At 38.9% G+C, this 576,716-nt stretch overlaps 3 protein-coding genes, 1 long non-coding RNA gene and 2 pseudogenes across 7 annotated transcripts; all 6 read right to left on the reverse strand.

The window, feature by feature from the left end:
* Positions 1-235: 235 nt before the first annotated feature.
* Positions 236-286,225, reverse strand: KCNH8 (potassium voltage-gated channel subfamily H member 8). Its single transcript, XM_008153463.3, has 16 exons — positions 286,150-286,225; positions 181,349-181,582; positions 154,836-154,967; positions 125,643-125,770; positions 120,317-120,557; positions 103,224-103,381; positions 98,701-98,908; positions 65,443-65,640; positions 54,932-55,131; positions 53,697-53,946; positions 46,731-46,945; positions 26,286-26,324; positions 20,966-21,321; positions 20,180-20,286; positions 17,700-17,776; positions 236-940 (listed from the first exon to the last, which is right to left on the reverse strand). Exons 1-16 carry the CDS (start codon positions 286,223-286,225, stop codon positions 236-238), a joined length of 3,324 nt encoding a protein of 1,107 aa, XP_008151685.1.
* LOC114227427 (small nuclear ribonucleoprotein G-like) lies at positions 32,079-32,306 on the reverse strand. Its single transcript, XM_054729822.1, has one exon. The coding sequence runs from the start codon at positions 32,304-32,306 to the stop codon at positions 32,079-32,081; it is 228 nt and encodes a 75-aa protein (XP_054585797.1).
* On the reverse strand, positions 51,650-52,494 carry LOC103296843 (60S ribosomal protein L6-like; annotated as a pseudogene).
* Positions 155,605-156,633, reverse strand: LOC103296851 (60S acidic ribosomal protein P0-like). The gene has a single exon (XM_054729820.1). It carries the CDS (start codon positions 156,566-156,568, stop codon positions 155,615-155,617), a length of 954 nt encoding a protein of 317 aa, XP_054585795.1. The 5' UTR covers positions 156,569-156,633; the 3' UTR covers positions 155,605-155,614.
* A 16,181-nt stretch (positions 286,226-302,406) lies between the features above and the next one.
* Positions 302,407-305,747, reverse strand: LOC103299886 (phosphatidylinositol 3-kinase regulatory subunit beta-like; annotated as a pseudogene).
* A 104,799-nt stretch (positions 305,748-410,546) lies between these two features.
* On the reverse strand, positions 410,547-426,443 carry LOC114235161 (uncharacterized). Of its 4 annotated transcripts, none has more exons than XR_008558873.1 (5): positions 426,233-426,443; positions 425,629-425,835; positions 422,098-422,238; positions 411,336-411,648; positions 410,547-410,760 (listed from the first exon to the last, which is right to left on the reverse strand). It is a non-coding gene; the product is annotated as an uncharacterized LOC114235161 (long non-coding RNA). The 4 variants fall into 4 exon arrangements; XR_008558872.1 differs by having other exon boundaries at positions 422,093-422,238; XR_003621342.2 differs by lacking the exon at positions 411,336-411,648.
* Positions 426,444-576,716: the final 150,273 nt, after the last annotated feature.

A 576,716-nucleotide genomic window follows, 5' to 3' on the forward strand; every position in this document is an offset into this window, starting at 1 on the left:
AGACCGGTAAGTTAATACCTGTACAGGAAAAGTGATCCTCTTGGGTGTCTAGGATCTAGAAAGCGTCTGCGGCGGTATGGTGGTGCCTGTGCCTTGCCCCGGCTCCTCGGCTGGCTCTCTCCGGCAGGACTCCCCGCTCTGCTCGGTCCTCACGCCTGCCAGAGGCACAAAAGGCAGCCAAAGCGGCCATGCACTGGTGGGTTTGAAATTGGCAGCTGCCTCCCGTGCACTAACATCATACGTTGATGGCTTTGTTATCTGTCACGTCGGCTGTGCTTGTGACAACTTGCAACGGAAAGTTCTCCAAGGGTTCAGTAGAGATGGATGCCAGTCCTTCCCGGTCCCAAGATCCTGGCAGGTTTTCCAGACTGAAGGAGCTCACGGCTCCCTGGCCGAAGCTGCCCGCCTCTGACCTGCTTGGGAGAACCAGGTGCAAGGATGTTTCTGAGGAGGAGCAGACAGAGGACGAGAGAGTCGCTGAAATGGACTGCAGAGGCGTCAGCGTCGTATCCGACTGCGGAGAGACGCACCTTAGAAATTGCAAATGACCTTCCTGGACGACCGGGTAGTGGGCGGGTGAAAAATCAAGGTTTGGAGAATGATCGAGTTCACTGCCTGCAGGGTTTGGCTCTGGAGCTCCAGTTCGCTGGGGGCTGGTCTCCACAGAGGAGGGATCCACACTCCAAATGTCCGAGGTGACATTACCGTGACAAAGTTGTGCTTGGGTAGAGGCAGCTCCGCCTGCTTGCAAGTGTAGGCAAGGTTGGTGTGCACTCCAGGTCATCCTGCTCTGGAAGCTGTCCCTGGAGGGATGCGCAGAGGTGGTGTGCAGAGAACAAAACCGTGCCGGCTGCCGGGGTGGCAGAATGTTTTCCAGAAGTTGCATCACACTCCTCATGTCTTTACCTAACTGGGAGACCTCCTGAGCCAGTGTTGTTACCTGTTTGGATAAAGCAACGCAAAGGCAATAGTGAGAAGTGCATGGTAGTGATTTCAGAGCAGGGAGGCAGGGAAGTGAGATCTCTAATAAGAAGGTCTGAAAGGCTGCTCGGCCTCCAGGCCAGTCAAGTCCAAAGGGTGAAGGGGAAACTGGGAACCTGACCTAAAGCCATCCTCATTCTGAGGGTACTTAGAGAGACATAGCCGGGCATACTTAATCCATGTTTCTGGGGTTCTTGAAAAACATTTGAAGTGTGGGCCCATCATCTCCTGTATCTCTTATTTAAAAAAAAATGTTTTTATTGATTTCAGGGAGAGGCAGGGAGAGAGAGATAGAAACATTAGAGAGAATGATCAATCGGCTGCCTCCTGCACGCCCCCTACTGGGAGTTGAGCCTGTAACCTGGGCATGTGCCCGGGCCAGGAATCGAACCGTGACCTCCTGGTTCATGGGTCGACGCTCCACCACTGAGCCCCACCAGCTGCACCTGTATCTCTTAGATACTGATAGTATCTTGTACCTTCTCTGAGTTACTGGGTGCACAGAGGTTCACACAAATTTCCTCAGACACCTCACAACATGTTGAGTGAGGGGGCATTGCATGTAAAGCACTCTGCACACCACCTTCCAGAGCAGACAGACAGTGAGTGAGCGCTCACTTGGGTCCTTTCTGGTCAGGATCTATGCTCACGATAGATCCAGTGACAAACTGCCTTCAGTGATGATGTGGGCAGTGAGCAAGAACCCAACCAGATGTGCGAGGGAGGGAGTCTGTGGAAAAAGGGAAAGCTGCAAAATGAGAGAGAGAAAGAAAAAGACCTTCAAGGTAGGTGAGTACAGATAACCACTGTGGGGAAGCTGTGTGTGCTGGGGTCCATCAGTGAGCCCGGGACCTCGTGAAATTACAACCCAAATTGTGTGGTATGGGCTTAAATTCACTTTTCTAGGTTAGACATCCAGCTTTTATGAAGAGTTTGAAAGGACACATGACCTTTAAACACTTAAGAACCACTGAAGAGTCTTCATTATTCATTTTATACTTAAAAGCAATAATAAAATTCACTTATTTTTCTAACAACCACATGACTTTTTTAAACATGAAGACCACCAGAAGTTCGAATTGGACTTAAATTCAGCTTTTCTGTAGAGTTTATATTCCACAATGTGGAGGACCTGTATTTCAGAAAGCAGGGCATGGATATATATATTTTCTAGTCTGTGGTTAGATTCACAACATTAACACCTTTTATAAAGTATTTTCTCTCTGACTTGATTTTACCATCACGAAACACAAAACTCCAATGTAAGCAACTGAACCCGCTGGATAAGTACCATTGGAAAACAAAATAAGCAAATTGAGCAGTTCAATTTCAATGATGCCAAAACCAAGATTGTTTTGGGCAGACTTTTTAAGTAGACATTCCTAGTTTATCCGGTAACTTAATTCAGTCCACTTCCTCTGAATGAATTCTGAAACTAATTCTCCCTGGCAGGCCCATCAGGAGGTAGTGCCTCTCAAAGCAGGCATTTAAAAAAGGCCAGACGGAGGTTCTTCCATGGTTCAGGCAACCCACTGGCAACACCTGCCTTGAAATTGCCAGGCCAAAACTATTTCTGCCTTGCTGCTGGCATGGAACTCGAGGGACCCAATGGAACACTTGTCCAGGCTTTTCAGCAGATCTAAAACTTCTGGCAACGAAGAGATACCTCTGAGCCTCACAGTTAAGCAGTGAGACAGTGAATGTGAGAACAATTCTATGTGTTTTGAAATGTCCACTGCAGGTGGTCAATTTCATACCTGGCCAATTCTCAGTCCTAAAGTGTATGGACCAGGCTTAAATCAGTGTCTGGATCTCAGCACTGTAGACTTGCTGCCTTGGGTTCTATCCTGAATTGATTAGCTCTTCTATCAACATTTCAGAGGAAAAAGACTGACACTCAATGAGATGTTGGAAGGGACATAATAACCATCTTTTCCTGTAGGCTAAGTTTAATTCCTGTACCACATTCACTGGGGCTGTATAAGCTCAGACCCCAATAAAAATGCTTTTGATTAGCCTTTTATGTAGATTGAATAAAGACACAGTCTTTGAAGAACAGTTTGCATTTTAGATACATCAATGATTATGTTGTTTAATAAATGGTTGAGTAAATTTATAATACAACGTGCTTTCAGGTACATTTTCCCTGTTGGATCTATAAACAGTAGATAGGGGTACATTATTATTATCCCAGTTGTGAGATGGGGACACTAATGTCATTAGAGGTTAAATGTCATTTTTTAAGGTCCTTTATTGCTTGAGTGACAGTCTTTGGTTTAGAATTCATTCCATGTAAGTTTGGTGCTCTTTCTGTTATAGTACACTAGAGGCCTGGTGCACGAAATTCGTGCATGGGAGGGGTGTATGTCCCTCAGCCCAGCCTGCACCCTCTTCAATCCAGGACTGCTGGCTCCCAACCGCTCCCCTGCCTGCCTGCCTGATTGCCCCTAGCCGCTTCTGCCTGCCAGCCTGATCACCCCCTAACTACTTCCCTGCCAGCCTGATCGATGCCTAACTGCTCCCCTGCCAGCCTGATTGCCCCTAACTGCCCTCCCCTGCTGGCCTGGTCGCCCCTAACTGTCCTCCCCTGCAGGCTTGGTCACCCCTAACTGCCCTCCCCTGCTGGCCCGGTCACCCCTAACTGCCCTCCCTTGCCAGCCTGCTCACCCCTAACTGCCCTCCCCTGCAGGCCTGGTCCCTCCCAACTGCCCTCCCCTGCAGGCCTGGTCCCTCCCAACTGCCCTCCTCTGCAGGCCTGGTCACCCCTAACTGTCCTCCCCTGCAGGCCTGATTGCCCACAACTGCCTTCCCCTGCAGGCCTGGTCCCTCCCAACTGCCCTCCCCTGCAGGCCTGATCGCCCCCAACTGCCCTCCTCAGCCAGCCATCTTGTGGTGGCCATCTTGTGTCCACATGAGGGCGGCCATCTTTGACCACATGGGGGCAGCCATCTTGTGTGTTGGAGTGATAGTCAATTTGCATATTACCTCTTTATTATATAGGATTATACGTGGAAAAAGACAATGTGGTCAGAATTTGTGAAGAGCATAGATGATACAAAAAGTAGCCCCATGTGTAAAAGCTGCCTGAAATGGTAATTCAACATCAAGTAAGTAGATAGTGTCATCTCTAAAAACCCTAGACATCTGAACAGTAAAACCTCTTCACAGCAAATTATCTGAATGCAACAACAACAAAAGAGGTTTGTAATAAAGAAAAATCTTAAACCAAACAATAGGTTAACAAACATTTTTCCTTTTTTTAAAAAAATATGCTTTTATTGATCTTGAGAGAGAGAGGAAGGGCAAGGAATAGAGAGAAACATCGATGAGAGAGGAACATTATATATTAGCTGCCTCCTGCACATCTCCTACTGGGGATTAAGCCTGCAACCTGGGCATGTGGCCTGACTAGGGATCGAACTGGTAACTCCTTGGTTCATAGGTTGATGCTCAACCACTGATCCACACTGACTGGGCCAGATATATTTTTGATGAACTATATTTCAAGCATCTAAAATGCCCACATATTTCCCTATGGTTGATATACCTTTGCATGGCCATGTTCTTGACATCTAACTTTTACTGTGCCTTTGCCACAACTTTGAGGCCATGAACTTTGCATGGGAATCCAGAGTCTTAACTGGCTCCTGGAATGTAAATAAGCATTAACATTTTCAGAAAACAAAATTGCTATTTTAGCTGGAACTAAAAGAAGCCAAGAACCCAAGGAAACGGAGCTTTCTTTAGCTCTAGAGGGTAACGATCATTTATGTTAGTGAAGATTCCTGTTGCTGTGTCACTGGGGACCCACCCATGCCCTTGTTAAAGTTACATGAGGAAATGAATCCCTGTTAGCTAAGGGTTCTCTCCCTCCCCAGGACAAAGCCAGCTGTCACAGGAGAGATGGCATCTCCTGGAGGTGGAGACCCTAGTGACACTCAAGGTGACAACATACTGCCACCGAAATTGCTGTGAAGTTTCACTGTACTTTTGTCTACTGCTTCCTGCCAGGCTTGCTAACAAAATTCATTCTGAAACAGAAAAGACCTTGGTCGTAATCAAATATAGAAAACCAAGAAGGCAGCATCTCTACTTTGTATGTGTGCTGGGGAGGCTCACTGCTTTTTTACAGCACAGTCAGAAGATACACGTTTGCTAAAAAAGGTTGTTGAGGCTACTTTGTGAACAAGACTCCATCCACTCAAGGAGAAATGTCTTCACAATACAACTTAAAGCCATCGTACTGCAGAGTTAGTTCAATAAAAACAAACAAACAGTCCAGCTGGTATAGCTCAGTGGTTGAATGTCGACCTATGAACCAGGAAGTCAAGGTTCGATTCCTGGTCAGGGCATGTGCCCGGTTGTGGGCTCGATCCCCAGTGTGGGGTGTGCAGGAGCCAGCCAATCAATGATTCTCTCGTCATTGATGTTTCTCTCTCTCTTGCCTTCTTCCTTTCTCTCTAAACCCCTTAAAAATATATTAAAACACACACACACACACACACACACATCATTCAGATCAAATGAACCAAAGTTTTCCCACTTAACAGTTCCTTAAATCTATAAATGTTTTCTGTCACTCATATTAGAAAATACAATTTTTTTTAGCAGGCATTATAAGGCCCTTCACAAGCCCCACCTCATTTTTTAGGGGCCCCATTTCCTACATTTTGCCATCAGAATGACTACAGTGGGAATCTCAGCTCCCGGTTCTTGTATGTGCTGTTCTCTCTGACTAGGTGCTTGCTTTTGGCCCCTTTCTGTTGGGTAAGTTTTTTCTCTCTCTCCAAACTTTTTTTTTTTAAAATATATATTCATTGATTTCAGAGAAGAAGGGAGAGGGAAAGAGAGATAGAAACATCAATAATGATAGAGAACCATTTATTGGCTGCCTCCTGCATGTCCCCCACTGGGGATCAAGCCCGCAACGCAGGCATATGCCCTTGACCGGAATCAAACATGTGACCCTTCAGTCCACAGGCTGACACTCTATCTATTGAGCCAAACCAGTTAGGGCTCTCTCTCCAAACTTTTAATCTCTTCTCGTCTCTGCAGAGCTTTTTCCTGGCAGCTCATTGATACAGAGCAGTTTGAGCATCATATAGGACTATGTGTCCCTACTGAGGCTTTGAGTTCTTTGAAGATAAATTGTTACTTATCTCAGGATCTCCTGGATGCTGAGCAATGCCTAGTCATGCACCCAGTAACTCTCAAGTGCATAAATTAATGCTATTTCTGCCACTTTGAATACCTGGTCCTCATATGGCCTTTGATTTTGTTCTTAGTTTATCTCATGATTTTACCATAAATATCCTAGGGGAAAGCTGACTACTACAAAATTATATTGGGAGATCTGTCATTGACCTTTCTTCCAAGTAAATATATTAAGAGTATGTATTATGACTATTAAGTTTTTTAATATAAATTTCCTAACCCAAATCCTTGAGTATCCTTTAGATTTTAGGAGCAGGTGGCATTCCCACTGTTAAGAATCCCTTTTATTGTGTTTCTTTCATAATTGTGGAAATAGATCTCCTTTGACCAAGACCTCTGCTAGACTTCATTTATCTTGCTGCTTTGACACTTTGTCCCAGCATAAACTTGATTTTCATGGGTAGTTTAAATTCCCTGGAATTTCCCCCCTATTAAAGTTGACTCATTATCTCATGACTACAATATGAGTATCAAGCAACAAATTCAATTAATGGTCAGAATTGTTTTACCAGTTCCAAATTTGGCAAACTTTTTACATCCTTGTTTGCTGTCCTGAATGGCTATTTACATCTTCTGATTATTTATAAAGATAATAGATAAAGAAACCAGAACATAACACACTGTTCTCATACTTGTGTATTAAGTTGCATTTTTTAAAATCTATTTTTTCCTCTTTCTCTTTCTTCTCTTCCTCCTTCTCATTCTTCTGTGGATAAGAATCCATCAGTCTGGAACTGTTGGCCAAACCAGTTTACCATCACCATCTGCATAGCCAAGTGTTCACATCCAAGATTTCTCTATCCCTTCCAATGTCCCAACTGTTAGAAAGAAGTGACGAAAACACCATCTGTGCTTCCAAGAGGTTCAGTTTTCTATCCAACACTTTGGAGTACCTAAGGATTCTTGTCTGTTCTCCCAGCATCATGCACTTAACCATACAAATCGTTAGGCGTGTAGCAGGTTTTCAGGCAGTGCACTTGCTCTTATTGACCACCACCTCCTGTCATGACTAGAAGCACCCATGTGACCACAGACTTATCAACTGTCCATAATAACTCACACACCGATTGCTCCCTACCTCTAAGAAGGGAATCACTAAACTGCCAGCAGGTTCCTCAGAACTTCCGTTGGCTTAGAAATAGTCATTGTTGCTATGGTTCCAGAGTATCTGGTTTTCTCCTCTTGTGTTTAATTTGCTCCATTGATGTGATTTACTTCTCACCCTCCTCTGAGTCATATTTCCACAAGGGCTTTGTTGAGAATGAAATAATATAATGGATGATAAAGTGTAGTCCCCATATAATTGGTATTATGTCAGAATTCCAGGTGTCTTAATTTGATAAGGTAACACAGGTGCTAAGCTTAGTTGAAAGCTTTGTCCTGGTAGGAGATGCTAACCTAGGAAAAATTTAGATCAAAGAAAATAAAAGGCAGTTATCTGTACAACTCCTCTTTAGCCTCAGCACGGAGAGGTAAACCCATCCCTGTTAACACTTCAACATAAATATATTAGAAGAAACAGTCGCCGAGTTTTAGCATTGCCTTGCATGGATCTTTGAAGTAGTAAATACAGGGTGTCCCCCCAAAATGTATACTCACTTATAACAGCTGATAGCTCAGTTTTGAAAATGAAATGTATATTAATAAACACTTTATAATTATTCAAAATGTGTGCATACTTTTTTGGGGGACACCCTATAGTAATAGCAATAACCAGAGCCTTTGAAAAACGTGATTTAGATCTTGTATTTACAATCCAAGGTTTGAGTAATTGCAGTCAGATGAACTGAGAATTGTAGATAAAGGACGTATGAGCCAAATTACAACAATGTGCAGTTTGGTGTTGATAAGAATTGAATAAGGACCAATGTGGATCTGGGCTGGGGGCAGGTATGACTGGTCTTCATTGTTCTTTATAAATAGCCAAAGGCTCTGCACAAATCCTGCCATCTATATATATCTTTGTTGACACGTGAATAATTTAATGAATAGTAACTTGCTTGGTTAATTTCTTAGTATGAGTTTCTGTTATTTTCATTTGATGTTAACTTTTGCCAGTCTCCCCTAAATAGCACTCTAAGACACACTGCAAGACACAGAAGTAAGGGTCTCTGTAACTCTAGCAGGTAATTTCACATGAGCTCGGTGTCTTATGGGAGTCCCCACCACTTCAAACGGGGAGAGATTGGAAAACATTATGTTAGTACATGGTGTAAAGAATCCATCTGCGGTGCTGGTGACCTATTGTCCCAATAACACTGCACTGCCAGCTTTTAGGAGGGAGATTGTGTGCATTAGGCGCAAACACCAATTTGCTGTTCTGTTTAGATTGTGCCTTTTGGAAATAGGAGTGTGAGTTTCATAAAGAAGACCAGAATGTGTCTTTGACAGTACCTTTCATTTCACATAGAAAATAGCTTCCTTTCATATTATATTATTCATGTTTTACACTTCTCAGTCTTGCCTATTGGTATGGTATGAATCATGAACTCTGAGTATAACTGGAACTTGTGTTGATAGGGAAGAAAATGTGATTTCCATTTTTGTGCATTCAGCGAGCAGATGGGGAATGCATCTGTTAATATAATCTTCTTAGCTTGAAGAGTTCTTGACCCGTCACTCAGTTTTTGCCAAACATGTACACATTTTTCTGCTAGACACAATTTTCCTAAATTCAGGGGTGCTAATTACACCAACTCTCTCCCCCTGCCATGAACACATATACATTTTCACAAGGTAATTAAATGGTGTTTCATTCAATCCTTTGTTATGTTGCATATTTATCATAGGATTCAGACAAGTTCAATCAAACTCCATAAGCAGGCAAAACAAAAAGGATGATCGGCATAATTTCATCCTTGTGTCTTTTGCTTCACAAAGCATTCAAACACAAGTGACAGTCTTCTTATCTGTCAGCTAAAATAATAATTATAGTCGGCGCTTGCATAAATTTTACCCAGATGAGGGATGTCAATCCCATTACTAACGAAAGTTGTAAATCTTGTCTACAGCTGGAGAGACTAGAATGTTGGGAGGTGAAGCGGCTTATCTAAGGTCACACAGGAATAGTATACCCAGGGTTTTACTTTTGCAGGTGCATCTGATGCCTCTTAAATTATAACAAGAGAAGAATTACAAGTCTAGCATTACCAATACAAAATGACCAATTAGAGTCTTGAAAGTGATTACTCCAGTGTTTTCACTGAATTTCTGCAAGCCCAGGCCTTTGGACACACAACTTTATTACTTGAGCTGTACTATGGTAATCCATTATTTATCAACTCTTTGATTGCTTTTCTCATCTATTTTCCTGCTTCCTGTGATAAAGTTTGATTAGTATCCAAATTACTGTCTGGCTCACTGCTATCAGTGAGCACCAAACAAAGTCCATTTCCTTTTGAATACCAACTGTGTAGGACAGTGCTTGTTTAATGTATATAGGGATTTAGTGTATATAGGGATCATCTGGGGATCTTGACACATGTATATATTCAGATTCAGTAGGTGTGGGGTGGAGCCTGAGATTTTGCATTTCTAACGAGTTCCCAGTAGGTGCCAATGCTGCCGGTCCTCACTCGATGGGGTCACGTGATTAATTCTTATTCTTATGGATCTAGTCCCTTTGGTTAAGTCTTCCTGTACTGACCCTTCAGTAAGAGTTTCAAGTTTAGTGTAACCAGCTTTTTTCAAGTCCTTTGGCAAGTCTATAGTTGAATTTTTCCCATCTGTCTTGATTTTCTTTAATTTCTTTCAGCAATATTTGTGTAGTTTCAGTGTACAAGTCTTGCGCCTCCTTGGTTAAATTTATTCCTAAACATTTTATTCTTTTTGATGCTATTGTAAATGGAATTGTTTTCTTAATTTGTCTTTCATTGTTAGCGTTTAGAAATACAACTGATTTTCTATATTGATTTTGTATCCTGCAACTTCACAGAATTAATTCTGAGGTTTTGCTTTTTTTCTTTTCTTGTGTAGAGTCTTGAGGATTTATGGTGTTTGTGATTGTCAAAGCAGCTGTCTTTGTTCTTGGTGGCTGTCAGTATTTGAGGGTGTGCCAGCACCCATCTTTGTCCAAAAAAGGTAGGATCTCAGCAAGTACCTACATGTAAGCTTGCAGCGGGTGGGAAAGTATGCAGTCAAACCCTACCAAGAAGAAACTGGGAGTTAGGCATTTTTGCTTGCTCCTTCTGTGCTGAGCCTGGGTATACAGCCACGGGGGTGCTAACTGCACCCATTTAAAAACCACTTATTTTTTGCTATAGTCCCGTGAACCTGTAAGCCCCTTTGGCTTTTCAAGCTAGGTATTTTGGGGGCCCACCCCTCAGTTAGGAGCCTTAAAAATTGGGGGCACTCTATATGTGGTCCATATCCTTCACTCTTAGGGAGAAGCTGGGCGTTGGGGGTTCCCTCCTGATTGTATGGCAATGTGCCAGGGGTGGGGTTTATGGCAAGAGTTTGTCTCAGCCTTTCCTGTTTCTATGTGGTTATTTTCTCATTTGCCTAATGTGCAGGCATCACTCGGCCAGTTTCTGTATTTCAGAGGGAATTGCTCTGTGTATAGGTGCACACTCAGTGTGTCCATCAGAGGAGGGAAATCCAGGAGCTTCCTCAGTTGCCATCTTGGAGTATTTGTTACTGTTTTATGTATTTTAATCCACTGTATTTATTATCCTTACTGAATCTCAAATTATCCCAAGTTTGGCCAATGGAAGACTCTCCATATTGGCTCCTGAGTTCTTTTGACATCATCCTAGTGTGTTTGATAGCTTTATTGCTATCTGGTATACCAAGGTGTTCACCAGACTCATCATGTATATTTCAGACCTCATAATTGGCTGTCACTTATCAAGAAACTCTGGTATATTTTAGTGGGAAGTTGTATTTCAAGACCATAATATAGGCATAGAGATATTTATGGTTATTGGGCCGGTCATTTTTTTTTCTTTTCTTTTGAGAGATTCTCTTATTTATTTATTTATATATTTATTTATTTATTATCAGTGAAACCCTCATGAGAGCTACAAATCTGCCTATGCATAGAGGCTTGAGAACTGGAAAATCACCAAAAAGCATCCTACAAATCATAAATTAGAGTGATATATTCCAGTTTAGAAACCCGTGTCCACAAAATATAGCACTTAACATCAATAATGTATATGTATTAAAATGAAAAAAGCAGAATGGTTTTCCAGCAATTAAATTGATTTTGTTTTTCTATGTCAAAAAGTGAACGTATAGCCTTTGTTTATATTTTGCTTTTGAGAATTGATGGTCAAGATCTATGTATGACCATGATGAGGAAGAAAAGAGACTATATGTTCAGATCTTGAGGTGGTCTGGCAATTCTATTAGTGTGCTTCAGTTTAACTATTTGTCAAGAAAATGTACAGTGATAACACTAATCAGAGAACCAAGGAATGAACTTTACCATAAGCTTTTCCTTATGCAGATTTCCTTATGTGAAGTGATAGAACCCTGGTATTTCATAGCTATTTAGAAAAGTAGTAAAGCAACTCTTAATTAAAGAAAAACCTGTTATGACTATTTAATTTCTTTGACTCAAGGTGGCTTCATTGATCTGATCTAGTGATACAAATATAAAACTTATTTACTACTTTCTTAAGTATAATCTTGACAACAGATTCTCACTCTCTGTTTTTGAGCAGAAGGCTTTGCATTATCTGTATCTGTTTGCTTGGATATTGTCTGATACATTTAATTGGGGATATTTTGGCATACAACTTTGAGCAAAATGAAAAGAGATTGTTTCCCTGTTAATTTTTGAATGCTGCTGTATCTGTTACTAGTGTTTGCCAATTTCCAGTTTTTCATTTCTTCTGCGGTCACAGAAGATTATACTTTCTTGATTCTTGAAATTAATTGTACCCAGGAAATTAGTTCTGGTTATGTGTATATCTTTTGAGCCAAATCATTGCCAACATAGCCAATCAGTAACAGTTTCAGTGTGGTGCCTCCTTGTGCTGACCAATGCTAGGCATTTTGCTTGAACAAGAAATAAATGCTAAGCAATGAGATTCAGAGTTTGTTACATCAGTATAATTCATCCTATGACAGTGCCTATCTGAAAGGTGGGACTCTTTAATATTTCATAAACATTCACTAGACTTTTTTGAGGAGGTTGAAAATGAGGAAAGAAAAGTTAAAAGATGTTGATGGTACAAAACAAAATTTGAAATTTGGCTTGTAGTCTTAGTGATGATATAAAATGATCATTTAAAGCCCTAGAAAAAGATTGATGAGTGGCATAGCTATTTTTAAAGGGCATGATCAAATTATGAAGTGTAGTGCAAACACAGTCATCTCTGAAAAAAAGACGCTTTTCTATTGGTCTCAATGGCAACAATAGTTTGGCCTTTAAAACACCAGAGGCCAAGTTGATAAGAATAGATTTTTCATATCTCTTAAGTTAACAATGTGCTCGTGTGTCATATGAAACAAAGGGCTTCAGATCACTTGATGAGACTTTCAGCAAAGTAATGGCTGTCAAAATAGAATAGGGCTCTTCCAAATTTTGGTTCTCATCACACAAACATATAACTTACAATATACAAAGGTGTAAAGGGTAAGACTGAAATAACTTTCTGAATTCTGGAGTTTGGAAAAAAATGTTTTGTCCCACAAAAAGAACCATGACATCTTTGCCACAGAGGAATCTATTTCTTAAAAAAATTAAGTCAAATCTGGAAAGGATTATTTCTACCAAAGCAGTTTGAACATTGTTAACAGGCCAGTTAACCTGGAAAGAAAGCCACTGGACTGACAAACTGAAGGCATTTGATGGATGTGATGGTTAATTGTATTTGCCAGTTTGTCCACTTGACTGGGTCATGGGGTGACTGGACATTATTCTGGGTGTGCTGGTGAGGCTGTTTCTGGATGAGGTTAACATTTGAATCAGTACACTGAATAAAGCAGTTCCCTCGGTAATGAGGGCGGGCTCATCCAATCAATGGAAGGCCTGAATAGCACGAAAAGGCTGACGGAATTCCTCCTGCCTGATTGTTAAGCTGGGACATGGTCTCCAGCTTTCTGATTCAGACCAAAGCACCAGCTGTCTTTGGTTTGGAGCCTACTGACTTTTGGACTGGAATTCTACTACTGGCTCTCCTGGTTCTCAGACTTTTGGATTTGAACTGAAACTACACCCCTGTCTCTCCTGAGTCTCCAGCTTGCCAAATGCAGATCTTGCAACTCCTCAGCCTCCATAATTGTTTGAGCCAATTCCTTGTACTTGAAGTAAACTTTAAGCAGTTGTAAAAGCAAAAATCAAGAATTTTGTGAGAATATCAAGAAGGAACCTGAAATAAGAAAGTGAATAAATTCCTGATATATAAACTGGGGAAAAACCAGTGATTCAGAGTAGCATAAACCAAAAAAGGAAGATAAGGATTTAGATAACATCTGAAAAGTGCCCAGTCCTTTCCATATTGTTCCACACTATGCTAATGGTAAAAAAAATGTTAATAGCTGTATAATCATTAAAGTGATCCATAAGAAAATGCATTTAGCTCAGGCCAGTGTGGCTCAGCAATTGAGTGTCGATCTATGAATCAGGAAGCCACGGTTCAATTCTCAGTGAGGGCACATGCCCAGATTGCAAGCTCAGTCCCCAGTAGGGGGCATGCAGGAGGCAGCCGATCAATGATTCTCTCTCATGGTTGATGTTTCTCTCTCTCTCTCTCCTTTTCCCTTCCTCTCTGAAATCAATAAAAACATTAAAAAAAAAGAAAGAAAGAAAAGAAAATGCATTTAGTCAATGCAGGCTAAAAATAAGTTAATTTACAATATATGGAGTTGTAAAGGGTGAGACTGAAATAACTTTCTGAATTTAGTATTAAGCTCTCATAACAATCCTCCATTACAGATTTTATTGTTACCATTTCATAGAGGAGGAATCTTGGGAAAGGTGAACACTTTGCTGAAGTCACAGGGACCTAAGTATCTGTCTGTCCCCAAAGCTTATTCTCTTTTACTGGTGTGTTTTATGCCTTGTGCCTGCTGTAGCAGAGTGTGCAGGTTCCCTTGGCAGGCTTTGCCACAGTGTCTTTCTGGACCAGCCAGGTTTCAGAAGTGAGAACGCACTCTAGCCCTTTCCTACAAACCCTTTCAGAAACGGAGCATTTGACCTACACAGCCCATGGCCCCCACAGTGATGTTTTGTTGTTATTCTTAAACAATTCTCTAAGAATTGCACTATTTTTTTCTCTGCTGTAAAATAATGGTAATGTTTTCAAAAGTGTTCTAATATTAGCAGCTGCCCTACATCTTTTAAACTGTCTTAACTGTTCTGGGAGAGTAGGTTATTACCAATAGTATTTCTTTTCTGATTTTTGTTCAATGTTTAACCAGCCGATTTTGAAATCTGCATGTCAGTGAACAATTGTGTTACATCTTAGCTGTTTAGCAAATATCAAAGTGGGGTTTCTACAGTGATCTCAGCTGTACACAATGCTCAGCATGCCTCACAGATATTGGGGATTGACCTTTTGGCTGCAGTTATTGTCATGCAGTACATCCCACATTTATTATCATTTCTTCTCTTGCTTACTCCTAAAAGAATAGAATAAACAAAGAACAGAGCAATTAAATGATCACACATGTGTGCAGTAGACAATAGGTGGAATGGAAAAATTAGGCTTGGACTTTTTTGCTATGTAAACATTACTTTGTAAGAGATAGGAAGAAAAAACAAGTAGGGAGTTGTAATAAGGAGAATAATTTTACAAAGGGAAGGCAATTTGTATTTTCATTCTGCCTGTCTTAGTGGGTTTTAATGCACTACCCAAAGGGTCAAGACTGTGTATAAATTAAATTATGTGTAAAGGATAAGATTTTTTTTAACTTAAGTTTCAGCCATGATGAAATCAGATATTTTCCTATAAAGAAAAACTAATTCTCAAGGGAAGGAAAATTGGATCATTGGTATTTTATCTTGCTCTTTTTATTTCAATATATGACAAGATAAAAAGATTTATTCCATCTCATTGGAAAAGCAATCATGAATACAGAATCACATTGGGGAAATATTTTGTTTTTCAAGTAGTTTTCTGTTTTAACACACCTACCACTGGCTCACATTATCAAAGGAAAATCATGTAGTACTTAGATTTACAGCTGTAATTGGGAAAATTACTTACATTCCAACAAGTGAAGATATAAACACTCCCTCCCTCCCCTCCAGAATAATCACTAAGTCCAATACTTGAGCTAAGATTTGGGTCAATCAGTTCTTAAAACCATCAAATGATCTTCTCGAATGTGAGGGCAAAGAATTCAAATGGTATTAATGGGTGGTTTTAGTCAAGAACAATATCTGAAAAGAAATTGTTGGATAGAAGGTTAATGACCAATTTTCCAACAGGGTGTTTAGTTTTGGGTTCTTTTGGGGGTGCGTTTTTAGCCAGAGGTTTTTTTTTGGGTGATTCAGTGTTTGACCAAGCCCTTGTGATAGAAGAACTTTCATTCTAGTTATTTTTTTAAAAAATTTCATTATTGATTAAGGTATTACATATGTGTACTTACTCTCCCCCCCATTACCTCTCCCATTACCCCCCCCCCCCCAATCTTCCCCACTAGTTAGTTTTTCTGTGTCTGTTTTGTTAATCTGCCCTTGGGTCATCTAACTTCTTGTTAGTGACAGTCTCACTTGCAGAGAATACAGGTTCAGAAGGGGAGATGGCAGTAAAACATAAACTTTTACTAAGCTGAAGAAATACAGGTTTAAGAAAAACCTTTGAACTTTATGACAAGCTACCCAGCCTTCCATTATTACACATAATTGGAAAATGATTATAATGATGTGAATTTAATTTCTCTCAAATCTCATCAATATCATCAACTGGTTACATTTTCTGCTAAAATTTCATCATGTAATAAAAATCTTGAGTCCTTGAAAGGGATTCTGTTATACTCTCTGTGCCTGCCCACATGTCCTTACCCTAGGTCCACCCTGAAGGTCACCATATATTCCTGTCTGAGGAGTCTTTCCAGTGTTCTCTGCGGTTAGGCCTGGAGAGTTAATCCCCCAGGAACCACCCTCAACTCCACTTTTCCTTGCCTCATGGTGGTACACTTTTGAGTTGTCCTACAATCTTTCAGTGGTTCTCAGCAGGATTGATCCCCAGTTGCCCACAGCGTTAATTATCTCATTAACACACCCATATATTTTTGCTTTCATTTCTTTTCTGCCTTGCTTCTCTACTCCTTCATCTTGCTTCCTGAATTACATCCCAAATAAACTATTTGCATCCAAATCATTATCTCAAAATCTGTTTTTTCCCCTCCTCCAAATTTTATTATATTGGAGAATGGGTAGCATAAATTAAGACAGCAATTCAGAAATTACCTTCTCTATTTATACAGAAGGTCCAAAAAGTAGATAAATGGTTTTCTAGAGCTGGATGTAGGAACAGGATTAATTATAAATGAGTATGAAAGATCTTGTTGAGAAGGTAAAAATATTCTAAAACTAATTTATGGTGTAGGTTGAACCACTCAATAAAGATACTAAAAATCATTGAATTGTACACTTGAAATGGGCGAATTTTATGTTATGTGAAATATACCTCAATAGGGTTGTTTAAAAAAGTTACCTTATTTTACATGGATAGATGATAAGATTCACAGAGGTAAATTGTTCAGAGTCGCACAGCAAATATGTGTCAGAGAAAGGAACAGAGTTTTAGGACATTTGATTGCTCTGACTCATTACTTCTGATTCATCTGGGGACTAATGATCTTGCTTTAACCCATTAAAAATTGAAGTACATGAAAGAAGTGAAAAAGCACCAATTAAACCAAATATCAATATATTTAATATGCTAATTATAATAATTATCACTTATTGTGTGCTTACTTTATGCTAAACTAGAGGCCTGGTGCATGAAATTCGTGCATGGGTAGGGTCCCTAGGCCTGACCAGCAATTAGGGCCGATCTGTGGGGCGACCAGTGGGGCTATTGGGGGCCCCCCCAATAGCAGCCACCTTGGTGGGCCTAGCGCTGCCTGGCGCCACCTGCTCACTGGCCCCGTCCCCGCTGCTGCCGGTTGTCTCCCTCTGCGGGGCGACCGGTGGGGCGATCAGGAGGGCCCCCGCTGGCACCTGCCTTGGCTGGCCTGGGGCCTGTGGGCAGCTCCTGCATTGAGTGTTTGCCCGCTGGTGGTCAGTCACATTATAGCGACCGGTAGTACCTCCATTCAGTCGATTTGCATATTAGGCTTTTAATATATAAGATGATTTACCTAGATCATCTCCATTTCACAGTGCACTACAAGGTAAGCGTAATTATTACCCCCTTCTACTCATGGGGAATCAGAGCTTGAGAGTGGGTAAGTGATTTATCAAAGGTCACATAACTCATATGAGCCTTAGTGGGAGTTCATCCATGGTGGTCTGACAGCAGAGCCCATACTTGTAATGACAATATTATAACGTTTCTCCTCTTACCATTCCAGCATGACTAAAGGAAGAGAAAGCTCCATACCTCACTGTTGAGTTTCTTTATCTGCTGCTTGGTCTCCTCTGCCTTGATGAAGAGAACAGCAGCTCCAATCTCTGGGTCTGAAAAGTGACACACATACACACACACGGAATGAGTCCTTTAGGAATAAATATCATATTTGAGAGTTGGGTCAATAGTACTAGGGAAAGAAGCCTGAGTTACTGCCTTTAGAGATTTCTGATGTCTGTGCACTGTAGTTTCTGTCTCCCTCGGACTGGGCAAGCATCTAGTACTCCTGTGGATGGTACATGATACACTCTTTGGAACCAGGCACACATCAGGGTGGTGACTGTGACTATAGTGACTGAATGTGAACATGGCAATCCTCCCTTTTGTCTGAATATAATCACCACTATGTTGCAAGAGGTCACATTTTCTCTTCTTTAACAGTTCTCTAAGTATATATTACAGCCACTGCCCAAGCCATAGAAAAGGGATGTTCTTTTTTCCCTCTCTATTTCCCCCCCCTGAATATTGATTTCTGTGCCCATGTGAGTATTTTGCTCCCACCTCTATTTCTAATCTCCACTGCAGGTTTTCCGTCTCCTCCCATGTCGTGCTAAAAGATAATTTCTCCAATTTCCTGGTTCTCTCATCTCTATTTTCTCTACCTTAATCTTCCAAATGCATTTATTTCTGTCAGGGACAAAAGTACAGATGAATCATTGCTGGCTGCAGTAGAAAGGATATATGTATATTATGATATGATCATTCTAATATTCTAATTCTGGTCAATTATGGGTAGAAAACTTGTTTGTGGGAGAAAATTTCATTCAAAACAATCAGAAGTGGAAGAGTAGTAAGAACTCATTTTGCAGAGATATTTTGCAAAGCTATGCAAATGAATGAATGATGAGAGATCATATACCACAGGCTAGGCCTCCTTTAGAGATGATAGCAATGAATAAATAAAATATAATTGACCTTCATGAAGCTTAGAATCTAGCAGGGAAAAGAGACATTTGAAAAGTAATTATGCAATAGGTTTGAATTTCATACTAAGGAAACAGGGAGTAATAGGAATCAATTTATATTTAAAAAAATGTTTACTCTATATGGAGAAAAGTATGAGATAAGAGAAGAGACTTTGGTAGCAATGCAGGCAAGAGATGAATGTGGCAAGGAAAAGGGTGGAGGCAGTAAGGATAGAAAGTCCTACAACTGAGAGAGATGTAGGAGATAGAATCAAGAAAATGTGTTGCTTGAATGAATGAGTGTAGGGATCGACTTTGGGAAAAGGAAGGAGAGGAAGCTAAGAAGGTAGTGGGAATAGATGGATGGACATGGTAAGGTTCTGTGCAGCATCTCCAGACCCAGGTGAGCCAACAAAAGAAAACTTCCAAATGAGCCCCACAACCAGCTTTCATGGCAAATGCACCAATTTGACTATAACTATGATTTCTGTGCCTCTTGCCCTAAGCGGAGTAATATCAGCACATGTAAGTCGAAAGAATACATTAATCAGGATTGTTGACTGACATCTGCACTCCTCCTCCCCCTCCCCTCCCAATCAGTGAGTCTTACAAGGATCCTTCCATTTCCCTAAAAGATGATGAGTGTTGGGAAAAAGAACTGTTGATTGAGATGGAATACTGGTATTCTACCAACAAAAACACACCCTCAGAACTGTACATTCAAAAGTCCCTCTTAGGCTTGGCTTTGTTCATGGAGGGATTTACTAATTAGCAGGAGGGGATATCAGAGCTGGGCATGAAGGAGAGGAGAGGGTTGGCAGGGGATTGCTGGCCTTGCATCTGGTAGTTTGCTGGTAATTGTTGTAGATAGTTTATGCCTATTTAATACTTCTTTATTATTCTTTCTTAACTATAGGGGTGTCTTCTTTATAATTTATTTGTCCTTTCTGGCCTCTTTCATGTTGTTAGATTCATTTTTTATGGCCAACGAACTCAAGAATGAAAGGGAGAGAGAGGAGCCTGAGCTAGGTTTGGGGCTACCCCTTACATTAATACACCATCACTAGAGGGTAGTACTTCATATAGTTTTCCATCATTTCTAAGATTTTTACATACTTCTGAAGTTGTTTATCCTCTGACAAAATGCAAGTACATAACCTCTCACCAAGTAAATTGGTTAACTATAACCAATGTTCCTACAGTGCACAACCAACACAGCATTTCCTCTGGGTAGTGTTTTTGTGGATTAGTCTACATTTATAATAGGAAAACATGGTCACCCTCTGCTGGTGTGTTAGGAGACTCAGAAATTTAAGTCTCCTACCACAACAGTTACCTTGGCTGGTAAATGTCAGGACATCTAACCTGGACAGAGGAGCAATTACAAATGGTATCTTAATAACTTGGAGATAACACAGACTCAAGTCAAATTATTCCATGGCATTGGTCAGTCCTATCACATGGAAAATATTCTTTTTAACTTCTAATGCCAAACATTAGAAGTTAAAAAGAAATATTTCCCCTTGAGAGAAGGCTAAATATCGTTACCTCCAAGAGGAGGAGAAATTCTGGGTTCTGGCCTGATTCGTTCAGAGCCAAAGTCAAAAGTCTGGCTTTCTTCACTGCTGTTTCCATCTTCAATTCCATCAACAATCCTGTTTAAAATAAAGGGAATTGATTAATTGTGAATTTATATTCATGGGTTCCAAAGTTTCTAAAAGACTTAAAAATATTGTGTTAAATTTCTAAATTCTAGATATTCTAGAGCTATGCTATTCAATATGGCAGCCATTAGCTTTATAAGAGTATTGAGCACCAGAAGTGTGGCTAGTGAAAATTGAGATATGCTGTATGTATATTGAAGGATTTTGAAGATTTTAGTAAAAAAAGTAAATTATTTTATTGGTAATTTTTTTATATTGCTTACATTTGAAATGACCATATATTTGGGGCATATTGATTTAAATAAAATATATTATTAAAGTTAATTTCACTTGTTTTTTTTTACTTTAAAAATATGGCTACTAGAAAATGTAAAATTATTTGGTTCACACTTTTAGTTCAGATTGTATTGTATTGAATCCTTTTGAGAATATGATTAAAACTATTTATTCTAAAAAAAACCTACCAAAATTCTTATTTTTTCTCATATCTCCACATACCTCCACATAGACCAAAAATTACCCAGAAAACTCAGGAAAGCTGAAGCATCCAGGCTAGGATCTTGTGCACTAGAAAGACCCAAAAGGCTGAATAATTTACTAGCCAGGTTCTGGTCTGAATAAAAGGCAGCCATTTTCACCTGGGAAAGAATTAGATGATGTGAACTCTTACCTTGGACTGAGGTCTGGGGGTGCAGCACTATTCAACGTTGAAAGCTGCAATTTCAAGTTCTTCTCTTTCCTTTTACTGTGATTAGGCGGGTCAGATTCCTGTTTGGTTTTTGGGGAATTTGAACTGGAGACTCTGATAGGTGAGTGAAATGGCACTGTTCCCGAGGCCAGCTGCTTCAAGCTTAAACCTAGATAGCTTTTATTGCTTCCGACCTTCTTGTTCCGTGTTGAGGAGGATCCCCTCGTGTAGATAGGAGAGAGGGAGGCGGTCTCCTCTTCTTCCTCCTCCTCATCTTCCTCATCTTCCACAATGGATGGGAGTTTCCTGTTGATGCTTCCATTTCCCTTGGGCTCTGACTAAATCAGTGGATAATATAGATTAGTATGAATTGCAAAGACCTCTTGAGAGGGATATCATTTATATTGGAGGTTCTGTCAGAACAGAGTCCAATCTCTTAGAGACTTACTTCTTATAAAAACGAAAGACTTTCAAGATTTTGCTCTAAGTTATTCAGGTGTTAAAAGTTTCCCCATTGATAAATGGTGCTAGGAAAAAAAAAAGTCTTTCCATTTATGATCTTTCCCAGCCTACCCTCTCTGCTTTCCTGGTATTAGCCCACCAACCCTTCTTTTGGTCTTTTAAACTCTCTTGTTGGAGAGCTGTGTGAAAGGTGTATTTTACCAAAGTTTGCATCTAGGTTTTAATCAACCTGCCACTTGTAATAGTATATAATGGCATGCTCTTAAGAATAAAGACGTTTTTAATTTTACTGGAAGTTCTTGGGCTTTGTTATTTTAAATTTACAAGGTTTTCAGTAGAACTTTATGTGGAGATCAACTAGCAAAATCAAAATATCCCTGAGAATGAAAATCTTTCCTATTTGGATCACATAGATGAAAGAAGATCAGCAGTGTCCGCAGCTACTGTTTCCTGCTTTCCTTTTGTTCGAGTCGGTTGGTAGGAAATGGAGAAAACCATTCCATCTGCTCCCTTGAAGAGCCTTGGGAAAGGAAGGAGAAAGTCTTGCCAAGCCGCATCCTAGGACCACTGGGCTCTTAACTGGGATCATTAAACCTTACAGGCTAAGAAGAAGTAAGGGAGAGAATGGGAAAGGACAATGGAGGTGATGATGGAGGGTCAGGGTAGAGAGGGCAAAGGCTAAACTAGTAGCCCTGGGCAGAGTCAACTGTAACTATTTCTTGCTCTGCCCCAAGACATGGCTTCCTTGCTCCAAAAGCTCAATTCATTTTTATGTGCCTTGTTTTCTTTTGAAGATACAATCACTTACTAGTATACCTGCCCATCAATAATTTTCAATAAAAATGAGATAAACTGAAAAGACCTACTAGCACTATTTAAATCTCATGAGTTCTCATTGTTATTACTTCATTTTAATAAATAGTTCGTTTATTGATGTATATAGATTTTACTATCTTATAACAATAGATATAATAAAAGAATGAATTTGAACCTTAAAGGCAATAGCCCATTCAGTTTAAGTGCTAAGGGAAATAAATGGTCAGTTTACTCATATATATATATATATATATATATATATATATATATATATATGTATTTTATTCTTAGTGGCTCAAAATTTCTTGAGGATATGGTATTATTAGACTCATCTTTCCAACTACATATGGTTACTTTAATTAGATGGTGAAGCCATAAGTTATTTATTGGAATAGTCATGGTATTGCTTTTATTTGTTTTTTTTTCTTTTTTCTTTTTTTTCACAGCATTAAAAAATGCTGTGCTTTTAACAAAAGCTCCACATGAATTGCAGGTGAACATTTGTATACTAGTATTATAGAATAGAAAAACTAGCTCACCCAGCTAAAGACACAACAGGGCAAACTTATCAAAGAAATGAAAAACAATGAGTGCATTCTCTAATTGGACTTCTGTTTACATTTGCGCTGGCAATTTAATTATTCCTTTGTTTCAAGGAGGCTCTAGTGGCTATACTAGAATTGTCTGACTAATAACCTATAGTGTTTGTTCTTCTACAAGTTTGTTTAAATTTCATTCTTCCATTTTGTCACGGAGGCTTGATGCCTTGAAAAAGTTGCTTAGATACTGACTCTTGTGAACAAGGTGACTGACATTACTTATATCGAGTTAATTCTCCCAACTACCATCATTGCAGACAGAACCCACATTTATTAGATTTTTAGATACCCAGAGCCACATGCAATCTCTCTGCAGGAATACCAGTTACTTTCTTCAGAATCTATCTACCAGGTGTACTGGTCAATAACGCGGATTTTGTAATCAAAGAAAACACGATAATTTCAAGAGAAACATCAAAAGTGCTTTATTCAAAGTAATGTCCATCGCTAGCTACACATTTCCCCAATCTTTCAGGTAATTTGTGGATACTGTCCCAATAGAACTTTTCTTGTTTTGAGGCAAACCATTCAGAGACCCAATTTTCCACTTCTTTGTATGTTTTGAAGTGCTGCTCAGAAAGTGCGTGTGACATCGATCGGAACAAGTGGTAATCTGAAGGAGCAAGGTTTGGTGAATACAGCGGGTGGGTTAATACTTCCCAGGCAAGATCTTTTAACGTGTCTTCAACTGGTTTTGAAGTGTGTGATGGTGTGTCATCATGAATCAAAATTACTTTGCTGCATCTTCTGGCCCATTCTGGTGGTTCAAATTGATTATTTGTTGTAGGTAGTGATCAGTATTAACAGTTTCACCTGGTTTTAGAAGCTCTTAATACCACACCTTCCTGATCCCACCAAACCCAGAGCATTGTCTTTCTGAAGAGATTTGGCCTTGCAGTTGATGTTGATGGTTGACCTGGATCAACCCATGATTTTGTGCGTTTGGGATTCTCAGAATAAATCCACTTTTCATTGCCAGTCACAATTCGATGCAAAAAAGACTTTCTTTCGTGCAGTTGAAGCAACATTTTACTGATGACTTTTCAGTTTTCCATTTATCTTTCTTTCAGTTGATGTGACACCCATTTTCCTTCCTTTAAAATCTTTCCCATTGCTTGTAAATGATAGGAAATTGTTTGCTGAGCAACGTTTAATTTTTCTGCAAGTTGTTTTTGAGTTTGACATGCATCTTTATCCAATAATGCTTGTAATTGTTGGTCTTCAAACTTTTTCGGTTGACCTGGACATTCTTTGTCTTTCATATCGAAATCATCACTTTTAAAGCATTTAAACCAGCGTTCACAAGTATCTTGAGATGGAGCATGTTGACCATAAGCTTCCTGAAGTATACGATAACTTTCAGCAGCACTTTTCTTCAAAATAAAGTAATAAATTAAAACTTCCTGCAAATGCTCTTTTTTTGGCATGAAATTAGACATTTTTAAGCGTAAAAATATCTATGATATTAAGACCTTCAGAAAATTTGACATATGAAATTTTGAAGCTTGCTGTCAATACAACAAAATAACATACATATCAAATCGCATATATGTCAACATTTGTGTAACCCCATCTATTGAAAAAAAAATCCGCATTATTAACTGGTACACCTGGTAGAAACTCCCACTTTCCTTGTGTAGCTGGATTCACCTGTGCATACACTGCCATAAAGTTCAACCATAGAACCCTGGCTGGTGTGGCTTAGTTGGTTGGGGCATTATCCTATACACCAAAAGTTGCAGGCTCAATTCCTGGTAAGGGTAGATCTCTTCCTTCTCTTCTGACCCACCCCTTCATCTTTCCCTGACAAATGCCTTTATGACGGCAGTAAGGTTCTTATCTCCCTAGTGAAAGGAATCTCTAATTTAGTTCATGACATTTTGCTTGGATAGTCATTTCACACTCCCAAATGACTAAATTCCATTGAACCTATCTTGACTAAAGGGAAAGCAGAATAAAGTCCAGTGGTTGAATGCCAGCCCTAGAAGTCCCATGACTTACTACCTATAACCTTGGTCAAATAATAGAATTGTTTAAAGCATGTGAATTGGGAATAGTGTGAGAGAAAAATTAGATATTGGACAATGAAAGTTAAACCCTTAGCAATATACACTGCAAGTGCTTAATAAATGCTTGCCCTTGTGATGATGATAATCATAAAGAAAATAGAAACAGTATTTACATCAGGGCAGGTGCTCCAGAGAGTACTGGTTACCCCTTTTTTACATAATTTTCCCTTGACCAAAGATCACCGTTTCCAGTTGCCCTTGCTGCATGGTTTGGCAATGAGGCTAAGTTCTGGGATGATAGCATGCAAATGAACAGGTTATAAAGGGACTTTTAGGAAGGTGTCTAGAAAGAGGGGAGCTTCTATCCTGCTTTTTCACATTTCTTTAGTTTCTAGACTGAAAAATATTGATGAAATGAATGGCTCACCAGTGGTCATTTTAGAAAATGAGGACCTACATCAAAGAATGAAGCCATACATTGAGGATGATGAAACAGAAAGAAAAAATGTGATGTATTCTGTGATTGGATGTATTTGGGTGCCTCTGTGTGTCTGTGTGTGTATGCAAGTGTGTGAAATTTGGGTTCTGTTTCAAGGAGAGGACAGAACAAGAAAAGAAGCTGTTTATAGGGTTGTTGTCAAAGGATTATTATTCAATTTTTTAAAAAATTACAGTTTACATTCAATGTGATTTTGTATTAGTTTCAGGTGTACAGCATAGTGGCTAGACAATCATATACTCTATGAAGCAATCCCCCTAATATTTCCAGAACCCACCTGGCACCAATCATAGTTATTACAGTATTATTGACTGTATTCCCTATGCTGTACTCTACATCCCCATGACTGTTTTGTAACTGCCAATGTGTACTTCTCAATCTCTTTACCTTTTTCACTCAGTCCTACCACCCTCTCCCCTCGGTTAACCATCATCAGTTTGTTCTTTTTATCTATGAGTCTATTTCTATTAGATAATAGATCTGGCAAATCACTATTTCTTGGGAAAGTTTTCTTTTAAATTAGAGGATTCTTAAAAGTTAGGAATGTCTTAAGAGACCAAGTGAGACTACTTCCAAAATATCTCTGAACCATAATTTTTACATTATGGGTAATCACATTGTGCCCTCAGTGGGATGTTTACAAGAAAACATTTGGCTACTAATTTCAAACACAATGAAAGTATCTCTAAGATCACTACCTCAGGACTTTGCTACTTTTGTCAGGTTTTGGTGACAACCTACTCTTCAACAATAGCAATAAAACCCTTAAATAGAGAGATGGGTTTCAGTGCTTCTCTATTTGCAAACTGAAGAAAGTCACTCACCACATCTCACATTGAGAAGTGTATTAGGGAACAGGTTTATTGGGAATCCTATAGATCTTACATACATATTTTTCTCTTTGAGAAAAGCCATACCTGTGAGACTGTAGATTTGTTTGATAATCTTGATATCACCTGAAACAACAAACAAACAAAATAGAAGTTGTAACAATCACTTAAACCAATGTTTTTCAACATTTTTCATCTCATGGCACATATAAACTAATTACTAAAATTCTTCAGCACACCAAGAAATATATTTTTTTGCTGATCTGACAAAAAATAGGTATAATTTTTACTCATTCACACCATTGGCTATCATTGTGTTGGCTGTTGTCATTTTTTTTTTTATTGGACAATCTAAGGGAAAAGAGGTCAGTGCTGCTGACTAAATAGTCAGGTATTGCATGTTTTAAAAATTATTGTGGCACATTGGGTGAAAATTGCTGATTTAAACCTTAGCAGGTGGTTAGGGACTGGGTGAAATGTAGGAGGAGGGGAAAGAAATGGGGGTTCAGAGAGTGTTGGGGGTGACTGATCCACCTGTGTAGGCCAGAGAACAGAAAATACATCTTGAAAGATGCTGAAAACACCTCCTACAATCACCAGTGTGTGTTACAAAAAAAAAAAAAGGAGATGGGGAGCAGAAAACTGAATGTCTGGTATAGGGCACCGCACCTAGGGAATAATGATCAGAATCGTGGGCTTATTGCCTACATTTTCCATCTTGATACTTCATTCACTCTCCTTTGTTTTCCATCTCTCTTATTCCACTTTGCTACCCTTTTGCTAAATTCTTTCATCTTCCATGATTTTTTCCCTCTGGCTCTGTGAAAACAGAAACCCATGGAAACTTATTCAGTCTCATTTCTTTTTGTTTAACCATCTCTCCTTCTTATGTGAATACAGGTGGGAGTCATGTCTTCTTTCTGTCCCATTTGTTTTACTCATTATGCTGCTCCTTGTAAACTAGGATAAGGTTTACTGGGGATCCAAATCCCTTATTTAATTGAATTTAAGATCCCATTGAACCCACTGCATTCCTATATACTAACAATGAGATTTCAGAAAAGAAAATGAAAGAAAAAAATTTCTTTTGCAATTGTAACAAAAAGTATAAAGTATATAGGAATAAACTTAAAAAGGATGTGAAAGACCTATATACTGAAAACTGCAAAGCACTATTAAAAGAGATTGAAACAGACACAATGAAATGGAAGATCATGGAGCATAGAAATGTACACTCAAAACCTGTATAATCTTATTAACCAATGCCACCCCAATTAATTTACTTAAAAGAAAGAAAAATACCACATGGATTGTAAAAGGTAAAAAAAAAAAAAAATGCTGCCAATCACAGTGACATGCCATCAATTGTAAGACAGATCTTGATTTCAAAGATACTAAAATGTGAAAACAAATGTGTAATGTAGAATCACTTAAGCTTGGATCTCAGGACACATATAAAATCAAACTATGTGATACTGTCTGTGGAGGAGCACATTAAAAAACATGCACCATCCATGATGTATAAAAAAGCTCTGGAAATTATGACATAATCTGAAAACATGCTTAGGTCTCATCCACAATGTTTCGTGCTCAAATAGACTTTTTCATTTTAAAGTGGTATTAGATACTATAATTTTATTCACATGAAGACAAAAACAAAAATCTTTGCACTCGAAAATGATCCACCTAGTAAGTGAGACTTATTTGGTATTTCTGTCACCCTCTCACTGTTGCTTTTATTTTCCTAGATGATTAGGGAAATAGATCTGTTGTTATTTATACAAATGTTGGAATCATTATTGTTGTGAAAATATATGTTTCATCAATGTTGAATGTTACCAAAACAGTCAACCAATCTATATCTGCTTGGGTGCCTAAATAGTCATTGATCAGAAGTATTATAGACATAAGGTTTGTAATAATGCACCAAATGGTGACATTTACAACAGCTGAATAATTAAAGAAGTGAAAATAAAACAAAGTTCTGGTGCTGTTGCTACTGTGGTAGACACGAAAGGCTGTGGGTTACAGCTCAGATGAGAAAAAGAGCATCCCAGTGGATGCAGGATCCTGAACAGCTGCAGGTCAGAGATGCTCCCTGAGGTGTAAGGCACTGGCCTTAGCATCTTCTGATTTGGTGTGACTCCCAGCTCCTTGGTTTGAGTTCTGTTTGGTATGAGTTCTGTCACGTTGTTGAATCCCAAGGTTTTTTTTTTTCCTGTATCAGTGCTTCTCAAACTTATATGTGTAATACAAATCACATGGGCTCTCATTAAAGTGCAGGTTCTGATTGGGGAGGTTTAGGATGGGGCCCGAGACTCTGCATTTCTAATGAGTTCCCAGGTAAGACTGATGCTGCTGGCCCATGGGGCACACTTTGAGTAACAAGTTCTCTAACCAATGTCACTGTAATCATCACCCTATTATCTATCAATTCATTAAGTTTTCTTTGTTTTTTTTTTCACCTTAAATACATAATTTATTAACAAACCTTTGTAAATTGTGAAGTTAGATGTGAGTGGGAATCATGATCATTACTACAATTATTATGTGCATATGATACATAAAGTTTTTATTATGGGATAAGCACCTTGACAAATGCTTCCCGACCATTATGTCCATTTATTTTCATTGCAATTCTGTGAGGTAAGTATGCATTGTTTAGTGAGCACTATTGTGATAGGTTCTCTAAATAAATTATTTCATTTCCATATAGTATTAACCATTTGCATTTAAGAAGAATACTGTAATGTATTCACTCTGTTGACTAATACTTCATGCTGATTCAGAGTCTGCCAAGTGCAGAGAATATGAGTTTAATTTTTAAAGCCAGAAGTGACCATAAGGAATGTCTGCTACAATGCTTTGCACACCTGACAGATAACAGAATGTTTTGAGATGCGTTCTTAAAAAAATCAGATTCCAGAGCACCAACTCCAGCAAGTCTCTTTCAGTTGTTGGTGGGTGGGGTCCGGGTCTCCAGGTCAGATTTATAACCACTGAGTTAGTCCAACTCCCTAATTAGAGATGTGGAAACTGCAGCCCAGGAAGATGAGATAACTTGCCTAATTCATGCATCATGTTAGTGGCAGAACCTGTACCAGAAGCCATGTATCCTGACTCTCAGTGAATCTTAGACAGAATCATAGGTTTTCTCAGGCAACTTCTCCAGCAGTTTATGCTGTTACTTGGGCTGAAAGATTAAATGCTTGATGTACTGTGGATTTTACTCTGGCACAGGGTTTGATGATTGCTACAAAGCAGACCCAACCACTAAGTTACCCAACCACCTCTTTAACCTTCTCTGAGTCCCAGATCTTTTAGGAAATCTGATGAATTCTAGGCATTCTCTCCCCAGGCAGGGGGTGAGTGGGCAGTTCTGGATATAATCTTAGGATGGAATATGTTTATCAATTGTAGTTTCTTGTTCCAGCAACTAGAATAAGACTCAAAGTTTTTGAAAGTTTTTAGGAAGGCAATCTTATCCAAGTTTGAGTCCCACCCACATGAAGGGAGGAAATCTATTTCCATTTTTTGCTTGCCCCACAGGTCAGAATTATAGTCCCTGTGTGAGTCTGCAAATGTCCTCTCAACTGTGGAATCTCATAAGACACTAAAGGGCTCTAGTAGGCATGTTATCTATAGCTGATTGCTCAGTTGGGAAATGAGATGGGAATTACAAGGCTCTTCTTTCTGGCTGATTCATGGTATCCTCTGCTTTGTTAATAATGCCACATTGATGTAGTCACAAAGCAGACTGAAGGAATATATGTCCTCATTGAGAAAAAGGGGATCAGCACATATTTTATCTTGTTCACTGGACAGCAACATAAGCAGTATTGGTGGCTGTTTGGGATAAAGAGAATATGAATGAAGGATACTCACACATAACCCCATAACTCACATAGTTAAAATGCCCACTCTTATAAAAATCATACGTAATTGGCATCTAATACAGGCAAGTAGAAAATGAACAGGTCTCGCCGAAACCGGTTTGGCTCAGTGGATAGAGCGTCGGTCTGCGGACTGAAAGGTCCCAGGTTCGATTCCGGTCAAGGGCATGTACATTGGTTGCGGGCACATCCCCGGTGGGGGGTGTGCAGGAGGCAGCTGGTCGATGTATCTCTCTCATCGATGTTTCTAGCTCTCTATCCCTCTCCCTTTCTCTCTGTGAAAAATCAATAAAATATATTTTAAAAAAAAGAAAATGAACAGGTCTCATTTTCGTTTCTGATCTACTTCTTTATCTTGTAGACTCAAGTGAAGGTGCCAGTAAGTAGTGAACAACACCAACGGCAGGTGGCAGATGGAAGGAGTAACTAGAAACCTCTGGGAAAAGGCTAGGCTTTGAATAGGGGACATTCATTTTCCACTAAACAAGTCTGAGGGTTCATCATCATCTAATCTAAAGAGAAGATTTTTGAAACTGATCAGAAACCCTACGTGGGTAATATAGTTTCTGTTGTTTCCTCTGTTGGTTATATAACTTAGAAACCGAAATGAGACTTTAATGAAAAAAAACTGATGAATTGGACATTTCCCAATTTCACACTGAGCCTTGAGGTCAAGACAAACTATTAAGACTTAGAGGAGAATTTTCTTCCCCCCAGGTAAATACTATCACTCTGATGTAGAAAGCACCAGTCAAGTAGTCGAGTCCTGAATTTAACATTTATTAACTGTTAGAGTGGTAGAATCAGCTACTGAGCTATACTGTAGGAATCACCACAAACACTCTTCATCCATGTGTATTATAATAAAAGGCCTGTGTGCTGGGGGATGGACCCACTTAGGAGGTTGTGTAGCATAGTGGTTAGGAGTTGGGATTTTCCTGGACTTAACACTTATTAGCTATGTAAACTTGGGAGGCCTATTATTCAGGATAGGATAGATAATACCGAGGTAACAAGTAATGTGCTAAATTTCCTTGGCTTAATACAAATTTTATTTCTCATTTATGTATAGTTTAATGTGTGTCAAGCAATTCTTCTCTAAGTAGTGATTCAGGGACACAGGCTTCTTCTATTTTGTGCTCCTGCCATCATGGTCTCTAGTTTGTCCTGGCATCCTCCTGTTGGCAGCATGGGAGGGAGAGTATGGGGAAGGTACATTGGGCATGTGACTACCTTAGCTGTTCTATTAGCTGGAACCAGTGTCCTGGTTACTGTCAATCAAAATTCTGTGAGTTTCCTTTCTTCCTCTTAATAATGATGGTAAGATCTAGAGTTATTTTGAGGATTAAATTAGATATACGTGTGCAAACTGAACAAATCTTGGAGACTCAGTTGGCCACATTTGGCATTGTGTCACATTAACAGTAATGCAATGTAGCAATCAAAAGCATTACAAATATTTATCTTTTTGTCTGTTTCTCAAGAACCTTAAAAGCAATACATTTAATAACCCATAGTAAGACTTTTTAAAAGTTACCCATCCTTTTTCATTTTATTATCAGTAATAAAGGCCCCTGTCTCTCAATTCTCTCATTGAAACTGTCCCCATCCTTTCTGTTCACACATCTTCCTGCTTCCATCTGGCCATAAAGCTGGACATTTCTGCCAGAGGTAACCACTAGGTGGTGCCATGACTTCCGGGACTCTCTTGTTTCTCCTGGGAGAGAAGGCACTTGGAGCCTGCTGGGCAGCGTGTCCCATCACTTCAAGTTAATTATCCATCCAGAATTCTCACATAGAATTTATAGTGAAAAAAGTCCTCACATTACTATTACTATTATTTTTTGAGCAATGCAAAAGTTTATTTAACAAAAGTTCAATGTGAAAATGGACAGGACTCGATTTTTATATTGCAGTAAGCTGTGCTGTGGAGAGGGGACTTGCGGAAGCAGTTGACTTCTCTGGCAACTACAGCCATTCTTTATACTCATTCCAAGGCTTCTAACACGATGACACTATTTCCTCGTATTACCACCATTCCAATATTGTTCTGTTGCCCACCAGTTGCCATCTCCACACATTCATCTATCACAAGATTCCTAAAGGGATCAAATCCCCGCAATATTCCTTGGATATGTCTGCCACCACTTAATTTCAATGATAACTTCTTGTCCATATATATTTTTTTTAACTTGGGAGGGTGAGCTTTGCTCATGGTGTCCAAGCGAGCTCAAAGATACTTCCACATGGAATTCATGGCCTCTCTGGAGCTCCCACGGTAGGCCCGGTGCTTTGCGTCTAGTCCTCACATTATTGCATTTGTTAATTCCAGTGTCAGGCATAAAGGGTAATTCATCTTAATAAGTGATAATTATGTTATTGATATCTTGATTACAGAGAAAAGTTTTCTTTGAATTGACTTAGTGGGGAATAGGGCATTCTTATCTAGGTCATGAATATCTAAACATTCATAAAAATGTGTTTATACAACTTGAAACTAAAAGATGCATAGGACTTTTAACAAAGAGGCCATAAACTTCTGAAACACCAGTTTTCCTCAAACTTCTCTCCTAGCAGAAGGGCCACAGAAACACAATTTTCTTTGCACAATAGTAGGTGGAATACTTTATAAAGTCATCATTTGACATTCTGTTCTTTTCTCTCTCAACCCCTTTATCTACTTCTCTTAAATAAGACATTTTTAAATTGTCCATGGGTATGAATACAGCCAATAAGACATTGACAATATATACAAATGCACTCAAGCACAATTATAACTTCCTATTCTGAATTCAAAGGCATGAATATCAAGGCTTTGGAATGAAAAGAAAACCCCAAAGAGTCAATACTTAAACACTTGAAAAATGCAGGATGACTTAGAGGGAAGAGAGAGTTACTTACTAATATGTGGTTCCTGTCAATCTAGAAAGAAAAACACTATCATGTGAAGCAAACTAACCAGAAGTCTCTTGGCAGTGACATACAGTTTACAGATTTCAGGCTTAAGGAGCGATGTACCAAATCAATGATTTGGGAGGTCAGCAGGTAATCATGCTAAAAGAATTTGCACAGTTTACACTCATTATATTGAGCTGGGATCCCATGCCCCTCAATGACCCGCTTCTGATTAGGGGACAATAGCTCCTGGTTAGCCTGTAGAATCAGCTACTCTGTCATTGTAAGGAAACACAATAGCTGGTTTCATAAGATCTTCAGAATACACGCTGAGTACTTTGGTTCCAAAGCAGGCGGGTGAAGAAAGATGCTTAATTTGGTGTGAGAAGTTTGTGCATCACAACTCCTGATGCCACTTTTAAAGATAATGTGAAATGCCTAATTTGCAGTCTAGGAAGTCCATTGTCGATAATACACTGTAACAAAAAAGCTGGACAGCCCTCTATGTCAAAGGCAGTGTTTGAACCGGCATAATGTAACGAGCGAGCTACTTCTCTTATTTGAACCACAGTGCCTCCGTTATGCTCACCCCGCCACAGAAATGAGAGGCCTAATACGGGACCACAGTAGTGGAGTCACAGACAGCTGCTACGCCACCAAATGAATGTATTTTTTTAAAATTGAAAAACCTTTGAAACTTTAACATGAAGAATATTATTCATCATAATATCCATACTTTTACCAAATATTCAATGATTTCTAGGCAAGGAAGACTGTCTCACAGTGAGTAGATGTGAGACCAAGCTTCTTATGTTAGCTTTGTTGTATTAAAAGGTGAGGTGCACTGTAAAGAAGATCCTATTGCCCTAGCCGGTGTGGCTCAGTGGATAGAGCGTCGGCCTGAGGACTAAAGGGTCCCAGGTTCGATTCCGGTCAAGGGCATGTACCTTGGTTGCGGGCACATCCCCGGTGGGGGGTGTGCAGGAGGCAGCTGATGGATGTTTCTCTCTCACCGATGTTTCTAACTCTCTATCCCTCTCCCTTCCTCTCTGTAAAAAAAAAAAAATAAATAAATAAATAAAATATATAAGAAGATCCTATTGACTAATTATATATTGACTAAAAACAAGTCTTTGTGAGAATTCACAATGGGATTACAAGCCATTGAAATTTAGGAAGAAATGTGTCTGATTTGGCATATTTGCTGCCTCAGTGGTGCTCTAGGAAGTTCCCAGAACAAATATTGTCACAGATAAGATATGTCTGATATATCTCATGTCCTTCAATGGGTCTCTTTCCTAATAATGTTCTCACCTGAAGCCTGCTTCTGTGTGTGTGTGTGTGTGTGTGTGTGTGTGTGTGTGTCTGGGGGGCTCATTCTCTACTTATTTATACAGTGTGTGTATTTTCTATTTGTTTTCTTACTTAAATTTCTATTTTGAGTTGGAGCTTTTATAGAATACACTTTTCCGTATCCTTTAAAAATTTAGGGGAGAGATTTGTGGGGAGAGGAAAGCAATGACCCCTTTCCTGAAATTACACCATGTGGCTAAGCTTTTACAGTTTTCACGTGGCAACCTACTCACAAAGTGGCTGTTCCCAAGTTTGGTGGAAAAATCACAGTGATAGCATGGCTGGCTCAGTGGTTGAGTGTTGACCTATGAACCGGGAGGTCACAGTTTGATTCCCAGTCAGGGCACATGCCAGAGTTGTGAGCTTGATCTCCAGTGGAGGGCATGCAGGAGGCAGCCAACCAATGATTCTCTTTTGTCATTGATGTTTCTATCTCTCTCTCTCTTCCTCTCCTTTCCTCCCTGAAATCAATAAAATATTTTAAGAAAAAAGAAAATCACAGTGATATTCGTTGAGGAACTCTTCTTCATGAACATTAAATAGTGAATAAGGCGCATATCCATTTAGAATGGGGTCATTCTAAATTTACAGAACTGTCTAACTCATTTATAGATTCATATAAAGACATAGTTCTTTTAGTTATATACATGAAATGTATACACATAATTCTATTCAGTACAAACTTTCCTTCCCAATTTATTTCTAAGATCACAAATACGCATGTGACTCTATTAGAAGGATGATGCTTTCATAACTTTTTACACGTATTTGTGCCAACCAATTCTGGCCCTTCATGTTTCCAATGTACTGGATTGAACTTTGCTTGATAAGTTTGTTTCTTTGGGGATTGCAGGAAACTGGTGATGTTGGATGCTTTGAAGGAATAACTGTGTAGGCACACCACATTTTTTGTAACAAATATCCTTCCAAAATAAGGCATGTGGAGTCCCACAGAGGAAGTCATGTTTTTCCCCCCATAAATTGCCATTAGATCTTCAGGAGATCTAGTGGAGGAATTTGAGTTCTAGAGGAATCTTCGGCTTAAAGGATGATGGAGCCACCAAGTAGAGGAAGCCTGGTTCCCTGAATCACCCCATGAGAAGCTATCATCTGTCCACCATCTGTACATGGTGATATGAATGAGACAGAACTCGTCTTTTATTCTACCTATTGTATTAAGTCACTGAGACTTGGGGTTGCCTGACCCAACCGATAAAATTCTTTAGCGATCACCTAGGTTAGAGATGAGAACCTGGAGGCCCATTGAAGGAAAGCAACTTGTTCCAAGCCATTCAACTTGTGTGTGTGGTGAGTCTGATACCTAGCATTCGTTGCTCTTTTTGGCAGAATCCCGTTTTTGTTTTTCCATGTTGGATGCTAACATTTGGTACTTTCAAGATGGAAGGGTGTCTAATAGCCTCAAGGAAATATATAAACTGTATAATCTGGAATATAAATATGCTTCCTTAGCACTCGTCAGACTTGAGACTGTTTATGAATGCTGGCAAGAGGCAGTGACACAGATCGGTCACCATATGCTCTGTTTTTAAAGACCTTAATCTTCAGGGTAGAAAAATGTAAGTGGGATTACCACATCGCTAAAAGCTTAGCATCTTGCAGATGTTCATCTCAGAATCTTCCTCAATCATTTTCCTCAATGACATGGAAACCAAATCCTTTAAATCCCAACTCACTGGCCAGAGATGCGGCTCCCTGGGTCCCTCCACCTGTATAGAGTCATCATTCTCCCCGCACGCTGGCCTGCCAATTTACAGTTTGGAGGTAGTACTTCAGTTATCCCCGAAACTTGGCATCTTCTTGGCTTCAGATTTCTGACTGCTTGGCTATTTCCTCCTGTCAAAGCCGCAGCTCTTTTGGTGTCCTAGAAAGTGGGGTTTAAATGCTGAACCAAAAGATGCTTCGAATCTGATGAGAGTGGAGGCCTCCAGATCTGCCTGCCGAGCACAGTCTGTGCTTGCGGTGTAAGCAGACTGTCACCGCCATATGTCACCCTCGTTGCTGTCTACACCCTTTTGGGGAATTTCACGGGAAAAGCACTATTAAAGATGTTTATCCTGGGATTTTGTAATTTAAAAAAAATTTAATTTAATTTTCACCAACTTTGCTCCTTTACAATAGCTTTTAATTATGCTACCCACTGAGTCTATACTGTAACAGTTGAGTCTGTATTGGGGATTAGAGGGCTAACTGAAGGAATGTCCCACATGCCCAAGGATGACCTGTGAAACATTATCAGACTAGCAGAGCCCAAACAGTGAAATGTTTTCTGCAGTAAAATGTTCAGGATTATTCCAACAAGTCCCAGGAAATCAATTTTTTGAACAAAAAAATAAGAGTATAAAAAGTATATTTAAACTTTTCTGAAACATATTCACAGATGAAGTATTTTCAGATTGACTGAGCAATGTGAACAAAACTCTAAGTTAAAAATATTGATTCTTCCACTTATATTCTTTACCCCTCTACATAACTATATGTCTGTGTATGAGTGTGTTGTGTGTACATACAAGAAGTACTGGGAATTTATTTGTTGGCAAATGTTATATATTAATATTCTAAAGAGATTTTTATTTCAATAAGTAAGAAGATCTTCAGTTTCTTATAAGGATGAAACTGAGTCTGGAAAGAAATACTGTTTTATACACTTGAAATCATGATGGAGTGGAGATTTCACAAATTTACTCTTAAACATGGAGCAAGGGAAGGATGAAGAGCAATGATGTGTATAGCAGACTAAAAAGCACATACTTGAAGGGGAAGAAATTCTCCCTGAGTTAGTCCATGACCACAGGGTTATTTAATAAATGGATGGATTTATGAGCAAATAAAAACACTAATACTGGGCAGAGGATAAGTTGAATGGCCAAACTACAATAGTTCTGTTGTCTGAATTGTCGTCTTGTTTAATGAAATATCTTTCCTGAAATGGCAGTTAGGCACCGTGGGTTTTTTATGAGACATGACAAGTAATAGTGTTAAGGTTAATAAGATTAAAGTCAGTGTGATTCTGAGGATTCAGTCTAGCTTCTGCTGTGAATCCGAATGCCTGGGGAACCCAGCCTGTATTAGGAGAGTCATGTTCTCGTTTGTGGCACAGTGCTTTAGTGGACAAATGTGCTAGGCTGGGATTCAGAATACCAGAGTTGGACTCAATTTATTTATTTTTCCCATCCTTACCTGAGGACAGGCTTCTTCTTCTTTTTTTAAAAATTTATGAGAGAGAGAGAGAGAGAGAGAGAGAGAGAGAGAGAGAGAGAGAGAGAGAGAGAGAGAGAGAGAGAGAAAGAAAGAAAGAAAGAAAGAAAAAAAGAAAGAAAGAAAAAAAAGAAATATCAATGTGAGAGATGCCTCCTGTATATGCCCCAACTGGGGATTGAACCTGCAATCTAGGTATGTGTCCTGACTGGGAATCAAACCCACAACCTTTTGGTGTACAGGACAATGCTCCAACCAACTGAGCCACCTGGCCAGAGCAAGTTTGACTCAATTTTATACTGTTTGATTCTTTCACCAATTCTGTAATCTAAGGCAGTGGACTGCTAAGACACACAGTACACCCCAGTTCTTTCATTTGTAAATAAAAGACATAATCCAATCTCTCAGGATGATGCAAGAATTAAAATTTAAATTAAATGAGGTAATATAAGTAAATTGCCTTGTTCATAATCATACTTAATAAACAGCCAGTAGATATGCTACTATTTAGTTGACAAGAGAAATTAAAACTCGATGAGATACATGTTGATGTTTTTGATTGAATCTTATTTGAAACATATGCTTGGTGTGGTTGATGGAAGATGTTATCCAAAAGTGAAAGTCTGTTTTGACTGTGCACAGGGAATAGTCTGCCTCTTTTAGGCATATAATTCCCTCACGTTATTTAACTAACCAATGGTTGGATTTTTAGTTCTGTGAGTGAATAAATTTTCTTTCTTCTCCCCTTAAGACACTTTGTAATCAAAAGAAAAGTTGAGTTTTATTGGATGGTACATATGGTTCCTTCTAATTGTAAAGTTCTATTATTCTGTGAATATAAAAATATATATGAGTAAATGAATTAAATTCCAATATGGGTTCATCAGGCACATACTGTCTGCCACCAATTTCACTAGCAAAAGCATTACAAACATGAATAAACTATAGTTATTGTTTTCAAGGAACTTATATGTATAATAGAGGTGCGGTGCATGACATTCGTGCACTGGGGGTGGGTGTCCCTCAGCCTGGCTTGCACCCTCTTGCAGTCTGGGACCCCTCGGGGGATGTCCGACTGCCGGCTTAGGCCCGCTCCCCTTGGGGGGTCCTTAGTGCTGCCTAGGAGGCGGGAGAGGCTCCCGCCACTGTTGCTGCACTTGCCAGCCATGAGCCCGGCTTCTGGCTGAGCAGTGCTCCCCCTGTGGGAGCCCACTGACCACCAGGGGCAGCTCCTGCATTGAGCGTCTGCCCCCTGGTGGTCAGTGCATGTCATAGCGACCTGTTGTTCCGCTGTTCGGTAGATTTGCCTATTAGCCTTTTATTATATAGGATAACTGAATTCTCCACTTATAACTTAGTTGAATTTTTATAATTCATTAAAAAAATCTTTGCATTAAAGTATAATACACAGGAATAAAGTGCAGAAATCAAAAGAATACAGCTTGATGAATTATCAAAAAGTTCTGTGGTCATTTTTTAACATATATTTGGCATGTGAAGCTTATTTTCCCATGGAAACATGTTTTTTTGTGTGAATGCTTCCATTAACCTATAATGTATCTGCTGTTCAGTGCTCATGAGATTAAGGGGCAAAGCAAGAATTTATAGCTTTGTTTTGATGGATAAACATTAAGTTTCAGTTGGGTTTTAGAGTGAGGTGGTTTGGGACTGAAATTGCGCTTCACAGCCTTCCTTGCTTTCTTGCTTAGGGACTCCAGACCAATTTTTTTTTTTTTTTTTACCTCTCACATCCTTAACTAGCCTTATCTAGTACATGAACTTAACAACTTATCTCCAAGTTGTTGTGAGAATCAAATAAGTTCATGTTTATAAATTGCTGAGCATACAGTTTGGCTCATATACCATCAGCAGCATGAACATCATCTTCATTTCATAGAGCCTTTGTCAAAAGGGCAGAGCTCTGTCACCCAGTCTATAGGAGAACTTAAACAAGGGCAAGCTCTGCCCTTTTAAGGCTTAAACAACCATCAAGAAGGCAGTGTGGCCTGGCCGAGGTAGCTCAGTGGTTGAGCTTTGACCTATGAACCAGGAGGTCATGGTTTAGTTCCCAGTCAGGGCACATGCTCAGGTTGCAGGCTCAATCCCCAGTGTGGGCATGTGGGAGGCAGCAGATCAATAATATTCTCTCTTCATTGATGTTTCTATTGCTCCCTCTCCCTTCCTCTCTGAAATAATAAAAGTATTATTAAAAAAAAGAGAATGCAGTGTGGAATGGAGGGTTCTGGGTTTCCCCCCAAGTAATAGTGGGGCAGGTTTGAGGATTCCTGGTAGATGTAGCCTAGGTAGTTTTGTATTCTCAAGGAGTGGACATTTAATTGAGTCCTGTCTATTTGTGTGTATGCATCTGCATATGCAAATCCGACTGAACATCTGTTCCCTGCAGGATGGAAGCAACCAGGGAAATAGGGAAAGACTTTTTGTCTTGTTTATTGGGTGGCAGGTAGCCTTTTATCCTTTGACTTTCCCAATTCAGCTAACTCCCCTCTCCCCACAAGGAGTTTAAAAATCTAACTGCTCACTGTTCAACTTGCAAACACAAGCTGAAATGCCCTGATGTCACCAAAATGTGGCTGACCTCTTTGCAATGCATACATTATGTTATTTGATAGACAAAAGGTTACACAGAGGAGAATCCAGAGATGAAACCTGAGCTCATTCATGGTGCTCAATGCTTTTTGTGTTCTCTCTCTCTCTCCCTCCCTCCCTTTGTGTGTGTGTGTGTGTGCATTTGGTTTCTAAGAAAGTGTTGCTGAGATACTTGGAATTCTTACAAGAAATCTTTGCCTCTAATCTCTGAGTTGGATTTCTATTGCCTACAGTTAATGTCCTCATTCCGAATTGCTCCAAAACTTACCAGGATTCTCAGGCTAGCTTTTTTGCCTTCAACCCAATTCAATGGTTGACAGTATTGATTCTCTACTTTCTGGGGTTATTAGTGTTGTAATAGTTCAGCTATTTCTACCAAAAAATGAGTGTTAGCTTAGGTTTGAAAGTAGATTCTTTTTCATCTGCACATCCTACTATATCAAACTGTCATAATTACACTATCTATATTGTAAAGCTTTCCCCCTATTATTCAGCTTAAATTTGTCCTGTGGCTTTTGAAAACCTCTTGTCCTGAACTTAGGGGAAGTAAAAAAAAATGGCTGTTTTTCAATTTAGCTGTTCTTTCAATTTGTTCTTTCAAATTCTACTATTGACACTCTTTTGGCTTTGTTACGTCTAAGAAATATAATTCTAAATTCCCTTAGCTTTTCATTTTAGACTCCATTTACTGGCATTCTAGGCTGCTGCCTTGAAGACTTTATTCATTTTCTCAAAATTTCATATAGGTACCAAGGCCAAGTAAACTTTTTGATATTTATTTATTCAAGCTTCAAATATGTATTAAAGATTAATTCTGCACTAGGAGTTGACTTAGGCATGGAGGATATAAAATGGAACATGACAAAGCCTTTATACAATAGACATTCTGGTAGGAGAAACTGACCACAAACAAGAAAATATACATATAAAATAACTTCAGATTTCGCTAAATGCTATGGAAAAGATAAATAAGGTGATATGACAGGGGATAACTGGGAGAGGTAATGACAGGGGAGTAGCATTGCTGGAAGAAAGAATAGCAATTCAAAGGCCCTAAGGCAGGAGAGGCAGATAGGAGCCTGGCATGCGTAAGGAAGGGAAAGCAGGTGAGTTTTCTGGAGTGTGGTGCTGGGCACTGGATGGCATCAGAGGAGTTTGAAAGGCAGGCAGGGGTGGGATGCATAGGATCTTGAAAGTTATGGTAAGATGTGTGGATTTTAACAATCCATGGGGGATCCATTGGAATATTTTAAGTAACAGATTGACATGATCCAATTTATGTTTTTGGAAAGAGGGCTCCTTAGCCTTGAGGAAAGTGGGTGACAAGGGAATAAGAATAGAGGCAAAGAGAACTGTTATATCACTTCTCACTTGTCATGGTCAGAGAGACCATGACACCTACCACACACACACACACACACACACACACACACACACACACGCAATTCTCATGGGCTGGTGAGGGCAAGTTGACTCTTTCATTTATTTATTCAAGCATCATTCATATTTAAGTTTTACATTCAGTTATGCTTATTTATTTATGTCTTAACTAATGCATAGGACCACTCCAGAGCTTTGGCAATTAATTATGCTTATGCATGCATTTGTTTAACTTGAGGTTCAAGACTGAAGGATGTAATTTTTTTTAACTACACTTTAAGCATGGTGCTTGGTATATATATAGAGAGTATGTTGTTGATGGGAGGGGATTGGAATATTATAATAAATATTGGGGTTTTGAGCTGCTTTGGGGTCGGCACCATAAACCACTTGAGTACCATCCATCACATATGTCAAGCGTGAAGAAAAGTTGCTGAAAGTGGATGGTCCTCAGGGGCTCCCTTGTCTCTGCTTCACACACCTTCTCTGAACTTCAGTGTAATCTCTTGTGCTATATTCGGAGATGGGAGTTCAAAGACCCTGACCTTCAGGAAATTGAAGAAATATTCCTCCATATACTAAAGAGGTGGGGAGACTGAGGAAGGAGACTTTATTTTCTTATGCTGATCAGATTATATAACAATAATGGAAAATTGAGAAAAAACACAAGGAAGTCAACACAGTTAAAATATAAATGGCTTTCATCACCAAGAAACCCTTCAGTAAGGTAAAACTGGAAAACTTATCTTTTTTTTCCAACAACGATTGCCATTCATTGCTCCACAACCACCACCCCACCATTAAGTCAGCATCTATCATGTGCAAAGCACATAAGATGTTTATGTGCAGCCATATCAATATCTGATCACCAGTGTATTAGTGTTATTAATTTTTACAACACATATTTTACATACACTTGAATCATTTTATTTATCACAAATTCAAAATTCTTGTGTTAAGGAAAACAAAATTTTACAACCAACATTTTGCTAAAATCATTTTTAAAGGGTTTACCATGAGAAGCAGTGAAACATATTTCTCATAAATTGCATAGAGAGATGCAAAATTGTTCTGTCATTATTGGCCATTCAGGAGATATAAATCAGGGCAACTATAGAAAATACACTGGGTGCACAATATGCATAATTAGCATGAGGTCAAAGCCGTGTTAGCTGGACTTTTCACAAACTTAGAAAATATTTTATGCATTTTAATGATTTTTCCTATGAGAATTGGATGAGCTGTCATTCTAATGTTATGTCATTTATCACAGTTCTAGTTGTCATATCTCACTGTTTCATGCATATTTTAGTTTTGACTTATTTCTTAAAATGCTTTTTGATATTTATTTCAAAATGGGTGGACTATCAATCTTCTTTTTACCCAAAATATTCTGGTAATTCTCTATGTCACCTGGTAGTTTATACACTACTTGGGGTAAAAGGTGACATCTAGAAGGCAAAATTATAAAGCCAAAAGAGCCCAGCTAGCCTGGCTCAGTGGTTTAATGTCAACATATGAATGAGGCAGTCACTGTTTGATTCCTGGTCAAGGGCACATGTCTGGATTGTGGGCTCGATCCCCAGTGTGGTGTATGCAGGAGGCAGCCAATCAATGATTCTTTCTCATCATTGAAGTTTCTATCCCTCTCTCTCTTCCTCTCTGAAATAAATAAAAATATTTTTAAAAAAGAAACATACAGGACAATCACAGACATAGTTAAGCTAATATGTATCAGTAATGATGGAGAATTTGGGGATGGAGAGAGTGCATAGAAGTGAGGAGAAGAGAGAGGCAAGAACAATAATAAAAGACTAAACAGTGTGACAGAGTGGCCCCATGATTTTTAAGAATAAGGATATATATATATATATATATATATAATATATATATATATATATAAAAGATACATTTTTATTATTTGCATTTCTACTATGCAAATGTTCTTACTTCTAGAACCCATTGACCAACCTTCAACAAAGACTTCCACTCACCCAAACCCTGTGTGACTGGGTATTTTTGTTTGTGTGTGCATGGAAATTAAGGAGAAGAGCTGGGCTCCACATTGGTCTGACACCAGGTCAGAGTTGCAGACAGAGAGGATATAACCTCCCCTAACAGTGATATTATGCTTAGGAAGAGCACAGACTTCCCCCCACGGATTATGGGGAAGGATGGTCCAAATTTACCTAGTCTTTAGAAGGATTAGCATCCCAGGATCTTGAATATATAGGGTGTCCCAAAATAACGTATACACACTTTAACAGCTGATAACTCAATTTCCACTCCTTTTCAGGTTTAACTGATTTGAAATTATGGGTGAAGCCAGACTAAACTTTGAACAAATAAAATTTATCCTAAAGTGCCACTAGACTTTTTTTTTATAGGGATACATAAAAAATGAAGTTTACAGTACAAAACTGGCAGTAGTCAATCAATTGAGGGCGCACAAATAACCAACGAAATGATTCTTGATGTTTGCGATTCCATTGCTTTGCATTATCAGCTGTGCCTGGACCAAAACGTTCATCAGTATGAAAACAGGCATTGACCAAAAAAATTATTCATTTCTGTAGATTCCTTTAAATTTTGAAAATGAACTGTATGTCTATAGACACTGATTTTATAACTATTCAAAGTGTGTATATATCTTTTTGGGACACATCCATGTACATGGAAGTTTCAAGTGATAAAAGATTAGGAAATGCAAAACAATAAAGAGATAAGTTTCAGTTCCATTAAAAATGTAGCTCATAGGAGCCCTCTGAAAAGAAGCTAAACTTTTGGTTCCACCCATATTGAAGTAACTTACATTGAACTAACCCTTCAGGAAAAAATAATTATAAAGCTGGATGAAGTACATAAAATAACTGTTGGAAAGCACTGGAGATCAGTGCTAACCCTACCCTAACCCTAACCCTAACCCTAACCCTAACCCTAACCCTAACCCTAACCCTAAGCATCTAGGTAAGACTGGAAGAACTGTGATCCCTGAGAAAGAGAAGCACTAATATGAGCACCATATCTACCCAGGCATTTTTCTGAGGGAATTTGCTATTTCATTGTGAAGTGGAACAGAGTAGAATAGAAAGGAGCAATCTTAGTGGTAGAGGAGACAGAGGATGAAGTTCAGGTATACCAAAGCATCTGGGATTTGAGGAGTAAAATCCCAAAGAGGAGGCAGCTACATCAATGTGGTCCATGAGGCATTAGCCAGCTCCTGAGTTAAGCATGCACAGGGCAGTGCTCTGAGAAACGGAGAAGGGAACTGGGAGGCAGAGCAGAGATTTCAGCAGTCATGCGGTGCCAAGGAAGGGCCTTGGTAAACATCCCAGGCTCTTAGCTGACATCCTGGAAAAACCATGATTTGGGAGTGAGGGCTACCCCCAGGGAATAGGAGCAAAACTGAAGAGCCTAACAACGCGGAAGAGAAACTATGAACAGTATGAGAGTGATTTGCTGGTACACTATCTGCCTGTCAAAAGAAAACCTACCCTATTTGGCGGAAAATAACATACACATTCTTTCAGAAGCCACATCTACAGTTAAACAAAGTTATGGCATCTGCCAATAAAAAGGGATCAAATGACAAAACAACGACAATCACAAAATCCAAGAAAAGTAACAGATAATGAAAATAGTCCCATAAGCGATTCAGATATTAAAGTTTTAAAATCACTGTGATTAATGTCTCAGCAAATAGGAAAAAAGGATAAAAAATTTGATCAAAGGTAAGGATCCTTCAAAAGTAATCCAATAAAAAGAAAGTAGGTGCTGAGATCCAATGTCACATTTGTCTTAAGCTGAGGAGTATTGGCTATTTCTCTCTTCTCTCATTTCTTCTTCCCCATTTGGTTGCTTCTATCCCCTAGCTCACCTCCACTCTTCAAAAATAGTTTTCACATTAGGCTGTCATGGAGAGCACAAAAGGAACCTGTAACTTTAAAATTTGATCTATTGAATGGGAAGAGATGAAAAGTATCTTCAAGAAGGAGAGACAACATAACTAGTAGAAAGTGTACAGATTTTAAAATGACAGATACTGTGCTAATACACTGTCCCTGCCACCTACAAATTTCTGCGATCACATACCAGTTATTAACCATTCTGCATCAGTTTTCTGTTCCATAAAAATGGATTAACTCTTACCTTAAAAAGTAATTTTGAGCCCTAAATGAGATGCTCTAGGCAGGCAGAGGGCTTAGCATAAATAGGTTCCCAATAAATATGATGCCTCCTTTGCTGTTTGCTATCATCAGTGGAGAGAAGCACAAATTCCAAACGGGCAATCTTGAACTTCAGTGTATTGATTGTCACTGGACATCCTTAACCAAATGAACTAATACACAATTTGGATTTTTTCTCTACTTTTCAAAATGGAAGATATTAATGACTAACAAAATGTCTGCACAATAGAGTTCAGTCAAAACAACAGCTTCTTAAGCCTTTAGGAAAGCAATTGAGTATTGCAAATATCTGGGACAAGCTCAAGACATCAGCTCAAGGCCTTTGTTGTTACAGAATGCTATGCATGCTCCAGCTTGCCTTTCAACAATCATTGCTATTAAGTCATTTCTCTCTCTCACACACATCTAATGAAGTCATGTTCATGATCAGATTAATCACAGGATGTAGTATAGTACACATTTGGACAGGAAAACGGTATAAACTGAAACATGCCTCAAATATATAATTTCAGGAAAAGTTCATTATGTCTTGAGTGTGACAATCTTTGGCTTGAATCCTTTTATGCATATTTAGTCATTTTAAGATAGACTTTTGGTATCGGTTAACAAAATAACGATTTTTAGGCAAAATTCATGTCTAGCAAGTGGAGTGTTGAACAATTACAAAGACAGCAAACTCTGAACCATATATTTCAGATAAATTTCCATATACTCTATCCGAAACTTCAGAAATCACACATTTCTAGCTCAATATTATATTATTGAAATCGATTCTAGTTATAAGCACATGAAAATAAGAAAGTAACTGAGTTAAAGAGAAGTCATTGTGCTTTCTAGAATGCGAGGTTGGACTTGTAGCTCATTATTTAATTGCTCAACCAGTGGCTAACTAGTCATACCTTATACATTCAGAGACTCTATCCTGACATGTGCCTTTACTGTTGTAACTGACCCAGGGCCCATGTTACTAGGTCTCAGCATTAATTAGAAGTGAGACTTACATCACTCTCATGACCTTCTCGAAGGTTGTATGTGAGGTCATGCTGAATGTCTTCCACGAATTTGTGAGCATATTCTGGGTAAAGGTCTAGCACTTCAAAGAGTCCTTTGAGGATGATACACTGGAGATCACAGTAGGTTAAAGCCTTCACATCTGCATTGGTCTTGATCACTTGGTCCTTAATTGATAGATTTGCTCCAATTAAATCCCCTTTCCCTTGAAACAGTGAAAAAAAAGAGACATATCACTTTAAAGAAAACAAGCTTCAGACTCGTAACGTCATTTCTCTGAGATTACACAAAAAGGAGAAGAGGAACCTTTATCTGGTGTGGGATTTCTCAGCCTCAGTAGTGTTGGGATTTGGGGTCTGATAAGTTTTTGTTGGGGGGGGGTATTCTGTACATAGTAGAATGTTTAGCAACACCTCACATTCCCCATCCCCAGTGGTGACAACCCAAGATATCTTCAGACATGGACAAATGTCCCCTGGTGGGCAAAACTGGTTCTAGTTGAGATTACTGTCGCAGAGGATAAAGGCCAGGAGACCAAGAGTTAGGAATTGTAGGTCATGAATGGGCTTCAGACAGGCCCCTCACAGGATTCAGTAAATGACTTTAGACAAACCATTTGACATTTTGGTCACAGTTGCTTTAACCATTCAAAGGAAATAATAATAGCTGAGCTTTTTCTGAGTGTAAAAAGTCTCTGTGATTCTGAGGTAGACTGTCAAGAGGTGTATTAGTAATTTTGATTCCAGCACTTTGGAAAATAATATAAGCATTACCATCAGCTTTCTAACATATTCAGTTTATTTTATTTATCTATAAATGTGTCTACCAGACAGGTGATGTTGGAGGAGGAGCCCTCCATCCCGCTTCTCAGAGTTGGGAGGCAAGATAACCATTGGACATTATAGACGATGAAACTTACTGCATAGAAATGTAAAACACAATGCTTAGTTCTAATGCTCTGTGGCAGTGTATAAACTCAATTTTCGTCATCAGAAAAAGAAGCTCCTCATTTGTGCCACTGCAAAGAGGGAGGATCTAATGCTACTTTTCCCAGGTTATCTGTGCTCTGTCCCCCTCCCCCACAACCTTTGCTATTTTGCCTAAAATACCTCAGCCTATAAGAATTTACCTGCCTAGAACTAGCTTGCTTCCTTGAGTTTGTTGATTAGATACTAGTATACTGAGCAATTTATTTGAACCTTTAAAATCTTTGGCTTGGTTTGATTCAGTTTAATTTAGCAGGAAGGTGAGCATGGCTGTAAGTGCTAACAAAAAACTGATTACCGCTTCAGATTTCTTTTAGATAGCCATTCATTCACTTGGCATCCACATGAGAAATAGGAAAGAAAATCCGTTCAGTTCTCAGACAAACTTAGGTTAAAAGCTGAGGTGATATGACCAAGTTCACAGAGGATAGTGGCATTAAGTTCATGGCTGCAACTTAGGAGTTTCTGCATCTTTGCTTTGTCCTCACATAGCATCATGCCTAGACTTTAACTTTCACTTTTTTGTGGTCACTTTGCTTCTCCATTTCATATGGAAACAATAACCAACAACTGACCAACCAAAAACCACCAAGCAAATAACATCTTCAGAATGTCATGGCACAAACTGTCCCCATCTGTCTCCCATTCAATTAATTTTTTAATTTTAAAATTTTAATTTTTATTGTGTTCAGAAATTCTGGAAGCCATGTCCCTGGAAGGCTTGCTTCAACAAAAGTCTGTTTTACAGAATTTGACAGTAAAAGGAACCAATGCAAAATTAACCATGAATACCTAAGATAATAAAAAAATATTTACAGCAGTGAGAAGTTGAGCATTTTAAAATAATTGAATTACATTTAAGTATTATCTTCAAATTAATGTTAGATTTAAATCTTGAAATTGAGACTACCTGGCAGAAGAAAAAAGACTAAAATCTCTGTTTATAGACAGTAAGGGAATGAACAGCCACATGGTGCTGAAGAATTCCAGTTTGATTCATTGCCATCACCAATACTGCTAAATTTGGAAATTTTGTTTCTTTCACATTTTGTTAGAAATCTAAAAACTCAACGTTGGGTACTGATGCCAGATATAAATAAAGCCAGGATGCCTTGAATACAGCAACAATTTAAGTTCTGAATCTATAAGGAAAATTGATCATGATATACTATCTTGCTACAATGAGCATTGAGATGTTCTTTTAAGCAATTGTTATCTATAGTATCTTTAGGGTCATCATACTTTCATACCTTGAGCTACCACAGTATGACTCTTTCAGCCACAATGGCCAGTTATAAAAACAATACCACCATCTTGCCTAACTTGGCAGTCTAAGAAAGATTCCAGTTTATTTAGTCACTCAATATTTATGAAATAATTGACATATGTGTGGGACCTCAGGTTGAGCCCTGGCACACAGGCACTGATAATTAACAACACGATCCTCACTCTCAATAAGTTTAATGTCTTGTGGATTTCTTAATGTCTAGATTCAGGACCCAGATCTAAGTTTCTTAATTACTCTGGGTTTTGGTATCCTTATTTCTAAAAGAAGAGAAAGATGTCGATGGTCCATTACAGTCTACATTTTTCAGAATTCTATTATTGATGTTTGCTAATCAGTTATTCCTTCATTGGGGAAAAAGAAGTTGATGAGATGCATTTGCAAACCATCCAGGTAAGAGCGGTAACTTATGTTTAATTATAATTAGGCAGACTAATGCCATCTGTGAAGAGCACATTTGTCAGTGCTTTGTTATTTTCTTTTAAACAATAATGAAGAAATTGGTGGGAAAACACAATTAACAGGACATGAAATGAAGGTGTACAAGGCAAACAAATTCTATCCCCGTAACAAATCCCTGCCTCTGTGTCAGCTGCCTCTCAGGCTTCAGATTAAGAAATGCCTTTGTGTATTGTTTGGACAGTGAGTTGTTTGAATAAGTTATGGCTTGACAGCTGTTTGGTGATACTTCTTCCCTACATTATATATTAATTCATTTTGTTGGCAGAGTGAACATGTATTAAATGTTGACAGATCAAATGTGAAGTCCTGTGCTTAAGTTTATCAAAGTCAGTATTCATTTGAATTGGCTCTGTAAGACAATATTACCATAGGTAAAGTAAAAGAGTTAACCTCTAGTGAAATAATGTTAATCACACAGAATATTGATCACTTATTATCTTTGTTTGGGTTTAGTTCCAGTATCACATACTAGTGTTTAGAATGATCATGTGGCAATTTGCATTTGAAACACTTTTGATAGTTACATGGTAGAAGCAAATATGTGAAAATGTTAATCATGAAAAACACAATTTATGGAACAAATTGGGGCCAGAAGGAAGAGACAGTGGATTAAGTCTTTTAGCTGTAAGTAGATTTAAAAAAAAAATAAGAAAATTCAATTGAATTATGTCTTATGAATGATGATGATTATATAGAAGCCATCAAATCTGTGCTATTGTGCCCTAATGTTATGGATGATACATTCATATTCCATTACTAGAATTGTTGCTAGTTACCAAATTAAAAAAATCACTGCAATCATGGAAGAAGTCCACATATATGTTTTAAAATGGTGTATCATTTTTGCTTACATGCATAGCAAACCATAGGTTCTGGAAAAACACAGGGTGGGGCAAAAGTAGATTTACAGTGGTGAGTATGCGAAACAGAGTTTATTCTTATATTGTTATTTATTGTATTATTTTTCATACGAACAACTGTAAACCTACTTTTGTCCCACCCTATATAGACCCTTTTCAAAGCAGGCTGCATCAACAGGCAGGCTATAAAAGTTATAGTGGTACTAAGGAAGTACAGGGAAAAGTATTTTATGATTAAAGTTAAGTGTTTAAAGCAAATTTAAAAATAACTGTCACTTTTTATTTAGACTCACAGAATGATAGAATGACTGGCCTTTAACTTCACAAAGTTGAGAAGTGGGCAGGAAAAGTGTTAAATTTTCTCTTAAAAAAACACACCCATACTGAGCCTCACTCTAACGCTGATAATGAACTGGCCAGGCTGGTAATCAACTCTTTGAGTTGCTATTCCATGTCTTTGTATTAAGGAATAAAACATTGTGAGTCAAGAATTGAGCCAGAACTCTGACAGGCAAGCCCTACCTTTCTTCTGTTCAGAGGTAAACTGAAGTTAACAGGAGGCTGTAAGAAACACATGGGTATTCACCATTCACTAGCCTCCATCTCTTCACCTAACTGGGGAGAATCACACCAACCTAAGAGGGTTGCAAGGTTTAAATTGGGTAATGGACATAAAACACCCAGCTCACATTAGGGATTAAATAAATATTAGTTTTCTTTCTTCCAAATTCTAATCTGCCTTGAAGCTTACTGGCTAGAATCCAGAGTCTGCAGGTTTACAATGATTGTAGAGAAAAACAGGCATTAGTTAGAGGTAGAAAAACCAAGCATAATAACTTTTATGAGGGCTTATTCTTTTTAAAAAAATATATATTTTATTGATTTTTTACAGAGAGGAAGGGAGAGGGATAGAGGGTTAGAAATATCGATCAGCTGCCTCCTGCACACTCCCTACTGGGGATGTGCCTGCAACCAAGGTACATGCCCTTGACCAGAATCCAACCTGGGAACCTTCAGTCCACAGGCCGATGCTCTGTCCACTGAGCCAAACCAGTTAGGGCAGGGCTTATTCTTTAAAAAAATTTTTTTTATTGATTTTTATAGAGAGAGGAAGGGAGAGGGAGATTGAAACATCAACTGGCTGAGCCCTCTACCCGTGATTGAGCCCACCACCCAGGCATGTACCCTGACTGAGAATCAAACTGTGACCTCTTGGTTCATAAGTCAGTGCTCAACCACTGAACTACACCGGCTGGGCAATGAGAGCTTATTCTTTTTTGTTGTTGATGTTATTTAATCGGGTTCTTATAAGAAATTCAGAACACCAGTTTGTGAAGATAAAGCCCATCGGTGAGAACAAACAGAGAGCAGAGGTAGTCCCAGAGCTGAGGAACAGCTTTGATTTTTGGCAGAATTTATGAATCCACAGCTTTCTGGTCAACCTTGCGCTGTTCTGTAATCTCGTATTTCTCTTCCGCTGTGTCGAAGATCTCACCCTCCTGTTGTCTGGGTTTGCGCAGCTTCTTCTTCTTGAAGTAAGCATCAGTGAGATGGTTGGGGATTTTCACACCACTGATATCAATTTTGGTGGAGGTGGCGATGACAAATTTCTGGTGTGTTCTACGCAGAGGAACTCGATTGAGGGACGGAGTTCCAGCCACAAGTAGCAAGCCACTGCTCAGCTGCTTCAGGAAACCACCTTCTTGCCTCTGTGGCGTCCAGTGAGGATGATCAGAATGGTCCCAGGAGGGATGCTGGCCTGCAGTTTCCTCACATGCTGACGGAAGGGTTTCTTGCCATGGCTCAACAGCTTTCGAGGCACATCTTCAGCAGGATAACATCTAGGCATTTTGCGGAGTTTAACCACTCGGGTACCATCATTCTTGTCACCACAAACTGGTTTTGTGACAGTAGCAAGAACTTACTCCTTTTTCTTTTCAATCCTGGATTTAGTTGCCGAATACTTCCTCTTGTACATGGCCTTTCGGGAACACATAGCCGACTGGGAATATCTGCCAATGCCTCTGCCGAGGACGGGATTTTGGCTGCAGCGGGGCTTCCCCTTCTGAGGCGCCTTAACCTTGCCGCCAGCATCAGCCTTCTTGGCTTCAGGCTTCTTCTCCTTAATATCCGGCTCCTCAGTTTTCTTTTCACCCACCATCTTGCAAGATGGGAAAGAGAACTAAGGTCTGAGAGCTTATTCTTAATGCATAATCACTTTTGCGCTACTTCTAGCACAGATAAAACTTAATGTTCATGTTCTTCTCTGAATCGTTTCTCCACAAAGATACTTGAATGACCTCTAAAAACTGACCGGCCATTTTACCAAGGGGCAGTATACATCATGATTAATAACCTGGCTTCAGGAATCAGAAAGAATTATATTCTTTTTCTTATCACAGTATCCCTGTTCCGCCGCCCCTCCCCCCTTATTTGAGGTTTTGCCTTGTGCAGTTGCAGTTACACGCAATCAACTGTGGTCTGAAAAAATTAAATGGAAAATTCCAGAAATAAGCTGTCATTAAGCTTTAAACTGTGCACCGGTCTGAGTAGCATGATGAAGTCTCATTCTCTCCCACCCAGGATGTGAATCATCCCTCTGTCCAGCATAGCCACACTGTATACGCTCCCTGCCTGTTAGTAAATTATGGCTGTCTTCATGATTAGATTGACTGTCACTGTTTCCCAGTGCTTGTGTTCAAGTAACCCTTATTTTACTTAATAATGACCCCAATGTGCAGCAGTAGTGATGCTGGCAATTTGGATACGCCAAAGACAAGCCGTAAAGTGAAACAGCAGAAGTTCTCCACTCAACAAGGCGGGGAAAATCATATGCTAATGTTGCTAAACTCTTTGGTAAGAAGGAATCTTCTGTCCATGGAATTGTAAAGGAGGAAAAAGAAATTTGTGCTCGTTTTGCTGTTACACCTCAAACTGCAAAAGTTATGGCCACAGAGCATGATAAATGCTTAGGTAAGATGAAAAAGGCATTCCATTTGTGGGGAAAGACATGAATAGAAATATATGTATATTTCTATAGGCATCCACTGGGGGTCTTAGAACATAACCCCTTGGATAAGGGGGACTATTTACTATCTGTGATACTAAAGTACTATTTATTCATTTGTAAATGGGAGTAATAGTTATACAGCTGGATTTTTAACAAGAATCAAATAATATGTTGGATATAACACTTAACAGTATAAACTCAATATGTGGTTTAAACCCATATGAAGAAAGATCCTGAGTCTACATATGCAGCCACAATTTTCTTAATCTATGGCAATCCCTCCCCTCGCCCCCATTTCATCTCTAACTTATGATTCAGAGTAGAATTTTATGGAACTTTCAACTCGGACCTACCAAGAATAGCGAGCACCATGCTGTCTTTAAGAACTTCCATGGAGCCCGAGCATACAAAGTAGATGGCCTGCAGAGCATCTCCTTGACGCAGCAGATACTCGCCCGGAGCACAGAAAGAGGTTTTAATGTGTAGAGACAGAGACCTGAGACAGCCCCGGCTGGCACACTCAAAAAGGGACAACTGTAAGATTTCCTTGTTCAAGTGCATAGTGATGTCAGAACGCAGCTCATCTGGAAAGTCTTTCAGAAGCTGTCAAAAAAGATGAAAGAGAAAATCAAGTTGGGTTAAGTCTAACTTATTTACTTTGCAAGACAATAGGGATGTTCTTCCCATTGTTTGACCAACCAGAGTACAGAAGAGGAAATATCGATATGTATAGTCCTGGAGAGATTTTTCAATGACTGTGACCCCAGTTATGTGCTACTAAATAACAAGCTGATAAGACTAGAGAAACAGAATAAACTAATAAATAAAAGATTCTAGAATGAAATCATATAGCTCATTGTGACTTGCTTCTCACAAAGACTCAACTCCAGGCAGAAGTTATGGAATATGGTGTCACGATTATAGGAAGAGAGGAGAAATCAAATAATCACATGAAAAATGTTGATTACTGGTGTGGTGGTGGTGGTGGTGGTGGGTAGTTGGTGGAATGTTTGCTTAATTTATATGATATATATATATATTTTTTACAGTGGTGGTCTGGGGTATTTTTGGAAGTCCACAGCTAACACCTTTGCTGAAAAGCATGTTTTTTTTTTTTAACTTTGTTGGTTTTAAATGCAAACATTCATTTAATTAATCTAATACAGGGTGGAATAGGTTTACAGTTGGGAGTATATAAAATACAAAGTTTATTATGTTTCTATTTATTAATTATTGTATTTTTTTATATAAACAACTTCAAACCTACTTTTGCCCCACCCTGTATTCCAAATTACATAATTCAACTGCCATAATAATTGGTTCCTTTCAAAGCAGGTTAAAAAGAATGAAAATAAGTCCACCTTATGGACTAAACTAGCAAATTAATATAAGTCATTGGTCAATCTAAAATGACATCGTGGAAACATAAGCCAAGGCAGATGGATGAAGATGGATTGCGTTTTTAGAGGATTTAAAAAATAAAGAGATAAAGGAGTTGGTAGGTGTGTCCTTTACTTCTGAGACCTAAACGAGAGAACTTTGCCTTTACCTTCTGCCTGAAAATGTCAACATGAGAAATGAACATTACCTCATTGGAATCTATTCCATTGTTGACTGACCAGGTTGTTTGGAAATATTCGAGCATCCTCTGCTTGAGCTGCTGGGGCAGGTGATGGACACGTATGAAGTCCTTCAGATCCTTAGTTCTAGTGTGATAGAGGGACCATCTGGAGTACATCCTCTGTATGATCGCCGTCACATTTCCAAACACCAAGGCATGCATCAAGGCTGAAGAGAAAAATGCCACAGAGAATGGGAGATAAATAAGATGGAGGAGCTCATCCCTTAACCCTTTGCACTCGCTTGCTTTTTTTTCGATTCCTTTATTCTAATCGGGATTTAATTTTTTAAATACCCCAGATTTTACAAAGCGTGGCAGTAGAATAAAAAACTGGAGTTTCTTTTCATACAAACTTATTTGGATTTTTTTATATTTCAAATTATTGATACATTCAAAGAGTATAAAAAGAGCTGCTACCAATGCTAACCATGTCGAGTCACACTCGACATCCGAGTGCAAAAGGTTAAGTCTGTATTTACAGTCTATATATCCTATATTAGAGCAGAGTTTGCTTATGTGGCCACATTGATACAGCTCTTTTGATACAAACATATTGGTCACGAGGTGCATCCTGATGCAGTCATTTTGATTCCATATGGCTTGATCAGACTAAAAATATTAAAAAGTAGTAATATGAAAAGCCCCTTTGACCCACACTTTATCTGTTATCTGCCATTCTGGCTATGACATATTTTTATTTTGTACTTGATTCACATCTGTATTATTTAAATAGTTATGTATAGTTTAAGAACTATGATGAAAGTTTAATAATTCATAAAATTAGCCTTAAAGTTATAGTTTAATAGTTTTTTATTAAAATAAAAAATACATTTAAAAAAATAAGTCTATTATAATAATCTTTCTAAATTTTCAAAAAATGGAATGCCTTCCAACAGGCCAAAAAATGTCCCAAAATGTTTTATCACTCAACAATTTACTGTGGAATGGTTCTTAGTGAATCCTAACTGGAGTTTTATTCTTCCATATGGTTTTAGAAACACAAGAGTTTTGATGCTTAAGTATTTTATTTGGAAGAAGAGACTCCTATTTATGATAAATACTCAGTAAAGAAAAGAACTGATTCTGTTCCAAGTCGAAGAAATCAAACACCGATTTCAGGCTCTGTTAATACTTATGAGCTCAGGGTTTGGAAGCCCTGCCATCTGTAAAAATATGTAATTGTCTTTTATGGAGATTAAACTGAATACTGAGAACAATTTTATTTCATTTATTTTAACACTGCTTTCCTTAATTATGTGTATGATTTTAACTTTGCTTTGCTTAATTATAATGTGTGTAAAGCACTTAAAGTAAAAGAAGTAATATGTTCAGATCATTTAGCATCTTAATTGTACACTATCAATAAAATGAATTACTGGATTAATTGTAGCATTCATAAGTGTTTTTGGTAAGTACTCGTCTGAGTCACCATAATTTCAAAGTCTCATTTCAACGTAGAAAAATGCTTCTAATTTAAGTAGTTAAAAAAGAAAACCCTAGCTCTCACAGTTTTTCAGTTTCCAAAGTTATTATTGCCTCTTTGTCACTGGTTATAATTTTCACATTGGCAAAGAGTGTGTGAAAGTGTCAGGCCAAATCATTCCATCTGCTATGAAAGTTTGACTCGAACTAACTTCTCTATCCAGGTCAGTTTGGGAAAGATTTTCCTTTTACTCCTGGCAGAGTTGATGCATATGATGCTTTAAGTAGGATGCTAGGCCTGCTGCTGAGTCTGTGGGAGGCTCTTTTTCTTTTTGTAGGAGTTTCACATAAAATGCATTTTGTAAAATCTCATCTTAATAGCAGGTCTTTGAAGGAACCCCATTAATTGGGATCTAGAAGATTCTTCTCTCTCTTTCTCTGTTCCCTTCTCCCTCCTGCTCTCCCTTCCCCCATTTGTTCCTTTCTTCTCCCTCCCTTCTTTCTTTCCACTTCTCTGGATTTGGGGCAATATTGATTTCCTGAGGTATAATGTCATTGCTGATTTCTTTTTATTTTTTCCCCTCTTCACAAATTCTTTACTGAAGCAGAGAAAGGTCACTTTACCGTGGGAAAAGCCTGACAGACAAATGGTCTAAGTCCGTGGTCGGCAAACTGTGGCTCGTGAGCCACATGCGGCTCTTTGGCCCTTGAGTGTGTCTCTTCCACAAAATACCACTGCCTGGGCGAGTCTATTTTGAAGAAGTGGCATTAGAAGAAGTTTAAGTTTAAAAAATTTGGCTCTCAAAAGAAATTTCAATCGTTGTACTGTTGATATTTGGCTCTGTTGACTAATGAGTTTGCCGACCACTGGTCTAAGTCAACATCACCAGTAATCAGACAAACATATTATCTTCATATCACTCATTGAAAAGGACACAACATCAGTTCTTTGGTATCCTGATAGAAATGCATAACCTGGATTTATTTATGAGAAACCATTGACAAACCCAAATTGAAGGACCTTCTACAAAAGAACTAGCTTGTAATCTTCAAAAGTGTCCAGGTCATGGAAGTCAGGGAAAGACTAAGGAATTGATTTTCTAGATTAAAGATACATGATAATTCAATGCAGTGCAGGAAACTAGATTGGATTGGAGGCGAGAGGATAGCTCTAAAGGACATGATTAAAACAACTGGTGAAATTTGAATATGTACCCTATAGAATAGTTCAGGAGTTGGCAAACGATGTATGGCCCTTATTGCTGATTTTTTTAGCTAAATACTTGGCAGTGTCTTCAGATTCTACATAGGGACTTGTTTTCTGCTGTTATAAAAAGAGACCAGAGTTCAGCCTTTGGGTAATCTTAGCTGCCCTCCTTTTCTCTCCCACCTACTCATTGCCCTGGAATTTTCCACTCTTTGCTACAAGTACACTGGGTTATGGGTGGCAGATGGGAGAGAAAACAGAGTGAGAACAATTTCCTAAATGATGAATTTAAATGGCAGTGTAAAGACATCTTAACAACAACCTGAGTTTGTGAACACCATAGCCCATATGGGCCCGATAAAATGATGTCAGGATGAGCATATATAGGATGAGCCGACTTGAGGAAAGCCTTGACTTAAGTGTTTCACTCTACTTTATTCATGGCAACAATGCCTCATCTCAACTGGACAAGTCCTCAGTGATGTGTCATCTTCACTAAGAAGCTTTATCTAACCTCAGAGGTTGAGTAGATGGTCCCATTGATTGGGGCTAACTTATTTTGTGACTATTAGGCAACCATTACTAAGTATAATGAAAGGACTTTTAAAGGAATGGAAAAATGTTCTCCATATATTTTGTTTGGTGGCAAACATGTATAATTGAGATAAATGTTTGAGAAAATAGAGGCATCCTAATATATAAAAACCCTGGGTCCATCACATCCACAACAACCGGAGGCTTGACCAACCGGAAGTCAGTCCTGCAGTCAGTCCTGGGTTGCCGTGGTGACCCAGTACTGACTGCTGAGGGGGCTGCGATCAGGCCCAGACAGAGGCTGGGAGAGAAAAGCAGGGTCTGATCGCAGCCCCCATAGTAGTCAGTGCTGGGTTGGCGTGGCAGAAGTCAGTCCTGCAGTCAATGAACATAGGGTCAATTAACATTAAGTGAACATAGGGTCAATTAATATCTCTTTGAGAGGAGTTGAGAATATAAAGTACAGTGTAGAGAAATTATATTATTTCACATAAAACTCTTTTCAACTAAGATATTTTCCTTTATTTAAAATGTATCTTTATTGTTGAAGGTATTACAGATGTCCCTTTGTTTTAGTTTTTTTTTTCCCCCCATTGATCTCCTCCACCCTGCACCCGCCCCTTCCAGGCCTTTGCCAGACTATTGTCTGTGTCCATGGGCTATTCCTATATAATACATAAAAATCTAGAAAGATTTAGAGAAAATAAAATAAAAGACATGCCAGGTAAATATTGAATAGAAGAGCTGAAGTTGCTGCATGAATATTGGATACAGGCTTGAAGCCAAAACACAACTCATGAGATAAAGTTAGTCATTGTAACATAACAAAAGGTTCCTTTCACTAAAGAGATAAGATGGTTCCCAATACTATTACACATAATAGAACAGTGTGGGGGTTCAGAATGAGCCTCACCAAGATGTGTCTCAGTGGTATGCAGATTTTTGAGCTAAGGGCAATTTTAGCTTCAGGCTCAAGTGAAAATTCTGCCCCTCCCTTTAACTACCTAAAAAAAATTGAATTAGAGGCCTTGCCCATAATAACACATTACCCTATATAATAAAAGGCTAATATGCAAATAGACCGAACAGCAGAATGACCGGTCGCTATGACACACACTGACCACCAGGGGGCAGATGCTCAATGCAGGAGCTGTCCCCTGGTAGTCAGTGTGCTCCCACAGGGGGAGCACAGCTCAGCCAGAAGCCGTGCTCATGGCTGGCTAGTGCAGCAGCAGTGGTGGGAGCCTCTCGGCAGTGCTATGGAGAGTGGGCCTAAGCCATCAGTCAGACATCCCCTGAGGGCTCCCAGACTATGAGAGGGTGCAGTCCAGGCTGAGGGATGCCCCCGCTCTGAGTGCACGAATTTCATGCACTGGGCCTCTAGTATTTGTATAAAAAGACTGAAAAGACTATCTTTTGGTCATGGGGTTATATGCAGTTTTGTTTGTGTGTGTGTGTATTTTCCAGTCTTTTAAACATGTACATTATAAAAGGAAGAGCTAAAATGGAAAAGGCAAGAACATTGTCTGTCTAAACGTCTATTTCCATGACTAAACTGTGAACTCCTAGAAGGAAAGTATCATGTGTTAGTCATCTTTGTTTCCCCAGCACAGTACCTGGCATAATTTAAGTGTGTCATAAATATTTATGAAACTGAAGTGAATTTCTGGTAGTTTGGTAATTTCTTTAAGAAGTTTTATAATTGTAAGCAATAGCTTAGAAAATTGATGATGAGTGGTTTGGCCCCAAGCCCATCCCTTCGCCTTCATCCCACTCTGCAAAAGCAATCTTTTACAATTATTTATTTTAATCTTATTATGATTATCACCAATAATTTAGACAATATGGTTTTGCTTCTATTGCTTGACTTGTTATTTTTAGACAACACCGAAAAACAACCTGATATGAAAGGTGAGAACTCAGCTCACTGCTACGTACCTTCTCATCCCACACTTGATAGTTATATTATTAGCTCACCTGTCATGATTTTACAAGGTAAAATTAATATCAAAGATGCACATGAGAATATTTGGCAACTTCTAAATGTACAGCTCATTGAGATTTCTCAAAGTGAACAGACCTATAGAGTAACCTACCCCCCATGAGTAAACAGGATATTGTCAGCACCTTGGGCCTCCTTTGTGTCCTTTTCACAGCCACTAATCAGTCCCCATCATGAAAGATAGACACAGTTATGGATTATACTAGTATTGCAATCAATAAGCTTTGCTTACTCTTGAACTTTCTCTAAACAAAATCACACAGTATGTACATTTTTGTTTTCGGCTTCTCTGGTCAGCATTGAATTTGTAAGATTTGTCCATGTGGTTGCAGATGTAATAGTTCACTCATTCTCATTTCTGTATAGCACAGATTTTCAACCAGTGTGCTGCAAGAATTTTTAAAACATACAATCCCTGACTATTTAGTCAGGGGACTGACCTCTTTTTCCTTAGATTGTCAAATTAAAAAGTGACAACCAACACAATAGTAGCTGTCTGGTGTGAATGAATCAAAATTATATCTGTTTTTCTTGTGTGTGTCAGATTGGCAAAAAGTATATTTTTTGGTGTGCGGCAGAATTTTAGTAATTAGTTTATGTGTGCCATGAGATGAAAAAAGTTGAAAATCACTGCTCTATAGTACTCTATTGAATAATTATTTAATAATTTACTTATTTATTCCCTTAAGAATGGACATTTTCAGTTTGAGAGTCTTATAATAATGCTTCTATAGGTATCTACATATCTGTCTCTCTCTCTCTCTCTCTCTCTCTCTCTCTCTCTATATATATATATATATATACACATATATATATGCATTTTTGTTGGATATACACTCAGAAGTGGAATTGCTGAGTCACAGAAAACAGGTATGTTCAGCTGTGGTAGATATTGACAAAACTGCCATACCCATCAACAGTATAGAAGTTAAGACGTTCTATATCCTCTCAGTCACTTAGGGTGTCAGTGTCTGTAAGTTACAATTGTGGTGAATGTCAATGTTATCTAATTTTGATCTTAACTTGCATGTCCCTCATGAATGTGTAGAGCACCTTTTTATATGGTTCCTATCTATTTGGATATGGAATTATATATATTTTTTGCCCTCAGAAAACTTTAATTGAAAGTTATACTTTGAATATATAAATGTGAATGGACATAATTATGCTCATCTGTGTGTGAATATTTTTAAGCTAGGAAAGTACATACCAAAATCTTACCAATGTTCTGATCACAGATTATAAGTAATTTTTCCCCTCTTTGCTCAATTAAAAATTATTTTTTCTATAATATAATTTTTCTAATTAAAAAATTTTGATTCATTTTTGAACAGCGTGTTTTTATTTTTCTCCAGGAAATTCATCAACTGCTTCAATTTAAGAATAGGGAAATAGTAAGTGGGTTCACAATTATTTTGTAATTCCATTTCAGTTGTCTTAGCAAACATTCAATTCTTTTCCAGTGTGGATATATTAAAAAATACTCATTAGGATGTTTTTCTCCCCTCTTAAAATTCTCTGTTTTTCAACTTAAAGTATATGAGCTCCTCTTGAATTTTTGCAAATTAGTTTTGTTCACTTTAGTTTGATTAAGATTGACCCTTGGTAAAGTTTCAGAGTAGAACAAACAAAATCCCTAGATGTCATTTTATAGAGCAAAAACAAAAATCTCCTTAATAGATTAATATTTTGCTGCCAACAAAGACCTCCAAAGAGGTGATGAATATTCTCTGCCATCCCAGTTTCTCTTTAGATATTTATGTAATTTCAATTAATAAATTTTATAAATCCTCTTCTAGATAGCTACACAAGTGGAGTTCTATTTTAAAACTGCTTTTAAAATTTTTATGCATTTTTGGGTTGTCTGCTCTTTTCTTGTTGACTTGTAAAAGTTCTCTATGATAGCTAAGATATAAGATTCCTGTCAGATGTTTGCAAATATCTTCCATCCAGTGGTTTGCCTCTTCACACTCTTACTACTGTGTTTTGATAAACAGAAGTTCAATTTAGCAATCTTTCTTTTATGATTAGGGCTTTTTGTATCATGTTTAAGAAACCTTTGTCAAATCCAAAGTCATAAAAATATTCTCTTAAATTACCTTTAAGAAACCTTATTGTTTTCTCTTTAACATTTAGATAAAAACTTATCTGGACTTAATTTTAAAGTACAGTTTTTAGAGTTTCATGTAAATTTGACCCAGTAACATTCATTGAGAGTGTTATCATTTCCTCTTTCCATTGCAGTGTCACCTGTGCTATAAAGAAAGCGTGGGTCTGTTTCTGCACTGTCTTGTATTCCACTGGCCTATTTGTCGATTCCTGAGCCAACCCTATACTTTGTTTATTACTGTAACTTTCTAATAGATCTTGATATCTGTAGCACAGATCTCCAAGTTTGTTCTTTATGATTGCGTTGACTAATTTTAGCTCTGCATTTCTACTGATTTTTAGGAACAGCTTGTCACTGTTCACACACACACACACACACATATATACAAACACACATTTCCTGAGATTTTTATTGGGATTGCAGTGAATCTTTAGATTAATTGCATACAACTAGTATCTTTTTAATATTGAGTCTTAAAACCATCACCATTGCATATCCTTCCATTATTTTAAACCATTTGTAAATTTTCTCACTAATGTTTTGTAGTTTCCTATGCAGGTAGTATTGCACATTTTAAGCATTTATTCCTACTTTGATTTTTTGTAATCCTTTAAAATTTTATTGTATAACTATTAGTTTTGCCCCTTACAAGTGAGCACTGGTTTTGCACCCAGATAATTTGTTCAATAAGCATTTAACAAGTGACAAAGTGAGGTTATCCAATTATTCCCCATATCTTTAGGCCTTGTGGCCAGCATAGTGCCTGTTTTCAGTGAACAGCAGGAATACTTTATCCCTTAACAATTTATGACTCAAAGTCACTCACAATATAGTAGATGGATCAATAGAGAATAACTTTAATTATTTAACAGATTCTTTGAATGTCAAATTAGTAGGTTAAGCCTTAAGCATTTGAGCATTTTCCAAGATTTCCACCAGGAGTAGAAGAAACATGGGCAAATATTAAATAAATATAGACTATGTTTATTTGAAAAATGATTGTCATTTTGCTAGGCTGAAAGATGTGCCATGAAGAATGGCAATTATGTATGTCGTAATACTGGGTATTAAACAGCTGCCAGCGGGTCTGGCACAGGGTAGCTCTTCAGAAAATGAGAATTCCTGTTCTCTGCTCCCTAGGCTATTACTACCACACATCAGCCAAGAGCCTGTTACAATCACTGCGGTCCCAAAAAGCTACTTCAGCAACTCTGCCATAAGCACTGCCTTTCCAAGAAATTCTTCCGATCCGTGGCCCTCGTTTCTCACTGCTTCTGAACTTCCTAAGTGATTTGGCACTTAGCATTCACTGCCTGGTATCCTTAAAATTCTTTCCACAGCCCAGTTGGCGTGGCTCAGTGGTTGAGCTGTCAACCTATGAACCAGGAGGTCATGGTTCAATTCCCGGTCAGGGCACATGCCCGGGTTGAGGGCTTGATCCCTAGTGTGGGGCACGCAGGAGGCAGCCAATTAATGATTCTTTCTCATCATTGATGTTTCTATCTCTTTCTCCCTCTCCCTTCCTCTCTGAATAAATAAAAATATATTTTTAAAAAACAAAAACTCTTTCTACATATTTCAGCCTCTCTCTTCCAAACTGGATCATAAGATTCTTGAGGGAAGGGTCTGCTTTATGCGTTTTTTATTTCACCATAAGCTGGATCACTCTGTTTAAAGCAAGGAAGCTGGTAGGAGCCATCCTTGATTATAAGGTTCAAAACTCAAAGTGATACATGGGATTAAAGCCAGCAAGAGAACATAAATTAACAGGCTTTGGGGAGAATACTGTGGGACAATAAATAGTAATAGAACACTGGTCTAAGAGGATTGCTTGCTTCATCTAGATAGACATCCGCATCTCCTACTGCTCTGTGACAGCAGTCTTATAATTCAGTTATTTTTCATTTATGTATTTAAAGACACAGATAAGTATTCTTCTGGGTTCACACACCTTGCCTTAGTTACTTACTGGTTGAAAAGCATTGGGAAAGTTACTTTATTTCTCGAAGCTTTGGGTTTGTTATCTGAAAAATTGTGGATAATAAGAGTATCACTCCTGTATCAGTTAGGAGGTTCAGAAAAGAGGATGATACTGAATACTTCAACAGAGGGAATTTACTGTAGAGAGGTTGTTTTCCCTGGTGTTGGAAGGCTGAATGAGCAAAGAGAGTGGAGAGGAAACATGGCTATAACTAAAGGAAGGGGCTTCTGCCCTTGGAGCTGGGTAAACAAAGGGAACAAGTGGGGTTATTGGAACATAGAAGCCCAGAGGAAGAGCTGTGAGGAGCCACAAGGAACCAGGGCTCTGACTTTGGATGTGGGGGCACTCCCAACAGATGCAGAGGTCTCTGAGAAGGCCCAATGACACGGGGGTGGGGGAGTATCTGAAAAGGCTGACCGCTGGGAACATTCGCTGCTGACTGAGATGGCCTGCCACCAATCGAAGGTTCATCATACACATCAGAATCTGGAGGCCCCTTCTCCCTTCCTCCTGCTTTTCAGTCTCCCTCTGGCTCCCCCTATTGGCAGAAGTAACTAAAATTGCCTGGCAAAGAAAAATGAAGTTTGCGGAGTCCAAATCCCAGCATACAAAGCAGAGTACAGAAAGTACATTCTGTTGTACCTACTGTCTATTTCATAAATGGGATAATCATAGTGCTCAACCCTTAGATTTGCCTTAATAACTACTTAGCGTATTGTGGCTGAAGCATTTAGCACAGAGAATGGAGCATAAAAACAATAAATGTTAACTATTTATTACTATCATATTGGTGTTTTTCATATTGTTTTAATTTTTAGTTAAGTGATCTATCAAACATCCTTAATTTACTCTATTAGTGTTAATAAAATTTGATAAGATGGATCTTTTTGGGACTATAAAATGGAGTTCCCTGTAATTTAAACTTGTCGTTCACAAACACTAGGGGTAAACAGCATGGAGAGAAAACAAAGTGCCTGCCCTTTGGAAATCAGCCATCAGGTACATGGTTTCTTCTTCATCTGCCCAGAAAATGGAACTCTTTGACATCACAGACTTTCATTGCTAATCTCTATGTGTATTACAATGTTTGTCACCGATATCTTAAATACTGCTTTTAGACTCTTCCGATGTAAACCAATATATTTCTTTGTGTTTTAGGACAGAGCAGCAGTTTGGCAGACCCTCACTGATTCTCTTGGCCTAAAAGAAGAGTTTCCCTTACCACCAATCAGCATGGTGCAGATGGAGAAGATCTTTTCTGCATCGGTATTAGCAGAGACGTTCCCAAACCCAACGCTGGTGAGGCTGCTGAGCGTGAAGTACAGGGCTGCAATGTAGGCACTTCGGATCGACGGGCCCCCCAAGGTATTGTTGCCATAGTACGGAGACTCCAGTCTCTTTCCCAACTCATGGAGCCAACCTGCAATAGAAGAAAGAATGAGAATTGAAACTCAAAAGGTAAAGTCTCAGTATTAACACATGGTCTAATGATAATGAACATTTAGGGGATGCACGAATTTGCTTAGCAGAAGGAAGTTAAAGGTAAGGAATTAGATTTCATTGCTATAACAGCAAAAACATCACTTTATGCAACTGTTATATATAATAAACAAACAGAGAAATACGCATTCAAGAGTGGATCCATGGTCAAAGCTAAACAGGTGACTTTAATGCAAGAGACTATCTGTGGAGACTGCAAATAGCATTGCTACTCTCAGTAACTGTGTTGTATATTTCATTAGTGGTAAAGCTCATTTCTTAATTGGAATTTTAAGAAACAATAAGGTCAAGTACATGTTTTTTCAAAATTTTAAAATTTTATTAAATTTGTTGGTGTGACATTGGTTAATACAACCATATAGGTTTCAGATGTACAACTCGATAACATATTGTCTGCATATTGCATCGTGTGCTCAACACCCAAAGTCAAGTCTCTTTTTGTTCCCATTTATTCCCCCTTTACTCACTTTCACCTATCCCACCCCCTTTCCCTCTGGCTATCACCATACTTTTGTCCCTGTCTATTGTCATATATATATATGTATATATATATATATATATATATATATATATATATATATATATATAATATTATGATTTTTTGCTTAGTCCCTTCACCATTTTTTCACCCAGCCCTCCAACCACCCTCCCTTCTGACAGCCATCAATCTGTTCTGTTTCTATTTTATTTAAATTATTTTGTCGATTAGATTCCACATGCAAATGAGATCATATGATATTTGTCTTTCTTTGACTGGCTTATTTCACTTAGCATAATAATTTCCAGGTCCATCCATGCTGTCGCAAAAGGTAAGATTTTCTTTTTCATGGCTGAGTAGTATTCCATTGTGTAAATGTACCACAGCTTTTTTATCCACTCCTCTACTGATGGGCACTTGGCCTGCTTCCAAATCTTGGCTATTGTAAATAGCGCTTCAATGAACATAGGGGTGCATATATTCTTTTTAATCAGCGTTTGAGCTTCTTCAGATATACTAGTATTCCCAGAAGTGAAATTGTTGGGTCATAAGGCAGTTTCAGTTTTAATTTTTGAGGTAACTCCATACTGCTTTCACAGTGGCTGCGGCCATCGGTATTCCCACCAACAACACACAAGGGTTCTCTTTTATCCAATATTTATTGTTTGTGATTTATTGGTGATAGCCATTCTGACAGGTGTGAGGTGGTATCTCATTGTGGTTTTTAATTTGCATTTCTCTGATGATTAGTGACATTGAGCATCTTTTCTTATGTCTATTGGCCATCTGTTTGTCCTTTTTGGAGAAGTGTCTATTCAGGTCCTTTGCCCATTTTTAAATTGGATTGGTTTTTGTTGTTTTTTTTTTGGTGTTGAGTTGTATAAGTTCTTTATAAATTTTAGATATTAATCCCCTTATCAGATGTAGCATTGGCGAATATGTTCTCCCATTCCGTGGGTGTCTTTTCATTTTGTTGATGGTTTCCTTTGCTGTGAAAAAACTTTTTAGTTTGATATAGTTCCATTTGTTTATTTATTTATTTTTGTTTGGGCTGATATCTAGTTGTCTTACAAGTCTTAGCTCATGTTACCTTCCTAAGGAAGCCTTTTCTGCAATTTCATTCTACTATTTGGGGGTAGAGAGGGAAAACTGCACAAATAAGAGGCACCTATAATAGTATTGGATGCCCCTCCCTACAACTGGGGTGTATGTGTCAAAACTTGTCAAATTGAATGATTTAAATATGTGCAGTTTATTGCATGTAAATTATAGTGTCATAAATCTGTAAAAAGCTATATTAATAAAGGTGGAAAATAGTAAGTGTGATATTAATAATAGAATGGAAGCACAACACAAAAATCACTTTATAATCCTTTATTAGAAATATTTTGCCTTTTAAGATTTTATATTTTAAAGTATTCTCACTCTTCTTTTCTCTCTCTGTGTGTTACAAAACACTATGACAATTCAGCTCAACCTACAGGATTCATAAGACTTTTGTTAAGGGATGCTACTCACTGACCACTACTTTCTTATAAACCCTTCATTTAATGGCTGCCCAAGAAGAGATGAAGTCATTACACTTATTAAGTAGTAATAATGTTGTCATTATCAACTAAAGGTAGAAATTATGGAACTGGTAATTAAAATGCAAATTTGAAACACTAGGAATTCCTTGAGACCAAGGAGAAATGCTTAGTATCAAGTACTGTGCCCTATTCATCCTGCGTCCCGAGAGAAGTGTTTCTCAGCCTTGATCTTGCCTTAGAAACATCTAACGGGCTTGTTGAACATAGCCAGCTAGCCAGGTCCCATCCCTGGAGTTTCTGGTCCAGTACATGGGGAGGCTGGGGAGATGGGCTGAGAATTTCCCATACGATGTTGATTTTGCAGATTTAGGATATCACGTGTCGAAAACCACTGCTCTAGAACAATGGTTCTCAGCATTGGCTGCAGCTAGAACAGCTTTTAAAAAATCCACTGCTCAAGTGCCACCTCTATTAATTGAATCAAAATTCCCAGTGCTTAGCCTAGGTGTTTTGTGTGTTGTTTTTTTTAAGTTCCCCAATACACTCTAACATGAAGACAGAATTTAGAACCACTATTCCAGTACTCAGTAAAGCATCTGATAATAGTAGAATTTAGTAAGTGTTATTTTAAAAAGTGAATGAATTAATGAATGGATAAATGGTTCTTGCCCTCTGTGATAGTGTAACAGGACAATATTGATGCAATGTAGCAACACACGTGGATTTTTAAATTTGTACTAGATTTATTCATAAAGTATAATGACTATATGTTTGGATGATAGAGAAAAATTATAAAATGTTAAGTTATGCATTATAAAAGATAATGCCATTAGTAACCCGTGACCATTTATGTTGCCTGTAAATGTTTTGTGAAAGGATAAAGTCTAGATTCAAACACAGGTTTACATCTGGACACTTCCATTTATAGGATGTAGGACTAACTTCTTTTTTTATTTTTATTTAATAAATCTTTATTGTTCAGATTATTACAGTTGTTCCTCTTTTCCCCCCCATAGCTCCCCTCCACGTGGTTCCCATCCCACCCTCTTCCCTTACCTCCCCCCCACTGTCCTCATCCATAGGTGTACGATTTTTGTCCAGCCTCTTCCCGCACCCCTCACATCCCTTTACCCCTGAGAGTTGTCAGTCGACTCCCTTTCTATGCCCCTGATTCTATTATATTCATCAGTTTATTCTGTACATCATATTTTTAATTCACTTGGTTTTTAGATTCACTTGTTGATAGATATGTATTTGTTGTTCATAATTTTTATCTTTATCTTTTTCTTCTTCTTCCTCTTCTTAGAGAATACCTTTCAGCATTTCATATAATACTGGTTTGGCAGTGATGAACTCCTTTAGCCTTTTCTTATCTGTGAAGCTCTTTAGCTGCCCTTCAATTCTGAATGTCAGCTTGGCTGGGTAGAGTACTCTTGGTTGTAGGTTCTTGCTATTCATCACTTCAACTATTTCTTGCCACTCCCTTCTGGCCTGCATAGTTTCTGTTGAGAAATCAGCTGACAATCGTATGGGTGTTCCCTTGTAGGTAATTAACTGTTTTTCTCTTGCTGCTTTTAATATTCTCTCTTTGTCTTTTGCTCTTGGCATTTTAATTATGATGTGTCTTGGTGTGGTCCTCTTTGGATTCCTCTTGTTTGGGGTTCTGTGCGCTTCCTGGACTTGTAAGTCTATTTCTTTCACCAGGTGGGGGGAGTTTTCAGTCATTATTTCTTCAAATAGGTTTTCAGTATCTTGCTCTCTCTCTTCTTCTGGCACCCCCATAATTCTGATGTTGGTATGCTTGAAGTTGTCCCAGAGGCTTCTTACACTATCTTCAAATTTTTTGATTCTTTTTTCTTTTAGCTTTTCCAGTTGAGTGATTTTTGCTTCTTTGTATTTCAAATCTTTGACTTGATTCTTGAGTTCCTTTAGTTTGCTGTTGGGTGTCTGTATAATATTTTTTATTTGTCAGTGTATGTTTAATTTCTAGTTGGTCCTTTTCCATATCCTCGAGGGTCTCTCACATATCCTCGAGGGTCTCGCTAAATTTATTGGCCTTTTCTAGGAAATTCTTGAAAATCCTTATAACCGTGGTTTTGAACTCTATGTCCAGTCGTTTGTTTTCCTCAATTTCTTTGGTTTGTGATCTGTTTCTTTGTCTCCCCATTTTTGCTGCTTCCCTGAGTTGGTAGGGTAGCTTTGTGTGCTAGGTGTCCTATATGGGCCAGTGGCTCGGCCTCCCAAGTTACCTGAGGTGGACACTCTTGGTGCACCCCTTTTTGGACTGTGTATACAGCCTTGTTGTAGTTAAGTCTTGATTGTTGTTGGTATCAGTGGGAGGAGTTGACCTCCAGGCCAATTGGCTGTGAGGATCAGCTGTGTCTATGCCAGGAGACAGCCTTATTCGACTAGACTTGCAAAATTGTAAAAGCCTCTGTGCTCAGCTTGGATGGGGCGGAGTTTCAGGGTGGAGCTTCAGGGTGGAGCCTACAGCCTTGGCTTCCCATCGGCCCCACCCTATGAGGTTCCTGGGTCTCGGTGTCCCTCGGTACTCGCTGCAAGCACCTCTGAGGGAAAAGGCCCTCAATTTTCGCCCGCTGCCAAACAGTCTAGTCTCTCCCCCAATGAATCTGGATTCCCAGATTCTCGCCCGGAACTGGGGTTCAGTGCAGTTGGAGCTGGGGTTCAGCGCAGTCTGGAGCTTTTATCTCCTTCTCGCTAGAGAACACCAGCCAGGCATTCAGCCGCCCGTCCTCTCCGGCTCCGTCCTCTCCGCACACGCACGCCTGTGTCTCTGTACCTCAGTCTTTTACAGCTCCTCTGATTTTCCTTATGGTTTTCTCTTTCCTTCTAGTTGTAGGGTTTCCAGTCAGCCAGCTTTCCTGTGGTTCTGGATGATGTCCATTTTGTCTTTTAGTTTTAGTTTTGAAATTGTTGTGCGAGGTTGCAGTTTAGGTGTTTACCTATGCCGCCATCTTGGTTTCTCCTCTAACTTCTTTTAGTTTCATTTTTCTCATTTGTACAATCAGAGCTACTACTTAAACCACTGTTACTGGCAGAGGTTTAGTGCATGATATCTCTTTTTCCCCCCATTTCTTCTGTTACTTAAATGAGAACAGAGAAAGCACAAATTTCAGAAAGACAAGAGAAAATATGAGACTAGCAGTGAATTAGAATGGAAAAAGAAGGTGCTGACTAAATGTAATGTATTTGGTAGAACCTAGGGGTGGCATGTGATATAAGTTAGCATTTCTAACTAATAGAAATGAAAGGGAGAAAATCCAGATGACAGCAGTTCTTAAAATTTGGAAAGTTTTACACCCATTGGTGAATCTGAAGAAAACCTGGTCTTTTTCTTAGAACAAAGTACATGCGAGAACACATGCATGATTCTGTGTACATTTCAAGGCCTCCTGCAGTACTTTCATAAATGTCTGGTCCCAAGACCCAGAGTAGAAAGCTCTGCTCTAGAATTTTAAGTGAGGGGATGGAGGGAGTGATAAAGTGTGATTTGGTAACTTAGTTTAATTTTTTTATGGAAAAAGATTTAGAAATAAAGGTAACAGTCAAGATTAAAGAGAGATCACAAAAGCATATCAATGGTGTGCATTAAAAGCATTACTGAGATATAGATTATATATATGCACTGTGGGAAGAAAGTCGAGACACAGGTAAAATCAAGAAGCAGTAATGATATCTGAATATATCATTATACTCAGGACGGAGATTTTTGTAGAGCAGTGCTCTTATATGCATTTACCCTAAGCATTGTCAAGTATGGACAACCGTGGGATGCCAAGTGGCTGTGCGTTGGCTATTTCTCATGTATCTTTTGAGTTGTGCTCTAAAAGGGTGTCACATTTCTGCTAGACAAAGAAGTGATTAGATGAGCTGTCCCTTTGTCCCATATTGGTCATTCCTGCTAATTAGTGGGAAGTCTGAGCAGCTGAAAAATGTTATTTTGCCCAGAGAGTAAATATTGCCTGACCTAATTTTTGTTTTAGTTGATGCATAGAGAGGAACAAAACCCCATGATAAAGCCACTGTTTCCTCTCAGCTGAATCAGCTATACAATTAGACCACAAATTACCAACTGGACCCATCTATTGATGTTGAGCTGAATTAAATTGTTCTTACTTCTGGAACCCAAACTTTTCTCATTTAAATAATAAAATTATTTAACCAGTACATTTGGTTAAACTCCTCAATTGGGACAAAAGTGACACATTTAAGAATTTTTTGAATCAAATCAGTTTTTATATAATTTGATCTCCTTAATAAAATAGGATAAGAGTTTGTGTTAGGACATATAGATAATATTCTCACTCCATCCCCGTTCACTTACATATCTGTGAAACTGTCTTAGAAGTGATTCAGGGAGCAAAATATAGGCAAACAGCAGACCTACTTTTGTTGATATCTGTTTTATTTCTAGTCAACTGTTCTATTTTTAGAAACATCTTGTTTTTTAAGAATGGTTGCTACTAAACTGTGTTATAACTGATAGAGCAGAGCAATAATGCTGCTAAAAAAATCTGGTGACATGGAAAGGAGGTAACACCCACAAATCCGGGGCCTGGCTCTGTGGGCTAAATAAAACTTTTTCACAGAACAGCTCATCTGAAATGAGAACACATGTTCCACTCTCACAAGACAACATGTCACTGTACTGTACAAAAGAAGCAATTTAACCAATTTGGAAGTCGCTCTTTTTTTTATGCTGGAGAAACTCGTCTCTAAATGAAGGGATGTCCTAGAACATCCCTCTGTCTGCTTCTGCTCAAAAAATTTTTCCCTACAGAACATTTTGAAGGAAAAAGCACACACAACATAAAGTAGAATCTAAATATACTGAATACATTGCCATCTGAAAAAAAAGATATAAAATAATCCCATCATTACTAAAATAGATTAAGTGAATAAAATAGAGAAGATTTGTGAAATAAATATCAATTTCAAAGATACAATGACTCTTAATGACCATGCCCAGAAGAGCCTGTAATTTGGCATGATAATTCAATCCATTGCATACTTATCCTGGGCTCAGTATTTTGCTTAATTTCCTACTTTTAACTCTAAATGGGAGTCTCTTATTTTACTCGTTAGGTTTCCTACAATAATATGCTTACTTTTACTGTGCATATGTGTGTATGCAGTTTCTACAGGCATGACCTGCTTTATACAACAGATATGTCCCTGAAAAATTTAGTTTGTATTAGCAGCCGGTAAACTAACAGATATCTTAGGCTTAATGAAAGAAATAGAAGCAGGTTATTTAGGGAAAGCCCATGGTTGAATCTCTTTGGTCATACAAGATACTTCAGCAATATGAGAAACCATCCAGTAAAATAAAAGCTTCTTAAATCAGATGTATATGTGTATAAAAAGTTGTGTTTGTATGAATAGAAAAAAGGAAAGCATCAGCACATGCATAATCACATCTATAATCCAAAATGGTGTTTTACTTAATTTGGTATGAATGAACCAAGTTGTAATAGGGTTTAACTAGAAGCAAGAATGGAGCCCATGTTAGGGTTTTCTCGTTTTTAGGTTGGCATACAGATAACACTTTACTGAGTTCTTCCTGTGTTCCAGACTCTCTGTTAGGATGACACATCTTCCATCTCATTTATGTGTACTAACCCTATGGAATAGGTACAATTATCATGCATATTTTAATTCATTATTTCATTAATCATTATAACAATTTAGAAATTATCATCCCTGAGAGATTGAATGACTTGTTCACAGTAACAGTGTCAGTATTTTAATCCTGATCTGTATGCTGTTGGAGCCCAAGTTCTTGACCACTATATCATAGTGCTTCACATGCTAAGCTAATAGACCCCCAGGTCACTGGTGTTGCGGTATATCTAAATGCCTTTGCAAACGAGGTGCCATTTATTATTATGGTATACATACCTGATGAAGAAAGATGCAGTCTTAGCTAAGGCTACCCAGAAACAGATGTTGAGATAAGGCTTTAAGTATAAGTAATTTACTTAAGTAAATATTTTAGGAGAGAGTGGGTCAAGAACATAGGAAATGGTAGGCAGGCAATGAAGTATGCTTAGTCAAGTTCCCAGTATAGGCAATTGGAACTTTATCCCATTGGGAACCTCTGGGACCAGCAGAGAGCACACACCCTTTTGGAGCAGAGGAATATATGTATCAATGATTGACTACTGCTCCTAGGAAGTATTGATTTCCCACCAGTGCAATTCCTGCTAGCAGAGGAGCCCTCCACAGTGTGGGACAATGCCTCAGGCATAGACACAGATCTTAAGGCTGGGAATGATACCAATTGAGAGGACATGGTGGAGTACCAACAACATTTGCAACAGCAGCCAAAACTTACCAAATGCCAAGTATTTTGCTAGACTTTCATATAACATTATTTTTATCCAACTCTCACAATAACTCCAGTATTTATTTTGTTTTGTTTAGTTTTAACTGATGGACTCTCACAGAGAGGTTGAGCAATTTTCTCTTCTTTTAGAAGCTATTAGAACTCAGAGGAAAATCCATAACTCTCTAACTTAGACATTCATGATCTTTCTATTATACTACACTGCTTATAAAGTGGTAATCATTTAAAATTATCATTTTAATTGTGCTTGTTGAAACCATTATTAAATAAGTTTGCTTTTCCAGTGCTCACTTTTGCTTACAGTGGGGAAATGTGTCCCCAAAGCATAGATTGTATGAGAGAAAACAGAAGAACTACCCAAACATAATCCACAATGTAGACATGGGATAACATTTAGAATGTGAATATTACTTCAACAGTGATGAAGAGATTTCTAATGTAAATTCTAAAAGCATAGAAAATACTATGGTTAATATTTTCTTCCTCTCCCTCCATAATTCTGAAGAACTACTTAATCCTCTTGGACTTCATTAAGGTAAGGCATGGAAAAGCACTGTGATTCTTGTGAGTCATAAGGTTGGCCAGGCAGTGGGAGACAATGATTGCTGTGGGTGGGGCACAACTTGAGAACTTCTTTAGGTCTCTTCAGCCTTCGTACCAAGGGTCTGAAGTGTGGACCGCTCAGTTGCAGAAGTGATTGAAAGATTTCAAGATAAGTGTCAAAAGTGTGAGTGTGTGCACGTGTTCATGTGTGTGTGTGGCAGGGGGTTGTGATGGTGTGGCAATGAAGACCCAAAGCATTTGTGAGGTATTGTATTTACTGTTACTATTACTCAAAAAGAGTTGTAACTCTGAACAAAATATTAAAGATCTTGAGATTTCGTCTCTCTTGTCTCTTAAAATATCTACACTTTATAGCATTTAAGTAATATACTTATCTCCATTTTTTAAGGTTCACCTAGTGCCTGCCACTTGTTTTTTGTTTTGCTTTGCTTTTTGTTTAAATAAACTTTATTTTGAGTTAATTTTAGATTAATGCAAAAATTGCAAAGATACAGAGAATCCCTGTATATCTTTCACTCACTCACCACTAATGTTAATATCTTAACATCTGTCAAAACTATGAAATAAACATTGGTACATTACTACAATCTAAACTGAACTATCTATATTTTAATTTAAGAAATAGAATTAAGGAGAAGTTCAGAGACTTAGATTCCAAAACTTACTCTCAACCTCCCACCCTGTCCCCATTTTATAGGATCAAGGATAAGAGCTGAAGGGCACAAGGCTGTAGTGGTATTTGATATTGATTTGTTGATTTCACAAGAAGGAGGCATCAGTAAATCTGAAGTCAGAGGACAGAAACTTTATTAGTTAAAGTTCCTGCTAATCTTACACTTTTATTCTCTTAAATTAAGAGGTATCTTACATTTCTGAAATTGTATAACCTACTTTTGAGGTAAAAGTCTGAAGCAAAAAAAAAAAAAAAGTCATAAAATAGTAGAGATTGGACTTTGAGTAGGAAATAGGGGTCCTAACATTAAGTAGATGTAGAGCCTTTATGCATCAAGTAGTCTTTTTGGTCTTCCACTTTTCAAACTTGAGCATGACTTGAACAAACATGATTGGACTGAGCAATCTCTCGGTTCTTCTTCAGATCTTATTTTATGAAATAAGATTCTGTAATGTTTCTTCACAAGTGGTTGGTTTTTTAAAGCAAAATGTTTGTGTAATAATCCATGATTCTGTGGATTCATCTTTTATTTGTTTTTAATTATTTGAGTGATGACCCATCAGCAAATATTGATGGGATAAGGATGGAAGGTTTTCACATTTGGATGCATGTATCACTTCTGCTCTATTTCCAATGCTGAACAATTTCTCAGAGCAAGAAATATTATGTGCTATTAGTACTGTCAAGAAAAAAAAAGTGCCACTTGTGCAAAAACCTGTCCAGAGTTTGCCAGTTCTTCAAAGTCTACTTAAATTTGAAGTTTATATAATAGAAACTTCTTGAATATTGATTACTAAAGTATGGCATTTCATTTAAGCAATGATTAATTGAAAGATTATACACTATTGCAAACTGCAAAATTAGGCCATCATCATACATACCAAAAAAAAAAACACAAAACAAACCCCAAAAACAAAAAAACAAACCCAAACAAAAATACACTAGAAAGAATGAGAAATGTGAAATGACCCAAAAACCACAGTTGAGCAGCTACTGTAGATTCTCTGATTGATCCTAAGAAAAGGCAGAACAGGCCATCTGTTTCCAGCCAATGAGGGAACTTCCAAATGCCTCTCAAATCTTAGCTAAAAAAAGAGAAAATTCTAACAAAGATTATGCTCATGGTTATGTTAAAAGAACATAAACTATGAACTATTTGCACGTAACCTTCCTGTATAAAATGCTCATACAATCCACAGTGCTTTCAGATCTGTGTCTCAACATGGGCAATTTTTCATGAATAAGTGCTCTGGTGTCTCTAATGGCATAGTGAGTTTGTGGGACATACATTCATGCATGAGCTCAGAGTACCATTTACAAAGACACCTTTGTCACTGAGTAAGAAAGTTCTAATCCCACAACACTCATCTCTTATATCTACATCAGGAGAAAAACCTGTTTCAGGAAGATAACATGGGATAAAAATAATTGATTACAGCCAAATTATTTTATTGGTATGCTGAAGTTTATTTTCATTAACTGCACCCAATTTCCTTTCTGTCCTCTTTTCTTTTAAAGATTAGAAGTTGGTGCAAACCTAGGTAAGAAAAATGGGTAGACAGGTCCCAGGTTTGCAATCCATTCTTAATAGTTGCCTGGAGGTCATTTAAGTGAGGACAGGCTATTGACAGCTATTCAAAAGGAAATCTCAAGTTTCTCTGGTTTGCAGAACCTCAAATTAAAGTTCCAGTTACATTTCTTCCAAATATGTTAGAGGAGCTACATTTTCTAACATCTCAATTATAAAAGTAACTCTAAAATAAATTAGACCGCAGAATATGCTGGAATGTTGGAGTCAAATACTCTATTAAAGAGTCCTCTGGAATTTACTTGCTATTGATACTGTTGTAAAGGCATTTTCTTCAAATGTCTAGGAAATGTCCAAGTCTCAAAATAAAACACCGGCGTTGAGGCGTCAGCTTTTGTTTTCCTTTAGAAGAGTTGAGTAGGACTCTTAAGTCTAGCAATGCATTTGAAGACATATAACTAACTTTGTTTGATGGTTTGATGGGGTGTGAAATACAATAAGTAGTGGGAGTTTGCATGAACATTCAAAATGAGTTTTTAGCCAATGGGTGGTTGAGTGATTGGACTTGAAGGAAACACAGGGCAATGGGCTTTGCCAGAGAGACCTAACTTTTAAAAATGAGAAGTAGGTAGAGTATAGAGAGATAAAAAATAGAGAAACAAGAAACACAGGAAGAATGCACAAGAGAAAAGTGTTAGAGGGAAGGTGGGGTGGGCAGGAAGAGATTAACCAAAGAATTTATATGCATATATGCATAACCCATGGGCACAGACAATTGTGTGATGATGGCCTTGGAGGGGCAGGTGCAGGATGGAGGGGTCAGTGGGGAAAAAAACCACAAAGGGGATATCTCTGTAATACACAGTCACACCATTCTTGGAATTAAAGGATCTTATATCATTCCTACTTACAAATTCCACTTTCCATTATGAGGTATTGAAGACATGAAATAGGTAGGACATAAGCTCAGAAGAGTTTCTGTCATCAATTTGCTTTGCCGTTACTTGACTCATTATGGTAAAAACTAGAGGCCTGGTGCACAAAATTCATGCACTGGGGGGTGGGGGGGGGGAGAGGAGGGGTCCCTCAGCCCAGCCTGTGCCCTCTCGCAGTCCAGGACCCCTTGGGGGATGTAGCAGTGCGCCAAGCAGCAGGTGACCAGGGAGGAGCCTGAATCGGGGCTGGGCGCCACACCGCTCGCGCTTATCCCGGCCCACTGCGCCTGCTGCCACCGCTTGGTAGTGCTGCCATGGAGTCAGGAGAGGCTCCTGCTGTGGCTCGCCAGCCATGAGCCCGGCTTCTGGCTGAGCGGTGCTCCCCCTGTGGGAGCGCACTGACCACCAGGGGGCAGCTCCTGCGTGGAGCATCTGCCCTCTGGTGGTCAGTGCACATTATAGTGACGGGTCATTCTGCCGTAACAGTGGCTTAGGTTTTTATTATATAGATAGTATGTTGTAATATTCTTATTTGTACATTTGTGGTTAGAGACCATACATTGATCTTCCCGATGTGCTGAATACTTTATATATAATTTAATCCTATATTGTATAATTTAATTTCTTATAACTCTAAAAGCTAAATGTTATAATATGAAAGGTTGATATTAAAATATTAGTGCTTAGATTAAAGCAAAACAGGACCAAGAGTAGACATTTGTTAAGGAGAAGGACCAGCTTTTGAACCTGGGTTTGTGTGAGTTGTTAAGTCTTTCCACTTTTTAGCATGCTGTGCCACCTCCTCATCCTTCTTGTCGGTCAGTGCACTCCTTATAGACTTCATCTCTTTCAGAGAAATGGCTGCCCAGTGGATTTTTTTTGTAATTACTCTTCCCTCCACCTGCAAGTGGAAATTTCCCATATTGTCTTCTGCTCACAGCCACCTTCATCTAGGACACATTGTCTGGAGACTTGGTGTTATTTTTATTTTGAGCATGAAAGCTTTTGTGATGTTCTTCATCACCACCCCACACCCCCTCATAGAAGTTCTAGTTATGATTGCAAAGGTATTTGGGGGAAATTGATGTGTTAATGGTCTGTGCATGCAAAGGGTTGGGTAATATAAGAGCTTTTTGGAACCACAGACTGAACTCTCACAAACATCCCAACACTTCGTTTTCCAAGAATAGAACTCTTTGGTTACCCTCTTGTGGACTTTGCAGAAGACTTTATATAGGTCAGACCTATGGTGTAAAGAAATTAGACCCCATAGCTTTCGTTTTTCTTACAAGAATCCACTCTCCTATGTAATTTCTTAGACCTTAAAAATATTGACAAACTAAAGCACTCTGAACCATGTTTTAACCATTCCATTAACTGACATTTGATTTTTAATTTCACCTATAGACACCAACTCTCGGCTGACAAATCCATTACGTGGCAACCATAATGCCCTTTTCATGGATTTGAACCAATGGAAATAGGGCAAAAATGGTTTAGTCTCCAACCAGGTACACAAAAGCTGGTTTAACTCACAGTGCAATCAACGTACAGTATATAGTTTATTTACACATTTGCCTAAGCCTTGCCATAAAAATTTGGGAAGAAAATTTAGGCTTCTATCAGATGGTATCCTCTTTAGTCCAGTTTCTGGAAAACATGTTTCAAATTCCATGGGGCAGCTTTGGTAGGTGTCATTCAGGGAGAAAGCTGAGCAACTTTGGGTGCATACCAGAGGTGTCAAGAGGCATACAATAATGGGAACAGGGAAATCCATGAACACCAACATCTTGGGCAAAAATGGATGGAAACAGGAGTAGCATGACCAGACAGTGGTAGGGCCTCTCAGGAAAAAACTCAGCACTTAGGGCCCTGATAAGTCCAGGTCTTGGTGGAGGACCCAGTTCCAACTGCTGAGGGTCCAGGAACACATGATTTATCTGTAGTCATGGGTCTGGCTCTCTCTCTCTCTCTAAGTCTGGTGGTGAGCCCAATCTGCCTTTCCTGGTTCTCTACCCTTTTGACCTATTTCTACTCTCTTCCTCCATAAAATGACAGCATTTCCAATATTTATAAATATTGTTAACATAAGTAATAATTTTTAATCATTATAAATCATCAACATTATGATGCACCACATAAATATTTTTAAGGATCTTTCAGGATATTGCAAAATTCTCTCAGCTGCAGTTATTTAGAGAGTATTATTTTTATCCCTAATCACTTTTCAGTATGCATGTGCTCAATTTTTTCATTTTCATTGATCAATCCCTTAGCCCTCTGCTCCTTTATCTCCCACTTTAATCTCATTTGATTATTTGCCTGTAGCTCCCATTAGACGGGCTTCTTCATGAGAGTAGGGATTATGGTCTCTTTATACACTTGATTCTCAAGCCTAGCTCAGGGTATAGCAACTCATTCCAATGAGAATGTCCAAATTACTGAACATACACTCAATACATACACTGAATGGCCAGATTATTATGATCTCTAAACGCATAATAACCTGGCCACTCAGTGTATATCCTATATAATAAAAGGCTAATATGCAAATTGTCCTCTCGACCAGGAGTTTGACCAGCAGGCAGGCCAGCCAACCGCCCATGTCCCCTCCTCCTGGCCAGGCTGGCCAGACCCCACCCATGCACGAATTCATGCACTGGGCCTCTAATACACACACACACACACACACACACACACACACACTGAGTGGCCAGATTATTATGTGTTCAGAGATCATCATAATCTGGCCACTCAGTGTATTTGTTAAGTGATAAAGCATATCTTTCTAAATAGATGCTCTTGCCATGTATATAAAACAGGCTTTGGGTTTGCAGAATGTCTTGAACTGCAGCCACATCACTACTTAACCTTTTGACTTCAGGTAAGCTAGCCCAACTTTTTCAACTAAGCAGTGAAATTAAAAATACCTCTTTTGTTGTTGAGAGGATTGAAAAAGATAATTGTGTAAAACATCTGTCATGGTGACTAGGGTGTGATTACTGCTTAAAATGCTGCCTTCTTTCCACCTTTTCTATAATCTTCTATCACTTCTCATAAATAACTATATTATTCAAAAATAAATTAGCTTTCTAACTTAGAAGATAAGTTGACAATTTTCATCATATATCATTTATATAACTAAAAATGGACATGTCAGTGAGGAAATTTAGTTGTTAGAATAAAGTGATCCATAATTGTAGACAGAGGATGAAATATATTGAATATCTCAAAGGTATCACTATCACTTAGCATAATCATGTCTCCTGAGTGATTCCACCGAGGTGTCTCAAAATTTGAAGGAGGATATTTTGACTCACTATTGTGACTGCAATGCCATTTGGACCCCCCTCCCCCAATCTGGGTACCATCTTTTGTTTTATCTCATACTCTTGGCTTCTTGTTCAAAGAAATAAACACATATTTAAATTATTTTGTCCAATCAATAAAACATGATTTGTAGAAATATGAGATAAATACAGTTGACAATGTTTAAAACAGAGCATGATAAAATTGGTTAGTTCCAAAAACAACCTGATTGAAAATAAACATTCTTTAGAAACACTGAAAACAGGAAACATTGATTGGGGAAAAATTCGACACAGAAATAATCATAATACCTCAAATTGCACAAAGTAAAATTTGTTGCTGACCAAAAAATGATGGAGGCCTAAATCTTGAAAAATTAGACCTTGAAACCTTAAGCTGAGAAAATTGGACTTGGTAGAAATGTTGTTATAAAAGAACACATCTTTTCAGATTCGGGATTAAAAAAAAAAAAGATTGATGAATTAAACCTTAGGTGTAACATTTATGTAGAAAAGAACTTGTCTTGATAAAAATAATTCTAATAGAAATTTGAAAAGACAATGCAAAATAATTGTTTTAACCTGCTGTATATGTATTTGATCCAAAAATTATTCTATATAATAAAAGGGTAACATGCAAATCGACCTAACGGCAGAACGAACCGTTGCTATGACACGCACTGACCATAGCAATGACACGCACTGACCATAGCAATGACACACACTGACCATAGCAATGAACACGCACTGACCATAGAACGAACTGTTGCTATGACATGCACTGACCACCAGGGGGCAGATGCTCAACGCAGAAGCCGGGCTGATGGCTGCGCCAGTGGCAGTGGTGGGAGCCTCTCCCGCCTCCAGGGCAGCGCTAAGGATGTCCCACTGCCGGCTCCTGGGCTGCAAAAGGGCGCAGGCCAGGCTGAGGGCCGCCCTCTACCCCGCAACCCCCCAATTCACGAATGTCGTGCACCGGGCCTCTAGGATTAGTATAATGAAGTTCTAGCAAGCACCCTCTAGCTGAGAACTCAGAAATGTTGCTATCATTCCAATGAGAATGTCCAAATTACTGAACACACAATGGAAATTTCTTTAGGTTCAAAATGGTAGGATCAGAACATCTTCTACTTATCAAAACCAATTCAATATTTGGTCAAATAAAGATTTTCAATAGATTGCTATTTCTGAATATAATTATTGATTCATAGAAAATTTTACTAAAATAATTCCATTCAAAGATGGAATCCTTCCCCTCTAAAGAATAAAAAGTGTTTGATTACTAATTTGAAAGAATACTAAATTCTAAAATTTGGCAGTGGCAATGAATTTCTCTCTCTCTCTCTCTCTCTCTCTCTCTCTCTCTCTCTCTCTCTCTCACACACACACACACATTCAATCTGGCCATAACATTTGTAAGTCATGACTACCATAACATGGCTTGCTTACACCATTCACCAGTTATGTGATTGATAGAGAAATCACAGAGTTACATATGCTCAGTTGTCAACAAAATAATGCTTGGTTATTCATTAAAAAATATCTAACTCTTCAGGATCCTATTACACCATGGTATTATTTTTTGGATTTTTGAAAATATATTTGCATTGTTATGAACAAAATTTTTTTAATGTATTGTTATTGATTTCAGAGAGGAAGGGAGAGAAGAGAGAGACAGAAACATCAATGATGAAAATCATTAATTGGCTACCTCCTGTATGCACCCCACTGGGCATGTGCCCTTGACAAGAATTGAACCCGAGACCCTTCAGTCCACGGGCCAGTGCTCTATCCACTGAGCCAAAGTGGCTAGTGCTAAACAAACATTTTTTTATGAAACATATAAAACACTGTTATGGAGACAGGAATCATTACCCTCACTTATGATATACTCTAATATAAATCACATGCTAATCGACTCTCTTTGAAATCATTTTATAGGTTACTCCTGAGTGGGTCAGAAAGAGTCACTGCTTATTCCCAAATATACCATTTCAGCCACTGAATAGCTTTGCAACCTGTATACCTAAGCCGGTACATTTTTTTAAATGAATGGAATTAGCCCAGCACTAAAACATGATTTTGTGGGCAGATGATAAAATTAGAAATACTGCCCTCCTTTTGTGCGTCACATTCAAAAAAGCCAACCTTGACAGAATTCCATTTTAAGCTAGAAAGATGGCTAAAAATAAGCCTGTAATCCCTGACCATCAGTAACAGGTTTTCAGGAAAGACCGCAGGCAGTTTGGGCACTGGCTTCAGTACTGTAAATACAGACTCTTGGCCATAAAATCAGCTGCTGTCGTAAAGATGTTAACAGCCCACTGCACGCCAATAACAACAATAACGGCAGCTAAAACAACAGGAGCAGTCGCATCAGTAACAGTTGACATGTACGGAGCCTTCATATTTAATTCACATAACGACCCCATGAAGTACCTAATCCTATCTGTCTTTTGCAGACAAGGAGATAGCACCTTAGAGAGGTAATTAATACACATAAACTGACAGATGCCAAGCAGAGGAGGCAGACTTTGAAGACTGAACCTAGGACTCACATTCTTTAGAACTGGCACATAATATCGTATCCTGTGAGGCCAAATACGGGTTCACAGGGAGCTGTCAAGCTAAAGGCTAATTTCCAATACCTTCGTAAGAGAGGATGGGCCATAGAGTTCAAAAGCTACATTAACTTTGATTTCTGTCTTTAATATTTCAATGGAATGGATTTTCTGGTATCCAATGCCAGTCTGTTTAATTTTGGTGTAGGGAGCAGGGGCATGGACACATATACTGGGATACAAATCCAACTGTTTTTAAAAAGAGGGCCTTCATTAATCATTTTTATCTGGAATGGAGTTATGGGCTCTCGGTTTCTGAGGAAATAAAATTAGGTTTTGTCTTCGTCTTTTCTGACTAGTATCAATGGCAAAAAACAAAACCAAAATGACTCTTCTGTCCATTTAAAGGAGATTTATCAACAAAGAGATTTTGTCAATAGCCTCCGTGGGGTCTTAGACTATGAAACACATCCTAATTATTTCTTCTGTTTGTGGCTAGTTGAAGAAATAACAAATACAAACCAAACACCCACATATTCACACATGACAAAAGAGAAGAGATATTGAAATTTTTAGGCCAGATATCTAATTAGTTTAATGAAATGTTTAATTATCTTGTATTTCCTATTATGTATCTCTGAGTTATATTCATGTTTATAAAAATCTCAAATGGGGAAGTATCCTAGTGGAAATTCTTTATAAATTTGGTACCCCTTTATAATTCACATAATCAGGATAATAAACAGGAAAACTTTTCATTAGTGCAAGTCTATAGTGTGTGAGACCAATTTCCTACAAATAGCACGTGTACTCCTTTTCGTGAGGACTAAATCATGTGGCAGATAACATGAAAAATATTTTCTGTGTTTCTCCCCTTTGAGTTTGTAATAAAATTCCCCAAATTCTATATGAATGAGGCCATGCCTTCTCTGGCCTCTGTTGTCTTGGGGATTACGTCAGCACATCTCAACCAGGCTTCCAATACATTATTTTGGTTTTATCCCTCTCTTCAGTCTATCTCTGGGACGGCAAATAGGCAACCTATGTATGTGGGCTTAGTCAGGCCCACAGGTATTTTGTTTGGTTTATACTATGCTTTTCAAGTTCTGAATTATTTGTCAATCTTTAAATGTCAGAAGTATTCACCAAAGAAATCTCAATTGACCAAAAAGTTCTGATTCCCAAATTCTCTAGAAAAAGCAGATGTCACATTTTATCAATGTTGGTGCCAGAGTCAAGTCATGGCTGGTTCCTGCAGATGGGACTTGGGTTCTCCACTTCCTTCAGAACATAACTTCACTAACCTTTACTTTAATACCTGTCCCACTTCACCCCATATGCTCTCCTCTTTCTCCTTTGGACTTTTTAGTTTGTGACCCTGGCTGTTCAAGAATTTTCTACTCTAAACAAATGCATCTCATCCACTCACTGATCCTCAGGTACATTGTGAAATTTTCTACTTCCATGCATTTGTTCACACTGTACCCCTCACCTAAATGCTCTCTGACGAATCTTCCCCCAAAATAGTACTGACATTTTGAAACCCAGTTCAAATACTATCTTCACAGAGATTCAGTTTGAATCACTTCTATTTTCTAGTATTTTAAAAAAATAATTTCTGTGTCCACCTCGTGACTTTTTTTTGGTTTCGTTTTGTTAATCTTCACCTGAGGATATTTTTTTCCATTGACTTTTAGAGAGAGTGGAAGGGAGGGAGGATGCGGAGGGCAAGAGGGAGAACGAGAAACACTGATGTGAGAGAAAGAGAGACATCGATGTGAGAGAGACACATTGGTTACCTCCCACATTTGCTCTGACCAGGGCTGAGATCGAACCTGCAACCCAGGTACAATTCCTCTGACCATGAATCGAACCTGCGATCCTTCGGTGCTTAGGCTGATGCTCTAACCACCTCTAACAACACAGTACACGTCTAAAAGGCAGACTCTAATTTATAATTCTTTCTATTGCTCATAACCTTGTCCTACTTAAAGGCCTCAACAAGTATTTATTTTATAGTAAATATTGGAAACTTTGTAGGGTTTAAATGAAACAACCTCAAAGACAGTTCTTTTTCTCTTCTATTTTTCTCTATATCTATAAACTCTTAGGAAAATAATCTGTAGTTCATTAAATTGTCACCTCTTTAAAAAGAGTTACTATGATTAATATAGTAACTAGAAAGAAATAATTGTATATTAAGCACATTTAGTGATGTCTTCTTAAGACAGCAGCATAATTTATTTTCCTAGTAATTGGACAATTTTGTTTGAAGAGTTAGAGATTGGAAGTCTTAAGTCTAAATGATTTTCCCTCAGAAAGACATTCCAAGTGCAAATAAGGTCTTGAGTAATTAACTCATATTCAACTGGCCTTTTATGGGTTGAATTACAATTATTCTTATATTTCAAACAAAACATATAACAAAATCACACTGGAATTTAGGCTCTGTTTTTTTTTGGGGGGTGGAGAAGGGCACCAGAAATTTTTAATGTGGTTCTGGCAAGATTTTGAACTTAAATAATGTGCAAGCTTCTCTGACATAAACACCGGGAAATATGTAAGACTGAGAAGTGGCAAGTTTGTTAGCTGAGACCGTGGTGGTGGTGGTGGTGGTGGTGGTGGTGGTGGTGGTGCTGTGCGCTGTTGGTTGGGAGACAAGGCTGGGCAGCTCATTAGAGTGATCATGTCTGTGGGCTTGTTTTCCTGCCTGTATATGCACAAGAGAGAACAGTTAAATCCTACAAATACTGGAATTGACACCTGTATACAACAGAGTTAGTGAAAGTGTGGTACCTGCAGGAAGAAGGGTAGAAAATAATTGCCCCAAACCTTACAAGATGACAAGGAAATTTGAGTTTGAATAAAGTAGTCTCGAGAGTTTTTAAATTTCAAACTTGTGCCTTGTATGCATTGGTGTCTGAAGGTACACTATTCATGAGGCATAAGAACCATGAAGCTAAGAAATGAGAAAAATTTGATCCCTCAGGCAAGGGATAAGTCTACTGTACTTGACAACAGGAAAAAACCAAACAACTAAAAAATTCTGGCTATTCTCATACTTCAATCCGCACAGAATTTTCTTAAAAGGTCCATTGAAGAGGAGTTCATGACAAAAATTTAAAAAATATTACAAAATACATGAGAAAATAGCTTACCTTTTGCAAGAGTTAGATGAACAGAAAATTAGTACATGATGAACTTACGTTAATAAATAAAATGGAAATACAATAAGAGTATATTTAAAATATTTAAATTCAATTCAGAAATTTGATCTAATAGACAAAAAAAATAAGGAACTGGAATTATAAAAAGGAAATTAAACACTATGGAAATGAATAGAGATCTAAAAAGCACCAAATAAAATTTCTATATATGTTTGATATAAAATCCTATCTAATAAAGAGGGAATATGCTAATTGACCCTCATGCTGTTGCAAAGATGGCAGTGCCCACAGACAATAAGGAGGGAATATGCTAATTGGCTGCCCCGCCCTCAAAGATGGCAGCACCCATAACCACAAGATGGCGGCGCCCCGTCCCCTCAACCCTACCAGGGCAGCAGGTGTGGCAAGGCTCCGCGCGCCTGCCTCCGGAATCCCCCAGTCCCCTCAGCCCCCCAGCCACCCAGGGCCAGCCCGAGGCACAGGCAAGCCTCAGATGGTGACTGCCCAGCCACCCAGGGCCAGCCCGAGGTGCAGGCAAGCCTCGGATGGAGGCCGCCCATCCACTAAGGGCCACCCTAGGCTCAGGTAACCAGGGCCAGCCGAGGCTTGCACTGCCGGCAGTGGCAGCAGCAGAGGTGTGATGGGGCGTCGCCTTCCCCTGATCGCCAGGTCGCCTCCCGCTCCTGAGGACTCCCAGACTGTGAGAGGGGGCAGGCTGGGCTGAGGGACTCCCCCTCCAGTGCATGAATTTTCATGCACCAGGCCTCTAATAGTTAATAAAGATCTATAATATGTGTATAATTAACTTCAGCAGTTTGATCTAATGGACGTATGTAAAACCTTGAACTAAAGATAATATGCAAGAAATTATTCTGTTCAAACATACAAAGAATGTATTCCAAATCAAGCCTTAACAAGCACAAAAGAATCAGTATTATATAGACTAAATTCTGTGACAAGCAAGAATATAATTAGAAATCAATAATGAAGAGTTAACTTTAAAAGTCCCATATAATCTGAATAACAATTTTTAAAGACTTCAACATTTAAAAATATACAACATTAAATAGATTATTTATGAGTGAAGAGAACTGCAAATTAGTGAGCTAAGTGTCTAATTTACCAAAGAGGAAACTAGAGTGCCCCCAAAACTATGAAAGTATGTTCTATCTTACTTAGGAAAGTGGAAATGAAAATAAAAATTAGACACTATTTCATACCCTCCACTCTCCTCCCCACACCCAATTTTCACAAGTTTTAAGACACTGGTAACGATTGCTGGTGAAAATCTGGGGCAAGAATGCATATAATACTGCCAAATAATAAATTATTACAGCTGCAGATACACATGCCCTTTGAGCAGGCGTACTTCTATGTATCTTACCCAGAGAAACTCTTGCATATGTGCACAACAAAACTTGTATTTGATTGCTGATTGCTAACCAATTGTAATAGTGAGAGGTGCAAAACAGCTCAGTGGGGGAATAGATAAATAAACCTAAAGGATGAGCAAACTGGCTTATTATCAAATAGAATTCTATTAAATCGTTAAAAATAAATATATAGGATTTACATCTATTATTATAGTCTTTTTTTTTTTTTTTTTTAAGCTCTGTGGAATGTAAAAAGTTACAAAGAAAGCAAAAAAATCCCAGCTCTGGTATAAACTATTTGTGTGATCTAGGACAAATTATTTAATCATATGCCTAAGTTTCCTGAGTATTGGGCTAATTGTTTTGGGCTCATAGAATTATAGCAGGATTAAATGAACTAATTCATGTAATGTACCTAGAACAGGGTCTGGTACTAAGAAAAAGCCCTGTGCATGCCTACTATTATCATCAGTATTATTACTACTACTACTCCCATTTGTAGTGATTTATGTGGAGGTTAAAGGGACATAATAATAGCAAGTTGTTTTACTAATACATTTATGTAGTAAAAGCATCTAAGAATAGTAAGGAGGAAGGTGCAAGTGGGAATTATATTTTAGTGGGACTTTGACTTTATCTGTAATATTGCATTGACTTGAAAATAGAAATTAAGCAAATATAGCAAAATGTTTAAAAAGATATAATTTCCCGAGGATGACTATTATATTCAATCTAAACATTTTTATATATTAAAAATATTTATTAATTTATAAAACAAGTCTCCAGGGGATAAACTTTCTAAACTTAGTTCCCTTTTTTGTAAAATGGGGTTGAAAGTATCTGCTTCAATTTTGCAATGAAGATCAGCTGAGCCCTAGCTGGTTTGGCTCAGTGGATAGAGTGTCGGCCTGCGAACTGAAGGGTCCTGGGTTTGATTCTGGTCAAGGGCACATGCCCGGGTTGCGGGCTCGATCCCCAGTGTGTGGCGTGCAGGAGGCAGCCAATCAATGTTTCTATCTTTCCCTCTTCCTTCCCCTCTGAAATAAATAAAAAACATATTAAAAAAAAAAACATCAGCTGAGATAAGGCACACAAATATATTAAGTGTTGCACCATCCATGTAGTTTGTGCTTAATAAATGTTAATCTAAATATTTATTTGGTATAAATTATTTTTAAAGATGTAAAGAAAAAATAACTTTACAAATAGTTCCACTTCTCATTGAATTTATTTCCACTCTGTGTGTGTGTGTATTTTCCCTTTTGTCCTAAATAGGAATCAAGTAATATATGGAAATCTGCATCCTCAGTTCTTCACTTGAAATAGCCTGAACTTTCTCCCATGTCATTAAATAGTCATGATGCTTAATGATCTATTATTTCTTACATTTGTGGTTTTTGGCGAACACTTTTCCTGTCCTTTTCTCTGTGCTTCATAGTTGGTGTGATTTATAAGGTATATGTGCTACTTTAACTACAATTTGATGGTGTCATTTAAATTTTAAAAAGCCCATTTAACTTATAGTTTTCTAGTTATTAGTCAATATTGATAGTTTCCTCTACCATTTTATTCATTAAAATTTTTTTAAACAACCTTGAAAAAATCTTTAACGATATACAGAACTAAAATAAATCCAAGAAGATTTTTAAAAATTACAACTATTTTACCCTTTTGCTTTTTATAACTTTATTTTTATTGTTGATACTATTACAGATATCCCATTTCTCCTCCCCCCTTTGCCCATCTCCAGTCAGCACCTGCCCCCTCTGGCCATCACCACATTGTTGTCTGTGTCCATGGGTTATGCATATATACCTCCTTTCCCTACCTTCATCTCCAAGGTGGGAAATTTTGTACAATTTAAAGACTCTGATATTCTTGGTTGGAATAAAAAAAGCTAATGGGCCTGGGGGGACTACCATTCTGTTTTAAAGCAATGTCTGTGCAGTAGAAAAAAAATTGTTCCATTTTCTCAGATACCTAATCTCTCTGAATCAAAGGACACAGTGTGAGTATGGGATAAAGGGCTTCCATTAGAGTGGTTCTCTTAAAAACTCAAGTTGTCTGTTAATTATATATAAAAATCCAATTCTATTTACCGGTCTTTTAGTGCTTTCATTTCTTGTAATGATAAATAAATGGTTGGTCCTAATTTTCAGTGAAGGTTAAGATGTAACATTATGTCTTTATCCTGCCCTTCATATGAAAGTTATTGGGTAGATGGAAGAGGCTTCATTAAGGGTTGTTATTAAAAACATTTTTATCTGGATCCTATATTCTTAAATTTAGTGAGGGAGGGAAATAGGTAAAGAAAGGTAACTAGGAGAAACCAAGATGGCGCCATAGGTTAAACACCTAACCCGCAGCCGGGCACAACAATTTCAAAAATACAACTAGAGGTCAGAACGGTCATCGTCCAGAACCACAGGAAAGCTGGCGGACTGAAATGCCCACAGCCGGGGAGAAGGAGAAGGCCACGGGGACAGTCGGGGGAGCCGCAAAAGCCTGAGGTATGGAGAAACGGACGGAGACACGAGCACGCGCGCCTGCGGGGAGGATGGAGCCGGAGAGGAAGGGGCGGCTGACGGCCTGGCCGGCGTTCACTGGCAGGAAGGAGATAAAGGCTCCGGATTGCGCTGAGCGCCGGCTCCGACTGCACTGAACCCCGTTCCGGGCGAAACCCTGGGAAGCCAGGCGCAGGCTGGGGGAATGAATCTGGGCTGTGGGGCGCAGGCACAGAGGAGCGGCGGAAGGCAGAGCTCCAGAGGCGCGCGCAGGAAGGGGCGCAAAGGACGGACTGTTGCCTGCGCCACTGAACTGCCCTAGCGGGAAGGAGACAAGGGCTCCGGACCGTGCTGAACCCCAGTTCCGACTGCACTGAACCCCAGTTCCGGGCGAAACCCTGGGAAGCCAGGCACATGCTGGGGGAATGAATTTGGCCTGTGGGGCAGAGGCACAGAGGAGCGGCGGCTCCAGAGGCGCACACGGGAGGGCGCGCAGAGGAGGGACTGTTGCCTGCGCCACTGGGTGGCCCTGCTGGGAAGGAGACAAAGGCGCCAGTCTGCGCTGAGACCCAGTTCCAACTACATTGAAACCCAGTTCCAGGCGAGAATCTGGGAGTCCAGATTCATTAGGGGAGGGACTGGACTGTTTGGCAGTGGGCGAAACTCCAGGGCGCGTTTCTCTCAGAGGTGTTTGCAAGGAATACAGAGGGACACAGACACAGGAGCCTCATGTCTCCTGCACAGCAACTCTTCCTATATAGACAAAGAGGGTCCTCATGGACAATTGGCCTGGAGGACAATTCCTCCTAGTGACACCAACAACAATCAAGACTTAACTGTAGATACTCACTCAGTTTCGCAACTGCGCCGCCCCCGCAGGCCGCCCGGCCCGGGGCACTGGGGACGCCGCGGCGGCAGCGGCACCCGGAGCCCGGCGGCCGCCCAGCGCCCATCCCCGCCGCGAGGCCCCCGCGCGCCTGGTTCCGCGGGCCGCGCGCCCCGCACACCGGACGGAGGCCCGGGCGCCCTCTCCGTGCACCTCCCGGCGCCACTAGACCTCAGTAGAGTTGACTGAATTCAAGGGATTAAGAAGAACAAATTGGGGAATTCGAAAAAGATGACGGCAGAGGTGAAGGCTGATGTGTTGCCTCACATGGCAGTTTCGGAAATACAACTGGAACATGGACTAGTGAGGGTGGCGACTGCTGCTCGCGTCTCCCCAGACCGGGCGGCTGCTCCTCTCAGTCAGCACCGCAGCCGGGGCCATGGGCTCGTGGGCGCCGCAGCAGCTGCTGTGGCGGCGGCCGCGGACTCGGCGCAGCGGCTCTCTGTGAAGGAAGAGACCATCTTTCTGCAGGAGGGGCGCATCCGCGCCACCGACCTGGCCGAACTGCGCAGTGAGATCCTCGAGGCCCCGGAGGCCGCCAACACCGATTGGGAGGATTCTTAGGAGTTCTCATCTTACATTCAAGCCCTTTAAGCCATTTTGACAGAGGAGAATCAAGAAGGCGGCTAAGTTAAACAAAGGAACTGCGAACTCCACCGCGCACAGCAATTTCAGGGGCACGAATGGAGGACAGAGCCTCTGCCATCCAGAACTACAGGAGAGATGGCTGAATGGTAGATTTATAGCTAAGAGGGAAGAGGAAACCAGCGAAATCGGAGGGGATGAGGTGTGGAGGCGCGTGGGTCTGGTTGGTGGCGGGGGAAAGGGGCTTTTGTTCCAAACCTAGGGGAGATTAGATCTCCATCACACTGAAATCCAGCTTCTGGGGACCCGTGGGAGACCCAGATGCCTGCGGGGAGAGGCGGGACTCTTGCGGAGGTGCCAAGCCCCCCTGGGTCTGGGGGAGGCCGCGCTCCCCTGGGTCCGAGTGAGGCCAGGGGTCCATAGATCCAGGTGAGGCCTCGCGCATCTAGGCCCGGGTGAGCCCAAGTGGCCCTGGGTCTGGGAGAGGCCAAACATCCCTGGGTCCAGGTGAGACCATGTGTCCCTGGATCGGGTGAGGCCTTGTGAACCTAGGCCCGGGTGAGCCCAAGTGGCCCTGGGTCTGGGAGAGGCCAAGCCTCCCTGGGTCCGGGTGAGACCATGTGTCCCTGGATCCGGGTGAGGCCTCGTGCACCTAGGCCCGGGTGAGCCCAAGTGGCCCTGGGTCTGGGAGAGGCCAAGCGTCCCTGTGTCCGGGTGAGACCATGTGTCCCTGGATACGGGTGAGGCCTCGTGCACCTAGACCCGGGTGAGCCCAAGTGGCCCTGGGTCTGGGAGAGGCCAATCGTCCCTGGGTCCGGGTGAGACCATGTGTCCCTGGATCCAGATGAGGCCTCGTGCACCTAGGCCCGGGTGAGCCCAAGTGGCCCTGGGTCTGGGAGAGGCCAAGCGTCCCTGGGTCCGGGTGAGACCATGTGTCCCTGGATCCGGGTGAGGCCTCGAGCACCTAGGCCCGGGTGAGGCCACGTGCCCCTGGGTCTGGAAAAGACCAAGCGCCCCTGGGTCCAGGTGAGACCATGTGTCCCTGGATCCGGGTGAGGCCTCGTGCACCTAGGCCCGGGTGAGCCCAAGTGGCCCTGGGTCTGGGAGAGGCCAAGCGTCCCTGGGTCCGGGTGAGACCATGCGTCCCTGGATCCGGATGAGGCCTCGTGCACCTAGGCCCGGGTGAGCCCAAGTGGCCCTGGGTCTGGGAGAGGCCAAGCGTCCCTGGGTCCGGGTGAGACCATGTGTCCCTGGATCCGGGTGAGGCCTCGTGCACGTAGGCCCGGGTGAGCCCAAGTGGCCCTGGGTCTGGGAGAGGCCAAGCGTCCCTGGGTCCGGGTGAGACCATGCGTCCCTGGATCCGGATGAGGCCTCGTGCACCTAGGCCCGGGTGAGCCCAAGTGGCCCTGGGTCTGGGAGAGGCCAAGTGTCCCTGGGTCCGGGTGAGACCATGCGTCCCTGGATCCGGGTGAGGCCTCGTGCACCTAGGCCCGGGTGAGCCCAAGTGGCCCTGGGTCTAGGAGAGGCCAAGCGTCCCTGTGTCCGGGTGAGACCATGTGTCCCTGGATCCGGGTGAGGCCTCGTGCACCTAGGCCCGGGTGAGCCCAAGTGGCCCTGGGTCTGGGAGAGGCCAAGCGTCCCTGGGTCCGGGTGAGACCATGTGTCCCTGGATCCAGATGAGGCCTCGTGCACCTAGGCCCGGGTGAGCCCAAGTGGCCCTGGGTCTGGGAGAGGCCAAGCGTCCCTGGGTCCGGGTGCGACCATGTGTCCCTGGATCCGGATGAGGCCTCGTGCACCTAGGTCCGGGTGAGCCCAAGTGGCCCTGGGTCTGGGAGAGGCCAAGCATCCCTGGGTCCGGGTGCGACCATGTGTCCCTGGATCCAGATGAGGCCTCGTGCACCTAGGTCCGGGTGAGCCCAAGTGGCCCTGGGTCTGGGAGAGGCCAAGCGTCCCTGTGTCCGGGTGAGACCATGTGTCCCTGGATCCGGGTGAGGCCTCGTGCACCTAGGCCCGGGTGAGCCCAAGTGGCCCTGGGTCTGGGAGAGGCCAAGCGTCCCTGGGTCCGGGTGCGACCATGTGTCCCTGGATCCAGATGAGGCCTCGTGCACCTAGGTCCGGGAGAGCCCAAGTGGCCCTGGGTCTGGGAGAGGCCAAGCGTCCCTGGGTCCGGGTGCGACCATGTGTCCCTGGATCCAGATGAGGCCTCGTGCACCTAGGTCCGGGTGAGCCCAAGTGGCCCTGGGTCTGGGAGAGGCCAAGCGTCCCTGGGTCCGGGTGAGACCATGTGTTCCTGGATCCAGATGAGGCCTCGTGCACCTAGGCCCGGGTGAGCCCAAGTGGCCCTGGGTCTGGGAGAGGCCAAGCGTCCCTGGGTCCGGGTGCGACCATGTGTCCCTGGATCCAGATGAGGCCTCGTGCACCTAGGCCCGGGTGAGCCCAAGTGGCCCTGGGTCTGGGAGAGGCCAAGCGTCCCTGTGTCCGGGTGAGACCATGTGTCCCTGGATCCGGGTGAGGCCTCGTGCACCTAGGCCCGGGTGAGCCCAAGTGGCCCTGGGTCTGGGAGAGGCCAAGCGTCCCTGGGTCCGGGTGCGACCATGTGTCCCTGGATCCAGGTGAGGCCTCGTGCACCTAGGTCCGGGTGTGCCCAAGTGGCCCTGGGTCTGGGAGAGGCCAAGCGTCCCTGGGTCCGGGTGCGACCATGTGTCCCTGGATCCAGATGAGGCCTCGTGCACCTAGGCCCGGGTGAGCCCAAGTGGCCCTGGGTCTGGGAGAGGCCAAGTGTCCCTGGGTCCGGGTGAAGCCAGAGCCTGGGTCCGGGTGAGGCCGTGTGCCCCTGGATCCATCCGGGTGAGGCTGGGTCCCAGGCCCGGGTGAGACCACGCGCCCCTTGGGTATGGGTGAGGCCACGTGCCCCTTAGTCCGGGTGACGCCGTGCCCCTGGGTTCGGCCGAGACCAAACCAGAGGGAGTCGGACCTCCGTTACCGCCATTTGTCCACCATCCAGAGCTGGGGGGTCAGTGCTGACATGTACACATAAGGAACTACTGGACATTGAAATTGAGTCTCAAAAGAACTGTTGGTCCAGGGGGAAGCTCGCTACAGACTGATTCATTTGCCTGTCAGCATAACTATTATTGCTCGTCTCACATTCAGTGCTTATTAGTATATATCTAGTGACATATGATCTCGCTCATCTAGGGGAAATGATGAACAACATAGACTGAGGAACAAGAACAGAACCAGAAGCAAGGAGGCATCGATCGGACTATCGGGCCTCAGAGGGAGGATAGGGGAGGGTAGGGGGAGGGTGGGGGGAGGGGGAGAGTTCAACCAAAGGACCTGTATGCATGCATATAAGCCTATCCAACGGTTAAGTTCAACAGGGGATTGGGGCATGCGTGGGGAGAGGGGTGGGATGGGAATGGGGGGATGAGGACAAATATGTGACACCTTAATCAATATTTAAAAAAAAAAAAAAAAAAAAAATAAAGAAAGGTAACTAACTTAAAAATACTGACATTCTGATGGTTTTCCCTGAAACTCACATTTTATTTTCTATTATTTCTTTAAAATGTTTACTCATCAGCATGGGGAATTAAAAACTTTGTGTTTGGATTTATGGAAAGAAATATATAAACGAAAAAGTAATTTTTAAAAAGACATATCAGGTCACCTCTACTCACTCTTTAAAACAGGGGCCAGAAGCCACAAAAACCAGTTTGCATATTTTTGGAAGTAGAACTGTGCATTTTTATGAAGAAATACCTTAGAGTAAAAGAACTCTCTTCAGAAATAGCTATGTTCAGAAATACCTTAGAATAAAATAAAAAGTCTTTGTTTCCCACTTCTTCATATAAAAATAAGAAACTGAATCAGAAATAAAATTTTGAACATTTTAATCACATTTTCTACCTCCCATCTAAAGAGTGGTATTGCTTTTTTTCAATTTAAAAAATCATTACATTTCTTAAAAGTTACATTTGAAGTGAAATTATTTATTGAGCTTGTTTGCATCATAAAATTGGAAGTGTAATGGCTGTGACTAAAATCCTCCAATGGTTAAGAATTTTAGGATGAAGTGGATTAAACAAAAGGGATTTCATGGGATGTATATTATTAAAACATGTTCTACTTTTGAGTTAGGGCAGCTCTGACCCAGTTTTAACTTATTATGAAAGACATGTCAACAGACTCAAATATTATTTCTTCAGCATACCTATGCTTCAGGAGTAAGACAGTTTTCTTAAAGGAATTGTTAGCTAAATCCTCTCCGAGTTGAAAACAATCTTAGAGACATCTTAGCGCTAAGATGTTTTCCTTACAAGGAGTCCAGGAAAGAACATCATGGAATACACAATCCGTAAGTTTATGCAAACTATTTGTATGTGGGTATATGGATTTATCATGAGAGATCTACAGCTCTTATTCATTTTCCAAAAGGGCTGTGACTCAAGAAGGATTGAGACTCACTAAGAATCAGTCAAGTATCTCATTTCAAAGAGATAATTGGGACAGATATGGCTTGATAAAATTTCCTAGGCAATACAGCTAATTAGTATTAGGACTGTGGTTAGAATAGAGGTTCCTAACTTTCTAGCTAAGAATTTCTCTATTACACCATGTTCTTTTATGAAAAATATTTTTGAGGGTTATGATTTAAAGTTTGGTTTGACTCTGTGGAGTACCAAGAATAAAAAATAATGTCTGTTAGTGATTTATAAAATATATTTTCAGTAAAATCTTCTAATGAAGTTAGAGTAAATATTTAATAAAATAATTTTCTCAAACCAGTAGCCAAAAAAAATAGCATAGACTTAGATAAGTCAGGGAGAAATTTATTAGTACTTTAGATTATATGATTATCTTCTTAAAAACTCAAATTAATTAAAATTTATTAGACACATTTGAGATTTCTATAAAATATTATTTTCAAGTCACCAGATTTTCTTATACCAATAACTGGAACACAGTTAATGAAAAATGGATAGAAATCCATAAGCACAAAAATGTATAGTACTTAGAAATAAACTTAATAAGAAATATGTGCAACCCATGTGAAGAAAACGATATAATTAATCTTAATTATATTTTTTACATTTAAATATGGAGATCAAATATTATAACTTTGGATGATAAAAATAGCTTTGTGTTATAAAAGCATTAATTTCCCAAAGTTAATTTCTGAAATGAACTGCAATTAAAAAGCCATTTAGATTTGGGGAAGGGATGTAGTTTTTCTTATATTGATCTGAGTAAATGGCCAGAATGGCCTGCTCTGCTTTCTGTACCAAAATCGAAACAGTACAATAATTAAAATTCTGCAACATTGGCATAAAATTAGACTGTCAGTGAAGAGAAATGAAACCTAGTAACAGTCATCAGTATGCATAATAATTATGATTAAAATGCCATATTTAATTAGTGGTAATAAATGGAACACATGATAAATGATACTGGAAAATGAGGAAGGCATTTAAAACATGAATACCTACCTACCTACCTATCTACATACTTATATACATACATGTGTAAGGTTAGCTCCTCCCTCTGATCACCAAAAGTGAACCTCTTTTCTTTTGGATGCTCACATTACCTTTTGGGCCACCCTAAAATTAGTGCTTTCTGGGTGAGATAAGTCTCCAACTTTGAACTCATTTAACAACAGTAGCACTTGGCACTCCCTGAGCCAGAAACATATTAATGTCCCTAATCTTTTTTTTTTTTTAAATTTCTTTATTGATTTAATGTCCCTAATCTTAACAACCAGACAGCTCAGGCAATGACTGTGAGAAGAATGCAGGTATTTTAGGATACAGGGTTATAGTCTTCACAAATTTTCATTTTTGAAAATTGTTGTAGATGACATAAATTAAAAAATGTGTTTATGTGTCAACATTTCAAATTCATTTATGCAGAATTATATAACACTTGGAAAATTTCCCTTAAACTCCCATGTATGATGGGGACACAAAATTTTACAAATGATATTTGTAAATACCCAGTCCTTATAAATTATATTTGTATTTATCCAGAATAAATATCACAAATTCTCAAGGTATACTAAATGTGGAAAGTGTTTCATTATGATAGCTTTTTCTCTCTTTCTTAAAGGAAAAAAATGGGAAGATTTTTTTCTATTAACTTGCCACCTAAAATACAAATGATCATTTTCTTATGATTTAAATTATTGTAATGATTGGCCACAGGCCAGTTGCCTAGTGACCTGCTATTACCAGCCCTGCATTGGGTATGTCAAGATAAGATCACACATTACTTACCTAAACACTTCTACATACTTGCTGGTCATTTAAATCACCAAACCAATTGAAAGCTTAATCCAAAACTCCAGAAAAAAAAAAAGTTGTTCTAGAAAACTTTCTCAAAAGAAATTAACTTGCAAAAAGATGTGACAAATTGACAGAGGACATATATTATAGACTCATCTTTCACTTCCTCCAAGTTCTAGACAATCTTCCTTTTCACTTAAAAATGGAAAATGCGACAAATGTAAACCCTTACCAACTTCCCACTTCAGAAGGCTGTTGTCTTCCCTCTCCATTTTTCCAATGACATACCAGATACACGCCATCCAGTGTGCAAGGAGCGCAAACATGGACATGAGCAGAGTCAGGACGATTGTGCTATGTTGGGAATAACGGTCCAACTTCTGCAGGAGACGCAAAAGACGCAGTAGCCGAACAGTCTTCAGGAGATGCACAAGAGAAACCTGTGGTGGGAGACAGGGCAACACAGCTTGGCTCAGGGGTTCACCTCATGCTGAGACAAGTTCTTGAACTTACAAGCATTCTGGAAAGTTCTTGAAATTAAGTATAATCATGATTCCATTTGTACGACCATTTCTATATCATCTCTTGACATGTATTAGGAAGTGAAAAGAGGAAGAAGGATGATTTTTTTCTTTGAGTAAATACTTATCTTCCTTAATTAAGATTTATTTCTTTTTCTCTACCTGTTTGATTAAATATAATTTTATTTATTCTGATACACAACTGAAATACATTATGCTATCAGGATTGTACATTAGACATCTCATATCTTTACATACATTTTCTTTCAATTCCACGTTCCCTCCTCTGTGGAAGGGAATTCTTTATAACAATAATTCGTATAGACTGAAGTAAAAGCCTGTAAAGTGGTGATAAAAGTAACTTAGGATTTTGAAAAATAATTAGAACTGTAAAACTTGACTAAGTTCTGCTCACAAATAGAGTAGTACCTCCCACTTTATGTGCTATACCTTCTTCCTTCTAACAACATCAAGAAAGAAAACATTTGTCTGAGCATCTGCAATTCTCAGATATATCCAGTGAACCAAAATCAAAGGGAACAAAACAGTTTAAAAAAATCTTCTAGGTTCTGCCTTTGCATGCAAGAAAGCATTAGACTTGGAGCTAAAGGTTATTTTCCTGACTTTAGGGCCCAACTGAAAAATGTGTACCATTAGCATTCACCAGAATGGTCCCTGTCACTATTAACAACGTTGGTGATGCACTAATATATACTCCCTTCACACCTTCAAAGAGCCTCCTAAAATAAAAAAGGTAAATAAAATATTAACTCATGCAAATGGAGTTTGACAATTTTTTTTTACCTTATCTAACTTTTTGGAGGTGGGGGGCGATAAATAGGGGAGAAGGAATTGGTTTGTATGACTATACCAAATAACAATTTTTCCTTTACAGACAAAATCATAAACAAGGGCAGAATCTTTTAGAAGTTTGCCTTTGTAATTCGCTGGAGTCTGTCAACTTCTAGCTTCTTCCACTAGCCATCTTCCCTTATCTCTAAGAAAAACATACCTAGATCAAGGCCTAACACATAGTATGTACTTAATAAATATTTAAGTGAGTGGATTAGTTATTAGGATACAAATACTCCAAAATTAGTATAATAATGTATATTCACTAAAAGTGTTTTCAGTTGTAATCTTATAAAATACTAGAGGCCCAGTGCATGATTAAATCATGCACGTGTAGGGTCCCCTACACGCTTTCGCTTTCAATCGCAGGGGAGCTGGGTGCCTATCTGCTGGTGCCGGAGCGGACACCCAGCTCCCCTGCTTTTGATGGTCCGTGGCGGGATGTGAGCTCGCTGCCCCAGAGGCCCCTTCTGTGCTGCAGCACAGCCATGGTGCAGACGCTGAGCTCGCGCTGCCGCTGGCGACGTGAGCTCAGCGTCCCGCCGGCCCAATCAGCCCCCCTGGCCACCCCGAGTCCCGCCCCCCCCCGTGCCTCCTGGCCAATCGTGGGCATAGTGAAGGTACGGTCAATTTGCATATTTGTCTATTATTAGGTAGGATAACAAAATCATAAGGTCAATGAGGACCTTGCCAGCTAGCTATGCTCTTTTATTTCTTGTCATATTACTTTTTTCTCCTTCACAGCCAAGTTCTAACCTATTACTTCTCCAGCTGATTATAAATCAGATGATTATATACTAGGACTTTGCACTGCTTACTTTGTAGCTTAGAGAAATTACTAGGGGTGGAGTTTATTTTATAGATAAATTTGATAGGTAGATGACATTTTTGTAACTAAAATGAAACCTGGAACACAAGTCCCTAATGGAGGAAGCCATCTGCTATGCACAGAACTGTGCCCTCCAAATATCCTATGTTCAAGTCCTAACCCTCAATGTGATGGTATTTGGAGATGGAGCCTTTAGAAGGTAATTTGGGTTAAATGAGTTCATGAAGGTGGGGTTCTATTGATGGGGTTAGTGCCCTTATGGGAAGAGACCAGAGAGTGCTCTCTTTCTCTTCCCCTCTCTTGTCATCTTCTCTCCTTCCTTTCCTTCACCACGAGGGCACAGTAAGAAGACAGCTGTCTATAAGCCAGAAAGAGAGCCCTTACCCAGAACCAAATTGGCCGGGACATTGAGCTTAGGCTTTCTAGCCTTCAGAACTGTGAGAAATAAATTTATGTTGTTTAAGCTACTGAGTTTGTAATATTTTGTTATAGCAGCCTGAGCAGGCTAAGACACCATTTGAACACAGTATTGATGCAGGCAATCTTCTGTTTTCTCTGATCAGAACGGGGGTGTTTGAGGAATAACATGGAACTGTCCTTACATGAGAACAATAGTCATTTGCAAAGATAAGGAACATGGTCTAGCCTGGGTGTCCAGGGTAGGCAGCCCCAATGATTTTGCTGGCACTTAAAAAAAATTACACTTATTCCTTTCAGAGTGAACAGCTTTCTGCTATAAATGTGAATTTCGGCTCCAACAAATGACAGAAAAAAGAAGCACATTTGATATAAATGGAAATATATAATCTGAAAAAAGGAAAGGATTCTTTTTACTATTGGGATGCCGTACTGAATTTTTCACTGATGAGAATTATAAGTTACTTGTAGACAGGTGCAAGACTCATTCATTCATCAAAACCCCCTATTAAATGACAACTCCCTCTATTACAAGTAGATATGACTATCTCCTGGCTATCAACTAGGGAGAAGAAAAAGAAAGGAGGAGAGAGGGAGGGAGTAGGGAGGAAGAGGGGCAGAGAGAGAGAGAGAGAGTGACAGAGAGAGAGAGAGAGAGAGAGAGAAGGAAGAGCTAGTTAAAATGCACTGAGGTCTTTCTAACAAGGTATTTTATAGAAATGTTGCCTTTTTAGGCTGCTCAAAAACCCTGAAGGGACTTTTATGCTTATTTTAGACCTATTTTGATAATTTTCCCAAGGAAGTAATTCATATGATAAGTGATAAACTAGGATGTGTACTTTTGCCTTTTTTTACTCTATCATACTTCTATGTCTCATTCATAACTTTATCTCTCATAGTGCCTTTCATAGGGCTTGTATATAGTAAGTTTTAATAAATAAATATGTGAGCTATATATAAAACATTTGCCATTAGCAATTGTAGGCAGAGCCAAAGCGAAAACATATTTTTGATGGTTGTATTGTATTTTTCAGTGTCATCTATAGAGATACATTAACTGGACACATTTTAGATCTGGAAGACAACACCTTTGTCTGTTTCTTCCTTTCTTTTTATATGGCTGTGCAGTATAACAATGGCAGATCATAATTTATGTTTCCTGGGAAGTAAATATAATATGTTGAACAGCTTATTCAAACTAGAATATTTCAACCTGATTAATTTATTTGGGGGAATATTAAATTTATGTACCAATTTGTTAAATAATCATATCCTTACACTTGTGAAAAGCAAAAAAAAAAATTATCACTGATAAGAAAGATTTCTTCATTCCTTCCTCTTTTTCTTTCTGACACAGATGTTAATCTAAAACTTGCATTCTTTCTAAAGCATTCATACCAGATTTAACAAGTCAGAATGAGTAACAGAAGAGTACAGGAGTGCAGGGAAAGTGTACAGGTATTTAAAATTCATTAAGAGATTTAAATTTTTTCATAAATCTTTTATTTCTGTTAATATTAGGCAACAAGGATGTTGATATGTAAATATGTTATATATTTCTATTTTATATTATATATTTAAAATTGTCCTATTTGTCCAGTGTCCAAAGAGAAATGGAATATAAAAATATTATTAGTATAAAGAAGCAAGTTAATCTACAGTACAGTCTATTAAACACCATTTATTTAACAATCTTTCAGGAGAATTTGAAAACATTTTATTAGCATTTTGTGAATCATATACTCCTTTGTATATTCTTCTTTTCAGTATAGCAAAAGCCTGGTTTTACTCATTATTAATGTGGATTAACTCTTAACCAGTTAAAATGCGGATTAACTACTAACTGGTTAAAAATGCAGATTAACTGTTAACCAGTTGATAATTCGAATTTTGTAATCAAAGTTACATGTTAGATGAATTGAAGTACTCATTATAGCTAATTTAAACCATTGAACATAAGAGGAATAGTGTTGTATGAGGTTAGAAATTTGTTGATATCATGAGCATGATGATGACAAGGATAAATCATACAATAGTGTGCACTTTATGCATATAATTTTTACTTTTCATTTTATATTCATATTTGTGAAAGACAGAATTCTGGGTCATGTGCAAGGGAGGTCTTTCCTTACTCACCACTGTGACGTTGAAAGCATACAGGAGATCAAAAGGCAGAGCAGCGATTAAATCAATGATGAACCAAGTTGTGACATAGTGGATGCAAATTGATCTTGCTTCAAAGATAACTTGGCCAGACTTGCTGACATAGGTTGTTCGGAAATTTAAAATAATATCTGCTTGGGAAAAAAATGAGAGAGAAGAAGAGGAAGGAAGAGAGAGAGAATAAGGAAAGACAAAGGGGAACAGTGGAAGGACAAAAGGGAGACAGGCATGGAGGAAGGGAGGAAGAAAGAAAATTGTATAAAATTAAGTAAAGTTAGACAAATGGTTACCTCTTAGCATATTTCAGATTGATAACATCCAAAATAATCTTGGCAGATGCAGTACAACTTAACAAACTTGTATTAAGAAGGGTAAAAATAGTAGTATTTTCTGAGCATTTAATACATTCCAGACATTGTGAAGCAAATGCTGAGTTCTAAGTTACATGTTAGATGAATTGTTGTATGAGGTTAGAAATTTGTTGATATCATGAGCATGATGATGACAAGGATAAATCATACAATAGTGTGCACTTTATGCATATAATTTTTACTTTTCATTTTATATTCATATTTGTGAAAGACAGAATTCCAAGATGACCTTCCAGGATCCTCACCCTCATATTATCTTTTTCCTTGAGTGAGGGTGAAACCTGTGAACATGAGGAGATATGCAGCCATGATCATGTTGCAGTATATGACTGAAGGGTACCATTGCTGATCGGGTACCATTATAAGCAGAGTTTTTTTTCAGCTGATGGTAAGAGATTATAAGCCAGTGAGACATACTCTTGCTTGACTGGAAGAAGGCAACTGTCTGGGTGAAAAGAGCTACCTGGCAGAGAACGGTAGGCAGTTCTCCAGTTGCTAAGAACAGCCCTTAGGTGACATTAAGTGAGAAATGGGAACCTCAGTCCTACAACCATTAGGAAATTAATTCTTCCAACAGTCACATGAGCTTGGAAGAGGATTCTGAGTTCCAGAAAGAACACAGCTGAGCTAACACCTTGAATTCCGCCATGTGTAACTCTGAGCAGAGAATTAAGCTAGGCCATAACTGGACTTCTGACCTATAGAAATTATGAGATAATAATTGGGTGTTGTTTTAAGACATTAGGTTTGTGGTGATTTGCTCTGCAGCAATAACAAACTAATACAACATTTATTATGTTATTTGACTTTTATAGAATTTGAGGTGAGATAATCTAGGGATTATGACAAGACTGATTACTATTATGTATTATAGATAACACATATGTTCTTAGCATGAACCCAGTAGTGTTCTAGGCCCTTTAGAATCATAAATCTCATTGACTTCCTACAGCAATGCTAAGAAGTAGGCAGTTCCATGAACTCTTTTACAGATGAGAAAAGTGAGGCACACAAGAGTTCAAGTGACTTTCTCAGGGTCACACAGATGATGTAACTAAAGCACAGGATTAAACCCCTCAGCTAGTTGGTCAAAGAGCCAGACTCAAACCCAAGCCTCCTAAATTCTGATTCAGCACTTTGGGTATTGGTGCCTTAAGAGAGGCCAATCACATCACTGGTCTGGAAGCTTGTTCCAGGTGACTCAAAACAAAACAAAAATCGCTCTAGTCTATTGTGAATCCTAAACTTTAAGAAATAATATTGTTAAAAGATTATTTTTTTTGTCAAAAGCTAAAATAATCAAAATTCTTCCATTTTTAATATTGAGAATATGAAAGGATGAAGCTAGTGGATAAACTACTCACAAAGGTTTGAAGATAATCCCAAGATGATTTCCACTGCAGAGTAAAAATGCTATGATGGCCAAGTACCAAAGCATCAGTGAAGCATGGCTACTCTAAGGAGCACAGTGGAATGCCATGAGGTTGTTATGGTAGCACATGAACTTTTTTTCCCTTTCCCTTTAACTTTCTAGACTCTGCATTAGCAAAGCAATTTAACAAGTCAGACCACCAGCTGTAGAAATCAAGCAGAGATTTCAACTTAATGTTTTCCAAAAGAAAGCTCAGGTTAGGCATTTAGGTTTTCATCTTAGGAGTGAGCGATCCAAATGTTGTTTACCAAACTTTGGTTTCTAAAACAGAAGCTAAGGTAAGTTTAGAAATTCATTATAAAATTGAAGGGATACATTTCTTGCATATTTATTAACTGATCACCAGTTCTACCACACATTTCACAGAAAACCCACTGCCACCATTAACATATTTGAGGCACTCCCTAAGTGGAGGAATGAATGAATTGACTGCCCTTTGGTTGATGGGTGCTGCAAACATTTATAAAGCTATGTGGTTAATCATGTGATTTACTGTAAAGTAAAAGAGAAGTGCAGACTTCTAAGTAAATAAAATGTATTCTTGAATGAATCATTACAAAGTTTAGAAAACTTAAAAAAATAATTTGTTATTCATTTGAGTTAATTGGTTGAATGAAGATATGCTAGTTTTAGGTTTCAGAAGAAGTCATTAAAAGACTTATACACAAATAGTGATAATCATTAAAGAATAAAAGCTATTTTTAAAATCTATTTAAAAAATCTATGGATATAAATCTATTTTTGAAATATGTAAATACTTTAGGTTTTTTTGGGGGGGAACCTAGACATATATTATATTCTAACATTTTCAGGGTTATGGTACTATTGTTGTGCAAAGACTATAGGTTATCAAATGATTAGTATTATTTTTGAACACTAATTTCTAAAAAACCTAGTTATGTCACATGATAAGCATAGAAAGTTCTAGTGTATTGTGATTTATAAAACTTTTCACATTTCTTAGTGTGGTTCCCATGCCAACTCTCTCATGTATAATACTATTACTGTCATTTTACCAATGACTCAGGAGATTTAAAGAAATCTTCTTAAATTTATGAAGGAGATTTTACATTTTTAAAGTCATGAGCAACAAAGAGAGCATTTTTAGATACTCGGTCCCATTTTCTTATCATTATCTTAAGGATATTTTAGAGGGAATAACAATAGGTTGGTGTAGGAAAATGCAGTCCTGAATGTAGCTCTTAGATCAGATTCAGCATCAGTACCCCCAGGTTAAAAAAAAAAAAATTTAAATCAGAGTCACAGAATTGAATGTGAGGAAATGAACTGTTTTTGATTCTGGAAATAAGAGAACTAACTTTTTGTCTAGGGATCACTGAGAATTCACTCTGCTTTCTCTCTACTGAAACAGATGTGGTGTCTAGAAACAGAACTTCATGTTTGTAAAAATATTCCCTTAAATGGAAGGGCAGAGGTGACTAGTACAAGTTCTTCTTTAAGAGTGAAGGGAGCATAGGATAAAATGATTGTGATGAGAAAGCAAAGAGCTGTCAGATATGATGTCCCTCATGTGAGAATCATGGGGGCAAAGTGGAGCCTCGAGAATATTGGGACAGCTGTTCCTCCCCCATGGTTGTCTCATTTCCCATGAGATTTTGTATTTTTGGCAAATTAAATCAGGAACTCATTAAAATGTTGCAGCAAGAATGTGGTCTCCTGCAGACAGTCCACAATTTACCTGAAAGGCAGCAGTATAGTTTTCATTTTGAGGCATATGGAAGATCTAAGTATGATATTTTTCAACTTTTATGTTGAGAAGTACATAAAAGTGTACTCATATCCAAATTTTTATGTGTGATTTTATTAATTCCACTTATTAATGTGTGCAACTGTCCAGAAGTATATACAGAGTTTGAATCAGAAAGAATATTATCACCCATTCTTTATACGATTTATAGAATTTTCAAAAAATTGATCATAATATACCCCACCCAAATGAGGCAGAATTGAATTATATGATGATTCAGGTGCCACTTAATGGTTTTGAAGGATAATCATTTTGTCTTGTATTTCAGTTTTACAAAAACATAATTAAATTCAAGACAAATAATAGACAAATAGTATGCATGTTCTGTTTTCATATTGTTAAGGACCTCTAAAAATCAGTGCTTCCTCTCTCTCCCACACTAAATGGCTATGTATGTGGACTAAAAATCAGAAAGGTTAAACTCATTTTTTCTAGTTTGATTTCCTTGAGAACTATGTAATTAGGAAGTACAAAAAAAGGTTAAATTCAATATGGCACAAATGAGTAGATTTCTTTTCTTTATTAGCATGCATGCCAGATGGGAAATAATTTTAAAATCATATTGGCTTACTCGTTAAAAAGTAAATTAAAATATAATTGTGTGCATGAGAGCATATGCACCACATACAAATAATTAATATCTTCATTTAGCTATTCTTTTAAAAATTAATCAATGTAGTACAGCGCGGGTGAAGAGATATTTCATTAAACCAGCTGCCGGACTAATGTTCTAAAGATGGCTTGTGAGGTTCTCCTTTCAACACTATATGATGTCTACCAATTTGAGCTACAAGATGTGGGAAGAATGAATAATTGAGAGCTGATTAATGAAGAGGCTTGAGGGACTAATAATTCTAAGAATGACTGTAATCAATTGCCAATATTAGTAAATGAGATTTTCATACCACTCAACCCTTGCTTATCTTGTCAGCATTTTTCCCTTTTGTTTACCTTAAAGTGAAAGATTTAAAGAAAAAGAAAGGGCAGCAGACTCAGTGAGAAATAGCATTTAAGAGCAGCAGACTTAGTGAGAAATGGAACTAAAAGCAATTGCATTTAGAAGAAAAAGTGAAGCTAAAAGAGGTAAAGAGGTGGATTGAGGGGTGGCTGAAGCTGGTATTGGCTTCTGTTTTGTACCAGTGTGGCCAGTGGTACCATGGTGTACTCTTACATCGATTTGACCATCAATATCAGCATCCCATTAACCTACATAGGAGGGAAGAGACCTACAAGTCCTCTATCCTAATGTCTTCAAACGCAGGCACTCCATCCATGTCATCCTTCATAAGAATATGGCCAACCAGTCTTCGAATGCCCCCAGCAGTGGTAAGCTCCCTGCCTTTTGAGAGCCCTTAGTTTGACATGCCCATCACTAAGTTGCTCTGCCTTTCCTCAAGATGCCTTCCTCCCTGTAGCACCCTTTCCTTGGTTCATCCTGAGCAGCAACACAGAATACACTGTCCTCTCCCACCCCAAAGCCCTTTCCATAAATACTCAAGATCAGTCATCAAGTTGACTCAGTACCCCAGGATGAATATCTCCATTTCTTCCTAATGTCTCCAGCTGATAGGGTTTCCTCTTCCCAGTCCTGGAGATTTTCTCTAGTTCCACAAGTCTCATGACTTTGGGCTTTCACCTTCTCATTTCCCCCTTTCTATTTTCAGGCCAAGCTTTTATTCATTTTACATAGTGAGCTTCCCTATCAGTTTTTATTTTAAAAAGGAATTTTCAAGTGCTAGCATAATAAAGAAAAAAAACACCACACTTACGTAGTTGAATACTATCATTTTGGAAGTAAGATATGGAAAGGGTAGCATTATATGCCATCCCCAAATATGCCAGTTTGGCATTAGAATTATTTTGAGCTGAAGGCAATTGAGAAGCAGAAACATGAAAAGCTACCTGCTCTGCCCCTATTTGTTTAAAAGCAGGACATACTTTTTAAAAACACCCTCCTCCTCTCTGTACCAGGAAAGACAAAAGCTAATCCCCAGACATAGCCTGTCCAGGGTGGAAGACATTAGTAAATACAGTATACACACTCCCACCAGCAGAGTTTTCAGTTCTTATTACTCCACAGTCTCATTGACACTTGATATTATTAGACTTTGCCAATTAGGCGGGCATATAATGCTCCTAGTAATACTTTTAGAATTGGTTTTACTTCTAGTAATACAGCCTTAACAACTTGTTGGGTATCTTTAAAAAGAATCTTGCATTACTATTAGCTGAAGTTATGCACATTTGCTTTGCCATGCTCTTTGATTTTCTGTTTGTGCTGGCTGGAATTAAGAACAAAGTGACCTTAGGAGCCACCCATTAAAGTTAGTAGAGCCACTGTCAGTCTCAGTCCTTAAATAATTATGTAAGAGAACCACCTTCTCCTATTTCTCCTTACCAGCCCTCAATATATTCCCCAGAACATTAGGTGAGAAATACATTTCTAAGTCTCATAAGCCACTGAATTATTGTTGCAGCTCGTGTTGCAGTAGCTGATCAAACCTAACTAATACACAAAGCAAAGACCACAGATCTCATCCTTTCATTAACTTAGCAATTTAACAGTTCCTAGTCCCATGAAATAGTGCTTTGGTGACTGGTCTTGACAGTCCAATCAAAATGTGACCTGTTATCATAATGGGCAAGTGATGCATCCAGTTCTCCAGGCTCTACTAAGAATGGCAGCACTCCTAAGCTGCAGGTTTTTTTGTTTTTGTGTTTTTTTTTTTTGCAATATCTAGCAAAAAATTGGTCAGTCTCATTTCAATATAAACCTTTCCTGCGGCAGCTCCTGGGAGTTTAACCTCCTGGTGTTGCTAAAGCCGAGGCATTAATATGATTCATTGAGGTCACCCCAATATATACTTGCAATTTCAGCAAACAGGACAGCTAGTTAAATTTGGATTTCAAATAAAGCATGAATAATTCTTTGGCAGAAATATGTCCTATAAAAAGAAAAAGTCCTTTTATTGCTATAAGTATCCTCAGGCTAATAAGCCTCTCAGGAGAAAACCAGATGACCTGAAAATTGATCAGCCCTCCTCATCTCACCAACATACGTGCACAAATCTACATAATGTCCTTGCCAGGAACTTGTGTGTGTGTATGTATGTGCCACCGGATGGATCCTGATGTGGAAGTGAACTATACAGGAGAAACATGTTTCAACCAGAAACATCACATCTTCATTTGCTTCTCTGCACTACTATCTCTTGCTTCCATTCTTTGAAAAAAGAAAAAAAAACAAAACTTTGTTGTCTGCAACAGCAATTAACCTCCTTGCAATTTCTTCCTGTTTTACCAAACTTATACAACTTACATTCTAGACCTTTACTTCTACCATCAACTCAAGCACAGCAAGGATCATTCCACTCACCTTTTCCCATTTACTCTTATGGTTGTGCATTCTCAAGCCCTGCCTTGTATGTACACAGTATTGCTGTGCACCTATGAAATGACCTTTCCATGTCTTCACACCTGTGTTTTGGAAGAGTCTGATTGTGGGCATCTCCTCTTTGTTCACAACTGGTTTCCCAAAGAGATGAATTGCTTCTTCTTCAGAAACCTATACATTTGTTTCATTCCAGTGTATTTTGAGTTTTTCTACACTTTTTGTTATGCTCTTTGGATTATTCAGTGTAAATTAAACTGTTTGGAATCTCTCCAGAGGAATATCACCAAAATTACTCATTTCCATGGAAACTGTAATAATAATCATATTATGGGCACAACATTAGCAAGTTTGAAATACATATACATTATTTTGGGATTTTTTATTTAACATTATAATGCTAGTCCAGTTAAATGTAGTGATATAATAAAATGTTATGAGCCAAAATATAACTGAGTTCTAATTTTGGCTCTCCCACAAGTAGCAGTGTCCTTTGAAAAGGTTTTTCTTTTTTGTAACCTTTTCTAAGTTCCAATTTCTATTTAAGTAAAATAGAGCTAATAAATGATTGCTTCTCATCTATTTACTCAACCAGTATTTATTGATCACCTAGTATGTACATATGTTTGCTGGGTTTGGGTTGTACAAAGATTGATCCTCTCTTCCTGCATTCAAAAAATTAGTTTAGTAGGGGATATAGGTAGAAAACTGGAAATTAAAAAATCATGTGATGAGTGCTTTGGGTACACCGAAAAGAATAGCTAATACCTGTGGGACCACATGTAAAACCATACAGGCCTGCCTTTGAAAATAAGTCTGTTTAACTCAATGAGCTTAACTTTTTATTTTGTTTATCTGAATTATGGTAGTGGTAAACATTATAGTTTCCTGCCTACTATGGGTCAGAAACTATACTAGTTGAAGGAACTAGAGAAAAATATATTATCCAGTCCATTTCCTCTGGGAGCTTATAGTTCATTTATGGCATGTGTGTGTGAGGAGATAAATAAGCATTTATGAAATAGGGTTGAAGAATGTGAGAGGGGAAGTCTAACCCTGACTCATGGTGACAGAAGACTTTGTAGAAGAGGTCAAAGATGATACTTCAAGGATAAGGAGAATTTGATTGGTAAAGAGATACCTTGCTACTTTTTTTTTTCTGAGAGTAGAACATAAAGAGGATATGAAAATACAAAGGATGCAAGGAATAATACAGTTGAAGAACTGCAAGGGGTCTCATATGGCCGGAGCCACAGAAAGGAGAAGCAAGTGGTGATAAGTAAAAAGATAGAGTCCAGATCATAAAGGGTCCTCTATGCCATGGTGGAGAATTGCCATGTGCAATCACTTGGGTGACAGTATTTTGACCTTCAACAAATATTTAATGAATTGAATAACACATAATGAATAACATCTAGGGACAGGTGGCCATAATATTTTTTTGTTACCTAAATTAAACAACTTTTCAATATATTCAAAATATATTTGGTTTTAAAAATTATCTATTTATTTATCTTTAAATTTTTGGGGTAGTGGGGGAGGAGATTATTCCAATGGCAAATGCTAAATGCATGGATTGAACTGAGAAGGATAAACCACATAAATAATGCAATTTTTACTTACAGAATACAGTATTTTTATATGCTGCAAGAAAATATACTTGAAAATGTGGGAAGAGGAGAGAATGACATAGCAGAGTTCATGTTTGCTAAGAGGAAAATGGAAAAAAAAACCCCACCTCATTACTGTGCAATATGTTTCTAAATCAAGAACTCATAATTTTCCTCTGGGTTTCTAAATTTAGTAATATTCCATTCTTAATTTCCTTGTCTTGTACAAAACAAGCACTATTGTTTCATATTTTATGAGTACGTGCTCCTTCCTGTAGTCTATTTACAGTAATATGTAAGTCTCAGGGCAGCGAAGACAATTTTCCACCAAATTTGTCATCTCACAAATGTTTCATATTTACACATAGTCAGTTCAGGTACATTGTGAAATAACTGTTGTGTTTGTCAGGCAAATACAACTCATTTTCTATGCATATCTAATCTTCTAAGGGGGAAAATAGTAGTTAATCACAGTAGTATAATATTGATAACATTATTTTATCTGATATATTCATTCCGTTAAATGAAATGCTTTGTAGCATTAAAGAAATTCAGAAAGCAACATGCACCTAGAACTTCTCACAATAGCCATTACTATAAAAAAAGAATATTAGCAGGAACAAATTGCTTTTCAACCAGAACTCTGACAAATAAATGCTCTAGGGATAATGTGATTAAAAAAATAACACTCTGAAAATGTTATAAGCTGTATCTCTTAATATTTTTGGCCCAGTAATTCCACTCCTTAAAATAATTCGAAATGTCAAAGTAGAGTCTTTTGCATTTGATGTTCCCTTTCTCTGGAATGTTCTTCATCAAGACATGTAGTTCATGTAGTTGCTTGTCCTCTTGCTTCCCCTCCATTTTTATCTACATGTCATGTTCACCATTAGCTTCCCTTTGCAGCTAATCCTTTTCCCTTCTCTGCTTTACTTCTCCGTGCAACTCACCACTATCTAACATGCTATATATTTTCTTATTTGTTTTGTTTCTTGTTTATCTCCTACTGGGATATAAAACCTTTGAGGGCAAGTGTCTCTATTTGTTTCACTGTTCTATTTCTAACATCTAAAACAGTGCATAGCAAACAATGGGCATTCAATATATATTTGCTCTGTCAGTGAATAAATATATTTTTCACAGAGGTATTCCTTATTATTTTTTAATGTAAGTGGCAAGATAGATCACCTGAAATATGTAACAATTAAGACCTGGTCAACTAAACAGAAAAGCTCCTTTACATGATGAGATGTTATGCAAATATTAAATGTCTATAAATATTTATAAAACACAGAGGCACCTAATTTGCACAGACTGTGATCACAACAAATTAAAGAGAAATAGAGGAAACAATACCAGAAAAATTTCACATGGAGGCAGTAGCTGTGTTGGAATGGATGTTGCTGAAGGCCATTTGTTTCTCTCCACTATTTCTATTTTAAACCTTATGTAATTAGCACGGTATATTCACAGAGGAGAAATTAAACTAATCAAAAGAAAATGCCTGGAGAATGTAATTTGTTGGTTTGGTAGAACATTGCCATTTAGTGATTTTTGTTCATTGCAAAGAATAGTGGAAATATTTCTAAAAATCTACTTGTCTGTCTAATAGGAAATGATGGCCAATGAAGTACTTTTTCTAATCAAACATAAACCCACTAGAGGCCTGGTGCATGAAATTCATGCACTGGGGGGCGGGGGTCCCCTCAGCCCAGCCTACACCCTCTCCAATCCAAGTCCCCTCAGGGGATGTCTGACTGCCGGTTTAGGTCCGATCCCAGATATCGGGCCTAAACTGGCAGTTGGACATCCCTCTCATAATCCAGGACCACTGGCTCCTAACTGCTCACCTGCCTGGTTGCCCCCCACTGCCCCCCACCCCACTGGCCTGGTCGCCCCTCACTGTCCCCCCCCCCCGCTGGCCCCCCCCAACCCCCCCTGCTGGCCTGGTTGTCACCAACTGCCCCCCCCCCCCGCCGCCAGCCTAGTCACCCCCAACTGCCCCCCTCCCCCTGCCAGCCTGGTTGCCCCATGCAGCCTGCTGTTCAGTCGTCTGTCCAGTTGTTTCGGTCATGATGGCCCCTGGCTTTTTATATATTAGGATTATTCTAGTGTAAGGAAACTATTAATTGCAAATTTTGAACCAATGAAATGAAAACTCTGCTCTGCAGTTTCACATGGTTAAGAAAAATACAGTGGTCACATATCCTGGGTATCCATTCAATAGCTCATTTATCATAGCATTTCATCTTCCCAGGAGAAATTCTGAAAAGCCTAAAGAAACAATAATTAAACTGATAGTATATTTGTAAAATAAATGCAATTCCAGTCTTTGCTCAAGGGCTTATGTAGGTACTTTTAAGCCAACTTATATGGGAGCTCTTAATAGCAATAATGAAATAGTACCTTACTTTACAATGCACTGTTTTTCCCCCTCAAGGCACTCTGACATACAAAATCTCTTCACTCTTAAGACACTGGGTATGTGCCACTTCTTTGGAAATCTGAAGTGGCAGGGTAATTTTCTGTTTTTTGTCTGTTTGTTCTTGTCCTCAGGCTTAGACTTCTTTAGCAGACAATAGCTGTAAATAGCCAAGTGGGCAGTGATTCATTTCTAGTGAATGGTTAACGCTCAGTGCAATACATTCCATTTATTTGAGACTCCAGTTGTATTTACTGGGAGTGTGGGCACTGGGAATGTTCTCATACTTGGGTGAAAAATGGCACATGAGACTAAGGTCAAATCTGAAGTATGGCTATGAATTACTTTTAGTGGGTGTGCAGATGTGCAGATATGGGGTGTTACGTGTGGACTTTCATTACTATCCTATGTTTGAACAGCAGAGAAAGAGTAGGAGAGAGACTGTGATTATGAGAGTTAGGAAAAAAAAAAAAAGGATGAGAATGAGAAAGAAAGGGAGGGAGGGAGGGACTCAAACACTAAGAGATAAATGAATTCTAACCAATCAACACTTCTAAATATGTAGTCCAGGAATACTAGAATGCTCAAACCATGCAGCAGTAAAATTTATTTTAAGTCCCTCATCATCATCATGAAATTTCAACCCTATTTCTCGTTAGAAGTCTTTCTTTCCAGTATCCAAGTTTTTATCTTTAATTTTAGTCATTTATCTAAGGGGGAAAAGGACATGTCTTGGTTTGCACATCTCAGGAAAATGACTATAAGTTCAGGTTTTCTCGTATAATAAAATGTCTATACTCTTTCACATTCCAGTGAGATTTATATATTTTACCCTAACAGAAAAAGACACTCAAGAATGTTGAAAGGCCCGGCTGTGGTGGCTCAGTGGATTGAGTGTCGTCCCATGGACCAAAAGGTCCTGGGCTCGATTCCCAGTCAGGGCACATGTCTGGGTTGCAGGCTTGATCCCCAGTGGGGGCGTGCAGGAGGCAGCCAATCGATGAGTCCCTCTCATCATTGATGTTTCTATCTCTCTCCTCCTCTCCCTTCCTCTCTGAAATCAATAAAAATATTAAAAGAAAAAAAGAATGCTGAAAGAATGAAAGAATTTCTTTTGAACCTTGGATTTCTATTGGAGAGTTTTTGAACTGGAGTTGAATAGTATAAGAACATTATTTCTCAGTTCTATGTTAAGTGGGAAAAGGCATATTTATACGGGATATGGGGAAAGATTTACAATACAAACATGTATTTTAAAAAATAACTATTAGAAATTGAACACAGATTCAGGAAAATTATGAAGTTGTTGACTAGAGACAAGTCCCAGTTACTCTGAAGCTGGTGATTAAAACTTTAGGTAATGAATTCCTTCTAGACTGTTACTGGAAGCCCAGCTTGTGCCTTTTAGGCCTCATCAGGGCTGGGAAGAAAAAAGGGGAGGAGTTGAAATGCAGATCAGCTTATTTCCTTGTTCCTAGAAGTGGTGATGGAAGACTGGATGGGAGAAGACACTGGAATAATTGCCTAGAATGTTATTTGGGATCATTTAATGCACACCAGATCACAAAGTGCTGCAAATAAAGGATGCAGGACTAGAGTAGATGTAAGATCTACTTTGGGCTTTTCTAAAAGAATGCTGAGGCAAGTCTGTAGAAGTAGCTGTAAAAGCCTCAGATCCTTTAAGTGGTAAATGAGTCCCCAGACACTTGTGTTCCTGAAAGCTGAGGGAATTGGAATGTTCTTGGTTATCAGATGGACTGTCGTGGTATCTCAGGGCTTGTGTTCAAGTTGGATTTTCAGTATGAATTAAAGAGGGCTGATTTTCTGAAAATAGTGGATATTAAAACCGTAGAGATACGGGCTTGGTAACTTTATTGACAATACTCATTGTCACTGATTAAACAGTGAGTGAGATTATTTTTTTAAATAAAATTACTTTATTAAATCCTCACAAGATTGATACTATTTTGCCCATTTTACAAATAGGTTTAGGGCTGTAGTCCTAGCTTGGTCAGTAGTTAGCTAGGTCGTGGATAAATTAATAGCTTTCTGTTTTCCCCCCTTTCCCTCCTAAGTATGAATAGATATACCTGATTATGTCACAAGGTTATATTAAAAATGAAATGAGAAGAAATAAACTCTGAAATAGCAAAATTTGTTGACATATAAATGGATAAAAAGCATTGGTTAATAAAGTATTACAGACAAAAGGAGAAAGGAATAAAATAATCAGAAATGACAAAAATTTAGACATATGCTCATAAGATATACTGCATTCAGCCCTAGCTGGTTTGGCTCAGTGGGTAGAGCATCCACCTGCAGACTGAAGGTCCCAGGTTCGATTTTGGTCAAGGGCACATGCCCGGATTGTGGGCTTATCCCCAGTAGGGGGCGTGCAGGAGGCAGCCAATCAATGATTCTCTCTCATCATTAATGTTTCTACCTCTTCCTCTCCCTTCCTCTCTGAAATCAATAAAAATGTATTAAGAAAAAAGAAGTACTGCATTTATAAGAATTCTGTTCCTTAGTTGGGGTAAAATCACTTGTAAATTGTGACCTAAAAGCACTAAAGAAACACTAAATGATGGTAGTGCTGATTAACGAATTAAAGTCAAACCCACATGCTTCTGGAATGTTGATTAAGGATGGCTGCAGGAGTTACACACTTTATATCCTCCCATCATATCAAACCCCAGGGGGAAAAGGAGTAGGAACACAAATATTTTTCCCTCACATGATTCTCTTTGATCAGGGGAAAAATTATTTCCAAGAAGCCTTCAGAAATGATCTTTTTATATCTTATTGGACAGAATTGGCCACACCTTTACCCCTACTCCTGAAATTGGCTAAAGGGAAGGGAATTACCACTGGCTTAGAATACTCATAATCCAGTCTCTGTGTCTGTCTGGGCATACTACTTCCTGCACAAAACTGGGTTCTTTGGGTTTTTAACAAGGAAATGGGGGAAGTGATTGTTGGATCTATGGGTATACTACAGTTTTAAGTACCAAGATTTCAGAGATTCAAGCTATTAATTTCTGCATAATGGAAGAAAGAGAAGTTGGCACCTCTTTCTCTCATTTTCTGCCTCATTGCTTTCAATAAAAGAAATTAAGTTGAGTGGAATTTCTCAGAAAATGGAATCATATTGATTATAAACTCTTACGAAACCTTTTCCAACAGCTAGGAAACCTGAATCTGCCATCAGTTAGCTATGGGGCCTTGGGCATATTGCTAGGGCTCAGTTTCCCACCTGTAAAGTAAGAACGATTAGGTTCTATAAATCACTGGTAGTTCACTTCTCATTTTAAGTTTCCCTAAGGTTTTGAATCAACAGCTAAGTTATGTAGAATGGTTTTTAAACTAAAAGTAATTTTATAACTATTTTGTAACTTAAAGCCAACCCTTGTGTCCTATTGATTCTAAAGAACTAAGATGGCCCTAAGCCGGTTTGGCTGAGTGAATAGCATGTCCATCTACAGACTGAAGGGTTCTGGGTTCGATTCCAGTCAAGGGCACATGCCTGGGTTGCGGGCTCGATGTTTCTATCTCCCTCTCCCTTCCTCTCTGAAGTCAATAAAAAATATATTTTAAAAAAAGAATATAGCTTACAAAAAATTCATTTTAAGGGGAAGAGAATAGAGATTCAAGCTCATGATTCATATTTATATTTTGACTAGCATAATTATATTCAGATACCTCTTTATAGTGAATCTATCAGGGAAGAATGTTTTAAACTCAGTTTTCCCAAAAGAGTGTTACCAAGTAGTCTGGGAAGAAGCGAGTTCTGAGGTAAAAAAAAAAGCTATAGAAGGTGCTGTATTAATCACAGTTAAAAAGATTTCTTGACCACTGGATTTCTCAGAGGATTTATAATGCTATAAAGTTCATTGTGACTCTCCAAAAGAAATATATTACCTCCCAACTTGAACACAAGCCCTGAGATACCATGACAGACAGTCCATCTGACAACCAAGATGGCTACTAAGTGACTAATGGGCAGGTGTGTATACATCCTGGAAATGAAGGACAAAGGGATGATTCACGTCCAGAGTGGCGCAGGATGTTGCAAGATTTCATCATGCTACTCAGAATGGCACTATATTTAAAACGTATAAATTGTTTATTTCTGGAATTTTCCATTTAATATTTTTAGACTGTGGTTGACCACAGATAGCTGAAACCATGGGAAGAGAAACTGCAGATAAGGAGAGACTACTGTATTGTCTTCCTAGAGCAACATCTTGCTCCCTGAAACACAGTTGAAATGGCATAAAGAAAGAATACAGAAGATTTAGAGGCAACTATGGGGGGCAAGCCAGACTCTATTGCTTTAACAGAGGAAAGCAACCCAAAACAAATAAAATAAAATATATTTCTCACAAGTGTCAATTCTGAGTATAAACATGTCATCATCTGCCAATGAGCATGTAGTATCAGAAATGGCTTCTAAGCCCTTGGAATTTCAAATATCTAAGAACCAGAAATAGTGGAAAAGCAAGTTCAGGATGTAACCTTGTTCCTATAAGCAAGGTTATATAATAGTAATAATAATTATATAAAATATTTGTTAAGGATATTCTCAAGCTTATACATGTTAAATGACCTCTCAAGTTCTTGAGTACTTTGACCAGGGCATTTAGAGTGCTCATTTGTGTGTATGTCTTGGGTGGAAAAAGACATTAAAAGTTAACAAATAAAAGGGTCTAAAACCACAATGGATTGGTACATGGACACAACCAATATGATTACAATTTCCATTTTAAATTCCTTTACAAACTAGAATGTTGTTATTTGCCATTTAATAGTGATTTAATATCCCTTTACCATTACACCTTTCCAATAATGCATAGGTTAAGTTAAAAAAATTAAAGTTTCCTTGGATCTGTAGCCTTCCCAAGCTACCCAACTAGACAACAGTGCCATCTAGTGGCATAAACATACCACAGCCAATGTTTTTGGGGTGGGGCAGGGGTACTAAGATAGCTCTGAGGGGCATGTCCAGCAGATGCAATGCTAATAGTGACACCAACGCCACACATAGGTCATACAAACTCATCCAGAACAAACACGCTCATTCAGTTGGAAGACCCCCTCTCCCAAAGCTTTACCAGCTCCATGGAGAGTACCACCACTATTGAAACAAGGTTTTGATCTGCCTCATTTCCTTTCCTTTGAACTTTAAAATCCATTTCTCATCTCTTTGTTCACAAACTGTCTGAAAATATTTCCAAACATTCTCTTATATTTACAATAAGGACATTGCCCTCTATCACCATGATGAGGTAGAGAAGTAGTATAAGGTTGCTAATGAAGGCCAAGAACTCCATAGGAATGAATTAAAGGTACAGGGAACTCCACAGGGAGTTAGTCCAAGCCATAGCAGAGATCTAGAATTTGCCTAAGAATGAGCAAGCAAGAGCTAGGCTTTGGTCTAAACAAGACAAAGATTTAAGGCATAGAATGTAGGAAAAGGCTTATAAGAGTGAAGAGATGCAGCTTCACCTGACATTCCCAATATTCTAGACATAAATACTCTTAGCAAACATCCCTGGTGGCCTTTTTTAGTTAAAATCAGATACTCACTGCTCCTCCTGATTTATGTAATCCTCTGCTTCTGCAACCAGGTCTCTTATTGCGACCACCATCAATGTGCCGAGAGAACATGGAAGGGCATGGAGAACCATGCCCAGGACTGGACCATTATCAGAACACCACTGATGAGTTCTTGCCAAGCCCCACCTCTGACACAGTTAATTAAGATCATGATGGATGGGTGAGTACAAACACAACAGCCACAAAGTCTTTTTTTTTTTTTAAGCCCATTTTTGACAAAATAAAGATGAAAGCACAAAGCATGGGTTCATATTGGTTTGCAATAAAGGAATAGAGAGAAAGTTGGAAGGAAGAGGTAATTTTCAGACATTCAAATATGTGCATCTCCAAAATTTGCATCAGAGGCCGAGCCGTGCCCATGCAAATGGTTCTTAGTTCAAATTTGTGTCAGAGAAGTCTGGAACACACTTGCTTCCCCTATGCAAATCTCCTAGGAAAGCAGGCGCTGGTTCTTACCTATAATAAAAAGAATCTCCACTGCAATGTCGCTGACTGTTGTGCTCCGAGTCGTGGACAGGTCGTCGTTGCCAATAAAGCAAACGTTGTAAGGTACGGTCACGGCAACATAAAACGTCGCCAAGAGAATAAGCCAGTCCCAGCCGGCTTTAAAAGTGCTAAAATGCAAAAGTATGAATTTGGACTTTTTTGCATCGGAAACTTTATACTCTGGAAACGCTGGTTTATCTACAAAAACATTCTGTGGATAAAGACAAAAAGAAGAGAAGGGAGACACAACATTAGAAACCAGGATCACACAGCCTTAGACACATGTCTGTGAGGAGGATCATTTACACATACAATGTCAGTCTATCTGACAAGTTGATTTTAAAAGTTGGTGATGCAAAAAGTAGAGATGTATATACTAAAACTGAGCAGATATCTTTGTTATAGGTAATAGAAATATGCAGAGTTTAGTCATGAATGTTAACTGAGCAATCCAGATTTTGTTCATTAAAAATGAAAAGATCATTACCTAAAATGTCACCTATAACTTCCGCAGTTGTAAATATAATCCTACAACATTTTAAACACAAAGATACACTTATATTCCTATTGTCATGGGATCATTGCATATAATTATAATTTGAGGTGATAGTCATTAGCTAAAGAATATATTGGACCTGAAATTCTCCTAATGATAACGAAGATACAATTTCCCCCTCTAGATAGAGATAATATGATCAACATTCTATTTTAAACAGCTGTGTACCTTTCTTTCAAAATATAACCCAGTTCTGCTAACTACTTGCATTTTTGCATTGTGTTTTTTTGGTGAAGTTTCAAGTTGGGAACCCAGATTTCATAACCTTGATTGATATGGATTCATTTTGACACTAGCTAGCTCTGGTTAAGGTGGAAAGGGAGAAATGATCACTTTAGAGTTACTATTCAAATCATGGGAGGAGAAAGGCAATGTTCACCGTGCAGCTGACTAAATGCGGAAGAATAGCTGGAGTTTTCACAGCTGCAAAAGCACTTCACTTTGAAAGCAGTCAGAATTGATGAACAGCTCTCCTTATTGCTATGAGACAAAGGGAGGTGCAACAATAGCATGTGTGGAAGTTTGACAAGCCTATGACCAGATACTTGTCGACCTCGCTTTAACCTCAATTAATGAGAAATACAAGATTGGTAATGGAAACTGAAATGTCAAAGTGAAGTTGAATGAACGGAACAGTTAAAAGTTCTGGAATACATGTTACTTACAGGGTCACAATGTGTTTTCTTATTTCAGTCATTGAGGAAAGAACCAATTAATGTATTTTGTTCAGGGAGCCCTGAAACGCTTGAGAACTCAAGAAAGGTTCAGAGTGATCGGAACACTCAGCTCTTTAGTGGTAACTATCAGCAATGAAATATTTCTACTACCTTAATATTAAGGCACCCTTTATCTTGCATCTTTTCTTGGTAGGCAACCCTAAAACATGTTTTTACATCCTGTTAATATTCTTACTTAACCCACACAGGAAGTTCATATTGTCAGGGTTTCATGGCGAGAAACTGCTTCATCACTTTCAGGTTGTTTTTTGATGCCTATCTGCCACTGCATCTACTAAAACACCATTGGCACTAAAGAATACACTTCAAAATTAATAAGTAATATATGTCTAAAATTGAGAATAATTGGTACTTGACCTTTTTCCTTCATCTCATTCTCTAGTTTCCAGGATCAGGTTCCAAAGATAGATTTTGGCATAGAATTGAGAAGAGGAGAATGAAGTACAACTCTTGGGCTTCTCAAAGCTTAGGTTGGTGCAGAGGAGAGAGTTAGGCTCCATACGTATTACTCTCCTCAAGGTTGAGAAGCACTGCATCTACTTTAGAATAGGACATGAAGCTTTCTACTAGAATTCTTTTAAAAATATTTACTACAATCAGACATTACCATAAACCATAAAGGACTATCTCAATTTCTATGCAAGTAAGTCTTTTCCGATAGTGTTACAGAAATAAAAAAATTTATCTTGTTTGTGGGAGAAGCCGACCCTAGGAATGAGGGTCAGGAAAAGCCAAGAAGTAAAGTATTTTCTTTGGATTATATTGATTATATGAATCACAAGTGATGCTGATGCAAAAGGTCAGCAATGTATTAGTTATATCCACAAATCACAAAATAAATCACAAGATTTTATTTTTATAGGCTACTTAAAATGTATTAGTTAAAATGGTTTTAAAAGATACTGACAATCTAACACATCTCAGGTTAGATTTAAGCTTTGAGTTTAGATTTAAACTCAAATCCTGTATACATCTTGGCACAATCACCTGAGTGAAAAACATAGTGCTTCTGTTAAGTTTTTAATAAATCCACTACTGTATTTGTTAAGTTTTATCAAAAATCTTTTTGGAAGAAAATTTCTTATAATTGGAAAGTATTCTTTTAGCAAGTAGGGAGAAAAAGATCTTATTTGTAAACCTCAAACATAATGGAGTTTGTCTAAAGGATAATACAACCAACTATTCTCAAATATTGTTTATTAATTTTGAAGCCTATTCTTTAGTACCAATGGTGTTTTAGCTAATTAACCTGTACCCCATAAATTATTGAAACACAATGGTTAAGGCTAACATCTAACTAAGCTAACTGTTTCCGAAACTATTTTTTCCAGTATTTCTTTAAAACTAACTTCTGAATGAGCAGACAGAGAAGAAAATGTTTCTGCCGTCACTACACTCCCTCCTTCCAGAGGGAGTCACACTGAAGCAGAGTAATCCTGGCGGAGTGTACCCTTTGATGACGATTAGTAGTACCCTGCTGGTAATACTCGACCATTTAAAGCTCCCTCCTTTCAAACTCCCAAGGCGCTCATGCTGGAGACACTTGCATCATCCCAATGCTGTTTCATGGAGTAACAAATCAAGGAGAGCAGAAATGAAACACCTTTTCCAGGATGTTTCCGGCAGAGTAAGAGCCGTGACTAAAAGGTGTTGCATCTTGATTGGGATGGAACCTTGCTAAGGGCCTGCTGAGATCTTCTATCTGTGGCTGGGTCATATATTATTAGTCCACAGAACTGCATCAGAGAGGCAGCAGGGTAGGGCCAGAGGCACAGGGCCTTTGAGTCAGAGGATTCACAGCTGGGTCCCACGTCCACTGCTCTACTTTGGAGATCTCCCTAGGTTGTTCTTTTCCATCATTCAAACATTACTAATAAACATCATCTCTGGTACTGGCTTAGTGTAAGAATCAAATAATATGATGTATGTAAAAGGAACTTGGAAATGGAGAGCTACACAAATATTAAGAAGTCTTTTTGTGTGAGTGTGTGTGTGAATAGCCGAAGATTTCCCGAAGATTGATTGTTTAGCTAATAAACTGGCCAGATCTTTTTTCCTCTTCTTCCTTTTCACTTCCTACTCTTTTAGCTAGCCTACCCTGCTCTCCTTGAAAGGAGATAATGAACAGGGCCATTCCTGATTCTATACTTTGCTTCCAGAAGTAAGAGTTACCTGAGTTGTTAAATCACCTTGTGGATTAGACGTCCTTAATTACTGTGTATTATTTTTATGTTCTATCTTGATGTCTGTACTTCTTACATGAATGGCAATTTAGCTAATTAGCTAAGTGGTGGGAATTATGATTTTTAAAATGAGTTTTTTAAGTAGTGTTCTGTACTTTGTTGACTCTAAAGGGGAAAACAGCATGTTCAGCAAATGCATTTTAAAGCTCACTACTACTTGCTATGTTCAAATGATTCTCAGGGAAAGGCTAGAAGACAGTGTCAGCTTTCAGCATTGCCGAATCTCAGGCTAATATTTGTTTAGGTGCTTTGCTGGGTGACTTGAATAGAATCAAACCAGATGTGGTTACCTTTGTTTCTCCCCAGAACTTGTTTACTGTCGCTAAGGCTGACTTGGTAACTGAAGGGAGATGTAAATAGGAACCCGAGTAGGATCCACAGATGAAGTTGGGTGCCCTGTTTCAAGTCTATCCCTAGACTCTCAGGAAATCCATGTGACACTGAGGCACCTATACCCCCAGACAATCTTGTAGAGAAGACAAAATATGGTCAACAGTGTTTGACTCTCAACAGTGGTGCATGGCAGGTCAGCGCCAGCATGGCCGATGGCCCTGGAGCACAAATGGACCCCAAGAGCTTGTTCTGGCTTCCAGAGGGCGTCACACTGAAGCAGAACCAGGTTTGCAGCATTTCGCTGTCTGATCTCCCTCCACACCTGGGCAAATGCATCCTTCTGTGTTGGTCACACTCAGAGAAGTGGATATTTTGTATGTCTGATGAGTGACTCGGTTTTATCAAAGCATTTGTATGTCAGATGAGGTCGTCTTGAGCTCCCCCGTACAAAGTAAGATGCCAGAGAATCCTCTTGTGCCCCTAACTCCCAGAACTTCTGGATCTTAGATTGATAGTTCTGGTTGTTTGATGTGACTTTTTCTAATGTCACTGGCAAGTTAGACCCTTAGTATTTATACCTGCCACCCCTAGTCAGACACACCCCAAAAGTGTGTGCTCTAGAGATTCCACAGTGTAAATTAAGAACATTGTCATCGTTTGAAAAATTATCTTTGGGTATCTACAACTAAACAGACACAGTTCTGGCATTCTCAGTGAAGTCTGTTAGTGCTAAGAGCCAATTGTGAAATACTGGCAGGTATGTGTCATGTAAAACTCTGTAGAATTACCTTTTACAGGCACAGTTATTTGCCATGGCGTTTGACAGATAAGCACTAGGTTTCAGAAAGTAGCTCTAACTGTTACTTACTAAGAGTGCAACTTTTTACAAAGTTGAATAATGTATGGCATGTAATTTCAAATTCAATGTTCTACTGTGTGCAATTTCCAACTGTGTTTTGTATAAAACATAATTTTTTAAAGAGGAGTAATGATTTTGATTTTTTCATGGTCCCCCTGGATAAAATCAGTACATGAAATTAGATAAAGTGCAAAGTAGATGCCACTAAAATTTAATTTGAGAAATTTTAACCAACAGACTATGAATGTGTAATATGACTTGCTGCATCATCCTGTCCAGAAAATATAGCCAGTGTCTCCCCATTTACAGCGCCCCAAGTATCCTATTGTACTGACCGCAATATTCTAATCTCTCTGCTGTGATAACACAATGATTAAGCACTTTTATTACAGAAATGCCTCATGACTACTGACCTTTTCCAGTTTGTTCTTTATAGGAAAGCACAAGCCAAAGTGGAAAAAAATCTAGGAAAGCCAATAAAAGAGTAAATGGAGCCTTTCTTTAGGGAACCAAACATTGCCACCAGGGGAAAGTCTAGCATTCAGAGTGTACACACATATCCACCTACATTATTTATTTTCAATTTGTTCTTTTCTCTTCTTTGCAGGTGCCCAGAGATGTGATAAAGGACCGCTCGACTCCGTCTCCGGGCTGAGTCGAAGTGGGTCCCTGCTCTTGATCTTCCTTTGGCTTTGTCTAGGGGAAAATAAAACTCATTAAGCACCAATAAATGCATCATTTCATCTCAAGGATGTCAAGTTTAGACAGCTCCCTTTCAAGAGCACAAGGCTTCTACTGACATTTAAAATTTTAGTCCTTTATAATTTATATATTTTAATGAGCATAATAATTGCATTAGTTTTTAAAATAAAAGTACAACATACATGAGCATAGAGGAACTTTAAAAAAATAGTTTCAGAAAACTATCAAAATATTAAATAAAATATTCTCACCTCTTTTTTTCCTATTATTCCATACTCAGACCCAAAATTCTACTCCCAATATGATTCTCTTTATTTCCCCCCTAAAAATATCTAATATATAATCCGTATCTACATTTACATAATTTTTATATAAATGGAAGTTTATAATAAATCCTTACATATTATTTTTTCACATTATAATAACTAGTAAACTATTCCAAAATGCACTTTGTAGTTCTTCTCACATTTTTAAATAGCTAAGAACATACCATGATAAGTATATAACTTACCTTATTTATTTTACTATTTCCTTATCATGCACTTTTAGATTTACCCAGTATTAAAAAACACACCAAAAAACTATATAGCTAATCCTGCAATAAAAGTTCTTAAACACTTTGCATAGATCTTTGCATTGGTGTGTCAGCAAATAAATGACTAGGAGTGGGTATGTTCATTTTAAATTTTGATATATGTATTTCAAATTTCATTCTAGCAATTTACATTCCAAGCCAGAGTAAATGGATGTGCCTGCTTTACCACACGTACATTAAATTATGAAATATAAAATGAGTGCTGCCTGACATTTTGATAGTTTAAAACATCATATTGTTTGAATTTGCATTTTTGAAATTATGAATGAGGGTGAACCTTCGTTTAAATATTCATTGTCTATTTGAATTTATTTTTATGAAGTCTGTTCATATTTTTTTGCCAATTTTGAAGTTAAGTTGGTATTTTTCTATTGCTTTGTAAGAGCTCTTAGTGTACCAATTGCCACTTTCTTGTCATACTGTATATGCTGCCCAGTGTTCCCATTTTGTTATCTGAGTTTAGATTTAATTTATGCAGTATAAATAAACACTTTAAAATTTTATGTTGTCCCACTTATCAATCTATTTGAGGTGTCTAGACATTATGTCCTGCATAACGAAACTGTCTTCACTCAAAAATTATTTTTAAAAATATATGCATGCATTCTTCCAACATCTTTATGTCTACTTTTATTTTCAGCAATTAAATATTTAATTTGACTGGACTCCATGTCAGTAAAATTAGGTAGGGTCTTTCTATTTTTTTCCAAAGGGTTATTGTCAAATATAAAGAAATCAATCAATTATATGACATTAAGAAACATTAGTCTTTGTTTAGTCAGTCGGTAAACATATAATTAATCACAAGTAAATTATTGCAATAACTGCAAAATATAAACATTAAAAACTATTCTTTAAGCTTCATCATCAAATCTCCATAGTATTATGAAGGCTCTTTGAGTCCTCTCCTTCATAAAAATGATTTGGTTTAGTTGCTACCTTGGGGATAGACTATAACTATTATCAATGGCTACGGTGTGCCAGGTCCTATTCTAGATCCTCAGTATTTATTGTTTCAATTAATCCTCATAAATATTGTCATCCTCCATTTACAGATGAGAGAATTGAAAGGTTTAATATCATATGATCACACAGCTAGTAAGGAGTAGAAACAATACATATTGAATGTCATATAGACTAATTTGTATCACTGTCCCTGCCTATCTGAGCTTGGACTCCAAGTCTTTCAAAGAATTTAATCATTCCCCATTCCCACTTCACCCTGGGATGCTTTTAACGACCGGAAAACAGGATATTTTATTCACTGCCAAAGTCTAATCTGATGCTACATGGTTGTCGGTTTTTAATTATTCACCTTCTAATTTACATTGAAAGAGTGTTTAACATGATATATTCTATAGACTTGAATCACTAAAAACAGATTAGAAAACACAAGGTAGAAAACACACATCAAAAGGGGCAGATTTTTGGAAACTCCTGGCTGAACAAAGCACATTTCATTGTACTGCTGGAAGGTAGGATCATGTCTTTATGTGGTCAACTTTTTAGTTTGTAGGAACTCTTATAAGTTGTGTCTGAAAATGTAATTATTAATCCACCAGGGAGTAACTTTAAATATATGCAAATGTGAAAACAGTCAGAATTTTAAGCCAATGTCTATAGAAATGTGGTAGGAACGGCCAGCAGCTGCTTATGCAGTGTGAGGGAGCATCACAATACCAGGTGGAATTGCAAAATTAACTACAAAATGGACCAGATTAGTTTTCTGACAGCCAATAAGCCAGTTCCTTTCTCAGTGGAGAAATCTAATTAATAGCTGAGATTTTCTAAATCCAACAACAGCAATTTGATAGTCTTAAAAAGAGCCCCTCAAAGGGAAATGTCAAAGTACCTGTATTGGTCTTGGACCTAAATGGAATAAAAATATGTTTCTTTAAAAACTTTTGTCACAATTTACACACTCATGCAAGATTGGGGTTGAAAATCATTCCACTTAGTGATCTAAAAATCTCCCAAGCAGAGGAAAGAAGTGAAAGTGGTCCTGGGTTGATGGATCCTAACTAAAAATATTACAAATAGAAAACAGCTCATTTTAAAAAATATGTAGGTACAAAAAATTTATGACAGCAATATTTGTAATTTGCACACATACACAAACACATAAATGTATACACATAGGCAATATACATGTATATTCATGTGTGAAACTAGCCAATTGTCCATAAACAAAAGAATGCATAAATGCTGGTATAGTCATGATATGGGCTATTACAACTTCTATTAAACTGGACTCATGGGAATAAATGGAAAATGAATGAAATATTAGCATAGAAATACCTCAGAAACATAATATTGATTACAAAAGAAATAGAACACAGACAAAATGGCAACATTTTTATAATGTTCACACACATGCAAAACTAAAACTAAAGAACATATTTTTTAGGGAAATAGATATGCTGTAAAATTATGCATACTCACATGACTACAGCCACCTACAGAGAGACTGGAAAATATAGTCTAGCTGGGCCACCATGTTTCTTACTAAACAGCATTAGTAGAATTCTATTCCTTAAACTGGATTTTGGTGTATGGGGATTTGTAATAATATTTTCATATTATATATATATTATATTTTTTTATTATAAAGTATTTCACAGCAAAAAAGGGACAAGACTAGAGTGGTATTGAACCATTGAACAGTGGAACCTGACTAATCTCTTTGGGTTGGTGATGGTGGTGAGGGTGGACCATCAATTGCTTAAGATGTATGACTAATGGATTTCCTTCCTCTTTTCCTTCTCCCTCCCTCCCTCCCTCCCTCCCTGCCTCCCTGCCTCCCTCCCTCCCTCCCTCCCTCCCTCCCTCCCTCCCTCCTTTGGATCCTCCCTTCTTCCCTCTCCTCTCCTCCCCTCCCCTTCCCTCTCTCTCCTCTCTCTCTCGCTCTCGCTCTCGCTCTCTCGCTCTCGCTCTCTCCCTCTCTCCCTCTCTTCCTCTCTTTCCCATTGACTTTGGAGGTGAAGTCAAATGTCAAATGCTAAGAATGAGGATTTAATTACTAGGAGTTGGTGGTTTGAAGACAATAAGGAATGCATGAAACATCTGTTGTAGGGGATGGGCTGTCAAGCCCTGGAGCGAAAGTGATAGATTTGTTGGGGAATTTGACTGCCCTATTTGAGACTGCAAATAATAAATTTAGAGGGGGTTCCCATCTGTCCTAGTGTAGGTTTTATACGAGCAATCCTTAGCAACTTGTGTGCAAGCCAGAGAAAATAGATAGTTGGTTATGTGTTTACAGCTTTGCTAGATGGATAAAGAAAAAATACAGAGGTGTAAGAGTTTAGGGTATATGCAAACAAGACTAAAATTATGAACCATGAAAGCTAAGGTAAAGAAAAAAGGAAATAGTAGTGAACTAACAGGAAGAAGGTGAAGATTTCAATGTTTTGGAGATTACCATCAGGTAAAAAATTATAGGTAAATTGGTAACATATTAGGGGAGGAGGTACTAGGTATGTTATTAAGCAGGAGTGTTAAATAAGCAATTTAAGTTATTGAGCAATACTGAGGATAATTTCCAGAAAAAAATTAAATGTAATGTTTATACTCCAGTGAGTTAGGACTTTTCAACAAAGCATCATGTATTGGCAATATTCCCTTAGCCCCCAATATGTTCTAGGTATTAGCCTAGGAACTTTGTCTTCATTCTCATTTAATTCTCACTTTGATAGGCATTAGTTTTTCCATTTATGAAAAAGCAAACTAAAGGTCATAGAAATTGTATAATTTGCCAAAATTTAAAGTGGGAAGGCTGATTTGGAATCCTTACTGATTTTATTTGAAAGCTCATGTTTTTCCCACCTCACTATAGTAGACAACTAGAAAGTATATTCTTCTTAGATATTTTTACTTATCTGTGCTACCTGTTGAGTCAAAATGGATCTTATCTCCTAAACAGGAATTGTTTCCTTTGTGGTCTTTTCTTCTCCCATTTTACTCCTTGCTTCAAAAGAGATATACATTGGAAAATGCTCCCTCTCCCGTTATTTTAGGTTACATTTCCTTTCCACTTCCCCTCATGTCCTCTCTTTTACGTTGTAAAATACTTTAATAATATATCTTTTACATATTAGAACATGTGTTCCATTTAAATATTAATCCAGACTTCTGGTTCAATATGGCTTTTAAGAAACCCATATTAAAGAACTATAAGAACATGTAAAAAATGAGTTCATATGCTCTGAATTATATAATTTTGAAAGCAGAAAATCATTAGAAACCCAAATCAAATTGAAAAACAAAAACAAAATCACAGTGAAATAATTTAACCTGTCTTAGAAATTGGTAGATTGTCATGGCAATAAGTAAATAAAATTATAGGGAATTTAAATACTATTTATTATCAATAATTAATGGGCATATATCTATGGTGATGTCCAACATAGAATGTCCATTCGTTTCACATGCTTATGGAATATTCACAACAATTGATTTTATTCTGCAAAGACAACTTCAAAAAGATTCCAAAAAGTAGGTCATATGGGTGAAAAAAATCTTCCCTCTACTTCAAATTCTAAGCATTTGGATTTTCCCCAAAGTTTTTATATAACTTCATTTTAAAAGAAATTAGTGAACAAAATTAATAGACTTTTGGAAATAAGTGAATATTGTGTTTAAAAAGAAATAATGTTACCAAATATTTGATATCCAAACCCAATAGATATGATCAAAGATGGATCAGAGGAAAATGAATACTTAACGTGCATGCATCATAAAAGATATCACATATAAATATCCAACACATGACACAAAAGATATTTAAAATGTAAAATATGTAGAACTTTTCAAGTCACAAAATAAATATCATATTTTATAACTAGAAATCCAAATAAGAGTAAACTAAAAGGATACAGAAATGGAAGTAAAATAAATAAAATAAAAAACAAAGTCTAAAAAAGTATGATCAATAAAACCAAAAAAGGTAAAATAATTAAACTTTTAGCAATTGTATTCAGGGAGAAAAATAGAGATAACACAAACACTTTTTAAAAATTAAAAGCACCACGAATTTAGAAAAACTTAAAAATTATGCATTACTTTGCATAAAATTATATCAGCATAGTCTTCTAGATTAACTGAATACTTTGAGGGAGATACAACCAATTACTAAAATAGGCCCCCAAAGAAGTAATAACCTTGAATAGACCAATAACTGTGGAAAAAAGTCAAGAAAGAGTCCATCTCACACACTGCTTATCACTCCACACTAAAGCCTATTTCAGATGGTTTTAAAGGTCAATGTTATCAAGCCTTAAAGGAACAAATAATTGTTTTAAAGCTTCAGAGAACAAAAAAGCCTGAAAATTTCTGAATGCAATCTACAAGTCTGGAAAACTGATACCAAAACTATAAAACTATATTTACCACTTTAAATATTGATCCAAAGATCTTAAACAAAACATTAGTGTACTGAATATTAAAAGGAACTATACCATGCCTATGTGGGATTATGCCAATGATGGCTTAATTTTAGGGAATCTTAATATAATTTACCAAGAAGCAAAGGCATAACATAATCTCAATAAGTACTGATTTTTAAAATATAATTAAATATCCTTTTGTGTGTGTTTTTTTTTTAAAAAAACTTCATGATAAGCAAGCAATAGGAGGGTCTTCTTTAATTTAATAGAGGATATTTGTCAGTAATCAAGGGAAAACTCTTATTTCATGGGTGACATTAGAAACTTCACAGTTTTTGTAATTTGTAAAAGGGCCAAAACTTTCCAAAGAAAATGCAAATGCATTATGAAAAATTTAAAAATACCAACAAATTAAATAGTATAGAATGCTTGGTTATTTTCAATGTCAAGAGTTTTGTGCATTTCCTTTTAAAATTTTAGTGCGTTTATTTTTCATACTCAATTGCAGTTATATAGTACATAAACATTTATTTGAATATGAAAAAATAATATGTGTACATTTTACAAACTTGAGAAATGTAAAATAGCATAAAGTAGAAAATGAACGTCCTTCATAATACTGACTTCCAGAAATAATTTAACATTTGGTGAATTGATTTTTTATTTTGTTCTAGGCTTTTTGTTTTTTTTTGACATCAATGACTTCATTTTATATTCAGTGAAAAAAGCTAATCTCAAAAGGTTACATGCTACATGATTCTATTTATGTAACGTTCTCTAATTGTTGGAGACAAAGGACAGATTATCTGTAGGGATGGTGCAGGGTAGGGGATAGTATGACTATATAAGGGTAGTAAGAGGGAAACATTTGTAGTGATAAAATAGTTCTACTGGTATATGTTGCTTGTGGTGGTCACACAAATGTACCCATGTAATAAAATGGCACAGAACTATACACACATACCAGTGGCAATTCCCTAGTTTTGATATCTAATCTAATAATAGACAAATATGCAAATTGACCGCACCTTCACTTCACCTAAGCCACGCCCACCAGCCAAGCCACGCCCACCAGCCAATCAGGACGAGTATGCAAATTACCCCAACAAAGATGGTGGCTAATTTGCATATCAAGACAGCGTCGAAAGAAGCCAAGAGCTGCAGAAGGGAGTAAAGCTTCGAAGAAGCAAGCAAGCCGGGAGGGGGGAGGAGAAGGGAGGAGCGAAGTCAGGGCCAGGGCGAAGGGGAAAGCAGGCGGGCTGGTGGAGAAGGCGGGGCGGGTGACAAGGGCGGAGCGGAGGCGGGGCTGGGGGCGAACGGAAAAGCAGGCGGGCTGGAGGAGAAGGCAGGGCGGGTGACAAGAGCGGAGGGGAGGCGGGGTAGAGTGCAGCAGGAAATCCTATTGCAGGATTTTTCCTGCAACGGGAATGCTAGTTACACTATAATTATGTAAGTTGTAACTATTGGGAACAACTGGGGTCTCTCTCTGTCTCTCTCTCCCTCTCATGTCCTTGCAAATGCCTGTGAATCGTAACTATTTTAAAATAGTGTCAAAAAATTGTTTTCATGTTGTGTCGAGGTATTGGTCTGCTTTCACTGATTTTGAGTGCAGCATATTGAGGCTGTTTAAGTGCTCTCAGCACTGGAGAATTGAAGCTGCATGAAAGCTGGAGCTGGTTTTTCCTGGCCCATCCTGAGAGTTTGTGTCAATATGCGAAAGTAGTCCTTCCTCAAAACATATTACGTCTATCTTTTATAAAATTGGTACACTAAACTGATCTTATTAGAATATGATACTTTATTGTTATATTCTATTATAAAAATATACAAATCACACATCTACAAAGCAAATGCATATATTTTTATATCTCACCTTTATATGAGATATAGATGACTTACTGTTATTACTAGTATTTAAAAGAGCCTTTTCCATAATAAATTTTTTAATGAAGAAATGAAAATAAGAAAAATACTTCCTCATTATATATTTTGTACAGCCCTATGTATTTGCATATTTATGGATTATTGGGAATTTGGCTACGTGCTTTGCCTATCAGATAATTATTATCACCATCATTATTTTAATCATCTTTTTTAGTTTATTTTTCAGAAAAAATACTCAAAATCCTGTGCATACTCTTGATTTTATAGTCATCTATGTTTTATACCAATTCTGATATCATTATTTTCAGTTTATTTATTTACATCATGAAGTCAGCATTTTACTGAGTGTAACATATATATAGAAAAAAACCCAGACAAATCAAAAGTGTGCAGCTTGATTTCTGGTTGGTACTGATCTTGAATATCTAAATCAGGAAAAGATTTTATATAGGTAGATATAGATATAAGTATTATATGTATCTCCCACTAGTTCTGTTTTTCTGCAGAACTCTGACTCTGGTACACCCACTGCCCAGCTTCAACAAGTCTGAATGCTGTATAGTCCTGTTTAGTTCCACCCACTTCACTCCTTCAGTTTCTTTTGATGAAAATTTGAGGCAGCATAGCTACTTATCTACTTATCTATCTACCTATCTATCATTGATCTATTATCTAAAAAGCAGAATGAATATATGCCACTATATCATAAATGTATAACCATATTTTTAAATATTATCAAATATTCAGTCATTGAGGAACCATGACTTTTAATTGGGATTCTTAGATTCCCAGGGAAGTGTCAGAGGGATGGAAATGTGTGAGTGTGGGACAGGAAAAAGCCAGCAGATAATGCACTTGGTCAAGAAGCCCCATTTCTGTGTATCTAGCTTATAAAATGAGCTTCAAAATGAGCTTCAATTCAATGAAAGAACTGTCATTTAAAGAAAATGGATATTACTAAATAGGTATTCTCGAGTCAAAATAAGAGAGTAGTATTAGTTCTACTTTGTTCAACTAGAAAAAAAAGTACATTTAGTAGAAAAGTGTATTGAATAATGCAGCAGATGTTTTAGCTTTACTCAATTTCTTGTCTAGAAGACATAGCATTACATGGCTTAAAAAGCTTGCTACTCAGAATTTAGTACAGAGATAGAGGCAAGTGAGTTATTAATGGCTATTAGTGTTAATTAATACGGTTCTTTATTAATGTCCTTATATATTCATTTCAGTTGTTTTGTGTGAGGAATTTAAGTCACTGGTTAGGGAAAGTTTGGGAGGAGCATTTATGCAAGATTGGCTAAAAAGACAAAGAGAGAATTATTTTAGAATTTAATGGCAGGCCTTCAATTTCCTTTGAATAGACCTCTTATTGAGTTGGAAGAAATCAGAATAATGCCACAGGATTATTACAAGAGCAAGTAGCTCTCCCCTAAGAGTAAGAAGCAGAAATATCAATTAATTTTTTAAAAGTCTGAGAAGTTCAAGCAGCAAAACAGTAGAAAAGAAAGTGAGGGATTAAGATAAACTGATATTATAAACTCAGGAATTTTAGAAGTATTAATACAGACAACAGTGTGGTGATTGATAACTAGAGGGAACAGAGGTAGGGATTGGGAGGAGGTGGGCAAAAGTTGGGGGGGGGGAATGGAGACATCTGTAATAGTGTCAACAATAAAAATAAAGTTAAATAAAAGTATTAATTATAATTCTAGGAGTGAAGATAAAGGTTAGTTTGAATAGCTTAAGGAGCAATAAAATTCCTTTGTTCAACTTAATATATCAACTTACAAAATGACTCTTAAGAATTATTTGCCCTAGCTGGTTTGGCTCGATGGATGGAGTGTCAGCCTGCGGACTGAAGGGTCCCGGGTTCGATTCCGGTCAGGGGCATGTACCTTGGTTGTGGGCCCATCCCCAGTCAGGGGTATGCGGGAGGCAGCTGATCTATGTTTCTCTCTCATCGATGTTTCTGGCTCTCTATCCCTCTCCCTTCTCTCTGTAAAAAATCAATAAAATATATTTTTTTAAAAAAAGAATTATTTACTTTGATATTTATAAGAGCAAATTTATATTTATTCACTTTTAAATGTTGATGAATTTTCAGCTACATAATGGATGCATGGGGTTTTATTATAACCTCTTTTAAAAATTAATACATACTGAAAGATATCAAAGTTTGTGGTTATAAATCTATGTAAAGCACTAGCCATTTGAATCTTAGAAATGGCCACTCCCTACATTTAAAAATTAAAATATGTCGGTATTAAAATCAGAAAAAAATCCATGAAACAGTTAACAGAGGAGGAAAGGTAAATGGAAGCATAAACATTTCCTTTTTTTTTTTTTAAATCTATGCTACTTAACAATATTGGTGGAAATACATTTTCAGAAAATATCATAGAAATGAAAATACTTTGATGAATTATTCTTTGAATCCTTTGAAATCATGAAAGTGTCTTTCGGTGATAAATTCAAATAACTGGACCAACGCTGGGGTAATTATCTTTTAATGAGCACCAACAATTTCACTGAGAGAGTTGCATGTACACAAATCAGAAATAACACACCGATCTGCCGTGGGACCATGCATTTCTGCTCTTGACTAAATTTCTTTCAGTTGAGTATTGCCAGTTAAGCAGCAAACACTCTGGGAGAAAACTTTCGGTTAAGTTTACTGGGGATTGAGCTAAATAATTTAATTTTAACTCTGAAAAATATTAGAGTAGTCTAGAAAGGGCAGATGACTTTTGCTTTTGGATTTAGAGTGAAGTATCTACTGAAAGAGAATTTTAGAGGCAGAAAGACCAAAGAAATGGTGTTTAGTCATAAAAAATGCTAATGAATTGGTAAGAACTGTGATCTAGCTATTTACTCTTAGGACATAGTCCTGACAATATTTATCAAGGACATAAATTTTAAAATTATTATCCAGCAACACATACAAAAGAATAAAGTCCCTGCATATTCCATATATAACAAGTATATAATATGATAAAAACAGATTCTCATTCACAATTTATTATGTTTTTAATGCTTAGTCACTTATTAGGAATTTTTAATGGAAATTCAAATTACACAAAATAATGCATGAATCAAGCAAGCTAATGTGTTTACTTCAATTTTGTTCTCTCAAAAATTACCTAATCATTGTTATTAGTTTCTATTTATATATTTATTTTCCCACAGGACTTACCAAGACATTGAGTAATGCAATTTCCAGACCCTTTCATGGATGTGTGGCCCTAAAAACAAGGTTGTAACACTTCTTGTGTGTTCTGTGGAAGAATTCAAGTCAACATGCTGTTACTGAAAAGTTGCCAGTTGTTTAGTTCTAGTTACAGTGTGTGAAATTTAGAGTGGGTAGTTGATGGGAAGGTTTAAAAGATCCCTAAAATCACTCTGAAGCATAAAACTGATAGAAAAGGAGTTTAGGGTCATAATATAAATGAAAACACAAAGTTGTAAATATTAGGTACCAGAAACATTAGATGATGCCTTTAAAAGAAAAAAGAGTTCACGTGGATCTAGGAGCAGGCAAAGAAGATGGATTACTAGGCAAGAGGAAAATGTGAACCAAGACTTCAAGGTAGAAATTACATGGCAAATTCCAGAAAGGATAAGGCAATCAGTGTAAGAGAAGAGTAGTTATCATTAAATGCTCTCTAAATCTTGGAAACTATTACAAGGCTTAGGACAAATGTGTTTGATTATTGTAAGAAGTGTTTAGAAGTTGTGTGTGTGTGTGTGTGTGTGTGTGTGTGTGTGTGTGTGTGTGTGTGTGTGTTTTAATTCCTCTTCCAGAAAAAGGTAAAAGAAAAACTGGGAGAAAGAGATAGAAACAAGAAGTAGATGAATTAGCATTTATTGAGCATCTATTAAGTTTCAATTAATCACTGTGTGTAAATTATAGTAACATAAACCTCATATTAACCCTATAAGTTAAGTTGTATCTACTCTACTTGGTAGATGAGAAGCCTGTGGTAAAAAAGCTGATGTGCCATGCATAGTGTCATACAACTAGGAATTAGTAGACCTGGCATCTATTTGTAGGTCTCTTTGTCTCTACACCCATGTACTTTCTAGTAATTATACTGCACTAAAGAGAATAATGATAACCACTCACCCCTTGTAAACTGAGAAACCATAGATTTCACTAATCCTGACAGGAGAACTATAGAAAGGGATGCAGGAGGAAGAGAAGGTAAAACATGGGGTGGAATGGAATGATTTCCAAAGAGTGGCAGACTGTCTGCAAATGTGGCCACCAACTAATTTTCACATTCTTATTCATACACATCTCTCTTCAAGAGTATGTTTCCTCTCCCCTTGAATTTTGGCTGGTCCTGAGGCTTTCTTTGACTAAAAGAATATGGCAGGAAAGAGTGTGTGACTTCTGGACTTACACAGTTTCCATATTTGCCCTCTTTGGATCCATCCTCTATGCAAAGTAACAAGGGCTCAACTAATGAATAATGACAGAGATAACTAGAGCCAGGGATAGAAATTATAGAGATGGAGGTAGAGATAGAGATAGAGACAAAGATAGAGAGATAGAGATAAAGATGGAGAGAGAGGGAGAGAAAGCTATACAACTCCCAGTCATTCCATCCTCCCCAGTTAAGGCACTGGATATATATTCTTTAGGATGCTCCAGCCCAGCTGAGTTCCAAACTGATGGTACTACATAAGTGATTCCAGTCAACACCATTTGGAATAGAAGAACCCACATAGCCTACTCAAAGAATCATGAGAAAAAATAAACTATTATTGTTTACAAGTTTGGGGAAAATTGGTTATGTAGCAAAAGCTAACTGATACACTTGGTTTTGGGGTCCTGGAGTGGAGAAAACAAATCATCAGGAAAAGACAGAACAATAAGGGTAGTGTCACTTAGTCTCCATCTTCATTCAGATCTTTGAGCCTATACCTGATGTTAAAGAACACCTCTATTAAGATATAAATACTATGGAAGGGATCTTAGCTGCTTAGCAAGGATTAGTTGATAGCCAACAGATTACCAACATATGGCACAGGAAGGAGGGGAAGATATTACTTAAGCCTGACCCAGAAAAGGGTGTAAGAAAGCTACCAGAGAGATGACATGTCCATTTCTAATGATTACCACTACCATCACCTCCACAATCACCACCAATCGTAATCATTTTTGTGCTAATGACTGACTTACAACCACCTATTTTATGCAAATATCATCCTAAATAATTATTTTTCTCTAATTCTTATAATGACATCTGTAGACATTGTCCCACTTTAAAGATAATGATACTCCTGTAAACCTCAATAGTTTTAAATAACTTGCCTACATCCTTGTAGAATACAAGAGGCAGCAAGATAATTAATATCCAATTCGAAAGCCTTTGCTCTTTGCTTTATCATTTACTTTCTCAAAATTTACAGGTACTTTTTTCTTAAGGACTGCCAACTTCAAAAAGGGTCTTGGTAAACGATTTTCAAAAATAATTAAGTTCTATAGGAAATTGGTCTATATTTAAGAGTTACAGAGTACATTGAAAATTACTTAAGATGAGAAGTTTATAGGAATCCTAATGTAGAAATCAATTAAAAAATAAAAAGGATTTTATTTCTAATGTAGAAATCAATTAAAAAAATAAAAAGGATTGCCTTAATAATTTGTAGCAGAAACAATTTTATCACATTGATGGTGGGTGCTGAAATGATTCAATATTTTTCTCACTGGTATTTCCCAATGTCCTACATTAAAATTCCTTACTGGTATTTTTTGTTGTTGTTCTGGGTTCTTCTCAGGTTTATAGAAGTCAAAGCAACAAAGTCTTGGCCATCCTTTGAGCCAGTGAAGGAATAGGATTTCTGTGAAGAATTGAGGCCAGTAAGAAATTGGTAGGAATGAAAGTGTAAGGATAAAGGAGAAAAAGGAAGAACAAATGTTGAAAACATAATGGGAACTCTTTGTCTACAAGATCAACAAATAGATTCAACCTATTCATCCAATTTTAAAGCATCTATTTCTCTTGTGCCAGCCACTGAGCTGGGGAGACAAAGATAAATAATTCAGATTTCTTGACCTTAAGGAAAAGTAAGGAGTCTGATTTATCCAGACAAATGTGTGCTGGGAGGTTTGAAGGTGATCCAGCTAGTTCACGGACATCCCAATATAAAGTCCAATTCACTTTCTATTCTTAGATATAACTCCATCAAGGCTACTCTGCACACAATATCCCACTGAAGGATGGAGTCTTCTAATACAATCCTCTTATTACAACCACAGCATGATATTGATAACATGACATATATGCAAGAGTGGAGGGACAGAGAGAGAGCCCTTTGTGGAAGGCTATTTTATGTCTAAATAATGGGCTTCCTTAAAAAGTTTTGCATAATAATACACCACTCACAAATACCGAATAACACAAATTTATTCACCTCAACACCAAAATTCAACTACTACTGAAACATTATTAATATAATCCCTCTTCTATTCATTAATGCTATATGTTATAGGGTAATGGCTCAGTTGCTTTATATCAATGCCACTCAACCAGGGGAGATTTCACCAATGTCTAGAAACATTTTGGTTTGTCAAAACTGGGATGTGGGTGTTTCTGGCATCTAGTGGGTCGAGACCAGGGCTGCTGCTAAAATCCTCCAATACACAGAACATCTCTCCCTGAATTATCAGACCCCAAAATGTCAATAATGCCAAGTTTGATAAAACCGCTTATATGCTAATTTTATAAGAACTCTGACTTTTTCATAGTTCAATCATAAAATGATGCAACCAATCATAAACAAAAGATGAACTACTAAAATTATTTTTAGTTTTCTTTTTCAAAATAAGGAAATAGACTTACACGGAAGTCTCAAATGACTGTAAAATTCAATAAATGATATTATTTCTTTTAAATCTTTGTGTCAGGCATTAATAATCAGGGTGACATTAAATATTTAATTCAGGAACAATCAACTCTCAACTAGAACTTCTTTCTCCAGTCATGCTCATCAACTCACCAAATAATGATCTGGGATTCTGACAACTTTAGAAATTTTGTTTTGTAGAAATTCGCATATACTAGTACATAATGGTAAACCATAAGGTATTATTTTTTTCTTAATTGAAAAATGATAGCATCTCACTCACTTGAGTCCAAGTAATGACTGTAATAATCTCAGTAAAATCTAACATAAAAGGTCCTGGGTCTCTAGCGGTGATGCTATGATTTCCTAATTAAATTAAGATTGTAAATATAGTTCATGTAGGTCAGGGGACATATTTTAAGTGTACAAGAAAATGATTTTGGGGGCATACTAAAGCATTCCAGATGGGTTAACGTAGTGGCAAACTACCAAGAGATTAACACATATTCGTTTTTACTCTCCAAAATAGATTTCCAAATGATCTCTGTACATCAACATTTTATGGTTCTGCCTTTATTTACCATGTGTTTGTTAGGTGCCAGCAATTGCCTAAGTGCATATATGTTTTATGAGACAAGAGTGGGAAAAATCCCTCAGTTCATTAAAGGAAAGTCTTGGATAAGAAAGAAGCTGACAAGGATTTGTACAACCATCGCAGAGAGTGCAAGATTTCCATTTCTCATTATTGTGGTTGAAACCACCAGTTTGCTGGGTTCCTAATACTCTGCCCATTTGACTCTAGGATGTCATTGAACCTCCTTGCATATTTCTGACTCTCCCCATCTTAACCTCTTAAATCAGAAATTAAGCCAACATTTTCTTTATTATTTCTGGTATTGACACCTCACTCCCCTGTTTTAACAGTGCATAATTCTGCACTATGTATGTTATGATTCTAGAACATGAGCACTTCTAGACCATGCTATAAAGAAACTCTTTTCTTTCCTCCCTCTCCTCTAGACCAGAAGCATGGTCCTATGGATCTGAGTCCTAAGCTAACCTACATTTTTTAAGGTTATGAAATTTTCTATGATCTGATAATTAAAGGACTACCAAAGACACAAAACACAACAACAATCTGATTAGCTCTTTGTTAACACATGTTAAGTACTAAACATAATGACCCATGTCAATGAGACTTTCCAGGGAATCATGTCTAGTAATTAGAAGAGCCATAAATAAGAGTCAGGTATACAGATCCCCCATTCTAATGTTATTTTCAGTATAAAATCATCTAGTATTGAAATGGGTTGAGGAAGGAATCACTTGTTAATTAATTAGGTAGATTAGGAATCTGCAAACTTTGGCCCACCAACTAGTCATCTATCTGTTTTTATAAATAAAGTTTTATTGGAACACAGCTACATCCATTTGTTTACATATGAGCTATGACTACTTTTCTGTTATGGAGGAAGAATTAAGTTTGATAGAGACTATATGGCCCACAAAGCCTAAAATATTTACTATCAGTTCTTTTCAGAAAAAGCTTGCTGCTCCCTTCTAGATTAAATGAGAAAGAGCAACTGAGAATGAAAATCTGAAATAACCATTCTCCCAAATATATTCTTATTTGAGAGTTAACTTGCTAGAAAAGGAGAAAGTATAATGACCCAGCTTTATCAAAACTTTTAAAACTTAAACTTTACATAATTGATCCTAGGTTTTTGAATATAGGTGGTTTAAAAAAAAAGGTGCATCAGCAAGTACATTTGAAGTTCAAATACTTCCCAATTCTATTCATTTCACCATTATGTAACATCAAAATCCATAAAATGTAGGGTTTATAAGAATCAAACCATTTAAGGACTGGCATTGAAATGCAAATTTTCACTAACTTCAGCATGGATACTAATGTCTACTTTTGTCTTTTTCCTCCTCAAATAGGACCCTAAGTTACCCACGGACCTTTGGGAATTTCACATGACCATCTACAATGCTATACATGACACTCCCTAAGCTCTTTTTTACTTAACCACAGAAAACGTATTTACTAGGTTTTCCCAATTGAATCTGTGGGAGCATCAGAAAAAGAGTGTGCACTTCCATTTCAAAACCTTAGGCCAGAACAGGACTTTTTTTTCTGGCTGGTAATCATGCATGTGGCACACACACTGAGTATTCTCTTCCTCTGGTGAGCTCAGATGGAAGATTCGGAAAATAGGGCCTTCAATTCTCAATTTTACCTAGATTGTGACCCAGCATACTATAAACCTTCTTGTCATATAGTATGACTATGGAATTAAACATCCTTGCAATAAAAGAAGCCTTAGAAATTATCTAGTCTAATTATTTTATATTGCAGCTGGAGAAGTTGCAATTAGGAGAGGCAAAATGCCTGCCCTAAGGTCATACTGCTAGCTAGTGGCAGAGATGGAACTTGAACCTGTAAGTTCTAGGATCTTTTTTATTAAATCACAAATATAGCAAGCTGACCTGCCCTGGATAAAATTATGAATTAGAGAAAAGCTGTCCTCAGACAACTATAAACAATCCTCAAACCCCTTCTGATGGCATGTCTTAACAGGAGAACTCACCCACCACTTAGCATGACCTATAGTGAAAGGCCTTAACTACCTACATATTCTCCATCGAAGGCAACCACTCATATTTCCGGACTTCTAGAACAGCTCACAGACCAGCATGTCCTCATGAAGCCCAAGTAGCCAAGGGCAGTTTTGGAGAAAAAGTACCTTCAGGAAAACCTAGACACTAAACTCATCCAATTCCAAAAACATAGGCATCCAGAACAAGAGAAAAGAGGTCCCATCTTGACTATACAAGGTATTACACAAGGATTATTCCAGACAATGGCCTTGTGTATTTTCATAGGAGTGGGGAGGGCTGAAAGGGACCTTGTATAACATCTTATCCAGTTATTCCATAGTTTCAATTTTATGGCCCATAAAAGCAGTGAAGGAGCAAACTCCTTGAGATACTTTTAATATTGCATAAAACCTAGGAGAAATAATTTTGATTATCCTAATACCCATAAGTGCCATATTTATATTATATATCACATCTAGACTTTATCTAGAATATAATAATATGCTAGTTAGACCAGACGTCCTTCCGGACGTCCTTCCAGAAGACCTCCAGATGAAGCCGTGGCGGCGGGGGCTGAGGCAGAGGTGGCAGCTACAGTAGTGGGGGCTGAGCCCCTTGCACGAATTTCATGCATTGGGCCTCTAGTATTTACTAATATCACATGACTAGTAGCTCTGATTAGCTATTGATGACATCAGGAAGATTTTTTTGATGTGACTAATTGTGCAAAAACATGTCATAGTCAGTTTCCATTCTTTTAATAAGGTCAATGCCAAGGAGAAGTGACATAATCTAATAAATTCAGAGTATGTATGAAAAAATTTAAGCCAAGCCTGAGAGTGTATTAAAGGCCTACCCAAGTTTATACAACTTGCCAAGGTTCCCATTTCTAAGTCAATTATAGTATACTATTTCATAGTATGAAATCTTCGATAGCAAACCAGTCACATAGCCCTGTTTCCTTATGTTCTGAAAAGAGAAAAGAAATAAGAAAGAAAAGTAGAGGGTATAGAGATAAAGTAATTAGACTCTTTTTTATGCTGTAGATGTATCTATGCCATAGATTTGCCTCTCATATCTAATAGAGGCAAAGATGGTAAGTATTACAAAACATCAAAGGCAGGAGAGAACTCTTATAAAGGGATTAATGGTGGGGTAAATTGTGGATCTGCACTAACAGTGAGAAGTGGGTAATTGTGGTGTAGAGTGGGGAAGAGATGGCATTCTGAGAGGAAACGGCCCATGCCCAAGTGTGATGATGCGAAAGAGCAAAAGTCATAGTAGACCAACCAATTTGACTGGAGTGAAGAGGAAAATTATAACAAGGTCTCAAGTGCTAGAATTTTTTCTAAAAATTCTGGGTATGAGTAAGTCTGTGTTTCTCCTAAAATGTAATTTAAAAAAAGTCTATTTTTCTCAGTTTGGGATTATAGGTCTTCTACTGTGAAACAATGATACATTTCCTGTTTTATTTAAGCCATTTATTAAAAATAATTTTCTATGAAGGCATACCCATGTGGTTTTTATGATATCTTCATAAAATTACTCTATTAAGAAACAGATTCTAACAACTGACCCCTTTGAACTCAAGAACAGCAGTCTATTTTACCAATATGGATGCGTTGATCTAAGGATTATTGCTCTCATTTCAAAAGCTTCTTACCCTACACCTGATAACCCCTTTTTCATAGTCTCTCCTTAGAGACTTCATAAAAGCAATGCTGTTATGATTCCTAAGTTATGAAAACCTATAAATAACACAAATAGAAAATCGCATTCTTTATATTGATATTTCATGATATTTTATGTCCATCCGTGGATAGGATGTGGCAACATTTTCAAGAAGGTAAGAAATCTGCACCAGGATGGATAATTATTCTGGTAAATTGCTTTATGTTAAAGAAAGCTTTATTCTTTAACAAGCAGTCAAAATCTTCTAACAAATCAGTGATACAATTAAGTAGTTTTAGAATAGTCATTTATATAGAGAAACACTGGAATTTTACTTAGGTAAAAAATAAATACAAAGAAAATTCTCTCATCCTGTTATGCTTTGATAATCATTACGCTCATTGTTCATAAATATCCATGCATTCCAAAATGTGTTGTTTTTTTTTAAAGACATGCTTACCATATGGCAAACACTGTGCTAGAAGCTAGAAAACAAAGACATAGACCTGTCTTACACATATTTTACACATATCTTGGGTACGGAGTTCTCATTCTTCCTCCCAGGAGTTTCTTAAATATAGAAGATCAAGAAAGCTACTTAAAACAATAAAGGCCCACCACCCAAAAAAACACAGAAATAGTCGGTGACGGGAGACACTTAACCCACCAACAAACTGAGCCCCATGTCAAAGCAAATTACCATATTCCATCTCTATATAGAGTGACTTTGATGCCAGATTTCCATAGTGTCTGAATCAACTATTATGCTCAGTGGTCCCAATAGCTTGTTATAAGAATCTGATTTTTGGTTTATGTTATACCATCCTATCCAAATATTTTCCTTCTGAAACTGTCATATCCTTTGAGGAGCCTTCCCCTCACTTCTCCCACTCTCTTCCATTCCTACTCAGAAATAATCATATCACTTGCTCAAAACACTTTTCTACAGCTCTGCTTTACTATACAGAATAATGCATTTTAGTTATTTGTGTCACTCCCCATTAGTGGCTTATCAAAGGCAAGACTTTTTCTTTTTCATCAGTATCCCTAGATGTTTGGTGACTCTTTTCTGAGCAGATGAGTGCAATAAAGGAACAGTACACCTATGAATTTGTGCTTTCTGATTTTATGGAACACAAACCTCAAAAAAATTTTCCACTGAAGATTTTTTTAATTTTAAATATATTTTTATTGATTTCAGGGAGGAAGGGAGAGGAGGAGGAAAAAGAGGGGGAAGAGGAGGAAAAGGAAGAAGAGGAGGAGGAGGAGGAGGAGGGGGGGAAGGGAGGAGAGAGATAAGTGGCTGAGAGAATCATCAATTGGCTGCCTTCTGCATATTCTCTACTGGGGATGGAGCCTGCAACTCGCAACTCAGGCATGTGCCCTGACTGGGAATCGAACCATGACCGCCTGATTCATGGGTCGACCCTCAACCACTGAGCCATATCAGCTGGGCTTTACTGTCGTTTTAGTGATATTTTAGAAATATATGCATTTAATCTTTCAGTGTCTTGATGTAGACTTCACCCTGCATTGAGAACTTCTGACATTTTTATTTGCAGGCCATACTGTATAGCAAATAGAAATATTCATCATGAAAGCTTTCTGATTGCATTAATCCAGGAAAGAAGAATGAGTAAGAAAGGGATTATATATCTTGAAATTTGATTCTTAAGGGAGTAAGTGATGGGAAACTATCAGTATGAAAGTTCTTACAGGTTTGCAATGACAAGATTGATATAAGTGACTAAGTATGGATAATGTCTATTATCTCAAGGATCATGATAGGCTTATACCTTGAATGAGTGTCTTAATTATTTTTAACAGCCATTTTGATGGGGGTAAAGTACATAAAATGCAGTTATTTAAAAGCTATCCTTTCATTATAATCAGTAGTGATGAGATATAATACACATTAGTATGTACCAGTCTAGACTCAAAGGAGTAGATGGACTTCGAGAGGGCTTAAAGGAAAATGGTAACTATGATTAAAGGGCTGAGGATAAGGAGAACCTAAGAAATAAGCAGAAGAACATAAAGTTTATTCAGAAGAGAAAAACTAGATGGTTTTCTAATGTCCCTAAAGCATATACAGTACAGCAATACTTACTCATTTTCAACTTTTAAAGTGCCTTTTCTAAGAAAAGGGATAACTGGTGGGTCAAAGTATTTTATTGATAGTAGGCCATTCAATGTTAGTTTTCTTCTTTCTTAAGGGATCCAAGCATAATAAAATGGTCTTTAATTTCAACAAAAAGAAATGAAGTTTTATATAAGAATTCCTAGAAGTGAGGTTTATTATAGGATAAATCCATTGCTTAAAAAACTGAAATTGACATAGAAAAAGAATGGATGGAAATAGATGAATGGATGTGTGAAAGATATTTTTTCCCAAAAGGATCCTAGAAATGCTGCATTTCCTTATTCATTTTTCTATACTTTCCTATTTTTTCCGTATTTTTAATCAATGACCAGGTAACATTTTTATAATGGATACAAATTTGCACAATTTATATTTTCATCACAACATGATATTGTGGATATATTCATTTATACTGTGATTAAAGGAGATCAAACTGAAGCTAAACAAGGCTTGGCTTCAAGTCCTGACTGCCACTTACGAGTTTTGTAACCCTGGGCATGTTACTTAACTTTTGAAAACATTGATGATAGTATTGCCTACATCACAGGGTTGTTGAGAGGATTAAATTAATAAATACTTTTTTTTGTTTAGAATTTTTGCATCTACAGGCATACCTTGGAGATATTGCAGCTTTAGTTAGTGACCAATGAAATAAAGCAAATATAGCAATAAAGAGATTCACTTGAATTTTTCGGTTTCCCATTGCATACGAAAGTTATAGTTACTATAGTCTAAGTGCGCAATAGCACTGTCTAAAAAATTAAAAAAAATATTTTACTGCTAGAAATGCTAAGCATTATCTGAGCCTTTAGCGTTCCCTAACCTTTTGCTGGTGAAGAGTCTTGCTGGTGAAGGGTGTTGATAGCTGCTGACTGATCAGGGTGGTGATTGCTCAAGTGGCAATTTCTTAAAACAAGTCAACAATGGAGTTTGCCGCATCAACTGATTCGTCCTTTTACAATTTTTCTGTAGCACGTGGTGCTTTCTGATAGCACTTTCTGATAGCACCTTACCCACAGTAGAACTTCTTTCAAAATTGGAGTCAATCCTCCCCCACCCTGCCGCTGCTTTATCAAACAAGTTTATGTCATACTCTAAACCCCTTGTTACCCTTTCAGCAATCTTCACAGCATCTTTGACAGAAATAGATTCTACCTCAAGAAACTATTTAGTAACTAGCAGTTCTCAAAATCGCTGGGACTTGTGCTTCTAGCACCCAATAGTCTATTTTCCTCCCACTGGCAAATCCATTCCACATTAACCCATATCTATAATAATAAAAGGGTAATATGCTAATTAGACCGGACGTCATTCCAGACGTCCTTCCTCACAAAGCCGGGGCCGGAGGGAAGCCAGCCCAGGTCCAGGGTGCCTGCGGGCGGCCCAAGGGAAGCCAGGCTGGGTCCCGGGTACCTGCCAGCGGCTGGAGGAGGGAAGCCCGGGTCCCGGGTGCCAGAGGGAAGCCAGTGCCGGCAGCCAGGGGAAGGAAGGCCTACTCTTGCATGAATCTTCGTGCATTGGGCCTCTAGTATAAAATAAAAGCAAAAGGGGAAACACCACCCCTCTACCATTCACTGAAGCACAAACCCATGATGTCCTGCCAGTCCCAAGCATTGCCTCTCTACAAGATGCTGAAGCCCGAGACTCAGGTACTTGCAGACCTTTCTGTCCATGGTTTCCAGCCTGTCCCGGTGATGCTACCATCATCCATGACAATAGCATGACAGTGATAATCCCTAAATTGAGAACATTCCCTCATACCGACGCCTAGATGAATTCTGATGGATAAGGAGAATTTCACTAAGAATGTATGTCCAACCAGGGAGTCAAGTTATATGGCTTTTAAAACTCTCAGCCTGAAGTTATTCATCTTCTGAATACATATTTATCTGGTGCTTTAAGTAACTGGTCATTCAATTATAAAAAAGTTTTTAAATGTTAAATTCACCAAAAAGCATTAAAATTATGTCTCCGTTCTCAAAGTAATAAAACTAGAAACTTTTAAATAAAAAGTAGACTAATAATTACTTTAACCAAGTTTTGTCCAGTAATCATAAGCTTCTGATGAATAGAAGAAATTTAGTCCATAGGTATATTTTGATTGACTACAGAATACTGAAACTTCTTCTTTAAAATGGACTGACTTGGTGAAGTAGTCCATGTGTATTAGGTCTCAAGATCTCACCATGGAATATCACTGCATTTCACTCATCACATTGCCCCCCCACCCCAGTCTCTAAAGGCAACTGAGCTTATGAACCCCAGCTTATACTATTTGCCTTAAGAAGATTCTAGGAGACAATGATATTGGTGACAACCTTTGGGTTTTTAAATATAGGTAATACAGTAAAATACAGATGTGATTAAATTTCTTCAGTCGCTTTAAGCATCTATCTCAGCTCTTCATTTTAAATTTTATCACATACTGGAGGCCCAATGCACGAGATTCATGCACTCGGGGGTGGTGGTGGTGGGGGGTGTCCCTCAGCCCGGCTTGCACCCTCTCGCAGACCGGGAGCCCGAAGGGAGCGGGCCTAAGCTGTCAGTCGGACATCCTTAGTGCTGCCACAGAGGCTGGAGAGGCTCCCGCCACCACCACTGCACTCACCAGCTGTGAGCCATGAGCCCGGCTTCTGGCTGAGCAGCATTCCCCCTGTGAGAGGGCACTGACCATGGAGGGTCAGCTCCTGCGTTGAGCGTCTGCCCCCTGGTGGTCAGTGCACATCATAGCGACCAGTTGTTCAGTCATTCAGTCGATTTGGATATTACCCTTTTATTATATAGGATTTGATAAGAGTTGGTATAGATCTCCTTGAAACCGAAACCTATATCCTCAAAAAAAAAAGTATTAATTTTTATAATAGTTCTTTCTTCAGGCTGCTACTATTAGAATTTTTGCATGTGTCCTTTCATTATGCAAACAAAAAAAATCAGGCAGAATATTTCAGCAAGTGAAAGGGACATTATTACTATGTTCCACATTGAAAATTAAAATATTCAAAGTACATATAATCATGTAAGACTTAATTAGTATCTGATGAGTGGCTTAACGCCTATCCTTTTGGAGAATATGTAGTTTTTTAAACGAACAACTTCAGTTGTCTCAAATAATGGGACCAAATTGAGATTCTCAGAAACTGAAAGACAAACCCAGAGTCAACAAGAACAAAAAATTAACCAACAGCAGAGATTCTACTTGAAGTGAAAGGGCTATTCAACACCAACAGCATGAACACATTTTGAGAGGGAACTGACTTTGGTAAATACATGTCAAATTGTCTTTGATTTAAATCAAGCAGAACACAACCAAACAATCTATTCATCAGAATGTGCACTTGAGACACGCAGCTTTGATAATTAAGAAAAAGCAAGAATGTTACTGTGTTCCATCTCCAAATAGTCAAATTTCCTAAATTGGACATCATTTATGCATTCATTTATTTATCCATCCAACAATCAAATACTTATTTTTTACTGTTAGACACTCTTTACATGTTGGATTTATGATCCTAAACAAGAGAGGAAAAGCCTATATCTTGATGAAGCTTCCATTTTTATAGAGTGGAGAACAATTTCAAAATAAACTTTCGGCAACAGATTGTCTCTGATAACCATAAATGCTATGAAGACAATGAAGGAGGAGATGTGATAGAGTGACTGGAAGTGGGTAACTTCTGACCATATGGTCAGAGAAGGCCTTTCTAAAGGATGCATATGGCACAAGGCTTCTCAAACTTTGATGTACCTGTGAATCAGCTGGGGATCTTGTGAAAATGCAGATTCTAATTCAGAGATCTCATGTAGGGCCTGAGATTCTGCATTTCTAATGAGCTCCCAGGTGATGCCAATACACTAGGTCCTCTCTTGGACTCCACTTTGTTTTTTAAAAATATATATTTTATTGATTTTTTTACCGAGAGGAAGGGAAAGAGATAGAGAGTTAGAAACATCGATGAGAGAGAAACATCGACCAGCTGCCTCCTGCCCACCCCCTACTGAGGATGTGCCCGCAACCAAGGTACATGCCCTTGACTGGAATCGAACCTGGGACCCTTGAGTCTGCAGGCCAACGCTCTATCCACTGAGCCAAACCAGTCAGGGCTGGACTCCACTTTGAATACTCAGAACTTTAAATAAGAAATGAGAATGGTAAAACAAATTGGGGCAGGAGTATTCATTTTCAACAGCAATCATCGGTAGGCATTTGGGGAAGGAACTGAGACAAGCCCAGCCTTCTTTCCACCTCATTTCCAATTTCCTCTCATTTGTTGTCATAGGAGGCTCCTTGGCACGGTGAAAAGATATGAGCTCTTAGACCAGACAGTCCGGGGTTTCAATCCTGTCTCTCCCTCTTCACGGCACTGAGGCTTTGGGCATTTCACCTACTCTCATAAATCTCACTCTTCTAGATTGTAGGACGTTGGGTTATCCATCTGGCCTATAGAAAATAATCAATAAATACTAGACACTCTGATCTAACCTCACTTTTAAGCCCTTTCTCTTTGGCTATTCCTACTTTAAGGGTTTAAAAGTAGACCAAACCCCTTGATTTCATAGCCTTTATTGCAGCTAGAGATGGCCAGGACCATGTGACACAGTCAAGGTCAACGACACATTGATGGAAATCCCTGGCAGGAGGGGGATGCAGAAGGAAGGACGTTCCTTCCTCCGTTCAAAGGCAAAGCCTCATAGGGAAGAGCCCTTGCCCTTTGTCCTTCACTCTTCCTGTCTACACAACAGCAATAAGTCCTAAAGGTGCAGCAGGCATCTTCCAACCACAAGGTGACAAGTATGAGGATGGCAAATAGCATGTTAAGAACAGCAGAGCAGAAAGGCCAAGAGTCTGAGTGCCCGTGAGTATTGCTGTTGCTCTTCTAGCCATGGGCTGCTTAGCTCCAGACTCTTCAAAATATGAGAAAAATAAGCCCTGATTATTTACGCTTATGCTAGGTGCTCAGGGTCTTATAGGTAAATGCAATTCATATGTCATTATTTAGTACAGCTGTTACTATTTCTTCTGGGGCTATTTAGTAGTAGGAAATGGCAGACTTAATAAAAAAATCTTTGTCAGTGTACTTAATAGTAATCTGCGGCTGCCTGCCAAAAGTCAGATTGCAAAAAAGACACCCATTGCATTTGAATCCTGATTTGTATGACCACTGAAGATAACGTGAAAAGCTGCATACAGCAACCCCTAAGTTGTCAAGACAAATATACTAGTAAAGTGCCCACTTTTTAGAAATCGGAATGCATAACTGATGATGTTGCCACATAATGAATAACCCAGTGTCAACCCTCATTTCAAACCAAATCTGGGACACCCTGCAAGAAATAAACAAAATAATTGCACTGGGTCCTGTGTCTGGAAAAACATGGCACATTATTATACTAAAATGGCTTAAATAAAAAATGAAATTAACATGATGAATGAACTGCTGTGACAAAATATTGGAAAATTGAGATGTGAAACTGAGTACATACCTTGTTAGCCTTTTCTATAAAATATGTTTTTTTCTCATTTCAAACAAAAACTCAACAATGTAAATATTAATGATGTGAAGTATTTTTAAAAATGGAAGAATACAACTTATATCTCTTAAAAGAAGGCCATCATATGAGCCTTAGCAGGGAATTGATTTAATTAACACAAGCCTTATTTTCACACCTTAGCTGAACCCAGTGATAACACTGATATGAGGAACAATCTTGGGTCAACTCAGTTCAGAGTTTCCTAGTTCTATGATACAACACTGCTCCAGTTATATGGTGACATTTTAATGATTTTTCAAACACTATCTTAAAGTTCTAAAAATATCATGCATGAGGCTGCCTTTCCTGCTAGACATGCCATCAATTTGTGAATTTTAAGGTATTTTCCTCTATTAAGGAAAGAGAAGAGAAATATATACCTCACTATTTTTTTTATGATAATTTCATAATCATGCTGGCTTGCAGTAGTTGCTTTACCTCTATAAAAATACTACATACTTTTGTGGGATATTTATAATAAGGTAGCAACAGAAAAAACGTGTTCTGGCAAACCCTGAAAGAGCATGACAGCCCTTCAACACTCTGACCCATATCTGGCCCTATGCACCTCTTCCATTTGGCTGTCCCTGAGTTGTATCATCCTATATAATAAAAGGCTAATATGCAAAGAGACTGAACGGTGGAATGACCAGTCGCTATGATGTACACTGACCACCAGGGGGCAGACAGTCAATGCAGAAGCTGCCCTGGGGAGCACTGCTCAGCCAGAAGCCCTGAGCCAGTCTCACAGCTGGTGAGCGCAGAGGCTGGTGGCAGGAGCCTCTCCTGCCTCTGTGGCAGCGCTAAGAATGTCTGACTGATGGCTTAGGCCCACAGGGAGTGGGCCTAAGCCATCAGTCGGACATCCTGAGAGCTCCTGGACTGCAAGAGGGTGCAGGCCTGGCTGAGGGACCCCCCGAGTGCACGAATTTTGTGCACCAGTCCTCTAGTTTGTAATAATATAAGTGTTCCCTTGAGTTCTGTGATATGTTCCAGAAAATTATTCAAGTGAGAATCCCCAACTTTGAGTCAAGTTGGACAAAAGTTTGTGTGTTCCCTGGGCACCCAATACTGTGATTGGCATCTGAAGTGTGGGAAGGAGCCCTTAAACCTGAGGAATCTGACACTAACTCTGGGTACTTAGTGTCAGAACTGAATTAAATTATAGGACATTCAGTAGGTGTCCAGAGAGTTGCAGAATGGGTATGGAAAACCCCCACACATTTGGTGTCAGAAGTGTGAATAAAAACAGTACATACTGACCTTTTGTATTCTCAAATACCAAAGAAAACAGTAAAAAACAAAACTATACATAGGGATGTCCACACTTTTCTCTCATTGGATGGCCATTACACTTGCTCTTATATCCAAGTAACTTTAATTATAAGACAGCTCTTCCCTGAGTATGTAAAACATGCCACAGTGTTTAGTCATGCAAATACACAGGAAAAAGTCATATATTTGCAAACATTTCAAATAATAAAAAGGGGGGAGGGGCAAACCACGATTGTTCTCCATTTGTGTTGTCATTTCAAGAGACAATATATTTAAAACACTCACACACATTTTTCAAAAAAGCTGGAGTAAAAGAGCCCAGTCTTAACAAGACATAGCTATTGAACTGTCAAATTGCTATTTCTAATAAATAACTTACAACATAGGAAAGCCCTACAGTGGCAACTGTTTTTCTCTGGTCACCAAATTATTGCACTCTACTCCTGGTTAAACAAAACAATAGCAGCATTTTTTCAGTATTACTCTTTGTCAGTTGACATAAAATGCAGGTTGCTTCTTAGTAAGCTATAGACAGGAAATATAAGGTAAGCAACATAAAGTCTTAGAATCCTTCAAGGATCATTGAGAAGCTTGTTTGCAAGTAAAACAAATTATTATATGGTCATATACTACAAAATAAAGATACACATTTCTTTGCAACATTCCACCCTAACAACCACTAAATTTGAGTTCTTAATTTTTTACATAAAATGAAATTTGCACATCTAACTATTGAGCTGCTGCAATTTAGATGAATTGGAGAGATGTAGTTTTAATCACATCATTTTAACTTTACTTGTCACTATCAATTCATTTTCCCCCTAATAAAACAAATTGGTAAAAATCTTTTTATTTTGATAAATTATTTTCCTATCTTCATCCTATTTGTGTAGGGATATGCACTTTTGGTTCTTGTCAATTGATTTTTTAATACAAAGAAGAGAATGTAAATTCCTGTGAGTCTCTATGATTTTGGAATAGGTACCAAGTACTGATCACTTAGGTTATGAATATTCATGAGTTGCTGTTATTTAAAAAGACTTTTTTTTTTTCTTTCAGAGTTTTTGAATAAACAATTTCAAAATGTTACCCCATCTGTCAATGTTTTCTGAAAACAGTACAAACCTTCTTTTTTATCTTCTGGAGTAATCTTCACTTTTGTATCTGTTATATCTTTGAAGGATGCCAGAAAAAGTACCACATCTCCTTTCTCATTCTTTATGGGAACAATATCCAATAGGCACCAAAATGGAGACCCTGCAACAGTAATAAAAATACAGATCAACCACTGCTTTGTATGGTTTTTCTACGAAAATCTCAAAAAGTAGTGCTACAGTTAATAAAGTTCTTACTGTTTCCTTCTGTCCCACAACTCCCCCCCCCCCAACATCTTAAAAATGTCAGTTTTCAGATTCCATAAATGTCTAGCCCATATGCATATCTCTTCATTCCTAAATGAAATGCATTCTCTGAAAATAAGGCCGTATTTTAAACAAAATCACTTGTCTGTGCTGAGACATTTCTGCTTATGTCATTCAAATTGTATTTCTTCTTGGAACGCGTTGATGGTGAAGAATTCCTCTTCATGAAGCATTGCCCCTTCCCACCCCCATCACACACTAGTCCATAAATAAAGACCTTTGTTTGGTATGAGTTTGCTAGAGGTTTATTTAGTCGATTTAAAAAAAATCAATGATTGCTCAACAGAAACACTAAAATAAAAAAAGATGGAAAATACCAAGTTTGGGGTCAAATGTGTAGTCACTTAAACTGTCCTAGTTTGCTGGCTGGTAGAAAATTAGTACATACTTTATTTTCATTCATTCATTCATTCATTCATTCATTGAGAAGCCTTTATTTCCTTGTTTCTCAAATAGTTGGCTGAGCTGGTTGCTTTTTGGTAATTAATCAAAGAGACCAAATCCCATATCCTCGTCCGACTCCTCCGACTCTTCCTTTGCTTCAACCTTGGCTGGGGCTGCAGCAGCAGCAGGAGCAGCAGTAGTGGCGGCGGCCACAGGGGCAGCAGCCACAAAAGCAGATGGATCAGCCAAGAAGGCCTTGACCTTTTCAGCACGTGGGAAGGTGTAATCAGTCTCCACAGACAAAGCCAGAACTCGCTTGTACCCATTGATGATAGAATGGGGTACTGACACAACAGTTGGGTAACCAATCTGAAGGCACACACTGGCAACATTGCGGACACCCTCCAGGAAGCGGGAATGCAGAGTTTCCTCTGTGATGTCAAGCACTTCCGGGTTGTAGACGCTGCCATTGTCAAACACCTGCTGGATGATCAGCCCAAAGGAGAAGGGGGAGATGTTCAGCATGTTCAGCAGTGTGGCTTCGCTGGCTCCCACTTTGCCTCCAGTCTTAATCAGCTGTACATCACTCAGGATTTCAATGGTGCCCCTGGAGATTTTAGTGGGGATGCCTAAAGCCTGGGAGAAGGAGGTCTTCTCTGGCCCCAGACCAGTGTTCTGGGCTGGCACAGTGACTTCACACGGGGCAATGCCACCAGCACGGGCAGCAGCTGGCACCTTATTGGCCAGCAGCATGTCCCTGACCTCAGTGAGGTCCTCCTCGGTGAACACAAAGCCCACATTCCCCCGGATATGAGGCAGCAGTTTCTCCAGAGCTGGGTTGTTTTCCAGATGTCCTCGGATGGCCTTGCGCATCATGGTGTTCTTGCCCATCAGCACCACAGCCTTCCCACGGAGGGCCATGCGGATCTGCTGCATCTGCTTGGAGCCCACATTGTCTGCTCCCACAATGAAGCATTTTGGATAATCATCCAGAAGTTGGATGATCTTAAGGGAGTAATTGGACTTCCAGGACACCCTGTCTTCCCTGGGCATCACGGCGGTGCGTCAGGGATTGCCACGCAGCGTTTAAAGACGATGTCACTTCCACGAGGACGCCTGGCGAGAGCTTAGTACATACTTTAAAACTCTTTGGCAGTATTAAGATATAGTCTCACAACACAACATTATACAGCAAAATGTGAATGAACAATGTGTAAAAACTGACAATGGAGAAATATCAAGAAGAAAATGTTGAACAAAAGTAGCCAGACACAAATGAGTGGAATGCAATATGAATACATTCACATATACTAGTAATATAAAGAAAGGCAAAACTAACTGATGGTGTTAGAAGTCAGGTGAGTGGTTAGCATTGGCATAGCATGATTAGAAGGGGATACATCTCAGGGAATTCTGGGATGCTGGTCAACTTTTTTTTTATGATCTTCATGTTGTTTACATACGAGTGTTCAGTTTTTGAAAACTCATCCACTCTATACTTTTGCTATGAGTATTTTACATTATGTGTGTTTTATTTCAAGAACACATTTTAAAAAGCAATAATGTTCAATTCTATTTTTTGAGCAAAAGAACCATGAGAAACGTCTTTAATAGACTCAAGTTCAAGCCAAAGGCTTATGTTTTGAAATGTTTTTATATACAGGGGTTGGTCAAAGTAGGTTTATAGTTGTTTGTATGGAAAAACACATACAGCTAATGATTATTACAATACCTTTATTAAATCCAAAGAATAAACTCTGTGTTTTGCCTACTCACAGATGTACACATACTTTTGCCCACACATGTATTTTAAAATACATATTTTGAAAGTATATAAAAATTTGCACTAGATTTCATGCTGAAAAGGATTCCTGGGCAGAAATATTTGAAAAATTAGGAAAAAGTTGTTGCTTAAAAAGTAAACTATTAATCTATTCACAGAAATTTTTCTTCAATTTTCAATATTACGTGGGCATTGACCTCCAGTATAAGACAGAATAACAGTCAGAAGTAGCTTCAATATTTTAAAGTATCAGATCTCACAAGTTCTAACCAACACAGCTGATGTGTCCATCCTGCTTTGGAATCTATCATTTTTCTCTAGTTGAACACGAGATGAAGCAGTTGGTTGTATTTAGGAGTCATCTGACATAAACACCCTATTTCACTATAGCTGTTGCTGTTGTAGTTTTTTAAAAGTGTGGTTGAATTCACATGCAATAAATGCGTATATGATGTGTGTCTACTATATAAAGCATGAATGGAATATATGCTTGCCCCCCACATCATTCTAAAAGTTTTAAAGCCATGATTTTCTCTTGACTCATTTGTTCATTTGACTCATCTCTGGCTTCCTTTCATTCATCTCTCTTAATATCTATGTTACAGCAACTCCATTTCAACACTTCATCACCAGACTCCATGAGACCTGGGATCCAACCATAGCTCCCACATTAACTAGCCATGAGACCACCATACAGAAGTCAATTAACTTCTCTGGAACCTGGTTCCCTTGATCTTACATCCTCTGATCTAGGGTGAATATAGGGCCCCCAAAATGTGAGACAATAAATTTATTCTATTGTTTATGACTAATGAAGAAACCTCATAAATGAGCCATATTTTTGGCAGAACACTGCTATCTCCATCAACCCAGAAGGGGTCTTACTTCAATTTTTTTATGGCTACTACTTCAAGTTGAAAGCCCTCTTCACGAATTCTGCAGCAATGGTAGGAACAAAAAGAATAGGGCCAAGCTATCAATCAGAATCTAGAGTCAGTAACAGTGGGGACATGGATAATGGTATGAATTTGATATTTTGGTTCACATTTTAAAGCATCTCTCTGTCAATTACCTTGTAAGAGCATCATCCAAATCAGAATAGAGGTTATTAATTTTCCTGAAAAGGCATTTTATCTATACACTCCAACAAGCATCATTATTGTCTCCACAGAGCTTTTGCACAGGTGCACCAATGTATTTTAGAGAGAGGCAAAAAGCACAAAATGAGATGAAAGCCAGGAAATAGCTGCCAACACTACAATATTTTCTCACAACCAGGATGTACATCTGTCATTTCACATCATGTTCTGGGAGAGCTGAAAGATCACTTTGAGGTCTGTCTTTTAAGATACAAGGAGATGTGATCTCTGACATTGTATAAATTCAATAAAATTTCATTAATATGGGTGCCTCTAAATTCAAGTTTTATAATGATTTGGCATAAACTAGGCTGATGTCTACCTTCCCATTGCATAAATGACCCCAAAAAAAGTGTATTAAGGGAACTAGTGTATGGGACATATAGACTTATTTCTCCCTCCCTACCTTCTTCCCTTCTCTCAACTGCTCCTTCACATTTATCCGCACAAACTGCCTTACAAATATGGCTTTGGGTACCTTTAAAGTTAGAAAGCAAGGCATATGACACTTGCTTCCTTCTCCTGAACGAGGATGAATGCCAAAAGCTTCTAACCAGGTTCAAAGCAAGACCTTTCACACAATTTGTTTACTTATCCTTCCCTGCTCTCCCACATCTCTCCACCAGGCCTTCTGCCCTGGCTCTCTGACAAAGTCTTCAACCTTACACGACTGTTATAATTCACAACGATTCCCCAGGGTCTGCCTCTTCCTTCTGTACCTAAGAGCACAATGATGGTTATGCGACACCATTCAGTTAGCAGCGATTCAGGCCTGGTACTGCAAGTCTTAGGGTTAAGGTGGTAGGCAGCCAATACCTCGCCCTCAAATCCAGAGATGTGAAGGATCCTTAAAAGCAAGGTTAGAGGGCAGAAATCTTGTGTCAGTTGTAATTCCTTTTGTCTACAGCAGCCAGTAATTACCGTGTGGGTTGGTTAGTGCTAAAACAGATGAGGCTCTGACTGGATGCAAGTTAATAACACCGTTAATTTCTATGGTTAAATACAATTCATGAGAAGAAACAGGGTTTATACCCTATGTGGTAAAATGTATTTTCAGAATTGCATAAATAATTACACAGAGCTTAAATCTGGTGGAATGTTCCATTTTGGTACTTTCTTTTTCCTCATTGGGAATAAAAGGCACAGGAGAATTTGACTTGCTAATATTTACAAGTGGAAAATACAAGGAGGTACAGGTATACAGAAAACTGAGTTGTGAATTGTTCCCTTTAATGATTATGCTGTCATATGAGTTGTTACTAGTTGCACTTCTCAATGCAACACAAAATGGGATATGGATACTTTGCATGTCCTCATGTTTCTTGTATCAAGCAGGATTTTGATTGGATTTTTAATGATAAATATATGTGACCTTTAGTTTTTGCAACTATGACAACACTAACGTGATAGCCTAAATGTTATCAGCATCAGTATCATGTGACCTAAATATTTTCAGGTGTTCATCACATTTCACATTAAATCTGATAAGTCTTATTCTCAACAACCATTGTCTCAGTGCTACTTACTTATTGATGTGGGGACATTTTTAACAGTTTTTAAACATGAGTCCAGGGGATGTGAATTGGAGTGGGGTAGGACAATGACCACAGGTAGGTGAACAAGGCCACTGTTAATGGTAGCTGAATGCTGGGACACTTGTATCTGTAGCAGAAAGAGTAGAGAGAGCATCATGGGAATGCTACTGAGTAAAAAGAGATAGAAAGAAAAAGAAAGGAAGGAAGGAAGGAAGGAAGGGAGGGAGGAAATAGGGAAGAGCAGATCAAGTGATGCTTAACTGATTTGAAGGTATCAAGCTTTGGAGTCTTTTTTTTTCCTCTTTCCATTTTGCTCCAAATTCCCTTTGTCCTTAAATAAAACACTCTCTTCTTCTCCTTGGAGTATGTATAGCCACATCTCATAAATCTCTAATAATTATGCAGAAGAGAAGTTTGAGAACTTGAGATCTACAGAATATCCCCAAATGGACTCAGTCAATAGTTCTAACATCCTTGCTCAGCAAATCATTTACTGGATCATTGACCAGTAGAGCTATTACTTGCTTTAAGACAACCAAACTGCTTCTGATGATAAACACAGGTAATTCTTACCTACAACTGAAAGGATTTTCAATATGGTTTAAACACAAATTCAACTAGGATAGGTTTTGAGGAGAAGCCAGGACATTTGGGTATAGTCTAATGAGAAATACAGATAAAGGAGTCCTGACAATATAATGCACACAGCAAGGACTTTATCCATCTTTTATTGTGTACTAGACACTATCCCACATACTTTATATAGATTATATCTAAATTTCTCACTCATCAATCTGACCAATATTTTACCAAACTGAACCATACTTTATAAAACTGAAAACTGTATTATCTTCAGAGTATCATACCTAATAAGTGCCAAAGACCAGAATTGAATACAAATCTTAGTTTGATATTCTAATTTTGCTTTGCTGCATACTTTAGGAGTGATCCTATTCTATGAACAATGTTTTAGGAATTGAGTTTTACTTCCATTTAATTTTCATTTTTACCTATGCTAGAGGACATAATGAATGATACATATACTTTTTAAAATGTCACATTATAAAAGAAGAAAATAAAGTAAAACTGATCAACAAATTTCACTCTCAACCCTATTATAAGAGTATAACTTCTATTTGAAATAAGACTCAACTGCTTTGGTTTCAGATTGGAATACATCCTTAATTAAGGTACACATGGACTCATTCTTAATTTGCTTGAGTAGCCAATGAGACAATGAGATCAGAAAATCCACCATTGGTGCTGTTTTCAATTGAGACAAAGAGAATGTACTTATACAAGTTTCATGATTGAAGTTTCTAAGTACAGTTACCTAGTTGCTCATGGGTATGTATGTTACTGGCTGTTGAGTCGGCTCCAATTCCTGGTGACAACATGAGTGAGTGATGCCTACAATGTCTTGCCCTCAACAGTCCTACTTGGCTCACAGAGACTCATGACTATGGATTCTTTTATAGAGTCAATCTATCTCATAGCTGGTTTTTCTCTTTTCCTGCTGCCTTCTAGTTTTACCTCAGAATTATTGTTTTTCCAAAGAACCCTGACTTCTCATGATGTTCCCAAAGTAGGACAGCTTCAGTTTTGTCATTTTTGCCTCCAGCAATGTTTCAGACTTATTTTCCTCCAAGACCCATTATTAATTTGTGCTGCACCATATTCTGACCTCATCCAGAAAGCCTTTGGGTTCTCATCTCTGTATGTTCCTGCTTCTCAATTTCCTAGAAACCTTCAGAAAAGGTGATCTCCAGCTTTAGGTAGGACACATGACAACATCCTCTGGACTCATTTTTTCTAAGACTGGAAATAACAAAGAGAACTGAGTCCCAATCAACTTTTAATAATCCTCTTGGGGAAAGAAGGCCAGATATGAGGGACAGTTGTTAGCAGAAAAATGTCTGATCCAACAGGCTTGGCTTTGTGATTGCTACTTGCAAGCCACTTCTTTCTGAGAATAAGCCACTGAAACAGACTTACTCCCTTGATACTTGACTTTAAGATTTCTTCAAATGCCGGAAGCGAATTCCAGCATGTCATAAATGCAAGAGTTTCATCAAAAGGTTGATGGAACTTGGGAACTCAGCAAGGGCTGAATCACATATGTTATTGCCTGTTAAAAATGGCTAAGGGCATTTTCCCAAACCTGAAAGGATGCATAAATGATTGCTTGCGGCCAGACAGCTGAGGGCATCTTAATCTACATGTTATTGCCTCCTACTGGCCAAACACCTGAACAGCCAAAGGCAGTTCCTCCAATCTGACAATGGATTCTGTATACCAAACTTACCCTTTCATATGTATATCTACCTTTGCCTTAGGACAATTTGTTTTAATAAAAAGCAAGGGGTCCTGAGACAAGGAGAACTTGGTTCCTTTAGCTAAGTCTTCTCTGGCTCCCAAAATGCCTTCCAAAATTATGTTTTGTCTCTAGACTCTTTATTAATTTACACATAGTACCTTCTCCAAATTCCTGAACCCTTCAAGATGCTGGATCAAGACCCTCAGCATTCAAATTCGTAGTTGTTTGGTGGAAAAGAACTTGTTTAAATGAGAATTTGAGAATCAAATTACCTGTTTATAATTGCACAAAGTTTTTGTTGGAGGAATCTATGGTTTTTGTAGGGCAATGGAAATAATTTTTGGGGCCAATAAACATAATGCACACATGACCTCATGATGGTTAGGGGGTTTGGGGACTCTGGAAATAGTTTAGGATCCAAAAGAAAATATTTGGAGATTGCATTGCAAGTAGTTGAACATACAATTGTTCATTCATGTAACAAATATTGACTGAGTGCCTCTTATGGCCAGAAACTGTTTTAAGTATTTGAATACATCAGAAAGAAAACAACAAACAGAATAGATCTCTGCCTATGCCCTGAGAGAACTTATATTCTACTCTGGAGAGAAAAAACAATAAAATTATAAATAATTATACAATTTATTAGAAGGTTTTAAATGCTACAGCAAAAAGAAAATGTAGAACAGGGTAAGGGCATATAGAATGTGGAAAAAGGTGGTGTAGAACTGTAGCTTGACATTTTTAAGGAATGATTCACACAAGTGCTACTTAACCTTTATGTGTTATTGCTGGTCCTCTTAGAAGCAAACCATGAGAAGGTCATAATACAGGTCTGAGGTCAAACAAAGGAAAGAAGAAAGGAAGGAAAATTGGATGATGGTATCTTAGACTGCAGTGCAGTTCTAAGGAAAGTTCACTAAGGCCCTCAGGGAGTCATCTAGTCAAGTCAGCCATCAAAGCAGCTCTGCATCTCCCTGCTTCACTCAGTCATTGGCTGGGAGCAGCCCATGGAAAGTTTGGCCTCTGTGCCAACACAGTGATGTGTTTCAGAGCACAGCAGCTGGGGTTGTCAGCCAACCGATCTCCTGTAATAAGATACAAGAAGCACATTCTCATGGTTGACATATTAGTATAGTATACATCTCTTATTTTGAACAGAATAGCATCGTGCCCCTTCTTCTTGTCCCTGCACTTCCATATTCCATTGGGAACTAAAACTCTTCTCTGTATGGAGCCTTGATGGAGCTATCAAGCCAGGTGCTCTGACTAGTCCTCACTGGAGGGATGAGCAAATGGTCCATCCTGGACCAAATTACTAGTACATTCTCTTGGTCTGATAATTTTAATCTTGAACAGAGGGACCCAAGATAAAAAATGGAGCGAGCAGATTCATTCAACAATAAGGGCCAGAAAAATCTTCCCAGTTATTCCTACTACTTAGACTTTACAGAACATACTGCTTCCTATCTTTTTCATGAGCTGGCTGCTCATTACTTTCTCTGATTGCAAAGTAACGACATGTTTTCAGTAAATTATTATTTTTGCTTAAGATAACCAGAATCAATTTATGTTGACTATGAAGAGCCCTAATTACAAAATGATACAGTATTTAGAAAAGGATAGTCAAAATGTAATGGAAAGAACACAGGGCTTAGATGACATTGCATGTGGTTGAGTCCTGGGTTCTTCATTTCCTTGCTGAGTATCCACAGATATAAGTTTTGCATCTGCCTGTATCACATCTGCATACTGGATATATGGCCACTTCTCATGGTTAAGAGCTTTGAAGAGATCAATATGTGTAAAAGTATTTCATACCTTTTGACTAGTTATATAAAATAAGGGTTTTGCCTGTATGTTTGATTTTTTTCACCATCAAAAGCAATCAGGCACAACTATGGCTTAGTATTAATATTTGTTAAGCCAGATGATAGTATGGGGAGTTTTTATTATAAAAATCTGTTTTCTGTGTATGTATGAAACATTTCATGCTTTTTTTTCTAAATAAGAAAACATCACTTTGGAAAATGATGAATTATTTAGTATTTCCTTGAACATCTAATCTAATTTTAAGTTGTAATACACAAAGTGATCTTAAATTGCTGGAATTAGAAAAGGTATTAGAGATTATGAGGTGGAACTCTTTATTGTAAAGATGAAAATCCTAAATTCAGAGTGGTGAAGTAAACTGTCCAAGGTCAAAGTGTTAATTATTGGAAGAGTTGAAACTAGATCTCAAGTCTTATGACTTTCAGTTTTATGAGGTTTGTGCTAAAACACAGTGCATTTCTTCAAACATTAAAAAAAAAAAACCACCAAAGGAAAAATACCATATAAGTGAATAATCTAGTTTGTTATCTTTATAGGAAAAAGTATAGTGTTTGTATATATTATTGATTAAATAAGCCAGAACATGTAACACATTCAGCATTGATCAAATCCTTTTTAAGCAATTAGGTTCAGAATTAGAATCTGTGTTTAAAAGGTTGGGCAAAGACGATAAAAAAGATGGAAAATATTTTCTGTGAGCGATCAAAAATTTCGAGATGAGAGTTTGGAAATAAAGAAACAGGAATGGAAAAGATATGGTTACGGAGCTCCTGACAATTCTCCAGGCTATAAGTAGAAGATGGCAGTTTGAGGTGTCACGTTAGCACTTTCCAAGAATATGCAGACAACAAACATACTGAACATTTCTCCTATTGTGCAAACTCCACTCAGTGAAGACTCAGAAGCGCTGTGCCAGATTGCCCTGAGTCACAACTTGGCAGGCATGTGAGACAAAACGCTTAGATGCTTCCTCAACCTACTGCTTCCGCCCTCAAATGGAGCTGATACCCCACCAGAAACTCCAGGACAAACCCCGGTGCCTGGGGAAGCATTGCTGTACCCACCGTGTTCAGGTGAGGCATTAGCACTGACAAGCCTGCCCCAAGACAGACTAATGGTTAGTGAAAAATAAATTTATGCATAGTATTTTTTTCTCTAGCCTCTATATGATTATAGGCATTTTCCTCCAAAACAAAAAAGGACATTTGGAATCTACACATGTAATTAAAATATGACAATTCAGAATTCTTCTAACCATGTGGGCTCTAATTTGTTATTAATCTTCAGAGGTCAGCAAACTTTTTCTGAAAGGGCTAGGTACTAAATAGTTTTAGCTTTGCATTATATATAGTCTCTGTCTCAACTACTTAATTCTATTGTGATAGTGCTAAAATAGTATGATAATACATAAACAAATGAGCATGGCTATTTAAAAAAACATACACATCCTTTACAGAAACAGGCATCCAGTCAGATATGGTCCATTGTCCATACTTTGTCCTTATGTAGAAGCCTACAGATTACTGTACACTAAGAGTTCATTCTTTTTAAAAAAATATTTTTATTAATTTCAGAGAGGAAGGGAGAGGGAGAGAGAGATAGAAACATCAATGATGAGAGAGAATCATTGATTGGCAGCCTCCTGCACGCCCCCCCACTGGAGATTGAGCCTGCAACTCGGGCATGTGCCCTCGACTAGAATTGAACCTGGGACCCCTCAGTCTGCAGGCCAATGCTCTATCCACTGAGCCAAACTGGCTAGGGATAGGAGTTCATTCTTGATTCCTTGAGAGTTTTGACCCGACTCTGTACTACCACAATATTTAATAAGAAGTACTATTTGTAGGTGCAAGAACCAGGTAAAGTCTTTCTTTAGGTAGAACCTAGACCAGTGATGGGCAACCTTTTGAGCCTGGTGTATCAAACTTCGCCAAAAAACTGAGCATAACTCAGGTAGTGTGTCACTTTGAGGAAAAAACATTATTTCACGATATTTATAGTTTAAATAACATAAGTGTATAATTGTTATATATAATTGTATTTAATAAACCAAAAACTAAATATTTAGTGCTGACACGCGTGTCATAGGTTCGCCATCACTGACCTAGACTATGAATGTCTTAGTGGTGTGCAACCCTATTTTTTAAAGTAAAATGTAGTCACTTCTTTTCTCTTTTGATCACAAGAATGGACTTAATTATTTTTCAACAGAAAAATAGGCTTAACTATCAATGACCTAAAAGGGTCATTAACAAGGCCTTTCTTCCCATTCCAAAACAGAAGCTACTTTGGAGATGATGGCATAGAATAGGAACTTTCCTAGTTGCATTAAAAAGCAAACGACAAGCAAACCAGGAGCCTAGAGGAGTGAAATGGAGATTGTGGTCAGAGTCTATAAGCCTCAGGCCAAAGCAACTAGAAGCTAAAATATGTTCCACACTTCTCCTCTGGCAATCTCTTTTATGCATGGAGCAGAACAGGTAGTTTCCTAAATCATTGTAGATATTATACACAATGAAACAACCTTAGGCAAAAGGGGATTTTTTTAAACCTTAAAATACATTCTGAGTTTAATGTTTTCCCTTCTAATAGTATCTGTTCTTTGGAGCATTGTTAAGATTTCTCTTGCTGTTTGACTACTCTAGCATTTCTGAAAGAGTGCCTTTTTTATATTTTTTAAAAAGTGGAATATGATGTTTCCAAAGAACATATATGCATATATGCATAACCCATGGACACAGACAATAGTGTGGGGAAGGCCTGGGGTGGGATGGGGGCTGGGTAGGGGTGGGTAAGAGGGTGAAAAGTGGGGGACATCCATAATACTGTCAACAACAACAACAACAATAATAATAATAAAAAGAGTGGAACATGATGTTTCAAAAGATAATTTAGTGGACTCAAATTTGAGGAATTCTGGCAAAGTAAAGGCTTCAAGAAAAAGAGCTCTTCTAATCAGATGAAATCAGCTCTCCATTTATAATTTGGTTATACTGCCAATTGGTAGAGATGTACCAAGCCATATTTTGTCACTTGAAGTAATTTTTAACAATGATGCATCTTGGATCCTATCATCAGTGCTTGTGGATTAGTAAATATTGAAAAAAAAACACACACAAAAAAACCCACCCATGCCCCAGACTTCCCTCCCCTCTTATATCAAAACATATTCAGCCAACAAAGTGTAAAAAGAATGATGCACATTTTAGTCATTCTTGACACTTTCTTCCTTCTCATCCCCCAAACCAAAGAGATCAAATCCTGTCCATTCCAGTAGCTAATCCTCTGAAATCTGTTTTCAACCCAGTCTCTCTGCTGTCTTTATTGGCCACATCCTAGACCAGTGGTCGGCAAACCGCGGCTCGCGAGCCACATGCAGCTCTTTGGCCCCTTGAGTGTGGCTCTTCCACAAAATACCACGTGTGGGCGCGCACGTACAGTGCGATTGAAACTTCGTGGCCCATGCGCAGAAGTCAGTTTTCAGCCTGGGCGAGTCTATTTTGAAGAAGTGGCGTTAGAACATTCAAGGAGCCAAAGAGCCGCATGTGGCTCGAGAGCCACGGTTTGCCGACCACTGTCCTAGACTAAGCCAGAGATTATCAAACTATCGCCTACGTCAGAGTCCCCTGAAGGCTTGTGAAAGCAGGGAGGGAGGCCCCACCTCCAGATCTGATTCAGTAGGTCTGCACTGAGGTATCTGTTAATTTGCATTTCTTACACGTTCCAGGTGATACCAATATTATTGGCCTTCAGATCACACTCTGAGTAGCACTTGTCTGAGTAACCAGCATCAGTTATGTGGACGACCAGCAAAAGTGACCTTTGTAAAATGAAATATTCACCATGTGACTTCCCTGCTTAGAACGAGTGCCTTTAGTTATCTGGCGATAGCCTGGGCATGGTCTATAAAGCCCACGTGACCTAACTGCTGTCTACCTTCCCACTCCCACGTGATACCTTGCTGCCTGATACTTGGCCTTCTCTCCTTTTCTCAAATGAGGCAGTCTCTTGTGGGACCTTTGCACATGTGGCTCTCTTTGCCTAGGATGCTTTTATTCTTTCCTCCCCATAGCCAATTTCTATGTACGCTTCAAGATTTAACTCAAACATCACTTCCTTGATGAAGCCTTCCTTGTACCTGAGATTGGGTTGGATCCGCCCCCACCTCCCTTTATCGCCTCCATAACCGCCTTTAATTTGCCTGCAAACTACTAACAGGTTCGTGTGATTATTTGATATATCTTTCTCAGTACACTATAAAGGTCAAGAGAACAAGGATTATGTCTTATTTTCTCTTACACTCTCCTATATTCAAAGCAGAGTGAGTACCTGGCCCAAACATCACATATTAAGATGAATTCCAACTTTATAATAATATTGCTATTGGTTGCAAGAATGACAGCTAACATTTACTGAGTTTCTACCATGCAAAGCACTTTGCAGGCAACATTTCCTCTAAGCCTATGAAGAAGATGTTATTACTATTATGACCATCTTACAGATGAGGAAATTGAGGCTCAGGAAGTTGAAGTACATTGCCTCAAATCACATAGTTCATAAGTGATGGGAGCTTTTTTGCCTGGTAGGAATAAATCTAGACTCAGAATCATTACAGCAAACATTTATGTAGTTTTTATATTTTCTATCACTTTCTTTATCTGATCCCCTTAACAGCTTTAAGAGAAAAATGTTATCTCTGCCTCTTACAGGCAGGATTAGATATTGAAGGGGAAAATGACTTAGCAAAGGTAATGTACAGCGCGTCAATGATTTAGCTAGGACTTCACACACACAAAGCTTTTAACTTTTTTTCATTGAAGGTGATAAAAAGTACTGTCTATGATAAGATGATTTGTATTACATTTCTGTTCTCAATTATGCATCTGAAAATTTGAGCATCGTGCCAAGTTGTTAAAGGCCAACGATTAGACTACTTCTTGAGGAGCTCTATCAGCTTTGAGAGATATTCACATGCCAGAGCTTCTAGGTAGAGCAACAAAACTTATTTTCTTGAATTCAGAATGTTCCCATTGTCTCCAACACCAACCACAAGGATTCCCGAGTTGTCTGGCTTTGTCTGCATTCCCTGGTGCTCTCGCTCCAGCTGCTTCCCCTTACTTGTCTTGCCAGCGTGCTCTGGGGAGGCACCCACCTGTCCTGGCTGCCTTATTTGTTTACCTCCTTTGTGCCCAACCTCCCAGAGGCAGCTGTGCTAGAAAGGACTAAGAGCAAAGGATGTCAATGAATAAATCCTCCAGATCTCAATCCTGCATTCTGGAATTAATATACCTCAGGATAACCTGGGGAACTTTCCATGCTAGCAAATGTTGATATATTAAGCTACCAGAAAACTCCAGAATGCCACTCTACCTGTGCAAAATAGAAAATTAAAACAAATTCTCCAAGTAGAAAAGAAAAAGTATATATATTCTAATAATTAAACCAATGTCTAAAAACAGAAAGAAATGAAGTGAATGGGGTCAGAGGTCTGGAGAAACTTGGAAGGAGAGCTAATCGTGAAGTTGAAACAGAAGAGCAAAATGAGTTTGTAGGAGAATGTAGAAATAGACTCATACGGAGCCTCAAGCCTATTCCAATATGGCCGAGCTTCATTTGAAACAGCAAGACAGACATTTTTACTCATTCAACCAGTCAGCAAGTACTATGTACCAAGGGATTGTTTTAGGCACTGCAGATACCTAGATTAATATGGCACCTGAACGTTCACCCTCAACCAGGCATAATCTCATGGAGGAGATAGATGTATAAAGAGAAGGTTGAAAGAGTGTCTTAGTTGGTTTGGGCTTCTAGAACAACAGCTGATAACTCACTTAATTTTCACCCCTTTTCAGGTTTTACTGATTTGAAATAATGGGTGAAGCCAGACTAAGCTTTGAACAAAGAAAATGTATCCTAAAGTGCCACTAGACTTTTTTTTTTTTAATGGGACTACATAAAAGATAAAGTTTACGGTACAAAACCAGCAACAATTGATGAATTGGTGCACAAATACCGAACAAATGATTCTTGACGTTTGCGATTCCATTGCTACCATAGATTGATGGACTTATAAACAACAGGAAATTTATTCCTTACAGCTCTGAAGTATGGAGGTCCAAGATCAGGGTGCCAGCCTGGTCTAGTGAGGATCCTCTTCTGAGATGTTGACTGCTGACTCCGCATTATATCCTCACATCACTGAAAGAGAGCATGCTGGCTCCCTGGCCTCTTCTTATAAAGGCACTAATCCTATGCACCAGGGCTCCATCCACGTGACCTAATTACCTCCCAAATACCCCACCTCCTACACAAACTGGGATTGGGGTTTCAACATAGGAATTTTAGGGGAACAAGAACATTCAGTTCATTGCACGATGGTACCTATGACAAAGAATAGAAACCTGATGTGATACAGGTTACAGAGGACATAGGCTTGAAATGAATCTTGATGATTGTATTAGCTTAATGAGGATTGGGGGAGGAAGATGGGCCATACCATTCCTAGCAGGGGGAACATCAACTAGAAAGGCACAAGACAAGTTAGAACACGGAATAGTAAAAATACAAAAACAATAAAATGGGCTGCAGCAGGGGGTGTGCTAGAGCGTGAATGAGGAATGAACAGGGGAAAAAAGAGTGGAAAGGGAAAGGATGATTTTAAAGGAATAGATTATAGATGAGCTAGCTCATGAGTGGCTTTAAATGCCAGACTCAACAGTTTGCATTTATCCTGAAAGGCAACGAGGAACCCCTGAAGAGGCTTTGGAGACAGTAAGGAGGGGGGGATTTAAGAGGGCACAACTGGAAACGGGGTGACCGGGTATGTGGAATTGTTGCAACTCAGACCTTGAATCATGAGAGTCTGAAACTAGGGCAGTGGCAGGAAGAATGGCTTTCTATATCAGAGCAAACAGGTTCAGGTGGGTGCCCTAGAGATCTGAATTTCTGGCACCTGTTATTGTATAAATTTGGTGGATGTCATGGAGTAAAAGCTCATCAGGGAGAAATAAAGTACAGCTCTATTTTTATATAATTGCAACCAGTCAATTATATAATTATTCATGTTGAGAGTATACTCTAAGCATGACTAGAATGGTGTGATTTTTGTGTGTTAATCTTGTAATTCTCATACAAAGACATAGAGCTCTCAGCGAAGACATCACAGAACCTTTATAGACTCTTCGTGAAGATGGTTAGATGTGCATGGCTTCCTAGTAAGGTGAGAGGGAACTAGCAACCAGCCCACAGGCCAGGGCTCGGAGTCACCCAGGACCGGGCACTGGATTCAGGCACCTAACTGAGAGGTTCTGAGGGTCTGGCACTGGGAAATGGGAATGGACAGGTTTTTCTTGTTGGTGGAACATGTCAGGGGAGGAAGGAGTATTTATTAAATTGCTATAATGTTCAGGAACAAGGTGGTGCGCATACAACCTGTGTAGTCACACACAGCACACACTCAGAAGGGCTCCAGGCTTTGGCTTAATACTCTGCTGTTGCTGTCTTGAAATTTGTAGATTTTTTTTTTTTAACAAAGGGGTCTACATTTTCACTTTGCCATGGGCCCTGCAAATTATGTGGCTTTTCCTGACAATGTCTATGTACAATGGGTATCTCATTTGGTCCTTCATCAGACATCTATGAGGTGGTATTTCTATGAAGAAGATCAAGCTGAGGCTCAGACAAGCAGAGTCACTTAATGAAGGTACACACTTAGGGAGTGAAAGAGAACTAAGATTGTACCCCAAGCCTTTCTAACTATTGCTCTATTTATAGCAGCTATTCAGAGCTAGTCCTTGGCCTGGGCACAGCCTTCTCCAGAGCTTGATCCTCCAAATTCAATATCATTTCTTCTCACCAAAGAGAGAGAACATTTAAAAGAATAAGCTTCTCTTATTCCAAAGGGAACTTGTTTAGCTCCAAAGATTCTCAAACATTGTGGTTATATTTCATTTCTGGCTAATAAAGATGGAATAATGAACAGCCACAGGTACAAAAATGACTGCCTCTATGGGTTCTTTCTTTGCTAGTTTGCCAGTTATTCCCCAAGGGGGTACATATAGCCCTGGGAAGTGCATCCATCTTCTGTCATAGACAAGGGGCAGGTAAGGCAGAGCCACAGGTTTCCCCGGGAGGAAGCTTAGGTTGGCCATGCCCATGAGCATGGCTTGGTGTTTGAGAGGACAGGGATCAGGCCAGCACTTGGATCCCAGCCTTCTCTTAACTTCTCTGTGAATCAGTTTCTTTAACTCTGAAATGGGGGGTTAACAGATCTGCCTCAAAGGGTTGATGAGAGGATTAAATGAAGTAACAACACAGGCAAAGGGCAGAGCACAGAACTTGGCCTGCAGTGAACACTCAGTAATTGCTAGCTGTGGCTATTTTATGAAGTTGTCTGGGTTAAGTCAGGAAGGCTGACACTGAAGAAGTGAAGGTATGCAGCAATCTAGTTAGGTAGGGGCAGTGACTGCTCAATCTCGACAGGACAGGCAAAGCTAAGCAGCTCCTGATGAATGCCTGGATGCCTCTTCTATACATCGGGCTCACTCTGTTCCAGTCATCCTGGCTGCAGAGCCTGGGAGAGCACTTCAATAAATGGACTGATGTGAAACTTCATCTCATTGATTAAACAATGCAACCGTAACCATGTGCACAGAAAAAGAACAAGCTGTTAGAGCAGCTTGCTCAGATACATGGGGACAAGACCAGGAAAGCTGCCTCGGTTTACAAGCGCAAAGCTTGACTACATATAGAAGCGATAAGATAAACTGCAAGGCAGGCTCCTCACCCAGGCTGCACATGCCATCTTCAGAGCATGTTCTCTCTGAGCCCTTTGCCTTCCTACTAGGATCACTTTGAAGCTGTTTACTGTATTTGCATTTCTGAGCCTCATCTCTTGAATGCAAAAGACACAGGATGGAAATATAAAATACTAATCTTCTATCAAGACTGAAAGGACATATGGGGAATCATCATCAAATCATAAGAGCATCATAAAATGCTTTCTATTTCGGGGCATGCAAAGTCTCAAGTAAGACCTCGGAGGAATCAGACTGAGAATAGCAACAAAAATCTGACCCGGTGTTAGCTAATACACTTAGTTGTGGGAAGCATGGTCCCTATTTGGTAGCCCTTCAGACATTATGAAACCTCCAAATTTTACAAGCATCAAAATGAAATGTTCTCTTGCGTCTTGCTACACCTATAGACACACATACTCAACAAATGTGTTTCTGAAAATCTAGATGTGGAGCTTGTAAAATATGGTACTTATTCTATCAAGAGTTGGAGTCTAGGTCCCCTGCTCATGAATCTGGGCAGACTTGTGGCTTCTCCAACCACAATATCAAATGAAGGTATGCCAGGTAACTTTCTAAACTAAGTCACAAAAGGTCTTGCAGCCTCTGAAAGACGAGACTTCCTGGAGGTCTCCATGCTGAAGCGGTTATGTGTAGGCACTTGAGTGGACTGCCCCAACTGATTCAGACGTTCAAGATGCCAGACATGTGAGAGAAGCCATCCAAGATCCTCCAAAGCAGTGTGTCTCTCATCTGAACCCACCTAACACCAACCTCCGCTGGCTCCACAAGGAAGGAGAATCATTTGGCTAAGACCCACACTATTGTTAAGATATAATGGTTGCTCTTGTAAGCCACTAAGTTTTGAGGTAGTTGTCACACAGCAATAGGTAAGTGGAACACTAGTAAACTGTGTGTGCTTTCTTCATTCTACATGCCTGTAAGAATATGGTGTGTCCATTCCACAGAAAAAAGTTTCCAAGATCCCACCTTCACTAGCTTTTCAGGAAACTAAGTCCCCATTGGGCTCTTCAAAAATACATCTGATACCAAGAGGAAATGTCTCCACAATCTAGTCCTCTGGGCTCCCAAGAATGGAGGACTCAAAGTTCTTCACTGTCCTCCAGGCTTACGTGGATGCTGCCCAAGGGACCATACCAGGCAAGGCTAATGCTCATGATGCTGTGGCTTGGACAGCCTCAATAGCCCAAGGAGATCTTTATGAAAAATATTGCAGTTGCTTTTGTCTTTCTGTTGGACTCTGGTCTGAGTCTTTGGGAGGGCTGGTTGGGGAAATAAATCTTACTTTGCTCAGAATTCTCTTTCTTTTCTCCCAGGATCTCACTCAGCCCTCAGAGAAGTTTTCTTTTCTTTTCTGTAATCCTAAACTTGGTTTCTCTAGCTCTTGTTGAAATAGGTCCCTGGCTGGCTTGCTTCATTGTTCTCCGGATGTGGTGAAAATCTAAGGTGATTACAAATGATACCCATGCTGTGAACCCCAACATCCACAAAATATACCCATTTAGACACTACACTTTGCAATAAAAGGCATTTTCTTATTGTTCACTTATTACATGAATGGGCACAACATCCATTGCTCCAAAATTTGGATCTTACATAAAGCCATTCTATATTCAATGCTCCAATAGCATTTCCTAACAGTCAAATAAGGAGGCAACTTTGCTGTACATTTTAAATGTTAATTTTGAGAATAAGTTGACATTCTATAGCCCTAAGGCTTTGTCTTTTTTCTATATTGAGCTCCAGTTCTAAAATACCTAGAGGGCATAATCAAATATTCTGAAAATCATCTGCAGAGTCATATTGAATAACTGAATGTAATAGAACTCACTAAGAATATCTTAAATATAAACTTAGTATTAGTTGGAAAATAATGTTTCTTACTAGACCTATCTGCCATGAGCAGCTCAATGTAAAAACAAAGGGAGGTCATGAGAAATCAGCTTTCTTTTGTCTTTTATCATAGGCTGACTTTGTAACACTGAGTATGAATATGCCTAATTCAAAAAGTTTATTTGTACACTGGAATGAAGACAGAGTGTTGCTCAATTAGTAGTATGCATACTCATGGTTGTGCTAAAATTATTTTAGGTATTGTATATACATATCCTACACTTTAATATCTGTGTATTAGTTTTAATGTGTATTGGAACAAAAATATGCAGCTAGCACATCAAATGAGCTGGACATTTTGAGGGACATGGGTAAGATACCAGCAGATGTCTCCCCATTTCTCTCTCACTCTCTCCCCTTCTCTCATCTCTTCAGATATTTATTTCCCAATCTCTCCTCTTCTTCCACTCATCCCAGCCCAAGGGAAGCCCCCTCGGCTTTCTGGCTCCAGCCTTCTCCCCACTCCCCAACATAACTGTTTATTTATGGAACAATTCAATTTTTCAGTTTTGATTCGCATATAAATATACATCTAGCAGCTGAGTAAACAAAGGATCTTTAGGAGGCATTCTCCCTAAACAAACAAACAAACAAACAAACAGTAAATTATAAATTGTTTTTGTTGTCATATATTATAGAAAGTTGAAAATCTAACTACATTTAAAAAGAAAGAAAACCAACAGATTCAGCATTGATTTTTCTAGGCATTTTTCTATGTCATAAGAAAATTGAATAAAGAAATGGGAAAATAAAGAAATGTGAAGTGCATTAGTGGGTCAAGAAATGAACAAGGGGGAAATTGGTGGGTCAATGAGAAGCTGAGGACTGTCTATCACATAACACATAGACTTGTGTTCAAATCACTTTTCTGCATCACAGTTTCCTCATCTGCAAATGTGAGATAATTCATATTTACTTTAAGGTGTTATTGGGAAAATAAAATAATATATGTGCTACTCAGCACAGTATAGTCAGATTTATTATTACTTAGATTTTATAGATTACTTTTTATTTTTTTTAATTTATAAAAGTTAATCAACAATGTTTTTATTGCATATTTATTTATGGTTGCCTTCTCTTTGAGGCTAGTGATCCTGATTGTCCATTTAGAGTAGTGATTATTTTCTTTTGCTTCCAATTTGAGTTTTAAAAGTGAGTCAACTTAAAGAAAAGCATTAAGTAAGCAACAGTTCAGGAGGTACACAAAAATAAATGACAAATCTTGGAGGTGACATGGGAATGAGTCTATGAGTTAAGAAACCCACAACCCTATCAGACTCAAGATTACCTTTTGTAACAAATACTTGTATTTTTCTCCTTTCTGTTTAGAACTGAAAAATTATAATAAGAAAACTTGGCTACTTACACACATTTTCAAAAAGACAATACTATATATTATTAACAATAATATAACAAAAAATAAAATTGAAGTAGTTTCTGATTTAATAATATGCATCTCAACACAAAATGCTCGGAGAGGGTGGACTACAATAGGAGCTAAAATAGGGAAGTTGGAACATTGGATCAATATCCAGAGCCACTGTGAATACAACAGCTCCAAGTACAGAATCTGTGCAGATGTGCTGTCTCCCTGACAAGTCCTATGAGTCAGTAACAATATTTTCTGAAATGGTGAAATCCTGAACAAGAAAAAGTTCAATCTTCCCTCACTACACTATTGTTTTATTCTAGGCAATTCAGTGGGATATTAAAGCTTTCCAGAAAACACTCTGTGTTAGGTTCCACATCTAGGTAATTAGAAACCAGTGTTTTACTTCATGGAAAGCCCAGTAGGGCATTAAAAGGGCATGTAGTGAACAATACCATAACTGTGTTGTACAGCAGATTTCTCCAACATATTCATCTGGCATAACTACAATTTTATACAACTGAGCAATCTCCTTTTTCCCTTCCCCTCAACTTTTGGTAACCACCATTCTATTCTCTGCTTCTATGAGTTAACTGAACTCAGGAGAGAATTTAAATAGAGGATAAAAAACTGGAGATTTAAAGAGAAGTAATAAAAAGTGTGAATGGATACCACAAAATTAAAGAAAAGAAAACAGATTGCACAAGGTGAAAATTGGAAAAAGAAATAAAATGAGAAAGTGATAGATAATCGAGGACAGGCAAAGAGGATCCAACATACATATAATAGGTGATCATAAAGAGGAAAACCAAAGGGATTAAACAGAACAATGATGATAATTAAAATTCAGAAAATTTTTCCAAAATAAAAGGGCCTTAAACATAAATACTATAGGGCCTACCATGTATCAGGGGAAATATCTGACCCAAAATATTCTATATTAGGTATCAGTAAATTGAGGTCTGTAGGCCAAACTGGCCCACCTTCTGTTTTTGTCAGTAAAGGTTTATTGAAATATAGCCACATCCACTCATTTACATATTTTCTATGGTTGCTTTCATAGTACAATAACAGAAATGAGTACTGGTGACATAGACTGTATGGCCTGCAGTACATGTAATATTTACTACCCAGACCCTTACAGATAAGATGTAGTACAGTAAAACTATTAGATTAAAATAAAATAAAATAAATTCAATGAACACCCAGGACAAATATGAAGTTACTTAATTAACAGCATTTGTAGGGTAAAACAATACTGTATGCCACTACATAAGGGACTAACATAATTCATCTATTTAAATTGATCAATTTTCAGTTAAATACATCAACAAGTATAAGGGCCACATTCATACTGTTATTAACATGAAAGAGCTCAGAAAGAAATTCCCAGGGGCTCTTCCCAAGAACAAGCTTTGGACAACCAAGAAATGATTGGAGAAGCTTTAGGATGGAATATATGGTGATCTTTAAGCATATTTAACTGTAGCAATATGATTAAGTGATGGAGGAATACATTCAATATATGCAATTGTTATTTCCTCTGACAATGTAAATATAACTGTGAAAGAGGTGAGAGACAAACAAAGGGGGACTATAAGGAAAGCAGAACAAGTGTGCTGATAGATACTAGCAGGTACTAAAAGAACATTAAATTAGTTGAGGGAGAGGGAAGAAGGCAGGGTGGCTCCTGGCTGATTATAACATTACTTAGAGTAGAAAATGACAATATCTTTAAAAAGTGGGACACTTTTTATTGTATAAAGGTAAACATCTCATGTAAAAGATAAATTTTTAGAAAAATACACAAAACCTTTAAATAACAAAAGGGGTATTTAAAACAGAGAGAGGCAAAAACAACAAAGAGAACAGACTACATTCTAGAGGGAACACAAATGTCCATTAATAGAGGATTGGTTGAATCAACCATCATAAATCCACACGATGTAATACTATGCAGCTTTAAAAAAATGAGAAATCTCCTGCATATATTGTTCTGTAAGGTGTATACAACCCTATAGGATACACAATGCAGAATAGTATGAAAAGTATGCTATGTGTAAGAAAAGGAGGGAACCACAAAGATATGTATTACTTATATTCAAAAAATAAGAAGATAAATATAAAATTAATAAAATGGTTACCCTTAGAGTTACCATATTTTTGTTTGACTAGAACAGCCCTGTATACCAATAGAAGTGGAGGGCACTACCTTTTGAAAAGGCATCTTAATGGTACTCACTTCTGATGTATATTAGACACTGAACTATCTAGAGGGAGAGCAATAAATGAAAAATGTTAGCTGCTGAACATAACAATGTGAAATATTACTATCTCCATTTTAGACAAAGAAATGTTTGCATATTATGTTTACCTGTGAAACTATTTGTCTTCCTAGTCATTACCTAATTTTTAAAAAGAACCTATTTTTTCTTGGTGCCTTTAATGATTTCCACCCAAAGGGGTCCAATGCAGCAGGCATCTTATAAAAAACGGGGCTCAGGAAATTCTTTAGGTATTGACTGTCGATATATTCGACTTACGTGGCTTCTAAAACTCTGTCCTTTGGGCTTCTCACCTAGATTCTCCTCTTGGCCTGAACCTCTCTCAAGTGCCATGTCTGGATATTTTGAGGAGGTTTAAAAACAAAGACACTTGCTTGGATTTGGAGTGGCCTATCCAAGGTTACTTGTACAGGTCTGCAGTCAGCAGATATGTCAGACAAAGGACATCCCTTTTCCTTTGTTCTACCAGAGGGCGGCTTTATCACTCCCTACCAGTCTGCATTCTCATGACAGCCTCCATTTTCTTTTATCTCAGTCCCTCTTTTCAATTATCATACTATAATTAGATAGAGCTGGAATCCTTTTATTTTCTCTTATTTGCTATGTAGGCCTCACCTATTGATTCTGGGAAAAACATCCTGGTCTGAACTCTGTTCCTAGTGTCAAAGACTTAGGTTATCCCATTCCTTCCCGAAGGGCACTCTCCAATACTTCATGATTACTGTGTATCCAAAACTCACATCCTCAAGGAAAGTCCTTCAAGGACAAATAGCTTATAAATGGGGATGAAGTTGCCATGTTCAGGCTCCTACTTCTCTTCCTGACCAAGATCCCAACTGGGTATTTAGAGCAAGATATAGTGGCCGGGTATACTGTTAATCATTTACTAGTTTCTTGAATCAATTAAAAAACAACAACAAAAACCTGTGAACACATTTTAAAATGTTTACTTCACTATAGGACTTCACAGAAATACTGGTATTGATTCTGGTGTCCCAACTGAAGTTTTCCATTGAAGCAAGGAAAGCTGTTTTCTTTCCCTTAATTAGGCTATTTCTGCTGGCTGTTGACCAGTTTTCCCCAAAATCAATTAATTAAACAACCACCAACATTTTACCATTTACCAAATGTATCAACTCTTGTAAGGAATGTGTTAATGAATATAGTGGCCAGGGATGCTGTTAATCATCTACCATGCACAGGACAGCCTCCCACAACTTAGAACTACCTGCCCCACATGTCAATAGTGCCAAAGTTGAGAAACTCTGAGTTAGAGTATAATTTGAATGTTGTAACAAAAAAAATCTAAATTATAGTGATTCAAACAAGATAGAAATGGATTTGTCTTTGTCTGGGGTAGAGAAGGTGGGTCTCTAAGAATACTCAGGTTCATTCCATATTGCTGTTCTGTGTTTCTCTATGATGTCCTTGTCAATGGTTGAAGCTGGCTTTCCAACCTTACTCTAACATTCTGACTCAACAATGACACATTGCTATGGCTGCCATAACCAAGTACCACAGACTGGCTGGCTTAAACAACAGACATTTATTTTCTCACAGTTCTGGAGGCTGGAAGTCTGAGATCAAGGTACCAGTGGGGTTGGTTTCTCCTGAGGCCTCTCCTTGGTTTGCAGACAGCTGCCTTCTCACTGTCTTCATATGACCTAAGTATGGGTATCCCTGATATCTCTTACTTTTCTTATAAGGAATCAAGGCCCTCCCTTATAATCTTACTTAATTTTTACTACCTTTTTTAAAGGCCCCATCTCCACATATAGTCACATTGAAGAGGGAGGTGGTTAGGGCTTCAATATATTAATTTGGAGAAGATACAATTCAGTCAATAGCACCATGAGAAAGGAGCAGAGAAATTACAGGGCAAACAATTTCATTATTTATGGAGTTTATCTAGAAGTTTCATAGATCATTCCTTCTCACATATCATGGGCCCCAAACTTAGTCGTATGCCAAATCTAAATGCAAAGAAGGCTGAGAAATATATTCTCTAGCTTGGTAGCCATGTGCCCAGCTAAAACTCAAGGGTGTATGTTTGCCTTAAGGAAACCTATTAAAGAAAGAGATAAAACTGGAAAACAATGATTTGTTCTAATTTTTATTTAGCATTTCCCCAACATAATGCCTTTTGGATTCACTCCCAACTACCAGGGCCCAGAGGATAATATCTATTCTCACTTAAGACTCAAGCACTGATGATACCATACGCATCCCTAGATCCTCTTACATTTAGAAGAGGAGAATCATAAAACTTTAGCCTCAAGAAAATACTTAGTATTTTCCCACTGGCAGTTTATAGTTCAGGCAAAATTGCTTTCACCCTGAGACAATGTGCGTCTCTTATTTTGTCTGTAGAATTGAAGAGAGTAGTGAGAAAAGCTCTGTGGCTGGGGAACTGAAAGAGAAAATGCCTATCCTGATGTTCTTTAAATTCACTTGCTTTTTTCCCACCAAACGCTTGGGTCTCTGTCCTTAATGACTGAGGTTGAGTTGTGGTTCATAAAGGCATAAAACTTGGAAAACTATCTCTAGATAAAAGATCAATATGTTAACAACTATTATATCTACTATATATTTTAAGAATGATATATAATAGTCATATACTTCATTTTGACACATATTAATTCAGTTCATATATTGATATTGAAGTTATAATTATCATGCTAAATTTTCAGGCTGCTAATGGCTAAAACAAAACCATTGTTCAGGTCATTTGTGGGACTTCTATAACAGACAGTATTTATGTGAAATACCATTAAGCCTTAATGGAAGCTATGGAGCAATTACTGAGTTGAAAGAAGGTGACCTTTCACCACTGTCCAATGAGCCCCAAAGAAAGCCAACTCACCATTCTTCTTGTAGAACATAATTTCTCCTTTGAATTCTGTTTTCTCCTCCAGTGACTTGTCTATTTGAAGCATCAGTTGCTCATTGGTTTCAACCCCAAATAAGAACTTGCAGCTGCAACTCTTCTGCATGACTTCAGTTCGGGCAAATCCAGCAAGCTCACAAAAGCCATCCGAACAGTAGACTATGGGGAAACCCTTAGCCACCTGGGCATTCGCGAGGATGAAGTTGCTGTCTGTAGAACAACAATGAGAAGACCCTCAGCCACCAAACAAACACAAATTTTTTTCTTTAAATCAGTTTCAGTAACAACTTATAAGCACATGTGTTTAGCTAACAATGCTTAAAATGCATGTACTGATGTGCTGAGGTAGAAAAGAGACTCCAAACATAGAATGTTATTGACTGGCAGAATATGTATTAAGTTCTAACTTTGGCTTGCATTTTGAAATACTGTGTGTGTGTGTGTGTGCGGGGCACAGTACATGGCCTGCTTTGAGGCATTTAGTGTCTAGTTGGCAGGAAGGTATGGTGCTTTTTTTCTTCTTTATTGATTAAGGTATTACATATGTGTCCTTATCCCTCCATTCCCCCCCCCCCTCCCCACTCATGCCCTCACCCCCTGGTGTCTGCGACCATTGGTTAGGCTTATATGCATGCATGCAAATCCTTTGGTTGATACCTCCTCCTTACTCCCACCCTCCCCTACCTTCCCTCTGAGGTTTGTCAGTCTGATTGATGCTTCTCTGTCTCTGGATTGTTTTTGTTCATCAGTTTATGATGTTCATTATATTCCATAAATGAGTGAAATCATGTGACATTTATCTTTCTCTGACTGGCTTATTTCGCTTAGCATCATGCTCTCCAGTCCCATCCATGCTGTTGCAAATAAAAACTGAAACCGGAACTCCCATTTGACCCAGTGATCCTACTTCTAGGAATATATCTCAAGAAATTAGAAACACCAATCAGAAAAGATATATGCACCCCTATGTTCATAGCAGCACAATTTACCATAGCTAAGATTTGGAAGCAGCCTAAGGGCCCATCAGCAGATGAGTGGATAAAAACAAAACAAAACTGTGGTACATCTACACAAAGGAATACTACACTGCGGTAAAAAAAGGTATGGTGCTTTTGAGCAGTACTTCTTGCTCATATCCTGAATCTGCCACTTGATGTAAATATGAACTTGAAAAGTTACTCTGAACCTCAACTTCCTTAGATTTAATTTCTCCAGAAGCAGACTCTGAGACAAGGATTTGAGTAGAAGTAGTTTATTTGGCAGGTGATTCCAGAAAGTGAACAAGTGGAAAATTGAGAAAAAGAAGGGGGGAAAGGTAATTAAGAGTGAGATAAAAAAGGGTTTTATTATTATGGGCAACTGAGAGACTCAATCACACAGGTACCCCAGAAGTGACTGTTTAGAACGCAACTTAAAATTTTTTCACCGAGGGGAGTGAAAGCTGGAGTATTTATCCATCAACATCTATACTTTATTGGTTAAGGGTCACTTCTGGGGTGTCAGTATGTTGGCACTTCTGACCTACCCACTTGGGCTAAGCACCTTTTGTAGAGATGACTTGGGCAGCAAGATGCTGGAAACCACTGGTGCATAAGGAAACAGTCAAGGGTGAGTCAAGGTGCTATTGGAAGGTGTGCTACAGGATGATATGATGTTACTAGCTTTATATAGGTGTGTTGTAGTGATTAAGGAGATAATGCATATAATGTGCTTAGCAAAGTGTCTGATACATATAAGCACTCAATAAAAATAATTATTAAGAATATTATTCACATCTTCATGGCCATTGTACTAACAAATGAGAATAAGAGGACAATAAAATGTGGTAGACTGTTGCTAAGTGCTTAGAGAGAACTGGAGAGACACTGAGAGCCAATATTCAGGGAAGGTTCCTCCTGCAGAACCAATTTTTGCAAGATGAACTTTGAAGGATGCATATGATTTTTATAGGCCAAACAGCTGCATATTGGAGATGCGATAAAGGATAAAACATTTATAAAATGTTGGGTGACGTTTAAGTTCAGAATGAATTAGAGGCTATTATTAAATCATTCATTCATTCATTCACTCACTCATGAACAAAAATGTTGAACACTGTCAATATCCCAGACAATAACAGAGACTGGGATTTTGAAGATAATAAATAAAAAAATCAAGATTCAATATTTGTCTAAAATATATAAATACATATTAACCTTTATATGTGTACCCAAATATGAAATGCTTATGTAGCTAAAATTAAGTGAAGCAGCCAGTAGATGTCTCTAGAGAAAGCAACTTTGGACAAAGGTAGTAGGAACACTAATTTTTTTACCTTGTACCCTTTGAATTTTAAACCATATGCTTTATGTATTGCCTATTCAAAAAAACAGTATGTTTACCGTAAAAGAGGTTTGCAGCAGACACCCTATCTTGTATGTCATGAGAAAGGAGGAATTCCAGCTACTTCTTGATGGCCAGCTGGACAAGCACTGAAAATCAATTCCATGGGCTTCCCCCAACGCCCTCCTTTGAAACATTTGTCATGTGTTTCTTTAGTCTACCATCAGCGGGCCGAATCAAATTCACTCAATTCAGCTTTGCTCCAATCAGCCCCTAAACCCAGAGTACAAATTCTGGTGTTGACATTTGCATCCCACATGGGAGGGACTGGGTCTTTTACACCTTTCACCCCCGCCTCTCCCACCACTCCCTCCTTAAAGTGCCAGTCACCCTCTCCCTGTTGTGGGGGAGAAGCCAGACCTAAAGACCCACAGTGGAAGGCCTGGAATGATAGGTTGTTTAGAAGCCATGGGAGCAAATTAAATAATCCCAGACTAACGTTTGATTCTCGCACACTTTGCAGAAGTACTTACTGACTTGTACTATATGTTGGACTTTGTTCCAGGTGCAGAGGCAAGAAGTTTATTACATGCAGTCCCCACTCTTGAAGATCAGTCATGAACATATGGGAGTTCCCAACTAGATCCAGAGTGGGGCGCTCTCCTGTTGACTCTCAGCCTCACCAACTCCTCACAGTTTTGGATTAGTCACTCTCTAACCGTAGTCTCTCTTGCTCTTTCCATTTTAAAACTTTGGCTGAGAAATTGCTTAGAAAATGCAAATGCACAGCATTGGCAAAGTACTCAAACATCTTGAAAGAGCTTTTTATGCGCTTTCAGAAGCCATTTTTCAGTCGACTGCTGACATGTTTATTGACTTTCTACTATGTGTCAGGTGACATGGTTCTACCATATGGCAGGTCTTAGGGTGAGGTGACAGGAGGTGTTAAAAAATGAATAAGGTATAGCCTCTAACTCTCGGGCATTATATTTTAATTAAAGAAATGCATGAATATCAATAACACTAAAATATAGCAGATGATTACCAGATTAATGGTACATAGATAATATGTCCTACCAGAGTTGAAAGACTAAAGATCTTAGGTTTTGGAAATGGTTAGCTAATAATAGGACAAAAATAGTTGGAGATGATTTATCAAAAGTCCTGGGAGATTGGAGCAGATACCTGGATGGAGTAGGCTCAGAGGATAAATGGAGAAAGAGGAATTGGAGACAAAGAGAATAAACAACATTACATTTTGCCCTAAAGTCCAATTTTCCCATTGTTCAAATAGCTACAATAATTATCTTTTGTTAGTATTTATCTGATATACCTTTTCTCAACCATCTACTTATACTTCAACCCTTCTAGGGACTTACGCTTTAGTTGTGCCTTGCACATGTCATATATTTAAATCTTTATAAAGTATAATATGAAGATACATCCATCAACTTGAGATAAATATATTTACTTTTTAAACTATATTACATTGGTTTTTAAACAACTTAATTTGTACTTTCTCTTCACCTTGATTTATTATTTTGCTTTTATCATTTAAAATATTAGGAAATATAACATCTAAAAATATTTTATAACAGTATATAAAAACAACAATAAGCATCCATGGAACATTCCTCCAGCAAAAACCCCTGTGTGTACCATAAAAATTGTATTTGCCTCCTTCCCCAATGAAGAACCCATAACTTGAATTTTGTAATAATCCTTCCCCTTTATATAGTTTTTACCACTTACATACACATCCTCATGCTATATATTGCATATTTTTTTCTGCTTTATGGCATATACTATGGTATTTCATTCTGCATATTTTAGTGACTTGATTCTTTTATTAATTTTCTTAGCATCTTTATAACTGTTTATGAATGAAAGACCATTCCTTTAAAAGTACACTAAGCTTCTAAAGAAAGCTTTTAAAGGATTCACCAAATTGCCTGATCTGCGTGTTTTAAGGAAGGATTATAGTGTGTTTGGGTGGTTAATTCTTCCTGCAAATATGCTGCAAAAACAAAGCTAAAAAAAAGTCATGTATTTGGTAGTTTCTGTTTATATTTAGCACTTGTCCTCGATATGTAATCGCATTTCAATTCCAAAGAGAAATTAGCTGGCGCCTTTTAAAGCTTGGTGTACTAGCTGCATGAATAGTCCTCCTGCCTGGTAAAGAGTAGCTCCTTGTACCCAGCTATCTACTTGCAAACACAGGCTTTGTTGAATACCAGTTCTGGAATCTCCAAAGACGAAACATGACATTTACTTTAGAATTATGCAAAACAAAGCCACTGCCATAATGATTATGAGCTCATCATGGGTGTATCACTATCCATACATACGCTAAGGGTATTTAACCTTTTAAGGAATCAATTATGCATATGTGATATGCATCTAAATGCCACAACAGCCTTTCTCTATATGTTTCTAGGTATATTCAGTTTTGAAGTGCCAATAAACAGCAAGATCTAAATGTGTTTACATTTTAGGCAGCTTATTTCTCTCAATGCTTTCTTGGCAGAAAGCTTTCAGAGATTAGCAGAGGGAGTCTCAGGGTTGGTGGAGTCCCAGGTCAGTGGGTCTGACTTCCTCATATAGAGCATTTCCTCATTCAAATGGAGATGTCCTGGTCACTGTTGACTTCCCAGGCAACAAAGGGAATAAGGGCTGGAATGCAAAGGTGTAGAAGGAAAAAGTAATGAGAAGAAGAGGAGAAGCAAATATCCATCCATTTCTAACCCCTTACATCCTTGTACTTGCCCCCACTTTTCAGATGAGGACACTGAGACCTTGACAACTTCAGTGTCCTGCCCAAGGTCTGAAGCTGGGAGTTAAAACCAGGTCTATGTGACAGAGTATGCTTATTACAACATGCATTTTTTATTTTTCTGTAAAGAAGTGACTTGTTCTCTACTTGCAGCAGCAATGGGTTAGAGCTAGAGAAATATTTTTATCTCTTCTAGCCTACAAGGAGCCCAGCCACAGATTTTTCTCTATGTAGATTATTTATTAAAAGCTCATTGATGACAGCTCCTAAACCAGTCTGGGTCTCTCAGCAATTTCTATGTCACTTTCTCATTTCCCACAGAAAGTCAATTATTTCAAAAATATGACAGCATCTTTTTTGGTCCCAAAATATTTTGCCCACTGGAGGCATGCAGGAAGCAAGGAAATGTAGCTGCTGTTCAAAATATCTGTTTCCTATCTCCTCATGTATTTTTAATGCATATCACAGTAAATATGTTCCCACTGGAACCTCCTTCTACTGGCTAAAGCCCATACATGTGTTTTCCATGGGGCCTACAGGCATAAATGTAAGCTCCCATATCGTTTTGAAATCCTACATTTAACTTAAAAATCCCATGGGAATTTTGAATGTTGTGGTGTTGTATCTTCATGTTGGTTTGAGTGGTTTTTTTAATTTTGTTTAATATGGGCCTGACAGATTTTTAATTCAATTGAAACTTCAAGTTGTGCCCTTTTTTTCTATGCCACCGTGCACCACTTAGTACATGTCTATGTAACCTAGGGTTGTGAATCATGCTCAGGAGGACTAGGTAGATTCAAGTCACTCTCTCCCTGCAGCCAGAGCCTGCAGCCTCAAGTACTTCCAAACAAAACCATCTCAAAGCCCAGTCTCAGAACTCTCCACATGGCAGACCTCTGCAGCCATTCAAACCAAAGGAGTCACGGATAGGCACTATCTCGGCATCAAAGAGTAACCTGTACCCCCATGGCTCTCTGCCACTGACACAGGTTTGGAGACCATGAGTGGTCCAAATCTTTATTTCTGAAAAGTGCCTCTGATACTGGTGGTCTTTTAAAACCAAATCTTGTGCTGTTAGCAAGTACTCGTAGAAACAGACTCGGCAGTCGAAGTAGATGGGCAAATTCGAGTCCTCTAGGCCTCATTTTCTTGCAGAGGGCAGGATATAAAAGCCTGAACTTTTCACCTTCTTATATGAGTTGCCCCATGGCTTCTGAATTCCTATGCATATAGGACCAACAAAGACAACATCGGAACCCCGGGTGATATTGATCATAGTCATCTCTTCAGGCTATTTTATCCAGGCAGATAGAATATGTCTATGACTAAAATATTTAAATGATCTTTGCACTTTATACGGATTTCAGGGATCTTAATTGTATCATTTCCAAGTATGATGGCATCTTTCTCAGATTAATGGCACTGGCTGCAAGCTAAAGTTCTCAGTGTGCCCTCTGCCAAAATTAAGGAGGTTGCTTGGATTTGAGGAATTTCTAACCTTATTAAGAAAAAACACACAGATAAAAAAATGTGCAAACAGATTCTCATAGTTCTTACAATTTAAGCATCACCTACGGGCATGCTCCAAATGGTCATATTGCTAGCTTTCATTGTTCATTAGACAAAGATCAGAAGAAAACTTTGTAACAAAGCAAAGCTCAGAGCTGGAAAACTCTGGTGCTGAAATCGTAGTAAAAAAGTGGTAAGTTGTATATGTGTATAAGGATATCTCGCTTTCTTCATTCCAATAAATAAACACAGAAACAAATATAAACAAATGTGCTTCATCACTTTGCCACTGGGAGTGTGGTTCTGGGCCAGCAACATCAGCCTCAACTGGGAACTTAATAGAAATGTGAAATCTTAAGCCTCACCCCACATCCCTGAATCAGATCTGCAATTTGACAATATTCATATGCATGTCAAAGTTTGAGAAGTTTAGAATATCACTGAAAAGATCTACAAGAATCTAGTGACAGTAAATGACTTAGGGAGGGCCTCTGGGTGGCTGATGATAAAATAAAAGAAAAAGGAGATTATTTTCATTATATATCCTTTTTAACTTTTGAATTTTGTACTATATGTATTAAGACCTATTCAAAATTATCTTCTTAAAGTTTATTTAACCATTCATTGGAAAAATAAAAATAATGATAAAAAACAAATAACAATCATGAGGAAGTAAAACAACTAGATAAATTTTAAAATTTCTAATAATAAAAAATTCATTACTACAAATAAATTGTGAGCAAATTTAGTATACAATTTATCTTAATTTGGTATTAGCAAAATCATCAGTAAGTTTTGCAAATTCCACTTTTTAAACTACGTGAGCTTAAGGTTGAGCTGTACTAATTCTTTTTGCATGTATAGTCTCTTAGAGTTCAGTACACAAGTTTAACTTTGATAAAGGATGATTTTTAACTATGGCAGTGCTCATCAAAAGTAAAATGAATGGACAAGATTCAGAAAATCTCAAAGGTAATAATTAAAATGTTTGGTTTTTCACTCACAATTAATTCTCTATGAACACATTTGAAATAATATTAAAATGTGCCCCAATTTTCTCTGGTTCTTGTCTTAAAAGAATTAATCATTTAGACAAAAAGGTCTTTCACATCATTTGTTTACTTTACAAAAAAAATAGTATTATTGTTACCTATCCTCTGCCATTGGGATGTACATGCCAAGTGACAGGGCTTTGTTTTGTTTTATTCATTGATGTAGTCACAACCTCTAGAACAGGGCCTGGCACATAGTCGGTACTCAACAAATATTTGTTAAGCAAATGAATGGAATAAACTTGCAACCTATTAGTTTTTATTAAAGTATACCAAATAAAGTCAATGTGGTTTGTTGTTATTGGTGGTTTTTCTTTTTTAGCTGAATCTATTATTTAGCAGGAATCACTTATAATTAGCACCTTCACTTTAAAAATAAAATTCAGAACCTCCCTAAATAGCCCATCTAATACTTGCAGTTTTTATCCTGACATGTTCCTTTTAGTAAAGACCTTGGTAAGCCAAAAGAGAAAATGTTATTTTCTATTAGAAAACTGATCAAGCAAAATCAGAGAGCTAAATAATGCTAAACAAAGACCTTTCTCCAAAATAGAAAATGAAAAAACAAAACAAAAAAACTATGAGGCACTTCTACTCAGGAAAGAAAACTACTGTGTGCACATGAATTCAGCATTTTGGATTCAATAGTCTTTGGGGTCCTTAAGGGGCTACTTTGTAATATTCTAATCCGGGGTGCTGCATTTTAAGCACTGTCCTAGTGAGGGTAGGCTATCCTGTTCCTAATAGTGCTTAGAAAAAAGAACTAGGTCTGGTGTAAATATCTCTGCATTTGTGCATCTATTATTCCTGCATCTTCATTAATTATAATTCCTGTCCCTTGCTACCCCTCTCCCCCCGATTCCAATATGAACCATAGTTTCAGCTTCCTGGGAAGGTCAAGCTTTCCCCCTGCTTTTGCAGAGAGCAAGGGAGGAGAAAGCTCAGTGTCTGCTGTACTTTCCCCCTTTTCAATATACAGGATTGGATGATATAAAAATCCCAACTCCAGCTAGCCTGGAGGAAGGGCAAGGTGGACAGAGTCAGGTGGCAAGTGACAGGAAAGGTTTAGTGCCTGGCAATCGTGGGGCCTGGGTTTTCTGGCACAATCCTCGTTTAGCTCAACTTCATTCTCTCAGATAAACGTAAATTACCAAATATGTGGCTAATAGTGGTTTAAATGTTATACCTTTGTGAGACTTTTCACAGGTGTTTATTAAAAGACAATAGATGCTCACATGACAGTATTTTTGTTCTGAAAAACAGTTAGTTGTTTTGGCATTTTCTTTGGCCCTAAATGGAACGTAGCAAATGAAACTAGCCACACTCTATGAATACCCAGATTCCCCAAAGATGTGATTTAACTTGTCCCCTGGTTCTCTTCCAGCACAACCTAGAATTTCCTTGCAATTATGTTTAATTCAATGAATATTTCCTTTTAATTTTCAAACAGACTGGAATAGGCTCTTGACCTTAAACATACATAACAATTCAAAAAAAGTGATTAATTCAGCCAAATTTTAGCCATTTTACATGTATATTTTTACAAGTAGATCCCTTTTAAATCGGAATTTTTGAAGAAAACATATACAAATTAGTGTGCCCAGTGCCCCGGAATGGACTGACCTTTCTCTCTCCGTTCAAGCTTTGTTTATATTCTGCGGAAGCTAATGCAATTCAAATGTTTTCCATAATATGGTATCATTTTCCAGAACCTCATCTGTCTACTGCCTAGTCTCCTCTGCTTCACAGTATTCATGTTAGATTAAACAGGAAAGATGAGTGCTTTTACAAGAGATAATTGGAAGTTAAGTCGCAGGAAACACAAGAGTAAACTAATTTGATAGCTATAGATATTCCATGACTGTGACGTTACTGTTTTTATTCCAATGTCTTCATAATAATGGAGAGAGAGAGAGCGCGCGCAAAACTTTAATTAAGGTGATAGCTGCAAAAGGCAGGTCTCTGGGAATGCATGGGAGAAGCAGAGGCAAGAGGAAGACAACAGTAATTGAGAAACAAACCAACACAGGCGAATGCTGACTCTGCATTGGGAAACTGAGATGAGTAGGAAGGAGGCAGCCAAATTAGACAGGTGGAAATAAAGCAGATCATAGCCACTGTTTACTAAGCAGCTGTGAGATGCCAGGCGCTCCGGTCAGCATTTTTGCATTTTGGGTGTTTGGTCATCACAACATCTCATGGTGTCATTATGGATGAAGGGACCTTGGCTCAGAAAGGTTGAATAATCTAACAAGGCTACACAGTAAGTAAAAATATATTCAGAACTACAATACCCCGGATGCTACTGGAGGACAGCTAGAGATGAAGGAGAGTTGGGATCTGAATAGGGGTTCAGTCACTAAGCCCAATGTTTCCCAATGTGCAGCTCTGGTCCACACGTTCACCGGACTCTGCTAGTGCTTATGAATGCTGCCGTTTCTCAGTTGTCAGCTCAGGTATCTCCTTTGTAGATGAGTATATAGTCAATTTCTAAGGTTTGGGAGAATTCCATTCTAAGTAATAACCCCTTTGATTTTATGGTTTTCTCTAATTATTAAAGAGACCTTCAATAATTTGCTTAGTTCATAAAACTATAGAAGCTCAAAGTTTAGGAAGGATGGTAAAGGTCAATGTAGAACCTAATGCCCAACCTATACTCCTTTATTTTTATTTTTATTTTTTTAAAGATATACTTTATTGACTTTTTACAGAGAGGAAGGGAGAGGGATAGAGTGTTAGAAACATTGATGAGAGAGAAACATCAATCAGCTGCCTCCTGCACACCCCCTACTGGGGATGTGCCCGCAATCAAGATACATGCCCTTGACCAGAATCGAACCTGGGACCCTTCAGTCAGCAGGCTGACGCTCTATCCACTGAGCCAAACTGGTCAGGGCCCAACCTATACTCCTTTAATCCCCCTCTATGACACTATCTTGTGGTTGTAGGAATACCCTAGTAATGGAGACCTCACTCTTTCATGAATCAGTGATATCAATACTGTGACCGTGAAGGGTGCTGACCTACCCCCACATATGGATTTAACCCTTGCTCTTGGTCTCATTACCTAGAATAATTTTGCAAAAGTAAATCAAGTCTATCAGTCTCCTATTTTAAATTCTTTAAAGGCTTTCCACTGCAACTGGAATAAAACTCAAATGCCCTCTACCATGGCCTGTAATACCCTGTCTGGGATTTCACTCACTCCTTACCTAGTATCTGGCATTTAAGAATGTTCTCAGCTCAAATTGCCCATGTGGTTCCTTCTCCCTGTGTATCACCTTCAAGGTCTCAGATTAAATGTCCCTTTTTCCAAAAGTTCTTTCCTGATCATCTTATGTAAATAGGTGATCCCCCCCCCTCACCGCCCCGTTCCACTATTCTGTCATTACAGCCTGTTTTGTTCCTCTTAAGAATGAGTATTATAATTTTTAATGATATTCAACATGTTAGTTTATTTATGATTTGTCAGCCAAGCCCACTTTACACAAAACTATGAACACACATTAGACTGTAAACTCCATAAGGAAATGGTCCATTGTTACATAACCCATCGTCAAGCACATTATGTGGTTGTGTATTTTCTTCTAATTAAATACTATCACACACACACACACACACACACACACACATTTCTTCTTAAGTATTGGTATATTTGAGTTATGCTGACTTGACACCACCATGGCAGCCACCTAATCTGCAACAAAGAAAACTGTCTTTTTATGAAAAAACTCATTTCTGGCGATGATAAGATTTTAGGTTGAGCACCCTTGTGACTTCAATCATGAGAGAAATAAATGTGAAGTATAACATAGCTAGTAGACATTTTATACTTTGGATGAACACTGGTCTACCTACCAGGTTATCTTAGATTTGGATTCTGGCTCTCTCAATGACAAGCTGGGTGGTAGTACCCGTCGCCTCTGCTCTCTGGGCCTTACTGGCCCTATGCATAAAGTGAGGGAGTTGAATATATGAACTCCAACATCCTTTCGAGCTCAGACACAGGGTAATTCAGATTTAAAGAATGGAAAAAGCCCTGATATTTTGTGACATCTTGAAATAGCAGAGCCAATGCCAGCAAAAGCTTACATCCAGTTTTAGATTACTGAGAAAAATAAAGTCCTATTTGTTTAAACCACTGATATTTGGGTTTTCCTATATCTGAATGCTTATTCCTAACTGAAGCATACAATCTCATGAATATCTTCCTCATTTATTGCTATTTTTATAATCATAATTTGAATGGTGACATAATGATCAATATACCAAAAATTGCTTAGCTAATCCTCTATTGTAGAAGTCATGTATGTTTTCTGGAAAATTTCTAGGTCTGCTCCTTAAAATATTTTGGTGTTAGGAAAAATTAAAGTTAGAATTTTGGATACATCTTCTAGAATAAAAAAAAAGAAGACTATAAGATACCCGTTTTCTATATACTGCTAGACATTTATTGATACCAAATTACCTTAAAGACATGTATCAAATTCTATAATTTCCAACAAAAGTAGGTTGAGAGAAAAGCCTACAATGTGTATCTCATATCTTACAATATTAACGTACACTAAGTAGCATCTTCCTAAACCTTTTTTTTTTTCTTTATTTTCTGTTAGTCTACAATTTTGGAGAGAGGGAGGTTAGGTAATTGGTTCTTTTGCCCTTGTAAAGCTCTTCTGGCATTGTTATGCACCTGCAAATGGAAAGCAAAATATATTTGCTTACCATGTGATAATGAAATCACAAAAAGAGTGCTATTATTCTACACAAAATAAGAAATTCTCAGAGAAGGGTGCAAATATCTGCAAAAACAAAGACTTGGAATAATCTCTACTTCCTGATTCCCAACCCCCCTCCTTTGAAGTTTGTTTTATGAATGGGAACATTATACCGTTTCATATAGTATTTGCAGCATTGCCACATAGAGGAGAGAGTTGTGTCGCTCTGGGTTTGTCCAAGAAGCAGAAGCAAGACCTGCGGATGGCATCACAAGGAAAAAGATTTCTCCTCACCAGGAATATAATTATATCAGCGAAGGCTGCCTAAAAGGTCACAAGCTACCTCAAATATGTGAACTTCCTGTTATCGAGAGTACTCATACTGAAATGGATGACTGGCACAGATGCAATAGGAAGGGAACAACAAAGAACAGCAGAAATTTGACCTAGATGACTTCTAAATCCATTAAAAAGTAATCTAAGAAATAATCTTGCCATGATTTGTTGAAGAGTTTCTTCTAATTAAGCCCTGAATGTGGGAGACCTTTATTTCTAAGTATGGGAATAAAATACTCCAAATCCAACTGCCAAATTTATCACCATAAAACATAGGATATAAGATCTACATATATAAATTATAAATTATTATAAATATATATGTATATATTCACCCCTTGGCCAATAGACTCAAAATGGAAAAATCACAGTATTCCTAAGCAACAGAGATATTGGATTTAAATTGTTTTGGAACAAAAGGTTCCTAGAACACACAAATACACACACACACACACCCTGAATCTACATTATCCCTTGATCTTGTTCTGGGTCCCACAGTGGTTCATGCACTTTGATCAATCAGAGCTGATACACTAATGGAACAGATTTCTCAGTCTTGCTATTTGCATTTGTTCCAAGCGCAGTCAGTAAAGTACAGGAAATTCATCACCTGCATTTATATGACCCTAATTATTTGCTGGTATTTGCTTCTGTACAGATTTATGTAAATCACTGAACTCAAGGAATGCACTGCTGTCTAGTGAGTGTGCCTACTATGGTTGCCCTTTAATACGCAGGGGTGTGGTCCTTGTGCTGAAGTCCAGGGCAGGGTTTTATAAGCTATCAGTACAGGCCTGATGCACAAAAATTCATGCAAGAGTAGGCGTTCCTTCCCCCAGCTGCTGGCACTGGCTTCCCTCCGGAACCTGGGACTCGGGCTGCCGTCACCAGCTTTCCTCCAGCACCTGGGACCTGGGCTTCCCTCCTCTGGCCGCCAGTAAGCACTGAGGACCTGGGCTTCCCTCCCTCCAGCCGCCTGCAGGCACCTGGGACTGGGGGCAGCTTCCCCCAGGCCAGCTGTAGGCACCCAGGACTATGGGCGGCTTCCCCCAGGCTGGGCCCCAGCTTTGTCAGGATGGATGTCCAGAATGATGTCTGGAAGACGTCGGGTCTATCTGGTCTAATTAGCACATTACCCTTTTATTAGTATAGCTTGCTTTTGGAGAGAACACCCAGGTCATGTCCGATCAAGTACATACAATTGAGCAGGTCATGTCCGATCACATACAATTGAGCAGGTTATGTCCGATCAAGTGTGCCCAGCTGAGGGCCGTGTGGGGACTGAAATCCAGTCTGTACCCAGCTCATCAAGCCATAGCCCTGGTACTGGGCCATGTCTACTGGAAGATGGGGTCCTTTGTCTAATTCCCACAAAGTCTATGAGCAGTTCTGAGAACAATGCCCGACTGAGTAATATCTGGAGACTCTTCCATTAGTTAACAACAACAACTATCTGCAGATGCTTCTTGTGACCTCCCATCAAATGCTATTCCCAGGTGATTTATAAATAACTAGAGGCCTGATGCACGAAATTTGTGCAAGGGTAGGCCTTCGCAGCCCTGGCTGCCTTGCAGCCCTGTGGCCCCACTCCCCACCCATACCCACCTTGGCTTGGTGCTGCCTGCATCTGCTGCCACACATCCCTGGTTCCCTGGTTCTGCGGAGCCCCCCAATTGATCACCCCGCAGAGGGTGGCCTGGGCCTCCCTCTTTGGGGTGATCGTGGGGCGATGGTGGGGCCCCCGACCAATTGCATCGACCCTGACCAATCACATCACACCCAACATGGCTGGCCTGGCACCAGTGTGTGTCATAGCATGCTCATCCAGATGGTAGTTCTGCTCTTTAGCCGTTTGGTCGATTTGCATATTATGCTTTTATTATTATAGATAATTTTAGAAACAAAGCAAATAACAAAAGTCTAGACTTTTTCATTTACATGTATTGTTTAACTTGACTATGAAAGATACATTTACAACCTACCAACTCATACCATTCTATAGTACAGATAAAAATATTGAAATATAAAGTGGCTTCCAAAGAAATTGCAATTAGTCAAAGTAGAATAAAGTGAAGTTCAACTGGATTTTAAAACTGATTTTTAAAACGATTAAAATATTTTTAGCAAATATATGTATGGCACTTAATACAATATTGAGACCTATTGTATTACAGAAAGGTATGATTAATTTCTATTTAAAATTTACTTCTTTACCTTTTTCTTTGTCTTGTCTTAGATAGCTCCATTTAGTTATGTTCTATATGAACACCTATTAATGGAAACTGTGCCATTCTAAGGCAGCAATTTGGGCAGTTAAAAGATAAAACTGAAGTATATTAAAAATTGTAAGTTCATTTGAGCAAAATCAATTTCAATTGAGCAGGGCCAAACTGAAGGTGGTCTGAGGGGCCCAGCCAAAAAGAGCTAAGGGAAAGACATAGAGAAGGTGCCAAAGCAAAAATAGGAGTTTATTTGATTGGCTATAGCTTAAAGCCTACTTAGCTGTTTATAACTGGTTATCCTTAGGTTTCAATTTCTTAACCTTGAGGCATTTATAGGCGTAGGTTTTGGTTTGCTTACATAGGATCCCAAGGTATTAGAACCACCTCAGTTGAATCGCTCCTTGTTTAATTAATTTACAAAGTGAATAATTTTATGCATTGCCTAATCACACATTTATATCATGTCTTCCTTTGCCAGATTCTGAGGAATGGGTATAATAACATGGTTAGAGTGTAATAGTTTTACCTCCTAATTCTACCTGTGATATTGTGATTTACCATCCTATATAATAAAAGGCTAATATGCAAATCGACTGAAGAGCAGAATGACTGGTCGCTATGACATGCACTGACCACCAGGGGACAGATGCTCAATGCAGGAGCTGTCCCCTGGTGGTCAGTGTGCTCCCATAGGGGGAGTGCCGCTCAGCCAGAAGCCGGATTCATGGCTGGCTAGTCCAGCAGCAGTGGTGGGAGCCTCTCCTGCCTCCTCGGCAGTGCTAATGATGCCCCTAGGGAGCAGGCCTAAGCCATCAGTCAGACATCCCCTGAGGGCTCCCAGACTGTGAGAGGGTGCAGTCCGGGCTGAGGGAACCCCCCACCCGAGTGCATGAATTTTGTGCACCAGGTCTCTAGTAAATTTATATTATGTCTTCATTTCTTCCATCTGCCTGCTCCTGAGGTATAGGCCTTTATTAATAAACCAAAAATATAACAGTAAAATATTTTCTTAAGTTCTGTGAGCTGCTCTAGCAAATTAATCAAACCCAAGGAGGGGTTTTGAGAAAATCTCAAATTTATAGGCAGTTGGTCAGAGGTACAGGTGACAAGCTGGATTTCCGACTGGCATCTGCAGAGGGGGCGGGGGCAGTCTTATGGACTGACCTTAAGCTGTGGGATCTGATGTTAAATTGTAGGACACTTAGCTGGTGTCTCAGAATTGCTTGATGTGTGAAAAAACCCCACATATCTAGTGTTGGAGATGAAGTATAGTGCCTAGTAGTGAAGAGTCAGAAATTAACAGTTTTCTCCCGTCTTAATTTTCTTGTCTCTCTTACATACCTGACTCTAACCAGTGCCCCTTCATCCCACCTTTAACCCACACAAACAGTGCGCACATCAGTGTTTCCCATTGCCCTTCCTCCCCAGCTAAAGGCACTAGAGTAATTGGGCTTAAATATATTAACAGTTGAAGAGGGGAGCGAGTACAGGAGAGAAAGTAAGAACAGAGTGTATGTGATTTATCCAGATATGACTATCCACACCTTTATTGTTGTTGTTGCTGTTCACCAAAACGTTTCCCAACTCAACCCCACACAAAGGAAGACTTTCTGAATGAGGCAAAGAGAGATGAACAACTTTTATGAAGCCCTACAGCCCCAGTATTCCCCGTAGGTTATTGGTGCTATAGAGCTATGGGAGGGCAAATAGCAAAGGATCCCAGCCAAAAGGGGCAATAGGGGCAGATGACCATCCTTGCACCTCAAGGTGCTACTTAGTCTATCCGAAGAGGCTTGGGAATCTGTGAAGCCACTTATGTACCATTAAACGAGTCTTCAGTTATTTATACCAGAAGATAAATATACAAGAAAGACTGTGCCACCAAGCTTTCCCTGCCTTCCTCCACCACAGTACCCCATCTGGATATAGAAAAATACCATTTGGGAAGGAACCAAGATGGCGGCAAAGTTAAACAACTAAACTGCTGCCGTGCACAACAATTTCAAAAATACAACTAAAAGACAAAGCGTCTACCACCCAGAACCACAGGAAAGCTGGCTGAATGGTAGATTTACAACTAAGAAGGAAAAAGAAAGAACAAACGCGGAAGGGCTGAGGTACGGAGGCGCGTGAATCGGGCTGGTGGCGGGCGACGGGATGTGTGGCTTTTTTTCCAACCCGAAGGGAGATAAGCTCCCAATCACTCTGAAATCCAGTTTCTGGGGACGCGCGGGGGACCCAGACACCTACGGGGAGACGCTGGACTCTCAGCCATCATGTCGGAAAGTGAGAGTGACTTTCTTGTAGAGGTGCGCCCCGCAATCAGTGTTTACTGCGCTGGAGCACAGGACGCAGGGACTTGGAAACGGGAAAGGCAGAAAAGGCAGACTAGCAGCCATTGCTGTTTGCCACATCCTAGCCTAGTGACGCCCTGAGACCCCGCCCTGCCCTGAGACCCGCCCCACACATTCTACAAACCAGCCCAGGCTCCAAACAGCAGCTTTTGCATATAAGTGGCCTGCCGTGTGGCAGTTTAACCAAATAAACTGCAGCTCCAGTCAGACTGCTCCAAAACCACTCAAGCAAAAAGGAGAAAACTGCAGTTTTTGCTGTAACTCCTGCTGAGTAGCCTCAGACAGTAGCTAACCTGCACCCCATTGGAGATCCAGAAACGAGGGCATCTAGTGGTTGGTGTGAGACGACACCGGATTTCAACCACTCGCATAAGGGACACATTCAAGAGGCAGACTCAGTGAGCGCCAAAGCCCTACTGCAACAAGTCCCGGCCCATAAACGTGTCTCCAGCACAGCAATTCTTCCATTATAGACACAGCGGGTCCTCACAGCCAATTGGCCTGGAGGTCAATTCCTCCCAGTGACACCAACAACAATCAAGACTTAACTACAACAAGGCTGTACACACAGTCTAAAAAGGGGTGCACCAAGAGCGTCCACCTCAGGTAACTGGGAGGCTGACCCGTTGAACCAATAGGACACAGTAGGACACAAAGCTACCCTACCAACTCAGGGAAGCAGCAAAAATGAAAATGAGGAGGCAAGGAAACAGATCCCAAACAAAAGAAATGGAGGAGAACAAACGACTGGACATAGAGTTCAAAACCACGGTTATAAGGTTTTTCAAGAATTTCATGGAAAAAGCCGATAAATTTAATGAGACCCTCGAGGATATGAAAAAGGTCCAACTAGAAATGAAACATACACTGACTGAAATAAAAAATATTATACAGAGACCCAGCAGCAGACTAGAGGAACGCAAGAATCAAGTAAATGATTTGGAATACAAAGAGGCAAAGGACACACCTCCATAAAAGAAAGAAGAGAAGAGAATTCAGAAAGTAGAAGATAGTGTAAGAAGCCTCTGGGACAACTTCAAGCGTACCAGCATCTGAATTTTTGGGGTGCCAGAAGAAGAGAGAGAGCAAGACGCTGAAAACCTATTTGAAGAAATAATGACCGAAAACTTCCCCCACCTGGTAAAAGAAATAGACTTACAAGTCCAGGAAGTGCACAGAACCCCAAACAAAAGGAATCCAAAGAGAACCACACCAAGACACATCATAATTAAAATGCCAAGGGCAAAGGAGAAAGAGAGAATCTTACAAGCAGCAAGAGAAAAACAGTTAGTTACTTACAAGGGAACACCCATACGATTATCAGCTGATTTCTCAACAGAAACTATGCAGGCCAGATGGGAATGGCAAGAAATATTCAAAGTGATGAATAGCAAGAACCTACAACCAAGACTACTCTACCCAGCAAAGTTATCATTCAGAATTGAAGGGCAGATAAAGAGCTTCACAGATAAGAAAAAGCTAAAGGAATTCATCACCACCAAATCAGTATTACATGAAATGCTGAAAGGTATTATTTAAAAGGAGGAAAAAGAAGAAAAAAGTAAAGATAAAAATTATGAACAACAAATACATACCTATAACAAGTGAATCTAAAAGTCAAGTGAATTAAAAATCTGAAGAACAGAATAGACTGATGAACATAACAGAATCAGGGGCATAGAATGGGATTGGATTGATAATTCTCAGGGGTAGGGGGTGTCTGTGTGGGGGGTACGGGAAGAGACTGGACAATATCATACACCTATGGATAAGGATAGCGAGGGGGGGAGATAAGGGCAGAGGGAAGGGTGGGAACGGGGAGGAGGGGACATATGGGGGGGGAAGGAGAAACAATTGTAATAATCTGAACAATAAAGATTTATTAAAAAAAGAAAAATACCATTTGTTTAATGACCAATTGAAAAAAATTATCTCTACTTACAAGGCCCTATATTAGAATCTAACTACTTGATCAAACAAATGTATAATGTCTATTTCCCAAGTAAGCATAATAAATATTGGTGCCAGAAGTCAGTTTTCTAAGTTTTAATTTTGGCTATTTTTCCTAAAATAATTGTTCAAAAAATCAAGTCACTCCAACCAGCAAACCTTGTACTCAAGACCTTAGATTACTGTGACTCTGATTTCAAAGTACCTGAGACAATTTGGGGGCATTAAAAAGATTAATAGCATCTAAACTTTCAAGAAAAATCCATTTATTTAGTAATATTGATCCTTCCTAGTTATAATGGACTTACATAAATGATCATTGTTATGTAATTTTTATTATTAAATATCCAAACATAAAAATTACAGGGTAATGTGACCAATACCTCAGTACCTATCATCCATAATTAATGAGTACTAACATTTCCATACTAATTTCTATTTTTATAATATTACAGATGTAGTCGACATGTGTTTCTCAATGCTCCTCACTCTCATCCTTCCCAGAAGCACACATGATCCTGGAGTGAGCACACATCCAATTCACCTTTGTTTTTACATTTTCATCATATTTTTGTATATATAAGCAGCATATAGAAACATTTTATGTGTTTGAAAAATTTAAAAAAATTGAATCATTTTTATGGATCATTCTGAAGTCTATTCCCATACTTTCTTTGTTTTTGAGATCTATCCACATTGATAACTATACATTGAACTGTTTCTTTTTAATTACTCTGCTGTAGGCATATAGCACAATTATCTATTCATACCTCTACAGATGGATATTAAACAAATTTCCTTCTTTCTCCCTTCCTCCCTCCTTCCCTCCCTCCTTCCCTCCCTCCTTCCCTTTCTCCCTTCCTCCCTCTCTCCCCCCGCTCCAGTCTTCTTTTCCTTCAATCCTCCCTCCCTCCCTTTCTTTCTTCCTTTCTTTTCTTATAATAAAACAAGCAGTAAAGCACATAAACCTGAGTGTCAGAGTTTCTCAAAGTTCATTTAAATATCTTCTTATATTTTTAATAAAAAATTGAATAACCTTTCTTATTGGGAGGCAAGAACTAATTTATTCCATACAAACAGCTAAACCATATCCGAGCATTATAACCTACAAAATCACTATATGCATTTTGCAAACTATTTATCCCACATATAATCCAGTCACATTTTTCCTAGGTATTTTTAACAAATGATGCTGGTGACTCTTTTGCTACAGTCTTTCCACATATAAAAAATCCTTGATTCGCTATGGTATGCTGATATTGGCACTCACTCAAGTATGCTGATAGTAACAACATCAAATCAAAGCTGTTTTCAACATTATCAAGAGTTAACAGGGCCAAGTATAGAGATGGCAAAACTTTAAGATACCACCTTGGCTTACATATGGAGAAAGAATATCAATCTATGAGGTGTGAGGAAAACAGACAAAAGCATTTGAAATCAGAACATAAAAGAAAGGGCCAAGAAGTGTGATCGGGGAAGTACTTAGGTTGAGCCATAGAAAATTGTCATTTTGTAGGTCAACTAGTGGCAATACATTACAATAGTTTGTTACTCATACATCTGGATTTGGCATTAGTTATTCTCTGAAATAGTCAAGAACTATTTTTAAGAGACCTGTGGGTACTGAAACACATGTGACCCATGCCAATCCAGGTCTGGATGCATTCCTTTCATACCATACCTTGCAGATACTTCTTGCAATTCTTACACTGATGGGGGGAGACTCACCCTTTACCCAGCACAGCCATCCAGAGCTGTGCTTTTGATTCACAAAGGATCCCAGCCAAGGGGGCACACGGGGCTGATGCCCATCCTTGCACCTCAGGGTGTTAGTCTGTCCGAAGAGGTCTCTTTTACTAATTGATCTGCCTGACAAGTATGCCACTTCTAATTTTCACAAAAGCACCCTATAGGCTACTGTAGGTCATTTCTAATTTTATGGGAGCCTGAAGAATTGAAGCATAAGATGAAACGGGAATGGTGAACTGGGCCTTCGGAACACATACAAATGGCAATTCTCCTCTGTTAGATGGGTCCCTTGATTTTCTCATAGATCAAATCTTTCTACATAAAACATCCATCCACTGAAACTGTTGAAAGATTCTCAGCTTCAGATTCTGAGTAAAGGATATGGTTGGGAAAATAAAACCAGGAATCAGATTATCTTCTTGGCAACCAAACTAAGATGACGTATTCTAGTTACATGAGGACATTCACAGTCTATTGACTGTAGAAACCTGTAAGGTGTGTTTTGTTTGCCTATCATGCAGAAGGCTTCTGTTTGACAATGTATTTTTCTTTTTTAAAAAAAGGTAAAGAAATTCTGCAGCACTAATTCCTTTCCACTATTCTCTTGCTAAAAATAAATTCCAACTAAGACACAGCCACAAACATCTCAAATGGGTAATTCACAGATTTTTAAAAACAAGTCAGCATAGTGACCTCTGACTTGAGCGAGGTGTCGTATATTCTCTTTTGGTGTCAGTTCTCAACTCATCGTAATTAATTTGAAGTATTGACTTATTTCTCAGGCTGAGATGTGTTTACCCGGCCAGGCCACTGTAGAAGATGTTTCTAAGGGAAAGGGAATGTTGGTGAAGGGAGATGAGATCCTCTGATGAAATGAAAGCTGAAAGTGAGTAGCATTCACAGAATCAGACCCCAAACACTCATTACTTCAAGGCTCAATCCCCCAAATTAGAGCTAATAATGATGCAGGTTTGCATTGTTGGATACTTTCATTCTGTAAAACAATACCTTGGGGGTAGAGAGGAAGCCAAGCAACAGCTCTGCTTTTGTAGGTGGGTCCATTAAGACAGGGTTATTTAAACTTAGAGCCACATTACAAAGAGCCATTTCAACAATAGATGTCTAAGCTACCGGCAATCCTGGAGAAAAGATACCATCTTTCTTTTTTGATATATAAATTTACTATTGCTTAAAAAATTGTTTATTCTGGTCACATGTGTAATCAAGTACTAAATAAAATGTAAAATGTACCAAAATCACAATTCTGCTACATTAAGACTTTTTTCACCTTTCTTATTCATTCAAAAGAAACATAAGATTGTCCATAGTTTACCAAGCATTATGCATAATAAAAGGAATGCACTGAGTAAGACAGTCAATGGCCTCAAATTATGTCATCTACTGGGGAACATGTATAAATTAAAAAAGAAAATACAACACATTTTGATCAGGGTTATCATAGAGGTACATATGCATATTTTGTACTGAGATATAATCACGTTTTAAAAAATTTAGATCTCTTATTTTCAATTAATATAAGTTTGACCCATGATAATATATATGTATTTTTAGCATCATGCTACTGATTGCAAAGTAGTTCATGTTTTGGCTATACTATAGTTTGTTAACCTTTTTCTTATGCCTGTATGCTTAGATTACTTAAAATGTTTCATTCTTTACCTACTGTAATGATGGACATCTTTCACACGTGTCCTAAGGCAAATTCCTAGAAATTAAGTTTTGTTTCAAAGGGTAAGAACAGTTCTAAAACTCTTGGCACAAATTGCAAAGTTGCTTTTCAAAGAACAAAACTGTTGTGCCAAATTACATGCCCACCAGGAATTCAGCCTTTTAAAAGGTACATACACAAGTACATACTCATCTCATAAATATTCACACTGTCCTTGATTTCTCCAGTTTCAAGGTTTTCTAAGCATAAGGGCAAACAATCTCTTTGTTCTTGGGCACAAGCAAATACATATTTGCATTATGTAAAGACTCAGAGATGATATTTGGTTTTGTGTGATTGTAAAAGATACCTATTTTAAGACTAAAACATTTTGAAAAGAAAAAGCAGGCACATTCTTTGATGTTATGGAACCAATGACATGTTATACATATTTGCCGTAACCTTTTGTTACCATTATCTAAAACCATGATGTTTTAAGTTGGCCTGGTAGCTGACCTCCCTTCTCTCATCATCAAGCCTGACATCTGTGCTATCTGTTCTAAGTGTATAATGGTCCACTGCTTGTATAATCTTTATTAAACTTCTGTGTTTATCGTATGCTACTTGCAAAATTGAGATAACCACCATCACAAGAAAAATTTACCCACATACCAAGAAGGTTATATTTCTGAATTCTATAAAAACTGGGAATTAAAATTTATTGACACTATCAAATTATTAAAACACATTTATTTTTGGTCAACGTCTTCAACTATTTCTGTGTGTGTGTGTGTGTGTGTGTGTGTGTGCACGCACGCACGCGTGTATGTCTCAATGGCCACTCAACTACTTTTCTACCTTTGAGCAACTAATAAATAACGAATTGAAGTAAGAGTCAACTGATGGGCAACATTTAGAAAGAGAATCAATTGGACCCCAGCCTGGATGAATAATTCTACGCTAGTTTACAAGCTGAAATGATAACTGTCTTGATATTTGTTTATAAAAATATACTAAATTTGGAGTTGGAACCTCTGGTTTGGCTTTGTCACTCACTAGCAGCATGACTTGCAGCTGTTACTTTACCTCTGAGCCCTGGTGCCCTTAGCCATGAAATGGTGTTGTAGGAGTAATATCAGCTACACCCAATAAAGTGCATGGCACATAGTAGGTGTCTTGCTTATCAATTTTTTTCATAGCTAGGTTAATTCCTTAACTTCTTTCATAGGCCTTAAGAGGCAAACCATTAAGTGTGTGGTTTTATTCATAATTTCTAGCTAATGTTCTGCTTTTTTATCTATTTTGGAAAATAACCTGATGAATACAAATGAATAGAAATTAGCTAAATATATTGGTAATGTAGCACATGAATAAACCTTCATTTTATTTGTCAATTGGGATGAATTTTTCTAATGAGTCACAGAGCTAGTAATGGTGTGTGTAGAACATTTATCATATTTTCCATCAATATAATATCAAATCAAATTTGCGGTTTCATTGAGCTGCTCCTAAATTTTCACATCTGTGCCACTATCACCCAAAGGGTCCCAGATAATTATTTTCATTTTCAAACTCTCACATAATGCAAAACCAACTAGAAATTTGAATATAAGCCTAACATAAAACAGTGGAAAAAGGATAGCCTAAAGGGTAAGGTTTTAGAGTAGAGATCAGCAAATTATTTCTGTAAAAAGCCAGAGACAAAATATTCTAGGCTTTGAAGGCCATCTAGCCTCCATAATGGATACTCAACTCTCTCTGTCATTGCATGAAAAAAGCCATAGAAAACACATAAACTAGTACTGCCATGAAATATTGTTTGTATCACATGTTGTTCAAAAACAGGAGGTGAACCTAATAGGGCCTGCAGGCAGCAGTTTCCAGACCCGGCTGCAGCGTCAGACTGTCTGGACCCAAATTCTGGCTTATCCCTTTGTGGTTATGTCATCCTGAGCAAATTAGTCTCCTCTCTCCACACAGAGGTCCAAGTTGGAACAATAACCTATACTTCACTCATGTGATTTTTATGTAATTTGACCTGAATAAGGAATACATGAAAACACATAGCATTATGAATGAGGGCTGCCTCAAATGGTAGCACCCTTCCCATCTAGGCATTGTTATCTTCATAGGCATCATGTATGGTGGAAACACAAGATCCTTCAATCCACACAGATTTGCACCCAAATCTGGCCACCAGGTTTGTACTGTGTTACAGTTCACTGAGGTGTAACGCTGAGCCTGCAAGGTTAACTACACTTCAAGATTTCTGTGAGAGTATAGTCCATACCGAATGTTTCACTGAGTCTCTGGCATAACAGGGTGTTTTAAAGTTTTCATTGTTGTTGTTTTGTGCTAAACTCTTTTTCCTAATCTTCATGAGAGATAGGTAGTTTATATGTCTTATATCTCTGAACCATTTACAACTTGTGCATGTCTCTCTCTCTCTCTCTCTCTCTCTCTCTCTCTCTCTGTGTATATCCTGTGAAACTCTGTACTTAGAACAAAGCACTTATATTCAAATATAACCAATGGTGATTGCTGTGAAGTCTTGAGGTCTCATGTATATGTTGGTTGCCAATCTAGACAACGAGTCACCTCTAGAAGCAACATTTTCAATACGGGAAAAATGTCATGTATTATCATCTTACTTCCCATTCCCCCACTTCTCCATGGTATCAGAAGAAAACAAAATATTGGCTCATTTAGGGGCACAGATCACTATTACTAGTACTATGGAGAATAGCAACGTTGCCTGGGTTGGGAAGAAATGAGTGAAAGGAGAGGTCAAGGACAAGAGAGACTAAAGGAGACAGCGCAGTGGGAGGGAGATGTTTTCAAGATTAGTGGGAAAACCAGACTGAGGCACCCCAAGAGTGATGTTGGCTCTAGAGGGAACAATGATACTGAATGTAAGTAACAAGTTCCAGGCAGTGGTTTGAAGGAGTTGCTGGATCTATTCAGACAAAAGGAACCCAGTGAAGAGTCCAGGTGAAGACTTAAGAGTACGGCTTCAAAAACAGACCCTAAGTCTTGTGGTCGGGGATGAGAGAACATGATATTATGGATCTCCAGAAGTGTGCACGCATGAGACCTCATGTCTGCCAGTGTTGCTTCCTGTAACTGAAAACTTTGGGAAGATTTTAAGATGAGTTCAGATCCTGCAGAGCCCTCCAGAGCTCCAGGAGCGCTATCTGGACCACAGCCTAGTAGTCTCATGTGAATGCACCTGCATAGCCTGAGCATGAGCCAGTTGACAGCTGCCTTTCTTGAAGAGTGAATTTTCCTCTGTGTGTGTGTGTGTGTGTGTGTGTGTGTGTGTGTGTGTGTGTGAGAGAGATAGATAGAGAGATAGAGAGAGAGAGAGAGAGAGAGAGAGAGAGATATGCAACAACAGCAACCTTAATGCTAAATAAAGCATGATGCCTCCAAAGTGCAACTCAGTCTCTTGGTGCTGAGGCCTTACCAAGACAAGGACTGTATAACATATACTTTTGTTTGAGGGCCGTGTTTTCTAGAAAATACCAAGCATGCTCTTATAACATTTGAGGCAAAAAAGTTTCTAGGTATTCCAACTACCCAGGATGAAAAATGTTACACACTTAGACACACACATACAAATTATATATATAATTATACCAAATATATGCAGACATTTTATAAAATAAAAATAGGATGTCCCCAAAATATAGACACACACTTTGAATAATTAGAAAGGCAGTGTCCAAATCAGCCATCTATGAATGTGGGAGCACAAGAAACAAAAGGACTCCCAGAATAGATGGGAAAGCCTGTTCTCAAGGATAAGGACTACAGGAACGGTCAACTCCACATCCATAAAACACACCACCTGCCACAAGCCAGGCAGTTAGCCAATGAGTTTGTAAGAATTATGAGTTTTACACATGAAAGGAACGTTATTATGGTGAACATACCACCACATTCAGGAATCGGGAAGAAAGCTATCATTCTTAGAAGCCCTTAGGAGAAAAACAGATACTAAAAAGCAATGATAACGAGGCCAATTTACTACATATTCAAGGAGCAGCAACTGCTGAAGGCTTTGACCTTGAATAGCCTAGCATGATGTGATGGAAAATGTTTGTAGGCTGAGTTGGGTGTTTGGTCCCATTATGCTACTGATATTCTATGTGACCTCTGGTAAGTTACTTATCCTTTCCGTGCCTCAGTTTCCGTACTGTAGAACAATGGACTAGAATTTATGGACCATTCTTGTTCTAACATTCTGTACCTCTATTATGTCTCCAAATCTTCCTTCATAGAAGCTCTTGATTTCTAAGGCTAACAATGAAGTCCAAACCCTTCAGGTTAGCATCAATTCTCCAAATTCTGACTACAACCTTATCTCCCCCTTTATCTTGGTCTATTCCTGAAGCCACATCAATGTATCATTCAGATCCTCTTTTTTCTCATGCTCTTCCATCACAGTTACCTCTGGTTTTCTTCCCTCGTCATCAGCTGAACTATCTTTTACTATTTTCTATCATTTTCCAAAACCATCTCTGTGTTAGAGATCTGTATATCTGCCATCACTTTAAGCTATAAGCCCCTTGATGTCAGAGGCTGGGACTTAAATATGGTTGCATCTGTTAGTATATTACCCAGCAACACATCACCCAAAATACAGGGTGGGGAAAAATAGGCTTACAATTGTTTGTATGAAAAGTAATCCAATAATTAATAAATAATAATATAAGAAGAAACACTGTGCTTCATGTACTCACAACTATAAACCTACTTTTGCCCCACCCTGTATATCTGTGAGAATGACTAGTGATTCTAATTTTGGTAAAATAGCAAAAGGTCTGGTTGTACTCTAATCAATGATACATTTTGTTTAAAAATCAGAACAAAGTGAGCCCTAACAAAAATCAATTCCTCTCACCCTTGTGGGAATAAATGCCATTGAAAAAGAGGAAGAATTAAACAAGATTTCAGATCATTATAGTTTTTTTAATCTTTGCAAATAGACTAGAATTCATAATTTTCAAAGCAAGCATGATTCAGGTAAACAAAATAAACATAGCCAGACTAATTGCTCACAGGCTCCACAGCAGATTTTAATGAATTATGTTGTCAAGTGCTTCAAATAACGAATGGCTAGAATAAGGTTAAATATTTTCTAAGTTGAAACATATAATGTACTCACCATGGAAATATGTCAGAATTTACCTTCATTCTGTGTCCAAGAAAAATTGGTCTCCTGTTTGAATTAGGCTATCCTATTTCCCATGTAAAAAAAAAAAATCTTTACTTTGAAATCACTAAGTGAATAACCACTCCATGCCAATTAGTCTTTAACAGAAGACCTGGCTCTGTCTTTTAAGATATGCACACATATTCCTATGGGGAAGCACACAAGTCAATAAAACATGTAAAAATATATCTAAATCTGCCTTTATTATTATCTCTGTGCTTTACCAAATGTGACTTACACGATTTCAAATAATTCCCTATACATCTCTCCCTCCCTGACTTTGTATATCTTTTTATCTCAGAAAAGATGTTAAAGATTAAAATGTTTGAGATGAAATTAGAAAATGAAGTAGCAGTACAATCTTTAAAAAGGCAGAAATTATTTTAAAAAATTTTCCCCCAAATTGAAGAAAATGACAAGTAAATGGTAAAGCCCTTGTAGAACAGGCCAAAAGTTTGAAGGTTCACAGTCCTAAATGGTTCAGTGAGACGTGGAGGCAGTGGAGTCCAAATAAGCACAGTTAACTTATACAAACCTAATGTATGAGATCAGCATTAACGTATAAATACGTAAATAAGCAAATAATTAAAAGGAGAGGAAAAAGAAGTAAACATTTAAATAGTATAGGTAACTTGAGCATTCAATTGGAATAGTTTCAAGATAAGTTTTGTTGTTTGTTTAAATATAATGTGGCTCCAAAACATAAGGCAATTATTTCTTCAGAGGCTCAACTCAAGAGTCAGTTACTGTTTAATGCTGGGAAAAATATGACTGTTTAACAGACTGCAATAATTGTCAGTCTGCAATAAACTTACTTCACTGGAGACAGTGGTGGGTAATTTTGTCCACATGCAAGTTTAATCTTAAGTAGAGATCTTAGGATAGAATTGTTGAATAATGAGTGAATGTTCTAATGCCCTATGTTTCGAATTGTTGATCTCAAACTAGAATTATCCTCTCTAGAAACTCTTGCCCATGTATCAAGCAATAATTCAGTGGAATCTTAAGGGCTCCAGTGGTATCTTCATCTCCCACAGCATCTGTTACACCTAGAGTAATTGCTAATTACTCTAATTACTTTTCTTCTCCTTTATGGATCTGACCCATTTAATACATTGAGATATAGACCACAGAATATTTGTACCAGATCTGGAATGTAGAGTTGGGATGTGGCTCCAACCCTTCGTTTTATAAAATGAGGACACAGACCCAAAGAAGTTCAGGGATTTGGTCAAGGTCACACTTGCATGGGAATCACTTGGGAAATCTCTGGGGAGAGGAAATGCAGGTCCTTCTTCATTAGAAAGGCCTATTGTGGGAGACTTTCTTTTATTTTCTGTGTGGGTTTCCTTCTATAAAGTATCCTGGAACAAATGGGATGTTAGTGATCTTGGTGCAGATTTATCTGTTGTCAAAGCAGCAGTTTCAAAGGCTCTACAACTGGCTTACACTTGAGTTGGAAAGTTCTGAATCACTTACTTTTATCAAAGCTTACTATCACTATTTTTCTTAGAGTGCAATTTATTCAGAGGGTGAGCTGGTATTATTTGTCACCCACAGGCAGTATGACAAGGCATTACTGATGTTTTCTGAAATCTTTACTGCACTTATGTGGATGATTGGAAATGCCAAACAAAATTATCCCCTGTACACAAATGCACATGCTTTAACGTATTTTAATTAGTCAATTCTAGTTCAAGTAGAAATGATTAAACATTTCACCATCACCTTTCCTCCCAGAAAATTTAAGAATATTTTGGCTATATAAAACTTTTATTTTAACCAAAGTATTTATTGTATACATAGAATAAAGGCATCCAACAAAGTGTCATTTAGAAATTCTATCATAGTATGTGCAAATAATTAGAAAAAAATTTTCTAATGTAGAAGTGTAATTTTCTATGTAGATGACATAGCTCCATTTGGAAGGCAGATAGATAAGAATCCTGGGAATTCACTGAAGCTTTGAGGTTATGAAAATCTACTCAAATTTCCTGACTCCACCTGTCCTATAAAAATGGAATGCTAGGGTTATTTTTTTTCCACACTTAAAGACTTGATAAGAATTAATTATTTAATATCTACATATTTTTCAGAAATTGCAGAGGGCAGTCAAATTATTAATGTTAACTGAAAAATAAAATTAAACTTAATTTTATTGGAAACGTTATGCATTAGAGCCCAAAGGGCTTGTCAAAATATAACAAATGAAAGAGAATGGATAAGGTAGAGGCAGGAAAGATCTAGGTTTTAGAAATCCTAAAGTGTTGGTGTTGTGTTTGTTTTTTTTTTAAATAGGGGGAAATTTGTAAGAAAAATACACTAGAAGTAAAAATGAAGATTCATGTAGGATGAGAATAATCACAAAATGACAAATCGTAAAAAGCTGACAAACACATCATAAAATCCAGAAAAATAACATAATGGCTTTGTTTATCGACTGCCTGACATACCCTTTGTGATACTTTCCACGGACCAATGGTTGGCTCTGTCTGTTTCCATCCTCCTTTCTCCTCCCCCGTTCATATAACTCTGGTGCAGGGCATCATAGAGACAAGGCTCAGGCCCTGCGCTGCTGTGCCCTGACACCCGCTGAGTCATAGAGTGGGAGAGTGGGTGACCTGAGTATTCCTGCAAGTCGTTCATTCCTTCCCCAAGACAGCTAGCAATACCTACACTTGGAAATTACTGCAAATCCAGTAAATACATAAATATATTCTGTTCAACCTAAGCTAAATAAATGCATTTGCAATTCAACTTCCCACTTGAGCTGGGTTCCTAAATTGCCTGCATCCCAATTAAGGAAAAGGTGTGGCGGTGGGGGCGCGCGGATTTGAACAGAAAAAGCCAGGGCAATAAACATATTATGGTTAAAATATATTACTTTTGAAAACTTTTAAACAGAAACGATGAATGGGGCATTCTGTGGCCCCTACCAAAGGCAAGTGACAGGCCCTGAAACTTGAGCTTCACAAGTTCCTCATGACTTCGCTGCAGAAAGGATCCATCCCCATCAAAAAGAGCTACATCTGCAGTCAAACACACCCAGCATTTTCTTCTAGACGGATGCACGTGGACAACACCCACAGGACTAGGGAGAAACAAGAGTTTGTTCAGGAAGCATATGACAGGTGGCTGAACAAGGAATAAGATGGGTTTATTACGTGTGGATTGAGGGATCAAATGTGTTGCCTCAATCAGCTCCTACCTCCCAATACCCCTGCTGTTTTATGGTCAGTCATGGATAATGTTGTCACCCATGAATGAGTGTGGAGGGAAAGAAAATCAATGGCACGTTCCCCGCATCTCTGTGGCCAGGCCTTCCCCTATGAAGTCTCATCCGTTTTTGATGCCTTGTTGAGACGGTTCACCGCCTGGGCCTCATGATGTCAGAAACACTTTTCCATGCTTTTCTAAAACCACCAATCTTCCTTCTGACAGAAAAACGGCTCAAAGTGGTGCTACAGCATTTATTTTTGAAAGCCATTCATGAGTTAAAAAAAATAGAACACACACACACATACACAAAAAACTAAATCAAAATGGCCAAGGTAAGGCTGAGTGGTAATGCAACCTGCACAAGACTGTATGTCCCCTGAGGCTGTACTTCGGGTGGGGTTTAAGAAGCATTTCCAAGTATTTACCTGTGCCAGCATCCATGCGGACACCAGGATGAAAACCAACAATGCTTGCCGTCATTAAACTCCACCTTCTATTAAAAATAGACAATATTTATGAGGACAAAGGATCATAACAAATAGATAACTTGGATATAAAATGATGGATTTTAAGACCAAGCAGTGCACGGTGGGTTGGTTAGCTCAGTGATTCTGCTGGGAATGACTCCTGACATTGGCCAGGGGCCCATGAGAGGCCTTGATATAATTATTAAGGAAATTGGAAGTGACATCTGTGGGCCGCTTAAACCTCATCCACTCTAGTGAAGCCAGAGAACTGTCTCCCAGAGCACTCTGCGGTCACGTTAGGAGCCTTTTGCTTTCTGATGCTAGGAGGAAAATCACAGCAAGTCATGGTGCCTCCGTTCTCAACCTGATTATCAGTTTCTTCCAGGAGCCTCGATGTAACAAGTCAAATCAGGCCTCTAATCGTATCATCAGAAGGTTGTGGTTTCATTCTGTATGTGCTAAACACCCTGAATTCCCAGAAGGGAGGGATGGCAAGCCCCACTGGGATTTGCAGTCATCTTGAACGTGACATTTGGCTAAAGGTCCCAGGTGGAGGGTCCAATGGGAAAGTGATGCCACAGTGCTCATGAAAACAGTCTAAGGCATGTTCCGCCCTCCTCCCACCTGCCTTACTCCAATCTATGAAAGGTAAGCATCTCTACAACTAAACCCACAAAGAAAACTAGAAAAGCTACACACATTTTTGACCTGCCCTTCTTTTCAAGTATTGTTGTTCTAGGTGAGTGGAATACACCAGAGAATAAAACAGAGAACCTCTTATTGGGCTTACATTCTGATGTTGGGGTTGGGGAAGACAAACAATAGACAGTAAAACCAGTAAATAAGATGATACAAATGATCAAGTACTGTATGTTAGCAGGTGATAAATATTACAAAAAAAAATAAAAAAAGAAAGAAAAACAATGGACAAGGGGAACTGAGGGGCATGGGGAAGAGCGGAGGTTTGAATTTATGCAGGAGGATCAGGGGAAGGAGGCGATACTGAGGAGCACACACACATTTGAAGACAGACTTGAGAGAGAGAGAGAGACGTTGGCGAGCCATGTGAACAGCTGGGGTGTGGGGATGTTCCAAGCAAGAGGGAACAGCCAATGCAAAGGCCTCAAGGCGGGAGCCCATCCAAGTAAGTATTCAAGGAATAGCAAAGAGAGGAGTGTGGTGTCCCCGCATTGAACAAAGAGAAGATTAGTAGTGTTATGGGTTGAACTGCGTTCCTCCCCAAATTCATGTGTGCTGAGGTTCTCACAACATGACCTTATTTGGAAATAGAGCCATTGCTGATGCCATTAATGAGGTCATACTGGAAAACAGTGGACCCCTAGTCCAGTAGCTCTAGTGTCCTTATAAAAAAGGAGAAATTTACTAGTAGACATAGAGTTGTGCACACAGGGAGAACATCACGTGATGACTGGAGTGATGCTGCCACAAGCCATGAAGCTACCAGAAGCCAGGATCAGGCCTGGACAGATCCTTCCCTCATGCCTTTAGAGGAAGCATGGCTCTGCCGACACCTTGATCTCAGACTTCTAGCCTCCAAAACTGTGAGACAATACATTTTTGTTGTCTAAGCCACTCAGTAGTACTGTGTTAAGAACTCTAGGAAACTAGTACAATAAGCAATTAGGCAAGAGTTAAAGGACAGATGATAAAGGGTCTTAACCCAAGGACTTTGGATGAATAGTCATCATAGCATTCTGAGCAGAGCGGCGCTATGCCCTGCCCAAAGGCTGAGTTCTGGAGCACTTGACTTTATGAAGTCTCAAAAAAGAGGAGAACACTGCAAAGCAGCTGAGAAGGAATGGCCAGGGATATAGGAGGGAAACCAGGAGAATGTGCATGAGGAAAGCTCATGGCGTTTTTTCAAACTAAAAACATGGTGAGATGGTATTGTCAAAGCAACACCAACCCTGGGGGTGAGTCAGGGATAATCACTGAAGAGGGAAGACAAGCAAGTCGCCAACTTCTTCCAAAGCATACATGAGCCAGTTGAAGCTTAAAAAAAAATCTCTAAAGTCCATGTGGTTTGTTATGGTTAGTACTTTACATATTCTTACACTTACGAATTTATTTATGAGAAGAAATAAAAGATAAATGATAAATCTTGGTCTCAATGTAGAGGTCTATTTGTATGGAATAGAATTACTTTGAGTCACTATAAAGGGGATTTTTAAAAAAATATATATTTTATTGATTTTTTACAGAGAGGAAGAAAGAAGGATAGAGAGTTAGAAACATCGATGAGAGAGAAACATCAATCAGCTGCCTCCTGCACGCCCCCCACTGGGAACATGCCCTTGACAGGAATCAAACCTGGGACCCTTCAGTCCACAGGCCAACGCTCTATCCACTGAGCCAAACCAGTTTCGGCGGAGATTCTTAAAGTGATTCAGTATGCCAAAGGTCTCAGAATCTTGTTTAGATTCATTAAAAAACCCCACACAACACACAACACAGGCTAATTTACTCAACTCCAGTGGCTCTTAATACACATGACACAGGTTCTTAAGAGCGAGTCCTTCATACCACTTTGCTGCCTCCCTCATGCAAAGGGGAAATCCCTGGTTAATGCACAGTCTTACACTGACTAAAGAAGGTGACTGTGTATCAATCCAGAAATCCCATCCCGACAGCCACACAAAACAATTTAAATAATCCCAACTCCTGTTATTGAAAAGACCCCACAATACAAATGAGCTAGATTGGCCTAGCCTGATACCTACAAGCACAGACTCTGAAACCAGCCTGCCTGGATTAACATCCTGGCTGGGCATTTTTCTACCTACAGGATCTTAAACAACTTGCTTAATTTCTTTGTGCCTCATTGTACATATCTGTAAAATGGGGATAATAATAGACCTGACTTCATAGTGTTGTAATATGGATTAACTGAGTTAATATTTGTAACAGACCTAGAACATGCTTAGCACTCAGTAAAAATTATGTTAAGTATTTGTTAAATACATAAACAAACAAGTGTGTATTTTTCCTACAAACAAATTTTGATGAACAAAATTAAAAAATAAAAATGTCATAAAAGACTTCATATAGTAAGACAAATTTTTAAGCTCTTAAAATGTTTGCCTGCAGAAAGCAACATGTGTATTAATTACAATTACTCATACCTACACATATGTGCTCACCTGCTCAGAAACTGGCCACCTATTTTAAAAGTTTAGATTTTAAAAATGAAAATCAACAGATTTTTAGAAATTATGGAAAAGTATGGTGAAATGTCTTAATTCCTATAGCTAAATAAACTAGAAAGAACACTTTTGAAGAAAAGCAGATGATAGCCCCTCAATCTTAATTAGCAATGATGATTACTGTACCCAGCAAAAATATTAGCCTTCTACCAGGGTTTATGCTGAGACTTTACATGAATCCCTCAAATAACCCTCACAGTAACTTCGTAACAGTCTCCAGGTAAAGATGAAGAAATGGTCTCCGGGAGGTTAAATATCTTCTGTACCATCACACGGCTGCAATGTAGTGGAAAACCTAGCGTTTGAGCTCTTCACCAACCTGCTTTACTTGCATCAAAGCCATGCCTTCTGGCTGCTCAACCTGCCCTCGGATCCCTGAATTGTTCCTCAGCCTCCTGGGAGGCCTCAGTGCCCTGCACCTGGCCAGCTGCCAGGCTGCTGCAATCCCAGGGGCCGAATGGAAAAATCAATCCTGTTGATAACCGTTTCCTTGAGAACAGCACTCCAACTGCCGGGGAAACTGCAGAGAATGCAAAAGGGGTTCCTGATGCTTTTGTCAGTGGGCAATGCTTTGTGTTTCCTTGAGGGACATACATTTCTGTTCCACTGGGGAGAGAAAAGTTAAGAGCACATAAATAAAGGTGATAAGCAAACGCCAATATGCTTCACTGGTGTGGGGAATGAGAGGATTGTTAAAAGCTTGAAGATGCCAGTGACATCGGCTCATTTTTCTGCAGTTTAAACCCCCCTGTGGGCAGAGGAGTGGGGATTATGGCACTTGCAGATCTACTGAGTAGAGGGGTCAAGAACCATGGGTAGATCTTGATCATAATTGGGAATTTCTATTGGGAACAGCTGCCCTTTCAAATAAATGTTGTACCACTTGAAATTCATCCAAAGTTTCCTTCATGAAATAAACATGCTTTATCTTTGATGTAGATGTAGGCCAGCCTGCCTCAGCTGGTGCTAAAAGCTTCTTCTCTTTTTCTCCCTCCATTCCCTGCCTACAGTGGAGAAAATCTGCTTCCAGAGCCAGTCAGCAGGCTGAGGGAAAGGGCAACATTTGACGGGATAGTGATAATTCAAGTTGTTTGTGAATGACAGGTAGATCCAGAAGGTTCATGAGACACAGACAAACTTTATTAGCAAAGCTGCTCATTCAAATTACCAAAGGAACTAGGTTTCTGAACTCATGAACGGTTCATTGCAAGCTTGCCCATTATTCTAAATTTCTATTAATTTCTCAATTCCCAGTTGGATTCAGCTGCCTTCAAAGGCGCATTTCTATTTGCAGTTTGCTGACACTCTGTGGGGATGGCTAATAATTTCATTTAACTGTGGGACAACTGGAATTGTGGCTGGATTAGCTACAGCTGTCCTTCATCCAGCCACAAAGGAAATGTGGCAATGCTGAAGAGAGCGGCACCACTTCTGAAGTGGAATAGGTTGCCTCTCTGAAAAAAGGAGCGCCCATAATAAGATCACCAGGCTTTTATTTATTAGCACGTGTGCATGTTTGATGAAGGGAGAGAAGCTGTGTAGCTGTCAAGTAATTACTACCAAATGGGAAAACAGGAGTCAGAGTCGACCAGGGAGCACTGACTAGGCTGAGAATTCCCCAAAGGGATCTGCATGTGGTGGTCAAAGAACAACCCACAAAACCAAAATACATGTTGGGATCATGGAAAAGAGACAATTTCAGCCCAGACCTGTTGACTTGTCTGCTGAATCTTTCACTCTGTGTTAGAGCATCTGAAAATGGAATGGACTGGAACAAGCTGCTCTCACTCAGTGTTGGCCCAATTATCTTTCAAGATTGACACATACAATCTCTGCCAAGTCTCCATCCTCCTAGTTCCTCTGGGTCCCTAAGCAGCCTTTGGACTGTCTGTCCCCACCACCCCATTAAGTGCTAGTGTGTGGTGGCAGGAATTATAAATAAACCCACTGCTATGGCCCCCAATAAAAACTATTATTTACCTAACAGGCATGCAAGTGTCAAGCTGTCATCTTAGTTTCTGAACCTTAGTTCATTTCCCAGGGCACGGAGAACTAGTCTAGCCCAAATAAATGTGGCTGAACAGGAGGAGCATAGTTTAGCTAAACAAGCCGACTCACCTCAGGGAACTGGGAGGGTCAGGATGTTGGGCTACACTCTTGGGCGATAAAAGGAGAGTAAGAGAGAAGAGGTAGTAACAGCAGGGGCTATGTAAACCTCCATGAAACAATTAGGGGCATATGGCCCCCTGGGAACAGTGGACACAGACCTTGGATACTGCTGAGCCAGTATCACAAACTTCACTCTGAACCAGTCACAGACCATCCTCAAGGCCGAGATGGCATAGCACAGAAGGCACATTGGGTTAGGGGGAACACATTGGAGGTGAGAGATTCCTCATCCAAGAGAAGTTGCTGGGTAAGAGCACAGGATTTGATGCAAATAGACCTGGTACAATCACCAGCTTCATTATCTTCTAGCTCTGTGGCCTTGGTACATGTCAGAGGTCAGGTTCCTCCAATGCAGAGCCTGACACAGGATTAGGATACACCCACTTTCTCAAGGAAGTACTCTCAGGAAAAGACCACGAGGGAAAGAGGAGGGCAGGACTGAGAAGGGGAGAGAGAGCTGAGAACAGACAGGACAGGGTTTCTCGCAAATTTTCGCTCTGACCTGATCCATAGGGGAGCTCTAGAAGGTAAATTGCACCACAGACTTGTCTGCCTGAAGGAGCTGGCTTTTGTGGGCCAGTCATTGGCTCTGGCCCGAAGGTGAGCAGGAGAATTAGGGAGGGTGCTCATCTCTTGGGCAAAGCAGCTCTCATTGGCTGAGAGCAATTGTCTGAGGAACCTGGCAGCTGTGTTAGCAGCCAATGCTTGTAGCAGCTACGAGATGGGTCTATAGTGGCCTGGGTCCAATCTGGATATAAAAATTATACAATAAGTAAAGCAGGAAAATTTTAATATAAATAATTGCTAGTGATAATAAAAGAATAACTGCATAGTACCCTAGGGCTGGGGAACAGAATCCACAGAAGGAATAACTTGAAGAAAGTAATGTTCAGCCCACCAGACAGTAGAGAAGTACACTGGCTTGGCCAGGTTGCAGAGGATATGGGTTGCTGGGCAAACAATAGGCCATCACCCTCTGGAGTGCTGAGTACAAGTGGGGAGCAGGCGATCAGCAACTGATGCTGTGGGTGTATGAGGTCTGGGTGCTGGCGGGGGTAGGGAAAGAGGGTGCGAGCTGTGCTGGGGTTCTGGAAAGATTATGGCCAGGCTAAGACCACGGGTTTATAGAGGGGCTGTGTTTGGGGGCTTGATGCTTCACTGGAAGTCCTCACACTCCCAAAGCCAGCCTCCAATGCCACTATGAAACAGGCAGAAGAGCCTCTTCCTCCCGCAGTGTCCCTCTAGTGCCCTTTACTGGAATTCTGTTAATACAGAGCATATATTGAAGGGTCCTTTCGGAGCTGAGAGGCAACAAATTGACAATTGACAGTACCCCACCCAGCAAAGGGGATCGGGATAAGGCACCCACTGCACCTACCAATACCCACTCTGCACAGTTTCCTCTTCTAGAAAATAGGGGTCACATCTACTATATAAAGGTGTGCAGATTAGATGAGATTTTGGACAGTGCCAAGCACAGTGCCTGGCACATGGTAAGTACTCGGCAAATAGTAGCAATTGTTATTGCTATGTTCTTTATTACCTTGTGATGCCAAGCTATGCAAGGCATTCACAGAAATGGCAGGTTGCCCATCTCCACTGCTTTTTAGAAGTGCAAAGCCTCCAGGAAACCTCCAGCAAAGCCGAAAACAGGGCTAGTTAGAGACCAGCCTGCCCAAAGCGGTCGACTTCAGAGTTTCTTCTTAGATTTCCTAGCAGGTCATTATAATCACAGTAGATGAAGAAAGTAAGTCTCTGGATGGGAACAGTAAAGCCCAATGGGATATAGCCTTTTAGCAGATGAGCAAAGCAGACTGGTAAATCTAAGCCATCTTTCTAGAAGGTGCCATACCAACCAGTACCTTGTTATAGACGAATAAAGCTCAGGTCGTTTGTAGAGAGAATCTCTCGCTATGTGAACATTTGTCCTTATCTCTACATCCTTCAACACGTGTAGGCAGTGGTTTATATTAAGATGGCATTATCAAATTTTTAGATTATACCAATTAAAGTTGTCTGTGCAAGAGTGAATAGTAGCCTGGACTACAATGGGAACAGTGGAGTTGGTAAGAATTTGTTAAGATTCTGGAAGTAGTTTTAAAGTAGAGCCAATATGGTAGCTGAGGGGTTAGGTGTACAATGAAAGAGAATATAAGACACATTTAGGTTTCTGGCCTGAGCAACTGGAAAATAAAGTTTCATGAGATGAAAAAGACTGGGGGATAGGAGAGAGCTTTTGGTGGCAAGGTATAATCAAGACTTTGTTTTCTGGTATTAAATCAGAGAGGCTCGACAGCGCCCTCGGCAGTCCTGGATCTGTCTCTTGCTTCAACAGTATTTGGATGGAACAGACTCAGGGATGCCCCTTTTTCCAGCCTTCGACCACTCTCTAGTGTTTTATCCAGTCACCACTTTCAGAACCAACTCAGAGACTAGCCAACACCATTTTGTTTTTTTTTTCCCTACTTAACTCCTTATTACTGAACAACCATGAGCTCCCAGATTCGTCAGAATTACTCCACCGAGGTGGAGGCTGCGGTCAACTGCCTGGCCAGCCTGCATCTGCGGGCCTCCCCCACCTACCTCTCTCTGGGCTTCCATTTCGACAGGGACGATGTGGCTCTCCAGGGTGGGGGCCACTTCTTCCATGAGTTGGCGGAGAAGCTGAGGGCTCTGAGCGTCTCTTAAAGATGCAAAACCAGCGCGGTGGCCGCATTCTCTTCCAGGACGCGCGGAAGCCTCCCAGGAGGAGTGGGCAACACTCAGGACGCCATGGAAGCCGCCCTGGCCTGGAGAGGAACCTGAGCCAGGCCCTTGTGGAGCTGCAGGCCCTGGGTTCTGCCCGCGCAGACCCTCAGCTCTGTGACCTCCGGGAGAACCACTTCCGGGGTGAGCAGGTGAAACTCATCAAGAAGATGGGCCACACCTGGCTCACCTCCGCAGGCTGGCCGGCCCCCAGGCTGGGCTGGGCGAGTATCTCTTCCAAAGGCTCACCCTCAAGCACGACTAGGAGCCTTTGGAGCCCAGAGGCCTTTGAGAGGCCCCTCTGCATTCCCCTGGTCTCTGGCTTTTGCTTGAGCCTCTCTCCAAAACCACTAGCCATTCTTTTAACCACCCTGCAGCCCTCTCCCATGCATTGGACCAAATGAAACAATAATGCTTTTTGCAGCAGAAATCATCATCATCATCATCATCATCATCATCATCATCATCATCATCTGAGAGGCTTATTAGACATTCAAAGAGAGATATCCAGCAGGCAGTATATGAGTCTAGAGTTCAGAGAAGAAGGTTGGTCTGGAGATACAAATTTGAAAGCCCTCAATTTACAGATGTAGATAAAGCCTTGGGACCAGAGGATCACTGAAGGAAGCCTCTAGTGTTAAGAGCAGTAAGTATGAATATAAGGTTCAATAGAGAAAAAGGCACTCTTTAATTTACAATGGAATAGATTGTTTAAAAATTGTGAGTTCCTGTTCCAGGCTCAAAAGCAGCACCTGCTGACATCACTGCTACTGTAGTCAGGAATTCCTACAATGGGCGGGAAGAAGAGCACATGACCTCCAAGCTCAAAGCCATCAATATGGAAGATAATTTACTACCAGAAATCAAGAGACCTTTCACTGAGGCCTGCCCTACTGGCCTTAAGCAACTCATGAAACTTCCTTAGTCTGCAGTTTCCTCATTGATAGAATAAAAGAGTTGGGAAAGATACTTTATATTTTTTTGGGGAGGGGGGGTTATGTGATGATAAAAATTAAAATTTTTGTTATGCTACATTTACTTTTTAAAATCTTTTTATATTTATTCAGTTGATTGGGGTGACATTGGTCAACATGAGCATATAGGTTTCACGTGTGGGTTTCTATGTAACAAGATCTGTATATTGCACTGTGTGCCCACCACCCAGAGTCAAATATTCTCCTGTCACCTTATATTAAGACCCCTTCCCCCCCCAACCCTTTTCCCTCTGGCAATCACCACACTGCTGTTTGTGTTTACGAGTTTCAGTTCTATATCCCACCTATGAGTGAAATCATATAGTTCTTAGATTTTTCTGACTGACTTATTTCACTTAGCATAATGTTCTCAAGGCCCATCCATGTTATTACAAATGGTGCTATTTCATCCTTTCTTATGATTGAGTAGTATTTCATTATGTATATGTACCACATCTTCTCTATCCAGTCCTCTATTGCAGGACACTTTGATTGCTTTCATGTCTTGGCCACCATGAATAATGCTGCAGTGACCACAGGGGTGCATATATCTTTGTGAATACATGATTTTGAGTTTTTTGGGTATATACCCAGGAGAGGGATTGCTGGATTATATGGTAGCTCTATTCTTAATTTTCTGAAAAGTTGCTAGACTGCTTTCCCTAGTGGTTGTACCAATCTACATCCCCACCAGCAGTGAATGAGAGTTCCCTTTTCTCCACAACCTCTCCAACACGTGTTATTTCTTGTCTTGTTGATAATGGTCACTCTAACAGGTGTAGAGTGGTATCTCATTGTAGTTTTGATTTTAATTTCCCTAATTGCCAGTGAGGTTGAACATCTTTTCATATATATATATTGGCTGTTCGTATGCCTTCTTTGGCGAGATACTTTTTATTTTTTATTTTATTTTTTATTTTTTGACATTTTTTTTTATTGAGATATTATATGTGTACATATCTTACCATTGCCCCCCCACCCCACACCCATACTTGCCCTCACCCCCCAGAGTTTTGCGTCCATTGTTTATGCTTATATGCATGCATACAAGTCCTTCGTTTGATTTCTTATCTCCCCCACCTCTCCCTAACTTTCCCCCTGTAATTTGAAAGTCTGTTTGATGCTTTACTGTCTCTGTATCTATCTTTTTGTTCATCAGTTTATAATGTTCTTTACTATCCATAAATGAGTGAGATCATGTGGTATTTTTCTTTCATTGACTGGCTTATTTCACTTAGCATAATGTTCTCCAATTCCATCCAGGTTGCTGCAAATGATGAGAATTCCTTCTTTTTTATGGCAGCATAGTATTCCATTGTGTAGATGTACCACAGTTTTCTGATCCAGTCATCTGCTGATGGGCACCTAGGCTGTTTCCAAATCTTAGCTATTGTAAATTGTGCTGCTATGAACATAGTGGTACATATATCCTTTCTGATTGGTGTTTCTAGTTTCTTTGGATATATTCCCAGGAGTGGGATTACTGGGTCAAATGGGAGTTCCATTTTCAGTTTTTTGAGGAAACTCCATACTGTTCTCCACAGTGGCTGTACCAGTCTGCATTCCCACCAGCAGTGCACGAGGGTTCCTTTTTCTCCGCATCCTGGCGAGATACTTTTTAAAATTATCTTCTGGGATCTAGAAGTCTATAATTACCAGGTATCCATTTTTGTGCTACTTAACCCGGGCATTATAAAACCCAAGAATAAAAAGAGTCTAAAGTTAAAAACAAATCCAAAGCATGGCTGATTTGCTCAAAATTAATTAATTAGATTCTTGGAATTTGACAAAGGCAAAAGCCTTTCCAGGTAGTTCATGAGCTATCTTCTCCAGAGCTCCTGTTCTGACTTCCACTCTGAGGAGGTGCAGCTGCACTTCGGTGATAGGCCATGGCATAGGGAGATAATTCAGCTCAATTCAAACAATATGAGCCTTGACCATGAGAAAAGTACAGTGCTGATGCATTGGGACATGTGAATAGGCCTTCTAGGTACGCACAACCTAGTCATCAGATGGCCAGATAAACAATTCTAGTGAAGGGAAAAGGAAATCACTACCCAGAAACCCATAATGCTAGTGCAGAATGGCCAAAAAGGAAATTGGCCATCTGTTGGAAAGTTTGGCTTAGACAGAAAAAGCTAGTATTGATGTTGGGGCTTGGAGATGAATAGGGTTTCCAGGCATGATGAAGAATATAAGTTTTAGAATGAAACAGGCCTGGGTTCCAAACTCATTTGTATGACCAATTAGCTATGTGCCCGTTAGTAAGATCCTTCACTCCTAACCTCAGGCTAATTCCTTCCCCTTAGGGTGGTTGTGAAAAGAGAAAACTTTTTCACCGTGTGGTTCAATATTATTTACTATAATATCTGTACTAGTATATTATGCACACCATGGTACAGCTGGCCCTTGAGAAACATTGCCTTAGTTCACACCATCCTGTCTTCTCTGCTTATCTCAGTCTTTCATATCTTTCAATGCTCCCTCAAGCGATACCTCCTCCATGGAGCCTCACCTGATTATTTCACTCAGTGTTAAGCTCCCTGACTTTAAATCAAAGTACTTGGTTTTAAAAAACAAAACAAGGGGGGAGAGATCAACCAAGGGACTTGTGTGCATGCATATGAGCCTATCCAACGGTTAAGTTCAACGGGGGGTTGGGGCATCCGTGGGGAGGGGTGTGGGATGGGAATCGGGGGATGAGAACAAATATGTGACACCTTAATCAATAAAGAAATTAAAAAAAAATAATAATAAAAAACAAAACAAAACCCTTCCTCATGACATCTGTTCCATGACTGTTATGCTTGCATTTTGTTCTTTTGTTTTTCTCATTGTGTATGTTTTTTGTACCCCCTTCCACAATATAAGTCATTGTGGATGGTAACTCTGACTTTTCTGCACATATTATATTGCTCATGCATACCTTGAAAACGATAGGCATGTAGCAGGTATATGCAGAATAAGTGACTAAAATGTGTGGTCAATGAGAATATTGGGTATTATGGCCATATTAGAGAACTGAGACCATCTAGATGAGGGCTGAAAAGAGACATTAGCTAGGCATTATTAAAATATAAATATTTGAATATTGAGTAGTAGAGAAAAGTTTTCCTGAGATTTTGACTCTGTATTGCTGTGAAAAAGGCACCTATGAGCACTGTTAGCAGAAACTCACCCTGTCCCCAGGGTGCAGTAGTAACAGGACTCTGTCTAGGTAGTGCTATCAAAGGAATCTACTGTCATATTCTTTCCAAGGTCCTTTATTTTGATCTCTTATTTGACTCACTAGGAAACATGAATAACTACTATTTGGACATAGGTCAATGCTCATTTTTTATTCCTTTTTTTTAAACTCATAAGTATATGAAACTTAATCTGTGCCAACACTAAAGCAGCCATTTCACAATGTCAGAACCCAACACAGTGGGATTTCAGATCTTCAAGAAAGCATTGTTGAAAAAGATAGTATTATATAAAAGAAGGTAAAATATTAAAATGAATTCTCTCACATCTTACACTTCAAAAGAGACTGGAATGTCAAATAAAAGGTGTTATTCTACCTGGTGGTAGGGCTCTTGCATTGGTTTCCACTAAGCCCTGTATAAAAACCAGGGCATTAATCATCATCACTAGGCATTCAGTCTGAACAGACATAATTTCATTTTATGCATTTGGGTAATGTCACTTTAGAGAAAATCAGATAATGGGAAAAGAGAGCAAGTAGAAGGAGAAAAGGAATCACGGTCGAGAGCCGACATTGTTGTCCATTCTTTGCTTTTCTCTCTCCATTTTCAAATGTGATGGCAAATTTGTTCACTCATAGAATGTTCAAGGCTTTCTTGGGAATAAATAGGAAAGGGCCTTTTATTAAAACTGGCAGAAACCTTAGAGATTGCCTTGTTCAAACTCCATATTGCACAAAGAAAGAAAGAAAGGGAAGACCAGGAGAGCGTGTACATTGTTTAGGATCACTCAGTTACTTTTGGCAAAGGAAGGTTTGGGGAACGCAGGTCTCTTGAGACAAATCTCTAGCCTCAGCCTATCCAGTACCTCCCCAAAGAATTTACTTCTTGGAGCTCAGAGCCTGAGGCTCTTCCTCCACTTTGCTCCAGGCTGTACGAATACTGAGAAAACAGAAGTATGTGTTACACAGATGACGGATACCTCATCAGATACCTGCAATTCTTCCACGCATGGTTCTGCTGGCTTTTTAGCAAGCACATGGCTCATGTCTGTGACTTCCCTTCTTGGCAACTCAAGATGAGTGAACAGACAGTATTTCTCTCAGGTTTCATGCTACCGTTCATAACACATCTTCCTATAAGCAAAGCTGCTTTGGTCTGGAATCCAGTAGATGAAGCTGTGCTTTGTACTGAGAGCAGATGTGAAGACACAATCATTTGCTTACTTCTGCAAGGGAATTTAAATCTCTTGGATAATTTGAGGTAGTCCACATGACTGTTTTGAATGCTTTTCAATGTAATAGCTAATCTCTGGGTCAGTGTTAAATAACCCTCCAAACTCCACAAGATTAAATTAGCTTTGCTTGCAAGAACCTACTCTATTTTAAAATGGTTCAATCTTTTCTTAAATTTATCAGTATTACTTTCTAGATGAATATACTTTCTTGGCCTCAGGAAGTACAATGACATTGTACTCAAGGAATATAAATTATTCTCCTAAAGCACGTTTTAGTGATTTATTTTAATCAGTGAATGAACTTCTAAGTACAAAACAGATTATTGGTTTGCTTGTGGTAGCAATTACATTGAATATTTTTAAGTAAAAAGGCATATTATTTAAAAACCAAAAAATAAAGCTATTGCCAAAAAAGCTAAGTGACGGAGTTGATAATATATATACTTTAAGTTCTTTTTTTAAGGGCCCTCTTCCCTACTACTGCGAGTCTCAAAGGACTAAGTAAAATTAGCTATGCCCAAAGCAGACCTGTGGTTCTCGTTCCTCAATAAGGAAAGTACAGTAAAACACCCTTCAGATCAAAAAGTGCTCAAGATCTCTTGTCTCTTGATGCCTTGCTTTAATCCTGTGCTCCTCCTCCAAATGGCAAATTCAATTCCCCTTTTTCCATCTCCGTCTCATAAAAAAGATTAGAGTAGAAATTGGGAAAAACAAGTTTCTCTTTGGGACCATTATCAACATCAACATAAAAATAGATGAAGAACACCTCTGGCCTTCTTGGTTGTCTTCTATGCTAAATACCTTCTACCCATGCACAGAGTTCTAGAGTGCTCAGCATGTCATTGTTTTCTTATTGATTTATATATGGTCCCTTCTCTCCCGCAGGCTTGCAAGCTCCTGAGAATAAGAATTATAATTTATGCTTATTATTTATGCCTTGTCATTATTCAGTAGTGTATCAGTACAGACAAGTATGCAAGTCATACTAACTTGATTGAGAATCACGCATTACTCTTTTCAATCATTCAAGTCCTTGAAAACGTATGTCTAAATAGAGTTAAGGTATTAATTTAACTATAAAAGGAGAGTGAATTTATTCTTTGGTGGCACCCAGACAACTTCTGAAGAGATTATTTGCAATATTTTCTTATCCACAGTATTTTATTATATACTGAAGATGCACAATGGGAATAAAAATAATGACATTTGAACCATTAAATGTGTACTCTGAGAGTAAATACACAGAAAAAGTGTCTCTTGTGAGTAAAATCATGATGTAAAAAATTTCAAACTGGCAAAGTTTAGCACAGCTCTTTTCTTGTAGCTTGACAAGAAGAGTCAATGACTAATTCCCTTTTACTGCAATTGCAACTTAGAAAATGAATTTCTATAGCATTTAATATTTGACTTTCTCAACTTGTAGAGTAAGCAAAAAGGCTACATATGCTAGTGTTTAATGAAATTAGGCTGAAACTAGTTTATTATTTAAAAAATATCTTAGAATTGGAAATTGATATTAAGTATACTGAATACCATGAACCACATGTAGAAAACTAATTCTTAAATCCATACCAAGTGCATTAAACTTTCATGCAAGAAAACCTTCTCTCTACTTTTGTTATCTAGAACACATCATGCTGGTGATAAGTATTATATCAACTTTTTACATCTCTGGTGGTAAAATCCATTAGCTACATGACACAGCTGTTGACAGCCTTCTAGACACAACTTGGCATATTTCAGGATGTACAAATGATCATTTATAAATTAAATGAGTCCAATTCCACAGTGAAGTTATTTTGTGACTGGCATAATTCAACTGTCTATATGTGCATATTGGTATGGAGAGGGATATATTAAAAATATATCTCTGAAATGCCTATTTCTGAGAGTCTCAAAATACTTCATACACAATCATAGAACATTTTGCATTACCAAAAGGTACTTAGATATGATATTTGATATACTATTATAGTCAAAGACTATTATAGGCACAGAGACCTGCTTCTCTATTCTCAAAAGAGGTGCTTTTTCAGTATAATTCAATACAATTTACTTATTTATTCTTTCATTCATCTCACATTTTGAGTACTCACTATGTGTCAGCCACCAAGTTTATAGAGCAGAATAACAGTCTCCACTTAGTCTTGTATTTCTCTCTCAAACTGACTGCTATGCCCAAAGAACATTTTACATTTATTGCCTGAATGTGCTTTTCTGTAGCATTGTTCCTAAGACAGCTTCTTTCTTGAAAGGCTTCTATGTCAGACGTGATCTCACATTTTCCTAGCTCTTCTCCTACCCTGGACCATTCCTTGTCTTTAATAGTTAGTTCTCTCTCATGCTGTCCACCCCTCTCTTTCTTTATGTCCCCAGGTTGTATTGTTGGTCCACTTGTTTGCTCCTCTATACATGTCCATCCTCACTTCAGCTTACAACACTCAAAACGTTCCTTCAAGGGGAAACTTCTTCATGAAGTTACAGGTTTGTATATTCAACTGTCTGTCAGACCCATCTGCTTGAATATAACCCAGGTACCTTGAATCTCCATTTCAAAAAAACCCACAAATCCATGATTTCTCCCAGCACCCCTACTCCCCCCATTTCTCTTTTTATTCCAATGTTTTCCATCCCAGTGTCTTCCAAATTATCTGTCTGACTTTACCACTTGTCTTTCCCTCTGAAATTCATCCTCTGGGTGATTCATCTAAAGTTGAGGGTGGTTTTGCTCCTCAGGGGACATTGGCGATGTTTGATGACATTTTTGGTTGTGACAACCGCCTGATGTTACTAGTATCTAGAGGGTATAGGGCAGAGATGCTGCTCAAAATTCTATAACACACAAAACAGTGTCCTCCCACCTCACATGCAAATAATTATCTGACCCAAATGTTAGTAGTGCTGAGGTTGAGAAACCTCATCTAGATTAAAAATGGACCACCACCACAACATCATTTCAATGGTGTCTCATGACCCAAGCTTCTTGAAAACCCAAGAACCAATAAAAAAAAGTTCTATTCAATAACTATTTTCCAGATAAAATTCTTTCTAAAAATAAAAATAGCACATATCTTGGGTAGTAAACCACATTAAAATACTTCTTCACTTATCTGGACATAAGCAATGTTCACTTCCAGAGTCTGATAGTTGTACTGCTTTTATCAAAGACTGTCCTCAATTTTAGAAAATATATACTGAAAGAGAAATTTTTTAAAGGATTGTAAAGCCCTATAAAAATTCACCAAGAAAAATAAGATTAGAAACAACATAAGTGGAAAAAGTATATATACACATAGTTAGATGCTTTAAACAGGTTCTTATCTACATCTCTCTCCAGTACTATGTCACTGGTATTATTGGAAAATGCATATTTTTCAATAGAGTCCTATTATTTTACAAATATTTTTAGTAAAAATTACCAGCAAACTGCTTCAAAGATGGACAATACATAGGAAATTGTGCACATTTCAATTGACCCTTTTTTTTTTGAGGCCATAAAAATTTTAACTGAAAAATATCATCTGTATAAGTGCTAAGGTACCAGGTAAGCCAAAGCATATTATGATTCATGGAGTATAACCTCAATTTTAATATTTTTATATTGAAACATAAATATTCTTATATATTACTTACTTTTATTTATAAATTTATTTGCCAAATGTTTCTATGAGATTCAATACATCAATAGGTCATCTCTATTATGATTCCTCTGAATGGTTAGCTAAATTTAAGTACTTCAAAATATATAAATATATTCCATTAAAGAGAGAAGTACCAACAAAAAATTCTTCCCATAACTCAAGATATTAAAAAGTGTAATTGTGAAGTTTAAAAATTGTCATTCATGCTTGTTGAGCTCTCATTTAATTTTTTTAATTTTTCCATTTGTAAGGACCAATTCAATATGTTTCTGTTTGTAGACACCATTTGCAATAATTACAGTTTGTCGCATATTCAAAATATGAATATTTTTGCTACTCCTTTCTTTGATTCTAAATTTCTAACTAATTTTGAGCAAAATGCAAACAGAATGTGATGTGAACACTGGTGCTTTGTTAAAGATTTGCACCTTCTGATGGTCATGTAGTTACTGACATATCTATGGTCCCTGTAATGGGTGGTAAATATTAACAAGCTTTTTGTGCAAGTTACATGCTTCCCATCAATTCTTTTAAGAACTGTAAGTTCATTACCTAACACATTAAATATTCATTTCCCTTTTCTCTGTTATTCCTGCTGAAAGGTTTTCCAATCAATGCAGGATAGTACCATACAATAAGTGACAAACACATTATAGACTACTCTCTGCAGAGCAGGACTGCTCATTATCTACTTCTCATACACATTTCCCACACGACAAGCAGAATTTCCCACATGTCCTACTGATGTCAAGCACTGGTGTCCTGGCCCCTTTGTGCATCTGGTATGGAAGCAGTTAGCTGTTCCTAGTCCCTGATGTCTTGCAAGCTTTGTTTTATCAGCAAGGACAATGCATGCAGTCTTTGCAGGGAAGTTGTAGCTAGAGAGGGTGGGACTAGAGAGACAGGCTGATCATTGTCTTTCAGATTTAACCACAAGTTAAAGTGAGGAATCTCTTCATTGCACATGGGTCTCACAAACTACTAGACCAGATTATGGCAGAAGCTTCAAACAAAGCAGAAATCTATCAAACCCATCCCACCTCATCTTAATAAAAAATGAGCAATAACATGTCTTTAAAAACTGAAAAACTATGCCTGGCTGGTGTGGCTCAGTGGTTGAGCACTGACTAATGAACTAGGAAGTCACAGTTTGATTCCTGGTCAGGGCACATGACCAGGTTGTGGGCTCGATCCCGGGTAGGGGACATGCAGGAGGCAGGTGATTAATGATTCTCTCTCATCATTGTGTTTCTCTCTCTCTTCCTTTCCCTTCCTCTCTGAAATCAATAAAAAATATATTTAAAAAAATTAAAAAACTGTAAATTTGGGTAGATGCTAAATCAGAGTGAATGACAGGAGGACAGGCACAAGCCAGGACGAGCCTAGGCAAACCAGGACATATGGTCATCCTCCTCATGAGGCCTGTTTGCACTCCTACCCCTAATGCAATAAAGATTTTTTTTTACTTAATTCTTCTAACTCCCTAACTTGTTGCAGGAGATATGTTAGTAAAGTTGATATTGTCAGTTTTTATCTTTAAAACTAGTGATGAATCTGTAAAACCTAATGAATTAACTGCTCATTTTGTTTTATTTTTAGTGTTATTGTGCAAAAAATGAAAAGAATTTAATGAATTGTTTTTAGAATGAAAAGGAACTTAAGGATTAATATAAATTAGCATCCAATGGTTTGGGTCTAAAATGTGAAAGCAATCAACTTGTTATTCCCTGGATAGCAATACAGGGTGGAACAAAAGTAGATTTACAGTTGTTCATATAAAAAAGAATACAATAATTAATAAATAATAATATGAGAATAAACTCTGTATTTCTCATACTCATAACTGTAAGCCTACTACTGCCCCACCCTGTATAAGTGAAGCATATAAAGTATTAACTGTAATTTCCTTGGTTGATAAAGTGTATATAATGGGGGAGGGGAGCTTAATGAAGAGGTAACTCATGTTTTGATGTGGGAGAGGTGACATATAATGTACTTATTCTGTCTTGGACTGATGACTCAATGTATAATATTAATGTGGATAACTCAAGGCACCAGGTCCCTGAATTAAGGTGAGTGGCACAGGGTTAATGACATAAAATTCAGATTTGAATAGGGCATCTACTAATGAGATAACTAAGGGGACTTTAATATGTAGCAATTGGTGGGGTGTTGTGTTAAAAAATGTTTGGAAGTTTATATTCAGCTACCTCCTCTCTATCACTTAGTATGATCCTTTAACATTATTAAGCCACCATTTTCTTATCTGTAAAACAGACATGCTAATATCCTTGAGGGAGAGAATATTCTGAGATTAAATAACACAACTGCACATAATTGGCCCTTTAAAAATATTTGATAAATTTTGAATGTGGAAAACTAATTAGGTGGAAAGAATTAAAGAGGAACAAAATAGACACAGGTGATAAAACGTTGTTAGTAGCATTTATGACTATCAAATATAATTTTTAGGATAATAATTATTAATTATATGTCCACTTACATACTTGAAAATATCTCACTCATTTATTATTCCTAACCTGTGGGTAAAAAGTTAATTTAATAGCACAACTTTAAAGGTAGAATATCACCAATGTAGTATCACTGTACAAGTAATGGTTTGGAGAACTTCATGTCTTAAAAGTTGTTGTTTTTTTAAAACAACTTTGAGACATGTAGGGTGAAACCAAATGTATAACAAAAATTAGTCAATAAAGATGAAGCTGAACTAACATTAGTTTAAAATTGTACAGGACACCGGGAAAATTGAAAGCCATAATTAACTCAACATCATACTGATTATACCCTGATAATAAAGCATTTATTCAGGGAAAAAAAAATGGGAATCCCAACATTTCATGTAGTAAAATCATTGCAACTTTCCTTGGGTACCATATAGTTTAGGTTTTCAGTATTCTAAAGAATTATTTTTTAGATTATTAATTTTTTTAGAATATAAAATTTTAGTAAACTTTATTCATTTAATAGATTATTATTAATTTTTCTTTATTATCTTTAAAAATAAATGTCTAAAAATAAAAATATGTAAGTTTTTTATGTGCTTACTATTAGATCTGAATAAATTTTTAAAAAAAATATTTTATTAATTTTTTACAGAGAGGAAGAGAGAGGGATAGAGAGTTAGAAACATCGATGAGAGAGAAACATCGATCAGCTGCCTCTTGCACACCCCCTACTGGGGATGTGCCCGCAACCAAGGCACATGCCCTTGACGGGAATCGAACCTGGGACCCTTGAGTCCTCAGGCCGAGGCTCTATCCACTGAGCCAAACCGGTTTTGGCTAGATCTGAATAAATTTTTAAACCACATTTAGCAACTTGTCAAGATCATCTTTTATATCAAGATGCTCCTTAGGGCTTTATCTTTTTTCTACTTCTATTTTTCTCTTCACTCTATTTCTTTGCCTATTTTCTTGTTTTTATTTTTATATGAAAAACATTTTATTTGCAATCAGTTATTTGTATCTCTGAAAACTACCTCATATAAGATTCTGGAATAGTATAGGGAATAAGTTGATTAATTAGTTTTATTTTAGGCCTATGAATTCATTGAACAGGGTATATATTCTTCGGTTTCATAATAAAAATTTGTACCAAAGTATTCATAGTACATGAGAGTTTATAGACAGTTTAAAACAGTTTAAAGTGAGTTCCTAATCTGAACTCCTTCATTATTAACCGTGGCACTAGATGATGAAATCAGCTGAATAAAAGTTCATCAGGACAGATAGCACCACACACTTTTTAAATTGAAAAAATATTATTGTATTACACACTACTTTGTTTTATTACCACATCTGTTATATGCCAAGGACTCTTGGTGATTTACATATTTTACTGAATATAGTTCTTGCTTATGAGAATGAGAGGCAGTTCCCTATCATTAAAAACTGTAGGTATCCACTGCTAAGGAATTTTTAAAATACATATCTTGATGTACTTTATTATTTTATGTAAATATGTAAATACATAATATATATACATGAATTGTTCTCAGCAACTAATGATGAGTACATTTCTGCTGCATGAAATACGTAAATAATAATTTTTATCCAGCAGCTATAAGAACTTTTAATATTACAACCTGAGAATACATATTTATAAATTTGAGGGAGTGTTCTTTTGTTAGATGATTGAAAAGTTTGCCTCTTAGACTAAGATGTCCTTTGTTTCTCATCATGATTTATGTAACATTAGTAAATTGCTTCTATAATGAAGGTTTGTTTGTGCTCTGACGTTTGTGGAACTTATTGTTCTCAAAGCACCCTGTCAGATAGAAATAGAGGGTAGAATTAAACTCAGTTTTATACACAATGTGATTTATTTCAACGTGATTAGCAACGTTAACCATCAGACTTCATATATTAGTAGAATGACACAATACAATGAATGCAAGAACATGTAGTGCAGTAGAAGTTAAATATTTGAGGGGAGAGTCAAAACAGCTTTCGAAATGTCAAGCTATCCCTTCTTACTGCATATTTCCTACTTTGTAATTTTCTTCCATAAACATGAAGTTGATAATAGGCAGATGTTGGTCAGCCAGCCAGTCTTCACCACCTGTCCACCTGCCAGCAGCCACTGCTTTGAAGTTCTGGTTTTTCAAGGTTCAAAGAACTTTGCGGTTCTTCCAGGTAATGGCCTTGCTTGGGACCTCTCTCTTCCTATCTCTTTATCCCTCTTTTTTTTTTTTTTCTGATCTGTATCTCATTTCTGCAAATCCCTATTCTCACTGAGACAGCTAATTCATCACAAAAGCTATGGCATACTTAATGGAATTCTACATTCTAAGAGCTATCCTAAAAAACAAATAGAGTGTATTTTCTTGTGTTAAGAAAACAGGGAGGATGGAATTTGTTATTATTGTTGTTTGGGAAAGTCTACATTCTCAGTGTTTGGGAGGGGTGGTCACTATCACATTAATTGTTTCCATGAAAAAATATATTCTTATTTCTGTAATGTTAAAATGAAGCATCACTTAGGATCACAATAGTCTGTAAATCTTATTGATCATTTATTATAGGAATTCAGATCTCCACACTTTCTCTATTGGCCATAGGAAAAGGTCTAAATCTTTTGTACGGCAGGGTGGAGCCCCGTTACTTCTCCAGCTTTGTTTTGTGCCATAGCCAAGCCTTATTCTGCTGCAGCTCTCGTACACGCCATATTGGTTATGGCATCCACAAATTTGCTCTACTTGCTTAGAGTACTCCCGTAGTACCATTATCTCCCAATGCCTCCTGTACAGGGTTAGCTTAAGAATCACCTCTTCGGAGAAACCATTTCTGTCAATGCCTTTGTTTCCCACTGTATCCTGTGCCTACATATACTTCTACTAGAGGCCCGGTGCACGGATTCCTGCACCAGTGGGGTCCCTCGGCCTGGCCTGGGCCCTCTCATAATCCGGGACCCCTCAGGGGATGTCAGATAGCCAGTTTCAGCCCAATCCCTGCAGGCCCAATCCAGACAGGAGGAAGCCCAATCCTGTGCATTGAGCGTCTGTCTCCTGGTGGTCAGTGCACATCATACTGACCGGTCAACGGATCGTTCGGTCATTCGGTAGTTTAGGCTTTTACTAGTATATATGTAGATTAGAAAGCTCAGCAATGGGTTGCCTCTATTCACTTATCTATTCATTTTCCTGTACTGGATGTTAAGTGCTCTAAAGATTGTAATGGTTACTTACTTGTTCTCTCTGAATCCCCATGGTTTATCTCTATGTCTGGCATATGATGAATACTCAATAAATGTTTGTTGATTGGAGAAGAATAAAAAATTATTGCATGATTGGAATTTCTGTAGTAGTCCTTGAGCCAGCCTTTCCAACCCCTTGATAAATGGTGCTTCACACTGCCTTTGACACATAAAACCCTATTCAAAACTTTCAGTAGCTCCCCTTACCAAAATGATTGAGCATCAAAGCTGTGACACACACTGTACAAATTATTAAAAAATTACTTCTTTCCACACATAACTTAAAATTCAATTAGGAAAATAAGCCAAGAATGATTAAAATAGAAACAATAACAATAATGGTCAAGTTTACACAACATATACCGCATACTTATAAGTACCTGACATATATTAACTCATCTAATCCTCACAACAATCCATTCAAATAGAAACTCTCTTCATGTCAGAGGTAAAGAAACCATACCTTTAAGAAGTTATATAATTTTCCCAAGGTTCTAGAGGGAGGACTGAGATTTGAAGCCAGACAGCCTGTTTCAAAACCTATGCACCATATTGCCTCTAGGAACATAGTTCATAAATGCCTACATGTCCCAAAAAAATTGCTAGATTGACTGCCAAATGACTGGAGAGATACATGCTATACCTTTAGAGAAGGGAACAGTGGCTTTGTGACAGGAAAACTTTATGGGAGAGAGGAAAATTGATTAGAATTGACTTTTTAGGTTTTTTTTGGATTTGGCAAATCAGAGTGGAAAAAGGCCTCACAATAAAAAAAAAATCAGAGAGAAAAAAGTAAGTATAAGGTATACTATTTGTGAAATAATACTGGAGGGTATATAGGGCAAGATGTGAGTGGGAAAATTCTGCAGGTAGTAGTGAAGTACAAATTAGTAATTCAAAATATTTTTAATTGACCATGGAATTCATTGGGAGAAATATCCAAAGAGAAATGGATAAGGCATTGTTTCAGAATAGTAATTGGTCAGTAGTTTGTAAAGAAATGAATAAAGCATTGTTTCAGAATAGTAATTGGTCAAATATTTGTAAAATTGGGGGTTGGGGGAGGTGCTGGATGGCAGGAAGCTCATTAAAACTATTTTATAGGTTTGGACAGAAGTGATAGGACCCATATTTTACTTACCACTTCTTTCCTATAAAAATATTGTTGAATTTGAAAAATCTGGGTTTAAATTTTTTTAAATGTAATTGATTTTTAGAGAGAGAGGAAGGGAGAGGGAGCAAGAGAAACATCAATGTGAAAGCAAAACATTGATTGGCTGCCTCCTGCATGCCCCCTACCAGGGATTGAGCCTGAAACCAGGGCATGCGCCCTGACTAGGAATGGAACCAGCAACCTTTCGGTGCACAGGATGATACTGAACCAAGTGAGCCACATCAGCCAGGGCTGGGTTTAAATTTTATGTCAATCATTCATTAGCTATGTTCAAATCACTAGAGGCTACAAGTGTAATATTTTCTAAACTGACATTGTTAAAGGATCTTTTTTTAAAACATAAAATCTTTCCTACAAATTTACAGTGTGCAGGTGTCAAAAGATTATATTTAACTTATCAACTAATGAGATAACCAGTCAGATGTTACAACTAGCTTAGAAGAGAATCTAAAGAACCATCTACCTTGGTTCTGGTAAGAAATGCTGAAATGAACTTACAAATAAACTAAAAGCTGGCTTCTTCCATAGTGAGGAAAGGAAATCAATTTAACCTCATCAGACAAAATGGATTTGTACATCTAAGGATGTGGACAATTTGCATTGCTATTAGTTATCTACTATTTACAGAGTCGTAGAGGGCCCAAAGACAATGAAGGGTACAGCGACCTCCCTATTATCAGATCACTGGGAAGAGAGCGCTGCTAAAGAATGCCTAGTTTTCCAATGAAAACATTCAGTCATTTTTTTTTCTCCACTTCAAAGTCTTTTATTCGGTAAAAGTGTTTATTTCATGAAAACGGTGTAAACATTAAGTGAGAATATTATTAATACTGGACCGGAACACAGATTCAAAATTCCTAACCCATGCAGTTAGGTGGTATTTTCCCCTCTCTTCACCCCTTGAATAGTACCTAATGATTTTCTCAATATATCTGTGAAGTAGAAGATTCAGAAAAGGCATAGAACTGTCTTTCATGAGGATTATACCCGGCCACTTCAGGGGTGGTAGAGGAAGATAAGAGCTAAACAAAAGGCAGACGGGGCACACCTCTTAGGGAGAAAACAGTACAAGAAAAAGTCAGCATGGTGCAATAAGCCAGACTTGGCAAAGGAGTCTTTTGTTTTGAGGCAGAATACTTTCTCACAAGAAAATAAACTTGAGATATTTTAACTTAAAAAAAATAAACCATAAATGTGATTAGAAAGATCACACACACACACACACACATACACACACACACAGGACCCAGGGAAGGTTTGACCTGGATGACTAAGAAGCAGGCAAGTCCAATGAAAAGACTGATGCTTCTGCAAGATGTGACCACTGCTAGAGCCACTGCCATCAATGCTAAACCTTGCTGTAGTCACAGAGCTCCTAACTGACCCTGCTTTCCCGAGTCACTTCCTCCAGAATCAAGGTCTCAGGCTGCGACATCTGATAGGCTCAGCTTGGGTCGCAGGCTGTGCCCTGGCTCCTGCAGAATTATCAGGTAAATGGTATACCTTCCCCTTTCACTTTTGTAGGGAGAGGCCAGCACACTGCAGCACACCAATCCGATTCACAGTGGTAAATTCTGCTATCAAACCAAACAGCAAATGCCTGTGACTGTCTGGGTGCTGGGGACGGGAAGAGAGGGGATGTGAAACCATCTCTGGTTCATCTACTCTGTCAGCATGAATGTACCTTGAGGAGGAAGAAGGCTATAGGAATCAAGGAGCGGGGAATCCCTAAATGCCAGGGCCAAGCAGTTCTGCTCTGGGATGCCATCTAAAAAGGTGGGGAAAAGAAGTGTTTCACCACCAGCAAGAGGCATGGGCACACACTGCAGTCCCGAAACTGCAGGAGGCCAGCCAAGGTACACGGGCAAATGAAGACATGGCCGTGCTCCTGGGAGCCTCAATGTGGCAAGAGATGATTTAAGAGTTCTTACGTTCGTAGCTGGTGAAGCTCAGGGAAACATTTGTTTAGAGGGGTTATTGGTATTTCCCCTTAAAGCATATCACGTCATATTAATCACTTTTGCTGTCACTTTCACTATGACTGTCTTTTTCATAATGTCTTTAACCTACCCTGAAATGGTCCTCTACCCCCTTCCTTCTAACTTTTAAAAATAATTGGGCACGCCCACCTGTTAACAAAGCATTTCCTGACCTAAACCAACCGTATTGTTTTCTCCACTATCTAAATTGCTCTTAGCACACACTTCTGTACTTAAAAATCAAACATTGTCTATGATCTTCTCTAATGGTTTCTGACCCATAGTTATTTGCCTCCCGACCCAATTTGGTGGCTCTATGAAGAAATTGTACGATCAGACCTTGAAATTCTCTAACTCTATAATAGGTGCTTCATAGACATTTCTTTCCTCAGGGAAGCAATGGAAAGAAAGCAGAAGTGAGGTGGTCTTGGTTAAGCCTGTCACACATTGGTTATTTAACCGTTGATCCTTACTTCCTCATCAATAAAAACGGAACAATAAAGATGATGAAAATAAAAATAGCATCACAAAGACCTAGTCGAAATTGTTATTATGAGCTAATAAAAAATATAGCAAAAAATATATCAAACATTAACCTACTGCATTATAAAAGCACGACTTTTCTATGTATACTACTATTAGCATCACAAAAAAGCAATTTTTCTAGCATAATTTCAAAAGCCACAAGAGGTTGTAGACAGAGGATATTTTTGGAAATGGAATCTCAAAATATAACATACTAGAGGCCCGATGCCTCGGCCTCGCAGCCCTGGCTTCATCTGGAAGGATGTCCGGTCTAATTAGCATATTACCCTTTTATTATTATAGATAGGCTGTTAGAATTTTGCTTAAAACTTAGTCTACTGTCTTTTCCTGTCTCAATGTGCCCCATGTGAGCTCAGATCTGCGTAGTCTCTTAACACCATGTACCTTCACAATCACAGCCCCTTTACACAGGGTGTCCCCCAAAATGTACACACATTTTAACAGCTGATAGCTCAATTTTGAAAATAAAATGTATTTTCATAAACACTGCCTTTATAATTATTCAAAGTGTGTGCATACCTTTTTGGGGACACCCTATATTTATACAGCATTACAGATTTCAGAACACTTTCACACCTACTGTCTTACTCGATCTTTGCTCCACACAAACAAAAAGTACAGGAGAAAAGTGTTCATACTTAATAAGCTACTCCAAGTGTTTGCAGCTTTAAAGTTAAAGCAAACTTTCCTCAGTGACACAGCTCTTTCTTTGAGTCTCCTCCTTTTGCAATAGCATAATTACCTTCAACTTAATACTTAGCATTTGAAACAACAATTTGAAAGCTTTTAGGCCTAATTTTATAACTAAAAAAAATCTCTTCCCAAAATTTAAATTAAGTTCTGTTCTTATCCATACCTTCTATGGCAACTTATATTTTACAGCATGTTACAGAACATTTCCATCCCTACCATTTTCATTTGAATTCGCACTTACAGAAAGGTCAAAATATGAGGTCAGAATTATGGCTTATTTATTTATCTTTGTATATTTATATTTGTATATTTCTTATTTAGTTAACTTTGATGCTAACACAGTATCTGGTTCTATGAGACATTGAATAAGTGTGAAATTAATTGTGAAAGAAGAGGATGAAGAAAAATATAGAGGAAAGAGAGAGAATGATATGACTCAAAGGCACGGAGAGATTAGTGTCCATGGAGATACAGAAGATTATTCTTATTTTCCTCTGTGCAGGGATTTTGCTAAATTGCATTAATATTCAATTCTCACACCTATGCTTTGTGTTGAGCACTAAATTACAGGTTTTGCAAAGAGAGGACTTATTAAATATTGGAACTAGAAGATTTTTTTTTTTTTTACTATTTTTAAAAATGGCATAAGTTAAGGAATCTAAAACTTTCAGTCAAATAGGTAATGAAAATAATCCTTGCATGGAATGAGCCTCACCTTTCAAAGTAAATTCTTTCCCTCATTCCTGATGCTTTAAAGTGAGAAAGATTTAGTTTAGAGTTTTTCTAAAATGTGATGACAAATCTGTGGTAATTCTGCACTAAAACAGTAAAAAAACTTGAAGGATAATGCTTCTAATAATATTTGATTGGCTTAAATGTCCAGCAAGTTCAAAGACCATTTCTAAATATACCTGCTACAATTATTTCAAACTGAAAACAAGATAAGTAATCATCTCTTTTACTGGAATCAGACTGAGTAAAAAGAAATATAATGGATCAAATTCAACCACAAACCCAAGCAATTCCATTAAAAGCTGAAAAGGAATAATTTGGAAAAATATAATCAATTACCCCAAACGAGTCCATCATTTATTTAACTAGAGACATTTTATGTCACTAATAAAAGAAATGCGGTCTTAAATCAAGATGGAAGAGAACTGACAGAACAAATCTCTTCATTCCCCAAATCCCCTCAAAAAGGACAAATGAAAAAATAAAAGTCAATAGAAAAGAGCACTGGAAGTTTTGGATAATTAATTTACTGGAAGATATAAAGCAGATGGGAATAAACTGAGGTCAAAATCCAACTGAGTTATGATGATCTCAACCATTGAAGACCTTAAGCAACCCTAGGGTAAAGGCATTCTTTACAGAAGAATTGGGACATAGGCAGTCAAGAGAAAAGTTACAGCCTGTAAGGTACCAATGAGAGTAGTTGACTCTTAAGGTTGGTGACTACTTTTGTTTTGAAAACAACACAAAACAAAATGAACATGAGTATATCCTATCAAAGCAGGCATTCTCACACAAGAGATTCCAACAGTGGGCACAGGTACTAGAACTACGAGACAAAGTCCTAGGTAAACATTTTTTAGGACACTCAAGGAAGGCTGAAACTGTTTGAAGGTCACTGCCCTATCCCTTTTCTCCTCTAAAAAATAACCAGAGGCAAAACTCTTATCTTTAAAACTTTTTACTGCCAAACAAAAAACAATTATCATTCAGTCTGGAAATACAGACAATACAATTTCAGATTTATGGAGGAAAGCCAATAACTTGAAAACAGGTAATAGCTTTACTATCCCAAGGGGAAATTTGAATAAACCTAGTTTTATTACAGCATTTTTTAAATAGTTAAAATGGAAACAACCTGAATGCCAATAAAAAAGCAAAATGTGATAAAAGATATATCTATTCTATGGAATATATTATGATAAAGCAATACTGTGGAATCAACTATGGTATTTCCATTACATAAATTATCCATGCTATGGAATATTATGCAAGCGTGAACAATGAAATATATATTACTAGTACAGAAAGATCTCTAAAATATATGAGGTGAGAAAAGTTTTACAAAACATCAAACTATGAACCAGTTTATATTATATACATGAATGAAAATGCATAAGAAAGTGTTTAAAGATGCATATAAAAACCCTATACAGAGGGGAATACAATTACCAGGCATCAATTCTTCAACTGAATGTGTTTGTGTGTGTGTGTGTATATAAATCATGGAGTTAGAGGGGGATTTCACTTTTTAGTCTATAAATATTATGTATGTGCTATTTGAATTGCATACTCGTGTGTTAATTTTGTAATTTAAAAATATTTTCCAATGGACAGTTTATTAATATTCTTTTACAAAGACAAAAGTTTCTTTGAAAGTTTTAAGATATGGCAATTCCTCAATTCCTCAAAATAATCTAGTTCACAGGTGGATGATAATTAGGACAATTATAGTATTGACAACCACTTTCTAATAAATATCAACAGCATTATATATATATGTGTATATATACATATATATATGTACATATATATATATAATGTATATTTCATTCCTTCAAAATAAAAACACACACTATACTTGAAAGAAGCTATCATACAAACTTGCAGAAGACACCCCTACCTTCACGAGGCTTGAATTGGAGAACATTTAGGTGAGGCTTAAAAGACGACATTAACCATGCGTGTTCTCTGTCCTAAGCTGTTCCATCCATTACATATTATGAAAGACAAACTACTGCCACGTTGTCATTTCCACATGTTGTTTTAAGAAATTAGCTAACTCCCACCAGCATCCTATTTTCTTCCACATTAAAGCCATTAGGCTTCTTGCCCATGCAATTAATATTTGTTTGGCTATAAATAAATCAGGCACATTATATCCTCCACAAAGCTATTCCCAAAACAAAAAATATGTCTTCAGAGCAGCCAGGTTTATAGATTTTATTCCTTTTATCTCATCAAAGGTCAACTTAATTTCACTTGGGTTGTTTATTCTTTTAAAAATATGTTTGGGGTAAAAAAAAATCCTTGATCTACTGGATACATGTAGTCTTGTCTAGTCAAGAGTGGGACTAGACATAGTGAAGCATCCATTCAATTTTTGCTCTTGGAAAGATGAGGGGAAGATGAGAGAGAGATCATAATTGTTATAAAGGAACCATGGAGCTTCTAACTAGATTACAGTGCCGGAACCTAAAAGAAGTTAGAATGGGAGAGATTTAATGGGGGAACTTATATGCATATATGCATAGCCCATGGACACAGACAATACTGTGGTGAAGGTCTAGGAGGTGCAGGGTGAAGGGGGGTCAATGGGGGAAAAAAAGGGAACATCTGTAAAACTTTCAACAATAAAGACAAATTTAAATAAAGAAGTTAGAATGGAATGATGAGAACATACAAATAGCACCTGAAGACCACTGATGAGAAGGGCTATTCCATGACAGTAAATGACAAGGGGCTTAGGTTTCCTGTGAGAATTAGAGGGAAGTAGATTTGTTACAAACATGAACAGCTGCTGATATGAAAAAGAGGATACTGAATAAAAATTTTCTTAGAACGTTTGTAGGTGAAAATGGAGGAAAGCATTTACTAGTTTCTTGAATCAAGAAAAACAACAATGGTGAATACCAGTTTTAAAACGTTTACTTCACTATAGAACTTCACGGACTGCTGATTCTGGTGTCCCAGCTTGAAGTTTTCAATTGAAGGCAAGCAAAGCTGTTTTCTTTCCCTGAACTAGGGCTATCTCTGCTGGCTGTAGATCAATTCTGCCCAAAATCAACATTTTACCTTTTTTTTATTTTTTTATTTTTAAATATATTTTATTGATTTTTTTACAGAGAGGAAGGGAGAGGGATAGAGAGTTAGAAACATGGATGAGAGAGAAACGTCGATCAGCTGCCTCCTGCACACCTCCCACTGGGGATGTGCCCACAACCAAGGCACATGCCCTTGACCAGAATCGATCCTGGGACCCTTCAGTCCGCAGGCCGATGCTCTAGCCACTGAGACAAACCAGTCAGGGCAATATTTTACCTTTTACCAAATGTATAAACTCTTGGAGGAATCCTATCTAATAAAAGAGTAATATGCAAATTGACCATCACTCCAACACACAAGATGGCTGCCCCCATGTGGTCAAAGATCCCACCCCCATGTGGACATAAGGTGGCTGCCACAAGATGGCTAGCAGGGGAGGGCAGTTAGGGGTGATCAAGCCTGCAGGGGAGGGCAGTTAGGGGTGAGCAGGTCGGCAGAGGAGGGAAGTTGGGGGCGACAGGGCCTGCAGGGAAGGGCAGTTGCAGGGGACCCAGGCCTGCAGGGGAGAGCAGTTGGGAGGGACCAGGCCTGCAGGGGAGGGCAGTTGGGGGTGGCCAGGCCTACAGGGGAGGGCAGTTAGGGGCAATCAGTCTGGCAGGGGAGCAGTTAGGCATCAATCAGACTGGCAGGGGAGTGGTTAGGGGATGATCAGGCTGTCAGGCAGAAGCAGTTAGGGGAAATCAGGAAGGCAGGCAGGCAAGCAGTTGGGAGCCAACAGTTCTGGATTGTGAGAGGGATGTCCGACTGCCCGTTTAGCCCAATCCTACTGGGATCAAGCCTAAATGGGCAGTCAGACATCCTTCGAGGGGTCCCAGATTGGAGAGAGTCCAGGCTGGGCTGAGGGACACATACCCCCGTGCACGAATTTCATGCACCGGGCCTCTAGTGTGTAAATAAATTTTAAACTTATGACCAATAACTATACATTCCTTTTATAAATCTGTTATGAATACATCAGCCTTAATTTTGTTATTTTTATCAATTAAAATATAAAACTTGACTACTTCATATGTGATGGAATTATTTTTGGCTATTTAGTTCTTTCAAATTCTTTGCAATTTCATTTTTATTCTTTCAGCCTTTAAGTTTAACTTTTTTAAAAAAAAATGGCATATCAGCCATGATTTTGTAATAACTACTAGCAAAATAGTTAACATTTTAAATCAATGAATTTGTTTTTGAACATTTATAGGTAAAGCTATGTTTATGGTAACTGTAAATCAGATTTTTGATGGTGATCTTACTCTAAACTTTGTTTGATGAATATGAATTACAAATTTCTAAATATGAAATATATCCATAAGAAGCTTAAATCATCTTTTGATCTTTTAAATAATCACCTTTCAACCAAGCAATTATTTAAAATATTGCTCTGAAGACAAAAGAGCCAATAGGCTAAAATTTACAGAAATATTAAAAAACTATTAATGTAGTTCTATAGTATGAATTGCTATAAAATTTACAAATAATTAAATAACAAGTTAAATCAATATTAATTGAGAATTAAAAAGATATTTTAAAAGACAAAATTGTGACTTTCAAAGCAATTTAAGAGATTATATTACCTAAATTATTCATATAGAAAACATTTGTTAAATTCACCAAAATTAACAAATAAGTATATTTAAAGATGCATTTATAAAAATTAATCAACTTAGTAATTGAATGTTCATTTAATATATTTAAAAAGAAATGTCAATTTTGACAAATTCTGCAAATCATTCACCTAACAGATTTGGGGGGAACTGAGAGCTTTTAAACTTTCTTTCTGGTCTGTTAGAGGATGAACTACTATTGCATTTTAACATTGAAATTTCTTCATCCAAACACCTTTGATTTGGCTGATAGTCTAAAAATCCTGCACTTCCAAGATGAGCATGAAAAGGTAAGGCCTATATAGTACTTAGGAATATGGTTAGCAATTTATGTAGTTACTCAAATATATAAAGGGGTATGGCTGAGTAAAAAAAAAGCAGTTACTCATATTCTGTATAAAAAAACTTGTTGAATGCAGGCAAATTTTCTTCAAGTAAGATCTTTTTATTAAAAACAAATAAATCTGAAAAGCCTAGTAATCTTTATTTTAACATAAAGTGTTAATAATGACCTAATTTTAAATTATACTTCTATAAAAGAAGAATGAGGTTGTCAAGCAGATAATAGCTTTCTCAACTTCTTATTCCTAATGTATTATATGTATAATTTTGTTAAATAGTGTATAATTATAGAATGATTTTTTCTTAGACTTTTGAGAATTCATCAGATGCTCTAGAATAGGAGTTAGCACACTTAAGTCCTTGGGATAAATTCAACCCACCACTGTTTTTGAAAATAAAGTTTTATTGGAACACAGTCATACTCATTCATTCACATACTGTTGATAGCTGCTCTCATGCTACAACTGCTGAGTTGCATAGTTATGATGAAGACCATATGGCCCATAAAACCTAAAATATTTTATATTTATCCCTTCCAGAAAGATTGCTGATTCCACTCCAGAATATGTTTGTATAACCTGCAACAAGGAGCCGAAGCTCATAGTTGGACCAATGTTATAGTAAACATTAGACTTTAAAACATAGGCTAATGCCCACTAAAAAATAAACACATATATAAAAATAAAAGTTGTATAGCAGTCTTGGTGATAAAGGTGGAATATAATTTTATTAAATCATTCATAAAAATAAAAATACACATTTAAAAACCTATTAAGAGCTCATGGATCCCAAGAATATATCTGATGCCCCTAGTATGTACATAGCAGTAATAAACACAATAATAGGTAATGTAAACATCTATTATAATAAAAGCGTAATATGCTAATTAGACCGGAAGTCCTTCCAGATGACCTTCCAGACAAAGCCGGGGCTGTGAGGGAAGCCTGGGTCCCGGGTGCCAGGGGGAAGCCAGTGCTGGCAGCCAGAGGAAGGAAGGCCTACTTTTGCATGAATTTTGTGCATCGGGCCTCTAGTAAATATATAAAAGATATAATTTTATAGCTGTTTCTGATTTATGGAATTATTATTCAGTCAATGGGTATATGAGAGCTGATAAAAATTTATTCTCAGGGACTGTTTTGATTGTTTTACATGTACAATTTAAAAAATATTTTTACTAGAAAGAAAATATTCCTATCTATAGTTTAGTTTATACAGTTCAGCTTATTTCTTAAATACTTGTTAACAAATGGATTCTAAGTTTTGTGATATTCCCCATGTAGCATGAAAAGCTGTATATTTTAAATATGTTTGGAACTCCATATGATTTGGTAAAGGCACGTCTGAAAGAGAATCACTTCAGGGTAAAGAATTTTATTTTCAAAGGCAATATTGACTTGATAATATGTTGTTGAATCTTAGGAGCAAAGTGGGTGATAAACTGAGGTAATATAACTAGAGTCAACAACAAGGTATCATAATCTTTATTTGGCCAATCATGGGTTTTCCAGCTGTTTTTGCATAAGGCTTTATTTTTCTTATATTGTTACTATTTATTTATATTCATAGATAGGTAAATACATATATATTTATACTTTTATATAGGATAATTGATTATAATTAATCCATGCTTTGAAAAATATGTGCTAATTTTAGTTATGAAGTTTTCAGGTTATTCCTGTAGACTAGAGGTTAGCCCAATATGGCCTGTAAACCCAATTTTATTGAGAAAAAATAAAAAGCAAAAAAATATTTCATGATACATGAAAATAATATAATATTCAAATTTTGTGCCCATAATTAAAATGTTATTCAAACATAACATGCATGTTTGTTCACATATTGTCTATGGCTGCTTCATGTTACAATAGCAGAATTGAGTTCCCACCATAAGGTCTATAAAACCTAAAATAATTGCTACCTGGCATATTACAGAAAACATTCAACAAGCCCTGCTTAAGACAATGCAGATATTTGGAATAAGTAGAAAAAGATTACTGGATGTCTCCAATGAAATAGCATGCATTGTCTCCTACTCCTTTTCATCCCCCATGAAAAAAGCCCATTTCCTCTCTTGTAAATTCATTTCAACATGTCTTTGCTCCATATAAATGTGAGATTCATTGACTTTTCCTTTGAACTTTGTAACATCTGCATAGCTTCCTTTTTAATAATAGGTTAAATAAAACCTTCAACACATATTTATTTTATATCCATGTGGGAGTTGATTTTTCCTTTCCTTTTTTTTTTTTTTTTACATTTATCCTTCAACAGAACAGAAAGAATATATCAAAGTATATGCATTATTCTCCTTGCCCTACCTCTTCCATCATGTGAGGGTAGAGCACACAAAAGTGATCTGTTTATACTCTGCCCTTTCAATATATGAATAAAAGACAAGGCCCAGGAAAAGTGCCCTTAAGCAACACAATAATTTGTGAAATGCCAGGTGTTTATACAAGGTTTTCTTTTAGAGAGACTTTTGAAAATGAAACAAAAGGCATATTCAAGTGTAAAGGACATTCATTTCAAGCCAGTAACTTTTTTTCCCCCTTTTCTTAAGAGAAGAACTCTGCCTAAAATAAAACTGGGGGATAATGCACCCCAGTGGATTGTGTCAATACAGCAATGTCTCCTAGAGGATCTGAGAAGGTGATTCAGGAGAAGAGTTACCTACCCCAGCAAGTTTTAATGCTGATTAATCTTGTTCCTGTACAAGCATTTAACTTCTAGAATTCTTACTTACTGTTGTTTCTTAAAGCATATTTAAAAATAGTTTTTATTATTTTCTCACTAAATCCCTATTTTCCATGAGATACTAATCTTGCCAAATGGAGTTTGGGGTGACATCTGCAATTAGTGAAATATTAACTTATATTTTGAAGCAGAGAGAATGAATGTGAGTGTGTGTGTATGTACATTGTGTGCAGGAGTTTAACACTGGCTAGGAATGCAAATCATGAGAAAACTTCAAAGAATGTTTTGAACAGGGTTATATTTTTGGAATAAATGCAGAGAGTAAATATAAGATAATTACTTTGACAGAAGCTCTGGTCATTGGGATGCATGAGTTCTAATAAGTTAGAATCAATGTTTTTCATAAGATTCAAATCTCCTTTAGAGAGAAAAAGAGTAAATAAATTATAGCAGCACAAATATGCTAACCACCCAAAGTATGAGGCACAGTGATAATGACCCTCTTTTAAATAGTCTTCCCAGCAGTACTGTCTGCCCAAATTAAGATCATGTGAGAAATGTGAGGCAGGTGAAAATAAAGCCCCACTTTAAATATTAGCAAATCTTGTATCTGGTAAAGGACTTTTATCCAGACTATAACTCTTATAAGTCAATAAACAATAATAATAATCTAATTTAAAATATGGCAAAACACTTGAATAGACATTTCACTAAAGGAGACATCAAATAACTAGTAAGTACATGAAAAGACATTCAATATTATTAGTCACTGGGAAAATGCAAGTTAAAACCACACTGAAATACCACTGCATACCCACTTGGGAGGAATGAATAAAAACAAAACTATAACAAGTCTTGGCAAAGATGGTTGGAACCCTCATATAATACTGGTAGAAATGTAAATTAGTGCAATCGCTCTAGAAATAATTTGGCAGTATTTTCAGAAGGCAAACATAAACTTTCAATGACCCAACAATTCCAACCCTGTAAATCTACCCGAGTGTTGAGTTGTATGAGTTCTTTATATATTTTGGCTATTAACCTCTTATCAGAGCTGTTGTTTGCAAATATCTGTTGTCGGTTTCTTTTGCTGTGCAGAAACTTTTTAGTTTGATATAGTCCCATTCACTTATTTTTACCTTTATTTCTCTTGCTTTTGGAGTCAAATTCATAAAGTGTTCTGCATGACCAAGGTCCAGAAGTTTAGTACCTATGTTTTCTTCTACGTAATTTAGTTTCAGATCTTATATTTAGGTCTCCGATCCATTTTGAATTAGGTTTTGTACACAGGAACAAATTGTAATCTAGTTTCATTTTTTTGCATGCTGCTAATCCAAAATATATAAAGAACTTATACAACTCAAAACCAACCAAACAATCCAATTAAAAAATGGGCACAGAACCTGAACAGACATCTCTCCCAAGAAGACATACAAACAGCCAACAGATATATGAAAAGGTGTTCAACCTCACTAGCTATTAGGGAAGTGCAAATCAAAACTACTATGAGATACCATCTCACACCTGTTAGAATGGCAATTACCAACAAGACAGATAATAACAAGTGTTGGAGAAGTTGTAGAGAAAAAGGAACCCTCATTCACTGCTAGTGGGAATGTAAATTGGTACAGCCAGTATGGAAAACAATATGGAGGTTTCTCAAAAAATTGAGAATATTGTTACCATATGATCCAATAAACTTTCTTCTGGGTATCTATAAAAAAAACCTCAAAATATTTATCTTCAAAGAAAAATGCATCCCTGTGTTTACTGCAGCATTATTTACAGTGGCCAAGACATGGAGACAACTAAAGTGTCCTTCAATAGAGGATTGGATAAAGATATGGTACATATATATTATGGAATACTACTCAGTCATAAGAAACGATGAAGCACAGCCATTTGAGACAATATGGTTGTACCTGGAGAATATTATGCTCAGCAAAATAAGTCAGTCAGAAAAAAGCTAAGAACCATATAATTTTACTCATTATATGGGATATAAAATTGAAACTCACTGACAAAGACAATAGTATGGTGGTTACCAGAGGGGAGGAGGTGGGGGCAGTGAAGGGTAAAGGAGGACAAATATGCGGTGATAGAAGATGATTTGACTTTGGGTGTGGGCACACAATGCAATATACAAATCCTGTATCATAGAAATGTACACTTGCAACCTACATGATCCTATTAACCAATGTCACCCCGATAAATTTAACAAGAAAAGATATACCCAAGTGAAATGAAAGCATTTGTCTACAGAAGACTCGTATATGAATATTCATAGCGGTAGTACTCATAAGCCCAAAACTAGAAATAATTCAGATGACCATTAGCTGGTGAATGGATAACCAAACTCAGTATATCCATGCAACGGACTACTATTCAACAATTCAAAGGAACATAATACTAACACATGCTACAACAAGGAATGAACCTGGAAACATGTGAAGCAAAAGAAGCTAGATGCAAAAGACTGCATGCTTTTATGATTCCATTTGTATGAAATATGCAGAAAAGGCAAATTTATAGAGACAGAAAGCAAATCAGTTATTTCCTGGGAGTGGTAACAGCGATTGACTACAGGCTGGTGGGAATTTGGTGGATGATGGATATATTATAAAACTGGACAGTGGTGATGGTGGCACAACTCTCTATACATTCACTAAAAATCACTGAATTGTACAGTTACTAAAAAATCACAGGGTATAAATTAGACCTTAGTAAAACTGTAAACAATCTGTTTAAAACATTTAAATTTCAAGCCTATTTTATGGCACAAGTTTTAATAACTTTTAGATTAAATTGCTCAAAACTAAACCATAATTAACAAAGCCTCACCCATTTGGTTAAATATTTTAATCAGAAGGCAGATGCTCATTCAGGCCCCAGGGACTTGCATTACAAAAACAATTCCGCAGCATTGTTCTACAATAATCTAGTGTCAGTGTTCCATATATATCTTCAAAATCCATTCCCTTGTCAAATGAGTTTGAATAGCACTGCATACTACATTTACCTCCTAGTGAGTCACAGTGTTTCCTAGCATAATAAAAGTTCTGAAAAGTCCTGCATCAGCAACAACATAACTTGAGTTAACACTACTTTAAAAAATGAAATATCTTTACCATCTAGAAAGACTTGTATTCTCCAACCAGTTTTATTAACTAATAAAATTTTCATTTCTATTTTAGATTTTATTGAATGCAAACTATTACATATGCAGTCAAAGTGCTTATGTATCCAAATTCCATCACTTCTACAGCTGTATCCATTATATGAAGTAGAGTATTATTATATTACTAGAGGCCTGGTGCACGAATTTGTGCACAGGTGGGGTCCCTCTGGGTGGCCTGAAGTGCTTACCAGCCATGAGCCCTGCAGTCTGGTGCCCTCCCAAGGGGAGTGGCCTGTGGAATCTGGCTGAAACTGGCTTTCCGACATCCCCCGAGGGGTCCCGTATTGCGAGAGGGTGCAGACCAGGCTGAGGGACCCCACTGGTGTACAATCAGGCTGGGGAGGGATCGCAGGAGGGCTCCAGGGCATGTCTGGCCCATCTCGCTCAGTCCCAACAGGCTGGACCCCAGCAGCAAGCTAACCTACTGGTCTGAGCATCTGCCCCCTGGTGGTCAGTGCATGTCATAGTGAGCAGTTGAGCAGCCTTAGCATATCATTAGCATATTACGCTTTGGTTGGTTGTTTGGTTGTTCTGCTGTTCTGTCTATTTGCATATTACCCTTTTATTATATAGGATTACTACACAGATATGTCTATAAATAACATATGGTATTTTCTACATATTTCTGAACTTTCTATAAACAATGACATACTTGCTTTCCCCCCCCTCAAAATTGTGCTTTTGAGATTTGTCCATGTTATGGATGGTTCATTTTCATAGGTGTTTAATATTTCATTATATGACTACATCCAAAATGTGCTTATCCAGTTTACAGTAAATTTAGCTACTACAGATAATGAGGTGACAAGCATTCTGGATATGTCTGTTTCTATACTGGTAGTGAATTCTTTTCTAGAACATATTTCTAAAGGTAGAATTGCTTTATCAAAGCATATGCTTATATTCAAGTTTACTATAATGGCAAATTGCTCTGCCAGGGTGGCTGTTCCAATCCATACTAACATAAGCATGTTTAAAATCTGTTCCTCTAAATTCTTGCTAATACATGTTATGATCATATTTCAAAATATCTACATATGTGCTATATAGACATTAAATGCTTTAATTTGCATTTCCTTGGTTCAGGAAAGGAGATTGAGCATCTTCCCCTTTTCCTTATTTCCACTGATTAATGGAAGCGTTTCCTCTTCTATGATTTTCCTTTGCCCCTTTCTTTTTAAGACCAGTAGGAGGTTTTTAAAATTCTACATGTAATTTTTTGTCAGCCATATGTGTGGCACTTCTGGTTTTGAAGCTTGCATTTTAACTACGTTTATGGAAGTTTCTGTTGCGGTGGTTGAACAATATTTTAAAAATGTCTAATTTAATTGCATCTGTCGATCTTTTTTATAGTTTGTGCTTTTTTGTGTGTGTACCTTCAAATGCTTCTCTTCCTATGATCAGAAAGATATCTTTCTATATTTCATTTTAAAGTTATTTATTTATTGATTTAATTCTTTAGTACACTTAGGATTTAATTATTCACCTTTTCCCAACTCATTTGTAATGTCAACTCTGCCCTCTTTTAGGTTTTTATAAATATCTAGGTCTGTTTCCAGGTTCTTTTCTGTTCCATTAGTCATTTTTCTATGTCTGCACATGAACTTGCTATCTACTTACTGTAATTTAATAAGTAATAAATCTTGCCATCCAGAAGAGCAGGTCTCTGTACCTCGTTACTCTAACATAACCTTCAGTGTATTTTTTTCTAACTGTATTTACATTCTCCAGGGCTTCCTCCACAGTCTTATCAGCTGCACTTAGGAGAGTTCTAATTTGTATACTTTTTTCTCTTTTTATTTTATTACATTGGCTGAAACTTCTGGCATAATAGGACGTAGAAGCGGTAACCGTAGGGTTCTTGACTGGCTCCAGATTTTAAAGAGGATGCTTTTAAACCTTCGCCACTAAATACATTAACTGGAAGTTTTAGACACATAACTTTAATCAGATTAAGAAAGTTCTGCTATTTTGCTATGGTGTTTCCTAAAGAAGCATTAACAACTATACATTTTTTCCTGCATATGATCATGCTTTAATGGATAATTTAAATTTTGCTGACTAACAAGATACCCCCAGACTTAGTGGCTTAAAGTAACGATGATTTATTATTTTCTCATGATTCTGCACGTTGGCTGAGCCATTCTGCCGCTTTCTTTTAGGCTCACTCACAGAGCTACATTCAGCAGGCCCTCAAGGGCTCAGCTGGGACTATTGTGATCTCTTTGTCCATTTGTCCTTTCATTCTGCAGGAGGCTAGCCCACACTTTTTCACATGATCATATCAGGATGCAGAACCACAAGAAAGAGGAAGTCCCAAATGCACCCAAACTTTTTAAGCCTCTTCTTGCATCAGATTTGCTACTGTCCCATTGGCCAAAGCTACTGTTGTACATGACCAAGTCCAGATTCAAGGGTGAAGAACCAGATTCCACTTCATGATGGGAGGAGCAGCCATTCTTTACAGTCTGGAGTCTTCTTTATTACTGTAGTGTGCTATAGTAAAAGTTTTTTCTGATGTAAAACTATATTTTTCCTGTAATACAGATACCCAGGTATTTGGTCATTTTCTATACAAATGTCACACACAAGACACTGAATTTACTGTGTAGTACACACACACACACACACACACACACACACACACACACAACACACACTAGAGGCCCAGTGCACAAAATTCATGCACAGGAGGTGGAGGGTCCCTCAGACCGGCCTGCACCCTATTGCAATCTGGGACCCCTCGGGGGATGTCTGACTGCCGGTTTAGGTCCAATCTCAGGAATCGGGCCTAAACCAACAGTCGGACATCCCTCTTGCAATCTGGGACTGCTGGCCCCTAACTACTCACCTGCCTGCCTGATTGCCTCTAACCACTCTGCCTGCCTGCCTCAGCACCCCTAACCACTCGCCTGCCTGTCTGATAGCCCCTAACCCCTCTGCCTGCCTGCCTGATCACCCCTAACTGCTTGCCTGCCTGTCTGATCTCCCCTAACCACCTCTGCCTCGGCTCCTGACACCACGGCTTCATCTGGAAGGATGTCTGGAATGATGTCCGGAAGGTGATTTGGCTGTCTGGTCTAATTAGCATATTACACTTTTATTATTATATACACATATATATAAACACATATATTTATATATATATGTCTATATATTCAGAAGGAATCAGTTCCTAATTTTCCTTTCTATTTCTATCCTTGTCCAGTTTTGTGCCCAGATTTCTAAGTTAAGAAACATTTACTAGTGCTCTTTTTGCTGAAACAGTTTGTCCAGATTAGCAAGTATGTGTTCCGTAAATATGAGTGCTCTAAAATGTATATTGCTGTGCAAGACAGGGGGCAATGAGAGAAGAGTATAAACATGTTTGTGTCAATCCATTTGTTACTGGCTATGTGGTGATGCATTTTTAAAAATCTATTAATTTTGGAAATTTATAATTCTATAGATATTCATCTATTTCATATGTGTCTTTACATTGGCTTAGAGATGCTCATGGAAATGACAGAGATTTAAAAAATATCTATGTACTCCTCTTTATTCCAAATTCATTTCTTTTTGTCTTTTTTCTTTTTTTCTACATCAATTTGACAGATATTTATATATCATTAATTTCTTTAAAAAAAACACAAATTTTTGGTTTTGGTGATCGTCTCTTTAAGATCTACCTTTGTTCCTCCTCCTTTCTTCCTCTTCCTCTCTTTAATTTTATTCTATATTTCCCCTAACTTCTGGAGTTGAATAAAACACAGAACAAAGCAAGAGAATGGTAAGAAATAGACATGAGTGTGAATAAAGAAAAGACCAGCAGACAACCCTTCTGAGTTCATTTTTCCTTTTAAGGAAGTCTATCTTTAAAAAATTATTCTGTGAATGTTTATTGGGAATAAACTCTCTCAGTCTTAGTATGACTGAAAAGGACTTTTACAAAGATAGATTTCAAAAAACAAAGTTATACCATGTAATTGAAAAAAATACAACATAATAAAGATGTTAATACTCCTTAAATTAGTTTATATCTTGTGGCCATCCCCAAAATTACCTATCTTTCATGTGACCATGTTATATAGCCATGTCCCTATTGAACTAAAAGAATTTAATTTCTATTTTATTCCATTTCTTCTAACCACTATCCTTTTTTATGATCACTTTGTGAAATTACATATGGCAATTACTTATTAGTGTAACTATTAAATGGAATATATTTTAAATTTGTTGCAACAATCTAAAATAAGTTCTCAGAATATTTTACAAAGAGTACATCTTTGTAGCCTATTAAATAGTCAGTTGTGGGGGGAGGGGTATTTAAAAAACAAACAAAACAAAATGGAAATATAAACCAACATCTTGGTACTGACTTCCTTGAAAAATACAGTGAACAAGATTTCAAAGCTGCAACAGTAATTTTGAATATTTGATGTCCAATTGTGAAGACATATGAGCCTTCCCCAAATGAAAGTACCTTTACAAGGTTCAAAGTTAATGAAACTGGTAATTGCTTATTCTTGTAATAACACTGGATATTTTTAATTCCAACATGTGCAATTCTCCTAAGGCCAAAGTTAATCTTCCATTTTGAGTGATGAATATTAGGGCGTTCAATAGTGGCTTTCATAATTGTCTCAGGAAGAACCATGATTCTGTGAGTGCTTTGGAATATATACTTCAAAATATTTTTAGGTCTAATTGGAAAGCCCTGTGGGCAAATATGGGTCATACCAGACTGGGCCGCGCCAGCACGGCCAAGGGTGAACCTGAGTGGGGGTGGTGAAGGATTGAGAAAAGACAGGCAAGAGAATGAAAGCTGCGTCTCTGTGGGACGCTGTCCTCTCTGATGGAGAGCTAGCGACAGCACCGCGGACTACAAGCCGTGTCTATTTTATAGCCAGATGCCACAAGGCAAAGAAGGGCGTGGTCAAGATGTTTACAACATTCTGGTGAGTTTCGATCCTACTCAATTACATGCACCTGAACTCCATCAAGCCCACATCACTCAGACATGTGGGGCCACGTGTTTGGACCATAGGTTCAAGCTTACAACTACAGCTGTTGGCTAGAATTGTGCTGGGAGGGCTCTGTCCTCCAAGCTGGGACTTGCACGTGGCCATGAGAGGACTGTGCCCTCTCATTAGTCCGAGGCTTGAACCTGTCCAAATACTGTAGGCGCTCTCCACACCAGACCACCTTTATGAAGCCCTAAAGGTAGGTGGAGAGTAAAAATATTTAATTTTATTGTGTTATATTCTAGTTTGTCCTAACTTATGTTCTCCAATTTTTCAGGAGAAAAGATTTGTTAGAATTCATAGTGATGATTTTGACTTCTGAATGTTTTGAGGATTCAGTATTAAGTAGTTGGTACAAATTTATGAAAAGGGCTCAGTGCAAAGCCTCTCTGTTTTGCCAAGGCACTCTCTTTCTGGCATGTGTAAAAGCATCAATTTCATGTTAAACCCATCTCTCCAGTACTTTGTTAAACACTTTTAATAGGATGTCTATCTCAAGAAGCCTTTCTTCTACCTACTCCTCAACTTTACTACAGAACTATCAGGAATGCCATCTATATCACATCCATCAGTCTGGTCTCTACAAAGATTAGAGTTAAGAATATATAGAGTCCATGTGTATGGATGCAGGTGTCTCCTCTGTCTATACCTGTAGTCTCTTTCAAAAAGCATTAATTGCGCCCAAGCTGGTAGCTCAGATGGTTAGAGCCACGTCCTGATATACCAAGGTTATGGGTTTGATCCCTGGTCAGTGTACATACAAGAAGCAACCAATGAATGCATAAGTAAGTGGAACAACAAATCAGTATTTCTCTCTCTCTCTCTCTCTCTCTCTCTCTCTCTCTCAAATCAATTACAAAAATAAAAGCATTAATTCCCCCGTTTCCCCCCATGGCTTGCTTAAATTACAATATCCTATTATTGTGTTTCTGTAGGATTAATAAAAAGAATGGTTTTGTTGTTGCAACTATTATTTAGCTGTCTTAAATGCATTGTAAATGCTTAACTTATTCAAAGGTATTTATTTTGAAGTCTTCCTAATGAAATTTGCTCATGAAACAGCCATTAAATCTTCCAAAGTCTCTGAGAAAGAGTTGAATGTTTCTATTTTTAAGTAAAATGTATGTGAGAAAGCAAATACTTCAATTATCTCCATTAACTTTCATCTTGGAGAGTAATAACTAACATCAAAAATAAACAACAAAGCTGAGTTCAAAAGTTGCTTCTGGATAACTTAAGCAGATTTCTATAAATCACGATTAAATGAGTATATTACTGTAAGTTCTTCCTCTGAATTCTATTAATCAGCAATGCTATAGAACACAAGTAACTGATATTCTTAATTTTGACACTAAGACCCATGCATAAAATTAAAGTATCTTCTGATTGTCTAATAAAGATTAAATTATTAATCAGCACAGTTTTAAGGCTAACTGAAATATTTGGTCCCATTACTCAATAATTAATAATTCCTATACAGTATCTAACAAAACAGATAAGTACATTTGCCAAAACTGCAGAGAAACAATTAAACTTTCCCATTCCAAGTAAAATCAGAACAATGTAATTTCTACTGTGGGGCAAAAAGTCTTTCAGACAAGTGAAAAGTATTTCTTACCTTAAAAACATACTCTATCTCAACAACATCGCTTACATTCATCTTTCTAGTTCAAATGGCCTTCTCTTGTGTTAAGAGTGCCTTCAGGTCCCTTGATACCCTTAACACAATTCCTAACTGGTTTCTTTGCCTCTGGTATCTCATCTCATCTAATTCATCTAAAAATCCGTTACTAGAGGGAGGATCTCAAAGTAAGGCTCTGACTTTACCAGCTCAATATTTTGCAAACCTCCCCATTGTCTATTTATTGAAGTCCAACCATATTACTCTGCTTCCAAGATATGAATATGTCCAAATTACCATTCCAGCCTTCCTAGAATTTACTGCCTTACTATTTACTTTTAAGAATGCCCCGCTCCAGCAAAATCTGCTGAAGAATCACACGCTCCCTCTCTACCTATCAGATTCTACTCAGAATACAAATCCCAGTCAGAATGCTCCCTTCTCTATTCTCAAGAAGCAGCCTCTTCTCATATATCAATTCATAATCCCTGTTGCTGGTTCTTATATAATGTTCCTATTCTATTCTGTGTTCTAGTCATGCCAATCTTACCTATCTGTAGTGTAAGTGTATTGAGACAGGAAAGATTTATCCTTCTATTTCAGCCACCTCTTCAACAACATGTAACAGTGACTTGCATAAGTAGTGATTGAACTGATGTTTGAGACATTCAGTTGGAGCCTACCAGGTAAAGATTAGGAAATTGACAGAGCACCCGCCCTCTATTCCCTATTCCCAATTATTTTTTAAGTGAACCAAACAGATAAAATGACCAAGTATTTCTGTTCCCCAAAATATATGGCCATGAAAAAAATCTCTAAGTACAAAATATAATACAAACTGGTGAATTTATTTATTTCTAAGGGGCCTCAATTCTAGGTCCTACTAATAATCCAGTGCAGAATTTCCTGGGAAAGGCCACCCAATTACTGTATTTACTTTTCTGAGCTATTCAGTGTTACTAGAAGGCATAAATTAATTTTAATAAATAAACAAAAATTGAGTTGGTAATATACTAAGCAAATGTTTCACTGACCTTCATATTAACAACAAGAAGAAGAAGAAGAAAAGCAAAGCAAATGAGCACCTTTTATATATAATAACATGTTCTAATTCAGGTGCTATAAGTGAGGCAAAAACTGAATTAACTATGTCAGAAGATGGATGACTTTCCATTAACTGGATTCTATAACAATGTTAAGAATATATTAATTATGAAGGCTTTTCAATTCAATTGTCTATAAACAGAAGAGGTTAAGTCAATTTTATGTACTTCAAAGAATTTTTGAGCAGGCTGCTACAGTAACACATGAATAATTAGGAAATTGATTACTTTTAAAAATTACTTTCTCCAAGGCATCATGTCCTTTCTCTCATTCTCTCTTTCACTCTTGTTCTCTCACTTGCTCTCTGTCTCAGTATGTACATATAAATAATACACATGTGTTTAAATATACATGCACTTAAATACTCAAGTTTAATACATGTCTATAAAATATAATAATAATTACACTTAGAGATATTTTCCTATAACTAACAATAAGTGGAAGCACGGAATGGGCTGGGCTAGCCATCAAGTATTATGAAATAATAGAACATAACAGAAGATAACTTCTACCTTATACTAACCAAAATATCATAGATGCATCCTTATACAGTCCATTTTCATTATTTGTGAATTTCTCATTTGTGAATTTGTGAAATTTATTTGTAACCACTAAATCAATACTTGCGGTGCTTTTAACAATCGTTCACAGACACGCACAGAGCATTGAAAAATAAGTCACCTGACGTGTCCCCACCTAAGATTGAACAAGGCAACTCTGCCTTCTTGTTTCAGCTTTCATACTTTGTGTCCTTTGCAAAGCTTGTTTAATGCCATGTTTTTCACATTTTTGTCCTTTCAATCAGTGATTTTACTGTCTAAATGGTCATCAAGAGTAGTGCTGCCTAGTGATTTTGCTGTCTAGAGTTCCTAAGCACAAGAATGCTGTGCCTTATGGAGAAAATATGTGTTAGATAAGCTTCATTCAGGCTTGGATTATAGTGCTGTTGGTCACGAGTCCAATGTTAATGAATCAACAATACATATTAAATAAGGTGTCTTTAAATAAAAACACATGTAAAACAAAAATGTGTATTGATCAGTTAACAAAAATATTGTGACCAGAGGCTCCTGGAACATAACCCTGTATTTCCCTTAGAAGCACTGGTTCAATTGTAGCTAATTCAGTATTCATAGCACTTTTATAGAATATAACTACCAAAAATAGAGAGGATCAACAGTATGTCACACACAATACACACACACACACACACACACACACACACACACACACACACACACACGTGATCTAAAGAGACCCGCCAAGTAGATTCCTTTCCATTCAGATCTACAGAGAAAAATACATGAAGAGATGGCTTTCATTCATGTCTATCTATAATTATGTCTCTCAGTACAGCCAAAGTGATAATATTAATCCATTTCTTAAAACCTTACCTAGCTTCCTATTTCAATTTTAACATAACCCAAACTCCTTTCCACTATGGCCTATATGGCCCTACTTGATCAGGCCTTTTCTTGTTACTCAGAACTTGTTTCATATCACACTCCCCCTCCTGTCCCACCTCATCTACAACTTGGTCATTTCTACTTTGGATGTTCCCTCTCCACCCCCAATGTTTCCAATGCTGGTTTGTTTTAATTATTGACTTAAAAACCACTTTTACAGAGTCTTTTGGTGATCATCCTATCTAAAGAACCTCTTTTCCCCCAGTTACTTTTCTTCTTCCTTTCTCTTATATTTTCTTAATATTAAATCTTTCTCTCTAAACTCAATTTATTTGTGTGTTTGGGATGCCCTCCCATGCTCACCATCAGAATATAAGCTTCAGGAAGGAAGAAGCTTTCTCTGAATTATTCACAGCTATATCTCTAGTACCTAGAACAGTGCCTGACATATAGTAAATGCTCAATAATCATTTATTGAATGAATCATTGCTCTGACTTGGCAATAAGTGAACAAATATCTGAATTTACCACGATAAGCTTTTTTAGAGCTTTTAGTGTCTCATTATGACAAGATTAAACATATTACAAAGTAGTACAGAATGATGTAGAATGCAGTGCTATGTTGGTTGGGGAAAAGGAAATTCTTGTGTGCTAAACTGGTCAGGGAAGGTATGTTTCAAGAATAGAATGGTGTTCTGTCTATATTCATATTTCTGCCTCCACAGGAAGACACCAGAATGCTGCTAGATGAGCTTCTATAAGCTAAAGGAGGGAAAGTCATTCTATGACCAGGATGTGACTATCCATAAAGAAAACAAAATTCATACCATATGGAACACAGATATTTAACTTAACAGCAATTTTTATTAGTTTTAGATATTGGAACCTTAATCCAAATCCCAAAACATTGATTCAGTGAGGTACTTTTAATTTGCCAAGATTAAAATAAAAAAGTGATTCTTCTCTCCCTGCCTTGAGTTGGGGGGTGAGGAGGTACACTAAAAGTCACTTTTGCTACAGAAAGCAAAAAGAAGATTCTAACCTAAGAGAACAGAGATGCCCAATGGAATACGCCTGACATTCAGGATAAGGCTTTACACTCAACCAATAACCAAAGATGTTAATATATACTTTAAAAAGAATTCATAGAGTGTTTTTGTAGGACAATTTCTATAAAGATACTGCCTATTATAAAAAATCTGGCAGAGTCAGAATCAGATTTTAAACCTTAGGTCTTTTTTATTGAGTCCTTATTATATTTTCTTCTTTTGCCTAACCTCAACTTTACAATGCCTATAAAATGATCATTTCAAAGAACATACTAAAATGTCAGTATTATAGTCACTATTGTTAATACGTTTGTTATCTGAAAGGTCAATCCCCCTGGACCAAAAGTCTACACAGAGAAGAGATTTTAAAGTATCAAAGTCAAATATTCTTTCCAATTTCATTTATTCACCTATAGAATGGACATGACATTGGATAAACATGGGTTCTAACCAGCTGTATGTCCCTGGACAAGTCCACTTGCCTTTCTAAGCCTCATTTTCCTTACCTTCAAAGAAGCTGAAACAAGATAATTCTTCAGATTTCTTCCAGGGCTTTCAAAAAAGGCCTCTGAATTTACTTGAGAGTGACATATCCACAGACAAGGGATTAACACATATTTCACACCAAATTCAGCAGCACGCATTTTCTGAGAAAATTCTAATAATAGGAAACAAGTCCAGAGAAAGTACATCGTAATTTGAACTTGTATCATTTTAGGTAGCATTATTTCTAAACAGGCTAATGTAGCTAAATTGAACCTAAAACTCCCACACAGCTGCTAAAATTTTATTAGTGGAAGAAAATGTCTAATGTGAAGTCTGAGTTCTATATGGGAACTTGTGCTTAAATTCAAGTGTAAATATAAGTAATGCATAGATTTTTCCCACCTCTGAAATGTCACAGAGTATTAAGAGAGCCAATTTATCGTCAGTCTTTAGATTTAACTGGATCAATATATGATTAACAGAAAAAAATCAAGATAACAAACTATTTTAGAATTGATTAAAAGGTAATATTACAGTATTCCCAGAAGAAATATACTAGAAAGTATGTAAGAATTAGTCTTTATGTTCTCATGGAGTTTGTAGAAAGTATTACTATAAAATGCACCTCAACTATTTAGAATCACATAAAGTGTAACAAATTCATTGCCATTTTATGGACGAATATGAAAAAAGTGTGACTGATAAAATAACATAACCATAATTATGCAAATTTTAAATCAACCACTTCTTAGAGAGCACATTTATTTTCAGCTAAATGTGAACAGAGGATTTCTAGATTACTATATTTAGACAAAGCTAATCCATTATCAGAAGTTTTGACTCAGAAAGTATTTATCTCAGTGTGATAATGTCTTTTAAAATTCATGAAACTTCATCTAGGGTAATGAGATAAGATTCATGGTTTAAAAAAGAATACACCATATTATGACTAATTGGTCAAGTATTCTATAAAATAAAATATAAAATGACTAATATCTAATTGAAAGGGATACACTGGCACATTTCTTTCTATCCTTTGCAATACTTTTCACTAATTAAAGAAACACAATATGAATTGACTTAAAAAATTCTTTGTCTTAAAAGAAACCGGTACAAACTTTGACTATACAAAAATCAAGGTAATTCCAATTGTATACATTTCTCCATTGTAAAGTTTTCCAGATTTTACTGTTAGAGATAATGCTCATATCCTTTTCCTATGCCCTCCTGGAGGATGGTGAATATCTTTTTGTGAATTACATTCTAAAGCATGCAATAGATGCCAGGTGAATTGAATAATAAACATACTTTAAGACACAATGGGAAAATAAATTCACAAAAACATGAGAATTCAGTTTTAATTTAGTTCTTAAGATTGAGAACATTTAAAAATCAGTATTTCTTAAAAAGTTGAAGGAGGTCCAAGTTAGAGCTTTGAAAGTAAATTTTTCATTCTTAACTAGTTGCTTGACCTCATCCAAGATATTTTTCCATTTCCCTAAAGATAAAGAGAATACAGAGATTTGTGAACTTGCCAAAAGAACTGTGTAAACTTAATCCTCATTCTTAATTCTAAATAATTCTTAATAATTATACTTAATTCTAAAGCTTATTGTGGTAAATTCAGATATTTGTTAACTTGTTGTCAAGCCAGAATGTTTATAGGTCCTTTGGAGGCATCTTAAATACTATTTTTAAAGAAACCACTATATCTGTGTTTTAGAGAGCTATTCTGTTCAAATATATTTTAAAATATACAGAAACACACACACACACACACACACAAATCCTTAAAAATAGAATTTCTTTGTAAGGCTTAGAGCTAAGGTCAGACATAATGATGTCGAAACCCTACTGAAGAAACCCACTTCAGGTAGATATGGAGCCTAGAGAGGAGCTGAAGAAGAGTAAGGAGGAAACACCTGCCACAGGGTATCTGCCCCTAAGCATTTTTTCTTTTCTGGATTATCTAAAAATTTTTTAGCCACAGAAGACAAGCGTGAGATGATGTGGAGGGGGGTGCAGTGGATGATGGGGGCAGGAATGTTGAGGGGGAGGAGTCACTGTGGTGTAGCTGTAGTGATGGGAGGGAAAAAAGTAATGTGAGCACAACACATAGATACTAGACACCACAACAGATCAAATATCAATGAGACCATCTGTGGGAACTTTTGGATGCCAAATCTTATAAACACAGTTGCCAAGAATGTGTGCTCATGTAAGAAGTCCTGCAGAAGCAAAGGTAACTATTTTCTTTGAGGGTGAATGTGAATGTATAGAACATACAGTGAGAATCGTAGTCATAGATATAATTTCTTTGTTCTTTGGTGAATGTATTTAAATACTAGAGTCCCGGTGCACGGATTCTTGCACCGGTGGGGGTCCCTTGGCCTGGCCTGCAGGGATCGAGCTGAAACTGGCTTTCTGTCATCCCCCGAGGGGTCCCGGATTGGAAGAGGGCAGTTCTTAGGTGATGCACTCCGGAATCAGGCTCCCTCTTCTCTGATTCTGGGAGCATCACCCAAGAACTGCAGCTGCCAAGTCTCCGCAGCTTGGCAGCTCCTGCATTGAGCATCTGTCCCCTGGTGGTCAGTTCACCATAGCTACTGGTCAGACGGTTGCTTAGGCTTATAGATAGATAGATAGATAGATAGATAGATAGATAGATAGATAGATAGACAGACAGATAGATTGGTCGAAATGTTCTATCATTTTATTATCTCATAAATCATACATTATGAATAGCTTACATTAATGACTTAGTGTGTTCTTCTGCCATAATATATGTCCACATATAGTTTGTGCCTTTTTCCACTCTTCCCTCTTCTTTAAATTCCTTATCTCTATGCAATATTTGTAAATTGAGCTAAGAACTAAAAAATGAGAAGCTAAGTTATGCTGTAGACACTATATCTATCTCACAATTTTCACTAAAAGGAAAACTAAAACAGTTTAGGTGGTTGAACTATTTCCTGCTTTCTACACTTGGGAAGTGCAAGCTCTCACACATTGTCTGGCACCTAGTAGACACTCAATAAATATTTATAGAATAAAAGAATTGGGAAAAACCTGGCAGCTGTGCAGGCATCTGTCACTCAAGGCAATACCACTCACATGGATGGTCCATTGTTCAGGGGAAATAGCTTCAATTCTCCATCTTACAGATTTAAGCAGTGATTGTCCACCCCAATTGCACATAAGAAACACATTGGCATTTGTATCTTTTTAATCAGATGCCTGGGTCCCTCCTAAGAGATTCTGATTCAATAATTCTGGGACAGAGCCTGGTGATCTCCAGTTTTTAACTGTTCATGAGCCAATTTGATTTTACAGACAGGGTTGAGAATCACCTACAAGGAAATGAATCTCCTATGTTTGATAATATATAAATATGTGACTGTTATCTTTATTCCTTCAGTTAACCCCAGACAACCTTTCTTTTCTTTTCAATATATAACAATACATCCACGGAGGAAAGTAACTAAGCAAATAGCAAAGGATAGAATAAAGGAATTATGAAACAAACAAATAAAAAACTTATACAATCAAGAAGATTTGGGGTGGGATGCAGTAAAAGGCACCTTCCATCACAACCACATGGTGGCTCAGACCTGAAATAAGACAGACCTAAGTTTGAATCTTGACTCTTCTATTTTTTCAGCTGTGACACTTGGGTAAATTGCTTACCTTCTCCCTACTTCAGTGTCTTCATTTGTAAAATGGAAGTGTGAAATACCACATAGGTTGTGTGAATTAAATGAGCTTAAGTGTAAAACATGCTCAGCAGAGAGGCCAATAAATGGGAGGTGTAATGATAACAATGACAATGATGATGATGATGTGTTTAATGATTCCTGAGTTTAAGTGATCAAGGGATTTTGAAAACCCTTAAGTAGTTGAATAGAAAACCACTTTCTATATTCTTGTTTCACACTTACCAGGTTAAAAACCTTTAGCAAATATTTTTGTTGGTATGTTTGCCATGTTTTGGGCAATTTGCAAGGCACTGAAGAGATGATCATAAAAAAGAGAAGACTGTCTCTAAGAAGTATGTATTCTTGTATGGGAGACAAGTCTACACATAAAAAAAAATAAAGTGACAAAAAACAATAAGTGCCCTAGCCATTTGGCTCAGTGGATAGAGTGTCAGCCTGTGGACTGAAGGGTCCCAGGTTCGATTCCGGTCAAGGGCACATGCCCAGGTTGTGGGCTTGATCCCCAGTGGGGGACATGCAGGAGGCAGCCAATCAATAATTCTCTCTCATCATTGATGTTTCTATCTCTCTCTCTCTCTCTTCCTTCCTCTCTGAAATCAATATAAAAATATATTAAAAAATAATAAAGTAATACCATAATGAGTTCCAAATACAATTTTTTGTTAAAATAATCTAGGTGCTAAGAGGCAGCGTGATTTACAAAATATTGCTCTTTCATAACTTGCCCAACCCAGGAAGGTAATGCATTACCATTGCGCTGCAGTAACAAATATCAGAAAAAAAGAGCAAGGTTTACATAGAAATCCCACTAACAGACAGCAACTTTCTACAAAAATCAAAAGCCTTTCCCAGTCCATCCTCCTACATGACTGAGAAAGGGAACTGCTGCACTCAGAAGAGATTTGCCCATCGTCACACTTTGAGTGCGAACACTGTCAAGTGCCCGTACATTCAGAATGAAGATCCTTCACCACTGAGTGAGCAGAGGAAACTCAGTCACTAACCAGCTCCAACACAGCAAAATTGCCCCAGTTATTATTCTAGATTTCAAACCTATCTCAGCTTCTCATTTTATACAGGCAACCCAGAGCCATGTCTCACTCCCAGGTAATGGGATATTTCTCATTCCCAGGTAATGGGATACACTCAGCCATGGAAGCAATTAGCATGTTTTCTCAACTTCAAAAAATGTCACAGACACTTAATGCGAGCATATACATGAACTCATTGGAGTGAATTAAGTAATCAGAGGACCACATCTGTCATTCATGGAATCTTACCCTTGTTAGACTCATTTATTTATAGACCCAAGAAGTGAAGTATGGCCATGTAGCTCCACCATTTGCATCAACCTTTAATAAATGACAACTTCAAAAATATATTGCAAGCAGGGATCATTCATTTCTCCTGAATCTTAGTTTCTGAAAAAAATCAGCAGATATATTGGATAAACAGGAGCAAAAAATATGAGCTGTATCTTCCAAGGGACTTAATTTAACCTAGAAAACACCAAGCCAGTGAGAAAGTTTCTCAAAAAGTTAAAAAAAATAAAGTTTTCTTAAAACTTATGTTTACATATATGATGAATTGTTCCAAAGAAGAAATTATTCATATGGCTCACAAAATACATATAACTTATAAAAATAAATAAGGAAATTTGAACAAGAATGAGACTATGGGACTAAAAATGCTATCTTATTTATATATGCCACAAGAACTCTTACACTTGCTAAAGAAGGCTGAACATTCAACTTTGAAGATCCAACTTAAGCCTGTGGAAGGAGGAAACACAATCTATTTCACAGCATTACTAAATCTCTTCCCCGTCTAACTCCCTGTCATTGAAAAAAACTCTAAATTATTTAAGCATGAGACATAACTACATTATACAAGATATTATACTTTGGTATATATATTACTATACTAGAGGCCCCATGCACAAAATTCTTGCATGTGGGGGGGAGGTGTGTCCCTCAGCCCAGCCTGCACCCTTTCCAATCTGGGACCCCTCGAGGGATGTCTGACTAACTGCTTCTGCCTGATTACCCCTAACTGCTTCTGCCTGCTAGCCTGATCACCCCCTAACCACTCCCCTGCCAGCCTGATCGTCACCTAACTACTCCCCTCCTGGCCCAATTGCCCCTAACTGCCCTCCCCTGCCAGTCTGGTTGCCCCCAACTGCCCTCCCCTGAAGGCCTGGTCACTCTTAACTGTCCTCCCCTGCAGGCCTGGTCACCCCTAACTGCCCTCCCCTGCTGGTCTGGTCACCCCTAACTGTCCTCCCCTGCCGACCTGGTTGCGCCTAACTGCCCTCCCCTGCAGGCCTGGTCACCCCCAACTGCCCTCCCTTGCAGGCCTTGCCCCTCCCACTTGCCCTCCCCTGCCGGCCTGGTTGCCCCTAACTGCTCTCCCTTGCAGGCCTGGTCCCCCCCAACTGCCCTCCTCTGCAGGCCTGGTCCTCCCCAACTGCCCTCCCTTGCAGGCCTGGTCTCCCAACTGCCCTCCCCTGCTGGCCTGATTGCTCACAACTGCCCTCCCCTGCCAGCCATCTTGTGGAGACCATCTTGTGTCCACATGGGGGCAGCCATCTTTGACCACATGGGGGCGGCCATCTTGTGTGTTGGAGTGATGGTCAATTTGCATATTACCTCTTTATTATATAGGATTATTATATAGGATGTGTGAGTGTGTGTGTTGGGGCTAGGGCTGGGGGAACTGTTGAAGAATAAAAAAAATAGGAAGTTAAGAATAAAACAGATGAATCCCTTTAATAGATAAGCCTTTGAACTCATGATTTTAATGTGTTGTTTTTTTTTTTTATTTGAGAGATGAGAATTCAGCATCTCCACAAGTTTTCTGAGGAAACAAGTTAATAAGTCACCTCCTTTAAATACATAGTGAAAGCTGTTACTCTTCATCCTTTATATGTGAAAATAATTATTATGTGACTGAGATTATGCTCAAATACCTGAGGTAGCACAGACCATCTTTTTAAGGTTTAAGGTTTATAGCTAATTTGGAGGAGTTTCAGCATTTTTTAAAGCCCTTTTTCAAACAAATCATCTTAGCCCTTTGGTGTTGCAAATCCTAATAGTCCATTCCGTATAATTTACAGATGAGAAAATTAAAACTAACCCTCCCCCCAAATGGATGGAATATTAGTCAGCAATGAAAAGTATGAACTATTTATACATAGATGTATCTACTAAGATAGATGTCAAGGAATTCATGCTGACTAAAAAACAAAAATCAATCCCCAAAAGTACTTTACTGTATTATTCTATATACATAATGTTTTTGAAAGGACAAATCATAGAGATGGAGAACATATTAGTGGTTGTCACAGGGTAGGGAGAGAGGTGGCTGTGACTGTAAAAAGGTTGCATGAAGGATCTTTGTGATGAAATAGTTCTATATCTTTTTAAAAAAATGTATATATTTGCCCTAACCTGTTTGGCTCAGTGGATAGAGCCCAGGTTTGATCCAGTCAAGGGCATGTACGTTGGTTGCAGGCACATTCCCAGTAGGGGGTGTGCAGGAGGCAGGTGATCAATGTTTCTCTCTCATCTAATGTTTCTCTCTATTCTTCCCCCTACCTCTCTGTAAAAAATCAATAAAATATATATTTTTTAAATATATTTTTTTATTGATTTCAGAGAGGAATGGAGAGGAAAAGAGAGATAGAAACATCAATGATTAGAGAATCATTGATAGGCTGCCTCCTGCACAGTCCCCAGTGAGGACCGAGCCTGCAACCAGGGCATGTGCCCTGACCTGGAATCGAATTGTAACCTCCTGATTCATAAGTTGATGTTCAACCACTGAGCCACACTGGCCAGGCTTGTTCTGTATCTTGACTGTGGTGGTTTTTCCACAAATTTGCATGTGTGATAAAATTGCATAGAACTAAACACACACACAAACATAAGTGAGTACATGTAAAACTGATGAAATCTGAATAAGGTATATGAATTATATCAAAGTAAACTTCCTGATGATATACTATAGTAAAACAAGATGCTACCATGGGCAAAACTGGATGCAGGGTATATGGAAATTTTCTGTATTACTTCTTATAACTACATGAAAATCTATAATTATCTCTTAAAAATATGGAAAAAAGTAGAATAGAATTGCTTTCCAATCAGTAAGAATAGAAAAGTTCTAGAATCTTGGTACAATAAGTAAATTACCATTCACTTTTCACTTCTCATGCCTTAAATGTTTTTAATTAAATAAATGAATAACTTGTAAAAAGTCCTGCAAAACAGTAATTCAGAAATATCTCATTTCAAGAGAGTGAGGAGAATCACATCCTAGGACTGAGACAAAAAAGAATATCAATGTGCAATCTTTCCTATTGAAGAAGAAATAACGGAAAATTGTCCAGATTTGGGGATTTACAAAAATAAACATTTTGAATAAGCTATTATACATCTACATTAGCAGAAGCAACATCGCTTTCATGCTTATGAAGTTTCTATTATGCAAATCTTTTTAATTCCCCCATACAACCCTTTCTGGAAGCAATATAATATAATTTAAAAACACAGGCCTAACAATTAGGATGATCACCCAGTTCTGTCTGTGTCAGTCATGTGCTCAGTAATAACAAACCAGTCAATATTCAATTTCCTCATCTGTAGAATGGGGATAAAGCTTCTGCCTCATTGTGTTGTGAGTAACAAATAAAAGAGACACTTGTAACAGAGAAAATTAGGAAATAGTGTACATATATATCACAATATCTAGTAAATGGAAGAGGCTCGATGTAATCTCTCCAAGTCTTTTACAACAGGCATTCCAGCCCCACGCTGAGCTGCAGTAAGCAAAGCTTTAACCCTGGTATACTAACCATTAGTGGTCTTGTCCTCTGGTATCAAATAGCACACATTGGTGACTCTGTTACAGAAGCCACTGAGGGCCTAAACCAGTGGTCGGCAAACTGCGGCTCGCGAGCCACATGCGGCTCTTTGGCCCCTTGAGTGTGGCTCTTCCACAAAATACCACGGCCTGGGCGAGTCTATTTTGAAGAAGTGGCGTTAGAAGAAGTTTACGTTTAAAAAATTTGGCTCTCAAAAGAAATTTCAATCGTTGTACTGTTGATATTTGGCTCTGTTGACTAATGAGTTTGCTGACCACTGGCCTAAACCTATAAAACCTTCTTTAAGGATTCTAGATATACCTGTTGCTTTTTGGTTGAGTATAGATTTAAAATTATTTGCCATCACCATCTTTGACTTAACTTTAAAAGAAATCTATTCGTTTTCTTGTTGTTATCCCCAAGCCTCTGGTGTGTCCATTGTTTGACAGCATGCCGATAAGATAATGGAACAAAATTCAATTCCAAAAGAGTCCTGTTTTTTTTTTTTAATGTTTAATTTCCCATTATACAGAAATATTAAGAACAGCTCTTTTTGTAACAGTTTTATAGATTTCACAAGTAGCACCACAGATTTTCTATCCTAAAGTATTCATTCTAAATTTTAACAGTATGTGAGGAAACAAAGAAGCTATTTCAAGATACGAGATTGTCATTTTACAAAGAAAATAAACATGGCTAATCTCTTTTTAAAAACTTTAAATTTCTGAAACATGTTTCCCCTTCTCAAAGATAATATAAATAAGACAAGTGGCATACATTTTGTTATTGACTCCAATTCTCCTGTGACATATAATTTTCTGTGCCTACAAATTGAGGAGCATCCTATGTTTCTTCGTTTCACTTAGTTTAACCAATGAGATGTTAGCAAATGTGACACAAGAAAAAGTATGAGAATTGTTTGTGTTATTGGGCTGGCTTTGTTGCACCTCTGCTATCGCCACAGATCATGCTCAGGCCAGCATATGACAAGAGACATATGGAGCAGAAATTCCCCCAGTTAAACTTCCCTCGCCAAACCGAGAGGAGAGCAGAAACTGTAGAAAATTTGCATATGCATGAGCGAGCCCAGCCAAGACCCCAGGCAAGCCAGGGAAGCCAGATCTGGGTCAGGTGATGTCCTACTCAACTCACAACCATGTGAGCTATAATGATCAGTAGATAACTAATACTGCAAACAAGTCTGTACTATTGAAAAAAATCAACATTACCTTTAATATGATTTTACTGTTAAAATAGTAATTTCATATTATTAATTTCAATATTTTTGTTGTTAATTTTGTTTGTTTCTCAAGTCTCATACACTCAACAATCTGGATCAGTACAACTAATCATGGACCAGTAAAGACTGCTCATCAAGTGGTTGAGAGACAGATAAGATTGAATACAGAGTGTCCTGTCATCTCTACTGCTGTAGCTATAACTCTATCCTTCTTCCTATTACCCAGAAAAAACATTATTAACAGCTTTAAAAATTTTTTTAAATATATTTTTACTGATTTCAGAGAGGAAGAGAGAGAGAAAGAGAGATTGATAGGAACATCAATGATGACAGACAATCATTGATCAACTGCCTCCTGCACACTCCCTACTAGGGATCAAGCCCAAAACCTGGGCATGTGCCCTGACCGGGAATTGAACCATGACCTTCTGGTTCATAGGTTGATGCTCAACCACTGAGCAACACTGTCTGGGCTGCACATATTTAGATTGTACAATTGGATACATTCAACAGATATACTAGTATACACCTAAAACACCAATACCACAATCAAGGCAGTGACCATATCCAGAACCCCCCACAATTTCCTCATGCTCCTTTGTAATTCCACCCTTCTCCACCCCAGTGCCACTCCTAAGCAACCATGATTGGCCAGAAGAATTTTAAAATTTAAGTTAGTGTGAGATTGTTATATTGATAACTCTGAATCTTTTCCAATCTTATCAAACATCTGAAATTGTGGAATAGCTCTCAGGTGATCTCCAATGCCACTGGGCATATGTTCTCAGGTAGGAAGAACTGCTTAGGGTACTTATTCTAACAAGGGAGATAAATTCCTGGATAATCCACTATATGCTGTTCATAAAACATTGCCACTTTGCAGCTTTCTAAATTGAGTTTCCCCAAAAATGTATTCTTAAAAAGCATGAAAATGATTTGTAAGGGTCTCCAAGGGAAGTCAGCCATAACCATTAAGATCTTAGTCATATAAATTTAATGCTTTACAATTTAGCTCCGATTTTTTTTGTCTTTTTATTAAACACAGACTGCTAAAGCCAAAACCATGTGTATAAATTCCAGCTTCACTATTTATAAAGTGTGTGACTTTTGACAATTTATTCAACATTTCTGGGCTTTAATAAGTTTCTCTATCCCTAAAGTAGGGGTAAAAACATCTGCCTTTTGTTATTAAGAGATTAAATAAACTGATATAGATGAAAATATCAAACATAGCATTGGGTTCATGGTAGCTCATTAAATGTCAATTCTCTTCCCTTTCCTTCTTTCAAAGTAAAATCAGAGTAAAGTTGAAGGAAGAACTTGGGTTTTGCAATCTATATATATAAAAGCCAGCGACCGGAACACAGTAATGACCAGAACGACTGGTTGCTATGACGCCCACTGTGGCCAGCGAACCGCAGATCTGGTGGTGGGGCCAACCGGCCCACCTTCCTTGGCCCCTCCCCCCAGCCGGCCATGCCCCTGATTGGCCACTCCCACCCCAATTGAGGGCAGGGCGGCAGGCCAACCCCCTGCAGCCCTTCCAATAGGGGGCGGGGTCCGCCCCACCCCCAGATTGGTGGTTTGCTGGCCACAGTGGGTGTCATAGCGACTGGTCATCTGGTTGTTAGGCATTCTGGTCGCTGGCTTTTTATATATATAGCTGGCCAACACCCCCACCTCAGCAGCCCCATCCCTGCCCAGCCCCACCCCAAATGGGTCCCCACCACCCCAATCAAGGGCAGGATCAGCTGGCCCACTGCCCACAGCCCCTTTCCATGGCTGGCCCCACCCCCGATCAGCTCTCACTACCCCAATCGGCCTGCGGCCCCTCCCCCCAGCTAGCCCCAATTGGGGGGGCGGGGCTGGCTGGCCAACCTCCTGCTGACCCCCAATCGGCCCCCCCCCCCAACCCCAGCTGGCCCACTGCCCACAGCCCCTCCCCACCGCCAGCCCCACCCCCAATCAGCCCACCCCACCCCAATCGGGGGCAGGGCCAGCTGGCCAACCTCCCACCATCTCCTCCTCCCAACAGGCCCGACCCCAATCTGTCCCAATTGGGGCCCAGCCGGCCAGACCCCACCCTTGCATGAATTCATGCACTGGGCCTCTAGTCATATGATAAGAGTAAGAGCCCAGCCTTCTCAGGTACTAGCTTTGGGACAAAATATTTTAAGCCTCAAGGTTCCTTTTGCCTCCTTTCAACTAAAGTGAAGACAATAAAAATATTTAGGAACAATCAGAGGCCAATATAGACCCAAGTGACTTCCATTTCAAAGTTTCTAGCATAGCAAAGGTAAAGATATATCAAACAGGGATATATATATATATATATATATATATATATATATACAATATATTAAAATAAATGATTGAATATTTATTTTAATATTTTATATTTACATTAATAATTAAAGTTATGGGATAAATTTCCCCCCCCCATTCCTTAGACTTCTTAAGTAACTTACTTTTTTTGTGTGTGTGTGTGTGTGTGTGTGTGTACTTTTAATATTATCTTCTGATGATGGCAGTAAAAAAAAGAAACCATGTACTGTCATGCCAAATATTTTTCTGTATCTAACGTCACATATCATGTAGTGTAACTAATGTAACTAATTTCTCATATATAAATATTTGGTCATTTTGACCACTACAGCCTCCATAGTGATTGCTAAAACATTACAATTTTTAACACAAAAATTAATTATGTGTACACCACAACCAAGTCCAAACACATTTCTGCTTCACACGTTTTTTAACAAACATTCTCTTTACCATGATATTGGATTCTACCAAAATTTATATTTGTTGTGTCACCAAAAATTAACTTTATTTTTAATGATCATTTTACTGAGTTTACAATAATACATGAATTACCTTCTATAGAATACAATTTGAAAAGCTTTACTTATATTTATGGATAAAATAAAAAACTCAAACATTATTTTAAAAAGGTATGTATTATTGCCAGGCATCTTTCAGATTTAAGCACACATCGAAGTAAGTCAAAAAGAAAATGCCAACAATCCAATTAATAAAGGGCAATGAATATAAACAAATAATGCTCAGAAAAGGAAATTCAAATAGATCTTAAATATATTAAACAATGTTCAACATATGTACATTAAAATTATAATAGGAAGCCACTTCTCATCTATTAGTTAAAAAGCAATTCAAGTGATGGAATAAAAAATGAATATACTTAAATGCTATTCAAATATTTATAATTATTACTATCTTTAATTTTGTAACATTTGGTTTGTTTAAACAAAAAAATACACTATAAGATATGGAGCACTGTACAGGGTGACAGTAACTCTTGGTAATTATTGCCTCTACATTCTAAATCTTGGATCCACACATTTGTTAAGAGAGAGTTGTGGGGTCATTTTCAGATGTAACATAAGTAAAGGCATACCAAATTAATGCTACAATACAAAAATTCCAGTCCAGTGGAACTATAAATTAATTCTTTTCCATCATTCATGGAATCATAGTAGAAACATTTATTTAGGTGTTAAGGTAAAAAATATGCCCAATTTTACCTTCCACATTATTCTCTCCATTGAAGGAATAGTCAGAACACCACACTTAAGAACAAGTCTACTTCTTGTCCAACTAGGTATTTGATTTGTCAATAGCATCTGAACTTCTTATGTGCAGCCTTCTTTTTAGAAAATCAAATAAAGCATGACAAGATTAAGTGCTCTGGACTCAGTTCCCTCTAGCTCAATAACTAGAATAAGAAACTCAGTTGGACTGACAAGTACAATAAGGAAGTCTGTCCAAAGGATGTAATAGAACAAAAGAAAACATGAAGAAAAAAAAGCTTTAGTAGATTTGAGAGTTGGAGAGATAGATACTCTTATTTCTTCTTGTATGTTCATTATAGAGAAAAGGTAAATGATTTCTGTTAAAAGATTTCAACAGTACCTGCCACTGGAGACTATATGTCTTCCAATAAAAGCATAATAAAAATAGAAGAATTTCCTCTGTAGGGGCAGATACATGTGATGGAAAAATAAAATTAATAAAATTAATAAAAATTAAATTAAGTAAAAAATCACAATGTGTCAATATAATAGCTATGAGATTTTGAATATCTTCTAAGGAGGGATTAGCCTGACAATTTTTAAAAAATCACAAGGAGATTCTAAAGTCAGCAAATTAAAGCACCAAAAATCTCAAAGAAAATGGATATCTTTATTTCTAAAAAAACAAAGAAACAAACAAAACGAACAGTAGATTTTCTTTGATGAGTAAAACTGCTTTGCACAATGAATGCATTTAATAGTTCCAGATGTGTCTGAAATGCCTATTTAAGAACAATACATCAATAACAAGTACTTAAAGCATAATATATCAACAGAAAAAAAAACACCTATAACCTGAAATGGCTAAAAACTTTAAAGCAGAAATCTCTTTTTGCAAGAGATAGAAACTAGAAATGATACCACAGATTGTCCCAGTCTGTTTATATGTACTATAAAAAATGCCACATTTAGAGGCAGTGTGATATAGTAAAAAAGTCACAGGCTATAGTAAGCTAGTGTAATTGTGTGGAAAAATTCTGAGCTTGAGTTCTGTCATCTGAAACAAAAAGGGGGGCTCCATCCTCCTTGCAGGGTTGTTGGATTGTGGCAGGAACAGATAAAACGCCAGCACGGTACAGAACCTATAAATAGACATGCCCCAAATCCTAGTCACTGTTATCATTCAAGTTTTATTAAAGAAATTAGTACTTAAAACATGTGAAAATGAAGGGCTAGAAGCCAGTCTTCTTAGAATTATATTTCAAAGCTAAATTTAATCACACATTACTGAATAAAAGGAACACCAGCTACCACTGAAGGGAAATACAGACAACTAATTAATATACAACCCTGGCTTCAAAGGAATTTAAGTCTTTCACTCAAACATTTATGGAACAAAGACTTTGTTCCAAGCACAAGTCTAAGCTAAGGGGATACAAAATGGGTGAAGACGGGGCTTCAAGGAGGTGGTAGTTGAGTGTTAAAATATGAAAGCATGTAATTAGAGCCCAGGTAAGAGCTGACTAGAGGGATGGGCAAGGTGATGTGGGAGCATGGAGGAAATGTCACCTAACTCTACCTGGAGCTTCACAGAAAGAGTTCACATAGATCAGGCGTCCTCAAACTATGGCCACATGCGGGTGTTTTTGCCGTTTTGTTTTTTTACTTCAAAATAAGATATGTGCAGTGTGCATAGGAATTTGTTCATAGTTTTTTTTTTAAAAACTATAGTCTGGCCCTCCAACAGTGTGAGGGACAGTGAACTGGCCCCCTGTTTAAAAAGTTTGAGGACCCCTGATATAGATAGTAACCTTCAGGATGGGGTTTGAAGACAATAAAGGATCTTGCTGCTCAAGTGACATGCAGAGGCCCAGAAGCAGGGCTGAGCAGATGTTTGGGGGTGAGTGTGTCTGCAGCCTAGGAGGCAGCGGTTGAAAAAGATTTTGCAGAATCATCTTGGAGTCGATGACACTAAGGACTTTGGACATTCTCCAAGAGATTGCAGGGAGCCAATAGATAGCTTTAAGTAGGAGGGCTACGTGATTTAAATAGTCATACTGGTTTTTTGTTTTTTAAAACAGAAATCACTCTGGGAACAATGTAGCCTGCAGGGGTTTCGAGTGAGTGGGATCAGGGCCTATGACCACAGGAGTCTAATGAGAATGAGGTTGTATTTATGTAGATAAGAAACAGCGGATCCAAACTGAGCCAGAGGCAGTGAAGAGGGAGATGAGGAGCCAAATTAGGGCATTTCTAAAGTAAAATCTCAAAGACTTGATAACCACTGAGATATGTGGGCAGTCCAGGCCCACTCCTTTTTTGAGCTTGGAGAAATGGGTGGGTGGTGATGCCAGTAATGGGGCCAGAAAACATGAGAAGACAGATGGATTTCATAGGCTAGAAGAGATTATCAGTTCATCTGGGGACGTGAATTTTGGAGGGCTTAAGGAATATAGATAGTTGCATTAACAGCTATAAAGGAAAGCAAAATATATCTTCCAGAGAATTTATAAGCCAACAAATATATCTGACTGTTTAAATTGCTGAGGAAGCTCTTTAATTGCTCCTGTTGCTAAACATGCCATAAGGAAAAGTTGAAGTCTCTTCTTTTTTGTTTGTAGACTCCGCTAAACCCAAATGGATTAAAAAACCTACAGTCAGACTCTATCAGCAAAATACATTGCCAGGTGAACCCCACTACCTCTGCAGCAGTTGCAATTCTGTACCTTTTACTGTTGGCATTTCTCCAATCGACTTCCCTGGGACTGGCTTCTAGCATACTCTCAATCCTTTTTCCTCTCCGCAGGCATAATTCTATAGTACAACACAGGGGTGGAGAAGGGGCCTCAGCTCTGTGGTCAGAATCAATCTTTTCCTTTCCTAACACAAAGTCAGCTTCCTGGGCAAAGCAGGCATTCATAAGAAAATGAATACATCCATTCCACTGCATTCTATGGGACCCCCGTCCAAGAGTAAAGGCATTGCTAGAAGCATCTTAAGTTTCAAGGTTGACATTTCTCCAATATTATCCATCAACCTGTGGAATATGGAAAGGCCAAGAGTTTTTACAACAGGCATAGATGGTTCCACAGTTCTTTTGCCAAGACGTGGATCTATCAGCTCCAATGGCTTATTATGACAAAGCACTCTGGCTTTGAAGACATTCCATGCCTGGCTTAATAGACTTTCTATATCCTCCTGCCTCCTCCACCTTGCCACTTTCACATTCTCAAAGATACTTGCTCTTCTCTCTGAAGACCCCTCCCCCCTCCCATTTTAGCCTCAGTGAGAAGTGCTACACAAATTGGCAAAGTAAATAGAATATAGTTTTTGCCCTTACTATCTTTAAAAATATTTTAATTGATTTTTAGAGAAAGAGAGGAAGGGAGAGGGAGAAAGATGAGCCAATTATTCTCATACAGAAGTCACTTATTATATAAAGCCATCTCAGGCCATTCCCTCACAGAAATTACCCCTCCCACCCAATCCAAACGTGCACAGCCCTTTGCCTACAGCTCCTGAATACTCGTATCCCTTTCCCGCCTATATTATGGCAATTTGTGCATACATTCATTGTCCTCTTTGAGAGCAGGACAAGCCCGATTCATCCCAAAGTTCCTAGCATAATAACTTGGTATATAGTCAGTGTTAATTAAATATTGTTGAAGAAATGAGTAATTGATTGACTGGCTGATTGAATGAATACAGTAAAGATTTCTTCAGAAAGACTGTGCCCTCTCAGAAGTACATTAGGTCTAGGACAGTGGTCGGCAAACTGCGGCTCGCGAGCCACATGCGGCTCTTTGGCCTCTTGAGTGTGGCTCTTCCACAAAATACCACGGCCTGGGCGAGTCTATTTTGAAGAAGTGGCATTAGAAGAAGTTTAAGTTTAAAAAATTTGGTTCTCAAAAGAAATTTCAATCGTTGTACTGTTGATATTTGGCTCTGTTGACTAATGAGTTTGCCGACCACTGGTCTAGGATATCCCAGAAACTGGCAGCTCAGGACTTTTCATATGTTTCTCATGCCAGAAGAGGGCTCATGCCATGGCCTTTGGTCTACAGGTGATGCCAAATGCCAGAGCCTAAAAAGAAAATATTGTGAGCATAACTTCCATTCTTGACATATTAGCTATCTATTTTCTTCTATATAATGATGTCAAAACAAAATTATCTAATATTTTAGAGACTACGTAATAGAATGCTTCTTATTATTTGTAGTCTTACTCATCAAAAGAAATACATTTTGGTAAACACGTAAATCCAATTCTTGTATATCAAAATCAAATACTTGCTTGTGGGGAAATTATGAGAGCCCCTGTGATAAGTCCTTTGTAGGGTGAAGAATTCATCTACAAAGGCCAAAGAATGAGAATAAATAATTCCCTCACTTCTCTTCTGACTCCTCCCTCTCCCTCTCTCTTCCTTTATATTTTTTAATAAACCTGGAACTAAGTTTAAATTAAAAAAATTTATTTGGTTTAACACAGCCAACCAACCTCAATGCATCAGTGCATTGTGGGGAGTTTCTTAAATCTGAAACATGGTTATAGGCATGAGAAAGAGATGGAAACATACTGTTTCAAAACAGTCCACATAGTTGGCCCAGAAATGACCTGGTTAATAAAGTTAATAAGATGGAAACAGCTCAGTCACCTTAGTGTGCATGGACCTGACTTGGTATCATTCTTTGCAGATGCCACATTCTTGTACTGCTACCCCATCCAGGGCAGACTAAGATACTTATACATAGGCTAATAGACCCCATGTAACTTTCCTTATCTGGAAAGAGGGAGCACCCTGTCAGGAGACAGGGAGTAATGTTCTGAAAATATACCTATGTCTCCCACATTACTTTCAGACCAGAGAATGAAGAATCTGACAGCACAACTGACTGAACGTGTCCTAGGTAAGGTTTACTCATGTCATCCCCCATTGTGAAGGAAAACCCACCCTCTCATGAGTTGGGCCTCATATTCACAAAGATTTCAGCCATAAACTCAGCAGAGTTGTGCATGTAGGATTACAAAGTGTGCTCAATAAACCTGCCTCATGAAGAACAATGCAAGAATGTTACACTTTGTATGATAGTACAGCAGTGCAATAGCAACTGTAGTAGACAGAATTCTAAGACAGCACCCAGGATTCCCAACTCCTGTATACACACTTGTCTAATCCCTCTCCCATGCAAGTGGACAGGGCATATGATTTTAGAAGGGATTTTACAGAGGAAATTAAGATCCATAATCAGTTCGCTTTGAGTTCATCAAAAGAGAGAGTATCCTCGCTGGGCCTGACTTAGTCAGGTGAGCTCTTAAAAGAAAGGCACTCATGCTGGTCTTGAAGACAGACAGACGTAAGCTGTTCTGTTGTGAGAGGGCCTATCGAAGAGGCCATGTGGCCAGAACCTGAGGGTGGCCTCTAGTTGCTGAAAAGTCCCTGGCTGACAGCCAGCAAGAAAAAAGAGAACTCAATCATAAAATCACAAGCAACTAAATTCTGCCAACAACCACATGAGCTTGGAAGGGGGAGGGCCTCTAATTTCCGCTGAGACCACGGTCACAGTTGACAACTTGTTTGCCGTCTTGTGAGACCCTGAGCAGAGGACCCAGCTAATCCTTGCCTGGATGTCTGGCCTAGAGAAAGTGTGAGATAAGAAGCCACTAAGTTTGTGAAAATTTGCTAAACAGATATAGAAAACTAACACAGGAACTACCTCCCTAAACATAAAGAAGAGCAATAAAAGAAACTATAATACCATGTAAAAATTTAAAAAGTCTTTAGAATCTTCCATTTGTGGGGAGATATCTATGAAGTGCTAGATATTTCCTTTCCTGTTTTCATATAATAGCCTTTTATACACACAGACCCGTAATAATGGAGCACATCTTTTTTTATTGGCTAACTGCCTTTAATTTAAGATATTTTCCAGACTACAACTAAGCAAAGACTTCAGATCTCCACAGTCTCACCTTATCCTTTCCCCTTCTGAGGACATTGGGTACATTACCCTTTTCTCTATGCTTTTAATGTTAATAGATCTATGTAACTTGATGAAAGCATAAAGAGAGAAAAAAAAATCACTGAGAATTGCCTCTGAAAAGGAAGTATTTTGATTTGAACAAATTTTCTTGGACCGTTTGAACAGCCTATAACCGGAGTACATAAAACATATGCAAACATGAATGAGTTTCTGAAGCACAGTTCTTGAATACTTTGACTGAAATCTCCTTGATAGAGTCCACTGGGCCCCAGACTTCCTTTAAAGCTTAAATCTTGCCTCATTAACCCCAAAGGGGAAGTAGTCTGGCCAAATTTCGATATAACTAGAAAATGTAGGCTAATGTACCATTATGTTTGAGAATGGCTGCTTCCCTCTGAAAGTATTATATTCTCAAAAATGTGTTTTTCTCCAATGGTACTCTGTGGCAAATATTTGCACTAAAAACTATTTTATAAAATATGTACTTGTGATCTCTTATTATACGTTCCCTTTGCCCAAATGAATACTCATGTACTTAAAGCAAAAGTCTACTAAGAAAATATATATTTTTAAATACATTCAATGTGTTTTTAAAATAGGAACTATGGAGGAGTAAACTATATGCAGGTCATAATGTTAAGATTGTGTGTGTGTGTGTGTGTGTGTGTGTGTGTGTTAGAGTATTTCAAATGAGAAATATGGCTACATGCAATGAGTTAAATGAAGTAATTGGGGTTGTTTTTCTCCCTAAATGGGGTAGACATATCCAATATTTCCAGGGTCTTAGTTTTTCTAAGTCTCATTTGCACTTGAATTAAACACAAATGAGAAGATATTTTAAGAGTAAATATATTTTAAGGTAGTTTTATATACAAAGATTTATATTTTCTAATAGTTTTTAAAAATTTATATTGTATATGAGAAAAACAATTTTAATTAATGGTCCACAATTGTCTTTCAATCCTGACAAAGAACTCACTTTTTAAATATTAAAAGTAAAATATATCCTATTACATAAAACAATAAAATGTCACTAGGTGATCAAGTATATTAACTTGTTTTATGTTGCCCTGTGATTATACATCAACTGACACATTAGTAAGATGATGTTGTAGGCTTTTCTTGTCATATACTTGTTTTTTTCCTGGGGGAAATGTTAGATGCTGTTTTGTCTTATGATTTTCTATTATAACTAGAAGTCTGGTGCACGAAATTCATGCATGGGTAGAGTCCCTAGGCCTGGCTGGCAATCAGGGCCTATTGGGGCCCTCCGGCTGCCCGCCAGGGCCTTCCTTTGTTCTGTGCCGCCCCCTGGTGGTCAGCACTTGTCATAGCGAGTGATCAAACTCATGAACTCCTGGTCAAACTCCCAAGGGGACACTTTGCATATTAGCCATATATATATATATATATATATATATATATATATATATATATATATATATAGCCAATAGGGCTAACAATGATACTACAGACATCATGGTTAAGTTAGCAAAGTGGTTTTTCAGGGTTATTGTTTGTTGTCTGGCTTTTTATCAGAATTGTCCAAAATAAAATAAGAAACTAACATGACAATAAAATGTACCTAAGAAATAATGCAGAAAAATTTCAGCAAGTAAGCACATTGCATTTTTAGTATAATAACGTTGTCCATTCTCTAGGATAGTTTTTATTTGAAGGGGTAACAATTTAGCAACATTAAAACTTGCTAACAGTTTTATCTTGCACAAGAAAATAAATGACCACTATAAAAAAAATCAAGAGAAAGAAGGATAACCATAGGAGAAGAGTTTCCAGGATAGTAATTTTACTTAAATAAAATTGTGTCAATACAGGAAAGATAGCATAACAAGATAAACTGAATATTTAGCCGGGGAAATGGTATGCTCATGATTCTAGACACAGTGAAATTTATGGATGAAGATTTGCTTCAAGTATTTTTTAAGTTTCAGATTATTCAAGTCATCCTGCAATTCAAACAAAAAACAAATGTGAAAGTATAATCCTCTTTCATTGAGTGAGGTTTGTTGGGACAAGGAATATCCAGCAAATGTTGTAAACAAAACATTTGTGTTACTCATCACTTTGAAATGTGCTTCACTGATTTTCAGATTGATATCATACAAAGTGGTTCCCTCCAGGAATTCCCCAGACGCTGTGGCTCACAGACAAAGCATGCACTCCAACAGTTTTAATTTTTTTAAAAATTATTCTAAATGCTGATATATGATGAAGGTCTTCCCAGATAAGGATTTAAAATGTCTAACCTTCTATTTTATTAACATTAATGTGTAGTTAAAATAGAAAAAGACCTACTCACTAGTACACCCATCTCTCTCTAAATGCCCTCTGCTTGTCAAATATTAAAGTGACAGAGGCATCCTCACACTGAGGATCCAAAGCCCCTCATTAACAATTGATATCTAAGTAGAACCCTGAGGTAATTCCCAGGGCTATTTGGGGATGATTCACTGCTCAAGGCACTCCATGCAACTTTAAATGACAATGATATAAGCAACTACTTTTTACCAATTACTTCATTTTTTCAATAGATGCATTGTGACCAATGTCAGAAGGCTTTGGGGGAGGAGGATTAAATTTGCAACTTCAAGACCAAACACCCACATAAAACTGATTACTTCTTAAGGTAATAAACATAGCACGCCCCAATCATGCATGATTAAGGACAGCAGTGGTAAATTTGTGTGGTGGCTAGGTGGTGGAGGTAAATGGTAGTAGCAGGGACTTGACATTTTATTACAAATTTTTATCATATTATTATTTAAGGGAGACAGATATATCATGGCATTGCACTTTTCTTATGCTGCCTGACACATCTAGATTATACAAAGGGAGAGAGTGGCTTCAGCTAAAGATAACACTGGAAAAATATCCACCCCAACTACCATGAGTAGGCTGGATGTCAAAAACAAAAATTGAACAAAATCAAGTAAATGCTTCATCTCTCCCTTATGCAAAGTTTTCCAAGTATTCCCGAAGTTCAAAAGTCCAGGCGTTACTTCCCAGCATCATTAGAGTGAGTATCTAGAACACTGGAGTGGAAATAAAATTAAATGAGCTCTCCATACAAGCTCCAAGAAACATAGCATCATAGTAAAAAAAAAAAAAAAAAAAAAGCACCACCACATACAATGATACCTAAACCACTGAAAAAAGCCTTTTAAATAAATGAGTTTCTAGGAGTCTGGTGTAATAGTAAGAAAAAAGAGAGAAAGCACAGACGCAACATACGCTAGGAGGAAAGTGTGAATGGATATTCAGAGTGAAACCAACTGAGAACATTTGCTGGAGAAGTGACTACAGACTTTAATTACCGGAGAAAGCTTACTGGGAAGACCAAAGGGCTCCAGAAGGGAGCTAGAGAAAGACTAGGAAGGAATCAGGACCTGACCGTGGTCCTGAAATAGGACACTTGTTCCAAGCATCCACACACTCTCTCTCTCTTTAAAACAACAACCACAACACACACACACACACACACACACACACACACACACACACACACACCTGTCGTGTCAACAAGCTAAACGTCCAATAACAGTTGCCCTAAAAAAAATGTCGAAACTTTCTTTTATGGTAAGATCAGCCTTTCTAATGCCCAGCTCCTCCTTCCCCAACAATTTCTCCTCGGGTGTTAGGATAATTTCAGGACTGAAAGGTACACTCTTCTAGTTTAAAGCAGGAATCAAGATTCTGACAGACTCACAATGTTTAGAATTCTACAGAAAGCTTACACTTCTGGCAATTCCTGACTCTAGTCTGCGTTTCTTAAACTCCCATGGGAAATCATGCCATCCGAAAGACCTCACAGGAGGAAGCTCCATGGGGACGAAGAGCATTCCAAACTCTCCCTATAATCGAGGAAGACTTGAAATTGTGGGACACGATGGTGGCATATTCACCACTATGGACAATCCCCACTCTCACCTCAGCAACTTAGTAAAAACCAGTTCCTGAAAGAGGCACCCAAAAAGACAGGTCCCAAAGGGAACGAGGGGCCAGTCTTTCAGGCTCCTTTGAGCCCCAAGACATCAAGGGGCCCAACTACACCCAAGTGTGCACGCTGCACCAAACCGCGGGAGGAAATGAAAATTTCTCCGCACAAAAGACACCTTGGCAGGAGCGGAAGGAAATTCACTCCGCTGCTGCACAAAAAAGAAGGTGGGAGCGAAAGTAATTTACACACACACACACACACACACACACACACACAAAATCATTATCAAAAAAATACCGGGCCACTCGCCGAAGTGCAGGACTTACGTGTGCCGTCAAAACGGGTGGCGATGGTGTCCAGGAAGGTGTTCTGGGGCGCCAGCAATCCTTTCATAACCGGCATTTTTCCAGCGTGGTGTGAAATTCTCCATCAAAGTTTGTCCAGGAGGGCTGTCGGAGAGGAAAGTGCCAAGAAGGGAGAAGGGGAGCGAGAGGACGGCGGGGAGGGGGGCCTGGCGTGGCGGCGGGGCCGAGCCCAGGGAAGGGGGAGGGTGGGAGGAGGGAGGGAGGAAGCGAGTCCCAGCCGCTTGCTGCTCAGACAGGAGCAGCCCCGAGAGCGCTCTCCGGAGCCCGCTCCGCACCTCCAGGCTCAGTCCCGCGCAGGCTCCTCTCCCGCCCCCTCCACCTCTGCCAGCTGCCGATCCCCCTCCCTCCTCCCCGCCCCTCCGCGGGCGGCGGTGCCCGCCCGGCGCCGCGGCGCGTGCCTCGTCCCCCACCCCGCCCGCCCGCCCGCCCGCCCGCCCGGAAAGAGCCCTCGGCGGCCGGGGCGCCGTGCCCTGACCTAAGTCACTGGGGTCTTGGAGGACAGCGCGCTGGACGCTCGCTCGGGGGGCGCTGAGCCTCCCCGTCTCTAAGGGGCGCCGGGAAATGCAAGCGAGCGCATCGCCCACCCCCCCAGGAGCCAGTGAACAAAGACCCCTTTGTTCGCTCTTGCTCCCTCTCTCTCGAGGAGACCGGAGTCCCGTGGGTGTGGTGTTGGAGGAAGGGGAGGAGATAGGTCCGGACAGGTACCTAGAACTTGAGAGGGGGAGGCCACCCAGGGGTACCCAGCCTGGCCCGGGCGGCCGGGCGCCCCAGGGGGAGGTGGCCCCCTTCGGGCGCACCTGTCAGTGCCCGCGCCCGCGCCAGGCGGCCTGGAGTTAATTGCGCGGCCCCCTCTCCCATCACCCAGGTCTTTCCACCCGGGAACTGGTCCAAAGCGCTGGGGGGGGGGGAGAGGGGAGGGGGTTCCACCTCTCCTTCCTGGGCTCAAAAAAAGGGGGTGTTTCAGCCCCTCGCCCCAAATGGCCATTGGTCTCCCCAAGCCATTCTAAACTAAAAAAAGAAAATGATCATAGTAGCTTTTCATACAATGCGTGGCTTCCCTCTCTCCGGTGACATGTGAACAAAACATTCCTTGAAAAGTTTGCTGTTTTTATTGATTTGCAAATGACAGTGCAAGTAAAAAAAAAAAAAAAACACAAAACGGTCAGGCTGCCTTATAAAAACAGCTTTCACACACACTAGCCTAGCCTGGCCCCTCTCCCTTCGCCCCACGGCGAGGCTCCCTCCCAGGCCGGCGCCTCCAGGGAGGAAGCCCGGCGGAGTCCCTGGAACAAATGTCTCGGAAAGCGAAAGCGGTCTGTCCCTGTGCCTGTCCCTCTTCTCGCGCGGGGACTCCCTCTCTACCGACGTCCTGCCCGGGAAAACCAAGCCCAAATCCGGCCCGGGGATTCCACAGCGACCCGTGGAAGGGAAGGAGATGTAGAAAGTTGAGAGCTTAGAGGTAGAAAAACAAACGTGGGCCCAGGTGCCGGGCACCCGGAAGAAAAGGAGGGGGAAGCGAACAGGTGTGTGAGCCCCGGCGAGAGGCAGCTCGGGCCCCCGCCGCCCGGGCGCTCGGGCGTGGCTGGAGGCGAGAGCGCCCGTCCCCCACTTATGTTTTTATTTTATATTATTTTTTTTGGGTTCCTTGTTTGAATTCTCCGGGCTCCTGCGGCAAAGGGGAACCCTGAGGGCTTCGTCAGCGCTGCCCAGGGCTCTGGGAGGGCAGGGGTGCAGGGAGGGAGGGAAGCATCCCCTCTCCCCGCCCCCGTCCCCCCTTCCCAGTGATGCACTTCCTGCGGCCGAGGATTCCCTTTGTGTTGAAATTCTGGCGGATCCGGCTGCCGTGCGCCTCTAGCGGGGCGGGGGCGCGCCCGGCTGGAGAGGGGATTCCTCAGTAGGCCTGGCGCTTGGCACCGGGTCCCCCGCCCAGCCAAACTCTGCGCTTGGCTCTCGGGAGGCCCCTGTCCTCCCCTGAACCCCGCCGTCCCCGAGCCAGCTGAGCTTTGCGGAAACTGAGCTCGCGCGGGTGGTGTCCCCCACTTGGCGCGCCGAGCCAAAGGCGGGTGGTTCTGTTGGCTCCCTCTAGGGCAGAAGCGGGGAGAGAAAGACCTGGGAGTCCCTGCTTCTGCTTGGGCGGTGCATCGGGTCCCAGGAAATCCAGACTTGCTGCTGTCAGTTATTGGAATGATTGTATTTCTGTGAGATTAATAAAAAGCATGGTTTAATTGTTGCTGCTACCATTATTCAGCCCTGTTCAATTAACTGCAAATGCTGAACTTATTCGAAGGTGCATATTTATTTTTGAATCTCTCTTATGAAATTTGCTCATGAAAACACCCATTAAGCCAGAAAAAAATGCCTCCCTTGAAGTGACTTGGAGTTCAGCATAAACTATATTAAGTGACAACCACGGTTCAGGTTTATAAATTTGCGCTTTAGGGCTGTGAGTGTGTGTGAAAACGGTTTCCTGGTGGACTTGATCAATGTTGCCAAATGCATGAAGTCATTTGCAAGAAACAAGCAGCAAGAGAGGCTTAAGAATGACAATTCCAAAGAAAGCTTACATTTCATTGCAAAGGGACCCCAGCATTTATCACTCACTGTCTCAGTCTCTTTTCCAGCACCTAAAGTGTGTCAGGGACTGGACTAGGCATGACAAGATTCCTACCCTAAATTCATGTCCAATCTGGTGAGTCTACTGGATCCTGTTGGTCTGTCGGAGGTAGAGCTCACCAATTTTTTATGTTTTCATCACCCAGAAGTCTTTCTTAATGAAGACTGTCATTACCTGTGTGGCCTCAGGGTCCAGGCCCTCTCTAAGTACTAATTGCTCCTCCTAAGTGTTTGCGGCATGGGAGAGGCCAAACTTGGGAATTAAAACATGATCTTGATAATAGTGTAAGCATTTTAAGTCCTCTGGCACCTTGAAATCAAAGAAGCACAAAAAAGAGATGCAATGAGAATTGGGAAATTATCTGTCACAAAAATCACATTCTTTTTCCTTAAAGGAAATGTCCCCAATGATTGACAAAAAGAACTGCAACTCCTTTTACTGAAGACCCATTCTATCCTATGGAGATGTGAACTTTCTCTAAGACCTCAATAAGACAACACCATGAGAATGCAGGATTAATACGCAATAGAGTAAACCAAGGCCCTTTTGAAGAGATTCATCTTCAAGGAGCAGGACATCATTTTTTTGACTCTATAGGGTAAAAGACCCTAACTTCAGACCAAGGTACACTCTGTGATTGTACTATAGAATGCTACAGGGCAAAACAAACCTAGGCAAATTTCACTGGTTTACTGTGTAACAAACCACCCTAAAACCCACTAGTTTCAAACAATAGTTGTTGTTTTGTTTTTTGCTTTGTGTTTTTTTTTTCTCATAGATCTGCCAGTTGGACAGGGCTCAAGGGTGCTCACTTCTGAGTCACTTCCAAGGTGTCTCACCGACAGGGGGGCCGTTGGTGCTGGCTATCAGCTAGGAGCTTAGCCAGTGCCGTGGCTTTGGGGCTTCAGTTCATCCTCATGTGGCTCTCTCCATAGATACCTAGATTTCCTTACAGCATGGTGGGGTTTCAAGACTGAGTGTCCCAAGAGAGAGGAATTAGAGCTACCGGCTTCTTAAGGTTTGGTTCAAAAACTACGAGAACTGAAGCAGGCACAGAGCCCAGATGTAGTGGAAGGAAACATAAATCCATGGGTTAAAATCTCTGCATCCATTTGTTAGTATTTCAAGTTTCAAAGGAAGTTGCCTTACAAAAGTATTCCAAAATATGATTGAAAAAAATCCCTTTTTACCTATTCTACATATTTCCATAAGAACTTGGGGTTTATCTGGCCTCAAGTCGATAACTCTTTATAGGGAAAATGTAAGACAAATAAAGAAATATACATTAAACTCACATGAGAACAAAAGCCAGGTATTAATGGCAATTGTTATTGTTTCAAGTTGATTCTCTCCTGTTGGGGGGAGGTCACCAAGAGGACATGACCGCCTGTTGACTCCAGAGCTGCCCCCTGGGCTTGGCATGGAATATACACCCTGCCCACTGTTCCCAAGCTGGCGCCATTTTCAGGAACGCTGCCCCGAGGGGACAATGTGTTGTTGAGACTCTCTGGGCCTGGCTGGTATACAGGACTGAACCCCGCTAAGGCCTCTATAGGAACTTTTAAGATTCTGACGGCAAGTTTGGAGATCTACTCGTCATGGGACCCCTCAAGACGAGTTTCTGTAAGTTCCCCCTATTTTAAATTTTTATTGATTTCAGAGAGGAAGAGAGAAGAGAGAGATAGAAACATCAATGATGAGAGAGAACCGTTGATCTGCTGCCTCCTGCATGCCTCCCACTGGGGATCGAGATCGCAACCCAGGCATGTGCCCTTGACCGGAATCGAACTTGGGACCCCTCAGTCCACAGGCCTGTGCTCCATCCACTGAGCCAAACCAGCTAGGGCAAGTTCCCCCTGTTTTAAAAATGACCACTCACTAATCTGGGGTGATAGGCCTTTCTTGGGTCTCTCCTTGTTGTCCAAGTATAGGAGCCAGTATAAGATTTCACCTGAAGCTCCGAGGTTTCAAACTAACTTCTTCCCAACACTTCATGCTGTCTTTTCAGCCTAGGTGAGATTAAAAAGAGCTTTAGGAACTCCCAGGTGTGTTTGATGGTTTTAGGCCCTCTTCTCGTCCATTTTTCTAATTATAGCATTCACCAGGGCACAGACAAATGCTGCACTGATGTTCATGTATTTGACTGTAGGATCTAAAAATATTCTTTTTTTTAAATTTATTTTAATTCTGACCCGAGGATATTTTTCCATTGCTTTTCAGAGAGAGTGGAAGAGAGAGGGAAAGACAGAGAGAAATATCAATGTGAGAGAAACACATCAATTGGTTGCCTCCCCATCAGGACCCGGGTTAGAGAGGGGCTTGCAACTGAGGTATGTGCCTTTGACCGGAATCAAACCCTGGACCCTTTGGATCACAGGCCAACACTCTATCCACTGAGCCAAACCAACTACGGCTGAAAATATTCTTAAACATTTTCTGAAAACAAGACTTTTATTCCTCAAGAGAACTCTTAATTTATAGGCTGATTGGTATAAAAGAGCATCTATTCAGAGGTGTTGTGTTCTAGTTTTGTCTCTACCATTTATTCCCTTTGTGACTTTGAGGTGACCTTGGGCAAGTCATTTAATTTTTGTGAGTTTCTATTTCTTCACCTGTGAAACAGAGATAATACTTTGCCTATCTACTTCACTGACTAGAACAAAATATTTGTGTATAATCTTTAAAACTTGTAATGTGTGGCATAGAAGAGATTATTATAACACTAGAGGCCCGGTGCATGAAATTCGTGCATGGGGGGGGGGTCCTCCTCATCCCAGCCTGCACCCTCTCCAATCCGGGACCCCTTGGAGGATGTCTGACTGCTGGTTTTGGCCCGATCCCCAGGATCAGGCCTAAACCAGCAGTCGGACATCCCTCTCACAATCCTGGACCACTGGCTCCTAACTGCAGATCGGGCCTGCCTGCCTGATCACCCCTAACTACTCCCCTGCTGGCTTGATCACCCCCAACTACTCCCCTGCTGGCCTGGTCACCCCTAACTACCCTCCCTGCCGGCCTGGTCACCCCTCACTGCCCCTCCGCCAGCCTGGTTGCCCCCAACTGCCCCCCCCCCTGCTGGCCTGGTTTCCCCTTACTTCCCCCCATGCTGGCCTGGTTGCCCCCAACTACCCCTCCTGCGGGCCTGGTCACTCCACGCAGCCTGCTGCTTGGTTGTTTGGTCGCCCCCCACTGACCCCCCTGCCGGCCTGGTTGCCCCATGCAGCCTGCTGCTCGGTCATTTGGTCACCCCTCACTGACCCCCCTGCTGGCCTGGTCACCCCACACAGCCTGTTCGGTTGTCCGTTCAGTTGCGATGGTCACTTAGGCTTTTATATACTATATAGATATGCCTCATTTTTATTTTGTATTCTAAAACATCTAATTCAAAGTTCTTTATACACAGTAAATATTGTTGCCTGTTATATTGTGTGGTCTTATTAACTCAGAATACATTCGTGTATTAATAACCTGTCACAACCTATGGCTTCTGAGCTTTTCGTTTTTAATATAAATGGATTTTGGAAGCTCATAAGGAAAATTAAGTTCATTCATTTTTCTTACTAATGTTTTAGAATTGTCCAGTTCGGATGTCCAAACAAACTTGATTCTAGTGGTATGATTACTGCCTTTTGTTCCCAATATACTCTCAAAGTTTGTAGAAACTGGGATACTCTGGAAAACCACCAGAATTATAGTCACAGCCAGGATAATCTAGATTATTCTTTAATAAAAACATAATGTTTCAGTGGTTTATTAAAACAATGTTATTTCTTTTTTTTTTTAATCCTCGCCCAAGGATATATTTTTACTGATTTGAGAGAGAGAAACACCCATGTGAGAAACATCACCTTCCATAAATGCCCTGATGGGGATCAAACCCCACAACCTAGGCATGTGCCCTTACCAGGAATCAAACCCAGAACCTGTTGGTGTACAGGACAATTCTCTAGCCAACTGAGCTACCCAGCCAGGACAACAATGCTATTTCTTACTCTTACATTTTTATGGGTTTAGATTGATGGAAACTCCTAGGTGGCAAAAAGATAATCTGACAGAACATGTGTGTGTTTATTATTTTTTTATATTGAATTTATTGGGGTGACATTGGTTAATAAAATTATATGGTTTCAGGTATACAGTTCTATAATACATCATCTGTATATTGTATTGTGTGTTTACCTCCCCAAGTCACATCTCTTTCCATAACCATTTAGCACCCCCCCCCCCCCCTTTACCCTCTTCTACCTGCTCCTAGCCCCTTTTCCCTCTGGTAATCACCATACTGTTCTCTGTGTCTATGAGGTGGTTTTTTTTTCTTTGCTTAATCCTTTTTAAACCATCCCCCCAACCCCCTCCCCTCTAATGGCTATCAGTCTCTACAAGTCTGCTTCTATTATGTTTGTTAGTTTATTTTGCTCATTAGGTTCCACAAATAAGGTAAATCATATAGTACTTGTCTTTCTCTACTGGCTTATTTCACTTAGCATAATACTTGCCAGGTCCATTCATGCTATTACAAATATAAGATTTTCTGAGTAGTATTCCATTGTGTCAATGTACCATAGATTTTTTATCCACTTGGGGTACTTTTAAATCTTGGGTATTGTAAGTAACCCTGTAATGAACATAGGGTGCATATATTATTTTGAATTAGCATTTCAGGGTTGATGTTGTTGTTGTTGTTTTTTAGATATATTCTCAGAAGTGGAATTGATGAGTCATAAGGCAATTCCATTTTTAATTTTTTGAAGTAACTCCATACTGCTTTCCACAGTGGTTGCACCAACCTGCATTCCCACCAACAGTGCATGAGGGTCCCCTTCTCTCCACATCCTCGCCAACACTTGTTGCTTGTTGATTTATTGATGATAGCCATTCTGACGGATGTGAGGTGATATCTCATTGTGGTTTTATATTAGCATTTCTCTGATTATTAGTGATGTTCAGCATCTTTTCATATGTCTATTGGCCATCTACTAGTATATATTCTTTTTGGAGCAGTGTCTATTCCTTTGCCCATTTTTTTTTTCATTTTTTAAAATTTGATTATTTGCTTTTTTTGGTGTTGAGTTGTGTAAGTTCTTTATAAATTTTTTATATTAACCCCTTATCAGATGTATCATTTGTGAATATGTTCTTCTATTCAGTGGGTTGTCTTTACATTTTGTTGATGGTTTCCTTTGTTCTGCAAATCATATACTATCTCTGGGGTTCATATAGAGAAAGAAGGAAGAGCAGTTTCAGATCGCCAATGTCCCTTCCAGCTTTTATATAATTCAATTCATATTCAAGTTGAAAATTTCAAAATAAGGGTGGGAGCCATCTTGTTACACTTGAAAATTGAACCCCAGCTACAATCCTTGCTGCCCCTAAGAACTTGAAAGGAAAACTTTGCTTGCATACAGATGAAGACAATTCACAGAATAGTCTAGTGCATTAAAGATGAAAAGAATGACTTTTACACCCTCCTCTCTTTCCTAGAGTCTATCCTGGTTTCTGTTTTTAGACTTTCACACAAGAAAAAAATATATGTATAAAGTTAGCCTTTTTCAAATCCCCTGCTGCTCCTTTGTATGTATTTAAACCCAGTGTTTTAGCAGAAGATTAGAATAGATGCTCAGTGCTGATGTAAATGGCAATGCCATCATCACTCAGCTAATGGAAAACAGAAATAAAAGGGTGAAAAGGGGGAAGGGAGGATGAGCAGTTCTAAATGTTGATGAAGTAGATATTTAAACATTATAAGTTGCTGGTGGTCAGACATACTGTTCCTTTCTTTTTTTTACTTCATGGTGCTAGCTCCGTGAACTCTTTCTTTTCTGAATTGTAGTGGCACTATCTAATTTCTTTATTTGGTAATGTTTCATGAAATACCAAGACATGTTTGTTTGTTTTTTAACATCTTGACTTCTGTAAAATTTAGTTTTATTACCTTTCAATGTTTGAATGCTTTGGTTCTTCTACTTAGATTAGAGAGTTCTTAGGGGCAGGGATTGTAGTTTAGATGCTCTGTATTTTTCATGGTATCTAACTTGAACTGTTGCTCTTTGTAGGTTTCCAATAAAGATGTATGTCTCCTGCACATAGTAGGTCATTTACACAATGTGCATTGATTTAAAGATCTTAACTATGGTCTTCATGTTGCCATCTTCTTATTCTACTACTTCATTCAAAAGTCTTGAACTGTAGAGAAACTTCAACTGCATTTCTTGTTCCTTCCCCAACTCAACATCTACTTTCCCTTCCTTCTTTCTATTATGTAGTTATCATCTTCTCACAGATTCAGCTCAAAATTCCTCTTCTCTAAAATAATTCTAATATTCATTCTTTCCCATCTTGGCCATCACTTCAACTCTCAAGGTTCATTTTTTTTCTTTTACTGCTGCCCAGTTTTGAAATGTGATTATTTTTTCTTATATAATTCAATTCTATCAACTTTGGCCCTAAACGGTGTTAAGTGATTTTTTATATAAATTACTGTAGAATATACAATGACTGGCACATTATAGTAGCTCAATAATGCTAGTTTTTTTCTTTCATAGAAGCCTAAAAATTGCAGGCAATCAAACTTTATTCTTCAATTACATTGCTAAAGTTATTTCTGGTGGTGAGCTTGGCACGTAGGAACTATTGCCATTCTTATGTGTTCATTAATTCAAAGTGGAGTGCAGTACAGTGACAAGAAATTCAGTACATTTTAAACCATAGGCTGGCAAAGCTAGAGAAGACCAGAGAGACCATGCAATTATTCTTGTAGAGGGAGAGTGGTACCTACGAAAGGCTATGACTTTTCCAAGGTCAAACAGTCAACTCAAGAGAGGACATTTAAATGTAAATAGTCTCCCCAGAGTACCCTTGTGACTTTTTCTTTGTATCTCTGCTCTTTCCTGGATCCATATTTTTCAAACTACCAAGGTGGTGAACTTTTGTTGCTCGATGCATGATGTGGCCATGGAAAATTAACTTCCCTTTTATCTTTTGAGTTCGCACTCTTCTGATAAAATATTTATGGCCATTTATCTTTTGTAGATCACCTGTAAAGCTTCCCAAGCTACAGTATGTGTGCCTCTGATGATGCATGGTATGTGGTAAAGTTATTTCTAAAGCCACGGGGTAAACAAGACACATCTTCCAGAATCTTAATTTTCATATTCAAGTTCCGCTACATGTTTCCTTTTAATAAAGGGATTTGATTTTTTTTTTTAATTTCAAAGTTGTGGCTGCTACTTCAGGCTGTTCTCCCTGAAATATGCATTCAGGCAGTCCTGAGGTGAGCAGAAATCAAAAAGTAAAATTGAAGTAGAGAATGTAATAATATCTAGTGAGTTGCAAGACACCTGCCGTGTCAGTTAAAACTGTCTGTAATTATTGCATGACTTGTGGTTCAGGCTTGACTTTCTGTCAATCTTATTTTTGGGGTTCCCTAGCATTTAGTATTGACCATAGTACATATTTATTACCTAGAAAATGTAGGGCATATATTAAGAATAATAAATAGTTATTGAGACTGTGTGTAAAGGCAGAGGACACAGCAGGCTCTGACTCAGGAAGTATGAAGATCCAGATATGCTATAGTAGGTATCACAGGAATTGAGAAAGTACAGTACTTTGAGAATATTTTAAATTCTAAGAAATATCTGAAAAGAATAATTTCAGGTTACATTAAAAATAACTTCATTTTGAATTGGTAATATGATAGAAAATATATGGAAAGTTCAATAAAACTTATTATGCAAGTTGTTTATAATAAGAACAAGAATTAAAAGCTCAGTAACTTTTACATGCCCATTAATTAATCATTTTATTACAGAATTACTTAAGTCCTATATGCTTCCTGACTTTACTTTTTTTCTGAGAGACACACAAAAAAATTCCTCTTTAATATTAAAACAGTACAATATTTAATTTTTAATTAAAAGAAAAGAACAAAAATATGCAGTTCCTGAAGTAATGAAATCATCAGAATTTTAAATCTTCTCACTTGTGGTTTTTATTGTTTTACAAAAAAAAAAAAAGTCAACACTTTCACATTGTAAGGCAAAGATTACAAAGAGGTTGTTTTCCAAGAGGAAAATTATCAATGTCTTAAAGAATATAATTTGTAGTAATTTTTCATTTCTTGCTTTTTCTTGATAATTTCATGAAGTAGTCATAATCTGTTATGGGGGCTAGAAGGTTAGATCTGAAGAAACAAAGCATAGAAAGCATTGCTAACATACATTAGAATGAGGGTAAGCCTCAATGGCTTTAAATTTTTTTTTGGTTAAAAAATCAATATTATATAGCTGTGCTTAGTGGAAAAAAATGATTCAAAATAAAAACCATCCACCAAACTGATTCAAGCACCATAGAGACTGTGGTTGCCCCAGTGAGGAATGAGTGAGTGAATGAATGCGTGAGTCCAGTACTTGACAAGTGGCAGGTGCCTGGGCTCCATATGCGCTTTCTGTACAGCATGGTACAGAAGCGGGGACTTAGATGACTTTTGGAAATGAAGAGTATTTTCATCAAACAACAAGCCCACACTGCAGCACCTTTATATTAAGTTCAATTTCAACAAACACTTCCCTAGATAGCGTTTTGTATGCTTACTCATTCTTCACTGCCAAAGGCAACAAAACGGGAACATCTAACAATTTTAATTGCTGTTAAAAGCTTATTTAAATACACGTGGAAGAATTTTGGGGAAAGTAGCTAAAATCATCTCTATTTTCTATCTTTCTCCTAAGAATGAGATCTCTTGAATGGGTTACTTTATTTTAAAAATAATGTATAGCATATTTTATATTCAAAAGATAAACAGTACTTAATCATATTGATTGCATTCAGGAAAAAGTAAAAATTATATTATAATCTAGGTAGTCAAAAGTTAATTGAATTGAAAAGTTATTTTGCTCATTTACAAAATAGTAAGTTTTATTTGTTGTTTCCTGAGACATAATTTAAACAAATCAAAATTTGGGAGAGGGGCTTTCTTTGAATAATAATCTCACAAAACTCAAAGGCACAGCATGACCTACCAATTGGGCTCTTTCCATATGATTATATTAATGTGGATAATGTTTACATTCTCATAAAAACTGTGTTAATAACAATTTGAACACATGTTTCAGAGTCAGAAGAAAAAAAGGCACCCTAAATTTGGTGGTATAAGGAAAAATCAATGGTCTTAGAAACACAAGACCCAGGTCCTAAGTTTGAATACTTAAGATACATAAGTGTCTTATAAATACTCAGTCATTGCCACCAAAACTTAAACTTACCAATTAGATTCAATATAACTAACTTTTCTGAGAAAATGTCTCTAAAGAACCTAAGCAGTTTCATAGGCCTCTACTATGTCTAAGACTATGATACTAAGAGTTACTTGTGGGATGATTTTAGGCTATACTAAAATGACACTTTATTTTAATAATGATCTATTATGAAATACATATTAGGAAAAAGTTTTCCCATTTCAGTAGTCATTAAAGTATTGTTAAATGTTTATGTTCTTTAAATTACTTATGTTTTAAAATAAATTATATAAAATATTAAATATATAATCCTACAGGCGGTAAAGTATGTCATATATATAGTAGGAGAAGGCTGATCATTGGGAAACAAATTCTGCCTAGTTTATGCAAATCCAACTTCGAGAAATGTTGGGGTGACATATATTTGAGATTATTTCAAGGTTTTAATACATACTTTAAATAAAAGTGAAACAGTAGCTTTTCACTAGATGGCAAAAAAGAAACCATACAGCAAGTATCCTAAATATAAATTCTGGGAACCCTAAGTGAGTTTTGTTTACCTTCAACATGTATTTCCTTATGTCGTGGGGAGTTATTAAAGAGCTTTCAAATCTTAGTTATTCAAGGGCTTTTAAATAAGAGCTATTATGTGGATATAGACCACCACCGTGGACCCCTCTAAAGAGATTACTGAATTAGTTCTATATGGTATTAATGCAATGGCAGACATATAAACAACAAAAAAATTAGAGACTATAGAATAAATCCATTTATTTAAGGTTCATTGAATTTCAATAAAGCACTAAAGTATTTCAATGGGAAAAATAAAGTGTTGTTAACTAATAATGCTGAAACAACTGGGTATCCATTGTGGGGGTTGAGGGGAAGGGAGGGAATAAAATGAGCCTCGACTCATCTCACACCATATATACCAATTAATGCAAAGTAAACCGTCAACCTAAACATAAAAGCTAAATTTACAAAATATCTAGAATACAACAAAGAGAAAACCTTTAAATTGGGGTAAGAAGAGTTTTCTTAAGTTACAAATAGCACCAATGATACAAGAAAAAATCATAATTTGGACATATTCAAAATGAAAAAGAAACTTCTCTTTGAAAGGCATTAATATGAAAACAAAAAGGAAAGTCACTGACTAGGAAAATAAATCAATACATATATCTGATAGATAGAAGTATCCAGCAAACAAAAAACCCTTATGACTTAATAATAAGAACACAAATATTCTAATTTTAAAAATATGGGCAACATATTTATCAGGAACATACAAAATAAAAAATTATAAAATACCACTTCACACCCACCAGAATAAACTTTTTAAAAATTGTCAATATCACATTGTTGCAAAGAAGTGGGTCAAATGAAAGTCTCACACATGCAAGCCCATAGGTATAAGCACATTGGAAATCAGTTTTTCATTAAACTTCAAGGTAAGCATATATTGACCATATGATACATCAGTTCCATCCCCAGGTATTTATCCAATAGAAATAAAAAGTGTCCACATAAAATCTTGTACTGGAGTGCTCATAGTGGTTGTAATCATAATAGGCCCCAAAAGGAAAGCAACCCAAAGTTCACTAGCAGGTAATGGCTAGAAGAACTATAGTCATACAATATAATACCACTTAGTAGTAAAAAGAATGAACTACTACATGTGATAACATGGATGAATCTCAGATATGTTGTACAGAGTTAAAGAAGACAGGAACAAAAGAGTACATGGTATCTTATTCTGTTTTTAACAAATTCTAAAATAGGCTAAATGAATTGAGAGTGACAGAAAACAAATCAGTAGTTGTACAAAGGCAAGGTTAGGGGGGATTGACTGCACAAGAAAGAAATTTCTGAGGTAATAGAAATGTTCCATATCTTCATTGTGATTTAGTTATACATGTGTTAAAACTCATTGTAAATTATACTTAAAATAGCTGCATTTTTATATCAACTTTTATAAAGTTGATTTTTTATAAATTTGATTTTAAAAAGCTAAAAAATCAGAATAATATCTGCTTAAGGGGGAAGACTTGCTTGAAATGGGCACAAGAGAACTTCTGGATGATCCAAATATTCTGTATCTTGATTGGGGGGTTGTTTATTCTGTTGTAAACATTTTTTTTTAAAACTTATCAAACTGTAACCTTAAAATCTAGTCATTTTGTTTTATGCAAATGAAAAGCATATTGAAATTTTTGTTTTACTTTTAAGAAATCAAGGGTTTGACCTGAAAATATTTGTGATTATTCAAATCATCATACTCCTTAGGCCCCCAAACTTCCATAGACAGGAAACAGACTGAAAAAAGGAGAGCCAGGAGAAATAGTGGTCAAGTAATTTTCTTCCTGAGAGTTGAATCAGGGTCTAATAAAGGAACATACAGGTGAGAGAGTCCAGCAGGATTTCAAAATTGCTTTGGACCAGTGTAGGCTATGTGTCTCCCATTCTTTCTCTTCCTGGTGGGAGATTTTACTGAAGTGATCCTACCACTGTTCTGGCACTGTATATTGGATGACAGAGGAGCAGATAACTTGCCTTTTTGTGTGTAACTGTGTGGGTCAAGAAGAGTCATAACCAAATCTGAGGAATAAACTGGAATAAAACTTGGATTTAGAGCTGGATGAAGTAATTGTAACACTGAATTGTCCCCTTTGGGAAGGGTTGTGTGTGTTCTATAATTCTTATAATGTACAGTGTTTTATATTAGACTAGATGCCTGGTGCACAAAATTCGTGCACGGAGGGGTGGGGTGTCCCTCAGCCCAGCCTGCACCCTCTCCAATCTGGGACCCCTCGAGGGATGTCTGACTGCCCGTTTAGGCCTGCTGCCAGCCTGATTGATGCCTAACTGCTCCCCAGCCAGCCTGTTTGCCTCCAACTTCCCTCCTCTGCCAGCCTGGTCACCCCTAACAGCCCTCCCCTGCAGGGTTGATCGCCTCCAACTGCCCTCCTTTGCAGGCCTGGTGCCTCCCAACTGCCCTCCCCTGCTGGCCATCTTGTGGTGGCCATCTTGTGTCCACATGGGGGCAGGATCTTTGACCACATGGGGGCAGCTATATTGTGTGTTGCAGTGATGGTCAATCTGCATATTACTCTTTTATTAGATAGGATAGAGGCCTGGTGCATGGGTGGGGGCTGACTGGTTTGCCCTGAAGGTTGGGGGTTCCCTTGGGGCGTGGGGCGGCCTGAGCAAGGGGCCTATGGTGCTTTGCAGGCTGGCCACGCCCCCTGGTGACCCAAGAGAAGGCCCTGGTATCTGGAATTTATTTTCCTCCTACAATTGAAACTTTGTAGCCTGGAGCAAAGCCAAGCCTGCTGCTTGCTCCTCGGTCAGCAGCGATTTCTGTTGGAGTTAATTCACCTTCTATAATTGAAACTTTGTAGCCTTGAGTGGAGGCTTAGGCCAGCAAAAGGATGGCTTCTTTTGTTACCGCGGAAACCCAAGTCTCCCTCCCGCTCTTAGTGGCTGTAGCCATCTTGGTTGGGTTTATTTGCATATTTGCTCCTGATTGGCTGGTGGGCGTGGCTTGGCTGGTGGGCATGGCTTAGGCATAGTGAAGGTGCAGTCAATTTGCATATTACTCTATTATTAGGTAGGATGACATATTTTATGTCATCAGAATCCTTTTATAAAATAGTAAAAGATTCAAACTTGCCTATACACTAAAGGTAATTATTTTAATTCCCTGTAAAGTCCAGTTTTTTTTCTGCTTGATTCAGGTAAGCCTTGAGCCAGGGGCTTATAATATAACAAAGGAATTTTTTCTGTGTCCTTCCACTGCCTTCCACATTGTGGGTCCCATCACTTTATATTGCCAACATAACTTCCAGCTACAGGGCCAAATAGACTTATTTTTCCACACCCATCAGGAAGAAGTGGGAAGTTTACCACAGGAATCCAGAAAAAAAGTTAGCAGATAACTCTGATTAGACCAGCTTAAGTCACATGGAACATTCCTGGCAACCCAAAGGTAATGGAGAACTCACGGGCAGGAATAAGGAAGGAATGGATGTAGGGAAGACAACCACATATGACAAGAAAATATACTTATTTACCAAGTGTAGCACATCCATTAATTCCCCATCTATATCATCACACACATTAGTGTTTCCAGGCCTGATTTCTGATGACCAGCACCCACATCTGTTTGCCTTAGGATTTCTGTGGTCTCAACTCTCTTTGTCTACTTATTCAGAAGTCCAGAGTGAATAGGAAGTTAAAGCCTCCATTGTTGGTAGGTAAATACTCCAGTTACTAGCTTTTTTATTCTTTGGGTGGGATAATTCTAAGGTCTATATACTACCTTGGTTCTCAGAGCATCATTAAATTCCACTAGCGCACAGTGGTAAATTAATTGACAACACAGTGATTGCTTTCTCTTCCCTGAATCACTTCTCTACTTCCCTTGTGGTACTTTCTTCTTCTCTCAAATAAACTGTTGGTGCTTGTATCTTTGGCACAGAATTTGAAACTGGGAAAACCCAAACTCAGACAGTGATATTAAAGCTTCACTTTCCTTTACTAATTTCAAATAAAATATTTATTTTGCAAGCTATACCTGAACCTCAGTTTCCTCCTGAACAAAATGGAGATCATAATACTTGCATCACTTTCTTAACATGATTCTTATGAAGATCAAATAAAATACTGCATATAAAATGTTCTGTAAGATACTCTACAAATGAACAGAGGTATAATTATAATTATTATATACTTCAGAAAAGTCAGTCTTCTCAATTATTGACAAGTAAACAGCAAATAGTATACAGCAGTGGTAGGATCCTAGGCAGTGAGTTCTGCCCTCTCTTGAAATAAAAAGGACAAAAATTAATAAAAAATTAGATGATTCATCACAAAGGGATTACCCAAGGCATTCATTCCTTTGTGTATGCTACAGCAGCCCATTTATTTGGTGTTAATACCAGAGACCTCTCAGCAGGAAGGAAGCTCTAGGAAAGGGCAAAGGGAAGATGCCTGCTGGGCACAGCTCTCATAAGACTAATGTGACCTGAACTGACTCACCCTTCAGGCTCCACAGCATGCTAGCTGAGAACATAACCCATAGCACAGTCATTTACTCAATGCAGAATGTTGGTCTCCAGGAAAAATTCAGATCCATTTGACAATAAATAGTTGCCAATTTCATGGTCATTAATTTCATGGAAGTATGGAACTTAACCTTTTGCACTCGGATGTCAAGTGTGACTTGACATGGTTAGCATTAGAATAAAGGAATCAAGAAAAAAGCAAGTGAGTGCAAAGGGTTAATATGCTTTACCTTGCTATTTTTTTATTTATTTTAAAACTAGAGGCCTGGTGCATGAAATTCGTGAATGGGGGGAGGGAGAGAAGGGGTGTCTCTCAGCCTGGCCTGAACCCTTTCACAATCCGGGACATTTCGAGGGATGTCTGACTGCTGGTTTAAACTGGCAGTCAGGCATCCCTCGCAATCTGGGACCACTGGCTCCTAACTGCTCGCCTGCCTGCCTGATCACCCCTATCTGCTCTGCCTGCCTGCCTGATTGCCCCTAAAACTCAAGCTTCTTCTTTTTTTTATTTTTAATATTTATATTTCTTCTTTATTTTAAAAGTCAAGCTTCTTGAGAACATGAGGCAGTTAACATTATTCCATATTCCTTACACAGAGCTAAGCATGGTAAACACAGCAAATACTTATACTTATGGGCTTCTATACAAACACTTTCCAACCAGGAACGTTTTAATAGGCAGTCTCCAAAAACTTGAACTGGATATCCTAAAAGAGTTCAGGCATCAGGTGCTATGAGCAGGATTTCTATCCCAATTAAACTATAATTCTTAGCTCTCAACAGTCTGGACAAACTGCCCTTCACTGTCTCCAAAGTTTCTTATTCGTCACTGTCCCATTTTTATTTTTTATTTTTTAGTACAATGTTTTATATCCACATCAGTATCAAGGTACCATACAAAACCCACCTGCCAGCCTAGCTGGGAAGGCAGGAGGGGGGGTCCATGGCAGCATAGAAAACCAGGGTTCTTGTCCCAAAAGAGGAGAAAATGGGTTTACAGTCAAGGAAACAAAATCAGAATCCAACATGATCAAGGAGAAGCCTTGAAACTGCATCGAGCGAAGGTGCTGTGGGCAGCGGTGCATCTCGGCTGGCCCAGCAGTACCTGCAGCAGCCTCGGCTCCTGCGAAGCCTGAGGTCAGATAGGACCCGGCTCTTGAGGTTATTTTTAATAATTTTGCTTTTGGGGGAGGAGGGCTTCTGGGCAGCAGCTCCATGTGGGGGTAACTAGTGTGGGTTTCACTTCACGGTTTGGAGGGGAAATTGGGTCTGTGGGGCGGGACCCGCTCTGCCCCAAATGTCACAGCTGAGGTTCTTGTAAGTGGCCCAGGTCTATGGCTTAAAAATCAGGGCACCAGGCTGGGGCTAGGCACCCCAGGGGCCTTTGTAAACATAGCAGATACAGGCAGGGGGAGCTTGGGGGAACTGTAGGAACTGGTGGGGGCAGCCAGAGCCAGGGGAGGGCAGTGCCCATGGGGTGGAGGAGGTATGCTCCTCTAACAGAGACTTAGAGGTACAGAGACTAAGAGAGACAGAGGGGACAGAAATGGGGATAGAAAGAGTGACAGGAAGAGAAAGACTCAGAGAAAGCAAGAGAGAGATTGAGACAGAGAAAGATTCACAAAGAAGAGAGACAGACAGACAGAAAGATGGAGTCCTGCTCTGTATGAGTCAGTGGGCTGTGGGGGGTAGGGGGTCTAGGGCCCGGGGCTCCCACGGGATGTGGCAGTGTGACGGTAAGTGCATCCTTGTGTTGCACGAGGGAGGTGTGCTGGTCATGCAGCACCAGCTCCTTCAGAGGCCCGCACAGGTTGTAGGGCTCCACAAAACCCAAGCCAGTGGCCATGCGGTAGATGACACAGTGCTTGGTATTGCTGTCCACCACCACAGAGCAGGCATAGCAGCCCCGCTGGCTGCTCTCATGGATGAGGAAGGTACCATCCCGCTTGCCGTTCAGCATTTCCTTAGCCTACATGCGTTTGATCTTGCCCACATACCAGGTTCATTCCTCATGGTGGGGGAGGTCATCCTCATCCTCCATCAGTGCACACTGGTCTTCAGTCTCATTTTTGATTCCCAACCACTCATTGATTTTCTTCTGTCGGGCGCCTTTCTGGATGAGCCATACCAGGCACTGGTCTCGGATCTTGCGCAGCCGCATGAGGTCTGGCTTCAGGCTGTTCATGCACTTATTGATCTCCCGGTTGTCCGAGGCCTGTGTCCGCAGCTCCTGTTCCAGCTTCATGCAGCTCTCATGGATCTTGGGTGATGCGAGACATGAGCCGTTCTGAACTCAGCAGGATCCTCTGCATCTCTTTTTCTTTGCCCTCACGCCGGAAGTGCTCCAGAGACTCCTTGCTGCACTTCTCTTGAGTCTGGCCCTGCTCTTCGAAGATCTTGATGGTTTCATTGGAGGCTTCGATTGCAGTGCGCTTCATCTGCAGTTCCCGGGAGGTGCGAGTGTACTCCTCGTAGAGCTGGTCGTACTCGTGGCCTCCGCTTCAAACCAAGGTAACAAACAAAACCTTTAATTCTGCTCTTCCTTGCTGTAGGGGAACAACAAACCTCAACAGAAATAATTTCTTGCCAGAAGTCACGTCCAAATACTGCGAGACTGAGGACTACAGGGCTGACTATGTACATGCGCAGTAACAGGCTCACGTTCTAGCCGTAGGCATTCAGGCGTCCTCCACAATCCCACAATCCTCTGGTCGCCCACTTCCGGTTTTTCTAGCTCCTCCTTAAATGGTGTTTCCTTCAGTCCTGTTTCAATGTCCAGGGCCTCTAGTTGGAGAGGGTTTTTCTGTTCTTTGACGTTGATAGCTGTTTACTATTTGGAATCAGTGAAGTTTCGGGAGGACTGCCGCTGCCATGAACATGTCGGTCCTAAGCACACTCATGTGCCGTCCTGGTGCCGTCCTGGTTCACAATTAGAAAGGTACTGTCCTGAGCTGTTTTCCAATCAGATCTTCCTCTTCCTTCCCCAGCACACTCCAAATCTACTCTAGGCAGACCACCCAACCCCGCAGACCCTTAAGACCTTCCCCTCTATTTCTTCGACTTTCCCCCATCAAACTCGCACCCTATCACGTTGCCTATGGGCATCCCTAACCGCTCCCTTGGGGCGGGGCCAGCCTAGGCAAGGGGCTGTGGTGTTCTGGTCTCTGGTCATTCTGGTCATTAAGGTAGCTGGCTTTTTATATATATAGTTAAATACATGCTATTGAATTCTAACATATTGAATTCTGCAGACAGGATCACAAGCCATAGTGTACAGTTTAAAGAATTCTCACAATGTGAGCAAATGTGTAATTATCACATGAATCAAGAAATTATCAGCACCTCTCATGCCTTCTCTCAGTCACTACCATATTCTCTTTCATATAGGTTACCTTTATCTGGATTTACAACCAAAGATTAATTTTGCCTGATGCTGAACTTTATATGAATGGAATTATATATTAGATATTCTCAATGAAAGAACATTCAAATCTATAGGTTAGTTTTTAAGAGTTTATTTGAGCCAAATTTTTTATGACATGCCTGGAAGCCAGATTTCAATGGATTGGGAAAATGCTCCAGAGAATGGCAGTTCTGTAGCTTTTTTATATGTGAGAATTAAAGGAGAAGACGTAAAAAGAGTAACATGAAACCCACTGGAGGTAGATTAAGGGGGCTGGAGAAAGCATAGCAGGGAAATTTTAGGACTGGATAAAAAGCAAAATGGAGAAATCCATACTGCTTTTACATTGGTGGGTACAAGATAGTTAATAATTAACATTTATAGTACATAGAGTGGTATTGGGTAATAAGATAACAATGAGGGGCTCTGTGGTCTCATGCTCTGGTGGTCTTGTGCTCTGGCATCTGTGGTTATGGCTTCCAAGGGTGTGGAAAAGAAAATTACTCTGACATTTCAAAGGTATATTATCCTAGAAGATGCATAAGAATAGTGCACAGCCTCACTCAAGAATTCTAGGCTGCCCTCTCCTCTCCCCCCAGCCCCCCCACACACATACCCAGCATTTTAATGATTCCATACTATCATCTTCTGGTTTGCATTGATTTTTATAGAAGTCAGTGGTAATCTTATCATTGTTCATCCACATAATATGCTTTTTCCTCTCTGGCTCATCTCAAGATGTTCCAGTAACATTTAGAATAGGATTGTCTGAAGCTTTCCAGATGTAATTGAGTTTTCAAGAGGCATAGCTTCAATGTCATCGGTGGAAGGAAGAGCTTCTACAGTGACGCCAAGGCAGGAAGAGGCTGGGCCATTATAAGAAAAAGAAGGAAAGTTGGGTAAGGTGACCAATTTATCTTTGTTTGCGCAGGACGTTCCCAGTTTTAGCACTAGAAGTCCTGTATTTTGGGAATCCCTTCAATCTCATGAAAACTAGGCAGTTTGCAGTTGGCTGAGGAATATTCTGGTTTTAAAACTAAAATTCTTCCATTTGGGGAAATTTCTCAGTCCTGCACAAGCCAGGATAATTGATCACCCTACATCAGCTTATCTCTCTTTTAAAATTTATCTTTATTGTTGAAAGTATTACAGATGTCCCCTTTTCCCCCAGTGACCCCAACTTTCCCTCTTCCCTCTCCCCCCGCCTTCACCACACTATCCATCCTTTCCTCTCCATCCTATTTATTACTAACTTAGTTCATCTCCTTGCCATTTTTAATCTGAATTGTTATAATGGCCTGCTAACTGGTTTTGTTACTTTTATCATTGACTCCATACATTTTTTTAGTTTAGCACCCATTTTCAAGTTTATGATCCCAGAGCACACATAGCTTCTAAACTGTATATCTTGAAGTTAGTTCTCTAATTTGTCTTGAAATGGAACTTTCTCTCTGCTAGAACTCTGTTGTCTATCTGTTTGTTCTAATAGTTGAAGAGGGCATCCCTGGGCTATGGAAAATGATCTATTTTGGTTCTATGAAATGCTCTGTTTTCTAGATCCACTGTGTATCAACTAACTGCCAGTGTCAAAGCCGATGTAGAGCAACTTAACATTTTCTCTAGTGACTTGACGGGACCGGATGATTTCAGCACTCACTATGTGGAATGAGTACCCACAGTGCTCTTTTCTCATCCAGGGGGAGTTAGAGGGATTCTGGCTTCTCAGGTTGCTACTTCAGAAACCAAAGTGAATTGTTCTGAGAACAGAGTGCTCATTAAAAGCACATATTGAAAGTAGCATTTGGATGCAAACAAAGTAAAACTAATCAAGAAAGTGGAATGGATTTTGAATTAAATTTGAGCTGTGGTTACTGAAAAGTTAAGACCGTTTCTATTCTCGAGTAGTTCTCAGTTAGAAATATGCCAGTTATTCTTTTCATCCGCTGATTTCTTGAATGGAAAGTCTATGCATTTGTCACCTAGAGCAGTTTTCTGGAAAGTTAAAAATATTTCTAGAGAAACTGTGAGCATCTTAACTACCTTCAAGAGATCTTGAAAAAATAAAGATACCAGAACAAAATATTAATACCAGCTCCTCAGTAGCATATGGAGAGAATTTTTCATCCTTTCTTATATTGTCTATCTCCAATCAATATCACCATTGCCAAAACACTCATACAATTATCAACTCCCTTAATTACTCCAGTAATATATTTAATATAGATTTTGGAAAATGAATTACTTGATGAGTGGAAAACCATAAACTTTGTAGTTAAACTATTTTGCTTAGAGGACATTGATTGAGATAGTTTTAAAACTGTATTATTACTTTATTGCTGTAGATGGCTTTCTTCAAATAAAATTTTGTACAGAAATTTAATGTATAAAAGAAAAAGAACATTCCTCTGGATGAAGCATGGGAGGGTGACTGCTCACCGTTTTGCCTCTCCCTCCCCCTGCCCCCAGTGTATACAGTATTATGAAAAAAAAAACAAAAAACCCCAGAGCTATTAGAATTTACAATAATATTGTGCCAAGTTTGCACAAAATTGTAATGTAACATGTTCATCAACTGTATGGAAAATTGCTCCCCAAATTATATCCCTGTGAAGAACTCAGCAGAAATGTAAGTTGCTCTATCAGCTTGAAATTAGATATTTCACATGCTATAACATTTCAAAGGAGCTCAAAAAGAACCTTCCCACAAAAACTACTATTTTTACATCACCATATAAAATATCACCCTTGACATATGTGTAAAATACCTATGAAGTGGTAAACTGTTATCTCTCTAAAATTTATTTTTATAAACAAAATAAGAACAAACAGTTTTGGACTATGTTAGAGATTTTAACTCACAGAAACAAACTCATTTTTGCTTCAGATACTTGTTTTGGATACTTTGCACTCTAAATCTGTGGAATCCCTTCTTCAAATCAAATTCAGTGGAAAGCTCGATGGGTAAAATAATTTGCTGTTGAGCTCTTCTGCTTGAAGCAAGGATGGGATCCCAGAACCCTTACGCTTGCCTCCCCAGTGACATGCCTGCTTTCCAGCCTTCTAAGAATTTGTCTCAGAAGGTCCAGACCTCCCGTCAGCCAGAGTGGAAGCCACTTTCCGGAGGCTGTGAAAGCAGAGTGCTTAAGGATGTTGACTCTGGAATCAGTGAAACTTAGATTGACCGCCATCTCTGCCATCTATTAATGTGTCAACCTAATCTCTCTGAGTTCCAATTTCCTCATCTGAAATAGGATAAAAATGACAGTAGACAGTCTCCAAAGTGGAGACTGTCTTTTCTCTCCATCACTTCCTTTTCTCTCCATATGCCCATGCTGCTTCGTCCCTCAAAGGGTAGATTCAATTTCCCATGCCCTTAAATGTAAGCCAGCCTTGTGATCTCCTTTTACCAGTAGATTGCAGAGGAAATGAGTCTGTACCAGTTCCAGTAATAAACCTTAAGAAACCTGGTAGCTCCCATTCAGGAAAGCCAGATGCCATGCTATAAAGACACTCAGACAAGGATATTACATGAAGGAAGAATCATGTAGATACAGAGAGGCCTCAAGGAGGATCAGTGAGGCCCCAGATATCTGAGTGGGATCTTCTTCTGGAGAACCTTCTAGCTGAGACGTGTCCGAATTCTTGACCCACAGAACAGTGACAAATGATGAAGTGCTGTGCATGAACTCACATAGTTTTGGAGTGGCTTGTTATGTAGCAATGGAAACAACAATGGAATCTATCTAATGTGGTGGCTGTTAGGATTAAATGAGATGGCAATAATAAAACAATTAGAGCACCCTCTGGGAGAGCACTGCAAGGAAATGTAACTGTTGGTTAGTGATTGGACTGTACTATTGAGTCAAAATTGCAGAGGCCTTTGTGGCACTTACATGCTAGAAGGTGCATACAGAAATAATAAATAATATAGTTTGTTAGAATGTTATGTCACATGGGGGGAAATGGGAAAGAATAGAGCAAAGTAGGTTGGTAATGTGGAGTTGGAGGACAGGGGAGACAGTGTATAATTTTAGCGAGGATGGTCAGGGTAGGCTTTATTGAAAAGATTAAATGTAAGGAAAAGAATGCAAGGGGTTGGAGGAACTATCCACACGCATATTGGAAAAGTTTAGAGAAAGGACAAAGCCAGTACAAACATACAAACTCTGTAAGGAGAGACCATGTCTGGATTGGTCAAGGGTCAGTACAGAGGTCACAGTGGCTGGAACACAGAGTACAAAGTGAAGCGTGTAGGGTACAATGTGAGAGGGGATGGCTGTAAACTATTATGAGGTCCTTGGTTGTCCTAGAACATCGAGAAAGAGATGTTCTATGTAATGAAAGCACTGTACTTTTCTTTCAAAATCTATGAAATGGAAATTCAGTGAGAGTTGAAATAGCTGGTATTATTTCCTTCCTAATACTTATGCCTACAGTGATCTTGATTTTGCTTATTTGTGTATTGTCCTACTGTAATGTAAAATTTACCAAAAAAAATGGACCTCCCCTTTTTCATCATTGTATATGAAAAATCTAGAAGAATTCCTGTTACGGAGTAGATGCTCAAGAAATATTTTTGGGTAAAGGAATTCACAGATGAAAAAAATTATTAATAACAAACATCTCAATATTTCATAGTTTACAAAATGCTTTTCTATTAAGTTATCTCATTTTAAAAAAATGTGTTTGTATTGATTTCAGAGAGAGGAAGGGAGAGAGAGAGATAGAAACATCAATGATGAGAGAGAATCATTGATTGGCCGCCTCCTGCACACCCCCTACTGGGGATCGAGCCCGTAAAACAGGCATGTGCCCTGACCAGGAATTGAATCATGACTTCCTGGTTCATAGGTCAATGCTCAACCACTAACCCACACTGGCTGGGCAAGTTATCTCATTTTATCCTTACAACATTATAAAATAAATCATATTACTCCATTACTCCATATTATTAGTATTATAGTATTATTCCAATTGGACCCTAAGTTGCAGAAAGTTTAAAGGTCTTGGCAATGGGGTCTCCCTGAGACCAGTTGCAGGTGAGTTGAGCTAATTTTAGGGGTTCTTTAATGTTTTTGTTTACTATCTAATTTTTAAAAATTGTGTCCTATTGCACATTTTCACTTGATTAATTAAAGAAATTTCATCATACCTTTAAGTACAAAGGAAGCAATTTCTAGTATAATGAAATTTTGATGCCTCTCTTTTAAATCTAACAAATCCTATGTAATAAAAGGCTAATATGCAAATTGACCAAACGGTGGAACGACTGGTCGTTATGATGCACATTGACCACCGGGGGCAGACGCTCAATGCAGGAGCTGACCCTGTTGGTCAGTGTGCTCCTACAGGGGGGGGGCGCCACACAGCCGGGCTCACAGCTGGTGAGTGCAGCAGCAGTGGTGGGAGCCTCTCCTGCCTCCGTGTCAGTCAGACATCTCCCTAGGGCTCCCAGACTGTGAGAGGGAGCAGGCTGGCCTGAGGGGTTCCCCCCGCCCCCCATGAGTGCATGAATTTCATTCACCGGGCCTCTAGTCTAATAAAAATATCACTGTTCTTCTTAAAACATATAAATTTCTTTAAGAGTCAAAATCTTTACATATTCTCTTTTTATATGAAATTCACATTTCCTTGAATTCATATTTCTATTATACTTTCTTCATAGGATATTATCTTAAAATATATTTTTATATGTGAAAGGCTAGAATTAATTACTCTATATAAAAATTTTCTGTAACAAAATGGTGCATATAAATTTAAATTTAAATATTTTACTTCTTATTATAATAAGGCTCCAGATTGAGTTATTTTATAGCTATTATGAATACATAGCTAAAAATGTACACAAGTAAACTATAAACATAAATTAATAAATAATAAACATAAAAAGTAAAATTTTATTGAATTTCTTAAGGACATGGATGGGGATTTTCTTCATGTATACAAGGTGAATTTTACTTTTTTTTAAACACGAGTTTAGCACCAGTTTTACTCTAATTTTTTTTCCGATGTAAGTACTGAGAAAATGTGTTTGCATAAATAAATAGATAGAAATGAAAAGAGTTATGTTACTAGGAATAGCCCTTCAATTCTGCCAGTTGTTCCAGGTAGCAGAACAAAAATCACATACTGATCTGCTGTCATGTCAAAATTATTTTTCATAATTTATAAGCTGATAACCCACTTAGATGAGCCATGGAAATCAGAGAATTAGAAAGCACCTGGCCTGAAAGAGGGTCTGCTACCTTAGTATTCCCTTCTTGGCACCTGCATCTACATTTAGAAATGATTGTTTGTCGTGTGCACCAGGGGATTTTCCAGCAGCGGAGTGACACCAGGCATGAGTAGAATGTGTGCTGAGGTTGTTCGTAAAAAGGGAGGTGAGAAAGGAGAACTTGTGAAATAGTGTCAAGCAGGTTCATTTTAGATGAGAATATATATGGAAGCTGAGGATTTAGAAATGGACTCTCTTAAAATATCTACATGCCCATGTACCCCTTGGGAACTCGGTGATTCGCAGACCCCAGTGTGAAGACTGCTTGCTAAGAGGACAGACCGCACAGCTGCCCAGTGTAGAAGGAGGCAGATGGATGTGCTAACCAGAAAATATCCCTGAGAAGCAGGACCTCAAAGAAATCAGGAGGCCTGAGACCCAGGACCTTCTTTACAACAAGGGCCCAAAGTGGCAGAAGCAGGCATTCAGGACCACTGTTCTAGAACCCTGGGCGACTTACTGGGGATGGGAGTGAGGGTTGGAAGGTCAGGAAAAGAGTCAGAGGGGGAGGGTCTTTTGTTTTTTGTTTTGTTAATCCTCACCGGAGAATATTTTTGCATTGATTTTTAGAGAGAGTGGAATGGAGGGAGAGACAGAGAGAGAAACATCAATGTGAGAGAGACACATGGATTAGTTGCCTCCTGCCCTTGACTGGAATCGAAGCCAGGACCCTTCAGTCCACAGGTCCACTGGCTAGAGCTGGGGTGGGTCTTTAAGGAGCTATCATCTCCAGATCATAGGGGATACATATGTGAAACTTCTCTTAGAATCCTGGGGGGAAATATGATAGGAGAAAAGAAGAAAATTGTTAAAACAGAGCCATATATAAGAAATCACATATCTTTATGTACTAGTTTGACTATTTTGTTAGTTTGATATCTAGTGTAGTCAAGTAAAAAATGTCATATTACCCAATATAGCAGCTTCTCACCACAGGTGGCTATTGGGTACTTGATATATGGCATGTCAGAAGTAGGATGTGCTGTGTGTGAGTTACACACCAGATTTTGATTTTTCTTAATATGGTTACTAGAACTTTTTAAGTTATATATGTGGCTTATATTTTCTTTTGCACAGTGCTGGGCTAGAGCTTCTCTATAGGATTGCTTTTCAATCATTTTTGGATAATTTTAAAGTCATTTTAAATCATGTTATGGAACAAATTACAAGACATGAGACAGAAATAAGGCCACTTGTTAAAATTTTGAAAATGGAAAATATAAATAAATGCTCAAGACATATTGACTAAACAAAGCACTATAAAAACAGCATAGTGCATTATAATTTAAAATTGTAAAAAAAAAAGCTCATACATGGATAAATGACATGAAAATTCTTCACAAAAATATTAATAATAGGCTTTCTTTAATGGTGGGATTATGTGTGACTGTGGCTTCTTATTACAGGTTTTTATTTCCTAATTATCTAATATAAACATGCATAATTTTTATTATTAATTTTAATTTTAAAACAGCATAATAGGAAAATGTTCTTTTATTATCTATTTACAAAATATTTAATAACAATTATATGTAGAAAAATGAACAAAAGCAATGAGAAGTGTTTATTTCTATTGTTTGGCACAGTATACATAGCATAACTAAATTATGTGATAGATAATACATATTTTAGAAATACCTTATAGTTTTTTTCCATTAGTGTCATTATCAATTAGGACTTCTTACTATCTTTTATTATCAATAGAATTCAAAGTAGTGGATGTCAGTGATTAGAAGGCATTAAAATTTCTTGAAAATACCAGAAGAAGAACCATGAAAAAAAATTTGCTCAATTTTTGAAAAACAATGTCTGCAAGGAAAATCTGTCTACTTGGCCACCACACAAAAGCCCAAGTGTATGAAAATCATGTCATGGAGCTGATCTCAATGCAAAAACAAAAACAGGAATTAATTGATTTGCAGAGCTCTCTGATATGGTTCCAAATATCCAGCTATGGTTTATAAATGTAGAATGGAAAGTGAGCTGGATTCTCCCAGAATTTGCATCCGTAGGACTTACTTTGTAAATTTATTTCATTTGCTACTGCAGTAATATTCTGATTGTACTTAGCATGCTAACAGAGAAATCTGCAGTCCCCCAAATTATCTAATTTTAATTAAGGAATCTGTCCACTGAGATCATATGATTCTGTTTGCAAGTGTATCTCAAACACCCATATCTGGTTCATAAGCTTATAACCACATGGTTCCTTGAAAGGGTGAAGCTATGCAACCCAGTCTATGAGAAGCACTGCTGTCTGAAGCCTTCTGAACCAGCAATGGCAAAAGACTTGTTAATTAAGACACAGCAAAGTAGTCTAAGCTCAGCAAGAGGGCAATGGTTCAGCGTTCATACTGCTCACTGATCTGCTTTTTAATCTTCTCCAGCTCATCAACTTCTTTCTTTTCTTAATAACTACTTTATTGGTTTGTGTTTCTCCTGAGGCTTGAGACTAGAGGAAGAGATGTCTCTAAAAATTTCAGGACTGTGTCATTCATGCTGCCTTTCTCCAGTGACTCACTTTAACATGCATGACTTACTGGGCCAACACTGTCAGAAAAAAAAAAAAAAAAGACTCCTCTCGTTCACCTTTGATTGCAGCTGATACAAGTTAAGTTAAAATAGATGTGGGTGGAAAGCTGTCGTTTTAGAAAATGTGATATGTGCTCTAATGGAGAGTTGTACGATGTCCAAAGTGCTCTAAAATCACAGAGGACAGAGCAATTCAGGGCAATTTTATTGTGCTTTGTGAATAGGTTTATGGGTCTGGGGGAGGCTTCATGAAAAGGTATGATTTTGGGGCCTATTCTTGCCAGGCAGAGAATTAAAAGGCAGTGAGTGGAGAGGCAATGGAGTGTTAAGATAAAAAAAAATACTATTGGAAATTTTATTAGAATTGTATTGAACTATAGATCAATTTGAGAAAAAGGGTCATCTTCACAGTATTGTACCTTCCTATCTGTGAACATGATATAATTCTCCATTATTAAGAATCTCTACAATGTCTTTCAATAAGATTTTCTATCTTTTTTTCTAGAAAGTTTTATACATCTTTTGTTAGATTTATTCCTAGTTTCCTTATATTCTTACGTTAGTTTTTATTAAATTTCTACCCTTGCCTTAGTATTCAGAATGTAATTGACTTTTCTTTATTGAGCTTGAATCCAGCAATGTTGCTAAATTTTTAAAATTATAACAATTTATTTATAGTTTGTTTTTCATATAGAAAGTAATATCATCTGCAAATAGCAAGTTTTTTACTTCTTTTGAAAGCCATATATTTTTATATTTCTCTATTTTCCTAATAAATGGCTAAAATTTCTAGTACAATACTAATCAAAAGTCCTAAGTTCTATTTGACTCTGATTTTAAAATAAATACTTTTAACATTTAACTGTTAAGTATGATGCTCATTTCAGAGTTTTCTTTAAGGCAAATTCTATATTGTAATTGTATCCACAATCATTTAATTGCCTTTTTTTTTTTTACTACTTATCCACAGCAATCCACCTATTATACCTAGTATTTCAAACTAGTTTTATTTTTTTAATCCTCACCTGAGGATATGTTTTTATTGATATTAGAGAGGAAGGAAGGGAGAGTGGCCTTGTGTAGTAGGTGTCCTATAGGGCCCAATAGCTCAGCCTCCCCAGTCACCTGAGCTGGGAGTTGTAGGTGCACCCCTTTGTGGGCTGTGAGCACAGTCTTGTAGTTGAGACTTGATTGCTATTGGTGTCACTGGGAAGGAATCGACCTTCAGGCAGGCCAATTGGCTGTGAGGACCAGCTGCGACTACAGTGGGAGAGCTGCTGTGCAGGAGACACCCCTATGGAGCAGGACTTGCTTCAGTGGGGCTCTGGTGCTCTGAGTCTTCCCCTTGTGTGTGTCGCTTATGAATGTGTAGAGTTGTGATCTTCTGGTATGATCTGGCACTGACCACTGGGTACACTGGCTCTTGGGGCTCCAGAGAGATGCAAAGTCAGCCACTGCCTGGGGCCACCCAGCAGGAGCTACAGAGAGATCTGCAGATTCCTCCTCTTGGTATCAGGTTTGGAAGGGCCCAGAGGAAGCCCAGCTATGAAGCAAGGCAGGCTGGTGCTGGTGTCTGGCCTTTTATTGATAGGTGGGGTGACTCCCTGAACCAGCTGCAGCTTGTTTGAGATTTTAGCCTGAGCCACGACAGGCCATTCATATGCAAAAGCTGCTGCATGCAGCTTGGGTGGGGTTATAAATTGGCTGAGGCGGGGTCCTAGGGAATCACCAGGGTAGAGCAAACAGAAATGGCTGCCAGTCAGCCCTGCGACCTGGGAGGTCCCAGCATAGGAGCAAAGATCCCTGCGAGCACCTTTGTCTGGAAGAAAGCTGCCCCCGAGTTCCTGCCCCGATGCCAGACAATCCAGTTCCTCCTGGTATGTGTCTGTGTCCCCCAAATCCTCACCCTGGTGCTGGAGTTCAGAGGAAGCGGGACCTTGTAAGTTCAGTTCAGTGCCGGCTTTTTAAGAGGAATAGCTGGGTCCCAGCAGCTTCTGTGTCACTGAGCCCCAATCTGTACTGGTTTTTACAGCCCGTAGTTCTTATTACACATAGGGACTTCTTTTCCTAGCTCTGGGGCTCTGAGCTGGGGTGGGGGTGGGGGGTCTGGTGTGGGGCTGGGACCCCTTGCTCCTCACAGGAGGCCTCAGCAGAGAGGATCTCCCTCCTGATTAGAAAAGCGGCCCACATGGGTGCTGGACCAGCCCGTTCTGCGCCTATGCACCTCCTAACAGCTTTCTTCTTTACTTCTCTGTTTATAGGACTTCCATCCAGCCAGCTTTCCAGAGGTTCTGGATGATGGTTGTTCTGTATTTTAGTTATAATTTTGATGTGGTTGTGGTAGGCGGCGAGGACAGGCGTTTACCTATGCTGCCATCTTCAAATCTCTCTGAAAATCAAGTTCTTAATGCACCAAAATCATTGTTCTACACAGTGTCTCTCTACTGTTGTATTTATTTCTCTTTGTCCCCATTATCTACCCCATCTCCTTCACAGGGGCAGTTGTCTTAGTTTGGGTTGAAACTGAGTCTGAGATGTTGATTTGCTTGAAGAAGGTTTTTGCTCAGAGATCTCAGGAAATACTCAAGCTAGGAGGTAGGCAAAGGCAAGGTTGGGCAGAAACACAATAACTTTCCACTGAGGCTTCAGCTTATTCTATGAGGGTCCTCTGGCGCTGAGACAGCCCTTCAGAGTTATCCCCAGTGGCAACCGAAGACTTGGCCTTTGTGTTCCCATGTCAGTCAATCGTTGGCTGTAGGCAGTCCGAGGAGGGGTCATTACCTTGGGTGAGGCTGTTCTCTGTTGTCAGGGTGGCACCAAGGGGGAGCGCAGGTGTGAGCTGTCAGCAGCCTAAATTCCCAGCAGCTGGAGAATGGAAGCTTTTGCTCAACAGAGAATTATATCTGTATATGCTGACCTCCAGGGTTATTTATGATGGATTGTTCAAAGGGAAAAAAAAAATTTGGAGACATGCTTGCAATATCAGAAAACAAACATTCCAGGTAGATTTATAAACTCTTGTATGTTTGAGTTTGGAAAAGAATGGGGAAAGGTAAATATTTGGCTCTTAACCACAGATTGCCTCAAGAGGATGCAAGTGTGAAAGAAAGAGATTGAATGAGAGTAACTATATATCTCTGTGCTGTTTTAAAGATTATCTGAACATGTCAACTGTATATTGTTATTAAATTTAATTAGAAAACAGATTCAACCCTAGCCCATTTGACTCAGTGGATAGAGCATTGGCCTGCGGACTGAAGGGTCCCAGGTTTGATTCCGGTCAAGGGCATGTACCTAGGCCCGGAGCCTGGTCAGGGCTTGTGCAGGAGGCAACCAATCAATGTGTTTCTCTCACATCGATATTTCTGTCTTCCCTCTCTCTCTCTCTAAAAATCAATGGAAAAATATCCTCAGTTCAGAATTATAAAAAAAATAAATAAAACAGATATAATAGAATGTGGCTTATTCATACTACAAAGGAATAGCTGCTGTTGCTGTCATCCCGTAGGGTTCATTTACACTGTAAGTTTCTTCAGTGTATTTAAAGCAAATCAATTAGAAACAAAAAATAATTTGCAGGTTTTCAGAAGAGCACATGTAACAAGAAAATCTTAACTTTCATAAAGTCTACTTCAGCAATCCTTTCTGGTTAGGGTTTTTGGTATAGAAATCTTAGCCTACTCTGTTATGAAGATTTTTCAGCTAGGTTTTTCTTCAGAAGCTTTGTTGATTTATCTTTCACACTTAAGTCTCTGATCTCTGTCAAATTAATTTTTGTTTACGGTGTGAGGTTAGGTGTAACATGGTGTCATTTTTAGGGTTCCATATGGGTGTCTGTGTGCAAATATGTGTGTGTGTATTATTTAGAACAGTGCTCAGTAGAGTCACTGCTATGTAAATGTTAACTATTATTATCATTACTATTTGCTATTACTAACTTATTAATTCCCTAATGATGTTTTAATCTTTATTTTTAGGTTGATAATAACTTTTAAATTTTACATTTGTTCATGCTTTAATATCAAAATGCTTGTTTTACCTAATTTTTGTTCCTTTTAAGTTCTGCTATAATGTAAAGCATTTCAAGAATGATTTTTCAGTGTTTTAATTTACTTCCTGAACTTCCAGACTGAATTCTTTATCTGCCTTTTAGAGGCTTTTCTCCTTCCTTCCTTTTTTTTTTGTTCTTTTTTTTTCTTTCTTCCCTTCTTCTCTCTCTTCCTCTCCTTCTCTCTCTCTCTCTCTATCTCTCTCTCTTTCTTTCTGATATTTGCCACACCACATCCTCTCACATTTCTCATAACACTCTGGTAATATTTGTTTAGACATTCTATTTCATTTACTCTAAGTAGTTTGTATTTTCCCAAGGAAGTAGGCAACATTGCTCTTTCTTTTGTATTGCGTTAAATATCTTATGTTTGGATTCACTCTGAACAGACAGCAATGCTGTTTCTGTGGGGAGATACAGTTGGGTTTTGGACCATTTCTCCATTCAACATAGAGACCAGTGATATAGTGATTTCTGACTATTTTTGTTGGCTGTGCTGAGATTCTATAGCAGAAGTCAGGAACTTATTATACACTTGAGAGACTTGTCATTACCCTTCCTTAACCTGCACTTACTCATACGCTGAATTGATTTCTATCCTAATTGGTAGAAAGAATTCTTGGGATTTTTAAAAAATAATTCTTTATTGTTGACAGTATTACATATGTCTCCTTTTACCCCATTGATCCCCTCAGTTCCCCCTGCTCCCCCCCACCCCCCAGGCCCTCACCACTCCATTGTCTGTGTCCATGGGCCATGCATATATGCATACAAAGTCCTTGGTTGATTACCTCCCAGCCACCCACCCTCCCCCCGCCTTCCCTCTGAGAATCTCCACTCTGTTCCATGCTTCCATGTCTCTGGATCCACTTTGTTCATCAGTTTATTTTGTTACTTAGAAGGAATTCTTGGGATTTATTTCACTCATATTCTTTCTACGTTATTGGTGGGAAGCCATGTAAGGCTTAGGAGCTACACCAAGCCAAACCAGAAACTTACATTTAATTCATAGATCACAACTTTTTGTAATTGATAAATTTTGTTATTTATTTGCCACTGTTGTTATATTTCAGTTTTTATTCTTATATTTTTGTTCATACTATTATATATTTGGAGAGGTATCACTTCTCCATCTTTTTCAAGAAATTAGCCATATCTGCATCTGTGCCTTAAACACTGAGTCTTTGGCTTTTCCTAGATATTCATTTGATAAAGTGCATCAGCCATTTACAAGGGTTTTCTTCATTTTTTAACCTATCATTTTACATTCATTTTTAAAATGGAAAATTAGCCCCTGTCAACAAATTAATATTTCAGAACATTTGAGAACTACTTTATAAATAATTTTGAAGGGCTCTTCATAATTTAAAAATTCTTCATTGATATTTTTCTCCCAATTTCAAAACAGAACTTTGATTTGTATTGTTGCATTCCTCAAATATCGCTCCTAGCTTGCTTGGAGAAAAACGCATTGTTATTTGTTCCTTTAAAAAAATATATGTGGGGATATCTCCAATTGCAATGAAAAGAATACAATAAGGCTGTTTTATGCATTCAAGTATTACATTCGAGTAAAAAAATAAAAGGAACTAAAATTGTATAGTTTGTGTTAGGGTCGCGGAAGGAGGAACGCATGAGGCCAAAATGGGTCAAGAATTATAAATTTATTGTTACATCTGCTAGCAGAAGGGCTGAGGCCAAAACGGCATCATCAGGGCAGAGTAGGGAAGCGGGATGTTTATGTCTCTAGTAAAGGTCGGTCAGAGTAACCAGTGGGAGCAGGTGCAGGTGGGAGCCAGGTGTAGGCCGTCGCTAGAAACTGGGTGAGGTGGTTTACTGGAAGCAGAAGGCTGTTGTTAATCATGAAACCTACAATGAGAATATCGGAAAATCGCCCTGGGGGGCAAGAGCCCCCAGTAGGGCATAATGGAGCCCAAGAATGTACCTAAGAGTACAGGGAGGGGCGAGAGCCCCAAGCAGAGCATAATGTAGTGTAATAATGTGCCTAACAGTTGGTATGCTGGGGTTCAAGTCTGAACTTTGTCACTTACTAAATAGAAGCTTTTCAATATGAGTTTATCCGGGCGTGAGGTTCTGCATTTGGAAAATGAGGATGATTAAAAACCACCGTAATTAGCTCATGAATTATTATAAAAATAAACTGGATAACATATAGCCATTATTGTAAACTGAAATTGGTATGTTCAAGTTGTTTGTTTTCCCAAGGCTAAACTAAGAAGTCCAAAACTTTTTAAAAAGTTTGAAAGTTGGGACTTTGAAAACAGTTTGACCAGCAAAGAGGCCACAATTTGGGCTAATGTGACTTCGTCTCAGTCTCGGGTTTTGGCCACCCAGTAACCATGTGAAGGTGGAGATGGTAACACTCTATAGTGGCATCCTCGGCTCTTCCCTCTCCTTTTCCCAACTTTAATTTTCTAAACAATTAAAAAAGAAAATAAAAATAAGTGAAGGAGAGAATGGAATCACTTGGATAGATTAACCAAAAAGCTATGGGGGTGTATTTCATTCTACTGGATGTTAGTTATTGTCACAAAGGGACTCATTATGAAACAAAAGACTAGTCATCTTAATTATTTTTTCTTTCAAAGGAGAAATGAGTGACGTCAGACAGACATATTAAACTAAGACCTATCAGACAAAATAGAGCTGTTTGCTTCCTCAATTATCTCTGTGTCTGAGTTATGCTATTCACTGGTGTTATTGTCCCATAACTACTCACTAATTTGTTATTGTTGTCAAGGCAGTTTACCTAGACAAGCAAAGACTATCCAGGGTCATCCAAGGTTTGAGATTACCTGTCTTGAACTCAGACTGTTGGTTCTCAACCGCAAGTCAATGCCTTCATGATGGAAAGTTATTGCCTTTTGCCAGTCCAGTCCTGGCATCGCATCAAACCTGGCACAGTTTCCTTATTCCTATTTCTCCTTTTGCTATGAATTCATGCCAGAAAGTTGGGTCCTACAGTGAAGAGATAGTGATTCAGAGCCCAAACACAGAATCCAGACTGTGAATGCACTCAAATGCCACCTTTTAATCATCTATACCATCTATGTGTTCTTAGGGAGGTCCCTTAATCTCTTCTGGCCTCGGTTTCTTCATCTCTAAAATAGAGATATTTATACTACTTGCTTCTTAAAAAATGCTGAAAATGTAACTGAAATTGATTTATGTCTGGCACATAGTAAATGCTTATTATTATTAAGCTATCTTAGCATTTAAATCCAAGTGACACCCTAAACTCATAGTATTTTTGCTTTGAAAATGTTTGAAATTGTAGCTGGCTAACTTCTTCCCTGACTTCTAATAAGACAGTACTTCCCCATAACAAACACAACTATTTATTTTTCCTTTGGCCCCAGTGCCTTTTAAAAATGAATCTATGTTCAAATCTGAAGCAAAACCAAATACATTCAGCAATGGTGGATATTTTCTAAAAATAAAGACTTACCTCACTCTTAGAATCAATCTGGAGTTTCCTGTGGAGGCCAGATGCTGAAAGCCCGCTGAGAGAACAGCATGTGATGAAATCGACAGAAAAGACCACAATGATCCTATCCTGGCAATGCATTTTGTCAACACAAAGCCCATCCACTCTCCTCTCCCCACGACCTCTGGCTGTGACCACTTAAATCTCAGGGCATTGTGGTGCAACAGTAGTGATGGTAAACTCTGGACTCCGGAGTGAGGGGTCAGGGCCAGGGAGGTAGCAGGCCTAACGAGATTTTGATTCTCTTCCCCTCTCCTTTTCGTGACATATTTGTTTTCATTTTATGGACTGTGTCTAGGTCTGGAGTGAGGGGCATGCAGATAACACAGACATGTGAATGTGGCAAGTTCTAGTGCAGTGGTTGTCCACATGTGGTCCCTGTCCAGGACACATCAGCATCATCTAGGACAGTGGTCGGCAAACTCATTAGTCAACAGAGCCAAATATCAACAGTACAACGATTGAAATTTCTTTTGAGAGCCGAAGACTGACTTCTGCGCATGGGCCACAAAGTTTCAATCGCACTGTATGTGCGCGTCCGCACGTGGTATTTTGTGGAAGAGCCACACTCAAGGGGCCAAAGTGTCGCATGTGGCTCACGAGCCGCAGTTTGCCGACCACTGAGCTAGGAAACTTTGAAATGCAGTTTGCCCTGTTGACTCAGGAACTCTGGTCCTGGAGCTCAGAGATCGGTTCTAACAAATCCCAGGGGATTCTAATGCATACTCAAGTCCAGAACCAGAAAGGAGAGTGTGGGGACCTAGTCTCCTGTGCTCACTCTGCCATTTGTTCCCTGTGTGATCTTGAAATAGACCTTATAACCTCTTCCTCTCTCCCCCTAGCACTATGCAAAGATAAATGGAGATAATGTGTCCCTGGCTGGTAAATAATATATAAGAGTGCTTGGTAAAGTATAGTGTGATATGGACATGAACCCTTTGTTTAAGCCCATTGTCACTGGCACAGGACCAGTATATCAGAGGTTTTGTAAAAGCTAAATGAGTTTTTTTCTAATCTATATATATAAAAGCCTATGTGACTGTTCAACCAGTAGCTATGACACACACTGGCCACCAGGCGGAAGACGCTTAACACACAGGCATGGAAACATGGAACAGACCTATGAATCTCAGAGGGAAGGAGGGAGGAGGAGGGCAGGAAGAGATTAACCAAAGATCTTCCATGCATACTAGAGGACTGGAGCACAGATTTGTGCACCTGTGGGGTCCCTCAGCCTGGCCTGCAGGGACCAGGCTGAAACTGGCAGTCTGACATCCCCCGAGGGGTCCTGGATTGCGAGAGGGCACAGGCCAGGCCAAGGGATCCCACCAGTGCATTAGTGCAATGGGCCTCTAGTTAAAAATAAAGATAAAATAGTAATAAAGCTGTTCTTAAAGCATGGGGCTGCCTTTCACATGCAGACTAAACTAGATGGGTCATAACAACCCATAAGGGCAGTGCCCAGGTAGGGAGGTGATAATCCTAGAGTTATGCTCCCAGATGGAGGTTCCACTTGGGAGGAAGAGAGCAGAGGTGATTGCTCCTTGTTGCATTTAATTGTGGGAGGGTGAGGATGAGAGATGGCTTGATTTACCTCTAAGAGTGTGGAGTCACAGTCAAGAAAAGTTAGCTCGAGGAAAATACCTTCATAAAATTACAGCTGTTAAAAGGGTAGCCTGACTATTTAGGCCCCAGGAAAGTATATTCTCTGAGTTGAAGAGAATGCATTAGCAGCTTCCTGAATCCAGATTGAAAAAAACCTCAAGCTCATTCTCTAGTCATTTAAAAGGGATGCAATTTTCCAGCGACAATAAGGGCTATTCAATGTACCAGTTGAAAAGAGAACAATGTGTGGCTCATGAAGCCACATTCCAAATTAGGATTCTTTTTTTACTATCAATCAAATGGGTGATGCTGTCTGTCCTTATACATTTCTTTAAAGTTACTTAAGTGTGTCATTGGATTTTATTCAAATACTAGAGGCCCGGTGCACGAAATTCGTGTGCGGGTACAGTCCCTAGGCCTGGCCTGCAATCAGAGCCATCTTCCCCAGCTGCCCGCAGCTGGCCCCACCCCCCCTGCCGCCACCCACCCCCTGGTTCCCCATTCGCCATTGGGTGATCAGAGCCTGCGGCCACGGGGAGGAACTGAGAGGTTGGCTGTTCTGCCCGCTCACTGGCCCCGCCCCCACCGCAGGTTGCCGTCTATGTGTGGGGTGACCAGTGGGGCAGGGGCCTTGGCATGGCACCACCTGTGTCCCCTGCCACACATCCCTGGTTCCCCGTTTGCCATCGGGCAATCGGAGTCTAAAGGGACCGAGAGGTAGTCAGTGCACCTCACAGTGACTGGTTGAGCGGTCGTTCTGGTCCTTTCGTTGTTAGGGTCAATTTGCATACTACCCTTTTATTATATAGGATAGAGGCCTGGTGCACAGGTGGGGGCAGGCTGGCCTGCCCTGATGGGGGCCCCAGATCGGGGTGGGGGTCCCCACTGGGAAGTGGGGCCAGCCAAGGTGAGGGGTCAGGGGTGGTTTGCTGGCCAGCCCCACCCCTGATTGGGGTGGGAGTCCCCGCTGGGGGGTCAGGCTGGCTGGGGCCAGGGGCTGCAGGTGGTTTGCAGGCTGGCCACACCCCTGATTGGGGTGAGGGTCCCTGCTGGGGGCCAGGGCCAACAGGGGTGAGGGGCCAAAGTCATTCTGGTCTCTGGTCATTCTGGTCGTTTGCCATTTTGGTCACTGGGCTTTTATTATATAGGATTTAAAATATAATATCTGCATATAAGATGCCTTTGCTCTAAAATGACATTTACAAAGTCAGAAGTGACAATGAACCCATGAATCTGAAGTCATTTTTTCATACATTTCATAAGAAGGCTGTTTGTAAAAATTGCTAGTGATGTTCTTTTCCTTTCAAAGGTCTTTCTTCTAGTAAAGTAGCACCTACATACAGAAAACACTTTTTTTTTTTTCCTCAATGGAAGATTGAATTTCAAATGCCTAATAATAAGCTACACTTTATGTGTTGCCCCTCATGGGTTCAAAGGAGGGCATAATATGACTGTGAAAGTATTGTTCTTTAATTTCTTTCATCAGAGTTTTACAGTTTTCCTTATAAGAGAAAAATATTGTACACATTTCATTAGATATATATCTAAGTATTTCATTTGGGAGGATGCTAATGTAAATGGTATTGTTTTTCACTTCAAATTCCAGACTTGTGTACATTCATCTTGTATCCTGCAACCTTGCTATAATTGCTTATGTTAATTCTAGGAGATTTTTTGTTCCTTCTTTTAAATTTTATACATAGATGATCATGTGATCTGCAAACAGAGACAGTTTTATTTTTTCCTTCCCAATCTGTGTGCCTTTTATTCCTTTTCCTGTATTATTGCATGAGCTAGGAATTTCACTACTATGTTGAAAAGGAGTAGTGAAAGGTGACGTCCATTCCTTAATGTTCAAAGGAAAGCATAACTTTTTTTTTTTTTTATCACTTAGTGTGATGTTAGCTGTGTTTTGTAGATGCTCTTTATCAGGTTGAAGGAGTTCCCTCTATTCTTATTTTGCTGATTTAAAAAAAAAATCATGAATAGGTATTGAATTTTGTCAAATGCTTTTCTGAATCTATTGACCTGATCATGCAGTTTTTCTTCTTGAGTTTGTTGATGTGATGGATTACATTAATTTATTTTTATTAAATCAATTGATTTTAGTTGACCCAGCCTTTGCTACCTGAGATAAATCTCACTTGGTCATGATATATACTTATTTTTATACATTGCAGTATTTGACTTACTAATACTTTATCGAGGATTTTTGCATCTAAGCTCATGATAGATAGTGGTTGGTCTGTAGTTTTCTTTTCTTGTAATGTCTTTGTCTAATTTTAGTATTAAGATAATGCTGGCCATGTAGGATATATTAAAAAGTATTTTCTCTGCTGGTAGAATTCACCAGTGAACCCATATGGACCTGGTGCTTTCTGTTTTGAAGGTTATTAATTATTGATTCAATTTATTTTATAGATGTAGGCTTATTCAGATTGTCTACTCTTTTTTATTTTATGGTAACATTTAATAATTACTTATTTACAGAGTTCCAAAAAATATATATGAAAGCATTTATATTTCTGATTTTGTAACCAAACTGTCTATCAAATTTGATTACGTCCCTTGCTTTCCAAGCTTATTTTCATTCTATACCACAGCCCTAAATTTCTTTATCTCTCGAAAGTTTTTTTTTGAGGCTTTTCTCATCTTTCAGCCCTTAACATGAGCTGTTCTCCTTAAGAAGAGAAATGCCATTCACTGATGTCAAATATAACAATGTAGAGTGTTAAGTTGGCCCATATTTTGATGTTTTGAGTCATCACTTTACCAGTACTTAATCCAATCCCAAGAGAGAATTCTTTTTCTTCACAATGAAACTATGCATGGAGCAAGTAATGAGTCACTCTGAGACACATGGAATACATCCAGCTTATGACTCAAATTACCTATATTTGAATTAGATTTTAACTCTGTATCATTATGGATTCCATTCTAGACTTTATGGAGAAATATAAAATGTTATGCCTTTTCTGCAACCATTTAGAAATAAGTACCCAATGTAACATAAAATGTCTCAAGTATATATCCCTACATTATAAAACTGATTGACTGTACTTAATATTTTAAATGTCTGAATAGACATGTAACACTATTCTAGAGTTACTCAATACATCAAAATTATGGAAGAAGAGTCATAATTTATAAATACATTATACCAATTTATTAGTATACAACTATATAATATTATAAACATAAAAATAACATATAATATTATAAGGAATCACATCTATCTTCAAAAAATGGATTAGCTCTTTCTGCCAATGTATTGCTTATTTGTATAGGGTACAACCAAATAAGTAATGTCCAAAAATACAATCAATCAAACTATGTTAAATGTACATTAATTCAATGTTTACTTTGGAAAGCATGTAAAGCATATAAATGATGATATTAAAAATAACAGAGGAAATTCTATCAACCTGGTATGGCAGATTTTATTTTCTAGTGATGACACATTCTCTCCCATCTAAATATTTTAATGGAAAAGTGGATTTCTATTTTCTTCCCTTGAATCTGGGCAAACTTGTGACTGTAGTATGAATAATGCTGTGTGAAATCTCAGACTAAGGAATGTGCACAGCTTCCACTTGATTCTCTTTTACTAGTATCATCTTCTCTTGGAATTCAGCCACTGTGCTGTGCAGCAGCCCAGGTCGTGGAGATGCTACACGTTCAGGTATTCTAGCTGACAGCCCCAGCTAAGTTCTCAGACAACAGCCCAAATCAGCTGCCACTCATGTGGATAAGTGAGCAGATCACTCTAACGCTCAGACACCAAGCCACTCATCAGAGCCTCCCCAACTGATATTCCAGACATCCTGGAGTAGCGTTAAGCTGTGTCCTCCTGACCTTGGTTGAATTTCCAACCCCATCTCCCATGGGATGCCAAGAATAGTCTGTATTTCTGGACTCGGAGTTGTCCTGATACTGAAGTAAGTTTGGGGTGGTGTGTTATGCAGCAGCGGTAACTAAGACAACTGGTTAATGCTGTGGGGCAGATATCTTCCATTTACTTCTCATCCCCAGATCTACTTTCTACCTGTCTCCACCACACTCTCTTCCCTGTGGATGCTGACCTGCATGGATGACATCAACAGGCTCCTTTGCATGCTAGTGTCCAGTTGTGTCAGCCAGTTGGGGACCCCAGAGGGAGTTCAGAGGGATGGGTTACAGAGAGGTCAGAGGAATCATTCCTCTGGCTTCTTTCTTGGCAAAGTTGCCTGAGGCTGTGGTCTTTAACTGCAGGCACTGCTGCTCTAAGGTGGCCCGCTTCACACAACTCTCTCTTCTGGGTTCCGGTTAATATTTTATTAAATAAATGCTTTCTTCTCTCATTCCTTGCAGTCTAGTAGGAGTGGGGTCTTACTCTTTCATTATTTTTGCTGCCTCAGCATCTATTTTGTGTGTGTTTAACTGACTCAGTTAAACAAAATAAAACTTCCCATTTCTCTGCTCTACTTAGATAAGGTCCATGTTCTGACTTCACCTGTCTTCCTGGACTTCTGCTCTGGCTCACCAAACATATGGGACAGCTGGTACTAAGTCCCTCAAGTTCCCACCAGATAATCTCCTGGGACCACCAGCTGCCTTTAACCTAACCAATCCCCCATGAGCAAGGGAATCCCACTTGCCTCATGTTCTGAACCTCATTAACGACTCTGGGCCACAGCTCCCTCCTTCTCCTTCCCCACCTACTGGTTGAGCCCTTGCATCATCCAACTTCCTGTCGGCCCTGTGAGGCCTATTGCAGTTTCCTCTCTGGGACTTGTATGTAAGAATTCTATTTTCCTTGGGCATTTTGGTCTCTGGAATGTCATTCACTGTGTTGCGCTAGACACCGCCATACCTTAATAAACCTTGCCCTGGGATAATGTACAAGTCCTAACTGCTGCGACCACCCGGGTCCTGCATCTCCTGGTGGTTCCCCTACTCCCTGTGCATGACTTTGTAGTTAGTCTTTTTATAAAAACTTATGCCTAAAATTGTTTTACCATGAGTGGGCTATGCATTTTCTGTTGAGAAGGACTGATAATAGCTAATAGTTGGTTTAGCTGAATCTTGAATTTTAACCCCTATATAGAGACAGATACTCCTCACCTGAACTTTAATGACCCTTAAAATTCTTCAATTATTTAAATTCCTTCTTTTCTCATTGATTTATTTTTATCCCCTTCCTTGTAAATGTAGAAACTGAGTAAATATCTGCTGAATAGGTAGATATTTACCAAGCATAAGATGGTCACAGAAATAATTAAACACATTTTTCTGGGGACATTCTCTCATGTATCATGACAGGCATGGGCTTAAGTGGAAGATGTGTTCAAAATGGCATCATCAAGAGAGTATGTCTCACAGACTGAGAAACCTGTAGGAATAGTCCATACTGAGAATGACCAAACGATTCCCAATACTATTTGCAAAGAGTATGGCATACATCAAAGTTGGTCAGGTGGTCCCTCTTACTAGACAACCTGTAGAAAAGACATATATTGACCATGGATTCCAACTACTGTCTCACTCTCAAACCAGGTTGGCGATAGGTAGAGAGTCAGATATCCTGATAGGCCGAGGACTATTTTGGCTTACCCCTGTTTCCCATATTATTATTATTATTACTTGAGATTATCTTCAATCTCAAGTATGTACCAATTTGGATGATAACTATAGGGTTGCTTTAGCTATAAAGCTTCATCTGTGGTCTGGAGAGTGTTAAAACTGCCATAGACCTGGAATCCATTTTTGTTAAGTTAGGTCAGTGGTCGGCAAGCTCATTAGTCAACAGAGCCAAATATCAACAGTACAGCGATTGAAATCTCTTTTGAGAGCCGAAAACCGACTTCTGTGCATGGGCCACGAAGTTTCAATTGCACTGTGCGTGCACACCCGCACGTGGTATTTTGTGGAAGAGCCACACTCAAGGGGCCAATGAGCCGCATGTGGCTCGCGAGCCGCAGTTTGCCGACCACTGAGTTAGGTTACTAGTGGTTTTGATTTAGATCCTGAAGAGTAGGCCTTTCTTCCAAATACCTTCACATAACCAGGCTGAGACACCCAATACTGTCTTTTCCTGTCCAAAGAACTGGAGTTGACCTTGGCTATCGCTTGATCAATTTTATAATCAGGTTTGGGGGCTCAAGGAATTGGAAAATGAATGGGAGTAGGTAGAACTTAATATGGCCACATTCAGTTAATATTTTTGGTCTGATGAATTTTTATATAATCAAGAGCAAATATAAATAATTATATGTACTTATTCCTTTATATGTAATCACATAGGCAAAAACCTATTTTGGTTGCGAATTCTTTTTTTCAAATTTTAGGGAGACTTCATCTAAACCAAACCCATAACTGCGGAGGTCACTGTTATGGGCAACCAGCTATCCTCAACAGAACAGGATTGATCACAATTTGCCAAGTCATCTGGCTTAGGCACTCAGAGAGTGGTTAGGTTTAGTTTTAAAACTAGGCAAGTATCCAGACATTTATTCATGACTCTAATCAATGAGTACAATGGACATCAATGCAAGAGAACTGAATTCAAATTCAGGCTCTAGAATTCACCACATGCTCTTGAACAATATCCTCAACTTCTTTGCATCTGTTCCAACTCAAAAGTTGTTCTGAGAGTTGAATGCTATACTGTTCATGACAGCATACAGCAGAGCTGTAAACGTCCTTACAAATCTTTAAATGGTACTTCAGTGTGCATACTGTATAATGCTTTTCTGTGATTTCAAGTTATCAACCAGAGAACAGGTAAAGAGTTATAACACAGAAAACGTATCCTTACTATGGCCCTTAAACAGTAACTGACACAGAGATACTCATTTTATTTTGCTAAAGGAAGGAAGAAAGGCCAATCTATATGACCATAAAATTATTTTAAAAAATCTATAATTATTCATAAACTTGCTTAAAGGGCAGCAAGATAAGTTGCAAGTATATAGATATGTTACATACTTTTAAAGTAGAGTTTGATGTTAAGTTTTCAGGATCAATTGTTTTTATTCCACACTAGAGGTGTGGTGCATGGATTCGTGCACTGATGGGGTCCCTTGGCCTGGTCTGTGCCCTCTCACAATCTGGGACCCCTTGGGGGATATTGGAGGGCCAGTTTTGGCCCAATGCCTGTAGGCCAGGCTGAGGGACCTCTCTGGGTCCGGGGTGCAGGTGAAGCAGATTCTGGCCAACAGTGCTCCAGCAGCAACCTAACCCACTGCTGATTCCACGAGGAATTGGGTTCCCTCCTCTACTGGTCGGAGTGTCCGCCCCCTGGTGGTCATTGCATGTCATAACTACCAGGCGAACGGGAGAACAAATGGTCGGACAGTCGCTTAGGCCTTTATATATATATATAGATTTTACAAAACATTCACCTAGATTGTGTCTTTCACCCCCAAATGCAGAGTTTTGTTTTTATCTTCACGATAATAATCATAAAGAACTATTATCCTACTGAGAATGTCATGTCATAATTATTGCTTTGTTAATGTATACTTGTAACAAGGTAAGTGGGAACACCAGCAGCCATCTGACTTGGGAGAGCTGATTAAAACTGTAGGAGGTCACCACAAAATAAAAGAGATGAACATTTTTTTTCTCTTTTTTTAAATCCTCACACAAGGATATGTTTTTACTGATTTTTTTTTTTTTTAGAGAGAAAGGAAGGGAGGGAGGAGGGAGAGAGAGAGGAGAGAAGACAGAGAGATTACCTCACATATGTGTCCTGACCAGGGATTGAACCTGCAACCTAGGTATGTGCTCTGACTGGGAATTGAACCTACAACCTTTTGGTGCACAAACGATGCTCCGACTAACTGAGCTGCCCAGACATGGCAAAAGAGATTAATTCTTAAAGTTCCATTCTAGGAACTAGTTGTAGTTCAATCATTTGAACAGTTTGCACTGCTCAAGGAACTTATATCTCACAAGCTCATTGATGGTGCTTGGTTCCAAAGCCAACCCACAAAAGCCTATTTAATGGCTAGTATGCCTGAAGCAGTCCTTTCATCTACAGGCAATGTGGTCAATGCTTTCCCATAAGGTGGTAGGAATATGTCTGTCACTTTAGACTGTAAGATAGAGTTCCCATCTCCCTTCTAATCTCTTTAACTTCCATCCAGTAGAGAGGAGAATATGCTAACTGGAGGATTTGCATGGAATGTTTGCCTTGGACTGAGTGAAATGGGGATATAGATTAGGGGAAGCGTTTCTGGGATGAGGAAAAAAAAATAGATGTTAAGTGACTCTAAAGGACCATAGATAATGTTGAGGCTATTAACTTTTTATTCATACCTTAAATCTCTTATGTTTTAGAAAAATGGAGGTTTTAAGTAAAAATTACATATACACATACACATATCCAATGTCTAGCATTATATATAGTTATCAATTAAACATGTAATTTAAGAGCTACAAGAAATCAGGTATTTTTGGCATATAATTACAAATTAACTGTTTGAGTTTTTGATGGGCCCCCAAATAAGCTTTTTACAATTATTCCAACCGTGCAAGGAGCAGAAAGTGAACTTTCCTAGCCTCATAGGGAAAAAAGTCTCCCTAGGACAAGTCTTATGGAACTATTGAGCAGGGGACAATTCTCTAACTTCATGTGAGTCCTTTATTCCACAGGTCTTGACCTCAAATTGTGAAACCAGAGAGGTAGACTCATTATTAGTTCTGCATTCACAGTTTAAACATTCTACTTAGAAATGAGAACTAGTCTCAGACCCTGCTCTTACATAGGGGGCTCATGTGGCAAGGCTGCCATCTAGTGTGTTACAGACTTCATTACATTCTTAAACCAGAAAAATTAGAATTGCAGTATGTATGCATGCTGATATGCTACTATGAGCTATATTAGGGAGGTTTTCTGGTGATTTTAAGATGCAAACAGGTCAAAGCTAACTTACAGAATTCTATTCTTACACATATTTTACTATGACTAAAAATATCCAAAATGCAGCCCTCACATTTGGGGTACTTTGCAGTACCATAAGACAATACAGGGGCACAATCTTGAGCTCTGATTTGTGGGAGAAATCAGAATTGCTAAAATGAAATCATGTGTATAAAGATTAGAATTAGCAGATGTTTTCTTGCTTTGCTGCTAATTTTCAAACAAATTTAAACAGTTTATATAAATAATGTTGGTGTCCTTAACTTCCTTATTGTGTCAAGGTATCAGTGAATTCATGCCAAAGACTTTAAAGAGAGAACTTTAGCTAAGATGTAGCATAGGATTGTGGTAAAGAGCATGGATTTTTAAAACCCGGCTGCCTGGGTTTGAATTCTGGCTCCCCTACTTACTACCTATGTACACTGCGGGAGTGTTACCTTATGTCAGTTTGCCTCAGTTTCCCCATCTGTAGATTAGACTAGCAATAGCAATTATAGGGATGCTGTGATAGTTATACAAAACAAAGAAATCTAGCTCATTTTTAAAAATGATGTATTCTGTTCTTTATTGAATAGCCAGCTTTTTAGTTTTAGACTCTGTACCATCTTATTTAGAATCATACATTTCACAGTTAATAAGGAAGGAAGCCTAAAACCTACCCTCATATTTATTTTTCTTCTCTAGATGTCAGCCAGAGAAGGCGGACTTGTTTTCTGTGCTAAAATTGCATTTGAAGGTTCAATGCAGTGAAATAGCCAAAAAAGGTATGGGGATAGAAATTTGGAAGCATGAATGTTATCAGGGTTTTCCAAACAGTAGGAGAAAAGCCAACTGGTTTGCAAGGAAAAGGCGTCTGCTGTTAGAGTTTAGCTTCCTCTCCACCCTTTATTGAATTATATTCAGTGAATCAAAATGAAGTGAAATGTCATATCTCAACTGCCTGAATGATTGAAAAGAAAAGAAACAGAAGCCCATTTCATGATATATAATGAAATCATAGAATTTGAAGGTAAGACATACAGAAACCCAAAGAAGCAACAAAGTTGGCGGCAAAGGCTAACTTCACAGGCCCTTCTAAATACCCAGGGCAGATTTTTAAGAAACGAAATGAAAGGTCACTAAAATGACATTTTTATTGGTGACTGGCTCCTTTAGTAAGCACTGGTTAATCATTTAAAACACATGTAGTTTGGAGAAACCAGCCAAGTATGTAAATACTGTTTACTTATATAATCTCCTGACATCCTCTTCTTTTCGTAGGTGTAGGAGCTGATATTTACTGGGGATAAGACGAGAGGTCCAGTGTGGATAAATTACTCTTGCCTCTTAGAGTATTGAGCCAGAACTAAAAGCAGGAATGCCCTAGAGAAATTATTCCTATTGGCTCAAATATTTTCTGATGTGAACACAGCAGGAAGCTCCCTTGAGCATCCGAGAGCAGAAACATCTAAGAACAGAGTTGACAATCCAGTTGATTATTTACTCTTGCTTTTTTGAGAGCTAATATTTCAAACAATCATTTAGATACCTAATTAGACAACCACCGGCTGTAGCAGCCACCTTTGGCACTGTACACAGTATTCCCTCAGCTCATGTCTGATTTCAGCAGCAGCTGTGCTGGACAGTTCCTGTGGATGCAGACCTTGGTGAACCTGGATTTGCCACTGTTCTCATTCTTTTTTTTTTAAATTTCTTTATTGATTAAGGTGTCACATATTTGTCCTCATCCTCCCATTCCCATCCCACCCCTCTCCCCACGCATGCCCCAATCCCCTGTTGAACTTAACCGTTGGATAGGCTTATATGCATGCATACAGGTCCTTTGGTTGAACTCTCCCCCTCCCCCCCACCCTCCCCCTACCTTCCCCTATCCTCCCTCTGAGGCCCGATAGTCCGATCGATGCCTCCTTGCTTCTGGTTCTGTTCTTGTTCCTCAGTCTATGTTGTTCATCATTTCCCCTAGATGAGCGAGATCATATGTCACTAGATATATACTAATAAGAACTGAATGTGAGACGAGCAATAATAGTTATGCTGACAGGCAAATGAATCAATCTGTAGCGAGCTTCCCCCTGGACCAACAGTTCTTTTGAGACCCAATTTCGATGTCCAGTAGTTCCTTATGTGTACATGTCAGCACTGACCCCTCAGCTCTGGATGGTGGACAAATGGTGGTAATGGAGGTCCGACTCCCTCTGGTTTGGTCTCGGCCGAACCCAGGGGCACGGCGTCACCCGGACTAAGGGGCACGTGGCCTCACCCATACCCAAGGGGCGCGTGGTCTCACCCGGGCCTGGGACCCAGCCTCACCCGGATGGATCCAGGGGCGCACGGCCTCACCCGGACCCAGGATCTGGCTTCACCCGTACCCAGGGACGCTTGGCCTCTCCCAGACCCAGGGGCACGTGGCCTCACCCGGGCTTAGTTGCACAAGGCCTCACCTGGATCCAGGGACACATGGTCTCTCCCGGACCCAGGGACGCTTGGCCTCTCCCAGACCCAGGGGCACGTGACCTCACCCAGGCCTAGGTGCACGAGGCCTCATCCGGATTCAGGGACACATGGTCGCACCCGGGCCCAGGGACGCTTGGCCTCTCCCAGACCCAGGGCCACTTGGGCTCACCCGGGCCTAGGTGCACGAGGCCTCACCCGGATCCAGGGACACATGGTCTCACCCGGACCCAGGGACGCTTAGCCTCTCCCAGACCCAGGGGCACGTGGCCTCACCCAGGCCTAGGTGCACGAGGCCTCATCCGGATTCAGGGACACATGGTTGCACCCGGGCCCAGGGACGCTTGGCCTCTCCCAGACCCAGGGCCACTTGGGCTCACCCGGGCCTAGGTGCACGAGGCCTCACCCGGATCCTGGGACACATGGTCTCACCCAGACCCAGGGACGCTTGGCCTCTCCCAGACCCAGGGCCACTTGGGCTCACCCGGGCCTAGGTGCACGAGGCCTCATCCGGATCCAGGGACGCATGGTCTCACCCGGAACCAGGGACGCTTGGCCTCTCCCAGACCCAGGGCCACTTGGGCTCACCCGGGCCTAGGTGCACGAGGCCTCATCCGGATCCAGGGACGCATGGTCTCACCCGGACCCAGGGACGCTTGGCCTCTCCCAGACCCAGGGGCACGTGGCCTCACCCGGGCCTAGGTGCACGAGGCCTCACCCGGATCCAGGGACACATGGTCTCACCCGGACCCAGGGATGCTTGGCCTCTCCCAGACCCAGGGCCACTTGGGCTCACCCGGGCCTAGGTGCACGAGGCCTCACCCGGATCCAGGGACACATGGTCTCACCCGGACCCAGGGACGCTTGGCCTCTCCCAGACCCAGGGCCACTTGGGCTCACCCGGGCCTAGGTGCACGAGGCCTCACCCGGATCCTGGGACACATGGTCTCACCCGGACCCAGGGACGCTTGGCCTCTCCCAGACCCAGGGCCACTTGGGCTCACCCGGGCCTAGGTGCACGAGGCCTCACCCGGATCCAGGGACACATGGTCTCGCCTGGACCCAGGGGTGTGTGGGCTCTCCCAGACCCAGGGGCGCTTGGCCTCGCCCGGGCACGGGATCTAGCGTCATCCGGGTCCAGGGGCACATGGCCTCACCCGGACCCGGAGTCCGGCCTCACCTGGACCCAGGGGCATGTGGCCTCACCTAGACCCAGGGACTTGAGGCCTCACTTATACCCAGAGGCATGTGACCACACCCGAGCCCAGAGGCGCGCAACCCCGCCCGCACCCGGGTCTCAGCGGGGCCCCGTCTTCCCGATCCCAATTCCTGCCGGTCACTCCCCCCTCAGCAATTCCCCTGGCCATCCTTCCAGAGCTCCAGTATGGCTGCTGCAGAACTCGTCGGGCGGCGGCTCGGCGAAGCTCCGGTGCACCCGGTGCATGGCGGTGGGCCGGTCTGGCGTCGCTGCGTCGGCCCTTGGGTCTGCATCGGTGGCCGGTCGCCGAGTATGCGCACCTGGCCGCTTCCGGGGCGTTGAGATTCTTGACGGACTCGGAGGTCAGCAAGCGCGGAGTCTCCCACCCCATGTCTCATAGGGGCTCGTCTGTCCGTGCTTGGCTGCCAGTGGAGCCGTCCCCTCAGCCGGAGACCGCCGGGGGAACTGCGCCGAGCACGTTCCAGGCCGCTGTTGTATCGCCTGAGCCATAGTTCTTTTGTGTCGCCTGAGCCGTAGTTCTTAAAGTGTGGTCTTTGGGTCACCGGCATCAGCATCATCCCACATACCCCTCTTTTATTCTAGTTGTAGAGCATCTACTCAGCCAGCCCTATGGTGGTCTTGGATGGTGTCTGCTCTGCTCTCTTGTCGTAGTCTCAAAGTTGTTGTGGTAGGCAACAATCAGGCTTCCGCCCTATGCCTCCATCTTGGTCCTCCTTTGTATAGTTAAGTCTTGATTGTTGTTGGTGTCACTGGGGGGGCTCTCTTTGTCTATAAAGGAAGAGTTGCTGTGCAGGAGACACGTTTATGGGCCGGGTCTTGGTGCAGCAAAGCTTTGGCGCTCACTGAATATTCCTGTTGAATGTGTCCCTTATGCACGTGGTTGAAATCTGGTGTCATCTCCCACAGACCACTAGATGCCCTCGTTTCTGGGTCTCCAATGGGGTGTAGATCAGCTACTGCCTTAGGCACTCAGCACGGATTACAGGAAAAACTGTAGTATCTTCCTCCTGTCTGAGTGGCCCTGGAGCAGTCCGACTAGAACAGCAGTTCATCTGGTCCGCTGCCAGAGGGCAGGCCACCCACATGCATAAGCCGTTGCTTGGGGCGCAGGTGTGCCTGCAAGACTTGCGGGGCAGGTCTTCAAAACGTGCGGGGCGGGTCCCAGGGCGGGGCGGGGTCTCAGGGCGCCAACAGGCCATGGTGCGGCGAGCCGCGATGGCTGTGAGTCTGGTCCTTCTGCCTTCCACGTATCTAAGTCCCCTCGTTCCGCACTCCAGCGCAGCAAACACTGATTGCTGGGCGCACCTCTGCAAGAGTCCCGCCTCTCCCCGCAGGCATCTGGGTCTCCCGGGGTTTGCCAGAAGATGGATTTCAGGGTGATGGAGAGCTAATCTCCCCTAGGTTTGGAACAAAAGCCCCTTTCCCCCGCCACCAGCCAGACCCACGCGCCTCCACACCTCATCCCCTCCGATTTCGCTGGGTGCGAGGCAACAGAACAGCCTTTAACCTCCGCCGCCATCTTTTTCAAACTTCCCAATTTGTACTTCTTAATCCCTTCATTTCAGTCAACTCTACTGAAGTCTAGCGCCGCCGGGAGGTGCACGGAAAGGGCGCCCGGGCCTCCGTCCGGTGCGCGGTGCGCGCGTCCCGCGGAACCAGGCGCGCGAGGGCCGCGCGGCTGGGACGGGCGCTGGGCGGCCGCCGAGCTCCAGGCACCACCATCGCCGCGTTCCGGACGTCGCCGCCGCGGCGTCCCCCCAATTTGTACTTCTTAATCCCTTGAATTCAGTCAACTCTACTGAAGTCTAGCGCCGCCGGGAGGTGCACGGAGAGGGCGCCCGGGCCTCCGTCCGGTGTGCGGGGCGCGCGGCCCGCGGCACCAGGCGCGCGGGGGCTGCGCGGCGGGGACGGGTGCTGGGAGGCCGCCGGGCTCCGGGCGCCGCCGCTGTGGCGGCGTCCCCAGCGTCCCGGGCCGGGCGGCCTGCGGGGGCGGCGGAGTTGCGAAAGTGAGTGAGTTTCCCAGGGTTTCGCCCGGAATGGGGTTCAGTGCAATCTGAGCCGGTGCTCAGCGCACTCTGGAGCCTTTATCTCCTTCCTGCCAGTGAACTCCGGCCAGGTCATCAGCCGCCCCTTCCTCTCCGGTTCCATCCTCCCCGCAGGCGCGTGCTCGTGTCTCCGCCCGTTTCTCCATACCTCAGGCTTTTACGGCTTCCCCGACTGTCCCCGTGGCCTTCTCCTTCCCCCCAGCTGTGGGCATTTCAGTCCACCAACTTTCCTGTGGTTCTGGACGATGTCCGTTCTGACCTCTAGTTGTATATTTGAAATTGTTGTGCCCGGCTGCAGGTTAGGTGTTTAACCTATGGCGCCATCTTGGTTCCTCCCGCCACTGTTCTCATTCAATGCTTTCTCTAAACCAGGGGAGCTTGCTAAGGAAGTAGGGGAGACTTAATTACCCCAGGGGAGATGGTTGCACAATGGGAAATTGGAGTCACTAGAATAATGCCCCAGGCATCCATTATTGTTGGGCAGTTCTGAGGTGGGTTAGGCAAGCTTTCTCAAAAGGTCTCCAGTAGGATTGAGTCTCAGTTGCTCACAACAATAACCACTTCAGAGGACAGACTCTCCTTTTAAAGCTCTTCTGTCTCTTATTCTCCTTAGTTTTCTTTCTTGATTCTTGGGAGAATCTCCTCTTCCCTCTAAAAAAAAAAAAAAAAAAAAAAAAGGCTTACTCTGTAGTTCTTGTTTTAGACTCTGCTTATAAATAAACCCAAACAGACCCCATTTTCTGGTTTGGATATGTCTGGCTCCTCTTTTACAGGTCATTATCCATTGGCCAGGAGAAGCCTTCAAGAATCACTCTTAACTCACCCTGGCTTCCCTGCAGTGAATCTTAAGCTATCTATCTGGCACCTCTTGGGGAAAAAAAAAGTTCATGTTTACCAGTATTCTCTTAAAAAACTATGAATTACTCTTTGAGGATGGAAACAGGGGGCTGCAGGGAGTTTACTGAAGACCCAACTCTCATTCCTGCAGAGCATTTCCTGGAGATCAGGAAAGGCTTCATGGCTGCCTGCCTACACAGAGCCTTGGTGTACATTTCCCTGTGCCTACAAACCAGAGGGGGTTCTCTGAATTACTGCACTATATCTAGAAAGGGAGGGGGGACGTCAGGCTATAGCATGCCTCTTCACACATCTAGTTCACAACTGTTGCAGTCAAACCAAACATTTACTTGAGCAACCAACTAGGAGCATATGTTTTGCTCTTTCAGATACTCTGAAGCTTCATTAGAGAGGCTAAAACTCTGGTAACAGTTGTAAATAGCATTCCTCGTGCATTCAGCAGGCATAATAATGTAAGGGGTAAAGCATGTGCTCGAAGCCACAAAGGTATGCATTTGAAAGCTGGCTTAACTGTCAACATATAGTTGATATTGTGGTGACCTGCCCAAATTCCCTTTAGGAATGAGAAGGTGACTTCTCCCAATGACTGGGAGACTGCCAGCTGACAGTTTTCAGCTGTCAGCCATCTCCAGAAATTATTCCTGGTAATCCTTTGCCCAGGGTCACACCCATTCTTGAGGCAACTGACCCACATCCAATGGCTAGCTGACAAGCATATGCAGAAATTGTTTCTTCCTCTATATTGGGCACATGATCTTATTTTTTTTGCATGCCCTTGTATTTTTTTGTTAAAAAAATGAATATTTTAGATAATATGTTTTATGTTCTAGATTCTGATTTCTACCTCTCAGGGGTTGTGGATGTTTAGATATTTGTTTAATAATTTTCTGAAACAGTGATTGGCTAAAGGAGTGATGGGAAATTTCAATCTGAACATGATTTATTCAACCCATTTTCTGATTTTAAGGAAACCCAAATTTCTAAATGCTTAGAGATATTCATGTATCCCACAAATATTTGTAAGGGCCCTACTATGTGTCTAACTCTGCTAAACTGTGGAAATATAACAGTGAATAGGAAAATAACCATTTTAACCTTCATGAAGTCTGCACTCTTTGAGGCATGGCCAAAGACACTAGAGAAAAAATCATAATAGACCATATTCAGGGAGTGGGTGAGTGGATATAAAGAAGGAATAATGTAAGTTTTTTTAAAAAACACTTGGCTGTATTGGTCATTTCAAAATTATTTTTTCTCAAATACAGCTCAAAACACATTCCAGGCAATGACTGGAGATGCAAAAGGAAGTCATGGCATTTTATGATATATTTTGTTTTTATTAATTTGCATATTTCTGTCAGTAACTAAACATGGTAAATTATTACTGTACCTTTATTTTCTTTTTTTTGGCTTGTTCTACCTTTTAGTATCTTTCAGCTTATGAGCCTTTCAACATACACTTATTTAACATCTGTTGAATGTGGAGCATATTGCTAGGTACAGAAGACTCCAGAGATGAATACTTTCCACTCTGTGCTTGTGGGGGCACATACATACATAGTCGCAGCCTTCAGGTGATCCCCATAATGGAAATGCCCAAAGTTACACCCTCATTTCTTATCCTGTGATGGTGGAAAAAAAAAGCAAAGGAGAGAAAGGAATCATTCGTGTTCCTTTTGCATCCACAAAAAAAACCTGACCTTCCTTAATATTGCCCACTTCAGTACTTATACAGAGTGTGGCAAAAGTAGGTTTATACAATCGTTTGTATGGAAATAATACAATACCTAATAAATAATATTACAAGAAAAAAACTCTGTTTCATGTACTTACAACTGTATGCCTACTTTTGCCACACGCTGTATATCCAGGCAAGGATTCTGATAAAAAAAAAAAAGTTGGTTTCATTTATTTGTAATCAGTATGTTACTGCAATAGTCAGAAACTAAATAGTTCTTTCATGAGTATTAATATTCAGTTATACCTAGTAAATAACTAGAAACTTATGAATTTTGAATTCATGAGGATTAAAAACCACTGATAAATGCAAAGCAGTAGCTCTGACCTGTGGGTGGTGAAAATTTCAAAATAATAATGAATAGGCTTGATTGAGGCATCAGATGTGGTTTTTATAATGCAATTTATTTCTGTGTGGTTGCTTTCAGGACACACAGTACAAATCACTGTACAAATCATTGCAGCCTATCCAGCAAATACAATTCACAGCTATAAACTGGGTATTGCACATATCAAGAAACTACAGTGTCAAGGAGCCAAAAATGACTTTGAACAGGAATGTCACAAAGAATGGCATATTGAGTTGATTTGATTGTCTTATTATTGAGGCCATGAGGTATTATAGCTCAGAAAGAAAAATTTAGATTTTGAAGTGATGAATTACATATTCACCAAAAAAATACAGATAGTTACATCACTTCCTATTTTACAAACAAAATGAGAAAAAGATACTCATAGAAATGAACCAAAAGGGAGTTCTCTCTTGCTTTCAAAGATTTATTTCTCCACTTACATGTGATTTGTCCATCCCCCCCTCCCTAGAACATGCAAGAAGAGCTTAGCTTCAGGAGAGGCAGTCTTGCTCAAGAAATGATCCTCCACCTTCATTGTGGAGGGTCCCTTCAGCTGGTAGAAAATCGCATTTATGCTCCCAAGTAAAATGGTTTGGCTGTGAAGCATAATGAACGGTAATTTTCAAAAGGAATATGATTTTCAAAACAAACTTCACAATATCATATTCAGGAGTTTTCTTTGTACTGCAATTAATGGAAGCAACTTCCCCAGCTGAGTCTGTGAGCCCTCAAGGACAGTGCTGTTTCATCTCAGAAAAAGTCGAGATAAATAGTCTACAGGTATCAGCCCAGTGCAGGAGGGGGAGGAGCCCAAGCCTAAAATTAAGTCCAGCCCCTCCTACAGCAGAAGAGATCCTGGCAGTGTGGAGATGCAGGAGTGCATCTGAGTGTATTTGTTAGGGGAGGGGAGTGCTAAGAGAATTTCTGGCTGACCCTGGAATTGCATGTGCAATTTTCCGAACTGCAATCTTCAGTCTTGCTCCTAGGAGAAACAATAACCGGGGAACCTATATTAGTTTCTATTACCGTGTGACAAAATATCACAGATTTAGCAACCTCAAACAATGTGCGTTCAGTATCTCATAGTGTTTCTGGGTCAGGAGTCCAGGCACAGCTTAAATGGATGCTTTGTTCAGGGTCTCCTGATGCTTTTTCCCCCTATTGATTTCTAGAGAGAGAGGAAGAGAAAGAAAGAGAAAAAATGATGTGAGAGCAAAACATTGATCAGCTTCTTTCTGAATGCTCCCCCCCCCCCGCGCCCCCCTGCCCCAGGGACTGAGCACACAACCCAGGCATGTACCCTGACCAGGAATCGAACTGGCAACTCTTTGGTGCACAGGATGACACCCAACCAACTGAGCCACACCAGCCAGGGCTGTAGTAAAGATGCTGACTGGGCTGGATGCCTTTTGAGAACTTGGGTTCCTCTTCAAAGGTCATGTCATTATTGGCAGAATTTAGATCATTGCATTTGAGGGACTGAGGCCCCCATTTCCTAGAGGCCCCCCAGCATTCCCTGCCACTTGGCCCTCTCTTTAACATGGCAGTTTGCTTCTTCAAGGCCAGCCAGCAGGGAGCATCTCTGCTGCTTCTTTTTGCTTGCTCCTAGAATCTCTTTGAAAGGATCTAGATTTGGTCAGGCTCACCCTGGATAATCTCACTATGGTTTTATCACAATTCAATGACTTGGACTTGAATGCAAAATCCCTGACCTTTTGATATACAGTCATGTGCCACTAAATGATGAGGGATACCTTCCGAGAAACGCATTGTTAGGCAATTTCATCATCGTGACAACATCATAGAGTGCACTCAGATGGTAGCCTACTGCACACCTAGGCTATATGGCGTATAGCCTGTTGCTCCTAGGCTACAAGCTTGCACAGCATGTTACTGTACAAAAGAAGTAGAGATTAAATCAAGCACAAGAGAAAATGGTGCAATCAAGAGATATAGCAAACACGAGATGTACGAGGCTGCCGCCTGTGTAATACAGCACACTGTTTTATAGCAAATCTGTTGTATAAGTAGAAAGAGTACACTCTGAAATAATGATAAAAAGTATAGTGTAGTAAACACGTAAACTGGTAACATAGTCATTTATTATCATTATCAAGTCTTATGTCCCATATGTAGTTGTATGTATTATACTTTTATATGACTGGCAGCTCAGTAGGTTTGTTTACACCAGCATCACCACAACCATGTAAGTAATGCATTGAGCTATGCTGTTAGGATGGCTATGAAGTCACTAGGCAATAGGAATTTTTCAGCTCCATTATAATTTTAATGGAACCACTATCATATATGGGGTCTGTTGTTGACCGAAAAATCATTATGTGGCGAATGACTATATAATGCAAACTGATCATGGAGTGACATCCATCATACTCACTAGCCCCACCCACACTCAAGGGAGGGGATCATACAGGGCAGATACATTTGGGGGCTCTCTTATAATTCTGCCTAATTGCAGGACTCAAAATGAGGTAGCAGGGTAAATCACCAAAGCCCAGGAGGAATAAAGAGAGTCAATACTAAAATCTAGCAGGAAGAGACTCATTACTAGACAGCAGGGCTTGATTTGGATAGGAGGCTGAACCAGTAACTCAGGAAGACCAAGAATATGAACAGGAATATGTTGCTTAGAAATACAGAATAAAACAAATCCATTAGGGTCATTAGGAATTGCTATAATTTATAGAGACATAGGTCTGTTTTTCTATCCTGTCTTGGAATGCAAGTGATGTGGGGTTAACACTAGAGTATCATGGACACATGAGACTTAAAAAAAGGGGGTGAAGTGGGGGAAGAGGATCCAATTTTAAGACTTGCTAGAGGTTAAGGGTGAGATTTTAATTTTATTAAATAAAATATGCTTGAATCAGAGTAAGGAATTTAGAAATGTCTGCATCCTGCCTGCTAAACAGTCTATATCCCTTTGACATCCTAAGGAAATTGTGTGTAAAAGAAACAATAGTGAAACTTAGAAATCAAAGTAGACTTTCACTGATATTTGAGAGAATATTCAATATCATAGTGAAAACTTTCTTATAAAAGATGAATTGGAGAATGGGGCTAAAGCTTGAGGCCTCAACTTCTAAGGATGAGGTCAGAAGGTCAAGATGAAGGGTGGAAGCTAGGCTCATACAATTGTTACAGGAACCTTGTCCATACTATATATGACCTGATGCAATAGATATCCTGGGTTGTGTTATGACCAATCATAACCTCTCCTGGTGGTAGGGGAAGGTAGGAAGTTGGATGATAGTTTTGTTCCCTCTGGGTTAGTGGAGAGGGCCTAAAGATGCTGAACTAAGAAACAGCAACTTTAATTTTAGCTTTCAATTCTCCTTCTAAACCTCCACTGTTAACAAATCCTTCCTCTCCATCAAATCTCAGGCAAGCCCTTGACCTTTCTGGACCCTCTCCAGTAAAACTAACAATTCTACAGTCAATTGCAATCACAAACACAGCCTTGGTTTAGTAACTTACTTGTATGTAATTAAAACTATCCCCTCCTCCTGTTGCTCAGGCCTCCTGCAGACAGGAAGGCTGGAGTCAGGAATGAGAGTGGAGTTGGCATCTTTTCCATATTTGATTCATTCTTCATCATTTCACAAACCTTCCTTGTGACCCTTCCAGAGCTGGCACGAGCGAGGAAGATGCACTGAAGGGAATCATTCTAACAGGCGGATTCCTGTTTACCTAGCTTCATTGCTCTTGAGACTTGTCAGGCATTTAAAAGTAAACTCAACTGGGTTGTTGGAGATATTCATGCCCCTTGTTCTGGGATAAGTTTTCCACCTGTCATCACTTTGTTGAAGGAAAATGTATCTCTATCATGGCGGATATCTTATTCCTTCCTAGCCCCTACATACAGCAATCCCTCCAGCCCTTTCTACCTACTGCCCTGCAGGTTGCCCTCGTGGACATAATTTAAGAAGACCCATGCAGAGTCCCTTGCACACAACCCATATAGGTGGGGGACACATCCATATGTTTCCCTGAAAAATGCTAGCAGTACAGGCTAATTCCAACACAGTGCCCACTTCCCATCTGTCCTGCCATCAGATCAGCTAGACAACCAGTCTCTCTGGCTGTTTAGATGTCTCAGTGAGAGAGAAATACTAGTCCACTCCATATCTAGAAACTGTAAGAAACATGTCTAAGTGGTCAGATTGAAGTTTTTTCTCTACTGATGATGGAAGGTGCCTGCACTCTCCAGCCACCACTTACCATCCATGAGAAGATGGGATTCACAGCCTTGCACTTCATTTTAAGATGCCTATGCATTGAGTTAGGGCCGTGGTCCCAGACCAGCATTATCAGTATCCCTTGGGAACTCATTAAAAGCACCAGTTCTCAGAACGCATCCCAGAGCTACTAGATCAGAGAGATTCTAGGGGTTCATCTCAGAAGTCTGTTTTAGCAAGCCCTCAGGTGATTCTGATGTATGTTCATGTTTGAGAACCACTGTTTTAAGGCATCTGCCAAAATTTCACTATAATATCCTCTCACATGTGCTCTTGGCTAAACTTGTCAACCCACTTAATCTGTTTCTCATAATAACTCATATGTTTACAGATTCAAGAAATAGCTATAAAGATGATAAATCATAATTGCACTTTACTACAATCAGAGCCTGCTGATTATCTGACACTCATCAGACCTAAATCACCAGGACCTGAAGGTTTGGCCAGGAAGGGCAGCTGGAATAATGTGTCATTATCCTCCCTCTCCCATCTCCCTAGCTCCAGCTTATTCACTAAACTGTAAAATAAATGATTGTTTTGTAAAATATTGTATTAATTTTTTTAAGCTTTGATCATACTACTTTGTGTTCTATTTATTATTAAGGTACATCATCTCTATTTTAGTTGCTACCCTATATAGGAAGCTTTTAGGTCCTTTTGTTGATATTAATCAAGATTCCTCTACTTCATGGTACTATTGATGTTTTGGGCCAGATGATTGTTTGTTGTAGGAAGCTGTCCTAGATGCAAATAGCATTCTCTAACTTACCATAACCCAAATTTCTCCAGACATTGACAAATGTTCCTTGGGAATTGAAACCAACTCTAGTTGAGAAGCACTGGTTTGGGGATACTCATTAAGTCCCCAAGTCATTAAACATGTCCTTGATAGATTCTACACATTTTGAAGACCAAGAAGAAACATTTCTTTTGGTCAGAGCTTCTAATTACCATAGAGACAATTTTGAAATATTCTAAATACTATTATCTTGCAACTTGCTATAAAAATGCATCTTTGGATTGCTGAGCAAATATTCTTGAGTACATCTGATTCATATCATCAATTAAGCCCTTAGAATCATTTTGAGAACTCACTGTCTGAGAATCCTCATTTATAAACACATCAAGCTCCAAGAAACACAATTACTATACATTTTCTCAAGGAAGGGAGTGGTGACAGTATGGTAGACTGTTGATTTAAATTGTCTTCTTTTTTTTCTTCTTTCATTAAGTGGTAATTCAACTCTTCATCTTTCGTGATTTTCTTTACTCACTTCAAGCAATTATTGCTGGCGATTATGATGTTAATGAGTTCTGCAGAGCAGACTGAAAAAAAAAAAGAAATATATTTTTAGGAAGTTAAGTTAATGGAAGCAACAACTTGAATGCATGCAAAAAGCAGGCATCTTTCTTATTGTGCCCTGATTGATTTTATAAGTCAGGTGTTCATATGAATAGATAACTTTTACTTAGTGCAGGGAGTATTTTGACAAGAAATATACTCTGATGAGCCATGAAGGAAGTCTTTTGTGAGATTGTCTGCTCTGCATTGTGTCTGATATGTATTTTTTTATATTGCTTGAGTTAATTTTAATGCCTCCAAATCTAAGCGGAAGATGCTGCTAGACATGAACACTGGAACTCTCAGTTCCTTTGTAGTTAAATTTTAATGGTCTTGACATATTGTTTCACCAAGGTGACATAAAATACAATCTCTCTCTCTCTCTCTCTCTCTCTCTCTCTCTCTCTCTCTCACACACACACACAGACACACACACACACACACACACGACTATGGAAAAGCAAACTCAGAAGACAATATATATCAATAGAATACCTTTTTATCCCTTTTTTCTTATTCTTGAGTGACACAGCAACTAAAATTACCCTCCTTCTTGAATGCCTTTGATTCTGTCAGCTGATGTTTCCCCTTCAGTTTGAAATATTAGCACTTCTCTGTCAAAACCACCTTTGTTTTTAAATTAGTTACCTTCTAATAGAAAAGATCTTAATATGCCAAGACTCTCTTCTCTCTCTGCCTTCAGTCTTACAAACTACTTTTCTTCTGTATAAAATTTTAAACTGAAGTGCTGTTGAAAATATACATCAATGGTTCTGGACTTCTTGATGAGATTGGAGACAGGAGCAGGCAACTAATATAGATTAACCACCCTTTTCTGCCCCAAGGTAAGAACAATAGAAAAACAACAACCATCTATTATTATTTAAAAAAAAAAAAACAACCAGAAAGGACAAACATTTCCAAGTCAGGAATTGTTCTTAAGTAGGAAAATTTTATACTTATAAATTTATTAATATGAAAATAAATTATGATGTATAGATTATAGATATCAATGTTGTCCAATAGAATTTTCTGAGATGATGGGTATGCACTACATACACACTGTTTAACATGAAGCCACTTGCCCGATGTGGATATTGAAGACTTGAAGTATTGTAACTTCAAATAAAGAACTGAATTTTGAATTATGCTTAATTTTAGCTAATGAAAATGTAAATTTAGATAGGCACATGTGGCTAGTGACTACTGTATTGGACAAAGAAAATGTATGATTTATGTATTTGCATGTATTCCTACTTTTCACATTTTACAGAGACCCTGACATTTGGCTATTACTCTATGTTAAACTGTTTTATTGGTACAGTACTATACCATTTACTCATTTAAAGTGTGTGATTCAATGACTTTTAGCACATTCACAGTTATGCATTATCACCACAATCAACTTAAAAGAAACCCTCTACCCCTTAGGTACCATATATCATCCCTAATGCTCCCTACCCCGTCCCTCCAGCCCTAGGTAACTAATCTACTTTCTGTCTCTATAGGTTTGCCTGTCCTGGAATCTCGTATAAATAGAATCACACAACATTTGTTCCTTCATGACTGGCTTGTTTCAGTTCACACAGAGTTTTCAACATTCACCCATTTGTAGCATGTACCAACATTTCATTTCTTTTTATTGCCAAATAATATTTTGTTGTATGGAAATACCAATTTGTTGATCCATCCATCCTATAATGGACTTTTGAGTTGTTTCTACCTTTTGACAGTTGTAAATAGGGCTGCTATAAAAATGCATGTACAAGTTTTTATGTGAAACTTTTATGTTTTTATTTCTCTTGGGTATATATGTAGCTGGAGGATTGACAGATTATATGGTAATTCTATGTTTGACCATTTCAGGTACTGCCAGACTCATTCCAAAGTGGCTGCACAGCTTTACACCCGTGACATTGTCATGTAAGTTCTGATTTTTCCACATCCTTACCAACATGTGTTATTATCTGTCTTTTTTGTTTTAACCATTGTAGTGGGTGGGAAGTGGTATCTCATTGTTATTATCAGATGTAAGTCCCACCCAAATGCATATTATCACTTTTCTTCTGCTTTGTGTGGAATTAGTTTACTCTTTTCCCAGTGCCTGGAGGAGGGAATTTAAGTTGTTAATTTGAGGTGTTTTTCCTTTTTCTTTTAATGTAGGTGTATATAGCTATAAATTTTCCTGTAAGCACTACATTAGCTGCATTTCATAAATTGTGCTGTGCTATGTCTTCTTTTTATTCAGTTGAAGTGTTTTCTTTATTTTTTTAAATTTTTTTTATTGATTAAGGTTTTACATATGTTTTCTATTTGACCTTGTGATTTCTTCTTTGACCCATTGAATATTTAGTAGTGTCTTGTTTAATATCTACATTTTTGCAAAATTCCCAAATTATTTGTTATTAATTTCTAATTTCACTACATTGGAATACAAAGACATATTTTGTATTACTTAAATCTTTTAAAATGTACTGAGGGTGTTTCATGGCCTACCATATGTCTGTCCTGGAGACTATTTCATGTGTACTTAAGAAGAATGTATATTCTGCTGTTGTTGGGTAGAGTATCCTATATAATAAAGAGCTAATACGCTAATTAGACCGTATGGTGTAATGACCTTCTGGAAAGACCAGTGGGCAGGGCCGTGGGGCCGTGGGGCTGCAAGGGCCAAGACAGCCAGGACTACGAGGGCCGAGCCCCTTGCACGAATTTTGTGCATTGGGTCTCTAGTTCCATAAATAACGTGAAGTCTAGTTTATATGTAGTATTTTTCAAAACTTCCATTGTTGATACCTTATAGGCAATGTGAGGTATGTGTGATGGTTAATATTATGTGTCAACTTAAGTGGATCCCAGGGTGCCCCGGTATTTGGAAAAAGATTTCTGGGTGTGTCTATGAGGGTGTTTCTGGGCAAGAGCAGCATTTGAATTGATAGACTAAGTGAAGCAGATAGCCTTCCCAAATGTAGGTGGGCAACAGCCAGTCTATAGAGGGACTGATTACAAAAAAAAGCAGAGGGGAGGAGAATTTACCTTTTCTGTTTGTGTGACCTGGAACACTGATCTTCTCCTGCCTTTGGACGAGGACTTACACCATCGGCTGTCCTGGTTCTCAGCCTCTGGACTCAGACTAGGACTACACTATCAGCTCTCTTGTATCTCCAGAGTGCAGATGGCAGATTGTGGGACTTCTTACTTTAATAATCATGTGAACCAATTCCTTTCAATATATCTTTGTTGCTCCTGTTACTATGGATAACCCTGACTAGTACTCTATGTCAGCTGAGGAACAGGTCAGCTGAAAATAACAGAAAATATGACTATAGTCACTTAAGCATATAAGGTTTACTTTGATCAAATAATAAAAAGTACAAAGGTAGTGAATCCAAGCCTCTTGCCACCTCCTTGTTGCAATATACTGGCCACACCTTCATCTCACTTCCATTACAGGAAGAAAGAAGGTCAAACAGGAAGGTATACTACCTACATTGTGAAATCTTGGCCATTTTTCTTGGCTAGAATTATGTCCCATGGTCATCTCTTAGCTGCAATAGACTATTTTTAGCTGGGTACATTGCCATCCTGAACAAAGAAGAAGGCATTGAGGAGTTAATATTAGGTCACCAATTGCCATCATCTTCCACATGAGGTGAGCCCAAGCAAAACTCCAATTATCTCACAGCAGGGTCGGTACATCCCTCTGAGATTATTTTGTAAAATCAATTTCTGAAGAATGGACCCTAGAGATAGGTGCATGACTATTCTAATGGCCTCATGCAATTAGTGGCCCACCTACATTGTGTGCATATAGTGTGGGTTGGGGAGAGATAGTATCTAACATCTAAAAATAAGATTGATTAAAAATCTAGGATAACATAATAAAGAAGAGGAGGAGCTAAAAATGGAGAGACAATCAGAAGTTGTAGAGCTCATTCAACAATCCAAGTGATGGTACAGTAAGTACTTTTTACCCAACTGCATAGCTGGCTAATTTAATCACAGTTGGCCAAAGAGCTCACAGGTGGGCTTCCTGAACATAATTTCCCACCTGTGGTCCAAGTGCGAGGCTGAATGACTTCATAGACTGAAAAATGAAGTTTCCAATTTAAGAACTTATATCTCGACTTCAGGAAGATGGTCTTAGTCATCACATTCTACCTATGCATATATTTTTTGTGTGTATTTGTGCACATTATGTGTGCACACATTATGTGTGTGCATGTGTGTGTGTTATGCGAAGGTGAACATGCACCCTCACATAAATGGCATTTTCCAGGTCAGTCAATCCAGAGTCAACCTTCAGACTAATTTTCAATTTCTAAGGGATTTCTTGGAGGAGTGTTGAGAAAACATTTTTTTGCACTCACCTGCACAATTCACTTGTTGTAAATAATGAAATCCCCAGGAAGCTATAGCATCAATATGCTTCTGTTCTTTTCTTACTTTCTGAATATTTGCAGTGACACGTTTGATCTCTCCAGAGACACCAAAAATGGCTGTGGGTAGAAAGATGATTCTTCCAAAATTCATAATTTGTATTTTCTCTTTATGTGTCTGTATCTTTTACTACGTGTACAGCACACACATCATAATGTGAAAAAATATAAATAAGTCTTTTTAAAATTTAGAATTAAAAGTCTTCTGGAAATTCATTGGAATGGCAGTAAGCAATGCACGCTGATGCATTATTAATCTCTGCTATAAAAATGGAATTTACAGTAACATGATGTTTATTGCTTGTGCTCCTGAGATGCAGAGACATGCGCCTTTTTTGCCAGGCACTTTAGAGCAGAGCTGTTCCACTTCATGCTGATGGCACTGCAGCATCAGACAGCAAATGATATTGCTCAGGGTCTTCCAAACAAATATCTAGATTTCATTATCAAAAAAATTGTCTGCCCATTTATACTGCTCGTCTTAGTCCAAACTGACAGCATGAACTGGAATGACTCCAAATCTGTTTTTGTAGGGATATATCACAGATTATGGTGGGAGTTGTAGAAGTATATTACAGAGTTCCATTGTATTACCTCACTGTCTTTGCAAAAAACAAACAAGAATAATCCCAGGAAGAGGATTTATTATTACTGTCTTGTTTTGCAAGAGGTCTAACAGATTTGTATTTACAATTTCCTGCTGAAAAGGTTAAGCATGGTTGCACCAAGTTTTCTTGTACCTGTGATCTCATAGACTGACTCAACAAAAGAATGCGTAGAGTTTGCAAACCAACCTCCCCATCATGTATTCAAGGTTGCTATAGGTTTGGTATAGGTTAGTTGGTTTGACTAGATATTTTAGCCTATACTTTTGCAGACCTAACCTAAGCAAACATGCTTTTTCCTAGAAGCCCCATAAAGTAGGACTTTATATTAGATTGATCATAGGTAATTATCATTTTCTAAGTCAAAAGTGATTGAATGTGGAAATTTTATTTGGCTCAACCTAATATTTGGGCCAAACTAGAAAAATCTCTCAGAATGAAATATGAATGCCTCCTTTCCTTAAGAGTTTGATACTCAGAGTCCTGTCCTCTGAATGGTGCCAGAAAAAGCACTCTAAGTCATTTCCTAGTTCTAGTTGCAGGAGACAAAACGCTGTACAAGGAATTGGGTGTAATCATGGCTCAAACCCTGGCTGTTACATTTCCATAGCTTTCAGTTACTTATTAATAGTAGCTCCCATGTCATTCACAATAGTCATTATGAATTTCCATGAGGTTTTTAAATACTCTGGGAAAAGATGAGTGTATGTTTATGTTACAGATAGGGAAACTGAGGCCAAATGTGAGTACAATGACTTTCTTCCAATTATCATTCAGGCAGTCATGATGTCAAAGGTCTCCTCCTGTCAATCTCAAGTCCTTTTTTCATACCTACTGCCTCCTCACAGCAATAGGACTATTGGTTCTGTAACTGCTCACCATCCACCACAGGCTTCATACCCATATTTTGAGTTCTTTAACTTCACTTCTAATCTCTAAAATGGGAATAATAACAGTATCTACTTCATAGGATTGTTGTGAGGATTAAAATAGTCAATAGACATGAGTTATTTAGAATAATAGTGCTTGTACTGGAAAAGTATATGCTGTGTGTGTTAGCTGTTATCATTAGACTTTTTATTCAAAAGCCTCCTGCCCTGGGAAGTTGAAACTTGATGGAACACCTACACTTAAATTTTATTGCAATGAGTTTTTATATGCATGAAGTCAACAACATAAAAAACACACGACCAGAGATAGATTATGAGTAGGTAGATTGCATTCTGTTCTAATAGGGGTCTTATGTTTCACTATTCGGGGAGCTCATCCATATTCCTCTTTGTTTATGGTCTTATGTTGGGCTGAGGAATAATTTCAGAGCGTCATAAAAGAGCCAAGGTGTTTGTCATAGCACCTGGAAGCAAGCATACTGTGGGCAGGTGCTGAGAAACCATTCTCCATCCCTGCTGCCAAAACACCTCAGCCCTTTCCCCGCCATGGCCCTGGTCTTGGACATCACCGAGGCAGCCCCTGCCAACCCAGCAGGCTGTTTGATGGCTCGGAGTTCTAGAAAGCGAGATTGTGGGATGAATGCTCTGGCTGCCTCTCACACTGGCACGTTCTACAAGGCCTGTGGGATCGGAGCTGTTGATCTCTGGGCTCATTGCACAATGGCCAGGTATGAAAATGCTCAAAAAAAGCTCGATGGGAGGAAATTGGCAGCTTCTGGATTATTACCAATAGACTACTTCTTCCTAAGACCCCCAACAGTGCATGAGTCTTATTAATCTGCTAGTAGATGTCATTGTCTTGAATACCAAGTCATCTCTACCATCCATGTAACAATCACTGCTGATGCCCTATCTATGTATTACCAACAACTCGTAATTTCCTGGTTATCAACAACTTGCTTCTGGGTTATTAAAAAATATCTGGAGCTAACTTTTGAAATTTGGATAGATCAGGTGAGAATATTTCTGTCGGGAGAACCTAGGAGGCAGGAGAGTCAAGCAGATGCGGGAATGTAGAACCCAGGTGGGGAAATGGCCTGGTTTATCAGCATTCTGTACAGCTGTTTATGGAATGCTGTTTATAGACAAGTGCTCATGGGAATGGGGATCCTAGGTGTGGAAGAGATAAAGTTTGAGGACAAAACAAACAGATGAGTGCATTATATTTTTATCAGGATGAAGTGATGGCCTAGGTGGAGAGAGCAGTGAGGGCAGAAGCAGATGGAGGATGAGCTGAGGAGAGAGGCTTGAAGTGTGTGAGTGCAGGAAATTCAGGATCTGTATCCACAGATTCTGGGAAAGTAGAATGATTTATTCATAAGGTAGCGGATCTGTGCATTTTCTTGGTCCCTTAATGGTTTTAAACTTAATAGTTGTACAAGAAAAGTCCCTCAGAAAGAAAATGAATTGGTACATTTTTAATAAATGACACTTCCTCCAAATTTCTTTTCATGAATTGAAACTGGATGTTAAAAAAATCAGCAAAAAAGAGGTAACAATGTTGAAATAAACACAAGTGGAAATGTGTCCTCCACTGAACAAATGGTCAATAAATTACCTTCTCTTTTTTTTTTTTGGGTGAAAGAAGCAAGATTTTCCCAAGACTGGAATTTCTGTCACTGTCAAATGAAAGGTTACTAGATTCTTAAGCTTGGAAAACTCAGTGTTAAACAAAACAAAAAAATCAGATTTCTTGGTTGCAGGGTTTCTTAGAGTCTTTAAAAAAAATGAATGAGTTTGACAATTTCTAATAGGTGCCTTTAGAACACATTCCCCCCACTTACTTGATAGTAGAATCCCTTTATAAGACTAATAAGGACTAATGTTTTCCCAACACATTTTGAGAAATGTCACTCAAGAGGTCTTAGCAATTCTTTTTTATGAGCCTTGGGGTATCTTAATAAACCTCATTAAATGGTAGGTATTATTATGTGTGAAGCACTTTACACATATTATTTTTAATTCTTACAACTGTCATGTATGCGAGACATTATTATTGCATATTACAAATAAGGCAAGAGACTCAGAGAGGTTAATGGACCTACCCAAGTCACAAAGCTAGTAAGTGCCAGAGATGGGTTTTAAACACAGGTCTGCCTTAATCTACAGCCATTTCTTTTTCTGTATGTTTTTCTGTATAAAAATGGTTGAATGTCAGAGTTCCTCATTTCTGTTTGCTAAAGAAGGTGGTATTCTCCTATCCCTTAGAATTAATTATAATAAGAAATACCTTTTTGATAACCTTAATGCTTTATGTAAATGGATATTGTAGAAGATGGGCTGATCAGGAAAACAGTGGAATGAAATCATTCCATATGAAACACAATGTAACCAAATTTTGTTGCTGAGTAAGACTTGAAAATTATTTTCAAGGCTGCATTAATGCATCATCTACTGGCTTTCCCCTGGCCCATGCTGTTACTTTGCCAGATTCCGATTTGATTTAATAAGCAACAACTTAAGAAAAACCATTTATGAAATATCCTTGCAAGGCTCAGAAACATGTTCAACTTGAAAGCATCTTGGAGACTTTATTGAACCAGAAGGACCATATCCTATACAGCTCTTATTTTGCCTGGAAACAAAAGCCTCTAGTTTTCTTGCCCTTCACTCTTATTTTGTAAAGCTTAGCCTATAAGTTTAAATCTGTTTTCCTGTAGGGATAATCCTTGCACTCTACCTTTGCTTGACTACATTAAATGCTTGACAAAGCACAATTGCCAAGTTCAATGGCCTTTGCCTCCCCAGCCACACCTCTCGTTATAACAAGAGTCTTCATATTCCAAATGGATGATTTCCAAAGGGAACTATTGAAGGAATAAGCCTACTTTCCTAAATCTATTATCAAGTTGAAAAAAAAAAAAAAAACACAAAAAACAGCACACATCCCAAACCTTTTTTCATTTCAACTGCACTATAAAATCATTTTCAAGTTTATTTCATGAATTCAGAGTGCCTGATTATTCTGAACTATTCAATTTTTAAAAATGTGGTGCATACTCTCTTCCAACCTAAAATTAACTTCTATCTTGACTCTTTATTTCTACCCTAAATGTGGAATCCTGAAGCTGTTAGATTTGAGCCTCTGGGAGCACAGGCTGAGAAATTCATTAGAGGTTTGGGGGTATTCAAACAACAGCGGCTTCCTTTGAAGACTCTTTCACATTTGTGACCATGGCTTTTTAAGTGGAGCAGTCTTCTGTGAGAGAAGGTGGGAGAAGTTGGGGGAGAAAGATCTTAACCTGGGGCTTTGAATAGGGTTGCTAAGTAAAAGACAGAACACTTAGCTAACTTTGAAATTCAGAAAATCAATGAAGACATTTTGAGTATAGATATGTCCCAAATATTACATGGGGCATACTTATACTAAATAATTCTCTATTCTTATTAGAAATTCAAAGTTAATTGACTGTTCTGTGTTTTTATTCTCTTAATCTACCACCCTGGGTATGAGAGAAGCCTAGACACAAAGAATCAGAGGTGGTCATGAGTGAGGACACATGTGGCGTGGTGTATCTTCAAGGGTTTGAAACAGAACTAGAGAGGTGAGGATGACAATGTGGGTGGGCATAAAAATGGAGGAAAGAAAATATGCTTCCTCATTTCAAGAGTTATGCTTCATAGGGATATTTAAGAAATAAAAAGAAAATAACCTAAGTATTTTTATAAACAAATACAATCAGATAAAACATCAACTACTAATGTTTTATCACATTGTCACCTAGAACATCAAATATGGACCTTTGTACATTTTGAATTCAAACTAGTTAATTTCATTTTGCTAAATAATTTATCTTTTGACATGAAATAATGACAACTAAACTGTGTTTTATAAAGTTTAATTTATTAAAAATAAAATTCCATTTCTTTGGAAAACAGTTGATGTTCCAGGATATATTTGTATTCCAAGGTAATAATGTTTGCCCTGTCCATTCCTCTCACCTGTATTCTAAGCACATAACTGATTCTTTTTCAAATAGACCTCTGAGCCTGAGAGAAACCTTCAGTTCTCTGAAACTAATCTCCCTGAAATGATAATGCTGAGATGACTTCTGAGGGCAATGAGGGCCTTTAGAGCAAGAGGTGTGAGGGGGGAACTATTTCCTAGAAAAGAAAAAAAGAGGTGCAGACAGAGAATCGGAGGGTGGCAATGCCGTTTTCTTGTGGGGTGCTCAATCTGTAGACCGAAGAAGAGATGCATTTTACTGTATGGCTGGGGAAGTGCTTCGCTGGAGTGGACACAGTCATTCCCAGCCTTCCAAAATATGCCACATTGCTTGAGCATAGAGTACAGTCAGACCCGAAGGGACCCTGAGAACTAGGCCCATAATTCTCTGCAGTAACCAGGATAGACTGATGACTGATGACCTAGCAGCTTCCCCATCTCTAGAAGTTACCTAAGACTCCAGAACTTTTGTATAGCACTGGGCTCAGGTGAGCGGGGAGGGACATGTCATGTAATAACTGTGATTAAGTTTCCCAAAAGACCAGTGGGATAAGTCAGAACTGAGTTGATTCATGGAGAATAAAGTAAAATTTCCTGCACACCTGTGGCCTAAGATTCATACCCACTCCACTGGTATGAATGAAATGCTTCCTCTGCATCTCACATTTATCAATTACTAGGAGGAAACCTTTTATTTTTTTTCATAATTATGTCTAAAGTATCATGATGGGGAATACCCATTTCATGAATTTGTTATTAAGATACTGTGGGTTCCAGAGAAATTCCCTAATTGCTTGATTTTAATTCAACTAGGGCGGACTCTAATTGTGTCGCCTCTAAGATTTTGAAATAATTGAATGTCTGTTTCTTTTGATCCAAGTTCTAGCGAGTCATTTTCAATATAATAATATTTTATATGCATTACTTTAGCAGTCAAACAAGAATGTAATCCAAAAAGCCCCCTGTATTCACAGAGACAATGCTCTTATGATGAAACCACAGAAAGAAGTTGTAATTAATGCAAGAAATAATGCGAACAATCTATTAACATAATCTGAATGAAATCCTTGCACTGTTAAATGCAGACACTAAGTGCTCATATAATACTTTATTAATTAACAAAGTATTTATCCACAGGGAAATGAGGATAAGAGACCATACACTGTGTCAGGCTACAGGAAAGTGTATTAGTGCTTCATAAGAAATGCATACAATTCAAACAATACCATGATTATCTTTTTAAAGCAATTACATTTAATCTCAGAAGGAAGAATAAATACATTAATTCTTCCATGTTTCCTGATAAGCCACCGAGATACAGAAGCATTCATTTTCTTTTCGTACAGCTCTGGAGGCTGGTGGAAATCCACTGTGTGCTGCTCAGACAAACTTATACAGTAAAATACCACTCGGCACATGAAAACACGTTATGAGAATAACTGACTTTTGGCTGAAAAGAATTCTCTGGGAAACCATGGTTTGTACTTGACTTCGCACATTCCTTTCAGCTTCTGAGACTTGGGTGATAAGAAGGTGTATCATTCATACCTAATGATCATGTTTGGAACTGAATTCCAGGGCTTTTTTCGTAGCTCAGGAGGCTGGGCTGCATCAAGTATAACCATCGAGAATGATTTTGACCTTTAAAATTCCAAACAGAATGAAGTCAAAGTAGTTTGCTCCATGATTTCTTTCTCTTGGCTCTATCCAGTCTCTTTTTGGCCTTCCAGCACTGGGAGCTGATAAGCAGAAAGCACTCCAATCTGAATGAAATCCTTGCACATACACACATTGACATTAGCTGATATGACAACTATGTAGGTGATGATCTACCCACAGGCCATGTCGCCACTGAATAATGACAAAGAACTTTGGCCAAATGGCTCTTGTTCATCACCTCCTAGGCAACCACCAGACTTTCTTCTTCTTCTTTTTTTTTTTTTTAAATTGAATTTATTGGAGTAACATTGGTTAATCAAATTATAAGGTTTAGGGGTACACTTCTATAATACATCATCTGTATATTGTATTGTGTGTTTGCACCTCTAACCAAGTTTCCTTCTGTTACCATTTATCTCCCTTTACCCTCTCCTACCTTCCCCCACTCCCCTTTCCCGCTGGTAATCATCATATTGTTGCCTGTCTATAAGCTTCTCTTTTTCTCTTTGCATAATCCCTTTACCTTTTCCCCCCAGCTCCCTAACCCCTTCCCCTCTGACAGCTGTCAGTCTGTCCTCTGTATCTATGAGTCTGTTTCTATTGCGTTTGTTAGTTCATTTTGTTCATTAGATTTCACATATAAGTGAAATCATATGGCATAATATAATATTTATAATCTAGGTTGGATTTATTCAGTTCAGAACATATGAGGATTTTTACTGAAGAACAAGCATCTGCCTTTTAGAGTCTTCATTGCAGCCTGTGTTTTCAATGGCCTTATTCTTAAAATGAGTTTCAAGAATACCTGTGGGTGCTCTCTTTAGGTAGAGAAGCTCTCTTAGTGGTCTTTTGACCTAGTGAGCAGCAATGATATCATTTGTAAGCAGGAACAGCAAGTACATGATCACAGCCCATTAGCAGAAATATGACGCCGGTAACACTGAACTTTATTGACAAGCTGGAGAAAGTTTCATTCTTTATCTTGGAAAAAGCTGCACGCTCTATTTTCCTGCATGGACAAGCTCCCCAGGTAGCAGGGTTCAGTGGGGCTTCGAGGAAGGTGCCACACGTGGTTAAAGATAACTTTTTTTCTCATTTATTCTGGAAACTGGCTTTATTCAGGAGAGACCTTGAGATTTGTGTAGTCAAAACTATGCATGCCAACACTCTACATGAAATGCTAAAATGATCCAGTGTTATCACCGCTCCTTTGTGTTGGGTGACTTTATCTGGGAAGATAAATTCTCTAATTAGATGATACTAGTGCATTATGCAGAATTGGTTTATGGGAAAATTTCATCCTTAGGGTAGAAATGAAGCAAAGAGATTTCAAGTCTGGCACATTTTGAGGATAGAGTAGTTGCCTAGGAAGAGAAAAAGCCTGTAAAAAATTGCTCTAAGTAGCTAAAATCAGAATTATAATAATTCTAACACTGGTTTCCAAGTCCTTTTTGGAGTCACTAAAAGTTACTATAAATCGTACTCATTAGAAGGCACTACTTTATGTCAGTGATGTTAGAGCATTAATCTGCCTGGAAGATCTCAAATTTAATATGAGTGTGGACTCATGTCCTCAGGGAGACCTTTCTAGATACATCTACATACATGTGCTCAGCGAGCCCTGTGTTTCTTAGCAGCACTTACCAAAATTATAAAAATGGTTTAAAACTGTAAACTCTGGGATCTGTTCCCCAGTCTTCTGGAGTTATACTTTTCTCTACCATTCAAATAGTCTGTTTGTCTTCCCTGACCCTGGGAACATCTAATGACCTGTCCTGCATCTCTTAGGATACTCAGGAAAGTACCTTTATTCTCTCAGCATCCGTCACTTCCTGGTTGGAAAACTGCTCCGAGCTCCATTTCATCACCTCTCACCATCTAATTACCACTCTTCCTCACAGATCCAACCCTCTTGCCATCATTCTTTACGCAGTGTAACTAATGTTCCTTGTTTGCCTGGGATATGGACTTTCTGGGCTAAAAATTGGAGAAATCCTGAGCAAACCTAAATTAGTTGTTCACCTTATTGTCTAGGACACTGGTATACCACTCTCTTATGTATACACTAGCGTTCCCGTTGCAGGAAAAATCCTGCAATAGGATTTCCTGCTGCACTCTACCCCGCCTCCCCTCCGCCCTTGTCGCCCGCCCCACCTTCTCCTCCAGCCCGCCTGCTTTTCCATTCGCCCCCGGCCCCGCCTCCACTCCGCCCTTGTCACCCACCCCGCCTTCTCCTCCAGCCCGCCTGCTTTTCCGTTCGCCCCCAGCCCCGCCTCCACTCCGCCCTTGTCGCCCGCCCTGCCTTCTCCGCCAGCCTGCCTGCTTTTCCCTTCGCCCCGGCCCTGACTTCGCTCCTCCCTTCTCCTCCCCCTCCCGGCTTGCTTGCTTCTTCGAAGCTTTACTCCCTTCTGCAGCTCTTGGCTTCTTTCGACACTGTCTTGATATGCAAATTAGCCGCCATCTTTGTTGTGGTAATTTGCATACTCGTCCTGATTGGCTGGTGGGTGTGGCTTGGCTGGTGGGCATGGCTTAGGTGTAGCGAAGGTGCGGTCAGTTTGCATATTTTTCTATTATTAGATTAGATAACAAGTGTTCTGAGGAACTAGGAATAAAAAAGATGAAATGAAAGCATAAAAGAGAAAACAACATAAGCTTAGGATCAGACATCAATGTAGGTAAAGGGCTACATGGGTCCTCTCCCCTTATCCTTCGTGTGCAACAACACAACAAGCTCTCAACGTTCTAACACTACAATCTATCTTCCAGGGATGGAAAATATGATGAACTAAATATTTGCACAGCCCCCATATTTATATGTTGAAATCTTAACCCCCAATGTGATGATAATAGAAGGTGGGGCTTTGGGAAGCGATTAGGTCATGAGGGTGGAGCCCTCGTGAATGGTATTAGTGACCTTATAGAAGGGACCACAAGGAGTTCACTCTTCCTCTCTCCACCGTGGGAGATACAATGAGAAGAAAAAGCTGCCTGTAGTGCAGAAAAGGGCCTTCACCAGAACCTGGTCATGGCACCTGATCTCAGACTTCCAGCAACCAGAATTGTGAGAAATAAATTTCTGTGTTTTTTTTTAAATTGTTTTTTAAAAATATATTTTTATTGATTTCAGAGAAGAAGGGAGAGGAAGAGAGAGAGAGAAACATCAATGATGAGAGAATCATTGGTTGGCTGCCTCTTGCATGTTGGACCGAGCCTGCAACTCTGAGTTTTTTTTATAAGGCATTCAGTTTATGGCATTCTGTGATAGGAGCCTGAACTGACTGACAGAAAGATTGCCGGTAAAATATGCAGACAGGTTTCAACATGGGAGAGCACTGGCTTGCCTTTTGGAAAGAGGGCTTTGCAGCATTCTACATAAAAATGTAGCAGATCTGGAGGTGCATGGAAATTGTCTCTTCGTGGTCAACACTATACCTTGTGCCAATCAGGCGCTTAATAAATGCTGGTTGAGTCTAACCATAAATACCCTAAAATATATAAAGAGCACACTGAAAAAGATTTTATTATGAAAAACTTTATCCCCTGTTAGTAATGATGGAGTTAAGTTGTAAAGTGGTATTTTAGTTTGGATTATTCCATAAACAAATCCTGAGACAAGGATCTGAGTGCAAGTAGTTTATTTGGGAGGTGATTCCAGAAGATTCCAGTAAGACATTTAGGAAATGAGTCAGGGGAGGGAAGAAAACAGAAAAATGATGTGTTATTATGTCAGCTACCACTGAGGACAATTGGAGATTCATCTGGAAGCCAGGGTAGAACGATGTCCCTCAGAGTTATCCCACATAAACATTGATGGACCTGGAATATTTATACTCAGACTCCTATCAGTCATGGGTTTGGGCAGCTCCCCAAAGGGCTTTCATGCTCTGTGCTTTCAGCCTATAATACATTTGCACATGTATCTGGCCACTAGGGAGAGCCTTTAGACAAGGATTTTCAGGGGCTAGCAGTTGGCCCTACATGCATGGAGCACCTGTGGGCACTGACAGCACCTACTACAAGGTGTTGGGTAACTAGCATTTTGCAGAATCAGGATTTGCATGTAAACCCATGCTGGGTGCTGGAGGAAGAACTTAAAATGTCAGTAGGACCTCAACTAGGCTTATCTCTGTGTCACATGGAAGGTGACTATGCTTTATTTAATAAGGGTCAATATAGTCCCAGTATTTAAGGATCATAATGACTATTCCAACTTCTTTTAACAACCCTCAAATGTGACCAAGAAGCATCGTGAATTCTATTTCAACATAATTGCAGATGCAGTGATCATGTACAAAGAATTCAACAAAGAGATTGTCATGAAGTCCTCGGCTGCAGTGGTCTAAGTGGGTCAGAGGTTTGCCACTAGGGATGGTGCCACAAAAGACGCCAGGAGTTCCTGGCTAGCACCGAAGATTAAATTTGTTTTTTCCTTCTCTGCTACACTGATGGCACAGTTCCAAGAGCCAAGAACTGGGGAATGGTTCCATGTGAGGCAGTATTCAGTTAGGTGAGAAAAAGGGCGGCTTGGGATATTGTGTTAAAAGAGAAAGCTGCATCCTCCTCAATGTAGGGCCGCTGTCCCTGTCCGAGAGATCCCGTGGGCACGTATAAATACAGAGCAACTTGGTTCTCAGGGAATGGCCTGCATGTGTCTGCAGTCTCTCCGCTCCCTACAAGACACTTAGGAAAAAGAGATGGGAAGTGGAAGTGATTGGACAAAGCCCTTTGGGTTATGCTGATCCTTTCCCTGCGCTGCAGGAAACTCCCCTCTCCTGAAAGGTAGCGGTCAGGCTTCCAAAGGAAATTCCAGGGGCGTGAGACACAGAAGGCTTTGCACAAGTTAAGTGAAACACAACCATTCCTAGACTTGAGAGATCGCAGTGTTTTCCTCTCTAATCTCCAGTTAGACTGTTTATTTGAAATGGTATCTAACATGCCTGTCCCTAGGCTAGGAGTAAAATAGCAATTTTGAGGCTTGAACAGAAGGAGGAGAGCACAAAAAGATTTCAAGCCATCAAAATAAAATGCGACGTGTTTTGGAAAAAAAAGAAGCCAAAGCATGTCAAAGATAGTTCCATTCTTTGCTGAGACATAAAGAGCCAAAACTTAAATAAATAAATGTTAAGGCCACGTCCAAGAGAAACACTGTAGTTGGGCACAGAAAACAGAAATGATAGCCGAGAAAGACATCATCAAAACCAACGGTTTTCAGCCACGTTTTAAGCAGCAGAATGCTTTTATTCAAATGTAATCATAATGGACTTCAATTGATAAAGCAGATAAAAATGCAGCTGCTCCAGTGGAGTGAGGGGAGGCCAAGGGCACTGTACCTCTGCCTCTCTCTTTCCTCCTGCAGCTGCTCCCCTAGTCCTGCCAGGGAATCCTCGCCCTCTGCAAAACTGACTTTGCAAAGCAAACATTGGACTGTTGCAGCTTCTAGCCACCTCATAGCTTCGCAGATATTACATGTTATTAGTGCCTTTTAAACCAATAAACTTATACTAATGAAGTTGCAAATCTTTCTCTTTTCCTATGCTCATGATTTTGCAGCCTGAAAACAGAGTTGAAACATAGAGCAGCCAGCAAAATTACAGGATTTGATTCAGCCCATCTCGCACTTCCTGGTGTCCCTGCTGGTGTTGGACGATGCGCAGTATTCACACCAGTAATAAAATTCTTGCCCGACCTCGTGATCTGATTTATATGAACTTCTTATCTCTGCTTAGATCCTTGACCCAGGGACTGTTGGTAATTTGCATGGCTTCTACTGAGTGAGTCTGACACGTTTAATATTTATCTTGAGGAGGTCAGAGACCTTAGGTGAACTCTGTATCTAGTTAAGCTGAAATGATTAATTCATACATCCAAAAGCTAAAGGGTGCTTTCTGTGAATTGTCTGCATCGTTCTTTGAAATGCAGCAGGATGGTTTAATGGCTTAAATGCACTAGTGATGAAGAGATGAGGCAGGCTCAGTGCTTCTTGGTCCCATGAGGAACTGTAGGCACAGAACCAAAAAGGGCTATTTAGCCTTTGCTTAAGCCGTAACCAGAATGGAGAGAGGTCCATGGCCCTGTAATTTCAATCATCATCAGTCTCCAGTGAAGAGTACAAGGTGGGTCTGTGTCGCTTCTGAGTGAATGATCTGAGGGATGAGAAAGCAGCCTTTAATATGCTCGGTGCTTAAAGAGAAATAGCAGTGGGAGCAGGGGTTGGGAGAAATACAGAGACTCAAACTCCAAACCTTTTCCTGCCTGCAGCCTACTTTCTTGTCTGCAAAATGAGAACAAGAACCTACAGTGATAGGTTATATTATCCTTCAAAATTACACTTTTTTCACCACCTTATGGGCATAATAAACTTTTCTACCCCACTGATGGTGGGTTTGGCTTTGCAACTTGACTGACTTCATGCTGGGCAGAGGCTACTTCACCTTTTGGCTTTGACCTTGACTACATAATTTGCATAGGCCAAGGGATATCAGTAGACATGATGCAGTAACAGTTGACAGTATGTTTGCCATGAGAAAAACATGCTTTAATCATCTTACCATCTACGAGGAGGTGAGGTTCATGGAGCAAACCTGGGATTGACCTGCAGCTTGGAGCCAAGCCCAGCCTATACAACCAACCCCCAGGTGACCCACAGCTATGTGAGTGAGAATAAATGTTATTTGAAGTGACAGAGTTTTAGGGTGCTTTGTTACACAGCAGTGGCTAACACACACTCAGGTTATTAGGAGGATTAAATGAGGTAACATATATGAAGCACCCACTACAAGGCCCTTCAACCAGTAAGCGATAAAACTTTTCTGCTATTATAATTTTCTGCTAGTCACATTAGTAGTTGGGATAATATGTATTTCCATTAGACGTTTCTGATCAATAGATGGAGTCTTACAGAGTCTGCTGGCTGGAGCCTTCAATGGTGGGAAATTCGTGACAACACCGGTTCTGTTCACATTTCACGGCAAGTTCCCCTCTGCCTCGCCCTACCCTTCTGGTTCCTGCACATCCGCTGGGGAACACCGAGAAAGTGACAAAATCAGACCTCACTTTGGGACTTTGAAAAGAGGTCTTTGCGTTGCAACCGATACAAATGGTAGGCTTCCCACAAGTCTTTTTGGGTGTGTAATGCTCAGCGTGGGAAAGCTTGTGGTCTGATGCTGGCTCTGCCTGAGGAACTTAACCTCCCAGTGTTGCACTTCCCTGATTTACATAATGGGGCTGATTATAATTGCCAACCTCACAGGATTGTTGTACGAATTAACTAATGTTTGTAAAGTGCTTAGAGGTCCATAGATGAAAGGTGCTATATAAGCCTATTATTATGTCATCAAAAATGAAATGCCAATAAGATTACACTTTCATTTAAATTTCCATTAATTTTGTCATCATTCTAGATGAATTCTCACTGGTTTTCTAGAGCAAAGATAATAAATAAATAAATGGGAGAAAGGGGTGATATATTAAAATATGAAGCATTCATATGGAAAGGAAATTAGCTAGAGAAAGCTAACACTTAAAAGTGATTTTTAAATTATTATCCTTTAATGAGCCCTGATCATGTAATCAATATTATGTAAAACCTAGATATGGTCTCTGAGTTTACAAACTAAATTACGAGACTGACTAATTAAGTAGCTAACATTTTCTACTTCAAGTGTGTAAAAAAATGAATGCTATATACAGAACTATAACTCAACTCATTTTTTAATTGGCCCTCTTGTTATAGGAAATAGCCTCCAAAAATTAAAAAAAGATAAATGTATAAATAGTATATTTATGAAATTATCATGTTGTCTGCTTAACTCCATATCAGGTCTGTGTGAAACGGGTTGATATTCAGACTTACTAAACTGACCTGTAGGGAATTAGTACCATAAAGTTTGAGTATAAACCCTCTAATCAAACCAGGAAATGCTAGACCTCAAACATCTGGTTTAGTGTCCTCAATTTACAGATAAGAAAATAAAGACTCTGAATCCTATATAATAAAAGCCTAATATGCTAAATGTCCGATTGTCTGGTTGTCCATTCAACCAATCAAAGCGTAATATGCTAATGATATGCTAAGGCTGCTCAACCGCTTGCTATGACGTGCACTGACCACCAGGAGGCAGACAGTTGACCAGTCAACCAGTTGCTATGACATGTACTGACCCCAGGGGGCAGATGCTCCAACCAGTAGGTTAGCTTGCTGCTGGGGTCCGGCTGATCGGGACTGAGCGAGACAGGCCAGACATACCCTGGAGCCCTCCTATGGTCCCTCCCTGGCTGGCCAACCTCCTGCCTCCCTCCCTGGCCCAGATCGTGCACCAGTGGGGTCCCTTAGCCTGGTCTGCACCCTCTCACAATCCGGGACGCTTTGCCGGATGTCAGAGAGCCGGTTTTGGCCCGATCCCGCAGGCCAGACCGAGGGACCCCACTGGTGCACAAATTCGTGCACCGGGCCTCTAGTGTTTAAATAATTTTACTCAGTCTCATAGCTAGCAGTTGGCAAATCTAGTCCTCCAAAGTCTCCATCCAAAGCCCATTCCAATGCATAGAGGAGAAGTTACTTATCCACCTTAAAATATGGATTATTTCATCCAAGCTTTTGGCATCAAGCATACATTAGGTGGACATTTTCAAGCCTCATTGTTCACTGAAGTAAGCATCTTGTATCAATACCAGTAAATATCTGCATTGATCGGGCCACAATGGTGATTTAAGAAAACAAGACATTATTCTCGGTGTCTTGAATGCATAGGAATGAAACCTTTTTCCATAATTGTTAAGAGATGGCAGATAGGGCATTGGACTGTTTTCCTTTTGGGAAATTTAGGGGGTAGATGAAATGTCATCCAGTTCGCTTACTCTAAACATCTTATGCACCCGAGATGCCAGGTTCATTAAGAGTAGAGCATGGTACTAGCTCCTATGTTTGTAACAAGGAGAGTTCATTGGATTCCATTGAATTTTAATGGCAGTAGAAAGAGATGGATGCTGTTGCTTCGTTTTCCATTAGATAGATGCTATATACAGATAATAAAGGAAAAGTCTATTTAGAGTCCTAATGCACACGTATTTCTTAGGTTGTATCATGCTGCTGATGTCTGAAGATGCAAATTTTCTTTTTTTAAATTGGGAGCAGGAGTAGTGGTACCGAGTCCAACTAAACTTCACCGGGTTATGGATGGGGGAAATTATGTTTCATTTGATGACTGCAGTGATGCCAAAAGAAACCTGAAAGACAAATGCCTGCCTTAAATATTGAGACAGAGATAGATGAACTAAAAGAAGCATTATAGGAAAACGGCAGCAAAGCCTGTACTTACTTGCTGGGAATCTTATTCCTTTTCTAGATTTGATTCATCTTTCCACTCCAGTGCCAATTTTACCCATGGATTCATTTTCTGTCTCTAAGAAATTGAAAATATTGGTTGCTTAACATTAAGGTGTATAATCATGGGAACTTCTTCACTCATTCATGCATTCATTCATTCATTTCTTTCCAAGTATCTCCTACTTAGTGGGAGTCATTGTGAGAGGTGTTATAGTGACAAATAGTATTGCTAATTTTTATATCGTATTTCCTATGTCACATACTGTTCTGTATGATTTACATATTTATTCACATAATTCTCACTACAGCCCTATGATGTTGTAATTATTATTATTATCTCCATCTTTCAGGTGAGGAACATGAGACAAAGAGGTTGAGCAACTTGTCAAAGTCATTGTATTAATCATGTTTTTGTTTTTTTATTTTCTATAATGTTTTAACATCTTAAAACCCTTGCTGTCTGGGAAAAGACTGCCTCTACTAGGGCTAGCCAATTCTCAGAGATGGCAAAGGGCTCAGACAGGAGCATGACTTGTAAATGCAAACCAACCCTGAGTCTTTCCTCCCAACTACCCCTTTTATCTACCTCTCACACGCCAAGCCAATATTTCCCTTGCCTAAGTAATCGTAGGGCCAGGTACCAGGCAACTAGAGACCATCCTGATAGCTCCAAACCTGCTGAAATTATTCAAATTAGTCAATTCTCAGCTTTATTCTGCCCTGCCTTGCAGCCTTTCTCAAGGTGGATCTAGGCTTTCCTCTCACTCCTCATCTGCCTCCTGCCTGTACCTGGCACTTCCTCCTGCGGCCCCAAGTGGTGTGCCACACCTCTTGTTTTTTTCAATGCCATCAACCTCTCCCTGTCATCACTCAGTCACCTTTATAAATTACGACTCAGGTACAATTCAATCACAAAGCTAGTAAGGAGGAGGGGGAGCTTGGGACCCATTAGGCTGTCTGGCTCCAGTCTGTGTTCTTAATGTATGTGCTATACTGATATAAATAAGATACTCCCTTAAATGGGGCTCACAGTCTGGTGGGGAAGCAGAGTCAAACGCAAACAGTTATAAGAGTAATATGTAGATAAAACTATGAAAATGTCATTGCTATGGCTAGCTCACTGGATAATATTGTCAAGGTGAAAATGCTGCATATCTTGGTTTAATTAGTATTTGGCTAGAGTTTGTGTGAATTTGCTGCTTGATTCAATTCAAGACATTTCAGCATCTACTGTGTGTAGGCACTTTCTTCGTGACTGAAGATGCAGAAAGGATAAGGGTTAGAACCCACCTGTGAGTAGCAGAGGGGAGGACATGGACACCTAAACAAATAACTGTAATACTGTGCAATCAGTGCAAAAACAGAAGAATGACTGTGGGAGCTAAAGGGAGGGGTAATTAACTCTGTTTCCCAGTGGAAGTTTGGGCAGATGAGCAGTAAAATTACTATGAAAAGTGAGAAATCTGGAAAGTTGTGGGAGATGGCACAACGCAGTGGGTAGGGATAGAGAGTGTGCTGTCTCGTTCAGTTGAACAGAATCAGCAAGCAATATGCAGGTCTGATGAGTTGGTTTGTGTCTTTGAAACTGGTTGCATCAAACGTAAAAACTGAGACTGTATTAAATTCAGAATAAAAGAGTCACAGATCCAATTGTGTGGTAGGGAGAAGCAAGTCCGAGTAATAAAAAGAGGGCCAATTCTCAAATCTCAGCAGATCAGAAATGAAATCCTAGCATTTTACTCATGAGCTATGTGATTTGGGGCAAGTTACTTAACCTCTCTGAAATTCAGTGGAAGTCATTTTACCAAACCAGGATGTGCACAATGCCTAATACACAGTTAAGAAACAAAAGGGAGTTTTCTTCTATGTTCTGGACCCCTTTAGTCCAAAGGGCTTCTATACAGCTACATGTCTAGTCAGTAGATGTGTAGAACTCTCAGAAAGATTACATGACTTCCAGGAGTACTGCAAAGGCTATTGTAGCAGGATCCCACATGGGTTTTTTTTTACTAACACCCACTGTACTATGAGAGATAAATAAGCTGAACCAACTTTCTGTCTTCCTTATTTCCTTGACCACCCTTTTAGCATCCATCATTCCTTTCTTAGATGAGCCTTAAGCATGAGGAGGCTTGTGAATTCTTGAACTACAGGAGGCTGGGGTATATTGGTGGAGCATTCCTCATGCAAAGCAAGGATGATAAATAAAAAGCAGAATTATGCATTAAACTGTCAATAACTTGCTTTCATTTCCAAGTTAGTGTTTTTCATTTCTTTGCCAGCCAACGATCAGGCCCCAACATGTCTTCCTTCTTGATTGCTGCATCAGATTACCGTGGGGTGCAAATTCACCACTTTATACATGTTTACTATGTGGCATGCTATATATATATATATCAATGGCCTTGGTTCTAGGCTTTCCAACCACTGACTAATATACTGGAACTCAGCTCCTCTGGGATTCCATCTTGTCAATAGTAAGACTGGAGTGATCTTTGGGTCATCTTCCCTCCAATGTCACACATTTCTATAACATTCATTGATCATTTGATCGCCTCTTATATGCCTATAGAAGTTGACGCATTGTGGATAACTAGAGTGAATCCAATAGCATGTTTCTGGATGCCATTTTAACAAGAGTTCCATGGGGGAAAATCTGGAGTCAGACTGTCTAAATTATATCCCAATGCCTTCACATGCTACTCTGGTGACTTCAAGATAAGTAACTTAATTTTTATGGACTTCAGTCTCCTCTACCATAAAAGTACCAACCTCATAAATTTGTTGTGGCAATTAAATGAGATAATGTTTAGCCCAGTGCCTGGTATGTGGTAAATACTCAAGAGGTATTAGTTATTATTTTTATTGACAAGGGACAACTCAATGAAATTAAGTTGTTCTTGGATGTCCAATTCAGCATGTGGTTATTTAAATTTATTAAAATTTAATTTTAAAAAATCAGTTTCTTTGTCGCACTGGCCACATTTTAAGTGCTCAATAGCCACATGTGGCTAGTGGTGTTGAACTGTGCGGACAATTTCCACCATCACAGTAAGTTCTATTGGACAGTGCTGACAATTGCCATTAAACTTTAGAAACATCATAAAATAAAAGCATGAAAGACTCCACATACTTAAAAAACACCCATTTGTGCATTCTATGGGGGCTTTAAACTCAAAGACATATCCCAAAATACCCACCTAGAGCACGTGTGAAGCTTTGGAAACAATTAGAGCAGACACTGTTCCTCTTCACATTGTTTCCTGGCTGTTTCTCTCTGCTCCCTCCTCCACGTTCAATATCCCTCTGATGGCGTTACGTTCCATATGTAATATTGTTACAGGTGAAAAAATTGCTTCTTTCAATCCTGAAAGCGTCGCACATGTGCAGCAATCGCTCCGAAGGCCAGCACGCTATTATTGCGGATCCAGGCCTCCCTCACAGTCTGTGGGTCAACAGCGTTCTTCTTCGCTTGCTAATGCTTTATTGTCTCTTAGTATACATTGGAATAATAATGGTAATTTATGCAGATAGTTTGTATGCATAGCAAATAATGAGAAACACCTGCAGAAATTTCCCTCCTTCTCTGAGTTCAGCAACTAATTATATTTTTAAATAATGGCTACCATTGAACACAATTATCCAAATCACTTTAAGTAATGGAATCTTTTTAAGGTGTTTTTGAAAATTTTAGCACAGTTTTTAAACACTCATTTTTATCTGGAAGATGAGAGGGGGGAAAAAAAGGCTAGTGGGTGGATTTCTCACCCCCCAAAATGGTTTCTGCCAAGAGTGGATCAGTCCTGGATTGTCCTTGGGCCCCTGCTCTGGCTCCCAAGGCTATGACCAGCTGAATAAAGGCAAGTTTTCCATCGAGTTCGCCCTGCTGATTTTGGCAGCTTGCTCTTCCTTCCCTCTCTCTTTCTTAATGCAATATAAAATAATTAGATTACCTCTAAAAATTCTCTTTTAAAAAGTGGAAATTGCCACATGATTTTCCCTTCTGTCCCTCGAGTAGTTGGGGTGGAAAAGCACCGGCTGGGCAGTCAGAAGGGCAGTTTGTTTTGTCCTCCTGAGCCTCAGTTTCCTCTTCCATGCCGTCGGCAGGCTGAGACAGATAATTTCCAGAAGGCTTTCTAACTCTAAAGACCCACAAGCCCATGATAGCCACAGGCTCTGAGCTCTAGGTATCAGGAATCATGTTCATCGAAGAGAATCTGAAAATAGAAGGGGTTGGCCAAGAGTAATACTAGTAAGAAATACATATGGTCTCCCGTAGCTAAACCCTAGGTTGTGGTCTTAATTAGAATAGGGTCCCAGGAATATATATCTCAACATATATGTATATATGAATATCTCAACATATATGTATATGTATATCTATCTATCTATCTATCTATATATCTATATGTATATAGACATATACTATATGGTGATATGATGGTTTGGTGGTTGAACATAGAAGGAACATTTGGGAAATTTACATCTTCTTGGGTACGTGCTCTCATTGCTAGCATCTGTGAATGTGATCAATTCCACCTCCTACCATGCCTAAAATCCTTTTTCTATGTGCCTTTAAGGAATTATTCGGCTTTAACCTGCTAACCTGAGAGAGTGACAGTGATAGACACAGCACAAGCAAGGACAGGGAGAGATGAAGAGTTCGAGGGCACACATCCTATAGAAACCAGCTGATGATTAAAAACATACCTACAAGATGCTAATAACTGTGCATTTGTAGGAGGAGCTTGGCACCAGTCATTTGCTTTTGTATTGCTGTCATGTACCAAAAGGCAGGAAGAGAAGTCTAGGGAAAGCAATCACAGGTACCTGTTTCGCACTAAGTCCCTGGGAAGTGACAGGGACACCTTCCCACCCCAGTGAGCATGGAAAAGGTAGCCAAAAACCACCAGGAATTTTTATTTTTTTAAGTTCACTATTTGAAGAAAGTCATTCTTTTCCATTTTGGAATTCCGGCTAATGTGAAGTTGCTGCTAGTCCTCTTTCCTGAACATATAACCTCCCTCTGTTACGTGAGCTTCTTAGATGACTCATCTTGCAGGTGGGAAGTTAAAGATGAACTTCCTGTGCTCTTCTGCATAAAACCGAGGCTGGTCAGTAAAGTGTGCAGAGGTGGCCAGCGGTGGCCTTGCCGCCTTGGCAGTGCAGTGAAGAGGCTTGGAACGTGGTGACTGAGCCTGAAGTGGCTGGACGTAGGGGAGGGAGGAAGGGATTGGAAACAGGAGAGTCAGTAACCCGGTGAAAGTGATGATATGATCTCTGTGCTCTCGCTTCTTGGCAAATAGCTCTCTTTCCACCACCCTCCCCAGGACACCCATAAAGTGTTCATTTCCACCCCAAACCTCAGTCCCCATGTTAAACTTCTAAATAAATAAACTCTATGGTGAATGAGAAGGATTGTAGCTTGAAAATGGCCTGACAAATACAAATGCTTTTATTCTTTAAAAAAGGATCCTTGGCGTCGAATGGAAAGATGGCATTTTTATTACCTGGGATTTTGAAGTATACTAAGAGACATCGCATCCATCTTGATCCCCCCTAGATACTTCTGGTCAAATGACCTCAAGAGCAGCTTCTTGTCTCTGTTGCTAACACCACTTTACTTTTACATTAAACATGATCTGAAGAAAAATCTACTTCAGGGACATCTCTTGGCTGTTGCCATTCTGCACAGAGCTTAACACCGAAAGAAAGCCTTTGCGAGCTGTTTACAGTTGCTGTGTTAGAAGATTGCTCTCCATCACAGTAATTTGGAGAGTGTAAGATGGTGGCCCCTGGGGAAATGTTACTGAAAATAAATCTTTGAGAGCATTATATCAAAGGTACTTGGAAAGACCATCTTTGAGCAACTGGTTAAGTTCTCTCCGACGAACTTTGAGGATAAAATGCCCCAAAGAACAAGAATAGTCTAGACTTAATTCTGTGCTTGTAATGTTTCCTCAGGAGAGGATACTGTGAACAGTGAAGTTCTAACTCCATTTCTGAAGCCTTCCACGAAAGCCTAAAAGGCATTGGCCCCAACATCCTCATTAACATTTTCAAAATAGTCCTAAAATGTGGACACTCTATCTCAAAGGAGAAGTCCTTGTACCTGATTGAAAAATAGGTAAGAAAGGCCCGGGAGACCTGGGAAGCCCTCCAAATAAAATCTGCAAGTAGCTTAATACTGTACGGCTCGTAGTTAGTCCGTTTTAACGTTGCAAGAAATGTTCCTTCCCCACTTTCTCAAATAGCAGTACTCCAGCATTGCCACAAGGGGGAACCATTGTTTAAATGTTGGAAGAATTGGGTCCTTTGAGGAATTCCTCCAGCTCAAATTTCTCTTTCACATAAGAACCTGGTCAAAAGGGTTGAACAAAAAAAGTAAAGGGACAGATGCAATCGTCGAGGCAGTTCTATTTTTTGATAGCTGAAGTATTTCAGCTTTTCAGCATTCACATAATTAAAGGTGCTGCTAGGGCTGCAGTTTAGTTCACAGAAACTGAAAACCAGAGTCAAGTATCTAATAGAAACGCATGTAATAAAGAAAGCACTGCCGGTCTTTACGTTTCCATTGCTCATAGTTTGCCTAAGAACAAGGCAAACTTTATTTTATTTTTTTGGATGTACACAGGATATATTGAAATATATGGACACAAAGACAAATCCAGACCCTTAGCTCAAAGTGTTGTCTGTTAAATAGCAAATGATACCAGTGATCGGTAACCGGAGAAGGGGAACATGTGTTGTAAGGAATTCTTGCTTACAGCCCTTCAAAGCAGTGCAGTTGTGGAATCCAGGTTAATGTGATAAAAGACATATAGAATGGCCTCTCAGAGGCCGCATGGCACCGGGCTGGCACGGGTCCAGTCTCTGCACCAGCAGAGCTGCAAAACAAACTGGGAAATAGTGGATGCCAGTAGGGCTTTTATAGGAAACCAGATGACGGCTGAGATTATGAATCTTGACAGTTTCCTGATTTATTGGGACGTTGTCATCCTCTTCTTTTGTATAATTTGGCAAATGATCACAGTATTAGACTCAGTGGAGGCAAAGCTAAGGGTCCCCCTCCTCTCACAGGGGCTGCAGGTATAAAGCCACAGGCGTGGGTTTAGGCGCGAGTTGGATGACATGGATTTTCAGTTACGTGCTGTCATTTGAGGACCCCCAAGTTGGGGTTTTCTGATGACTGTCAACCCACATCCAGCGATGTAACTAAAATGCATGAATTATCTCATAGAAATAAATCCGTTTATTTGATAAATCCAAAGCAAAGGTGACTACATTTCAAACCGAAGTCTCTAGCTCTCAGAAACTGTTACTGTGAACCACGCAGGCAAGGAAAAACAAAGAAAACAATTAGAAAATACTAATAGTCTCTAAAAGCCATGCCTATAAATTGTTATTCTCTGCAAAACAAAAGTGTATGGAATTTCTCCCTCTGAATTGTTCATGCAAAATTACCAAAACAATCTTGGGTGACTTCCTAGACTTGAAATTAGGAAGCATTTGACATATTTTATTAGTGATCTCCCTCACCATGATAGTTTTACATTCTATTTTTTTGTAATCCTTTGCATTTAAATAACTGCAGCAGAAATTAAGCCTCAATAAAAATGTATCACAATTAAAGATACTTCCAACTAAACAATGTTATCCCCAAGACAGTTTTATCAAAATATAAAGTCCCAAATTTAAAATGCTTTAATTGACCACTTTTTTTTTTATTAAGAAAAGCCATGTGTGCACCTATGTTTCAAGACTGACATATTGTGCAATAAACAGCAATCAGCCTAAAGATGCTATATTAAACAAACCAAGTTTTGTTTTGCTAAACTAAGCAAAATTAGTTGAATGCCCTAAGTAATAGTTGCTGGTATTTTTTTTTTCTAAATTATTTCTCCACTTGTTTTTGTGTCTATGCATAAATTAAAAATCTGCTGAAATTTATTATTCATCTGAGATGTAATTAATATGCAAAATTATGCAAATTAAGATGCAATTAGGCTTCAATTCTCTAGTGGAATTTTCCATTATAATTTAATACAAAGTAATAGAGTAATTGGTGTCACGTGTAATTACGGTTACTCACGTGTACTTGCAGACGTGCAAATGATGTGGTATATGTTAGTTATCCTATGCAAATGGCTCATGCAATCTCTTAATACTTGGGAATGAAGTAAACAAAGATGGTCTTCAAAAAAAAAAAGGGTGAAAGGGACCCCTCTTTCTTCTCATGTGTTGCCATTTTGAAGAACTCTGTGAGCAATTGTAACTAATTTCCCTGCATTTATTTCTAAGAATTTTAAACTTGGTGTTATATAGTGCATTGTTTATTATTTGAGAGTAGTTATATAGTAAAAAAATGAATCTTTAAACAGAGATCTAATGTGAATGCATACAGGATGAGAGCAAGCTATGTAAGGAGGCTGGGGCTGTTTTTGCATTAGGCTCAAAAAGGTCCTATCCCTAAGAGAAGGAACATAGCCAACCCGGCCCAAGAAATCACTGTCACACTATTGTGTTAGTTCCTGATCCCAAAGTTGTCCAGTTTGCCTCACAATCGCTTGGGAAGCCAGACAGTTTAATTTTCCACACCAAAATGTCTTGCCTCCTTACTTTTCAGAATTCTCGAATTCCATGTTCTTTCTTGCTAAACATGTAAAGCAGTTAACGAATTACAGCCTTCTCCCTGTCACTAACTCTGCCATTTGGTTCAAGGGGCTCAGCCGCTAACCTGTGTCTCCCTGGGGAAATGAAGAGAAAGTCTCCCCAGCGATTGTCCTGAGCCTGGAGCTGCGGCTTCTCATTTCTCCGTGAGAAATGATTACCGCTTGTTTTAAAACACCCATGCTGTGTTGAATCCTGCACAGAAAACATTATGATCGCGACACTTTCCTTCTCATAACTGAAGCACACACTTTAAGACGAGTATTTTATATTCTCAGCTCCAATTAACCTGAAGTGTTTCTCTTCCCTGTGTCTCCCCCGCACCCCCACCTACTTCACCTGAGTGTATCCTTCTACCCTTTCCTAACAGTCTTTCAGGGAGGGGATGTGTGATGTGCTTTATTGCAGTTAACAAGAGTGGGCACTAACACAGAGGAAAAGCATGATATAGAATAGAGGGTAAACAGCTTCACTCTTTCCCCACTACACTCCCTCTCCGTATTCCTTTCCGCCGCCTCCGCAGGCTGGGGATTTTGAAAGAACAGGCACAGATAAGAGAAAAATAAAGCTATCATTAGTCTCCCATGCTGCACCCTTTCACAGCCCCACCCATTCATCCATATGTGGCTTTTCCATTCATTTCAATAATAATACCAATTACTATGCAGGCAGGGCCATTCTTATTCACATTTGCAGCTCACTGTGGACATTTATGCTACACTCTGAGCAATATTCATATCTTCAACAACATCGATGACACAGCTGTTGTACAATCATTGCAAGTGAAATATACAGTGCCCTGTTCAGCTTGTGGGATCCTCTGTAACCATGGAAGTTGGGGTAGGAGAGGGGTGACCCTTATCCTGACTGATTTCTCTCTGGTGCTGGCCTCATTCTCTAAGTCCTGTTACATCCAGGGACTGAGGGGTCAAACTGATACAATTCAGAACCAACAAGCTGAGGCAAATTGTTTTTCTCTCAGAAGGAGGGACTTTTGGATTCAGGTTAAATGGAGAAGTGGGATCCCCCAAACCCCAACACCACAAACAATGACTCTTCCTGTACCCACTGTGGCCCAACAGCCCAGGACAGACAGAACAACTTTGACTTAAATGGTCTGAGACTATCCAGCCAGAATGTCCACCTTTGGCCTATGATCTCAACACTATTTTCTCTTTTTCCTGATCAAAATTTCCCATCTTCTCTCACCTCCAACAGGTTATATTTGTGGCCAAAACAAATATTAGGGGTCTCTTAGTTTTACTTTTCTGAGGAACTATACTAGTTCAATCTGCCCTTCCCAAAGAGACCCAACCCATGATTCCTTTTGTACTCCAACGTTGATTTTTCCAACCCCCATTAGCATGATATTCTACAGGTAACCACCATTCACCTATGTACTGTCACATACAATCAATACAGCACAGATGATTCCTATTTTATAGGTAAAAAGATTCATGTCTTAAGGAAGGCCATGCAAGTAATTCATAATGAAACTGAGATGAGTAAAATTGCTAGTTTTTCCCCTCTCTCTCTATTTTATTTATCAAATACTTTGATATTCCTTTATCTTCTCGGAGCTTTGCAAAGACTCTGTGGGATAAAATTTAACATATTATTTTTTTACACTCTAAATGTAGAAAAAATATCTTACAATCAACGACATTTTGACAGTCCTCCTCAGCCAAACAACAGTTATGACATAGCTGCCAATGTTTGTATATGCACACAACTTTTGTTGTTAATCCTGGTAAATGACTGAGCAAGTGAAATCCTTTGAGTATTTAGCCAACAATCTTCAACTTAAGGACCATTTAAGAAAAGAATACAAGTCTCTGTGTTGTCTGACATTTGACATTTTCTGGTAAGATCAAGAAAGTGTCAGCATGAAGACTCACGATGAGTGTCAGCAACTTGGAAGAATTCCTGGAGACAGTGGTGGAGCCATCTATTAAATAAAAGCTTTATCTTCAACAACACTCTTAATAGAACCAAGGATGATGCTGGGTAGAAAAACAGAGTAAAAAACTAATTCATAGTTGTCAAACTCATCAATAATACCAAACCAAATTTTTTCACTTGTATTTCTTTTATATATAACCCAAGAGTGATAAATAATTATATCAACCTAATACTGAAAGATCTCTTTCAATAATTATAAAACAACTATTTTACGAGGTAAGAAAGCATGGTATCAGAGCTTGGTATCAGCCATCTTTCTTACGTGGTAAGAAAGCATGGTATCAGCCATCTTTTCTTTTTTAGGGACACATAAAAAATAGTTCATTGATATTCAGAAGTCTCTTAGAAATCAGGAAATATATTAGTATCTTATTTGAACCTCATAGACATTCTGTAAGATTGGTATTGTTAGTCTCATTTTATAGATTAAGGGTTGAGATACAGAAGTAACCTCAGTCCTTAATCTATAAAAATAACCTCAAACTGGGGACTGAGCCTGCAATCTGGGCATGTGTCCTGACTGGGAATCAAGACAGCGATCTCTTGATTTCTGGGTCAGTGTTCAACCACTGAGCCACACTGGCTGGGTTATTACCTTCTTTTTGCAGATGAGGAAATTAAAATTTTGAGAGATTAGGTAAGTTGCCAAATATCATACACACAGGAGTTGATGTTGAAGTCCATGAATTCAAAGATGGGAAATAAAGACTATGTTCTTTCCATAATATCATAATGCTGCCTTGAGTTGAAACAAATATAAAGTGAATTAAAGTGAATTGATTTGAACCATATTGAACTGGCCTGGAAAAATCTGCCACAATGCAGAGATATGGGACTCATGACTCCGTAGTTCTCTTATTAATTATGGTATATCATTACAACCAACACCAATCACCATATGCCTATTTCCTAAGGGTGATTCTTTAAAATATTGAACTGTTAATATGTTTTAATCTACTTTTATTAATAAAAGTTTTAGCTAATAAAAAAAGTTCTGTGCCAAACTCTTGGGTGATTAATATTGCTGTAATAACACCTAACTCGTTCTTTGTGAGAATGGCATCTTTGGTGTCAGAGCGCAGGAGAGAGTCCTGATTAGCATTGGTTCGTAATACTCTGGTCTCATTTGACCTGTCCACATGGGACAAAGCTGTCTGGAATGGTAATCACAACTACCCAGAGCAGCTTTCTGAGGCAGCTTCCATAACTGGGTTTCTAGTCATCTCATGCTTTGAGCGAACAGACTTAAGGAAAAAGCAGCATCTTGTATTCATATCATTGGGAAGTGCTGCTTACAGACTTTTTGAAATAGATCAGGTTCAACTGCCTCATTTCTCTGAAGAGGAAGCAATGCTAATATCTGAAACTGATCTTACAGTTTATCATTTTATACAGAGTATTCACACACCCATTATTGCATCTATTATGTGAGGCTTCAGCCCTGTGAGGTTAAGTAAATTATCTAAGGTCACATGGTTAATTAGTGACAAAATGAAAAGAAAGTGTTAGGAACCCCAGGTTTATTAATTGTGTGTTTTTCATTGAGCTGTTTGCTTAACAAATATATATTGCACAATACCCAATAGACGTTGTACTTAGAACTTAGAGTTGGCATGACAAAAAGAGAGTGTGAAATATTCAATTAATGTTGAATTGCCCTCAACTTGTAGACTAATAGCAAAGAAAAGGTGTTGCCAATCCAGAGTAGGAAGTGACAAGTGCTTATGAGTGGTTTTAATACTTTTCCAGGAGAGTTCATGTAGGGTAATTATACTGACCTCAGTGAAGAGGAACATTCTTCAGAATTTGTAGGACAAGGGACATTTGAATAGATTTTTAGATAGTTAGAATTTGAATATGTATCATGTAGAGCAGAGGAAATTGTTCTAGACAGGAACAGAAAGCAGAAAATATATGGAAAACAATGAGAACTCTCCTTAATTCCCAGTCACATTAAAAAAAAACATATTTTAATATCTAGAATACCATGAGTTGTCTTAGAATCAATTTCAAAAGAAACTTACCATCCGATAGGCTATGGAGTAGGATGTGTATTAAATGAACGATGAACTCTTCAATCAGTGGTGTCTCAGGGTCAAGGGCTTATCATAACTCATTTCTACAAAATTGAAGGTGAATGAAAATGAGTAGCAGAAGCTTAGATTCAAAATATAAGTTGCAGAGAAATCATGAGAGACCTTGAATGACAGATTAAAATTGTTGAGACTTTATTATATGGACAATCAGGAGCCATTAAAGGTTTTTGATGAGTAAGAGGTAATAGGATGAGAACAGTGTTTAGGAAATTAAATTGACAGCATTATGTAAGTAGGATGAAAGTAGAAAGGCAGAAGGGAGGTAGAATACTGAGAGGTCAAATATCCTCGCATTAGTGCTATCTCTTAAAAACATCTTTTTTTTTTCTTTTAAATTTATATATAAATTTTCATACAGTGGAATATTATTAAGCAATAAAAATAAATAAAAAAAACAGTTGACTCATACTACAACATGGGTGAATCTTTCAGACAATATATTGGGCAAATGAAGCCAGGCAAACTAAAAAAAAAAAAAGCACACTTTATGGCTTTTTAATGTTTGCATTTTCAGAACAGGAAACACTAAATATTGGACAGAGTATTTACCAGGAAGAGGCAAAAGAGAACTTTCTACAGTGATGGAACCTTTTATATCTTAATAGCAGTGTAAGTTACATGGATACAGGCATTTATCAAAATTCATGAAATTGTACACTTCAGATTTATATATTGTATTGTACTCTTTACTCTCTAAAAATAAATATTATAGTCTACTTAGGAAGAATGATTTTCATAATGGTATAGACAACTAATTTCAAAATAACTATGTGTTCTATGATTGCACAAAGATGTTAATGGGTACCAGATTTTTCTCTGTTGGACTTATAAATATGGAAAGGGAACAACTAGAATAAACACAGGAGGTTGGACTGGACTTGGAATAATCAGATAAATTACATATATATATATATATATATATATATATATATATATACAGAAATATGTGTGTATTTTTGTTGGTGTTTTCCTAGCTCTGAACACTGAAAGAGGTTGAAAGCAATGACATACTGGTAGCAATGAGCACAGCTAGTATTCATACATTGGCTCCTAAATACCATTCGCCACTAAAAAAATACCAGGGCCCCTTGGAGGAAAGATCAATATCAAAGCTAAAGCTGAAAAAGTACAAAGTGAGTTGTTCAAGAAACTAAGAAAGTATTCAATAAATGTTGGAGGTGTGTCTAAAAGACACAGAAGATATATTGAAAGGGCTATCGATGTCTGAAATCTAGAACAATTTGACTATTGATATAAATAATGCTAGGAATGGATTATAATCCATCCCATAACATAGAAACATGTGAGTCTAACTTGATATAGAAATAAATACATGAATAAATGCATCAGGTAGTCGGGTGGTGGTAGGAATTGACAGAGAGGTGAAGGCAGGTGTCAGATTGTGTGGGGCACATCTGCTTTTCCACAGCCCTCTGCTCCTGTTCATATATCCCCCGCTGCTTGGAATAGTTTCCATTTTTCTCACCAGCTTGGTGTCCTCCTTCCCTCACTCCTTCTCAAGGCTCCACTTGTATGTCATCTCTTTTGGGAAGGTTTCTTGAATTCTTAGAAGCATCTTGGTGAAGTAATTATTGACCATTTGTTGTCTCTCTTGTTTTTCAAAATGCCTTTCCCTCTCAGTATAGGCAGCAGAAATCCGTCTTCTTTATGTTAGAACTCCTTTTTCTCTTAGGTTTTTGTTATCTTCTCTATTTTTTATCTCCATCCTCAACCCACACTGGTGAGAGACTTAGGTTTTAACTTTTTAAAAAAATGCTTTGCTATGGAGGATGCGGCAACATTAATTGCATTGTATTAAATTGTATTCCATCAATTAGTTATGAGCTATGAAAATGATAGTAATAGGGGTCAATTTAGAAAAAAATTAGTTTATCTTGATGCCAGCTGTGAAAAATGCATAAGACTGGCCGGGAGCCAATCACAGAGGCCCTGTAAGGTACATCCTTCCACCTGCTTTCAGGAAAAACCTTATTTAAAGGAAAAAAAATGCAGATAATTGCAGCTCTCCTTCTGTCCTGTGATTCAGAGCTGGGTTCTATTTTGCTCCCTGATTGGATGGTTCTGGTCAGGGTTTTCTGACAATAGGTGGCTCTGTCAACCAGTTATACGGAATGATCTCAGTGATCTGCCACAATAATGGAAGTCAGATAGCCATGGAGGTGCCAGGATGCCCTCTCACTTAGGATCAGAAGGAAATCTCATGCTGGATTCCAGGCCTCCGTTCCCCTCCTTGGCTCTGCTGAAAATAAACGTATAGAAGCTACACAAACACTCTCCACCCCCCTTCCATTCTTTTTGAAGATAGACACAAACATAAGAGCCATATCAAGAAGTAGATCCCCCCCTGAGGCAAGTAGGTCCCCAAGGTGGATTAGGCCTTTGAGGACAGGCTAGTTAAAACAGCAGATACAGCACATTATAGGTACCAATCACTCTGCTGTCATTTGATGGTTTCATCTTGCTGGATACAGACTTCGTAGCTCTATCTACTTCAGCCAGTTGAGTTTGATCATATTATATAATGATAACAGTTGCAAACTGAGGCTAGATGAGCACCTGTTTGAGACAAAACTCAAGGAATATTTAATTCTTAAATGTATGCACAGCCCTAACATCTGAGTGGCTTTGGGCAAGTTAGCATTCCCAGTGATTTTCCCCCCTATTTTTAGAGGCTTCTTCAGACCTGTGTGCTAATATTCCTATAATTATGAGAATTATTGTATATTATAAACAGTTAATTATAACATGGCCATTTCCAATTTACACCATGGGATCAGATCTTCAGCCTTACCATGTTCTCAGGATAGGGTCATATGCATGTCACCTACACAGATGATTTAATAGCCCCCATTTTATGGGTTAAACAAAGAGAGACTTGTGGAGATGGAAGTATTTTCTACTTATAAAAGGAAGAGGAGTATGTAATTTCTGGGATGAAAAATAAGGAGTTATTCACCAGGAAACTGAGCAGCAAACTGTATCTTGAGAACATAGAACAGTGATGGAGAGAAGAGATAATAATTGGTTATTATCTGGCCAGAGGTCCTCAGGGGTAAGTTAATTCCAGCCTCTATTATCTATTGGACCTGAGCTTGATATGTTCATGAATGTTGCTGAGCTCTGTCCAGGGAATGGAGACACCCTTCCCCAACTCACCCAAATTATCTTGCAGATTTGTGGGACCTGGCGGAAGGGCAGATTGAAAATGTAGATGACTCAGGGTACTTCTATCATATGAATGAAAACAGTTCCCAACTCATATCCACTGTAGGATACGACTCTGTTCTTTCCTTTTGTGATTCTTGTCTTCTACCTCCTTACTCTGTGTTCAGGCCTTGGTGACTTCTCACTCAGGACTACTTACTTCACAGGATGATGTAGTAAAGCTGGGGGGGGGGCAGTTTTAATGTTCAAAAGTCTTGCTTTATGCTCAAGATAAAAAGATTTAGAATAAAAGATCTTTCAGAATCAATTTTTTCTACCATTGAGGAGAGGAAAAGATTTCATGAAATAGGGGAATGGTGAAGAAAAGGTGGAGAGTACCAAACAAAATTGGGTAATTATGGATTTCAGCAGTGAGGCTCTGAGTTACCCATTAGGCTTTCTCCATGCTTAATTCCCCATTTATGTTTAATCCCAGGAGACATGATAGAATACCCATGGAGTTTGAGGATTTCAATGTAAGTGAAAAAATGCAAAAATTTCATAAGTAGCATGGGAGGACAAAGGCAAGACTTGTTTCCTTGTGCCCAAATGGTGAAGGAGCAGAAAAAATATCTGTGATCAGACAATAAAACAGAGAATATTTTACTCTGAGGCTAGCCTATTGTCTTTCAGGCCATTAAAGAGGAATTGTATACTGGTGTAGGTACAAGCTAAGTCCAAGTTCAGATACCTAGGGGCAGAAGAAAATTAACCAAAGTTTAGTTAACAGGCATTTTGTTCTGATTGATCAGAGGACAAAACAGTTCAGCTAATCATTGATGAGGCACAGAATAGGATTATGGAAGGTCTGTGCTGCCCTTGTCATGAGTAAGCAGGAAGAATCCATGAGTCTTCTCTAAGTCATGTATGGAGATGTGTTTCTTTGCAATAAGCAGTTTCTTAAAACAAAAAAGAGTAAGGGGATTTTTTAAAATCTTTGTTGTTTTCTGGGATCATGATTTAATATTTTAAATAGACACACAGTAATGAGAAAAATGAATCTGGTATGGTTAACTCTAAGTATATTTGGATTTCAACATAAAGGAGAAGGTAGAGGAGCCACCACTGCAGCAGCATCCAGGAACAAAATAAACATTCTTAGAAGAGGAACAAAATATTAGCTTCAGATTTCTTATCAACATTCAATACAAGAAAGCTGTAGAGCAACTGGATACCCAAGTAAAGAATGTGAGCCAAAGATTGTTTAACCACCAACGCTTTATATAAATATGCAGTCTATTCTATGACCAGTTTTGGTCTTGCAGGACCTCAGAAAATGTTGTGTCATTGAGCCCTTATTGAAAGAGTTATTAGACAATGAATTTTAGCTAACAGAGTAGTAACTAGGTAAATAGTGGCAAAAGAACAGGAAATAAATATTGAATGTTTTCACCTGTAGAATCTAGACAAGACCAAATATGGGGATTGAGAAGTTAGAATGCAATGTAAATGTCATGTGCCTTGACTATGTAGAAATGATATAACTAACAAAAATTGAATAGGCAAGAAAGGAGGTTAGAAATTAACAAACTCATTGTCTCATTTAATTTTTAAAAATAAACACTGTCCGGTGGTGTAGTTCAGTGGTTGAGCTTAGACCTATGAACCAGGAGGTCACAGTTTGATTCCCAGTCAGGGCACATGCCCAAGTTGCGGGCTTGATCCTTAGCAGGGCATGCAGGAGGCAGTTGGTCAATGATTCTCTCTCACCATTGATGTTTCTATCTCTCTCTCCCTCTCCCTTCCTCTCTGAAATTAATAAAAATATATTTTAAAAAATAAACACTAATAGCAACTACAGTCAGGTAAGAGAGAAGAGAAAGGCGAGGAAATGGAAGAGGAACTAGTCTAATTTTTAAACATCATTCATAGTGGGAAACTTAGAGATGTAGTTAAAAGAAGTACATTACTAAGGGTCTAATATAAAATTATTATGATAAAGGTAACAACAAAAAAAGTATACATTACCCGAATAGCAGAAAAACAACACACAAAAAGTGAAAAAAAATAAATTTATAATAAACAACCATTTTTAAAACCACAAAGAAAATTCAATACAAAAGATTTAATGGAACAAAGAACATAATTTTTATATCAATAACCCACCTATTAAAAGACTTAACTTAGCTTTTAAAAGCAGAGAATCTTTAACATGGATTATATGACTCAATTCTATGCTCTATGGCACAGACTCATCTAAAATAAAGTACTTAAGTAAGGGTGGAAATTTAAAAAAAAAATTAAGAAGGGTAGATTAGAAAATACAAATATAAATAATGACTCCAGCCAAAAAGTATTAAAAAGGAAAACCTAATAGTGTAGCAGTATGTAGCTTATAATGGACATATTCCAGTTATGAATATCTGTGCATCAAACATTCATAAAGCACAAATTACAGGTGATAGAAGCAGAAATAGACATAACAACATTAGTGGGAGACATTGATTAAACTTTCTTGGTCCATGTCAGATCAAGTGGATGAAAATAAGTATATAGAATATTGAAATAACATAAATAATAATGTACAGCTAATTGATAATATAATTCTGTACCTTATTAATTTAGAATAAGTCTTGGAATATTGAAGAAAATCAGTATTGGACTAGTTAAATAAATTATAATATATATTTTGGAATATATATTATATTAATACTAGAAGCCCGGTGCACGAAATTCGTGCACGGCGGGGGGTTGTCCCTCAGCCCAGCCTATACCCTCTCCAATCTGGGACTCCTGGAGGGATGTCCGACTGCCCGTTTAGGCCCGATCCCACCAGGATCGGGCCTAAATGGGCAGTCGGACATCCCTCTCACAATCCAGGACTGCTGGCTCCCAACTACTTGCCTGCCTGCCTTCCTGATTGCCCCTAACTGCTTCTGCCTGCCAGCCTGATCACCCCCTAACCACTCCGCTGCCAGTCTGGTTGATGCTTAACTGCTCCCCTGCCAGCCTGTTTGCCCCCAACTTCCCTCCTCTGCCAGCCTGGTCACCCCTAACTGCAGGGTTGATCACCTGGTCAACCTTCCCTCCTCTGCCAGCCTGGTCACCTCTCCTGCAGGGTTGATCACCTCCAACTGCCCTCCCTTGCAAGCCTGGTCCCTCTCAACTGCCCTCCCTTGCAGGCTGGGTCCCTCCCAACTGCCCTCTCCTGCTGGCCATCTTATAGTGGCCATCTTGTGTCCACATGGGGGCAGGATCTTTGACCACATGGGGGCAGCTATATTGTGTGTTGCAGTGATGATCAATCTGTATATTACTCTTTTATTAGATAGGATAGAGGCCTGGTGCAGGGGTGGGGGCCAGCTGGTTTGCCCTGAAGGGTGTCCTGGATCAGGGTGGGGTTCCCTTGGGGTGTGGGGCGGCCTGGGAGAAGGGCCTGTGGTGGTTTGCAGGCCACCCACGCCCCCTGGCGACCCAAGCAGAGGCCCTGGTATCTGGAATTTATTTTCCTTCTACAATTGAAACTTTGTAGCCTTAAGTGGGTGGGCCCGGCCAGGGTGTGCGGAAAGCTTTGCTTCCCCTGTTGCTGCCGGCAACCCTGGCCTGCTCAAGTTTCATTCTGCTGCCATTTGTTTGAATTTGTTTACCTTCTATAATTGAAACTTTGTAGCTTGAGTGGAGGCTTAGGCCTGCAATGGCTATGGAAAGCTTGGCTTGCTCTGTTACCTGGGAAACCTTGCTCTCTGCGGCTGTAGCCATCTTGGATGGGGTTAATTTGCATACCTGCCCTGATTGGCTGGTGGGCGTGGATTGGCTGGTGGGCATGGCTTATGTAGCGGAGTGATGGTTAATTTGCATATTACCATTTTATTAGAGAGGGTATGGAATATATATTATATATTTCAAATATATATGTAATATATCATATAATATATTAAAAGGAATATAATGCAGCTTTATAAAGGAATAAAGAAAAAACATAATGCATATACATATGTCACTAGAGTATACATGTGCTAAAATGTGTTTGTATTTATATACAGATATTTATGTTTAAGTAAAAAGTAGTTTTCAAATAAGTAGCTTTAAAATATATGTATATAATATAATATTTTGTCTGTAATGGGAGCATAAGAGTATCTGTATGTGCTTGTGTATATTTTTTCTGCTTGCATACAATTATAATAAAATTGCCGGAAACACTAAAACCAGTAATAGAAGTTATCTTTAAGATACAGGAATCAAAATGGGAACTGGACACATAAAGGCAGGGAGAGGTGAGAGCAAGGTACTTCATATCACTTTATATTTCTTTTCACTTTGAACCACATGAATAAAAAAATGTCTTATCTATTTAGGAAAACAAAACCTCAGTGAAAGAGCAAACAACTAGAAAAACTTTGGGGGGGCGGGTATCACAAATAAATACCTCAAAGTACAACAAGCAGACTAATAGGTGCATGTGAAACAGGAAAGGACAGTATCAGTCCCATAAGCTTTGACCTAGTGGGTGGTCTGGGATGACAATCCGGTGCCCCATTGGCTGAATTTAGCACACAGATGTGTTTTCTCTGGACAGCACACTGCTGTTTCACAGTGTGAATCCTGGGTCTCTGTGAGCCTGCACTTTCCAGTTTGTGGCGGTCACCAAACATCTATTACTTCATACCAGATGCTTAAAAGCATTTGAGTAATAATCTCTGATGCAGAGTCACTTGTGACCAGATATTTTCATCGCTGGCTGTAGGGACCATTAACAGCCTTTTCACTGTGGGAGAGATGTAACTGCTAAAATTCAAGAGTTTTAGATGATCATCTAACCAAGGCGAGAGGTGATCCTTTCGAACCCAGTTCCTCAGGAGTTAGGGGACCTAGACAGGTGAAGAAAAATCTGTGTTTTTTTACCTGTTTGTGACAATCTTTTCATGAAAGAACCAAATGTTCCCCTTAACATTTACTTAAAAAATTAGAAAATGCGTTAGTAACAGCATTATCTCCCAGATTTGCACAAGAAAGGACAACATGACCTTTTAAATATTCTTTTTTAGTTAATTCTTAGGATCAAGATTGAGAAAAGCAATTGAGAATAAATATTGGAAAAAATACGACTGTTAAACAGCCAAACCTGGAACAGTGAGCCCCACAAAAGGGAAAGTAATTGATAGATGAATAATACAATGTGTAAAGATGTATTAGTGTTTTCATTATTTTGTACTATTTCTATTCAGTTGGAGCTGATTTCCATAGTAATATAGTTAGCTAAAAGTCTGCCTTTGTATATAAGTCTCCACAGAAAAAGCAAATATGAAAATGGCATTTTTAAAAACAATATTGTTTTTTTTGTTTAATAAAACTAATGTTTTCAAATCTGCTTTTATTAAAACACAATAAATACCATCAATTTTTGACATGAAATCTCATTATATACTGTAAATATTTATCACTTTCCACGGGGAAGATTATGCAGTAGATGACTTCTCATTGATTCAGTCATAAAGCTGAGTTAAAAGTGAAGCTTCTTTTTATTTTCATAAAAATAAAAGAGACTTAGAATTTGACATCCATTCCATTTGGACCAGCTAATCAGACAAAGCACAGATGGTGCACTTTTCAAGAGCATTTTTTTTAGCATAAGAAAAATTTAAAAAGTAATGTTAATGTAAAAATCTTCAAGGTAAAATAGACTGAAAACAGACAATGCTATTGCAGAGATCATTTTGTCTCCTGTCCTGGGATTTATTTCCTCCCTAAATCAAAAGTTTTGGTATCAAATATTCAATTTAAAGATGCATAGAACAGTATAATTTATACTGTTTAATATTTATACATGTGAAAATAATCAAATAATGGTTTCAAGTGGAACACAAGGCACATCTGAGAACAAGCCCAGGGCGTCTTGGGGATTGACATAACTCAGTCATTGGTCAGATTTCTACAAACATAGATTCTTGGTCATTGATTATTGATGTCTACAAACCTATAGATTTGTGAGATCTTACATAGATAGTTCAAACCATCATAATTCTTGATGCTGTAATATGAAGTAAAACTTTGGAGATGAGGAAGATAGAAGACATGACTTTCTGGAATTGGTGCTGGTGGGAGTTAAATACAGGACAGTAGCCAAGGACATTTGAGTTTTCCTTTGCCTGATGGACTGTTAATTACGAATAGAGGAGCACCAAAGTCTCCAACTATAATAGTAGATTTATCTATTTCTCCTTCAAGTCTATCAGTTTTTGCCTCATATATTTTGAGGCTTTGTTGTTCAGCTCATATTCATTAAGGATTATTATGTGTTCTTGGAAAATTGATCCTTTTATCATTACATAATAACTCTTTATCTCTGAAAAGTATCCTTGCTTCTGAAATCTTCTTTATCTGCTATTAATATAGCCACTTCAGTTTTCTTTGATTAATATTATCATGGTATGTTGTTCTTCATATTTTCATTTTTCAAGTTTTTTCACAGCACAGTGAAGTTTAATGTCCCCCCTTTGGGGAAGGGGAGTTCACACCACTCACTTTTGGAGACACCTTAAAGGTTATCTGTACCAAAAGAGAGAATTTGGTTCATTTTCTTGCTGGCTTAGGTTACTGAAAGGCACATAACATTGGTGGCTCAAACCCCTCTAGGCTGAGGTAAGGGAGAAGGTGAATGGGGAGGTCATCTGGGACATGGGTGTGATTGTCAACAGAGGTAGTTGGTCCTGGTTGTTTGCTGGAGCAGTGGAGGGCAGCCTGAGAGCTCAGGCTGGGTAGATATCAGGTAGGTTCTAGCTAAGTGGTTTCCCTTGAAGGGATGTCTTTGTGAAGGAGAACAGAATGCCCTGGGAATATTCCATAATGGTTACTTTTCTCCTCCCTTTGCCAGAAGCACCTGGAGATTTGTCTCTGATCTTCACAGTGAGAAGCTGGTGAAGCTCTCGAGGGTAAAATTCTCAGAAGTGTGGGGAGTCTCCTAATGCTGGGCCTACCATAGTTCTTTTAAGCTAGTCCATGTTCAGTCTCCAGCAATTGGTCAGTAGCCATTTATGTGTTCCTACCAGTTCCCAGTTCCAGTGGCTTCTGTTCCCAATCACCTATGATACTCTCCATGTCCATCTTTCTGTCTCTCCAGTTTTGGGGTCAGTGGTTTGCCCTGTGACCTTAATTCTCTATTGAATCTAAGAGTCATTGATTTTCAGTTGGGTCAGTTTTGTTTTTTTTGTTTGTTTGTTTTGTTTTGTAGTTAGGACAGCAGTGATGACTTCCAAACTCTTCACATGTTATACCTAAATGATTTTACCAATGAATTATACTAAATTTAAAAGAACAGATTCCTGCAGTATAAAAATTATTGAGATCACAAAAAAGTGATGATTTCAGCATAATATGTAAATCTATTATAACCCTATATAAATACCAGTTAGCACAAAACCTGAACATTGTAGGTCCATCTCTCTTATGAACAAACGTTGAGGTAAATGTCCTAAATAAAATATTTAAATGTGATCAGGCAGATTTTTTATAACTACTTTTTTTTCTCTTTTTAGAAATATTTTTATTGATTTCAGAGAGGAAGGGAAAGGGAGGGAGGGAGAGAGAGAGATAGAAACATCAATGATGAGAGAGAATCATTGATTGGCTGCCTCCTGCAAGCCCCACACTGGGGATCCAGCCTGCAACCTGGGCATGTGCCCTGACCAGGAATTGAACAGTGACCTCCTGGTTCATAGGTTGATGCTCAGTCACTGAGCCATGCCGTTCGGGCTGTAACTACTTTTTCTTTAAAAATTATTTTTGGAGAAACAGCTTAGCTTTCCTAATAGTTTTGTTACCACAAATGAGAAGCTTTTAATTTTCAATTCTCTGAATTATTTATTGAGCAGAGTGCTGGGCACAAAACAGATATGCTGTATGTGTATTCAATGAATGGATGACTGTAAGGAGGATCGTGAGAGGCACACAAAGGGCAAGATAACTGCCCTTCAGGAGTTCACAGTCTATTGGGGAGTCAGCCACCAACATAATACTAACCCAAATCAGGTTCTGGTAACTGCTACTATGAATAAAAAAAAAAAAATATCACACTTCTACAAGCGCATGTGGGAAAGAGATTAATTCTCAAAGGCAGTGTTTATTTAGATCATGGTTTAAGAAATAGAGGGAAATGAAGCTTTCTGACTAAACTTAATTTCTCAATTACCAAAAATCATAGAATTAGATTTGCACAGTGGTCTATCAGAAGCTTAGTTGTTGCCAATTAGATCATAGAATTGTTTTAGAATGCTCATTCTAGATTCCAAAAAATTGATTTTGGAACCTGAATTTTCCCAGACTTTATCACTCTAAAAGTAATATTGTGTCACTTTTATGGCAAATAAATAATATTCTTGGTGTATCTTGTCTCAATGTGCAGACCTTAAAAACTTCACCCTCTCAAAGTCTCATCTAAATGTTTTGGGAGATCCTCAGGAAGATGTCACATGAACACGTGAATAGTCTTTTCTGGATTTTCTGCCCTGCTCCTCTGTCTTAATGCAGCCCACGGTTCTAGAACCTCACCTTGTCACTGCTGCTCGTGCCTCCTTGACCTTGAGCGGTGTTGCCTCCTACTTCTTTCTTGCAGCAAAATTGTTTTATTCAGATGAGAGGGAAAAGGTCTCAGTTTTCCACAGTGTGTGGCCATTTGTGAAGTGGGCACTGGTGTGGCTGTGTTTTCATGGCCCACAATTAATCAGTCTCTCTCCCACACTTCCTTTTTTTTTCTTTTTCTTCCTTTACAGAAGCCTATGTGGTTGGAAAAGACCATCTTCAAAGGCACACTCTGTTTTCTTTCCCTATGTCTCCGGGACTTTCATTACCCTCTCTTTCAGGCAAGAACAATCTCACTCCTCTCCCAAACCAGCAAAAATTCTCCATATCCTGGAAGCTCAACTCATCAGCTCCTGAAATATCTCTGATCACGTCTAACTCCCAGTGTGATATATGAATCATTCTTCACAGACTTAGGGAGACAAGAAAAATCACATCTCTTTATTTTTTATAAATCAGCTTATTTTGATTTTCAGGTCCTTCTTGCCTGATCATTCTCTGGGGTTTCATGTCATGTTTGGGACATGGGTGTCTATCTCAAGGCCCCCCAGAATCCCACTGTCCAGGCATCCCATTCTTCTCTGGAGACTTACTCCTTCCTTAGGCTGCTGCCAAGGAGATGCACACAGCCCCTTTGCATGACCTTCAGAGTCTTCTTTCTTTCCACCCCAACTTGAGTCCAGAGGAATTTTCTAGTTGGGGAGGGGTGTCTCTCTCCTGTTTTTAAAAATTTTCTCAAGATACTCTGCTTTTCCTGCATGCTACTTTGCTTTTTTCCTTTCACCTTTTCAAAATGCATGTAATTTTCTAAAGGGTTAGGTTTGGTTCCAGGCCTGCAACATTCATCCCCTGAGGCAATGCTAGACAGCAAGTCTGTTCTTTGAAAGAGAAGAAGGGAAAGAGGCACAATATGGGGATAATCTAATCAGAAAATTATCTCAAATATTATCCAGCGGCATCAGCTTCAACTTCAGCATAGATTCTTCACTACATTTTGGAATTGTAAAGACTTTTAGAGATGGCCTCCTTCTATAGCTGATGAGCAGAAAGAGGCCCAAAAAGAAAGAAAAAAAAGATGATTTAAAGATAATTCAGGTTCTTTATTACTATTAACAACCCATCCCACAATTTAGTGTCTTAAAACAAAGACAAGTTTTTTATTATTATCATTATTATTTCTCATGGTCCTGGAGTTGACTGAGCTCAGCCAGGCAGTTCTCACTTGGAGTCTCTACAAGGTTGGATAAGACAGTGGTGACTGGACACTGAAGGCTTGTTTCATTCACATGTCTGAAGGTTGAAGCTTCCTGGTGGCTCAGTCAAGTGGGGGCTGAACAGTTGGGGTTTGTCCACCTTATTTCTCTATCTTTATGTTCTTTTGACATGGTCTCTCCAGCATAATGTTTTCTGTTGTGGCTCAGGGTCCCAAAGGTACATGTTGATAGAGAGAAAGCGAGAGGGAAAGAGAGAGAGAGAGAGAAAGAGAAAGAGAGAGAGAGATGAAGTTGTACCCCTTTTCATGAACTAGCTTCTGATGATAAGTCACTAAGACTAATACCAGCCCTTATTAAATGATGAAAAACTAGACCCTACCTTTCTATGGAAATGTCATATAATTTTCAGACTTTTTAAAAATTTATTTTTTAACTTTATATTATGGTAAAATACACATAACATAAAATTTAACATTTAACCATTTCTTCAAGTACACAGTCCAGTAGTATTAAGTACATTCACCACCACCTTACATTTCCAGAACTCTTTTCCTCTTGCAAAACAGAAACTCTATATCCAATAAACAATGACTCTTCTTTCTGCTTCTCTCCTCAGCTCCTAGCAACCACCATTTTACTTTCTGCCTTTATGAGCTTGACTACTGTAGGTACCTCATATAAGCAGAATCACATACTATTTGGCTCATTTCCCTGAGCACAATGTGCAGGCCTGTTTTAAAACTTCACAGTTCTATATTTTCTCCTAGGATGGTGATCAAAACCATTTAACCTCTCATATTATATCTAGCCTTTCCTCCCCAGTCTATAGTTTATTCCTTTAATATGTGTGAAGGTGAGTTATATATGTCAACTTGACTAGGTTCTGAGGTGCTCAGTGTTTGGTTGACCATTATTTCTGGGTATGTCTGTATGTCTTCAGAAGACATTAGCATTTGAATCAGACTGAGTAAAGAAGATATCCTCTCCAATGTAGATGGCATCATGCAATGTATTGAGGGCCTGGATAGAACAAAGTCAAAGGGAGAAAGAATTTGCTTTCTCTGCCTGAATGCTTGAGCTGGGATTATGGGTCTTTTCCTGCCTTTCGACTGGGACTTACATCATCAGTTCTCCTGCTTCTCAGGCCTTCAGGTTCAGACTGGAATGACACCACTAGCCTTTCTGGGTCTCCAGCTGGCAGGCAGATTGTGGTACTTCTCAGCCTCCATAGTTGCATAAGCCATTTCCTTGTATTTCTCTCTCTCTCTCTCTCTCTCTCTCTCTCTCTCTCTCTCTCTCTCTCTCTCTCTCTCCCCCTCTCTCTCTCCCCCTCTCCTCTCTCTCCCTCTCTCCCTCTCTTTATACATAGTCTTCTTTCATACCCTCTAATAAATCAGTAACTCCAACTTTTCTTTTTATACTAATGATCATTTTAAGGGAATACAGTAGAGCCATCCCAACTTCTTCCTTCCCCAAGCCACTGCACATCAATTATATATATATATTCTTCACTCTTGCAGTCAAATTCCTCATTGGCTTCTTTGTCACTTAATCTGTGAAGTTCAGCCAACTCCCCTTTTATTTTCTCCTTTTTCTATTCTTCTGCCATTTTCCTCCAGCTCTAGCCAGGCCTAAACTTCAGAGTTAAAATGATTTTCCAGATCCTTAGACAATTTCTTTCATTCATTCATTTTTTAGACTAATTTTAAAGATATATTATCACATTTCACATTACTAAAGAAGCTGACCTTTGTTGTTTGAATAAGGTACAGAAGTTATGCAAGAGTACTGAGGGTCTGACTGAGAAGAGTCAGGCTTGTAATAAGAGTCTAAGCTCCATATTACTTGAGTGAAAAGTGTTGATTCACGAACATTTCATAGCCAAGGGAATATCATGAAGAAGATAGCTAAAAGTCAACTGGAGAGTCTCTGGAAAGTGAAAAGTGATGAATTCAGGACAGGCTGACAAACACTCAGAGACTGCGCCACAGTATTCCCTTTTCTTTACCTATGTTAGAAATGGCTATTAATTGTAGCACTGCAGTTGGAAGTGGCCTGAGCACAGTGCCCTAAGAGCTGCTACAAATAAAACTATCCTGGTCGACATACAAGAAAAAAATCTTGCTTGGCTGGTATGGCTCAGTGATTGAGCATGGATCCATGAACCAAGAGGTCATGGTTCAATTCCTGGTCATGGCACATGCCCAGGTTGTGGGCTCGATCCCTAATGGGGTGTGTGTGGGAGGTAGCCAATTGATGTGTCTCTCTCATCGGTGTTTCCATCTCTTTATCCCTCTCCCTTCCTCTCTCTCTCAAAAATCAATAAAAATATACTTTAAAAAATATTTGGCCCTCTTGGATCCACGAGCTAGAAAGAGGCAAAAATCAAGCTAATGTTAGCAAGACTGTGGGGGTGGATTTTCCTTCCAAAACTTACTGATGACAGAAGGCATATATATAGCAATATGAATATGGTAGTTTTCTGACTAGCATGAGACAGTCCTCCTAAAGGGTTCATCCAAGCTGATATAGTCAATAATAGTTTGGGTTGATTGTGATATGTGGCACCTTCAAATTGTTGTGTCCTCAGCCTCTAAGAGATTAATCACCTTGAGTACATAGGGGGCATAGTTTTCTATTGTTTATAGGTTTACTCAAGCTTACACAACTTACCATACTAAATAATACAGAAATCTTCCAGCAGCAAATAAATTGATGCAATTGTGGTAAATATGATTCTGTCCTCAAGACACTTCCTATTCAGACTCGCTTCACTTCTCAGATTTCTTTTACTTCTCCCACATCCATACTTCTGTGTGGAATTTAGCACACTGAAGAGGTACAAAAAATCAATGATGATGATGCGACAATAATTTTTAATTTCATATCCTTCAACATGCTGCAGAAAAATCAAAAGAGAAATTCAGAAATGTTTTACAAAGCATATTGCATATGTCATTCTGGATACATATTTAGTGTCCTGATGCTGTAGACAACTGCTTAGTTGTTCATTTTATTTTTTTAAAAAACTGAGCTTCTTAAGAGCTAAACTGAACCATATTTGATTTTAATGTTTAGAAAATCGAAAAGAACATTTTGGCAAGCTTGTGATTATCTCTGATTACCTTAGAGAACTCGTGTTTTGGGGAGGGTTTGATAAGAAATAAAGCATAGAGAATCGGTTTTATATGCTATTAATTGAAGGCCAATGCTACACTGAAAAATAACCATTCTGTTTCATACCAGCTCCTCCTAAAGAGGGCCCAGTGGAAGGGAAGAAATGCTTGGGCAACCTTTTGGGTCAATCCCTATGGAAGGCCTCAGAAACACATGCTATCTGGGCATGCACATTTATCAAATGATTTACACAACTTCTTTTCCTAGCCTATATTACAGACATGACACAATTACCAGATTTATTAATTCCTTGTTGCGGGGACTAAAGATTTCCCAATGTGATGAACTAATGCATATTGCATTAGCTTTAACATCTGGGGCTCTACACCCACCAACATCAAGAGATTAACTGAAACACAGCAATACAACTTTCCCTTTGTCTCAATGCTGGTCTCCTCCCTCTCTCCCTTTCCACATCTTGTGCTTTCTGTTGCTCTCTTAAGCACTCAACAGGCTTTTCTGAGCAAGGAAAGCAAGAAAGTGTTTGATTTACAACCTCATTTTGTCTTTGCTTGTATTTCACCTTTCATCATCACATTTCTTATTGAAACCAAGATGAATGGGGGGAGACGTATGGACTATCTATTTTCCTCTCAATCTTTCAAGTCTTTGGAGAAGCACCAATCACCATTCAAGTTGTCAAGAATTCTATCAAGATCTAGGAGCAGGGCTCAAAGGAGCACAATAGCATATGGTTCTTACATTAGACCTGGGGTCTGGGGGCCACTCCATCTTTTGGTGGGGCTAAAAGAATAGGCAGAGAATATGATGGTCATATGCCTACTGGGATCATTGTCCTCTCATCACACTTGCTCAAATACATGCCTTTTACCATCATGATACTTATTGTCTGAGATCTCTCTCTTGGCAGTACTACTCTGTTGTTATCTCCTCCTTCCTTTTGTTCTTATTGTTCAGTCCTTGTGCCCTAGGATCTTACCTGTTAAACAGATGTCTGAGGGATGTGTTTCAATGTCTTAGGTAAGACTCTCAATTGCAGTTATGTGTAAGATTCCCTTTGGAAGCAGGCCAAGTTTTTGAAAAGCAAGAAAGCTAGTACTCTGATTTAGATGGCAGTAGACACATAGCTTCAATGTCAGAGAGACACTGTCATAGTCATTATTAACTGGTTACTCTTTTCCTTACTAAATAGTCTTAACCAATTTGTTACCATACAAGAATATGTGCCCTAATTTGCCATATTTTTTCAAAAGATGCCAGAAATATAGATTTCCATGTAAACTCTATTTATGAACATTGGCAACTAATTCACATTTTTTAAAAAAAATGTAGTGCAAGCCAAACAAAACCCATCTGTAGGTGTGATTAGATCTGTAGGCTGACAGGATGACACTTCTGGTTTAGGACTGTATTTCCCAATTGATATGTCAGGAAATGCCTGGAAAGTTTGTCCAAAAGTTTAGACTTTTAAAATAATGTTTCCTGTTCAGTGGACTACTCCTCAATCTACTCTTGCTTAAATTCCCTTTACCCTTTCATACTGTCATCTCATCTATTCAATGTCAATTCACCAAATGTTTAATTAAGTATCTCTAAGTGAGATACCAGAAGAGACACTATGAGAAATAAAGGTATTAGAATGGATTAGACTGCTGCAAACTCGACCTAAATTAGTGGTGGACTAAACAAGATGGGTATTTATTTCTCAGATAAAGCTCAGAAGTAAATTGTTTAGAAGTGGTATGTCATCTCCACAATGTCAGGGACCCAGAGTCCTTCTATACTGTGGCTCTGTTACCACTGAGGTGTTGACCTTGACTTCATGGATCAACGTGGTTTATTATCTACTCCAGTCAAATAACACTAGGCTGTACCACAGAGACAAGTAAGCTCCAAATCTGAGTTGCCTTATATGGGCTCAGTGGTCCTTCTCATTGCTATATATCTGGAACTAGTGGCCTGCATGGTCACTGTGACAAAGGAAGAGAACTAGAGAAGACACATTGGGAGATAATTGGCTCCTTCTGCAAGTGACATAACTCATGCTTTGATCACATTCTGCTGGTAAGAAATAATCACATGATCCCAGCTTATTGGTACCAGAGGATGGTAAATGTAGAGGACCACATGTAGGATTGGTGATTACTAATATTCTATGCCACACCACCATATTTATAGGATATTTAGCAGAAATATAAATTGGCAAAAGGGAGGAAATGCCCAGAAAATATATGCATAACTAACCCTCATATTCCACTGTATAAAACTTTTATCATGTGGTTACTCCTAGCTACGAAGATGACTGGCTGAGAAATATAGTTTTAATTCTGCGTGATCGTGTGCTTAGCTAAAACTTAATATTCTATTATAGTTAAAGAAGAAAACAGATATGGGGAAACAACTAGAATGTTTGCTATAATGAACTGGATATGGCCTTTGCCCCCAAGGAACTTATTGTTTAGGGGAAAAGACGGGTGTGTACAGAAATGATTATATTGAGGTTAATTGTGCTTTGCTTTAGAAGAAAAACTGTGTTATGGGAAGCACAAACAAAGTCAGGGGAGAGCTAATCTATTGATGAAAACTTAGTGTCAAAAAAGTACAATGAGTTAAGAAAAATTTATTCTTCAGAATACCCTGGAGTCCTGGGGAAAGTCCACCAGTACAATAAGGAAAGCCCTCAAAGCTGAGAAGACAGAATGACATTTCCTATAGGTCTGCTCCAATGAGAAAGGGTCACCTATTGGTAGGAAAACCTATATTTTGTTTTTTCTCACACAGTCCAGGTTGAAACTTATCATTCCAGTAAAATATTAATATCATCCTCTTTCAATTCTATTTGCAGCTCTTGCTTCTCCTGGTCATGCCTAGAGTAAGTTATATCCAAAAATAATCACCCAGGTGGTCTTGGGGCAGCTTCATCCAAGTTTTTTACATTTCTCCCTTCTCAAGGTCATCTCTATTGTTTATGGGTTAACATTTAGAGTGTGCTTCAGAATTTTCAACTTTATTTTTTGAATTACATCTTCTATGAAAATAGGATTTGTCTATTGTTGATTTTGTCTCTTATAAAATTTTTTGAAGAGGTTGACTCTATTCTGAGCTTACTTTTTGACCAATATTTTTCCTTTTGGTATGTCCTTCCAGTTATTTTTTTCTTGCAATATTTTTTTCTCCTTACCTTCAATGGGCTCCTGTTTGGTTTTGTTACCCAAAACGCAGTTGACATTTTTATGTCTCATTGTTTTATTTAAAGTTATTTTGGTTTACTTTGGAGGGGGGGGTGTCAGGTGGTTGGTGAATTCCATAGATTACTTTCCCCTTCTAAACAGAGTGTCAAAGTTATTTTTGGAATAGACCAAGTGATGAATTCTTGAAAATTTATCTGGTCTTAATTTATAATACATTTATTGTAACTAAATATTATGTTTTTGTTTACAAACTTTACTAATAGCTAAACTAATTATTAACTAAGGGCACATCAAATAGTTTTAATCACCTTATTTATCTAGGGGGTTCTTCACCATCTTAGATATGCAGACAAAGATTTTCTAGAAAGAAATTGCATGTAATCTTTTGGGTTTGAAAATATCCCATGTGACTATTCAGAATATCATGCGCTCAAGCTGGTCCAAGAGACAACTTTGGAGAAAGGAAGATCTGTTTTACAAAAACATGGGCTTGTGTTACTGCAAGCAAGTTACTCAACCTTTGATTTTCATTTCCTCAACTGTATATGGGAATAATCTATTATATTAAACTAGAGGCCCAGTGCAAGAAATTTGTGCATGGAGCGGGGAGGGTCTCTCAGCCTGGCCTACACCCTCTCCAATCGGGATCCCTCTTGCAATTAGGAACCACTAGCTCCTAACCGCTCACCTGCCTGCCTGCCTGATGCCCCTAACTGCCCTCCCTGCTGGCCTGATCCCCCTAACTGCCTAACTGCTCTCCCCTCCTGACCTGATCCCCCTAACTGCCTAACTGCTCTCCCCTGCCTGCCTGATCCCCTAACTGCCCTCCCCTGCTGGCCTGATCCCCCTAACTGCCTAACTGCTCTCCCCTCCTGACCTGATTCCCCTAACTGCCTAACTGCTATCTGCTGCCAGCCTGATCACCCTAACTGCCTATCTGCGCTCCCCTCCTGGCCTGATCACCCTAACTGCCTATCTGCACTTCCCTCCTGGCCTGATCGCCCTAACTGCCTATCTGCTCTCCCCTCCTGGCCTGATCCCCCTAAATGCCTATCTGCTCTCCCTTCCTCTCAGTGCCCTGCGGACCCCTGGTGCAGGCATGCTGAGAGCTCTCTGCCTCAGCCCCACCCCCACCCCATCCTGATTGGCTGTTGCGTGATGGCATCCTGACCAATTTGCATATTCCTCTATTATTAGTATAGATGAACTATTTAGTTTGAACAATATACAAATGCTACTATTCAACCACTTTTGATGTACAAAAAAATGTCAATTTCACATTTTCAACCCTGCAAATAATAAAATGAGCCAGCATGTCATTAATAAAAGTCAATTCTCTTAGCCTAGCCTTTTCATACCATTTCCCCAGTACCCCAGTAATGCGCTGTTCTTCTTCTTCTCTCCCTAGGTTCATATATTCTCTCTATTCTCTTCTCTCAAAGCTCAGGAATAAGAGACTGAAAAAAAAAATCCAAAAGTCACCATTCATCTACCACATTTTTGTAAACCTTTTCTGGTAAAAATAATGCATTTTCTGTAAAACATTCGGACAACACAAAAGATGAAAAATGCTAACAACAAACCATCATCCATAAGCCCCCTAAAATTCATTACTAACATTTGCAGATATGTAGAAAAACATAGAAATGTAACATGAAAATATATAGAGGAGGGGAAAGTTTTCATTTTAGATTTTCCTGGGAGCATGTCCGTGCAGCATCCACTTACTCTGCCGCCATTTTTAATCCTCTAAATCTAGATTTTCAAAATAAGTTTATTTTATAGCTACTGTATTATGTCATTTCTAAATTCAATATATTATTAACATTTTCAATGCCATAAATTATCTTAAAATATTTTTACTGGTTGTATAATATTCCATCTTGAGGGGGATACTAAAATTTATTCAAACAACCCCCTGGATATTTGCAGGTATTTTTGGTCTTATATAATGTACTTGTATTTATTTTGGTAAATAAATGTCTTCACCAATTCATGATTCTTTGTTAAGAGTAAACTACTAGCCCTAACTGGTTTGGCTCAGTGGATAGAGTGGGCCTGCGGACTGAAGGGTCCCAGGTTTGATTCTGGTCAAGGGCATGTACCTTGGTTGTGGGCACATTCCTAGTAGGGAGTGTGCAGGAGGCAGCTTATTGATGTTTCTCTCTCATCGATGTTTCTAACTCTCTATCCCTCTCCCTTACTCTTTGTAAAAAAATCAATAAAATATATTTTTTAAAAAAGAATAAACTACTAAAAGTGAAAATTGTTGGTTAAAGTTACCTACATTTTTAATAGTTTTGATTATTTAAATGGCTCCACAGAAAGGTTGTATGGATTTGCACATCCAAAGGCAGTTTGGACAAATGTTTGGACAATTATTTATTTCCTTAGACCAGCAATTCTCAAGCTGTTTGTTCTCAGATCCTTTTAATCTCTGCAAAATTATTAAGATTCTCAAAGAGCTTTGATTTATGTGGGTGTTATCTTCATATATACATACCATTTAGCAAATTACAGCCGAGGATATTATAACTACATATTAATTGATTTTAAAAAATAAAAAAATACTTGTTACGTATTAATAAAAGTGTCATGAAAAATAATTGTATTTTCCTAACTATAATATCTCTTCCATATCTGGTTTAAGAGAAAGCTGTTGGATTCTCATATTTGCTTTACATTCAATCTGCCTTTGTTTGAAATATACATGAAAATAGTCCTGACACACAGAAATGTAGCTGAAAAACAAAAAAGTATTTTATTGGCCTTTTGTTATCATTGTAGACTTTTTTCTTTGCTGCTACCTGAAATTTAACAAGTGGTAGTTTTTTTAAAGGTTAGTTGCACTATGGAAATGAGACATCATTGCTTTATACTCTGTTGAGTTAAACAGCCAATGGTCTATCTTGCACTTAAATGGATCTTTTACTCAATCACGATTATGTAAAATCATGTGGTCATGCGGTGAAGAATATTATTTTTCAGAGTTCTGCAGATCTCCCAATTTTTGACACATTTCATTATATAATATTTAAATAAATCACACTTGCTGACATCACTTTTGGTCTTATCAGAACAGTCCTTGGGGAGCTGTTAAGGCACTGTTTCTTGAAAGCTTTAATTTTGTTATTGGCTGTAAATATTGTCAGTCTTTTTTCTTGAAGCCACTGGCTTTTTTCATTTATTGCCAAGACAACATCTGCTTAGCTTTAAATAAGCAGTTTGTCCACCATTCTTTCAGGTAAAAATGGCCGTCCTTGAATAAAAGGGGCCAATTGAGCTCGCATCTCAAACAGGCATACAAATGCTTTTCCTTGAGACAACCCTCATACTTCAGCATGCAGCGGAAGTGATTTAAAAAAAAAATTATGTTTTTTATTGATTTTTAGAGAGAAAGGGAGAGGGAGTGAGAGAAACATAAATGAGAGAGAATCATTGATCGGCTGCCTCCTGCATACCTCCTACTGGGGATCCAGCCTGCAACCTGAGCGTGTGCTTTGACAGGGAATCAAACAAGAGACCAACTGAGCCACACTGGTCAGGGCACAACAAAGTATTTAAATGTTCTTCCCTTTTCATCACACAGAGTATTAAAAGGGCTTGTACTCAAGGCTGAGATTTAATGAAATTAATATTTTTATTACTTAACCAAGGACTTTCTTAAATGAAACTGGCTCCCCCCCCCCGCCTTCCCCATGCCAGTGAACATTGGCATGGTCAGTTGATAGGGAATCAAGCCAAGAATACAGTTACTATCAGTCCAGCTTGTTTTCACAGCCTTTATTTGTGCTAAGGCAGTGATCGGCAAACCACGGCTCGCGAGCCACATGCAGCTCTTTGGCCCCTTGAGTGTGGCTCAGCGTTAGAACCACTTCTTCAAAATAGACTCACCCAGGTTGAAAACTGACTTCTGCACATGGGCCACAAAGTTTCAATCGCACTGTACGTGTGCGCCCGCATGTGGTATTTTGTGGAAGAGCCACACTCAAGGAGCCAAAGAGCCACATATGGCTAGCGAGCCGCGGTTTGCCGACCACTGTGCTAAGGCACCAATGATTTTGCACAACCAATGCAAGTGTCAGCACAGTGATAAGGCAAATAGTTTCTTAGTAATATTATGAATATACTTTTGGCCTTCTGGCCCCTGAAAAGATGGCTCTTGCTATTTTATTATTATAATTATTATTACTATTTTTTCCTTTCCCCTTCAATGAATGGGGACAGGAATGGATTGAAATAGTTATTTTATGATCCCCAACCTCCCCAGCAATTGTTACTATTTAATTCCACTTACTGATACTTAAAAACAAAAATAATGGATCGCACAAAGACACAGGTTCCCGGATCCAAAGAGTAGCAGAAGGAGAAAGTACACATACATTTACTTTTTAAAAAATAATATTATTTATGTGTTTAAAGTACAAATTAGTTTGGTAGAGAACATCTTATGTCTGTTTTATTTCCATATCCTTCAGACTGACAATGGGCCGCCTATCAATTAATTCATTTAGAGAGCCATACACCACAAGAAATAAATTATTTGTCCTCTGGAGCTTGTCACAAGGGGATTTTTAAAAAACCATTAAACAGAAAGATAACTGTTCATCTTAGGAAGATGAAAGGCCAGTTCCTCCTCCTCAGCTGACAGTTTTTTAGTAAAAGCGATCTCTCCTATGTATGGTGTTTTATATATTATAAAGCATGTTCATAGATAAGTTACTTAGCTTCTTTGAACCTCACTTTTCTTAGATTTAAAACTGGGTTAACAGCAACACTTTGTGAGTATTTAAGAAGACAATGCATAGGTTGTGTTCAGCACTTTGCCTGGCTCCTAGCAAGTTCTCAGCACATGGTCACAGTGGTGATAATAGTAGCAGTAGGATTAGTAGTAAAAGGGCAATTGGAGTTGTCATTTTAGGAATTAGTAACTGAGGCCTAGCAAAGTGAAGGGACTTTAATGGTGGCCCCAAAAGGCAGAGATGGAGCAAGTCCTCATAGGCAGGCTATTTCACCCCATACCCAAATTCTTCCCTCTGGGCCACAGCTGTACTTCCAGGCTCCCAGAAAGTATATTCTCAGTTTTCCTCTTGGCTTGATTCCCTACCAACTGACCATGGGCTTCTCTCAAGTAACCTGTATTCCAGGTATTTCCATACTCGGCCACTCCATCCTCCCCCTACATGAGTTCAGTATTTCGATAGTCCCTATATAAATGGTGCATTTTCACATAAACACAGGGTAGTGAAGTCATAACAGCATGAACGTTAGAGTGAGCAAACCTGAGTCAGAAATGAGCTTTCCACTTCCTATATACAGGATATTGGGCAAATGACATAACTCTTCTTTATCTGTAAAAATAAATAAATAAAAATGAGGTTCTAGTATTTGCTTCATGGAATTGTGGTGGATTATTAAATGAGCCCTGGTCAGGTAGCTCGGTTAATTAGAGTATTGTCCCTATACGCCAAGGTTGCAGGTTCGATCCCTGGTCAGAGCACATAAAATAATCAACCAATGGTCCTCCTAGTGTGGCTCAATGATTGAATGTAAACCCCTGCACCAGGAGCTCACCAGTTAGAGTCCCAGTCAGGGCACATGCCTCGGTTGTGGGCTTAGTCCCCAGTAGGGGGAGCACAAGAGGCAGTTGATCAATGACTCTCTCATCATTGATGTTTCTCTCTCTCTTGCCCTCTCCCTTCATCTCTGAAATCAATAAAAATATATTTGAAATAAAAGAATCAATCAATGAATGCATAAATCAGTGGGACAACAATTTAATGTCCCCCCCCCCTCTCTCTCTTTCTTCTCCCTTTCTTTCTAAAATCAATTAATCAAAAAAAATATTAAATGAGGTAGCATGTGGCAACAGTTTAGCATAGCCACACAGAGCCAGGCACACAGTGAACAGTAAATAAATGACCATTTGATGATTAACTTTTACAGAAACATTTGTTCTTCTGGGTCCCCAGTACTAGTCTCCTAGACTAAATAGCTTCCCTGTTTTCCTCCCTGTTCAGTTCCCAGACACATCACAGAATTAAAAGAATATTAAAAACTCAGGGCTATGCCTACACAGAATTTTCCATAACCCTCTTTCTGCTTTGAGCTCCTAAAGCTATTTCATAGAAAAGTGACCTTATTTTTAAGTAGAGGGGGCAATTGAAAATCCGTGAACGGACTTACCCCCTAATGATTTTTTTCTCAGACATAATTATAATAATTAGCATTATGAAGTGCTAATTATCTTTGGACACAGAGGACCTACACACCAGAGACAGAGGTCCACATTAAGTAAAGTGGATTTCACTTTCTTCAGTTACGAGATTTCTCTATTTTCCTCTTTGTGATGGTGCAAGAGATATTTAGTCCACCAAACCTCATTTAAAAAACTTTTTCCCAGTTAAGGAACGTAGCTGCTAGCTGCTACAGTCAGACTCCATATTGAGCTTATGGGTGTACAAAGACATTGTTCCAAACTCATCACTTTTTTTTTTTGTTAGGTTGTATAGTTATAGGCCAGGACTTAGAACCTGGGAAGAATCCAAGACTGTAAAGACCACAAGTTTTTTGTTTAGATGGCAAATCATTTTTATTATCAAAGGGAGAAACATCCATCCTACTCTGAGTCTTGGAAACTCTGGTGGGATGATTGCTGAATGTGTTAGGTGTATAGAAGAGAAACTCAGTATGTGGTACATAGAGTTTCAAGTGGAAGGGGACTTGTGGAATCATCTATTGCGACGATTTAGTTTTACAGAGAAGAAACTGAGCTACAGAACTACTTGAACTAAACCTGGAGATGCTGATTGGCTGATGCTTTCAATAGAATTTTCATCATACTGCACTGGACTTTAGGTCAGAGGGCTCCTTAAGTCATGTACTAAAGTGTGGAAAATATTTAGACTAAGGAATGAGCCATTGGTGTGAGATAGCGATTTTCAGCCTTTTTCATCCCATGGCACATATAAACAAATTACTAAAATTCTGTGGCACACCAAAAATATATTTTTTGCCAATCTGACAAAAAATAGGTATGATTTTGATTCATTCACACTGACACTATTTCAAAAGAATATATGCATCCCTATATTCATTGCAGCATTATTTACAATAGCCAAGATTTGAAAGCAGCCCAAAGGCCTATATTAGATGAGTGGATGAAAAAGCTGGGTACATTTACACAGTGGAATACTACTTGGCTATACAAAAGAAGGAAATCTTACCTTTTGTGACAGCATGGATTAACCTGGACAGAATTACGCTAAGTGAAATGAGCCAGTCAGAGAAGACAAGTACCATATGATTTCACTTACATGTGGAATCCAATGAACAAAATAATCTAACAAAAAAATAGAAACAGACTGAACAGACTGATAGCTGTCAGAGGGGAGGGAGGTATGGGGTTGGATAAAAAAGATAAAGGGATTTAAAAAAACAACTCAGAAATAGGCAAAAGAATAGTGGTTATAAGAGAGAAAGAGGGGTGAGGAGAGTATAAGAGGATAAAGGCAGGTTGGGGGGGAATAAATGGTGATGGAGGGAGACTTGACTTGGGATGGTAAGCATACAATACAAAATACAGATGATATATTATAGAATCATACACCTGAAACCTATTTAATTTTACTAACCAATGTCTCCCCAGTAAATTAAAAAAATAAATATGTAAATAAAATTAAAAGAAACCTTTTTCCATTTAATAACTTTTCCCTTAGGGATAGAGTTTTCAGAAATATAGGAAAGTCATTAAGCACAGTATTTGCGTATATTCAAAATGCACAGTGAAAAGAAGTGACAATTTCGTACTAGTTAGAGAGATAGAACTTAGGACCTCAGTTGCCTGATTCCTGGGATGAAGCAATTTTTCATCCATTGATAATTTTTGTTGGACTTCCTCCTCCCATTTGGGTCTCCAGGTCCAATATTTACACCTGAATGATTCTCAACTCTTTGAGAGATAAGTGCGCTGGATCAGCTGCTGTCCCAGACAGTCTTTAAATGTATTTTCAGCACGTCTTCAGACAGTTTTTTTTTCTGTGTTCAATTTTGTTCATCTTCTTACTTAACTTTTCAAGTGCTACTATTTCCTTTTTAAATGTGGTATTGAGAAGCGCAAACACTATTGAAAGCGCGAATCGTACGAGCATAATTGTGCATTATCTTCCTTTTATATTGCAGATGGAAAACATTAAATCTAGGGGGAATAGAAATCTGCTCAATCAGATATTGATAGTACAATTTCCTTTAAAAATACTTACCTGTGGAGAATAAAAATAGTGATTTTTTTTAAAGGTGGCAACTTTCCATCATTTTTAGAAAGAGCTAAATGGCATGAAGAGTTAGAATTCTGTCTGCCATGAGCCAGACTGCCTTGCTGATGCTATCCTTTCCCTTTGCAATTGGATATTTCAGTGAGGGATTCAGGTGGGGTGGGAAGAGGGAGTACTCCTGCAGCAGTGTCTCATAATTTGGGGAATTAGAGGAATATTTGGAAAGAACACAGTGCTCTGTCCCATGGCTTAGATTACGTTTTAGTCACCATAATTACTTACCATACATTTAATAGATTTATTAAAGAGTACAATGCACATGTGTAAAGTATATCATTTGATAACTTTGATGTATTTATAAACCCATGAAACCATTGACAAAATCAAGATAGTGAACACAGCCATGATCCCCAATAATTTCTTCACTCCCAACCCTGGTATCAGACAACCACTTATCTACTTTCTGTCCCTACAGATTAGTTTATACTTTCTAGTGTTATATATAGGTGGCATTATATAGTACACTAGCATTCCTGTTGCAGGAAAAATCCTGCAATAGGGTTTCCTGCTGCACTCTACCCCGCCCCGCCTGCGCTCCTCCCTTGTCCCCCGCCCCGCCTTCTCCGCCAGCCCCCCTGCTTTTCTCCCTTCTCCGTCAGCCCGCCCGCCCTGGCCCCGCCTGCTCTCCTCCCTTCTCCCCCACCCCCGCCTTCTCTGCCAGCCCGCCCGCTCTCCTTCCTTCACCTCCGGCCCCGCCTCCGCTCCTCCCTTTGCCCCCGGCCCTGCCTCCGCTCCTCCCTTCGCCCCCGGCCCTGCCTCCGCTCCTCCCTTTGCCCTCAGCCCCGCCTCCGCTCCTCCCTTCTCCTGCCCCCGGCTTGCTTGCTTCTCCACAACTTTGCTCCCTTCTTCAGCTCTTGGCTTCTTTCTATGCTGTCTTGATATGCAAATTAGCCACCATCTTTGTTGGGGTAATTTGCATACCCGTCCTGATTGGTTGGTGGGTGTGGCTTGGCTGGTGGGCGTGGTGTGGGCATAGTGAAGGTGTGGTCAATTTGCATATTTGTCTATTATTAGGTAGGATACTCTTCATTCTCTGGCTCTTTCCATTCTGCACAGTTATTGATTCATCTAGGTTGTTACATGTATCAATAGTCCATTCTATTTTTAAAATTGCTAATTAGTCTTTGTGTGGATATATGCTTTCATTCATTTGGGGTAAATAAATAGGAGAGGAACTGCTGAAGTATATGGTAGGAGTCTATTTTTAAAGAAATTGCCATACTCTCTAAAGTGTAGGTAAGGCCAAAACCGGTTTGGCTCAGTGGATAGAGCGTCAGCCTGCGGACTCAAGGGTCCCAGGTTCGATTCCGGTCAAGGGCATGTACCTTGGTTGCGGGCACATCCCCGGTAGGGGGTGTGCAGGAGGCAGCTGGTCGATGTTTCTCTCTCAATGATGTTTCTAGCTCTCTATCCCTCTCCCTTCCTCTCTGTAAAAAAATCAATAAAATATATTTTTAAAAAAATAAATAAAGTGTAGGTAAGAATATAAATTAAAGTCCTGCCAAATACTTTAAATTATGTTTCTTTCAGACAATAGACAAGGTAAGCAGGCAATTGGGCCCCTGTTACTCCATTTTGGCCAGAACCAGAATAATAATTACTTTCAATTAAAAAAAAAAAACATTCAAGGAGCACATGAGATTTCAATATATATTTTTTAACGATGGGTATGTGACTTTAATTGAAGAATAACATGCAGAAGTGGTAGCCAAACTAGAGTTTTATTCCACTGTCTTATCCTCCATGGTTTATGTAGTGATCTGAAATTTCACATAAAGGAACATTTTGAAGTTTGATAAATGTTCATTTTTATTCAGATTAATGATTATCTTCAGAAATATAAACTTGGCCTGTTATAAAAGAGAAAATTATTTTGTGTAATAATTTCCAATGTTACAATATTTTAATAGACTAATACTTAAATTTCCCTGGTCTGTCTACCAAAGTGGAATCCTTGTAGAAGTTTTTGAACAATACTGACATTCAGCATTCTCCCTTCTCTCTAAAAATATGGTTCTTTCAGAATAGAAATGTTTCTTACACATAAAAATATGATAATTTTGAGATTTTAGAAGTTTCAAAAGGCAATGAAATCTAGATAGCTGGGCACATCAGGGCTTTAAGGAGAAGTGGCCAGCTTAAAAGACTTCTGACAGGAGAATGGCTTTTACTTAGCTCATCTTCTCTCACCCTGGAAGTTCATACACATGTAAAGGGATCTTCATAAAGACGCATGTTGTACTGTATTACTGCTAATTAGGTATTCATAATATTGACTCCTCATTGTCCTCCCTAACCCTTCCCACTCTCCCCAAAAATTCCACAACCTAATCTTTATTTAATTTCAGGGTATCCATATCATTTCAGATAAGATTTCTCCTTTCTGTCTACTCCTAGAATTATTTACTAGCCCAATCCTGTATACCCTTCATCTTTAATCTTGTTCCTATAAAGGTGGATATCGCCAATTCAGAATGCAACCTCCAAAGATGAAATCAGCTCCATTGACCCAAATAGCTGTCTCAAAAATCTCCAAAATCATTGTTGTTCAAGGCTTGATATATTGTCAGTATTAGCCCAGATGTGTGTCCATCATAAATCCTATCAAAGAGCTGACTGTTTTCTTCACACTGTTTTGAGAGTCTAATTTATGATAAATGTTAACTAGCCCAGCAGTGATAGAATGCGGATTGTTAACAGCAACCTCCAGACTCAGAGACAGTTCAAATGACCATTATCTGCAAAAAACAAGACAAAGCAAAAAACCATTTCTTATTATGATGCTTAATTTATAAATGAAAAGTCCTCAAATCCTCATTTCAGAGTTGGCCCTATTTGGGGCAGTAGTGAGGGAGAATAAAAATGGTCCTAAATCATAAAATTGCTTTAAAATGTTGGGTGACAAAATAATTATACTTAAACTGACAAGTTCTTTTCAATTTCTTCAAACGTTCATGGCTATGATGAGATCAAAATGTCAGTGATATTATTAACCTGTTAAAAACATGTGAAATAATATGTACTTCATTAGCTTTTGTTTCTTTTCATTATCGCTGCCTAGAATTTATGTCAAGTCCATCTCTCTAGATTGTGAGAAAACATTTGCTTTTGAGCCTGTAAAGAAGTAGATGTCTTTGAGATTAACTCTTTTATATATAAATATAAGCATATAAATATGTATTTTTAAAATTACATGTGTAATTATACATGAAGTATTATCTATCTATATCCTACCTAATAATAGGGTAATATGCAAATAACCATCACTCTGCTACACCCAAGATTGGGCAGCGGGAGGCTTGGGGGCGGGACTCGGGGTGGCCTATCCGGTCATTGAGAGGCGCAGGGCGCAGGACTCGCGAGTCCCACCCCCCGCGCTACCACTGATCCGGCTGTTGAGAGGCACAGGGCGCGGGACTCTGTGGCCAATCCGGTCATTGAGAGGCGCCTCTCAACAGCCAGATCAGCGGTGGCGCAGGGGGCATGACTTGCAAGTCCCGTGCCCTGCGCCTCTCAATGATTGGATCGGCCGCCGATCGGGCTGTTGAGAGTCATGGGGCAAGCACTCAGGCGGCCGATCCGGTCATTGAGAGGCACGGGGGGCGGCAATGATACTATTCAGACGTTGTTCCACAGGAATTAAAGGGCCCAAATCATGCCAGGAAAACATGCCCCAAACCATAACACTGCCCCCACCAGCTTGAAGGGTTGTACTCATGCATGTGGGGTGCAAGTTTTCATGCTGTTTCTGCAAAATTCTCACTCTGACATCTGCATGATGCAACTGGAAATGTGATTCATTGGACCACATAACTTTTTTCCAATGCTTGACTGTCCAATCCTGTGTTCCTGTGCGAATTGGAGATATTTTATCTTGGTAACTGCAGACAGCAAAGGTGTTCGAACAGGCCTTCGGCTTCCATATCCCATACGATGCAGTGTATGGCTAATTTGCCTACAAACGTCAGGTGGTCATAATAATCTGGCCACTCAGTGAATAGCTCCCTTAAACCAGACTTAATCTTTAAATAAAAACAATAACAAAGTCCTACTTCTGCCTACCATGATGTGAGTATCCTGTGTGCATGTGAAAACATGATAATCCTTTCTTCAGAAGAGGATGCAGAGTCCTCAGATAATGTTTCCTCCTCTGCTTGATATCCCATAACTTAAACACAATGATATAATGTTAACGACACTCAATGGCTATGATATAAGGTCAATACATCTTATATTCTATCACAAGACGTTAAGAGTAAAAAAGAAAACAAAGATATTATATATTTTTATATTATATAGATAAATTGTTATGAGGATTAAATTAAATAAAATATTTATGGCACCTAGAATTTTCTGTCACATCACATGTTGTTTGTTACTAAATGCTTTTTCTTCACACTATTCTAATTTAGGATCAATCTCTGGCTACATAGTGTCATACATTAACCATGATGAGAATTAGCCTCTGTACAAGTGTGAGCATAAGAATTAGTCTGTAGTGTGTGCCCACGCATTATGGTAAGTAATAGATTACATGTGCAGTAATGAGGTGCCTGTTTCTTTTTATATACAATATCATTTTACTGAATTTCTTGCATTTTAGATCATGTAATCACAATTGGGGAATTCTTGGCAGAGGAAATCACGGATTCTAAATTTCTAAGAATCTCAAACTAATTTCTTAAGATTCTACATGCAGATAATGAAATTTTCCCAAAAGACTGCATGAGAATTAGATAGTTATATGCCTATCTGACTTATTTGCCCTAAAATGGTGATAATATGATTGTGTGTGTGTCTACATACATACATACATACATATATATATATGTATATATATATCCTATCTAATAATAGACAAATATGCAAATTGACCATACCTCCGACACACCCACAAGCCACGCCCACCATCCAATCAGAGCGAGTATGCAAATTAACCCAAACCAAGGTGGCTACAGCCACAGAGAGCAAGGTTTCCTAGGTAACAGAGGAAGCCAAGCTTTCCGCCTGCCCTTGCCAGGCCTAAGCCTCCACTCGAGCTACAAAGTTTCAATTATAGAAGGTAAACAAATTCAAACAAATGGCAGCAGAATGGAGCTTGAGAGAGCAGGCCAGGGTTGCCACCAGCAACAGGGGAAGCAAAGCTTTCCGCACACCCTGGCCGGGCCCACCTGCTTAAGGCAACAAAGTTTCAATTATAACCCCAACACAAATGGCTGCTGGCCTCGGAGGGAACCCCAGGCTTGGCTCCGCTCCAGGCTATAAAGTTTCAATTATAGAAGGAAAATAAATTCCAGATATCTGGGTCTCCGCTTGGGTTGCCAGGGGGCGTGGCTGGCCTGCAAACCACCATAGGCCCCTCGCTCAGGCCGCCCCACGCCCCAAGGGAGCCCCCACCTGATCCGGGACACCCTTCAGGCCAAACCAGCTGGCCCCCACCCCTGTACCAGGCCTTTATCCTATCTAATAAAAGAGTAATATGCAGATTGATCATCACTGCAACACACAATATAGCTGCCCCCATGTGGTCAAAGATCCTGCCCCCATGTGGACACAAGATGGACCACCACAAGATGGCCAGCAGGAGAGGGCAGTTGGGAGGCACCCGGCCTGCAAGGGAGGGCAGTTGAGAAGGACCAGGCCTGCAAGAGAGGGCAGTTGGAGGTGATCAACCCTGCAGGAGAGCGCAGTTAGGGGTGACCAGGCAGGCAGAGGAGGGAAGTTGGGGGCAAACAGGCTGGCAGCAGAGTGGTTAGGGGGTGATCAGGCTGGCAGGCAGAAGCAGTTAGGGGCAATTAGGAAGGCAGGCAGGCAAGCAGTTGGGAGCCAGCAGTCCTGGATTGTGAGTCTTTGCATCTGCTGTTCCTCCAAGCAGGGTCACTGATCTCAAAATTATAAGGGGTCCCATATTGGAGAGGGTACAGGTTGGGCTGAGGGACAACCCACCTCCGTGCATGAATTTCGTGCCTCTATTATATATATATATATATATATATATATACACATGCACACATATATGTGCATAAATAGCTGACTTTTAATCTCCTGCAATGGATACCTGAAACTGTATGTAATTCTTTCAGATGTTCAACCTAACTATCTAGCTATAATTTAATTTAAAACCCTCCCAACATTATGTATGTTACCCCTGTTTTATCCTAGCTAATCTGAAAACTAAAGAAAAAATATTGGACTTGGAGCATTTAATCCAGATACAAGATAAAGAGCTCTACCTCCACATACTTTGCATTTATATTTTCTTTTCCACATATAAAATGTCTTTTCCCCAATAAGGCAAGAAATAGATGTCTATGCTAAAATTCTATTTCTTCTTTTATAACACTGTCCTAATTCTATTGTATGGGTGTAATATGTAGTAAATATTTTCTCTTCTAATTAAAGTCCTTCACTTTTTGGAATGAACTTTTTATAGCTCTTCAAACATCTCATGCTCATTAAAAAAAATATATCCTCACATAGAAATACTTAATTCATTACTTGATACCACAAAAATTAAAAAGTAGTTATTCCAACGAATTTATTTTCTCTTTCCTTCTCCAGTACCCACTATCCCTCCTCCTTATAAGCTCAAACAAGTACTATGAGGGGAGAAAAATGTTACCCACACACCTGAACAAAAATCTATGGAAACTCATAGCAAGAAGGCTAGTCCACATTATATCTTTCCTCCCATCCAAAATTGTAATAATCAGAATGGTTAATGATTCACACTAAATTCTGCTTTCTTATTTCCAATCATTATGCTAAGATCACAGAGATAAATAAACCTTTAGTTGTGTGTAAGGAAAGAAAATCTTTTCAAATTCATCCAATCAAGTTATTCTGAATTCAATCTTTCCATGCCTTGCAAAATCAGTTATATCTGGTTGTTTTCACAATTTCCTGATTAAATCTGTCAATGGATTTTCAACTGCTCATTCTGTTATTTATCCAGAGTATTAATGAACTTCTTTACCTCCTGTGGATCCATAAATATTTCTGTTTTATTATCAGAAACAGCCCTTAATTGGACTAAAGATAGGATTGTAGATTTATCTGCTCCACTTAAGTAGTGAATGAACTTTCATGGCTACAAAGCCACCATTTATTTATTCACCATTTACTGATAATTATTGCACCCCTACCACGTGCCAGGCACCATTCCTGGGCTCAGGGTTAAGTGGTGAAAAGACAAGCAGGGTCACTGATCTCAAGGATCTTAGATTCAGTCAGAGAGATGGTTAATAAGCACATCATCAAATAAAGCAGAAACTTCTTATGATGAAAAATTATACAAGAACACAGTACAGGGATTCTGGAGCTTCTTGACTAAAGGGAGGTGAATAGAAATGTCTGCCAAGGAAGAGTAACCTAGGATGTCCTTTTAAAAGAGCTAGCACCTGAGCTGATGCCAGAATAATGAGAAGGCACCAACCGGGCAAAGGTCCAAGGGAGGGATTTTTCAGGCAGTGGGAACAGCAGATGCAAAGACTCAGAGTAAAATACTTGGGTGTATTTTAGGACAATAAAAAAAAGACGTGTTTGGAACTAAGTAAACAAGTAACTGCAAGTGAATTGAGATTGGTCTTTATTTAACTACCTGTGTTTAATAATAGTGGCTAAAATATATTGGGCCCTTAGTATGAGCCAAGCACCAGTCGTTATCTCAGTTAATTAAAAAATAACAGCATAAGGAAGCTAACACTTATTATTTCCATTGTATAATGGACAAAATTGAAGTTCAGAGAAGTGAGTTGCTGAAGGATATTTAACTAGTAAGTAGACCAACCAAACCTAAGCCTTTACTCAGTCAGTAAGTTACACTGCCAACCTAACATCTTTCCTACCACTAGTTTGAACTATTTCAACCTTGCTTTATGTATTACTTTTGCAACTAGAGTTTGACCACTTTTGTTTCAGGACTACTCTATCTCGTACCTTCAGTATCTTTATAGTACCTTACTTACTAGGTAGGAGACAGCAATATGCTGGTAACTGCTTAGCATTTAACCCCCATCTTCTCCCAAGAAAGTCCTGGCTAATGGCATTTGTTGATTCCATGGTGTAAACACTCCCACACTGCCCAATTTCAAGTTAATAATGAGTCATCTGCTAAATGTGCAGATTGAGAAGAGATGTGCCCAATCGGCTCTTCTGAGCCAGTATGAACAGGCGCCAATATACCACTGATAGGAGATGCTCCATACATACTCACTTGAAAGAAAACCTACTCATAGGAAAAGAGTTTGGAATCCCTTTGATGAAAGTCAGAATCACAAAGGCTAAAACAAAACGCATCTTATTACCCTCCATTCTCTAAACTGACAAGTTGGGAGAAAGGTAGGATGCAGTGCATGAAAAAAAAAAAAAAAAAATGGATGTCTTCTCCCTTGATTTGTGCCAGTGCGATTTGTAGCACTGCCACTTGGAATATTTTGCCATTGAGTTTGCTCATTGTGGAGCGAATCGTCTCCTAGAATGCAGCGCGTACAAATGGTTATCTCAAAATGAAGAGGCACAGCACCTTAGGTACCTATATAAGTTCAGGATGGTTTTGCTAATTGAGAATTTAGGAGACCGAGCTCCTGGATGCAGCACCTAAGGAATTGTTTTACAACACGGAAGCCAATAGACAATATGGACCTTTTATGAATGAGCTGGAATCTTTGCACTGGGGGTGGAGAAACTGCCTTCCAAGTGCAAATTCCAACGTGGAATCGCCCAATAATAATTCATGACAGAGATACAACATATGCTCTCACGATAGAGTGGGAGTTACAGGACACAGAGAGCAAGTAAGCAGCAGAACCTCCGTGAGTTACGGCACCTCATTGCCATTATAAAACATCTTTATTGGGAGGGAAAACGCAATATTTTGGTAGAAGGAGATGAAGTAGGTAGTCTGGATGGCTCACTTATGGTAGAATGTGCAATTTTACAGCTGGGATATGCCTGTCTGCTTTGTGTCTTCCCTGACTCACAGCCTATCCTGAGCAGGCATTGAGTATACACAGTTTAATCCATAAAGCAATCAAGGTGCTTAGCTAGAACTTGGGAAATGGAGAATTTTATGAAAGGGAAGCCTATATTTTCTACACAGAGTTCTCAAGTGCCATTCTCTCCCTCCCTTTTGAAAAGTGAATTTAATTCAGGCAGCTTTGGGGAAGCTGTGTTAGTGGTCATTGCCTGTGTTTTCTTGGGGCAGTGAGATTAATTCACCTGTATAAAATACTTCCTTTCTTTTTTTTTTTTAACGGTTGCTACCATTTTCTTAGAAAAGTCTTAATTTAAAAACACATCATTGGAGTCAAGTACAGAAGCTTAGTACCCTCGGTTCATTGAGGCTTACAGCGAACATCTGATTTATTTTCCAACTATATAGTGGCAGGGAGAATGGTGTGTAAACTCATCAGAGTGATAACATTCAACCAGAGTTTTTAGCGCTAAAAAAGTTGACCATGCAAATCCTTCAGTAAGGTTAATGTGTGAGAAGAGATTTTTTTTTTTTTTCTAGGAGCAAGAGAAGAAAACTCATATCCTGTCCACAAAGAGATGTCAATCTCATGTTTCTGAATGGACAAGTTGGAAGATTTGAACCCTTTAACTCAGGGGTCCTCAAACTTTTTAAACAGGGGGCCAGTTCACTGTCCCTCAGACCGTTGGAGGGCTGGACTATAGTTTAAAAAAAAAACTATGAACAAATTCCTATGCACACTGCACATATCTTATTTTGAAGTAAAAAAAGCAAAACGGCAAAAAACACCCGCATGTGGCCCGCGGGCCGTAGTTTGAGGACGCTTGCTTTAACTGCTTGACAAATCAGAATATCAAAATAACCAGAAGTTTCACAGCCAAAGGTAGGAGTCTCAGAGAGTGGAGATGAGAGCAGAGCCCTTCGCTGAAAATACACAATATTTAAAAATCTCCACTCTATCCCTTATCGTTTTCATCAAAGTGATTATAATTCATCTATGTCCGTGGTCGGCAAACTGCGGCTCTCGAGCCACATGCGGCTCTTTGGCCCCTTGAGTGTGGCTCTTCCACAAAATACCATGGCCTGGGCGAGTCTATTTTGAAGAAGTGGCGTTAGAAGAAGTTTAAGTTTAAAAAATTTGGCTCTCTAAAGAAATTTCAATCGTTGTACTGTTGATATTTGGCTCTGTTGACTAATGAGTTTGCCGACCACTGATCTATGTGAACATTTTAGAGTTCATTTATATATTCAGTCTTTCTTAAATGACCTGCTAGTTTTGTTGAAATGCTCCTTTAAAACACTTTGAATCTCAATCATATGTTGACGGTTTGTTTTTTTGGGGTTTTTTTTGAAAGATAAAAGAAGGTCATCAATTTCATGATTTCAGTGATATGACTCAGGAATGTCATTATTTTTCTTTTATAAATTTGATCAGTAAGAAAAATGCCATAAAATGGTTGTGGTAATTCCCTGGAAGTTTGGTCTCCTAGCATCTATGTTTAGAAAAAAAATGTTTCCAGGGGTACTTTGAATTGATATACATCATTGGTAAGTCTTCTTTATTTGTTATTGTCTTTTAAAAAGCATGAAATGTCTTTTCTATTTGGAGTTGTTTTCAGGAAATATGGACTCTTCTCTCTCTCTCTTACTACCTCCTGGCTACACTCACTTTCTATGCTATTTGTGTATCTACATTATTCATGCTTACCAGCCCAGCTGTAAAATAAAAATAGAGGGAATGAATGAGTTCTAAGGATCAACATAAAAATATGGCCTGAACTCCAGCCAGACCTTGAATCTAACTTATGTTATATGGTGCACCACTTTTTTATTTTATGCTGAATTCTATTAGCCAAACTACTTCTTTTCTGCAAACCTGGTGATCTGAAATCATGCTTTATGCTTTGGACTCTTCTTAATTAAACTAATAAAATCATAATAGTCCATGTCTTCTGAAGATCATTAGAATTCCTATAAGACCTGGGAAGTTTTCATATTAGTCAAAAAAAGAAGAAAAGTACTTGGTTTTGTTTCTCTGTTTCTGAAATTTAGACCTCTTTATTTCTATTTACTCAGTGGTCTGAAAACATTGTGTGGTTTTCTTGACGCTATTTAAAAAATTAAAACAGAATGGCCCTAACTTCACAGTGCTAATATTTTGGGAGGCACAGTCCTCAGAGACCATCTTAATCTGGAGGCTGCTGTTTCTGCTGCTGGTAAAACTGAAAAGCAAAACACCACTGACACAGTGAAAAAGCCCAGCTAACTTTACATCAGATCTCATTGTTCCTACTAGGACGCACTGCTTTCCACACATAATAGTGACCGATCTGGGTGATCTTTTTCATATAGGGGGGAAAACCTTTTTAAACTCATTTTATCAGCTCCAGAGTTTCACGTGTATATAACAGGAATTAAGAGATCTCCAAGTCTGGAATGAAAAACAGATATAGTTGCTGGCAATTTGAGCCTTTTGTAAATTCTCCTCTCAAGCTGATTCCCATGGCTGAGTAGAAAAATGTGTATTCCTCATTGAACTCCAACCGGCAGCTTCCTAGCTTTCTGCCGTCAATTGTAGTAAAATCATTGTCAATTAATCAACTGGAAGAGCGAACACCTGCCCAATTTATTATTATTTTTTACAAGTAATTAGGGGGTCCAATAAAGCAGCAGGAATAGATACATTTTTAGGTAAAAGCATATGTCAAAACCTGCATGTTTCTAAGCAATTCCATATCAGTCGAGGAGAGAGAGAGAGAGAGAGAGAGAGAGAGAGAGAGAGAGAGAGAGAGAGAGAGAGAGAGAGAAGGAGAGAGAAAATATCTCTTTTGACAACAAACAACCACAAAAAATTCTGAAGCATGGAACAAAGAGGCTTGTCAAGCAAGAGTCTTTATTGCCTAGGATCTCAGCACCTGCAAGCATATTTAAAAGCATCATGTGTGAGAGATATATGTAGGTCACTGTTGTTGTGTAGGTGGCATAGGTACCGTTAGCCTGGGTACAATAAGCCTATATCTACCAGTTTTATGTGTATTTGGTCAGCCAGACAACAGAAACAGACTCTAAACTCAGAGAGAGAGAGAGAGAGAGAGAGAGAGAGAGAGAGAGAGAGAGAGAGAGAGAGAGAGAGAAGCAGCCGGATGGCAGAAACCCATGTATACTTGCACAAAACAGGTGGTGTTCTAGTTAGGATGCCATATTTGCTATTTAGGGTTCCTGTGATCTCTGGAAGGATGGGTAAGCTATAGGGTGCGTGGGATGAATCGACACAAAGAATCCACAGCGCTCCCAGCCTACAGGCTCCGTGCGACCTGGCACTCAGTGGACCGAGATGGGTTATCTCAGCAAGCCTGCCACGAAGGCTCTCTGAAATTTGGGTTACCACATTTAGCTGTGGGATTACAGCGCATCAGACCACAGATAGGAGATAATGCCTCAGGCGTGCGGCTGTGGCAATGTATGCCTTGCAAGACTGATGATGGCAGATTCGAGGGCTGGGGGAGATGGAGGTGAGGCAGGACATGGAATAGGTAATACAGCGTGGCTTGTGGCTTTTGCTAGTGGCTGTCATGGCACACCAGCTCCCACGACCCGGTGCCCCACCTACACTGACAAACCAAACAAAGCTCTAAAATATTCTGTGCCTCCATCCTTCTTTCTCAGGCAGACAGCAATAAACCAGAATTTATTTTCCTCAATAGGAGTCCAACAGCACATAAAAGGGGAAGAATTTATTTTTATTCCCCACTCCTTACATTGAACTGTCCTTTTGTTGACTAAAGCAATAGGTTCACACAAAGCACTGTGAATTTTTTTCTTCATGATTCAGTGCTCATTGCTTTCAGTGGCCAGAAGCTCTTAAGGTATTTATGAAACAAATTGTCACCTCACCAAAACTTTGTCCCTTCATATGTTTGTTAGTGAGCTTTATTTCTCACTTTATGTCTGTTGTGTAATCTCCCCAACACTCGCACAAGTCCCAGACAAATCTGGTAGAATTCTGAATACAATTGAACTGTGATGATCATTCTTGCTAGTCCAGCTGTCTCAGATTTTGAACCTATTCTCATTTCTCAAATCCCAGTGTTTCCTTCTGATTTATAAAGACCATTTAAATGCCATGTCAGCTCATAGGGGTCATTGCATATGTCTCAGTTTCCTTATAAGAAAAAGAAATTGCTTAGCATAATCTATTCCTTACTCACATTACCGATTGTGATGTAGTTCAAATGCAAAAAGGTGTTGCTCACATAACTGAGGTATTTCCAAAATACTGTGGCAATCTCTCCTCCCTTTCTCCCAGGTGTAACTCTCCTGGATTTGGAAAAATGCACCGTGAGATCTGGAATATCTAAAAAACATAAATTGTCCAGAAAGTCTTAAAATATATTCTGAAAAATAAAAAGTATGATAGTCATCCATGTATTCCCAAATTATTTTAGGATCTTTGTCTTGTGGGCACATGCTAGGATTACATTACCTGAATCGTTGTGTTTGGGTAGAACTATCTGACTAATTTTGCACAATTAATTATGATCAGAAATGCTGAGTCACCTCTGATCCAGGGCATTTAATGGTCATTGTGTGTATGAGACTTTATACAGCTTTCTCTTTTCCCTCTAGCAAAGCAACTGGCCCACTTTATATGCTAGCTCTTTCTTCCTGTTTGGTCCGCCCGTGACTCCTGTGAATATAATATTCCAGCTATTCCCTACGGACATACTGGACATAGAACATGAGCAGAAAATATACCTATATTGAAATAGACCATTGATATTTGGGAAGCTTTTTGTTACTGCAGCTTAAACTAGCCTATCCTGACTATTAAGCTAGTTCACTGGGACAACGATGTGCAAAAGGGGATACAAGACCAAACAAGTTTGGGAAAAACTCGTTTGAACAAAAACTGAATAAACTACTTTGGTTGTTTCAGATTCATTATTGGCTTATGAGTCTTCACAAGCCTATTGTACAGAAATGAAAACATCCCTAATAGAGTCCTGCCTATGTGAGGACTGTCCCAAAGGACTTGTGTACCAATGGATGCATGCCAACTCTCCACCACCTCACCAGCCTTTGTCCTCATGGGACGACATCAGGACAGTCCTCTTTCCTTGACAACACTAGCTCATGGTGTGGTACTGGCTTCAATGCTGCTCCAGGGTCTCTGTAATCTACTTCTTTGAGGAAGTCTATAAACTCATTCTCTTCTTGAATGTTAGCTGGTTTCAAAGGCAAGTGTATAATATTTTGCACATGGAAAAGAAAGTGGTGTTATTCTTTAGAAGGTGATATATATATATGTCAAAGAAAAATGTCAAAGTCTACCTTTAAAACATATATATATATATATATATATATATATATATATATATCACCTTCTAAAGAATAACACCACTATATATATATATATATATATATATATATATATATGTTTTAAAGGTAGACTTTGACATTTTTCTGGCTCACTAATTTCCTTTCTTTTTCCCTTCTGATTAAAAACATACACTTCACTTATAAGAAAAAATATATTACCATACGTGCTACAAATAGAAGCCAACACACCAAGAAAGTAACTGCTGCTAAAAGCTGGCTAATTGAAATGTAATTCATTAGTTTCCAACAGAACTCGATCTACACACACACACACACACACACACACACACACAATCACACATACACACAGAATTTTGGCCTCTCAACCCCTTCCCAAGGTTGCATTTATGCTTCTTTATCTGGCAGGGTGGGTTTGTTTTTTTTTCTTCTGTGCTTGAGAAACTGGAAACATTCATTGCATTGAAATCTAAAGGTGGCTACTCACACCCATAATCAGTAACTCTGTGTCCCCCCCGCCCTAACTTTTTTTGAGGTGGGATGATTGTGTAGACGCCACCCTAACAAAGCATTCTGTCTGTCCATGATGTGCTGTATTTGGAGAGGATTATCAGAACTTAATTGTCAAAACGTTACTCTGATGCAAATCGAGGCCATTCTATTTCAAGAGATTCTCGTTTCTTTTTTTCAAACTCACCCTTCTTTTTTACAGCTATTTTGGTCTGCAAGGAACCAGTTAGGTGAAGCACCAGTGTTTCTAAGCCTTAGGCTGTAAGTGTCTAAAATAAAAGCAAATCCCAAATTTTTAGAAAAGTAAAGGAAGTGGAGGAGGAGAGAAAGAAAGAAAAAATAAAATGTAAAAGGAAGAAGAGAAAGAAGGAAGGAAAAAAATTCTGCTCATGCACTCACTTACTTTCTGAATTGATACACGAGCAGCCCAGATCTTATCAGATAATACACACATTTAGAAATCCGTCTGCACGTGTCTGTGTTCCTACCGCCCATTCTGCCTAGCTAAAACAACATCTTTTTTTCCCCAAAAAATCTGTTTCCTTCTTACATAGTCCAAATGTTAGAATGTGGTTTGAATTCTTTTTTGAACATTAATTTAAACAGCATGGGAATAGATCAGCCCCTATAAGTCTAAATAAAACTTCCTTTGACATATATAATATGGTGCTTATTTGGAGGCTAATGGAGTTGGAAAGAAAAAGTGGGAAAGAGTTAAATACAGAAAGAGTAAGCTTCATGGGAGTTTTTTTTTTAATATAAAAATTTAATTGCTGCTTCCCCCATCCCCAATCTAACCTATTTAGCAGAAATTTACAGCAAAGCTTTAAACTGATTTTCATACCAGCATTCCAAATGTTCAGATACTTGACCTGATCAGAAAACATGCAAATGACACAGTGCCACTTAGTGGAAAGGGGGGAAAATCATTGTGGGTGAGAAAGGAAGTCAACAGGCATCCACATCTTCTGGAATTACAGACACAAGTCATGTATGACATTTAGAAGCTTTGCCTTTTGATGGCTTTCAATCACATTAAACTTCTGCCACAATAATAAGTAAATTGTGTCATACACTATCACAACAAACATTTGCAAAGAGAGCATGGGGGAATCCATTCCACATTGATGGTATAGAAACATTATAAACTCTATTTGCTCAAGGAGAGAAATTGGAGTGACTTCTTAAGGTGAGACCGTCTCCTAAACAGATAGAACCATATAATGTCTGGTAGCTAGATGAATTATAACTAGACACTGCTCATACTTGGCTCTCCAGAGCAACTTTCTTCTCTGCCTTAAGAGAAAGCTGGTGAATCATTCACTTCCATAGATTGTTAAGGACCTTGAGAAAGCCATTGCTGAGGCAGAACCACATTGCTCCAGTTTCTGGTAAGCCAGGGGCCAGGGCTACCAATTTAGTTTGCGAACTGACTGTTTTGTTTCCATTAAAAATTAAGGTCACTCTCTAAGTGAAGCCTTTTGCAACTATTGTTGCATTATCCTTGGGGGTAAATTTTGAAATACCTTTAGATATCTCTCTGGGCACCTATTGAATGTTGTCGTCTATCAAGCTATCAAGTAGCATTTCTTTATTCTAATATTTTGCAAAATTCACAGCATGCTTTGACAAAAGCACTGACTCTATTTATGTATATAGAACTTGACACACCCCATGAAGAGCATCACGGCGCTCTCTCCCTCTCCCACTCCCTCCTGTTCCCTGTTGGAGTTAGAGCTTATTTAACCAGCTCTGAAGTGCTCTGAAAGTCTGCTTCCTCCCACCACCTCCCAGATTCCCAATACTCTGGTAAAGATGCTACCTTTGGATACTAGGTTTAATTTTGACAACCAACTCCCCCCGCCGTCCCTCCCTCTCCACATGCTTTACCCCTCACCTAAGTAACCTGGAGCAGGATATATTCAAAAGTCTATGTCTTCCATTGGGTCAAGTTGCCATCTTTTTCAGGCTAGGTGGTGCTGAATGCAAATGGCAGCAATGACGGTTACACAAAAAAGTGTTTCAGGCATCCCAGGCAGCACTTGGGAAGTCAGCAAGGAAATAAAGATGAGCAGCACTCACGGCTCTTAATCAGAAGCTCTTTCTACAAGAAAAAAAAAAAAGAGAAATTAAAAAAAAATGTTCCTACATTACCTACAGTGTTGTTAATGTAACTTTCTATTTACATAATATGCAAAAAGGGCTGTCTGCAAACTGCAGTAATCTATATGGAATGAGGACAAAAGATACTGATTTCTCTAAAACGTTCTTGTTAAGGAATAATCAAGAAGTTAGAACCTCTAATCTTGCAGTCAAAGCAGAAGTTTGAGGGTTTTTTTTCTCTTTTTTTTTTTTTCATTTTGCTCATGTATATACATTCACATGCACAGACGAGTACAGACAGATTTACAGATATCAAATATATCGTCTTTAACATTCAGAAACTAAATTAAACTTCAAAGAAAAAGTTAAAGTTCTCAGTAAAGACAACATTTACTCACTTTTGATATAGCCTTAAGCACTTTCAGCAAGTTTGCTCTGAGATGTCTAAGGAAAAGATAAGTGTGTGTGTGTGTGTGTGTGTGTGTGTGTGTGTTCCTGCAGGTGTAAGAGGGAGAGAAGCAGAAAGGGTAGATGCAAAGGGGAGGGAAGGGTTGGGGGGAGAGAAGGAGAGGAAGAGAGGAAGGGAGAAAGGGAGAGAGAGAAGATAGACTAGAGTTAACTAGAATGGAATGAAACAAAACAGAATGAAGTGGAGTGGGATGGAATGGAATGGAATGGAATGGAATGGAATGGAATGGAATGGAATGGAATGGAATGGAATGGAATGGAATGGAATGGAATGGAATGGAGGGATAGAGCAGGATGTAATGAAAAGGAAAGAGGAGGAGAGAGGGAAAGAGAGAAGGAAGGAGGGGGGAGGGAAACATTCCCAGATGCTCTTTCTACTCTGGATCCATGAACCTTCCAGTCTTTTAATCAGTGTGAAATATATTTTGCTATGATATACAACATAGTCAGCATAAGGAAGATTCTGGAGAAGAAAATTCCATGAGCAAGACTATCTCAGATTATGTCCAACTGCTTGTTAATTCTCTCATCCATCTCCAGATGATGACAAGGAAATTTCTGGTTGACATCAGCTGCTAGGGGACAACATATAGAGAAAACAGTCTCTAAGGCAACACAACACCAAACTAGCAGGGGATGACTAGATGGAAACTCAACACATGAAATTGCATTTGCAAACAGCCAGCTGGTACACAATCCCATTGGGACCACTTAGTAAACAGCTGCATTCTATACCAGCATGAGCTTCCCATAACAGGGAGGGCAGGATTCAGTGAGCTAACAGTCCTGAAAGGCCACTAAATATCTTACTGACCTCCTTGTCCTTAGAGTCCCAAAGTATGCTAAATTCAGGTGTAAAAAGTTTCAGACTGACAAATGAATGTTTTAGGACTAGATTTGTTTGCTATTAGATCTTCACTTGGAGTTTTTCTACCTGTTGATCACTCTGAAAAAACAATGGTGACTTTAAATATTCATATTAGCCTAATACTATGATTCAAGTTTTTCATTATGATTAAGGTTCAAGCTTTCCATAATGAAATGACAGAGCTCCGGGTGGTTGTTTGGATTTTCTCTTTCCTACTTATTTTACTTTAAAAATATATTTTATTGATTTCAGAGAGGAAGGGAGAGTGAGAGAGAGATAGAAACACCAATGATGAGAGAGAATCATTGATTGGCTGCCTCCTGCAAGCCCCACACTGGGGACCAAGCCACAACCCAGGCATGTCCCCTGACTGGGAATCGAACCATGACCTCCTGGTTCATAGGTCAATGCTCAACCACTGAGCCACGCTGGCCGGGCTCTTTTCTACTTCTTACTTCCAGGACTTACTTTGGCTCTAACTTCTTAGTGGTGAATCCTGTTTTAGTTCTAAAACCACCCAAAGCTATCTCCAATTGTTAGAGAAGTTCCCAGGCAAGAATTCTGCCAATAAGGAAGGCAAATACAACTCTGAACAATAACAATCTCCCTTCACCCAACCAAAGTAGCAACTAAAGTATTTTCAATTGTTGGCTATTGCCTTAAGACCTTTATTGATTTTAATCAATGACAAAAGTTAACAATTGCTTTACTCAGAGATGTTAATGCTTTAAGTTGGAGGTGATAAGTGTAGTGTAACTCTCAGAATGTCATCAGAGTGAGCATATTTTTCCTTACATTGGGAGACACAGTTTTGGGCTATATTACCAAGTAACTCTACATTCCAAGGGAAGGCCTTTTATAAAGATAGTATATCTATAAAATAGAGTAAAGCCTAATATCCTATACATAAATCAAGGAGGGAAGTTTTTTTACATTTACTATTTTTTACATTTCTGTTCTCAGCTATAAGAATATATTTATTTGACCAAGTTACCCTTCTTTCATTAAGTCCACAAGTAACTATCAATTTTCAATAAGATGCTTGGATGTGCAAGGTAAAATAAAATCTTTATAATGATAGCTAATGAATTGGGATACTATTTCACATAGCAATCAATATCCTCTCTCAGCTTAACTCCCAGCATTGACCCACACTGTCTTCGGGCCTAGTTGCTTCCGAAAAAATAAAAACAGAAATTGATACTATTAAGCTCATGAGCTTCTGAAAAGATGCTGTAATTCCAAGGCAAACAAGTAATAGTTTTGAGAAAATCAGCAATTTGAAGTATCAAGAGCCTGTGCCTCTGGAGCATCAGATTCCAAGACCCGGACACAAAGTAGAGACACAAAAGGACTTATGAGAGTCAGAATAAGTTATTGCCAGCAGCCCAGACTAGGTAACAATCACACAGGATGGCAGGAAGGAAGAAGAAAAGTCAGAAATGAAGCAGTGGGTTTAATGCTTGGAGGCTCTCTATGAAGGAGGCACTATACTAGTATTCATTCTCAGTCTCAGTCTCTGATGACAATATGGATGGCTGGCCCGCCCTGAGGATTAGGTGCAGTTGTATTTATCAGCAGATCCCAGCCAGGACAGAATGTGAACATTTGAGTGGGACTCCTCCCCCGAGGCCATGACACCTCATGTCCTCTTAGACCTTAGCTATCAACCAAGGAGGATGAGAATGGGAGGAGAAAAAAAGTTATAATTGAGCGGCTTTAAACTTGAATCAACTGATTCATTGTTTTATTATGTGGGGAGATTTCTTTGACAAATTTTTATTTCCAGCTTATCTAATACAATTAGAAGATCTGGCAACACCAGTGGCTACTCCAGTTTCTTCACTGAAATTGGTTATTTTCTGCCCCCCTAAACTTAGGTCTCCAGTTTGCCTCAATTCCTACCACTCCTTAGTGTCTTACTCTTGGAGCACTTCATTCATTTAAATGACTAGTCTAGGGCATGTGGTATTTAAGTGCCTATCTTAAGTTTAGAGGACAAAACAAGGAAAGGAACTACTTGAAAGAAATATGTTTAGCTGCAGAATAAGAATTATATTTATTGAATTAAACTTGGTCAATGACATTACCACTTCATGCCCATTGAATTCAGAGCCTGTTTTACCTAAGAAGTCAATGCCTGCTTTTCTCATAAAGAGAATGCCACTTAGACCCCATGTGACAGGAAGAATAGAAGCCTAAGTACCCTCTTGGGTATAAGTGGATATAATAATAAATATAAATATATACGCACAGGTGTATATACATATATGTATGTCTATATGTGTATGTGTGTGTGTGTATCTATGTGTGTGCACATGAATTCGCCCCCCTAGCATGCAGCAAGTTTGCCAGTATCTTCCTGTAGCAAAGCTTAGTTTGAGAAGAGCCGGCTCTCAAGTTACAATTATGAAAACAAAACTGGTTTCTGCTTAATTTTGTAGATACCAGGTTTGCATACAGCATTAGCCATTTTCCTGTACATTTCCATTAGTAATGTCTTTGCTGATTAGTTTTTTCTAAATTAGCATGTTTATCCATTAGCATATCAATATTGCTGCCAACCATCCTCTTAATTTTTAGTTTTCTTGTTGCAATAAAAAAAATTTTGCCAATAAAAGCAGGCATTTCTTAAAGCTTTAATTAACTCCAGCACAATTCCTTTTTGCTTCCTTAATAATAGTATGTAATATTTACTAAGATTATAGATTTTGCTTTATTCAAAACTACCACTCACTCGAATAAGCAAAATCTTCACATTTTTCGGGTTTGGCATTAACACAGTCTCCTCTTGTCGAGGGAGTTTTATTTTTTGTTTTGTTTGTTTGTTTTTAATTTCTGGAATGCTTTGGAAATACTGTAAAACTTCAAAATAAGCATCAATAATACATTAAGGGGACAAGGATTCCATCAATGTGAGAATTTTTCTAAGTGATTGTTGAAATTAGGTGGATTTTCAGTAACCATGTAAAAGGAAAAAGATGACCGTCCAAACTCGAATTCTCTTGGCAAAGTCTCCTTTTCCATCTTATCTCACCACAAATAAGCAGAATTCTGTCTGACTCATAGCTTTGATGTGTACAATTATATAAATTTAAAGTCACCTACAGAGAATAACTAACACTATGTTTAACAAAGTACACAGGAAGCAAGTTAAAATATACAGTCTGTTAAAGACTCTTGTCGACAGTGTTATTCAAGGTGGGTTCTTTTGACTACAATAATTAAATATCTGCAATAGTTTTTTTTTCTGCTGAGTCTGAGGAGGCATTAAAGTTATGCTTACCCAATTCCAAGTACTGTCTTATTAAGGTAAGTGCTGGTAATTATAAATCTTTACATTTAAGTGTAGGGTTTTTTCACACCTTTCTGGTGATTCAGAAGAAAAATGATGAAGTTGATGATGCTGATGACTATATCTCACAGACTGTTTGTGGGGGTGTAACTTGTCACTATCTTTCTGGAGGGCAAGTTGGCAGTATTTCTCAAATGAGAATCCCCTTTGACCTAAAAGTTCCACTTGTGAGAATTATTCCTAAGGCCATAATTGGAGAAGAAGGCAAAGACGAATGTGAAAAATATTTGTAATGGGGGAAATGAAAAACAGCCTTAATACCCATTGATAGAAATTGGTTAAATAAATTATGAAAATCTAATTAATGGACTACTAGGAAGTCATAAAGATCGATTAAATAAATCTCTCTCTCTCTCTCTCACACACACACACACACACACACATACACACACACACACACTAGAGGCCCGGTGCATGAAATTCGTGCACAGGGAGGGGGGTGTCTCTCAGCCCAGCCTGCACCCTCTCCAATCTAGGACCCCTTGAAGGATGTCTGACTGCCCATTTAGGCCTGATCCTACCAGTAGGATCAGGCCTAAATGGGCAGTCGGACATCCCTCTCACAATCCAGGACTGCTGGCTCCCAACTGCTCGCCTGCCTGCCTTCCTGATTTCCCTTAACTGCTTCTGCCTGCCAGCCTGATCACCCCCTAACTACTCCCCTGCCAGCCTGATTGATGCCTAACTGCTCCCCTGCCAACCTGTTTGCCCCTAACTGCCCTCCCCTGCAGGCCCTGGTCTCCCCTGCAGGCCTGGGTCCCCTCTAATTGCCCTTCCCTGCAGGCTTGATCGTCCCCAACTGCCCTCCCTTGCAGGACTGGTCCCTCACAACTTCCCTCCCCTGCTGGACTGATCGCCCACAACTGCCCTCCCTTGCAGGCCTGGTCTCTCCCAACTGCCCTCCTGTGCTGGCCATCTTGTGGCAGCCATCTTGGGTCCACATGGGGGCAGCCATCTTTTGTGTTGGAGTGATGTCCAATTTGCATATTACTCTTTTATTAGATAGGATATATATGACAGGTTATTATTTATTAATAAAAGTTTAAATACAGTTACAGAATAATATACCATACATGATATGATATAGTAAATATATTTATATATGTAAATACAGAACACTGGAAAGATGGAAACTAAAAATTGTAAAACTGTCAATCTCCCATAGTCCAATTATGAAGGCATTTTCAGTTTTTTATTTATTTACTTCTTCTTTGTTAAAATCTTCATAACTATCAAGTTGTAGTACAGAATTGTTCATGTTATTTATTTATGTTGGTGCTGTGTTCCAGCATTCAAACACTCACTTTATTCTCCCTTTTGAGGGAAGCCCCTGTCCTGTGCCCTTGGCTGAAACAGTGCCCGCCCCCCACAAGGGTGTTGAAGAGACCAGATCTTTGTTCTTTTCACCGGGAGCTTTAAGGCACACACATGATGCTCTTTCTCCTAAGACTTTGATACTGAACAGAGTGACTCAGATATATGGGATAATTTAGCTATAAGATTCACTGTAGGGGCAGAGGTGGCATGAAACCCAGCCATTCCTCTAGGTGACCCTTGCTCTGGGTCCTGCTGCCCAGCTCTTGGAACATTCCTGGTTCTTATTCATTGGTCAAACCTCATCCTCCAGCCAATTCTGTGACTTTGAAGTTACCTCCTTTTGTCGTTGATGGCCATAGTCTGCTTCTGACTACTATGTATGTTTTGCTTTATGAATAAGGAAAAAACCTTTTTTATTTATGTAATAAAAGAAATAGCATTTTGAGGAAACTCCATACTGTTCTCCACAGTGGCTGCACCAGTCTGCATTCCCACCAGCAGTGCACGAGGGTTCCTTTTTCTCCACATACTCGCCAGCACTTGTCATTTGTTGATTTGTTGATGATTGCCATTCTGACAGGTGTGAGATGGTACCACATTGTCGTTTTGATTTGCATCTCTCGGATAATTAGTGACTTTGAGCATGTTTTCAAGTGTCTCTTGGCCTTCCTTCTGTCTTCTTTCGGAAAGATTCTATTTAGGTCCATTGCCCATTTTTTTATTGGATCATTTATCTTCCTTTTATTAAGTTGTATAACTTGCCTGTAGATGTTGGAGATTAAACCCTTATCAGTGATAACATTGGCAAATATGTTCTCCCATACAGTGGGCTTTCTTGTTTTTTGTTGATGGTTTCTTTTGCTGTGAAAAAGCTTTTTATTTTGATGTAGTCCCATTTGTTTATTTTCTCTTTAGCTTCCATTGCCCTAGGAGCAGTATCGGTGAAGAAATTGCTTCGGCCTATGTCTGAGATTTCTCTGCCTGTGGATTCCTCTCATATTTTTATGGTTTCCCGTCTTATGTTTAAGTCCTGTATCCATTTTGAGTTTATTTTTGTGTATGGTGTAAGTTGGTGGTCTAGTTTCATTTTTTTTGCATGTATCGGTCCAATTTTCCCAACACCATTTATTGAAGAGACTAACATTGGAGCTCCCATTTGACCCAATAATCCCATTTGTAGGAATATATCCCAAGAAACTAGAAACACCAATCAGAAAGGATATATGCACCCCTATGTTCATAGCAGCACAATTCACCATAGCTAAGATTTGGAAACAGCCTAAATGCCCATCAGCAGATGAGTGGATTAGAAAACTATGGTACATCTACACAATGGAATACTATGCTGCTATAAAAAAGAAGGAATTCTTACCATTTGCAGCAGCATGGATGGACCTGGAGAGCATTATGTTAAGTGAAATAAGCCAGGCAATGAAAGAAAAATACCACATGATCTCACTCATTTATGGAAAATAAAGAACATTATAACCTGATGAATAAAAAGATAGATACAGAGGTAGTAAAGCACCGAACAGACTGTCAAATCACAGCGGGAAGGCTGGGGAGTGTTGGGGAGGGAGGGAAATAGATCAACCAAAGGACTTGTATGCATGCATATAAGCACACCAATGGACACAAGACACTGGGGGTGGGGGTGGGATGAGGGCATGCGGCAGGGGTTAGGGGAGGCTGGGGGAAGGTCAATGGGGAAAAAAAAAGGAGATATATGTACTAATATATGTAATACTTAAAACAATAAAAAAATAAATTAAAAAAAGAAAGAAATAGCATACACTATTTAGAAATAAAACTCCAGACCCTTGTAATTCCAAATGGGTAAAATATGGGGCAACCTGATAAATTATGTGGACAAAAACCAAGGCTGAGAATAAAGGTCAAAGTGTGTGTCTAACCATGAGCATCTGATTAGTATATTTAGTATATGTCAGGAAGAAGTTCACCTCTATGTTTCACTTTTCATAAAATAAAACAAGGGCTTTAATATTAAGGGTTTAATTCTTATTGTTCACTGTGGATTTATTGAACTATGAGTCCCTTGAGGAGGCCAGGTTAATTTATTTCATATGAAACAGGTATCTTCTGTATTGAAAAGTATTATATTTTATTCATCTTTGAATTGCCTGAATTATCCAGCCTTGTATCTTTTCCTTCCTAAGATTAGATAGATTTATGGAGTCACAAAAAATAATAGATTTATAAACAAATAATATTGAAATAGTTTATATTATGACTTCTTCAAAGCTGAAGACATAAATGTCCCCCTTTTGAATATGTGAATAATTCAAGTAAAGGTATTTCTTTAAACTTTTCCAGTATTCATATCTAAGAACATAAAATATTTTCACAATACAAGTACATTTACCAAGAGCAAATGTTTAAACAAAAGAACCAGGGTTCTTAATGAAACACCCTCAGGAAAATGTTTAAACTTTGCCCTTAAGTTTACTTTGTTCACTAATAGGCTTCTATTTCGAGAAAAGAGTAGGAAGGATAAGTTCAAGAGTAGGAAGGGTAAGTTCAATGTGTTAATAAGAAAAAAGTAATAATATTTAATTAATTCTGGCTGAACACACATGCTTTAATATACTTGGCAATATCATTCCATCACACGATATGATAATTTAATGGAACTTTTTTATTTAAATTGCTGGCAAGTTTATGAAATTATAAAGCAAATAGGCCATGCACTTGGGTGTAATTGACTGTATAAATGTGTTTTATACTATACTGTCGGCAAATTAGCCAATCCCTGTCACAGAATCAATTATTATCTAGCTGAATTCCACAAACACAATAGCAGAAATATTGCATTTATACAAAAATCACCATGATTGTTAATCTTACATTGTGCATCTTAAAGCAAGGCAATAAACATTTATACACTGGATAATCGTCTAAAGATAATGCCACTGCCAAATGATGCACATTTAAAGATTCCTTGTTGTTGGAGACAGTCATTTGGGTTTTATTTGTGCATGCCTCTCCGGATCAATGAAGAGGATAATGGAAGCTTCAGTGGTTCAAGTCAAGTAGGGGTTCAGGCATTTGACCTCCATTTAAGAGATGCACACTGCCCAAAGCTAGCATAACACAGCATATGCATACCTTGCTCCAGAGGCTTGAGAAATAATGACAGTGTCATGCATTTAAACAGAGCTATCGCTTTCCAAGTTCTCTCATGCACACTCTATCTTGTTACCTTTCTGAGTGAGAAACTGTATTATGGATGACCCAAAGAAGAACTCTGTTCATTCAGTGTCTAGTCTAGCTCAGCACCGTCAGCACACTTTATTGGAAACAGGAGTGAAGAGCAGGCTCCCACATGTTTTCTTTCCTCTTCAGTCGTCCCTACGGTATCCCCAGCCCAGGCTGCTGTACACTTCTTGTTGGAAAAACTCTTGAAGCCAGCGTCTCAGATTCTGAAGTTGTCACGGATGCGGCGGGCTCTTGAGATAACGTTTTCAAAACTGAACTCCATGAGACAAAAGTGGACTGTCTCCTGGCCGTTTGCATTTAAGCCTCATCAGAGGTCTGTGATGCTTGCTTCATTTGTCTGATGAGGAATCTGAGGCTTAAAGTGTCAGAGAGATTTAGCCAAGATTACACATATAGAAAGTGAAAGTTTGGGTGTCCATCCACATAGGCTGGTTCCAATTTTTCTTTCTTTCTACTAAGACAACAACCCAAACAGCAAGACCCGCTTCACGCAGATGCTGATCAGAAACCAAGTAGGGCCTGGCTGGTGTGGCTCAGGGGTTGAGTGTCCACCTATGAACCATGAGGTCACTGTTCAATTCCTGGTCAGGGCATATGCCCAGGTTGCGGTCTTGGTCCCCAGTAGGGGCGTGCAGGAGGCAGCTGATCAATGACTCTCTGTCATCATTGATGTTTCTATCTCTCCCTCCCTCTCCCTTCCTCTCTGAAATCAATAAAAATATATTTTTAAAAAAAGAAACGAGTGTAAAGCAATAATGCTAAAATATATTCAATGCGGAACCCAGTAAGCATATGCTTTACAAGAATATTTTTCACCTTAAAGAGAGGACATTGTTTTTCCTTTCATCATTTCAGCAGGGAGTGTAATTCTTTAAATATCCAAATGAAGCATGTGATCTCCTCTTTGTCTTTTGCATAATCACTTAAATATATTTTATAATATGCCATTGGTTTTAATAGAGGTTTTTCTGTGTTGTTTTAAGCATTTGGACATCCCTTCCTACTGGAAAATTTTCTTTCTCCTAAGATTTTCTTTTTGTTGTTTTTTTAAAAGGCCTTGAATTGAATCAGTTTCTCCCCCACTCCATTTTCCTCCTCCCCTTTATCCTTTGAATTTCTTCTGAGCCTTACTTACTCTCACTACTGTTATGGTAGTCAAGCCACACTGCTTGGAGAACTGTATCTACCAGCAATTTGCTTTACTGACACTGAGATAGAGAAATGGCAAAGTGAGAAGAGATTCTGGCATTGAGATAGTCGGTTTTCATTTCTATTTGGTTCTGTGTTTGTATGATGTTCAATTAATATTTGACAATAGTGAAAAGCATCATATGAATAAGCCTTGCCTCAAGCTACAACTATATTTAGTATAAGCAAATGCATTTTTAAAAACTTAATAGCTTCTACCATGAGATTGACCCATCTTTAGGATATTTAAAGAGCCAGTAAGCTCTTAAAAATCTACAGAGATCTTTCTGTACAAGATCTTTTGTGAAATAAATATTTGTTGGTCTATGATCACTTCCTGCTCCTTGCTTCAGGGAGAAATGGAGGCAATAGAATATGGCTGTGACTTTTATAATAAAACAAAGGTAGCTCTCGAGAAACTTCAAAACAATCACAGATGATGAAACAGATTTTCTAACATAGGCATTAGCGTAAAGGTTTATTTCCAACTTAGATCAACTGTAACTTTAATTTCTACATCTTTCTGAATATCCTTTTACAGCCGCTGAAGGATAGTGAATTTTTTCCCATCTACCTTGCCCTCAATCTGCAAAACATTAAAATATGATGAAAAGAAAAGCAGCAATTTTTACCACTTCATCAATAAACATTTCAGGTTTAGAAAAGAGGGCAACGATAATTTGTCCTTGAAATGTCAAGAAGAGCTCGGGTGATGTGGATTAAAACCTACTTCAACCATAGAACTTTCATCTTTTTGTTGGTGACATCATTCAGTGAATACTTGTTAATTTATTTAGAATTTGCAGTATGCAAAGCATTCAGATCCTGCAACAATGCTCTTAACTTAATGATTGAACCGATTGAACTCCAACTGCCTGCTAGAAGTCTTCAACTGGATATCCATCCCAAAGTCATTACAGTTACAATTCCAAAGGCACAGAAAAATCCACAGTCTCCCTAAAATGGGCTTCTCTTGTAGTATCTTGATTTGGGGAAACAAGCTACCCAAATCTAGAAATCTGCCTAGTTGAGAGACCCAGTCTAAAAATGTACAAGTCATCTTGAACCCCTTTATGTAAACCAAACAACAGCCAATCAATTAGTCCTCAAGACCTACCCATAGTGTCTCAGAAATAAATTCCTTTTACTATCTGTAGTTCTGAAATTTATCATTTTCTCATACCTAGCTGTATAAGCAGTTCCCTAACACAATGCAGTAAGTTTGATAACTTTCTCAATTTATTCTCCATGGGGCCATTAACTTTTTTACTTAAAAACTAAGTTTATATGTCATTCTCCTGCTTCAAAACTCTTCTGATATCCCCATCTCTGACAGGATACACTTCCAGCCATTTAGCATGATGACAAGGTACCTCTGATCTTGCCCACTGTAGCTCTCCATTCTTGTCTTCCTACACACTGAAGTTGCTTCCACCATGCTTGATGTGATGTTATGATTGGTATCAAGACTCACAAATATTTCCAAGACTATGAGTGTAATTTTTTACAAATCAATCCCTATGGGCCTGAAAAACTCATGTATTAAATGTAGTTAAAATATTAAATACTTTATGTAGATGGTGTGAGGATTAAAATAGACTAATAAAAGTAAAGCCCTTGACAGGCTTTGGCACATGGCAAATTTGCAACAAATATTAGCCCTTATTGTGGTTATTATCATCCAAGTATTGCTTTTAGTCTAGGAAGCTTTTATTCCTCTTATCCTCAGGGAGAAATCTGATTCTTAAAGACTATCCTCTTTGGGAAGCCATCTGTGACTTAGCAGAGAGAGTAACCCCGTCTCTATACAGAGTGGGGTAAAAGTAGGTTTACAGTTGTGAGTATGCAAAGCAGAGTTTATTCTACTATTATTATTTATTGTATAATTTTCCATACAAACAACAGTTAACCCACCCTGCACATCTACAGTACTTTCTTCATTTATCTAACTATACACTTGCCTGATTTAAAATCAAATATTGGTTTGAGCATTTGCTTCCTATATTAAACTTTTATATTATTAAGAATAAATAGAAGATATTATTCCTTTTTGGATCCCGCAGAAAGCTAGCCAAGTGCCAGCCATTCAGTAGGGGCACAATAACTAATTACTGATTAAACAAACAACATATGTTACATGACACTGGAAAATAAGACTGCTGTGTGATTTATCTAAAAACTTAAGTAGAATTTAGACATTTTCAAAAATCCTAATAATTCATTCCCACCCTCAGTATATCTTGTTTTGGGCTATAGACAACCCTGTTCTTGAACACTCTCTCAAGTGAGATGGGAGATTGGTCCGTTCTATTTTTTTTCTATACCGTGCTTTTGAGTGGAATACAATGGGTGGAACAAAAATATTCTATCTTATGCTATCTTACATATATTTTTTGAGTTTAAGGTATAGTATATCTGTACTAGTAAAATTCAGAAAACATTTCATTTATTTACATGTGATTCATGCCAGAGATCTGCCAGAAGAGTGTAGATATGAATCAAAAAATGTTGTGATTCATTATTCCCCATATAGAAGTAATTATCCATGCCTATGAGATTCTCCCAAAGGGACAGCATGATATTTAAAACAGGAGAATTTATAGCTCTTCCACATATTTGCAGCGTTTAAAAAGTTGATAATACTTTTTAAAGAATTGTATGGAATATATGGGTGCCCTAAGGCCTACAGAGTTCCAATGAATCTTGCCAAATATTACAACTTGATTGGCAATCCTAAGCTTGATCAATGGGTGTGGAATATTAACTTCTCGAGGTGTTAGCCCTTACAAGTACAAATAACGGCTCTTACAGCCTAGGCTTTCTCCAGGACATTTTATCAAGTGTGTTTTGGTGCTTTTCAAGTGTCAGAGGGAATGAGAATTAATTTAGAATGATTGATGATTTGGCAACCATCAAATGAGAATGAGTCACTCCTTCCTCCTTGGCAGTCAAAATTCAATTCGGGTTTTCTGCTTTCTGTAACCCATGAAAGTAAAATTTTCTAAGTTTTAGTAGAAAAAATTTTTTAAACTTTTAAAGTTTTGTTTAATAGTTTCCTTCAGACACCTCAGCTGATTTGCCAAAACAGGAACCAGAAGAGGCATATGATAGGTTACAAAGGCTAATAATTTACACAAACTTTTTCACAGTTGAATACTAAGATGGAAATGGGCTATTTAGACAGGTCCATATACAGCAGCCTTCACTATTTTACCCAGGTCAGAAAATGATTCAATTCCAGCTTTTTGGGTGATATTTTAATTAGTTCAAATTTTAACTGCCAGTCCCTGTCCCCTACTCCCTCTGTAGCCAAATGACCCAAGTTTGAAGGGCTTATCAAGTTATTATCAGTTAATTTCATCAAGAGCCTGTATTTTAGTGCTTCTCAAACTTTAATATGCAAAGATCCTGTGGATCTTCTCAAAGGGCAGATTTTGATTCAATAGTTCTCAGTTGGGGCTACATTTCTAACAAGCCCCCAGGTAATACTGCTTGTCTGCCAAACACTTTTAGTACAAGTGTCAAAGAACAACCTCAGACCTGGGTGGGTCCCTTTACTCCGGGTCCCTTAACTATGCAATATTGCAAGTACAAAGTAGATATTTTACAATAGTAGGGTAAGGTCGACATTTTGAAAAGAGAAAAATCCTTCAAAAGTCATTTAGATGCCGAAACCGGTTTGGCTCGGTGGATAGAGCATCAGTCTGCGGACTGAAAGGTCCCAGGTTCGATTCCGGTCAAGGGCATGTACATTGGTTGCGGGCACATCCCCGGTAGTGGGTGTGCAGGAGGCAGCTGGTCGATGTTTCTTTCTCATCGATGTTTCTTTCTCATCGATGTTTCTAGCTCTCTATCCCTCTCCCTTCCTCTCTGTAAAAAATCAATAAAAATATATTTTAAAAAAAGAAGAAAAAAAAAGTCATTTAGAATTGGAGAGACTTAGAACTGAGAGATAATGTATCTCCTAATCTCTTTATTTTATAGATAAACAAAAGCCTAGAATTACCCATATTTTTAGCCTTTTTCAGCATAATTATTTTTATTTTTTAAATTTCTTTATTGATTAAGGTGTTACATATGTGTCCTTATTTTCCCACTACCCCCCTATGCCCCCCACTCATGCCCTCAACCCCCCTGTTGTCTGTGTCCATTGGTTAGTTCAGCATCATTTTAGCATTTCAAGTATAAGGAAAGAGTATATTTGAAGCTTAATTTCACATTTCTCAAACTAAAACCATTCTGGTGATATAAGGGGCAAGCTTTAAACTCTGTAGGACAATCCAAGTGATGTGCCAGCCATCTGTTATATGTGGTGCTGCGGAGGTTGCTGTTTGCACCTCGTCCAGATCTCTTGGTGTTCCCCTTTCCCTGTTGTTGTGAGTGCAGGATTGGAGGGGGGGTGTCTCTGGGTCAAATGGGAACCTCCTGGCCCAGAGGCTACTAATCCCTACTCCTCACTCCCACCACCCCAAGACCTTGCTGGATGACTAGGTCATCTTGGGATACCAAACACCAGCTCCCTCACCTCAAGGAGGGCCCAACTCTGTAGTGCATTTCATGCTCTAGAACTCCGCGTTTGATCAGGTTGGAGTTAACTCCAACTGAGTTAACCTCCTTGGTTGGTCCTTTCCCTGCCACACCTGGCTTCCTTCACTCCCCTTATCTGAGCACTCCCTCAACCCATCATTTAGTACAATGGTCCTCATCCCAGCTCTTCACCTAGGGAACTAATCTGAGAGAGGTTATGCCACTTTATCAAAGTCAAGAAATGCCATTTAATTCCAATAAATGCTATTAGATTCTAAAATAAAACCTAAAGAAAGGAATCATCTAAATGACAGAAAATGACCCTGTGCTATGGTGATAGTACTTATTTCTTGAGTTATTCTCACTCTATTTGTGGTTTAGAATAGAATAATTTGCTCACACTTAGAAGGAATTATCAGTGTTGATTTTTTGCTTAAGTAGGATGTGATGGGATAGCTCTCTCTGCCAGGAGTATTTACCAGGACAGCTAATGTTATCAGTTTTTCAGCCTGAGCCACAGTCACTTGTGCTCACTTCCTGACCCGCAAAAGTGATCAGGCAAAAAGCGAACGCTCTCGCGTGGGAGGGCATACCCCAGATAGTTCAGGTTCATATTGATTGGCTGTGTTCATAGTGCAAAGATGAGGCAATCATCTAAAGATGATGTCTGCTTACTTTATCTTGTCTTTGAATAAGTGGGGGAGTTATAAATAAAGTGTTATTCAAGGAGGTGTATAAATAAATTGGCATAATGAGGTGTCATAATTAGGTGCCCATTGCTGTTCCAAACACATTTACATAATTGTCGGTGCTGCGATGAAAATAATTGTTTGCCAGGGTTGCTTCTGTTTCTTACTTAGTATAGTTTGTCTAAGTGGTTGTTTAGAAAATATTCTAAACTCTGATTGTGGAATCATTGTACACAGACTTAAATTTGGTTTATTCTTCAAAAGAAAAGGGCAAATAGTTCATATTTGGAAACTTTAGCCATAAGTGAAATTGAGAAAACTTAAAAGTACCCCTCCACATATATATGTGTACATATAAATGCCCATGAAGAATTATGTACATGCATTAGACTAATACACTTTGCTCTAAATTTCAGCATTTAAAATCCAGAAAGTTCTTTTGAGCATTAAATGTTACTCCTTATTAATGAGTAACTGTCCATGGTCAATTGAAATACAACCATTGAACATAAAATAGCATCCTTCTGTCTGAGAAAGGAAGGTAGGACACCGATGTTCTTGTTGCTTTGCATCTTGGGTCTTGTTGCAAAGACCTTTTATTAATCCCCTATCTTAAGGTGTAGACTTTTGGAAATACTCTCTGTAGTGCTCTTTCTCCACATGTCCCTCACATCCTCAAGTCTTTACATAGATGTCACCTTCTCAGAGGGCCCTAGTTTGGCCACCCATTATTTAAATCGTGCTTCTCCCTGCCCCCCACACATACATATCTTGCCCTGCTCTGCTTCTGTCATTTCTCCATTGCACTTGTCCCTTTCCACCAGTCTATACAATTTACTGTTTAATTATGCGCATTGCTTGCTAGTCTCTCCACTCTACAAAGTAATTTCTATGGGACAGAGACCTTGCTTTTTAAAAATATTGTAAAAAACAAAAGCTAAAATTAATTTATTGGTTCACATAAAAGTCCAGGAATAGTCAACTGCAGGCATGGCTGTATCCAGGGTGGCATTTGTTTCTTCACATTTTCTGCTTTATTTTCCCCCTTCATCCTAAGGAAAATTTTGCTATGCAGTAGGACCTCCAGCAACTCCAGTTTACTTTCTACCAACTGAGTAGTATCAAAGCAAAGAGGATGTCACCCTTCCAATAGTCCCAACATAAGACTAAAGCCTGGCTTTCAAGTCCATTTCGGAATCTATCATTGTGACCAGGAGTGTAACAGCCCTTATTGGCCAGGCCTAAGTCCCATGCCCATGCCTGGGGCTGCAGGTGGGATCAACTCCTCCTGAACCACGTGGTGTGAGGTTGAGAGTAGTATGGTTTCCCACATGAAAATCAAAGTGATACAAAACTCTTGTATTTGTTAATTATGCATCTCTGCTGAAAATACCAGCAATTTGTAATTTAAATATTTAAGATATTTTTATTTTGAATTTTGATGCTTGATCCTTAGAGATGATTTATGGATCTGTGAATGTCCTGATACAAGTTTCCTTCCTGGCCCAACGCATTAGTGTAGCAATGAAAAATTCACGTGATCGTCTATATCCAAAGAGCCAAGTTCCAACCCATTTTTCAGATCACAGACTGATGTCATTGTGCTTCACATTATTCTGAAGGATTTGCTACAAACTCACTCTGATTCCATAGCTGCTAATTCTGGCACTTAACTCATCAGATGGATATTCTTTGTTACAAAAAGTATTCCTAATATTAAGCAAAATGGGTGTAGTTTTTTTTTCTTCTTCTTCTAACTGCCCTGTTCTACTACCAGTAACAAGGAATACCTCTTCTGCTTGTAACTTTATTTAGCTTTTAGGTAGACAGTTATATTTCCCCTCAGCCTCCTTCGAGCAGAATGCATATCCCTATGCTCTTACCCTTCTCTCACAGGTCCTGTTTTCCAAACCTTTTATCATTTTTGTGGGTCTCTTCTGAACTACCTACAGCCTGTCTTTAAACATACAATGTCTGATATCCTCCCCTGAGGCACAGCCATTTCCTCACAAAGCAGAATCGATTCTTTTGTTTAAGGAATTTGTGTGTGTGTGTGTGTGTGTGTGTGTGTGTGTGTGTGTGTGTGTGTGGGGGGGGGCACTATTGTATAAAGCCTCTTTTTCTCACCCACAAGTCGGTTATATTATTGCTTAACTGGTATTCCCCAGTTTTACAGCTATTTGGAAATTTACCAATGTCATCATCAGAACCCTGCACAGATGTACAAAATATAATGAAGCAATTATTTAAAAGAACATAAAAGTAATTGTTGTTTTTTTAAAAAAAAAAACGCACACAAAAAACCCAACAACTTCCAAGTTGATCCAGCTGTTAACTCTGACCTGCTTTCAGCAGGAAGTTTACATGAAAAGAAGAGAGTATAATCTCTCTTGCAGGTGTGGACACTCCTCCACACAGAATTTAAGTGAAAATGAATTGAACTCAAGATATTTGTTGTGCTATTTGGCTTTGTTCACTTATCAAATTCTTCCTCATTTTTCATAAGCGGGACTTTGAAATTACAATAGACACGGAAGTATCAAAAAATTACATAAGGGGGGAAAAAGTTCCAACTGACACCAAATCATGATTCAGAGGAATCTGCCTGTCATTTTACAATCAATATGCTGATCATATTTTCATCATTATAGATATGCCACCATGTTATGTAGTTCCCTGTGAAAAGATGTCATTTAAGGCATAACACAATCCAGAATGCATGTATCCTATCACTATAACCGCTGATAGTCTAATGCAATGTATTGTGTCTGAATACATACCCACATTGTGTAACACATTGTTCCGCCATCCAACCATGCTTCTTCAATGAAACTTCAGACCTTTGTGCAATATCACTCTGCCAAAGGAAGTAGTCCCCTTGCAGGTGGTATAAGCAAACTCAGCTGCTTCCCTTCCCAACCTCCAGTTTCCTCTTCCACAATCAATCTAGTTGTATGATTATCTATGTGACAGATGTTAAATGGAGAGACGTTTCATTTTCCCAAGGTGTTATTATATACTTATTTTATGTTCATTTGTTTTCACTCATCTAAGTGCTGCATTGAAATGAAATGTCCTCGATGACTGCCTTGGGTTGTGAGAACTCCACTTTTCATTCCTAAATAAGCCTTCCCTGACCTAAAAAAAGCATTTTGTGGTCCTATAAAAATAAATCCTTTTTGCTTCTAATTCTAGCTAATAATTAGATCCACATTTCCCAAGGAGGTATACCAATACAAGGTCCATGAGATAGTCTATGACCAAAGCTTCCTCCAGTTAAATTCGGTTGGGAAGCCAAGTATTCTGTTCCCCTCTTGGAGAATGCAGTTATGTACATATGAAGAGTAAAGGCTTTGAAAGTTCCAGGGTAAAGAAACTTGTTTAAGGCAGTGGTCCCCAACATTTTCAGATTTGGCATGTTTTCACTCCCACATCACTCCTATTAACAGCCCTAGGAAACCATTTGAACACTGTGAAATACTGGTTAGTAACAATATTCCATCCACTCATCTCTATCCATTTTCAGACATAGTCTTCTACATCCAAGAAAGTTGATCAATAGTGTTTGCTTAATCTATAGACTTCTATAAAATGTGAAGACAGATAAGATGGAAGGATACTCAAATGAGCTTGGGACATGGGAAGAGGCAGTGTTCAAACTAATTTCTGGAAAGGAATAAAGAATTACTAAGCACTGCCCTCGCCAGTTTGGCTTAGTGGATAAAATGTCAGCCTGTGGACTGAAGGGTCCCAGGTTTGATTCTGGTGAAGGGTACATGCCTGGGTTGCAGGCTCGATCCCCAGTAGAGGGCGTGCAGGAGGCAGCTGATCAATGATTCTCATCATTTTATGCTTCTATCTCTCTATCTCTCTCTCCCTCCCTCTCTGAAATAAAAAATATGTATACTAAAAATAATCACTAAGCACTTATTATCTTCTAGACACACTTACTCTTACATACTTTATGTATACACATTCACTGATTCATTCAACAAATGTTTATGAAGTACCTATGATTCTAAGAGCTGGGAATCAGTCCAGAACAAGGCAAATTCCTCATTCTGAGGGTGCTCAGATGATCACATTGAATCTTCAAGAGGTAAGGACTTTTATCTTAATTTTACAGATGAGAAAATGGAAGCTCAGAGATGTTCCAGAAGTTTCCCAAGGTCACAGAGATGGTAAGTCAGCATGGAAAGGTGTCTAGAAACTCATAGCAGACCACCTCCTGAGGCTCCCAGCCCAGCCCAGCCCAGCCCCCTGTGTGCCGGGAGTTCCTGTGGCTGTCCGCACAGACCCACAGGAGATGAGATCAGGGAATGATAACTAGGAGACAGCTCATCAAAGGTATTGTCCTCCAGATACTTTATTACCTGTTACACACCTTCTTTCCCAACTGCCTATAATAATAAGAGGAGTCAAACCTGGAGGCATATTTATCTAGGTAAATAACACTCTTCTCCTTTCCAAGACAGCTTTGCATCAGCATTCTCAGCAAGCGCTTTCATCCTTGGTTTCCAACCTGACTTTATGGGGAAGCTTAATCTATATATTTACAAATCACTCTCGGACAGTGAGTCTGAAACCCATCTTTAAGTTCACAAAACCTCTTATTCCGCCTCTCACAGAATGTGCGTACTCAGAACTTCTCCCTGAGTCCTAGGCCCGTGGCTTCCGTGGGGATACAGACCGGGCTGTGAATACTAGGTTTGCGTTCTTGATTTTCGACGTGGAAACAGTCAACCCCATTGTTTCCTCTCTTCCCCGCTTTCACAGCACTTTCTCCTGCTTCCTTGTATTGATGATGCCCTTTCAAACTCACTCTCAGTGAAGTATTTGAAAGGTTTTCAGGCAATGTAGACCTCTTTTTGTCCTCTGGCCTCTCCTGGGGTGAATTTCCCCAAGGTTGAGCCCACTGTCTCTGGGCGCCTGTGGCGTGCTCTTCCTGGGGAATCTCCTCCGCACCCTTGGCTTTAACTCTTGCCGGAATGCTATCGACTCCCCAATCTTGACGCTAGTGTTTTCTCCTGAACTGCAGACCCTTACTTCCAGCAGCATACATGGCATTTCCGTCTAGATATCTTGCAGGCACCTCAAATTCACCCTGTCCAAACATGTCCCCCGCCCCCTCAGCATTCCCTCTCTGAGGCCCGCTCTATGACTTATCGCTCAATAGCCTTGAATTGTCCAGGAGGGGAAACTTCACATGTATGTACCTGTGGCTCTGCCTGTTGCAACCATGAAATTCCAATCATGGCACCCTAAGTCATTAGTAAGTTTATGGTTTTGTCATCTGTCTCCCCTTCTAAACTGTGAGCATCTTGGGGACAGCTACCATGTCTTATCTGCCTTCACATTCCCAGTGCTTAGCAAGTGCCAGACACATGGAGTGTCAGGTGAGTGATGAGTGCCTGAATGAATGTGTAAATAAGTAAAGCAGGATTAAAGGCAAAAATGATTGATAATTACTACGAGTGCCATCTAGTTGCTAAAAATACTTACATTTTAGAAGACATATAAAGCCAAATTAAAATAGTAACATAAGCAATATTTTCTTTATTTAATAATTCATACGTAGCACACTATAAGGAGCAATGCGAGAGTATGCATACCAAAAAATGGTTTTACCTATGAGGACTGTTTCTAAATGTTTGGATAGCTATAATTTTTGATATCTTGTATTAAGAGGCAAAAATACAGAGTTTAGGATTGTGTATATATGTGTGATTTGTTACGTAGTCACAGTATTCCTTTGATATGACAATAGAGATAAAGTAAGGCTAAGATGGTGATCAGAATATTTCTCCAAGAGCAGCAACTGTCTGGCACGCTTCTCCATATTTGGAATTGCTTGACCCATCCATTCCCAAGTGTATTTCAGCTCAGTGGCTTCCTGTGTCTTTAAAGAATACAGAGTTTATAGCTGTTCATTAAATTTGCACAAATTCATTCTGGGATGTTAGGAAAGGGTGTTAGAATCTGAGCCTCACTGTGTTATCCAAGGCAGAAGATTATCTACATATTAAACACACCCATGTCCAAAAAGAATCCCTTTTTTCCTTATACTAGAATAACAATAATGAGACTGTAGCCAAATTTCTCGAGTTTTTCTACATATAAGTGAAAAAAAATCATAAGCCCCTGGTCTTTAAGATTTTATCTGTGTTCTTGTAATTCGTTCAATACACAAACAGGGAGATTCCACCACTTTTCCCACCATGCTGTTGACACTTGCTTTTCTGACAATGAAAAAAGAACAAGTACCCTATTTTGCTTTTAAACGTAACAGCAATCATGTTTAAATAACAGCCTATCCACTGCACACAATAGAGAACCTCACACAAGTTATTTAAAAATGGGGACAAGAAAGAAAGTGTACACCATCTCTGCAGAAACTATAAAGTAGTAAGTGGGCTTTGGACTCATAAATAATAATAGCAAACACATACTGGCATCTCCTATAAGCCAGCGTCTCTCATAAATTAACTCATTGCATCCTCACAACCACCTTCTGAAGTAGGTATTATTTTGACCCCTTTTAGAGTTGAGGAAATTGATGAGTAGAAATGTACCCAGGACCAAGAGCACACAGTGGCATGGCCAGAATTCGGACCCTGACAGTCACGTTCCTGAGTCTGTGCTCTTAACCACCAGGCTGGGCTGACCTGACTCTTAAGCTAGATCTTCTCACAACTTGGGCCAGGAAACCTCTCTAAGCCTGAGCTTACTCATCTGTAAAAACAATAGTACTTACCATCCAGGGTTATAGTTAAGAATGCAATGCATGTTGGAATGCATAGAGGACAGTCTCCCTCATTGTAGCTATTATCAATTGAAACATGAGGTCATATTTCATATCTGACCCGTTACTACGTTCCATCAGTCAGGCCCCTACGAATAATGGAGGTTAGTTTAAGGAAGAGACCAAAAAGGAAAACCAACAGGGGAAAGAGAGCACCTAAGGCTAGATGATAATTTGGGGGAGACTTGAACACCCCTGGACCTGAAGGGCACAGTGCAGGGAGCAGTTGCTAGGACCTGTTCCAGAGGCTGCCTGAGGTGCATCGTGGTCCTCAGTGGAGAAAGCATCACTGCTGACCCAGGCCTGGCAGGGAAGGAACCAGAGGACACAAAATCTAGACCGCTGACTCCTCCCATTTTCCAGTCTCCTGCCTGAGTCTCCTAGTGCCATCCCCCAAGGAAGTCAGACCTCCAGGGAATCAGCTTGGTATTCTCCACAACTCTCTAGTATATGGTTTATGGATTCTGCCATTTCATTTATTGCACAAATGTGTGTGTTCATGTGTGGCCTGCTTGCTTCTGTGGAAAATGTTTTGTAGACAGAATTTTAAATCAGGCATTGTAGACTATTTCTAGGCTAAAAGTGAATTGTTCCTACCATCCTTAGGTAATTCGTTCATTTTAGTATGTCATGGGTAAAAGCTGAATTTATTTACTTGTTTTTATTTATTTAACAAATTCTTACATAAGGCTTGCCTTATACTTGACACTTGCTTTTCTGACACTTGCTTTTCTGACATTTTCTAGATGCTCAAATATTAGCTCATTTAATTTAATCTTAGTAGGATTCTATGAGATACTTTTTAATTCCTATTTTACATTGAAGAAATTTAAGCCAGAGGTTGAACCCAAGATCACACAGTAGTAATTATCAGAGTCTGGATTTAAACTCAGGAAAACTTACTCCAGAGTAAAAGCAACCAGCAAGATCATTAAGCACAGCCCATTTTATGCATTTATTATGGAGGGCATTGCTGTTTCTTTAAAATAACTTGGTTGCAAAATCATTTTTGAGTAGAGCTTTAAAATGGACTTAAAATGTATTAACCTTTGGATGCTGATTTGGGCAAGCAAACTGAAAAAAAAAGTCATTTCTTAAGCAATCAGAGAAAGTGTAACACAGGCTGTGTATTAGAAGAAAATAAGGAATTGCTGAATATTTTTCAGTGTGATAATAATTTAAATTCCTATCTTTTGGAGAAATATTGAAGGAATGCATTCTCTTGAATTTGAAGAGTGAGGAGAGCGGTTGAACAAGAATGGTGAGATGTTGATAATTGTTGAGGCTGGATAATATGTACCTAGGGTTCATGGTGTTAATCTTTCTGTTTTCGTGTGTGCTTCCATTTTTTCATCAGTAAAACACATTTTTTAAATACCGTCCATTCCTAAAGAGATATTTTAAGAAGACCATAATAAAGGAGAACTTCTTAAGTTTAATATAGTAATAATAATAATACCAATTACATTAAGCCTCTAAAACATACAGGTTTGAAACCATGTCTTGCTTTTTAGACCAGTGATCTGAAGTTGGTATTTCCTTACATTCATGTCTATTATTTATTCATCCATATTCATGTTGTTCCCACATGCCAAAGTGATCACTTTTTATTATGATTGTGGTAAGAGCCTTGTAGTAATAGTAACAGTAGGTCTGCCTTCTCCGAGACATAAGTCTACTGGAACTGTGAGCTGACATCCTCCCTCAGAGAGAGTGAGCACCCTAACTGAGCACATCCTTCCTCAGTTCGGTTTGTCTTACCCTCAATCCTGCCTGGAAAATTGTAGCCATTAAAGGTACCACCTCTGAAGCAATATTTCTTCTCAGATCCTCATGTGCAAGACATTCTTTCTCAGTTTCATGTCTTTATATACATTGAAGATTCTGCCTGAAATTCACCCAATCCCACCCCAACCTCATTCCATCACCTACTTCTACACAATGCTTCCTTACCTGGCTAGATTCACCGCAACCTTTAATCTTCACCCCCTTCCATTAGGCTTTCCAGATGGGTCATTTGGGGCTTGCTTATCTGTCTTACTACCATGTATGGTCCTTTGGGGCAGGTATTGTTGTTGCTTTTTGATTTTTGTATTCTTATAGTTGTCAAATGAGTAAATTAAGTTGTTTATTAAGCCCTGCTAAAATACCCGTTACAATAGCCAGACTTAAATTCTTTCAACTAAATTTACTAATATGCTCTGCCACCAGTCATGTAGGCTGTCTTCTCATTTCTCTATGACACATAAGGTAATTTGAAGGAGGAGGTTGAATATTTTCCTAATTTACAATCATAGAGCTCCTCAAAGAACACAGTGCATGCTAGGAGGATGAACTAATTAATCATATGGTTTTTAATTTTTGTTAGACTTAAAGGAATCATAGAATTTAGAGCTGGAGGAGTCTTAGAATAATCTAATCCTACTCTTTTAGTAGCAAGGATATGGAAATACAGGGAGGTTAATTGACTTGCCCAAATTCACATCAAGGTTTAACTTCAGCCTTTTTAAGAGAATGTCAATTCTGATTCTATATTTTGCACATAAAAAAAGTTCAGCACCTTGGCCTTCCTTTTTAAGACCTAAGGCTTATACAATTTTGGTAATGCCTTTTAAGAAAAAGGAAATAGAATTATAAACATAAAATTTAGTACAAACATGAATATGTTGAGAAATATTTGAATGGGAAAATAGTTAAATGACATGATATACTTTTAAATGCTGAAAATACCACCAATATCACAAAATTCTGAAAAGTAATGATATTTGTATATAGTAATTACCAAACAAGCCTCTTCATTAATTCATCTATTTGAGATTATTGAATTAGTGATCTTAGAGAATCTTCTCTAATAGTATGACATGCTAAGAATTTTTTAATTAAAAATAAAGTTTGAGAATGGTATATAAGCCTATAAATAAAGAGTATTTATTTTCTCCAAGTTATAAAGATTTTACCTTTGTTAGTTTCTGCCAGGTGTACGTATCTAAGTCATAACAGAGACTCCTGATAGGTCTACCTCAGACATGACTAGCTATCAGAAGTGACCATTCATTCATTCATTCATTCATCAGGCATTCATGGAGTCCCTATCAGTCACTGTGGTGGGCAGTAGGGATGTGAAGATGAATTACACATCTTTTCTTTCCCCTGGAAGCCCCAGTCTACTAGAAGAGATAAGCAAATAAAAACTTAGGATTCATTGATATAATGACTATGAGAGGGGTGTGGACTAATAGGAACAGAAGAGAGATTACTGATTCTTTTTAGAGGCAATATGGTAGAGAAGTATTTTCAGAGAAGGTGACTTCGAGATAAATCTTGAATGACAAGTAAAATGGAGAAATTTCAATATGTACAAAGATGAAGAACTAGAAAAGGGGATGTTATGGCTTAGTAAGGGTTAGAACAGAATAGGTAAGGAAGGCAGTTTCATGGGTCAGGGTTTGAAAGACAGGAAGGGAGATAAAGAAGTGGAATTTATGATGTACTAAAAAACATAAACCATAACAGATTATGAAAAGTCCTTTGTTTTAATAAGGCATTTATAACAGAAAATCATAGACTGTGTGACTTAAACAACATGTATTTCTCATAGTTTTGGTTACTGGAAAATTCAAGATCAAGGTGCTAAGCAGATCCGGTGAGGGCCCTCTTCCTGGTTTGAAGACAGCTGTCTTCTTGCCATATCCTCACATGGCAAAGAGCAGAGCGAGGTGATGCAAGTTCTCACACATTTCTCCTTATGAGGGCACCAATCCCATTTATGAGTGATCCACCTCTTGGCCTAATTACCTCCAAATGCCCCACTTCCTAATACCATCACATGGGAGGTCAGGATTTCAACACATGAATTTGAAGTGGAGGGAGACACAAACATTCAGTCCATAGCACTCATAAGAATTTTAGGCAGGTGAGAAACATGACTTTGGTACTTATGGGGAGGGTTGACTAGAAAGAGGAAGGGGAGGGGAAACTGCAAGCCAGAAGATAACCAGGATGTACATCAAATAGTCTGGAAAGGAAAGGACATAAAGAAAGGTAATGATCAATGAGATAAAGAGAAGAGAAGCACCATGAATTATTTGTATCACATAAGGACAGGAGTTGGTGTTTGATTACATTTTGAAGATGAGCAGACTGGAAGAAATTGGAGAAAATCTTGGGTGTCTAGAAATGGAATTATCATTTACTGAAATGAGAACTATTAAATTCATAAAGGTATTTCATTTGATAGTATCTTAGTACTTTCTTAATGTTTAAAAACACATATATTCATGTTTTATGTATAAAAAGCCTCATTGAGGGGAAAAAGTAAATAATAACATCAATAATGATTCCTAAGTACTTTAAAATACTTCATTACTAAATATTCTCTATGTTCTCTAAATACATTTTTAATATTTTACCTGTTTTATGTTTCATAAAATTAAGTCCCATATTTACCCATTTGTACAGCTGTTAACTTCCATGTGTGGATATCTTTACTCTTATAGTAAACTCTCTTGCTATTCAAATTTCAAAACCTATATGACTCTTCTCTCCTTTTTTAAGTATTTTGATTTGTTCTAAATTCCTTTAAAAGAGGGCACCGGTCTGCTATCATCACTTTTGCTCCTTCCAGCCAGTATTACTCCTACGGGTAAATAGTTCTTCAGCATTTTCTTAAAGAAATTTTCTGCATTGTCCAACATGATAACCACTAGCCATGCATGGCTATGTACCTTAAAATTAAAATTAAGTATATTAAAAATTCAGTTGTTCAGTTCCATTTGCGTTTTAAGTTGAGCATTTCAAGTGCTCAATCATCACATGTGGCTAGTGGCTACTATATTGTAAAGCAAAGAAGATGCATCATTCCAGAAAGTTCTACATCATTCTAGAAAGTCCATTAGAAGTTTTGGGCTAGACTATTATTCTTTTTGATTCTTCTGAATCTTTGTTACTATTCATTCAAGATGTTAATGAGATTTTCCCCTCTAATTTTCTTCATTGAAAACTCACTCCACATGTATTTTTATATAAATTTCCCATAGTGTTTTGCGTATAATTTTGATGTTATCATGAAAATAGTAAAGTTTGAAATATTTAGGAAGCAAGTTTGGATCCAGTTAGCAGAGTTGCCAAGACTGAAAAGATCAAGATATAACAGGTCTTTCTGATAAGATGTCAAAGTGTCACTACTAGTTATACAAGGAAAAAGATAGTTCACAATAATACACAGTCCATCTTGGTTGATTTGTCTCCAGTGAGTAATATATTCTCCATTTGCTAACTCAGCCAATTGATGTGCTTGATTGACTTTAGAGAATTTATAACCTCTTTCTAAAAATTTATTACTCAATGGATCACCATAGTCATAATTTCAGGATTCCAAACAAACTTTTATCCAGTCATGTCACAAATGGATAAAATGGAATCATTTATTTAAGTGGTAACTAGAGTTTCATGTGTATTTCCCTTCTAAATCCATCTCTGTCGTGGCTGGCAATAAGTCAAAAAGTAGTTAACTTAAAAAAAGACTAAAACTGTATTATTGCATCACCAGCTCTGGGTACATTTTAAAAGTGAATCAATCTCCTTTATGAAAAGACTAAACACTGGTAATTCATCTACTAGAATATCCAAAAGAGAAATAGGTCATCATTGCAGCAAAAACAATAAGCATAGCACTATTTGGAAGAATCAATAGTGTCATGATAAATGAAGTCTCCTCTTGTATTGCTGCAACAAACCTCCTGTGACTGGGAAGTCCCAACTGACTCCCCACCAACCCCTCCTCCCATACATACAACCCTTGGGGCTCTCTCAGAGACTCTTCTAAAACGAGAGTCTAGGTCACATGAACCTGAAAAGCTGCATAGACACAGCTACTGTCAGAAGCAAACTAGCCCTTTCTGAAAGGACACCCCAATGTGGTGACTGATCGCTGGACCTTCGTCACATTTTCAGCTGTGTTGGCTATAGAGTGCAGCCACCCTTCTCAGCAAGTGTGACGGACACTGGGTGCTGGGAGAACTTGATGTCATTCCTGCTGACAAGGACACTAACAGACTATGTTTTTCTTACGCCATTCGGAGGTGCATTGAACAAAGAAGCAAGTGGTCAGAATGTTCAAAGTTAACTGCAAACAGGGAAAAGAAAGTTAATGTGACACACTGCAGTATTCTCTCTTAGCATGCAGTTGCAAGCTTTGAAAGTCCCGTTAAGTATCTCTTTTTTTAAGATAAATACCTATTAAGTAATGTATATGCACAAGCTGAAGTGTTAAATGGTTTGTTGAAACCTATTAGAGTACACAAGATGATAAACATAAATTATAGCTAATATACTGCACCAGTGATTTTTAAACATAAAAATTACTGACACTGTAAAAACACACTTGAGTCATCGTAGCAGCATAATAGCACTAATCCATGTTTATCCAACCATGCACTTTTCAAAAACAACACAAACCTCTAATAAATGCTTTGGCTTCACCTTGACAACTTATATGGGTTATTGCCTCGTTCATGCCTGGATAACCATGTGTTATGACTTAAATGTTCTTTAATATCAATTTATGCCTTGAAGAAAAAAGATTGAATAACATAGTGTACATATGGTTCAATTTATTACAGCAAAACAATCATTTTAGTTTGAAGATATTTTCTCATGGTGCATATCATAGAAATCTTCTTCAATAGAGCTCTCAATAAACCAGATTTTTTATGTCACAATAAATGAAACTAAGGCAGCTAATTGTTGCTAAGATTCTAAATAGATGGGTCTATTTGGCTTCCTTGTCAATCAAGAAATATATTCCTTAACACTTGTATTTCTGGATTCTAATGTTTCTAATTGGATTTTACACTATCTGATTAATGAGGTGGTTTATAGGCTATATTAAAAAAAAACTGATACTCAAAAAGTGGAGGAGGGAATTGCAGATCGTCAGCACTATTGAAGAGTCAAGAAGACACCAAGAATCACAGTGGTCACAAAAGCCAAAAGGGAGGAAAGTGAGGACAAGAAATTGAATTCTGGAAAGAGAATAAATCAAAATTGACTGTGATAATCTCTGGAAGGATTCTAAAACTGTGGGCAAGATACTGTTCCAGTTAGACAGTATTTCCACACCCTGCCTAACCCCTGTCTCACACACACAAAAAATTCCAAGTCTTGTAAATAGATACTTTTGTTTGACCCTGGTGGGTAAAACACTGGAGCTAGGTCACACACTCAGAGCACTGACTCTAAGCTCAATGTGGTAGGTGGGTTTGGTGGGTTGGCAAAGGGCATGGACTCTGTAGATACCAATTTCCTTAAGAAGAATTACCCAGTCAAATCAATAGTTCCTCGTAGAAAGGAAAATAGAACCAGCATGTGTACATGTGGCTCATAATAAAATTAAAAACACAGTTTTAAAATATATTGCTTTAATCATTAGTTAATTTTTTATTTCTCACTTTCCCTTTGCCAATCAACAATGTTATTTGAGAACGTACTGAGAGATAATTGGGGATGAGTAAGTGCCACTTCCAGGGTGGGGCAGGGGTGGGACAGACAGGCTAAAAGTAAAGATTATATTAGAGTCTGATAAGCAATATGATAAACACTTTCAGGGAAGTGTTGAGGAAAGAAAACTTCATGGAGGTGGTAGCATTGGTTGCTGAATCTTAAAGATAAACCTAAGTTAGTCTGAAAATGATCCATGGTCCCATAGAAAGCCAACAAAAAACCAGACACGTCTTTCCTGAAATGCAATAAAATCCAGAGGTCCAAAGAACTTTATCCCAGAAATTTTAGGCAATGGAGCATTCCACACACTCAATAAACTTACTTCCAAATAGGATTTCTTTGAGATACAAGAGCCATTACCTTTACCCTAGTAAACACTGACTCTTCTTTTTTCATAACGAACTCAGTTGCTCTGTATGGTCTTCTCTATCACCACTTATTCTTTCTTACCAAAGCATTAATCTTTTTTTAAAAATATATTTTTATTGATTTCAGAGAGGAAGGGAGAGGGAGAGAGAGAGAGCAACATCAATGATGAGAGAGAATCATTGATCGGCTGCCTCCTGCACACTGCACAATGGGGATTGAGCCCACAACCCAGGCATATGCCCCAACCGGGAATCAAACCGTGATCCTGGGTTCACAGGTTGGCGCTTAACCATTGAGCCATGCTAGCCAAGCCAAAGCATTAATCTTGTATGTCAAGTAGATGAAATATTCTTGCAATCAGATACATTTTGCTAGGCATCCTAAACAAATCCATTTATGAACAGAGTAATTTAAAAATCCAGTCAAACTGTATTTCTGTTTCCAAAACTTGGCTTTTTTTCCATCTAGCTCTCCAAGCTTTTGATTTTATGGTTTTCTCCACCTAGAATTCCTTTCTTTCCCATCATCCATACTCAAATCCCACTTATTGTTTAAAGCAAGGGTGAGGAATTGTTTCTCTGCCAAGGGTCATTTAGATTTTATAATATCATTAGAGGCCCGGTGCACGAATTTGTGCATGGGTGGGGTCTCTTGGCCTGGCCAGCAATCTGGACCATCGGGGCCGGCCAGCCAGGGGGAGGGACAGCAGGAGGTTGGCCAGCTCGGGGAGGGACCGTGAGAGGTTGTCAGTCTGGCCCTGAATGGGGCCGATCAAGACTGGCCAGCCGGGAGGAGGGATTACAGGAGGTTGGCCAGCTGCGGGAGGTTGGCTGTGGGAGTGCACTGACCACCAGGGGGCAGCTCCTGCGTTGAGCATCTGCCCCCTTGTGGTCAGTGTGCATCATAGTGGCTGGTCGACCAGTCGTTCGGTCACTTAGGCTTTTAGATATATAGATTTGTGGGCCATACAAAATTATCAACTTAAAAATTAGCCTGCTATATTCGGTCAAACATTTAATTAAATCACCCATAATGCCTTGGAAGGGCCAGAACAAGTGATTTCTGAGACCTTATATGACAAAATCCCCCAGATGTTCCCCACCCTTGGTTTAAAGCAAGAATCGCATCTCACTTCTACAAAAAGCCTTCCCTGATTGCCAGTGCTTCAAGAAACACCTCTGTGTCCACTCTTCTCCTATAGCTCTTCCCGCAGTTTCTTCTATAGAACTTACTGATTTTTATTCTACACTCTTATTATTTACATTTGTGTTTACTAGTTTCCCTGATGGACTCTAAAATCCTTGAGGGCAGGTAGAACCATTACCACTCCCACTCTGTATCCTAGAGTTGGTCTTTCTTCCTTGAGCAGCATGTTTCAACCAGGTTTCTTTAATAAACATGATCGATTTGCCCATGTTTTGAGGCTTCCTTCTGTTACTGCCATTGGAACTCGCCATCAGGAAGATTATACTCTTGCAAACTATTAATGGAGAACTATAAACAGAGATATTTCTTTTGTATCCCATTACAATGTTAAAAAAAAGACAGCTGATTTATAATTATAATTTCTTTCATTTTAGTTTTATTCTTAATCCATCCACAGGGACTGGGTTGTACACTTCTTTGATTCATAAATACATCGGGGAATTTAAAACTCCAAAAACTATGTCTGTCTTGTCCATCCTTGAAAGTATTATACTGACAAATTGCAAGTACCAGGACATTGTCTTTTTATAGACTAAGCCTGTGTGTGTGTGCCCACTGGAATGCATACTTGATCTGTCTAATCCTTCTCCATTATCCGTTAGCCCAGCACACATATTCTGGGATGAAACTCAAAGTCAATGACTGTTTATCATCGTTAGTTCCTCCAAGCAATGATTCACATGCAAGTCCAGATACTGTTCACCACAGCTCCTCCAGCCGATCAGCATCCAGGTTTCCCCTAGAACATCCTTAAGTGATTCCAGCTTGAGAAAACCCATCCCAGATGCCAAATGTGGAGGTCCTTGAGCAACAACTGAGTAGACCAAACATTCTATATTTAATGAGGTCCCTCCGTAAAGAAAACAACACATGCAAATATACACAGTCATGTAAACACTACCTACTCCTATAAGAGCAATAAGTATGCAATTTGAATTCAATTCACATTGGAGATGGGGTGGAAGTGGATGACCTTGCATAAAAAGTCTTGGTAGTAATGTAGAAAATAGCTGCCAGAATGTCCCTGGCTCACTTGATGAAAAAAGTATCTTTCCTCTGGAGCTACATGGATAGTTTTATGAGATAACTAAAAGAGACCATCTCATGGATTAGAACAGGGACCTGGAAGAAAAATCACTCATCTCTAACTTTGGCAATGCTGACAATTTGCTGGGCTGATCTTTGAAAAGTACTTTTTTTTAATGTTTTAAGGCATCATTTTCTTCCCTAAAGTACAGGAATATCACAGTAGATAATGTTTTCTGATTTTTTAAAAAACACTTTTCAATTACAAAATAAATGAGTTCTCATGAGATTTTAACCCTTTGCACTCGCTTGCTTTTTTCTTGATTCCTTTATTCTAATGCTAACCGTGTCGAGTCACACTTGACATCCGAGTGCAAAAGGTTAAGGCCACCCTATATAATAAAAGGCTAATATGCAAGTTGACTGAACAGTGGAATGACCAGTCGCTATGACATGCACTGACCACCAGGGGGAAGACGCTTAACACAGGAGCTTCCCCCTGGTGGTCAGTGCACTCCCACAGGAGGAGCGCCGCTCAGCCAGAAGCTCTGAGCTGAGCTCACGGCTGGCGAGTGCAGCAGTGGTGGCGGGAGCCTCTTCCACCTCCTTAGCGACTGCCGGCTTAGGCCCACTCCTCACAGGGAGCGGACCTAAGCCATCAGTCAGACATCCCCTGAGGAATCCCAGGCTGCGAGAGGGCACAGGCCTGGATGAGGGACCCGAGTGCACAAATTTCATGCACTGGGCCTCTAGTCTTAAATAAAAGATTCTGTCATTTTTTTAGAATTGTGATTCCATGTGCCCCAGAAATCAGCTTTCAATAACTGGCGAAGAATCCACCTACTCTGTTGAAAAAGCGAAAAAAAGCACACACACAAAAAATTAAAAAAACAACAACCACAAGTAAACAAAACTATTAACTTTCACCAGGGGCCCTATATTTTAAAAGTCTATGAATCTGTACTTTTAAGCTATAGTTAAGAATTATATAAGCAATGGTGTTCATTTTATTTTACATAATTTTTCTTCTTCTGGTTTAAAAATCTTCATATGCAGAAATTCAATGTGCATTTTGCATATATTTACTTATACATACTCAAGGGTGAAGTTTTACAAACTCATCAGAGTAAAAAAGTCCAGACTCCTGTGAAATTCTTAATGATACTTGTCTTCCCAATTGTCACTTCCACCATGCCATCTTGTCTTTTCTAGTTCTAATGAGAGGCCTGTATCATAACCTGATTTCAAGCTACAATGTCATTCATTTATATCCTAACATAAATTTAAGATAATGTATTCAGTTTCCTATTATCTGATATATCAAGCCTGAACTCAAATTTGCCTCCCGTTAAGGGATTTAGAACACCAGTTGGAACATGAGAAATTCCTGGGGATGAGGATGAGAGTGGGGAAGAGGAGGCAAGACATCTTGTCCAGTATCCTAAAAATTATATTGATTACATTCAGTCACAGTGCCTACCTACACAAAGGAGAAGCCTCAAAATGCTCACTTACATTTGCATTTGTTTCATATTATTTGTTTTATATTATTAGGTGGAGTACATTGTAGAGGGCCCCCTGGGAAGACACATGGACATTCTTTAGATTGCTGTTGACTAAGCCCAAGATATTTGACAGAGTCATGTCAGTTGCACCCCGCCCCAGGAGTGGGGAGGTGTTGTCAGTTCCTGGCTTACCTTTGTCTAGGTTCCGGAAGAGGGCTTTGAGATGTGGAACCAGTCTAGCACCGGAAAAGAGGAAATGAAATAGACCTGGGCCCTCCCAAGCTCCTTTAATCTTAAGTTTTCCGGTGAAATCCCCTTGTATATGGGAGTATAAATAAATGTGCTGCGTGGCTCAGGGAGTCGTCTGTCTCTCCAGCAGAAGAGGTCAGCGACCCACCCGGGACCCAGCTTGCATCTACTTCTGTGTCAACTCTCTTTATTTCTTTATTTCTCAATCCCCGGACGCCTCTATCAAGAACCAGTTTCATCTCTCTCCGTGCTGGCCACGGAAAAGGGAGATCCCCGCCGCATCAGGCCCCCGCAGTACATGTTGGAAATATTTATTGAATTTGATAAAGAAAAAAACACTTCCACCAAATTATCAATTTCCAGTGGCGTCTTAGAACTTCCTTTCCCTCTTCCTCAGTATTTTTAGGTAACGAGAAGGGACTACTTGTAATAAAATGGCAAGAGCAAGGGTGGTCTCAAAGGCACATGCTCTAGTATTTCCCTTCTCTGAATGCTGTAATATTTTACCTCAATTTCCCCTGAGTGAACAGTCTGTGCAGAGACAGGGCTTATCTTCTTTACATTCAGATGGTTGCATTTCCTGCTTAAAATGTCAGCTGGATTGTCTCTGCGCCCTGCCTCCCCCCATCTCTTGGTCTCCCAGAAGCTGTCTGCTGCTTCAGGCAAACTTAATGATGGCAGGGCTGCAGAGCCAAAAAAGGAAAAACACCTGTGGCCAGTCTAAAGTTTAGTCCTGAAATAGACAGGCAATGGCCATCACCTGCCTGCTGTGTGAGAGCCCAATCAAGTCTATTCATCACAACTGTGCAGATAAGAGCTTCCCCCCCACCTCCTTTTTTTCTTCTTCTTTTGCTGTTGTTTTTGTTGAACTAAGTGAGATAGATAGGAAGGAAACAGAATATAGCAAAGGAATGGTGCCCTATGCCTGGCCCAGCTGAGGGGCTGCTGCTTAAACACATTGCAGGGAAGTGGTCATTCTGGGGGTTAGAGGGGAAGGACTCACAGAATATTCATTCTGGAAAATAAACTTTCTTTTCAAAATTCGACTATAATATTTTTTAATGTTTCCTGAGGAAATTATAAAGGAGAAGAGAATGAGAGCTAATGGCCACTAAATTCAATGAGGACCTTTCGTGTGTCTGAGGGCATGTTAGCAGGATTTGGATGCCGTGTGCCGTGGCAGGAAAAAGAGAAGATAAAACATTGCACACTTATGGACACCCGACAAAAACATATCATCCCATCCTTATCTTTCTGTAAACCTTGATTTTTTAAAATTTCACGTGCTTTTTTGAAATACTTCCCTTGGCTTCTGTGATTCCAGTCGCTGGTGTTTTCTTAGTGTCCTTGGATGACTCTTTTCTCTTTCCTTTGTAGACTCCTTTCACTTTGCTCATCTTTCTTAACTGGTGTGGGCCGTAGGCCTAAATCATTTGTTTTCTGCACACCATCTTTGGGAGATTTCTTTCATCCACCACAAAGCTTCAAGTATCCATAACTGACAACTGCCCAAGCAGTCTCTCTACCTGAGATCTCTCCTAAGCTCCACCCCAATTCCTAGGGTGGCCACTCGCCATGGTGCTGGCCAAGGAGATACTTGCAGACAACTACTGCAAATTTTTGTGTGTGTCTAATCTTTCTGACCAAAGTACTCGAGTGCTATCCTTTCCACTTCTTCTGTAGGGAATGATATGAGGCTGGAAGTGGGGAAAATGTCAGTTATCACCCAAAGCAATGTATAGATTCAATGCAATCCTTATAAAAATACCAGTGACATTTTTCACAGAAGTAGAGCAAATAACCCTAAAATTTATATGGAATTAACACAAGATCTCAAATAGCCACAGTAATCTTGAACAAAGAACAAAGTTGGAGGCTATCACTCTACCTGATATCAAACTATACTAAAAGGCTATCATCATCAAAACATATGGTACTGTCATAAAAACAGACACATCGGTCAATGGAACAGAATAGAGATCCCCAAAATAAATCAATGTTTATGGTCACTTATGACAAAGGAGGAAAGGATATGAAATGGGGTCAAGACAGTATTTTCAATAAGTGATATTGGAAAAACTGGACAGATACATGCAAAACAAAAATGAAACTAGACCACATTCCTATACCATTTGCAATAATAAACTCCAAATGGATTAAACTTAAATGTAAGACCCCCAAACCGTAAAACTCCTAGAAAATAGCATAGACAGTAAACTCTCTGACATTGCTCTTAGAAATATTTTTTCTGATATATCTCCTCGAGCAAGGGAAACAAAAGAAAAAATAATAAATGGGACTACATCTAACTAAAAAGTTTTTGCACAGCAAAGGAAACCATCAATAAAACAAAAAGACAGCGTACTGAATGGGGAAAGATCTTTGCCAATGATACATTGGATAAGGAGTTAATATCCAAAATTTATAAAGAACTCATACATCTTAACATAAAAAACCCCCAAACAATCCAATTAAAAAATGGGCAGGGACCCTGGCTGGTGTGGCTCAGTTGGTTGAGCATCAGAAAATGAAAGGTCACCAGTGTGATTCCCAGTTAGGGCACATGCCCAGGTTGTGGGCTAGGATCCATTTCAGGGTGTGACTGGAGGCAGCCTATCAATGTTTCTCTCTCACTCTCCTTTCCTCTCTCTCTAAAATCTATAAAAAATATATTTTTTAAAAAAGGGCAAAGGACCTGTATAGATATTACTCCAAAAGAGAGATAAAGACAGTCAATAGAATATGAAAAGATGCTCAACATCACTAATCATCAGGGAACTGCAAATTAAAATCACAATGATACATTACCCTCACACCTGTCAGAACGGATATCAACAAATGGCTATCAATAAGTCAACAAACAACAAAGTGTTGGCAAGAAAAGGGAATCTATGTGCACTGTTAGTGGGATTGCAAATTAGTGCGACCACTATGGAAAAGACCATGGAAGTTCCTAAAAAAATTAAAAATGGAACTACTTATGACCCAATAATTCCATTTCTGGGAATATATATGAAGAAATCCAAAACACTATTTTGAAAAGATATACACACCCCTATGTTCATTTCAGCATTATCCTATATATTAAAAGGCTGATATGCAAATTGTCCCCTCAATGGGGAGTTCGACTGAGAGTTCAACCAGGACTTTGACAAGGGGGTGGGGCCAGCCGGCCAACCGCCCATGTCCCCTCCCCCCAGCCAGCCCCGCCTCCAGTTGGCCCCACACCCCAATCAGGGGCAGGGCCGGCCGGCCCCCACCCATGCACGAATTTGTGCACCAGGCCTCTAGTTTAGAATAACCAAGATATGGAAGCAATCCAAGTGCCTATCAATAGATGAGTGGATAAAAAGTGGTGATATAAAAAGTGGTGATATATATATATTTACATGGCCATAAAAAAGAAATCTAACCATTTGTGACAATATGGATGGACTTAAGAAGATATTATGCTAAGTTAAATAAGTAAGTCAGAGAAAGACAAATACCATATGATTTCACTTAAATGTGAAATCTAAAGAACAATATAAATACAAACAAAACAGAAACATCCATAGATACAGAAAAACAATCTGATCGTTGCCAGATGGGAGGGGATGTGGGGGACTATGTGGAAAAAGTAAGGGGATCAAGAAGTACAAATTGGTAGTCACAAAATAGTCACAGGGATATAAAGCACAGCATAGGGAATATAGTCAATAATATTGTAATAGCTGTGTATGGTGCCAGATGGGTAGTAGACTTATCAAAGGGATCACTTCATAAATCATATGTGTCTGACCACTGTGCTGTACACCTGAAACTAACATAAAATAATATTAAATGTCAAGTGTAATTGAAAAAAAAATTAATGTTAATTATCCTCAATATAATCATAAATTTAACCTTATCTCAATTAAAAATTCCATTATGATATTTTCTGTGACTTGAGATTCTAATTTCATATAAAAGATAATGCATACAAGTATAACTGAGCTCTCTTGGGTGATACAAATTAAAATAATCATGCATATTTAATTTTATGTAATATTTATATTTGTAAAAAGTTGAACTAATTTTTTTCCTAAATTGAATCATATTTTCAATGCACTAACAAAGTATAGTTATTTTGAAAAATATTCTAAGGTGATTATTTTGTAGGTGAATAAGTACTCCATAAAATGCTTGCCTTACATATGTGGATTTCATACATCAACTTTACTCAATAGAAGATAGCCCTGCAGATAACTTTGCTCTACCTGTTCCCTATCTTTCAGATAAAATCTATCTACTTTCTACTAATTATTTTTATTATATTTTTGGGCCAGCTTATTCTTGTAAAAAGCACTGTCAGAATGTAGCCCCATTATTTAAATTCCAAATATCCTCCATAGTTTTCCAAGGAGAATCATCACAATCTCCTTGGGAAACTGTGTGTTTGGGGGCAATTGCCATATGAGTTTTTATATTTTAATTTTCTTGCCAAATATTTAAATATATTTGATAATTACCAATGCAAACTGAAGGATTTTAAGAATGTGTTCAAGAGGATTATATGAGAGGCCTCAGATCTGGAGGGGTTTCTCAGAATAAGAATTCTTAGCAGGTTTATGAGAAAACCTTTTGGAAATATTTTGTAAGTTTATTTGTTAATCAGCAAATCTGATTTCTACAAAATTGCTCACAGTGAATAATTAGCTATTTTTCATGGCTGTAATGCTTAGTTAAGAATGATAAATTTTAATTATGGATTTTTATTGTTTTTCTTTTCAGGAGAAGCAATCCAAAAATGTAAGATTAGTCTTAAAGTGAAAGGTCACTAAATTTCATTCTTTTTTAGAATACAGGCCTTTGCCTATTAATAGCCAAATATCATGAGACTTTAATGGTTCAGGTCACAGGTTTTGCCACCTTGTGGTAGTTAGAGGTAAGTCAAATATTATAAATTAGCATGAAAGGCCATGTCCTTGGACAGGTGGAAGGTAATGCTCAGCATATTTTCCATTTAAGCATCATTTTTTGTCTCTCTTTTAAATCTTTTGATAACCACATTCTCAGATACAAACTTTCATCAGGGGTTAGGAAAAATAGCCAAAGCCAATAGGACAAAAATCTATACCCACAAGACCATTTTCATACTACATTTGAAATATTTTTATTATTATTTGAAAAAGAAAGTACAAAGAGAATTATACAAATGAAGAAAAAACTATAGGAAAATTAAATTAGACTAGTCACATGACCAGGAAATGTTTATGAGTACTCACTGCAAGTTGATAAAAATGATTTTGTATTTCATTTAATAATGAAAGACAATCACCACTTATCTCTTACACTTGTCTATCAAAGTACAAAAGTAAACCTATCTATCCAATAATTTTCCTTCACAGTTAAGGTGAAACCAATTAAAATACCTCAATAATCATACAGCAAAAAACAAACAAACAAACAAACAAAAAAACGCACACATAGTTAAAATACAATAAATTGAAAATCGAAAATGGAAGTGTCCCATACTTCCATAATCAAAAGACAGCAAACACAGGCAGTTTGATGTGTATGGAGTCAGATATTTTTCAAAGATAGAGAAATGTATATTTTTCTTCCAATTTATCTTTAATCTTTAAGAGTCATTGTAGAGAGAATATAAATAGAGAAGACAATGTTTTTAAAAAGCTAAAGAGAGGCAGATGAGGTCAGGAGATGGAGAATTCCAGGCAAATTGGAACAATATTGCAAAAAGATTTCTTGGAATTAGCTGCTTGGCCAATTCAAAAATGGGGGTGGGGGCAATGACATTGTAACACTTTCATTTGGAATGCATTGAACATTGCCAATTACTTCCACTAAAAACATACCAATCAAATCTCACAACTATGGACTCTTTCTACTAATAGGGCATTTGAGATATTTTTTAATTAATTGTGCTCAAAATTTCAATACTTTCGTAAAGAAGGGAACCACATAGTAGGAGATGCCAGAGCTTGGGTGCTCAATGAATGTTGATTAACATATCAAGACGCACTGAAGTCATAAATGGGGTTGAGGAATGACGAGACTTCAAGCAGGACAGTTTTGTTTTTAACCATTTTAGCTTGTGCTGAAATTAAAAAAAAAAAAATTCTACCTCTTAGTCTCCTTGTTTTGCTTTCTTTTCATCCATAAATAGGAACAATGACCTTTATGATATGACTTGCGAAGATTTAGTGATGTCCAAATCATCTTAAAATAAACTAATCTATGCTTAAATTTTTTTAAGTGAACGATGGCAGTATGAATGAGTGTCCCTTATTCTTTGGATGAAAATGTATTGGTGAGAGTTAGTTTGGGGATAATCTCATTATTCCTTACACCAGTGGTTCTCAACCTTTCTAATGCCGCGACCCTTTAATACAGTTCCTCATGTTGTGGTGACCCCCAACCATAAAATTATTTCCGTTGCTACTTCATAACTGTAATTTTGCTACTGTTAATGAATCATAATGTAAATATCTGTGTTTTCCGATTGTCTTAGGCTCTACAGCAGTGGTTCTCAACCTGTGGGTCAAGACCCACAGGTTGAGAACCGCTAGCAGGGTTGCCTAAGACCATCGGAAAACACAGTTAAGTAGCAACGGAAATAATTTTATGGTTGGGGGTCACCACAACATGAGGAACTGTATTAAAGGGTCGTGGCATTAGAAAGGTTGAGAACCACTGCCTTACACTGAACCAGTAGTGACCCTTTCTCCTGAGAATGGGCTCAGGTAGGAAATGCCATTTAATGCTGGAAGATATCCATAATACCAGGGTTTCTATTTCATAAGTAGTTTTCAACAGTAGGAATGGACTCTGCACATGTAAGACAAGACTGTTAGTGTGAATGTGTATATTTCTTTTTTTATATTTCCTTTATCACCAAGAAAAATTAAGTCATTTGGAAACTACAAGAAAATTAAGTATGTATAAGAAATGCATGGTCTAAACATGGCTGCATAAAGTCTCAAGAGCAGAAGTGTAGTGGATGCTGTGGTGCATTGCCCAGAGCCCTCTGGCTATTTGGGTTTCAGTTTCCTTTCCTAGTAATTTGAAGGAGTTAGAGGTAATTGTGAGGTCTTTTGATTCCTGCCTGCTGTAAATCTGTGTATGCTATGAATTTTTAAACTTAAAAATTACTTATCTTTAGGTACATGAATGGTGCCTTGTTGTTTTTGTTGGATGTTGTCCTCACCATCAGGACGGGGGATGGGGATCCAGAAAATAAGTCCCCAGTAGAAACTATAGCATTGACCTACCCAGGTGTTTAAAGTGGGACACTTTATGGGTGCCCCCACAGGCCTGTGGTGAGGCTAAAGATCAGAGGACCTAAGAAATTTGTGGAAGATAAGGGGGTCACAGGTGTATCTACAGTTGAAGAATTCTGTGCTATAGATCGCTTGGAGGTCTGGAAGGTAAGAAAGGACGCTGCCAGATCAGTATACCCTTTTTAGAGACTGAGTTTACACAGGAACAGTTGCCAGTATGGGACTGGCCTAATGATTTTATCTCATTCTCTGTATGACTTTCCTCCAGTGAATCTTGTAAGGGAACCAGCTACCTGATCCTTTAATCCAGCTAACATTTTATAAAAGAAGATTCAAATTAGTTTTGCTTATTCCAGATGCTTTATATGCAAATGAGCTTCAGAATTGGTGGCAAGTAAAATGTGAAGCAGACTCCATGATCTGTTGGAGGAAATACTCCCACCTGAGTACCCTCCCAAAATGATGGGAGGATTTTCTTTTCCTTGCCGCTCATGGCTCCCTTTCCTCCAGGGAAGAATTCCAGAGTCTTCAGATATCCACCGGGACTCTTTGATGCCAGGGAGGAACTCTTCAGATTCCTTTTATGTATCTTTAGTTGGCTTCAAGTTTCCCCAAACAACATGTGGATCACTATCTCTGCCTTCCATAAAAAGCATTACCTATGCAGTATTAATCAGAGTTTGCAAGTCAAATATTAAGATCATTCCTTGGGGCAATCCAGTGGCACAACTCTGCCATTTTATATTCCCCTTTGCAACTCTAACTAGATAAGGGAGACTGAAACATTGAGCGAGGAATTATTTATTTAAAGCCACAATCCAACACACACAGACTCTGGATAAAGATTGCTCTCTCTCCCTTATAATAAAAGTGGCATCTTAATGCAGAGCAGTGCGGAGCCTCAACCTTGCCTGTGGGCCAGCTTTTACATCCTCCCGTGTAGCCTGGCATTTGCCCTCTAGCATTCCCATGCTGCTTGGCTCCAAGTGGAAGTGCTGCTAATTTCAAATGATTTATTGGGGACAAGTGGGAGGCCCATCTGATCTAAGTCTGTTTGTATTGGGCTCCCTGTGTCTAAGGGGTGATTTTAAGACAATATCTTGTCAAGGAAGGATAGGATGGCTGCTGTTGGAACAGAGCTCACTGGTGTTTCATGCAACTGCATGGTGCCATTTTCTGCAGGAAGGAAAAGGCAGAGAATCAACTCCGAGGACAGCCGCTGAAAAATGGACTGGCAGGGGGATCTGTGCATTTCCCATGGAGCTATTTGTTTGAGGGCAGCCCTGCTGGATGCCTCTAAGTGCACATATTCCATTAAACTGGTGTTGGGAATAGGGTTTTATTTTAAAAAGCCATGAGCTATGCTTTAGGCCTCATTGTTCCCCAATCCTGGGTAGCATGGGCATGCATACTCTCTGCTCCCGGATTTTCAGGACTTAGAAATAAACTGATTGGAACTGAGCTACTGGACGTAGCAGCTTGGAAAATCCACATGGCTTTCAGACTCTGATCAACCCATTGGGAACCATGACTGATACTCCAGTCTCAAGCTCTAACGTCCCTTTAATGTGAAGAAAGAATAGGGTTGGATACCCTCTTCTTGCACGTGCCTTTGGGCACATTGTTAGAGATCAAAAAACTTTCTCTGAGCTACCTCTTTTCTTCACCAAAACAAAACAATTTCCCATAGAGAAACACCTGCACATTTTTAAGAACCTTTATCAACCCGAAAGGGTTGGTCCATTAATCAACTGAAGTTGACAAATGTTAGCATTCTTCACATGTACGCTGAAAAGCATTGTGGTCATAGATTCTTATCTCATATCTTCCTTTCATTGCTTGAGGCACCTAAGGAAACAAGTCCCTTCCATTGATATCTCTGCATCATATTCTTTCTCTTCAGCAATAACAACAAATAGTTATGTTTCTTGGGGAACAAAATTAAGAGCAAAAAAATTTGGACAAGTTTGGGTTTGTTGCAATAAATATTTCAGAGAGACACATTGAGTTCTTAAGTGCTTTTATTATGACAGACGTATTCCTATATTTGGGGGAAAGTTGTGATCATCAAATACATTCACAAACTTGCAATATCTTCCTGGTTAGGAGCTGGATGCCTAACAAGACAAAATTATAGAGTTAGGATCTTGAAGAATTGGTATTCTAGAAGAAAAAGTTTGAGTGGCTTCTTAGAAATATTGGACAGTTAGAATATATAACCTGTACAAGATTGAAGTACATATTGAAGCAGAGGTAAATAAAAGTAATGAACAATTTTTTTTCTTTACATTTTTAGCACTAGCATAAGGCCTGTTATATAGCAGTTCTTGATACCTTGTGAATGGGTAAAATGTTGAAAGATAAAAGAAATAGGAGACTCATGGATGAATTTAGATTTTTAAGATCCTAAGCTTTTAAAAGATGGTAGGCCTCCCTGTGTAATTCAAAATAATATAAAAACAATTCTGAACTGTAAACAAGAGTAAAGAAATCCAATAACACTGAGATTTCTCCCATGGTACTTTTTAATAAGATCATAAAATAAAATCTTTCAAAATATTTTTCTAATTTCTTGGTGCCTCTGCTTTGCGGATATCCTAAGCATGTGCTTGGTTTCCTACTGGATGATCCAGCCTTGAGGGGCCTTTAGCCTTTCACCTACAGACTTATTTCCATGTTCATTCCACAGGCTTTTATTGAAGGTCAGTTACTTGAGAGACTGAGAATTCATAGGCAGAAAAATATCAAGCCTCAGAAGGGCTCAAAATCTAAGGGAGATAAATGAACGCATAACGGCCCTGTGGTGAGAATTATAAAGTTCTCGGCAAGGCTCAAAAGGAGCAATGAAGGAAAAAAGCAAACTCTGGAGCCATCAGAGCGGCCTTCCCAGAGATGACACCAGAGACCAGTTTGGAAAATGATTCACATGGACAATGGAAATGGGCTTTGTGGGTACATGACCTGGTGATGGTTCTTTAAAAGAAAGGGACACCCAAATGGAACTATGGTTGCAGTTGGTCCCAAGTTCAGGGGCAAAATATTGCAGGCCCACTTTGACATGCTTTCACCTTATTGTTTTGTTCTCAGGTTTGGTGCATTATAATCTCTCATACATGTTGCAATTTTTTGTAAGATCCATAGAGGTTCTAAAGCTTCCTTACCTGTTTATTTTTATTATTTTTTAATCCTCACCTGAGGATATTTTTCCATTGATTTTTAGGAAGAGTGGAAGGGAGGGAGGGAGGGAGATAGAGTGGGAGGGAGGAAGGGAGAGAGGGATGGAGGGAGGGAGTGAGAGAGAGAGAGAAACATCAATTGAAAGAGACGCATCAATCGGTTGCCTCCTGAACACAACCCCACAACCAGGGCAGGGGACCCAAACCTGCAACCCTTCTGTGCACCTGCTGATGCTCTAACCATTGAGAAACACCAGCCAGGGCTGTCTCACCTGTCTAGATTACATCCTGAATTTTTGGGTTCCCCTTTATAATGGATCACAATTCTTATAACCTTACAGTTGGTATTTAAATATCTGGTAATAGTTCACATATCCTTTTGCTTTGGTTTGTTTGATAGATTTATAATTAGAATCTAGTTAGATAAGAGAGATTTTTCCCTCTGTCCACATTTATTATGTCAGATTTGTACTGTAATGCTCCTCTTAATTTGATGTGTGCATCCCGGACATGGGAGGAGGACATGCATAGATTTAAGTGATATACTTGGTGCCTCAATGTCTGAGCACCTGGGTGCATCTGGGGACGGTTACAGAGCTAATTGGCAGGTGTTGTACATCACAAGTACAAAGATCTCCCAAGCTTCAAGAAATAACCACTTTGTGGGATCCCTAAAGAGAAACATTCAAGGATGTCTCCATTTTATTTGTTAATTATGAAAAGTAGATTGCCATGGTGATGGGGCTGGGCTAGACTAGGAGGGGCATGGAGACAGTAGCGTGTGGAAAGATGCCTTCCATTTATAAGCATCAAGAAAACTTTATTCCTTTGAGCGTCGCATGGGATAGTCTATCCTCTAACCCTATAGGGGAAGGTGAGCATCATATTTCTCCATGTTCGGGAAGATTTGGTCCTTTTCTTCTTTGGTATTAAGAAAACCCCAGGCATCTCACGGCTACTGGGTGATGGAGATACTAGTAGTGAGTGCATGAAAATTTGGGTGGATTGAGGGTGAAGAAGTTCTGGTTCCAGTAAGAGATTGTAGACCAGTGGGCAAAAGATTGTGGAGAACAGCAGATGGCTTGGTATGGCCCTGCACAATGGCAGAGGGATAGTGAATGGAGCCAAATATAATGTTATACATTAAAAACCAAAGTAAGAATGTATACTTTAGTTAATAATTAGACAGTGGAGATTCCCTCCCTCCCCCCCCCCCCCCATGGGTTTTAAATTGGGAAGCCATGTGATCAGATCAGTGTCTCAGAATGAGTAGCTTACCTGCAGTTTGAAAGTCAGGTTGAAGACAACACTACCAGCTGCCCGGTAATCTGTTCACACAGCCTATACCAACAATAAAAGTGATAAGACCATAAGATAGAAGTAAAAGGTGATTAGCTCCTGAATTAAGGCAACAGAAGCACTGGGAATGAAAATGACAGGAAAGAATTCAACAGCATCCAGAAAACAAAACCAAAAAAGTACTCAGTGAAAAAAAGGATTAGAAAAAAAAAATCTTAAGATAGCTTTCTTCTGGCTTTAGTAAGTGGATGGATGGGGGTTGGGATCAGTCACTCAAATAAGGAAGAAACAGAAAGTTTGTATATAAAGCACAGAGAAACCAAGTGGTTCTGAAACAGCTAAACCTATATTCATTGGTTTATTCACTTTGGAAGTTTGATCCTTTACTTTTATATCATCATTAGGGTATGCTAACCCTGACTTTCTCTTTAACCAGTGCTGTGGGTTTAAAACTTTGAATTAGTTGCTAAGATTTAAAAAATAAGAATCATTTTACATTTAAAAAATGCATTTCTGACTGCTACTGAAAAATGGAAACATCGATGTGACCAGGCTAAGGGATGCTCAGATAGCTGGTGAACATTTCTGGGTGTGTCTGTGAGGGTGTCTCCAGAGGAGATCAGCATTTAGCTCAGTAGGGGTAAAAATCACCCTCACTAATGTGGTGGGCATTATCCAGTCTTTCCAGGGTCTGAACAGAGCACAGAGTAGTGGCGAACTTGCTCTCATTGCTTGAATGGAAACATCCATCTTCTCCTGTCCCAGCACTCATGGTTCTCGGACCTTCAGGCTTGAACTGAATTATGTAACCAGCTTTCCTGGTTCTCAGGCCACTAGCCAATAGTGGGACTTCTTGATCTCCATGATTGCATGAGCCAATTCCTATAATCTCTCTCTCATCCTCCCTCTCCCCCTCTCTCTCCTATTGGGTCTGTGGGTCTGTTTTACTGGAGAACTCTGACTAATACAATCTGCCAGTGCACCCTAAATCAATAATTCCTTTAGACTGGACAAGTGCCATCCAATTTGGCACAATCCCCACTACTCCCTGTTATTTCCTTGACTGGCCTGTTTCACTCATTCACATTTCCTGTGTGGGAGCTGTAAGTAGCAGATGCTGTCAAACCCTACCCTTAATCCCTCGGCCTGCCTGCGAGGTTGCCTTCAGACAGTTCAGATGGCTTCCTGTATCTGTCTGCCTGAGGCTGTTCTCTTCCCAGCGGAGTGCACTTGGCACATCTGTGGACCAGGCCAGAGGTACCAGAGAGTTACTCCCTCCCCAATAACCATCAACCAAAGAGGAGTGGGAGTTATTGGATAAAGACCCAGCTTCCTTGCCACCCCAGTGAGACAATTTTGAAGTGTTTCCAGGTAGTCTCTCAGAGAGTTCCCAGCAGGACTGGGTCCCAGTTGCCTACCATGGTAACCCACTCAACAACACGCTTCATTAACCATAGTCACTTTCCTGACTCACTTCGCATGCTTCATGGCATCACCTCCAAAATAAATAATTTGCACCCAAATCCTATCTCAGGGTCTGTTGGAGGGGAACTCAAACAAAGACCGGACCTGCAATCAATACATTTGTCATCTCTGATTTAGACCCCCTTCTGGGTCCTAACTGCTCTTCAGGAATAAGGTTCAGTCTCAGATTGTCAGAGTAATGACTTTGGAGGAGGCAGAGGCTTAGGACCACAAATGAATTATCTGAGGTCTCACAGCATGACTGATTCAAATACAGGATGAGCCTGTCTCTTCTGACCTCCAAGCCACTGCCCCCATCCACTAGCTCAGGGGTAGGCAGTAGACAGTGCCCCCATCGGCCAAATCCAGCAACTGCCTCCTTTTGAGAATGAAGTTTAATTGGAACACAGCCATGCCCATTAGTTTACCTATCGTCTTCGGCGTTCTTACTTCCTCAGCAGAGTTGAGTAGTAGCAACAGAAAACATTCATCCCACAGAGCCTGAAATATTTACTATCTGGGCACAAACGTTTGCCGGCCCTTACACTGCATCATAGTTATTTGGGGCGGGGCATGGGGGGGGGGGAGGGAATCACACTCTCCTGGACTCACTTACGGGGAAAGCAGTAACACAAACTCCTTTTCCCATATGCTCCTTGGAGCAAATTGAGAAACTACCCCCGTTTTGTTCAGCTGGCAGGGGATGTGTGTGGCAGAGCCCAAGGATCAAGGCTGCCACGCTGACTTCTCCCGATAAATTAATTTATTATTTAAGCACATCTGCCTGTTTATTTGAAGAGGTGCGGTAGCCTCCACTTGTGTGGAGGAAAACATCACACTGAGATCTCAAGTGTCACAGCAATTAGTCAAATGGGGAAAGATGTCGCTCCAGAATGTTCAGGGACACTGTACTTGATAGTCTTTAATTTGCTCAATATCACAATTAAGGTAACTTCAAATGTGTTATAACCTTAATAATGTCAACATGTTTCCATTATCTCCGGTGTACATATTATTTTTAACCTACTTCTCACACAAGAACATATTAATGCATTTTTTGGCTGCCAGCAAAGGGGACCTCTCACATGCTTGTGAAGAACTTAATGACCTTGTAGAAATGTTTTACCGATGAGTATTTTGGAATTATTGGAAAATTACTCAGTGAGAATTGAAAAAAAAAATCTGCGACATTATCATTGGCTGGTAGATAGGTCTTCCTGAGGAGAGACATAGTGAACAGGAAGACAGATGAAAATGTGTTGGTGACAAAGGAGGCCCAGTCCAGTGAGGAGGGACATACCGTTGAATTCAGTCAGAGACCTGGGGTTCTAGCTCTGGCTTCACAACCCATGAGCTGTGTGAGCCTGGAAAAGTTGCTGAACTTGGCTGAGAGTTAGTTTCTACATCTCTAGCAAAAAAAAAAAAAAAAAAAAAAAAAAAAAAAAAAAAAAAAAAAGCCCTGCCTGCTTCCCAGCAGTATTCATATGAAAATGTAATTAATTGATGCTATGAAAGAGTTGTGTAAACTTCACAGAGCTATGCAGATATGCATCCTCATTGCACAAAGCCCGGGACAAAATATATTGGGGCGATGAGTGATGCTGTTCTCTGTAGTCACTCATGGCATGTGTTTCCAGTGGTGTTTTAAGACAAATGTAAGCAAGAGGAAAAAGAGACAGAAGGGACAATTCATTTCCTCCATCGTAGAGCTGCTTTGCCAGAAATGAGAGACATGCAGAGCTCTACACTCAGGCCCCTGCCCAGTGGGAGGGGGGTTCTGACTGGGAGAGAAGCAGTGCTGGGCAGCAACTAGAACATGGAATTTGTGGGAGTCAGTCATACCGTTTCATTCTGTGCTGAGTGGCCAGTGACCAGTGGCAAGCTTTTATTTTCTTATTCTGGGAGCAACATCTCTAACCCCGGGCAATCGCTCATGTCCCTCCTCCTTCACAAACTCTTCAGGGGAATGCATAACCCAGTGCCTGGATTATTGAGGTAAACATTTATGTAACTCCGACGCTTCCACTGGTGTGAAATTACTGATACATTGGGATCCTCCATTTTCCCTAATTAGACCAGTGAGTGAGGGATTTGCAGAAACAATTCCAGAGACTCTCACTTTAATATTAACTAATGTGCACTTGGCCTACTTTTTGATTTTCCCACTGAACATATAGGGTCAGTTTCTCATCTTGCTGGCACCCCTGTGGAGTATGCTCCAAGCTCAGAACTGCAATGTTTTCAAGGGCAGTGTCTTCCCTCCCTTTACCTCTCTCTTGTCCTTCGCCTCCCACTAGGACTTGAGGCACTGTCCATCCACGTACACAGCTATAGCTGGGACTCGACAACTATTTTGATAGGTTTGTCCAGTGATTTCAATTAAGGAAATGGAAACCTTTTCGTTCTGTGTTGAGTGATTTTTTAAGTATAAACCTGTATGATCAACGTGTGTGTGTGTGTGTGTGTGTGTGTGTGTGTGTGTGTGTGTGTGTGTGTGTTTAACAGGCATTGCATTTTGGAGCTATAGAGTATTCTTTGTGCAGGTAGACTTTGGGGAAGGAAAACCAGGAATGTAAAAGGAAACACTCCATGAGAATACAAGTGAGATACAGTTGGGAGAATGACAATTTGGGGGGTCAGACAGATTGCATTTAAATTCTAGCTCCTTCACTGACTTCTTTGCAATATTCAGCTAGTCAGTTTATCTGAACTCCAGATTCCCCATCAATAAAAGGGGGATAAAACTTAGCTCTTACTTTGGCTGTGAGGTTATAAGAATGTAGATGCTTTTGCTCCCTGGATCCTGGCTTTCAGATAGGATCTGTTAGGTAAAAAAAAAACAACCTTCCTCATCCAGAATGACTTGACAAACCACTGGACAAGATGATCTTAAGTCCCCTTCCAGCTGTCATATTCTGCCAAGATGTTACCACCTTTTCCAAACTTTAATTCGGCAGACTGTCAGGCTGCCTGAGGCACCAGGAAAACAGGGCAGAGTCAGCGTTTTGAAAACTATGAAGTAGGCACATAATTCTCAGTCTCCATTTTCTAAGTAGAGATGGCCCTGCTTGTCTCCAGATTCCTCACTCCACCCCAGATCTCCATAGCCTCACAGCTCACAGCTGTTTCGATACGAACACCTCATCCTCACCTCTGTGCTGGTGTCCAACTCCATTTGGAAGTAGCTAAATAGAAGAAAGTACTTCACACCCACCTCCTCTGGGAATGGCTTTATCACCCAGAATTCTAAACCTCAGAGGGAAATACTTTTCTGCAGGGGCATCTTCTCTAAGCTATGAAATGCCATTGCTGTGCCAGCTATCTTGTTTGTCTACCTTGTAAAGCCAGCTTTGAGGTCAGAAGTGAAAGTCTCTGCTATAATCATTAAAAGAGAAGTTTTGGGGTTGAACAGAACCATGCTTTAGTCTTGGTTGCACAACTCCTTTGCTTCTCTACCTTGCACAACTCACTTAATTTCTCCAGTTTCCCATATTTATATGTAGTAGCTATCTTCGGGTTGTTGTCAGAATGTGATATTTTCCTGAGATAAATAACCCCTGAAACCAGTCACCCCTCTTATCATCATCATATGGTCACTTGACTCAGTCCAAACCTCAAGTCTCTAACACACACACACACACACACACACACACACACACACACACACACATACACACCTAAAGTTCTATCCAAAGGCCCTACTATCATCCCAGCAATAAAGCAGTGGAAAGCCTTCTATCATTGCTGGTTAATGGCTACCCATTGTCCTGACTCCTCTAAGGACCTTTCAGTCCAGCCAGGGGCTCTGTTGCTTCTTAGTCATACTAAGGTCATATGATGCTTCTGTGAGAAGAAGAATTCTCATGCCTAAAGTCCACTCTTATGCCCCTCACCTTCACACACTCAGAGGCCAGAGTGTCCACTCAGAATAACGAGAGGTCTTAAGACAAGCCAATCTCGAATCTTTTCCATTCTAAGAAAAATCTCTTTCTATCACTTTTTTCACTTCTTTTTCTTTTTCTTTTTTTCCCTCAGGTTTATGTTTTTATTACCATCCCATGTTAGGATGTCTAGGGCTTTATTAAATACTAGAAGGGCTAGGCACACATCTCCTGAAAAAAGGAGAATAACACCTAGAACCAAGTGAGACAAAGTGTATGTATTTAAACATGTTATAATAAGCCTATTCCATAACCATGGTCACTACCAGCATCACTATCATCATCACCATCATCATCATTCATGCCACCAATGCCAGGAACTCCTTTTTAAGAATCATGACACTTCATAATTCCTAAAAGAAGACAAAGATGCAATAGCTTGGGAGATATTGTTATTCTTGTGAACACATAGGACAGACAATGTGAAACTCTAAGCTGGAAAGGCATTACTTTCTAACTAAGCCATGTATAGGTACCAAGAAAACCTTCTGTTGCACAATATCTCACAGTCTTCTCACCAAGTCTAATCTTCTTCTAACATAAAACTTTAACCACCATGATATATGGGGGGAGGGCAGATATTATCGGAATGACTAAATAAATCAGCTTGCCAGTATAGTTTCAATTTAAACTTTAAAACGTAAGTGGCTTCTCCTTGTGAGCTGGTAGCAGTGAATAATTCACTGGTGATGGTACCTCCCCTATTTTCAGATAAATGCCAGTTTCGTGTAATTCTCATCTAGCTAATGAAAAGTAGAACACTTTAAAAGACAAAGGCTAGTGCAAGTTATAACCGTGTCCCCGTTTAATAGATAGGGAACTCCACATAGAGGGCTTAATAGTGTTAGCCTTGGAACAGAATAATTCCAGACCTTTGGTGCTTACAGGCGGAGCCCCAAATACTCTTCCAATTCTGAATAAATAATAACAGCTACTATACGTGAAGAGATAGCTCTGTGCTACCTGCTTAGCACCAAGATAAGATCTTTACAAACAATAGTTCAGTTAATCCTTACATCAACTTTGGAAAAAAAACAATGTGCTACTGCATCTCAGAATGGCTACACAACTTCTCAACAGCACATGGCCAGGAAGTGGTAAATCATGATGCAACCGTGTTTGATTGACTCCAACACCCATGCTGTTACCTACTAAGCTGCACTGCCTCCCACTTCCTAACTGCTTCACCTTGATGAAAGCAGTAAGATGTCGGTAATGCCTAATTTGGTTAGTGACAACTACTGTTCTCCCTCACCAAAGTTTTCAACAATTTTTTACTACCATTATTTCCCATTTTTTAAATTCAGCTCAATAAATGGGAGCGAGCATCCCGTTGCCTTTCATAAACTAGGTTATCTTTCAATTCTCCAGTTTACATTTCCCACAACCAGTCTGTTGACAAACACTTTCTTTCTATCGTCCAAAAGTTCCTTTGGTTTACTCTCTCCCTATTAGTTTAAAGTCTAATTCTTATTATTTGTCATGTGGATGTTAAGCTGGTTCCTATGATTTCTCTGCCAACCTTCCCTCCTTTCATCTGTAAGAAAAGTTGTGAAAGACTTTGAACAAACTGCTGAGCACCCTCCCAGGCTATTTCAGCCTTTTATTGTCTTTGACCTATTTACAATTCTTTAATTGTAGATAAATGATAGCAATACAAATGAATCCAGTCCATACACATGCAAATGATTCCGCTTGATGAATAAACAATTGACCTCTTCTTGCTCAAAAAACAAAAAGGGAACAAAAGAAAAAACAAAACAGTTTTGCATCTGTAAATTTATGTCAGTAATCCCTATTGAGCTATTTTTGTGTAGTACTTGGAATTCTCCTTTGAACCAGTTGTAACATCTTACTAGTTCCCTCATTAATTAATATGTTAAATAAAATCGTTGACATGTATTTATCTCATATTTGTAGGAGAGTCATGGTTTATCTTCTTTAAAAACACATACACACAAAACAACACAACACAAAACTAAACTTTAACACACAACACATCGTACTTGACCTTGCTATTTATATCGACTCAGATTTACCAGACACCAGAGCTTGAGACACAAATTTGGGCACAAGTATTTATCTGGAGGTGACCCCAGAAAGATATAATGATGATGGGGGGAGAGCAAGTCAGACAACAAGGGAAAATCGATCAAGTGTGTGTGTTGCTGAGTGGTTACTACTAGTGGCACCAGGACCCAATCCTGCTAGGGGACCCTCTGAGGAACCATATAGAATATGTACCTGGTAATCATTCTTCCAATGGGTACAAACAGGGAAGTCTCTCTTCCAACCACTGTCTCCTATAGCTTGAGGACTGCCTTAAGGGTATCCACTCTCTTGTACTTCTTAGCTATGTTTTCCATGGCTTTAGAAAAAGTTGTGAGGCAGAAAAGCGAGGAAACACTGTTGTGTGCTCTGGAGATGTTAAGCTGGAAGAAATGCAGAGCTGGTTATCCTGGCTGCAATAAAATTAAGTGGGTTAAGGGGAGCAACTGCTACACAACTCACGTTATCTACCCAAACTGAAAATTGTTTTACTCTTCTTCATTTTAGCGCCTTTAAATGATTTCTCATTGCTTTTAGGATAAAATTCAAAGGCACATATGGCCCTTCAGAATTATTTGGTGATCATTACAAATGACTATCACAGAGTTTTGTTCACCAACATTGCTATAGATTGAGTTGTGTCTCCCCCTAAATCCACATGTTGAAATTCTAACCCCTGGTATCTTAGAATATGACCTCTTTTGGAAATAGGCTCATTGAAGATGTAATTAATTAAGATGAGGTCATACTGGAGTAGGATAGGCCCCTAACCCAATATGACTGGTGTCCTCATAAAAGGGGAAATTTGAACACAGGCATGCATACAGGAGCATACCGTATGAACATGAAGGTGGCCATCTACAAGCCCAGGTGAGAGGCCTGGAACAGATCTTCCCCTCACAGCCCCCAGAAGGAGCCAAACCTACCGACAACTTGATTTTGGTGTGTCGAGGAGGAAAAAATGCCCTTCTACCCTTCTAAGTTCTTCTGGCTGGTCCAACAATCAAATTGGCATGAGACTGATTAGCAGGAGAGAAACAAATTGAAGTTTAATAACACTTATACCTCCTGTACACATGGGAGAGACCCAGGAAAACTGAAAAAAACTCTGAAATAGCAGAGGCCACCACCTTAAATAACATCTTCAGCTAAAGACAAAAGAATATGTTGACGGTGGGGTGTCAGTTATAGGAAGTTACCAGGAAAAGCACAGTAAAAAAGGGTAAGAGGGTAAGGTTGATATGCAGATTTAAGGTCTGGTCTTCCCCATTGATAAGTTTTTTTCCTGGTAAAGTAAGGGAGACACCTTGCAAATGGAGATTTTCCTTATACATGTAAATGTCTCTTACAGAAGGGTAACTTCTACTTGGTTTTCAGAGCTTCTATTCTTAAAAATAACATCCCAATATAATCTTTAGGCTAAACATATATTTTAGGATGGCAAATTCTGTTCCCCCATAGTCTGGCTTTTGAAATTTCTCCAAGAGGTTTTACGGTCCAGAAGCTAAGTTGGTAAATTGTTCCATCTCAATGAACCAGTCTCCCAGTCCTGGGAATAAGTTTGGTTATAAAGTTGTGTCTCATTTCATTACACGGGTCATGCAGGTGGGCTCCCAAAGGTAGGTCTATACTGTGCAAGAAATCAGTTATTTCATAAAGCATTTCTGTGGAAACAAAAGAAAAACAAAGGTTAATGATTGGAGCAGACTATCAATTAGTTTCTGAGCCTAGGGAGCATGCAATCAAGAAGATCTCTGGATGTCAGGGTCAAAGCATCTTAGGCAATCTGAAATGTCTCAGATGGCGTCATCAGGTGTTCAGGTAAACTTTCTGAACAACAGTGGGCATGAAGAAGATTGTCTAAACATGAGCTGTTGTGATAATTTCTCTGAAATTGTTTATATTAAGTCTTAAACATTCCATTTATGGGGTTTCAGGGACTTTGTTTCAAATAAAAGAATGTGAGAAAATTGAAAACTTTAGTTTGGAGATTGGTTGCCATATGAGGAACCTAGAAAAATTCAGAGTCCAGGGCAATTTACAGGTAAATAACAAAAACCTCAAAAGAAGTTAATAGAACTACAATCTAATACCCATGAGTGTGAATTATGGTTTCTATTGGAATACAAGTTTTTTCTCTAAAATCGCCCTGATTTTCTTGAATCAAAGATAGACAAATTAAGACCAATTTGTTTGCAAACTAAATCTAGTTTCAATCAACGTGGCTTGTTTTTGCATAAATGTAGCAAGAATAGCAATAGATCACCTGGGTTCTTTTATAAGAACCTGGAACTTAATAAGGAATCTCCAGATTAAACTTTAACAATCTCTGGTGGCTAAGAAGCCAAGCCAAATATTTTTTCAGATTTCACCCATAATAACTTATATTTGGGTTAATCCCTCTCTTGTCAAGTTCTTCTAAATATTCTCAGCTTCCTATGCTTGTCAGGAAGTGACCTTTTGATTCTCCTTGTAAGGCTGCCAGGAACCCTGTAAGTAAGCAAGGTACCAGACTGATTTTCTAATGGGTTTTATTAGCGCCATAAAATCAATCTTTGTTTCTTAAAGCTTTCTGGCCATATCTGATTCTATGTATGTCTATCTCAAAAATGACATTGCAGTCCAAGCCTTGATAACATAACCAATGTTTCCAACTGTGTCCTGTGGTAACATAACCAATGTTCCCAAGTATGTCCTGTTATAAGGACACTCTCATTGAACTTATATAAGTAGTTATATTGCCATAAAAATAAGAATACTCACTAAGAGTGTCCAAATTCTGAAAGGATAACATAGGGAGAAAAAGATAAATGTTTTACTTTTGCTTACAAGGATATATTTCACCAAATTGCTGTAGGTCATAGGTAGCTTGGGGGTGGGGGGTTGTCTTATATCTGGAAAATAAAAATTAAAGAACCAGTGATGTTTCAAATAAACAGGCATAAAATTATATTCTTCTTCGTTATTTTATTTAGTCCATGTAATTAATTCTTGTTGATATAGATCTTTTCTGAGCAGTTGTATGAAGTCATCAGTTTCTCTGATCTGCTCATTCTTATGCAGTTCAATGGTATGAGCTGGAAGTTATCAGAACCTGTACTCAGAACTCTTTCTATAATTTTTTAAAAAATATATATTTTATTGATTTTTTACAGAGAGGGAGGGAGAGGGATAGAGAGCTAGAAACATTGATGAGAGAGAAACATCGACCAGCTGCCTCCTACACACCCCCCACCGGGGATGTGCCCGCAACCAATGTACATGCCCTTGACCGGAATCGAACCTGAGACCCTTCAGTCCACAGGCCGACGCTCTATCCACTGAGCCAAACCGGTTTTGGCTCTTTCTATAATTTTTATTGAAGATGAAGCACTTTTGCAAACACATCAGAGTAAAATAATAAATGTAAATGACAGAAGACAAAATTGGCAAAGTTTAAATATCAAAGTTCATTATGATGCAATGGATGGATAAATTTAGTTATTTCTGTAGACACGTTTTATTATTGAGATATGATTGACATATAACATAATATAAGTTTAAGATGTACAATGTGTTGATTTGATACACATATATTACTGGAGGCCTGTTGCACGAAGATTCTTGGAATAGGCCTTCCTTCCCCTGGCTGCCAGCACCGGTTTTCCTCTGGCACCCGGGACCCAGGCCTTCGCTCTGGCCACAGCGGAGAAGCCAAGCCTCGCTGTGACCGGAGTGGAGAAGCCTAGCCTCTTCAGTCTTCAGTCTTCAGTTATCTTCAGTCTTCAGTCTTTGCTTGGGCTGGAGCCTTCAGGCTTCGCTCCATGCCTGCGTATGCAAATTAACCCACCATCTTTGTTGGGTTAATTTGCATACTCACTCCTGATTGGCTTGTGGTCATTGAGGAGGTACGGTCAATTTGCATCTTTCTCTTTTTTAGTGTAGATTATACAATTACCACTATAGTATTAGTTACTACCTCGATATTGTCATATACTTTTTTTTTGTAGTGAGAACAAATAAGATCTATTCTCTTAGCAACTTGGAAGTTTTTAAGTATTGTTGACTATAATCACTATGCTGCACTTTAGATCTCCAGAACTTATTTATCTACTAGTTGCAAGTTTATACCCTTTAAACAACATCTCTCTAAGTCCCACCAAACCTGCCCCAGCCTCTGGTAACCATTGTTCTACTCTCTGTTTTTTGGCATTTTTAGATTTCACATGTAAGTGATATCACACAATATTTGTATTTCTATATCTGACTTATCTCACTTAGCAGAAAGCCCTCAAAGTATGTTGTTTCCATATCTTGGCTATTATAAATAATGCTGTGATAAACATGGGTGGACAGATATCTCTTCTATACCTGGCCTGGTCCTCTTGATCTGTGAATTTTTCTTCTGTTATTATGATTCTTTCCTTTCCCAGTATTAGTTTTTCACATCACTTTCTTCTTTTATGTCTCCAATCCCAAATTCTTATTTTCTTTCCTGCTAAGTAAAATATACCATTGTAATCCAAACTTTTTTTTTTTTACATAAATGTTCTTAGGGTGAAATGTAAGGAGAAATTCATGGTACATATTATATTTAAGTAGACATGTGTCAATTATCAAAGTCAAGCAGGATCCTTTATGCATTTAAAGGATATATGTTTGATTGCCTCCACTGATTGAATTTAACCCAATTATTGCCACAGATTCACTTTAGCTGAGCTAGTAGATATAGACTATGCATTTGACAAGAGGACTTCCCTTGAGTTCTCTTTCCCCAGTGACAATTTCCTGGTGGGAGATAGGAGTTGGAGGTAGCAATGGTGGTGATGATGGTGGTGTTAGTAATAGGAGTGATGATAGTGGTTCATAACATGTCAGTAGGTAGTGGAATGTTTTCATAGCCCTGTGGCATCTAGATTCACTTTCTTGATGAATGGTATTTTCTATATACATTTGGAATACAGAAATTCCCCAGTCTAGGGGTGCTTACCTCTAAACTCTAGCATTTTATATAACTTAGTATTTTAGAACCTCAAAACAAGTCTGTCTGTTTAATTATCTGTCTATCATCTATTCTTCTCTATGTTTAATTTTAAACTTTATTAGGTAGAAAATAGTTAAGAGAAGGCATCCAATGAGAAAACAGAAGGCTCATAAAGCAGAAGAAAAAACTATTTTGGTAAGGAAAATATTACCATATTAGATGTTCAAGAGGTTGACATAAATAATAGTGAGTTAAAAAATATTTTAAAAATTAGGCACAGTGTCAGTTGCCACTGTTGTGTTAATTAATGCAAATGTAGAACACTGCATGAGTTTCTTTTTAAATTCTATTAATGTACATCTGTACAGTAAATATGTTAGTGAATAACCCTAAGACACTCTCAAAAGATTTTGTTTCTCAACTTATAAATCCTAGAAAATCATTGCCAGCATTCTAGGCATATTTTTATATGTTCAGAAAAATCTAAAGGAACTAATAGAAGCCTACAGGAGTGGTAGGTGCTCTCCTATTCTTGGTATGTACAAACTTTATTACCCAATAGGAGGCAGAGAATAGAATTATAATCCACATTAATTGAAAATCTATTGAAGAAGTAGTTTTTATGCTAGATATATAATTTAATTTTATGAGATAGGTATTATTAAAATGTCTGCTAAGATGTCTTAGATTTCTCAAAATGAATGAGAATAAAATAAGTGAGAATAAGAGTTAAAATAAGGTTAATATGCTTTTTTGTTGTTGTTGTTTTGACATTATATGTTAGGGTTTCAGTTCACCATTCCATGGTTGACATTTTTATCACCAGATGGCTTCAGCATTGGCAATCTTTTTATAGTGGACAGGAAACAAAAATTAATGTTTGAGTTTTCAAAACTTTTCCCCCCACACTATTAAGGAGAATTCAGTGCCTGCCAGCTTAGACCTTGTGTCTTTATTGTATAGAATTAGGAAAATAATTCAGGGAGAGAATAGCAAGTCACTGACAATGGCTTGAGTAACTGACATTGGTAAAAGCATAGAGTTAGTGGTAGAAGAGAAATTAACATATTCAAGTAGGGGAGGGAGGAGTAGAAAAAAAACAAAGCCAATGTAGATGGGTTGTGTTGGGAGGTAAAGGGGGAGGAAAATTCTTTTCAGAGAGAATGGAGGAAGACTTAGTACCTAACTTACAGGAAAGTTGTCAAGGTATTAAAAACTTAAAAATATGATGATATCAAATGATATGTTCTATCAACATTTACAAGAGACCTAAAAATAGACTTAAATTGCATTTCAAATTAAATGTTGGACTAATTTTTTTAAAGTCACCTCAGGTATAGACTGAACCACAGAGTTATTCAGGTGTGTGTGTGTGTGTGTGTGTGTGTGTGTGTGCGCGCGCGCGCGCACGCGCGTGCACGTGCACACACTTTACATGAGCAATATAAATTGCATCCTCATTTCTGTGAGGATAATGGTATTATTCTTCTATATGTCATTGGATACACTTTAAATGTATGAATTGTATGATATGTAAATTATATTATATCAATAAAACTTTAAAAAATCATTATCGAAATTCTAACAGTAACAATTTTATCTTACAATGAGGATATTAAAGCTCAGAAATGTAAAGTTGTTGCCCAAAGCCATATAAGTGAAAAGTAGCAGAGATTAAGTTTAAAATCCAACTCCATCTTGGTCAGAAGCTAGTGCTCTTCCCACATCAACAAATGGTAGACCAAAACTTTGAAAGGAAAACTTAGACAAACAAAAAGATGAAGGGAATGAAGTAGTTTCATACTATTTACTGAAACGAACCAGGTAAAGTTTCTCAAGTATTACATTCAATAGGCATTTTCTAAACATACCTTTATGCTGGGCCTCATTCTGAGTGTGGTGATGTAGTTACAAACAAAACATGTCCTCTGATTTCAACATGGATAGACTAATATGGAAAACAGTGAAAATACGTGTTGTGATAAACCTTTACTCTGGTAAAATACAGAGATGAGGGATTGGAATCATGTAAGAATTTTTGGAGGTAATATTTGGGCTGATCTTGGAGGACATACAGGTTTTTAGGTAGATCAATAAGATACTTTCCAGTTGAGGAATCTTAGCCTGTCAATATATAGCACTGTTTTCTTCCTCTCCAGAGCTTGGACTTAATTAATAAGCAGACCCAAGAGTAGAAAGATGAAGATTAGAATATCATCTTAATTACTGATAAAGCTATTTGTAGGACATGATTTAAGAGTGTATCCAAATGGGCTTGCTAAATCTTCAACCCTAAAATGATATAAAATTATAAAAAAAAGATGAGTTATTTATTGCTGTGTAACAAACCCTCAATCTTGTGTTAAAACAATGTTTTGTTACTTCTGATGATTCTGTGTGTTGACTGGACAATTCCTCTGTTCCATGTAATATCATTTGGGGTCACTCAATATGGCTGTGTTCAGATAACAGGTAGGTTGGACTGAATGGTCTCAGGGAGCTCTCTCACACGTCTGGAGCCTTTGGTGCTGGGAGTTGGCTGTGGTACTTTAGTTCTCTTCCAAATTGCTTCTTGTTTCTCATGATGCTTCCTACTCACTACCTCTCTCTCCAGCAGGATAGCCTGGACTTCCACATAGCATGGCCAGATTCCAAGAGGGGTGCAAATGAAAGCTGCCAGACCTTTCAAGGACTAGAACTCATAAAGTATCCCATCACTGCAGTCTATTGGTATAAATAAATCAAAAGGCCAGCCTGGATTAAGGGGTGAGGTAGTATATTCCACTTGTTGATAAGAGAATGGGCAAGCAAGTACAGGAAGAGGAGGAATTGTTGGCAGCCTGTTTTTAGGGATAATCCAAAACAGACTTACATATCTAGTCATAAGTATAACTGGATAACATCAGGACTGTTATCCCTGAACCAGGGATACTAACCACATGGTAGACAGCACACAGAGCAGGCCCCTTCTATAGACAAGTGGATTCCAAGAGAGGAAGAAGGAAGACACTGCTCACAGAACTCCCAATCCCTTCTCCCAAACTCACCAATCAGATGAGTTTTCCTTCCCTGGGGTAGGAAGGAGTAAGAGAGTGTTGAAGAGCCTAAAGTGTTTTTTTCTTTGTGTGTGTGTGTGTGTGTGTGTGTGTGTGTGTTTTTAAGCGGAGTTCCCTCCATAGAGAAGCATGAGGGAATAAATGGTCCATCTAAACACTGAGTAGAAGCCCTGCACAATGTTTGCAAAATAAAATATCAGGTGATTTGTATGAAGTCTACAACTTCCCATTAGTCAGCATGGCTGGGATGTTGCTGTCCAGGGCAAAGGAAAAAACAAATGTTTTGTTGTTGGTGGTGGTGTTTTCTCTGAGATGATCTCAGTGGTACCCTGGCTACCTTGCCTAATTCCCCATAGAGTTTTCAGAGATATGTCTGCTTTTTTCCTTCTAAAATAGGATTTAAATTTAAGTACATACTTGACACCTGAAGATGGTTATTTCAATGACAGATGGGAGTAGGGCCCATGTTGTAGAGGGGATGTGTAAATTACAGATACAGAAAGCTCCCAGAGCCACTGCCAGGTCAGGTCATAACACCCAGGGTCCTCCCATCCCGCTCAGGAGTACCGGGCAGGTGGATTATTCTACCACCTAATTAATGAGGCAAATTCTGGAGTCTGTGGTTGCTTGCTCCTAATGAGTACACACAGTAAGGCAGGATGCTTCCATTTACATATGCTAATGAGTGTCATTTTAATTTTATTCCTTCTTCTCTCCAAAGCAATTGAGGTTTCACAACCTGGAAAAAATGGTAGGAGACTAGGAATATTAGAAATGGTCTTTCTCCCTGAGGTAATTCACTGGACACCGGAACCCTCATGCAAATTAAATACATAAATAAATAAAAAACAAAGATCACCATTTGGTGCAGATTAGAGGAGGCTTCTTGTCCTCGTTTTGGAATCCCACAGGGCCCAGCACACTCTATGCTCAAGGACTCTCAAAGTTGTTTGTTCTTTTTGTTTGGTGTATCTTCCTTGAGCTTATTTTTACTGGTGGTGGTTTATAAGAACAGTGCATTTGAGAGCATGTTCGGAGTTAAGATGTAAAGCTATCAAGCTGTGCTGAGCAACTGGCTGAGGTTGGAGGTTATAACAACAAAGGTTGGGATAAAGAGTGAATCCAGGTTTTGTGAGCCCAAAGCTTACATCGTCTAGATTAACCTCTTTAAGGAAAAAAAACCCCACCTTAAATTAAGAATATAAGGTTAGGGACAGGGACTTAGAGGGGGTCAATGTAACTGGTGGACCTTAATGCTTGTTTCACTGGTTTTATGGTAACTGGACCTTTTTGGGGAGCAAATGTTATTAAAAACCATACAGAACTGATAATTTATGTTTTGTGTGAACAGGAGCAGGACATTTCTTATCTGGGATCCCTCTTTGGGGCTTTCTTTGCTCCCATAGGCCTAGATATACCTGATAAACCATGTCTTTTCCTGAAGTCCTTCTCCACTCTTAGGCTATTTGGAAGTTCTATTTCAGTCTTCCTCTCTCTTCTCTTTTGAATCTCCAACCCTCAGCCAAAGTGAAATCTCTTCCCACTTCTGGGTTGTTTTTAAAAAAATATATTTTATTAATTTTTTACAGAGAGGAAGGGAGAGGGATAGAGAGTTAGAAACATCGATGAGAGAGAAACATTGATCAGCTGCCTCCTGCACACTCCCTACTGGGTATGTGCCCACAACCAAGGTACAATGGCCCTGACCAGAATTGAACCTGGGACCCTTGAGTCTGCAGGCCAACACTCTATCCACTGAGCCAAACCGGTCAGGGCTGGGTTTTTTGTTTGTTTGTTTGTTTTTTTTTGTTTGTTTGTTTTTTACAAAGACTTCTTGTCTATAGCTCAGTCCTCTCTCTTTGGCTTTAAAATATATGATAAGGTCCCCTAAAGTCTTAGCACAGTAGAACAGAAAGCCACAGAGTTAGGTTTTCAGCTTTGATCATGGGGAAGAGGAGCAAGGAGGAAACAAAGGGTGAAAAAAACCTCTACACAGATTAGCACTTCAAAATGTTACCCTACCATAATGTCACGCATTGAGTTGGAGAGATAATCATGTGGCTACGAAGAGTAAATGGAGCAGGACTCTGGAACGAGGGAGGTTAGAACTGGATTAAAAAACAGCTGCAGGTAGATGGATAAGGCAACCAAGAGAATCCTTAGCTTTCATCAGAACCAAGTCGTCACTCGGGCTTTTTAATGGGTGGTTTTTCAGGGGCTGGCTTTGAGAGACATGAGCACACATAAGCTTAGAGAGGGCAATGTGATTTTGCCACCATTTCATGAATATTTATATCAAATTGCATAATTAACATGGTGGGAACCCAGGATGTAATTCCTTCGTTTAACCAGAACTTGCCCAATAACAAGAAATCGCCAGCCCACTCGCCAGGAGCATCAGTGGAAAAGGATCTGTCACAGAACTTTGGTGAAATCCCCCGCAGTGCCTGTCGGTGACTCTGTTTCTATTTGCACCTGCATGCATTTGCCTCTAGGGGTGCTTCATGCCATTTCCACTTTTGCTTCCTTGTATTATTTCTTTTACTCACCAAACATGCAGGCTCACCAAAGTGGACCTACTCCAGCTTCTGCTTTTATTCACTGGCCCAGCAATGTGGCATTACCAAATCAGGGCTTCTCAAACTTGAGCATGCATCAGACTCACCTGGAGGACTCATTCAAACAAAGATTGTCACACCGTTCCCCCAGAATTTCAGTGGATCTCGGGTGAAACTTGATAATTTTTATTCTAACAAGTTCTCAGGTGATACTGGTCTAGTAATACAGGAACAAAAATGCTGTATAGAAACGGGACCATTAGCCCCGCTCTCCTAAAAGCAGTGTTTCGGTGACAAAGAGATTATTCTATTTTTCTCTGGTCAAAAATTTTTTTTTCCAGCCTGTGTGCTTTGCTACAGTCTGGTCAATTGAGAGTATGTAAGAATTTTTTTCTCTAAAGTCCCTTTCAGGTCAGGGCTATACCACTAAATACCATGGGAATTATTTATTTACTAAATATTCTTTCAGTGATAGATATTGTGAGCTATAGGAATATGAGATATACTGTGTCTCCTATGAAGGAAGTAATACTATATAGTCAAAAGCATGCAACTTTTGGCCCTGGCCAGTGTGGCTCAATTGGTTGAGCATTGTGCCACGAACTGGAAGTTCACCGGTTTGATTCCCAGTCAGGGTACATGCCAGGGTTTTGTATTCGATTCCCGGTCCAGGTGCATGCAGGAGGCAACCAATCTATGTTTCTCTCTCATGTGATGTTTCTCTCTCTCTCTCTCTCTCTTCCTTCATATCTCTCTAAAAAATCAATAAACCATATATTTTGGAAAAAAAAAAAAAAAGCATGCAACTTTTGGAGTCTCAAAGTCTAGGTCAAAGCCTATCTCTGCCATAAAGGATGCTATGTATGGCTATGGGAGGTTTGCATTACACAACCCAGGGCCACTGTGTCATCTTAGTTAAGCTGGAGCTACTACGATGGAATTCTTTCTTTTCCTTGTGTGATTCTAGCTGGGAATGGTCACAAGAGAAATTTGTGTAAAGTTTGGAATCAGCAGCCATTACACCCTAAGTTCTCAGTAGAACAACATGCATTGTTATAGCTTGTGCACATTGTCACCGATCTTGTGGCTCACCTGGTAGGTATGATCTCATGGCTCACGTTGTAGGTACAGGCAGCAGCCAGGCCACAACTCCTCCAGTTCCCACAGAAGCTCCTCCTCCAGCTTCTCGGAGACCCGGGCCAGGTGCATCTACTAGTACAGCCACAGGTGAAAGGCACCAGCTCCTCTGGCACATCGCCCACAGCCCTGAGGTTGAAGGCAGTGAGACACACACACGTGGACCAGTTTTTCCTCTGGAATCCAGTTTGTCCTTGTGGGATCCATTTTTTCCTTGGACAGTCAGTTTGTTCTTGCTTCCCCCCACTTTATATAATATTTACTTAGCACTAAGTCACCCACAGTGACTTCCATCCCACACCAGACAGAGAGGCAACAACTTTCCATAGACTGTTAGCTCTCACAATTACGTAAGGCCTGGTCTCTAATCTAATACTCTTATTTCACATCACTCTTAGTGGATCCACTTCTCTATCAAATTCTAACTGATACAGATATTACTTACATAGCATAGGACATGCTTGCTACTGTTTGGGGTTTTTCAGTGCACACCTATACAATCATATGCATTAGTTCTGTTCTAATACTTATGATCTAAATGACCTTGGCCAACCCATGGAACTTCTTCATTTAACTTCATTTGGCCCATATATAAACTGGTAATGACAGTAAGTAGTTCAGAGTGTTATTCAAAGGGTTAAATGAGCTAGGCATATGCAAAATGCCTTGACCACTCTAACTTAATGCAATCATCTTACCCTTAGTTGTTATTCTCTATACCGTTATCCTATTTTATGATCCATATCTTTCATAGGATATAAACTCTGTGAGGAATGTGCTTTTTCTACTTGTTTACTATTGTAGACCCAATGCTTGACTCCAGAACATGCTTTGATACGCAATAATATGATGAATTGCTGGATCGAAGAAGGGGCTATACACATGAATGAATGACTGAGTAAATAAATTAATAAAATGCCTATAAGCATGGCTAGCTCATGTTGAAAACTAAGCATACAATAGGATTCTTTTAAGAATTTGTAAACTGGTAATGGAAATTATCATCATTAGCCACAATATTCAACAGATAGAGATATATGCCATAAAAATGGGATTATAGAATTTGAGAACATGGGAAGTCATATTTATTTAAGTAATACACCAAGCCTAAATAGGTAAGAAGACATTTCTTGAGGGTCTTAAATAATGGGTAAATTTTTAACTGGAGCAGGTTAGATGGGAGAGTAGATAAAAAGAGGAACAAACACAAGTGGTCAGCAAAGTGTCGGCTATGTTAGAATAACAAATGGCCTTTTTGCTTAAAATATCAAGCTAATAAAGGGAAATTTACAGATGAAAAATAGAATAAAATGGGAAGGGAAATGGGACTACATCACAAAATCTTTTTAATAATCTCTAAATACTTAAAACTCTCTATTGTGTAACTGTATTTCACTAAATGCATGCTCCACAGAGCACTAGTACCAGCTGTTAAAGATGCTCTAGGGTCACCTGACATATTCTGTGTCTTCCTTTTGGAATACTACAAGGACATTCGCATACTTGAGGCTCAGGCAAGTCCTGCAGTGAAGAAACCTATTTAAGGTTTGTTAGGCGAGTGATTCCTATATTTACTGGTAGAAATTGTCCATGCAAAATGCACATTGATGTTCAGCAAAATTAGCATCTGATAAATAAATGTTGAGAAGTACTCCACCAAGGTCCTGTGTTAGTTGTCAGGGATCTACAAGAATGAACATTATACATTCCCTACCATGAGGAATGTATTTCTGTGCAGCAAATAAAGCACACGATTTATAACATGATTTCGATTTGGTGAACAGTATGATCAGAATAGGGCCAAAGACATATTCATCTTGAAAGTGCAGATAATAAACTTGAGTGCTGGGGGAATAAACCAGAGTGACCAGTTATGAAACTTCTGTAATTGTGCAAAAAAGGAGGGAATGAAGTTTGGGGCTAGGGGTTAGCAGTTGAATGTGTTCCTTCATCTCTTTTTCCCACCCAAAATGATGTGGTCCAGGCTTAGCTGAGAAATCCCAAGAGACCCCAAGGCAGGGCCGGGCTCCAAAAATTAGAGGGGACACTGCCATCTGATGAGTTGTATAGTATTGAGGAGAAGATAGATACTTTGGGTCCAAAATTAGTTCAGAACATTTTTACAGTTCACATTTTTTTCCTGCATAAACACAATGAACTTGTTCTTTCTGCAGCCAAATCTTAGAAGAAAAAACAATTCTTATTTGCCATTAACATTTGCCTAATGCACAGTGTCAGTTTACATTTAGAAAAGTTGGCCAGGTAGAGTTTAAGGTAGACTGAATTCTTAGGGAGTGAAGGAGGAAAACTGGGTTATTCCCGTACTGAGGTAATTTAAAAATCCATAATAAATAAAGTAATGAGATTTTCAGAGAATCACTTAAGCAGGAAAAAAATGGCATAACGTTACTAAATATACAGCAGAAATGAGGGTTCTTTAAAAGTTTTAGTTCTTTATTGAACAGTAATTTCATGTTTATTTTCTGATAAAAATCCATCTTTTCTGGTTTTGTGTAAAATCTAAGTATTGTCTTACTATTTGTATAAATTTACTGCTGAAATTTTAGTGTTTAGAATCTGCATAGGGTTGCACATTACATGGATATTGATCTAACATTAGGAATAAAAAGACCCATTAAATCAATCAATAAGGTTTAAATTCCTGATGAACTCAGCAGACTAAGGTGGGGTTATTTGTTTGTTATTCCCCTTTCCAAGCAAACTATTTCAACGTTGTAGGAAATAATCCAACATTTTAAAGATGATACTAGGGGAAAACAGCACTGGTGAAAGCTGCAGTTTGTAATTGCAAAGTTAATTATCTTTCCTAAACCATCAGTTGTCACTTAGAGAGACCAGATTCTTGCAGACTCCCCAGGGACTGCCTTTATTTCATTCCTAATGGCTTGGGACCCACCATTTTGCTGTCTCTGAACATTTGGTCACTGAATGCACCATTTATGGAGTATTGTTTAATTAAGGACAAATTAAGAGAACTGTGCACAGAATTTAATTTCATAGACTCTGTAAATTCTTTTAAAGAGGATACTAACTATAGGCATGATAAGTTTTCATTATCCATTGCTTCTATAAGGTATTGACAATTTATTGTTTGCAACAGTTCCAAGTTTTGTTTACTCTTCGGGGGATTTTCTTGGCACTGTACTTTTTGTGCTTCACAGAAATCCTGTGGAGGCATCCGACTCCACATTAACCCCTTCGGTTCTGAATCCCCCCAATGCAGAAGCCCGCACATGTTTGAAAGGTTGCGTTTGGTTTTTGTAAGGAATAGGGATTTATGGTAAGGCCCAAATGAGAACAGACATCCTTAGGACATGTGCTTAATGTTCTAGATCTTGGGATATAAAATATTTCAAGTGGAGAGTCATTCATTCATTCTTCCATTTGACAAATATTTATTGAGTGCCTGCTATGCACCAGGAAATATTCTAATAAAGAATGCACCATTTACTAAACTATCTAATTAGATTTCTAATATTTTTCTCCAGTCCAGTTGGGAAACATAGTTGCCAATAGCTCCTAGATTTACAGGCTATCTTCTAGCAACTCCAAGAAATACATTCTCCTGTTCAATTAAAAATTCCCAGGAAGGCACTCATTGGAGAAACTTCATACCAAGCATCCTCCTGAACCAGCTGAGTATGACCTAAAGGGAAAGTTCTCTTAAGGGCACTTTGATGAACTCTTTCTATGACACAGGTTCAACTACAGATTAAACAGCTAATATGGGAGTTGGTGGGAGTGGGAGTGGTTTGGGAAATGGGTCCCGTGTATTACTTTTGAGCCTGGATACTCTTACTAAAATCATCTGAATTCTTATTCTAAGAACCGAACACAACTCAAATTTCCTTCAACAATTAAATGCAAAATAAAGTTTGGTATTTTTTATGTAATGGAAGAATATACAGCAATTGAAAATTAATGATTTGCAGCTACATACAATAATATGTATAAAATTCACAAAGTAATTTTGAGTGAAAAAAAGCCACAAGCAAAAAAAGTATATATTGTATGATCCCATTTATCCAAAATTTAAAAACAGACAAAGCTAGTATTTAGTCATTCACATTTAAGTAGTAAAACTATAAATAAGAGCAAGAAAAAGATAACTGAGCCCTAACCGGTTTGACTCAGTTGGATAGAGCATCGGCCTGTGGACTAAAAGGTCCCAGGTTTGATTCCAGTCAAGGGCATGTACCTTGGTTGCGGGCACATCCCCACTAGGAGGTGTTCAGGAGGCAGCTGATCAATGTTTCTCTCTCATCGATGTTTCTAACTCTCTATCCCTCTCCCTTCCTCTCTGTAAAAAATCAATAAAATGTATTTTAAAAAAAGAAAAAGATAATTGATAAATCAGGATTGTCTTCAGGGAAGAATGATGGAGTGATTATTGTAAGAGTGCTTGAGGAGGGTTTGGGGGAAGGGGCATTTTCTAATTTCTTGACTGGGAAGGAGTGACATGGGTATTCACTTTGTGAGAATTCACTGAACTATATATGTATGTCTTGTGTACTTTTCATATGGGAATTATGACTCACAATACAAAAGAAGGCAATTATTTCTGGCAAAGGGTCTTGGCCCATGCACCCTCCCTCATTTCAGAGTTGTCTCTAAAGAGAAGAAGGGACAGTAGAACCCCGACATAATTCTATGGCTCTAAGAGTAGAGAAGCCTTGCATCCTACTACTACTATAGTTGACCAGGTGATAACAAGTCTCATCAGTGAGACTTCCTACCTTAGATCAGGAGCATAGAGACAGGTTTTCACACTGTTCGCCTAGATGGCCTGGTCTGAGCAGCCCTACAGAGACCTCTTGTGTCACCTCTGGTCATGGGCAAGCACCAGATGGCCATCCTGTTGAACACCGATGTCACTCTGAGACAGCTCACCCAAAGAGTACATGTGGTAAGGAAATGGGAAAGAATAGCAGTGAGAGATCAGATGAGAGATTCTCACTCAGAGGAGTGAGGATGATGGAGACTTCAATTTCTTAACAGATGCCCTGTCTCTGCTGCTTCTGGACTCTATAGTTAGAATGCAGACTCTTTAATGAGGTTTGGAGTTCCTGGGCCTCAGATCCAAGCTCCAGATATTCCACAGACCCACATCTCACAATGCTTAGTCCTCAAGGTTTACTAGACCCACAGACCCCTCTCAACTCCCCCAAACCAGGGAAATTTTTCAGACTGAAAGGTGCCCCTTTCCAACTCAAAACTCCACATTGGCTAAATAAGCTTTTGAAGGAAACACCCAGGTAGTATATTGCAAACATCTCTAGGCACCAAAGCACAGAGTCTGGGACCTATTTGAATTGGGGGTTAAAAAACAGAAAAAATTACAGGCAAAACAATAAAAACAGAAAACTTAACATCAAAATTATAAATTTAATATCCATAGATTTTTTTATATATACTTATAATTTAAACTAGTTAGAATTGGCTGATAGCAACAAAAAGCTTGGCATGATAGTTGAAACAAATGGATAGGTGTGTTGTTGTTTTTTGTTTTTGTTTTTTAGTTTATAATAAATCATGGAAGATGACAGTTGCTAGCATGGGTTCAGCAGTGATACATTGTCAGGGCCAAGGGTGCTTAAATATGTTAACTTTCCATGTGGTCCCAGTAAGGCTGCTACCTAGTTACCATCACAACCTCATAAGGCAGCAATAGAAGGGAAAAGTGATGGGAAAGTGGCACCACCCCTTCTGTAAAAAGAGGAAAATCTCCCCAGGTCACAACCAGTGGATCTCTGCTTACAAAATTCATTGTTCAAAGCCAAGTTCACTCTTAACTGGAGTAAGGCTTGAGACATGAGGATTTAAGAGGGCAGTGCATCCCTGTTGCCAAGAAAGAAAAGTGAATTAGATGTTGAGTCAATAACCAAGAATGTCCACAGCACTAGTGTAGCATCTTATTATTTATAAAACAACTTCACGTCAATGGATATTCCCAACTGCAGGGATAGAAATCATTTAGGAACTATTATTAAAAAGTTGTTTAAAGACCAATCTAAACTATAACGAAAGCAACTGTCTACCTAATTTTAGAAAAAGTTTAGAAAGTCCTTTGAATTTAAATAGGGACTCATATCTATTTATGACTAAATTGGTTAATATGTGTTCATTTTTTAATTCACTTGGAAGCATGTTTATATAACTTCTATGTTTTCAAGGTAAAACTGGGATAGGGGAGGAGGGATACATTTAAAAGAACCTCAAATTCCTTCTGGTCCCATTTTCTATTTTAATCTAGCACATAGTTTCCAGTATATGGAATCCTGAAGTTTTAGCATAATTACAATGCATGAGTATTTCTTTGCTATTGTAGCAACCAATTCTTAACTCTTTTTTCTCCAAACTGCAGAAATCTTTTTTTTATTTTTTTATTTAAGGATAGTGCTACTCTTTAAAAAGTCAACATCTGGCTGACAGTCCTTCATTCATAAGAAAAAGAGATACATAGATCTATGAAAGGGGGGAGGCTCTCTATGTATGTTTGTGTGTGTGTATGTGTATAGATGTGTGTGTGTGTGTGTGTGTGTATGTCCATATGCATTTCTGAAATGGGGCCAACACAAATTTTATAAAAGTTTGAATCACTGAACACAACAAACAGGACTAAATCCTTGCAATTTACGTTTCTGCCATCATAGAAGTAACAACACTATAAACATTAGGGTATGAGGAAGAAAAACATAATAAATCAATACATAGATAGACAGATAGGTTGGTACGTAGATAAAACTCTGATATGTACCCTCAGATTTGCAGATGTGCACACTCAGACTTGCAGCCAGACAAAAGGGATTTTGATTATCATATTTCAAAAAGAATCCCCATAGCCATGAACTAACTGCTAAAATATTTAGATAAGATTGAGTGTATAGAGAGAGGGGGGAAGGAACGAACGCGGGGTGTGTGACAGGGAAGAGAGAGAGAACTTGGAGGGGAAAGACTAAAGGACTTGGACATAAAATGTCAGCTGAATCACAGCTAACATATTGCTCATCCAACACTAAAATGCTATAGAAAAATTATACCAAATCCAAAACCTGTCAAATGAGATTTAGCAGCACAGTTCACAAAGTTATCCCCCGTTGGGTAACTGTCTATAATCTTGCAACAAACCCCATAAGTGTTCACGGTAGTTATTCCATATGCTAAGGGTAGCATATCATTTCAGCGCTGTCAGTTTTAATTTCGGTTTTATTAATTTTACCATAAGCCCACGGACGTATATTTCAGAAGGCATATATCACAACGATCGTAAACTCCCACAAAGAAGCTGGTGATAGTTATAGGTTATGTCACAGGTTTGATGAGAATTAGATTCATCAGGAGAATAGTAAGGGAGGGTTTAATGTATATGTCAAAACATGCGTGAAGAAACTGGCCTTTCCACAAATTGGCAGTCAGGACATGTCCCAGTGATTAAAAATACTTCAGTGAGGTTGTTTTTTTAAATTAACAACACATTGTGTTACAAAAATGTGGGCTTTAAAGCCAACTTATGAGCTGGTGTTGAAGCATTTATCTTAAAAAAAACTATTTTTATTTCTAAAAGTGCTGCTTCTTACATCAACATTTCCCAGTAACTTGATTATTTTTTGAGAACTGAAAACAAATCTTTCATAGTATATTAGCGGACATCTTTCTAGCTCTGATTGGCTGGTGTCCATGGGCTTTAAAACATGTATAAAATAAAACAGATATTGTGGTGAATTACAGAGGGCTGCAAAGTTGTTGCCGCTTATTCCACTGAAAGAACAGAAAGACAGAACCTATTTCCCTCCCCTTGAAGCAGAGGTGACTTGGGGCCTTGTCTTATCCGGTGGAATCTGGTAGAAATGACTCTTTTGTGGCTCAGACTTAAGATATTAGTCCTAAGGTAACCTTAAAATGGACCCATCAATGGAAAAGCAATCATGAAAAATTATTAAATCTCAAATATGGCCCACTGGTGGTTGTTGGACCCTTTGATTACTATGACATGAGGATTTAGAACTTGAGAAATTGTACCTTTACCTCTTAGCACATTCGCTACGAAGCCAGATACCATGTAAAAAAGTGTAACTACCCTTAGATTACCAGGTTGCAAGAAAGCCCAAGTCACCTGGAAAGAGAGAAGCTACCTGGAATAGTGCTACAATCCAGATAGGTAAGCAGAGATTTCTTAGACCTTTCAGCTCAGTCCTGTCAGTAGCTGAATGAAGCTAAATAACTGGTTGTAGCTGACACCATAGAGCAGTAGAAAGGCCCAGAAGAGCACTACTCAAATTCCTAGCACACAAAATAGTGAGAAATAACAAATTATTTTATGTTACTGTGTCTTGAGGTGGTTTGTAGTATGGCAATACATACATAACTGACACAAATTTTGTGTATGGTGTATGCATACGGACAAGTATATATAATATATACTCTTGCATATTTGTAATATAAAGAGATGGGATGCAAAATAAACCTTTTAATAAGAGATTACATTTGTATACCCGTAAGAAAATTAATAAACATGGGTATATTGGGAGATGGGCACAAGGTAGATAGAAAATGCAAATGAGAGACTTGGCACTAGGTACCTTTTAAAGCTAATTTAAACAATAGGATTGTATATTAACCATTTAAGATTTTAGAACTAAGATTTAAAAAGAATTATTCAGGGAGAAAGAGAGAGAGAGAGAGAGAGAGAGAGAGAGAGAGAGAGAGAGAGAGAGGATGATGATTTGAATGCTACATATTTTTAATAAATTGACTTGCCAAGAACTGCTCAACCAAAAATGGCTTGGCGTTGGACATACTCCTTCCAGGGATTATATTTTGAGCAGCCTGGATGCCTATCCTAAAGTAGGTTCAACGATGGAAATGCTACCACGAAAAAGTATTGATTATTGTGACATAAGAATTTAGTCCCCTGGGGCCAAGAAAGGTAAACCTATTCATTTAGATGCAATGTTTAAACAGCATTTGCAAAGAAACCTTAATTTTATCTTATAAGTAAACTTCTTCAGTTTTTAGTAAAGATCCATATAAATCATCTAAAATCTGTACACTGTTCAATTAATATTTAAAGGCCCAAACAAGAGGCCCTTCTACAAAGTAGACATTTATAATGTGTGTGTGTGTGTGTGTGTGTGTGTGTGTGTGTGTGTGATGATTACAGTTCTCTTCATTAGTAAATATTTGTAATGTTAACTTGAGCAGTTCTTCAAAGAAAAAAGATAGCTTTTAACTGGATTTTATCACAAATCAACTTGACTTCCTTCTCTGTCATGAAAATTGACCATGTTGCTACCATAGTAGAGAACACAGTATCATAATGAGAAAGCATGCAATTCAACTCAAGTGTTTTTTAATGAAATGGCCAAAACTGCTTAGCAGTAGAACAAACTCTGGTTTATTTTCATGATTGCTATGCAGTCATGAAAACAAACACACTGGTAGGAGTAGTCAACTAGTCCTGGTCTGCAAATCTGAGTGTGAAATGACTCATGAGAGACACAGTCCTCCCCTCATAAAACTTTCATTCTCAGGACACACTCACTGACTCACACCCAGAGAGAATTTTCCTATATTTCCTGTATCCATATATTGTCTTAATAATTGTTTTAAAATATCGTTTCTATGTTTTAACTTTTCAAGACTCTGAAAATTAAGAATAAAACATGTGAAGAAAATTTACCTTCCACAATAAGCAATCAAAAGAGTCCATGCACATTTGTTTGCACCCATACATACACACAAAAGTTTTAACAGTGCGGTTCTCAACCATGTAAGCCTGTGGTCAGCAAACTGCGGCTCGCGAGCCACATGTGGCTCTATGGCCCCTTGAGTGTGACTCTTCCACAAAATACCACCGCCTGGGCGAGTCTATTTTGAAGAAGTGGCATTAGAAGAAGCTTAAGTTTAAAAAATTTGGCTCTCAAAAGAAATTTCAATCGTTGTACTGTTGATATTTGGCTCTGTTGACTAATGAGTTTGCCGACCACTGATGTAAATAAGTTGTGAATGTGGTCAGTGTAAACTTGAAAGCACACAAAAAAGGTTCACCTGAAAACATATGATGAAATGTGTGATAAAAATGAACATTTTATCTGAGTAGAGAATTACTAGGATAGAATTAGCTGCAAAATAAGCATTTTGCCCAACATCCTTTGAGGCCAAATCTACCCAGGTACCTATTTCATTGTGTTTGCCATAGTACACATCTTTCATATTAATGGGAAAAAAAATTCAGCATGGTAGCTGCTACCCCTTCTGCCAGGGCCCCAGACTGAATATGTGCAGAACAGATCTCACATCAGCTGAGAGCAAAATACCAAACCCAGCTGGACATGTAGCTAAACCCACCCAGTAGAGCCCAGCCTAGACATTCCAACCCCAAGTGACTCACAGACAGGTAAGAAATAGGATAATGTGGTGTTCGAATGTCTATTACATGGCATTATCTGACTGGTATAATTTCTTAGAAGATTTTGGGAGGAAGGGATAAGTAGATTTTTGAAGAGCATTTGCTAAATACTGCTTATTTACACTTTTGATTTTTGGCTGTGCTTCATCACTAGAGAGAGAAATCTGTACATAGGGGAATTGATATAAACATCTGACAGGGAAAAAAATCTGACTGGGACCAGTGTCAGGAGAGGAACAAATAAGTTTAGAAAAATGAGCAAAAGGAAAATCACCATGGAAAAATAGATATAGTTCCATTACACCTCATTGGTAGCTGGGATTGTGATGTTGATTATACAAATAGAGTCATCACCCTTTACCAAAAAAATATTTTTGATGTATATAGTACTTTTTGTCAATTGACCCTCACAATATGCAAATGAAAAAAATAGAGAAGGTATTTATCTTCATTTTAGAAATTAGATGATCAAAAGATTCAATGCCTCATCTACTGTTACCCAGTACAAAGATTTGACCCTAAGACTTTTGTCTCCTAGGCCTGGCCCTTTTCACAAGGATGCTTTTCATCTCACTTTTATCAGGAAAAGAAAAGAGAAAATAAAGATCTTATCCCAACCTGGAATTCAATATAGCATCTTGCTTAAGAACCATAAAATCCTGCAAAACATTAGCAGTGCTTATCTAAAGACCTTGTCTGTATGCTGCTTTGGGTTCATTTGGTTTTGTCTGTGGTACAGGTGTGTCATCCAGGTCAATCACTCACCCTCCTTAGTGGTTGGCCTCCTACCTAATGTTACTGGCTGAAGCTGAGTCCCAGCAATGGATGAAGTCAGAAATTGGAAAAAAAAGGCATGGGGTTGGCTCCTATGTAATGGATTAAGCAGGAGCAAAACGCCAACAGTAATTAAAAATATATCTTGGTCCTAAGTTGATATTTAGCATCTTGTCCATTAGCTTACTGGCTCGAGAGTTCACAGCCTTTGCGGTTACACCATTTGAGGGTTTTGATTTGGGCATTGTGGTAAACTCCAAACATTTGTCGGCACTCACTGGGGCTATTAATAGAAAAATCTAGAAAGTTATATTGTATTAGATTTTTTTGGTTGGGTATATTTTTTTCCATGGGAGTAACAGAATCACTGCCTTTCTCATTAAAAAACAAAAATTCAATGTTGATATTCCATTAGCCAAACATATAATAATACTTTGCTTGACTAGATTTAGCATTAGGGTATTCTCTAAATAAAAGTCAAGTATTTTATCCTAAAGCATTGTGCCAGGCATTGTGATACAAGACTAAATAATAAAAAATTCCAAAAACATTTCTTTGACCTGCTATTTGCAAAATTTTATGATAAAATAATTAAATCTCCTTAGTCTGCTTAAATAAATTCGTCTGTTTAAAGATTAATTCATTCAAGAGACACTTGTAGATCACCTACCATGAGAAATATGTTCTAGAAGCACATTCAGGGATATTATCCAATTAAAACTTATTAGCTAAAAATGGGAAATAAGATATGCACATATATAAACAAAGCTCTGCTCTGAGCACCCCACCCCCAATGGCTTCATTCTTCTGAGGGAGGTCTTTGGATCATGCGGCTACAAGTGTGACCTTCACTAGACCTTTCTCCTCTGGACAATCCCTTCCAATTCTGCTGCAAAACTGAATCCACTTACAGATCCATGAAAAACAATGGGGATAGAGGCTCTCTATCCCACTTGTGGCATTTTTTCACCTGGCTCTTAAGACAGCATTTCAAATGCCCTGAGTTTCCCAAGGATCTCCATCAAAATAATCTCAATTTTAGCCTACTCACACAAAATCACTAAAGTCTAGGGCATAGACTGTTTCACTGAGCTTTAACTTGGTGTTCTGAACCAAGTTTGATATTCTGACTGGACCATGAGGCAAATACTTTGAGACACATCTACTCCAAGGTAAGACAAATGGTTATTTTGGTTTGTCCAAGTCACTGAGGTCATTTCATAGAATCCTGGGAATTTAAAACTGGACTCATACTTGGAGGTCATCTAGCCCATCAGCTTTCAAACTGTACATCCTGGTCCTCTCCCGGTAGGAGACCCAGGCTGAATCCAACTGCATTTCCCAGCCTCAATTTTACACCACATGGATCCCTGTTACATACATAGCTCCTATGTAAAATTTGTTCGGATGAATTTTTAGTTTTAGTTTTCAAACCATTGATTTGAAAACTAAATCAATGGTTTGAAAACTATTAACTATAAACCCTCATTCTACAAAAGTGAAAGTGACTTGACCTTTGTTACTGGGTGGATTAACAGTACCCTAACCCCTACAGCTTGCTGCTTTTCTAGGGGTCACCATTGTGAGAAAGGATATTGTTCATGATCATTGTCAGACATCATCAACGGCTCTGCAATCAGCCAAGGGCATTGTGCTGAGAAGCCATCAATTACCCCAGTAGTCAATGAGAGCTTGCTGTTGTAAAGGGACTCGATTGAAGATAATCCATAAAAAATCAATTACATTATTATTTCTTAATTAGGGCACTTGACAATATAGCTTTCCTCAGCAAAGCCATCAGTGAATAAGCACATAAATATACATAAATAAATGCCGCCTCCATCCCACTGAGCTCCTCGATAAGTTCATAGTGACCTTTATCACCAACCATTCTTCCAGACAATAATATGTGCATGTTTAAGAAAACTCCCAAGATGTTTTAATCTTTTGGATGGAAAAATGAGTCCATCACAAATGCTAATAATAATGAGGATGATAATAATAAATACTACCTGTGTAGTTTATTAAAATATCATTTAGTATTTGTGGAATGCTTTCCAATTTACAAAGTGCTGTCACAGTCCATTTGCTCTCTGTGAGGCAGAGGTGAGCTCGACTCTATATCTTAAAATATGCCAAAATATTCTTGCACCGGTCACCACTGAGGAGATACCTTACCATATGAGAGTATTTTCAGTGATCTTCCCTCAACCTTGTCCCATTTCAATTGAATTTCTCCCCAGCTTCTGAATCATGGCTTCATCTCTCATCTATAGACTTGAAAAAGTCCTTTAAATTTAGTGTTGGATTGGTTTTGTTTCATTCGATAACTGTTTGTTGAATGTCCAATAGGCAACAGACATGATAGAAACAAAGATTCCTCTTGATTTACAGAGCTTATTCCCAAGTGGGTAAGTGACTATAATACAGTGTAAACACCAGATATCTACAGGCTTCCGTGAACAGAAGAGTGCCTTACCCACACTTGGGAGTTAGGGGAAGGCTTTCTAAATGAAGCTCCAGCTAAACTGAGATTGGAATAATGAATAGAAGTCAATAAGACCAAGGTGGAGTGAAATGTCACATTCAAAGGCCCAGGAATAAGGGAGACAATGGCATAATCTTGGATCTAAAAGTAAATCAAAATGACTGGAGCTCAAAATGGGCCTGGACAGTTCAAGTAGAGCCCATGTAGGAGTAGGTAGAGAAGGAGCGCTGTGGGGAAAAGGTGTTTCAGGCAAAATGTTCAGTATCTGTAGTCTCAGAGGAAGAGGAAAGCAAGAACTGAAAAGAGCTGACTAGGACTAGTACAGTCTGAAGGACAATAGTGAGCAATGAGGATGGAATCAGAACAAGATCACAGAGGACCTTGCAGACATAGTAAAGGATTTGAACTATATTCCAAAAGTGTTGTTAGTCAGAGTTCTCCAGAGAAACAGAGCCAATAGAGTGGATGGATGGATATATATATTATATGATATATATATGCACCTAAGCGACCATTACAAATGAATGACCGGAACGATCAGAACGACTGGTTGACCAGTCGCTATGACGTGCACTGACCATCAGGGGGCAGACACTCAATGCAGGAGCTTCCCCTGATGGTCAGTGTGTTCCCATAACCAACCTCCTGTGGCCCCTCCCCCTCTCGAGCCAGCCAGCCCCGCCCCCCCATTGGCCCCGATGGGGGATACTGGCTGGCCAACCTCCCAGGGTCCCTCCCCCTGGCCAGCCAGCCCCCCAATAGTCCTCAATCCTCAGCCAGGACGAAGGACCCGCACCCATGCATGAATTCGTGCACCAGGCCTCTAGTGTCTGTGTGTGTGTGTGTGTGTGTGTGTGTGTATACACACACACACACACACACATATGTATATATACATATATATGTACATATAGATAGATATCCAATCTATATATATATATCGTATATGTATCCAAGATATATACAATCTATATATATATCATATATCTACATATATATCATTTCTATATATATATAAATTTTATATATATATATATTTAATTTATATATATAGAAATTGGTTCACGCAGTTATGAAGGTCAAGAAATTTCTACAATCAGTCATCTACAAGCTGGAGAATCAGGTAACCCTGGGGTATAATTCAGACTGATCCAGAGGCCTGAGATGGGGTGAGCAGTGGAGGCCTAGTGTAAGTTCCAGTCCAAAGTCTCAAGAACCAGGAGCTCTGATGTTCAAGGATAGGAGAAGATAGACATTCCAGTTCAAGGGGGGTGGGAGGCGGGGAGAGAAAGAGATGCTCTTTTCCTGGATTTTTGTCTGTTGGGCCCTCAACAGATTGGATGAAGCCCGCACCGCTCTGCCACATTAGAGAAGATGGATTTTCTTTTCTCAGTCTTCTGATTCAAATGCTACTCTCTTCAGGATGCATCTTCACAGATACACCCCAAATAATGTTTTACCGGCTATCTGGGCAACCCTTAGCCCAGTCAAGGTGACATAGAAAATTAACTCTCATAAGAAGCAAATTTTATTTTTGGTCTGCTCCACTCTCCACACAGCAGTGAGTGTTCCTTTTAAAACAACCATCATATTCCATGTTTCTATCGATCTTAAAACCCTCCAATGGCTTTGGGATGAAATCCAAATTCCTGATCATGGCCTGGATCATTATCTCATCCCTGCTGACTTCTCAGACCTCATCTCAAAACTGTCTTCCCACTGCTCATGTTGCTCCAGTCACGTGAGTCTTCTGTATGTTCCACTAGCATGTTAAACCACTTCCTGCTTCAGGGACTTTGCACTTGCTATTCCGACTGCCTGAAATGTTCTCCAGATCATAACATGACTGAACTTAGCACACATTAGCATCACTAACGTCATCTCAGAGAAGTCTTCCTCTATCACTCTGCCAGATTGCCCTCTGCTCAACCCTCTGTTGTTCTCTAGCAGTTCATTCTGTTATGTTTTCAGCAGAGTTACACCCAACTCCCCAACATTAGAATGGCTCAAAGATAATATTGCATGTATTTCTCACATGCAATAGCACCTTGAGTATGCCTGACAAAAGGGTGAATCTTCTATCTGCAATGATGCAAAGACCCAGGATGCTTCCATATGGTGGCTCTGCCCTTCTCCAAACTTCTATTCAGCTGCTGGGACAGAAAGAGACTTGGCCTCGAAGTGAGACACATTGTTTTCTCTTACATTCCACTGGGGGAGAGCGAGTCCCGTGACCACACAACCAGCTACAAGGACTGTCCAGCCGCTCCCCAGCTACGAGTGCAGTATAAAAAAAGAAAGGCACGGTTTAGTGGACAACCATCTCTGCTACAGTAACATAATGACTGTTTAAAATTATCCTGGTTACTTATCAATTCACTAATTAGTTGTAGGATTATTATTTTATTCCCCCACCAGAAATTAAGCTGAGCTCCATGATACCAGAAACTTTTTCTATTGTGGGTACCACTATAGCTTCATTTCTTAGAATAGGGCCAGAGAGTAAATGATCAATAATTACTTGGTGTGTGTTTTTTAATGTTTGAGCCGAAGCATTGCTAGAATCAACCTTGGTCTTCATCTTCAAATCCCACGCTTTTTTCACTATGGTGATTTTTCAGCTTTCTTACAAAGACAAGCCAGAGACCTAGCTGACTTGTGAAGGAAGTGCAGGTAACAGAATCAGTGGCTTCTGAAGTTCCACCCAGCTCTGAGATTCTGTGTGCCCTGGCTTCCTCTGTAACGTGAAGTGGAAGAAGCTTGTTTCTGAGAAGATAGAGAAATCCTGCATTAAATAGAACAATGGCTTCTATGACTGGTGGTTTGGCTTAGAGCTAGGGCACATTTTCAAAGCTGAAATTGGCCTTAATACAGACCCCAGTACCTTTAAACATGCAATTAATTCTGCACGGCTAGTTATACTGCATCTCCTGGGAAAGGCAAGCAAACAGGAAAGAAATGTGCTTTGAACCAATGAAGGCCTTTCTTTTATTCAAGTGCAACAAGGTGCCATATCCTTAATTGATAAAGTAATCGTACTGATTTTTTTTTTTTTCATGTCGCAACAATTCCAGGCTAGTGTCTGGTATCTAGGAAGGGCTCAATAAATATGTATTGAATATATGCATATCAGATTTAAAATGTTGATGACGATTAGAATATTTAAATACGTAAAGGTGAAAGAGCCAGCCCAGGCAGTTGCTCAATATGCTTATGACTCACCAATTCTTCATCTTTTAAAGATGTATGTGTTGCACAGGATTTTGCCACTTTGACAAAATCTGCATGATGTACAGATCAGCAAGATCTTACCCAGACCCTTTGTGAGGACTAACTTCCTCTGGGGTGTTTGGGGAAAGAGGTATTTTGGCATGGCTGGTGCAGAGGCCTTGTGTTTCCTTCTGGGCTATTCTTGACTTCTAAGTACCCATAAATTATCTTGATCCTCATATCTACAGCTACTAGTCTCTCCCTGTCTTGCCGCTCCTCTTTTATTTCTCCAAACACACCACAGCTGCTGTGTGTATTAGACTTTTATCGCAAAGATAAGACAAGGTAGCACTCAACAAGATCCAGTATAAAGGTGATCCCTAACTTCTTGAAAATTCTACTAACCAAGCACAGCTTACCTGCCTTTGCCTTTTGGGACCCAGGATCCTTTCTATCTACTTGAAGAAGACCTTGTTAGTACTCTACCACTCTTGGGTCTTACCAATGCCACCTATTGTGGGCTTCCTCTGGATTTCAGTGCTGGTTCTGTCCTCACTGGGCACCATCCCAAAGAGAGAAGCAAGCCCCTCAGGAAGAGCCACCAACCAATATGAAAACTACTCCCGTTTCCTCCCTTCGGCAGGGATACCCCAGTGTGAGTGCTGGAGTCCACTCACACCAGCGTGCGAGAGCTCACAGTACATTTTTCAGGAATTTTGTGAGCCAGTGGTTAAACAGTAACAGTTATTACTGAAAATTTAAATATATTTCAATTAAGCAAATTATATTAAAACAATGTAATAAATACTCAAGTGTATCACTTCCTAATTATTTTACTAGATTTGACTATTATCTGTGCTCTTAGGGTTATTTATATTTGCTATATCCGGATGGTGGAAATCCTATGGGATGCTATGCTACTGTGCATCTTTCCCAACTTTATACTTAGTGATGTCACCTAGGTAGCTTAAAATAGGCCATGGTTGGAGTATTTACACCAAATAAATGGGCACATGTTAAAATCAGGGCTCTTTTTATCCCCAGAGAACCAATCTTTAAGCATCTACTGGTACACTGCTGGGTATCACTGAGGTGCACATTCTACACTGGCCCCCAGAGTTCCCCAGTGGGATTTGGCTCCAGTTACCCACATATATTGGGTACCTTCATGAACCTGTCTCGGTTGCTTGCTTTGCCTCCTGGTGCTTCCTGAGGTCACCTGCAGAATAAATCTATGTCTCAGAGTCAGCTTCTGGGTCAAAACTAAGTCAAACTAAGATATGACTGGATACTTCTATGCACAGTCATTAAGCGCTCACCTTGGCCTCTGGACTACTGCTGCATATCCAAAACATCCACCTACCCCTTGAGCAAAGAAGTGGCAGGAGCTTTGAGATTTTTCTCAAAGAAGCCTTTCCTCACCACCCTATCTAGAATAGCATACTACAGTTGCCACTATTGGTCCTGCTTTGTTTTTCTTCATGGTACTTATCACCACCTTGCATAATACTTGATGTTTATTTGTTCATTAATTTATTATCTGCATATTCCACTAGAATATAAGTTCTGCAAGGACTAGTTCTTTCTTTCTTTGCCTCTAATTTCTGCATATCTGATGCAGTCTAACCCCTATCTTATGTTTGATGCAGTCTAACTATCAACTAATCCATCAAATCAAATTGAATGAGACATAGGGGATGTAAAGAAAAATATGATGTGTCTTTGCCCTGGAGAACTTAAGAGGGTTATGAGGAGAGACATATATCAAATAAATGCAATGCACTGTGTGAAAAGATGTTAACAGTGGCCTCGTCTACCTCTATGAGTCAATTTCCTTAACATCCCTGGCTTCTTGCAGGGATCAAATTATTTCCTTTTTTTAAGAGTCCAAACTAATGGGAAATAGTAAAGACTTGACTCTTCTTGGGACCTGTCTGTACCAGTCAGGGTGATCCTATTAAGTTCTAGTGTGTGTCAGGGTGCAATTTTTTTCCTGACTGTGGAATGTGACGCGTACATTCACAGTGGAAGTAGAACAAAGTGTCAGTTCTTGCTTTTCCAACACATATGAGGATTTTCTGATCACTCATCCACATGTTGTTTATATAAGGCCACTTTCAATAGAAGATTATCCTTAGAAAATATAGGCTGTATATTATAGGGGAGATGTTTTCAACTTTTAGCAGGAAACAGTCATTTGGTGGTCTGGTTAAAAATCCAGATTATGGGTCCCACTGCAGATTTTCTGGTTCAGTGGGTCTGAGGTGGGGCCTAAAAACCTGCATTTCTTTCTTGGTTTAATAGACATGTGCTTCAAATCAGGATTTTGGTTTTTATTGTTGTTGTTGTGGCTTGATTCTTCCTTATTTTTCCCCCTAGCATTATTGAGCTATAATTAACATATAACATAGTGTATGTTTAAGTTGTATAAATTGATAAGTTGATATATGTATTTATTGCAAAACGATCCCTACAGTAAGGTTAGTTAACACATGTATCATCTCACATAGTTGCAACTGTGTGTGTTGAGAACTTTTAACGTTTACTCTTAGCAACTCTCAAGTATACAATACAGTATTGTTAACTATTGTCACCAAGCTATAAGTTACATCCCTAGAACTTATTCATCTGATAACTGGAAGTTTGTACCCTTAGACCACCCATGCCCCACCTCCAGAAACCACCAGTCTACTTTCTGTTTTTATAGAGTTCAGTTTTGTTTTGTTTTTTAAGATTTTTGCATATAAGTGAGATGATACAGTATTTATCTTTCCCGTCTAAGTTATTTCACTGAGCATGATATCCTCAAGATTCATCCAGGTTGTCACAAATGGCAGGATTTTCTTCTTTTTATGACTGAATAATATTTCATATTATATATTTGTATATAATGTCTGTGTGTGTGTGTGTGTGTGTGTGTGTGTGTGTGTGTGTGTGTGTGTTTTCCATTCACCCATCACTGGATGCTTAAATTACTTCCATGTCTTAGCTATTGTGGACAATGCTGCAATGAACATTGGGGGTGCAGATATATCTTCAAAATAATGCTTTCGTTTCCTTCAAAATATATCCAGATGTAAAATTTCTGATCATATGGTATTTCTATTTTTAACTTTTGAAGAATCTCCATACTCTTATTTATAATGGTTCCACCAATATACGTTTTTACCAACAGTACACGCATGTTCCCTTTTCTCCACATCCTTGTCAGCACATGTTATTTCTAGTCTTTTTTATCATCGCCATTCTAACAGGTGTGAGGTGATATCTCATTGCGGTTTTGATTTGCATTTTTCTGATCATTAGTGATGCTGAGCTCCTATTTAGGTATCTGTGCCTATTTGAATATCTTCTTTGGATAAATGTGTATTCTGGTTCTCTGCCCAGGTTTAAAGAGGATTATTTGTTTTTATGCTATTAAATTATATGAGATCCTTGTATTAGGTGTTTTAAATAAACCCCTTTACACACATGTAGTCTGCAAATATTTTCTCTCATTTCCTAGGTTATCTTTTCATTTTGTTGATCACTTATCTTGCTGTGCAGTAGCTTTTTAGTTTAAGGTAGTCTCACTTGTTTACTTCTGTTATGTTTGTGATTGGTGTCATATCTAAAAAAATTCTTGCCAAACTCAAGGAGTAAAGGAATTTTTTTCTCTATGTTTTCTTCTAAGAATCTCAGGTTTCAGGTTTTACCTTTGTCTTTAATCCATTTTGTGTTAATATCTGTGAGTGCTTTGAGATAGGGGTCCAGTCTCATTCTTTTGTATAAGATCCACTTTTCCCATCATCATTTATTGAAGAGATTATCCTTTCTCCATTGAATGTTTTTGTCTCTCTTGTCAAATTTCAGTTGACTGCATATGCATGGGCTTGTTTTTGATCTCTTATGTCTATTCCCTTGACCTATGTATCTGTTGTTATGCGAATACATATTGTTTTGATTACTAGAGCTTTGTAATATATTTTGAAATTGGGGATTCTAATGCCTCTTGCTCTATTCTTCTTCCTCAGCATTATTTTGGCCATTAGCTTCTTTTATGGTTTCATATAAATTTCAGGATTTTTTTTCTATTTTTGTAAAAAATGTCATAAGAATCTTCACAGTGTTTGCATTGAGTCTATAAATGGCTCTGGATTATACAGACATTTGAACAATATTAACTCTTCCAATCCATGAGCATGGAATATTCTTCTATTTATTTGTGTCTTCTTCAATTTCTTTTATCAACATCTTACAGTTTTCAGTGTACAGATTTTTCACTTCTTGGTTAAATTTATTCCTAAGTATTTTATTATTGTTGATGCTATTTCCTTCCTTCTCCTAATGTTGGGCTTAATTTGTTCTCTTACTGGTTCCTTGAGGTGTAATGTAATGTTAGGTTGTTTATTTGAGCTCTTTTTTTTTTCTTTATGTATGCATTTATTGCTATAAATCAGTGCTTACATCTTCTTTTGCTGCATCCCATAAGTTTTGTTATTTTGTTTCCTTTATTGTCTCAAGACTTTTTAAAATTTCTTTTTATTTCTTCTTTGATCCATTGGTTGTTCAGTGTGTGTTTTTAAATTACCATGTATTTGTGAGTTGTACAGATTTCCTTCTGTTATAAAATATGTATTTCTAATAAGTTCCCAGTTAAGGTTGCTGCTATTGTTCTAGGGCTCACACTGTGAGAAACACTATTTTATAGAGTAGAAGTTAAGAGTGTTGCTACTGTGGCAGATCACTTGAGTTTGAATCCTGAATCTGCCACTCACTCTTTTTTTGACGTTGTGTCTACACCTTTTCATACTAAAATAGGAACAATAAGAATAATCCAAATTATAGAGTTGTTGAGAATATCAAACAAGAAAAACATATATAAAACTTGTTGAATAAATCCTGGCATATGATAAGCACTCAAAAAGTGCATTTGTTCTTATTAACAGAGAGTTTGCTCAAAATTACACTTTAAAAGCTCTTATCTATTAATAAACATCAATGTCGACACATACAAATGTGCCATTTTTCTCTATAGTTTTTTTTTTTCCTCCTTTCTACTTTGATCTCTTTTTATTCTTGGTCTTCCTTTCAGATTATATAACATAGTTAAACCATATTCAAGATTAGTTCAGTAATTAGCTTGCTCTCATTGACTATTTTATTTCTAGAACAACAAGCTACGTAGAACTGGGTTTGATCATCTCTTTAAAGGGAGTTACTTAATTTGCCACTTCCACACTTTAGTATGCTTCCCTAATACATATTAAAGACTCCACCAGTCACGTTTTCCCAAAAGGAACATAAGGACAAAAGGTTTTTAAAAGTAATTTTTAATGTTTACCTGTTATTGCCTGAAATATGAAATGTTGTCAAGAGGAAATGCCAGCAACACCAAGAAGTGTTTACACAGTAAAAATGACTCTTAGAATTCTCAACAATTGCAGAGAACATTTTATTTCACCTGATAAGACAACCAAGTATTTTCTAAATGTTTTTACTTCTTACCCTGATCATAGCCAATACTGAGCTACTCAGTTTATAATCATTTGCCTGCAAAGCCAAATTTCAGTTTAGATATATTTGTGTTACCCCTTTGCAAAGTTTTATTTTTCTTTAAAGGTTTTGCCCACAAAAGACTCCATGTTAGTATAAATTATAAATAAACTTTATTTAAAATTCAACCTCCTTGCCCCAGATGATGTGGCTCAGTTGGTTGGAGTATTGCCCTATACACAGAAAGGTCATGGGTTCAATTTCTCATCAGGGCACATACCCAGGTTGTGGGTGCCTACAGGAGGCAACTAATTGATCTCTCTCTCTCTCTCTCTCTCTCTCTCTCTCTATATATATATATATATATATATATATATATATATATATATATCCCTAGGTGAGGATGAAAAAAAGTCAACTTCCTTAGCTTATCTTACTAAGCCATTCACAAAATCACCTTATTTAACTTTTCAGATTAACCTTGTCAAAATTTCCACTTCTAACATGTTTTGTGCTGATTAATGTTTAACAATCAGCTCTAAAGAAAAATAACAATAACAACACAATAACAAATTCTGATTTGTAGTGTGTGCCAATTTTCCAGATATAAATACTTCTACAATGGCCAATTTCAAGCTACTAATGTGATATCAGTGAATGCAAAGACAGGAAGAGATATGGATAATTGGCTCTCATGAGTGAGCTTGTATGAGCTGACACCAAGCACTCCACTACTTCTAAGACAGATACACACTTCAATGTTGTAATCAGAGCAGAGTATCTATGACTGTGAATACCATAGATAGCACTTTCAAGCCTCCTTGCTTTTGCTTATGCTGTTATTACTTACCCAAGTGTGTATCTGGCAAAGTCTTACTTAATCTCTAAAGTCCAAGAAAAATGTTAAATCTTCATAGTTTTGCTACTTCCCCCTAAGGGAAGAATTAATTACACTATATTTTCTAAAACAATTTTATTGAAATACCTTTGACATATAAACATGTATATATTTAAGGGGTACAACTTGGTATTTTGATATATGTGCACATATGTGCACTATAATAAAGCTAAATAACTTGTCTATCACCTCTACATAGTTACCATTGTGTATGTGTGCGTGTGCAGTGAGATTGAAGGTCTATCCTCTGAGTAAATTTTAAGTATATAATACAGTATTAACTATCATCATTATGCTGTACATTGGATCTTCAGAACTCATTCATCTTCATAATTGGAACTTTGTACCCTTCAACTAACATATTTTGCTTCCCACCACCCCCCGCAGCCTCTGGCAATCACCATTCTACAACATGTTTCTGTGAGTTTGACTATTATGAATTTAATATTTAAGTAAGACCATGCAATAATTGCCTTGATGTGTCTGGTTTAAGTTCTCCCTTTTCTGTGCATATTCCCCATTTGTGTATGTATTTGTTTATGCCTAGCACAGTTCCTAGCACATAGTAAGTAATCCATACATTTATAATACATTAGCCAGAAAAATGGCTCTGAATAACCAAAGACCCAAAGTTTAAGAAAACGAATAAAGTATATATTTCGAATAATAAAATCAGTGAAAATAGTTTTAAACCTATTAAAAATTATATTATAGCCCTTTTAAAGGTAAAATATTCACGTAAGGGCATCAATCATATAGCATTTTTGTTTGCAGAACACAATATTTGAATATTTTAAATACATTTTTTACTGAATTCTTTTTACATTTCAAAAAGGCTAAAAAACTCACAGAGGTAAACAACTCCCCTGAATCAGCAAACTAATTATTAATGGAGTCAAGACTCAAATATTTCTAATCTACCTTTTCTTCTGAAATAGAAAGTCAGTCTAATCTATACCCAAAAGCACTATAAGCTTCCTACAGCATTGTACACTCAACAGCGACTGAATAAATATCACTGACTTTTCCCAGCCCAAGCCTGGTAAAAAGTAATTCAGCAATACACATTTAATTCATTTTAGTCTTTCAAGTTTTGATAAACTAATGTAGAAATAGGACTTGAAGAACATGTTAAAATTATAAAGTGTATAATTTTCTAATTCAGCAATACAATACTAATTCAGTCCTTCATCATACACGTATTGAGTACGCACTATGAAATAGCTAACATTTATTGTCTCCTTAATATGTGCCAGGCAGTATGCTGAACACTTTACATATATTATCTCTTTCATTCTTACAACCATTTGAGACAGGTACTATTATTATGTGCATTTTTCAGATAAGGCTTAGCAAGTTGAAATAACATGACTAAGGTCACACAGCTAATGCATAGCAGAGTTGAAATACAAACTCAAGTCTTACACCTGCACTGTTAGCCACTCTGAAATGCTGCTTCCTTTTTGTTTCAGAAACAAAGCTAGTAAAGCTTTCTAGCATCAATAGCAACAAATTCTCTTTTAGATTATTGGGAATTTGTAAGTCAAAGAACTAGTCCCTGACTCTGAAAGAGTTTAAGACCTGCTCAGCAAGATAGATGCTAACATAAATGGCACATTATTGGCAACTGCAACAGACAAATGTCAAAATTTGGAGTGGTGACCAAAGGATGAGTAGGAGAAAAGAACAGAAAGAAAGTGTTTCAAAGAAGTAAAAATACCATGCTTGGAGAAAGGAATGCTAGGTAATGATGCATCACCCAATGATTACAGGTCACTGGAACATGAACGTTTATTTTATTTTATTTTATTTTATTTTTATTTTTATTTATAGCAACACATTTTATTCATTTTTAAAATTTCTTTATTGATTAAGGTATCACATATTTGTCCTCATCCCCCCATTCCCATCCCAAACCACTCCCCACACATGCCCCCACCCCCATGTTGTCTGAGACCACTGGTCAGGCTTATATGCATGCATACAAATCCTTTGGTTGATCTCTCCCCCTTACCTCCACCCTCCCCTACCTTCCCTCTGAGGTTTGACAGTCTGATCGATGCTTCCTTGTCTCCAGGTATGTTTTTGTTCATCAGTTTATGTTGTTCATTATTTCCCCTAGATGAGTGAGATGAACGTTTAGAGAGTAAGATTAGGATTAAGTAAGAGAAGGTCCTGAATATAGGGGGAAGAAAATTCTTTAACCTTTGCTTATGGAGGAGAAAATAATTGGCCAAAAAAAGATATTACTACATAATTTTTCACCATTTTGTCTAATGGATCAGGGGGAGAGAACAGGACTATAATCTAGATAGATTTGCTAAAGATTAAAGATGGGATGGTGGTGGGGAAATAAAATGAAAGAATCTATTGTAAGTCTTTATGAAGGAAGACTCACAGAGATTTTGTGGGTATGGATAGGAGGATTCCAATGTTTGAACCTCTTATAACTAGGTGGAAAATGATGATACTATTTGTGAACATGGATAAGCCCTTTGTTTGCAGATTCTCTAAGTGTGTAATGATAGATAAACTTCCAAGTAGAAGTGACTAGTAGGCAGCCAGAGATTTTTTGTGGAAGTGGAATTGAGGAGCGTGTTCTAGATCAGGAGTCAGAGACATCTATCTCGAGATAATAAAGTCTCAATGAAAGAATAACGCCTGACTCAATACAATTACAGAAAAGTGAGATCTAAACCTTGAGTAAATTGACATTTAGAGGATAGGAAGAGAAAGTGCGACAAGTAAAGGGGAAATGAAAACTCAGTAAGTGTCAAGGATGCCAAAGTGAAAAAAGATGCCAGGTGCTCTGAGGCCAGACATGCGAGTGCTAAGAAGAGGTCAACTAAGATAGGGACTGAAAAAAGGACACTGTTTTTCACAACTGGTTTAAAGGATACTTGAAGAGGTCTAATACAGTCAGATGTACAGAAATCACATCAACTGCTTTGAGTTAAGTACTGTGAAGAGATGGAAACAAAATATAAACATATTTTACAGTGAGCTAAGAGAAGAGGCAGGAAGATGTGGGCATTTTTGCTATTGTTGTTGTCAACACGGGGGTAGACTTAAGTACACTAGAGAGGGAAGACCCAAGATGGGGGGAAATACAGAGAAAGGAAGGACAGATGGGAAAAAAATCCTTGAGAAATCAGAAGATGATGAGGTCAAAGGAACAATTGGAGGAACTGACATTACAGTGGAAGATAAATCACCTTTTCTTTCCTCTGAGACCCTGGAGAAAGAAGGCAGGAGCAGAGAAAATATTTTGCAGTGCAGGAGAGGATATAGCTATTAGGGGAAAAAAAATCCTTTTGATAATCTACCTGCATCCAAACTCAGTCTGCTTGCCAAGTCGTCACAATCACTGTTTAATGGAAAGGCTTCCCCTAAAGGGAGCAGGTGTGATTGGAACCAGTTCAAGTGTGAAGGAGTTGACGCTTCCTTTGGCAGTCTCCCACCTTTCTTCTTGCTCTTTTTTCTACCACATCCTGCAGGTGCCCAGTTCCACCCCCGCCACCCCCTACTCCTCACCCCCACTGAGGAACTACATCCAGGTCTGTTCCCTGGGATAATTCTCAAGACTGTGCCTTATTAAAAATAGGGGTCATTGTCTTTCTTCCATCAATCAGGACAGTGTTTATAAAGTTTGGGTGTCCTAGCAGCTGAATTGTTATTGCTCCCCTCTCAGTTTATTTCCTCCAAAGGATAAATCTATAATAAGTCCTTTGCCCAAAGGAATGAGTAGAGTTTCTGGTACTGAAGCAGTCCACTTGGGGATGTTTTGGGGTATGAGATCCTGACAAGGGTCCCTTCAAAATTACATAAGCTGGTTGAAATTGATGTGGTCTTGATGTACTACAGTCCACAGAGAGGTGGTTGAATGGAGGTAGGCATTAGAGTACGGGAATAATGACTTGTCTGGCCCATACCATTACTGACTCACTGGTAGCCAGTATTAATCATAATAACAAGTGTTACAAATTATTCCCATTAGTTTTTTTTTTCTCTCTAAAACCTGCTCTGTAAGAGAAAAAAATAAGATGGGTGAGAAACTTCAAATGGGAGAGGGACCTGTATCAGTTATCAGGATTCACCAGAGATACAAAAGCAATTGATGATAGATGATAGATATAGATAGATAGATAGATAGATAGATAGATAGATAGATAGATAGATAGTTTATTTCAGAGAATTGGCTTATGCAGTTGTAAGATAGGGCTGGTGATCAGGTTGGACTCTGAGGAAGAAACTGATATTATAGTCTTAGGCAGAATTTCTTCTTCATCAAGGAACCCTTAGATTTACTCTTAAGACCTTTCTACTGAGTGGATGAGGCTCACGCACATTATTGAGGAAAATTTTGATTTTAAGCCAGCTGATTGTAGCTATTAACCACATCTACAAAATATCTTCATAGCAATACCTAGTACTTTTATGAATATCTGGGTACTTTAGCCTAGGCACATCGCAAGGCTTTAGTGATGATTTGTAAGACTAAGAATGTGGTGGGCATAATTTTAAATTGATGGTTGTGTTGCACTATCTCTATACGTTCGTTCACACATCTGCTTTCTATACATGATGCTTCAGGGAGAGCCAAGAAAAGAGTTTGGGTTAAAACAAGGTAAAGAGAAAAGACCAATCACCAGAGGACAAATATGAAAGATTTGGTGAATTCAGTATAAGAAGGACAAAAAAATGAGTTATTTAGGGGAAATAATCAGAGTCTTAAGAATCTCCAAAGGGGACACCAGTATTCACGGGATGGATTCAAATCACTTTTATTTAAGCATTCAAGATAGTGATCCCACAATACTGGGACATTTGGGGATATCCATGTTACATAGAGAGAAATGCATTTGAAGAATGAAATAATGTATGTGTGTTTTTTGCATCTGTTTGTTATATTTGGTTCAGTTGTGTTAGTTCTTTTCTTTTGCATATGAATTATTTCTTAAATTTAGGATGTAGAACCAAATATCACCACATCAGTGACTGATCAACACCAGCATCAATTTTTCTATTATTCATTAAACTTTGCAGCCCTGAGGAAGACATGTGGCTTATTAAGAGAAAGAGAAGGAAATTGCATTTATTGTGTCCTTACTACATGCCAAGCCACCTTACTAATTGCCTTACTCTCATTTTCTCCTCAAGAGGGCTCTTTAAGTTAGGTATAATTATTTTGATTTTGTCTCTAAGAAAGCAGGATTAAAGACTTAGAGATAACAGCAATGATAAATGAAAAAGTTCAAAATGGATCTAGGTCCAAGATAGGACCTCCAAAGTCTAGGCTCTTGACCGACATGCTGAAGTGCAATTCCAAAGCAGCAAGACCATGGTTCCTGGAGAAGTTCCAAAATGTGTTCCTTAGTGCCTTAGCATGCCACCAAGTTGCCTAGGAACAACCTGGGAAAATCAGAAAAAGGCTTTGAAGTTGGAATGCTAAAGCAGGAATCCCACATCAGCTAGATCAAGCTCCACACCTACCAAATACATAGTGCTTTCAAGCACTCAAAATATATATACATTATATATAACACTGCTTTAGATCATTCACTCCAGGTATCTGTTAGACAACCTAGTGACTGCAATTTTTCTTGGATTAACACTTATGATCAAAAGGACTTGATGTGATTTATAATTTGGTGATTCAGGTCCAATCACAGTGCAGAGGACTTCTGGTTTAAGATGAAGATCACCTCACTAACAGGGCCAACTTCAAGTCTAAGTATGATAAATGTTTTGTGAATAAGTAGCCTGTGGCAAACTGAACTAATTTTTAGGCGTTATTTCATCTCAGGCTGCCTATAGAGGTCCAGTCATAAATCAGAGCCTATCCTTACTGGAGTTTTGTGTGTGTTTTTTTTAATAAATGTAGATAAATAGGACACAAGCATCAGCTCCCACTATATTAGGTAGTATAATCCAAAAAATCAAAACGTAAAGAGTCTCCAAGTGTTATTAAATCTATTAAGTCCAAAATAATTCATTGATGACCAATTTCCAAGTGCTTAAATGGTGCAACTGCATCTTAGCTTATGTGAAAATCAATGTAAAAACATGAATCACCAGAGAGCAGCTGGAGCCTTCCAAAGACAGTTTGTAATTAGCAAAACATCGATCCAAATAGTCAGGACCCTGAGAGCTACAGAGACCAGGCAGGTGAAAAGCCAGAGTCCCTGTCCTTTACAATTAATCACCGTTGCTCTGCTCCCTGTAATCTTGGCATTTCAGTTGGTTTGGGGGCCATCATTCAACTCTGGCATTAAAAAGAAATATACATGATATTAAAGGGAAGTCATTACATAACTTATATATGCTCCATTATAAGGCCAGCACTATTATCATTAATATTTCCCAGTATCTCTTTTTTCCATCATACTATATTCTGGTCAATATTATATAAATCCAAATGAAGATTATAATTCATAGAATCACAGAATCTTGGAACTGAAAGAAGCTAAGTGATTATTTTATCTAATCACTTCATATACAGAGGTGATGAGGCAATTTGTCTAAAGTTACAGAGTGGTGGATATGAGGCTAAAATCATGGTCTCATTTTCATACAGTGCACTTCCCTGCACGTATTATGGACTAATGGCACAAGAGGTTTGGCCTGGTGGTCTAGATCATTTATCTTAAAGTGATTGATCGAACTGTTCATTACACTATTTTCCAAAAAGAGAGAGATCTGAGCTTCTCTCAGAGAAGGCTCTGGTCAGGGCTGGATTCAAGCCATAAAACTAACATAAATTAGTAGTTTCTAGAATTCCCATCTTTGCCCTGGCCAGCGTGGCTCAGTTGGCTGAGTGAGCATCATTCCATGCTCTGAAAGGTTGTAGGTTCAATTCCTGGTCAGGGCACATTCCGGGGTTGCAGGTTCAATCCCAGGTTGGAGTGTGTGTGGAAGGCAATGATTGATGTTTCTCTCTCTATCTCTCTCTCCCTTTCTCTCTCTCTAAAAGCAATAAAAATATATTTAAAAAATAATATAAGCTTTCTCATATCTTCTTTTCTTCCATATCCAAACTATTGTACAGATTGCACCTGAGGTCAACTTTTTTACTGTTTACTAATATCCAATTGCCCTCCTTGGAAGTTGTGCTTCATTTTCTCTTTGAAGATTGGCAAGGTCATGACTACTTCCTGGTCAGCCAGAGGGCTTGTGGATTGCGGTGAGAAATGGTGTGTGTCACATTTGGGCAAAATCATTTAATTGCTGGTATGAGACCCTGCATCTTGCCCTTTCCCTATCTTTCTAACGTGGACCACACACGTCAAAATAGACTGTCCATCAACACGGTCCCTGAGTGACTTTAATGGGCAGTGCTGACTAGCATTGGGCGTAAAGTGTGAGCTGCTGTGATTTGCAGGGCCATTTGTAACTGCAAAATTACCAGTTTTATCCTGACTAGCACAATAATATTTGATCAAATCAAGCCCCTCTTGATTTGTTGTGGGATTTGAAAACACATACACACACATTCACAATTTAGCTAGACAAAGAAATGTGTTGAATGGTGCATATTCAAGCAAGAAAAGAGTTTGATACTTTTTTTCTCTGTGTGCATAGCATGAAAATGTAATCAAACATTTATTTATCTAATAATTTTATTTCATACTTTTGGAAACCTGACTTGGCTCCGTAGTTATCTGGATTGCAGTTACTATATAACATGGGTCATTAACATTTGATTTTGCTTATAAGTATGATATTTCTTTAAAACTCATTTTAAGTAGTGTTGAGAGTAAAACTAATTGGGGAAGGTGGGGCCTGAGTGTGGAGCCAGCAATTCCACAATAGTCATCTGAGAACACTATGGGGATAATTATTATTGAGTCAGTCAAATGTTCCAGCAGCCTGGTCACAGCAGGGATCAATGCACACCTCTGTTTTCAATATCAGGGGATCATCTCAAAATCTTCAACATTTGTGAGGTGTGTAAATACAAAGTGGCCTGTGCTTAACCCCTCAGGGGCCTGGGTAGAATTCCCTCATCACTTTTATTTAACTTAATCATCTTCTTCTGCGAAGCAGAGGGAGAACTTTTCAAAACTACATTTGAGTGTAAAATATAAATATAGCTAAATGTTTTGCAGCTATCTCTCCCTCTCCCTCTCTCTCTGCTCTCTCTCTCTCTCTCTCTCTCTCTCTCTCTCTCTCTCCCCCTTCCTTCCTCCCTTCTGTTCTCCACCTCCAATAATGGTACCTCAATAACAGGTGCCTAATGGCTGTGTTTTTGTCAGATTTCTTTGGCTTTGAACCTAATACTCACTGAGCCATTTATGAAGCCAACCAGAACTTAAAACCAGTGGTCAGACATTCCAGAGGTTCTAGGATATTTCCAGGCGGAGCTGAAACTTCCTGACAACTAATTCAGAAGCCCGGGAATGCAACTCAATGTGTGGTCCTTGCACCTGCAACATGAGCATCTCCCGGGGGTTCTGCATTGGAGCCTCAGAAACTCAAAGGCTGAGGATCCATTCCAGAACTACTAACTCAGAATTCTTAGAGAAGAACCCAGGCATATGTGTTTTAACAAGCAAAGTTAGAATATAACTGTGTAGAGTTTTACATCAGCCTCCATGCATTGCTGTGCATTTCCACTTTCCTCTGGAACTCAGGTAGTGGGCATCTCCTGGACCAGCAGATATCTGAGTGTCCATTATTCAGCTGTTCTGAAGCCTCTGTCCGATTAGACCCTGTTGATGGCAGGACCGATAGCGGCTCCTGCTTTGTGTGCTGAGGAAGTGCCAGGCAATTGCCTCTTCTTAGATAATTCCAAGATTAGCGGGCTCACGTTGCTCAGATTAGCAGTGCTTCCCACCCTGCAGCCAGCTAGAGAGGGAACACGCTGTCCTCTCTGTGGGCCAAGGGGCTCGCTTCCCAGCTATCAGCTTGGGCAGCAGAGATGCTGATCAACATAAGTCACTGCCTGTTCCCAGATTGTCACCATTACCCAACCAGTGAGACATTCCGTCCTGGTGCTCAAGCAATGCTCTGCTGGTTTGCCTGGCTCGGGCTGTGGATGGGCAACTACATCATCAATTCCAAGGGCATTCTATTAAAAAAGGAGCAGGCACACAGGGAAAATCCTTCCCACCTGATTCTGGGAGGAAATGTCAGGACAGTAAAATGGTCATTTACAGAGAGCAAGAGTGAAATGTGCAAGAACCTTCTTAGGCATCCCACAGGAAGCCAGCTGGGCTTTGAAGTACTTAATGTGTCTCCCAGTGGAGCGCACTGTGTGGGCATTTGGACTTCTGCGGGGAGATAGGAGGGTTCTGGGGAAGTGCTTCTATCATTTCGTGTTTTTGCATTTCACTTTTAAAATGTCTGAAATTTTTTGGGGTATAATTTGGAGATAGTATCAGTGTGTATAAGTCACGGGAAGAGTTGTAAAGGAAACAGGTAAAATATAATGAGGTAATAGCTGTCCTCAGTAGCAAACATTTCTTCCACAATAGCAATGGATTCTACCCCCAACACTGCCAAAGTCAGTAATAATAATAATACAGGTAAGCATAGGCTCTCCCTCTCTTAAAGAAAAAAACAGACATTTTAATACAATAGCTCTTTGAAAAAGAACATTGCTCATTTTAAAGCCGATGGCCATAAGATAACATAGAATCCAAGTATTTAAATATGCAAACATGACCCTCCTAAAATCCCCAATTCTGCCCAGTTTTGTTCAAATGGCTTCATTCTGCCCAACCCCATCAGATGAGATTCAGAATGGATGTACTAGAAACAATAGCAAAAAATGTTTTGCTACAAAACTAGCAATGGCAAAAGTCTGGTTTCCACTCCAACCCCTCAAAAAAAATTATCCAGGCTGCCCATTATAACACCTGCTGCTCACAATGAAAGCCCAAGCCAAGCAACTCATGCCCTTCCATCCAAATATCCAATCTACCCGCAGAGAATTCAAGCTGTCCAGCCACACACCAGCTGCTTGCTTAGTCACCGCAGAATGCTCAACCTCCACTCCCTCATCTTTCCTAATGTTTGTTCTCTGTCCCTCCCCTCTGTCTCTTCCATGAAACAGGAGCCACTAACAGTTTCACAATCTCCAATGAACCCCTGACCCAAGATTTGGGACTCTTCCAGCAAGGATCAGAGAATTTTAGCCTCCTTCTTTTCCTCCTCTTCTACTTCTGCTATGACACAAAACCCAACATGGCTAAAAGAGAAGGGAGAGCCAGCAGGTTCCAGTCGGTGCTTAGGAACAGCCATGATTCTTTGATTGGACAATTCATGGAATGGGATGAGCTGGGACCCAACTTCACTAATCTACTTTCATTTCATTTTCCAATTATAAGATTAAGGGATGGCTCTCATGATCTAAAAACAAAGCAAAACAAAACAAAAAACCCTACTAGAAAGTTTAATTATTTTTTTTGCCATTTTGCTGCCTCAAATGTTTGATTCACAACAATAGTTTTCTGTCTTACCTTCACTTGCCTAACCTTGTAAATACATTTTAAAAACAACACATGTAAACCTTAAAAAAAATCAATTGTATTTTCTCATGAATGCAGATTTTTTTTTTTTTTTAATTTCAAAGGCTCTTTGACTTTATATGTGGTTACCGGTATTTATTGGGCAGTGATTCTTAACATTTTTAACTTTAAAAGCAAGCTACTTAGGCAATGACACATACTAGTCTAGCAAATCCACTTGTTTATAGTGTCCTCAGGATAAATCTTTATAATATAATGAATGATTCTGTGATATAATAACTCCTAGTTGATCATGTTTATAAGCTATGATGGCCTATAGTTCTCATAACATGTCATGTGAATTCCCTGTCTCATAACATGCCATGAGAATTCTCAAATGGGACAGCTCGGCTAACGGGAATAAAAATTCAAGCCAGATAGCCCAGTGGAAGGCCATCCATTGAAATTCAACTCTTGAGAGAAGGCTATCTTTTTGCAGGTTACACTCGGATTCTGGGTATGCTGGCTGAGGCTCTTAGGCCTGAAACATCCTTAGTCTAGCCTGTATGGATCCTTCCCACCTTTCAGATTTCACTGCTAAGAAGCCCTCCCTAACCATTTTATTTAAACCAGCCTTCCCCCACCCAAACATTTACACTTCTTACACTTTCCATTATACTCTCTCAGCCTACTATTTAATTTTTAGCAGCAAAACAAAGTAGTGATCAAATTTGTGGCAGATTTTATTACTGACTTCAACATTTTGTCCTTCCTGATATCCACACTCTTTGCGATGTAACTTTCCAGTCTCTTCCCACTTGGCTCTTGTGTCTTGCTTTGGCCGATAGAATCAAGCAGAAGTATAATCACAAATGTACATTTCAAGCCTCTGTTTGTATCAGTTTAATAACATACATTTGGCCAAAGCAAGTCACATGGCCAATCCTACATTCAGGAGGAGGTAAAGTAGGAGAAAATGCAAAATTACTTGGCAAAGGACATAGATACAGGGAGAGTTAAACAATTGGTGCCGACCACTCAATTTCACTTGCATTGGCCAATTTCTACCAGTTGCCAGTGACCTCCTGGGAACACTGTGTTGAGAAGGATCCTGAAGTTTCAGCTAGGCTCATTGAAAAGGGGGCCATAATTAATTTGCCATGCCTCTCATAGTCTATGGTATATCTGCTGGCATAACAGAAAGCTGTTAGAGAAAGAGTTACAATCGGAGCAGGGCAATAAAAAACGTAAATATTTGTCAACAATCCCAGAGCTTAGTAAACATCACTGGTCAGTAGCTTTGTCACAGAGTTAGTGTCCTATGCCTCTGATTTGTTTTCTTTTTTGCTTTTCCAAAATCTGTGCTTTGGAGACCACTGGCTATATTTGCCGTAGCCAGATGCTTGTGTTTCCATTGTCTTAGAACTGAGAAAACTGAGGAGGATAGAAAGGTGGCAGATCAGTGTGGGGGTACTAAATGAAAACGTTGGGCTGAAAGGAGCTTAATTTTTTGCAAGGCTAACTCAGGAATTGGTCTCAAAAAGTCCATTGTTTTTCTCCTATAATTTGGGTTCATCAAACGATTTCTCCTATGTGGGCTCCTTATTTAGGTTTGCTGATAATTTATGTAAAAGCCTAAGAAAACGACTGGCATAGAACTGTTGGCTTATTCTTTTTCCCCCTATTGCACTACTATTAGAACATCCACATGAAACCTACTGTTTACTTCCAAAATTCATTTAAACCTTTAAGTGCCATCAAATTGTTTCTTTTTATTTCATGTCTGTCTCTAAGAGAAAATTTAAATAATTGTGGAATGCTGAGCTTTTGGGCTGAAGGAGGCACTCATTGTAGTGGCTTTTTCATATTTTTGTTTTCTGAGGAAGTTAGGCAATGCATTTGACCGTGTGTAGTGATATAGTTGCTATCACAGAGGGAAAGAGCAGAAGGAGAGTATTAAATCCAGAAGGACTCTGTAACAGAAAGTCTATAAAGCACTGACACTATAAAGGGATGACTTTATCAGCTTTTCCCTCCAAACTTGCTTCTCCTTCTGTATTACTCATTTCAGTGCTCACTCTGCTCAGTTACCCTAGACCAGTGGTCGGCAAACTCATTAGTCAACAGAGCCAAATATCAACAGTACAACGATTGAAATTTCTTTTGAGAGCCAAATTTTTTAAACTTAAACTTCTTCTAACGCCACTTCTTCAAAATAGACTCACCCAGGCCGTGGTATTTTGTGGAAGAGCCACACTCAAGTGGCTAAAGAGCCGCATGTGGCTCGCGAGCCGCAGTTTGCCAACCACAGCCCTAAACAGAACCCAAGAGTCATTCTGAATGTTGCTTCTTCCTCAGACCTCAGTTCCAATTAGTCACCAAGTCAAGCCAATTCCACTTTCTGAAAAGGTCTCATATTTGTCAAGCCTCTCTACATTCCCACCCTTCTAGCTGAGACCACTCCCCCTCTCACCCACGTTATTGCCTAGCCTCCCATCTAGTCTCCCAGTTCTCAGGCATGTCCAACTCTAACCCGTTTTCCAAAAAGGCAAAATGATTTTTCCTAAAGAACACTTCTGATCAAGATGCTTGCATGAATGTTTAATCCCTGCCATGATTCTTACAATGAAGATTGAATTCTATAACTTGGCTCCCAAGGTCACTTACCCTGCCTCTTTTCTGGCCACATTCTGCTTCACAATTCAAAACTCTTTTAGTTCTCTGAACTCATCATGCTCTTTCCAGGATTTTATTCACATTATTCCTTCTCCCTGAAGTACTTCTTACTCTCCCTTCTTAAGCACCAGGTCAGCACAAGCTTCACTTTATCTTAGAAGTTTTCCTGTTGCCTCAGTAGGGTTGGATGACTTCTTGCAGCCTACCCTGTGGAGCTCATACCACCCTGGCTTGGTGATTCCAGTCTATCTGATGTGTGTACCCCACTACACAGTAAGTTCCAGGACAGCAGAGTCCCTGCCTGGCTTCTTTATGGTTGTATCTACCCATCATCTACCAAAGTGGTTGGCACATATTAGACATTCAATAAATGTTGGTTGAATTGAATAAACATGGAAGCCTGGAGGGCCATATCAGCTTACCTCATGTCCTAAGAACACATCCATAAACTCATTGTCAGTTTAACAAAGTGATAGAGCACCAACTCTGGTACCAGAATGCCTGGCACCATATCTAGTGGAAGGAGAGGGGAGAAAATAAGCAGGGTGTCATCTTGCAGGAACAATAGAGGCTGACCTTTAAATCATGTGAAGAAGAAAACCAAGGTCATCTAAAAGGTCATCCAAATTGTCCTAAAGAGATCAGTGTAGGACTCACATCCAAAAATTCTGAATCCAAATCATGCGGCCTTGTGAATGAGGCCCCAGTTGAAATAAACAAACTTCACTGCCACCATAAAACTCTTCAAACAATAGGCCTCAAAGTAGATCGATATATTTATCTAAATAATGTAGATGTAATAAGTACAACTATATTTAGTGTCTTCCAATCGATTATATTCATGGGATCAAAGACAATAGTGAGACCCCATGAATCTGCAAGCCTCAAAGCTGTTTTTTTTTATTTAAATGTGTAACTTTTTTGTAGCATATGAATTTCTTGTATTTATTTTTAGGTACTCTGCACCGAGATGCTTGCATCATGTCAATGTTTTCTATGCTAACGTTGCATCTAAAGGTTATTCAATACACTGAGTTAGGAAAAAAACACTCATATTTTGACCTCGAAGAAACTGCAGTTGGAGTCTGCTGTATTTTCTAATGGTGTTAAATGTCAAAACTACTCAAAATAAAAGTATTGGGAAATTCACTGCAACTGCTGCCCTAGATTGCTTGCGACACTAAAGGATGTGAAGAAGTCATGGCATTTCCGTTCAGGTTTGGCGTTCTGGCTTCAGTCTTTTCAGATTTCAAAGGGGCATACAAATGGGAAGGTAGGAAAAGAAGTCACTGATTGTTTAGCAGTGCCTGCAATTCACCTCGTACTAGTCATAAACAACAGAAGCGGTCGTAGCTGCATCGGGAACTGAGCAAACACACATGAGCGACAAAATTGTTCTTGGTTAAGTGTACCAACCACTTTTCTGTATTTCATCTCATTTAATGCTCATGTCAACCCTGGAGAGTGGGGCTATCGTACTTCTGCAAATGAGGAATCTGGCAATTGGACAAATGAAGTAATTGACTGCAAGGTATTTCGTGCCATTCTTAAACTGGTGGCACAAGTTAAGTCTTAACGGCTTATTTCTGAGTCAACTTTCAATTCTAGCCCATGGGTCAGCAAAGAGACCTCTGGTGTCTTTCCCTGGTGGAAGATGTCCCCTCTCATCATCTCTGGATTTCTCCAGTGCTTCAAAGCTTAGGCAATATCCTATTGTAATAGCTGCTTTAGTAATGCAACAAAGTGTTCATAAGTCAGAAGAAAGTTAAATCCACTCTCAGCTTGCCTTATTTAGACTTTGGAAAGCAACAGCAAGTTGAGTTGGGGAACACTCACACCTACAGCCATGCATTTCAATCAAAGCGCGTGTGCACGAACACACACACACACACACACACACACACACACAAAGGAGGTTTGCATATTTTCAAGGAAGGAGAGGGAGCAAGCTTGCAAATTAACGTTTAAATTCCATCTTTGTTTAAAAATCATACTGACTTGCTTTTTGTGTTTCTACTTAAGAGTAGGAGATGCTTGTATTTCAATGTCTCCAAAGAGAAGAGACTAGATTGCTATTTATTTGTAATGATAACAATACACTGTAATTGTTATTGGTATGTTATAATTAAAAGAAATGTTACCTTACAATTACCATAAAATGTAATAATAATATGATAAATACCATTAAAACATAACCATATTTTGCATCTGGATGGCCAGCTTATGACCATATACAGACATTAGTCTTCTGTGCAGGTGTTTGTTTTCCTGTTTATAACCACAAAGTTACCAGGCAATCATCTAGATTGGGGTCTTCAAACTGGGGCCCACAGGCCAAATCCAGCCTGCTGTCTGTTTTTTATAGTTTTATTTGAATACAGCTATATCCATGGATGCTTTCACACTATAGTGGCAGAGTTGGGTACTTGTGGCAACAACTGCATGATCTACAAAGCTAACGTATTTTTTATCTAACCCTTTACAGAAGAAGTTGCCAGCCTCTGACCTAGATTATGTGACAGTATTTTTTTTACCTCGATAGGCATGGTTGCCAACAATTAGGCTGGCATATCTATAATAATAAAAGCATAATATGCTAATTAGACCAGACAGCCGGACGTCCTTCTGGATGACCTTCGAATGAAGCCAGGGCTGCAAGGGCCAATCCCCTTGCATGGGTTTCATGCATCGGGCCTCTAGTCATAATATAAAAATGATTTTAAAAATCACCCTTTATTCATCATTTTTGTTACCTTTGAAATAATCTATCAGAGAGAACATTCTGTTTCCCTTTACTCTGTTGATAATTTAATTTCAGTGACATTTATGAAACACCTACTGTGTTCCAAATACAGGAATTCTTACTCTCATACTCTATCTCTCCTTGTGAAGAAGAACCAAGTGATATGTCTGGTTGGGTAACAGAACATGATGAAAACTCTGCAATGCTCTTTGAAAAAAAAATGGGCCTATTCGATGAAATGGGAAATACTTTTTTTTTTTTCTCTTTTGCTACAGAGATTGATTAGGTTAGAAATGCAGAGCATCGTTTGACATCAAATGATGATAACCAGCGTGCCCTTCCAATGCTGCTCCTACATTCTTAATATGCCAATAATACGTCGCTACCTTGTGACAGTACCGAATAATTTTAACTCCCCTTTCACCAAGACTCCAATTATAATCCAATTCCTTTCAGATTAAGTATACTTTGAGAGCCATTCCCTTATACCAAAAAATATAGCCCAAGATAATGGGCTGTGAGTATAGTTTCAATGCTAATAAGAGGCAGTTTAACAGCCTCAAGAAGTTCATTCTGACTACATTTTCATTGCAGTGATAAACAGCATATAATGCCCCTCAATTATAGCTTTAATGTAAAAAAAATGAAGTTATAAAACAATTTATCCCAACTAAATTGTAATTTCATTTCTGAGATGTTGCCCTTTTAATAAATAAAAATTCCACTTACCCATTCCATTGTTCTCAGGTTGAGTTTTGACAGTGAGATCGATTACAGGAAAAAAAGAATTACAGATGAAATCAATGCTACACTATAAGTAAATTAGTGAGAGTTTGTTCAAGCCACCAAGCTTGAAACACTTCTCTCCCCTTTCCTCTCAGGGAGCATTAGAAAATAAAATGTTATTGATGAATGCAACTTTAAATAGAATCGTGGATTCCAGCAATGAATCAAAGGACCACATTAGGGAAGCCCTTGAATCATATGCTAAAGTTCATTTCTTGGATTTTCTTGGGGTGTTTATACGTTCAGAAAAGTGCACCTCTCACAAATGTGCAGCTCTCTGAATTTTCACTGACAGACCATTGAACCATCAACCAGATCAAATATCAGAGCATAAAGCCCCAGCCCAAAGCCAGTGATGACCTCTCCTCAAATATAATCACTATCTAGACTTCTGACCATATATGTGAACTTTGCTTGTTTGTACTTTATATAAATAGAATTAGATTCTTGTGACTGGCTTTCTTCACTCAGCATGATATGTGTAAAAGCTATCCATATTGTTGTTGTGTGTTTCATTCTGCAGGGTGTGTCTCAATGTTGTTTCCATGGATGAACTTTTTTTTTTACAATTTTAATAATTATGGATTTATTTATTTTGAGTCAAGCAAAAAAATACAACCAGAACACTAAAGCTATGATTTCAATGAAGCTTAGAAGAAAACTAACTTTAAGAAGACAGTTGCGATCCTATGCACAAAATGTTCATAGCAACTTTATCAGTAAGAGCAATTCTGAAAACAACTTGTCTTAGTTAACTTGGGCTAATCACCTACATGACTTCTAAGTCAAAGATGCTATCACCAAATACCATCATATCTGTTAGGTCCTCAGTGTATGGATATTGGGAGAACATAAACATTCAGTCCAAACACAACTCAAATGTCCTTAGGTGAGCAAATAGTTGGACAAACTGTGGCATAGCTATACAATGGAATGCTATCTATACTAATAAAAGGGTAATATGCTAATTAGACCGGGTGGAATGGACATCTTCTGGACGTCCGACTTCCTTCTGGACAAAACCACAGTGGTGGGGGCCGAGGCAGAGGTGGTTAGGGGCAATCAGGTTGGCAGGGGAGCAAGCAGTTAGGGCAATCAGGCTGGCAGGGGAGCAAGCACTTAGGGGCGAGATCAGGTTGGCGCAGGGGAGTAAGCAATTAGGGGGCGATCAGGCCAGCAGGGGAGCAAGCAGTTAGGGGAGATCAGGCTGGCAGGGGAGCAAGCAGTTAGGGGCAAGATCAGGCCGGCATGGGGGAGCAAGCAGTTAGGGGCAATCAGGCCATCAGGGGAGGGCAGTTAGGTGGTGATCAGGCCAGCAGGGGAGTGGTTAGGAGGCCATCAGGCCAGCAGGCAGAGGCAGCTAGGAGGGTGATCAGGTGGGCAAGCAGGCAGAGGCGGTTAGGGGCAATAAGGCAGGCAGGCAGGCGAGCAGTTAGGAGTTAGTGGTCCCGGATTGTGAGAGGGATGTCTGACTGCAGGTTTAACATCCAGGTTTAACTGCAGTCGGAAATCCCCTGAGGGGTCCCAGTTTGGAGAGGGTGCAGGCCGGGCTGAGGGACACCCCCCTCCCCTCCGTGCATGAATTTCATGCACTGGGCCTCTAGTCAGTAATAAAAAGTAATTAATGATTAATACATGCAACAACCTGGCTGGACTTTGAGGATTGGTGAGATGGGGGTGGGTACAAGTAAAAAAAAGTAACCACTGTTTATCTAAGCTTCAAATTTAACTGAGTGCCCTTTATTTTAGCTAGAATCCCTATTCCCAAATTCTAATCCTCATACAGGTTTCTGTAATTGCTTTTCTAAACATAGCTCTAACTTCTCCAGCTCTGAATTCCTTGTCATCACATTATATTGCTGATCATCCCTTCTTTCTCTAAGCAACTATGGGCTACCAAGTCATCCCCTTCCAATTGTTTTAATATTTTAGTGCCTGACATAGTATCATTAACTGCAAAACTACTCCTATCATAATTCTTAGGCATTTCAATATCCATTCAGTTGATAATTCCAAAACCCTGTTTTCTCATTCCCTGGAACTTTTCCTTACACTACTTCAGTCAGCCCCTCTTTTAGTCATGTCAGTTAGACATGACCTAGCCTTGTAGTTATCAAAATTTATAACCTCTTCTTAATTCACCCCTCTCTCTTCACCATCTTCAATGTTTCCAGCTTACACCCTCTAATACTCCAACTCAGCATAGGCATCTACAATCTGTTGATCCTACCTTTGACATTGTCTCTTAACTCTTTATACCCTCACTTCACTACTTATCCAAGTAAAATTCTGTAGCCAATAGGTAAAATCATTTCTTTGCATATGTCCTCATCTCCTGTGTTCTATTTTTCTCTCTCTCTTGCCTACTAACTTGAAAAATGCAACTCTAGTCAAGTCCAACCTCCTCTTATCCTCACCTGCACCCAGGGAACTAAATGAAGCTGGAAATAAACACAGGACTGCTGACTTGCCTCACTTTAAATTCCTGCTCACTCTCCACAAGAGAGCCCTTAATGTGGCTGGACAATCATACTACATTTCCTCAGTCCATTCACTCGCCTGCTTTCCTAGTGACTGTTTTGTATTTTTCACCCTCTCCTCAAATAACTAACAGCTCCTTCTTTGTTCTTACTCTCATTCTACTGAGGAAATAAAGGCAATCAGATGTGATGCTCCATGGGTTCTCACACCCACACCCACCCACACCTTGATCTGGGTTATGTAACTCTGCCATCTTCCCTGCTACTGATGAGCATCCCCTCAGCCAGGGAAGGCCAATCCCTTCCCTTGTGCATCTGATCTGATCCACTTTTGTCTCCTCAAGAAAGTTGCTCTAGAAATTTCCCTTTTCTCTCCTAGAGCAACAACCCCTAGCTACAAAATCTTTCTAATCAGCATATAAATACCTAAAGAAGAAAAACATCTCTTAATCTACTTCCCACTCCAGCCAATGTCTTATCTCTCCTCTTCTTTCTACATCAAAATAAGTATCTACTACATTCATTACCCCTACATCCTTTCTTTACATTCTCTTTGAATGCCTCTAGCCAGATTTTATTTTCACCACTGGATGGAAACAAAACTTTGTCAAGGTCATAAATGACCTCCATGATTTAAATATCAATAATCTATCAGCAACATTTGTTAAATTTGATCTCTCCCTTCTTGAATTGTTTCATTTCCTTAGCTTTCACTTGGTTTTACTTCTACCTCAAGAAGCGAACCACTTGTTCTCTGTATCCTTTGGTAGATCATGCTCATCTATCCAACCTTGGAATGTTGGAGTGCCTTGGAGTTCAGCCTTTGGAACCCTTCTCTGATTGCCTGAGGGATCTCATCTGATAGGATCTGATAACTAACAAATTTATATCATCAGCCAGACCTTTCCAGGGCCTTCTCAGATGTCCACTTGAATACCTAATAACCACATCATATTTAACATATCAAAAATTTAGCTCCTGGTCAGAGTGCCTGTGACTCCTACACTCTTCTGTTTGCTAAGACCCAAAATCTTAGAGTCATACTTGAGTCTTCTCTCCACCATACCTCTCTGATCCATTGGCAAATCTTGTTGACTTCCTTCAGAATATATGCGTAATTCAATCACTTTCTATCACTTTTACTGCTACCAATCTTACCTTGAATATTGCAATGGTCTAATGAGTCTACTTGCATCCACTCCTGTCTCCTTGTTCTATTGTCAATCAAGCAACTAGAATGATTCCATTAAAAAGCAAGACTATACATGTCAATCTTTTTCTCAGTTGCTTCCCATCTGACTCAAAGAAAAAGCTGAAGTCCTCACAATTGCTTGAAAGCAATACAAAGTCTGCCGTCCCTAAATACCTCACTGCCCTGATCTCCCATTAATTTACCACCATGACCACCACCACCACCACCACCACCACCACCACCACCACCACCACCTCACTTTACCCCAGTCACATTGGCTTCCTTGAAGTTCTTCTAACATGCCAGTCACATTCCTGCCTTAGGGCTCTTGGACTTGAAATTTTCTCCCCTAGAAATATCCACTAACTCCCTTATCTTCTTCAGATCTTTTCTCAAATATCTCCTTCTCAGTGAGGCCTTCCCTAACTACCCTATTTAAATAGGAACTGAGTTCTGCCACACTTCCTACCCTCCTTACTTGGGTGCTTTAGTTTTCTACTTAGCACTTATCACCATTTAATATACCATGCATTTAACTTACCTACCTCATTTACTATTTATTTCCTTCCCATAATGGTAGGAATCTTATCTGTTCCTTCAACCCACCACCCACTGCTGAATCTCTAGAACCTCAAGTAGAGAATGTTGTTGCTAGTCAATATCCACCTTATAATTTTCTTCAGAAAGTAGGAAGATGTTTTCCAGAGCCCCTTGGCAGTTAGATTGAAGTCATGTGACTGATTTTTGGTCACATGGAATGTTGGCAGAAGAGTTGAAAGACACCTCCAGGCCTGGTCTGTAAAATCTTTCATGAGCGATACTCCTCTCTCTTTCTGTTTAGCAAACTTGGAGGCCATGTGCTATAGATGGTTGCACCTTAAGGTAGAAGGAGCATGGATCCCAGAATAACTCACACTGCAATAAGTAAATCCTTGTTTAAGAAGTTAGCATACCTTGAATAACACAGTACTCAATAAATATTTGTAAATACAATTTAAAATGTTAATATTATTTTTAATCAAACACTCCTTAAAAGACATAACACTGTTCCCTAACATAGTAAACAAAATACACTTAAAACACTTTTACCATTAGTATCAAATATTGTTCCATACTACACAGACAGACTTACAAAGATGTTTCCAAAGTACACTGCCATGTGCCCTTCCTACTTTTCAAAAACCATTTTCTTCACTAAGGTTTCCTTTTTCTCCTTTATTTCTGGTGTTACTTCCCCCCCCCCCCCTCACTGTTGCATTGATTTCTTGGTGTTTCATTGTTGGTTCTCATATCTAATCTTACCTAAAGTCTAGTCATTTCGTCATTTTTGGTTTTTCCTTCTCATTTTCCCTCAATTTTTGTCTTTGCTTTTTAGCTGATAATGGCAAGGCTTGGGGTTTTTAGCTGTTACCATTGAAAAAGAGCATTTTCTGGTTTGTAAACCATCTATCATACAATATCTTCTTAATGAACCCTTGGCTTTTCTCAGCTCTTGTCACGAATACTCAAATATGCACAATAAAAAGCCTTTTAAAAATTCTTTTGGAATTTGAGTCTGTCAGATACATAATCACCAAAAGAGGTAATAGAATGATGCAAACATATTTTGAGTAAATCTTTTACCCCTACATTTTCTGTAGATTTACTTTATCTAGTATTATTGTTTATAAAAATGAGTTCTCTTTTTTCATATTTCCCAATTTACTGGTGGATAAAAACAATCCTTTGAAGACTAGAGGAAATGGTTTCCCTTGTGGTAACACTTGAGATTATTTTCAAACACAACCTTTTTAAAACAATTTTAATCTAATCAAAATGTAGTTATAGCCTGGAATTAAAATATGCAAGAAGTGGGTTTCTTAATGGTTTATTTCAATGGGATGTGAAGTTAGAATTGTTAAGAAATGCAGAGTGCTAATTAACTATAGTTAGAAAGCTAGGGATGAGATTAAACATCCTGATGTGAACTCCTGATAAACCTTCCTTATTAAAAGTTTACAGGGGTCAGTTGACCAGATGATATAAAGCTGTGAGGTCATGACCATTTAGACTCCTGGGGGTTATTCCACCAACCAGCAGGGGGAGACACAGAATGCTTCTTATAACCCCAGGTACAACTCGGTGTACCCTGGGACCTTATCAGTCCTTTCTTTGTCCATAACAGGTAGAACAAGTTGGTCCAGTCTGACAAAGCTCACCCCTCAGTGTTTTTGGTTCCTTGAATTACAGTTGATTTTGCATTCAAGTGACTCATGTGTATTTGTTGGTTTTGCAGATACTAGATTATATCAGGTTTTTGTATATAAGTAAATTTGGACTATGACTCCAAAAAATTGATGAATCTAATTGCAATTCAGCCATTTAAAAAAATTAAACTTCACTCTGTCTCCTAATCACTACCTTCAATTATCTTAGCCTAACAGTCAACTTTATAGGAGCTAACAAAAGCAACTCTAATAGACCTAATGACAAACTATACTGAAATTTTAAAATGTCTTGGCAGGTTAGAAGGTCCATGCTTTGTTTTTGATCCCCCAAGAACCAGATCATTCTGCTTTTATCTATTCATCAGTTCCGTTCAACACATACAGGAGGTAGGAAGACCAGCCAAAGGAGATATATGCCAGCTCCTAAGTTAGGTGATAGGAATAAAGGCCGTTCATGCCACGTGCCCTTGGGATAGATAGACATTTAATGAGTAATTTCTGGATAGTGTGATCCATGCAACACATGAAATATGAGGGAGGTGCTGAAGTAGCTTAGAGGAAGGAGTAATTAACTTCATCTGAAGTAAGGCACTGAGGTAGGCTTCATAAAGAGAACTAATTCCTAAGCATGTTTCTAACGAATAACTAAGAAATAATGGATTTTAGCAAAAAAATTAAATAAATAAATAAACAAACACACAAAAAAAACCACCATAATGTGAAAAGGCATAACATAGAACAATCTGAGCAATTCTTATTTGTAGTACTGGACCATAATGTAAAAGGGGGACCACATTAGTCAAAGCTGAGGAGGCAGGCATAGGGCAAGTAGTGGAGAAGTCTGAACTAGGACTTGGGAACAGACTACTGAGTGAACCAGGAGTTACAGGGCTCTCAGTTGATCAAGTGACTGTTCAAAATTAGATGCTTAGTCAGGCTCTATCAACTTGCTGACCATGTAAAGGATACTGAAAGAATATGGACATATAGGTAGAAGCCCAGCATCCTGATGGACAAAAATTAATGCCTCAATCTTTCAGGACACTTACCTTTATTATATTAGCAGAATAGTAGATAGGAATTATCGGGCAGCACAAAAATTAAATGTCACATTCAAAGATAATTGTAACTTCGAGTTTATTTTGATAATCAACAATTTTGTTCTTCAGGCTTTCATTTTGAAGATTAAATATTGGTTCATGGAAAGGTCTCAAAAGAGTTCCTTGACAGACATATCTTTGAGTTCTTTAGATAACAACAAAGGCAAAACAACTTTGAGCTAATACCTCTTTTACTTTTTCCATTTTGATTAATAATTTTATCTAATCTTCTACTAATTTTATAGAACATTGGGTAGGGATGATGACTTTGGAGAGCTGCATTCTTACTTGTGTTATATAAAAAGTATGTGGGTTGTTGCTTTTTAATAAGTCATTTGAAAACATAAAGATTGGATGTGCAAAAATCCCCACCCAAATCTCACTTAACAGCCTTTTCTAAAAGGAAAATAAAAACCTTTAATGTTTATACAAAATCTAATTACAAGTTTGCAGGCATTTTAGATGGTTGAAAATGCATGGTCTTGACTAGGAAGTAGAATAAGAAGTAGATTTGCTATTTCAAGCAAATAAAACAAAGGTATCCCAGCCAGTGTGATTCGGTGGTCTAGTGTCAACCTATGAACCAGGAGGTCATGGTTCGATTTCCAGTCAAGGCACATGCCCTGGCTGGGGGCTCAATCCCTAGTAGGGAACATGCAAGAAGTAGACGATCCATGATTCTCTCTTATCATTGATGCTTCTATCTCTTTCTCCCTCTCCCCTCCTCTATGAAATCAATAAAAATACATTTTAAAAAACAAAATAGAAAACAATCCAAAGGTAAACAACTTCTGGGTCACAGTTGGGGTAAAAATGTTTATAGATACTTTTGACATGTCTCAGGTTTTACCAGTAGAAAAGAAACACGGAAAATAAAAATAGAAGTTAAATAAAGAGGAGGAAACTCCTTACTGTTTTCCATAGTGGCTGCACCAATCTGCATTCCCACCAGCAGTGAACTAGAGTTCCCTTTACTCTATATCCTTGCCAGCACTCATTGTTGATTTTTTGATGATAGTCATTCTGACAGGTGTGAGGTGATATCTCATTGTGATTTGAATTTGCATTACTCTAATGATTAGTGACTTTGAGAATTTTTTTACGTCTCTTGGCCATTTGTATGTCCTCTTCGGAGAAATGTCTGTTCAGATCTTCTGCCCATTTTTTAATTGGATTGCTTGTCTTCCTTTTGTTAAATTGTATGAGTACTTTATATATTTTAGATATTAACCCCTTATCAGATGTATCATTGGCAAATATGTTCTCTCATACAGTGGGTTCCCTTTTCATTTTGATGGTGGTTTCTTTTGCTGGGCAGGAGCTTTTTATTTTGATGTTGTCCCGTTTGCTTATTTTTTCCTGTTTCCTTTTCCCTAAGAGATGAATAGGCAAAAATCCTGCTACGTGAAATGTCTGTGTGAAATGTCTGAGATTTTACTGTCTATGTTTTCTTCTAAGATTTTTATGGTTTCATGCCTTACATTTAAGTCTTTTATCCATTTTGAGTTTATTCTTGTGTATGGTGTAAATTGGCCGTCTGGTTTCATCTTTTTTGCATGTGTCTGTCCAGTTTTCCCAACACCTTTTGTTGAAGAGACTATCTTTACTCCATTGTATGTTCTTGCCTCCTGTGTCAAATATTAATTGACTATAATGGTATGGATCAATTTCTGGGGTTTCTGTTCTGATGCATTTGTCTATATGCCTGTTCTTGTGCCAGTACCGGGCTGTTTTGGATATAATGGCTTTGTAGTATAGTTTCCTATCCGGTATTGTGATCCCTCCAACTTTATTCTTCTTTCTCAAGATTGCTGCAGCTATTCTTGTTTTTTTGTTTTGTTTGTGTGTTTGTTGTTGTTGTTGTTTTTTATGGCTCCATATAAATTTTTTGGAGTATTTGTTCTAGTTGTGTGAAGTATGCCATTGGTATTTTAATAGGGATTGCATTGAATCTATAAATTGCTTTGGGCAAAATGGGGAGAGAATGCTGGGGTAGGGAGAAGAGAGGTGAACTTGTAGGACAACAAGAAATGCTGAGTAGCTGGAGCATGGAAATCAGGTGCCTTCACCCTTTTGCATCTGCAAAGGTAAGCATCAAGCCACTCAATCCTTTCTCTTCACTTGATTCTTTTTTTCTGTTTATCAAGTAACTTTCAAAAAACAGTTTCAATAGAACAATCCTTCTCTTGTGAGTGGAGGAATCTTAACCCCAGGTCACATTTACTAATTTTTACTTAGCTAGAAAAAAATGTATAAATTGTCAAATGAGACAATTCTACACTGTGTACCATTCTTCATTCTGGGGCCAGACACTCAAAGGAAACACTGTTAATGTCAGTGTGTTAAAACTATGTGGGTGGGAGTTGCATGATTTCCTGGCTTAGAACAAAGAAAGACCACCTTTCTACACCTTATACTCTAATCATTTTTTACCAGCTCGCTGCAGCTCATGCTGTATGTGGCAAAGAAGAAAGGGACCAGCCCCATTTTTCTACAGACTACAGCTACTCTGGAAATGCACATTTTTTTACTCTCAAACAGTTGACCATCTAGGAGCCATCATCAATGAAAAGGAATCCCAGACACTCCTCCCACATCCAAATGATCCCTTTAGTGGTTCTCAACCTTTCTAATGCCGCGACCCTTTAATACAGTTCCTCATGTTGTGGTGACGCCCAACCATAAAATTATTTTCGTTGCTACTTCATAACTGTAATTTTGCTACTGTTAATGAATCATAATGTAAATATCTGTGTTTTCCGATGGTCTTAGGCTCTACAGCAGCGGTTCTCAACCGCTAGCAGGGTCGCCTAAGACCATCGGAAAACACAGATATTTACGTTATGATTCATTAACAGTAGCAAAATTACAGTTATGAAGTAGCAACGAAAATAATTTTATGGTTGGGGGTCACCACAACATGAGGAACTGTATTAAAGGGTCGCGGCCTTAGAAAGGTTGAGAACCACTGTTTAGAGCCTTTGCTTTATTCCTATATATTTTCTCACTTCCTCTGAATTTAAGATCCAATCTACTTTTTTTACTCCTTAGTTTCTCTCCTAGTTGTACACCCACTCCTTCCCTTTGGATTTCCTCACCATCCTGATAAACTTCCAAGTGCCTCTCACCTGTGACCCAGCAGCTAAATTGAGTCAGCTGGCCAGATCCTTACAACACAACGTATCTCTCTGTTGGCCATGTCACTCTGTTTAATAACTATGCTCTTGATGAATAGCTATGGTCACAAAAGAACTAGGAATCATTGTATTATCCTTTTTGATCATTTGGTCATTCTCAGATTTCTTGCATTGTAGTCTTCAGGTCTGACAAATAAGGATGGGAAGAATGAGACAAATAAATTTTTCTCAAAGGAATATGCTAAGTACAGCAGGTAAATTATCATCAGATTATGAAATCCTAAGAGTCAGGGGTTGACAGACATTTCTGGAAAGAGTCAGGCAGTAAACATTTTCAACAGTTGCAGAGAAGAGCCATACAATAAACTCTCCATTGCAACTACTCAATCCTGTCATTATTCTACCATGAAAGCAGCCATAGACAGTAGGTAAATGAATGGCTTGTCACTGTGCTTCCATAACCTTTGTTTGTAAAAACACTAGGCCAGATTTGGCCCAGGGTCTGTAGTTTGCCAGTTTTTATCAAAGTAAAAGGCACTATTATATTAAACACGTTTCACTTGAGGTACAAAAAAATTTTTCATATCCCAGAAGCCTATTGAGGCAGTTAGTATTTCTCTTATATAATGTATTGCTCATGTTGACTTCAGAGAAATCCTGAGGAAAGAGTGAAATCATTCTGTATGTCGTAACCAATCCACAGCATGGGTTTTTACATCTACAATAACATTTGTAAAACAGGACATCATATAGAACTATTTTTCATAATCAAATGATGAAAATTGTAATTCAAGCTTTATTTAGTGCAAATTTTAGTGTGATGAATCCACATTGACACCTACATTGGCATTGAGACCATATGTCACTTACCCAATAACTTTGAAGAAACCATTATGTCTTTTCATGTAAATCTTGCTAAGCTCATGGATCACTGACCTGTTTAAGGTGATGTGTGGCATATCAATTCATCCCCAAATACACACAGTAAACCCATCCACCCTATTTCCTCCTGAGATTTTATTTATAAAGCAACTTGTGACCACACACTTACCAATTTCAAACCAAGGTAGCTTGACCATTTTTGATTTTTTTTTTTAACTGTCAAGATGCCAAAAGCATTTAGAGCCCTTTACCAGTGTCCCACTTGCCAAAATTTCCATTTTAGCATCAGAGCTGTTGGAACCTACAGATAAAGCACAAAGCCCTCTCAGCTAGTCAACTCCTATTGTTCTGTTTTACACGGGTTAAAAAAATAAATAAATGAATGGCGAAACAGATTGTTTTTGAAACTGATAACACAATTTGTTCTCCTGCTTCATATGTTAGATTTCCGCCTGCAGCAAATATTTACAGCAGAGTTTTAACCCTCTCCAAAGCAGCTTGGTTATGCAAGGGCTGCAATGGTCTTTTATAGAGTACCCTTGACAATGTGGCTTTAAGACAGAAAGCCTAGTGACCTCAGACCCTGTCCTAGGTACATGGTCAATGTTTAGTTACAAGGAGACATGCAGATAGAAAACACAGCCAAAAACTTGTTGTTGTCAATTATTTAGCATTCCCATAAACCATTAGATGGTCAAAAATATCTTTAATTGATTCCATCGCTACCTATGCTACTTATTATTTATTACTATAACAAACTTCTCCATGGGAACAGCTAATTGTACCTCCCTGGTGGCCACTTCAAGTGGAATAAGCCCTGCACAGTGCAGCCTAAGATACGCTGAAAGGCCTTCAGCTTTGGGGATTTGATTAAAACTGTATTACATGAACACATCAGCAACCATTGCCAAAACAAAACACTAATTTAAAAAATCCTTCTGCTTTACTGCTTAACACAATTGAAAGAAGCTTTGTGTGCATGTGTGCGTGTGTGTGACATGGGGAGTGGTAGGAGGAGGAGGGGGTTGCATATGTTGTCTCTTTCGCAGACAATCATGTGTAATGGAAATCATGTGGCATTCTGTGGCGTACTAAGGCAAAAAAAGAAAAAGAGAGGGCCATCCTGCCATGCCAGCTGCATTATGGGTACAAGCAAAATCTCTGACCTGGTGATGGGACTGACCTATTATACCAGAAAGCGAATTATACAAGCAGTGAATATCTTGTCCAACCTCCCCTAAAAGCACAACACACACACACACACACACACACACACACACACACACACACACACCTTTAAAAGAAGCATAATTGTTAATCTGCTCTGTAGTAGAAAAGACAGATGTTATGGAAATAGTAAGCCACACTCTGCTAAGAGTGTTCTGTGGAAAGAGATTCCATAGACAGCACTCTACACGGGAAGATTTAGACAATTAAGCAACCGTTGTGAGGCATGCAGATGAATAACACATGCTAAATTAAATCAATACCAAACACTGTGTTAGAAATAGGTTAATTGTTTATTTTAAACTTCATGGGGGAAAAAAGGAAAGCAACAGTGGAATTTGTCAACCACTCGAAGCAGTATAGTGGCCTAGATTTACAAAAGCCCAGAAAACAGCGTGGCCCATGTAGTCCTATCTATGGGCCTTTTTACAACGTGGTTTCTCCTCTTTAACAACAATTCCAAATTCATTTTATAGAAGGTGATGGGTAAGTGTGGAGTTTGTAGAAATTTAAAGGCCAAGGTATTGAAATATTGTCAGGCACTGAGGCTGAGCTTAAACCCTGAAAGGGAACTTGTGCCTCAGTTTACCACATTTATCCATGTAGACTTAGAGATTAAGAACTCAACTCCTTTGCCATTTCTTGTCTGAACTGGTTGATAAGCTAAGAGACTTTGCAACATTATATGAGTGAATCAAAAGCAACAGTTGTAAAGAGATATCTTGATGTCATTCTGAAGAGTTATAAATTTTAAATATTATGATGTACTAAAGGGCCAATAGCTGATGCATTTCTTTAATGTAATGTTTATGTGTGTAGAATAAACAAATGCAAGCTCTGATGTTAAAACAAAAGAGAGAGCCACAGTGTGAAAGCCTAGCTGTTTGTATATCTATTCAATAACCCCAAATGCTAATGCATTTGGGGGAAAAAAACAGAGAAAGGAGTACTATTTTTTTAAATCCTCACCTGAGGATATGGTTTTTACTGATTTTAAAGAAAGAGGAAGGGAGAGGGAGAGAGAGAGAAACATGGATGTAAAACTGGTTGCCTCCGCACATGCCCCAACAGAGGATTAAACCCACAGTCTGGGTATGTGTCCAGACTGGGAATTGAACCCAAAACCTTTTGATGTACAGGACGACACTCCAACAAACTGAGCCACACCAACCAGGGCAAGAAGGAGTACTCTTTATTGAATGTCTGATGACTGCTTCCATGGCAGATACTTGTCCATAAATTATTGCATTTAATCTTCTTCAAAGATCTGTGAAAAAAGAATTATTAGTCCCATTTTACAGATGAGGAAATCAAGGCTCCAAAAAGTTGAATGATTTGCGCTGGCCAACGATGGGTCCTAATACCTATATCTGGCTGATGCCAAAGCCCAAGATCATTCCATTACCATAGCAACCTGCTGAAAACAGTCTCTGAGCACATCTGAGGTTGCAGCTCTAAGCCTGTGTAATGATCATTCCAATGCTGCATGCCCTTGTATTGGTTGTATCAAGACAGTCTGCTGTAAAGTAATCCCACGGTAAGTGAATATGTGTCCTACATACCCATCTCATCACCTTATTACCAGGATGATTTTGCCAAATTGAAATAATGGTATTAAACTCATTAAGCATTTATGTATTAATTTTATCCCTTCTACATATTTTACATTGATAATCCTCCTAATCAAAAATTGATTTTCTTATCACATGTCATAGTTGATTAATTGAAAAAAAATTGGTTAAAGAAGAAAATTACAAATAAAAGATACACACCTTAATCATTCCATTTTACCTTAAGTATACAAATACACCTTTAGTCACCAATATTTGGCTATAGGATTAAAAACATTTTCTTTGGATATTGGCCATACTTGTAATTCACCACTCATAATCTGCAATTTCAAGTTTTGGTTTCCATAAAATGAAAGAAGAACTTAAAGATATTTTCAAAGCAGTCAGAATGTGGAATCTTTCAAGATAACCCATTTCCCCTCAGTCTCTCAGGCTTAATTCCACATCATTATTTTTAGCAACTGAATACTATTGAACTAAAGCATACAACTTTGTTTTCATAGAAATGATTTTATTTATTTTTGCACTAGTATTTCAAAGTTTGTAGGATATTTCATTAACATTTGTATTATAATAATTGCTATAACACAATTGGCATAAACTAACATGGGATCAAATACAACTACATCCTGGGAAACATTCCACTCAATTCGTGGGAACATAAACTCACAGACTCATAAGAAAAAAACATCACTCATTGTTTCTTCTAAACAAAATAGAGACCACCCATTAATGCATCACACTGGTTAAGGGGCAGTTAGTATCATCCTATCTAATAAAAGAGTAATATGCAAATTGACCACCACTCCAACACACAAGATTGTTGCCCCCATGTGGTCAAAGATGGCTGCCCCCATGTGGACACAAGTTGGCCACCACAAGATGGCCAGCAGGGGAGGTCAATTGGGAGGCACCAGGCCTTCAAGGGAGGGCAGTTGGGAGGGACCAGGCCTGCAAGGGAGGGCAGTTGGGGGTGATCAAGCCTGCAGGGGAGGGCAGTTAGGGGTGACCAGGACGGCAGAGGAGGGAAGTTGGGGGCAACTGGGCCTGCAGGGAAGAGCAGTTTGGGGAGACCCAGGCCTGCAGGGGAGAGCAGTTGGGGGGGACCAGGCCTTCAGGGGAGGGCAGTTAGGGGTGACCAGGCCTGTAGGGGAGGGCAGTTAGGGGCAAACAGGCTGGCAGGGGAGCAGTTAGGCATCAATCAGGCTAGCAGGAGAGTGGTTAGGGGTTGATCAGGCTGGCAGGCAGAAGCGGTTAGGGGCAATCAGGAAGGCAGGCAGGTGAGCAGTTGGGAGCCAGCAGTCCTGGATTGTGAGAGGGATGTCCGCTGCCCGGAGGCCTGATCCCAGTAGGATCAGGCCTCAACGGGCAGTCGGGCATCCCTCGAGGGGTCCCAGATTGGAGAGGGTGCAGGCTGGGCTGAGGGACACTCCCCTACCCCCCCCCCCCCCCCCCCGTGCACAAATTTTGTGCACTGGGCCTCTAGTTGTAAAATTATCACACACAAAAACAGGACTATTTGGAAGAAAGGTGTGCTATCAGGCACCTGAGATGGTTTGCTAATCAGAGTTGGGCCTTGAGAGCCCTGGCAATAAAGTGAAAAAGGGAAACGTGTTACTGTTAGTTCCACTCCATTGACCCATGATGAAAAGAGCCATCTGCAGGCTCAGTTCCACCCTGGCTCTGGGCCAATGAGAACTGAGTTTGAAGATCCATTATGTATGATCTCTCCCCAAGCAAATGGGGTGGAGAGAGAGGGGGCCTTGTGGAGTTATTGTGATATCATCTTTCAGATTCCTTATTAGTGGCATAAATCATGGTATTAGTCTGTGGTTCCCATGTTAGGTTTCCAGACACCAGGGCCTCCTTATGGGCATTATTTGTCATATGTCTTCTTTGTTCTTGATGAGCAGGGAAGCGGAGAACATTTGTTTCTCTTATCTTCACCCTGTGATGTCCTGGCTACTTTTCAGTTTCTCCTTTTTCTATCAGTGGTTCTCCTGGGATAGCGCTCAACTAAGGCATGGCTCTTGAAACAGGTATAAAAAAATTGACATGTTTGTCTGCAGAAATCAACTTTTCTTAGAACTCAGGAAGGTTTTTATCACAAGGATCCCTGAAAAACACATATTTCTATAACAGTAGACAATATATTCAACTTGGATTTTGGCAAAAAAAAATTTCAGAAGTAGCACACACACACAAAAATGGTACTCTGTTCTTAAAAAAAAATAAAAGACTAAGAATTCCATGAATTGTTCTATAACTTCAATATAAAATTTCATACAGAGGACGTGTCAAATTGGATTCTTTTCATTCCTTCCCAAGTTTCATTTTCTCATAGTTTATACATATTTCTTTGTCTATTTAAAAGCGAAGATACCAATTTTGGAAACTATAGGAATTTAGAGTCAGAGAGAAATTCAAAAGCCATCTCATCCAACCTTATCACTGATCAATGAGAAAAAACCCTGCAATTATCAGAAGGGGAATGAGCCAGACTAGGAACAAAAAAAACCTTCCAAACCCTACCAGTCCCCTGCTCATGCACCCTCTTGGCACCATGTTTTGGGGAGCCCCAAAGATTAAATTTTAAATGAGTAAAATAGGAAACAGATTCCTTCTGAGTATTGGAAGAAATGTTTGACAAGTAGATCTTGTTTTTGTTAACTCCTTACAAGAGTTCCTGGCCCTGCCCAACTGGGGTGGCTCAGTGGTTGAGCATGGACCTATGAACCAGAAGGTCACAGTTTGATTCCTGCCCAGGTTGTGGGTTCAATCCCCAGTGGGGATGGGGGGATGTGCAGGAGGCAGCCCATCAATGATTCTCTCTTATCATTGATGTTTCTATCTCTCTATCCCTCTCCCTTCCTCTCTGAAATCATTATTGTACTTTGCACCCTCCATAACTGTGCCTGTTCAAACAGAGGCTGTGCGATCCCTTGGCAGGGCTATAACTGAGGGAATTGAAGCATCAGAGTATTGGAATCAATACCATTCCAGTGAAGATAGTCTGTGATGATATTATTCCAGAGTACCAGAGACATTTTTTTGTTGCTATGCTAAAGCATCTAGCTTTTAAAATGAGATTTAAAAATAAATACCCTTCCCGAGACCCTGCTCCACCCATTTGATATCTAAAATCTTAAATTTCTAAATTATGAATGTGAAGAATGTTTTTACAATGTTTTCTCCTTTGTATTAAATTTCTGTTTTCTCTCACCAAAACCTGCCTCCCAACACCCAGAATTCCCCATCTCCATCAATGACAGCAATGATCATCCAATTTTCCAAGCCAGAAACTTGGAAATTATTCTGGATTGATAATTTCCTCTTCTTGTCATTTTCAGTCCATCCACAAGATCTATTGATTCCACTTCCATTGGCTGTCTTGCATCCTCCAGCTCCCTTCCCTCTCCATGGCCACCACCCTGACCACCACCTCTTGCCTAGACTATCACCACCATCTCCTCACTATGCAAGAGTCCCCCAGTTTTTATGATTTCCCTCCTCCAATCAATTCTATGGCAGCTGCCAAAATTAGAGTCTTAACACCAAATCAGATTATGTCTCTTTTCTACGCTGAGGACTTTAGGCTCTGCTATGTTACTGAAATGATTTTTGCACTCTTCACATGGGTAGGTCCTTCTCATCTTTCTGATTTCAGAATAAAAGTCACCTCCCCAAAGGGACCTTCACTCACCATCCTCTCTAAAAATCGGTCCCTCCCCTAATTATTATCCCTCGCATATTCATTTCTTAGGTAGTGTTTGTCTCAATGTGTGATTATTTTATTTGTGTGTGTTTTTAATCTGTGTGTTTTGCTAGGAAACTCAAGGTACATGAATGAGGCAGGGGCTATGTTTGTCTCACTCATCACTTTATCCCCATAGCATGTAATAAGCTTATCCACAGATATTTACTGAATAAGTAACTGGGTAAATAAATGAATAAAGTAGGTAGGTTGTCATAAAGCTCTTGGGACTACTTTTAAGGGGATGGCAATAAGAGGAAATGGGAACTGAAAAATATGTCATGTGAAACAAACACTGAAGGTTTGGGCTTCCTAGTGTGCGGGACAGTGCCTTACTCATTCTTGTTTCCAGTACTTAGCACAGAGCCCGAAACAGCACCCAGACGTGACTTCAGAAACACCTGCTCCATGAATGAATGAAGTAACAGATTATGGGAATTTAAAGCTAAAAAAAAAAATGCTGTAAACCCTGACATTTGGGTGAACAACTATGTACAAACAGGGAAGTTGTTTTGCAATTAACGATGTGTTTGAGGTTGTCATTATATGGGCAATAATTAAGAGTTCTTTTATGAGAATTAATTGTTTAATATATAGAGAACAGGAGTCAGGCTTCAGTTCATCAATTTTAACCTATTTATGCCAGTGTCTTCTTTCATGATTGTGAGCTGCTCACTCAACTACTTGTAATCCTTTCTCTTTTAAAAATGTGTTGAGCCTGCCTGGAGTTGCTCAGTGGTGGAGCATCGACTTATGAACCAGAAGGTCACGGTTCCATTCCAAGTCAGGGCACATGCCAGGGTTTCAGGCTCAGTCCCCAGTGGGGGACATGCAGGAAGCAGCTGATCGATGATACTCTCTCATCATTGATGTTTCTATCTCCCTCTCCCTTCCTCTCTGAAATCAATAAAAAATATTTTTAAAAAAAAGAAAAAAATGTGCTGATTAATAACATAGCTAATGGTACTAACAGCATGAATTCTTACTACTAATTCTAATATTTGCAAATTAATACTAAACTTACAATGTGGAAATGATTTTCTAATATTATTACATTTAAATATGTTTAGAATTGTTGTTGAAATAAGATCTCAAACTCAGAAACATGACTTTTTTGTTTACATGAACTTTTAATCCAGGAAGAAATGAGAAAGAATGACCAGCAACCAAAAGCAGAGGACTATCACACCTCAGTTCTTAGCATATTTATCTTTAAAGATTTTCTCTTATTTTGAGTAAAGCCCGAAATCTTCAACACCATTCCAGAATTCATTCAGGAATCCATTGGAAGGAGAGGCTTTTATACAACATAAAGTTGATGGCAAATATTTGAAATGCAATTCTTGTATATTTTGAATCATAAAACATCTCTGCAAGCAAAGTAAAATGTGCATCTGGAAGGAGAGACAGGTAGACATTTAAGAAGAAAGGGAGTCACAGTTTTTATTCAGATGAACAAAAAGGAGCTCATTTCAGCCTCCTGCCATTTTCAATCCATCAACAAATCCTATTGATTCTATTTCCAGTATCTATCTTGCATCTTCCTGCTCCTCTCCATGTTTTTCAGGTATTCAGTCTGCCTTTATCCTCTCTGAAAATCCTTCAATGGCTCCCTATTGCCTCTAGAATAACATCTAAACACAACCCTGTATGGCACATGAGAGGCATTATGATTGCAGGACAGTACAGAGTATGAAGTCCAAAGCTAGGCTGTGCTGTGTGACCTTGGGTAAGTTACTTAGCTTCTGCTTATTCCTTATTTATAATACTAGAGGCCCAGTGCATGAAATTCGCGCAGTTGGGGGGGACCCTCAGCCCAACCTGCACCCTCTCACAGTCCAGGAGCCTTCAGGAGATGTCCGACTGCCAGCTTAGACTCCCCTAAGCTGGCAGTCAGACATCCTTAGTGCTGCCACAGAGGTGGGAAAGGCTTCTGCCACCACCACTGTGCTTGCCAGCTGTGAGCCTGGCTTCTGGCTGAGCGATGCTCCCCTGTGGGAGCATACTGACTACCAGGGGGCAGCTCCTGTGTTGAGTGTCTGCCCCTGGTGATAAGTATGCATCATAGCAACCAGTCATTCTGCCATTCGGTCGATTTGCATATTAGTCTTTTATTATATAGGACTAGTAGCCCGTTTGCACGAAGATTCGTGCAATAGACCTTCATTCACCTGGCTGCCTGCACCAGTTTTCTGCCGGCACCAGGGACCCAGGCCTTGCCTGTGGCCACCGCCTTCTGCCTTCTTTCAGGGTCGGGGCTTGGCCCCGGGCAGTGGCCTTGGGCTCGGCCGCACCCAACATCCCTGCTAAGGATCGCAGGAGCCGACCCCCAGTGGTTTCCTGCGATCGGTGCAGGCTCCCGGCTGGTGCCCTCGGGCGGCTTTCCCGGCCTTGGGCTCTGCCACACCCCAATGTCCCTGCAATGGTTTCCTGGTGGGCGTGGTTGGTGGGCGTGGCTTGGTTGGTGGGCATGGCTTGGGCGTAGCAAAGGTGTAGTCAATTTGCATATTTGTCTATTATAAGGTAAGACTAGGGGCCCAGTGCACGAATTTGTGTACCTTGAAAGGAACTGTGGGCCGTGAAGCTGTGGTGGGCACAGGGGTGGGTCTCGGCCTGTCCTCCACACTCTGCCCGATCTCTCCCACCACAGCTCCTGGTCCCCTGTCTGCCGGCAGCCCAGCTCCCACCACCACCACTTCCATGTGCTGATGGCGCGGAGAGATTGGGGCCAGCACCAGCAGTGGCTGTGAGCAGGGCAAGCGCTGTCAGTGGGTGTGAGAGGCGGCTGCTAGTCCTGATCACCCCTCAGGAGTAAGGGAAGGTGGAGAAGCCCTGAGGGGCAATTTGGGCCGGCAGCCAATGCTCACACCTGCTGATGGCACCGAATGATCAGGGCCAATGCCGGGTGCCAGCAGCAGATGCGAGCTGCAGCTCCAGCGCCAGCAGCAGGTGCAAACAGCAGGTGGGACCGCAGTGCGCGGGAGCAAAGAATTTTCAGTAACCACAAGAGGCTCATCCTGATGACAGCAACCGGTGGCCCACCTTGGTCTGGCGCCCCCACTCACCTGCTCCACCATCCCGCCATGGCCAATGGTCATGTTCCGTGCTCTGCCACCTGCTTCCGATGCCCGCCATGTTCTGCGTGTGCCCCATGGTGGTCAGCGCATGTCATAGCGACTGTTTGGTTGTCCCACCATTTGGTCTATTTGCATATTAGGGTTTTATATATATAGATGGGAATAATAGTATTGTAGGGCTCCTAACGTTGCTGTGAGAAATAAATACGTCAATTCATATAGAACACTTAGGATAAAGTCTGGCACATTATATATACTCTGTTGTATATGTTGTTAGGATTTATGATGAGCTAATGAGGTGCATTAGCAGATTGCTACTGGATATTGGGTTGCCTTGATCAGGAATTAGCAGTGATCAAACTGCTTTTATTTGGGTGGCTCAATGCTTGATCATAAAATAGGTGAAAAGGAGATAAAATGAGTGAGCTCTGGGCTGATAAAGTAGAAAGAGATGACATCAGTAGAGGTAAAAAGCTCCCTGGAATCAAACAGAGGAAACTCCAAGTGTATGAGACGTGTGTAGTATCATTGTGATGTTAAAGAAACCAGTTGGGTAATCTGCAAATTCCGGGTGCACTCTGTGGTTTCAGCTGCGTGATCCCAAAAGGCCTGGTCCTGGTTACAATTAGCACCAAGTAGTGGTAAATGATGTTTCAATGGGGATGTTTCTGGATTCTGGGGCTGCCTGAAACATCCAGAAGAGCAACAGAGATTCCAGAATCTTCTGGGCAGTAAATACCCATTGCAGCATCCTCCTCTAAATAAGTTGGGACAAATTGGGGCTCCCTGGCACCTGCACTCTGCCCCTCACTTCCCAGGGTGGAGCTGTGTGAATGCTGTTTCCCTCCTGCCCTGGCCTCCCCTACTATCCAGGACTTTCCATTTGAGAGCAGGGACTGGGATGAGGATGGAAACCAATTACCAATCGTGTTACATTCAGAATTAGCAGTTACTATTTACTTACTTACTATTCTGAATGATATTCAGGTTTTGTACATTATAGAGTCATAATTTTTTTAAATTTTCATTCCTTGTAAAGCCAAAAGCAATCCAGACTCAAAATTATAATCGCTTTTCTTAAAAAAAATTATTACACCACAATTTTTGAAAATGTATAGAAACTGAATAATTCACTAGTGCAACACAATTATGATTTGTATTAGAGTACTATAGAATATAGTTTAGTATTGTTATAGTATAAAGTGCAGGTGTGGCAATGAGGGGTTTGAGGTGGAAAAAAAGGAGGTGAGAACAGTGAGGAGAACATTCTAGGCACAGGGAAATATTCTACTTTACTGTGTTTCTTTGCTAAGCTTCTGATGGTGGGAAATCATATCATTTCATTATTTTATTTCCTGAGTGTACTCTAGAGTCTCACAAACAGTGGACTCTCAAGAACTTTGGTTGAAGGAATCAATTATGACAAAACAAGCATCCAAAAGTATGTAAGGGAATGGAGTGCAAACAGCTGTCAGAGATGGCAACACTATGGATGGAGAAGTTCCCTTTGCTCCCAAGCTCTTTGGAGTTTGTGTTTTATGATGTTTCATGTTTTATTCCTTTTTTTAAAAAAAAATTAACTCAAGCATGTTATGCTCTAGATCATCAGTTCAGTCCTGCCCGGGCTGGGAATTTTTTCCATCAATGGTGGCAGAAAAGGGAGAGTTTTATTAGCATAAAGCCATTCTCTTGCCTGAGAATAAAAGTGAATGCCCTGCTATTCACATTATGGTCCATGAACGAGTAGCATGAGCATCACCTGGGAGCTGGTGAGAAATGCAGAATCTCGGGCCCCACCCCATCCCACCCCAGACCCACTGAATCAGAATCTGCATTTGAACAAGATCCCCTGGTGATTCATGTGTGTGTGAAGTTCTGCGAAGCATCAGGTGAAGGCACATGTCTATTTAAGGAGTCTAGTGACGTGTGAGACGTGGTACGTAGCATCCCGGTGAGGTCAGAGAAGGCTGTGGTTTCAGTTCTGGGTGACTAGGAAAGTGGTGGTTGCATCAACGAGAATCCGGGCGGTCAGATGGGGAACTGGTTTGCAGTGGGAGTGAGGGAGAAGCAGAGAGAGGCCACTCGGTTTAGAAAAGAGGAACTGTCTTGCCCACCCGTGTTGCTAATCAAATCAATAACAGTGAGAGGGGGTTCATTTCCAGTATCAGAAGGCCCCAAGAGGAGAGAGAACGGCAAAGGAGGAAAAAGCAAGGAAAATATTTTAGGTTGAATATGTGTAAGAGAAAATGACTTATTGTTTAAAGATATTTGAACTCCTCAAAGCCCAGAGAGGCAATAAGTGTCCCACAGTCCCGCTGCCATCTGTATGCAGCTAGATCATTTCCCTGGGCTGGTTCTGTCAGCCAATTCTCCACATTTTTCATTCTTGCTCTTTGAACATTTAATACCTTGAAAAACAATCCTTTTAATACCCTCTAAAACCCATTTTGGATATCCACAATGTGTAAAATGTATGTAAAAAGCCTCTTAACACAATTGTTTTCAAATGACACCGTCAATGTATTTTTCCTCATTTTTGTAATCATTATTTCTCACTGTTGCTTATAATAACCCTATACAAGCCTAGAACTGAAAAACTGAAATCTGTTTTCTTACCTTTTATTTTTTTAAAAATCCTAACCTTCATTGCATGTCGCAGTTACTCTTTGTATTTTTTTTTTATTTTTTGTAATGATTTGTCAGGTTCCTCTTGAGAAATACCATGGGCATTAATTTCTCTTAAAGAAAACAGCCTGGGATCATTTACATAAACTTTGCAAAATTATGCATATGATAGAGGCATAGATTATTGGTGGGAGTGGGGGACAAGGAGAGAAGCAAACACTACTTAGTGTAATGCACCTTTTATCATCAGATCTCAAAGTGCTTCGCAAATATTAATATATCACGTTATTTCCCTGGGAAACAAGTCAATAGGATAAAACACATTTTACAGAGGATAAAAACCGACAGATTGGTGAAGGGATCTGCCGAAAGCCACAGCAAAGTCGCAGTGGAGTGGGGCTAGAACTCGTTCCAGATGCTGGTACTACATGTCGCTGGTCAGCAGTTACTTGGCCCTCATTTCTGTTTAAAAGCGGGGGGGAGGGGGGAGAGGGAGGGAATTTATGGTCCATTTACCCAGCATGGAGTGTTTGTTGCAAGGTGTATTCTTTTCTCTTGCATTCCCACAAGCCCCAATTCTCTATCACTTCTACTAACCTGGCTCCTTAACTCCATTCTCCTGCTGCCCAGTCCTCTCAGAAGAGAGAGAAGATGAAATAATAACACGGCTGTGTGTGTCTGTGTATGTGTGTGAGAGAGAGAAGGAGGGAGGGAGACAGAGACAGAGAGACTGTGTGTTCACTCACTCAGTATCTGAAAGGATAGTTGACATTTCTCAATTTTTCAGACAAGGAAGTGCACTTTGGGGATTACTGCTATCCTTGGACTAAAATAACATCACGGACACAATAATGCTGTTCTAATTATGATTAAAGGCAAAGGATACACCCCAAACAAATTTTGAAAGTTTTATTGTTTAAATGAAGGCTACCCAGAGCTCTGGATGAGAGGATGAAGTCTGATTAGTGCTGCCTACCACTCCCTAACCCTCTCCCTGGACCCTGGGATGTCATGACTAGGGTGGTGAACACACAATACAGTGTACAGATAACGTGTTATGGAGTTGTGCACCTGAAACCTGTATAATTTTGTTAACCAGTGTCACCCCAACTTTATGTGACCACCAACACTCTCTTAATGGAAGGGAGTCTGCAACACCAGCAATGAAGTGATAGAGAGAAATAAGCATGCAAATGGGGTGGGTGGGGTTATCAATTTTTTAAGTTACCTTTCAACGTCTGGGAATTGCAAATCCTGAACTAGCTTTCACCAATTATTTCCCATCGAGATTTATTGGATAGAGTTCTTTTCTCAAGTACCCCATAAACATTTCCGGGTAGAGGAACTGTTCTCCTCAGTCCATGTAAGGTCTTCCTCTTAGAGACAGAAGACATCTTTCTGTGAAGGAGAGTGTGGTTCAAGGGGTTCAGGTTTGACCTCGATTTAAAACTCAGACTAAATTTGGCAAAATGTGGTATTCAGGGAAGGGAAGGAAATTTATATTACAGTAGATAGTGTTGAACGTCTTTTTGAAATTATTTGACTGGTTACACTCATATTATTCTTTAAAGACTCTTTCATGAGGCATTTCCCAAGAAATTTTGATGATAATCTGTGGCGGACTGCTTGGTAGTATTTACGTACTTCTGATGGACCACAAAGTTACACTGGTGTGAATGAGTTACTTCCTATTGAATAAATGACTCTACTTTCACATGTGTAATAATACTTAGACTTCGCTTTTTCCCCCTTCTGCTCTCCCAGAGAAGTTTCTGTCTCTCCAGTCGTCATTTGTTGTTGTTGTGGTGAAGTTATTTTTCTTGACGAGTTCCACCTACTCACAGGGAACCTGAAGGTCTTTTCCACTGCAGACATGTGTGAATGCGCAAAAAGGAAGCTTGTTATCGCAAGATCAGCAACTCGAATTTCAGCGTGATCAGAAGTGACATCACTGGGTGGTTTCATTAATGATACTAGAGGAGAACAAACTATTTTCAGTCATTCTTTCAGTGTCGAAAAACTATGTGTCTTCTTCCTCATTGCCCTTTTCCCTTCCCTTCCTGAATGGCATCAGGATTCTTTCTCAACATTTCTTTTCTGCTTTATTCCTGGTCCATTGTGAGTATGTCTATCTCCTCGTTCTGCTGGTGTAGGGCAGGACAAAAAAACAAAACAAAACAAAGCACATTAACACTATTGACCTGATAACTTTCTTTTCCCAGAATAAGATCTAAAGAGAATTCAAGAAAACCACAGATACTAGAACCGATGAGGTCTACTTCCTGTGAATTTGTGTGGCTTGTGCATCAAATTCTACCCCCTTTTCTATTCTTATTCGTTTATTCTTAGTTAGAGAACTTCTGCAATTGTACGTGGACCCTGCTTACCACAAAGCCTTGAATATTATATGTGAGAACCATGACCCAGTATTAGTCCTATAGCAACAACAAAAACACTGTCCCTGGACTGCCTTTTCACACCCAGGCTTCTCATCAGGGCTCACAGTGGTAATGAAATTGGTTGGTTTGAAACAGATGTGCTCAAGTGGGGAGGAGGGAATCCATCTTTACTTCAACTAGAAAAACTCTCCCATTACTTTCCCAGTGAGGAAACTGTGTGCGTATGTGTGTGTTTGGGTGGGTGGGGGACAATGGGGTGGAAACTGGTGTGTGGGGAAAATAAGGGTCCTGTACAAGCATATCGTATTTGACAGGTGTGGAATGCTGAAAAGAAGTCTGAATGGCAGGCTGTCTTCTGCCTTCTAGGTTAGTTTAGGTTTTCTCATAGTAGATCCTATGGAGCCAGAAAGAATGTCACCAAGTCCACAACCATGGACAAGTCATTTACAGCCTGTCTTGGCTTCAGTTTTCTTAAGCCTGAACATAGTTTCTCAACCTTGTCACTACTGACTTTCTGGGATGGAAAATTCTTTGTTGTCAGGGACTACACTGTACTCTACTGTAGGAAGTTTAACAGCATGCCTAGCCTCTACCCACTAAGTGACAAGAGTACCCCCCAACAGTTGTGACAGTCTCCAGACATTGCCATATGCCGCCCTGAGGAAGAGAGAGAGGGCAAAATCATCCTAAATCAAGAACCACTGGTCTAAAATAAAACAGTTAAAAAATGTATTATAGCTTTCTGTTCTAAGAGTCCACATTCCATGAATCGAAATCCATAGCCAATCTGTTGATGCAAAAGACATTTTTTTTTTCAACTCAATTTATACCAGGAAGGATAAGGAAAAAAGATAAACTAAAATAATTTTTCCTCATGGCTGGAACTAAGTAAAGAGTTAATGGTGAAAGAGGTTTAAGCATATCATTAACCCAATTAAGAGTTAGACCCAAATATTTGTTGAAAAGCTCTTATGAAATATCAACAGTAGGCAGCATCTGTTGAACACTTAATATGATAAATGCTTTCAGGAAGATATCTCACTTAATGGGTGAAGTTGAAGGAAGTATAATTATTGGATCCAACTTACAGAGAAGGTGAACTAAGGTTCAGGAATAATGAACAACTTGCCCAGGATCTCACAGCTAGTAAATGGGTGAAGAAAATTCAAAGTCAGATCTACCTGCCCTAAAATCTCAGATTTTGGCCATTACTTTATATTACTACCTGGGGTATCATGCCAGCCATTATTTAACCTTTTAATATTAACAGATTTATTCATTGTCTAATAGTTATGTTTGTGGTAGGAAAAAATCATTACCCTCATTTTTTTATGTGGAAAAATTAGAACAGAAAGAGGTTATTTAACTTTCCCAAGGTCACGCAGCTAGTAGGCGGCAAAGCTGAGATTTCAACTCAATCTATATTCTCAGCCACTATGCTCAGTTGCCTTTCCATATAAAACACTGCAGTACCAGACCTTGGCACCCTATGAGTCAATGCAAATGAGTATTCTTTTGGCGTTGTTCAATACTTGGTGAGACTTTTTAAATGTTGGGGGATGTTGTCAGTCTCTTTTCTGTAAAGGAGTTGCCCCTATGGAATAAGAATAACCCTGAAAGTATAGTTGTCATAATAAAAGAGATTCTTGATGCATTCTCACCTAGAGAGAGAGATTTGGCTGCATTGCTCCCACTCTACCAAAGAGTGAGACATTTGAAACACTCTGAATGGCAGTACTATCCAAAGTCTGACCAACAGCTATCCAGTTACTCCCTGAGTATTTGCTATGTCCTAGGTACTGTACCAAATGCTGGGGATATAAGTCACAAATAAGGTCTGATTCCTTAAAAGCTAAAACACTGGTCCTAAGAGACACCCACAATAATGACATGAATAGAGGAAAAAAGAAATCATAGATAAGAGATCAAATCTTTCTAACTTGGGAAAAGCCTGGCCAGGACAAGCTTCCAAAGGAACCCTTGAGTTATTGTAAAGGATCATCAGACATCTTAGTTGGAGAGACAAGTATGAGGTATAAAGGGAGATAGCAATTTCAGAGAAAGAGATAATATCAATGACGGCTGGAGAAGGGGGACTGCAGAGGAAGATAAGAAAAACCTGTTAAAGGAGTACCTTGAACTTCACTCTGAGAAGACTGGGCTCTTTGGGTTGGTAACTTGTGTTTTAGAAAGACTGCTCTTTGCCTCTGGAGAAGATGGGTGGGGTTGGCCTGTATCCAAGCATTGGGCAGCCAAAGCTTTCTTCCTGGAGTTTATAGTTTGTCAGACAAATGTTATGACCTAGTACAGACCCAAGTACCAATGTGGCCCAAATTTTTTGGCCACTGCTCTGCCTTGGGGCTAATTAAACTATCCTACAGGTATTCTCCTGGGACACATTTCCTTGAGCAATAGGTTCTAGGGAATACAGTTTCAGTTTAACCTTCTTTTATCACAAAAGAAGTCTCTTGAGTTTAACACGTCTAAAAGTTTTGGTGTTGGTGAAAGTAAAAGCGGGCAGTGCCAACAGCATTAATATTTTATGCCTGTAAAGCAGCTTTGTAGCCAAGGTTCTCAGAGCTTAACAACATGCATTTGTAAAGTCTTTCTATGTGGTAACAAACAGAAAACTGGGGGAAATGATTGAACTTGCTGAGGTCTCACAGTCATGCAGAACCTGGAATTGAACCCCTCTCTTCCCTCCGTGCTGCCCCCTAGACTGGAGAAGAATCCATGCTGGGTGGAGTTGGACCTCTGACTAGGGAAGTTGAATGTCTTGAAGAAGAAGTCCTAAATGTTTAAGTCTTTATGGCATTGTAGTTAATTAAGTAGCTGTGTTGGGACAGCATTCCCAAGTAGATGGCTCCAAAGGACAAAAAGAAATCCACATGATCCACATAAATAAATGAAGCCAGTCTAAAAGAGCCATCACATGAGGAGAAGTGGCACATCTGGGTTACCTTCCCATACTGTGCTGATCACCAGGCAGGAAGGAGAGGTCACATGGATGCCCACTTAGTTCTCACACTAACCATGTTTGGGTCAGCAGTCAGTGAAAAAGATATATAGTTCTTGAGAAACCTTTCACTGATAAGCAGATCTTCTCACCTTCAATTCTAAGAGCTCTCCCAAATTCCTCCCCAAACCATAACTCGTGGTAGAGCTAGTATGCTGCTCCACCCATAACCACGGCTTAATTTATATGTGGCTTTTTTGTCTGTACAACATCATGTACATGAAGAGGAGCCCTATAATTATGTAGCTAGAAGGGAGTCCTGGCAGTTCAGTCAGGGAGTACCCTCTATTCAATTTGATTGGACCCTTACTTGTCTCACTTTACTCTTGTGGTCCAAGAAAATATAAGCAATCTTCAGCTCCCCTCCTCCATCTGCATCTTATCTCTTGTCTCTTGATTCTGTCAAAATCCTCATGAGTTCTCTGATGTAACATGCTCAGTGTCCACTAAGTATACTAATTTTAAGGATCGTTATCTAATCAACACGATCCAATACACTGCACCAGGAAAGCAAAACTTAAAAAGGGGAAGGCACGATCTTTCTCCCAGCTGCCATTTCATAAAGGTCAGTGGGTAGAATTTCTTGTTCTTCCTGGAACATCAGTTCACTGAAGCCATTCTCCCTGCCATTTCCATGGCCCTTATCCAAGCAAATAGTACTCTTTCCCGCCCCCTGGGAATGATGGGGTAGAGAATGGGAACACCAGGGAAAAAGTGTATTTCCTAGTAGGATAACTCCTCTTCATGGCTGAGACTGCACTTCCATTCTGTGTTTGAGGATGTTTATATCAATTCGAATAAACTACAGTTGGGATGAACTATAGTTATCACTTCAAGTGGAACCATGCAAGAGGTAATGAAACTTACTGAGATTTAAACTGAGCTCTATCAGAAACCAGATGAGTGATTTTTAAACAAAGCACTCATGTCAGTCTTCTGGGTTGGGATTTGCTCACTTGAGAAATGAAGGGGTTGGACTAGAAAATGAGCTTTAGGACATAGAGTCATGCCTCCAGCCATCCATAATGCTCTTCTAGCTTTAACATTATTGGGTCATTGGGTTCCTTTGAGAATCTAACAAAAACTAAGAAAATAAAAAGATAATGATTCAGAAATTTTAGAAATAATTCAGGGGATTCACAGATATTTTCTGCTCTACTCACCCCAATCTTCTATCCCTACTCTAGAAACCCCTCCCTAAAGAAGGGGAAATTCTTCAAAGTGCCCAGGATAGGCATACTATAGGTACTCAAAAATGCTCCTTGAGTGAGTGAATAAATTAAGTTTATCACATGAATATAAATTCGTGCACTAGTAGGGTCCCTAGTGGCTGCCGGCTGCTAGCTGGGTACTCCCTCCCTTCCCCCGGCTGGCCCCACCCCCTGGTTGAACTCCTGCAAGAACTCCTGGTTGAGGGGGCAATTTGCATATTATGCTTTTATTATATAGGATATATTCTCTATCTTTATAAATGCAGTCCTATGTTACCATCATCATCCTTCAAAATAAATCATTTGTTCTATATCCACCTGCATGTGTTGTTAAATTATCTGTAAACTAAATCTATATATGTAAAAGCCCAGCAACCTGAATGGGAGAATGACCAGAAAGACCGGGACGACCGGTGGCTGACATGCACTGCAGCAGCCAACCAGCCTGATCCGGCCCCCAACCCCGGCCAGCCCCACCCCAATTGGCCCCCAACACGCCTATTGGGGACGAGGACGGCCAACCACCCGCAGCTCCTCCCCCCCCCCCCCCCCAGCTCGGCCTGATGGTCCCCCATCAGAGCAGGCTGGCTGGACCCCACCCATGCACCAATTCGTGCACTGGGCTTCTAGTAGTATTATAAATTCCAAGGACTAGTTTATACTCCATAGATGCTAAGTCAAAATTGTACAGAAGTGAAAATGGTCCAGAGACCCATTAGTCTCTCCACTGATCACCAGCGTTTCTTCAGCTGCTCAGGCTGGCCTGCATGCTCACTCCCCAAGTTCTGTATTTGTTTAGAGAGGATGGTTTCCCCAGAGAGAGGAGGGCATTACTTGCTCAATATTTTCTGAGCAGAACCTCTCAAGAACCTCAAATAAAATCTCTGCAAAAGTTTGTTATATATTTCCAGAAGGCTTTATAATGATATGTAACATTCAAATCAATTGGACATTTCCAGGAGATGATACTATCTTCTTATTTATTTTCCCATTTTTATTATTTTTATTAACTTGAAGATCATATAATACTAATGGAATCTAGTATCATTTGAGAAAAAATGTAACACTCCTAAAATACTCAGCACAAGTGGTAAGGAATCAGGGGTTTGCCCATGGATTAAATATTGGCTGTCACTGTAGCATTTGATTATAGTTACAATCCTGTTTATTGCCAGGTGGCCAGGGTGGGAAGTATTTCTTTCAATATTACCAGCCAAATGCCACCTTGATTTCTCATTACCAGAACCTGTCTTTTGACTCATCTCAGAAAAATATGGCATAATTTGTGTGCTATATGACTCTGGCTGCCTGGTGTAGTGTGGTAAACTAATCCAAAACATCTGTACTTGGTGCACAAAATTCCTAAAAGAGGATATGAGAAAATGAAAAATAGAAGATCTCATTTTGTACTATAGTTAAGCAAAATCTAGTGTCTTAAGCAAATATTCAGAAATAAATGTGTTTTCTACAATGGATTCCAAACACATGTTGAAATAAATCCATGTGCATAGACATTCTCCATTACTCACACAACTGGAAGTTGTCTAGTCATTGTGGCTTTCCGATTCACTAAATTCTCATTATTCAGAAGTCATTGGTAGTGCATTGGTGGCTCCCAATAAAGAAGCCTCCTAGTATTCATGCTCTTGTATATTCATGTTCCTTACACATTGATGATTTGCTTGAACATGTGACTTGCTTTGGCCAATGGGACCTTGATGCAAGCAGAGGTTTGATAAATGCTCACAGGTTGAGTCTTGTCTTCTTGGGATATCCCATCTTAGAAGTCCATTGGCATGCTAAATGAAGCTCAGTCAGCCTAATGATTGGTGAGAGGCCATGTAGACAGAGCCCCAGGAATAGGAGAGCCTTTCTTGGAAGTCCCAGCCCCCGGCAAAGCTTCCAGCTGTATGCAGCCAAACAAGTAAGTAACCTCAGCTCTACCACATGGAGCAGAAAATTGCCCAACTGAGCCAAGCCAACCCACAGAATCATAAATAATAATAAAGTATTATTTTTTTAAACCTCAAAGTAAAAATATAAGAAGTTAAAACTTTAGCTATATAGTTTTAACCCACATTTCAGTTAATACAAAAATATATGAAAAAAAAATATATGTATTTCTTGCAAATATATTTTGCAACATATATATCGATAAACACTGTGGTGTGAGTGGTAATAGTAGTTGTTTTTATTATTCACATAAAATTCTAATTCTAATGTCCACAGTTGAGAAGAAAAATGATCAAGTGTAAATTATGCTTGAATTAAGGTCTCTTTTCCAAAAATATTTTATCCATATTTATATTCAAAATAAATAAAAGCATTGGCTACAACTTGCGAAATTCTCAAGTATTAAGAAATAAGTATTTATTAATTGTGTATGCTTAAGATTGAAGACACTAAGTATACAAATACTTTTTTAAATGGAGTGTAAACCTAAGCATGTTTTATTACTTTAAAAACTATTATTTCCTATTGAAGAATTATAGGCCTAAACTTTTTCTTTGGTATTCACCAAACCAATGAATTTAGTTGATAAATCAGGTATTGTTTTCTCTTTTTGCTCAGACTAAAGTATAAACTAACCAATTAGTACATTTTATCTAGTATGGTTTCAATGATTATTATTACCACTTATTCAATGATTATTAAGTATTCTACTTTCACCTCTGCGTAGATTAACTAATCATCACAACTTACAAGGTGGCTAAAGTATTCTTACTCCACTTTGAGGAAAAACTAAAGATCAGAAAGAAATTTTCCAAAATCACAAAGCACATATGTGGCAGAGCCACTTCCAAGGTGGTTAATTTAGAAATGCTGTGCCTATAATTCTCTAACTCGGGGGCCAGAAAAACGTTTTCTGTAAAGGACTAGAGATCAGTAAATAGTTTTTGCTTTGGGGGCCATTCAGTCTCTGGTGCAACAACTCAAGGCTGCCATTATAGCATAAAAGCAGTCAAAGGCAATAAGTAAATGAATGGGGTGTGGCTGTATTCCAGTAAACATTTAAACATTCCAGTATAAGTATTTTTACTTAAAAAAATAGGTGATGGGCTGCATTTAACTTTCAGTATGATTTAACAACTGCACCCTTCATCTTCTCAGTGCCACCAAGCCAATGATGACCAAACTTGAGCTCAAATCAGAATCACCTGGAGGGATTGTTAAAACAGAATTTTAGACTTCTCCCCAAGAGTTTCTGGTTCAGTAGATCTAAGATGGGCCCAAGAATTTGCATTTCTGACAAGTTCCCAGGTGATGCAATGCTGCTAGAATAAGGGCAGCTTTCTTAAGAACCACCATTCTATATATATAGGATGTCAGTTGCTAACTGTAAAGTAGAACACCATTCTGAAGGCCTAAATCTATCTTGCTACATTTTTAGTGAACTTGAGCATCCTGAGATGGTAAATTTTTTAATTGATAAGAGAGAGAGAGAGAGAGAGAGAGAGAGAGAGAGAGAGAGAGAGAGAGAGAGAGAGACTTGTTCCACTTATTTATGCAGTCAGTTATTTTTTCTATGTGCTCTGATTGGGGATGAAACTTGCAACCTTGGTACCTTGGTGTATTGGGACTGAATTATTTTAATTTAATTATTTTCTTTTTACTTCCTCTTCCTCTTTGTTTTACTCTGGGTCCATGAGGAGGTTGGGTGGATCAGGAGCTGGAGGGGGAAATGATTAGGAGAATGAACTTTGAACATAGATTGAGAGCACCTATCTCTACCACCTACTCAATCCTTCGTGCTTGTCTCTTCTCCATCTTTTGAAGATAAAACACTTGTGACAAGTTTTAATCTTGTCTCAGAGAAGACTCACACAGATGCATGCAAAACCACATATTTGTATATGGTATTTAATGTGAACTTTGAAGGTTATACACTCAGGATAACATAACCTAACAGAATCACCAACTAAGCTTTCTACAGAGGTGACAAAATGCAGGAAGTCTCATTGTTGGAGTGAATCTGGAGAAAGAAATGATGATTAGAGGACCTCAATTATACATGGAAGAAAAATAACATTGACTACACACTATCTCAGAGTCTGGTACTGTCCTGCTGAGAATTAGCATTGGTTATTTCTTTACTCTTCACAATAACCCTATGGTCTAGAAGATTTCATCACAGCCTAGTTAAAAGCAAAATCTCCTGAGTCATAACACCCATGAGGGAATTCCAGGTCCTTACTTACTATCCCTGTGACCTTGGGCACGATTTTGGCCTCTCCTCTCTGTATCCATAAAACAGGATTTTGATTGCACGTCCCTTAAAGGGTTATATGAGGACTAAATGAGTTAATATGTGGACAAATGAGTTTAATGTGCTTATTAAAATGGCACATCCTGTTGAATACATTTTATAATTGAGGAGACTGAGTATGAGAGAGATGGGACGATTCATTCAAAGCTATTTTATTTATGTAGTAATCAGAAGCAAGATTTGAACCTGGCTGTGGCTGATTCCAAAGCTTTAGCGCCTACGGGAGTGGAAAAACAAGCCAAACGAAATGAGCATCCAATCCCTTTTACAAGGACAAGAGGCTTAGGAACACACACCAAAGGATAATCCCGGTATCCAGAAACACAGGGAATTGTGCAGGAATGCAGGTTCAACGAAGAATGAGCTTTTGTGAGTGTGGGCAAGAAAAAGGAGTTGGGATACAGCCATGTTTGCATGCGGTGAGGAGAGGGCCTTGTGGGACAGAGCAACAGCAAGACTGCCTTGGATATAAGCAATGTCCTTGGAGGCAAGGGAAGGCTCCTGTGGCAAAATTAAGGCCACAGACTAAGGAAGGTACCCCTGACCTCCCCCAAAACACACACACACATATTACAAATTAAATTAAAAAGAATAAAAATCTCTAAATTAAAAAAAATCTTTTAAGTGATTTATTTAAAAAACTGAATAGAAAATATTATTACAATAATTTGCTATTCATCAATTGCAATAAATGGGGGGAAAATCATTATTCCTTCACCATTGCTCCTCCCAGACTCCTGTTATTTAGCTAAGTAGGGCAGAGGGGAAGGAGTGCCTGAGGTAGCTGGGAAAGTATTAAAGAAAAAAATGTTTGTGAAAATAATTTTACAAGCCCTTCTGTTTTCCAACAAGGGGCATATCTGTCTCCAGAGCCTTGCAGCTGTGCCTTGCACAGAGTGAGCTATTAGGTTTACGGCTCCCAGCAAATAGCTTCACACAGCTCTGATTGCACAGGGCCCTCTGAGGTCTGGCTGCAGGTTTGGTTTGGTTTCATGGTGATTTTTATATTTCCTGCTCAAGTTTTTATTAGTTTTATATAGATACATAAGCATGAGGGGTCAAGGGGGAGGGAGAAACACAGGACAACGAAATGGAATTTTTAAGCTAGTAATAGAAATTTAAGGAAATAAGATGTTGCTCAACTTGTGGGAGGTTGGTGCTGGAGTCTGAACCTTCAGGCTCAAATTGAATCAAAGGTCTGATGTCAAAACTCCATGGAGAGTGGACCCATTGCCTCTCCCAACTTGTTCTCCCCTTTCCTTCTTCTGGGTGAGGACCAGGTGGCCAGAGCTGTTTCGTTGTTGTAGAAGTTAGGAACAGAGAAAAAATACATGTACAGAGCAAGGTCATTCTAAATCTATTTCAGATGGTGCTGAAGAGCACAGGCTCAGGAGCCAGACTGCCTGGGTCGAAGGCCAGGCCTCTCCACATTCCAGCCATGGCACCTGGCACACCAGTGACCAGATGTGAAGTGGGGATAACAGTAGAACTTAACCCATATGGCTGTGTTTGTGTAGAAAGTCTTCTTTAATACTAAATGATAATTAAGGAAAAAATATAATAATTTATATTTTTGTATCTACATATATAATACATGTAGATAAATTTAGAAAAGTACCAGGCCTACAGTAAATGAGATAAATATAATAAAAGACTTAGGACACTACCTGCCATATAGATTCTCAATGTTATCTCTCAGTATTATATTTAGTGTTATTTTTATTAGTCTTTTGTTAATGAAGCATTGATTTCTTCAACTACTTGGTTTCATGTCAGTTTCCTTAGGTGTTGTTTTATCTGCTCCTGGTCTATTGCCCTTGGGTCATGGTTGAACCATTCAGGTAAAGCCACAGAGGATAAAGGCCAGTAGGTATAGATTTATCCATGGTAAACACTCAGTAATTTTGAAGGTGAAATATAGTCTAGAGCTATGTTTCTCAAGTATTAATGTGCATGAGAATTACCTGGGAATCTTATACAAATGAAGATTCTGACTTAGTAAGTCTTGGGTGGGCCCGAGTGTTTGCATTGCTGCTGGTCCATAGACCATACTTTGAGTCACGAGGAAGTCACCAGGAATTCAAGCACATGCCTATCTCTACTGCTGACTTCAAATGGTATTTTGTAAAATTCACTCATTTCCTTCTTCTTGTCAGCTTGCCAAATGAGCAGTGGAGACGGGCAAGAACTGCAGGACAGGTATTGAGGAATGTAAAGGTGCCTTGAGGCACAACACTCCTCTCAAAGGATTTACAACTAATGGTGCAGAATGACGCACAAACACACAAATGAATGCCATCCATGACTGCAAGGAAGAATTGCAAGTTCCAGAGGAGAGAGGGCTGTCCCTCAACCAGAAGAAATTAGGCCAAGTGACACACACAACCTCGCTTGCCTCAATCTGTCCCTCTACAAAATGGAGCTAATTTTCTTGCCACCTGGTTTTCAAGAATATATTAAGGGTATAATGAGCCTATTAACATAAAAGTGCTTTTGTAGGCAATATCCTATAGAATTGTTATTAATGTCAGTGATAACATCAATAGTCTGGTTGTGAATAGAAAACTCATTTGGGGTGATTCCACTTATTATTCTACATAATTCTAAGCATCACATTGCCACTTACTAATATAGAGACAAAATGGCTCTCTTGTCTGACTTCACAACAGTAGGGCAAATGCTCTATTTTTGACAGGCAGGTAAGAGGATTCCATGTGGCTCTGCTTTCAGCTCATAAGCAACGTGAGGGGTGGTAGAAGAGGGAGCTCTATATGTCTTTCAGTGCATGACCCTGGGTGCTTAATTAAAAGGGGTTAAGGGTAGGAGAGGGAAATCTTCTAAAGAGACATGATCAGCCCAGCTGGTATGGCTAGTGGTTGAGCTTTGACCTATGAACCAGAAGGTCACGGTTTGATTCCTGGTTAGGGCATATATATGCCTGTGTTGTGGGCTTGATCCCCAGTGTGGGGCATGCAGGAGGCAGCCAATCAATTATTCTCTCTCATCATTGATGTGTCTATCTCTCTCTCTCTCTCCCTCTCTGAAATCAATAAAAATATATATATTTTTTAAAAGAGACATGGTCAAATATTCATAGAATAACAAGCATCTGAAACAATTATCTTATCTTAATCTTCCCATTATGGCAACAGATAGGAATCCCGCCCAACATTTTGTCCACTTACAAGTGAACTGGTTACCATTATTTTAAAAGGATTCCTTTTTCTGTCCTAAACATAATGATTTTTAAGTTTCTGGCCACCCCAAATCCACCTGTGAGGCTGGCTGACTCCTCCATAAGGACTGCATCGCAGCTCGCTTCTGCCTCTGCACAGTCCTCCTTTCCTTCCCTCATTTTCCACACGTGTTGATCTTGGAGGCATCCCTAATGAGCAACCTGCTTGCTGATCTCCATCTGAGAGTCTTCTTCTCAGGAAACACAACCCTTGACCTCTCTCATCATGTCACTCTTTTACTTTATAACCCATCTAAACAAAATTGACTGCTCTCAGTTCCTTCAACATACTCTCACCTCACTATTCTTTTGTGTATGTTCTCTATCCATCACAATAGCAATACCTAACACATGGCAAATGTGCAATAAATAGTTGATGTTGTTGTTGTTGAATGAATATATGTCCCTGTGTACAGAAAATATCCTCATTGCTCTTCTTTCTCCCACTTACGTTTTCATCCTCATTTTCCCCCCAGATAATCCAGAATGAAGATTATCTCCTTTGCAAAGCACTTTCTGATTCTTTTACACCTTTTCTTTTCTTTGAATTATCACCCCCCTTTACTCTATCAGAGATTTTTTAAAATATATTTTTATTGATTTCAGAGAGGAAGGGAGAGGGAGAGAGAAACATCAATGATGAGAGAGAATCATTGATTGGCTGCCTCCTGTACACCCCACACTGGAGATCGAGCTCGCAATCCGGGCATATGCCCTGACCAGGAATTAAACCATGACTTCCTGGTTCATAGGTCAACGCTCAACCACTGAGCCATACTGGCCGGCCCTATCAGAGATTTTTGTTGTGCTGTACTATAGTTGTTTACTTGCTTATCCCTCTCACCCCACACAAACCTAGATTTTTGAGCAGCTTGAAATTATGGCTGATCTTTTTTAAACCTCTGTTTAACCATTCAATAGTAGATCTCAATAAGTATGTGAAAATAAAACTTAGATCAGTAATCTCTTAACATGTATCTGCATTGGAATCACCTGGAGAAATATTAGAACTATTGAGTCTTATACTTGACCTCAGACTCAATGAATAACTCCAGGGTTAGGTCCCATTTCTGCAGTCTAGTGCTGAATAAGATCTCAGCTTGGCTATTTACTATTTCTACTGAAAAGATACCCATTTAGTTATATCTTTACTTTTTGGACATTATTTTTATCATTTGTTTTATTCAAAGTTAAGCTCTTGGTCAGTGATATACCATCCAATGATGTCTGCTCCTATGGGAAAAGATACTATGCTTTATAAAAGCCAATTTGGGATTGAGCTCAAGAGCTATGGAAACAGGTTGCCTGGGTTGATTACTTGTCCTTAGCCATTCATTAGCTATTCAACCCTCTCTGTGCCTCAGTATCTTCACCTTCTAAAATAGGGGCAATAATAATCCTTACTGTTAGAAGTGGTTGTGAGGATGAGATGAATGAATGCAAGGGAAATGTTTAGAACTGAACTTGACATGTAGGAAAATCTTAATAAGTGTTTGTTATTTCTATTACTGTTATAATTACTATATAAAATTTTTGCTTTAGAAAATTACCTTTGAGAAATATATGTAGCTATAAGGGAGTTATTGCCTAACTGTCAAAATTTAAATGTTAGGCCGGAAATGGATAACAAGATTCACAACTTGATGCCCAGCCAGCATGGCTCAGTGGTTAAGCTTCCACCAATGAACCAGGAATTCATGGTTCAATTCCTGGTCAGGGCACATGCCTGGGTTGCCGGCTCAATTCCCAGTAGAGGGCCTGCAGGAGGCAGCCGATCAATGATTCTCTCTCATCATTGATGTTTCTAACTCTCTCTGCCTCTCCCTTCCTCTCTAAAATCAATTAAAAATATATGTATTTTTAAATTCACAATTTGAGACTTTATCCCAGGGCCTATATTATCTTCCCATTGTTAGGGTGTTTTTTTGTGTGTTTTTTTCCCATGATCTCCTGTATCCTGGTGTTTGATGAGTTTTCTCACACTTTGGTTTTCTGGCAGGGCTTTTAAAGTGTAAACAAATATGCTCTTCAGTTCAACAGTCTACAAGAGACTTGGGTGAAGGATGTTTTTTATATCTCAGAGGTTTGAAATTGCGCAATCCTTCAGGTATAATATTTCAACTGAGAGTGGCCTGTTTTCTGAAAGCCAGCCTTCCATACAGACAGTAGTATATCAATTTGTCACCAGCTTGGAGATCCTGGCAGAAAACTGTGAAAATTACATACCTGTAATTTGGTTTTCTCATTAGAGGGACCTTGACTGTCTGGGTGCTATTGAGTAAGGTCATTGACACTTAACAGAGAGCAGCTGGACTGAAGAATTTGATGCCAAAACTCAGCAGCCCCTGCTCTCCCCTCCGCCTCCACTTCACCCTCTGGCAGGAAATTACACCCAAACCACAGAAAACATTGCAAATGCTTGCATCCAAAGAGTTATAATTAAGTTGATCAGCTTAAATAAAAAGGCTGTGACCTGTTTTTTACTTTGTGTAAATAAGTCAGGTGAAATAATCTATTTCACTTGTCCCCAAAGTTTTTGTCCAGCTGAAGGCAAGGAAAAAACAACAACCTGGCCTTCACAGGATTAACTTAGGGTAACCTTGAGGAATGGTTTACACATAAAAACTCTCAAAAATATTACTATGAAAATCTGTGAATATTTTTCTCATTGAAAAAAAAAAAGAAGAAGAATTACCTCTCAGAGCCCCCAATCCTGGATAAAGACAATGAAGATTTCTGACCTGCAAAAGATCGGGACTACGTAAAAGATTTGAAAATCACTCTTATAGAAGATAAACTGACTTTTGATCATTCTAAGGAAAATGCACAGACATATATAAAGAGAGAGACGTAAGGTCAACATGAGTGTATGATGCAAATTATCATTGTAATAACCACTGGCACCCTATTGCTCTTAGAAGGGAAACAATATTTGCTTAGGGATGTACCCTGACAAGTGCTTGAGGAAGATGAGCATTGTCAAGAATTAGGTGTGGACAGTGTATTCATCTGTGTGGTGATCTCTTCCTTGACCCCTCAGAATTTTAATAAAATAATTAACCCAGTCCAAAGCTAACTCCTAGAGGATCTTTCCTGAAAACCAATGGCGGGTCCGAGTGCTGTCTCCAGGAAAATGTGGATGGAAGTGAGGATTCACATGTCAGAGCAGAATGTGGATAAACAGATGAATGAGGAAGTAAGTTGTCAGGAATTTGCAAAAATCATGGAGAGGGCTCTGGGTTTTCAGAGTTCCTGAGGAGTTGGTTTAAATCCCTGAGGAACAGAGAAAGTCTGGCTTTCAGCTTAATTGTGCAAGAAAGAACATTCCTACAAGTGCTCTCCTAGTTCATAAAGTGACTCCCTTAGGGGTAGTAAGTCCTCCCATCGTTTCCTAAACTCTGGTCCCCTTGTTCAAAGAGTTTTGAGTCCATGGAGGGAGACGAATGAAGAGACTATGACAACACAAGGGACATAAATGTGAAGACACAGTTCTCACTGTGCTCAGTGAACACAGAGAAGGAGCTCCAAACTCAGCCTCAGAGGAAGACAGTACCAGAGAAGGTTTCTCAGAAGAGGTGGTGATGGGGTGGAGCAAAGAGCAAAATCTGAACAAACAATGTTCAAAATATGAGATTAGTACTTTGAGAGAACAGCAAACTGTTGAGCATGGCTAGCTCACGGGCACTAAAGTAAGAGACTTCTGCTGCCTAAAACAAGTCTAGGAAGGTAGCCAGGGACCACATCATAAAGAACTTCCTATGTCCATTGGTCTAAAGACTTTGGGTTTTATCTGAAGACATTGTGAAGCCATTGAAAGCTATTAAGCTGGAGAGTGGTATGATTACATTTGGAGATAGAACGAAATATGCCAAGGGTCTCTAGACAACTATTTATTTTGCATGGTTTAGTCATTTACCTGCCCAAACATCCTCCTCTTAGTCCAAGAACTCCTTTATTTAAGACCTATCTACCCTATGAAATCTTATCTGATAATATCAAGTCCCTCCTTTGATCGCTGTAACATTTGTTTTTTTGCTCCTGATCACTTACTTCCTTGCACATTTTCTTCCAATATGAGCATTCTTCAAATGTCATTTTGTATGCATGTCTATAAATCATTCAGAATAGAGATTCACATACCTACAGGAGACAGACAGATATGGTAAATGACTAAAGCAAGCCAGGTACAAGAGACATTTGTTTGCATAGTAAACATGTAGTAACTCTCTTTACTTACACAAAGAAGAGGTAGAAGAAAAACAAAAGCACAGGGCAGTGCTAATAGAAATGTGTAATTAATCACAGCATTGGAAAACAATAGGGAGTGGTGTGGTCTCTGGCCAATCAAAGAGCCCATTCACTTTCATAAGAATGGCAGCCATTACTTGGCCCCAAGTGATTGTGAATATACAGAGTTGAAGGTCCAATGAGTAAGAACTCATGGGGAAAAAAATCCCTGGAAATTCAGATTTTATTTTTAAACAAAACTTTTTGAATTTTATTTTTTGCCTTGGGTTGGAGAGTCATCTTAACATGCATACATTTTAAAACAGTAACAAGGTCTCAAACTGTTCTGAGCAGACATAGACAAGCACAGAAGGTTGAAAATTTCTATTTAAAAAATGGAAATTGCAGTCAGGAATGGAGAAGTCACACACATATGGTAGGGTGGTAGTTTATTCTGCTCCCTCAAAAGTTAAATCTAAACTTCATTCACATTTTTTTGTTACAATATTCTGATCTTATGCTTGGTTGTATTGATCTGTACTGACCCTCCCTTCAAAGGTTGTTGGTTCCTATCTCTTATCCAAATGGCTCTGAACAAGGGGAAGGAGTTCCTCAAGAAGTTTGTTCCCTAGCTTCCAGAGGATCTCAGCAAAAGCTATTGGGGGACAGTCGGGTCTCTTCTTACTCTTCATAAGGCTAGAACCATGTCATTGCCCCAGGCTGGTGGCTGGAAGATTGGGGCAGGAAGGGGGGAATTGCTTGAGTGTGTTTTCCCTTAGATTCCTGTGTTCAAACTGGACTTCCCCACCCAACATTTCTGCTAGAAAGAGGTGAGGTATCTAGACTTGGGGAAGCCACAGGTCTATGAGCATCTAAATTTGTATATGACATATCCTGATATTTAAAAGTTGGCTCAAAACCTTTCTAAACATTGCAGGCCAATATCAGCATATCAGTGGCCCAGATATTTCCCACAGATCCCCAGATTACAACTTCTATCATGCATATTTATATTGTCATGAGGTCTAGAAACTTGCTTAGTAAGTATAATTTGAAAACAAGGTGCTCTTACTCTTGTGATTTTTAGCACCTTTGTCTTTGTCATTCGCTTGGCTCTTACTTTGTGTTGACTTTTATTACTATTTATCTTACATGTTTATTTCTAATCTCCTCAAACAGAGGAGACTTCCTGGATAGCAGAAACCATCACTTAAGTATCTTTCTGCCCCCCACCACTAGTAAGATAATTTTCTCTTTTAATAACTATAAAAACTAAAATTTATTAATTGCATACTACAGACATTACAGGTATTGATTTATTCATATTATCTCACTTTCTTCTTAAAGAAATATTACAAAATTATTACAGGTATTTTGGTTTTGATTTACAGATGAAATCCAAAGCTGGGAAGGGTTAACTTGTCCAAACTCATGTAGTTAGTAAGATATGGAGGTGGGACTCAAATCTAGAAAACTGGCCCCAGGAAGTGCTGTTATACTGCTAAAAATGTCTGGTGGTGATTGGAGTGATGTTGATGATGGTCAGAGAACTTAAAGAAAATATTACTCTAATTCCCTCAAGCGCTATGATTTTTTTTAACCAGGCTAATCTTTGAATAGTTAATGCATTCAAAACAACTTTCAATGTAATAATGTCCAGTACAAAAGAGAAAGAGAAGTAATCTTTTGGCCTTATGAAGACAATTGTCATGTGGTTATTTAAACCATCCTTACAGAATGGTTTTTAAACTATAGATCCACAAAGATATGTTCTGATTTCCTTCATATTTGATTTAAATATAATGATGTAAATCATATCTTCAAATACCCTTAAAACACTCATTTGAAAAAAGAAATGTGCACATTCTAATGGAAATCCAACCTACTGGATGTCTCTAGTGTGCTAACTAGTAGTCTCTCCGATTACCCATATAATAAATACATGTCCTATAATTTGAACATAAAGTGCATTTATACTAATAAAATACCACTTTTCCCTGCTTTACATATTGGAGTTGTATGTCAGATTTTGTTTGCATAATTCATTCTGCTCTGTGAGAAAGTTGGAAAGCCTCTTCCTTAATACACAGCTTCTTTCTAAGTCAGTCCCTGCTTTTCTGCATAATTACACATGCCTGAACAGTCAGTAGAGGCCGATTAGCATTGTATTATATTTATGAAATCTAAAATGCAATCAATTGTAAAGTGTACTATCATTTTTTGTACACAAAGAATGAAAAACACTTTCAGTGAAATATAGTATGCAATCAATTCAGATACCTTAAATTTTTTAAAAAATTAAGTTCTCAAATCAATAGACTAAGTAATTAAGAACTTGAATTCTGAAATCAGATTACTTGTGTTTGGATTATAGGGCTTATTACATACTGTGAGCTTTAGTAAATCACTAAACCTCTATCTCCATCTGCAAAATGGGACTATTATTACAATCTAATTCAGAGGGCTATTGTGAGAATTAAATAAGACAATTAGTGTAAGGCAAGAGGTTTGGGGTCATAATAAATGTTAATTATTGTCATTATTATGAGACCTAAGAAAGTCCTTGATCCTATGACCTGATTGTATAAGCTTAGGGAAGGGGGCAGAGAGGGCAGCTTTGTGTGATAACTAAATAAATGCCTCTAGGAATCTATGCTTCTTCTAACCTCCTTTTCAGAAGCTCTTTACTCTTACTCAGAAGAGTGAACACATCTGATTGAATGGGCTTTTATCCCTAAAAGAAGAGGTTTGCCTGATGATATAAAGCTCTGTTCAGATGCCAATTTAATCTCTTCTGATGGAGAGGTTTTAGAAGCTTTTAGCCCTCCTTGGTGACCTCCACATCATGCAAATAGATTTCTCCTGCCTTTTTGGGTCCTGTAGCCCTAGAGTACTTTAGGAGGATGGGATAGGTTTTCCTTCTAAAGTTCTGGTCTTGAGTGCAGTGATGGGAAAGTTTATTTAGATAAATGATGAAAGAATTCACATTTTGGGCCTAACTTTAGCTGCAGATTTTTTTGGTCAATGTGAAAAAACAAAGGTTCTTGGACCTTTTGAATTATGTACACTAATCATGTCATAAGGAATTTTTATATGGATAAATAGGAAAGAGGCAACTCTAAACATCCTCTTTAACTCCAAACATGGCTTTCCAACTCTCTGGTAGTTTCTACCAACTCCAATCAAATTCATGGACTTTTTCAAAAACAAGTATGTAAGTTAGTGTGGACTAGGCTATCCTGCCATAACAAATAGGACAAAGACCTCATGGCTGTCCTCAGCAACTTGTGGCGAAAGTATCTGGGCTTCTTCTATTGTGTGGCTATACCATCAGATATACTTCCCAAAGTTGTTTAAGGAGGAAAGAAAAGACAGGGAAGTCATCTGGGATGTTTGAAGGACCAGGCCTTTCAATGGTTTATCTCAATTCTACCCACATTCCCTTGGCTAGAAGTCAGTCACAAGCTCCACCCCCAAACCTGTTGATACTACAATGGCATCTAAACCTTGTTCTTTATTCCCACCCCCACTGATAGTGTTCTTTTTTTTTTTTTTTTTAATATTCTTTATCCTTCATCTGCATTAGCAAAGTAGCTCCTTGAGAGGTCTTCCTGCCTCCCATCTCTCTTTCCTCCCATCCCTGAATCTATATCCCTTCTGCCTGGATTAACTTTCACAAAGCTGATCTGATTCCCTTAAGTGAAAACAATTTCTTTGAATAACCTGGAAAATAAGGGCCAGATTCCTTACATGATGCCCAGCTAGTGTCAGCTGCTAGTGTACCTGTCCAAGCTTACGTCCCAGGAGACATCCTCATGTATAACTCTATCCAGCCTAACTGTGTTTCTTGTTTTCCTTGAAACTTACTTATTCTATACATGGTTTCAAACTAGTCAATATTTTCTCTTTTGAAGGCCTACCTGATATTCAAGACCCAACTTGGGTGTGCCCTTTCCTCTGACAAGACTTTCTTGATTCACCTAGTTGAAATAAAATAATCATCCAATGTGTTCATATAAAGCACATTTTAAAAACTCTCATTTCACACCCATTCCATTCTCTTGGTACTTAAAGTTAATGATATATGGACTTGTCTTCCTGACTTGATTGCTTGCTCCTGAAAGTCCTATAGTA

This window comes from Eptesicus fuscus, chromosome 18 (genome assembly GCF_027574615.1).
Source record: "Eptesicus fuscus isolate TK198812 chromosome 18, DD_ASM_mEF_20220401, whole genome shotgun sequence".
NCBI lineage: Eukaryota > Metazoa > Chordata > Mammalia > Chiroptera > Vespertilionidae > Eptesicus > Eptesicus fuscus.

Bases quoted from the DNA above. Each gene is read 5' to 3' on its own strand.
- LOC114227427 (XM_054729822.1), bottom strand. From the start codon at position 32,306: ATGAGCAAAGCTCACCCTCCCAAGTTAAAAAAAATATATATGGACAAG.
- LOC103296851 (XM_054729820.1), bottom strand. From the start codon at position 156,568: ATGCCCAGGGAAGACAGGGTGTCCTGGAAGTCCAATTACTCCCTTAAG.
- KCNH8 (XM_008153463.3), bottom strand. From the start codon at position 286,225: ATGCCGGTTATGAAAGGATTGCTGGCGCCCCAGAACACCTTCCTGGAC. The intron at 154,968-181,348 runs GTGAGTTGGCTT...TTACTGTTGCAG, and splicing joins TATGTTCTACAAGAAGAATG to GGTCTCCATTTTGGTGCCTA. The intron at 17,777-20,179 runs GTAACGATATTT...GTCACTTTTCAG, and splicing joins AATTTCTCCTCCTCTTGGAG to ACCCAGAGATTGGAGCTGCT.